The sequence below is a fragment of the Oreochromis niloticus genome, linkage group LG8, assembly GCF_001858045.2.
Source record: "Oreochromis niloticus isolate F11D_XX linkage group LG8, O_niloticus_UMD_NMBU, whole genome shotgun sequence".
Classification (NCBI taxonomy): Eukaryota; Metazoa; Chordata; class Actinopteri; order Cichliformes; family Cichlidae; genus Oreochromis; species Oreochromis niloticus.
The window spans coordinates 22,945,095-23,493,786 of record NC_031973.2 but is presented as its reverse complement, the minus strand read 5'-3'; the positions used below and the strand labels follow the sequence as shown (position 1 = coordinate 23,493,786).

Below are 548,692 nucleotides of genomic sequence, written 5' to 3'. Positions count from 1 at the left end.
GTCTGGTACCGACCAGCAGTGACACTTAGTCTTCACAGTTACTGTTGGTGCAGCCTAGATCTCGGCTGAAGTCTAGAGGTGACCGAGCGTTTGCCCTGGCTGCACCAGAGTTGTGGAACAACCTTCCGATTGGCATCCGGGCGTCTGATTCTATTCAATCTTTTAAATCATGGCTTAAAACGTATTTGTTTAATCTTGCCTTTTCTACCGGTTAATGCTGGCCTTGTTTGTATAGATTTATTCTATTAATTTTCCTATTATGCTTTTATTTGTGCTGTGTATGTCATATTGCCATTGTGTATTGGTGGCATTTTCCTGTGAACATAATTTTACATTTTTACATTTTTATGACCCTGATCATACTTGTGTTATTTCCTTGTTTTATGTTAAGCACTTTGGCATACCATTGGTTTTTAAATGTGCTCTATAAATAAAGATTGTTGTTGTTGTTGTTGTTGTTAGTCATCCAGTCAAGTAGTCACGCACATCCTTACGCTGAGGAAGTGTTCTAAAACAAATGAAGGCTGAAAAATCTGTCACTTTATATAGAATGAATATGGAATATATGAAAGTTTTGCACTAATTAAATAATAATTTTTAAAAAAATGTTGTATTTTTTAGCTTCATTGGTATACCTTGATCCCAGTAATAATCACGAGTTAGACGAAACACATCCTCAGACTGTGAACAAAGTGGCTGCGTGTGTAATTTACTCACTAATGAAAGTGGAGTTAGAGCCAAGTAGCCTTTAATATCCTCACCATTCACAATATTTATGTCCTGTGCTGTTTCTCCTCCCGCTGCTACTTTTTCATCATTAACAGCTTAACTTGGAAGCTCAGCGCCCATCATATAAACCCTGTTTGGATAAACATTTGTTTACAAGAGTCCTCCTTAAGCAAGCAGCTAATTTGTTGATACATATTTTTCACCCCATTTCATGGACCGTAGGTCATCTGAGGACAGCAGCTCTCTAAGCTCCCTGCACATCTAATCCCTGGACACACAGACTCTTAATCATTTTCCCCTGTTTTCAAACAGGACTTGTGCATTTAAGGGATTATTTCAGCTGTTCAGTTATGTAACTGGTTTGAAATATTAACACCCTCAGTTTAGCCTGAAACCACCAAAACTAGCAGGCACAGCAGGAGTTAGCCCAAAGTTTCTGTAACACTCAAAGAAAAGTTTAAGTTTGAAAGCGTGTGCTGTGTAAGCAGAGAGAAGGGAATAACAGGAGCCTAAAACGGGATTAGTTAGGGGTTTGTCTGTCATACATGACGTATGGAGGGTAGGTCAGGGTGACAGGGCGAGGGTAACAAGCTGAGAAGTAAAGCAGGGGAAGGCAATCCCAGAGAAAACACCTGCCTCCCTTGTTACTGCTACAAATACAGTACTGACCTATATCACTTCCTCTCCATCTCCTCCTCCCATGTGTCACCTTTCCCCCTATTGCTTTGATCTTATTATACTTCTTTCCTCTTTCTTCCTTCTCCTTTCATCCACATTTTCTTTTTTCCTCACCCTCCCTCCTTTTTTTATTTATCTTTTTTAGATTGTGATCTGTGGCCAGAGGGATGCTCCAGATACCACAAGTCTCCTAGCAGCAGTCAACTCCCTCTTCCTCCCGTATAAGGTAAGCTTTCAACATCATGTTTGAGTGAAAGTGATGCATCATCTCGACAAACTGAGACAAATATGTCACCAATCGCTAAAGCAAAGATCAGCTTTCAGCTTTGTAGACGCATACTGATTTACTCCAGCGTCGGTGTCTTTAAGGAGGCAGCAGATTTGCACTAACCTTCTAAACGTGCACACACACTGACACACAGAAACAGAGTGAGCCCAACGTAGAACAGCGCCTGTGGCGTTGGCTGATTTAAGTGTGGTTTTTTAAAGGTCAGCCTGAGCTTCTCTCTTTTCCACTCCTCAGTGTAATAACTTCCCAGCTATCTCTTTGGGGGCATTAGTTGACCTTAAAGCCCGTTGCTGACATTGAAATGCCCAGTAGGTCTAAATCTTAACTCTGCAGTCGGTGAAGGCCTTACTTGTCTTCCTGCTAGCCCTGATGGAGGCTGGTAGTTAAGAACTGGACAGCTGTCAGTCTGAGTCAGTCTTAAATTCAGTGTGGCTAGCCAACATTTTCAGCGCTTTCAGCCTGAAAATATTTCCCTGTGTTTCACACTAAATACAATAAATGTTAAAAAAAAACAAACATAAATTTTATATAATGGCAGGTTACCCCTGGGTCTGAAACGTGAAAATCCAGTGTGGGACTGCCTTTAACATGTTAGAGTAAAACCTAAAAGATTCTCAAACAAGCACCGGAGGTTTCCAATTTGTGAGCGTTAAAAAAATGTCTTTTTTGGAAAATTTTGACACAAAAGGAAACAAAGCTAGAAGATGAGCCAGTAACAGAATGTAGATAAAAACGAGACCTTTCACTTACTGTAACTTGTTTATCGAAAAAATGCATAAAACATCGCAGGTGAAAATAATCGTTTCTAGTAATCTACGTCATAAACATTAAGTTGGTCACATTGAGGGGGAAAAAGGATTTTGGTGTTTTTAAATTAAATGAAATTGAAAATTTCATGTGACTATTTGCCTGTACATCTGATAGGAGGTCCAAAATGCTAGAAAAAATGAGTTGACATAAAAAGGCCACGCTTTCACGCATGCCTGTGATTTGGTGCCAGCCTCTATCTCAGAACATCTTGACAGCATGGAAGAAAAATTTCTGCGTGGCTTTGACTTTGAGGGGGTGAGGTAGGAGACAGTCACTGTCTGTTATGGATGTTAAGGTCCAGAGTGCATCCACAGGAAGGCTCCTTGGTGTTGCTTTCTGCTGCTTTTGTCACTTTGTGGGTTAAATTGAAAAAATAATTTTTACAAGCTTGTTGAGTAAGTGAAACTCAACAAAGAAAGTGCTCAGCACAGATTCACAGCTCTGACTGTATAACACTGCTCTTTAAATTCACTTATTTGGCCAGCTTGCAACCAGAATTAGACTACTAAATTAAAGCAGTGATTGTCCACTCCATCTCTCGCCCTGTCTTTTCACACACACACACACACACTCCACACTGCCCTACTGAAATATAGATGAGTTGTGCAGTATCAGGCAGTGGCTGCAGTAACATCAAGCCATTCCAGATCCCTGCAGAGAGACACAGATCAAGACCGAGCTGGATGGAGCCATTATCAGGATGGATGTATTATTAAGGCTGATGTACGCTGTGTACTGTCACATGCTCAGCCATGTTACATTCAGGGTAATGACAGTGATTTCTCTGATGGGGTACTGTCACAGTCAGGAGAAATGGTCACATCAATAATAAAGACAGGTTTATTTTCAAGTTAGGTTCATTTAAATTAGAAAGTTGGTCATGAAAAATGTAGTTTTTATTGCTCATTGATTTTACGCTGCACCTCCTCAGAAAGGTAACCACATCATGTCAATGCAGCCTGCACCAACTGTGATCAGCCCATTCGGTGCTGTCGTTTCCTCCTGTGCAATTCCAGCTTCTCTTTCTGTCATCATTTTTTACCCCTCAGCGATATAAGGCTGATGGGGTATCATGGTCACCCCACCGGGTGGGTGGATAAATGCCGGCAGCAGCGGTGATTACGTAGGCTAAATTGTAGCCTCGTATTGTAATCGTGCATGAGGAGGCCATTTCAGACAAGCCCTCGTGTAGTGACGTGTGAGAAACGTGTCCCTGTTTGTTTGTTTTTCTTGTGTAAAATGACTCAGCTGTCACTCCTGTGCTCGTCAGCACACTTCATCGAGTTTTTCATTGACAAAAATGCCCGGTGGGGAAAAGTTAAGGAGATGAGATAATCGAGAAGCTCCGCAAATGCACTGTCAAATTACACTGTGGTTCAAAAATCAATCCAACACTCGGAAATATCTTCCTCTTGTTTTCTCTCATTTCATGGTGACTATGATGGATCGGTGTAGCTGCTACATACACACACAAATAAACTTCAGAGTGCACAGAAAGCATGCAGACTTTATACAGAGAGGTGAACCAGGAGCCTTCTTGTTGTGAGGCAGTAAGTGATAGGCACTACACCACTTGGAGTAAAAGAATAAAATGTTCTTTGGACTGAAACCAGTAATATGGTTTAAAAGAATACAGAAAAGAAGTAGAAACATTAAAGTGGAGGAAATTTTATCTATTTATTTTTTATCTAGAAGACATGAAATGAAAAAAGAGGCTTCACTGGTATCTTGTTAGATACTGAATATAAAGAACAGTATACAGTATAACTGTGTGCATTTGTACTTTTAGAAGCAAAGAAAAAAAGACTCCTGGAGTCTGTTTGAGTGACACGTCAGATACAGATTTTGTTCTAATGAGCCTTCAGAGTGAGATGAAGGGGGAGGCTGAGAGGGAGTAAATGAGGCAGAGGACAGAGTGTGTGTGCACATAGTATCTGTGTGTGTCCAGATATAGTGACAAGAGCCAACTTTAGTGGCAATAGAAGCTGCCTCGGCCAGGATGAGATTTGATGGTCCTGCACAACAATAAACATACACATAAAGCTATTTTTGGAGATGAGACATCACACTTTGGAATGGCATCACTGCCTACAGCAGATGTAAAATACACTCACAGACTTTCTGATACAGTATGTTCGCAAGCAACACATGCAGCACACAAACACATTCTGCACAGTTTCACATGCAAATCCCACTACAAGATAAATGAGTGAGGACAAAAATTCACATGTACTTGATGTGATTACAAACTAGAGGAAGACAGGGAAAAGGAAGAAATGAAAAAAAAATAAAACTGTGCTGAAGCAGTTCGCCTGTTAATTGATTAACAAGAAATTTAATCAGCAAATTTTTTTAAGTTCAACAACTGACTCAGCTAAAACCCTTCTTTCCGACTAACTGTTAAATAATCTGGTAGTTCTTTATTTCAAGTAGGTGAACATGATACGATCGGCTGAAATCATAATTGTCATCTGCAGATTTTATCAGTTGTAAGAGACTAGCCAACTAGCCGGGTCATGGGGGCAGCAGCATAAGCAGAGAAGTGCACACCTCTCCCCGGCCACCTCCTCCAGCTTGTCCGGGGGGAACACCAAGGCGTTCGCAGGCCAACCTAGAAATATAATCTCTCCAGCGTATCCTGGGTCTGCCCTGTGGCCTCCTCCCGGTGGGACATGCCCAGAACACCTCACCCAGGAGGGGCCCAGGAGGCATCCTTATGAGATGCCCGAACCACCTCAACTCGCTCCTTCCAATGTGGAGGAGCAGCGGCTCTACTCTGAGCCCCTCCTGGACGCCTCAACTTCTCACCCTATCTCTAAGAGAGAGGCCAGCCACCCTTTGGAGGAAGTTCATTTCCACTGCTTGTATCCTCAATCTTGTTCTTTCGGTCACTACCCACAGGTTGTGACCATAGTTGAGGGCAGCGACGTAGATCGACCGGTAAATTGAGGGCTTCACTTTTATACTCACCTCTCTCTTCACCACGACGGACCGGTACAGTGTCCACATCACTGCAGCAGCAATCTGTCTGTCAATCTCCCGCTCGCTTATCCCGTCACTCGTGAACAAGACCCTAAGATACTTAAACTCCTCCACTTGGGGCAGGAACTCGTCCCTGACCCGGAGTGTGCACTCCACCCATTTTCTGGCTGAGGACCATGCCCTCAGATTTGGAGGTGCTGATTCTTATTCCCACCACTTCACTCTCGGCTGCAAACCATTCCAGTTTAATGGTTTGGTGTTTAGAATAATGCTTATTTTATAGTAGACCTTCACTGCTGTTAGAAACCAGCTGTTTTAGCGCCTTTCCACTTACTTTTAACATAGAGCCAAAAATTGAAAATAACTATAAAAGTGAAGCCTGAGTTTTTGCTTTACAAGGGTTACTTTATCATACGCTTAAATATGGCTTGAAACTTTAGCCATGTCTAATATCAGCATCCACCAGTTTAACAAACCAATTCAATTTTATTTAAAACAAAGTTGACAAAAGTAAAACACTGTTACACCATAAAATGACAGATACACACAGATACACTCACGCATGCCCAGACACATCAATAAATAATATCTAAGGGATCACAAAAATGCAAGAGACCATACGACAGCCTAAATATCTACAACTCGCCAAAGAATAAAAATTTGTTTTAAGGAGTAATTTAACAATGTGCAAGGTGGAGGCAGCCTAATATAAAAGGGCAACTCATTCTACAATTTAGAGCCTGTGGCTGAGAAATCTCAGTCCCCCTCAGTGGGAAATGTGCTCCATCTTACAGGTTCTAGTGAGAAAGCAGGCAGCTGCCTTTTGAACCAGTTGTTGAGGGTGTAAAAGGGAGGTCTGATTTACACCAGCATATAATGGCCGCTGCAGTCATCAAGTTGCAATAAAAGTATATATAACTTTCCTAAAGTTATTAATAAATAAGAAGGGCTTTACCTTAGAAGCCTTAGTTGGTAAAAACCTAATTGAACAAATGAATTAAGAATTGTTTGTTCAGTCTTTGAGTTACAGCCCATTTTCACATCAAGCTTATTTACAATGGAATTAACATAAGGATCCAGTGGGCCCGGGAACTGACCTCCCAGCCCACTGTTCCTTCAGTGGGCTGGTTTCAGTCATTATTATTCGTCTTTGTCAAATATGACCTAAACCACTCAAAAAGCGAGAAATAAGAAAACAGCTGCCAAAGACAGCTGTTAGATCTAAAGCACTGAAATAATGGTGTCCGCAGAGTCATTAGCTAATAAAAGATCATTTAAAAACTCTTAAGAGAAATTATTTTGTGCTGTGAAATGTTTTAAAACCTTTGAAATAATAAAATCCTGGACACTTTCTTGGTACACATTCTTTGATCTGTTCCCTTAAAGTCATTCATCTCTGGTAGCAAGAACAAGGAAAAGTAGAAAACATGGTCTAACACAGATAATGTATAAGATTACATGTAAAAACACTAAATGAACTGGAGGGGAATGGGTATAATGCAAGTAAGGGATAAAGTGCATGATGGAGTCAGTAGGGTGGGTTATATAAGCATCAGGAGTGGGAAGAGATTGAGGGTTGGTAAATGAGATAAAGGGAAGAAGCCGAAGGAAGAGTGAGTAAGAGGACTGTGCTCCACGTTACATTAGGTAGCTATGAGCAGAGAACATGTCTAATTTAAATCCAATTACTCCTTGCCTGTTTTCCTGGTTTTAGACCGCCACAAACTAATTGTGGTGAATGAGGTGCTCAGAACTCAACTCATGCTAATCTAGAGCATGCACGCACACACACACGCACATTTTTATTTCTTCACACTTCATCTAATATACTTACTATTTTAATTCACCACAAGAGTCTGCACTTCTCAATTCACTCCAGCACTCGGAGCTGCTTCTTCACTTTTTGCTTGTTGGAATCAATTATAGGCCTCCGTTAAACCGAAACATCGCTCTTGATTGTAATTGCTGCAATAAATTGTGGTTAATTTTTCTATTACACAGAAACATAGCTTGATTAGAGTCGGGTTAGGGTTTGTTGATTGTGCAAGTACTGAAATTGTAGAGTGTGGGATTTGCAATACAAATAGAGATGCAGTCTTTTTAGCAATTGGTCCTAAGGATAGGGATAGACGCTACAGTGTTACAGTGGTGTTTTGTGACATGAATCTTAGGTGAACATTGGTAGGACTAGAAACAGTTTTTCTAGTGTGCCTCCTCTACTTAAGACATGAGGTCTTTCTTGTGGAAAATATGTTAACAGTGTGAAAAACACAGGTATAAATGATAAAATGATGGTGGCTAAATTTTCTTCTTCAAAGCCACGTTGGCACTGAAAACACCAACGTGTGGAATTTCTTTGCTCTAAAAGTGTGCAGTCAGAAAGTGTTCTCAAAATAAGGCTAATATTCTAACAACACTTGCAAGGACATTTCTGCATTGTATCATCTTCGTGTTAGTGACCTCTGTGAGTCACTGATTCTGAAAAATTACATCCATATTTGCACTCCAATAATGTTCAACCTGTACTGAGTAATTCGCCTTCTTTGTCTTTTATGATGTCTGCATTTGGGCACATTTGTGTGTCAGAATAGTTTAACGTCTTTTTACCAATCTCCACATAGACCCTTTTTTTTGGTGTTTTAACAGAAATACTTACTGAGACTTTTTGTGGTTTATAACAAAGAGATGACATTATCAAAATGATAACATGTTTTACCCAAGAGGCAACATCTGTGCAAGTGCCAAAAGCTGCCACGTGAGCACCTTCAGGATTAAAACAACATGTTTCAACCTGGTACTAAGAGGTAGTTTCTGTTGATAGTTTCTCTCTTCATAACAACTCTATGACTACTGAGTTATTTATTTATTTGTTTAATTAATTCATTTTTAAACGAATCCACCTGGATGCTGGAGTTAGACACATAGCTGTGTTTACTGACAGATGTCCTAACAGAGGCAGCTGAAACTAGATGGTCTTTGCTAGGCTCCATGCACTGCTTTGAGTCATTAAACTGGATTTCTTCACTGTGTTTGTGGCTGATTAAACAGAAGTTAACGTTTATTAGGGCTGATGCAGAGATGAGAATTGTCAAAACAAAGTCCAAAAACACCCACAAGATCATACAGTTGAAACAGACCCAGGGACAAAGGAGGAAACAGGACTATTTATACACTTGGGGCAAACTATACATAGGTGTAGAGTAGATGATCAAGGCAATGAGACAGGATGGGGGTTCAAGTTCAAAAAGCCAATATCAACCTGATGAATGTGTTGGGGAACATGCACACTATTTTGTCTCTTTAAAATTGTAAGGTTTTTTTTGCTGTAGAGGAAAATTTTGGGTAAGAAAGATAAGTAAATGCAATTTAGTTCTCTAGGAACATTACTTTTGAGAGAGAGTTGGAATTATTGAAAGAAGTGTTATTGAAAAAACAGAAACTCAGAACTCAGTTTGGATTGTTCATTTGATTGCTCTGCCTTTCTGATGTAAACACTCTTGGTTACCACAAACGTCCTCTCAGTTTTAGTTATACAATTGTTTTGATGACATACTCTTCGACTTTCCCCTTTCTTTTTTGTATTTTTTTTTACATGCTGTTCAGGAGCATCCCATAACTGTGGCTGGCTCGATGACTAAAGCAAGCCATGGTTGGGAGGTTTAGTTTGTCATACTTTTCATTCTTTTTTTAATTTTAATTTTTAATTTTTTATTGATTAGTATAAAATACTTTTGTTGGATTATGGAACTTAATGTATACTTAAATATAGCTTCTTTACTGATCAATAGATTGCATTGACTTCCTTTCCTTAAATCTAAATTCTGCTGTTCCTAATGAGAGCTGCTTTAAAAATAGGCTGCTTCATTTTTACTTGTGTGCTGGTTGATCTTGGTGGTTAAAAAAGAAAAATCAAGATGTCTGTATGGGTCTCTCTGATCAGCATTTTTGGAATACATTTCCAGAAAATGGAATACATTCAACACTAAACATGAAGATTTACATTCATCAAGCTGTGATCTCAAGGCTGCTTAGTAATGTAAGTAACAAAGCATGTTGGCAGGGGCATTGATAGTGGTTCAAATTATGAATTTCTGTCAGCCCAAGATTTACACGTGTTCTTTTATGAGTTGAATAATGTTTTACAAGAACTGTAATTCCCATTGTGAGTTCCCACTGAGCCTGACTGTGTCTTGTCAGCTTTGCTTATTCATCAGCCTTCCCCCCAGAAAACTAGCCAAGTAACTTTGTGTAACTCTATTATAAGCAAACTGTCACAGAGAGCAATAGAGTTGCTGTTCCTCTCTGGAGTGTATTTAAGTAAAAACTTCAACAATATTCAACATCCTCTGGAAAGTGTTTGTGGCACGTCTTATGGAGGACTGTAAAATGTGTTAGGAAAGATGCTTAGGACAGAGAGATTTTTTTATGGTTTAAGAAATACCATGTAAGAATTATTAAATGGAATTAAATGTAGATGGATACATTTCACATTCCCTGTGCCTTTCGAAAGACGAGAGCGAGGCAGAGAGAATAGGACAAATAGGAGAGTAGAAGGATGGACCGTGGCCTGTTAGGAGGAGAGAGTCCTTTTGAAAATGTCTGCGAACAACTGGGAATCCCTAACAAGGCCTTAGAGACCCTGCTAACTGGGGGAACAGTTAGCAGGGTGATGTGGAGTGTGAGCAGAGAAAGGGAAAGGAGGGGATGGGTGGAGATAAGAGAGAATACCCACTTGCTAACTTGCAATGGTAACACTACAGTAAAAAAGAGGATTAGAGTTAGTCATACCCAGGGTCCTCAGTGATCTTTAAGCTCTGTTGTTTCACTCTGTGTCCTGTTGTGTCTCTTTGTTTCACCGAGCCTCGGTCACTCATCAAAGCTCCTTGTAAGAATGCATATGTCCACTAAGAGTTGTTTCTTCTCTTCTGTTAAACAGACTCGTACTTGTAGCAAGTTTCTGCTCACTTTGACCACTCAAAGTGCTTTCTACCACAAGCCACCTAAAAACACATAATTTCAGAGCTTTCATTTATGCCTAAGCACTTTTTAGCCAACATTTACAGTCTGATGGATGCATCAGGGGCAACTTGGGCATCTCCAGCATCTTCGACATGTAAAGCCAGGAATCAGTCCACCTCCTGATTGTTCGGCAACTCTCTCTACCACCTGAGCCACAAGTACCTTGATGACCTGCTAAGCCCAATAACCATCCAGAGAGTAGAAAACAGTCTGACTGACAGCTGTGGGACAGGCCCCAGATGGTACATGTAGAGGAAAAGTGCATTTCAGACTTACTTTAATGCATTCAGGTAGCCACTTATCCTCTTTTTCCTACTTTGTCTGTGCTATTTTGCAAATGAACATCCTTTAGAATTCAGTTTCACATTACATTCACTCCTTCCATCCTTCTTATATTTGTTAATCTAAAGCATTACACATTCATCCATTAAGGGAATTTTTCTTTTCTTTTTTCATGTTTGTGTCCCATAATTCCAACATGTGCCAGTATATTCATGAAGCATTGGTGGAGCTGCATGTACACTCATGATTCAGCAGAGTTGACAGCTTTAGTGGCATGTGTGCGATATAATCCTCTGCCCGTGGTATCTTGAGTGCTTTAGCCGTGGTTGATGCTTCGTGCTTGTCCACATCTCAGCTCGGTAAATATCCTCATGCTGTGTGTGGATACACATTTACACATACATAAACACAAGCATTTTGCAACTGTATATCCCTTTCTGTCATTCTTTCCATTTTTATAAGCTGTGAAATTCTTTCTCATGTAATCACAAGTGTAGCAAGGTTAAAATATTTTTTTAGTTTGATCGTTCTTATGTTTGTAAAAAGATCTTTCCCACAGTTGTGGACAGAAGTTTGCATATATATATTTAATACTTTCTTTGAACTTTTTTTTCACAAGTTTGAATTTATTTAGAATTTCCTCTAATCCACACAAGGCAAAAACTATACTTACATGTTCAAATATATGCATGTAATTTCATTCATATTTGGTTAAATCTCTCTTAGCAAGGGTCACGTTGATCAGACACTTGATACCCATCAGTGTATCTTTTCTGTATTTAAATAAAACACAAGATTTGCTTTTGTCTTGGAAAACTTCAGCTAGACAGCTTAAATTTCACTTCCAAGATTTATTGAGTAAGTGATTACTCTACACAGCATCCTATGACAGCCTATAATATTTTAGTTAAAGTTTCCAAACCTGGAACTAGGTAGACTGCAATACAGTTGCAGACTAAAGCTGACAAATACATCTTGTTTGGTGTTACTTACGCTCTACATTTTGTAGACTAGGTTAGTTTAAATCAATCAAAAATAATAAACTTAAGTAATAATACATTTTTTTAAACTCAAAGCCGATTAAAAAACTTAATATCACATTTTTACAGTGTATTCCTATGTACCAGTTTTGCATTGTGATACCATTTTTAGTTTATTTTAAAAATTCATCATCCGTATTAGGATGTATAAATATGAAAAGGTTGTAGCATTTTCAGCACATTTCCAAACATGAAAACTCAATCTTTCATGTAAACTTTTGAAAGGAACAGTAGAAAACTGCTTTAACGAAACAGTTTGTGTGCCCACAAATAGTTGGAAGCACTCTAAGCTAAGCCAACATCTCCCTGGCAGTCAAAGGAAGGAAAGCAGTTCTGAGCATTTTGTTCATTGACAGTGCCAAGAATCAATTTGCATTTACTGGAGAACTGTGTTGAAGAACATCCTGCATCAACATTACTCCGAACTGCATGCAAATACTCTACAAGCAGTTCAGTCTTACTCTTTCAGACAATTTATCTTCAAAGCAACAATTTGGATTGTGTTCCTGTTGGCTGCCTGTGTCTCCTTCCTGTACTGGTGTACTTCTTCATCTGCCTCAGCCAGTATCATGTAGTCTTCACTTGGATCTCTTATCTGAAACTGATGAATGGTATCTAGTATCTGGACCTTGTAACTGTTCTATCGAGGCAAGGCAAGTTTATTTCTTTAGCACATTTTAACAGCAAGGCTATTCAAAGTGCTTTACCTAAAATTTCAAAAGGCATCAAAGGTAATATACAAAAGCAGCGTAAGAGGATATAAAAGAGCATTTAGACCAGGGATGTCAAACTCATTTTCCATTGAAGGCCACTTTGATTGCTGAGTGAAACTCCACTTTTTGTCAGTGTAAAGACATTTAACTACACATTTAATTCCTGAGACATCTTACTATATAATAAAGAAGTTCAGTTTCATTTTTTCTACACAATGTCTAAAATTACAGAAAAAATTCTGGCAGCTCACTGCCCAGACTGTCCCGTATTTATAGAACCTACAATTTATTGATTTATCGATGAGGTTTTTTTGTTTTGACTGAGTAGTAATGAGTAATAAGTAATGAGGAGCATTTCTATCATTTAATCATTTATTTGTTACTTAAGTAAGAATGCTATGGAGAAGATCTTTATCAGCAGGAGAAGTTGTATAACTTATAAAACTTTATGCCCTCTTCATATTTTCCAAAGTCCTTGCTGGGCTGATTGCGGACCCCTGGGCCTTATATTTGACACACCTGATTAGACATTAAAAAAGGTATATAAAATTAAAAACAGTCATTTTTTTAAGTACAGTGAAGTTGCAAGAAGAAATTAAGTAGTTATTAGTACTAGAAAGTAGAAATTAGGAGTTATTTTCCTTAATCCTCTGGGGTCGACGGACGCGCTGGTGCGTCAAAATCACTATCACCATTTCAACTTGTGTCGAAAGTGTGGACTTTAAACTATATACCAGTTTTTAAATTGTGTTGATAGGCCATGTAAAACCAGAGTTATGATAAAAAATACACGCTCTGAATAAAACGGTGGTATTTACAGCGGGAAGTTTCCACTAGCAACCACTCTCTGCTTGCGAGCAAAATAAAAAAAAGAAAATGAAAAACACCCCTTTCCTATTGGTGTTAAAGTATACCATGTCAGCGAATCAAAAAATTATATGGCAACATGTGGCATTTGGTTGTTTAGGAAGAGGGGGAAGTTTTAGGAGTGACACTGGGTATGAGGTATGTGAGGCTGTGCTGAAAAGAATGATACCAAACAAGGCAAGATAAACAGTTTTTAAAGAGGTAAACTCAAACGCAGTCAAAAATGGCCAATTATACCCTGGACCCCAGAGGGTTAATAAAGCTGACAAAATGTTTAATGTTTCTAACCAAGATATAGCATATGGTGTTACATTTATCTTTCAGTCATTTATATTTCAGTAATAAAATACTACAAAAAATAGTTGGTGGTATTGGGTTCCAGTAATCTGTCTGTAAAACTCATCACAAAGAGGGTTTTGTCTGTAGCTCAGTATCACAAAGTGTTTACAGTATAGTCTGCTGTGTTCTTTAAAACCTGGTTATTGAGTATTGTCGCTTACATTCCTCATAAACACACCCTGCTAGGTTTAGTATTTCATTTATCATGTTCAATTTTATCTATGATTGATGATCTATGATTATGGCTGATATAAATCTGTTTTAGTCAAATACTAATCCCCTAATAGAGTCTTGGCACTTTTACAGATATTTTTTTCCCTTTAATAATTCAGTTCTGCTCATATTTTTCAACACAGGAGTATGAAGCTAAAATATAAAATATAAATAATATAAAAATATAAAAGTATACAAAGATGTCCTGTAAACAGAATGGTGTTGTTGGAAAGGCTAAAAAATTAATTGAAAACAAGTTCACTTTGTGCTGCCATTAAAAGACATACTAATATGCTCTAGCTGATCTTTCTTTCACACACAGAGCTAGTATCCATACACGTGCTGAAATTCACACAGTTCCCCATAGTGAATTAGAAAGAAGCAAAATTTTGGACCTTATTTCCAATTCTGGCCCACTGTACGACTGAGAGCTAATGAAACACCTCAGATGGAGTCCAGCAGTCTTTCATCTCACACATCCAGTTAGTGGCTGGTGGTTCTCAGGGGCACAGATGTACTGTTCATCTGCCTTCCAGTGACCCTGAGTGTAAAGCCACCTTAAACAAGAGCCAAGCTCTCTGTCGAGGATTAAATTAGTTACATCTGACAAGTATGTAGATTTCTTTTGGTTCAAAACAAGTTCATCTCGATTATTACTTTCTGCTTTTGCCAAAGCAAGACAGAATGTAAATCGTTCTTTATGAGTAGATAATGAGTATTGACACAGGCCAATTATGATAATTTTATTATTATTATTATTACATTAATATAATAATTGACAGACATCTGTAGTATTCTGATTGATATTGTTGATGTAAGTTGATACAGATTTGAGCAGGTAAAATTCACCACAATATGCTTTGTTTAATCTATAAATATCATAATAATTTACAGTATATTAGAATAACCTTCAGTACACTTTTGATCAGGATATGCTCTTCAGTGCACACATAAACAAATATGATGGACTGATTATCTCTATGCTGGACTATTGTAATTTGTTATTATCAGGTTTTATCGATCTAATAATTCCCTAAAAAGCCCCCAGCTTTGAGAGGATGAGAGTTCATTTTGCTTGTTTCTGCTTTCTCCCATATTAGTTTCTTGTCATTGGCTCCCTGTTAAATCCAGAATTGAATTCAAAATCCTTCTCGTCACATACAATATGTTGAATAATCAGGTCCCATCATACACGCACATGACCCTAACAGAGCACTTCACTCTCAACCTGCAGGTTTACTCGTGGTTCCCAGAGTTTCTAAAAGTAGAGCCTTCAGCTATCAGGCTCGTCTCCCGTGGAACCAGCTCCCAATGTGACACCCTCTCTATTTTCAAGATTAGGTTTTTTGATAGAGCTTGTAGTTAGGGCTGGATCAGATGTCCCTGAACCATCTTCTAGCTATGCTGCTGCAGGCTCAGAATGCTGAAGGACTTAATAGGATACACTGTGCACTTCTTCTCTGCTCAAATTTTTTACTCTGCACATATTTTTACGCCACTGCAGCATCAAATGTAGTCTCCTCTCTCCCTTACCCTGCTTTGTCCTGTCTCCCTAAGTTGTGTTTTTCATTTGTCTTCTCTTTTCTTTCTTTTCTTTCCTTTTTCCTCTTACCCCCCCAACCGGTCACAGCACATGGCCGCCCCTCCCTCAGCCTGGTTCTGCTCCTGTTGAAACGGGGCCGTCTGATTGTTGAGGTTTTGTCTGTCTTATTGTTGGGTCTTTACCAACCTTGAGGCGACTTTTGTTGTGAGCTTGTGCTATATAAATAAACTTCAGCTGAATTGAATTGGAAACTGAATGTAATTAATATAAAGACAGGATCGAAAACAGAGCGCTCACTGATAAACCAGTTGTTGCAACAGCAAAATACTATGCTAATTTTAATAAATGAATTATTTTAAAGGTAAAACAGTGAAAGTTTGTCATGTCTGCCTTTCCTTCACTGGACTTGTAGCCTCTCTCGTCCACCACCACCCACATTGCTCCACCTCAGTCTGCAGCCCTCCTCAGCTCTGCTCCTCAGGCCTGAAACCAGTTCAGCTGATCTGCTGCGTATTTTACTTTTTATTTGCTCCGATTACTACTTTGGACTCTGCTCTGACAGTAGAAACCCGCCCAGTTCTCTGCACTTCCAGCCACACTCAGCTCTACTCCATTCTGCCCCGGGTCAGCACCGCAGTAACCATTCATCTTTTATCTAACTACAGTGCCCTGTGTATTCATCTATCAATCACATCTAGCTGTTTCTTGCTCATGTGTCAACAATGCAGGCGTGCTGTAAATGTTAAGTGCAGCATTTTTACACTGATTTCTGTGGGGGTCAAATTCTCTTGGCGGTTCTAAGTAGAGGTGTTTGTAATAATTTGTCATTTTAGCCGGCACTAAAACGCTGGATAAGTCATGAAGTATGAGATGATGGGTTTTATACACAGCTACATGAATGACCCTCTTGGTGGTTCTAATATTAACCAAACTAAAAGCTAACCGTTGCCGTTTTAAACGTGTAGCACCAGGATGATTCTCCACCAGTGTTGTGGAGCCGTGCTTAACATTCTTCTTTAAATTTGAAGTAGGACACTTGTGCATTTTGTGATGTTTTTGATACAATGTTCCCCGTTACATTAGTAAGGGAGGACTTTTGATTGGGCCTTTCCATACAACCACTGTACCTCCAGAAAGATCATCCAATGGCTGAAATGTTACTGGAGTAACGAGCGACATTCTTCCAAAGGATAATAAAGGTGATCCCTCAGAACATCTTTGTATGGATTTACAGTCATCCTTCCTTCTAAGGAGACAGTTAGACCCCCACCCCAGCATAACAGAGCCAGCAGATCCTCTCCATACAGGGGTCAAGGGTTCAAGTCTTTTTCCTTCATTAGTCACCCGCCTGTATATCTGGGATATTTCAGACTACTGGCCTCGTCCTTGTATCACTCATATGTCAGATTTTATCGCTTTAGCATTTCTAACTTGGCGTGACTTTTACGACATTAAAAAATGAGAATCTTCTTTCATCTTAAACACAACAGAAGCTGATGAAGTGTGCCGTAGGTGTCAGGGCCTGATTGAAGAGAGAGGCTGTTAATTCTGCTCAGACCCCAAGGCATTCTCACATCTCGCTGCAGACACCGTTTGATTTAGTGAAGAGGGTCCTGTAGAGACTGTCAGCAGCTGAAAACTGATGCCCAGCTTGACAAAAGACAGAACACACTGCCAGAACAGGCTCGCCCACTCATTCTAACTCAGGTCAGACGGCAAGTGTGTGTGTGTGTGTGTGTGTGTGTGTGCGCGCAGGCTTACATTTTGTAGTTTTTTTCCTTATGTCTGTATTCGTAGCTCTTGTGTCAAGTAATGTGCACAATTTTGGATATTAGCTTGATTCTACATTTTCGTGTCAGTCTTTTTAATTCTCTTGATTTAAAATAAACCAAACTGTGAGAACATCGATGATGTTGTCACATTTCAGTGACCTGCTGTGAAACTTTGGCTCCTGATATTCATGCACATGGTAAGCTGATTCGCACCCCCACCACTGCCACCCACCTAAACATTTCTGCACATTTAACACACCCTTCCTTTAACAGCAGTGGTCTTCGTGAGCAGGACAGTGGGAACGCCACACTGTACAAACTGTTAAGCGTTAGCTTGAAGAAGACGAAACACCTCAAATATGAGGCGGTCCAAACTTTTAATCCATAGGAAAGCCTCAGATCCCCATCAGAGCCCTTGTGGGCCATAACTCTTTTTGGAAGGATAAAGAAGGCTTCCAGATTCTTGGTTTTAATGTGGTGTAGGTGATCATATTTGGAGTCTGAGCTGAGTTTAAACTGAATATTAAGCCATGCATTAAAATGTGCACTTAGTTGAAGTGTGTTACCTGTTCTGGATATTATATAGTTAAGCTGCCATCAAGTGTAGTAAAAGGCAGATTTTGATCTCTGTGAAGAGTTTTAGCTCAATCCTGCTTAATGCTCCCAAATCAGCCGACTCCGTTCCCGTTTCTCTAACCTTCTCCTTCCTCTCAAATGTCTCCTGTCCAGTTTTCTTTCTGGCACACTCACCTCCTCTCATCCTTCTCTCTTGTTGAAAAGATAAATAAATGAACCCAAAGGTAAAGTTAAAGTCACTGGATGACTGGTGATATGAGCAGCACACTGTCACAGAATGTACGTAAAAGCGTGAATTTGTCTGCTTCTGTCCTGGGGCAGAAGTCCAGATGTCAGGTTGCAGTGATGACTGAGCAGGACACAGTGAGCATGCATGCGTGTGTGCGTGTGTGCGTGTGTGCGTGCAAGTTGGACAAAACAAAAGTGAGAGGGATGGGGGAAGTAATTCTCTTCACGCTTGACTGCGTGTAGAACTGTGATTGCTCTTCCTCAGGTGTGACAGCGGCTCCTGAAAGCGCGCATTTGGTGCGATCATTGTGTGAGTTTGGCCCCCAAGTTGTGCGCATGCTAAGTGGGTTATATGATAAAATGATTTCCGAAGCTGCGTGTGTGTTTGTGAGTTGCTGTCAGCACAGGTACGCCTTGTTCTTTTTAAGTGTCTGAGCTCTTCTGCTTTGGCAGAATGAGAGATGTAGAGTGGGAGGGAGCTGTCAGTGTAGGGACATTTAACGGGTGGGAGGTGTGTGTTTGTGTGTGTGTGTGTGTGTGTGTGTATTTGTTTCAGGGTTGCCCAGTATGAGGGGATTAACCCTGTGGGAGTTTGTACTCTCATGTGTAGCCAACTGTGCTGTCTGCTACAGCTTCACACACACACAGACTTTGCGTTCAGTCCGTCACATTCACAAGCCTTCGTGTGTACATTCACACGTAATCTGGATCTCTGTCTCTCTCTGTTGCTTTGTTTCACCGTCACTCACACACACACACACACACACACACACACGCACAGGTCGTTTCCAGCACCGAGGGGTCTGTGCAGATCGTGTTGTTGTGCCACAGACAGACTACTGAGCGACCTTTAAGTTGAGGCCGCGTGGCTGGATGTGGTCTGGACCCAGGGAGGGACGGCATGAAGCTGACAAGCCAAAAGAAGAATCAAGTCAGGGTGGAAAAGGTTCAGTTTGGCAGGGAAATCCTCCTCCGGTCGCTATGACAACGGTCACACCAATATGAACACACTCCATCATGCTTCTTCACAGTCTTCCCCTGATTTAATGCCCAAAAATGTTTGTAGACAGCTCTCTCTGGCACACGGTGTGATGTTTCCACAGTTTCCTGTTTTTAAGTGCCACAATTATTTATCCTCTGAGCTTCACCAAACAGGTAAGCCTGCGTGAATTTTGAGAAGATAAGATGTGAACAGCATCCTTTCATGCTCCCCTTAAGGAAGAATGTTTTTTTACCACACAGCATATTTAGTAATAGACACAGAAGTAGTTCAACACAGCAGATACAGTCTCCGATATCAGGATTTGAGCGGCGTAACCTATTGATAGTTTTTTGGCTTTTGAAGTGCAGATGGCTATCGGCACAAATGAGCATCTAAATGGCTGAGTGGAGCACTTGGGGAGCTCTGAGACAGCCATTGAATGAGAAGGCTCATTGAGACGGGGTGAAGAGGATGCAAACAATTCCGCACGGTGGCCCGGGTGAGTGCTGGCTGGCACGCTTACAGAAGAGGAGAGTCTCCTCCAGCAGACAATTTTGTCTAAAGAACAATTAGGGATGAAAGCAGGATCGGGAGTACCTGTGTGCTCTAATTTATTACAGCCACCTGTACATGTGGACATGTAACAGGGTGCAGTGTTATTGCACGGAGTGGGGCACAGTATACGGATAAGCTCACATTAACATGTCCTACACACCCCCACATGCGCTTGCATACTACAAGTTGAATTAATAGTATAAATAACAATACAGTATTGATGACTGTGTCAATACAGCTGTAGATAGAAGACCACAAACATACATCTGAAAGGCAAACAGCAGGATTTCTGTTTATATCTATACTGTATATTGCCGTGCAGTGTCAGTGTGTGTATTAGCATTATTAATCAGTGTTAATAATGTGTGAAGTTGATTAATGTGCTTCACCTTGCTGTATGCACTTCAGTTACTGCCTATTTCAATTTAAATATGGATGTTTCTAGCCACTGGGTAACCCATAGCAAGATGAAGCACCGTGATATTTTACTGTATCATTATTTTATCTAATCCATACTTCATACAGATCATTATGTACTCTGTGAAGGGATGGCATCATTTCTAATATTCCCAGCTCACAGTTCTGATATATTAATGTTGTTTTATCACTGATACCAAAATGGTGTTTAAATCTTTTTATTAAATCCTCTGCTAGCAGCTCTAAGAGTTAGTACTGCAGCACAGCAGCATTTAAAGAATCACAGTGACAGCTGGGTAATGCTGATGATTAGCAGGTTTGTGTTTAACAGGTTTGCCATTAGAGTTGAGCATGTTAGCAAATTTGCACTAAATGCAAAGTACAGCTGACTCTGATGGGAATGATATTCATTGTCATCCATATAGTTGCACAAAAGGGAGGTGTCGGAGTTTAACTGGACTCATTAAGATGCATCATCTAGGAATTATACATCTCTGTGAATTGTATCAGTATCTGAAAGTGATGTCCTTAACAATTAGGATAAAATCTATTAAAGACCTGACACAATATCAGAGAGATGCATCAGTTGATCCATTTACTGTTTATTCAGCACAATGGTCTCTGTTAAATGGTGGCTCTCAAGAAGACATTCTGAAGAAAGGGAGACTGGGAGAAAAGGCTATCCCACATTAAACAAGAACTGGACTAACAGGACTAAACCAATGTCGTCAGGAAGTCATCAACGAGGTACAACATTGAGTCTCTACAGCCATCTGTAAGACACGGTGGAGGCTCTGTCATGGTTTGGAGCTATATTTCAGAGTTGTTGGAGAACTTGTCAAAATTGATGCAATTTATCAATCTAGGAAAGTACTTTCAGATATTGACCCACCATTCAATACCGACTGGGAAGGATGTGATTGGCAATTTTTCAGCATGACAGTGCAAACACACGGTCAGTGCAGGAACAGCGAATCTGGATAGAAAAACACACTAGAACACTGTCAGTCAATGATTGGCCTCCCCAGAGCCAGCAGTGTGGGATCTCGACAAAGAACACAACAAAAGGCAGTCAACCTCCAAAGAAGAGAAAGGGGACGTCTGGAGAACTATTCCTGAAGACCCATAAGACTACTTTTGGGGATTCCTTTACCTGGATGATTTCGCACGCATCAAGATGTTCCTGAAGACTGCCTGAAGAAACAACAGGAAAGTTTTCCTAAGAGAGTTCAGGCTGTGTTAAAGGATAAAGTGGTTATTTCTCTTACTACCAAAAGTACAATTTATTATTAGAAAAAACTAAACAAGACCTGATTAAGTTCAGCTGCTGTGTGGATAGAATAAATAAGGTGTATTTTAAAGTCTTAACACAAGAACAGTGCAGAGGTTTTACCTAGCTGGCATAAACTTCTACTTAATTGTATATATACTGCAGATACTCTGTCGATCATTCAAACCTGTAACCAGTGTTTGTGTTTCCTACACCGCCTCTGGTTGTCAGCTTATTATACCGACAGTCATGTCAGTCTACTCAAGAAGTTTCACCTCTACCCTCCTGCAGTCGTCCGATCTCGTCTCCTTTCTCCTTCCTTTTCTCATTTTTCCCTCCGCTCCTTGTTTGTATTGTCATTTCTCGCTCAGTTGTGAACCAGAGGTGGTGCAGGGCCAGGAGGAAATGACACGTGTCTGACAGGAAACCGCCCAGGGGACAGACAGGGCAGCTCTCTTTAACTTCGCTCTGCTGCCTGTCCAACAGTGCAGTGACACACAGACATGCACAAAGACAGGCAGCCGTTTTTTCTCTCTCTGGTGACCTGAAGCCCAAATTCACATTCTTGTGAATACATACTTAAATTATTTGTTTGGGTTTTTCTCTTTTTTAAAGCTTCATTGCTGCAGGCAGGACTGGTGAACCACACATGTATCCCCCACACAGACACACACATAATAATTTCTTGACTTGGTGTGGGCATGACAGCATAGCAGCCACTGACCCACGTTTGAATGTGGTGTTTTTGGGAGGGTTATTTTGGGTGAGTGTATGGGAGTAATACAGCTGTATTAAAGGAATAAAGAGAGCAATCATGATCAGCACGAGGCTGCGCTGTGTGCCGAGATGATGCGTTGACACAGAAATGGTTTAAAGATGTAATTACACTGAACATCTTTCTCCCGGACAGTAACACTCTTCTTTAGTGACTGGACTGCTGCCACACAGATGGAAGTAACATAAAAATGACAATCCAATTACTCAAACCATTTTCACGCTTGGCCAAATGGCAACAACTGACTTTCTTTTTTTTGTTCCTATTAAAACAAATGGTTTCTATTTACTGTTCCAGCACTCGTTTGATTTTTTTTGCTTCTCAGCTGTAATTCCTGTGTCCCACACACAGAATTCCAGTTTTTCATGGTGCTAAAACAAAATGTGTGTATGCGTTAGGAAGCTTCACTGAAATCACTGCCTTTGAGCAGATACACAATACTTCAACTCAACTCACTTTTATTAATTTACAAGCATAACAGCATGTCTTCTGTTTGATGTCAGTGAGAGCAGCATACTAATATGGTCATATTGGGCGAGTAGAAGCCACACCCCAGAGTAGAAGCCACACCCACCTGCTGTTCAAACCTTTTGTCTATGAGGGGCGGCCAATCAAAAGAAGCCTGATTTAAAGCGAAGATGATAGGAGTTAAAGTGGCTTGTTTGAGACAGAGGGTGGTCTATCAAGTACTAGCTGGAGATGAGATGTTAATTATTTTAACTGGAGCTTGGATTGAGTATAATTAACCTCTCTTAATCCTGATTTGTTAATTAGAGATTCAGCACGTTTCCTTCTATATTCAAACATTATCTTAATCTTGAAGCATAAATGTTATCGTAATGGAGAACCACAGTGTCGCACTTGCTTTGACATTTTTGATTTAAATGAAATAGATAAGTGCATTCAGTTTACAATATATACTATATCTGATTTATGGTTAAAGAAATGTTTGCACCTTGTTGACTCCTTTTTGATGTAATCAGTTCTGTCCTTGTAATCTGATGCCACATACTTTCTGCTTGGCTCTTTCAGGTCTTGATGCTCGCTGATGGGAACACGGAGAGTTTCCTGTGCCAGCGTCTGCCCGTCCTCTCCTCCATGTCGCAGCTGCGCGGCGTCGCCACAGCCTACGTCTGTCAGGACTTCACGTGCTCTCTGCCCGTCACCGACCCACAGGAGCTGCGTCGGTTACTCCTGGACGGGACTACAGACACGGAGATAGAATGACAGCTGAATAAACTGACTGAGCTTGTTATCTTCAAAAACTGCTCTTCTCAGACCTGCAGCTCGAGCCTACTTCTGTTTTTTGTTGGATTTGGCTAGTGAGTCCGGCTTTGACATCACTGGATGGCAGTGCTTTAGCAGCTGATGTTGGTAGGGGTAGGGCTAAGGTACCTTGAGGGTGTCGTCCTGCTAGCTATTCCACATCTGTTACTCCAGCCTGTTCTTTATCAGCAATACCAGGTATTACCTCAAATATCAGCTCCAGGTTTTTATTCAAATCAATGTGTAGAAATGCTTGGATGAGCTAATCATGCACAGCAGCAGTGGCAATCTGAAAAAGCTGTAGCAACTTTGCAAAAAGTTGTAGCTTTACTGTTACCCCAGAAGATCCCTAATAGAGGATAAGCTGAGAGCCCTTTAAATGAACTGGGCCGATAACATTTTGCAGAGGGACCTCTCCGGCAGACACACGGCTCTGACAGAGGAGACCTGCCTGGCGGCGTTAGATTTGTGTGTAACCGTGTACATACATTTTAAAAACCATTGCATATGATGCTTTTATCTGTGAGGAGCGAGTCTACTGAAACTGTCGCACAAAAGATCCGCCTTGTGAATGTTGTCTTTACCTTTAAACATCATAAAAAAACAGAGCATGTATATACACAACCTCCGAATAATAAATCTATTTCTCTTACAAGCAGTGGGTGTTTGATTTTTGGATTGATGCTTCTGTTTTGTTTGAATGTGCTGCGTTATGTAATGCAGCTATAAAGGTGCCCAGAATAAGTGTCATTTTTGTGGTGTTCGTATTTGTCTGTGGCGGTCCAAGATGGGGAAATTCCATGAAGGAGTGAGTGAGTCTGTCCCAGCAGCAGTTTTTTTTCTCTGTACTATAAATACTCGTACAGAGAGAAGCCGTCAGTTGTGTATTCTCTTGCTATCTGTTTCCCGCTGTAGGCTGGGCGAATGTAATGTAAACATTGTGTGAAACACTTGGGAGTGTGTGTATTACTGCGTGTGTGTGAGGGAGACACAGATGGACCGCTGATGTTGAGGCAGGCGAGTCTCTGAGGGTCGTCCTCTGGGCTGCGGAAGCAAAGCGAGAAGAAAAAGACGAGAGGAGAAATGCGGGTTTTCTGCAATGGTGGCGGCAGATTTGTGTCCTTCACCTCGCATCCACTGCTGTCCTTTAACAACACGCAGACCATCTGCACTTGTTTACTTTTGTCTCTGTACTTTTGTCAGCCAAGTCTCCGCCCTCCCCTCCTTTTTTTTTTGTGTCACCTTAAGATTGAGGAGGGATCATATTGGCAGACGGCTGCTTCTGTGGAAGAAGAAGTAGCCAAGAGGAAAACAAGGCTGGGAGGAGGAAGAACATGAGGCAGAGGGAGAGAGATTTGAATGAAATGTCCCAGCATCACTTTACTTGTCAGATTGGGAGCGATCGTGCTTTCTGTCTGTTGAAAATTTTGGATGCTCCTTTTCATGTATTTCCACACTGCTCTCTTCTCCTCCCCTTCCTCTCATCTTCTCCCAGGATTGGACCCCTCTGCCTTGGTGGCATATACACACTGGACATTCCACTGCTGTGCCATTGGCCCTGAAAGCATGTTGGAGCCTCTGTCTCATTTATTGAATCCTAGTCTACAAATACACAGTCCCCCTCCCTTCTTCCATCACTCCTCTCATTATTGTTCTCCACTAATTGTTTTGATGAGCTGCACAAGCTAAATTTTAATTAGCACTGAGATTAGTGTTTGACCCCAGCTAACCTGGCGGCCCCGCTAATTATGAAGTTGTAATCTGCATGCCTCAGATCTTAGTCATGATATGAATGATAAGCTTGTGAATTTTGAGCAGCACCTTTCTAGAAAGAGGCTAAATGGAGTGCATAAGCAAAAGTCATGACACAGTAATACAGCTGTGCACATAAAGGGAGAGATGTTTTAATAAGGTTTTTTGCTAATCAGTTTTTTGAAAGATATTTTATTCATTTTTAAATAAAAATACTTAATCTGAACTTTTTAATTTAATTTAATTTCTATAATATATCACAGTTTATGAGATTTAGTTGCAAATCCACAAAAAAAGAAGACTGGTTTCTAAGTCTGCACATACAGAGGGAGGAAATAATTATGTGATCACCTGCTGAATTTGTTAACTTGCTCAGTCACAAAGAAATGAACAGTCTCTAATTTTTATGGCAGTTTCATTTTAATAGAGAGAAAGAGAAAGGATATCAACCAAAAATCCAGAAGGAAAAACACATTACATAAAGGTTATGACACAAAGAGTACCATTCCCACAGTCAAGCACGGAGCTGGAATCACATCTAAGGTTGGGGCTGTTTTTCCACCAAGGTTACGACGACTTCACCGCATTAAGGGGCCAATGGACCAGCATGTGGTGTAAAATCTGAAGATGGGTCTTCTAACATGACTAAAGAAGAAGCACATTAAAGTCATGGAGTAGGTTAGGCCAGTGTCCACACCTCAATCCTATAGAAAATCTTTGGAAGGAGCTTCAAGTTGCTATGTGATAGCCACGAAAGGGTTTAAAGTTTCTGTAAAGAGGAGTTAGCCAAAATCTCCCCTGAAATGAATGCAAACCTGGTGGCCAACCTCAAGAAATGTCTTCCTGCTCTGCATGCCAACAGTGGTTTTTCCAACAAAAATGTTCATGTGATGTCATGCACATTGCTCAAAAGTTGCATGCTGTTTTGGCCATGGTACAGCCACCAGTTGCCAGCTTAAAATGCATATTCCTCGACTGGTTGGCAGTGGTTCTTGTAGGCTTCCTGGAGAGTCTCTCATTGCAGCAAAAACCTCCTAGTCCTTATTTAGGCTGCTAGCAGATTGCCGCAGTTGCCTGTAGATGTTCATGTGTATCTGTAAATAATTGCTAACAATTAGCCTAGCAACAGTAAAACTCTGAGCTAGCAAAGGCCTACAAAAAGGTTTGTAGGACTGGGGCTCTTACATTGTTGCCATGATTGTTGTACATCCAAAATGACAGACAAGTTAACGTCATGTGGTTAGTGGTCGCATGTCTGCAACCACTCAATAAAAGGCTGCATTGTGGAGCAATTTAAAATTGAATGTTTTTATGGTTTGTTTTTTAACCAAATGCTTTAAAAAGAGAGTTGTAATAATCAAGAGGGAAAGCAGTGAACCTGAAAATATTTTTAACCAGTCTACCCTCCTAAAATGTTTATTAGAGCAGGTGACATGCCTTTCCACTGACAAAAGCTTGGCGATATAGCCAAAAAAGTTTGGATATGAAGATGAAGATGGTAAGACCAAGCAGAGCTGAAACAATCTCAAAGATCTTGTTGGAAAATATGATGATGTACATTGCTGCCATTGTTGCTTTTCCTGTTTTGAATGTGATTTGCATTTTCCAAATGTTTAGAGAGAATTGATGTATATCCTACATTTCGTGTGGGTTGGATGTTGGATGTAAACAATGAAGTGAAGCTAAAATTATAGAGCTGCATTTGTCTTGTTATATAATTCCTTATTATTTAGCGTGCATGTGTTTCGTGACTCCGTTCTGGTTTTTGAACGGACATTAAGTGTGTGGAACGATCTGTGTTTTAGATGAAAGCAAGTGTCTGTAAAACAAGGCTCTCTAAGGTTATGTGTGTCTGTGTGTGTGCGTGTGCTGTTGTCCTTGCTATCAGACATGGCTGCTGTGTTTCAGTCTGTGTTATAATGAGGCCACAGGGGGCCGGGAACAGCAACACACCAACTTGGAGGGAAGGAGGAACATTCAGCAGAGGGGGAGGTGTTGCGTACTCTCTGTCACCCAACTCACGAGTCTTAAGGTTTCCTCTCCACTCCTGATGTGCTCTTACAGGACATTACATTTCTTGAACCGTTTAAGATGTTTTGTTTAAAAGAATAAGAAAAATCTTTTAGAAAAAAAGTTTCTCTTTAATAAAAATAAAAATGTTGTTGTCACTTGTAAATAATTAGATACATGCATTGTGTGTTTATGTGATTCTGTGAAAACACTTAAGATATCTGAAGTATGGAATCAACACTATAAATGTCTGTGTGTGTGTGTGTGTGTGTGTGTGTGTGTGTGTGTGTGTGTGTGTGTTTGAGACAGTCAAAACAGGTATCACAACACTGGAACTTGTCTGATAAGCTCTAAACCTCCTGGAGAAAATCAGTACCGCTTATCAACCCAGGCTGGTACTTTGTTGATTACACAAAGCAAAAATAGAGTTAAAATGGGAGATAAGGGTCCCAAGGATTCAAACGTCCTGATGCACCATTATTTGACACTACAAGGGAAGTTGCTGAGGTGCTAAGGTTGAGCAGGTAGGGTGGCTATAGCTCAGGCAGTAGGCGGAGCAGGTCATTTACTAACTTGGGATGTTGGTGTTTCGATTCCCAGCTGCTCCAGTCTGTTTGCCAGAGTATCCTGATGCAAAAAGTGTCTTTGTACAAAATACTGAGCCCTGAGTTGCTCAATGTGCTCTCATTGGAGTATGAATGTAAAAAAGCACTATATAAGAACTAGTTCATGTGCAAAGCGAGGTGGACTTGGAAGTTAGTGTTTTTTAAATAGTAAAGCTAATACAAAAGATGTTAATGCATTAATATATTAACATCAATGACAAGCTTTAGCTGCCAGACAGCTGGCCTTACATTTGACTCTAAAATACTTTGGTGTAGAATGTAGTTCATGGTTGACAGAATGTATAAAAGAACCCCAGATTCTTTGGCTGCAAAACAAGCCCAAATCATTATACTTCCACCACCGTGCTTTACAGCTGGTATGTGGTGTTTGCTTTGCACCAAACCTGGTCCTGTGCATGATAGTGACTTATCACCCCTTTGATCTTGTTGGTCTAAAGAACATTGTTGAAGTCTTGTCATTTGTCCAAATGCAACTTTGCAAACTTAAAGCATCGTGCCATATTCTTTATAGAGAAAAAAAAGCTTTCTCATGGCAACACATCCAAAGCATTAGATGGATTGCCACAGTCTTTGATTGTACTTCAATAAATGAACTTCATTTCAATTCAGTTCAGTATATTTCATTAATTCCCTCTTTATATTCTCTGTTTCATCTTTACATGTTGATTTTGCTTCTTTGCTATTCCAGTTTCCTCAGTTTCAATTTTTTGTCATTCAGTGCTGTCTGGATTTCTTTTTTGACCTCCTTGAGCTTTCTCTGGAATTCCATCAGTTCTTTTTTTGCGATTTCAGTTTGCATCTTTGCCTTTTTTATTTCTTTGTCCTCTACTTCCAATTCTGTCTGCATTTCCATCAGTCCCATCTTTGCTTCTTCGGCTTTCAGTTCTGCAACTTCTGCTTGCAGTTGTGCAATTTCAGCTGCATGTTTTGCTGCTTCACTTGCTTTCATTTGCTTCTGGATCTCTTTTTTCTTCTCTCCCAGCACTCTCTAAACTTCTATCATTTGTTTCTTTGTCATTTCTGTTGCTGTTTCATTTTCCTCCTTTGCCTTCTGTATTTCCTCTTCCAGAGCTCACTGGACTTTTCAGTCCCTCATTTTCAGTTTTGCCTATTCAGTTGTCTTCTTTGCTGTTCTTGGCTTACTGCATGTTTCCCCTTTCTAGTGCTCTCTGGCTTTCCCTCATTGCCATCGTTGCCTTTTCAGTTTCTTTCTTTGCCTCCTGCATTTTCTCTTCGTTCTCATCAAGAGCTCTCTGGAGCGCCATCAATTGCTTCAATGTATTTTCTGGCTCTTTCTTTGCTTCTTTGTTTCCCTTCATTTCTGAAGTTTTAGTGTGTGGAGCAGTGCTCACTAATCCTTTTGTAGAACTTTGGTTGTCCATTTCAGGATTTCAGAGAGGCTGTATGCAATAAAAAATAATAATACAATAATAACTTTATTTGTATAAAGTTTTTTAAACATAGTTACAAACATCCTCAGATATAAAATATAGGTGTAGATGTCCCAAAAACAAACACGTCTTCTATTTGTTCATTTACACACACACACACACTTTCATACATTACATACTTGGAGAAATTCAAAGCTGCTGTGAACCTTTCTCTCAGCAGTCCAGCCAAACTTTCCTCAACTTTGAATAACCCAGCCTCCTGTATTTAAGGTTAATTAGTTATTCTAAATTAGCCAAAGGTGTTAATGGTTGTCTGTATGGGCACTGTGTTTGTCCTGTAACAGACTGGTGACCTCTCCAGGCTGTAAATTTGATAAGTGGAAATGGATGGATGGTCTGCAAGGATGAGTTAGTCTAGTCTAGTGATGAAGAAAGAGTTCTCTGTTCAAAATTCATCATCACTTGATCCAAAGTTCAAGAGGCAGGAGGATGAAAAACATTGCATTCAAACACTGAGTTGTTGCCACAGTGACACCTCCTTTACCTTTCTGTATCTGCTCCTCCTTGCTTTGACATTTTAGCTAACTTATGTGCATGACAGATTTGTGTAGGCAGGAGTGTTGGATCATGGCTCAGACTATATCAGAGGCAACAGCATGTCAAAAGCAGTCATGGGCAGCAGAGTGCATCCAGACAGACACTGTCAGGCCAACTGATGGCTGGGTTGGAGGTGGAGGGATAATAGAGTTATGGACACAGTCTAGATGTGAAACAACATACTTGATCTTGACATTTCAGCACAAACAGCATGCATCCATGTATTTTTGGTTATTTATGGTGGCACACAGTTTGTTTTTTTCCCAGAATGTATGAATTTCCTTTAAACATGAGAACACAGACCATAACATCTGTTGCAGCACCTAGCATCTCTTAATAGCAGTGTCACTACTGATGTTGATATGTCAGTGCTGATATTATAGCAATGAAAACTTTGTTACATATTGGTAAGACAAAACCCAGCCATCATTGTCATTCCAGTATTCATTTGTGTACAACCAAAACAACTTGGACCGCCCATAAAGGGGCCAACTGTTAGGATCTGCTGAAAGGTAGATTATCCAAGTCGATGTGATAAATCATTTCCACCAAAAAAATTACTCGTGCACTTAGTTCTGCTTTGGTGTCTTTCAAGATCAAACCTGCTATTCAACAGGTTTACGAGCAGAAGTTCAGGTAATTTCCATTATAACTAAATTATGGTGGGCAGAATCCATGGGCTCCATCTTCCAATACTGAGCAAATTTCTTACCTAGACACTTGTACTAATGGTCCCAGCTTAGGGCCCACCATTTCTGTGGTGCCATGCTGGTGCCACCAGTTCTTTTATATACGGAAATACATGGAACTGATACCACGTCTGTGGAAACAGTCTACAAGTATGATGGAGTCACTGTATATAAGGCTAGTCCCACTTTGTAGTCAGCGTTTCAGGTTTTGTGCCCCCTCAGACCACTGTCTCCAAGAATTTAGCATGGTTAGCTCGAGCACCCCACAAGCCTCGGAGAGGTAGAAGTGTGCCAGATCCACCAAGTGTCATTCTGTATCTCTGGGGCTGCGTTAAGTCAAGGCAAACTCATGGCAACAGCACAGAAGTGCTTTAAAAAAACTGGAAATAATAAATAAATTATTAAGGTGTAATGGAGGATGAAGCCATGTTAAGATTTGCAGCTTAGTTCAGCAAACCATAGTGTGTCTGTGTGTGTGTCTGTGTGTGTGTTGGGGTAATGGACTGGTTCTCATAAAGCCGTGTAAGTTCTCAGTTAGTCAGGTCATTGCGGTCTAAATCTTCTTATATGGTGAATTTCCACTCCAAGTACTTAAAGTGCTTAATGCAACATGGCTCATTCACCCATTCATACAAGCACTTTTTTCTTAATGCTTGTATGAACATTCACACTGTGATGAATCCAGTGGAGAGGAACTTGGAGTTGGTATCTTGCCAAAGAATATTTAGGATGCAGACTGAAAAACCAGGGATCAAACCAGCAACCTTCTGATTAATAGATGGCTGCTCTACCTCCCTACCCAACAGTTAAGTCTGTACTGCTAGTCTAGCTGACCGTCATGTTGGATGAAGGGTGGAGGCAGCCAACGAGAGAACAAACTACACCTACCTGGTCACAGGTAGAGAGAAAGGCGAGTGTACCATGAGGTCTTGCACTGTAAATTTTTCATCAAGAGGTTTGGCTGGCAGCTCAACTGAAAGACCAGAGGTTAACGGCTACCAGCCTGACGGTGTTGTTGGTGTTGTTCCTACATCACCACAAAAATCCAGGCTCAACAATGCAACTATTTAATCACATTTTTGCAACGTCAAGCTTTAGAATGTGGAGGAAAAAGAAAAGAAATGCTTTTATTTATAACAAATGGAACAAATGGTAAGCATTCCAGGTGTTTTCTTTATTCTTTATTCATTTATACGATGTATAAATAATACTATTATCAAGTTAGGTTTGCTGTTAGCCAAATTTAGGTTACTCACATTGGTTTGGTAGTGGTAGCTTTCAATAGCATTAGCTAACTTCTTTGCTAACGCTAACTGATTGCTCAGAAAATATGGTTGGTCAGTTAAAATGCTAATTCTGGACCAACACTGTTGTGATGATGTCGGAACAACACAGACACAAGAATATCAGGCTGTATGCACAGGATACCCAGAGAGATACTACAGGAAGTAGAAAACTGAGATAAACATGTGACAGCAACAGTTGAATGAAGAAACACCAGCAAAGTGTACCAGACCAAGAGCATTGCAGGAGAAGCGCCTACCTGTATAGTTAAAATGCACTTATGCAAACAGTGTAAACTATATATAGACACGTGGTGCCTATGCTCTTTTACTCTTTTAACATTCTGACATTCCCTCAGGACTCTCCAAAAACCAGCTGGTTCCTGTTTCCAGCTGGAACCTTGGCAACTGCAGTGGGAACGCTCACAGTTATTGGTACAGTTTCAACGTCCTCTTTAAATGCTGACATTATTGTTCTATTACAAATAATTGCACAGACCTGGCATGTACAGCTTTTATGGTTTCAAGATTCCCTAACTCCATCATTTTTAATTGGCTGGATCAGCACTGGTGGGTCTACAATCCATTTAAAAAGGAATTAAAATATTTCAGTTTTTGTACATTTTGACTTTGACCACATATAGATGTTTTATTATTGTACCTTAGATTATTATGGTTGGAGTGCTGGGCCGAACACGACTGTCGTCTTTGCGAGGTGTGAAATTCAGTAACTTGTTTTATTGTTCCCATTCAGTCACTTTGTGTGAACGTTATCACTGCCCTTCTGTTGTTGTGTTGCCTTTTCCAGCTGCTACAGTGCACTATAAAGCTGCCCAGTGGACATAAAGTATGGCTCCAGTAGAGATATCATTAAAGAATGTGAGCAAAGATTCCCTTTCCCTCATGAGAGCAAGAAAAACAAATCTTTTTGAGTTTCTACACCAGTCTATAATTTATCTCATGAAACCCCATGTTTCTCAGACAGGGTTCTCCAATGGAAACCTGCTAACGCCTGGAAAAAAGACAATTAATATAAAATATTATTAAAACTGAAATTTATTTATCTACTTTTACTCATGAAAAAGTTGCTATATGTCAGTGTCATATAACCATCTGAGCTGATATAACCAACATCTGATTAACTTCTTCTGCAGATTGGAAAAGTCTTTCATCGGTCTTCTTGATTAACATGCTTTCAATGAATTTAGGAGCAACAGAACACATAATCAACCAGTCATCATTCAGACAGAACATGCAAGAGCTGTGAGCAATGAAACTCCTCAATCCATTCTGTTATTATGGGAACGCCTTTGTTTTTCTTCTAAATTGCAGACCTACCCTAATTCTTCAGAGCGCAGATTCAACAAAGCGCTAAAAACATTTCTCAGAGATTTTGGTCCATGTTGACATGATGGCATCACAAAGTTCCGGCCAGATCATGCAGATCCATGATGCGACTCTCCCATTCCACCCGATCCCAAAAACTGGATTGACAAGCGGTGACTTTGCAGGCCACATGACAATGATTTCAAGAAAAAGGTCTGAGGTGATTTGAGTTCTGTGACGCTGGATACTGCTGGAGGCAGCCATCAGAACATGGGTACAATGTGATTATAAAAGGATGGACATATTCAACAATACTCAGGTAGGCTGTGGTGTTTAACAATGCTCAGCTGATGCTGAGGTAAGTCCAAAGTGTGCCAAAAAATATCCTTGTCTTGAATAATCAGGCTCCATCTTATCTTAAGACATCATAGTGCTGTATCACGCCAATAGAGCACTTTGCTCTCAGACTGCTGGCTTAGTTGTGGTTCCATGGATACTTAAAAGTAGAATGGGAGGCTGAGCCCTCAGTTTTCAGGTCCCACTTCTGTGGAGGCGGCTCCCAGTTTGGGGTCACAAGACAGACACATGTAGACACAGCATGTAGTCAGGGCCGAAGAAGGTGACCCCGAACCTCCCATTAGTTATGCTGCAATAATCCTAAGGAACTTCCATGATGCACATATTTTTTCTTCTTTACTCACTTCCTTTCATTCACTATGTGTTTATACACCTCTTTGCATTTAATCATTAGTTGTTATTCATTTCAGGCTCTCTTTCACAGTGTGTCTATTGTCCTGTGTTCCTCACCTCACATCCAACCACACGCAGCAGATTGCTGCCAGAGGTTACTTCCTGTTAAAAGGGAATTTTTCATTTTGCCAACTGCTTGTTAATAGGAGGTCATCTGATTGTTGGAGTTTTCTCTGTATTATTGTAGCGTCTTTACCTTACAATGTAAAGCATTTAAGACGACTGTTGTTATTATTTGGCCCTATATACATACACATACCAAATGTTATTTAACTTTATTGTTTGGTTTACTGTTGCCTTCCTATCAGCTTGAAGCAGTCTGGTCATTCTCCTCTGACCCCTGGCATCAACAATGCATTTCATCCCAGAAAACTGTCACTCACTGCATATTTTCTCTTTTTCAGTCCATCCTCTTTAAAGCCTATTGATGTTTGTGTGGGTAAATCCCAGCAGATCACGAGTTTCTGAAATACTGAGATCAGCATGTCTGACACCAACAACCTTGCCACATTCACAGTCACTTAAATCACCTTTCTTCCCCATTCTGATGCTCAGTTTGAATTTCAGTCTTGACCATGTTTGCATGGCTAAATGTACTAAGCAACAGCCTTGTGATTGGGTGATTAGATATGTGCACTAACAAGCAGTTGAGCAGTTGTGTCCCCAGTAGCACGGGTGGTGAGTGTCTGTTTCTTAAACACCACATAGGAGCAGTTCCACAGTAGACAGTGTGGCAGTGTGCCCCATGGCTACACCTTGTGAACAGTAGATATGGTGGGTGGGCCTGAGATGGCTAAATTCTCCTCAGCTCATTTGTCCGGACTAAAAGCCTGTTGCTTGTTTGCATGCCCACTGATCCAAGGCCTGCTGTGCAATCACAGCCAGCCAAGTTCAGTTAGAGCTGCTGCTGATTAGAGTTTGTTCCTTCTGAAAACTCAGTTTATAAAAGAGACTTTAAATTACTGAAAGTTGACTGCATTTAACTTGAATGCACTAAATGAGCGCTAAATGATCCTTTCTTACTCACCACGTGGCAAAACACACTAAACTCCAGCCATATATAGGGTTAGCCCAGGTTTTAATTTACTTTTGTTGTAAAAGAACAATAAAAACAGTGCATATGCCAGCTTGTGGCTGCTGGTGGGCTGGTAGACAAAGAGTGCAAGAGAAACCAGAGAGAACAAATCGACATTTATTCATTACAACAGAGCAAACTCATGCTCTCCATCTCCCTCTCACCTGCTCCGCTGCAAATTTATCATGAGGTACCAGGGCTGGTTTGTGTGGCGTGTAGGGAGGTAAGTAGAGCGATGGAAGCTAAGCGGGAACAGGACGACTAGTTCATCATGTTAGCCCAGTTAGATGAAAGTGGAAAGAAAGAGGTGCTCATTAATGCCTTCCATCCTTTCTGCCTAACTCCGTGGTTTCCCATTGTCCTCTACAGTTCTGTCCTCTTTCCTCTTACTCAGTGTCAGGGTCTTGCGTCATACTTAGTGAGGGGGGAAAAACACAAACTGTTGCACAAGACAGTCTGGTAATTTTATACTGCCTGCTGCTCATTTCGTCCTCCTAATTGGAATGTAAGGTAGGACCTGTCACTTTTGATGATGGTGTGTGATCATTATTGGCTTAACCCTGCCACAGACGAGGGGTCGGCTGAGCTGCTGTAAGCTGAGGTGAGGGGTGGTAAGGGGCTCATGATTTCTTTGTGTTGTCTATATCGTATTTACTGTCATGTTGCCATTTTTTGTTGTTGTTGCCCTCCCGAAAAGATCTCCCTTCCACATTCATGTAGTGCGTACACACACAAACTCAACTGTCCCTGCTTGCCTTCATTGTCCACGGCCTTGACATTTCCACGACATTTGTTGACATTTGTGGACACATGTAAACTGCAGGGTTTGAGGCTTTATCAAAAACAAAAAGAGAATCGTGATGGGCAAATGTCACCAGGCTCTGGCCATCTGTTATCATGGGACCCGAACTGAAGTGAAGTGCGATGTGGGACAGTGTGACGCTGGGCACTTATGCTGCATTGTGGCTTTAGGGGGCAGTCTTTAAATTTGTAGCCCTGAGAAAGTCTAAGGTTTCGTCCAGATTTTTTTCCAAATCCATTCCAGTGTTACGGAGTGGATGTGTCCAAGGTTGTAAAATTAAGAATAGTCAAAAAATTCCAATTCCTCCAATGACCACCTGGGGAATGACTCCAAAAGTTATTCAGTGGCAAGATATGCATTTCTCTTGGCTTCATCAGAGCACGATCTTCAGCATTCATTGTAGTTGTTTGCAAGAAATCAGGATGAGAGTCAGCATGCCGAGTCTAAGGTCAAGGATCTCTGTCAGACAACATTGGATTGCTCCCTCCAATCCAATGAGAAGAAGAGAAAGACCCCCCAGCTCAGGAAATTCATGCGCCTTGAAATTTTATTCATGAGTGATAGGAAGATAGAGCTTTAGATAGAGTGGCAGATTTGTGTGCCAGTAATCCAGATGTTGATGTGGATTGTCAAAGTGAAGAGACTTTGAATACAAGTTGATCCAGATTCCGTTCAAACAATGTCTCCAATATTTGACTTGGACGTCAGACACTGCAGGGAGCTCAAAGTAGAGCTGCTGTTCCTTTGAGTTGAAAGGAGCCAGTTGAGGTGCTTCAGGCATCTATTTGCGACACCTACTGGATGCAACACTTTGTAGGTTTTCTGGGCATGCCCAACTGGGAAGAGACCCAGAACACTGAACAAAGAACACTATTATTAGGTGAAGTCAGTAACACTGTTTATCTCTTCATCATAGTACCTGTTGGTGAGTGGTATATTAGGGAGCAAGTGAACTTTTTATCCTCAAGGTTGATGTGTTAGAAGCAGGAAAAATGGGCAACCGTAAGGATGTGAGCAAGTTTGACAAGGGCCAAATAGTGATGGCTAGATGACTGAGTCAGAGCATCAAAGTAGACCGAGGAAGAAGCAGTGGTGAACCAGTGACAGGGCCACACATGGCCAAGGCTCACAGATGCATGTGGTCCGTGTGGTCTGAATCAACAGGTCAAACTGTTGAACAATTTGATTCTAGATCAAACTGTTGAACAATTTAGTGCTCATTCTGATAGAAAGGAGTCAGAATCACAGTTTGTTGTGTTTTGGGCTACATAGCCACACACCAGTCAGGGTACCCTTGCTGACTGCAATGGGCATGTGAGCTTTAGAAATAGACCACGGAGCAATGGAAGAAGGTGGCCTGGTCTGATGATTTATGTTTTCTGTGGCCAGGTGCCAGGTCTTCCCATAACCTTAATCATATTAGATAGTGTTTTACAAAGCGATTCGTGATGAGAAAGTAAAATAAATGTACATGTGTAGATTCATTCCAAACGTACATACATAACATACAGATGGGTTGGGTGGCCGAAAGCATAGCATACTGACGCTATGTGACAAATCGTCGGTATCATCGTTTTGGGATGAGAACGTGTTGTGATAACTCTGCTCACACATCCAACTATGGCCAAAATGTTGAAGTCCACAAACCAGTGTGTGACCTCACAGTGAGTGCATCCATCTTTTATATTCAGTCTGTTGTTTTGGCTGTTTTTGCTTGTTGCAAAACTTTGTTTTAAGTTAAATCAGATAATTTCACTGACAGAGTCCAAGAGCTCAGACTGTTTAACCAAAAATGAGTTCTAAAGAAAAGTACAGCAAAGTAAAGCAAACACATACTGTTAGAGAAAGTCAAGCGAAAAAACATTGAACAGCAAACTGAAAAGGTTATTCTGCAACATTAAGAGATGCCATATCATACCATACATGTGTGCACACATTTGGCCTGGCATCCTTTTAAACTTTTGATTGTGAAAGTAATTTCAATTGTACAGAAGTTAATGTACCATAGCCTTGCATGCAAGCTCCATATAAGACTCCTTATCAACAGCAAATCACCTCAGAGCACCATTCCTTTTCAAAAGTTGCTCCTACACTGTCAGTGAAATTGCAACTAGCTAAGCTTCTCTGATGGGAACGATTTGAACAGATTTTGTATGACAGATGCCAAGACGGATGATTATTGTTAGCATATGGCACTTTCTGTTTGATTCTTGCTCTGGCTGTGTGAAAGACCAGTATAGACAATCTGCACAGCCATATCCCACAAACAGCCGCTAACAAAAGAGGAAGGATTGAAGCTTAGATATACTGTGCTGGGGTGCCAAGAAGAGAACAACCATCAGATAAGAGACATATTGTTTTTTTCTTTTCAGTAATGCAATTAGTTTGTATGATGGTCATGATCTTCACCACTTTGGTCCCACCTTTAATCACTCAGCAGCATTTAGGATTGCTTTAAGGTTTGGCACGGAGATTTATGATTGCTAGAGGATGAATCTTAAGGACTAAGATAACCCTTTTACTTCATTCTATTTATGAGGCTGACGAGTTTCAGCATCTGTTGGAGGACCTTACATTTTGATACAGGCGTTTTTCTACATAAGCCCTTAAAGAAGACATGAAATACTACATGTAAAAAGCTCTGCTGTCAAAGACCCACATGGAATTAACTGTGTCTCTGAAGCCGGATTTGAGAAATATGTGCTTAAAATTAAAGTTTTTAGAACATGCTTTCTTCTGCCAGTACAGACGTCACTGTGATGGTTTGTTGGTTTAGTCAACAGACTTACATTAGTTCATGTTAGCGAACTAATGCATCACATATTACTCTTTTAATTTTTAGAAAAGTATGGCACTACTTATTTTCTCCCTGCAGAAAGTAATTTGTTACACTCCTCGATACATTACTGTGGAAGCATGACTTTAAACAACAGCAAGATGTTTTACTCTTGGGTTGTCCTTGTATCTGCCAGCTAACCCTAAAATGTCATGTATGGGACAGAAATTCCTGTCTTATGGAAGCCTATTTACATATTACCAGATTACCTGTTCCTATGTTCTGCTGTGGGAATCAAGGGTAGAAAAGTATAATCCTACAATTCCAATATAACGTTACCATAGTATCTGTTTTTTTGTTTGTTTTGGTTTTTTAAATTCAGTGTTATTTTGAATGCTTGTTTAGCGCTATTTGTTAGATTTTCCTGAAGTCATTAAAGTAATCTTTCGTTTTACTAACTGACAATCTCCCTCCACGCTCACATTAATTCTGGTCCATTAGGAACTACTGAAAAATCACAACAATCATCCTATAAAGTTGTTATGGCAAAGACTTATAAGTTCAAATTATTACCACAGAAGTAATGTGATCTTTGTTTGAGTTGTGTTTGTTTAGGCTTTGATTGTTGTGATGTGGTTTCCAGTGTTTGGCGGGCTGAGAACAGTGCTGCAATATAGATAGCAGAGGGCCACTGTGACCTAGACTCCTATAGAGATTAATGGCTTCCGGCTGGTTTTATGTGCAGTGTTGCTGTTAAAATGTTGAAACTATGTGCAGTGTGTGGGGCAATGCAACAAATCACACCTCTTTCATCTCACATGAAATATTATTACTGTGTACAAATGCTCTGAAAATTACAAACAGGTTTTCATAATGGCTTTTTGTGATGTTACATTATGTGCATTTAACTTAAAATTAGGTAGAGCTCACTTTATTTGACACAATATAAAGTTCATTCACATTTCTCCTTTATGTTACTTGTGCTGCTTGTGTTTTTAATTAGACTACTAAATATTAGTGGGCAAATACATGCTAATTATTTAAAAAAAAACCCACATCTGATGTTGTGAATTTAAGACAGTACTGTACGAAAAATCTGGAAACATCCCTAATTTGGTTCATTTTTGCAAGGAAAATGGGGGCAATTTATGGAAATGTGCAAACATACATGGAAAAACAGAGTTTGTACAATTCTAATGAGCTTGAAAGTCACTATTTGGTATGACCAGCATTATTTTTCAGCACAGCCTGAACTCTCTTACATAAGCTTTCCTGCAATTTCTTTAAGTACTCCTCAGTAATGGGTCCACTCTTACTGCATTGGCAGTGTGTTTAGGATTGCTGTCATGCTAAAACACAAAGCTGTTGCCAATCAGACACTTTCCAGATAGTACTGCATCAAAATCTCACAGTACTTTTCTGTGTTGCAATTCCATCAAATTGACTAACCTCCTGTGCACATATTGATGATAATTTAACCAGAAATTTCCAATTTGGATTCATCGTTCTATAGACCTGTTGTAATTGACATACCTCAGTATTTGTGCCCCATTTCCTTTCCTCACGAATGAGTTCTTGACAGCCACACTTTCACTGAGACCATTTCTGACGAGGCTTTGGTGAACAGAAGATGAATCAACTGAAAAGTCAGGTAAATCTCTCAGGTCCTGTGTCAGGTCTTTGCTGTATTTCTTCCTCTTTCAGAGGACATGATTTTCACATACAGTTCTTTTGTACTTAAGGACACACTGCACATCATGCAGCTATACCACATTTTCAGCTCTCTGGAAATGATCTTATTGATGCTAAAATGCTATTTTAATACCTCTCAGACTGTGTTATCTTTGGAATTTAGATATATACAATTAAATAAAGCTTCTTTGTTAAGTGGTTGCCTATGTGTAGACATAATTCTACAGGGTGAGCCATTTATATGGATACACCGTAATAACATGGGAACGGTTGGTGATATTAAAGTCCTGTTTGTGGCACATTAGTATATGTGAGGGGGCAAACTCCTCAAGATGGGTGGTGACCATGGTGGCCATTTAGAAGTCGGCCATCTTGGATACAACTTTTGTTTTTTCAATAGGAAGAGGGCCATGTGACACATCAAACTTATTGGTAATGTCACAAGAAAAACAATGGTGTGCTTGGTTTCAACGTAACTTTATTCTTTCACGAGTTATTTACAAGTTTCTCTTTGTTCACAGCCATTGACATGTCGAAGAGGTTAACACGTGAGGAGCGGATCGAAATCGTGTTGATATCTGGTGAACGCAGTAACCGGGTCATTGCAGCAGATTTCAATGCAAGACACCCTACGAGACCACCCATCTCCCATGCTACAGTTAGCAAACTGCTTGCTAAGTTTCGTGAAACTGGTTCAGTGTTGGATTTGCCAAAATGTGGACACAAGAAAACTGTCACTAATGCAGAAACATCAGTGGCTGTCCTAGCTTCATTCAGCAAGAGCCCACAGCGTAGCACTCGCTGCATGTCACTGCAGAGTGGCATTAGTCGAACATCCCTTCGGCGGATATTAGCTACTCACAAATGGCACCCTTACAAGCTCCAGCTACTGCAGCATCTCAACGAGGATGACCCAGATCGGCGCACAGAATTTGCAGAATGGGCAAAACAAAAACTGGAACAGGTCCCTCAGTTCATGCAGAAGATTTTGTTCAGTGATGAGGCAAACTTTTATGTGAATGGTGAAGTTAACAAACAAAACCACCGCTATTGGTCTGACACTAACCCACATTGGATGGATCCCTCCAAGACTGTCGGAACAACAAAAGTGATGGTTTGGTGTGGTATATGGGTACAACAATAGTGGGTCCATTCTTCATCAATGGAGACCTCAAGGCCACTGGATATTTGAAATTGCTACATGATGATGTGTTTCCCTCTTTATGCACTGAAGCTGGCACGTTCCCTGAGTTTTTCCAGCAAGATGGTGCACCACCACATTATGGGTGCCAGCTCCGAGCATTCCTAGATGAACAGTTTCCTGGAAAGTGGATTGGTCGTTGTGGGCCAGTTGAATGGCCCCCAAGGTCTCCCGATCTGACCCCCTTAGACTTTTATCTTTGGGGTCATCTGAAGGCAATTGTCTATGGTGTGAAGATACGAGATGTGCAGCACCTGAAACTACGGATACTGGATGCCTGTGCTGGCATTTCTCCTGCGTTGTTGCTATCAGTGTGTGAAGAGTGGGAGAAGAGGGTTGCACTGACAATCCAACACAATGGGCAGCACATTGAACACATTTTATAAGTGGTCAGAAACTTGTAAATAACTCATGAAAGAATAAAGTTACATTGAAACCAAGCACACCATTGTTTTTCTTGTGACATTACCAATAAGTTTGATGTGTCACATGGCCCTCTTCCTATTGAAAAAACAAAAGTTGTATCCAAGATGGCCGACTTCTAAATGGCCACCATGGTCACCACCCATCTTGAGGAGTTTGCCCCCTCACATATACTAATGTGCCACAAACAGGACTTTAATATCACCAACCATTCCCATTTTATTATGGTGTATCCATATAAATGGCCCACCCTGTAGTTCATTCCTTAAGTTAGGTGTCTTTTTTATGCTGTAATAATATATATAGGCCAGTCTTAAGTGACTTAACAAATAAACCAAAAAAAGAATTCTTTTGGAAATGGTTCGGTACAAGGAAATAAGTTAAAAGCAGCCAATGTCCAGAGGAAAACCTCAAAAGTCCTCCAGAAATCCTAGAGAACTATTACTGAATACCATTTTTTAAAATTACAAGAAAGTCTGGCTCTTTGGAATCAAAACATAAAGAAATGAAGGGTGGTTCAAGACTTTTGCACAGCACTGTATCTACTTCTGAACTATAATGCAAATGTCCCATTTTTTCATGAAGAAAACAACATTTGGAGAGAAGACGTAGGCAAAACTAAGATTTAGATTAGAATGAACCAGAAGCATCTTTTAAATTCATGTGGCTGAGTGGGTGTTTCCATTATTCCACCAAGTTACACGAACCCTTAATTTCACCCATAACTCATTACATAATATGCGCTATATTTAATGACAGAAGCATGATTTAAACCTCAGCAGGCATGTCACATCTGCAAGCTGCTTCACAGGCTCCCCGGCCCCTTGGAAAAAGATTGATAAAGTGGAAGTGGAATTCCTTTTTGATGAGACATCTAAACTCCAAACAGTGCTGTGACCACAAAGAACATGGATAAAAGCTGCAGATCATTTTTCTTCTGGACATGTTGCAGCAGAGAGCGAAAACTTGCGTGGCTTCTCGCTATTGTGGCCGTAACTCTGTCCAGACCATTAAAGAACGCCGAAGGCCAGCCAAATTGTCAATGCACACAGACGCACACACGCATGCACATGCATATACACATACACACACACACCCATTCCTGTCTACCTCTCTCGCAGGTTAATGAAGTGTGACCATTCTGACAGGAGAGACCCGCTGAGGAAACCCGCTGAGGACCAGGTTACACCCTTCATATTTCCAAAGAAAGCACGCACACACACACACATGAATCCAGGGTTACCACGAATCAGACTTTATATCTGATGGAGTCAGTTCTCTGCGCGTGTGTGAGTGTGTGTGTGTGTGTGTGTGTGTGTGTCGACAGCCCTGAGGTTTTCAGTGGCTTATGGAAATGTTCTCCCACCTACGATACCACATCTGTTCCCCTGGTACCACTCCCCTCCTTCTCTCTGATCTCTGTCCAGATGACATTCCTGCCTAGCCAGCCTCTTCACAGTCCCATGATGAATGAGATGGCCTCATTTACATAATAATCTGCTGGAGATGGGGGCGCGGGAACAAAAGGAAAACCACTTGAACTCTGGATGCCCGTTTGAACTGTATGAGACATCTTTTGTTTCTCATTGGGGTGAAAAAGCCACATTTGCTCTCCAGTTCATTTTTATTTCATGATACATTTGTTTTTATTGCAGGAAGGGATCAAGCACGGGCTGTTTGCGATGCTGAAAGTTAGCTCAAGGTTTAAATGCCATAATGTACTCGTAAAATTCGATTTGCTTCACGGTGGTTGTGCCACAATATTTGTCTGTTTAGTACCATGGTGGCACACTGATGCTGTGGTTAGCAGTTTCACAGCAACAAAGCTTTCGGGTTGGATATGTTGATTCTTTCTGGAGTTTCCCAAAGAAACTCCAGAAAGTCCAGCTACTCCGGCTGTCTTTCACGGTCCAAAAATATGCAGGTTAGGCTAATAAGCGGCTGTAATTACACAGAATGCACTAAAAATGGTTGTCTGCCTCTTTGTGTGAGCCCTGAGGTTGAGGATTTATCCAAGGTCAGACAGGACAGCCTCCAGTATCCTGCAAATCAGGAAGGATATGTAGACATATCTGATGGGGAGCTAGGCTCCAGAGAATTATACCTTACAGTGGTGAGAGTGACCAGCAACACCAGCATTTCTTTTCTTTTCTTTTTTTTTTTTACATCTAGGTATTTGTTTTTTTTGTTTGTTTTTTTACATTGCTGACCTACTATAATATGATATTAAAGCATAACATCACTAAAAGCTAATGATTTAAGTATCTGACAACTTTGGGGGACTTCTGTGAAATCCAGCACAGGATCAAAGGTAGCATCATTCCACTGACACACATAAAAAAGATGTCAGATGTCAGAAATACACTACTGGTCAAATGCTTTAGAACACCCCAATTTTTCCAGTTTTTATGGAAAATTATGCAGTTTAATGTCTCATTGCACTCTGAGATGAAAGCATAGTATGAACAAGCAGTTGGAGTTAAGAAAAAAAGAAATCATGGAATCAATTTATAGACCAAAATGTATTCTAATCTTGACTCACCAAAGTAGCTACCTTTGGCAGGTATAACACACCCGTGGCATTCTTTCTACAATAGAAATCAAATATTCTTCAGAAAGTTCTTACCATATCTGTTGCAGAAGTTCCCATAAATGTGTGGCAGTAGGTTGCTTTGCTTTCATTCTTCTGTCCAGTTCATGCCAAACCAGCTCGATAGGGTTTAAGTCTGGAAACTGTTCATGTTTTTCAAGCTTGTTCAAGTCTTGTTCTTTTTTTCCTAAGGTAGCTCTGGCATAGCTTGGACTTATGTTTTGGGTCATTATCTTGCTGTAGGATGAACCCCCGACCAACTAGGCGGATGCCAGAGGGTACTGCATAGCACTGCAGAATGCTGTGGTAGCCGTTTTGGTTCAGGGTGCCCCTCACTGTACAAGTCACCAATCCTGGATCCAACAAAACAGCACCAGACCATTGCACTTTCTCCTCCATGTTTGACAGTTAATGCCACACACTGTGGAACAATCCTTTTACCTACTCCACGCCGTACAAAGATCCTGCATGATCCTGCAAAGTCTCCTCATCACAGTTCAAACTGAGACTTGCTTACTACGACCACTATTAAGCTGTGCTTGAAGCTGTTGTCCTCTGAGCCGCCTATCACGCAAGCTGTTAACTCTCAGAAACTTGTCCTCTGATTCAGGTGTGGCTTTGGGTGTGCCAGACCTCTTCCTGTCAGAGTTTGCCCCAGTTTCTGATTGCATTTTGATGGTGAAGGAAACTGTACTCACTGACACCTTGACTTTCTTTGCAATTTCTCTGTAGGGAAGACCCACATTTTTAAGTGTTATGATGATCTGTCTCTCTTCCATTGTTAATTGCCTTTTTCTCGCCATTTTTGTAGCGACACACTACTTTCACACAAACTTATAGTGACTTACAGTGAACCTGTGGACTTTTTGCATTTGAAATGGTTGCAAACAGACAAAGTTACAGTTTGCTATCAGTTTACACTTGAACAGAATATGATAACACAATGACTAACTGTGATAAATCCATGTTTCTTTCTACATTCACAGAAATTTACATTTACTACTCATATTGAGACCTAAATAGATTTGACACAGATTTAGAAACCTCCAAAAATAATCATGTAGTTGTTGCAGGAGAGCAATTTAACTTCAAATCACAAAAGTGCTCAGCAACTTTGCTTTTAAATAGAAATAAAGCCAGAATGCGACCACCTGAGTTGAGTCCCCTATTCCAAAGAAATTTCTTTGCAGATGAGTCGTGCTCTTGGTGCAGACTGACTCAGTCCAACTGCTAGCACACCGAAAGCGCCTTGAGGCGACTTTTGTTGTGATTTGGCGCTATATAAATAAAATTGAATTGAATTGAATTGAAATCAGTCTGTGTTCAGAAAGACTTTAAGCTGTCTGACTTTAGTCATTCCAAGCCAGGACACAATTGTTTGAAGACAAGTTGCCTCCCACCAGGTGACCTGTGCGATCACTCAGGTGTTGAGGGGATTGAACGCTCAATCTCTGGCTGATCCCTTAGTCACTGCAACTACTTGCAAAAAAATATCAATGCAATCTCCAGACAACCACCAATTGTTCCTCATCTCAAGGAATTGTTGTTTAATTTTTGCCTTAGTGTGACTGAGCTTGCTAGCTTGCTAGCTGATAACTCAGCACTCTTTCCATATGTCCAGTATGGTCACTGTGGGCTTCAAAAACCAACATGGTAACGGACACGGCACTAAACTTGAGACTTGACTGGATTCCAACATGTGGCTACAGAACTTTTAGAAGTGTTTTTATTTAATTTGTTCAGTGTAAAGCAGTTTTAAGTTTTACAAGGAGTTTTATTAGGACATTGTAAGACTGTAAGAATTATGACAAGGCAAAAAGAATAGTTTGTATGTTTGTGAACCATAATGGAGACATGAAAATTAAATTATAAAGGAATGTAGCATATATGTCCAAAGCCAGCAAAGAAGCTCTGTAAAACAAGAAACTATTCTCTAAATGTTGCTCTTCCCTCTCTCACACACATATGCCTTACCCCCTACACATTTCCATCATCAAATAACACCCACCCGAGCCATCACACAAATGGAAATATTGATCTCCCTTTCACTTGCTGATTTTGGTTGGGGAAATGGCTGGAGACAAATGGCGAGGGGCCCCGGTCTTTTATTTAATCTTCACAGGGAGGCATAAAAAGCTGTCTGCTTTTTACGATATGCGGGATGGAAAACCAAAATATGCGGTTGAATTAGGAACTGCAGGGAAGGCCGCTGAGAAGCTTTTCAATCACGTGGAGGAGGTAAACACCTCCATCTGTTTTTATTCCTTTCATGATGAAGAGAGATCGTTTCTGAGGCTGAAAAAGACGGGACGGTCTAGTCATGAGGATTTGGTTCTCAATGGCTGTGTGAAAGTACGGCTTTTGTGCAGTCTTCTCTTTTTCTATTGTGTGTGTCTGTGTGTTGAACCATGTGCTTCTTTGTGTGGGTTGGCGTGGATGAGTGATAGGCAGGTGAACGGACTCCTTGTCAGATACAGTTGGTCGGTAGCAGCTGTGGATCATTTGTGGGGAGAGAGGTTCAGATGACCCACACAGACCTGCACACGCAAAGTTAGGCTACCTAATTAGTGCTACCTAGTAATAAAGGAACTGAAAAGGGATTCATTTTAAACAAAATTTTAAATTAGGGTGGTGGGTGCATGGATTGCAGACACTGTTAAAACAGTGAGATTTATAGTCTTTATTAAAGCCCGTCTTTGAAAGAAAGAATTTCAAAGACAGGCTTTAATAAAGATAATAATGTCTCTGAGAGAGTGTGTGTGTATGAAAAATGTTAGTCTGTCAATACATTACCCCCTGTGGTAGTGATCGATTGGTCCAATCGCTTTTCCTTTCCCTGTATGAACAGGCACAGCCAGCTTTTAACCCACATAGCCAGACTGTGGCCGTCACTGAATGGCTGAGACTTGCACTGAGATTTCTCTCACTGCCAATCTGACACCAACGGGACGAGAATGGTCTCTGCTGCCTTATGTAAGAGTGTAGACATGCAATAATTGCAATAAAATATGTGTCAGGTTGTTAATATTACATTTTGACTTGGTGTCCAAGGTATTAGCTTGGATTAGCTGTCAGAAATGAAACATACTGTTTGCCCAATCACTTTTTAAGTACAGGCTGAACTAGTTGGTTACCAGAGGATCCCTCTAGTGCAACCATAAGATCAGTCATCCTCCAGTTATATAAGGAGGCTGATATTTGTTTGTAAGTGAAAAATCCCCACAGATATTACATGAAGTAAGAGAACCTGTCAGAATCTGCTAGAGTCACTCAGATACAAGGTGGTGTTGGGGTTTGACACAAGAAGCTTACAGTCCTATTTAGAGCAACAACAAAGTCCACATAAGATGGCAACAGGGTTGGTTTTGGTGAATGTAAAGAGTTTGTTTGTATGGCTTGTTCATGAAACCCTGTACCAGTAGACTTCTCCATTTCCCTCACTCTCCAAGACTGAGGAACAATCCAACAATCTAGTCAAAAAGTCCACCACCCTCTCTCCTAAGCATCTACGTATTTCCACAGGTATGTCATCAGGACCAACCACCTCGTCCTCCTCTTCATAGGTGTCCTCACTTCCTCCTTACTAATCCCCTGCAGCTCCTGATTGATTAACTGTCCCTCTCTCTCTCATTTTCTACATTCATCAGCTCCTCAAAACACTTCTTCAAGCTTCTCAACACACTCTCTTCACTCATTAGTACATTTCCCTCATTAGCCTTAACCACCCTAATCTGCTGTGCATCCTTTCCAGTTTGATCTTGCTGCCTTTCAGTCGATATAAGCCCTCTCCTCCTTTCTTAGTGTCCGAGTTCATGGCCACCTCTTTTTTTGCTGTATGGTTAGCCTTGTAGTACTCCTGTGTACTTTCTTCATGACCCTGACTGCCCCAGTTTTTCCTCACTAACCTCTTTCTTTGAATACGCTCCTGTGTAAATTTTCATTGGGTAAAAAAATACTGAATGCTTCACAATACTTTCTCAAACTAACAGCAGCATAGATTAGCTGTACTTCATGGTATTGCTAAGCAAACATTGTAAATTCGGTATCCAATAAAACTTGAACCTAGCGCTCTAGAATATAAAGTCATCATGAAAGTGTTTACTGAGACCACCAATTGAAGATGCTGAGCCTTATTTCCCTCTGAACCTATTTTTGCTTCTTTCCCTGCTGGCTATTAAAGAAAACTACAGATTTAAGAGACTTTGATATGTCCATCTATCAGTTCAGAAAATGTGAGCATTGAAGCTTTTTGTTTTCGTGACCAGTACTGTGCTGTTCTTGTCTGAATTTGCTCACACACTGTATGTCTAGTCTAAGGAGCTTGGGAAGAAAAGCGTCTGGACTTCTTTAAGTTGCTTGAAGACGTTTCACCTCTCATCCGAGAAGCTTCTTCAGTTCTAGGGTCAATCCAAGCTCCTTAGACTACGATGACCTGGATGACTGAGAACCTTCACAGACACTGTATGTGAGAGTTGATGGTAATGGAATAATTTTGTGAATCTAAACTATTGTAGTTGGTCTCCTGAGGCACAGGTTTCTTTCTTGCCTACACTATGCTTTATTATTTTATTATGTAAAAAACAATGCTTTTTATTCACGTATCCTGTAATATAGGATTAGACACAACATAAAACAACCCAGAAACTATTGGAATGCATGTAAACACTCATAACAGTATATCTATAACATGCATAAACAGGCATTATAAACTGACATAATGAGATAGACACCCAACAGATTAGCAAATATATATATTCTTTTTTATCTTCTGGTAGCTTTAGTGTAGTTTTGCCACTTTGGCAGCGTTGGACTGTCTCTGTATTCCCATAAAACAGTTTGCGCCCTTAGCTATCAGTAGTGCAGGCTCCAGAGCAGGGGCCCCTTCACAGTCCTGCCTCACCCCAGGGACAGCTGCTCGTCCTAGGTTGACTCTCTAAGACCCCCAGCGGGAGAGTGGAGCTCTGTGGGAGCCGACACTGACAGAGCTGGAGGATGCTCAAAGAGGAAAAAGATGAAAGACTGAGGCAGGGAGGGAAGCGCTGAGGGCCCCTTCTGTTTCTCCCTCTAGTTCGTCTCAACTTTTTCCTCAGTTCTGACATTGTTTTGTCATGTTGCAATAGTGACTTTGTGTTGGTGGCTTATATTTAGGGGGGAAATAAGATGCAGTCTTAATTAGGCAGATAGAGGGGAAGGGTGAGGGAATCAAAGAGAAAACAAAAGCAGAATGAGGAATTCCTGTCTCAGCATCTATCTATTAGTCATCACAGCCTTGCCAAAGTACTTCTCATTCGACTACTCTTCTTAATCCTCTTGTTCCTCCGTCTACATCTTCCCCCTCTTTTGCAGTCTCTTTCTCCTCTCATCTGATGCCTTTACTTATCATTTCCCATTATTCTTATTCTAATCGTTCTCTTACTTCGTGCACCTCCTCGTACTCCATTTCCTCCTTAAACCCCATCGTTCCCTCCTCATGCACCATCTCATCCTTCAAATACTCATATTTCCTATTCTTCTCTTTTTCCTGCTACCTCCCATCTTCTCGTTTATCTCTTGCTATTTTTCATCTCACTCTTGCCCCTCCAGTCTCCTCGCCTTCCTTCTTTTTGCCTCCATGTCATTACAGGCATATAATTTATGAAGTGTTGAGAATGTTCCTCTCTGCTGTACTGCTCTGTAACCAAGGTTACCAACATGTGAATCAGTATCAGTGAAATCACGTGTAATTTTTTTTAGGTGGGCAAGCAGGGATGGAAAAGCTTCAGACTTGCGGTTTTGTATAGTCTGGACTCGCTTGTTTAATAGTTCTCAATTAGAACTGATTTTTGTTTCTAAATGACTGATATTGTTGTCGACCGTTTTCGGGCTCCCATAACACGCCCACACACACGCATGGACACAACACATGAGTCACACAGAGTGCATTGTATTACTTTATTGTTTGGATTGCATGTGGGCTAAAATAAACTGACATGCTCATTTTCTTCTATTTATCATTCAGCAAATAAATAGAAAAGTGAGACCAGAGCCAATCACCTCTTGCCCTTCGTTGCCAGCCTGTTCCTTTCCTGGCCTCCCCAGCAGATGAGCGTGTGTTTGGTCACTGTGTGTGGTAGTCGAGTCACTGTCCAGGAGTACATGAATGACATCATAAGAATGTAACCTACTGCGCCTGAAGGAGAAGCTTAGCTTATTGGGAAATGAGCTAATTTGCTTTCTTGTTGAGCATTAAATGATAAGTTGAACCTTCCTCATCAGGTCTGTATGTTAATATAATAACACTAAATGAAGCGGTTAGCTTAGTGTAGCATAAGCTAATCCGGCTAGCACAACTTTGCCCTTAGCACAGAAAAGTGCTTCGTACACAGACGTACCCCTCCTTTTCCCTCAATGATACACTAACCAACTGTTGAACCCATGCACATATTTATCTTATAAAGAGTTCATTCAAAATAATGAACAGATTCAAAACAGCTTCACACCCTTGTTAGCAAAGAGGTCAAATTTCAACATAGATACCTTTAAAGGAGGATACAGCTTCACAGTCTGAAATGTGAAGCCAAAAAACAAAAGCCTCAGACCTGATTTCTTAATTCTTGTGATTGCAAAAGGACTTCCAGTTATAGGTGGGTGGATCGATCAAAATATTTACAGTATCGAATCCGACACTAGCATCGGTATCAGATCAATACTAGTGCTATAGCTTGATTGATATGGTTTCTATCGTCTTAGTTTAGTATGTATCCCACAGAATTTTTAAATTACTTATTTTTTGGGAAATTAAAACATATACCTCAAACATGCACTATAAAAAACATCTTTTTAATATATAGCCTTTAGCACATTTAAACACACATTTGACCCAAGGTCCTGTAAAGACAGGCACATATTCATTCATGGTCTCCAAAAAAAAACCCCCAAAAAACAAAAACAAAAAAACATTTTCAAAATACACGAAAAGCTAAAAGATGTGTTTTGTTGTTTTAACTAAATGTTACAAAAAGTGAAAAATCACAGTGATTTAATGGTCATTAAAAATGTATTCAGAATTTGCAAAAACAATCGGTAACAGTAGTAGATCAATAACAAAATCTGCAGTATTGCATGGCTCTACTTCTAGTCCTGTAGAAGTCTATATGAAATTACCCTTTCAGCTGACTTGAACACTTTCCTAATGAGTTTAAAGGTCACTCATTATAGATCAGATTAAAACAAAAAATGAACTTTACAGTCCTAAAGATGTAGGTAAGTGTGCTTTTTAAGTTCAAAATTTCACTGATGATTTTATACTTGCTGTATTTATGTCCAAATAACTGTCAAGAAGCACTGCCATAAAGGTAACCAAGAGGAAGTCTTTTAGAAAGACTTTGTCAAGATAAATAAATTGATGAAGTTTAAGTCAAATGACCCAAAATCACCCAAATGACCTAGAACTTACATAAAATAAGTGATTTATGCATCAAGATATAAAAAGTTATCCAATCCCTAACAAGCCTCAGAATCAGGCATATACAACCTCAAATGACGTCTATTACACTGTCATTATTTATCTAGCAAAAATTAAGACAAAATGCAGAAGCAACAGGTGAAAAACTAAGCACATGTCATTATTCACTAGCATGTAGAACAAAGTTTAGCAGCAATAATTTGAAGTAACTGTGTTCTGTATGACTTTATCAGTCTCTCACATCCTTGTGGAGGGATTTTGGCCCACTCTTCTTTACAGTGGTGCTTCAGTTCATTGAGGTTTGCAGGCATTTGTTTGTGTGCAGCTCTCTTAAGGTCCCACCACAGCATTTCAATCAGATTGAGGTCTGGACTTGACTCGGCCATTGCAACATCTCAATTCTTTTCCTTTTCAGCCATTCTGTTAGAGATTTGCTGCTGTGCTTGAGATCATTGTCTTGTTGACCTTGGTTGGATTTGCTGGGATGTCCACTTCTTGAAAGCTTGTAGCATTATGTTAACCTGAATGCTCCAGCCTGAGAAACTGCAGAAACCTCTGCTTTTATAGAAGCAGTCCCACTCGCTGATTATCAATTAATCAAGTAAATTTAATCAGCTGCACCTGGCTGATACTCATCTTCTGAAGTCCTATGGAAGTAGCACTTAGTTTGTAGAGGACTCTGTGTGTTTCTTTACAACTGCAGGTAAACACAGGTGTTAGTAATCATATTAATTAAGCTTTTGGTGTATATAAATACAGAACCTTATTAATGCTATTTGAAACACCTGTGTTTACCTACGACGGAATGTCAGTATGGCTGTAGTGAAATAGTCCTGCCAGATGAAACAGCCCTACATATCCCTGCTAAGGTTGCTTGTATTTTATAAGTAATATAGATTTTTACCTCCTTGAACGTATTTGTCCACGAGAATAATCTTTAGCGAAAATAGCTATGATTTAAAAGTACCTTTTCAGGGCCTTTAATGGCCTGCACTGAAATATTATCAATTGCCAGCTCTAAATGGTTACAGGTTTGTTGGCACGAAATACAGCAATGGGCTGCTTGTCCTGCAAAAAAAGGAAAAAAAGAAAAACAAAAGAAGGAAAGAAATGAATACCACAAAGTTAAACAGCATAATGTGAATAACAACTTCCTGGATTTCACAGCAACCACAAACATCACAGTCAACTTCAGCTTGATTTTAGTGATTAAAAGGAACCAGTTTGACATGTTTCAACATGCTGTCATTTAAACTGAACTGTTATTGTTTTTATTTTGATTTTGGTCTCTCTGCTAGGTTTTACATGGGAAAAAAGGACAGCAGCAAAGTTTCATAACAGTTTCCTTTTCCATAATGCTTTTTGTTATTAGGTTTGTTATTATCAGGAGGTGGTCGAGAAGCTCTGTCGATTAACATGAAATGCAGACATTCATTGGATATTCGGTTTTTGTATTTTTGACAGGTGACATGAATAATATTGAATATCTTATTACAATGCGTTGTTCTGCTTTGTTGTTTATAGTCAAAACACATATTGACCATGTCTATGAAGGTTCTCGGTGATGCAGGTCATCGTAGTCTAAGGAGCTTGGAAAGAAAAGGGTCTGGACTTCTTTAAGTTTCCTTGAAGATGTTTCACCTCTCATCCGAGAAGCTTCTTCAGTTCTAAGAGCAACTGGTGGAGAGTCCCCAAGAGGGTCATTGTCCCCCTGTTGATCCTCTGCCTAATGAAGTTTGCTGATGACACAGTGGTGTTGGGTGCCATCTCCAACAATGATGAGGCGGCCTACATGGATGAAGTGATGAATTTGGCATCGTGGTGCCAGGATAACCACCTCCAGTTGAGCGTCGGCAAGACCAAGAAGCTGGTGGTGGACTTCAGAAGGAGTAAGCACAGAGACTACAAGCCCATCGTCATCAATGGAGCTCCAGTGGAGAGGGTGCAGTCCTTCAAGTATCTCGGTGTCCACATCTCCTCAGACCTGACATGGTCTGCCCACATTCAGGTCCAGTCCAAAAAGGCTAGGCAGCGCCTGTACCATCTCCGACAACTGAGGAAGTTCGGGGTCTCTCCAGAGATCCTCAGGACTTTCTATACAGGCGCTGTGGAGAGCATCCTCACACAGAACATCACATCCTGGTATGGGAACAGCTCTGTCAAGGATACAGCTTGACACACCCCATCATCATCCATAAGTGACTGAGACAGGACTCATTGTAATCACATTCTCATATCATGCCTGATCCTTCTGGCTTCACTACGGCATAAGACACTTTAACACCCAACTCACACAATGTACATTCTCAGATTTCAAAGTGTAAATTTCCAGATTGTTTTATTGAATTAAATGTACTTAATGTATTTAATTCACTCACTTACTACACATAATGTCCTCTTTGTATCTATTCACTTACTGTACATAATGCTCTCTCTTTTTGCACAGTCGTGGAGTGTATCAGGCCACATTTCACTGTGTGTTCTACTCGTATAACTATGCACGTGACAAATAAAGAATCTTGAATCTTGAATCACATGAGCCAAAGTGTGAAAACGGGTGTGGATCACAATCAGCCAAGGTTTCGGGTTAACCCATTATGAAAGGTAGCACCACCCTATCATGTGATTTACTGAGGTCAAATGGCCCAGGATGTAAGTGGGGGTTAAAGCATCTGGGAAGGGATCTCAAAACTGGATTATAGATGGCAGACAGTTGGTGCTCTTAGAAATGAAGAAGCTTCTCGGATGAGAGGTGAAACTTAAAGAAGTTCAGACCCTTTTCTTTCCAAGCTCCTTAGACATAATGACCAAATTAATATTGATGCAAACCTAGCACTCCCCAACAGCAGTATCTTTCCATTATCTAAAATCACCTACAGCCTCAATTACAGCCTCGAGTCTTTTCAAGTATCATGCTACAAGCTTGGTACACCTGCTTTTGGGAAGTTTTTCCATTTCTTCTTCACAGAACCTCTCAAGCTCCATTCGGTTGGATTGGGAAGAGTTAGTGCACAGCCATTTTCAGATCTCTCCAGAGATGTTCAGTTGGGTTCAAGTCTGAGCCCTGACTAAGGGCCTTCTACACCAATCGCTTAACTGGCTGGGCTGCCAGCTGTAGAGAGAGTTCTAGTGGTTCCAATCTTCTTCCATTTACAGATGATGGAGGACGCTGTGCTCATTGGGACCTTCAATGCTGCAGAAATATTTCTGTACCCTTTCCCAGAGCTGTGCCTCGGTACAATCCTGTTTCAGAGGTGTACAGAAAATTCCTTGGACTTCATGGCTTGGTTTGTGTCAACTATGGGATCTTAAATAGACAGGTGTGTCCATGTTAGATCCCATACATGTCCAATCAACTGAATTTACCACAGGTGGACTCGAGTCAAGTTGTAGAAACATCTGACAGATGATGAGTAGAAGCAGAATGCGCAGGAGCTCAGTTTTCAGTTTCATTACAAAGGTTGTGAATTTATATATTTGTCATATTTTTGATTTTTAATAAGTTCAAAGCAAACTTTGTCTATATGGGCATTTGTGTGTAAAAAGGATTTAATCCATTTTGGAATAAGGCTGTAACATAACAAAATGTGGAACATATGAAGCGCTGCAACTACGTTCTGGAGGCACTGTATATGATTAAAGTCTATGTGAAGGCATGAAGGAAAGCTGGCAAAAATCTCAATAATATGTGGATTTATTGTTGCAACTCTTCAGTGTTTGTCCAAGGCAAAAATGATAGATTCTCACAAGCTGGTGACTCATTTAAGACATTTAAGTTAGGCGTTTTTATTATTGTTGGCTATCAGTGTACAACCACTAAATGTCTAGCTGTGCCATTGGGAATGTAAACAAATGATTATAATGACACTGACTCTTTAAAACTGATCTAGCAATTTCATTTCCCGGTGCAGGCCTATTGTTACTGGATTCATTTATTTTTAAGTGCCTGTGTGGCAGAAGGAAAACAAGCAAACTCTTTATTTTGAATGTTGGGCTTCACTAAGCACTTGTTTGGAACAAAGGTCTGTTGTCATATTGAGTGACTGGGCAGTCTCCTCTCCTATAAAGCAAAGGGTTAACAATAAGAACAACATAAGAATAAGGAAATAATAGGCTTAAAGATCAATATAGTAATTACCTCCTCTGGATATTTCTTAGTCCTAGAGACTCCAGGGGGGATACTAATGAGGGTTCAATACCACACACACACACACACACACACACACACGAACTATAGCATAGTGCATGATAATCAGTGATTATCAGGTATTAGATTATTGAATAAGGAATTGTTTTGCTGTGTGTGCAGGGAGGCGAGCTCAGCTTCTATGGTGGAAAGGACTCAGAAGCAGTGTCTGACACACTGTCTTAAGATAATGTCACCAAAAAAATCTATGATGTTTATGTTTATCTTGTAAAAGCAATGTGTTTTTGTTTTTTAAATATCAGAATGATGATAGTTAACCTTTGATGTCCTGACTATGAGACGCTATATGTGAAATTCATCGTCTGACGTGTTGTCAGTACTCGTGACAAGATCGTGCAGTCCCTTAAACAGAAAAAGTTCACCCTAGGATATGTCATGTAAGCTGTACTTGTAGTGTACACACTTTGGCTGATGGTGAGATTAATATTCATGTTGTGAGGACTGGGAGCGGTTGACCTTTCTGAGATGCTGAGCCGTTAGTTTTCCAGCTGCATTTTAAAGGGCCAGAATCTTGGTCAAGGAGAAATTTTGACCTGCAAACTGGGAGTAAAAACGGTCAAAATCATTATGAGTTATTTTCAGGGATCAGTCAATGATCACATATTATGGCAGACATCAGGCAGGACTGCTTTTAACCAGAGAGAGATCTATCAGAGAGATCAATACTGCTCATTCATTTACTGATCTGGTGAAACTTTCGCTTTTATCAGTCGTACATATGACTATAACAGCTTACTGACCTTTTCTTCTGCTTTCCGTCATTTGTCTCCATGTCATTGATTTCTATTGTGTTTTATTTTGAATTTATTTATTTTTTTGGTGTGTTGTCTGTTTTAATGTATGTATTGCATCTTTGTGATATTTGCAACATTTCTTTTTATTCTATATTTAGGTTGCCATTTTAAGACTGCCTAAGGAAACAGATGAGCATTAGCCTTTGTGCTAAGGCTGGGTCATTTACTCAAATAAAAAAATAAATGAAACTAATAAAATGGAACAATTTCAATCAACAAACTACAAACTGATATTACCATCCTCAGTGTATGTTTAGAGTGTGCTGTTATTGCCGGATATACACCCTTTTTCAATTCTTTACGTATCAGAAAATAATAAAAAATAATCTGGTCCTTAATAGGTTTTAAAATTAGGCAATAAAATATCAAATAACTGCAAAACAGGACATAATAAGCAAAAATTAAGTATGCCTTTACTGTTTCCATAGGAATTAAGAGAGTAAGTAGCAGCCAGGCGCTTATAATCAAATGGGCTTGAATAATAGATCATCAGCAAGTGTGAGCACCTCTATAAAAGCAAAGGTTTTGGCAGTTTGCTGGTCTGGAGCGTTCAGGTGTGTGTTAGCACAATGGCCATCAATCTCACAGTGGTTATAAAGCCATTTCCAAACAATTTGAATTTCATCATTCTACAGTGAGAAAGATTATTCACAAGGGGAACACATTCAAGACTGTTGCAAATTTTCCCAGGAGTGGACGTCCCAGCAAATTCACCTCAAGGTCACTCCATTCAGTTCTCAGAGAAATTGCAAAATACCCAAGAGCTACATCACAGACTCTACAGGCCTCAGTTAACATTTTAAATCAAGTTCATGACAGTACAATCAGAAAAAGACTGAACAAGTCTGGCTTGTGTGGAAGGCCCGAGTATCTGAACAAACTACAAGACTTCTGGAGTAATGTCCTTTTCACAGACATGACCGAGGTGGAAATTTTTTCTATGATGCACAACACCATATTTAGTAAAAAAAAACATGCTCGGCATATGAACACAATCACCTCATACCACCTGTGGAGCACGGCGGTGGAGGGGTGATGATTTAGGCTTGTTTTACAGCTACACAAACATCATACCTTGCAGCCAATAAGTCAACCACGAACTCCCTGTATACCAAAGTATTCTAGATTAAAAAGCGAGGCCAGCTATTCAAGAGATAAAGCAAAATTGGGTAACATACCTGACGACTGTGACAAATTGTTGGTATGATACACTTTGGGAGGGTTGGAATGAATCTATAAATGTGTTTTACGTGTGACATGAAAATCAACCTAGAAAAGCATTATGTATGTTAAATCTGTTCACTTTCAGATCCTGAATCACTTTGGAAAACACTATGTGATAGTGTTAAGGCTAGGGTTAAGGTTTAGGGTTAGGGCTGGAATAGACAGCTGGAGCCTCTGCTCCAAGTGTATTTTTTTATTGGATTGAATTGACAACCCAGAGCATTTCATGACAATGCGGAAGGGTATCTTTCGCGTTACTAGGGGCGTGAAAAATCGTCAGTATGTTACGCGATGGGAACGATAACGCTCTGGGCAGGAACTTAAGAGAGCTGCACGTAAACAAGTGCCTGTGAATGGCAAGGAACTCGAACAACGCTCTAAATAAGAGTGGTTCAAAATTCTTCCACAACAATCTGAGAAACTGATAAAGTCAAACAGAAAACACATATTTCAAGTTGTTGTAGCTAAAGGTGGTTGTACAAGCTACTTCTTCATGGGGTGTGGTTAGCTTTTCACTCTGCTTTTATCTTTTGGCTTAATTTTTGTACTATTGTCATTTTTTTCAGCTCAGTTTAGGTTTTTATACCTAATAAGGACTGGATCATTTTTTTTTATTATGTCTTAATACATAACAGCTTGGAATGAAGGAGGGTGTACGTTTCCTTTTATGTATGTGGTATTTACCTAAATAAATAAATTAAACCATAAGAAGATAAACACTTACCTCCATCTTTAGTACATTAGCAATCAGATTCATCTGCCACCACACAGCTAAAACTGTCACAGGCCTCTACCTTAGACGTGTGTAAGCGCAAAATGATTGGCTTTAATATGATTTCCATTTGGACCTTTATTGGATCTTTGAGGGCAACTCCGACCAAACCCAAAGTTCACCAGAAACTTTAGTTTCTGTAATTAAAGATGTCGGAGTTTGCATGTTCTCCCCGTGTTTGCGTGGGTTCCCTCCGGGTACTCCGGCTTCCTCCCACCGTCCAAAGACATGCAACTTGTGGGGATATAGGTTAATTGGATAATTCAAATTGCCACTAGGTGTGAATGTGCGAGTGAATGTGAGCACGAATGGTTGTCTGTCCCTGTGTGTTGGCCCTGCGACAGACTGGCGACCTGTCCAGGGTGTAGCCCGCCTCTCGCCCTATGACAGCTGGGATGGGCTCCAGCGCCCCCCGCGACCCTGAAAAGGATAAGCGGAAGCGAATGGATGGATGGAATTAAAGATGTTAGGATTCATCCTCTGAGGACCATGAGTGTAGGTCCAAATTCTTTCATAGCCACATAAATTGTTTTTTTCCACTGAAAACCAAAGATTTTCATCTCATAGCGTGTCTAGAGATGAATCCATCAAAGTCAGCAGGATTAATCCACTACAGGACACCATGACATTTCTTAATAGCATTTCAAAAATGAGTTTACTGCATCTTATCATTTACATTATTTGTATGCTGCTTTGGACAAAAGCAACTACTAGTTAATTAAAAGTTAATGTAAAGGCCAGCGATCAAGTCTCACTTTTGGGACTTTGAGCCTTTGCCAAGGTGGGGGACGTGCTGATTGACAAGACAATAGACGAGACAAAAGATCCTAAAAGGCACTTCACCGGCGTGGCTAATAAAAAGCCAATAGAATTACATTATAGATTGACTCTGTCAAGTGGCTTAACCTGATTTTATTACCTGCCTCCAGTAAAGTGTAACCCCTTCTTTACACATTTTTCACTGTCAAACGATTTCTATGTTCCAACTTCCCTGCTGACACAATCCATCTCTGAGTGTAACCTTCCTCCTGACTCTTTTTTCTGTAATCCTCTAGTCTGCTAAAGGTGACGAGTGAGCTGTGTGGCTGTTCAAATAGTGCTGCTGGTCAGGAGGCCTGTGGAGGAGCCACGAGAGAAAGTTTTCTCCGGAGAACAGAGATCACTCACTCTGATAAATTGGGGTCGTACCTCCAAGTGGCCGGCGCTAACAAACATCATTCATCAAGCACTCATAAAAGCTCGCCTTGGGAAGTGTTCACGGTGCACTCAGTGCTGTATTGCCAGTGGTTTCTTCCATTTTATGAATAATAAATGCATAACTGTATTGCTTATTATTAATGCATATTGTGTTTAAACTTTTAGGTGCGCTTTACCAAGAACCTGGTCGTAATTGTGCTGCGCCTTTAAAGATGTGTGCTCAGGCCAAACGTCATTACCGCCTAATGAGTACAAGCAGTGCTGGATCAATATCAATGGGTACACAATTAAGCAAGCACACAGTTAAGTTATCAATCCAAACAAGGTCTGCTGACAGATGCTGGAAGTTACTGCGCTCCCAATCGTTCTCTCTTTGTTATCCCCCCTCCACCCCGTGTTTTTTAGGTCATGTGTGTGCATGTGATTCTCAGTCTTCATGCCTTCCCAATGAGCTGTGCGTAAATAGCCCAGGGGATTAATATCTGCCGCTGATGCATGCAAGCGCTAGCTGCAACGGATTCTATGAAAAAGAAATTGGTCCTCCTCATTGATTTGCGCTTTCTCTCAGATCGATGATTGTGCACTGTAATGAAAATAAAGTATGCTGCTGGAAGTAGTGAATAACGTTTTGAAGTGTGTGTTTGTGTGTGTTTGTGTGTGCTGGTATGCGCGGGAGACTTTTTTTGTGGTTCACTAAAAAAAAAAAAAAAAAAATTGGTGAAAGCAGAAACAGCTTTGTAATTTAGATACATTAAGGATGCTTTAGCTCATGCTAATGCATCTCCTCACTTTCTTTACTTGTGTCTCTTACTCACAGTTTAGCTCCTCCCCCTGAGGATGTAAGAGGGGGAAACCAGAGAAGAGAGGTCGAAAGGAGGTGGAGCTGCCAAACGAGAAGTCCCGAGCTCTTGCCCTGTATTTACTTGGTATCGGATCAATACCAAAATCTTCAGTATGGCACAGCACTAGAAAGTGGATATGAAGGCTTATGATTAACCAGACCAGTTGGTGTCCTCAGTCCAGTGACCACATTGGTTACTTTATGCATGATCCTCCTTTTGAATGGATTTCAAGTTCTATTCATTATGGCTTGAAAGTGAAGACTGAGCCCAGAAGGTCATCAGGGAAGTGCATACTGAAGCCATGTGCCTGTTTCCCTACAGAGCTCTTCTTTAGCCAGATGAGTTGCCCCGTTGTTCGATGTGTTAACAGCCAATTAGTAGCAGTGGTGTCTCCAAAGTTGAATCTGTTCATCTGGACGTAGCGTTTTGTGGGAGAAACGTTTCGTCACTCATCCAAGTGACTTCTTCAGTCTCAGCTGACTGCAGGTTTCCCCAAACCTTATAAACAGTACATTTGCATAATGACTGAAACCAGCCCACTGAAGGAACAATGGGCTGTGAGGTCAAGTAGCAGTGGTGCTTCTGATGAGCTTGAAAATAATTGTAAACAATTTGGGGTCATTTCATTTCAGTTTTTTAGAACAATTCCTCCTCAAGCGTCTCAGATTAGAATAAAAATTTCATATTAGAATTTTTTTTTGCATATTGAAATTGCTAGCAGTGTTTCAACATTAATATCTCAATGACTATTAAGGATAAAAGCCTGAAATTTTCACTGGTCTTTTGTACCATCAAAAGGAAATCAGGATCTGTAATTTGGAAAAGATAATGAAAATAAATTCCTGCACTCCTGCAAAGTCCCATATTTTAGTACACACTAATAAAAAAAAAAAACCCTTGCAAAAGACAGTCATTGACCAATTAGTTAATTGGTCACTAATTGTTACAGTTACAGTTCAATTACACGATACTGAAAAATACAAGTGTGTAGAATCGTTTTTAACATGAATGTTTGGGCCATAAAAATGAACAAAAAAAAATCCCAGTTTGATTTAACAAATTGTGTTTCTATTTAATGATTTCTTTGTCTACTTTTCTACTTGCCTTACCGTTAATGATATCTAATGTGTTTCTAATGAGTTTGATTCCACCCAAGCAGATGGCATATTTACTTTGTATTATTAGAAACATTATAATAAAGACTTTGACTGCATTTCACCATGTGCAGTAACTCTGCCTTTTGTTGATTCCTACAGCATCACAACTGTCACATTGGAAGATGTGGCATTTATTCACCTGATGATAAAGACTTGCGCATTCCACAAATCTCTTTCTGCATCTTCTCCAGGTCCATTCAAGGAACTGGGAGTTCTTTGCTGATGGTGGGAGTATTTTGAGGTCTCTGGATGAGAGAAGATATAAAGAATCATAAGTCAGTGCAGATGAGACAGAGTGTAGATGATTAAGATCAACGTTTTAACTGATCTTAATCATCAAACTTCCTTATATGTTTATTTACATTAAGAATTCTTCAGAATGCAATTTTCCCGGATTCTAAACTCTTTTCAAAGAAGGGTTTGGGGGATTTTTATCACTCCATAACTGAGAAAATACTTGAAACAGTCACAAAAGCCAATTCTAGTCCCTGGTTTTAGGATTCAAATACTCACACGAAACATTTATTTTAGTTTTACAAGTGTTCTTAAATTTTACTGACGCACTTTAAAAAAGGAACAAAACTGGAGTATAAAACTCTGAGCGCTGCATCACGGTCTAAACCAGGAACCCGGAGTGTGTTTCTGTAGTTATGTGAAAGACAGACGGCCCGGGGAAACGTCTTCCTCTAGTGGCCATCAGCACACACTGGTCTGCAGATGCCAACACAAATGAAGACATAATCTCATGAATAATCTATTAATATTAATTTATGCTTCATTTTTGTAGACAAACGATGGAATCCTGGATGTCTTTGTCTTGTTTTAAAAGATGTGCTGCCTGATAGCTGATTCTGCTCATTCTCTGCAAACAGCTGCTTCCAGACCAAGATTGCAGGGGTTCGTGTGGACCCTGAGTTGGGTCTAGAGTCCCAGTTCTGGGATAGTTTTAACTAGGATACATAAAACGTTTACTCAAGGGACCTTTTGCGCAAGAAAGGGGTTGTTATTGTGCAAAATGACAGATTTCATACAGTTATGCAACTCTTAACGAAATAAATAAATAAATAAAAATGATGTGTGTGTGTGTGCACATGAGGGTTTGAGGCTTCTAGAAAAACAGTGTGATTTTTTTCCACCACTGAAAAAATGCATATAAATAACATTTTTAAGCAATTAATTTAAAAAACAAATAAACAAAACAAAAATGAACTGGGTGTAGCAAATATGATTAAACATTTTCTTTTTTTATTTTTCAATTTCTTTTAATGTGTCAGAAGGTTCAACAAGCACTCCAATTTTCAATAAATAAACATTTATAAATAAATAGAATTTTCCGGCATTTATTTGGGTTTCCCAGGTAACAAGGTTTATTTTAAAGTGAATCATCAGGTCTGTGTGTCTGTCTGACCATCCATGCCTTCACAGTCAGGTGGAGTAACACTGCACCGTGGTAACTTTTCCCATTAAAAATCCCCCATAATAAAGCCCTCCACCAATCGCAAGGCAGATGCCATCACTCCCTCGCTTGTCATTGGCTCGCGCTCGATATTAAGAATCCAGCTGTTTCGCCCCGCCCCCTCCCAGCACTAGTTAATCGACTTCCTGCTCGACCAGTGGGGGCGGGCACCTCCGAGTCAAGCCCCGCAGCGATTGGCGTAGAGTGGCGGTCTTTGGGGCGGGCAGTGAGAAGTTAGGATTCCCACCCCCCACACACCACCACCCTCCCTCCTCCACCCTCTACTCCCCCACCACCCCCCTTCCAGCTGTGTGAGCCTGATGGACGGAGTACAGTGAGAAAGGAGAGAGAGAGACGAGTGCGAGGAGCGGGAGCAGCCCGGTGCTTTTCATCATGCGCGCAACAGTGGAGAAGGGAGGTGTTTGTGATATTTAGGAAATATTAAAAAAGAAAAAGAAACAAGAAACAAGGCTGGACGGCTGTCTGCGCTCGGGATGCGCAGCGGCAGCAGCAGCAGCATCTCCATGGATGTGCTGAAACTCCGGAGCGGGATCTACGTTTGAAAGAAAGCCGCCTTTGGATGAAAGTGCCGGGATCGTTCATTTAAAGGAGGGGAAGAGCAAAGCTCGGTGGAGGATTTTCTCCCTTTTTAGGGGTTTGCCCATCAGCGCTGTGGAGGAGGAGGGGGAGGAGGAGGGGAGCGGAGAGAAGTTTGTGCGCGGCGTCAGTAAATTTCACACAAACAGAGAAAAAAGAAAAGAAAAGAAAGAAGGCTGAGAGCTGAAAAGTAGGGAAAAGTCTCCCTGCGGCCGATTCAATCTTTACGATTTAGGATTATGAAGCGTGCCTGAGGTCCCCGGAGAGGCTTCTTGGACACCGGAGACCGGACCCGGGGGGGCGCAGCGCGTCTCAGACGGACCCGAGCGGCAGAAGGAGCACCGCAGCGCACCAGCAGCTGGAAACTATACGCTCCACAAACCTCCAAGAACACCTCTCCTCTGCTCCATCCCTCGCGTTTCTTCTCTCTTGCTTTCTTTCCGTCAGGCCGGCGTGGACTTTACAGCCACGGCACACACAAACACGCAAAAAGAAGAAGAGAGAAACTGATCATGCGATGACTGAGCGCGCTTTGGGCACATCTACCCGAGTCCATTACAGGTAACGAATGGAAGGGAAAGATGCACCTCTCACTCCCCGAGAGCAAGCAGGAGCTCGGGGGAGTGAGGAGTGTTGCTGTCGGTAGATCGGTGATGCTGCCGAAGTTTGGAAGCCAATAATAGCAAGCAAGCGCTGTTGTTGCAAGATTTTTTTCTTTTCTTTTCTTTCTTTTTTTTTTTTTGTTTTTTTTTTTTTGATGGAAAGGAATGTGAGCGCTGCACATTAGGAGCTCTGATCTATTCGTCTCCCCTCCAGCTTTGGACAGTAGATATTCACTTATCCGAGTTTAATCCATGCAAAATGAAGCGGTTTCTGTGATGATATTCCAATAAAACGATCATATCTGTGCAGTCATTTCGATAATATGTGGCCATATTTCCTCAAATAACCTCCCCAACACCACCTAGCTGTTCCATACTGTTGCTCGCCTTTCATTGTGTATTTAATTGTGCGCCTATGAGCAGCGGGGTGTTTTTCACTGCAGCCAAAAGTTGGTACCTTTATTTTTATTATTTTTTAATTTTTTTTTAATCAGCTGATTTTTTTTTAAATATCTATTTTGCCTATTTCTGTTCTCTCTGCGCGTTCTCCACTGACTAATGGATCCTAATCATATGTCTGTGATCGACCCCGTTGCTTGCAGGAGGTGAATGATGGCCGAGGATGGGGGAAATCTCTCCGGGGTTCCCGACGCCGGGGCCTCGGAGGGTCGCTCCTCTCTGCCGAGGACTTTCATCCGGCTCAACGACCTGTCCGGGCTCGGGACGGGCGGCGGGGAGCACGGCGAGGTGTCGGCGGTGGAGCCGGCGTCCCCGGCACCGGACGGGATCTCTGCAGCCGGGGAGGAAATGTCGGCGAGCGGCGGGGATAGCCTGCCCTACCCCACCCTGGCCCCCGTGGTCTTCTTCTACCTGAAACAAACCACCCGGCCCCGGAGCTGGTGCCTCAAAATGGTCTGCAACCCATATCCTTTTCTTTTTCTTTTAACTCAACGCGTTTGGAGTCTGCACATGCGCGCATTCACCTGTGGCAGGTAAGAAACACCTGCTTTGCTGTGCACCTCACAAGGGTTTATCCAGTGACCACAAGGCTGCCAGAGTCAGGACAGGCCTGCTCTGACAGATCACACAGATCAGTGTGTGTGTGTGTGCAGGCTGATGTGTGGAGTGAGCAAGCGTCATGGCCTGATTTGCACACACACACACACACACACACACACACACACACACACACACACACAAAACAAAACAAAGCGTCACATTTATTTTTGTGACTCAGATGTGTGTGTGGGTCCCAGTGGAACCGCATCCTCTCACACCTGACTGGACATGTGTGTGTGTGTGTTCCCACATCATGCTCTGATTCCTCTGAGTTGGGTATTATTCTTCGATTGATTACTAAGAACACACACAAGTTGGTTGTTAATAATCCGTTTCTTATAGGTGGGGTTAGAGGATGAAGTCTGGAAGTTGTAATGTGTTTATTGATACACAGACACACCTGGAGTGGGTGTTTATCGAGCGGTGGCCCCGTCCTTGGGGTGGATAGCGGTGGAGGGGTGGAGTCGGTTCATGTCACACAGCCTTATTGAACCCTTCCTGCCACTGAAGGGTTTTATTGATTCATAAATGGACAGGACCTGCACCGATTCCGTTCTCCTGCTAGCAAGGAGGCAGGAGGGGGAAGAGAAAGGGGGCTCTTTTCTGTCTCCCACTATCTGTCTGTCTCGCTTAGAGTTTAGGTAACGTGTGTGTGTCTATATGTGTGAGTGGGCTATGGGAATAAATGTTTCCCTGGCCGCTCTGCTCAGGAGGTTTCAGACAGCCTTTGCTGTTTCTTTTAGGTGTCATGTTCCTTCCATCTTCCCTCCCATCCATCCATCTCTTCAGCCTTGTCTGTTGCATTTCATCCCAACCCCCCTTCCTAATTTGTCACTGTTTTAATTGAGACGCAGTGGCAGCCTGTCCTCCTCCTCTCCCAGGAACGCTGGCCCGTGATGCTGCTGCTTGCACTTGTTTGTACTCTTTTACCCCCTCCTCCCCTCCACATTTCCTTCTCTCGCTTTTCTTTCATCTTTATTTTCCTTTTTTCTTTCCTTTTTTTGTGTGTCTCCATCTCCCAGAGATCACAGCTAATTTCCATGTCTGTAAATGTCAAATCTTTTAAAAAGGGCTTACAAATAGACTTTTTTAGCAGCGGGGGCACAAGAGTCCTCAGTGACTCCACAGGGAGCACTGGAGATCCTTGATACTGTTATCCAAGTCATGGGTTCTCAAACATTTACTTTTCGTGGACCTCCCAGTGAGACCTCCACATTAAAGCAGCACATTCCTATTTGATAGGAAAAAAGGATCCAAAAACCCAGCCTCTTTAAATTTTTGTCTGAGGTTGATGTCATATAGATGGGAGAAATTGAAGTTTGAGCAACATTATTCTATACTTCTCTGTTTTGTCAATTGTGAGGTTCCAAGAAATTCCAGTTGGGATTTTCATTTGTTTCTCCTTTTATTGTTATTTACAGCCTCTTTGTGTTACAGAAACCATTTAAGATGTTTTGGTGAATGAAATCTCAATATTTTCTTGGTGTATTAATGTACTTCAATAATTCAGTATGCTTGTCTGTGAGCTGGAGTTTATAGATACAGCTTGTTAACCAAGTTTGGTATCATTAGCGCTTAGCTCAGGAGCTATGGTGAAGAAATGTTTGGCTGCTTTGTCTGAAACAGTCACCAAAATAACCAGATCCACCACAGATCAGTAACAATGGATATGACAGTCATAAAGTATTAGGAAGAGCTTGGCTGGAGGTGGGTTGCAAAGTGGCTTGCAGATGTGCAGCTAATGTGGCCAGGTTAAAGCAGCTTACATAGCAAGTGTTGAGGTTGACTTGGTGGCCTGTAGTGCTGTGTGCTGCTGCATATTGTGGTACTGATCCGATACCAAGTAAATACTCACCAGAGCAGAGCAGTGTGTCATGGTTTTTGAAATGAATTATCATCAATTTGCAAATTCTGAACACATTATCTGAATCAATGCTATATTTAGTTAACACAACAAAACACACCTTTCAGCTTTTTAAATTTGGAAACTGGGTTCTTTTGGAATGTAAATGCACCTGTCTCTAAAGCACTTTGGGACAACTTCAGTTTTAAATGTGTTATATAAATAAAACAAACTTGAGTGAATTTCCCCCCCCAAAAAACCTGAATTCATAAGATAGAAACAAAGTATCGATCAGTTACCAACACCTGCACTGGGATCGATAGTATCGATAGTAGAAGTGCAATGCTTAATTTATCGAAGTTATCAATATAAAAGAAACTAATTTTATTCAGTAAAGTGCCACACTGTGGTTTGGGGTTACGGTATTAAAATACTGTCATTTTAACTGTTTTTTTAAAAAAAAGTTCATCCTGATGGCGACTGGCTCTGTGATTTGATGGATCTGTTTTGCAGTATGGATTTTAAAGTGTTGAAAGAACTGCTGGGTGATTTGCAGTGATGTTTGACTGCTCCCCTGTACGGGTGTGCACAGGCATCCCTCAGGCCCCAAAGATTGTATTTAGGTGTTCTAAGGCTTCTCGTTTGCCCTTTAATGTGTATTTGTACCGATTTAGGAAAAGGTCACTGCTTTTGTAATGCAGTGTAACGTTACTGCGATCGATCCATCTCCCCCTGCGCGTGTGTCTGTGTGCACTGCGGTGTGTGAATCAGTGCGTACCCTGGTGCTTTGCATGGAGGCAAGCAGATGTAACTTCGGCCATATTTTTAACTCTTCCTCTCTTGATCTGCAGTCCTCCTCTGCAGCAGCCTCTCCACACCGGGGTCTCGCTTTCTTTCTTTCTGTGCTCTTGGTTCAAGAATGAATCCTGCAGTAGTCTCTCTCCGTCTCTATCCTGCTATAAATACATCCACAGCACACCACCAGCAGCAGCAGCAGCAGCAGCCAACTAGGATGCACCAAGACTGCTTCCTCTGTCTGACGCTGTAGACCAACAACACAGGAAAGCCTGACTGATCTCAGGGCCAGAATCTATTCTAAACACACATATCCTCACTAAGCCCCCGGCCTCAGGCGGCCCGCGGCCATTTTCAACAGTCTGAGGGGTAATTAGGACCCCTGGATGCTCGCTGAGGTATTTAAGGTCTAATTGAAGACCCCTGGGGTGCACGCTCTGAGTGATGTTTTGCCCAGCACATTGCCTGTGTGAAATTCCCTCTGCAGGTTTTGCTAATGATTCCTTCAGAATCTGCGTATGATAAAGAGTGAGAGCTTTTGTATGTGTGTGTGTGTGTGTGTGTATGTTTGAGCGAGAGAGAGCGAGATTGTGTAAGCAGTGCACACACGCAGACACACATACACACACACATTTCCCCAGGACTCCCGTAGGTGTCTCCTCTCTGGCGGGGAGCTGGATGTTGTGCCAAGACGCAGGAGGAGGAGGGGAGAGTTTGGGAACTGGTCCAGTGCTCTCTATCCTTTGCTCGCAGTGATTTAAGCAGAGGATTACACAGCCCAGAACAGTGAGGGAGGACACCTGGCCAAGGCTAGGTGTTTGTCATCACATTGAAACAGCATCACTGGAAGCCCGATAAACCACTTGCGCTTCAAAGGAGTGGAAGGATTTGGACAAAGCACGCTACCAATTTCATGTTTCTCTTCCGATTTCACTCTCCACATTTGTTGCCTGTCTTACGTGATGTGTCTGTCTAATAATGGAAGCCGAAGCGCACACTTACTTAATCAGCAGAAAATGTCTCCCGCCCTCCCCTCCCCTCTTGCAGACCCCCCTTGCTTCTCCTTTTTTTCCTCCCCTCCTCTCTGCAGCTAAAAGTCTCACGTTGGCTGGAGGAGCGAGGAGGGGTGTATGCCATCTTCTAAAGCCTACGAAACCGGCAAAAAAAAAAAAAGAAGAAGAAAAAAGAAAGAGCGCGAGGTGGAGGGAGGAAGGGATGGGAGGGGGCTAAGCTGAAGAGCCGTGTGCGATTTCAGAGAGCATTTTTTAAGAGGTGAAAAAGTCGGCCTGCGCCCGCCAGAAACGCAGCTTTCATATTTTCTCCCTCTGCTCCTACACCCAAACCTACCATCTCTTAAGTTGCTTCGAGGATTTTCCAACTTCTGGCAGTTTGATGCTCTTTGTGAATCCCATCAGAACTTCTTTCATAGGTGTGTTAGGTTGTTTACACTTGGAACTTACATTTGTGTGTAAAGAATCTGTATATGTGCCTTCTCTCACTGGACCCCTCTTACATACTCACTCATTGTGTTTAATGAAGTATTTACTCAGCAGTGCAAAAACGTCTTATTGTGTGCTGTGCAGGGATCTTTAGTCTGTGAGTCATGTGTCTCGGGGACCATGTGATGTAACTTGCATGTATTTTGCATGTGAAGTGTTCACTGCAAGGGATGTGTGTGTTTGTCAGAGTGTGTATTTGTATGCATATTCAAAGCTGCACACGTGATCGTATTAGTGTGTGTTTGAAGCTTAAACGTAGCTTAAAAGTTTGTATGTAGAATGCAGCTCGCTAATGGACAGATCCACAGTGGATTTGTAGCACGTACATAGCAGCCTGGTTAGCTCAGTCAGTAGAGCACGACACTCTTAATGGCCTTTAAGTCCAAAGAGTTCTTGGGCCTCCAGAGGGTAATCACCTACTTGGGAGCTCCCCAGAAAATGACTTACCTTCAAGGTATCGCTAGAACTCACCAGAGAGTCCCCCATATGATATTATCATGATACTTCACCGACAATACGATATTATTGCCATTTTTAACATTCTGCAACATGCTGAGCAACCTTCCCGTTCAATAGTAGCTTAACCAGAATACAAACAGCTGGCAGCAAGTTGAGTCCTCGTACTCGTGCTCATCAACAAATACTCGTGTCAGCAGTCTGTCTGCATTTATAAACCACACAGCAATCATCTGCAAGCCTTTGACAGTCTCTGAAACTGACTGCAGTAAGTCCAAGTCAGACTGCGACTGTTTGTAGAAAGGTTGCCTCTTATTAGGTGATGCGTGTGATCACCTTGAAATCTACAGTGGTTTATTAGAAGGTAGCTTTGTCAAGCTAAGCGTGTCCAGTTTTGAGCCGATTTAATGTAAGTTCGCCTGGCAAATGTTGGCACCATATCAGGATGGTGGGTTTTGGAATTTATTTAATAATATTATTGTTGACATTTGGTTTCTCTGTATCAATACAATATCACCACACACAATGTCACACTATAATGTATTTTTTTCCTCCACCCCGACTTCAGGAGCTGGTTTCTGTCCACATTCGTACCAGTACGAACAGGAACACTAATGTGACACAATAGCCAGCTGGTGAGCAGCAACAGCTTATAACCTCAACAAGAACACAGGATTTGTGATCAGTAATTAGAGTTCTGTGTTTGCTGAGTGTTGAGTGTTTTGTGATAAAACCATAGATACTTATATTAACTATGAGCACAGAAGCCCACACACCTGCCTTTCAAACCCTGTGTTTGTGAGGTGTAGCCAATCAAAAGAAAGCTGGGTTAAACGGAGGACTTGGGGAGGCAAAATGGCTTGTTTCTAACAGCGGATGCTTAGCTTAAAATAAATAAGGATTATTTTGAACTGAAAGTCTTGCAAAGCTCCTTAAGTTCAACATTAGAATAAGAGTTTTATGAAACAGCTGCCAACTTAAATGAATGCTAGGTAATAAGATGCTCAGCTCAGTCCATCAATAATCTTTCTAATCCTAGATTAGAATTTCCTGATTAGTCTAATTAGAATTTAAAGCTGCATTAATTGATTTTTGGCCACTTGGGGCAGCAGTGCAAGCAAAAAGCATTGACATATTTGATGATCCCCTCATGAATTAGCATTTATTTGGAGTTGTATTTGATTTAGGTTCAGTTTATGAATTCTCTGGTACTGGTTAGAAGCAATTCTCAAGTTTACAGAAGGATAGATGGACGACTAGCTAGTTCCAAACGTGGTCTGTGTGCTTTGGAAACTGCAGACGCTCGCACAGATTGCACTGGAATCTCCCGATCTGATCTTTTGGTTTTCTTTTCCTGTCCAGAAATCTTCTTGCTGTACTGCTACCGCTCTCTGCCACTGGCCACGTTCCAATATATTTTATTGGTGAACAAAAGACTGTTGGGAAAATTCACACAAAATTGCTGAGGAGTTCAGTCAAGAGGTGCAGTGGTTACAGAAAATATGTTTCCTCTGATACCTTTCTTTGAACTCACCATTACATTTGCCAAAAGTCTTGGACGACATGAGAGCGAACTCTTCGGTCTCACTTTTAAGACGGAAACTAAGCTTTAGAACGAACGCTTACATAACTGCAAACCAGAGAACTCTAATGAGAGCAGTCAAAATCATTCAGCGCTGTGGCTGGTATTTATGTAGGCGTGTGCATGTGGGTGTAGGGCTTTGTTATTGTGCGAGAAAGTCTTTGTTACATTCAGGATTTAATGTTAGCTGATAGGGATTTATCGCTCTTAGTCACCGAGTCTTTGCTCTTGGCTTCGGCAGAAGGAAGTGACTGAGCGTTTATTTTATCCCCGTCCAAATATCAGTTGCAATATTTACCGGCATAATTGCAACGTTGTTTTGTTGTCCGTATCACACAGACCTACTGTGCGGCTAACATCTGTTGTAAACACACTCGACACACGTTCGAAAGGCACCAAGGTTGTTTGAAGTAAGTGACAGTTCTTTTAGCATAATGTGTTGAACCCGCTCCAAACACTGATTCACTGAAAAACAGCCATAGATCAGTTTCCTGGCAATGGCAAACTCCTGACACACTCTGCAGTATGTGTGTGAAATTCAGTGATTCAGCCACCGCCACGCTGAAAGTGCCAATTATTGACGAATAACAGGAGCGACAATCAGAAAGAGATGGCAGGAGGAGGAGAGAGGGAGGGAGGGAGCGAGTCCGAGGCAGAGCTCAGACTGCACTAAGGTGTGAGTAGACGACGCAGTATGAGGTCTGTTCTTAATGAAGAGCTTTGTTTAAGCTGTTAAACACAAAGAAAACCCTTCTTTGCGCTTGGCCCGCGACACATTTTCAGCTCTGTTGCTGATTGCTGCACTTCTATAGTTTCACATAGGTGGATTGTTAAAGCTTTTGCTTTAAACAGCTGGTGTGTTTTCTGGGGGGTTTTTTTCCTGGAAAAGCTTTCCTTTAGGGCACAGAGAGTGATTATTTCATTTTTCAGAAGAAAATTACTCTTACTCCCAGTTAATGGTTTCCTCTTCAAAGGAATCTCGCAGAAATCATAGAAGTATAAGCATCTGATCTAGATTTACGGTTACAAAACGCACCTTACTTTGTATTAAAGTACATTTGGAACCCCGAGCAATGTTTCTTGCTATTGCTCTATTCAGTTAAACAATAAATTCTTGGCTGAAATCAAAGACAGTAATTTTTAGGTTAGGGTGATGCTAAGGCTTCAGTCACACCAGCCTATAAACAGCCTGGCAACCACCAGTCACCAACCAGTCTGGGATTACCCCCTACTGGTGGCTGCAGGGGGAGATTGCTTTGGCTGCTAGCAGGTTGCAGCCAAACCAACAACTTGGTACTTTGGTGAATGGCCTCTGTTTGTGGGTTGTGTTGCACTTTTTCGATTTTCACTACTTCTAGAAAAGTAAAGGCAAGTCAGTGTCTTCCATGCAAGCCATCCCAACCGTGGCTGCGGCAATCTGCTAGAGATCGTAGCAATCACAGGGAGATTTTTGACGCAGCAACCTCCGGAAACTGTTCACCAACCAGGTGTAGAATGCACGCTTTGCCACAGGGTCACCAACCAGTCTGTAGGCCTGTAACTGAGGCATAACAGAGCTGAAAGTCTACTTTATACATCTGACAGATTTTTTTGTAGACATTTCAGACAAGCTTTCTTTATAGATTTTTGAATATATTGCACATAATTTCTTCAGTTGGATAATACCTTATAATAAGTTCCTCCTCTGTCTGTAAAATCAATAGAACACCCTTGGAACATATTCCACTTTGTTCACATGATATATTGTAGATTCCCAAGACCTGTATTTGAAACAAAAAATAAATACATAGTTTTATTTCTTAACATCACCCGCTCTCATGAAAACTCTAAATATTAACCTTATTTTTGCAAGATTAGAATTAAAAACCTTCCCTTTATTTTAAAAACTCTTATACACATGTTGTAGTGATGAAACTGGAGTAGTGGAAATGCAAATGAATGTATCATGTGAGTCGCTGTACTTACGGGGGAATTCACTTTAGGGGATGATCAGGCAAAGGTGCAGATAATGACGGCTAGGCTAGCCGTCACGCAGACACTAATTAATATGTGAGTAAAAAATCACCTAACCACTGGGAAGTCATTTCTGCCTGTCTTTTACATCCACTGAGAAAGCACAGCAGCCTAATCTAAACATCAGAACAGAGTCTGACTGCTCGCCGTCTGTAACCGTGAGCTGTGGTTCGACCGTTCTCTGCTAGAATCATCACGGCTTCTCCACTTACCTGCGTAACTCGGTTTCTCTGAGTACCAGGTTACTTAAGTATATGTGAATGCAATGAATGTGCTTGTGGCTCGGGCCTGGCAGCCACCTCGGTGTGCGTGCTGGCAGCCGAGGGCCGGCTAACCTGATACACACCCGGTGAGACTCTGACCACAGCGATTCGGGAGCAAACCACAAACTCTACTGTAGACCGACAAACAGCAGCAAGAATCACACTCCCTGTCTGTGTGTATTTGTTGTGCCTCTGCCTTATTATATGAATGTGTTTACTGTTTTGAATGGAAGAGCAAACGTCAGTTTCCTCCTTTCTTTTTTTGTGCAACTTTCTGATGGAGCGGCCAGCTTTTACTCACTTGGGTTTTTGTTTTTGTTTTTTTCTAATGTGCGTGTTGCTTCATTCCTTTTGTCAGACACATGTTGTGCTCTTCCACCCCTGTGATTCTGGTGGCCTAGTTAACAAATTAATGTGAATCCTGTAAAAACCACAGGCTAGCTCCTCAATAGAGGGAAAAAAGGGAGAGTGAGAGGAAAAGAGGAGCAGCAGCAGGGTCTGATGACAGGAGGTAGTGAAATCCATGGAAGGGATGGAGCTTAGACTTTTACAGATGTGCTGTCTTCGAGAGCTCGTCTGCGGCCCTGTAAAAATCACTTCACAGTGTGTGTGTTTGTGTGTGTGTGTGTGTGTCACCCGCTCATAATCTTTTGTTTTTGCCCGCAGCAACAGTAGTTCCCCTGTCATATTGTTTCTGCTTTGAGAAGCACAGTCACATGTGTGTGTTTGTCTCCAGACAACAAATTTATCACTGATTTTCAATCAATTATTTGTACAGAGAGAACAATTAGTGCAGATAAAACCCCACAGTTAATTACTGCTGCTGCAGAATGTGTCCCGACACAATTAAGATGTATGAAAACACAAAACAGTTCTGTCATTGTCATCTGCACTTAATTGTCAGGAATGCTGTTTTGGTTAGACCGGCTGGTTGTGTGGATACTTGGTTTGTTGTCTGATTGGAGTGTTGTGTTTATGCCTGTTTGCCTGTTCCATCAAAGACCGCTCGACTTATTGGCTGGTTGGTTGATTTGTTGAAGGATTGTGGAGTTAATTGGTTGGTTACATGAATGGTTAGTTGGCTGGTGTATTATTGGTTTTTTATGTGGTTAACTAGTGGGCCATTTTCCTGCTTGGCTGACCAGCTTGTTTAAGTGGCAACTAGTTGGTTAAATGGTTAGCTGGTTGACTGTTTGTGTTTTGTTTTGATAATTCATTAGTACTTAGCTGTTTCTTTTTTCAGTTTCTTTTAATTGTTAGAAACATTACTCTCATTTATGACCCCTAAACATAGTAAATATTCAACAGTGAAAGACGGGCTAACTAGCATAATTAAGTAGTCAAATGAATGATTTGTTTGGTTCAGCTTTAGTGAACTGGGTATTGGGTCGGTGATTCATTTGTTGAATAATCAAGTCCAAGGGTAACTGGCTGCTTGTCTTGTTGCTTTGATGGATGGTTGGTTTGTTTGTATGGAAAGTGTGTAGGCAGCAAACATGATTTTTGTTGTGTTATAAGAACTGCTTAACACGCGAATGATAATAATAGCTAAAGTTAACTGTAACTCTTGTTTTTTAAATCTGTAGCTTAAAGCCCTGGTTTTATGTAACCGCAACAGCAATTTACATCCACCATTTGCTACTCATGTCATAATGACTGCAACTAGCGAGTAGAGCTAGCAACGCTTTGTTATTTGTTTGAAACTGCTCACATGTTCTTTGTAGCCTTGTTGTATTTATGGTGTGTTTTTGTCATGAAGCAGGTTTGCTGTTTCCAAGTCTGGTCTTATCTTGGTGTTGTGCACACTAGGACACTTTTACATCACATAAAAATTTATACTGGATGAGTACAAGAGTCAAAGAGGGATTCAATTTGCTAAAATGTATCAAATATTTAGGGTTCATTGGTGAACTACACTGGGCCACACCTCTTAATTTTTCAATTCAGGTGTTTCCAGTTCAATTACCACATGTGTATAAAGTCTGCCTTACAAACATTTGGGGGGAAAATGAGTCATTCAAAGAGTTCGCAGTGTGGTACAGTACAAGCATAGCACTATTGCATAAATCCATTTGCTAAATTCCTTCCCCTCTAGATATTCCATGATCAGCTGTAGGTTGTATTACTGGAAAGTGGAAGGACTCAGAAGCCACTGTAACCCAGCCAGTAAGTGACAGGCCATGTAAAGTTGTGAGGTCACGAGTAGTGACGCACATAGTGTGTAACGTGCATCGGCATTAACATCAGCACAAAAACTGTGCACCAGGAGCTTCATGGTATTCAATTCAATTCAATTCAATTCAATTTTATTTATATAGCGCCAAATCACAACAAAAGTCGCCTCAAGGCGCTTTATATTGTACAATAGATCGCACAATAATAAATACAGAGAAAACCCCAACAATCATATCATATGACCCCCTATGAGCAAGCACTTTGGCGACAGTGGGAAGGAAAAACTCCCTTTTAACAGGAAGAAACCTCCGGCAGAACCAGGCTCAGGGAGGGGCGGCCATCTGCTGCGACCGGTTGGGGTGAAGAAGGAAAACAGGAGTTTCCATGGCCCAGCAGCTCCTGTGTGTAATGTGTAGGTGGACCACTACATTGATCCTTGTGATGTGTGTATATGTGGGAAAAGGTCAATAGAAAATTTATATGAACCACAGAGTATTTTAATTCCCATTCCCACACACTGTAGGAAATGACTGTGGGTCTCCTAAAAGCTGTTGATATAAGTTTCAATGTAATTTTTATTTATAGAAAGATAGGTCTCACTTCTTTTGGTAATGCTGATAACTTGCTATGGCTAAAGAGTGTGTTTGTTAAGGCATTAGCCATACTGTTGATGACTTCACCTGTTATGGAATTTTCATAGGTACTGTAGATGCAAATATAGAGTTCTAACATAATGTATTTTCTATACTTAAGACGTGTTACTTTGTCAGAATAATGAAAGTATATATTTTATTTTCCTCTCTGTTAATGTGTTTTTTCTTCTTTGTGAGTCCCCCCAGTCTCTATTGGGCTGTTTCGTGAGATGGCTGTAAGTTTATGTAGGACTGAGTCCAGGATTTTCCTACCAGCTTTTTCTCATTAGGGTATTGTAGAAGAATTGAGCTTGGCTGCACAGAGTGGCAACAGAAGGGGGTGGGGGTACAGAAGAGAGATGAGAATGGCATGGGTAAGCTATATATTTACTCTTACACAGCAAAATCTTATCGGACACATGTACCAAGTTATTAGGCTGTCTTACTGCCGCTGCGTCTGGTCTACGTCATGACAAATGCTTTGATCTCTTTCTCCTCCACCTTGCTGCTAACTGGTGTCCACTACTTCCTTCTCCCTCTTACTCTCTTCTTCAGTCATCATATATCGCCCCAGTTTTGTGAAATTTCAGCTACCCGGCTTTCTAAAAACCTATTTTGCAAAAAGTGCTTGACAAAATATATGAACTGGTTCTTCAGCTTCTTTCCTCTCAGGTCTGTTGTTTCTTTCTTCTTCTTTTTTTATACCCATCTCTGCTCCACCTTCTGCTCATAGTTATTTTTGATAACTACACCTCCCCCCTTTCCTAGCTGTGTTTTTCTCCAGACAGATTGATAAGCTGATGAGCAGCAGGGGATGCCATGTCTGATAGAAGTGCCCTTTTTAGGTTGTGTTACTAAAAAAGGACTCCGGTGCTGTTGACACACTCCAGACCCGAGCGCTGGCCTTATCTCTGTACCAGCTCACACACATACTCACGCACACTTCAGGGATAAACACGTAAAGCGCCAAATCAGTCGACTGTCAAATCGGCCCGCCGCAAAACTGCCAGTTTTGTCGATAACTCGCACAGCCACGCACCGAAACGCATCTCTTTTGTCAGTTTCTGCACATTTTTGTCTCTCTGCTCCACCTCCCTCCTCCTCCCTCTCTGTCTGCGTCGCTATCTCGATCGTTCTATGTCAAGTCATTGGGACACTAATCAGGATTTTCCCGCAGCAGGTCTGGGGAGTCTGGTGAAGGAGTGGGAAAAAAAAGAGAAAGATGTCTTATTATAGATAACAAACGAGGGATATAAATACCTCTGGGGTCAGGAAGCTTATATAAGAGTCATGATATGTCTGCTGGCCTCATGAGATCGTGTGTGCAAGTCTGCATCTGTGCACACGGGGTGTTCACAGCTCCACCTTCAACTTTAATAAAACTTTCCAATTAATGTAAATGTAACTCATTACACAACATCATTGTACGACAGCAGATTGGCTGATAGTAACTCACTCAATTAGCGTCGTGATTCTGTGCCGAAAGCCTTGCTCAGCAGATCATGCAAGTCTGGTTTGTTCCGGTTCATATAGATACAGGCAGCTGAGTGGAGGCTAATGAACTTTTCGTAGTGGGTTGACCACCAGAGGGGACGTGTGTGTGTGTTTTCAATTCTTTTGAATAGCTGTTGTGGTTAATCCCCCTATGGTGTGTGTAATTAAAAACCTGCTACAGAAGGGTAGAGAAATCGTTTTTTTGTATAAGTGTGGCTAAGTATTGACGAGCATGTGTGTCACCTGAGCTTGAGTGAGTTTTTGGTCATCAGAGTGAACCATTCCCTAAACCCCTCCCCCAAACAGCAACTGTTCAATCATAGCTTAATAAGCTTTTTGCACATGCTAAAACACTTTTCATTTACAAAGCCAAACATACAAAAACAAAATTAAAGCAAACACAGCCTCGGGTGTTGACCCAGCAATCCCTCAAAGACTAATGAACATTACCTCTGCACGTCCTTAATGAAGTACAAGTAATCTAAAAAAACAGAAAAAACCTTAATGAAAATGCTAATCAACTCAAGTTGATGGTACTTACCTTGTGATTTCCATAAATTAGGGTAAAGTCAGGAACAGCCATTGACTAAAACAGTGACTCACCCCAATCGGTCGCAGCAGATGGCCCCGCCCCTCCCCGAGCCTGGTTCTGCTGGAGGTTTCTTCCTGTTAAAAAGGAGTTTTTCCTTCCCACTGTCGCCAAAGTGCTTGCTCATAGGGGATCATATGATTGTGGGTTTTTTCTCTGTATGTATTATTGTAGGGTCTGCCTTACAATATAAAGCACCTTGAGGCGACTGTTGTTGTGATTTTGCGCTGTATAAATAAAACTGAATTGAACTGAGGCCAAAGTTTTGGATGAAGAGTGAAGCCAGGGACCGACACTTAATCTTTTAGCATAATATCTAGCTAGCTTGGAACATTGAATCGAATACTCGAGTCTAGGAACAAATCTCACCACCCCACTGCTTTCTTGGTTATGCCTCCAAGCACTTATTTTTAAGGATTTTCTAAATTAACTTTAATTTTAATGGTCACTGGGACATAGAAAATGCACATATTGAATCACCTGTTAAATCTAATTAGAAAGAGACTTTGGCGTATGCTAACTGTGCCGCAAAATAAGGTTTAAGAAAGCTTTTTATGCTTGGAAGTTATACCTCTACCCCCCTCTTTGGATTTAACTCGGGGGAAAAGGGTGTTTTCAATTAACTCTAAAAAATAAGATATTGTTTTTGTCCACCTCTGCCCACCATAGATTCAAAATCTAAAAGCCTTCACTATTAAATAATTGTGAATGGTATCAATAGAAAACAATACATTTGTAAGGTTTGAAGTGAGGAGTGCTCCTTGTCCCCTCCCAGACATAATGTTATTTACTTCTACGGCTCAGTAAAATTAAACATATTTAATGTTGTAACCAGTAGTGGAGCTAATATCTTATTAGCTCCACTACCTTGCATTAAATCTTGTGTTTCAGTGCGGCTGCTATATTATTAGATTGTAGCTACGTCTTCTAATGTGTATTTATAGAAGCAGAAGGTCTGTACACATTAAAAACAATAATTATAACTTATTGTGCGTTTTGTTTTTTTTTTCTAATCAATTTTTCTGAATTCTCCCAAAATCACCGCTCCCTCACTGGTGGTTGGATCCCCGTGTGCTACTCCGATTTAATAATCCTGGAAACACACAGTTTCAGTTCAGTTCACTGAATGAGCAAATGTAGGTTGTAACATACTGCAGACATATTTGACTGTGTTGTTGGTTATCAAATATATGGAAAAGTGTTTGTATGTTTCTTTCTGTGTCCGCACCTTTCTAATACTGTAATTACTTCAGTTCAGTACCTTTTCACTGTGACCTGTTTTGCACAAGCAGTGACACTGACATGACAGTCTCTCTCTTTCCCACACACACCCACACACACACACACACACACACACACACACACACACACACAAGTGAACACCCTATCAGGCTCTCTCTCCTTGGTGCTTGGCCCAAATCACTGTGACATTTACAGTTTGCAGCCATTAGAGCTTCATGTCCCAGGGGCGACTGTGTGATGGCTGCTCCTGAATCAGATCACACAGTTTTGTGGAAGTGCTGAGCCTCGGCATCCTTTTAAGCACTACACCTGCGCTGGGATCAGCTGAGAAGGGAATGGGATCATGTCCTATGAGCCTAGAGCTTACCAGATTAAAATGGGGTTGCAAGGTTATGTGAAACAGGTGTAATCTGTTAAACTGGAAAAGAGAAAATGTCACAGATGAGTACATTAGCACCTGATGATAGAGTCATCTGTGTGTAATATATGACTTTGTATGTGAAGCTAGTGATAGTAGTAGTAGTACCTCCCAATGGCCATACTGTTAAATGTGAGGACTTGAAACATTATATATATATATGTAGGTGCAGTGACTCCCAAGCTAGGGAGCAGATCCCGGGAACAACATCGGAGATTTCTGTCCAGAAGAGAGCAGTCCTAGGAACAGCTAAGATACTGCGTAGGACCCTCAAGCTCCCAGGCCTCTGGTAGAGGACCCGAGCTTGAAGGATTGACCGCCCGCAGAAGTGAGCGGGAGAATAAAAAAAAAAAAAATAGATACATATATGTATATATATATATATATATATATGTATATAGCAACTAAGCACACACAGATAAGAAAGAGGACAAATAAATAACTTAAATGTACTTAATTAATGTACTCCAGCGAGAGGTTAGCTTAGCTAACATAACAAGTGAAATCGGATCCATATTTGAATAAGATGCTGGAGTTAGGAAACCTAACACTAGCACTTGCTAACGAGACTGGCTTTCAGTCATTTCCATATTGTTTACTAGCTAACAGCTAAGTCTTCTTTAGCCTGTTTGATACTGAGCAGGTACTGTGAGTTTTGATATCTTTTTTTTAAAGCCTTAGTTTCTGGAAACAGCTGTCTGCGCTGCTTATAAATGTGGTTGCTAAGTGCAGCAGAACTGTATATTTGTAAAGAAGAAAAGCCAAAAACATTAGAAGAACAGTGCTAACATTATGCTATCGGTAAGTCTTTATACCTTAGTTTATGCTATGACAGCTGAGGCTAGCTTCATAATGTATTACCTCGAAAAATTTTGAAAAAGTTTGCTTATCTTTTTATATTATATTACAATATATTATTCACATCCATTGTGTGCAGTATGCTGCTATGTGGGAATACTGCTTGTCATAATTGTGTTCCTTCAGATGAAGTCACACTAGATTAATAACAGTATAATGAAGTGACAAAGTAATATAAAAATCTATATATTCTGAAACCCCAGCAGCAGCAGAAACAGCCACACAGCAACAACAGTTCAATAGAATATGCCAAAAATCGACAGCGCTTGCTTCCCACACGGATACAAATGATACCTAAATGCAAACAGTTCGACCCTCTTCCTCCATCACACATATTGCATTCTGTGGCTCCCACACATTCATAAATGTGACAATATCATTTCAGGGAGAAAAATGCATTGTGTTCCACCCGAGGGTGCCGACCAGCCCACATGCAGGATGAGGAAGACAGCGGGATCTGCTTTTCGTCTTGATTAATATTTTCTCTTAGTCACCACTGCTTTACCCAATCACCCCCCAACCCGTCTATTTCCACTCCCCGTTATGTGTGTGTGTTTAGAACAAGTGTGCATACTGTTGCATGAATGTGTAAGATCTGGTCTTTATTAGCCTTTATATTAGCATAGGCCAACACAGCATAGCTGGGCCTGACATGCGGGCACGCAGGGAGGTCTCACTGTAAGTTTTGCAATGGTCCCATACATACAGTTTGCAGATGCAGACTGAGAGGGAAACCCTGTCTGTTCCCTGGAGGTGTATGTGTGTGTGTGTTGGATTTGTTCAGTGACGTTCATGTCTGTTGCACTGTATGTTTGTGTGATATGTAATCCTCTGTTGTTGTATTTGTCTGTATTGTGTAATTTGCCAGTCCTTCCCATATGTGAGGTTGTACGTGTGCATAATTCCTGCCAGAATGCCTTTTTTTCCTTGTTTTTATTGTGTGTTTATCAGTAGTGTCTCACTGGGCACACGCAGACTATCTGAGGGATTGTATTGTGCATTGTGTTACACACACACACACACACGCACACACACAATGCAGGGAGGGGAGCCTCGGCGCTCGTGGTTTCGGTGTCCCTCGTTAACTTGCTCTGTTCAGGATTTCCTACAAGATGTGGCTACAGAACCAGTTCCAGACTCTTTCTCTCTCTTCTTTCCTCTCCCTTCACTTCCTCCTTGTCTCTTTGTCTTTTGGGAAAGAGAGAGAGAGAGCGAGAAGTCTGCTTCTAATTTAAAAAGCTCCCTGGCTGTCCTGCTCTGGGTCCTAGCTCCCCTCTGTGTGAGGCAGGCAGCCAAGTGCATCTTTAAGAAATAACACAAATTAAATTCATGAAATAAAACCGTGTGCCTGTGGCTCATACAGGAGCCCCAGTTGTTTGCCTTTACCTTTCCTATGTGGCTGTGTGTGTGTGCTGAACAAAAACTCCACATATCTAACTTCACTTGCTCTATTCATGATCTTTTATGCCTCTGTCAGGTTTTCAGAAAATGCATGCCTTTGCAGCAGTGCATCACATTATTCTCTAATGCAGAGCTTCCCAAAGTGTGGGGCCCGCCCCCTAGGGGGGGCGCAGAGCCATTGCAGGGGGGGCGGGATGAAAAGGAGGGGGGGGGGGGTTTGCTTGGACACTACAACCATAATGGACAGGTTGGGAAGCATGTCTTCCCTTTGGCTTCACCTGAACAAGTGCCATGGTAGGTCTCCCCTGCAGAATTGGTTTTCTCTGCGTCGGGAGCACGCGCTGGGCTCTCCAAATCACGGACAAACAGTATCCCACATTCTTGATTTTAAGTTCACAAACTTCTTGTAATGACTAACTACTCCTGACATTTTGGACATGTTAGCTCTTTATGCAGTAAAGTTACAGTGGGATACAAATGATATCAGGCTGATCCTGCCACAATTTGTTCCCCCGGTTCAAATCACGGACAAACAGTATCCCACAGCTGTTTATGTTTTTAAACCTATTTTGCACAGAGAGACATTTTTTGAGAAATGTATTGATAGCAATGTTGAATATTATTACACAGGAAAAAAAACAACTACACAAAATAATCACACCGTGACCCCTCTGCCTTTCTAACTGCGTGTGTATATGTAAGCGTGTAAAACCTGCAGATAGTCAGATTAACAGTATTTTGTCTCTATCTGCCATTCTGCAATTCATCTCATATAAACAATAACGTGGCGCACAGCGTGACGTGAAAAAAGGCACATACCTTTTGACGTTGCGTGATGAACTCTGTAATCTTTGTCCACACATAAACGCAGAAAAGGAGTTTTAAAAAAACTCTGTTTTCACACGTAAACGCCGTTTACGTGTGAACGAAACAGCTGCGTTTTCCAAAATACCCGTGTAGGTGCGGACGCAGCGTAAAAGAGTTAGTAGTGTATTTTATTACCACCTATAATTTATTGCAATTTACTTGTATTTGCTAAATTGTTTACTAAATGTCTGAGCTGTGAAATAAACGGCAATGGAGTTTGAAAAAAAAAAATATGTGTGTGTGCTTGAAGGACGTGTTTGTGCGCGTGCGTGCGTGCGTGCGCGCGCGGGGGGGGGGGGGCGCAACATTTTTCTTGTAAAACAAAACAACCACTGCTCTAATGGTATACGTCATATTGTTTTTATGACTATTTACATAATAAGCTTATATATACCCTCTTATTTTCTTCAGTTCACTTGAATTCACTTCAGTTCGTTTCAATTTTATTTATAGAGATCACTACATCACAACAACAGTCAATTCAAGAAATGTTTATATTGTGAGGTAAAGACCCTACAATAATACAGAGAAAATCCCAACAATCAGACGACCCTGTATGAGCAAGCACTTGGTGATGGTAGGAAGGAAAAACTCCGTTTTAACAGGAAGAAACCCCCAGCAGAATCAGCCTCAGTGAGGGGCGGCCATCTGCTGAGACCGGTTGGGAGTGAGGGGAGGGATACAGGACAAAAGAGAAACTGTGAAAATGCAGAGAGAAAGAGAAACAATTAGTGCATTATGGGAAACCTGCAGCAGCCTTGCAGTGTAAATAAGGGAAGGGTGACCTGATCCCACCCTAATTATACGCATTATCAAAAAGGAAAGTTTGTACACTAATCTGAAAAGTAGAGAGGCTGTCTGTCTGAATCCAAACTGGAAGCTGGTTCCACAGAAGAGTCTCAAAGTTGAAGACTCTGCCTCCCATTCTACATTTAAATACCTTAAATGCTCTGTTGGGGTGATACGGTATTATCAGGTTTTATAGTATTGCTCAATATTCAGTTAAATATTATAAAGACAAAACAATTGACTCCCCCATGAGGAAGCACAAGATAAAATCCCTTTTAACAGGAAGAGTCCTCCCACAGGACTAGACTTGGGGTGGGCGGCCGTCTGCGTCGACCGGCTGGAGCAGAGAGGGAGAGAAGAGATGCTTAGTGCATCACTGGAAGTGTCCCGGCAGCCCGGACCTATAGCAGCATAACTAAAACATAATTCAGGGTAGGCAAGAAGCTGAATTGATAATATACAATAATATACAATGTTTTGTTAAGTTTGTTTGTTTGTCAGTGAAATAAATCTCTAATAAATGAAGACAATTCATCACATTAATACCATCATCCTTTAAATCCAATATTCCCATATATCAGGGCTGTTCATTGATTTTCTGTAATCATATAAAACAATCAGAGCTGTTACAAAGACACTGAGCATTATGTGCACAAAAGCAACAGCTTACAGTTATTGTTCTTCATTAAGCTGACTGCTTGAATGTCTTGTAAATGGGAAATTCCATATAAATCAGGGTGAGGAATTAACAAGTTATAGATGTAATCAGTTTTTTTGAGTTACATGATTAATTAAGGTGCCTGTACACAACTAACTTCATAACCCTCCCTCAAAGACTCGGGAATAAGGAGTAGGGGCTTGTAGTTGGAAATTAAACTTTGCTGCCCCTCTTATTAATCTTACTACTTATATACAAACTTATAATGTGCAGTTTTAGACAATAAAACACAATGAAATCTCTCAAGTCCTCTCCCGGAGCTTTTTCTGTGCTATTTTACCTACCTGGAAAGATACTGATAGCTACCAATGTAAGGTTTCGCCCTATTTCTGTTTCAGTTGCACATTTGAACTGTAGTTCATGTCTGGTGGTACAGAGCTTTTTGTTCCAGGGGCTTTTAAATAATACAATTTTGCCTCAGTTGCACAATATTGTCTTTTAGCGTTGGTGCATAATCAAGTTATGATAGCACTGAGACATATCTGTTACTGCCGACTTGAGATTTTTCAACATGAAGGGTTACTGCTTAGGGAGAGTCTATTTCAACCCAATACATAGTGTGTCTTTTGTCCTTTTGTCTTCTGTCGCCCTCCCCTAACACCCAATGGACGGCTGATTTGGCCTGAGGTTTCTTCCTGTCAAAAGGGAGTTTTTCCTTCACACTGTTGATAATGATGGTAAAAATAAAAACATATGAAAAGGAAGCTGAGAGAAGTCTAACCAAGTGCAAAACCCAAAGGTCCAATGGAACAAGAGCCGGTGAGTTATGACACCGTCTCTGAATACAGGGCTTTGTAGACATCTAAAACAGGGCCAACATCTCACGGTTGGCAATACTGCAGCACCAACCACAAGATCTGCCTTTTGTGTAATAGTAAGATGCATTTATCCTTTGCTATTATATCATATGATCAACTTTTACTTGTTAACGTGTTCCCGTGCGGTATCTAGTATATAGTAGTGTGTTTCCCCCAAAGGTTCCCATTTAATAAAATCCTATCAGCAGTAACAAATTAGTATTATGTAGATGCAATTTCTAGGTGGTACAGGGAAAATATTAGGTGTGTTTTAGTTCTGTAGTTTCCAACTAAAAAAATCAATATTTCTTGGTCAAATTAATTTAAACACCTTGCATTAATTGCCGTTTCACTCCTGTGGTGCGCTTAGGGGCTCTAAAAAATTAAATACACATCTTGTAACTCTATCTTACTTGTTGTCAAATATTTCTCCTTGATTAGTTTCCTCAGCCAACGCTCTGCTGGCATGGCATAATGTTTCCGTCTACCTTTCGGCATCCAATCCAGCTGTTTTTGGTCTTTTTTTAATCTTCATCTGACAAAGCTACTTTGCCCCTATTATGCTCCAGAATAAACTTCCACAAACACATCACTCACAACATTCCCTAAAGCAGACTCTGCGATACACAACCATGACAATATACAAGCATAAGGTCAGAACAATAAACAGGCTTAAAGTGAATGAACATGCTGAGTCTGCATTCCTAATGCTAATGTCGGAGAGTGATGGGGCCAATAAAGGTACCAGTCAAGATGCAGCGTATGTATCCCAGAGTAGTTTACGGAGAGTTGACTGTCTGCTTTGTGAAAGGTTAGATTTGAGGTCTCTTTCATATTGAACTACCCCAAAGCTTCATTCCCTCCATCTGTCTTGGTGAAAAAACCTGTTAAAGCAAACTGCTGCTGTTCTCCTTGCACAGCGCACCTGTCCCTCAGATATATGGCTTTTGTTTCTACCAGTGTCTCAGGGTGTTTTCATCGATCACTCCCTCATTACGTTATCCTCCCCCCTCTTTGCTCATCTGGGTTTTTTTCAGCTACTGTGACTGGAGTCAAATTGCTTTGATTGAAAATTTTGAAGGAAATTGAGAGACTGACAAAGTCAGCCATCTAGGAAGCATCATCTGTTAAGCTTTTCCCTCCAAAATCCCCACCGGTGAAAAAGTCATGTTTTCAGCAAATTCCAACACTTGAGGCAAACAGTTTTTGGTGAAGAGGAGGGGAAAGATGTGCTGTGTTGAGGAATGGAGAGCAGAGATAACAGGAGGTAGAGATCCACTTACATAAATATGGTCTTGGTGTTGTTCATCCAGGGACTAGAGGTCATTTCTGATTGGCTGGTTTGGTTCAGCAGAGCAGCTCATTTGTTGTATCTCTATTAGGGACATTTACTTTTTGACAATACTGTAAGTGAGTCCTTTGCTGAACCCTTGTGCTCTGGGCTTGCCGGGATCATATTCTGAGTTTTTCTGTGTTAGCAAAGCTAGATCGCTGATCAGACTGTTAGCATATATGTGTATGAAATAAAATAATAATTCCAAATACATTTCACCCTTGTGCAACCCCTCAATTCATCTACTATCTGAAGCTGTTTTAGCTCCCGTGCACCTCTCTTTAAAACCATCATTCCAATCGGCTGTCAGTGCTAAACACTGAACACTTTAAAGTTGGCTAACCTTTCCACTACATCAACATATTAGCCTAGAGTTTAGCCTACAAATTAGCAGATGTTGTTTGTGTGAACAGGGCGTCCTGGGATGGAGTCCGCATCCTGAATTACTGTTTCAATCCACCCCTATTACATATCATCCCTTGAGATTAAAAGGGAAATTGTTACCCCTTGATGAGTCATTTGATATCTGATCCAGTCCTCCTTGGACTAAACACGATATCTTGACCTCAGCAAAAAGGACCTTTTGACCTGTCCCACTACGCGCACAGATGCACACCACATGCAGCACCTGCAGGGCTTGAAGATTCCTTATGGAGGTTTGTATGAGTGGGTTGTGGTTTTGTTTATTTCATGCTCGCACACTGTGTCATTCCACTCAATTCAACAACAAATGGCTTTGCAAACATGCTGTGATCAAGGAAATGTGCTTGATATGTTAGTTCGAGCTTACTGTGGCTTTAGTAAGCATCCTTAGTCTTTAAAACACCTAAATTGCCAAAAGAAAGGCCCAACAAAACCTCTAAAATTATAGTTGGTGCAATAATTAATTCGACTGTTAAGGAAAGATACAACCCTTTGATATTCTTATGCATTTCTGAATGGAGGTCTCCAGGTTCATGTTCATGTTCAGGTTCAGGTTCATCACTTTCATACCATGTTTTCCCCATTTTTTGGCTCCGTATAAAGTATGTGTGGGAGATATACGCTAAATAAAGCTGTGAGCACAGAAACATTTGTTTGCAAGGAGTAGCCAATGAGAAGGAATATGGTTTTAAAGGACGGGGGGGGGGGCTAAAATGGCTTGTTTTGGCATCTGAAGGAGTGCACCAAGGCACTGGATAAAATAAATGAATATTTGTCTTGTTTTTGATTTTTGAACTCTTACTTTAGTCTAAAAATAAAAACATGGGTCTGCACAAGTTAACTGCCATATGTTTAATCCGGTGGGTTTTTGGGAGGCAGGACAATCGTGCTTGGGCATTGGCATTGGCAAGGCAACCAAAATATAAGGTTCATTGCCTATACTGCAAATAGCCACCAGGGGGATAGCCAAGATATTTTAGCTTCTCAGCTGGCAGGCTGTCATGTCATCTATGTTTAAAGACTCCATGAAGAACAGCAACTTTAAAGGCCTACACATTAATTTATGTTAATCAAATTTAGACATACTGTTTGAGAAATTCTCTTTTAAATTTGGACAGAGCAAAAATAGCTGTTTTATAATTTGTTATGCTATGCTAAGCTATGCTATAATAAGCTAGTTATTTTTACCTTCTGGTACTAGCTTAATGTGAAAGATATATGGTGGATTATGTTGTGGGCAGATGTAGTGAGTTGCTGAAGACACTGGGAATTTATTGCACATGTCGAAGAAATTGCAAATAGTCTGTATTTAAACGTTATTACTATAGGACGTTCTGCTGGCCCCAGCTTCACATTTAGCATAAAGCTATTCAACTACTATCAGTCTTCTTGTCTAGTTCTTGGAAAGAATCCCAATCTGTGCATTTCCCAAGTTATGAACCTATTCCTTTAAGCTTTTGACCTTAGTAGTACTAAATGGGGACCCAAAGTACTTGAAGCAAATAGCTCTAAATGTTTCAGATACATTTTTAATCTTCTTTTCATATTAATGCTGCTCATCTTTTTCTTAGGCGGTGAACAGGCTACCATTCTACCGTTCACTAAACAAAAGATTCTGTGACCCATTTGGAAAAAGAAATGAAAAAAAACGTTGTCTTCTATTTAGGTAGACCTCAGTGGAATCGCTCGTTTCTTGAGCACTAAATTGAAATAGATTCCTTAATCGATTTAAATGGATTCATTTTAGAAAATGTATTAGATGCTAGATTTAAATACGAGCCGAATACAGTTGTTCATCCTGCAGCCGCGTCTTTACATTGCACACTTATACAAGATGCATTTTTATTGCATCTCGCTCACAAGAGGTTATTAAGGTGTGCAGTGCTTTTATTAGAGTCCTGGGATTCTCAGTGGTCCTCAAGGGGGAGCCCCATTATAATGAGTAATTGTTCAATTTCCCTATACTTCAATTAAGTTCAAATTATCCCATTTAATGTGTGTATAAGATTGGCTGGTGTAATCATAAGTTTGCCTCCCACTACTATACTTTCTTCATGTCTGGCGTAGACATTTACAAGTCAGCAACACAAATTTTCCCATACAAGTGTTCCCTGGGGCTAGAATCTATGAAATGTATGTCTATTTTGGGGTTCAGAAGAGGTGGGATTGTAATTGCAGCAGTGCTTGTTCTGATGTACAGCACGGCCGGTGAAATGCGGGTGGGGGGAGAGACGAAATAGGAAGCACTCCCGCCTCTTTCATTAATGTATTTCACAGACTGGGTGGTTATATTTAAGACCATGAAATACCTCAATCAGCGCTCAAACTGCCAAACCTTGGAGTTTGGATATTCTTTCACGTAACAGTAGTTGCATATTCTGCTCCCCGAGAAGAACTGTGCCTGGCTGTCTGAGTGTGATAACATTACTATGAAGAGCCAGATCATGGCCTTTCATCCGCCACAGAGCCACAACTGCTTACACCAGTGCATTTGGAACACACTGTGCTGATGTTGTACACCAGTTAGGAAACTGCGGCGTGTCATTCGAGATTAGGCCGCCGTGCCGTTCTTTAGCCGTAATGAGCTGACAGACTGATGAGCGAGACTGAAGCGTCTGGGCACTACAAGCACTCTTATAAATCAGGGCCCGTTGTGAATTATTCAATACGTCTTTACCCCAAGGAGATGGAGAGGAAAAATAAGGAAAGGGAAGGGGAGGATACAATATGACCACCGGGAAAGGAAAGGATAAAAAGGAATGGAATGAAAGAAAAAGGGCAACAGTGAGAGGTTAGAAATGCTGGAAGGTGAATCAGAATTTTACGTTTAGCGTTAGTCTTTGATGCAGAACAACCTTTCAGTGTCCTTGATTTGTTCTTTTTTAACCACTGGACTGGACTGATAGCATGGGGTGACAAACTATTAGACAGTATGCTTAAAATCTGCTGATTTTATGACTTTGGATGGCTCACAGAGATTCTCAGTTAGTCTGAACGTTTACATTGTAAAGTTAATTTGTTTTATTACCATGAGCCTTCACAGTTTCTTTGCACTTTATGCTAATTTTGAAAATGTTGACACACCAAACTAAATTGGTATCAGTGATAAAACATTGACACCAGTTAAACAATTTAGGAATTGTACCAATAATAGAAGAAAGAAAACCTAATAACCACAGTAAGTGTAAAAAAATCTCACAACAGAGGCAAGACCTGACATTTCATATATTGGGGTGCCATAGAAATTGCTGCATTGCTTTATTCTTAGTAGCTAATCTGTGTTGGTCAGATAATTGATGTGTTTTAGTAGCTCATTGTTATTGTTTGCCTAAGCAGGCATCACTGCATTGTAGAAGTCAGTTGTGAGGACTCATAAATAATCAGTTTTTACGTAACCATGAATTGAATACAAATAGATGGTTAGCTAAACTTATCCTTTTTTTAAACACTTATCAAACTCATAAGATAATTAGAATTAGAATTTTCTGTCAGAATTTATTTACACAGGATCCTTAAAACTGTAGTCACGTGATAACCTGAGTTCACAAGTATATCCTTAGTCTCTTAATGGGACTGTTTCTGTGGGGTGTCCAAAGGTACGGTGGCCCTGAGAGGACAAAAACACTGCAACTTAAGACAACACCAGCAAATTTAAAAAGGCAGCTTTTTAAAAGGAAGTTGACTTTTCAGTTCAAATGCACAAAAGTGTGATCAGGCTGTGGTGATTGCAGCCACCCTATATCAAATGCCTCATTGTGAATAAAAGAATACCTAGCATCACACTCTTGACCGCCAAAAGTTCAATTAAGGGCTCCTGTGTCAAGGTGTTAAGGGCTTACACCTCATGTGCAGATGAAGAGAGGGCTATAGAGTTGGCTTACTTGGTTCTAACTCCAGAACACTGGATTTTTCTTTTAAGTTCATCACTTGAGGCAATCAGGTTTACACTAAAGCTTTAGCGCAATCTACTTCACATATTCAGTAGTACTCCCTTCTATCTCTGAGCAGACTTTGATGTGTAATGTTGGCACATGTTTTCCTTTATCCTTTAAGCTTTGCTGCTCTTACACAGAGGAACTCTAATGCTAGTGCATACATCTCATAACACTTCTATGCTCACGACAAGATCCTCATACATGCTGATCAGCCACAACAATAAAACCTTGGGTAACAGAAGCAAATAACAATAATCACCTCGCTACAATGCAGTATTCTCTTCAGAAACCTTAGGATGCATCTGCATGTAACTTTGATGGCATACTGTTTGCCTAAAATCGGCTTCAGACCAAGAACACTGCAACAGACCAGATTCATAGAGGCTCAATCCTGCAGGACCTAAAAGGATCCATTAAAAACTGATCCCAGGCACCACAGGACACCCCATTAGTCCTTAATGGGTCAGATCTATTTTGCCATCTCTTGTAGGCCATCAAAGACCTTTTATCTGCATCCACATGAGAAGCAATTCACTTGTCGTGCATCGTGTTGAAGCTGATGGTTGATCCCTAGTATAAGCCTTCAAAGCGCAGGCTGCCCAGGTAACCCTCAAATGTTTTTACTACTCTGCAGTCCTATTGGTAGTTGTGTTAATCACTTGCTTTGAAGTTAAGAATAATTTTTCTTGGAACCAGTCCACTTTACATTGCCAGCATTTCTTTGCCTGTGGTGGTTTAGTGGCTTTGTATGGTCTCTGGTGACCATGTTTCTGGGAATCACTTCCTGCGTGGATACAGCTTCAGTCTGACCCGCTCTTCAACTACATTATTACATTTTCTAAAGATTAAAAACACACTGTGAATATCTCACAAACATTTTCTCTTTACATTGAGCAGTAAAGCTGCCTGCAGCGTTCAGTATATTGACAGACTCGTCTTTTATTTCAACTTTGTTTCAAACTCGATGCCCCTTTGGCCTTTTCACCTTTTTGCTGACACGCCATAATTTCTCTCCTTCTTTCAATTATCAGTCAGTCTATTAATTCCCCAAATTTGAGGCACTTTTATTTTCCTCTTTTCCCCTCCCCTCTTTTGCAATAGATTTTGTTTTCCGCCCTTATGGTGTGCTACCTTCAGACTTTATATATATATATTTATATATACATATATATATATATACATACTGGGAGCTTCTTCCAGTGTGTTTCTTTTCCTTCCTCAGCATTCTTATTTTTTCTTTTGTTGGTTTTCCTATGCAGAGGATGCAGCCATTGTTTTGCCTTTGAGAGCTGAGGTGTTTAGTTGTGTGTTTATTAGCCGCCTCATTCTCTGAATGCGCTGGAGGGTGGATTGGTTGGGTATTGAGTGGAGAGGTATCTTTTTTTTTTTCCTTGGTCTTAAACAATTCAATCAACTCCTTACTTTCCCTTTCTTCCTCTTTTCTGTGAACCACTATTGCCTCTCTCCTTTAGCTTCTTCCTGTCCCTCTCTTGTGCTTCCTACCTATCTATACGCTTCAAGTCTTTTCATCAGTCTGCCCACCTAACACCAGATTTCTCTCATTGAGATGAACTGTATGGGTGTCCATGTGTGTGTGAAATTCGCAGAAGTGCACGCACAGTGGTCTAGCACTCCCGTATTTGTCAGGGTTTTGTGGGCGCAGCATGCAGCCACATGGGGAGGCAGGAAGGAGCTAAGACGAGCAGCAAGGGGAAAAGGGAAAACACAGTTTAAGGCTGAGGAAAGTGTTTAGGATGAGACAGAAACCCTGTCTGGGGAAAAATGTGGGAAACATGATTTGGCCAAGAGAAGCTAAAATGAACTAAAGTGATCTGAGTCATGAGAGATAAGATTAGGAAACTTAGTTGTTCCCTTTGGGGTGATATGGTTGCCACCAGCAGCACAATTAATTTTAAAACCAAGGCAATGACAGAACGATATAATCTCAGCTCCAGATACAGTCGATAGAGAAAGAAATGAAATGTAAACAGTCTGCTAGACTGTAATAAAATATTAAAAATCGGTTTGGGATCATTTATATTTATGCATTGATTTAAACACAAGTAAAAGTTGATATGAGACTTATGGGCCATTCACGCAGTTGATTGGTGGCATATTAATCTCTCTGAATACTTACTGAAACATCCATATCGGACACAGAGAAAGAAAAGCAGTTTCTCCTTTCTAATCCGTCAAGCGTAGGTTTTGTTGACTGGCAAATGTTATTATTAGCTATAGCAAATGTGCTAATTAATTCAGAACTTGGCTGCATATATTGTCTCTGAGTGACTTGTTATTTGGTTCCTGGCTGATTGGTTTTAAAAGAAGAATAAGCTCTTAAATATGACTCTTAAAGGCAGCAGAAAACCGCATCACCACTGAAAAGCTACTTGAGTAACACGGCAAAGGGTTCAATCTGTTGACCCATATTTAGAACTCACTCTATTACAGTCCACCACAGGATAAACTAGAAAAGCCAAACCTCTAGCAACCACTGGTCATTGGGGGAACGTGGATTGTCCAACCAGCTGAAAGTGGACCTTGAAGGTTTCTGGCTGTGAAATTGATTGCTGCCTACTGACAGTTTAGTTACCCCTGGAAGTCACTGGTTGCTAGATAAAAGTGTGTATTCCACATCCAGTTGGTTAGAGGTTGTTAGCAGTCACTAGTGTGAAACTGGTCACAATCTTATAGTGTTGCACCGAAAGCTTCCTCGTGATTGCTTTGGTCACCAGCAGCTTGCCGAGGTTTGGGTAGTTTGAGTGAATTCTCTCCAAACAGTCACCGGCTCAAAAATAAAAGTTATTCCTTTTGAAATATGTTGATTTTGGATGTTTTCTTTAAGACCATTTTCACTAATGACAGCTAGCAGCCTCCAGTCGGTCAGGGAATAGACATTTTTTCCTTGGCAACTGTAAGTTCATGAGTTGTTTGGTACCAGGCCGCGAGAGTTAAGGCTCAGGGGTGAAATTTATGGTTTTCAGGGTTTTTATCGGTTTTTAGCGTTATTTTTTTTATCGTTTTTATCGTTAACTCAATTTCCCTGGGTCTTTTCCCGTGTGTTATTAATAAATCTTCTTTGTTTGGTACTGGTATTATTTTGTTGTATTTATCCGTGACACCTTAAAGGCCGGTCTGTGAAAATATTATCGGACATAAACTGGTCCGTGGTGTAAAAAAGTTTGGGGACTGCTGGTCTAAAACACTATTGTTCTCCTAAAAGCTAGCTTGTCCTAACAGTGGACTTTCATATAAAAATGAATATTAGAATACCTTTATTTTACGAAAATAAAATAGCAGTAACCCATAGCAACAGATCCCAAGTGTGAATTACAGAGATGTTTTGGATTGTCCCATACTTGTACATTCTAGCATAATTACTTATATGCTAGCTAGGCAGTGATTGCAGTAACTGGTAAACAAAAATTACTGATTATATAGGAGAATTCTAGCAGTCAGTATAAACAGAATGCATGTAAAATCTCCAGTGGTACAAATTGTGATAAGCTAGAAAATGGAGCTAACAAAAGTGATTCAAAATGAAGGGCAAGAACAAAAGATGAGCCTCCGACTAATGTGTTATAATCAATAATTGCATGAGTTATTCCTCTAACAACCCTGCTGCTTCCTAATGCATTCGATGCACTAGCGTTGAATGAGTTGTTAACTGCTACTGATCCTGTTAGTAGGTGTTGGAGGCCACTTAATGGTCATATATATAGTCTAATAACAATTGTCATTCAGTGGGCTGGTAACCTTTAAAGTAGGTGTTTAGTCAATAAAAAATAAAGACACAATGCCACTGGTAACTGAAAAACAATTGCTTTTTGACTCTTAATTGACTTATTAACAGAATCTTGCAGCGTCTACGTTGGTCTGTGCACATCTGACATGTTTTTGTTTCCCGTATACATTTCTCTGCTCACTATATTTATCTCTGCTGATGCTCTGCTATGCAGACAGCTGAAGAACATGAAAGGCCTTTGCCCGGCAGACGAACGCATACATGCACCCACGCCCGCACGTGTATACACGCACACATATATACACACGCAGGAGTCAGCTAGCATTCACGACGCTTCCGATCAAAGCCGTCTGTTCATCTTCTCTTATACACGTGCAAGCAAAAGCTGAAGAATAAGGGGTGAGATTATGGCAGGTACGGGACACGCACATCCTTCCACGCCTTCAGGTGATGCTAATTGGTTTGCATGCACGTGTGTGTTACATGCGATTGTGTGTACGTGGGTATTTGTGTCCTGCAGGAGCCCATTCAGCAACACCAAAGGCCTTTAACCCCCACAGAGGCCTGCGTCAGCAATATCACTGTCAATGAGGTTCAGGAATATTAGGGCATATGCGTGGGGGGATGCTGTGTGTGTGTGTGTGTTATGGAGTGGTTGCACAAGATTCATGAAATATGTATTGTTGTCATGCAAACTCAAGAATGACTGAATACATGTTTGGTAGGATGTCTTTATGTGTGTGTGTTTGGGACTGGACTGACTTTTGTAGGCATGTGTGTCAAAGAATTTCCTTATTTTCCTGTATTAGCGATTATGCTTATTATTTGCTCTGCTTACATCCACCTCCCACAGGCACATACACACACGCGCGCGCACACACATTCATACAAAGACACACATAAAACGCCGCAGCAGCAACAGACGTAGCAGCATCTGTTTCAGCATAAATTATGGTTCATGAGAGACAGACAAAACGAAGGTAGAGATGGATGGGAAGAGCTTTGTGTTAAATGAACGGGAGGATTTGTGTTAAATGCATGGCTACACAGTGATTTTAACAAATTAGTCTTTGAGGGGAACGCAGCCTGACTGCTGCTGTTTCTGAAGTGTGGTTTACAAAAGCCAACGATTAGCAGCAGGCCAGCTCCGATGCATTTTTGGACGATGAAGTAAGACGTGAGGGGCAGGAGCTGTGATTTTATATACGTGTGTTTAGGCTCTCAAAAATTTTCCATGGTATACTATAATTATTATATAACAACAGACCCTGCAACTTATCTCCTTTGGTTAGAGGGTTGGTTCAGCTACATTACAAAGAACACTCATTTTACTGCTCAGTGGTATCCTAGCATTAGAAATAGTTTGGCTTTAATTTACCAAGGTTTTGAAATAACCGTCTTAAAGTTTGCAATAGAAGTGAATGAAATTTAATTTGGTGTGACTGTTACTTTTCTAGAAAGTAGCTCCAGTACATTATTACCGGGAAACTATTTGCAGACTGGGAACATGAGCTCATTACTTTTTGTGTAGAAACCAAAATGTGTCCATAACTTGTCGCCATGCTTTTTGAATCTCAGACATCATTATAGCACTACTGCCTAATTAGCCATTTTCACTGTCGCCATCTGTATTTTTTTGGAGCCACAAGTGACCCTGTTTGGACATGAGAGTAACATGGTCGAGTTATCTGCTCAGGGTGGAACAGGCTAACTAGCTATGTAATGCTAGTTCAGTATTGTGCCCAGGAATACTTAGGCAAGCAGACTGGAGCATCAACCCTCCACTTAGTAGATGACCAGTGCTAGCTCCTGACCCACTATTGCTATCTCTATTTTATATATTTATTCATATAATCAGAATACAGCCAATGGGAAACTGGTTTAGCCGAGTTAGCTATTGTTGTAGAAGAGTTGCACTCATCAACACAGACTCACTCATACTGACTGGAACGAGCTGGCAACCTGTCCTCGTTTATAAATTACATGGTGGTTATTTGCAAATTGTCTGCAAACTGTCTGAGAGTGATTGCAGTCAGTCTGAGTCATTTGGAGACAGGTTGCTTACCACCAGGTAACCTGTGCAGTCGCTTTGTGATCATAAGTGGTCACCAGGAGGTTACAGTGTTGCTCAAGTTCTGGGCAATCACCTAGTTTTCACTACTACTTGCAGTTGGTCTTTGACAGGAATAAAAAATCCGTTCAGTCACTGTGCCATGACTGATCTTTCCTGGTCACACAGAGGTTGCTGTCCTATTTTTACTCCAGTGTGACTGAGCCATTAACCAGAAACAGCAATAAATCACTAACACGTGGATACTAATTTTGGCTAGTTTAAAAAAGGCTTCAGACAATATATACCTACTGTAAGACTTTACCAAACAGGAACAACTGAATGCTGAACAAGAAACAACACACCTATTTCACCTCAGGTAGAAATGCGCTGCTTGTGTTACATCGGTATAAAGGTATGAAAGAGCCATTTCCATGAGATGTGATTGAATCCCTGACAGGGTCTTGTACATAAAACTGCACTGGAGATGTTTTTTTTGTTAAGCAAAACCAAAAATGACATGAATCCAAGAGATACTCCTGCTCAAATTAAGTTAAACTGAGGCAATTTGTCATCTAAGAACTCTGAAGTATCTATACTGTGTGTATGTGGATATGTGGGATTGCCTGTATGTAACTTACTGCCACTGAAAAACAGTCAACAGATGGGTTAATATGGATTACTTCCTTATTCAGTTATTTTGCCAGTGAAGCCTGCGTTGTCTTGTTTTTATACCCTTCTATTGTTGTCTTGCGAAATGACAACGTTTTGTCTGTGAGGCTGGGTTTGCCTTGCTAAGTATACCTGGGGGAACTCTGCATTGTGTAGCCTCGCTTTATCATTGCTGACACGCTACTATATGTGTTTGGGGAAAGAGAACGAGAGAGAGAGAGAACACCCCTAGCAGACGGCCTGAGTCGACCCCTTACAGACTCTCTTGGCTCGGCGTTCAACGCTGCTGCACAGACACAATCATCCATCACACTTACTTACACGCAAACACACACTCACACATGGATACATACTATGCACATGCACCAGTGGAGGGGAACGTATATCATATACCGTGGGGTCTGTAATGATGATACAGTCACAGAGGCTTAAGTTGTACATTGAAGTACATAAACAAGTCAATGTAGCATTATTTGTTTTTGCAGACAGGATATTCAGCTTTCTTATGTGAGCGCTAACAATCTTACGGGCACGTTGCAGTGTGAATATTTTATGTTGCAACTTTTTGCTTTTTGCAACTTTACCATTTGTAGCAGCACTAGTGCTATCAGTGGGAATTACATAAATGAGTTTTAATTTTAACATTTGTATTGTAGGTCACGAAGTTCCGGTCTTAGAGGCGTGTTTTTTCCAGGAGTGGTGCTAGATATGTGACATACACTGTTCATAAAATGCTTCATTCATTCAAGCATATCCTCGAATAATATAAATTAATATTTATCTGAGAATTACAAATAACTGACTGTTAGCTCCTGTTAACTCTTGTTAGGCTGAATAAAATTTGAATATTGTATTCAGTTAATTATTGCAGGCTATTAGCTTGTCTGAGACCCTACAAGAAGGCAGCTCATTTATACAGAGGAAGACTCCATCATGCACACTCTGAACCACTTTGACGAAGAAAGCAACATTTTTGTAATCAGCAACTTGCTTAAGCGTGAATGGGGCATTAATATGGAACGTGGCAACTATTTTTTTGTCATATTTTTACTGGGGTATGTAATCTAACCCTTTTGCAATCATCTGTTTAATATTATGCATGCAAACACATGAATATCCACGAGGTATAAGAAAACATGAGGCCATCGATCATCAGACCAGGCCACCTTCCATTGCTACATGGTACACTTCTGATGTTCACACATCCACAGGGAGGATACTTTGACTTGAAACCTTTTCATCACCAACATTATTAAGAGTTTTCATATAGTTTGGGATCAGACTGTATGGGCCATGACCCCTGAGCTTTTTTTGAGTTTACTGATTGTACCTGAAAGCAACCAAAAATGTTTGCCCTCACTTCATCAATCCATTTCTTATTATAAGCTAAGGGTTATGATCCTGTTGTTATAAGACTTTCTGCTTGTATACTTATTGCCTAAATACACCACTGATGGACCCTACGCTGTTAAAAAAAAAGATGGATCAGAGTTCTTAACTTTAGCTTTTAGCAGTTTTAATGCTGGTTGTTGAAAAGTTGAGCTGTTTACGCTTTTTGAAATCTCACGATGTACAATGTACTTTCAGATCTATTTTTTTTTTATATCCAATAATAGTAGAATAATTCATGTGTGTGGAGAATATCAGGAAAGCATGTAAATGGTAATTGTAATGCACCATAGCACATACTAATATACTGCAGTCCTAACTACAAAAAATATGTGTAATCCTTTTATCGGTATACATTAATGAGACAAAAGCATTTGCTGCCCATGTGAATGGGAATGTTACGCTTCCTTTGCTTCTAAAGCCAACTGTATTGAAATTGAAGTCCCAGCTTAATCACTCAGAGTTCATTTTAACTGTATATTGTTGAATACTGGCCTAATGTTTGATTGTTGTCTTCCACGCTGCAACAAATTCACTCATAAACCATTTGTTGCAAATCACTTTTGTGTGGGTTTACAATGAGACTCCTGAGTGGATAAGTCCCACTCTGCCAGAAACAATAAAAACTCTACTGGACTTTATAGACTGAAAATATATTGAATTTATACTCCTTAAAGGTCATAAAGGAAAGCCTTAACTAGTAATTTACTATCTCTATGAGATAGTTCTTTACATATTACATGCATAATAATAATAATAATAATAATAATAATAATTATTATTATTATTATATGCATATATGTGTGTATTATATATACATGAATTAATATTATATGTAATATGTTCATTACATATATAGGAAGGCATGCCCAGTGTTTCAGCTGCACGGAAAATGCAAGAGTATTCCCCTTTGTCGGAATGATATAAAGGCTAGGCTAATGGTAGGCTAATGGTAGCTACAGTGCTAACATGCTAAAGTAAGACTAATTTTAACACGCTGCTGTAACATTTCTCTCTTGCAGACACACACTACCAGCAAAAACTGAACAACAACCAAGAAAGAATCAGACACATTGCTTAGGACCTAGCAAAAATGGTAGGAGTAAAGGCAACCAGTGAAAACAGAAAAAGTCTGAAGGATTCTGCCCCATGTAGCCTGACCCTATACTATTAACAATGCGTGAGCCTCAGAACTGGAAGGTCAGGTTGACGTCTTACCACATTAGGTAGCTAATTTGGAAGTGGCCAAGGGTACTCTAATGGCTGACTTTCTAAGTTATCACAGTGGCTGAGTGAGCAGGCAGTGACACATAGCCTCATTGCTAACAGCTAATACATTAAAGATATGGTCTTTAGCATATAATGAAAGCAAAGCTGAGCCACCTCCTGTGATGTGACTTCGCTATAGTACTATAGTGAGACCTGTCCAGGATGTACCCATCCTTGGAAGACTAGATGAATAGATACATGGATGGAGTTTTGGCTACAGGTTTATTACATTTTTGAGGAGACCGTGTTGTGGAAGAATAAGGTTTTTGCATGCATACAGGTGTATGACAAAAAAAATGGAAACAGAAGTACTGAAGTTTGGTTAAAAAAACTTAGGCTAAATGGGCACAGAAAGCTTTAAATGTGGTGAGATAGAGGTATTTGCTGCTGGTAGCTCACCACTGCTCTGTGTAAAACAATAAAAGCCGATTCATGTCTGCATTCCTTAGCTGGTTGTAAAACCTGCTTGCTGTCTTTAAATGAGGGCTCTGCCAGTCTCCTACCCTAAATAGGCCTCTTCTCCTTCTTATTCTTCCTCTTCTTTTTTTATATTCCCTCTCGTCTTCACTTAGGGCCACTTCTCAGACACACACACACTCACACACACACACACACACACACAATGTGATCAAATCGTATCCTGATATCAGGAAATACTTGTGAGCCCAGAACATTCTTCTGAAAAAGTGAGTGTGTGTTTGTGTTCGCGTGTGTCTGTGTGTACAGTGTTAACTTGAGTGTGTCTATATCTGATTGACGCAGACATTTCGAGTCGATCCGATACCCTGTTGTGATATCTGGAAGTCCAAAATAAGAGACATTGAGTGGTTTCTGGCTCCAGCACAAGAATAACAAGTCATTTTGGTGTTTCCTTGGCTAGAGGGCAGAGCAAAGCAGAGGGGATCTAATCAGCCTCATTTCAACTTCATTCATGGCCTGGACTGAATCGTTTTACATTCCTCGCCTCTCCACTAGCATGAGACTACCGTTGTGATGTTGGCTGCAGTTTCATAATCTGATAGGAGCAGCCATTAAAGCCACATCCCTGCCCAGGATTATGATTCGCTGAGGCTGGAAGTCGATAACTTTTATAGGTTTTCTGCAGGTTGTTGCATAACACAGTTTTATACTGTATTAACATCCATTAGACATGTGCTTATATTTGTGGACACACAAAGTTTCTATGGTGACTGTGTGTCGTACGTCTGTAGACCAGAGAACTCGGCATACAGGAATCTATAATGCCATGGTGCAATAAACCACATTAGGCATTTATGCAGGTTAGGTGTTGCTAAATCATCTTGGCATGACTTGGCATGGGAATGTAACATGCTGATTATGTTAAACTCATTATGATTAGCATGTTAATATTAGCACAAAGCAAAAAGTACAGCTAAAGCTGCAATTGCAAAGCTAATGCTATTAGTTTTGCAATTGCATGAGTTACTGTCCTGATGTTGCTGTATGGATCGTTTAACACATTGGGTACTTGTTGAAACATTACATTCCAAAACCTTCCTGTGGGAGTGATCAGGAGTTGTGAAAAATTGTATAGCAAAGCATCCAGGTTCTGTTGGACTAAAACAGACTGACTGATTGAGCAACTATGTTGCCACCCCTTTAGCAACAGAGCTGCATTGATAAAGTCTCAGGAAATATACTGACCTGCTATGCAAATGCAAATTACAGTTTTATCCTGATGAATAGTCAGCACTAGAACAGATTTTTACACCTCTGTTGCACCTAACCCTAACCCTAACCTTTCCATATCTTTGTTGAATTAAGATAACACAAAGATTCAACAACACGTATCAATCAAAAGTACTTCTAGCACAAGGTGTTATGTAGATATCTTACCAGTTGGTAGCACTTGATCAATACTGGATTTTACTGGCTTTTTGAACGGCGTAAGGAATTCTGGTCCTTGTTCTGCACCATAGCATTAGTTAGCGTTGTGAGGTGATCTCATTTTACACTATCTGCAGGTTATGGTTAGAGTCGCCTTCCAGTTTTGCACTGGTTACTCAAAGAAGGGCTACCACTGCAAGCTGCAGTCCAAGAAAGCAGCACTGGGGTCTGTCGAACTACAAGACGAGACATTCGTACTGCTGAGTTCTTTTGATGGAACGTCTACTTGGCAGGCGAGCAAGTCGGTCAGGAAAGTGAGGGGATTTTTCCCCTGTATCAGTTGCAGGAGGTGTTGTTCTCTCAGAAGGATAAAAAAAGATCAAAACATAATTTATACCTTAACTGTCAAATATGCCTGGAGTAAACTGTGTGTGGAAAACACTGTATGGATAGTTATTCAGAAAACCTTTCATAAACGGACAGTGTCTGTCGATACTAACGGTCAACAAATTTACCTATCAAGCTCTAAAAAATGGAGTTTAAAACGTCTTTGCTGTGTTTCTTCATCCATCCATAATTTTAAAAGATGAACAATATCTTTAAAATCGTAAATGTGCATGGATTTCTTAGTTAAAGCCTTTTATAGAAAATAATCCATTCCCAGTGTGAACTTCAACTTCATTATCGAGTGCATGTGGTGTGATATTGAGAGCTGAGGTTTGTAGAGTCTTGGCTGTTGTTGCATCCTGTGCCTGGATACACTTCCTGGTTGACTGGTGGGGGTGGCTGTACTTTGTCTGAGGGCAGCTCTGCATCAGATCACACTGCTTTTATAACAAAAGTAAAGCGCTGTCTACTTTGTATGTGTGTATCCAGTGTATGTGCGCTTAGTTTTGGTCAACTACTTGGTTTGGGTTAAAATACTGCACTCCTGGTGATCAGACAACAGTCTTGAAAAAACCGAACCATACATATGTGGTTCTGGCAGAAGACATATTCCCACTTGTAATACATTAGTTTCAAAGTCAAGCCGAGTGGCACAACAAAACGGAAAATGTGTGTCCACGTAGCTGAACAAATAGATCACATTTCGTCACTATTTCACAAATTGCCAGGAGACCACACTGAATGCATTCATCCTGCCCTCCCTCCAACTCTTCCACGGTTTACTCTTTCATCTCACTTTCTACATTTCCCCCCGGCCATGCTGGATCCTCTTTTTTTCATTCAGTGCTCCTTCCTTCCCCTTATCCACCCTTTCTTTCCCTTTCTTGCTGTGCTTCACTAGCTGTGCGGGAATTTCTCCTAATTTCCAGTCGACTAATCAACTCCCACCTGAATCAGTCGCTTCTATTTCTCTTTAATCTCTCACCTTCCATCTCTTCCTCTTCCTCCTTTTTCTATAGTGTCACATCTATTTGATGTGCTTCATTTCCTAACTTTTACACAGCTCCGCAGCCCATCTCACCTCGCCTGTTTTTTTTCCTCTCCCTTCCCCTCCCGGTCCACCTCCTGTATCCGCTCTGCTGTCATCTCTCTCATTTTCTCTCATTATGTCAGTGTTATCTGGCCATTTGTTCCCTCCCAGAACTCCCACTCTGTCCCCAACCTCATCCTTCCCATCTTCTCTCTTCTCCGTGCCTGTGTCTTTTAATGGGAACTGGTGGGAGGCTGCGGTGGTCCATCTTGAGTTATAGTTTGTTTTGATGTGCTTATATAGATAGAGATAGAAGCTGAAGGACTGGGGCACTGGGAGAAGAGAGGGCAGGGGGAGGAGAGGAGGGTGAAACAGCACAGAAGACACTACAGACAGACATAAAGAACAGAAAGACATAAACGTGTCTGTGGGGAGAAACACAAGAGAATGACAAAAAGAAGAAGAAGTGGAGAGGAAGTGGCATATGAACGATAGCTCACTTTGTACCTTGCGGACCACAGGTCCATCTCCAAACATACATGTATGGACAAAGAAGTGGGAGGCAGTGCCCTGTGTCAGGAGGTTGTGGAAAACCCCCAGAAAGGTCCCCGTGTGTGGCGTGAGAACCATGTTAAAGCTACACATGGCAGCCTGCAAAGATTATTCAAAAGAGGCAAAAAAGCAGATGACAGAACACTGTGAACACGCTTTGTTCCAACGCTTTAAAGGGAACATCCACATCCGTGTCTTAAGTTTTTGCTTTTCTTGCTGTTGATTCATTCGCAGTGCTTTCTGATTCAGAGATCAAAAGAAGAATTGATCTAAAAGCATCAGACTTTTAGCTTTTCATCACAGAATGATGAGAGATCAAGCCCAGCCGACTAGCACTCAAAGCAAATGATTAAATAACTTCTTAACCCCTTACCCCACTCTCTTATGGCTTCACCAATAAGCAGACACAGAGAAATCTTAACATTTATTTGTAGTTTAAATATGCGTGCAGCTGATGAATGTGTTCATTCTTCTTTTAGCTCCATTTTGTTCTCCACCAAATCGGAGTTGAATCCTTGCTGCCGCATCATAGAAACATCATAGAAACGCTTTTATTTCTTTGTTAACGTGAAAATGTTGCTTAACGCAGCTTTCGCGTTAAGATCCAACAGCACTGTAAGAAATGTCATCCACCTCTTTTTAAAAGTTGCGGCGTTTGCTGAGTTGTGCTCTCAGCAGACATTCCGACACGTTCAAACAACTGGTTTTATTTAACCTAAAAATGTGACAAAATATTCAAAGTATAAAAACCACAGAGCACTGAAAACAGAGATGCTAACATTGGGCAGTTTTCCATATACTAATTTTGTTTTCTTTGATCTTTTTAAACTGACTTGAAGAAGTTTTGTAGGGCAGTAAAAATCAGATAACGTTAGCATGACAGATGTTTACTTTGATTACACCAACATTATGTAGGAGCAGATCATGGATAACAGCTACTGGTTTGTAAATAACTGGACATGAATAACTTGAGCGGTCTATAACTAGGCAGCTCATTCTCTTTCCCTCAATACTTCCTTTGAAGATAAAGCGCATTTTGGGGTAAATTTGAAACACAGACAGTGAGGTCAGAGGTCAAATGTGACATATTTTGATGCAAACTAAAAAAAGCAGTAGAACTAAAGTATAGTTTTAAAGATAAAAGACATTTTATGAAAGCTTGACCTTGTTTGACCTCGAAGAAGAGGTCAGAGGTCCAAAGTGACGTGATGTTTAGAATCCCTATCATCATTCCATATATGCCTATATGTTGTCAATACAAACAATGGCAGTAAGTAGCATAGCTAGCATAAAATAGCTTTTTATAGCATTATTATCACTTTGACCTATAGTTCAATATACTGACCCCGAAGGAGAGGTCAAAGGTCAAATGTGCACCAACTAAAATTGATACAGAGAAAGCCTTTCCCCTTCAGTGGTGTTTATTTAGATGGTTTAGGCCTCTGTATTAGACTGGCTCCACCCTCAGCCTCCTCTTTTGCTTAACCAGGGAGGAGTGAAGCAGCAGACAGACAACTCAGACAACTCAAGACAGGGAAAAATGCACCTTTAAAACAATGTTAATCACATGATTCAACCGTTATTTGGATTACAATGTAAAAAAAGCGGGGTTGAAACTAATTAACCAAATTAAACAAATCACACTGTGCAATTTCAGTGACAGTGATCAAAATTAATTGTGGCCATGATATGAGAGAGTGTGACATTGTAGATTTGCATACGTCTGCTTCATGTCTTGTGTCTTCGTACTTTCTTTGCATGTTAGACTGAAAAATTTGAATTCGCGTGGCTCGTGACAATTGGACCTTTAAACAGTCCTATCCCTCTTACCTAGGAAGAGAGTTTGAGTCTCCTTCAAAATAAAAGCCATCCAAATATTCATTGTTTGATCAATCTTGAAAAGTGCCGTGTGATCGTCTGATCTTTATCCATTCTTGAGGACTTGAGAACGCCTCACTTAATTTATTCTCATCGTTAGCTGATCAATCAGCATTTGTGTCAGTAACAGCTTATTATTGACTGTGTTAGGATCACGTTGGGTAATTAATACAAGTGTTGATGTTTTTCCACAAGCATCAAAATTTTGGCACCAAACCTTTGGAACTGTTACCAGAGAGCGGTTAGTCCGCCAAGAACAAAAATCTGGCTTTACTTTCTGCATTTTGTAATTTCCAGTTGTTCCACTTAAAACAATATGGTTTGAACTCTGTCCTTTTAGCTTTTTGAAGCCGTAAAAATCCTTTCCAGCAATGTTCTTTCTCTATTAATTAACTCAGTATGTTTTTCCTACAAACCTCTCAGAAGCTCCTCATTACTTCGGCTCTCGCAGATCCGTAGTGTAATTTACAATATGGTGACTAAAATGAATGAGTTTTGCTTGAGTGGGACATCATATACTTTCCATTTCTGCCTCTTTTTCCTCATATTGCCCTTTTTATTCCCCCTCCTTTAAAAAAGAAAAGAAAAGGAAAGTGCAGCACTCCCGCTCTGCTTGGCTTTGTGCTGGTTTCTGATTTCTCTGTACCACCGTCTATCCCCGTCCTCGCTGCAACTTCTTCTTACATTTTCATAGCCCATATTGCAGCGATTTTCGCCATGTCTCATGATCAAAGTGGAAGCGCTAAGTTCAGTCACAGTCTCGTCCCTAAGAGGGTCAATTGAATCGTAGCCACTTTCTCTTTCATCTTCTGGTCCTCCCACCTCCTTCCCATTCTGGCCTGGCTATTTGGATCGGTTTTTTCACTATATTTGCATTTCTGCCCCCCATCTACATCTCAGCATTTTCTCCCCTCATCTTTTTCTCCCGCTTTGCCTCCATTTGCCGATTCTGTGTTCTGGCAGTCAGCTGAGTAAACAGGGGTACTTAATCAAGACATTTTACGTCACAGAGCCGTCCCACAACCTCCATCATCTGCCTCTGAGGTCACGGGTCATTATTTCTGGTTTCCCCCCGGAGATCTCTGAGAAGAGACCAGCGAAGCTGTGGCCCGGCGGGAACAGCTCCCGCCCACGCAGAAAGCCAAAGTTTTTAAATAAAGTTTCTGCGCCGAGGTGCCAGAGCGCTCCCCGGGTTCTGCTTCAGCACATCAAATGGCACGACATGAGTTGAAGCTGAAGCCGGATGAATATTAAAAGGAAGGCCGCAGGAGCTGTGACAGCGCTTTGCTCCCGACACAGAAATCTGTGATCTGATATGACTCGATGTATGAAAGGTGAACGCCTTCTTTGATCATCCCTGTCAGGACCACTGAGAGACATTTTCACAGGACAGCTCGATTTATAACCTGGGAGGCTCTGCATATAGAAAAGAGATATTTTCAGACAGCAGGAGAGTCAAAGTGGCAGTTTCCTGTTTTTGACCAAGATTGTAAAGCAGTAATTGGCTCATCTGTTCTTCAGTGTCATAATGCATGAAAAGAAAAGAGGGAAAAGTGTCTGCACTTATCTCCTCTGCAAACAAATTACTGCTGACACAGAAGTCGGCATTTTAAGGCATTTATTTCTTTATTTCGTTATGTAGTGCTGATGTAACTGCATAAAAGTTTGTCACTGCTATTAGCGAGCATAGACTGTACATAGGCTTAGCCACTCTGATGTCACCCATGTTGTTTATGAAACCAGACGAACAAGGTGTTGATCTAACTGAGAGACAAAGGACACTGCACACTCTTATGGTAGCAGCTCTTCAGAGTTAACCAATATATTAACCCTGCTTTATCCTGTTTTATGAAAAACTGACATCATGCTTTAGTAAATGCGACTTGAAAGTAGCAAATTAGATCATTAACATATCAGTAAAGTGTTTATTGATATTGTAAATAAAGTGAGTATTTGGGTCTTTTTCCCATAGACTTCTAGATAACACTTTATAATACAGCCTATGAATAAATAAATAAATATATATGTATTTATATGAAATCACTGTGTAATTATAGTTACCAACAAATAATCAAAGGTAAGTTCACTAGAATAAGGAGGGTAAGAGGAAACAAGGAAATAATTATACTGAACATTTAAGTACTTTGTAAGTCATTTTAACTCATGTGTCAAGTAATTTAAACCAGTAATTTTAAATACTGGATAACTTCATGCAGTTTGCAGGAATGAAGAAATAATTTAATTGTAGGTAATTTTAAGTAAAGTTGGTTTGTAATTTTGCTGATTAACAAACAGCATTTCCTCATTTTACATTGTAAGGACACTGTACTTTTTGGAGTGTAGGCCGTACTGTGGAGTGGCTTCACCTTGCCTAACTACTATTTTTACTTTCCTGTACTCTCCTTTTGAAAGCTATGTTTGAACAGTTATTATGAAGGAAAAAAAACAAGTTAGACTTGGCTTCATCATTATGATTACATAAGCCTTCAAATTTTTATGGGATTTATTCTGTCTCGTAAGTTGGTAGAGAACAGTCCTTATCACCCTTACATTGGTAAAACAAAAGCACAGTTCATTAATAGAACACCCACTATACATACAAACATAATGGATATTAAGTAGCACATGTAAAAAGGCAAGACCACTCCTTAAAATGCCCACACCCCAAATTACAATGAAATTGCACACTTGTTTAAATTTCCTAGTTTAATTATTTCTTTTTTTCCTGTAAAAACCTGACTTGTGATCCTCTTCCTAGTGTCCCTGCATTTATATATTTGTAGGAAAATCTAATTACATAGTAAATTCAAGTATAATACACTAAACTTCCTGTTAGTTACAGGGGAATTAGTTCCTTTGTTGTGGGCCGTATTGTAAAGTGTTACCTATTTCGGTACATCAAACCTTATTTTTGCTACCAGAGGATTTGTTCCCTGCTGGAATTTAGAAAGAAACCAGTGTATGGCCCTTTCTAGACCTTTAAGATTTTTATGTATATAATACGTTTAAAAAAAAATTCACGTTAGGTGGTTAATAGTCTTCTGGGAGAAGATAACATTAAAGACGTTGTCTATTGTCTGTGGAAACTTTTAGATGTTTTGTTATAAATTTAGAGTTTAAATTATTTAAACCGCCTGGGTCATAGGCGTCCATTCTGTTGTTGTGGCCTTGTTGCAGTGCCTACTCTTGGCCGCTGCTACTGTTTACTTCTTCCTAATCACTACAACCTCTAAAACTTTAGCCCTTCAGTCACACGCCACGCTGTCCAGGCTCGAGAAGATTCAACAGCCCAGACAACATATACGCACACTCACATATATGTTTAGCATGTCTTAGCCTCTTGCCCACCTGCTATCTCAGCAGGGTATGTGTGTCTGTGTGTGTGCGATAAGTGAAGGAGAGTAGAAGTTCAGCTCTAATCAGCAGCCGTCCTCCACTAAGGGCTCTCTTCACCGTCCACTCTGCACAGCGCCACATCTCCACAACAAACACGCACCCTCTACACAAACACCAGACAGGCCTACTCCGTCCAGACGTGCCCCTACACATCTACACACTAATGCTGCCGCACTCACACTGACACACACATATACATAAGTTATAGCCTACCTATCACCAGCACCACTGCATGTGGTGTTTTTGTCAGTCAGAGACGACTACAGTGCAGTCTAAAGACACTCAAAAACAGTTTACCCAGGCTGAGTAGTGTTTTTAGGACATACACTTACATGCAGTTTATACATTCACTGTTGTATACACCAGGGCAGGCAATGTAAGCTGATTTAAAGTGGGATGATAGAAGCCTTTTAGCTGTCTAAAATACGGCCCCTATTTGTTCAGCTTTGTGGAATACTCACATGCAAAATCTCTTTTTATGCCTATAAATCCTGCGGTTTCTAACACAGTCAGCTAAATAAAAATGTATGAATGTGCAGCTGAGAATGTTAATGCTCCAGACATAAAAGAATCCAGTTTGTGGGCAAGTTAATCAGTCAATAAAATAACTTAAAATACAAAAGAGAGTTAAAATAAAGATAATAAAAATGACTAAAGAGAGGACGCTGCAATCTTAACTTCACTTTCTTTTAACATATCTCATGGTATATATCGCTGATCACTTGTTATAAAGTGCTTCAGCATAATGCTCTTGGTTCACATGTGGGTTTAAGATGCTGTTAAATGTTTAAAATGTTTATAACCATATAAAAATATGAGGAGCTGAGATGAAAACTCCAGCAGTAATTGGCTTGATGATCTGCATCATCTGTGAGAGTCATAAATACTTGCTGATGGTGTATTGCTTTGAACTTTGTGATGTCTTTTACTTTCATATCAGATGGTCAAGCGATGCTAAAGTAGATAAGACAGGGCGTGCTAAAGCGCCTTTGCTTGAGCTGCCTCTCAGTCGTGCTTTGTTAAAAAGGTTTCTAACAGAATTATGACCTGGAAGTGTCTATGTGACCTCAACTTTACTGTAATAAAGCCTGCGACCTCTGATAGTTCGCTTGTACAACTGACCTCTTTTGTTTCCCATATTGAAGGTCATGTAGGCATTAGGACTACTTGGACATTTCCAGTCGAGGATCTGTGGGATGTGCTGATCCATTGAGGCCCCACCTCACAACTTACAGAACTCAAAGGATTTTTTGCTAGACATCACAGCACACCATCGGGGGTCCAGCGGAGTCCATGGCTCGACAGGTCTGGGCTATTTTGACAGCAGAAAAGGAAACCAACACAATATTAGGCAGGTGGTCATAATTTTATGCCTGAACGGTGTATGTTGGTAAGAAGGTGGCGTGCTAGGGTATCAGGTAATGACAGCTGATTAGCAAGGTGTATCCATAAACTGTAATGCTGTTAGCACTGAGAGACCAAGCTGACAGCAGAATTTCATTTACCAAAACTGCAACCCAAACTTCTTGTACCAGCTGTACCTTCCAGGAAGTCATGATATTTGTTAGATTATTCAATTTAAAATGCTTCAAAAGGCAATGGTGTTATTAACAACAGAGCTTCAGGTCATTGATTCAAATTAGCAGAAATGAGTTGTGTTGGAACAGCAGTCAGTCAAAGCAGCCTTACCCAGAGTTTAAACCTTGACAAAATATGGGTTATAAGTTATAAAGAATTCAATAGAAAAATACGCTATAAGTTATTTTATATCAGGACTGATTCCCTGTTGGAGGCAGTGTGAAGTCGGCCTTAGAGAAGCTTCAGGTTTTTGGCATTTATTGTTACAGATTTTATTTTAAAGCCCAGGAAGTTGTGGCTTAGTTCACGTACACGGTTAATAGAAGCAAGACAAATGGATGGTTTTAACAAGTGTTTTTACCACCACGCAATCAACGAACGCGACCAAAGTACGTCTAGAAATTTCACACGTAGAGAAAAGCACACACGGGCAGTTATTTTAGCTCCTCGCCATTGTTTATAGAGCGATAGAGAAGAGATTGTGCTGGGTGAAAACTGCATTAGATAATCCCTGAAGCAAGCCCAAACTGTAACAATAACAGAGCTATCATCACCAAAACTATTTCCTACACACACACACACACACTGCGCGCACACTCACTTAGACGCACACACACTCGCGTCCCCGTCCACAGTCAGATTAGTGTGGGAATGTTTGTGCCAGCAGCGAGCGTCTTGTGCTGTGTTGATGTTGTGATTATGGGGGGGGGGGGTGTTTAAGGTTGAGGATGACTCATCTGACATACACACACGCTCACGTACACACAGCGCGCACCCACAGTAATCTAGATAAAGATCATCACTCACTCGGCCTCTCCTTCCTCCCTCTCGTCTTCTGACAATGCTTACAGCTCGCCAGGATTTATGCTCACCATTTCACCGCTTTAAACATCTTTATATAAACGCTTTAATCCTAAATGCCGCTGCGGGAGGAAAAATAACAGTGCTAGAAGAGACGGCAAATTAATTGAAATCGTTATTGGAGCCGGTTTTAAAGTGGTATTTTGTCTCGACGCTGTATGTGCATTTCATTAGGACCGGCTAAATTCATGACGGGCCGGGGGCAAATTTGGGGTCCGTGCACGGAGCAAAAGGCAAATCCTTCCGTTTGTTTTCCGTCCCCACACGTCTGTCTCGTTTAGTTTCCGAACCCAGGGGGCGATATTATATTCACGGACATATCTAATCTGTGTCAGCTGATCATGCTTGGGAGGACTGACTGTTTTTCGCTTATGTTTCGCTTCACATCCTCGCTCTGTCGGCTCACACACACATCTGTCAGCACGTTAGCACAAGCTAAAGTCAGTCACAAAGTTATATTTTTGTCTTCAGTTGTATATTTGTTACAGACTTGAGGGCAGGCAGTGGCACAGGGTAAGACCATAAAGTTGCTAATTTAGAATGAATATGTTTTGGGTTTTTTTTGCTAGTTGCTAACTTTAGTGGTTTATTACTTTACACATTGCGGGTTTCCTACAGCTGGATCGGAAAACCAAACCAATGAGTTAAAACAGTCTGAGGCCAATCTTGAAACCCATCCGCTGGTTTCTGATGATGTAACATCTGTGGGTAACAGACAGTTTTTTTGTGGCTTCCGATGTAGCTGGTAAATGTTTGAATGATGGGCAACTGATAACCAGGCCAAGACTTCCTGTTTAGTGCACCTGTCATTTTGTAGGACCAGAGCTAACTGATTTGAGATCAGATGACCCTGGTTCTGGTTGCGATTTGAACATATTTACCTTCTTTTTTGTTCTTTTATGCAGTGTTTGTTTAAATGTAGCCACAGTCCGCTCATTCCTGATGGGTAGAATACAATAGAATAGCCACTTTACAGTTATGAGCATATACCAGTTAGTGCACATCAGAACAAAATTTCAGTGCACTGACTTAATATCAGGCTAAGACAATATAAATAAATAAATCTAAATCTGAAAGTATAAAATATAAAAAAGAATTGAAGATATATTCATGTAAAAATAGGAAAGAATTGTCAAGTTTATTGACAATGTGTTGTGGATCAACCACAGAACTTTCTGTTCTGAGTCTTTACACAAAAACGGTCAGATGTTGCAGCGAACCGCCGGCATCTAAAACATTTACAAGAAACAAGAAGTCTCCTGGTACCAAATATATCCTCATATTTTATCATAGACTGTGTAGAACTGAGTGAAACTGCAGCTTAGTTATAAAATTATAAGTAATGAACAAAAAATATAACTTAGCACAGCTTTAAACTGCAGTCATGGCACCAAAGGACCAAGATTTAAAAAAGATTTTGAGCTAAATATCAGACCTTAAGATATCAAGTCATATACATCGATTATATATTGGTAAATTGAATGGTTCTTATAGTACTCTACCCCTGTGCTCTAAGCGCTTTATACAGCTTGCCCCATTCCCATCCATTCATACAAACACCCTTTTCTATGTCCGAGTACTTCCTGCCTAACATTCACACTCTGATGGACGCATCGGAGAGCAACGTGGGTTTAGTATCTTCCCCAAGATCCACACTGTCATGAACAAAATTATATATTTTTTACCAAAAATGTTAAACCTTATTTTTCACGATTTTTTGGGTTAACAGCACTGAAAACACTTTATGCCATTTCCAGAGTATAACCGTCAACCATGTGTTTCAATCTGAAATGTCTGTGGTGTTGATTCAAGATGCGCTATGGTACCAGTCATAGACATGGTTGCTACTGACAACAATAAATAAAGCAGCTTTGATTTTTCAGGGTGGGGGTAACACTAACAATATATTCAGTTTTAGAATTCATATTCATTGTTAACTGTAGCTAGCTTAAAAGTCTTCATGCTAGCTTAGTTCATAAACAACATTGTTATATACAAAACTAGGGTGGCATAAGGACTGGCAAGAGATTATTTTAGGGTGCCACATGCCACCACAGTAGATCCGCCCCTGAATTCTGCTATGATATGAAACAAAGATGTTTTCAAGATGCTGTGTTTGTGAGCTTGTTGCCCCCACTGCCACAAGAAAAGTCAGGGAGTCAGACAAATCATATCAGGGACATCAAGTGAAAGCACCTGCTAGAGGGGGAGCCTGATTATAACAGGGACACAAAACACGAGTCAATACAGCTGAATATCTTCACACCATCAGAAACTAAACAAAACTTTGCGTTAAACAACTACCGTATGCGTTTGACTATGACTGGGTCAGTGCTTCTCTGTGTCTCGGTCTCAGGGTTTGCTTTAACAAATGATTCTCTTCTCAGAAGACTCAGGTCTTATTTTAATGCAGTGCAGCACACGTGGACTTTGTGCTGGCCAACAAAGGTTCCCTGGATGGTGGATGAACTGTGTTGTGATACTTTTGTACGTTTTGTGTTTATCAAACTTTTCGCTCCTATTATTAGCATCAAGTACTCAGTTGGAACCCCATATTTGGTATTTGTACCAGTCCCATCCACTGTTGCTGCTTTTCCCCTTTCCTAGCGCTGCGTCAGATACAGCTGAAAGTGCAGGCCGAGGTCACGTACAGGACCACATTAGTCACAACACTGCGCACATCTTGAAATCGGACCCATGAGAATGAAGCAGCGATTATTATATTATCACAGGATTCACACGAGAACCGGCTTAGAAATCTGTCTTCAGCTGGTTGACATCTACAGACCTTTAAAATTTTGCAATTGTATCTCACGTTCTCTTGATCGCATTGTCCCGAGACTGCCAGACTTTATGACAGTTCCTGCCTTGACAGCGGGACTAGTTTCCCATTATTACATCCTCAGACACACTAAAACCCTCCCCACAGTGAAAACAATCATGCCATCATGACCGGTAATCACTACTGCTTCTCCTTAAGATGCATTCAAGGAGATGCCAGGTGGAGGAATGATGGGCAGACAGATGGTAGGGAAGTCCGAGTCCCGAGCACTGGGAAAGTCCTAAGGGAGAGATTTGTTCTGCACTCCTCTGCTACGCTTCACTGTCCCTCTTTTCTCCCCTCCCTTCTCCCTCTGTTTGACTTCCCTTTCTGGCCTGTGATTTGTTTTGTTCTCTTCTAATGCTATCTGTTGCTCTCCTCAGAGGCCTAGTGGATACAAGGATGGACAGTGTGTATACACCACCCTCGAGTGTAGCATCATATTCACGCCGCCATGGCTGTGTGTCTGTGTGCGCTGTGGGCACAGGAGAGATGTGTGCATGTGTGTGTGGGGTCTTTGAGAAAAAGAAAGGACCAACAGGACAAAGAACTGGCATGAAGACGAGCATGGCTTCACTCCATATTCACGAGACAATTTTACTATCTTTCCTGTTGACAGCAACTATCGAAGCACCCGGGGAGTAAAAGCCTCGCTTGGAGAAAATCCTCCCGCTACAAATGTAGTTTGTAGCCCACACAAAGTGAACGTCTTTTTTTCTTTTTCAGCATAAAGGGAGAACAGCTCGGCGCAGTAATCCGCCTTTCTGGTGGCAGCCATTTTAGAGCCTCGTCTCGTCGTGGTGGCATTGTGGTGCAGTCCCAGTTGATTAACATGTTGTCAGTAGCTGTGGCTGTGTCTCTCTGCTTCTCTCTAAGCCACTGTGCAAAGACAAGACACAAAATTGGGTAATATATGACTTTGGAGACCTGTGATTGGTTAGAATGGGGGACTTTATTGCATGTTGTGAATACAGCGCACATGGTTCTGATTTTGGCTACCTTTCTTCTTTTTTTTTTCTTCCCTGAGCTGTAGCACAGACGCAGACATCCAGCCGCACACATGCAGATCCATGCAGACAAACACAGAGAAATATGCATCCTAAACACACACACACACAATAAAAAGCATTGCATATAAGAGGACCATACGCACCGATCCGTACCCTTTGCCATTCTGACCACACTTCCTGATGGCTAATCTTGCAGTTAATTGCCAGGCGTGATCAGTGCGCCATTACCGAGTTTCCTTGATTATAAATCACGTGCTGGTCATGGGCTCATTACTTTAATAGACCTGCACTGACTACTATACGTTACAACTGAGGAACCAGGATCACTGCTCTCTTTAATGGCTTGTGACATGTCTTTGTTGGGATATTCAAAAACTCCGAAGAGGACTGCGGTGGCCTGAAGCTTGTTGTGGTCCCCCCAGAGGAAGTGCAGGCTTTGATTCTGAATGTTGTTCAGGGTTACAAACATATGAATGCTGTTCATAATTAAGGAGCTGACACTGCCAAATGATACAGTTGACTTAAATTATTGATGAGAGTCAAGCATACATGAAGTGAGGCGGTAAAGAGGATGTAATGTGGAAAAAAAGAAGATAAATTGGCGGATTGGAGACCAGTGACATATAGTGAAGCTGCCAGGAAGCTACTGAGTAGAAAGATTTATGGAAATAATTAATGAAGTCAGCAGCCGTTGGAAGATGGTTTGGAGATGAGTAGGTTGTATGGTTACTTAAGAGTTTTGTGCATCCATTAGGAAACAAATGTAATCTACTTCATATCTGAAGACTGTATATTTGATTACCCGGTGAGGTCTGAAGCCACAACCCTAACCCTAACCCTCTGTACTGGAGAATAGCAAAAAATGCTTTTTCTTGGAAGAACTAAATGGTTTCTGAGCATGATAGTTATAATTACTACTCCTTTTTTTCTATCCCCTGTTTGCCAAGGCTTGGACAACAATTTTAAAAGAACAAAAATTACATATTGTGCTATCTTAGGGTTTGGCATCATCACCAATGATGACTTAGACCTCACAGAGTTCATTTCTTTACCTACGTGTATTTGATATGGAACAGTTCTGGGGAAAAGGTCCAATGATATTCCACGTTTAATACCAGGTTTTTGAGTAAAAATGAAAAAGACTTTCTTTTTCCAAGGGATGCTAAACCAAAAGCACCCACTTCTTGTGTTGAAAGGTAAAGCAGCAGAACTTCAAAGTAAAAGTCAAAGTGAAAAGTTTAAATATCTCAATTTTTATCAATTTATTCTCAATGAAGTCTGTTGGCCTTTATGAAATTTATCATTCTGCCTGATCTGTGGTTGCTATATAGTATATGGTTTTATGAAAATACTTTAGACTTAAATATAGGATTAAATAGGATTGAACTGATTTCTGAGTTATAATCCAACTGTGATGTGGGTTAGATTTAGATTAGGTAGCTACAACAGGTCATGATTATGGTAGATAAGAGGCTGCAGGTTTGTCACAGGTTGGCTTACTAAGATTTCTCAGCATGCACCACCCAGACCTCCACAATCACAGTTACAATATTGGAATTTTAAGCTGTGCTATCCTTTACCATTGCCTTTACCATTGGTACAATGATTATATTTTAGTTTCCATGTTGACTATTATATTCCAGGTATCATCAACATTTACTGCCTGTTAAACTCTGAGGATTCACTTTCTTTGTCAACATATAACAAGTGCATGTTTTTAACAAGGAAGATGTTAAAATGGAGACAAAAATACTGGAGGTATGTCGTCCAATATGAAGGAAGGAAGGTATGAAAACATCCTCTGGCTTTGACGCAATAAGCTCCATGGATAGTACCGAAAGACAAAAACATAATTATTCTCCGAGTCACTGAGTAGTCACTGTTGCAGTCAAAGCCAACAGTGGAGGGACACAGTGAGCTTTACATGTATGTAAAGGCACAGTGCCCACCGAAACTGCTGAGAGAATTGGCTTTAAGGCAATGGCAAAAGCACTGCATTCACAGCACGCAACGCCAAGCCACAAACACTTCACACAAAACAAAATCTTGAACTTGTACAGCAGCTGTCGTGAGAAAGAGGAGCAAATGGCACCCAGACACACAAACTCACACATAGCATCAGCTGTGCAGTTTGATAACTTCCACAAACTTGTATAAGTGTCCTCACAACCATAATGAATCAATAATTTCAAATACAGGCAATGCACAATTACTTTTACAGAGTCTTTTATAGCTTTTCAAGCTCATTGCGTATACTTTTACTGTAAATAACACTGTAAACGTTCCATAACTATAAAGGGTTGAAATTCACTGGTCTGCATTAGGCTCCTCAGATACATGACACCCATCTGCTGTTGGAATCTCACTGAACTAAATGAACAGTCTTTATTTTACCATGTGGCAGAACGGAAAGTGGCTAAATCCGATAGTTGCTAATATTGTAAACTGTTAGCTAAACATGACCAATAAATGGTTGACATTATTAGCTAAAGTATCAGATTACCACACGGGTGGTAGTAATAAATAACCATTTTAATTCTAAGTGACGTATGGTGAATGGATAAATGTAGCACATACCTAGAGGAAATTAATAAACTGTTGAAATGGTTAGTTAAAAACATTAAAACATAGCTGAAGATGTAGCAACATCCAAGCTGCTGTCCCTAGAGCTTTAGTCTAACCAAACTAGCCGAAACACTGATATTATGTCCAGAGCTGAAGTGTAAAAATCCAGTTGCTGTAATATTGGGGGTATGTGCTATTGGTAAATAGCAACTACTTAAAAAACAGTTAAAAGAACATATTTGAAAGACACTTTAGTTTTCTGGCAGGACTGTTGGGGCTTGTCTGAGAGGGAAAAACTGTGTAACACATCAAACCAGTTCAAGAGCACACACGCGCTCACGAGAAGGTTCAGATGTTGGTGGAGTACTTGGTACCAACTCTTTGAAAACAACAGAGGGTGGTAACTAGGTCAACAATACACGCACACAAACACCTTAATTCATGAATTATTCATCTCTGCCTCTTACATTTAAAAGGAAAGTTTTTGTTTACTCGACACCTGATTAGCCTCAGTGGGGTTGAATTATTGGCAGGGGAAACTGTCGCTGTGCTCATTTAATAATGTCTCACACAACAATGTTCCTGTGACTGATGGATTTACTTTTTCTACATTTCCTGTCAAATATCAAAGCTGCAAACACAGTCAATACGATCTCTGCCAGCCTTCACAACACTTCCAAAGAAAAGAAAGTGTTAGGCTATATTGGATCCAAACTTTTTCTCTTTATCGTCCTCCTACAAACTTATAAATAACTCTCAAGCGTCGCAATGTTTTAATAGTTTAAAACGGCCCAAAAATAAGTTTGCTAATTCCACGTATTTATGGTTTGCTATTGGGACCTATTGTATATCCATTTTTATTACTATGGACTATGGCCCTGACCTCTGAGCTGAACTGTCAGGTCTATCTCAGAAAACAGAGTCAGTGCTTAATAAATAATGCATAAAGCGGGTTATATTTTGGTCTTTCTCTCTACTCTGCTCCAACAACTGTTTGTTTACTTTGGGTTTGTGATTTTGAACTATATTGTTGCCTGTGGATATAAAACATTTAAACACCTGAAAAACACACGGTATCTTTGGGTTGATGTCGGGTAAATTTCACGATAAAGGAGGCATAGGGTAGGTAGGGATCTACAGCGGTGCATTGAATGTCACATATCTGTCACTTGAAGCACTTTTTGGATCAAATTACGCTCTGAGCCGAAGCCGAGGCTAGACTCAGTGCAGAACAGAGCAGGCATCAGCGACAGCAGATATGACAGCGATTTGGTCAGAAACAGGTTTAGGAGCCTAGGTGAAAGTGGGTTGCAAAGAGGCCTACAGCAACTGAGGGCTGTGCTGGATTTGCCAGTTGAATGTGTGGAAGCCGAGCTGGCTTTGACGCCAGTTGAGCTCGTCTAAATTAATGCTATGCTCAATTTAACAGAATATTTAAGACCATTATCCACTGAGAACAGCGAGCGGCCAGTCTCAAAATGACTCTTCAACATTTAAATACAAATAAGAGCAATGATTACAGAATGCGCCACAAAATTACAATCTCACACAGAGATAGACAATATCCAAGATCAAATCCACCAGTGCATTTGTACTTCGTAGAGGAAACAATATTAAAAGGAAGGGTTTCATGTCTTGAAGTCTAATGAACTGATGCCTTTGTTTTTAAGCAGCTAGCTGTTCATTAGAGGGAGTGTTTATGTTCCAGGGTAATCTCAGTACAACATGAAAGGGAGGTGCTCAGGGAGTCTCGTCCATACCTGCTCTATAAACTCAGCTCAGATAAAATCATTACAATTATCACATCAGCCTCTGCCACCTGCCCTTCTTAACTTTTACATGGCTCGCTCCTGCACTTTGAATTCTGCCTCACTCCACTGTTTGCTGTAAGAAAATGCAGAACACTGCCTCATACATGGCAACTGGATGTTCTGACTTGGTGTAAAACACACACAAACAAAAAAATGCACAAGTGGTTTTGTCAGGGTGGGTGGCAGCAATAAAAGGCGCCAGTTGTGTTGTGTATTTGTTTGCATTTGTTAGCTGACGGGGTTGAAGGGGAAATCAGATGAAGAAACAGCTGTTGGCTGACAAAGCCGTGGACTGGCAGCGGAACAATGTCTTCTGACTTTAGTTGCTCTATTGTTTTTTGGCCAAAATAAATAAATAAATAAATAAATCACTGAGCTCTACTGGAGAGTCAGCCTCTCTTCTCCCTCATCAGGTTCTTCAGCTCTTCATGTTCGGAAGCACTCTGCATATTTTAGCATGTACATGAATCTCATGATTTTTAATGGCTCTAATTGGTTATAGCTCATCACGCTGGAGTGGGCTTTAATCTTTTGTGTGCCAAGGTCTTGCCTCCCCTGCTGAACCAAAACAAATGAATCACTACTTGTCTCCATTTAACTCATCCATGTTCATCTGCCTCCCCTCTTCTGTGTGCAGAAAATTGCCGTGTTCACACTTGTGAAAGAGTGGAAATAATGGATTAGCATGATCAGTCATTTCTGCGAGAGAGCAGCTTTTTGGATAGTTTTGAATAGTATTAACCACTTTTACATGTCAAAACAGCTGCTAGTGAGTCAAATTTCGGTCTTAAGTGTTGACCAAAATATCATTATCTTAGGGTTTTGTGCATATGGATTGCAAATAAAATTTGAGTGTAGCCACCGTGATGTCACTCACTTATTAGTGATTTCCCTTTGTGAATCTTCACGCTGAGCCTTTCCTGTTTTTGGAAATCGAGCGTGGTGAATGAGTGCTGAAGCTGGGAGATACTGCACACTCACAGGCAGCTGCTTGTCGGTCACATGGTAGATGCTAATGAGGACCATAACATACAAAATAGACAGTATTTTGAGTTCACTTAGACTTGAAACTAACAGTTAAGACCATGAATTCACCAACAAAGTGTTTAATGAGGTCATAGACGAGGGAAATGATGCCCCATAGACATCTCTACAACTACAACAATTTCTTTCTGCAACTCTGGGAATCGCCCCCTGCTGGCCACTAGAAAAAAGGCAGGTTAAAGGTACGTCTACACACAATCTGATATCCCAATGTCGGTGTTGTTCATATACATAACAATAATGTTAGTCTAGGATCGACACTGACCAATGACATTGTCTGAGCATTTGGTTGCCATTAGACAAAATTTGGCTAATGCTATCACAAACAAATAAAGATGAATAACCAAAATCTGGCTAACAGCAAACTTAACCTGATAATATATTTATTGCATTGTATAAATTGATGAAGAATTGATTTGAAATGCTGACCACTTATTCCAGGAAAGAGTTCTTTTCCTTTTTTTCCCCACATGGCCAAACCATGACATCACAACCATGTGATTAATCTATTTTTTATTAGCTATACCTCTTTGTTGTTATCATTATCTGCAATATAGCCATAAAGAACTATTTACACAATTGTATCTAATGGCACTAATGTAACAAACTATGATCAAATACAGTGAGTATGGACATTTAATAAAAGTCAGCGAACTCCTTTAGATTCAGAGGCTGTAAAAAGAGCCGGTTGTTATTCGGTCTAAGCTAGTGTTATTTTGGCTGCTGATTGGTGCATTTCCTGCTGCCTGCTTTCTGCTCTGTGTGTGCCTATGTAAGTAGTGTGTGAGTGTGAAGCACAGGTGCGACTGGGGAAGTGAGACCATTAGCATGATAACACCATGACAGCGCCGCTCCCCTCTGGGGCACATGAAGTGTCATGCTTTCTGCTTTTTCTTTGGCTAGCTTCAAGAACAACATGACTGCTGATGGAACAAATTATTTGTTTCTGGCTGAAAAAAAAACTTGTCTTTGTCTTGAGTTTTCTCTCCTATATTGAGGTTTCTCTCATATAGACACCAAGTATTTAGTGATCCCTGCAGACACGTGGATATAATCAATAATGAATCTTTCATTTGGACACTGTATACAATTCTTAACCTACAAGTGGAGATCAGCAAATTATTTCTTGTAACATCCTACCTTTGTTTTTGATTCTTCTTTCATTATTAGTCTATTCTTTCTCATCTTGACCTCCAGTTCTTTGGAGCCCACTGTCCCCAGAGAGATCAATAATTCATCCACCTTCACCTCAGAGTTGAAATAAATGACCAGAAAGTGGTGGCAGCCGAATGGCTTCCAGAAAAATGGCTTGGTGCAGACACCGCTGCCCCCCTCACTGTTAACCATTTGACATCTCACTAACGCACGAGACTGGGATCACAGGGTGTGATTTGTGTCATACGCACGGTCATGCTCGCTGCCCAGCTGCTGTATGAATCACAGATTAAGTGGTCGAACATAGGGCAGACTGATGGCTAATGTTACATCACAGGGACACAGTGTGGGTGGAGAGTCGTGTTTCTGTATGGCGACAAGGTATATACTCGCACATGCTTAGTTGCAGAAACGCGAGGGCGCATAAAGACATTTGCATGTAGGAGCACTGCATGTGCTCAGACAGAAGTGAATACAACTGCGGCATCCCGTAAAACGGTGAAACAAACCCAGGCATCAGTCGTCGTGCTTCACCGGTGGAGTTTTATGGAAATCCGATGGGTAGAACACAAAGCTCCAGCTAGTTATTTCTGTTCTAAGAACGCATTATCCAAAGTGATGAAGACAATTTTTGAGGTCGCTCCTGCTGGAAAATACTCGAGACGCCTGCGCGTGCCCCCTCCCTTGAAGAGTCTCTGCTCCCTTCTAATTGCTGCTTCCCAAAACGCTGCTCGCTGACAGTTTTGTAACGAGTTTGACAAAAGCTGTGGGAAGAGGGGAGGAAGTGAGGTATGAAGGAGTGAGAAGAAAGGATGGAGGGTGGGTGTAAAGACAAAAAAAATGGTTAGGTTGAATTGCAAAGACTGAATATCAATATTGTTTTCTTTCAGAGAAATACCGTCAGTTTTACCCTCAATGTCTGCTGGTGCTTTCGCATCAACCTCCACTGTCAAGAGCTCTGCAGTACCCTCCTACATGAGGCACTTCGTTTTTATGTATTCATTATTAATCCCCACTGCTGACCCAAAGGATTAGCCATGCCTTCTGTTTCCAGGTGCAACTTTTAAGGAAATAGGCTATGAGAAATCCAACATTTATGTGTCATTTTGAGTGGTCTTCATGGGCGTGTGGTTAAGCTGCGTACAGACTGAAACCAACTGCCAGCTTCAAATGTCATATATCACTCAACGGTATTCTACACCCTTATTGGTTTACCACAGGTCCCGCCCATTTGGCTTTGCCAGCAGTTGTTTTGTCCTTCAGCACTTGAAGTCCCCAACTATCATTTACCTTCTATGATTTATGGTTGCCATGATTGCTGCAAATCACTTTCAGTATTTTTTGTGTTTGTCATGGAAAGGATGCTTTGATCATCCCCTGAAAACAGTGGACTGTGTATGAAAATGACTGTAATTCCCCACTGATAATCATATAACTCATAATCGGGATGGCTGTGGATCAGGTGGTAGAGCGGAAGTTAGTAGGTGACCTGCTACTAACTAACGAAGTTTCCTTGCAAGATACTAACCCCATGTTGCTCTCTGACACAATCACTGGAGTGTGAATGTGTGTGACTGTTAGTTAGGAAGCACTCAGAAACAGTGGAGAAAAAAAGTGCTTGTGTGAATGGGTGAATGCACAAGTTGTGTAAAGGGCTTTGAGTTCTCAAGACAGAGTAGAAAAGCGCTAAATAGTCCATTTACCATAATCATTACCATTCTCTTGGAATTCATATGACTGTATCTTGAATATTTGCCCTTAGTAGTTTCCATTGTGGTAGCTAGGCTACCACAAAGCCAGGACACCTGGAGGACAAGGCTTTAAACTTTTCAGAGCCACCGTTCATTCAAATATGTGATGGTAAAATGGTATATATAGATATTTTAGAGTATTTCGTTAACCTACTTTCCTCTTCATGGTCTAATTAGATGTCCTACCAATGCAGAGAGCCTCCGCAAAGTCTCTATCAAAAATCGTATGATTTTGTTTCAGATTTTTTTTATTATTGTAGGGTCTTTACCTTACAGTATAACACCTTGATATGACTCTTGTTGTGATTTAGTCCTGAAATTGATTTAAATCAGCTCATAACCCTATGCCATCAGAATATATGTACTTATGCTTATTGTTGGATTTTGAAAGGTTTTATCTTTGGACATTGTCAGTCTCTATATTTATTGATCTGCCTCTAAGCAAAAAGATTATGTTCTTCTATCTTTCCTTGATGCCTCATTTTGGAGAAACAAGGATCAAGGATCTTTGAAAATATGTGGAAACAGCCAATGAATGGACTAAATTTGGATGGTAAACATGACTTTAAGTGTAGTCATGTGACATGCACCTCCAGAGTCAAGTTGTCGCACTCTGTTTGGCCTTGGATTGACTGGTGAAAACGCAGCTTAATGTGCCTGCAGCCTGCAGGGTTTCGACCCAGTCACCAGCCTCGCTGTGTGGGAAGCTTTCATCAATAAAGTCCCAGGCTGCGGCCTTGCCGGTGACTCCCACCTGCAAACTCTCACTCTGACAGTGTGTAAATACCCCCGTTTTAAAACAACTGAAGGGACCAAATCAGAGCGGTGAGTAAGTAATAGAATTTGTGGGTGGTTTAGTCTTGCATGCATAGTTTTATTGAAAGAACAAACAGTACTAAGGAAAGGATCCATTACTGTGGTTTATGAATCATATGCTGATCTTCATTTCAAGCCCCAGTAACTAAAGACAGACTTGTGTTTATTTGTATTTCATTCCAAATGTACTTTTTAAATGGATTTTCTGTCAATTCCTTCCACTAACATGCCAGTGCCTCAAAAACATGGAGCCACGTGTTTTGTTTTCTCTTCTATGATTGCTGTTTTTCCCATTATCAAGCATTCTAGGAGCAAATGTTATCATCACGGCACGCAGAGCCGATCGGTTTTGTAGAGGAAGGATATACAAACGGTTTAAATACAGAAGTCAGCGCCCAACTGGCCAACATGGGTGGATGCAGCTAATATGATACTTAGTTCCCCGCTATCTGTGGGTGGACTTGTCAGTCATGATAACGCTACAGTGAGCTTTAGGCTACATGTTTGAAGGCTGATGCATTGGGACGGTACTGTGGCAACGCAGCAAAGGAGGCAAAACGATGTTATAATCATTATAAAAGATCACTTGTCAAAGCAATTCACAAAAACATAGCAGGTGAAGGAAAAGGAGGAGGAGGAAGAGTGGGGTGTTAATGAAAGGGCAGGGAAAAAATGGCTATAAAGGAGGAGGAGGAGAAATGGTGCTGTGTTTGGTGACTGATTACAAATTATCTTAATTATCTCCACTCCCTGGAGATGCATTAGACTTCATGTAAACAGTGGCATGGGGAATGGCTGGCTGTTCCCTCCCTCTCATCTTCAGTTGTTTTAGCCTGTACATTTTTTTCTCCTTATTGGCTCCATTCCTCCTCTCTTCTGCTCTGTTTGAGCCCACCTTTTCTTTCTTGTTGTCTTGTTCTTGTTGTACTGTTGTCCTACAGTGACTGTGTATTTAAGCGTATATAGAGATGTCATAAAAATCTGGAAAGAGTTTGATTGATTGTGACATGCAGCGACAGCGTCACCATTTTTAACCAGGCATCAACTATCGTGGCAGTGAGCATGCTGGCAATGAGAAAAGATGAAAATTTATTACAGTCCAACTTGTTTGTTTTTTTTTCCTTTGACTTTTATTATTCTTCTTCTAGTGTATAATTTCTTGGAAATTATTTTGTACCACCAGAAATAAACAGAACTCCTTTGAGTGATTGGCACAGCAAGTTAACACTTTCTGGGTGGCACGATTGAAAGGCCTGTCCAACCTTTATCCAGAAGGTTTATCCAGAAATCCAGAAAAAAATCCAGAAAAAATCCAAAAGATTAGACAAGCAATTAATACATCAACAGCAGATCCAGGATATGTACTGTGTCCACCGAAAAACTGTTTAAACACCATCAAACAGTTTCACCCTATTAACAGCAAAGACCTGGAGGACATCTTAGGTCAACTGAACTCCTCCTCTTGCTGTTTAGATGTCCTGCCAACAAGTTTTTTCAAAAAGGTCACAAAGACTTTGGAGTCAGACCTGTTACAGATCGTCAACTTTTCTTTAATGTCAGGTGTGTTTCCAGAATCACTAAAAACTGCTGTAATAAAACCTATACTGAAAAAGGATAATCTTGACAAGACACAAATGAATAACTACAGGCCGATCTCAAATCTCCCATTTTTAAGTAAGATCATTGAAAAAGCAGTTTCTCAACAGCTCAATTACTTCTTAAAACAGAATAACTGCTATGATCCCTTCCAGTCAGGTTTTAGACAGAACCACAGCACTGAAACCGCTCTGACCAAAGTGTTTAATGACATATGTCTGAACACAGACAGTGGAACAATGTCAGTCTTAGTTTTACTGGATCTCAGTGCAACATTTGATACAGTTGACCACAACATATTACTCAAACGACTGGAGAACTGGGCAGGTCTTTCAGGAACTGTACTAAACTGGTTCAAAACATACTTAGAAAGCAGGAAATACTTTGTATCAATAGGTAACTTCACATCTGAGCAGACAAGTATCATATGTGGAGTTCCCCAAGGTTCCATCTTGGGACCCCTTCTGTTTAACATTTACATGCTCCCACTGGCACAGATGATAAAGAACAACAAAATAAACTATCATAGCTACGCAGATGACACACAAATATATATCACAATGTCACCAGGAGACCGAGGCCCTGTACAGGCTCTTGGTAAATGCATTGAGGAAATTAATGACTGGTTGTGCTACAATTTTCTCCAGCTAAACAAAAATAAAACTGAGGTAATAGTCTTTGGTTCAAAAGAAAAACGATTACAGGTCACCAGAGAACTTCAATCTATACACCTAAAAACCACAAACCAGGCGAGAAATTTGGGTGTAGTGATGGATGCAGACCTAAACTTAGAAAAACACATTAAGACAATAACAAAATCAGCTTACTATCACCTCAAGAATATTTCAAGGATAAAAGATCTGATGTCTCAACAGGACCTGGAAAAACTAGTCCATGCATTCATCTTTAGTAGGCTTGATTACTGTAACAGCATCTTTACAGGTCTACCTAAAAAATCAGTCAGACAACTACAGCTCATTCAAAACTCTGCTGCTAGAGTCCTCACTAAGACCAAAAAAGTGGACCACATCAGTCCAGCTCTGAGGTCTTTACACTGGCTGCCTGTCCATCAGAGGATAGACTTTAAAGTTCTGATGCTGGTCTATAAAGCTCTGAATGGTTTAGGACCAAAATACATCAGTGACCTCCTGACCCAGTATGAACCTTCCAGATCCCTCAGGTCATCTGGATCCGGTCTGTTATCAGTCCCCAGAGTCAGAACCAGACACGGAGAAGCTGCATTCAGCTTTTATGCTCCTTATATCTGGAACAAACTCCCAGAAAGCCTCAGATCAACTGAAACACTCAGTTTATTTAAATCCAGGTTGAAGACTCACCTATTCTCAGCTGCATTTGAATAAAGCACCAAATCCACACTTAAGTTTAAATTTCAAAACCTACTTTTTAACTACTGATTTTATCTACTGTTCTGATTTTATCTACTGTTCTGATTTTATCTACTGTTTTGATATTTGATTTTATATACTGTTTTGTTTGTTTGTTTGTTTGTTTGTTTTAATCAATTTTAAATCATGCTTTTTATTTGTTTTTGTTTTTAATGTCTCTGTAAAGCACTTTGAATCACCTTGTTGTTGAATTGTGCTATATAAATAAACTTGCCTTGCCTTGCCTTTATATCAGTCCTCGCCTTAATAATGGCCGATAAAGTAATGACAGGAAAAAACGCTGTTCAACCATGTTAACAGCGTTGATATTGCCTAGTTTGTCCACCAGAGGACACTCTGCAACTTCCCTGTTGGCTATATATGATTGAAACATAAAAAATTAAAAAAACAACCAGCTGATGCGATCAGATCTTAAAGCCTAAGCAAGTAACCAGCGACTCGTCACTTAACAGTGACAATAACAAACCAATATTTTTAAATAGTCCTGCCATATTATCTCAGTAAGGACTCGTATATAACTACATATAAAAAATGTTAGCAAATCCATTTATGTTTTATGTGTGAAAGAAAAAATATCACCCAGTATATCAGATTTTTAAATTGGCTGCTTTAGATCAGCGGTCCCCAACCCCCGGTACCGGTCCGTGAGTCGTTTGGTACCGGGCCGCAAGAGTTAAGGCTCGGGTGTGAAATTTGTGGTTTTCAGGGTTTTTATCGGTTTTTAGCGTTATTTTTTTAATTGTTTTTATTGTTAACTCGGTTTCCCTGGGTCTTTTCCCGTGTGTTATGAATAAATCTTCTTTTTTTGGTACCGATACTGTTTTCATTTTGTTGTACAGTGGTCCGTCGTTTATCGCGGGAGTTACGTTGTAAAAATAATCCGCAATAAGTAAAATCCGTGAAGAAGGCAACTTTATTTTTTGCAATTATTATAGATGTTTTAAGGCTGTAAAACACACTTTATACACTTTTCTCAGACAGGCATGAACATTTTCAAACTTTTCTCTCTTGTTTAAACACTCTCAAAGTTCAAACCTTGTAGATAAATAAGTGCAGTATTATAGAATGAAACAAAGGCACCCGCAGGTGACGACGTTTCGTCGACATCTTTGTGTTTGTTGGGGAGAAAACTTACAGACATACAGTACAGCACTTCAGAGTCTGCTGCTAGCGATCGAAGATTTATGTAAATGTGACAAGCTGAACGCATTCTGTACTGTACAGGGGACACGGCACGAGATTTATTGACAATGGTCTACAGCCAATTGGGATGCAGAACACAATGTGGTGTTAAAAAAAAAAAAAAAAAAAAGCATACAAAATTGCAGAAAAAAAATCCACGAAACAGCAAGGCCGCGAAAGGAGAACCGCGATATAGCGAGGGACGACTGTATTTATCCGCGACACCTTAAAGGCCGGTCCGTGAAAGTATTGTCGAACGTAAACCGGTCTGTGGCGCAAAAAAGTTTGGGGGCCGCTGCTTTAGAACATTTGAAAAGCAGTCAAGTATAGCTTCACTGCTCACAGCCTAAACTGTTTAGCCAAGAGATTTACAAAAAATTGAGCATTTAGAGCAGTCTAACATTTCTTACTTGTACATATTCTGGCCTCATTGTTTAAGGCTTTAGTCATTTTCAGTGTGAGCAAATAAGGAAAAGAGTAATGAGCCCACTTTAAAGCTGAATTTGTTATTCAAGGCCTTTATTTACAATGACTCCACTTTTTACTCTCATGCTGAAATACAAGTTTTAAACATGATCATTTTCAGGCAAGGTCTGGAGATACAAGGACCATCCCTTTTTATACAATTTCTAAGCAGATTTATAGGCAATTGCAACTGGAAATTGCATATAATGATATCCTCAGGAAGCGAGAGTCATCACGTCTGTGTATTCAGATTTGACTGAGTTATTACTCGGAGGGAGCTGCTGCTGCTCCTTCTGCTGCTGCTTCAAGTGTTGACCACGTATATAAATTGAAAAATTACACCTCACAAAGTCTTTATTCCTTCTTTCAGCTCTCTCCTCACAGCTTTAAAATACCACGTACCTATGGAGCCGTGTCAAAAATCGCTATTTTCTGCCTGTGCCATCCTCTAGCTCTACTGTTCTCTGTAATTTTCCCTTTAATGAGCTGTAAATTGAGATCTCAGACACTACTCATCACCGCTTTGTGTCATCGCTGACAGCTGTAATTTCTTTCCATGCGTAAAATGTGACATGTTGGATCATGAGCGATAAGTAGTGTACGTTACCAAAAAGATTTGCAGTGCTAAATAATAAATAAGGAATAATTGAAGACACTAATGAAGTGTCTCGGTAATGCATTGTTCCAGAACGTCTTCTGTTTTTTAGATTCTCCAGATCGACCAGAATGACAAACATCATTTTTATATTCTCTAATTGGATACTCTGATGATAGCTGTTGTAATATTAAAAGTAGCAGCAGTAGCTTCTATTTAAATCTTGATGGACATATAAAAGACTAATAATCAGACCCAATCTTGACTTAAAAGGCCTCATAGTACCGAATCACCCCAATGGAGCACTTCGATCAGTCTGTTGGCTTTCTTGTGGTCCCCGAGATATTTAAGAGTAGAATGGGAGGAAGAGCCATCAGCTCCCAGTTTGGATTCAGGAGACAGACACCCTGTCTACTTTTAAGGTTAGTCTTAAGATTAGTCTGAAAATTATTCTGGATCAGTTAACCCTAAACACTACAGTAGGCCTAGGCTGTTGGGAGCTTCCCATGATGCACTGATCATTTCTTCTTCACTCACCTCTTTTCACTCTGTGTTTATAAATAACTCTGCCTTTAATAATTAGCGATTATGGATCTCTGGCTCTTGTCTTCTGCCCTGTCTCCCTGAGCCGTCTTCCACTTCCTGTTAAAAGGGAGTTTTTCCTTCCCACTGTCACTAAATGCTTGTCTAAACAGGAGGTTGTCTGATTGTTGGGGTTTTATTGTAGGGCCTTTATTTTGAAATATAAAGCACCTTAAGGTGACTGTTGTTGCGATTTGATGTTATGTAAAACTGAATTGAATTCTGCTGATTCTACTAACTCTGTGACCTCTTATATCATTATAAGGCATCTGTATTTGCTGTAGTAAAACTAATGTTGTTTAGCCAATATATAAAAGCCACTGAGGGGCTGCTATACTCAGAAATAAATGGCACACGGTGTCGATACATATCCAGTTTGTACATGTGCGAAATTTCTAACTTTTCAGGAGTAATTCAGCTTACCTGACTGATTCCATGACCTAAACCTACGTGGTTTTTAGAGGAGAAGTGCAGTCGTCGGGGGGATAGCACAGTTTAAATACGTTCTATGACCCCGGTAATAGAGGACAATAAAGCCGATTATTCATTAAGGGAGGCCTACACTGTGATTGGCAAGTCACTATTGTATGAACTTGCAGTGCCCCTTAGTTTCAGTCAGATCCACCCCTATGATCATAAACTCTGGTTTCAAAAAACAAAGATGGTGACGGCTAAAATGATCCATTGGAGGTTTCAAAGGCTATATTCGTAAAACCCCTGAGATTACAATTCTCATTTGCCAGGGTGTAAGCACCATTTTGGATGAAGGGAGAAACTACAGAAGGGTGAACATTAAAACTCCAAACAGAAGAGCCTTGCCTGGGTCCAAACCCAGAACCCCACCACCCAGTACACCCCAGTATTATAATTGGTGGTAAAAGACTCAGATATCATTTTACTTTTAGCCTGTGAAGTGCCAACAATGTTCCCTCCTGGTTAATCAAGGTTTCATTATGATCACGGTGTTTCCTTAGTCATGCATGCATGCGTGTCTAGTACGATATTCCAACTAAGCGCGTCGTTGTTATGGTTGGCTCTTAATCATGCTGCACTTTGTGCTGAGCTGGAATGGAACATTAGGCTCAATCCTTAAAATGTGCAGCTGTGTTTGTATCGCAGCGTGACCTTTGAACTAGAGAATATAGAGCATCATTAATGTGCCTTTCCGTGTGCATGTGTGAATAAATATAATGGTGTGATGGGTGAAGACAGAGGCGCGGCACATTGGAGTGTCCGGTAAATGATGGACTAATTAGCAGCGGTCTAGATCCCCTTTACTCCCCGTTCAAATCCAGTTTCGCAGCTTGACTCCGGCGCTGGTTTGGTTTGTTTTTAACTCAAACTGCTCTTCTATTAATGCTTTATGTGCTACTTTTTATTCACTCTGTTTTGCATCCTACCCATTGGGATGTATGATTGTCATACTTTCCATCTTTTTCGCATTAGCGTTATGGCTCTGACCGTATGACGAGATTGCCCGAGCTCGCCAAGTTTGTGGCTGCAGCTTGAGAACGTGTGTGTGTGGGTCTGTGTGTGCATGTCAGTATCAATGTGTTTTACTCCTGATGTTTGATTGCCCATATTTGTGGCTTTATAGATGATCTCAGCATTGCATGCTTTGTGGGTCTGTGTTGATGTTGTGTGTGTGTGGGTGGAGGGGTGGGTGTTTGGAGCCGGCGTGAGGCAGGTTTTGGGGCCAGCGTGTTGTGGTGTAGCATGGCCTCCCTCCAAAGCCCTGTGGCTGTTGAACTTTTATGGCGAGTCAATCGCCGCACAGACCTTTCAGTCTACCCGGTGCGCGTCGCGAACACACACACACACACACACTGCGCACGCACACATCAGCAGCAGCCCAGCCTTCATTAGAAGTGCCACCAGTAGCCAAGCCTGCAGCTTGACACTTCAAAGAGCTCTCTCTCTCTCTCTCTCTCTCTCTCTCTCTCTCAGTCTCTTCTCTCTACCCTTTGCTCGTTCTCTCATTTTTGGGACTAGTTTTCTTCCCCTTGCCACTTTCTCCACTCCACTTTATAATTCCTGTCTTTCTTCTGCCTTTTTTTTTTTTTTTGCTCATTCTCCTCTTTCGCTCTCTCCAGTCCAGGGAAAACACTTATAATTTGCTCTCTGTGATCTTTTAGAGGAATGCCCCAATGAAAATCTTGCCTTTGTGCTGTAAAAACTACCTGCATTTACTTGTAGGCTTCAAACGTAGCTCTGAAAGCTTTTTGTAGCCTGCTCCTTTGTGAAGAGCAGCACCTGTCGCAATTTGGATCCAAAGCTGGTTGTGCCGGGTTAGACCAAATTCTTTTCTCATAAAATAGATGGAACTGGAGGCTGTGTGAGCTTGTCAATATCCTGATGAAAAAAGAATTTATTTTTACTGTTTCCACTCGTTTCTTATAATTCAGTGCATGTTTGCCAGCATGTCTTGTAATTATATAAAAATGGAAGGTGCTCAGGTTAATACAATACAAGTTTTGTATTAGATTACCTTGCTGTCTCTTGCCTCTTAAGTCAGCACCGCGATGATGTTATGCATATAGTCCAAAACTCTAATTCTTTGTAGGTTAATTAGTTAATATATTAATCAGTTATTGGCTTCATTTATTTAGGAAATTTACTGGTTCCAGATTCTTAACTGTGAATGTTCTCCTTCGCTTTTGATCTTTCACTGTTTTTAGCTATTTTGTTGCATTTCTTAGACAAACAATAGTGATCCATAATAATCTGAGTGTCCATCAAAGTCGACCAATTTTAACATGTTTTTTCATAACATGACTCATCCACCGGCAGCAAATACACTGAAATGTCTGACTTTCTGTCACAGTCCATGGTTTTGACTCAGGGTTTGAGTTGAATTTATTCTTATTTTTTTATTCACATTTTGACTTTCATGTCTTTAAAGCTTCTTCATTCCAGTTTCTACTGGTGTTACAGTATAATTGTTCCTCAAAGTTTGATTTCCGTTTAGTCACTGTGTCTTTTATTTTGTTTGTTTTGTCATTACCTTGTTTAATTTCAGCTGTGTCTTGTTACCCTGGTGTTTCCAGGTTGTACTTGGTCTCCCTTCAGTCTGTGTCAATGTGTCTCTTAGTTAATGTTTTGTACTTTCTTGGATTCTCGTCCTTTTGTGCATTTTTTTCTTTTGGTTTCTTACCTGAACAGAAAGGTCAGTTTTACGGTTACCTGGTTTGTTTGTGAGTCCTGCACTCTCCACATCACTAATAAACTGCTTGATATGAGATCTCAGTTGAAGCTTCAGACTAATAAGGAAACATTTGCCTAATTTGGAAGCTCTATATGTATATATTCACACATATTCACATACAATCATATGACAAAGAGTTTTGACAGGAATTTTTGCAATCCTGTGAAAAATTACACCCATGATTCTGTAGCTTTTAGAACCACTTTGCAATAACTTGAAATAATCATTTTTGGATGATATCAGTCTTTCACAGCATTGTAAAGGAATTTCGCCCAACTCTTCTTTACAATGGTCCAAAACAGCATTGGTTGTTGAGGTCTGGACTCAGTGACTGCCAGATGCACATGTCCTGTGACACCAAAGTATTTCTGTTTGTACTGTCATGAAGCATACAATGTAACATGCTAACTGAGGCTTGAGATATACCTCTTGCCTTTTTGTGATTTCTCTAAGCTCTGTTTGTTTGACCTCTATAAAAGTTTTGTATACACAGTTTTTTATTGGGACAGTAAAAATATCTAATGAAGAAGTTGTATTTGATGTATTTTCCTTTGGACAGACCCTAGCTTGCGTTTCCTTAAATTTCCAGGCCTTTATATGCTAATTTTAGCACCTGTAGCTTAATATTTATAATTCGTGTGAAAATAAAAGCATTTTAGATTTGGATGAGCAGTCTGTTTTCCGACCCACAGTTTGTGCCAACAGGTGAGCAGTATTTGATATATTAAAAATACTTTATGTACTGTACTTATAATGATTTTCTCATTAAATTCTGTTGCTGGTAGCAGTCGACTGCATGTAGAGAGAGACACATGGCTGGAATCAGTATTGTTCAGCACAGGCCAAATGGTGCAATATTCTTCAGCGTGCCAAGCAAGATAGAGTTTTCTCATATTCTCATCCTTTCATTATCTTTGTTGTGTCTTCCTCCGGTTTCTGCAGTTAAACAATCAGTAAGAACACACACAGCACAGAGAGAGAGTGAGAGATGCCATTTCACACTCCATATATCTCAGTCTGAGGGATGCAGGGTGGTAACGGAGCATTATCAGATCCCAGATATTGATTGATCATCACACGGATTGTTCCCAGGGAAATATAGCCCCACTGAGGCTAGCTGCAGCTGTGCAGGATGCTCTAGGTGCTATTGCAGTGAAGAAAAGTTTCACTGGGAGCTTGTAGATTATGGCTACGCATGCCATGATTCAGCATGCATGAGGCTTTTCTGATGAATTTCTGTGCTGATTCATAGAGCAATGATTCATAGTTTTGCATGATAACAAGCCTGGAAAAACAAACAAAACTCACACACAAAAAAACCCGCAGCAGTGATGTACTGCTGAAACTGAAGTTTGCAAATATTTTTTTATGAGTAGAGTGAAATTAAATGCATTAAAAGGAGCATGTTGCTGAAATGAAATCTCTCACCTAAATTTTTGGTGCTCGCATTGCTGGTTTGGTGTTTCACCAGTGGCCATGTGGTCTCCAGCTGTGTGTATTCCATCACAGACCAGAGGCAAAAACTGTGCCTGGCTCTGACTCAGGGAGACCCCAAATGAGCGTGTCTGCATGTGTTTGTGTGTTTGTGTGTGTGTGTGTGTGTGTGTAGGTGCATCTAATAGGGGGTAACCCTGACATACTTTGTGACATACTTTAACTTTGTTTTTTCATTGCGGGAAGCATCGCTTGCTTGTTTTCTTTTCAGCTCGTACCCGCTGCGTCTCTTTCTCATTACGAAACTTTTCTCTCTCTCACGTGCTCTCTCTCACACGCTCATGCGCATGGGGCATTAATAATTCTGCTAATTGTGCAGAATATTTAGTCTAACGCCTGTGTCTACACGAGCAAGAGAGGGAGGAGAAATGGCTCCCAATTAGCTCAACTTTGAAACTTTGGCCACTATTCTCGCTCTTTTTTTTCTAGAAAGTTTCCCCTTGCAGCCCCTAGCTAGGGGTGTGTATGTGTTGGTGTGTGTGTGTGCGTGTGTCATGAGCTTGAGGGTCTGGCACTAAGATGGCCAATTAAAACCACTGCCGGCAGCGAAGGACCAATGGGAACAGGGCGCCAATGCACTTCCCCACCGTCAATGTGGTAACGCAAACCAGATGCAGTTGGGCAGTGTGTGTGTGTGTGTGTGTGTCTGTGTGTGTGTTTGTCTTTGCTAAAGTCTACTGTATGTGTTTTTGCAAATACCTCTTTGCTGATACACAGTTTCTGCTTGTGCACGTAATGAAAATCTTTACCTTTTTGGAAAAGGAGTTGCAGAGCTTGCAGTTTTATTTATGTGAGAACCAAAGGGGTGCAACAAAAAGGCTCGGATAACAAAACACGGGATGAGAAAGAGAGGTATTCCCTCTTTCTTCCCAAAGCTATCCCAAAAAGCACAACAGCCCCTGCCTCTGAAATCTCACAAACACACTGGAGCTGCGCTGGCTGACAATCAGTTCTGACGTTCATCACCTAAAACACATCATCCGTCTTTTATCCTGCTCTGACAGCTTTGAATGGTAATTTTATGCAGAGTGACGTCTTGTTATGGCTTTATTTTGAGTTTTTCAAAGACTTTTTATTTCATCCTTTTATGCAGTTAGATCCTTTTGAAGTTTGAGTGTAAAAAGAAACCCTATTTCTAAAACTTAAACCTTCATTTTGCTTTTTTTTGAAACATTGGCTACATATTCATTCGCAGTATTTTAAGGTTCTGACCATAAACACAATACAAGGTGGACATAGCCACTGTGACGTCATCCACCGGTTTATGAAGTCCGGTCACCTGTGCGACAAGCTTTCAATGCATGTGGATATGATGATGATGATGATGATGATGATGATGGGTGGCTGTGACTGCAACTGCACACTCCTTGGTTAATGACTTATCATTCATATCCCATTAACCAATGAGCATGTCTGAAACATAGGATGACCAGAATTTCCCAATTATACTAACAGTTTTGTACAGAGTTTGCAAAATTATCAGGAAAGTTTTTACTGATATTAGGATTAGGATCATAAAAAACCCCCAAATATATTGAATTTAGATCTTAAGATCTGTGGCCTAAAGATTATCATGGCCTTAGTTCCACAGTGTGCTTCAAAATTTGTGCAAAAGTCCACTTACTGACTGTATTATATTTTTTAAGCTGGTCTCGAGCAACAGCTCTCAGACTTTCTGAAGGTCTTTCAGTGTCCTTCAATGTCCTTTGAATGTCCTTCAAAAAGGACAAGAGAAACCTGCTAAACATCAGCATCTTAGGATCATCGCTGTGAGCATGTTGGCGTGCAGAGATGAATGTAGTTTTTGTAGTTCAAAGTAGTTCCAACCTTTATTCTTAAACTTGTCAATCTTGCGACACTTCAGATTTATCGAGGACGTGAATGCCTGTAGAAAATATCTGGCATCTCCTCCAGACTTGCAATTTAAACCAAGATGGTGCCTGGAGATGCTTTCAGCGCTGGGATACTTCAGGGATGATTAAACACTTACTCTCACACACATACACAGACAGATACACACACGCACAACAGCTGTATGCTATATGATGGATCTTAGCATCCCACAGGGCGTAAGAAGAAGAGATAAAGTGGATCAATCTGTGCATGTGCGACCGTCTTTGTGGACGTGTTTGCTCTTTGGTTCTGTCTGTTGGCCTCACAACAGACTCACTACAGCTCTCGGGGAAATAGGGAGAGCTGTTTCTGATTACTTCCGCACAATCCGCAATGATAATCATGATGTTTGATTGTCTTTTCTTTCAGCATGTAAGCACAGATTTTTCCACAAATAAACCAAAACCATGAGCATGATGAATAACGGCGAAGCCTCTTGGGTCTCACTAGCTCTACGCGTGAACTGAGTCACCTCATTTAGGAGCTTTGACCGACCGTGGCACATTTCATTCTGTGATCAATGGTCTGGGAGTTATAGGCAGAGGAGGTAGTCAGAGGTGGAGCGTGGGAACGAAGGATACGTGGAAATACGCAGCGACCTGTTCCGCGATAGCCGGGAGAAGTTGCACAGGGAGGATGATGCAGAGAGGGATGGACAGAAAGAGACAGGCGTTGAAAAGGAGGGAGAGGGATGGATGGAGACGCAGATAGAAAGTGACAGTCAGACAAAGGGGCGGAGGGACTTCAGACTTCGTTGTCCGTCTCTGGATACAAGAACTCATGATCTGTGAGAGCGATGAAATTGCATTTATTCAGAGGATTATTGCTTTTGCGTCTGCCTCTTTGGGAAGTGATGCTGGCAGCTTTTCTTTACTTTGTGCACCTGTGGAAATGTCTCAGAGTTTCATTTTGACTTTTTCTAAATTCCAATTTTTCTACTACCAAAGGATTGGTGGTGCAGTAGATTAGATATTAATCTAATCTGTGTTATAACAATCCATCACTTTGCATTTGTGTGACCCGGGTAGGTTTAGGGGTACGTATATGCTCAAGGGTATGTGGCCTTTTCTCCAATGACTCTAATGGAAGCGTGGACACTGATGTTTTGACTCTGCATAAAGAATGGATAAAGAATTCCTGTATAAATGCCAACAACAGAGCAGCTAACTCCAAGGCTAAAAATTTAAGATAAAGTGGAAAGACTGCAATTCCTAGAATAGCTTGATGAGACTGGCTCCAAAAGCAAGTCCTATAGACTCCCGTGTTAAAGGGCCAAAATAAAAAACACTAAAAGAAAAGTTTAGTTTTAAAATGGCTTTGTTTTCTGTGAATATTGTCCACCTTTGACCTTCTCTCTCGGGTGGGTGTGGCTCAGGAGGTAGAATGGGCTGTCGACCAATAAGAAGGACATCAGAGCGAATCCCAGGCTGCTCCAGTCTGCTGTTAATGCTTAAGTATTACACTGAACCCAGATCAGTTACTCTTTAGTGAACGACCATGTGCCTACAGTTCACCTGTATGCTTTATGTATGCTCACCAAACAGCTCTCCCAAATATGGTGAAATATTGATCCAGAAAACATTTCTTAATAACATGATATTTACAACTACATAAGTCAAAATAAAAGTTAAAGTCATGGAAGTCAAACATTGTTATTTATAAACGCCTCAACCTTTATAACACTGATGGCCCCGGTTTCAACAGATGTGATTCACAGTGCTGGAAATAAGACAACGTGCCTCCTAGTATCATCGCACTTCAGCATTTTAGGCATTTAGTGCTGGAACATGTCTTAGAGCCCATCTGAGAAGAAACTGTGGAAATGTGAAGGTTGTACTGTCTGCAGTGGTAGAAAATAAGCACTCACGTACTTCGCTCATATACAATTTTGAGGTACTTCACTTGAGTATTCTCAATTTCTACTACTGCTCCCATAGCCCTCTGTGTTTTAGGGAGAAATATTGCACCTTTGACTCGTCTGGATTTGTTTGACAGCTACAGTTAGTAGTAATTTTGCAGCTGAACCCTTATCCTAAAACAGATGCAGTATAATGACTTATTACCTCTGGAAATAATCTTCGGGTAATTATTTTAGGGTCAAAGTCCAAAATCAAAATATGTAATATAATTTTTTTCTATTAAAAAACACCTTTTTTTCTTCTTTTATAATATTCCCACAATCCATCAGCTGTATCTGGAGACTGACACTTATATATTTTTATGTTTCTTTCCCATTATACTTCTATTTGTACCCACTTTACTGGATGCAATCTAAATGTAGCAGAATTTAAACAGACCTATATAATAATAAGCTAGCAAGTTCAAAATAACTTAATGCCCATCCTGGACAGTGCCATACATAGACACTGCCTGCCACCATATTATTTTGGCACTAAAAGTTACCATATTTGGCTGAGAAGGTGAAGTGCTAAAGTATCGGGAAACAGTACACAGACACAAATCACCAAAGATCACCTCACAAAACCTGCAGCACAAATGTCTTGGATAGTTTATCAGATAATTCCATTAAAAATGGTCCCAAAGGTAGTTTAACAGAGGTGAAGCTGAGCAGACAGGGACCAACTACTGCTGTTTTTTACAACAGGGGTGTCAAACATAAGGCCCGGGGCCCAGAATCAGCCCATCAAAGATCTAACCCAGTCCCAATTTTGGACTTTTAACCATATTTTCCTATGTTTTACAGTTTTTCATGGTCATTTATACTGCACCAAAGTAATTAAGTTATTCATACTTTTTTACAATGTTTTTTTTTACAAGCCTGTAGTCTTTAATTTACTACAGCAACATTTCTTTGTAATGTAGAAAAACTAAGATGTACTAATGTAATTGCACTTCTTTATCTTATATTAATATATCAGAGTGATTTAATGAGTAATTAAATGTCTGTTCACTGACAGGGGAAGATGTGGGCTGTACATGGCCGACAGTGTAAAATGAGTTTGACATTGTTGCTTTATAATATCAAAATGGATGCGTTAGCCACAGAGATCTTGTAAGCATGTTGTTTTCATGGTATGGCACATAGACGTTTTAACATGGACTGACTCCATGTCGGAGCCAGCCTCAGGTGCCCACTAAAGGAACTGCAGTGGTCTCTTAAAGCCTTTTGTGTTGGTAGCCTGGCTTGTATAATGACAGAATACCCTGGGTTTGGGATCTTTTTAGTAAACTGCACGTATTCGTTGTTAAGAACTGACAGCTGTGGCCCTGTCACCCGGAGAGGCTCACATTTTAAGCTTAGTTTTTCCAGAAAATGAAAGAAAGTCTCTACGGTTTCAGGTTTTAGATGAATTTTAAAAAGTAAACAAAGGAAAATCAACAGAGCTTAACAAAAGATTATCTTCCACCATCCTCCCATCTTCCTATCACATCACAGCACACTCCTTTCGGCTTAATACCCAGAATAGTTTCAGAGTTTCCGACAAACCTGATGGTAAATCCCAAAGCTTTATGGGAATCCTCTGTTAATTAGGATTCACCTTGTGTGGAGCGGATTTTTTCGGATGGCACTGTGGAAAGAAATGCTCATTGAGCTAATGGAACAGAGAGTTTTAGTCTCTAAACACGTTCCATCCCTGCAGTGGAAGAGCGCTGTACGCCTCGGGCCCCTGCGGCTTTATACCTGCTGCCTCCACATCACTGCTCCCAGGTAGCTGCCCACACACATTTACTACTTTTGTGGAAAAGACAACAAGATGACTGTAGTGATGCAGCGGTGCATATAAATGGTGGCAGGCAACAGCTTCCATGGAGCCCTTCAGTTTCACAGCGGCTCTGTTAACTCTGTGCACAACGTCGAGATAGTCTTATCGATCACACGTGGAATGCAAGCTGATAATTTAATGCATTAATAGTGAGGTGGTTAGGCACATGCGCGCAGATGTCAGCATCATGGTTGCTGGGTTTGAGAAGAAAATAAAGCTGTTACCACGCTACAGATACGAGCGTGCACGTTTATGTCTTAAAATAGCCTTCACTATTTGAGCGTTTGTTTGCAGATCAATGCCGTCCTCCTTGTGTTTGCCTCTGAATGAAAAGATTCAGGGATTAAACCACCACTTCTAAACCAAGGAGAAAGACGAAGAAGAGAGAGATGAAGTGTGTGATAGACTGATGTAAAGTCTGAGAGTTAGAAAAAGTAGACCGGCGGTTTAATGAGAAGCCTAGCTCCAATGCAAATGGGAATTGATTGGTGCTGCCGACGTGTCAGGAGATACTTAACTCTGACAGGAGGAGAGGGTTTGTGTGTGAGCAAGGATGTGCTTTTGTCTTTTGTCTATCTTATGGTCACCACGTTGTTGCTTTCATCTCCTTTACTTGTCACTTTATGAGCAACCTGTAATTATTCTTTTGTCAGTGCTGATGGATTTTTGACACTTTTGCTTACGCACACATACAACTATCTCTTTGGTTTTTTTAGGTTCCTTCTTCACTGAGAGCCACCAAGAAAGAATATGAAGCCTACAAGTGTTATTGTGTGAAACCTAGCGAGTTAGCTTTATCGTCTCATGTTAGCAGAAGTACCTATGGCTCCTGGGGGACCGCGTGTGACATTTAGAAAAGGCGAAGAAGCAAGGCCCTGTTGATCGATATACTCCAGTGTGCCACTGCAAATAAACAGACTTTCTTCCCCTAGGCCAAAACAGTATAGCAATATGGCGCCCCTGGGGTGCCATGTCTGTGAAAAAAGCATTTAAGAAAGCAATTATTCAGGTAAGAGGATACACACAGCTATTAAGAAACAGACTAAGGGTCATTTCCATTGACAGAAATTAACGGCGGTAATGAAAATGCCAAAAAGTACCAGTCAATCAAGGTCAGAGCTGTTGTTAACCGTTAACACCGGCGTGGCCTGTAAATGATTCGTAAAATTTCGTTTTTATGAACCATCCTTTGTAGATTAACATCCTACAGCTCAGTCAAACCCTGTCATCTTTGCTTCCCCCCTATTTTTTATTCCTCAAAGCCAAGAGCCCTTTAAAAGTTAACAAAGTGGCCTTCAGCTCTCATTTGTGGACAGATCACTCATTAGGAGCTCCATTAGTGTCTTGTGTTGTGTGATCCCAGTGAATTAGCTGCAATCAAGCCGTCTTACTGATGCTAATCTGGAACAACTGAAAGAGGTTAGCCTAGCTGCTGCCGGCACTTCAGTTAAGAGTCGTGTGAGTCACTTAAACAGCCCTAGCTTTCAAAAACTACAATTCAAAAGGCAATTTCTAGGGTACAGAAGGAAATATAAGTTGCACTGGCTTGCATTGGTTCCCAATAGCAGATAAAATAGAGCCATAGGAGAAAATATTTGGATGCTAAAGGTCATCTATAGAGTAACTAACTGTACAGAAATGGTAGAAAAAGGGCAACATAGAATAAGAATTTCCAGATAAGTGTGTCCTTTTAACTCAACAGGCACAAAATTATTGTGGAGCAAAAAATGGACAAGTTAAACATGCTAAAGCTAAAAAGGGTCAGTGTGTGACTTTAACTGGTGTATTATACACTTGTTTACCTAAGGAGTTAGTGCTAATTCATATATGCATGTGTATACATACAGTATACGTATGCTATTAGTTTAATAGTCTAATAGCAGCTAGCTTGATTAGCCATGCGACTTGTGGCTAATCAATCACTCTTGGAGCACATTTAAAACTTTCTACTTAAATTCTTTAACCTTCTTCGGTGACTCAGTGCAAAAAATTGTAATGGTTTTTACCGTGATTATGTGTGGGACCATTTCTTAGGCCAAATTCAGGAACTTCCTGGAGTTTCCAATAGTTTCCTGGCAGTCGGTCCTTGCATTATTAATTGAGCTTTGGTGGAGCTGGGAGGAACATTTTGTTATCGTTGGACTGGGCCAGGTTGATTCTTTTCCACTGCTTCCAATTTGCTAAGCTAAGCTAATCAGCTCCTGGCTAATGTTTTTGGTTAAAGTTTAGAAAAATCTGTTTGCAACTAAATAGAATAAAGGCCATCATCGGGTAAATTATCAGTCATTCAGTCATTTGCTCAAGAAGGTATTATGTATTTCTGTGAGTGCACTGATGAATTCCTGAGTTATTATTATTATTTTCCAATTTAAAAAAAAGTTTTTAGCTCAATGCTGCCAAGTGATACACAAAATTACATTTGTGTTCTTTAAGATATACCCAAATATTAAAAACAAGTTAGACAGTTAATAATATGTAACAAATATACAGTCACTATGGCAAAAACAGAATTTAAAATGACTTAGTAAATGTAGTAAAAATAGAAACCAATGACAAATTAATTAATACAATGCTCATTTTCTTACTATAAAAGACTGAGGGGAAATGGACTCACAATATTGCCTTTCGTCATGCTTGAGAGGTTCTTTGGGCTTCAGGAGAACAAAAACACTTCCACACACACACACACATACTTCCAAATAAAAGCGTGATGCTACAGTTATCTCGCACTGCTGCAGGACATTAATGGCTATTAGCCAACCGCTGGTATTTACTCAGCACCCATTAGGGCTGATTGTTAGCCTATGTGGCTAATTAGCATTCCCCAGCTGGCTCTTTCACTCTGTTATTAGGGCCCTCTTATCCACTAGGCGCTACGCTCAGAAATCTATCTGTAATGTGCATCTAACCCACCTAACTGACTTCCATGTTTAGCTCTGTGGCTATTAGCAGAATCACTAATGATCTTCACACAAGTCCAGAGACTTTATCGCTTCAAGGCTGCTTATAATCAATCTTGATCTTTACCACCAGGCTCATGAAAACTTCTCCTTGTATTTGCCACGAGCTTTAAAGCTTCATAAAGACAGAGAACAAAAACCCACTTCCTACACACGGCCTAAACGACCTCTGATTGTGGTCAGAACTATTGTTGTCCCCGTTAGCAGGTGTCCGATTCACTGAGAAACAGATCAAACAAATGCAAATCAAACAGGTGCCCGGCAGTTTGGGTGGTAACACCTAAGCAGGAAATAGATATGTGATAGAAAACTCATGAAACAAATTGCCTTCAAAGGATCTAGTAGTGATGGGCTTATGGAAGTGTTTGAGCATTCAGTTTCATTCAAACGCAGCTGAATCAGAAACTTCACAAAGCCACCAGAGGGACCTTCAAATATGAAGCAGACTCATTACCCTGTCACATTAAAAGTGAAGACTGGACTCTGAGGAAAGATAAGTCATGATGTAATTATACTCTATCGTCCTGGTTCCATTTTTTCCGATTGTTCCGTAAAATAAATAAATGAATAAAGGGGAGTTTTGGTGTTTGTCAGAACAGAGAAGTACATGCTCTAATTGTGCTGTAGATCTCCCTCTCTCTGTCTCGCTCCCCTCTTGCTAGTCTCTGTTTCTGTGTCAAAGGCACATTGTTTGTGCCGCGTACACCTGGGAAGGCATTGGCCACTTCACACAGTGCAGCCCTGGATACCCCAGAGAGCTGACTGCTCCTCCTAATTCCCACAGCTTTTATTCCCCCAGTTACAGATGAGCCTCAGTTAATGTGTGTATCATTGTTTTGTGATACAGATGTTCACAAAATGGTTGTTTTGGGCATGTGTATTGCAGAAGCAGCAAGTGTGTTTCCTACTGGAGCTTCCATAGGTTTAAAGTATCCTGTGACAAAAATGCAGAAATGTGCCCTTGTGTTGGTCTCGCTTCGTAGATGGTTGTATTTGGTTGGTGCTTGCTCATGCTTTTTGTGGTACATGTTGGTAAAACTCCTACGCGGCCTTGCACTGAGTGCAGGCGTACATTTCCACGGCCTTTGTATTTTGCGTGTTTGTTTCCTGTTTTATTTTGAAAAGATTTTTCCTTGTATTTCTCAGTTGACTTTACTTCCTGTTTTTGTCTTGCTCCGCACGTGATCCCTTCATTATTTCCATATCCATGTTTTCATAATCGTTGGATGCCAAAACTGGAATCAACATCAGGCTGCTGACTCAGTCCAAGAAGGTTAGCAACCAAACCAAAAGAGACCCCAAAATACAGGTTTTGATATTACAGGCAGTCAGTTTTAAGCCACTGGTTTCCTTTCAGTATGGTCTGCATAAAAGGAACTTTCCTTATTGATACACTTGGAAATTTTCATTTGAAACACCTAAGATGACTCAGAAACCTGAAATCACTGGATTCAAAGTCTCAGAGATCTTCAGTATGAACTGAAGATCTGGACCAACAGTAAAATCACCAGCTGTGGTAAACTCCTTGTGTTTTTTCAATGTTCTAAAGACTGCTTCTCATTTGTTTCTATTCTTTGGATTTTCCTTCATCACCTAATCTTTCCCCAGCTCTTTCTCCATCCATCTTTCTTTCCACCCTCTTCTTTTTTTCCCCCTGGTGCTTGCTGGTGTTCCCTCATTACGGGGGCTCGCCGGTGGCTGCTTCCCCCCGCTGCACTTCTCTGTGCGGGCTGCACACAGAGTCTGTGTGTGTGCACGTGTTCGTCTTGCTGGGTGTGTGCTTGGTGTTGTTGTCGTAGCTCAGTTGGCTGGAAAAAAAAGAAAAATCGTATACTGTTTCCAGCCAGTTTGTTTTTATTCTTTTTGTCATGTGTTAGGAGGCATTTTAAAGAGATGTGTCTAAAGATTAAAAGAAGACTGTTTTGCGGATAAATGACTTAATTATTATTAAATCCCATTCCATTCGGGAGGGAAAAAGCTTTCCATTTTGTTAAACTAAGAAGGAAAAGAAACAGCCAATCAAAGCACTCGGTGCCGCTTTAAAGACATGCCATTGGTCAAACATCCAATTTCGAGACACATGATATTCCTGCTGCATCTCTGCATGTGTGTGTTTGTCTAATCACAGCCATATGTGTACACATTCCTGTACTGTACATAACATCAACACACACTCGCAGCTCACGATGCCCAAACACAAAGATGCCGACTCCGTTGCCATAGAAACCGGATCCTAGCCAATAACTAGAAGCAGCCTTCTCCGGAGTGTAAACATTTTCTTTGTTGTCATGGAGAAATGGATACTGTTTGCATGCCACGTAACTTTTTTTGTTTTTTTCCTGATTTGTGCGTGTGTGACCTTCGCCGTGTTGCCCGAGGGTGCGCAGGAGAGAGCCACAGAAGATCAGGGCCTTGGTAGTGTATTAATACCAGCACAGATTTATGGCACTCACAGTGTGGTGTGCTTTTAGGTGGAGAGATGCTCCAGCTGACTCCACGTGTTCTGGACTGGCTGGCGGTTGCGGTTTGGAGCTGACGGCTGATGGCTGATGGCTTTGTACTGGCGTGCAGGTCTGGGGGAGAGGTTATTTAGGGTTGTTCTTCAATAACTGTTTGTTCTCGCTTGGCTTTTGCCACACGCTTGAACTTTATGACAAAGATAGCACCACCGCAGTGGGAGAAGACATTCAAAAGGAGCTTATGAGCTCAAAGATTTAAATTTGCTGTTGTTGCATTTGCGAGGCCTCCTTATGGAGGTCGGCTTGTTCTCTTCCTCCTTTTCTTTCCCTTTCTGATCCTGGCAGGGGCCAACAACAACACAGACCTGGGATTTTTATATAGCTACAGAGAAAGTTTTGAGTCATCCAACACTTAATATCCACAAGGCATTCTCTGAGATTGGCAAAGCTTTTAGAGTCACTGGGGTTTATAGGCTCTTTCTTTCCCTCACACTCGCTCCCCTCGCCTACCTTGCTCTCCCCTTTCTGAGAAGCAGTTGGAGCCTATAGCCATGGCTTATTTGCTTTGTATAATGGGCTGCTCAGTGCCAGAGGATTGGCTTGGCTAGAAGGAGAGACCGGAGGAGAGGAGAAAGTAGAGTCAAGGGAGGGAGACAAAGCAGAGCTTTGCTCTGTGAAGACTGCTGTTCTGGGCCTGTGGCTTCCCAGGTCTCTATTGTAATGACTGTATCTGTGCGCATTAGCATGAAGTAGTGGTCACGAGCTACAACCAAGTGGAGACTGGGGATACTCAGTGCCCACCAGACATCAAACCACCCTGCCTGCCCTACTTATTATATACTTTTTGATGGCAAGAAAGGGTCTACCTCTCTTGCTAATGTCTTGGCGATGAGAATACACCCATGCGATTGAAGTATGGGGAGGAAAAGCTGGCCCCTGCAGTAAATATGAGGTTTAAGGCTTGGTTTTTGGTTAAGGTTTGATTTGAAGCCTGTAGTGGTTACAGTCAAGGTAGGGGAAAGTCTCAGATGCATGAAGTTAAGTCACTCCTTAGTAACAAACTAAATTAAATGGTGTGATTGTTGTGTGGGTTACCTTACGCTGGTGTTGTAATACAGCACACGTTAGCTGTGTGTCTTTAAAGTAAGTTAATGCTGATGCAGTCTGGGCTTCTTTCTGATGCTATGGAAATTTCATACTGTTACAGGATGCTTTCATAGCTATTAAACTGAATTTGTTTAGAGCAGACTCTGGTAGTAGGAAAGACAAAGCCAGCTGCAGGCAACAACTTATGATCCTCCCAGTTCTTTTAGCTGTATAAAACACTTTCATTGCTCAAGCAGAGTGAAGCTATACAAGAAATAGTCCATTTACCATTTTCCCATGTCATTAGTCAAAGGCTCCTTTTCCTTCATTCACAATAAGGTTTTGAAACGATCTGGTTCCAGCTTTTTAAGTCTGTGAGATAACATCCTTGTATCCCTTAGCAAAAATGAAGCGACACTTTGTCGAAACCTGAGGGATTAGCAAAGTAACAGGCCCTTGCTATGAGGAGGAACCTTATGTTTTGCATAAAAATGGTTAAAAACAATTGCACTTCCAACAAAACACCTTAAAATGAGCTCTAGTCCCCATGTAGCTGCTTAGTACCTATATATAACTGCTCCGCTCTGAGTAAGATAGCACCTATCTGTACTGTAGGTGTATGTGTGTGGCAGTGTGCCTACAACCCAAGAACTAAACTTAACATCTCTCTCAACATTAGAAATATATTTCAGCGCTAAACCTTTCCACTACCTCTCCCCCGGCGTCTGCACTTTGAAAAATGTTTCCTTGTGATTCACCAGCTTATCAGCCTCCATCTACCTCACATGGACATCGCCGCCATCAAAGTCAGAAAGAGATGCTACTGTCCGTGATTTGCGACAGACCATTCTAATACTCCTTTAATCCTTATTTTGAACATGACAGCAGGAGACAGGCAGAACAAGCTGTTCTGGGCTCCTTTAATAATGTTCACATGAGAGGAAGGCACAGACTGAGAAATTGGAGCGACAGCGCACATTGTTGCTGGTACACAGGTGTGAGAGGGACTTCAAGCTTGTCATAGAAAAAAAATGTATTCAGGATTAAAGTCACAATCTTTGTCAAGTTCAATAAAGGGAATTGAGGAAAGCAGTGTAGTAGGTGAGTATGAAGTACAGCGTGACATCCTCTGAAGCAGTGGTTCACTCGAGGTCCACTTACTGGACTTTGTTCTTTCAGAAAAGTAGGTCAGGCATTGGAAACCCAGCCCCAGGTAGCAGGGATAATACAGAATTATCCTCTAATCAACAATATACAATTTTGGTTTCTGTTCAAAGCATTTTACTGTTTCTTTTGAGGATTTACATCAGTTTTTAAGCTTAAATATCATTTCCCATTGTTAGAACTGATTGCTAATTAGCTTTTCCTAGCCCTCTAAATATTTGGACCGTGTTTCAACACATGAATGTCCTCAATATCCTGCCTATGAAAGCTTTCATGTGTGCTAATTTTTATTATGTGTGTGTGTGTGAGAGAGAGAGAGGGAGCGTGGGTGTGTGTGTTTGTGTGCGTTTGTGCAGACTACAGTAGCGTGCCTACGCTAACTTCCCCGCTATTAGCCTGTGTTCTGTTCCGGGGCCAGATTAGCTGCATTGATAAAGCTGACCTCCTGTTAATCATGCTGATTCTGGCACTGTGCTGCATTTTTCTCATATCGTCATTTCCCTCCATTTGCATATTTTCAATTCTTCACTTCTACTTTTCCTTTTTGGCCTTTATTCTCTCATTTTCTTGCTAGCTGACCTCTTGCTAACCTGTCTGTGCTTTACAAGGTGTGTTTTCCTTTTTCTCTCCCTTTCAGAATTAAGGGTCTATTTGTTTGCTGTGGCATTTAAATGGGTTTCCTAAGGACTAGTTTATGTGTGCATGTTTGTGTGTGTGTATGTGTGTGTGCATGCATTTGGTGCTAATTCCACTGAAGTGAAGGAGATAGGTCTCTAAATATATTTGAATACAATAGCAGTGACTGGGTGTAAGCAATAGAGACAGAGAGAAGGACCGAGAGAATGATTGTGTCAATGCTTAATTATCGAGAAGCTCCAGGAAACTGAAACACTGCCTGACCTCTTGCCTCGTTTAACACACTTGTCTGTCACTTAAACTTCCTTCCATACCAGATGCATCTTAAAACTTCTGAGGATATGTTTGGATGTCAGCCTACAACAGGCTGTTTTCAATTTCAGCTATTTGTGGCGAAAGCATATGCTCTGCATTTGTGTATGTGAAAACTCCCTCAAGAGGATTAAAGCTTTATATAGCCTTCAGATCAATTATTCGTTGTTCATTTTGATTTATCTCAATCACTTTTTGCCTGTTTATGTGATCCTTCATCAGCTCTCCATCTCTGTTTTTTATGCCTGTTTTTCAAAATTGGTATAGCCCTGTTTCTAAGCCTCAGTCTTTAGTTTTATTTGGAGCCAGAAGTGACCAAGTTTGGAAACAGTGGAGTGCTAAGTTACTGGCTAACACTAGCAAGCTTGTTTAGAAATCTGTATAAACAGGCATGGGTACAGAAAAACGAATGATTTCACAAACCAAAACTGAAGAACAGACCTCTTTTAGTATAAATATTAGTTCAGTAACACCAGAATAAAAGTAGAATGTGGACCTCCCTACTTCTAGGAAAAAGTGGTTTTGGTTGCTTAGAACTTTGCGCATTTGGTGACTGATTGCATGTAGTTGTGTTGGGTGTAATGTGTTACAGTAATCACATTACATTTTTCAGCAATGCAGTAACCTAACACATTACTGTACTACATTCAATAATTACAATACAGTTACAATAATATAGTTACACTGTAAAATATAACTTGTTGTTTCAACTTAAAAATATGAGGTAAAGGGCTGCCTTAAAATTTTAAGTTAAGTCAAGAAATAGAGTTTGTTCTTATAACACAACCAATTGTTATCTTAATGAAAAATCACATGTTGTCTAAACTTTCATCTTAGTTTAGTTGACTGAGATTTGTTAGTCAGTTCAACTCCTTTAATTGTCATTTTTACTTGGGAAAACCCTTTCAGCTAAATTAAAATAATCTGTTGTTTAAACTCTTGTCCTAGTTCAGTTGACTTGGGTTTTTTAGTTAATTCAAATACTTTAGTAGTTCTTTTAACTTAGGAATCTATTTTAGCTTAACTAACATAATCTGTTAGCTAAGTTGATTTAAGTTTATTAATTAACTGAGCTCCTTAAGGTAGCTGAGTGAACTTGTAAATCATTTTCATTTTAATTATCAGAGTTGATTGACTGGATGTAAAGAAAAATGTGTATTAAACATCTTAAGTTTTGTTTTTGTTTTTTTAGCTTTCTAACATCCATTTCAGCAAAACTACCTGTTAGGTTCATCTTAGAGCTCAGGTTTAAATACCTACATTCCTTTAAATTAATTTTCTGTTGTTTACAGAAAAAAAAATAAAACCCCACAGATTCCATTAAAGTCTATCTGATCATTTCATACAGAAAGTTTGTTTTAAGAACATGACAAGACAATTACTCATGAGCACCCAACATTCACCATTTATTGTGCCATCTTAGTCATCTGAGAAACAGAAAAATCAGTGACGTAGCTCATCAGGCTCACAATCCATCAAAACTCAAAGGCTGCTCCCTGTGAAACAATAAATTTGAACTTGGTCTTGAGCCCAGTTTGGGTGAAGATTAAATTCTGACCAATACTCTAGGAGCAGTAGTGATTCTTGTGAAGTAACAACATAAAGTCTGCATTAATGTAATGTATCAACGGGACACTTGCTATTTTAGAAAAGTTATTCTTTACATTTGCAAAATTTTTAAACTTCATTGTGCTCAGTCACACCTGTTAGCATAAAACTTGAAATATTAAAATAGTACAAAACCTTTGATAAGTGACAGTAAAGATCAGTTTATAACAAGTAAGACATCAAACTCTTGTATTTGTCTTCGTTTACAATTGCAACAAATTCCACAGAACCAATATCTCTGAAAATGAGTGCATGCTTCTGAAACATTTGATAATATGGATATTTCAGAAACATCAGTTTGAGTCTGCTCAATTGCAAAACAAAGGAAAAACTACTGACTTGCATGAGATAAGCATCTGCAAAGTCCAGCATTATATTGTTGTTCACATAAGTTTCTTAAACCATGAACAAATGAGTAATTGTCTAATCTGGAATGTAAAGTGTAGTCATTTAGTGACATACAAAAGTGAGAATGAGAACTTGCAAGAATAAAAAAACAAACAGTAAAATAAAAACTGTCCTTAACACTAAGGAACATACAATTACAGTTCTGCATGGCTTTCTGCAAGAGTCTGTTTCTTAGACCATGCACTAGTGAGATGCACTGCCTTCCACCAATGTTCATTAGGATGTTCTGAATGACTTCAAAGATGTCCTTAAGTTCCTTTGGATAGTCTATGTTGAGGGCAAAAAGAAGGCCCATCAGCATGGAAATGGCACTTGAGACATCCCTCAGATTAGACAGGATTACTGCCGCCTCAAGGACAACCAACACATCGATGATGTCTTCTTCTTTCACCATCGCAATGCCAACTTTCATCCTCTTAGAAAACGTGTCTTCAATACCTGTCGGCTATAAAAGGGTTCAAAGACAAAAAAAAAATTACACAATTACAATTACACAATATCCCTTGTGCTTAAGAATTCATGTCTTTCCAAAGAAGAGCCATACTGATGCTTTGGATGATGGTGATTGGCTTTGGGTAACACTTATTAGTTGTTAAAGTTTTTTCAGAATGAGATATGCACCCCCATGTTACAAATCCATTTCTTGCTTTAAACAAAGACCATGTTCATAAATAACTGAGCATGTCTTCAATTGCAGAATTCAAACAAAATTTTCAATTTAAATGGTAAATGGCCTGTATTTGTATAGCGCTTTACTAGTCCCCTAAGGACTCCAAAGTGCTTTACACATTCAGTCATTCACACACATGGGTGGATGACTGAATCGTGACTCAAGAGTTGACAGTTCGTCTTATAATTGGAAGGTTGCCGGTTCGAGCCCCGGCTCCGACAGTTTCAGTCGTTGTGTCCTTGGGCAAGACACTTCACCTGTTGCCTACTGGTGGTGGTCAGAGTGCCCGGTGGTGCCAGTGTCCGGCAGCCTCGCCTCTGTCAGTGCGCCCCAGGGCGGCTGTGGCTACAATGTAGCTTGCCATCACCAGTGTGTGAATTTAAATCTAGTTATGCTAAATATTGGCTGTGCTCTAAACCAAATCTGGCTGAGAATACATGAAATGTGCAAACTGCAGCTACACTACAGGATCAGATTGTGGCTCCATAGACAATGCTTCTTTAATCAGTTTATTGATTAAAGTTTATTTTTCCCCCTATATTAACAGCATGAAAAAAGAGCATATAGACATGGCTGAACAGGTTGCATAACTGGCACTGAATATCAACATCCACCTTTACCCAGCTGCCCAATGACTCTCGGCCAGTAACCTTTAATTGCTTACCCAGTCTACACAGTCTCTTTTCCAGGGTCCAGGACATTTCACCAAAGTATTGCCCCCCACAGCTGTACCAGCCACTGCAGCCCCTTAAATATCCTAATATCTCTGCCATTACAATATACAATGTGAGAAATCAAACGTAAAGCTGAAGTGAACAGTACAGCAGCGAAATGTCAAAGACCCTGGTGAAGACATGAATAAACACAAGACACTAATAATATCAATGCTAGCTTGCCAGTTAGTTTCTCTGAAACCTAGACCAAATCCAGTGTCAAAGATCTTGTAATAATACATTTGGTGAGGAAAAAGTACACATGTTATCATGTGGCATCTGTTGTTTCATAGATGCCACATGTTTCATTTAAAATCCACTGTGGTGCTGTCATTATTAAATTTACTAAAAGAAACAATGCTAACCTTCACAGTCTTGAAAGTGTGTGAGGGATCTTCCTTTAGAAAATGAGGTCCTCTGTCCTCTTCCTTTGTGTAGGGCTCTGGTCAAAGAAGTCAAAAAGAAAACAAAAACACTTTTTAAACAGTGTTTATGAAGCATGTAGACAGCTCCAAATTCACAGCTTTTTGATACATAATTCCATCAATATATGATTATCATTGGAGATTTTGAATCAGGCTTATCAGGACATTCAAGTAGAATATGATATCCAACCTACCACCAGTATACACAGATTCTGTAAAAGTTACCACACTAAATGTCCAGTTGTGAAATATGATGACAGACTTTACTTATCAGCTTTCTTTCAATGAGTTCATCAGTTGAACTGGATAACCTAAAACTTAAACAAAGGAGAACATTTCGCAGTTGAACACTTACATCATCTCCGAAGCATCTTATGAGCCTAGTTAGCCCTCCTATGCCGCTCTTGATTTTGTACAGCTCCACGAACCTCTCCATAATGGTCAAGCACAGCAAAAAGGAACCCTTTCAGGTCAACAGATGTAAGACGGGCAAATTCTGCTTCAACCTGAGCAATAGAAGAAGAGGGGTGGAGAGTACAGGCAGAATAAAAAAAAAGATTCTTTGAGACCCAAATTTAAGCAAACAGTCATCTGAGGCCCATTAGAGAAAACACAAACACACAAAAGCAAACAAACAAAAAGATGCACTTTACCTGCCGTTCAGCAAACAAGGAAGTTCAGAGAACAATAAGCTCTGTCTTGAAATCTTTTAAAGTAGAATGATTGTGAAAATGACTTATGTGATGTAAAACTTTAGTAAACGTGCGATTAAAAGAACACTGAGTAAAAGGACAAGTAACAATTTCCTTATTCCTCAGATGTTTACCTTGATGAGCAATACTGTTTTAGTCCAACTGCCTCATTAAAGTTACACAACAGGCTTTTTACATTAAAGCCAGCAAGTCCATTACATACTCCCTTTTTAGATCTGAAATACTGTGCAGATTCTGTGTATATGTAGTGGACAGCAATTTACCCAAAAGAGTGCAAAGTTTGCAAGTCCACCTCATTTAAATGACAAAGACAGATGTGATCATCTAGACCTGTGAAAATAAATTAATGACAAACTTGCAGTTATGGATGTTATTACAACCACAAGAACCTAAACAGTCTGCTCCATTGCTTTTGTTAATGAATCACTTGTTGGTAACAGGTCTGAATATTTAGTTTATGCCACCTGCATGTGATCATCAATAGTGCCATATTACTTCTTAAGAAGTACCCTGACACTACAATCTTTATATCATTTGTTCTACAGAGCTATTAAGTTACAATATAATCTGTGGTGTTTCCAGTATGACAAAATGCACAAATTGTAACTTACCATTTGACTCCACTGACAAAAATAAATCCCCAGCATCAAGTTTGGCTTCACAGACCTAAAATAAGTAAAATAAAAATATATGTTATAATTATATTGTTTTCGCCATTTATTCATGTTTGCTAATTTTCTGACATATAAACAATGTTAGTTTTGTTACAATACAGAGAATGCAGTTTAATTAAAAGGTAAATTATGCAAAAAAAAAAAAACCTTCTGCAGTATACCATGCCAAAAATCAGTGTCTCTGATGCCAATTATTTTATCACTACAGCTCTTTTAGTATGGAAACTCACACAATCTGGTCATACTGATCACAAGAGTTCAAAAATAAGTTAAAATGGTGAGCTGTTGTTAAGCATAAAGCATTTCAGGGTAACAAATAACTGCACAATAGAACTAAAGCAAAAACTAAACACACTGGAGGACTATCTGATAAAAACTAATATAATGCTGGTTTGTAGACCATATTTTGTCTCAGTCCTCAGTGCACTCTTGCAGCTTAGCATGCAGCAGTTCATAACAACTTAAGTGATTACATAGGGGTAAACAGATGACAACAAGCATCCGAGTCCTGCCAAAAAGTTCTTTTTGAACCCAGTCAGTTATTGGAAATACTGCCAAAATGAACTTCCACCAAAATACAACAGCCTGTGAACTTGAAAGAAATTTACAAGTACAGAGACAATATGAAATAAGCTTTATTAATTAGCTGAGTTAGCTTGCTAATATCGCAACAGTGGTTGAGTGCACAACCTTAAAGCTAGCGGCACAATACTTGTGATTTGGTCAGTGCCACATTAAACCCATAAAAAAGGCCATGTGTCAGTTTATTAGCTCAAGTTTGGTCATGACATACAAGCTGGACCTTGTCCGCTAAAGCTACATTAGCTAAAGCAAACATTTCGGTAAAAGAGAAAAACACACATCATGCCATAGATTCAAAACATGTTCCAACTTTTGTAGCTCTCTTTCCTTATAGTTATAACCAATGTTACTCACCTTGAAAGCATATTCCAAAGAAGACGATTAGAAAACGTCCAAGTAAAGTGAGCATGTCGTTAACCGCCAATTCCCCATGATGCACCTCGGTAGCAGTCACGTGAGGCAGTTTTGAATCCTGCTGTGCTCAACTTACCCACATTGTCAAGTTCACATAAGTTGCTGATTTAGCTGGACATGAGTTTTCAAGTTAGCTTTTTTTGGTGTAATTGGGACGTTTTTAACTTGTAATTCTATGTTATAACAACAACTTCAGTCATCTATCGTCAAACTGATATAGAATAATATGTTGAAATAACAAACATCTAGAATTACATTTTACAGTGTAGTTGGGTTCATCACTTATCTACATGCTAGGTGGTTAGAAAACCCCCCACATCAAACAGATGAGCTTTTGTTCTTCCTGTGTACTTGTGTTACTGTCAGATCATTTCATTTGCTGTGCAGGAGGATAAAAATGGTGGTTAGACCACTGCTATTGAAGACTGGAGATATTGACATTACTTTTATTATAATTGCACAAAAGGACGAGCGTGATGGTAAGGTGCAAACTGCATCTAGGAGAGAAATAACCAATCATTATGCTGCTAACTGCAACTGGCAAAGACTGCATGTTAACACAGAGCTAGCCAGGAACCCAAAATAATGTTAAAGCTGAGTGCATGCTGACCCCAGCCCAGCAGCCAGAGCCTGTCTTTTGTTAACTCCCATCCTCTGTCTTAACCTGTTTGTGACTTTTTTACAGTAATATCACTGTTAGGCTGGTTTTCGTCTTTGCTTTGTGTTGTTGACTTTGTGTTCATACTTGTTCATACAGAGAGATTTAAATTTGGCAGCCAGTTTTGATCACAAGACAGTTGCAGGGATTGTAACAGTCTGCAGAAGATTTTTTCAGCTTTCAAGCCTGGAGCTGACTGGTATGAGGTATAAAGTGGTAAATTAGTGACAAAGACCAAACATTTTTCCTTTCTAAACAACATGGAATGCATGAAAACATACGTATAAAGAAAGGCTTGTTTTTGAAGCCAGTCTCAAGTGGTGACTCAAGGAACTGCAGGTAATTTTTAAGCCCAAGGACTGGGAAAGGATGCAGCTGTCTGTGTGTGTGTGTGTGTGTGTGTGTGTGTGTGTGTGTTCTCTGCTTTCTGTAGGTCACTCTGCCTTCGAACAAATTTATATACTTTCTGTATCTGTTCCCCTGGTGTGTGAAAGCCTTTGCCTTCACTCATACTCACACACATACTGTACTCGCAAACTGGCCAGTGCATCATGTCAATTAGAATGACAGAGATGGTGCTGTATCTTACCCGACAGACACACATCTGCTAGTTCATAGTCAGGAGGGCACTTCCTGACTGCAGGTGTTTCTGTCAGTGTGTGTGTGCATGCATGTGTGAGTTGTAAGTGTGCTGTCTATTTTACTTGTGCTTTAATAGATTTGACTATATTGTTGTTTTCTGTATGAGACTTTCCTGTCAAAGGATCATTGCAGTGATATGAATGAGTTTCTTCTTTTGCTAAATTGTTTGACTAAATTATACAGTTTGCTTCCTATGTAGAACGTTAAAATACGTTCCTGTAAATTTAGTTTGCTATTTTGTTATGGATGTAATGGTGGGCTGAGAAAGGACTGAAAACCTTTTCTTATCTGTGTATGAGGAACCCTAACCCCTAACCCTAGACCTTGGACATTTGATCTCTGAGAGCCTAGACCAGTGTTTCCCAACCTTTTGGAGCCACAGCACATACTTCACATTTGAAAAATCACACAGCACACCACCAAACAAAAATGTCACAAAAAGCATTTTCATAATTTCCCCCCGCGCTCCAGGCAGAGTGGAATTGGCTCAGTTTGTCCCCAGTATACCTTTCTTGATTTCCTTTGACCACTACTCATGCTAGGGTCTTCATCTGGGTCGGAATTTTCTCCAGGACAGGTCAGATTGACTAGTTTTTCTTTTCAAATATTTTTCTATTGCTATTACACGCTGCGTCGTCTCACAGCATGACTGTTACGTAATTTCTTCTTCATCTTCTTCTGTTTGACTGGCAGTAGGCAACCCATTTAATTAGAGCAGGTAGTTGTACTGCCCTCTAGTGGAAGAGATTGTAATTGTTCTGCTCGTTACTCATGCAGATCACTTAGAGTACTAATCAGGTGGAACCAGATAATCTTCCACGGCGCACCTGATCATTTCTCACAGCACACCACAGTGGTTGGGAAACACTGGCCTAGGAAACTGACCTTAGTGTAGTAAGGTGGAAAGCAATAGCTTAGTGCGAACAATTGATAGGTGAGCTGGTGAAGTAAACTCTCACTAAACCTGTTACATATAGAAAAATCATTGTGGCGCTGTCATTGCCAAATGAACCCTCTTGGGTGGTTGGCACTTTTCCCTGAGGAGTTTGGATGTTGTGCCTGTGCCTGTTAGGTTATTTGTTCATTCCCAATTGCACGGGTGTGACTCTAACACAGAACTGTTGTATCTTTATGATGTCCAGATTGTCCAGGGTATAAATCAGCAAACAGGATATTTTAGTAAAAAACAACAGCAAAAACAACTCTGTCACTCTAGTTTAGGGTTCAGTCTAATTATCCATATATTTTATGTGGCAGTAGGTGGTTTTCTCTGAATGTGTTCCTCTTCCAGTTGCCTGGAAGATTCTAAGAGATTGATGATTTAACTATATTGCTCTCACCTTGTGCTTACTCACACTGGTGAACTCAATAGCATAATCCCTCTGCATTACTCCAAGCGTGAACAGCAAACTGGCGTAATCGCCGCTGAGGATGGCGATTACACTCGGCATTAGAGATTCCCTATTACATAAGTGGCACACAAGAGGTTACTCTGCCTTTGGATAACTGCTGGTTTGACAATCTTAGATGTGTGGGTGAAAAAAACAACCTTTGACTGAGCAAATAATGGACATCATAAAACTATACTGCAAAAATTAGCATATCTGAAGCACCAGTGGAACGAAATACTGTACCAGCCTGAGATGTGCTGTAGTACAGTGTAGTCTTTTCTTCTGCCTGCACCCTGACTGTAGTGAAGATATTGATATTTCCTCCCATTGCGTCACCAAGGCAGCTGCTATAGTAGTGTAAAATCTCTCTCCCACTCCTTTTATTCTCTCTTTCTTCACTCTAAAAAAACATTTGCTCACTTTTATTTAATTGGATAGAAGACTAATATTTTTCTTCTCTGTGTGGTAGTTATGGTTGGATGCACAAAGGTGACTCTAGTCATTCATGGATATTTCAAATAGACCATCTATAAATCCACTTATATGACAAATGCAATAAACCAACCTTGGCAGATAGTTAAGGTTAAAAAGGAAGGGAGCATAGTTCATTTTCTAGATGGTAATTGAAGATGTTGCTAAAAAAATAAATGTTAGACACATCTCAGACTTTCCAACACCTCCCTCAAAGTTCTGCTTGGTAGCTGCGACAACTCTGCCCATCGCCTCAGCTACAGATACCACAGCAATAGAGATGTGACTTCACAATACTTCCCAATGAAAGCCTGCGTTGCTAAGCAACTCGCAGTCCGCAGTGGCAAGATACAGGGGTGTTTCCTGGCTGATGAGAGTTATATATGTGTGTGTCTGTGTGTGTGTGGAGGAACTGCTTGTGCTGCGAGCTTAATAGAAACCCTATACCCCCGCATTTTCAATGTAAAACTCACATGTAGCAGGCTGACTGCAGCTTAAATGATGCTGCAAATCCACAAGGGGACATTTTGGAAGACGAGCTGGTTTTGGTACGGATCTTAACGAGGCAACCAGATAGTGAAGTCAGCCTTTTCTTTCACCACTCTCACATCAAAATTGAGTCTGCGTCGTCTCAGTATAATAGTTGGTGTACTGAACGCATCCATATTCATGAGCGAGGAGCTCGGAAGAAAGTTGCAGCAGATTTAAATAGACAGCACGTTGGAGCGAGGGATGAATTTATCAATAATGTAAGCTACTAAAAGTTTCATGTTGTTTGCTGTCACCCATATTCCCTCATGGGAAATCGTTTGGTCAGCTATCGAGCCCTCGACTCTCCCCTGCGCACACAAATGATTGCCGAGGTACTGTGGCAAAATGCTTTGTAGGGACATTAAACTGATAAGTTTGGCCCCGACTTCCTCGCTGTCTCCTTCTTCTTCCAACTTCCTCGCTGTCTCCTTCTTCTTTCCTCGTCTTTCACATTTGGCCCCATGTACACTTTCTTTCATTCTCCACTTTTTTTGTTACAACCCAACCTCAGAAATCCATCCTATCCCCCAATCCATCCTTCCCTCTGAGCTCTTTTACAACCCGTGGTAGCCACTGATACAGCCAGTGCAACAATATGCTGCTATTTCCCTCAACCTCCTGACTCAGGCTACTGATAAAGCTTGTCAGCAAGCGGTTGGGATCCGCAGTGTTACACTAGCAGGATTTTCCACACCGTGAGCCGGGGCGCTACTCTTTAACACAGCAGCCTTTCGCTAGGAGTCATGCCCGAAGCAACACATTTACGAGCACAGTGCTCATTTTAACTAATAACTCATAAAAACATGTTGACAGCATGTAGCAGAGCAAAGTATTTTATGACCTTGTATGATTTGTTTTGTCTAACTTTTTTGTATTTCTGGGTTTTGGAGATATTGGAACAGTTCAGCAAAACTGACAAATTGACAAAATGCATTTATTAAAAGCAACCTGTACTAACCTGCAGCGTCAAATGATTGCAGTTACTCATCACTGAGACAGGTTGTTAATTAACTTTCCCCACCTGTAACCCAATCTTGTGAAAGTATTTCAGATGACCACAACCTCTTCAAAGGGCAGCGCTGACAGCCTGAAAACAATTCAGAATGAAAGTAGAATATATTGTCATTTCGGAAAGTCCTCTATGACTGTTCTTCTCCGATGCCAGCCCCCAGTAACAGGCTTTGCCTGACGATATCGGAAGTGTAGTGATAGGGGTTCAAAAAGAGTGGAGTTAGCAGTGACAGACCTGTGCCCACTTGCCAGAATCCCATGCATTACACACACTGCCAAAAGAAAACTTGTGCAGAGCTGTGGTACATCAAAAGCTTTGACATAATGCTATTATCCAAATAGCACTCTCGAATGAAGGGCTCGATTTGGAATGGTTCATGGTGGACACCTCAATTCCTTGGAGGTGCAAAAGGTGGAGGTTTAAAGTGTGGTGGTGTTTTGAATCAGACATCGAAGTTGATCATTATGGTGAAAACTCCCAGGTGGCAGTGATATAGATGACCCTCTGGTATAATTTCTAGTTTCAAGTTATTGTTTTAGGCAGGCATTTCACAGTTTGACGAATCGTGTCTTATCTTATAACTTATGCTTAACATGGAATTTTTAACTACCCTTTTCAGGCAGCTACTATCTTGGAACACAGTCCTAAGGTGCTAAACTTGTAGTTGAAATTGTTGAAACTTCAAAGAAGCCAGCAATCATTATTATTGTCCAAAATCTGGATCTTTGATCATCTCTGCCTCCACAGATCAATAACTGTTGGTGATTTTTAATCATGACCATGAATTTTCTCCAACTTTTAACACGACATTGTTCTGCCTAATCTTTTCTAAACCTTAAAAATACAGATGGCAACTCCAAGACTTCTCTCTAATGCACCTCTCATGTTTAGCTGCTTGTCTTAGGTACTGTGCAGTGTACTACTGGACCACCACTTCTAGATTCCTTCTTTAAGGAAACTATAATCTCAGATTTTCATATAAGACAAAGGCTTTTGTAGATACACCACTACATTAACATTCCCGTGCTCAGATGTGGAACAGGAAGACAGCCAAAGAACTGTCATCGATTTTTCTCACAAAGTGGCATTTTTCATGAGGATCTTGCAAAGAAAGACAAATAAATATGGATGTATAAATGCACGCATATCCGTGAGCACACATGCACACATTTATGCACAATGACGGAGATGGATTGTGAATTACAAAGGGATGCAGCAGTCACCCTCAATATTTCATGAACATCCTTTCACTTTCAGTTCTCTTTTTTTTTTATTCTGGCATGTTCAGCACTCTTTTTTCCAAAAAAAGGTTTTATTTTTGTCAGTCTCCTCCCAGAAAAAAGCTGGGGTAAGGGAGTGCAGACAGGAAAGTGAAAAGAGAGGGGAAAAAAACGATCACAGAGAAAGAAAAAGAAGCTTTGACGGATTTGGAGAAAGGGGGATTGATGGGAGACGAGCAGTAAAGGTGAGGCAGTAGCAGCGGCTGTCTCTGAACAGAGATGAACCTCACTTTTCACCCTCAGCTACCTTCCTTCCTGCTTTGTGCACATTCACATGTGCCGGCTTTGTAAAGTTTACTCTTGGAAGAAAAGGCATTGCACCCCCGAGGAGACAAAGACAAAAACAAGGCTGGTTGTCATGATTGGTAAAGGCGAAAATGGTTTCGTAATATAGCGAGGCCACTGAAGTCAAGCAAAACCAAGGAAGGAGAGAGCGATTTTAATGTCAGCATTTCTCTTCACGGCGGCCATTTTATAATCATCTCCCTGGTGATTTCCTGTCTTCAGACATGAAAAGTTTCTATTTCCTCGCCTCGTTCCAACTGAGTTTTGGCTGAATTTAAACTTTTAGATTTGTAGAGTTCATGAGTTCGTATATTTTAAGTTGAAAATCTGAGATAAATGCTCAACTGTGGTTTCACAACAGGAGTCCTATTGTAAGGGGGGGGGGGACGACCATCACTACCACGATCAGGTTTGTGGTTCCCAGGAAGTTAATCTACTTTTGCCCAGCCGCTGGTTTGTTCTGTCTTTGTAGCGTTTAGATTCACATTAATAAGAGTCCAAGAGCTCATGTTCGCCTTCAGGGATCCGTGACATATAAGAGTTGATTAATTTGCCTCTGTTTCATGATAGTGGTCATGTCAGTAATAATAATTGCATCCTTCAGTCCTGTGGTATTATTTCCTCATGGCTCTGTATATCCTCTTGTACTTGACATAAAGATATGCATGTCAGGGGTGGGTGGATAACAGTCCACAAATCTAGATGGTAGACTCCCCATTTCTTATCATCTCCTTCAACTCTGTTATTCCTCCTCTTCCAAGTACAGAATAAATCGAGCCTTATTTCAAAGCAGTATCTGGCTTTCTTTTCTCACCTGGCTCCTTTCCCTTTCTTTAGCCCCGTTTCTCATATTCACCTACCTTATCTGCTTCCTTTCCTTTCTACTTTCCTTTCTATCCTGCTGTTTCCATCCCGACTGCCTTTTCTTGCAGCTCGCTGGAACCTTTTAATGAAGGAACGCACGCACATGTTCAGCTGAATGTCACTGCATTGGCCCAGCTCCCACTCCGTCTCTCAGCTGCTTCCTGTGCCTAACACCTTGCTGATGTCGGGCTTGGCCTTTGCCGTACTTGAACTTCAGGGAAGAGTGAGTTTTAATCAAGACGACGTGGCTTTTCACATCCTTTTTCAGAGCCCCTCTTGACTTTGATCTGAATTCCTTTCATGAGCATAATGGAGAGTTGTGAAGCCTGAATTTCACCAGGTTGCATCAAGCAAATCGTCCCAGTTCTGTACTGTACAAAGTAAGCAATATTCAAGCTGTTTTAGCTTCCATTGAGTATTGGTGATTGGTGGGAGATTGGTGCAACCTATTGTTAACGTGTGTATTCGTCTGAGAGTTGTACTATTATAGTGATAATCTTATAAAGAAAAGGGCAAGGCTAAAATTACATAAGGAAGTCAAAGGAACAGAATCTAATTCATGATTCTTAATTTATTTTTTAGCTAGATGTGTTAGTTAGTGTATCTTCTTTTCAGATTTCTCATGTTTTTGCTCAAATTGCTTACTTTTTGCCTTTTATGTTCAGTTTGTAACAAAACACTTCACTTCCTGTCTTTGAAACACCAGCAAATTTGTTAGGCCCATTTTTTTCTAGTCACGACCACTTTAGTCAAAATAGGACTGGCATTCCATCTGAAGGCATTTAGGTGTGGCAGAATTGCTTTGTTCTGGTTACAATGTCCCCACACTATGTACATATATGAAAAGTTTGATGCAGGGTGGTCCACATCCTTGTCCTACCATGCACACGCATGAAGAAATCGGAAGCCTCTCAGAGAACACCGCAGGCATCCCCAAAAGTTGATTCTGTTCATCTGGACGTAGGTTTTCAGGGTGATAAACTCATCCAAGTGACTTCTTCAGGCCGTGTCCACACTAATACGTTTTTGTTTGAAAACGTATCTTTTTCTCTCTGTTTTGGCCTTCCGTCCACACTGAGACGGCGTTTTCGGTCAAGGAAAATGCAGCGTTTTGAAAATGCTCTCCAAAGTGTCGCAGTGTGGACAGTGAACCCGGAGCCTTTTCGAAAACGATGACACATTTTAGTCATGTGATGCAGTCATGTGACCAATTAAACTAAGATAGCGGAGGGCATTACACAGCAGTTGTTTTGTTTGCTCTCAATTTTGACAGCCCTATTAAAGATTAATATCAGTTTGTACATGCCCCAGATAGCTTTTCCTCAAATTCTTTAATTCTCACTCGCTTTTGCAAATTTATACTTTTGTGTTATTCGCAACAAGTCCACCTCATTGTTAGTCCATTTAAAAAACTCTGTGCTTTTCCTCGACATTTTGCTGGAAAGTAAATAAGCAGCAGACAGAAATGAGGCAGGTCGTTTTTGGCTGTTTCAATGTGGACGCACAACTCTGTGAAAACGACTGAAAAAGCTAATGTGGATGAGGAGTGATTTCAGACGAAAGTGACGTTTTTAAATTTTTCCGGGCTGGTGTGGACGTAGTCTCAGTCTCAACTGACTGCAGGTTTCCCCAATCTTATGAACAGTACATCTGCATAATGACTGAAACTAGCCTACTGAAGGAACAATGGGCTGGGAGGTCAGGTCCTTGATCATTATTATGCAACTTCTCATGACCATTGATCAACAACCAATTATCAAAGCTCATTTATCAAAGACCAATAATCAATGGCCACGAGTACCATTCACAGAGAATAGTGAATGGTACACCAACAGAATCAACTTTTGGGGATTTACTTACCTGGATGATCGAGCATGAATCAAGACCACAGGCATCACTGATAACACGACACTGATGTAATCAGAAATCTTAAATAGCATGAAATAGTAGACCTGGGGTGGAGGTGGGTTGCAATGGTGTTTGCAGAAGAAGCAGGACGTGTAAAGGTCTTATCAGCCAAAAAGAAAACGTGCTAACAGGCATCTGCTGATTCTTAAGGTAGTGTTTGTTAACACTGTGATCAGTTGATCTGCTGGGATTGGCAGATGAGCTTGACTCCGTGGCCTACCAGATTTATTTGCATGCACTCTTTTTAGTCTTTTAGCCTCTACACATCAACTTTCACATATTATTTTGAACCTTTAAGCAACTTAAAATTGATTTAAATCATCTATCTATCGATCCATCCATGTGTGTTGTGTCCTGCTTTTTCCATAGCTTTTAACTAAAATTATGTCCATACATTGCATACATTAAACCCAAGCCTTTTTAACCTTTCCAGTCTGGAAAACCTGGAAAGTTAATGTGAAAACACTAACATGAGTGATCTCAATCTATCCTGCTTTTGTGTCTGAATATATTTAAGTTGTGTAAGATAAGATATAGCACGTTCAGTATTTGCACATGCATCTTTTATTATATAGCTGTTTCACCCAACTGTAGTATCGTGCCACGAATTCCCCGAGTGAAAGATATAGATTTGGAGAGAGCATATGAAGAGCCAAGGCCAACCAGTATGTGTGGAGATGGGCAAGGCAGAGATGGATGCAGAACCACGTCATGTGTGAGTTATAGTAAACACAATGAATAATATCTATTCAGAGAGTCTCGTCTATATCGATCGCTCTCAGAGTGTATGTGCGCACCTCATCTCATCCTGCTGAGGATTCATTTCCCTACTCTCATGAAAGAAATAAGAGGTGGGAAGAACTTGATGAGAAGAGTAGAAACTTTTTCTTCTTTTTCTTTTGCAACAAACTTTGCTCTTTTTTGAATTTTTCCAACTTATTTCTGCTAACATATACACACAGATGTAAAGTTCATATGTTCATACATTGATTTCTGGTGTGAGATTATTAAGGCACAGAGTCAGCTGAGTGATGTAGTGAGACAGGGGAAGACACAACGCTTGCATATTGTTTTTTTTCTCCACTAGTCAAGAAGAACTTGACTAAAGAGGAAAAGGGGGGAGCATGCACGCTGTGTTTGCATGTGTAAGAAAGAAGAAAGGCATTCAAGAACCCAAGAGAGCAGAATACTTGGTGCTGATGAGTTTGATTATGTTGCCTCTCACATAAAACTGTTGTTGTGTGTGTTTTCATGTGTGTGCCTGTGGTGAAGAGCATGTGTGCTCCTTGCTTTCAGAGTTTTGACAGAGCATATCCCCGTGTATCTTTCCTCTAATTGAATCCATCCCTCAGGGTGTCACCGCTCGTTTATATGCTGACACCATGAAGGTGTGTGTGTGTGCGTGTGTGTGTGTGTGTGTTTTCACAATGAAGGCAGTACATTGCAAACTTTCTACCCTTATTGTTTAATTATAGCCCACCAGCTGGAGAGTCAGAGGAAGAGAACAAGGGCAGAAGAGGAAGAGTTATTGATTGCATTAGTCAGATTATTCATATTTAATGTTTTGCTTTGTCTCTATCTCACTACATAAACCCCCTCCTCTGCCTTTTCTTTATGCCTCCTTGTTATAAATCCACCTCATCCTCTTGTAAGACCTCTAGTAAACAATATTTTGTATGCATCAGTAAAACCTGCCCTTTACATCTTCACCTTTCAAAAGGTTTCCCTGAATTTTGAGTTGTTATTAACTATAAAATTATTTTATTCACAGTCCTTTGTCCTTTAAAGCAGGACAAAGCACATACATTTAAAGACTTTTCTATATATTTTACAGTGACAATTTGACTTATAGTCTATAAAATTAAGTGTGGAGCAAGTTGTAATCAGAGGATAATAAGCAGTTATAATATATAGCGTATATAGGCTAGCAGTAGCAGTGCCTGAAGCATTTATTCAGCGCTTGCTAACATTAGCTGCTGTCAGACACCAAAAGCTGCTGGCTATAGTAGACCAAAGCTAGCTACAGACAAACCACTAAACACTCAGACACAAACTCACAGAACAGGTGTTCTGTGTCTTTCAGTGAATATCCATTATACGCCCCCAGAGGCTTAGTCAGCAGACTAGCCAGTGGGAGCTAGCCTGTTTTTCCTGTCTAACTCCAGAGGAAAAGCTGCTAATTGGGGATGCTAACTTAGGCTGTCTGCTACACAGTTGTAGACCATGTAGCACAGAGTGAGTTTTAGCAGAAGTACTTATTTACTTGCTAAAGAGGCTGAAAGATGCACATTTGAGCTACAGAGTCAGATGGTAATTATTTTGTAATCAGGTTATTACTGACACTGACTCCTTTCACTAGTTAAGAGAACCATTATAAACACTGCAGAAGCCCCAACTAAGTCTTTTAATAAAAACACAAAATACAAGCTTGCATTGTTTTTTTTAAAAATTATTACACATTTTTTTTCGAGTAGCTTCTTTTAAATGTCTATTTATGCTTGTTGGTTTCATGTCGGCATATACACAAAAAGAGGTCGACAGTGAATCCCTGAAATTTGGTAACATAACAGGGGAAATAACTGTTTAAGGTGAACAATCGAAGCTACTACCAACTGGAATGAACAATGCTATTTGATTGAGACAAGGTGTTTAAGGGGTTTGACTATGTAACCAGCTCTAACTCTCCAAACCTCAACCTTTCTCTGTATTGATTTAAAACTGCAGCAAAATGGCAGCCTTGCTAAATAACAGATAATATAAAGTCTCCATTGAACCCCCTATAGCGTGAGCCACTAAGGATCTATGAAAATATCCATGCATTGATTTGTAGCTAGTGTAGCTACCAACCAGCAAAGGGTAACATCAGATTGCCTAAGGTCTTGGGTATCTGTCTGGGTATTTATCTTCTGGGCCTGGGCCTACAAAAGCATTGCTAGTCGTTCTTGTTCTTAGTTCTTTATTCCTTGCTTCCAAACCTTCATGTATAAATTTTCTAATTTTATGTTTTTTACACCATGTAAGTGTTTAATATAAATCATACTCTTCCCTCTCTTACCACTAAGAACATCCCAACTGAACTCACAGAGCCTCAAAAATAAGTGGCCTGTCAGCACTTACTAATTTGACAGATCTTCATATTATTGCAGAAGAGATCATTTCTGGTGAAAGCGTAGGAGGCTGAGAGGGAAGAGGGCAGGGCCAGGGAGAGGTTGATTATCACATAGTGATTCTGCAGAGATGCATGTAGACCTGCCTTGCTTCATACTGTACTGTAGATTCATGCAAAGTGCATACAGGACCCTGTTTTATGTCCTTTGGCAGAGTACGTTTGCTTCCTGTATGAATGTTTTCTTGCTGACCTATCTAGTATATACACATTTCCTTAATGAGGACAACTTCTGATTTAATTACAGCACAGGCAGCAGCGTATTCTACAGGTGTAGATTAAACTTGTACTGGAAAAGCAATGTTTGGTTTTCTAAATTTGGAAGAAGCTAATTAGCACACATTATTAATAGATATATTTAAAAATGCATCTTTAACCATTCCCAGTCATATACAGAAGCATTATTATTTTGTTTCAAAGGTTTTTGGAAATTAATTTATTATCAGTTCGCTATGTTATTTTTGCACAAATAGGACCAAATTTGCCTATATTTGAGCTCGAAGGAAAACCAGGTTTCATCAGAGTTTTGTTTTTGTTGTCTTTAAAAATGAGTTCGATACCCTTACTTTAACAAATTAGCTTATAATGATTCGTTACTTTCTATTCGTGGGCTTCTCAAAGTTTTGATGACTTGAAATTTAGCGGGCTAGTGTATGGTTAAGGGCAACACAGACAAAATGGACCCATTAATTAAAATAACTATTTATTAAACAGTTAGCTGATAAAAAGCTTCCTGACAGCACAGGAGAACCTGCAGAGATGTTGAGGGATTCCTAACCCTGCACATGCTTTCTAGGAAGTGCAGTTTGAAATAGTCCAGTAGTAACAATCACGCCTTGGTTGGCCTGAATAGATATTAATAAGTGAGTCTAGGTTTAGTTTTTTATGCTAATTTTAAATCGTGTTTCAAATTTGGTTCCCTTATGATGTTATTTTTGTTGTTGTTTGTTTGTTTTTTCTTTCCAGTCATTAGTTAGGCGTCTGGCCCTAGAGACCAGTCTGCAACCTACTGGTAATCTCCAGTTGTAGGACATGATGTGTATTACACAACTGGTTGGCGAGCGGTTGCCGGCTGTCACCAGGTAAAATTGGTCACTTGCTTCACTAAAGCATTTGCCCACTGCAGGTATTTTTTCTTTGTAGGTTTCTAATGCAATTTATATTTAAACCTGTACAACAAAACATTTTCCTATTCTCCTGTCTCCATAGCATTTACATATAATGGTAATTTGTTGGCCAATGAGATAATAAAGTTTCTAGCTAGTTATGTCAGGAGCTTGAAGGAGCTTTATGAGGATGTATGGAGAAACTTAGCGATAATGGTTTGCGCTGGTGAAGACTGCTAATATCAATCGCTTAAACAAACAAGCCCGTAGAGCTCATTATTTTTAATTAGCCCCGCCTTCTTCTTCCTTAACTGCAAAGACATGCTGGCGCTGCCATAGTGTCGACTCCAGTTTGCACTCTTTAAAACTTTTAGTGCCACTCTTCTCAAAGTAGAGGCCCTCGTGGCTCAGCTTTTGTTTCCTGCTTAATGATCCCGCTCCATGTACTGACTGATCTTTTTAATTGCATCCCTTTGGACTGAGAACTTTCTCTGCATTCTCCAGTGTGTGACATAATCAGGCACTGCCTTCCAGATGCAACAGTCATTATCCAAGTGATGCTACTGAGGCTTCCTTTGGACACAGACTTAAATATCCAGCCTACATCAATCAATACTCCTGTTAAGAACTGTTTGGAACTACCAAAGATTGTTGTATTCTTGAATGCTTCTGCATAGCACAGGTAATACTTAGTGTCAATTAATGGAGGCAGTCAAATTCCTGATTTTTTATTTTTATGTTCCTGAAACATTTAAGAGTGACAAAAAAAGGAAATCAGGAACATCCACACACGTACTCATCATCTAATAGATTCATTGGGGGTAACTTTGGGTTCAGTACCGTGACCAACGATCCCTGAGCACATGGACTGTAGGAGCCCAGGATTGATCCAACAAACTTCAGCTACCGCCTGAGCCACAGCCCAGAAGAACGAATTCAAGACTGCTTAGCTGAGGCATTTGAGATTCTTTTCTACTTCGTGTAAAGCAATCAAGCCAGCGGAGGCTTATTTGGACTAGCACAACAGAGGGTTGTTTAAAATTCTCCGTTTCACCATTGTCATCTATCCTGCTCTTGCTTTTCTGTGTTGACAGGGCGTGCTGACCCAGCTTCATAATGGGTCAGTGGGATGAACGAGCAAGTGGCGACTAATGCGATAAAAGACAGACAAGTCATTTGTCCTCACAGCCTGCATCCACACGTTTACACACACTCCTTGTATTCACATGTGTGAAATGCTCACACTTGGACACACACACATATGACAGACTGTTTTCTTTCTGTCTAACATTGTTAGCGAGACTGGATGCAGGGTGCTGCCTGCAGGTGTAGTGCCATCTATAATACGTGCGGTGTGTGTTTGTTTGCATGCATTCAGTAAAAATGTGGTGTGGTTTTTCTGTGTGTGTTTGTGTGTATTTATTGAAACATTATTACCCTAATCTGTGTTTAGTCTCATCATTGATTGGTGTCACATTGCTCTAGCTGGCATTTAGCCTAACCACATTAGGTCTGCCCACTTCGACCCCACAGTCAATAAAATTCATGCGCCATGCATCAAGATGTCGCCACGTTCACTAACTGTAGACTTCATCCTCCTTTCAGTCAGCTTTCCAGTCTTCCAGCATCTGCCTTTGTCCTCTTTTGTTCCGCCTCAGACGATCTCATCTAAAGTGCCTATCCATCTCCCTCGCTAACACCATGAGCAATTTCCAACATGCCTTCCTAACGGATCTTTGGTTAAGAGAAATGAGAGCAATGACTGCCACTGTGTACAGTTACAAGCAAGCTTTCCTATTTCCCAATTTCCTTTTGGCTTGTTCTCCTCTCAGAAACAGCTTTTGATATAAAGAGATAAACGTGCATCACTTTGTCAGATGAGGCTGGGATAATGAGGTCACTGGAGAAAGCCTTGAGAAATGCATATTTTTCTGCCGATTGTCACTGTAAGCTGCTGTCATCTCTCTGTGTTATATTCCTTAACTACTGTTCTGTACATGGTTCGAGCGAGCGTCCATGCTGGTGATCCTGCTGAACTGTGTGACACTGGGCATGTTTCATCCCTGTGAAGACATCAACTGTGACTCAGAGAGGTGCAAGATCTTACAGGTAAGGCTGCTTCTGGCTCCATATGATATGTATGAACTGTGTAAGTTGTAATTGTGCTTCACTTCCAGGACATCAGAGTTCCTATATGTGTGTGTGATTGAACTTACACAACAACGGCTTACTAAGAGTCAGTAGTTGTCATGTTTAATTTTTGCTATTTGCTTTTACATGCTGTATATGAGTTGGTATGAGTATAACAAAATTATAAAATGTTTAGTTAAAAAAAAACTAAAAATAATACAATGTTTAAGTGCCAAAAATGCAGTTTCTTGAATGGACACTTATTACACAACTATGTGTTAAATTTTTACAAAGAATTATGAATGCATGTTGTTGACCATGCTAGTGAGTTTTAGCTTTGGGTGATAACTCCTCAGGTCAACAATCTTATCCAAATGTGGCAATGATTATGTTCACAGGGTTTGAAATGATGCTTTAAGCCCTTGTTTCTGAGACTTTTCATGTAGAATAACACAAATACAAGACTTTGTGGAAATGCACATTTATACTATTTCAACTCTCTCAGCCTACACAAACCCACACCCTCCAATCACCTTCAGACTGTAGACTGTATAAAACAACCAGTTGTTAAAGTGGCAGATGGGGTGTAGCGGTGCATTGTACAATATCTGCTTGACAAACTCTAAAATTCAAATTTCCACTTCATAAAATTTCATTTGCAGAGCAGTCCTTACCTTTTAAAAATATCCTGACATCTCCCTCTCCTGCTTTGTCTTTCTTACATCTTTCTCCATTACTGGGTGTTGCACGCTGAGCTTTTTTTCCTCGCTCCGGGAAACACTGTCAGCTTGACATTAGCTAGCAGACAGATTTTGTGAGGAACTGCAAAAATGGTTTGTGTGTTTGATGAGATTTGATGAGCTGTTTGAAAAGTTGCATTTGAAATTACCACCCACTTAAAAACCTTATTCCTTTTATGCACACTCCTCTTTTGTAGCTCAGCTCAGCTAGTAGCTGAGTACTGCAACTGAACTTTTATTTACATCTGCACCATGAACATAACACAGAGATGAGAAGAAAGAAAGGATGTGTTGATGGCATAACTGATCTGTGGGATGTTATTATTTTCTAATAACTGAGTATTAATGCCACAACTGGAAGTAAAACCAGGCTCCAACACACAAAAAATAGCTAATTTGCAGGTAAATATATGTTTTAGCCTGCCTATCAGATTAACTTGCTCATCAAGTAAAGGTACCAGTATAAGTCTGGTCCAGGTAAGCCCCTGGTTGTCAGCTAAGAGGTTAAGAAAATACTAGAATTTCACCCCAAAAAATGGAGCACAGACTTCTTGGGTGGTCTGCGCCTTGCAGGAAGCTATAGTCCACTGGTTTGGTAATTCTAACAGAACAAATATGGTCTGAAGGTCAGCTTTACCACAGGTGAAGCTTAGCAGCCAGCTATCAGCTACAGTAGCCAGCGTCAGCACAACCGTCAATCAAAGCAGCCACAAGCCTAACTGTAAGCCTTAATGCTATCCACATGGACGACTTTACTCGCTGCCTGGCAATTTCCAACACTCTTTACAATCCACACCACCCATTTGCAATGCAGGCTTTTAAGTGAACTGTGGTTTAACAATTGTCCAAGAACTCTTTGCCAGATGTCCAAGTGAAAGAAGGAACATACATATGCATGGCAGCAAGACACTTCCTTTACTGGCGCTCATTTACCCTCCATGTTTTCTTTATGAAGACAAGAACAAGCAGTCTAACTGGAAAATATTAAACAGGTATTTCAGGGACAGCATCCACACACTCTATAGCAAGTACATAAGGACAACTAATCCAGAGTGTGGGAAGAAAACATCAGACATTAATGCTGCGCAAAACCCTGTTTGGGTGGCAGATCATGAGGCAACACAACCATTATTTAAACAAAACTATAGCAGTTGACAGGGAGCAGGAACACTGAAACACTGAGATAAATTCTAAAAATGTCTAAAAAACAACGCATTTAAAAGAATCCCCGAACGAGCTGCTGCTTTCCAGCATATCTGGTCTCTGCAGCTCCCCCCATTTACATTATCTGAGATGTAAGATAAACAACAGTATTATGTGGAGGCGTTTCCATTAATTTACAGACCTGCTTTAACCCAGCAAACACTAATGGAGGAGCGCTGCTGTTCGCACTGTGAAAAGCAGAAGCCTAGAAAACACTTTGTTTTCTGTGCTGAGGGAAACAAGCGGCGTGAGGTGCAGCAGAATGGATCCGCGTTATCTGGCATTGTTCATCTTCTGCGGTGAGGAGATAATGTGCTTGCAAAGTGTTTCCAAATAGATTGAATCAGAACTAAGTCATCTTATTTTCTTGTCCACTGACTCTGAAATTCAGCAGTTTCATTCCAATATGAGATATCTACTTCGTGTATAGTCTCAGATATTAAAGTCAGCTTAGTGGGTAACGCATGTGCTGATCTGGAGCGTTGGAAAGGTAAAGCTAGTAGGGAAATAAAAGGGAGGAAAAAGGAAAGCAAATAAATGAAGGTTAGGGGCAGGGAAAGAAAAAAAAGGGAAATGAGCAAGAAGAGGACATTTATGGAAAAAGGAAAAAAGACACGATTAAAAGAAATCACAGAAACAGGACACAGGAGATGAAAAAGAATGCAGGCAAGAAAAGGAAGGTAAAAGAATAAGAAAAGGTGAAGCAAGGAAAAGGAGGAAGGACAAGATACTAAATTAGAGAAAGGAAAAGTACAGAAGAGAAAGGATAATAGAAGTAGGAAAGGAGGAAAGGTGAGGCAACGACAGAAAAACAGCAGAGAAGAAAGGAAACGAAACGAAGAGCAAAAAAACAGAAGCGGAGAGGAGAGGACGGAAAAACAAGGGGATAAAAGCAGGGAGGAAGAGAAGACGTTAAAATAGAGAAAATGGAAAAAAGGAGGTTAAGAAAGGAGAGAAGAGGAAAGGGAAAGATTAGACAGAAGTGGGAGGAAAAGGGGGAAAAAGAAAAGCAGGGGTGAGAAAAGAATTACAAAGAAAAATGGGAAATTTGGTGAAAGAAAGTAGGGGCGAATTCAAAGAAAGAAGGCAGAGGAAGCAGGAGAAGGAAAAGGATAGGAAATCAGAAAATAAAAATGGAAATGCAAAAAAAAAAGGAAAGGAAATATGAGGAAGAGGTGATGATGTGACAGGTGAATATGGAGAACAGGATATGTTGAGACGGTCGGGGGGGACACAGAGCAGAGGAGCAGAGCTTTGTGAGGGTGCTGTTGCCAGGGCAGCCCATCCACTCCCTCCGTCTCTTCTGCTCGCCGACATGAGATGAGATTTAATTCAGCGGCTCTCCTCTCCGAAGCGCAGATGAATGTACGGCCGAGAGGCTAAACGCATTCTTATTAATTCCTCGCTTCCTCCATTTCAATCTCCCCGTCATTGTAAGCGATCATAAAAGCACACGACCTACACGCTCGCAGCGCTCAGCTGTCTTTGCTCAGACGTCCTCACTCTCCAGTTTTGTCGGCCTCTTCTCGTTCCTCGTCCTTCTGTTTTCACGCTCAGGGCTCAGTTTGACTTTGTAACCTCTTTGAATGCATTTTTTTTCCCCCAGCAGTTTTTATTCCGTCTCCATAGCCAAAAACAAGCTTTAGCAGGCAGCTACAAGTTGATATCGTTGGCTTTATTCAGCTGGTTCAACAAACTGTAACACTGGTCACTCTCTGTGTTAAGTGTTACTGTATAATAAATGAGCGATTTTATCAGACTGATGACAAAAGTATGGTCATAACTTTGTTGCTGCAATCAGGCCCACAGACAGAGATAACAAAACCCAGTAGCACAAACATAAATGCACACATTGACTGAGATGGATAAACTGCCATCATAAATAAACCAACTGTAATTACTTCATTTTACATCAGGAATTCTAATTTGTCTCCCTGGGCTAATGTGTTCCCCAGCTATGCTTTCCCTCTTTGGCTGTGTGTGATGACAAGCTTGAAGTCATGAAATTGACGCTTTTAACATTTGCTATTGGCAAAGCATTTGTTTAAATATAAAACCTGGCTGTAGTTTCAATATGGATACCGTGCAAAATCTCCCCTCATTCATTATATTTCGCTTCCAAGGAGACAGACTTTCTTAAAAAAAAGTTGAAAGTAATGAAAGGAGCTGTAGTTCTTCAGGCTTGCTGAAGTTTTTCTTTCGACATTGTTTGCTTTTTCAATCGTTTTCAGTCCAAGCTGTGTACCTGACTGTTTTCAGAGGATTTTGTTGTTTTGTCTCTTGGTTGTTCACTAATTTATAAATCTAATCTATAAATCATTCGAGCCTACAACAGTGGATGAACCAGTGTTGTGTGCACACATAACAGAAAACTTTAAAAAAACAATTTTGAATTGCATCTTTAGGCAATTTGTTACCAGCAGCCTTTCATAAAAACACTTCGTTTGACTCATTTCTGTAATTGCATCAATCTGCATCAATACAAAATGAGAACAATAACACAGTCTGAACAAAAAATAAAAATAAAAGAACTCCATACATTTTCTTCCACTTGTCCTTATCAGGGTCACGGTCCCAGCTACCATAGGGCGAGACCGGGGCACACGCCAATCTGACGCAGGGCTCTAAACAAATATTAGCCAAAAGCATATCTCAGCATGGTGTGCAGTGTCTCCTTAACAAATGTGTGCAAACTGGACAAGTGGAAGATAGTTTTCAAAGCCACCACTTCTTCTATCTATAGCAGATGAATAGTATCTGAAAGTCATGTTCTTAAGAAGCAGAATAAGAAAAATCTTGCAAAGATGTGACACGACCTCCTCAAAATAGTCTCAATGGAAGAGTGACTTTCAATAAGCCCTTCCTGCTTAAGGAAAGAAAACATGGGAAAATTAGGTGTAGCAAATTACTAAAAAACTGGACTAAAAATCAGGTTTTATGATCATCAAATCATCAACATGTGTGGAGTGGGTCAGAAGAGAAGTACAACAGTGAGTGTCTACAGCCATTTGTAAAACACGGTGGATGCTCTGTCACTGAATTTAAGAGAGTCGTATTTGGGATCTTTTCAAAACTGATGGAATAATGAACACATGACAGTATAATCAGATTTCGATCCACCATGTTGATTGGCAACACATTCATCCTTCTAGCTCAGGAGGCAGGTTAGTGATTGGAAGGTTAGTAGTTTGATCCCTCGCTCCCCGAGTCTGCATGCCAAGTATCCCTGGGCAGCATACTAACCCCAAGTTGCTCGCCGATGCATCCATCAGAGTATGAATGTGTGTAAATGTTAGCTCCTAGCTAACACTGAAAAGCATAGAAGAAAGTGCTCTTGTGAATGGTATGAATGGGTAAATGTTGCATGTTGTATAAAGTAGAGTTGGATGTCTCGAGACTGGTCTTGGTCTCGAGACCGGACTTGAGACCACTTTTATGTGGTCTTGGTCTTTTCTTGGTCTCGGATCCGTTGGTCTTGTCTTGGTCTCGCTGTCTCAGTCTTCCTGTCTCAGAGCGACATAGTGGTCGGGAGATTTGGAGTCAACAGTATCCATGACACACAACGCAACGTTCGATAATGTGTCATGCGCAAAAGCATCAGCTGTAAGAGCCGTGCTTAGAGAGTGCTTTGTAGTGAATCAGAAGAGTCGACTCCCATTGAGCGAGAGCCGGCTCCTCACTTAATTTCCTTTCGCTGCTCAGCTCTCACACAGTGGCTCAGCTATGCTCCAATCCCTCCATATTGTGGCCAATCACATGTGAGGATATAGGATAATATCATTATGTGAAAAACAGAGAGCGTGAGAGTCGCGACAGTCAAGTGGAGCGTGCGTCTGTCCTCTCAGTGAGTGAGACAGTAGACAGCGGTGAGGAGGGCTGTGCGAGTGCATCGCAAAAACGAAGCAGCATCTGGCTGCAGTTTAAAGACTTTTTTGTCTCGGTCTCGGTCTTGGTCTTGATTCGGTCTGTCTTGGTCTTGGTCTTGTCTTGGTCTCGATACCCTCTGGTCTTGGTATTGTCTTGGTCTTGGTTTAGGCAGTCTTGACTACAAGTCTAGTATAAAGGACTTTGAGTGCTCCAGGAGAGTAGAAAAGTGCTATATAAGAATCAGTCCATTTACCATTATGACAATGATCCCAAACACAGAGCCAATGCATTTAAAGGAGTGAAAGCATGCATTAAGGTTTGCAGTAAAGGTGAACCATGACACATAATGAATCATTGTGTGTCATGGTTTGGCTTCCCTTAAGCCTGGAGTGTTATTGTAGCTGTGCGCGATCATCTTAATAGAGAATGGAACAAAAGACAGCCGTCATCCAAGCTTAAAGAAGGCTGGAGAACTTTTCCTGAAGACTAATCAAAGAAATGACAAGAAAGCTTCCATATCAGAGTTTAGGCTGAAGAATAAAGAGGCTTCTCACCAAAACATAAAGAAATGGAAGGTGACTCAAGACACAGTACTATACTACACATTTCCAAAGTTCTCAGCAAGCCATTTGTAAAGAAATACTTTTTCAAAGTATTTCTTTAGAAAACACACTGTGTTGTGTCACTAGTTGACACAGTGTCAGGTATTTAAAGCCCTTAACTTACCCCAATAACCCTCAATCAAACATGAGATCACCATTGCAAGATATTTTAGAAATGCAGAAAATCTTTTCCCTCTTACTTTCGCACTCTTTTAAATGCAGTGGCCTCTCTAGCTGCTCTACTTTAAAGGCCTGATTGATGGCGTGCTGCTGTGATGATTGCCCTTCCTGCAGGTTCTGCTCTCAAAACTGAGAACTACTGAAGCTCTGGTAGAGTGCCGGTAAGATTCATGAAAAGTCTGTGCCTTTCTAAACTTTACCCAATCAGTAGACTTTGCCAAAGCTTTCAATTCAGTTCTAGAGTCACTTCAGTGCTTGTTAAAGCAACAGGATTCAGCAAATTTGTGTCTGAAATGTAGTATTTTATAAAGGCTAAATGCTTCCTATCACATTAACGTTAATGGATCTGTGTTCCACAGTTGCAAGTATTAGTGCCTGAGCTCTCAGATTAGGGCTGTGCTTAACACAGATAGCATGAGGGCTAATGAGGGACCATTGCCAAGACTTTGCTCTGAGATGCCAGCTAAATGAGCACTCATCCTGACACGGCTAATGTCGACCGTAATGATCACAGGCCGTGGCGTAGCCGCGGGGTTGGAAGAAGGATGACCCCCTCGTCCTTCTGCCGGGATTGTTGAAAGGTTGCCCTTTTTTACAATTTGTTTTAGTGGAAATCAATAGGTCAGTTTAAATTCATTTGTTAGCAGTGTCATTGCTGCATGACTAAACAGTATAAAAGGCCATTATTTGGATCATTGTGAGAGTGTGTACAATACATCTTACATTTTTCTTCTCCTTTATGAGCATTATTTGGATCATCCATCCATCCGTTTTACACTTTAAGGTAGTATGGGCTCGAGCCGGAGTAAATAAGTTCTGACTTTTTATGAGTCACTGCTTATTTAAGTCTCCTAGTAGCCTGCATATTGACACTATATTAAACAAACCTTCTTTTTATTGCTCTGTCTCTCTTTTTTTAAACTTTAATAGCTGCATCATCACAGTATTCTCATCTGTGCTGTCTATAAACGAAAATAAGGGGGTTTTGTGCAGTTTGTAAGTGGAGGTCCACAGTAGCAGTGGCTTCATTAATTATGGACATATCAGTGTGATTCACTGTAGTCTTATTAACTTGGATGTTTTTCTACACAACACACAGCTTAGCAGCTGTTTCTGCAGTGAGATCAGCGGGAACAACAGCAGCACGATAACAGTTGCTACATTTTTATGCTCACCAAAAGTCTCCATACCGTTGACGCTTTTTTCTGTTTATCAAGCACATTATAGAGTTTCAGTTTTGCTGCTTATATGCTATAATATTTGCAGCAGTGGCATTTGTGGGAGCAGCATTGAATCGATCTGATCTTTTACGTTACAGAAGAGAAAAGGCAGAGGATAGCTTGCATCATCACAGAATCAGTTTGTTGTACTCAGCCTGTAAGTTACTTTACATATGTGTCAGTGCAGATCTCTGTCTGTTCTCTGTTTGCTGAAAGGCAAAGAAAGGCAAGAAAATGGATTTCCCTAAAAATGCATAGCACCCCCCACCCTGTTACGTTTGTCACTGTAACTGTGAACATGTGTGCACACTGATATTAGCACTTAGCACCAGACTTGCAAGAAAAGTTATAGTATTATTATAAATGCATAGTTTGGTGTTTTAATCTTTTATCGCTGTTACAGGGTGGATGAACTGCATAATCATAACATCATTAAATCAATTAAAATGTCAATAAATCTGTAATCCTTATGTGTGTTTCTGTTGTCAAAAAGACAATAAAAATAGTGTTTGTTCTGTGTTTTTCTGTGCTTTATCTCATTCTGAGACATTATCTTCGTTGGTAAACAGACCGGAGATAAAATCTTTGTGAGTACATCAGTCAGCGTTCCAGCTCAGGGTGGAAAACTAAGAGATGAGTGATGACATAGCCAGCACAGTAGTTCTAAAGAAATGCTAAAATCTCTGTAGCTTTAACATCGTCTCTCTCTTTTTTTTACCCTAAAAGAAAAATGGAGAACATTCTTCTTTAAAAGCTACACTTAACCCTCCATCATCTCCTCTCAAGAGGCTACAGTAGAGAATGTGATGCATGCGGAAAGCTAATAAAATCACTAGCAAAAAGGTGAGTAACAGAGATAAAGTACTATACGGGAGGAATTTCATTTGGAAACGGACAAAAGATGCTTTAAAACAGATTCTCATATTATAACATCGCAGTCCCACGTGTCACACTTTGAAGTTTCTGAGCTGTAGTCTGTAGTGATATGAGGTTTCTGCTGAACAGGTAATGAGCGAGAGATGAGCAATGAACAGGAGACCAAATAAGATGAGGAAGACTAGGGGTACTCAAAAAAAGCCTTTTTTGGATTCACTTAAAAGAGGGTATGTTGAGTGGTTCCACACAGTTGTATTAGCTAACCTAAATAATAGTGTGTTTTTTCAATGAGATGCTGTGTTTTGGCAGCTTAACTCAATGATTTAACACAGTTGGGTGGAATCACGTGACATCCACTGCGGTCTTTTAAAATGAAGTATACATACTGTATACATACCGTTATATTGCTCTAATTTTTGTTAAATAAATTACTCATTTAAAGGTTTTAAATTCGTCACATTTGCAACTCCTTTATGTTTTTGGCCTCTACTACGGTAGCTTTTCATGATTCGCAGTACCAAATAATCCTTATTTATCTCATACTGGACTTTGGTGTAGCAGCCTAATCTGCTCTCCCCCTCCCTTTAAGCCAACTTTCTACTGATTGGTTGCCACTCACAAACAAAGGATTTGAATAGCAGGTGGGTGGGACTTCTATGCACACAGCCAGAGACTTTTGCCTGAGATGACCATATTAGGATATCTAAGTTACAGTATGTATACATATGACATAAAAGGAAACGTGCATTAGGTCAACTTTAATGTTTCATGTTATGAATTAAAATAAGCATCGATGTAACAATATACTGTGTTACAACCCTGAGTAGATATCAAATACACACACACCTAGCATGTGACTGGAGGATGAGGAGATGTCACATCTTACGTGTGTGTCTGTGTGCACTGTTACTCTTGCCACTATGAAATGTGGTGATTGAGCTGAAAAAAAAAATCTCTCTACAATATTATCTCTCTCCACCTGTGAGGACTGGATCTCAGCTGAATGGCAGATTACAGTTAGCATATCCCATTGTCCTCACCACACAAGGCCTTCATCGGCAGGTATGGCTGTCTGCCTGCCTATCTGCGGGCGTTTGTGTGTGCATGTGATGAAAGCACCTGACCCCGGTGATAATGGCATTCAGGACTTGTGACAGGCAAAATTAGCATACATAGTGGCTAAGATTTATTTTGGAGACGAGTGGAAAGGAAGTGTTTTCGCAGACCTGATGGCACCTGTTTCAGGTACACTGTAGATCCTGTCCTGTCTGTTAAGCTGCCTTTTATAGTAAAGAGCAGTAAAAAAACCAAAAACAGTTACCTTAAGGGAGATACAGACTTCTTTTGGAAGGGCTTCATTGGTCGATATCATTTCAGCTCATTCAAATGGTGACTCAAGCCTAAGAACAGGTGTTAATGTACACAGTAGGAATTTGTCTATGTTTCTTATAGCTCGATTGGTTTTTCCTGCAAGAAATCCGCTCCTGCAAAACAAGTAATGTGCTCACAATGCTGGCAGTGACTTTCATGAAGCATAAATCCAAAGTTTGTTGCAAGCTTTGGCCATGAAAGGCACCGTAGCTGAACAGACAAAAGAAACAATAACAGAAGTGCTGAGCTCCGCAGCAGATCCGAGGAAGAAAAGACACGCTGCTTGACTGACTGCTGGGATCCAAAATCCTCACGGTACTTCCACACTGCCAAACACAAGAAAGCTGTACAAAAGTTGAACTTTCCTCAACTTTTAGTGCAGTGGTTTCAGGTGTCACCTGGAAAGTTATAACAATTGAACTGAATTTTATTTATATTAACTTACAATGGGATAAATCTGGTCAGTGTTTTGGTTGATAATTGTGGCTTTATTTAGTCTGGCTATTTGACCATTTATATTGCTATTATGGCTCTTTGATCGTGCCGACATGATACTTTCCAGACCCAATTTTAATAATTCAGAAAAGCAAAAACCCCAAATTAGCTGCCTGGAATGCCCATTTTGCTGCATACATTAGGGACCTACAGTACATGTACAGCCAGCTAACAAGAACATGAATACCTGAAACAGTAATCAGTTGCAGTGCAAGCTTATCATGCAATCCATTATATAGGTGATAGCAGGACATGAGTCAAACTTTACTTTTTACTGTCCAATCAGAAGTGAAAGATGAAGAGAAGATGAGGCTGACAGACTATAGAGTTGAACATGTTGATGCCTTACTTCTAAAACATGTCTATGCATAAGAACAATCCAGGCAACCACGATTTTAAAAATTGCTTTGGTAAAACCATGCTATGAGGTGGTGCATCAATCTTGCTAAAATCAGCTTTTAGGAGTTGATTCTCCAAGACTGGTGAGATTAAATCTAATACAACAGCAAGAAAAGGCGTTTAATGTTGTTACTCTTCAGCATGGTGTTGATCAATAGGCTGTGTTGGGTGATTAGGTCACCTGGCAAGTTGTTGCTGAACAATAACTTCAATACAGCTAGCAAAGCCAACACTGCTAAAGTTAGCTAGTTTATGCTAACGCTTGAAAACAATATTTAAAACAAGTCATGTAAAAAAATCGCATAAGAGTAGAGTCAGCTCAGACTTGTTCCATTAGTTGCTGTTTTGTTTGACTTCTTGTTTTCCTGAATCTCTAAATTGGAAGTGAACAGTGTTGGCAAGTTAGCATATGACAATGAGCTCCATCATCTGAATCAATGGAAAATATGCTGGGTTGAAATAAACACCTTAAGATGACTCTTATTGTGAACTGGCACTAAAAATAAAATTAATGCACTAAGATTGTCTCTGGCTAGAATTACGTTGTCAAAGGTTGTCTTGCAACAGTTAGCAGGAAGTACCTCAGTTTTGTGTCCTCACTTCAGAAAGTAAGGATAGTTATAGTTTTTGGTTCCTTTATCTAATTTTAGCAACTACTTCAGCACATACAGATGTGGACCCTTGACAGCATTATGTCAGCAACAACAGATGTTAACATTACGTCCACAAAAGCCCCACAAACTGTTTCATAGTTACTAATTATGGAACTTGGCAACATGGGAAACCACTCGAAGGTAAAGTTTTTCTTTGCCACACCTGTTTGGAGGTTAGTTGGTATCGTACTCTTCAACAGTCTTGTCTGTTTTAAAAGTCATTTGACTCCCATCCCGACACGATGCTCTGCTGATTGTTTACACACAGAGGCCTGCGCTCATGTCCACAAACACATGGTACTGGTATTCGAATCACGCAAAGGAATGGCTCTGCACATCTTGATTACTTGTCAAGAGCTGCGGCACTGCACTCTTGGGTGCAATACTGTATCTAATAACTGCTTTGACACTTGAGGATTTGTGAGTGAGCCATGTCAAGTCATTAGGGAGTGTTTTAAGTGCACTCAACATTGGTGATTAAGTGCACTTAACGCATAAAGGCTCCGTTCAGGGGGTGATGAGAGGGCGTGCAATGTTGGCACCCGCTTAACGCATTGATAACACGCAATCCAGATTGCAGGACTCGCTGATGTCTGTCTGAGCCTGGCGGACACGTGTGTTTACCCCTGTTCTCAGGCAATGTGAGAAGTAACACAGGCGTTCACACACACACAGGGGGCTGTTAAGCTGGTGTGTGGTGCCACTGTTTAGGCTGGGAGGTTCATGAAACACTGAATCCACATGGAAACACAGAGGACAAAAAAATGTGTGATGGGTTTAAGTGTGCCCATAAAGGGGAATTACATCTGAGAGATAGACTCACATGGTGGCATATAAACAAAGCTGAAAGTTATTATAAGCAGGTACATGAAAAATATCATAAACAGCACATACACGCACAAATGAACCGTACCATTACCCGATCACGCTGTCTCACTGTAGCTGCATATGCTATGAGGTGCACAGGGAGACATAATCACAGCAATGGGGGGAGGCAGTGGGACTTCCTTGTGTCGCAGAAGGAGGCAGTGGGAGAAAGAGATAAGAAGCAGACAGATGAGGGAGATGGAAATTAGTGGTGGACTGCCGAGCAGGAGGAGGAGAAATGCCAGTAGTTCGCAAACAACTGGAATCCCATCCAGATGTTACTGCCAAGAGAAAAAGAATGGGTAAACGCACGAGAAACAGACAGAGGACAAAAAGCTGAGGTCCCAGCTTGGATTTATTAAAAAACCCACTTTATTTATAAAAAGAAACACTTTATTTGCAAGTTTACATGTGTTGAAAAGATTAAACCAATTTGATCACATTTATTTAAATCAAGAATGAGGATTTTAAGAAAGGAACTTCGCTTTCCAGCCAGTGGAGACCTGTTGACATTGGTAGTGTTAATTAAACATAAAGAAAGTGTAAATATACAAAGGGATAGTTTGAGGATTGTATTGGAGACAATCCAGGTTTTTAAAAACATAAAGACCTTAATTTTCTGCTTCTAAATTGAGGTTATTGTACTCGGCCCTAAAAATCTTAGAAATATCGCATCTAACCAGATGCTAACTCTGGATGGCATTGCCTTTAGCTCCAGTAACACTGAAAAGCTGTTTTTGAAGTCGTTTTGTCCTTCAATGCACATGTTAAACAAACATGTAGGACTGCTTTCTTCTGTTTCCTGAGGATGGTTCTGCTGGAGGTTTCTTGCTCATATGGGGTCATATGATTGTGAGGGTTTTCTCTGTTTTATTTTTATTATTGTTAATGTTGTTATTCCTGTAACAACATTGAATTGTTGTTATGGTGAAGAAAAGTATGTTTGCAGTATTTGTGCAAAGACTGTATGTAAAAGATGGACATAGCCACTAGAGCTGGAACTCACCAGAGTCCCAACGATACAATAGTTTCACATTGCTTCACTAATAATGCAATATTCTTGTGATTTCTAACATGTTGCAGTACTCGGAATACTTTTTTTCAACTGCAAATGATGTCCTGCCATAAATGTCGCCATAAGACAAAGTCAGTCTGATACCAGTCAGCGCTGAATAGGGTCAAGATGACAGTTGCATGCAATCTGTTTCTGATAATACAGCAATTAACTGTGTTATCTGGTCAAAAATCACACATTTGTTGCTGTCTACAATCACAAACATCCACCTTTAAGAGAAATTCACATTCAACTGTTACATTTGTGCTCAGCAGATTTCCTGTTCTATAGAAATATAACCAGAATACAGCCAGTTAAGTTGAGAGCCCTCAACTTGTACTCATTTACAAAGACTCATTCATACATGTTGGGAATGTGTCTGTATTTATTAGTTAGGTAGCATTTATTTACAAACTTTTGACAATCAGAGTGATCACAGTCGGTCTGCAACTGTTTGCAGAAAGGTTGCCTCCCATCAGACAACCTGTTATCATTCTTCTTGCATTCAAAGTGGTTGTGAGTGTGCAATATCCTCAAGTTCTAAATGGTTATTACAATTTACAGACAATTTACAGGCAGGCAGTGATTTTTATTTTGTAGATGCACAGAGATATCTGTCCTATTTTTATTTATTTCACTGAACCATTAGCTTAGAGGTAGCTGCGTCAAGCTATGTTCACTTTTGTTTTTTTGGTTTAGCTGACTTAATGTAAGTTTGTGAGTTAGGGGTTGAGACCTCTTATTCATGGTATTCCCAAAGTATTTTAACTCATGGTCACCATGCAATTAATTTTAAGCCTCAATAATCTGTAATAAATAGTCTTTAATCTTTAATAGCTATAAAAATCAATCACCTACATATTAGTCAGAGAGGTGAAAACTGCTTTGTATGGCAGTCTTTAAACGTTGAATCTGCTCTAAAGTTGGAAAGTTTTTCACAAAAAGAGTCTATGGGGATTGGAACCATTAGAGGTCCTTCCCCACTGCCGTCATTCCTCAGCCTGGGAGGACGCTTCTTGTATTCATATGAAAACGCCTCGCTAATGCATGCACGGCGTCTGTATTATCATGAACACGTGCATGCAGGCAGAAAAGGGTCAACATTCTGTACATTTGAATATGTGTAATAGGTTTACATTTGACTAATTAATTGCTACTTAATCATAAACAATCCCATAGAGAGAGTTTAAAGTACAAAGCTTTTACAATAGCTGTTATAAACAGTCTGTGTCTGGTTAGTCTTTACAGGGTCTGTCTGGTGCCCAGGAAGTGAAGGCTTTTCCATATCTGGCAGCAGCCACAGTGCTTTGTTTGGAATAAATATAGAAGGATGAAGAGCGTTACCTGCCACCTACGCAATATCAAAAGACAAAGACTTTACAGTACAGCCAGCACTCTTTCTATTGGCAAATGATCTCTGGAAAATGAAGGGCAAAAGCAGCGTAGCAATGAACAGAATGAGCAACAGCAGTGCATGCAAAACATGAATGAAATGTTGGCCCTGTTAGGACTGGTTTTTAAGCTGTGATACGCCCATTAATTGGTTTCAATTTGCCCAAGGATACTGTATGACTCGGGTCTCTACTTTTATTTCAGCCATATTTTGATTTGATTTTCTCACATACCCCACCACTCCCAGTCGCCGCAAGTTCTCCCGCTGCCATTTGTTGGTCCATTTCACACTTTTGTGGCTGTCACGCCGAATGAAAGCCAATTTCGTGACGCTCATCTGAACTGGAATTAGGCCGGATGATATAACATAATTAACTTTTTCGCTTTGTTTTCCCCTAATGTGAAAGTCCCATTATTCTTTGGATGCATGCCAAAAAGTTTGCAGAAAATTTAAAGTGGGGTTAAAGTATTCTGTCTGTCTCTTTAAGTCTCTTCCCGGAGAGAGGATGCAGTGGAGGGTAAAAATTAGGGAGTGTGTGAGCAGTGAGCCGTTCACCACAGGTCACTGGTGTCTATTCCCTCAGAGGCAGACGCGTGTGTGTGTTCGTGAGTGTGTTAGGCTTCTCTGGTCTCCGCATGGACGTACAGCCAGTGAACCACAGTGACACAACGCGCACATAGCGACACATTTTCTTTCTAGTAAACAGCTGCAGCTTTAGAGGAAACCTCAGAGACTTGCTTCGATGCCTGCGATTGATGTAGTACCTGCACGGCTTTGGCTGCATGTTTGGACATTGCATCTCATCGTGTTCATCGAGACCACGCTCCACTGATGTGTAATACAAGTTTCGGCAAATCAATATCCAGATTACAGAGCCTGTAATCGTGTACTGCACCACCAGTACTGTACGCTCCAGTGGGAACGCCTCACGCCAGTGTGTCCTGTTGACTTTGATGAATACAAAATCCCAGCTGTATATAGAGAGTGTGTGTGTGTGTGTGTGTGTGTGTGTGTGTGTGTGTGTGTGTGTGTGTGTGTGTGGGCCTGGTTGGATCAAACACTAGAGAAGATTGAGCTGGCTGACATCCGCTCAGTGTCACTTTAAAGAGTCCCCGAAGGCTTGGTCCCATGTTGTATATGTTCCAGTGTGCATGAACACTGTACATTATCATGACTGTGCGCTGTGCGTCTTCAGTCGGGTCTGTTAAAACCTGTGTGTGTGTGTGTGTGTGTGAGAGAGCGAGAGAGATTGGGAGACTTAACAGAGTCATAACAGGGGTTTCTTATGTTACAGACTCTGCAGGCATGCATTGACTGTCTAATGTAAAATAGATGAGTAATTACTCCCCAGTGGAGACAGGAGAAATGGGTCCTTTCAGCAGAATAAAACAGAACGGAGATGGAAAGATGGGGTGTTAGAGGAGAAAGCAATTCAGTCGTTTGAGGCTCAGCGTGGCGGTAAATGTCTCTGCTCTTCCTCATTTCACACAACGCTTGTTTTCTTTTGGTCATGCATCTCGGGTTGTAACATCTGTCAATAGCTGGACCGTCATGTTGTTTCTTCCGACAGGCTGTTGCTCCCTATTATCTAGCGGCTCTATATGCAAAGCATTTTTGAGCAGAAAGACGACTAACAAGGGCACAATGGAGCTTTCGTATGTAGCCTTTATGTAGGCGCACGTAAACCCTTCGTAGCTAGTTATGCATGACGAAATCAGAGTAAATACATAGTTTTATATGTTATTTTGAGTTTCACTGGAGTGGTGTGATTCAGCATACTGTACATTACATTTTTGCTGAAATCAAAATCTTAGGTCAAGTCAACAATAGAAGGCTGAACTTGAACGGTTGTCAAAGAAAGAAATATTTGTTTATAAAGTTTCTCTAATATACATTGTAGTTTTGTGCAGTGTGAGAGAGAACTCGACTTGATTTTGTCATTTATAAGTGACCTATGCTTCCAATTCATGGATCATTTTTGGGTTTTGGTGACCAAAGGCAACCTGCAGGAAATTTCAAAACACTGAATTATGACAGGAGTTCTCTGAGCTAAAAGATGGTGTCATTTGGGGCTGGAGGTTGAGCTTATTTATGATCTAATTTAATTCCTGAGTGAAACTCCTCCTTTTGTCAGTGTAGAGAAGTTGGACTACATATATCTGAGATATTTTAATAAAGGAGGATAAAGTGCAGTTTCAACAATACATCTACGTTTGCCTGCGTGATAAAGAAATGGAATAACTCTTGAGTTAAGACCTCAGAAAACGGTTTCCTGCCGACTAGTATCAAACCTTTCCAACTAAAGCACGGCGGCCGCCTTGTTAATTCAGGTCCTGATTAGAATCTAGAAGCACTTAAAGGACTATATGTGCTGCGGTATGACAGGTTGCTAACATATAAGTGTGTTATTCAGTCAGTTCCGCCACCCCACATCACAGTGAGAATTCAACAAGTACTGTCTATCTTTTATATACGGTCTATGATTGGCCCTATGATTCCTAGTTGAGGCTACTGCTCAAAACAAGGCCTCAGGTTTCAGGCCGTAAACAAACGCTCCATGACAATGTATAAAATCCACATCATACTATCACATGTCAGTTTATGGCCAGTGTGGTCCCTTTCATAGAAGAGTTCCAGCATCCAGACAGTTCAGATTAAATTTAGATCAAACACTGAACACAATGTTTTGGGTTTTTTTTTTCTTCTGTCTTTTCTTTTGGGAGATTATGCATCACTAAGCAATCTGCTCTGAGGCTCTTCTGCCTCTTTGGAGTCAATGAGTGGTGCGTAAAACATCTGGAGTGATGTATGGTCAGCATTGGGGAGTGAACCCGGGGCAGTTATTTGCTCCACAGCCGTCTGATAGGTTGTAACCCTGGAAATAGCAGTATGACCCTGATTTGTTGAGCATGGTGAGGTTTTGGTTTTTTTTATGCAGACTACATGAATGATTTCCAAAAATAGAACTGAATAAGATTTGAAATTGTAAACAGACTCTCACATGCATTGATTCCCACGCGAATCTCCATGTTTTACTTGCAGTGAACTTTGGAGCTAGCTTCTCTTTAAGCTAACAGGATTTGATATATTTATACATTTCTCTCTTCATCTTGCGATGACTCATGTATCAGTGGGTGTCCTGCACCTTGATCTCCTTCCAGAAATTTTCTTGATTTCCTCTTTTTTATTTTACTTTGAGCTGTATCCTTTTCCCTTCTCATTTCCGACTCTTCCTCCCTCCCGTTCATTTATTTATTGATTTTCATATTTTGAGAGTCAAAGTTCTCTTCTTGTACTTTCCTGTCCTCATTCCTCCGCTTGTTTTTGTCTGGAGTCCAGTTTGATAATGATTTGGAGTACCGAGGCTCAGTCAGAGAGCCAGACAGACAGTAATGAGGGCAGGAATACTGATTAATGCAATCAGCGGTTTGTTTGGACTGAATGACGTTTCTAGCTCGAGTCTCAGTTAAGGACGAAAAGGTGGCAAAACCATCATTAGTCCCAGGGTCCATTGTGGATGTAGAGCATCTGAGTTGCTGAAGTGCCCTTAAGCAAAACATTAAATACTTGGCAGCTCCAAGGAGGTTGTTATCTCTTTCTTGAGCCATGGGGAGCCTGACCTTCTGGAGACAGGCTAAAGAGAAAAGAGGATCCCTCTGCAGGAATTAATAAAATATCACGCTCCTGTCAAAGGTTCTCAGTGGGATATTTTTAAACATCAAACATATTGTATGACTAATATTAGAGCCGGAGTCTGGCGTGGATGTCGGCCACTAAAGTAGCAAGAAAGTGCTGTATGGGAATGCAGATATTCTCCATCAGGAGAGCTGTCACGAAGGTGCTTTTATAAAGAAGTATGTTATAGAAATATGCTGTGTAGCTTTCTTCAGTGATCACATCCCTTCTGTGCCATCATAATTGTGTGATAGAGAGATGAATGTATGACACAGGCACAAATCCTTAGAGCTCCATTGTTCAGTCTCAGGTTGTCCAGACTGTGTGCGATCATTTATCTTCCACCTTCTTTACATATTTCCTGTATTCCTTTGAATGTCACTATCAATCAAAGGAAAAGGATGAAGAAGTATAAATAATTACATGTATCTCACTAATCTTTGGAGAGATTGCCTTAAAATTGTCTACAGACATTCACAGACCCCGTAGGTTGAAACCTGCTGATGTTGATGGTTTTTCCTAGTGACACTTACTTGCAGTTGTAAATACATTTTCTTTGTTCCCTAGTGTTTTGTTTTGCTATGGTGTGGTGTAGCGAGGATGGAAGAGGAAAGCAAGCCTTTATTGGCTTATTTTCCTTTGAATTCATCAAATCCAAAACAAGAACAGAGATCCAAGAGAACATGAGGAGTGAAAGAGAAAAAATGAAAAAGCACTACAGGGAGTTAAATGGATGATCTGACGAAAGACGAAAAGAAAAGATGTTATATACAAAAGAGGTTGATTAGTGACACAAGAGAGGAACCAGACACAGGTGAAAGCAGCAGAGGGAGAAGCAGTCAATCACACAGGAGGGAAACAAAAGCAGGAAACCTTAAAAAAATTAAACAGGAAAGAATTGAGCACTGACTGAGACTGAAAATTGAATAAAAGGGAAAAACCAACAATCAACAAGACAGAGGCCAGTCGATGTTAGGGGAAAACAGTGGTTTGAGACCAAAATTATTTCAGCCACATTACTGCTTGGTCTGCAACCAGTCGCAGTCAGTTGCTGTCTTTAAATCATCTTTGGCACATCAAGAAGGCCATGAAACGACAATAAGATGCAGTCAGTCTGCTGACATTTTGCAACTTATTGGGGTCAAGTTGGCAAATAATAGTGATAATGAGGCAATGGTGCAGCTTATTGGGAAAAACATTTGCCAAGCTGATTGTTTTGCTTGCCACCAGGCGACTTGTGCAATTGCACAGGTAGGTCGCCTCATCTCCTTGCAATCAGTCTAAGACTGTTCCACTTTTTCCCAGTCACAAGGATGTTGCTGTCCTATTTTGAACCCAGTGTAACGGGGCCAGTAAGCAAAGAAAAATAAGAGAATTACAATAAAATACCAGATCTATAACAGGTTTCTGTTATTTTTGACAATCCTGTCGCACCTGCTTGCAATACCTTTATCCCCACCAATACAGCTTAAGAACCACTTCTCAACACCTTCATATGGTTATCAGCCATAGTTTTGAGTAAAATATCCAGCCCTACTTAAGTCTTGGTTGTAAAATACTCCTATTTGGTAATTGTCACTGTCGTTACATTTCTAACACACTTGTTGTGGGCAAAATACATCTGATTAGGATGTTTAGAGGTGAAGGTGGGATGTCACATCATCATTTCACACAATTACCATAGTTAACCTTACTGGGTGTGCTTAAATGCCATTGTATAATATATAATAGTAACTGTCGTAATAGGAATCCATGTAAGCCTAAACTACAATCTTTCCTAAACCAAACCTAGTAGCCTAAATCTGAAATGAAATCTGCTCCCCAAACGATGAACCATACATTAAGAAATTTGGTGATCCTCAACATTTCAGCAGAAGGTCAAAAGTCAACGTAGATCAAATCACAAAATCAAATTACAAATACAAATCAAAATAAAATGGCCTAGCATAGCATGTTAGCATCACATTAACATTACTATCTGCAAAAATGAAGACTTTGATGTTTATTTGAAAAACAATGACCATCAGTACATACTGGGTCTTGGTCCAGTATTTGGATCATCACATTTAAGGTATATTTTCAAAGAAGACTACTGTCAGACATAATGATTGCCTCTTAATCAACCACAGCTTTGCAGTTCTCATAACTCACTTACATCATATGCCTTGTATTTTTGTCTCTTTGTGTCCATGCAGGATTTTGATGACTTCATCTTTGCATTCTTTGCCATCGAGATGGTGATCAAGATGGTGGCTCTAGGGAATTTTGGCAAGAAGTGTTACCTTGGAGACACGTGGAACCGTTTGGATTTCTTCATAGTGTTGGCTGGGTGAGTTACACAATTACACTCGCAAACACAAACACACAGGTGGCCAAGCATAACCGTGCATAAACACCGGAGGCTCGCACAAGGAGCAGCACGCACACATGCAACAAATTTGGATGATAATCAATCTGCAAGGCGGGATCTGGGAAACCGGTGACAGATTCAAGAACAAGGATAGAATCTGAGGAGCACAAAAAGATGTTTTGAGCTTCTAGATGTAATTGTGTCACTGGAAGCCAAGACGCTGCAGGCAGAGGATCAAACAGTATTAGATTTGAAGCATGAACCTGGTAGAGCAAGCCTTCTAACTCGCACGAGGCCACGTCCCCGTGGGCTTTGCTGGATTTGCCCTTAAATAAATTTACTCTAAGTATGCCGTTAGAGGCTTTTAACTTGAAATCAGTACCACGAACCCTCTTAAATTCTTCAGATTGTGTAAAAGCTGATGAATGCATGTCGATTTTTTTTCTAATTATTATTATTTCAACTTTTACAGCACTTACAAATCTGTCCTTGCTCTAGAGCACATTTATATATATTTTATGATTACACTGGGTCTACAAGCGACACATGCGCGCACACCAATGCACACACACTGTAATTTGATTAAACATGTTACAGAACATAGCCCGCTGCTTTCAGTCTGACATTTTCATCATACTACATCCCCCGCTGGTTTATAATGCCATCCTTCTGCCGCAGCTTCTGTTGTCCATCAGTGGAAACGGGACACATTTCCTTTTGTGTGTGTGCGCGCGAGTGCACATTGTCCTTAAGCATATATATATATATATATATATATATATATATATGTACATATATATGTGTGTGTGTGTGTGTGTGTGTGTGTGTGTGTGTACTGTATATAGAGATATAGAGAGAGCGAGATCATTCCCTTTATTTTACACTGAGCTACTGTTCCACAACTGAAGTGATGCCTTGGGTTATGTCTGCTCTCAGCTCACATTCAGTTAATTCCCGTGGTTTCCTTTCACTCCTCTTCTCTCTACCTGAATCATATATGTGAGTGGAAGCCTTTATATGATTATTGTAAGAGCTGTGTCCTTCTCGGTCATCATGACTCAGAGAGAATCTGACTCAGTGCCAACGCAACAGAAGGAACTTGATGGGAAACACCTCAGCGTTTGATACGGAGGCATTTATCTCCTGAGTGATGGGGAGGTCGTTAAAAGCAGCTCAGGCTATAGCAACGGCTAAAACATCTGCGGGGGTGACATTGCATCGTTGCAGGGAAGGCTGTATCCTGTATCCTAGGATATCGCATAGGATTACGCATCTTCTGAAGTATTCCAGTGTGAATTTTTGTATAGAAGCATAACAGTAATAGATAACCCAGTTTATTTTTATTGCTAGTAAAATCTTTTATTATTTTTCCAAGCATACATGAAACAGCAGACATCCTGCAAAAACCTGAAACCTGAAACAGAGAGAGACATCTACATACCGGAAACAATTCATTTAATTAATCAGTTGTAAAATTTATGGCCCATATTAAATGCACAATTTTAATTTTAACTGGTTGATTTTAGCTGTGTGTAATAAAAGTAGTGGAATGAAAATCAGGTCCTGCTTTGCATGCAATCAGTTGATTGAAAATCCACTATCAGCTGAAATCACCCACAAACCTCTGTTGGAGACAAATTTCATTTCTGTTCCCTAATCCCGATCAAGGGTTCAATCAGGACCTCTACATTCAAAAAATGCTTTTTTTAAATTTGCGGTATTTATATATATTTTTGCATAAATGAAAGAGCAACATTTTATCAAATGCAACATGAAATTTAGATTGTGTAAAATGCGAGTTGCAAAGCAGCTTGCAGATATGTACACCCTATCTGAAGTAATATCTATATATTTAGTGGGGCGATAAAATTCAAAAGGCATAACCTCTGAATTGGAATGCATATTGTTATATGAAACCAGTACAAGCAACTTGAAACTTTAACTTTTGGACTTAAGTATGCACTGTCACAGATCTTGTATGCATTGTGTTTTTGTCCTCCATTGCTGCTGAACTAGCATATAAGCAGGGAAATGTTCAGAAATCTTCCTAGGATGTATTCTAGGATATATGTGCACATATCACAGTCATGGACAGAGTGTGATGAAGGTGGTTTGGTCCTGCAGCCTGCCCTAGCAAGTGTTAGGGATCTTGGTTTCAAATGGCACAATGGGTTATTATCAAAGCATTCCCGCATTCACTCTTTACTCTGTAAAAACCTCTTTACACTGTGAATAATGCCACAAGAATAATTAATGGAAAACGTTTGGCATCGGAAGAGTGTGTGTTTTTATCAGAGCATGCACAATATGGAAAGTGGCAGAAAACCAGTCTTATTTCCATGGCTGTAGCTACTGGTGTCTGCACGTATGTTGGCTTACATCACAGAGTGTGGGCGTTGAGTGTATGTTAATATGTTTAGCTGTTTTCATGGGTTCTAGTATTTCTGAACAAATTAAAAAAAAATAAAAATTTCATCTGTAAGGAGAGCCCCCAGACTTGCAGAGACAATGGTAACCAAGGTAACGGCTGGTTGTCGAGCATTTGATATATCCTGGCAACAGTTGTTAAGTCTGCGGAGGAAGGCTCTGATGAACTGTTTGTTTCTTTCCTAGACGATAATTACAGCTAAGCTGCTTTTTCAGCAGGTCTGGACTCTCTTCTGCTAATCACCTCCCTGTCAGGAGGGAATGATGGAGAGATGGCTCCACGGAGCAGGTGGAAGGTGTAGAAAGGCAGATAGATGTGCAGGGGAAGAGTTTCTGATTTGTGAAAGCAGAGTGTTAAATAGATACCGTACCACATTTGCATGATAAAGAGGGAGACTAGTAGATTGGAGCTTTCTGTCTTAATACGTTCAGCATCATTTGCATGGGACTTGAACGCAACAGCATTTGTACAAAATGTGAAAGGAAGATGGGTGTTGTTTTATTTCTTTATGTTTCAGAGCATAAAGAAAAGTCAGTGTAGTCACATTAAATGTGCCAGACCTTATCCCTAACCACAGACCGTATATAAAAGATTGGAAGTAGATACCCTGACATTACCCACTGGTTAGTTAACCCTGGACATTTTCACTGTCACCCTCTTGGTGTTTTGATATTGAGGGGATACAGCACATTTATGTGGTTTTGAGTCTAGTCGTAGTTTGAGTTGAGTTTCTAAATTGGTCATCAGCATTTACTGAGGTTAAAGACAACACAATCTGAGGGTCGTTTCCCAAAGACTTCTATACAACCAGACTTCTTTTTGCAACTAGAAGAGTTGTCTCCTACTGGACACTGAAATTAATGCTGGTTTAAATACTTGTACATGGAGCATGGGGTGGCCCTGATTGCTATACCGCACAGTCATTGACTAATGGCTTGTGATTTTCAAGTAGCCGAAGTCATGGGTAATCAGCTTCAAAGTGAATTTAATATTCAATTTAATATCACCCAAAGCTGGGTAGCATGGCTGTGTGGTGGTTAGCACTGTTGCCTCTCAGGGGCTGTCCTGTTTGTCGGTGTGGGTTCTCTCTTGGTCCAAACACATGCACAGTTATGTCAGTTGATGATTCAAAGTTGGCACTCAGTGTGAATGATTGTCTGTTCCTATGTGTTAGCCTTGTAAATGATTGGCAACTTGTAGCTGGGATAGTACTCTAATGCTGAATTAAATAAGCAGATGAAGTTAATGAATGACCTAATGTTAGCAAGTAAGCCCATAAACTCATGAGACAGAGTTTACTGAGGTCAATGACGAAAGGAACCCAGGCACTATTTTCCCATAGGCTTCTTGAACTGAGATCTGCTCTGACAGCTCGACCCACCACCCAACCCTGGATAAGTGGTAGAAAATGGACGGATGAGTTCTATACAACCCCAAGTTTTTTGCAGCTTCCAAGGTTGGCACCTGTTAGTCATTAAAAATAATGGAGTTAGATACTTTGATGTTGGCTTCACTTTTCAGACCTGGAACATATGCCCATTTTCTATCCTATGCAAGGATGCTAAGTCCATCTTTTACTATATATAGGTTTGTACATTCAATTCAATTTTATTTCAACAGCGCCAAATCACAACAGTCGCCTCAAGGCACTTTATATTGTAAGGTAGACCCTACAATAATACATACAGAGAAAAACCCAACAATCATATGACCCCCTATGAGCAAGCACTTTGGCGACAGTGGGAAGGAAAAACTCCCTTTTGTCAGGAAGAAACCTCCGGCAGAACAAGACCCACGACCCAACTGCCACGACCAGTTGGGGTGAGAGAAGGAAGGCAGGATAAAAGACGAGCCAGAGATTAAAAACAAGTATGATTCAGTGCAGAGAGGTCTATTAACACATAGTGAGTGAGAAAGGTAACTACATAGGTGTTTCATAGTCCATGTTTCACTGATATCCATGAACCTATCAAACCTAAACTCATCGTCATATGCATGGTAACTGTACTTTTAGCCCTGAAAGAACTGATAGTAAACAAGCAAAGCTCTGCACTATATTTTGAGAGTCAGCTGTGGAGTAAATTACCCGATAAGGGGGGTGTTTTCATTTATTTATGAATTTATTTATTGATTGCTGCAGTAGAGGCCCAATCGATAGCTAAGGGAGTGCAGTGGCACTTACTGTAGCAGACAGGCTATCCTATCAGTACATCACCCTGTCTTTACACTCTCACTGTGGTGGTGATTCCACCCAGAGAGACAGAAAGGGGGGAATGAGGGGAGCAAGGAGGGGACAGGAAGAAGGGCAGACAGAGAAGATGAAGGGAAGCGAGGCAGAGGCAGTCAGGTCGATGCCTTCGTTGGACGCCCTTAATATTTAATCTGGTTTGATGCTTGAAGGGTCCTTGGATGAAATTACTGATACTACTTGTACAGTTCAGCATGGATAACTTTTCAGTGTAACTTCTAACTTCTGCTGAAAAGAAGACTTTTTAAACATGCAATTTTTCTTTAATTACCCATAAAGTGGCAGTTAAATGAAATAAAACATGTACTATCCCACCTTTAATCATCCACTATTGTACACTGCCACAATTGAAGTCATTATATTGGATTCAAAATCAACATGCTGGCAATGTATGCAATCACTGCCTTCATCCACTGCTGGTGCGCCATCATTTCTGACCTCCACCATTGTGTTACAGCTGCAAATATACTATTTTCTTGTCAGTTACTGTAATCTAAACCCTGTCTGGTATTCTATGAATAATGGCTGTCCAGAGGAGATTCTAATACCCACTTTAAATGACAGATCTGCGTCCACAGCCAACATTTTAAGCCACTGTCATTGATATATTCCGAAATATATGACAACACTGCTGGTGAAAGTTGAAGTAAGAGCTGTGAAATAAATTTGCCCCTTGGAGACTACAAACATTTACACCTGTTGATTTGTCGTTTCATTTCTATCTTTTGGCACAGTTGAAGGAAGTATTTTAAAATCACGAAATTAATACTATTTAATTTTGAGACTCTTTATTGGCTCAGCCACACTAGAGTAAAAATAGGATGGCAATCTCCTTGTGGCTAGGAAAAATCATTGGTTGCCTGCAAAATAAAAACTTAAATGTTTTTGCTTTGCTTTTGGAGATGGATGGCAAGTAGCTGCAGAAACCAACTTGTCCAGATGGTTAATGGTGTTCCACGCTCAACCTCGGTGCAAAGAGTTGGTCAAATGCAAGAATCGTGGTCCAACTTACACAGCAATCGCTCTCAGGCAGTTTGGCAAAGATTTTCAAATAATTGCTATTGAATTTATATATACATTTAATTGTTTACATTTATAGATACATTTATTACCAAAAAAATATATATATGCATGGATGAATTGCCAATCCATCTGCAATCTGTCTCAATCTGTCTTTGCCAATGAGAAGTGAGATTGCTGAGCTCCTGTTTGATTTTATAGGATAATTGCTAACCTGCAGCAACTATGTCACTATTTGTGGTCACCACATGACTACTGCCTGGACTCTGAATGTAAGCGCTTTATGCGAAATTATGGTTAATATGAATTTCTTTGTATGCAGAAACAAATAGATTTGCAACAGACAGCAACGGATTTGCAGTTGTCAGCAATCTATCACAAACAGATTGCATGTAGTTGCCAACTTGACTCCACTCAGTCACCGACCGACAGCAGAAGGACACAGAGATGGCAATAATTTGGGTGGTGCTGGGATCTCCAACCACCGCCCCCAGCCTGACTGTAGCAAGATGGCCAGATCGTGACACTTTTTGTGCTTTACATAATGTGCAACCAAGGTGAAATTGACAGAACATCAGAAGGATTTCATGTGTTGTGTCAGTGAGAACAGAGATAAAGCTTTCAGAAAACCCCAAAGTATGGGCAGGCTTTACCATCATGTATGACAGTAGGCTTGCAAAAACAATCACTGGCAAACTTGGGAGGTAGAGTGTTATATATATATGTAATGTTACAAACAATATATAATTTAGAGCAGGACGTGGAATTTATGTATTTATTTTCTTAAAAAGGCTGTTATAAAAGCTGTGGGGTTCATGTATATGCAAGCTGAGCCCAAACGGGAGTGACGGCATCTACCTGCTACAGAACTCTGTGATTCTTGAATGTGGCAAGAGTGGAGAATTAGTAATGAGCAACTTCAGAGATGTAGAAAGATAGAAGCTGTACTGGTATTTTTTGAGATAGTTTTAGATTGACTGGACATTTTCTCCCCCTTTGGTTCTGATTAGATATGCAAGGCTTAAAGAGATGTTCATTTCAAGGTTATGGACTCTACTAGAGGAGCTTTGGTCGACTGGTAGATCATTAAGAAAATCCCTATTCATCGTATCTGTGGCCTCAGGGCAGCATTTATGTTATCCCATTGTCCCACACAAGCTCCTCTGATAGGCTGCCCCTCGCAAACAAAACATCTGAATAGTGGCTGTGTACCTGAGTTGACCACATTAAGGATATGTCATCTTGCAAAGACAAAAGCAGGAAAAACTGAGCTTTCAAATCACTATAAAGTCTGAAAGCACTTGCACATAGTGTAACCTCAGTGTTTTAACAGAAAATAAGGAAACGCGTAATAGGTCCATTTAAGCAGAGTAGTATAAAAGAAGCCCGGATTTACAGTCAATTAAAAGACGCTGTCCTCCCGATGGAAGTCAGAGGAGTCAAATTTATTCAAATAGTAGAGTTCAGAAAACATTGTGCAGTCTACTAGCCATTAACCTGACCACAATCAATCCATAAAGGTAATTATATGGAGGTATCACTGTGCTGATGCTTTAAAATGCAAGCTGAGCACCTTTAACTGGCTTTAAATACTTTAAAGCATCCTCTTGGATTTCAGACTTCACACTAAAAAGAAGAGAAGAGAGAGAACCAATTTTTTTCCTGAGCATCGACTGCTTTCTTCTCTTTATGATTTATTGATGACACTTTGGATCCGTTCCAGCTGACGAAAAAAAGAGCGTGAGGATGGAGGAGAGAAGGCGATGTGAGGCACAGAGAGAGGTGGCTGAAGATGTCTGGAGGGAGACAAAGTGAGGAAGGCCGATGGAGGGAGAGATGTTGGAAGAGGTCAAAAAAGTAAAAATAAAAAACACACAAGGTGAAACAGGAAGACACGCATTAGTGAGCGAGTTAGTGAAGAAGCTGGATGCATTTTTTAAACCTTAATGAAGTTTTTTAGTTACAATTTTAAATATTCTCATTTGCTTTCATGAGAAAATCGATATCAGCTTCACACCTTTGGGTTCAGCACAGACAAATGAAGCGTTCCTCGCTGCTTTGATTTCAATAAATTTAGTGTGTACGGTTAGGATGACTGGACCCGCTGAGCGGAGGCGAGCTGATTAACTAGTATTCTAGCCACTGGCCTAAATACTAATAAGCATCCCTATCTGTGAGGAATACAGGCATTTCTACCTTTATGTGAAATAATTCCCCATGCTTAAATTTTCAGTTAATAAGCCTTTCATGGAACTGTGCTGCTGCCAGTTATTAGGTGCCTTGAAGGCGTCTTCTTTTCTTAAGCTCATATTTTGAATGATGTTCTGTTCAAGTTAAATACTTTAGTGATTATTATTATTTAGAGCTTCCAGCAAACCAGAATTTTATCATTCAAATCAAATTCATCTTTCTTATCTTTTTTCTTTCAGTTCATGGCTGTATGGGAACTTATGCTAGCTGTCACAGGGTGAATGGCAGCAAACGTGGGTCTGATAAAAGGGGTGGCTGTAGCTCAGGTTGTAGAGCAGATCATCCACTGATCGGAAGGTTGGTGGTTCGATTCCTGGCTTCCCCTAGTCTACATACCAAATATCCTTGGGCAAGATACAAACCCCAAATCCACTGATCGGAAGGTTGGTGGTTCGATTCCTGGCTTCCCCTAGTCTACATACCAAATATCCTTGGGCAAGATACTAACCCCAAATTGCTCTCCGATGCATCCAGTATCGGATGTATGAATGTGTGTGAATGTTAGCTAGAAAGCACTTAGAAAGATGTGCTTGTGCGAATGGGTGTGAATGGGTGAATACACAAGTTGTGTAAAGCGCTTTGAGTGCTCAGATGAGTAGAAAAGCGCTATATAAGAACCAGTCCAGTCCAAACGTCCGGATAGCATTCATGCTGTCAGAGGGCTAACACTCACAGACAGACAGTTATTAATAATAATCACGTTCGTACCGACAGCAAACTTAGAACCACCAGTTAACCCAACACAAATTCACACTTAAAGAACCAGTTTGTTTGCTGACCATATGGGTTTGTTGGAATCATAAGCTAGGCAGCATGTATATGATGCTCCAAGCTAGCTATTTAAAGCTAATTTTGTTTTACTTTAAAGAATATAAAAACCATGAAACCATTACATGAAGCTCACAGTAGTTCACAGCATTTCCAAAAATGAAATCTTTTTGTATCTATGTCTAACATACCCGTTTAAAGCTGTTTGCAATGTCCCTGAGTATTTTTATCCAGACTTTAATTTTAAGTTTCTGATATGCTGCTAACCTTCACCGTTTGGACCAGCAGCAAAGGGTGGAGAGGGGAAGAAGAAAAGGAGATAGAGACCTCTGTAATGTTACACAAATCAGGCCTTTAATTCCTTTCTTACATGGAATATGAACAGAATGCGTCACACGCACAGTTTAAAGCGGAAAGCTCGACTGGAAAGAACAGCAGCTCTCCGCCTCAGATTTCAGCTTAAGCATCACTTAGCCTCAAATGCAGTGCACGCTGTGATCTAATAAATGAAGACTTGTCTCAGAAAATCTTTGCCAAATAGCTTGAATGCTTCAGCTTTCAGAGGGCCGGCTCGATTAGCATTTTTTGCCGTTATCAGGTGTGAATTTCATGGTATGCTGGGACTTGGTGTATGTAAACATGAGTGATGTTCTAAGAAAGATTCATGAATCTTCTGCAGTTCAAAAGATGTTGAGAAAATGTCAAATAAGGTTGATTCAAAGCCACTGTGTGCAGAGGAGTTATTTGACGGCAGCGGCGCCTGCAGATGGAGCAACGGCAGCAGCAGAGAGGAGCAGCCGAGGTTCAGAGCTGAAGATGTTGCCCACAGCAGCACGGGACAGCTGGAAATATGTCAGAAGATAATTCCAGTGTGCATATTTCAAACTAAATCATCTATTGCTAGAAACAAGATACGGTAAAACGTATAAAATGCTGTACTTGTGGTACTCGTACACTTATGGTGTTACTCCTGTAACATATTTCTTGGATTGATATGCATATCCGGCTAATTGGAGTGGGGACAAGGCACATCTGCAGTCACAGCAAGGTTACTTGTACAGCGCTTAAACCAAATGATCTACTTAACCATCACTTCTGGTAAACACAAGTCCAGCACACCTCCCTAATCCAGCTAAAATTACAAATCATCATCTACAGATTTATGTTCATCTATAGCTTAAATGAGCCCAGAGACACAAGACTGATTAAGTCGAGTTGAGCAACACCAGCTGTACCTCCAGATGCATATAAAACTGATTTAACTTGTGTTACATTATAGCACTTTCTATACAGTACAGCACAGAAGGCACATTTGAATGTTGCACTCTTTGTGTAATATAACAGTTCCAGAGCAAAAGCACACAGACACAGAAAGGGCATCCATGAACAATAGTGGCCATTAAACAAACTGTTCGCTGTCCAGCAGCAGGTCTCCCAGACTCTCCCTCCTCCATCTTTCTATGAGCTTGTGCTTAACAGCATCAGGACTAGACTGCTGTATTTTCCTGTCCTGGCTGTCCTTATCCACCTGGGTTCTCCTCCATTAGCTAGATTATTTCCCCACTACAAGTGGGTCAGCAGATCGGCCATAGATTATCAGTCAGAGGGAGGGAGAGAAGGGAGAATGAGAGTAAGGGGAGGGATGCTGGAGGGATGGAGATAAGAGAGCTAGATGAAAAAGGTTGAGTTGAGATGTTTTATAGCTTCGTACTCTAGGGATAAAATCCGGTCGCAAGACTGTCCACATATTATCAGCCAAAGTAACATCGTGTTAATAGAAAGGAGGATCCTGTGGCCTCTGTTGTTTCACCTCGTGTTCCTAAATTAAATCTACTTTCATTAGTCATTTGTGGGAAATCCTCTCTGTGCACAGAAGGTAAATGCTCTTAGAGAGTAAAAAAAAGAACCAACAGTTTCCTAAACAGCCTTGAGCAATCTGACCGTGAACTCACTGAATGTTTTACAGTATGATGTTGCGCTTTGGCTGCCAAGTAGGGTGATTATCATGAAATGACACTGGTTTTAATAAATGAATGAATATGCTTGTTTTATTATTTTCTGTGAGGCATCAGTGATTCAGTTTTCTCTACCTGGATGTGGTTGCACCAGTAATTCTTTAATCCACAAACAAACTAGAAGCTAAACTTGTATTTAAGTTTAAGGTTAAACTGAATATATAATATAATATTATATTTAGGAGATGGTAATTGACTTCAGAAGAACAAAGCGATGTGAGCACTCTACCCTCTACATTGATGGGGAGGAAGTAGAAAGGGTAGAAAACTTTAAGTTCCTAGGAGTCCACTTCTCGGCCGACCTTATCTGGTCCACAAACATCTCCCACCAGGTAGGGAAAGCACAACAAAGGCTGTACTTTCTCAGGAAACTACGTCAGGCCCAATTACCCCAGAGACTGCTAGTAAACTTCTACCACTCCACCATCGAGAGCCTCCTGACTTACTGCTGCACACTCTGGTTCAACTGCTGCACCGCGGAGGACAAGAGGAAACTGCAGCGGGTGGTGAGGGCAGCAGGGCAGACTTCAGCAGAAAGCCAGCATCATCATCAAAGACCCCTCACACCCTGGACACTCACTTTTTTCCCCCCTTCCCTCTGGTAAACGCTACAGGTCCATCAGGTCATTAGACAAACAGACTCAACAGAAGTTTTTACCCACAGGCTGTCAAACATGCCCTACCTCCACCCTGATTGGAGGATAACTGCACTGCCAACACTCATGGACATTGCACCTTATTTATAAATCGTATTTCTGTTTATACTTCAATGCAACCATGCACTGTGTATAGTGCTGGCGGAGCGCTGCTGACGTCGACTGAGAAAATTGTCAGGCGGTGGAAGGAATACTTCGAGGACCTCCTTAATCCCACTGACACGTCTTCCGAGGAGGAAGCAGAGTCTGGGGATGAGGGGAATGACCCGCCAATTTCCGGGGGCGAGGTCACTGAGGCAGTTAAACAGCTCCTTGGTGGCAGAGCCCCTGGTGTTGATGAGGTCCGCCCCGAATTCCTGAAGGCTCTGGACGTTGTAGGGCTGTCCTGGTTGACACGCCTCTACAATGTTGCGTGGAGATCAGGGGCAGTACCCCTGGACTGGCAGACCGGGGTGGTGGTCCCCATCTTTAAGAAGGGAGACCGGAGGGTGTGTTCCAACTACAGGGGGATCACACTCCTCAGCCTCCCTGGGAAAGTCTATGCCAGGGTGCTGGAAAGGAGAGTTCGTCCGCTAGTCGAACCTCGGATACAGGAGGAACAATGCAGTTTTCGTCCTGGTCGCGGAACACTGGGACCAGCTCTTTATCCTCTCAAGGATACTTGAGGGTGCATGGGAGTTTGCCCAACCAGTCTACATGTGTTTTGTGGACCTGGAGAAGGCATTCGACCGTGTCCCTCGGGGTGTCCTGTGGGAGGTGTTGCGGGAGTATGGGGTGTCTGGCCCATTGTAACGGGCCATTCGATCCCTATACAACTGTTGCAAGAGTTTGGTTCGCATTGCCGGCAATAAGTCGGACTCGTTCCCGGTGGGTGATGGGCTCCGCCAGGGCTGCCCTTTGTCACCGGTTCTGTTCATAATTCTTATGGACGGGATTTCTAGGCGCAGCCAAGTGGCGGAGGGCTTTCGCTTCGGTGGCCTCAGAATCTCATCTCTGCTTTTTGCAGATGATGTGGTTCTGTTGGCTTCATCAGGTGAGGGCCTCCAGCTCGCACTGGAACGGTTCGCAGCCGAGTGTGAAGCAGCGGGAATGAGGATCAGCACCTCCAAATCTGAGGCCATGGTTCTCAGCCGGAAAAGGGTGGAGTGCCCACTCTGGGATGAGTTCCTGCCCCAAGTGGAGGAGTTCAAGTATCTCGGGGTCTTGTTCGCGAGTGATGGGAGAAGGGAGCCGGAGATCGACAGACGGATTGGTGCTGCGGCTGCAGTGATGCGGACGCTGCACCGGTCCGTCGTGGTGAAGAGGGAGCTGAGTGTAAAAGCGAAGCTCTCAATTTACCGGTCGATCTACGTCCCGACCCTCACCTATGGCCACGAGCTGTGGGTAGTGACCGAAAGAACGAGAATGAGTGCTTGCTCATAGGGGGTCATATGATTGTTGGGTTTTTCTCTGTATTTATTATTGTGCTATCTACTGTACAATATAAAGCGCCTTGAGGCGACTTTTGTTGTGATTTGGCGCTATATAAATAAAATTGAATTGAATTGAATTGAATTGAATTGAATTGAATTGAATTGAATAGAACGCGGATACAAGCGGCAGAAATGAGCTTCCTCCGAAGGGTGGCTGGCCTCTCCCTTAGAGATAGGGTGAGAAGTTCGGCCATCCGGGAGGGGCTCAGAGTAGAGCCGCTGCTCCTCCACATCGAAAGGAGCCAGTTGAGGTGGTTCGGGCATCTGACAAGGATGCCTCCTGGGCGCCTCCTGGGTGAGGTGTTCCAGGCATGTCCCACCGGGAGGAGGCCCCGGGGCAGACCCAGGACACGCTGGAGAGATTATATCTCTCGGCTGGCCTGGGAACGCCTTGGTGTTCCCCCGGATAAGCTGGAGGAGGTGGCTGGGGAGAGGGAGGTCTGGGCTTCTCTGCTTAGGCTGCTGGCCCCGCAACCCGGCCTCGGATAAAGCGGATAAAGATGGAGATGGCAACCAACACCCCTACCTCTTTAAACAGTTTTTATTATAACCTTATTTAGTATAGTTCCAACAGCAGCCCCCCCCCCACTCAATGTGCAATATCGCTGATCACACTGCACCTCTCAATGCACCTGCTAGTTAGATGGCATGTATGTGTATGCTTATAGATGTAAGCGTGTATGTGGAAATATGTGTGTGTATGCATGTACGGATGCAAATATGTATATATACATATATGTATGTATGTGCGTGTATGTTTGCAGGTGTATGTATAACTTGTACATATCTTTCTTGTGTAAATGTAAATTTGTCTGTAATTGTGTAAATACTTACGCTATTGTGTACTCCACACACATGGAGAGATGTCAAACTGCCTTTCATTGTTCTTGTAACAGTGACAATAAAAAGCTATTCTATTCTATTCTAAGATGAAATGTGCTTAGAATTACACATAGATGTATGTATGTTGTATTGATGTGCGATGCTGCATCAATACAACATAGTAAATACAGGGCCAGTAATACCTAAATCTATACTTTCATAAAGACAGCTTAAGTGTCATGATTAATGGAATAAATCGTCATTGATGATCAAATTCTGAACACATTTTAATGAATACTAAATCAGTGTGATCTTTATTTTGCACAATAATTGTTTAACACAACAAAACACAGCTTATTTTAAAATCCTCCCAAGCACTTTGGGTCAAGCTCTGTTGTTTAAATGTGCTAAAGGTTATAAATAAAATAGAGCATAGTGCATGTTTGAGGTGGCATAAAATATTTATCCCTAAAATCCAACCCTTAAGTAATTTGATTACATGTAAATTTACCATGTAATTTTGTTACATAAATGCAATGCAAAACGTTAACTTTAATGAAATCTGCTCAAATGAAATTCACTTGACTGTTATACAGTCAGTCTATATCAACCATATGTTCATTAATGATGAATTATTTGAATAAATAAACATTTGTTTTTTTTGTATGTCAGTTTTTATTCAGAATCATTGCTTCATGTTTGAGTGAGGCAGAGTGTAAAGTGTCATTTAAAGAGCAGCGCAATCATTTATGTGTGTCTGTGCAGTGAGTCCAGGCTTAAAATAAACATGAGAAACCAGATGTGCCATTGCATTGTTGAGAGTTGCTCCATGAGGTATTAAAGATTATAATTACTGTGGTTATAAAAATTATTCTGGTTTTTCTCGTCACAATGGGCAAATATGTTGCTTGAAGACAAAAACATTCATCTCGGTAAACACTCGTAAACAACATTTTCTTTAGATTTTGTCACCACGACTTCACGGTAACTGAAACTGAAAGAGTTTTCAGCTCCAGCTCGTTACTTTTCTTTTGTGCCGTGAAAAACTAGATAGTAAACTGTACAATTTGCTGACATTAACATGCAGGATTTGTGTACCTGTAATTTAAAAGACTGACCAATGACATTTTAAGAAAGAAAAAGTTAATAAGATAGTGTCTGCCAAAGGATGTGCTGCAATTATAGGTTTTTACTAGATAGAAATCTTTGTGGACAGACACATTATTATGATAACAAGATGCTTTTATGCATAATTTCTTCAGTTTTGCCTTTGTGCATCACCACAGTAGATTTTAGATCAAACAAATGAATACGTGAAATGCAGATTTTCAGCTTTAATACAAAGACTTTTCACAATATTTAGAGGCTCTAAAGTAAATGAGCAATTGCCTGACAACCAGTTTCATGGTCAGGTCAGGTTCCTTTTTTATTTCATGACAAAAAAGCTGGAGTTGATTTGCAGAGTTGAGTTTGTGCATTATAAGAGTATGTGTGTGTGTTTGAGGGGCCAAATCAACAATCTGGAAATCTTAAAAAGACTGAAAGTACTCGCCAGCTCGGCAACTGAAAGGCACGAAAGACAACAGAAAACAACTGAAGTGCATGATGACAGAATTATTTCCATAGATCGGGGGAAAAAAGCCTCACAACACTTAACCAAGTCAAGAACACTTTAGTATTCTTCAATGGCCAAGTCCTGGAAGGATTAGGGCCACTGGGAAAAAACAGCCCATTCTCACTCCCGAGGCGTAATATACCGACGACTTGCCACGTCCCGAGGTGTTCCATGGGAAGGCGAAAGGTGACCTTCCACATTTCTATGCTATGCGCTGGGTTGTGGTCGAAATCCAGTCGAACGACGGTCCTGCGGTAATAGACGTTCCAGCCACGTATTCCAGCTCTAACCCTAACCACCACTTTAATAACGTTAGGTAGTGTTTTAAGTAAAACAAATGTGCATGTGTAGATTCATTCCAAACGGTTCTCATGTTTCCTCATTTTTCCGATCTCGTAGCGACGTGTTGGGTGCCCAGAAACGTAATATATGGATGATTTGTCACCGAGCGTAAAATGTTCTGTTTTGGGAGTGAGAACGTGTTGGAAAATGGGGGCATCTTTTCAATTTTTTTCCCCAATAATTCTGAGAAAAAAGACGGAAGTCTGAAATTGATCTCAGAATTCTGACACACCACTGTTTCTTTTTCTTAGTGGCTCAGATCCTCCAGTTTTTAGTTTATATAAATGAATGCAGAGAGAGAAAACAGCATTTGTTGACTTTCATGGGTTCTAGACTCCAGTCACTGGATTTTCACTGATGAAAATCCTACATTTAAAATTATGTTCATTTATCCATTTAGTTTCATCGCCTGAAAATGTGCATAAAAACATCTCTTGTCTTCAACATGATTAACTGAATTCATAAAGTTTAGCCAAATGTTGTTTCATAGAATAACCCTGATTCTTCATTCGGGTGGCATTTTCATGTTCACTAAGTTTAAATAAAAAGGTCTTGATGGACTGTAAGTGGCGAGGGTGTCAGCGGGATATGACGCTCTGCAGTTATCAAAAAAACAGAAAAAGCACTCTTGTAATTTTTTGATAATGACAAAAAACCCCTCAGGCATTAACTAATTCATAAGAAAATTGCTCTGTTCACTTTGATTTTGTTTGATCGGGAAACAGCAGGTCGGAACTGGGCTGTTTTATATGCAGGTGAAACGGCATTGTTGTCACAGTTTGTGAGCACAGTTTCAATTCAAAATATAACAATAAAAAACAGCTTTTGGAGAGAGCGAGAGTAAAAACACAGCACTGTTTTTTTGTAATATATTTATTCATTCATGCTACCTTTTTAAAGTGAGTCCTATCCCATTTCCATTAGCAGAAAGTCTAAAAGTTAGACTTCCAATGTAGACATACCAACTCTGGAGTGTCCAGGAGCAACATATTTAATACGTATCCTGAAGCAGTTCTCTCGCTAAGATCTCCTAACCCTGAGGGGGAAAAGAAAAGGAGATTTCCCTCAGTATCTGAGAAATAGGGATATTCAGTCATCAGCCATGACTGTAAAGAGTAAGTTGGTTAACATTTGGCTTAGATAGCAGTAGAGTGGGTTGATGGAAGAAAGTGTTACCGATGAAAGGTTTTCAGTCTGATTCAGCATGAAAACACTCCATCTGTCTACAGACTGGTTTCTCTCTGCAGGTTTTCCTCTCTGCACTTCTTTCTGATGATACCACATGCTCTTACATTAATATCATACTCCATACGGCTATCCATTTTCTTAACTGTTTATCTGGCTAGAGTCATGGGAGAACTGGAGGGTACACCCTCGACAGGTTGCCATCTATTACATGGCAATATCGGAATCATCACCCGCTGTTATGAATGCAGTGGCCTGAAATGCAAATGTTGCCTTTTCACACAAGCACACACTCAGAGCGATCCATCAGTCATAATCCATTTGCTGTGGGACATCTAGGGTGACAGCTTGCCTGTCACTGATGTGAGGGCGAATAGAAAGCAAACAATATGTGACTAAAGGAGTATCAGAGGAAGCAACAGATGACGGTTATTTCGTAATATATAAAGAAATGGCATGACAGACTATGACAGGAAAGAGTAGTCTATTCCTGGATCTAAAAACAAGGTGAGTGTAGTTCACACAGTGTGTTGTAGAAAGTCAAAACACCAGTTGGCACCAAAACTGCCAATAACTATTAGCTGAATGCATTCATAAGTGTTAATGAACGAGATTCAAATATATTATTTTCTGAAGAAACGTATTCAGTTTATTCCAGTTTTATTCTATAGCACCAAATGCTATAGATCAGTAGCTTCACTATGATTAATATTGAAATGAAAGATATTTCTATTAGCGTTGAAGGTTTTGGAAGGTCGCTGTTCCAGTAGCAGTTTCTTCTCCTGCGCTTTATGCTAAGCTATAATCTATCTATGGATTCATCACTTTTGTATATATTTTTGTAATTTATGTCCTTGTGCAACCATCGTTGCACAAGGTACAATTTACACATTTTGGCTTTGCCTTGTTTATTAGTAAACTCTTTGTCCTCTTTTTAAAGAAGACGTTACATTGCATTAGCATACAGTGGATTAGCATAAATGACAAAGTCTCCACCAGTTCAAGCAAAGTGTATATAAATGTTTCTACCATTTTCACCAGCTAGTTGGTAAACTTAGCTGCTAGCTGCTACCATATTATGCTGGCAGTCACTAAAAAGGCAGCTGTTAATGTGAAAAGAAAAAAACTGCATTAATAGAAGCTAACATCTTCACAGAGAGGGAGCACAATACCTAGGAATGACTAACATCTAACATCACCTAAATGGTGTTACATATTGGGTGTGACTTCATAGCTAAATAAACTGGGGGGTTTTTAAATATCCAAAGAGCGGATATCCAAAATATCCAACTTATATCCAAAATATCCAACTTAGTCTACAAACTGCAGGATGAAACAAGCATGGAAAATTGACCCTGACATTCAATGCTAATAGCTTTCTATTAAAAAGCATTGCACTCAATTTTAACCCTCAAATGTGCAACTATGTAGTAATAGAACTGTCACTAGACCCCATTTGTTTAAATTCCATTAGCAAGCAATTTCATTTCTATTAGCCACTCTTTATGTTGTGCTAGGCTAAACATGCCCTGGAGCTTTCTGTGCACTTTAAATTCACTACAAAGCTTTGTCTAATAACAGACATAATGTAGACATGATCAGCTTCTCTTTGTGCAGTGATCAATGGATAGTGTAGCAGTGGGTGTGCATACTGTATGCTTTACTGTCATGATAACTTTGCCTAAACCACTTCAGGATACCCAGTCATTCGTCAATGCGCTAGGCAGCCAGAATCCTCCCCAGCTAACCTCATCAGTTATTCAGCAAGTGTATTTCAAACCTTATTTATCACAGAATTCCTTCACAGATACAACAAACTCCCTGGCCTCAAATTGAGCATGAAAACCGAGAAGGCTCCATCAAAATTTGTCAATTCCTTTCAGCGTTTCGCCGTCTATCCATCATGATTTGCATATAAATACTCCACTGGAAAGCCGGCCAGGGAAATTATGAAACAATATACAGTAGCGAGGTTCTTTTTCATATCTCCCACTATTGATTTCTGAAAAACTATCAAACAGACAGTATGGGAAAAAAAACCATTTAAAAATGTCTTATGCATACCATGGATAGTTTGATATTTAAACATTGCTTCATTAGAAACAAATGGACAAAACAGACAAGCCCAATTTTAAATCTTTGCATGGATGCTGTTGCATGTGTGCAACAGACACCATAATATAGTTTGACAAAGCAGCAACCTCCAGGGCTGAAAAATGAAGCCTGGATCGAAATGCTTCAATGGCCACTTGAGGCTGGCTCCAAGAGCGAGTAAATCCCTGCAGACTTTCATGGTAAAAATGGCCATTGATTTCTTCCATACTGTTTATATTTGCTTCATCTATGAGTACTCCTTATTCGTGAGGCTGGTGGCTACTTAATTTGATCACAGTACAGTGGCCGTGATCAGACAGATGGATACGCTGACTGAGGTGGACAGAAGATGGACAGACAGAAAGATAGAGGGCGACAGATAAAGGTTAGGTGAGGACAGCACTGATTAAACATTTTACAGTGTCCTACATTACTGAGCTGCCTCGCGTACTTTTTCCTATTATAGTTCTTTCTGGGTGGCATTATGTCCGGTGTATTTGTGTGCATGCTCCGTTAAGAAGGTGGCGTCGCTGGAAAGCGGCGTGTGTACCATCCTTCATGTGCCTGGCTCTTCAGGCACAAACACACACACGTCCAGCCTTTGCGATAAGAGAGAGGACAAACCAAGAGGCATCACGCCCAGAAGTGTGTATGTGTGTGTGTGTGTGTGCAATGATATACACACTTTATGTCTTTGGTGGCTTTATTTTAAATTACATGAATTTCATTACACATTTCTGCAAGTTTGTCCTTGTGAGGATATATCTATATAAAGATATGCAGGGGCGCCGTATCAGTGTGTATACAGAGTACAAAAAAGAGAAGAAGAAGAAGTGTTTTTCGTCCTCCACTTCACCCTCTTGCGTAGATCTGCTTCAGTTTGGAATTTGCCTCATGCAAACTCCCTGCAAGGCTGGACCTCCCCCGTGTTCTGCGTCCTCCTCCCCGTCGCCCTGCCCTCTATCAGCATCATCAACGCTGGCACGGACACTGACAAAACAGCGCACGACTTCCTGCAGTTGAGATCGTTTGTTTGATACACTCCATTTCTCCTCAGCTGTTTCTTCATTCCAGATGAGGGGAGATGGGTCAGTTTTCACTGAGCACATCGACCGTCATCTGGCTCTAATCAGGGGCAGCAAGTGTTTTTACAAAGTCTATTTTTGAGCAGACATCATTCATCATCTGCTTTTTAAGTTTGTTTATGTAAATCTGTCTGACGAAAAAATTACCCTAATATTTGTTGCTCTGGGGGATTTATAGCTTGTCTGTGGCGCTTGAACACAAGTTTCCCATCCTGATGATGATACCGTAAATTTCCCACAGGGACCTCAGTGCTCAAAACTGAGATCATGCTGGATTTATTATATGTTCTCCTACTGGTGAGATTCTTTCACTTTTTTGCCCTCACTGTGCTCATGTAAGCCGCTGTCTGGTTGCGGGATGGACAGTACTAGGAAAATACTGTACACACCAAATGAAAATGAGGATGCTTTGAAATGCATATGTATCTGTTTTTCATATTTATTAAGAACACAAAAAATGAATGGGCATCGACACACAGTTAATGTCATTTGAACATCATAGAAACAGTTGGTACTATTAAAGGGAACCCATATGGAAAAGATATATATAAATCTTATAAAGTTTATATCTGTCTTTTGTGAAACTTTTATGAAAAGCATACAAGAGTGAAAACAGATACAAGATCCCTTGAAAAATCATATAAATGGAACTTGTATGTTTTGAATACTTGTTAAAAGAATATATGAAAGTAATGAGAAAGTGGCCACTTTCATGAGTAAATCATATAAGCCTTATATGATTCACTATATGAAGTAGGCCACATCTTATGCAAGTCTTTTATAAGTTTTTACTGTTTCTTTTCCATATGGGAAAATAGTCCCTTGGTGGAAGGGAAGTATATGCAGAATTACGTCTTAGATGAGTTGGAAATGTCCTTCAACTATATAAATATAGATAACAGATGAAATTATCCGGTCTTTAAGTGATGAATCCTGCTTCCGGGTCCAAACTACTCTGCATTTATTAAGGCTGTTGTGTTTTTAACATGTTTTAATGCTTTGTATTTTGTTCTATTTAATCTAAGCAAGCCCCTAAAAAAAGGAAGTGATCACTGTCGGCCTCTCTCGGTTTTTATTACCACTATTTATTTTAAAGTTCAGTTTTTAAAACCTTACAGAGTAACTACAGCCCAGCCCATGAAGCAGTATATTAATGACTAACCTCGTATTGTGAATTATCTCAGTTATTAAGGCACTTTCATAAGCTGACTTGAAATATAGGTTGAGTTGTTGTCTTTGTATATCAACCATGATATGTGTAATATTTTGTCATAAAGCCGTCCTTACACTGATTCAGTTCTGTACTTCCAAATGTCTTTCTTTTCTAAGTCACTGTTTCATGAAAGTAAACTGAATGTCCATAGCAACCATTACTGAATATTACCCAGGTGCTGATCTGAGGTTCCTGTTTCCGGGACTGGAAGATAGCGCTAACCTCATGTCTCTGCTGGTTGTGGGAGGGCATCTCCATGCTGTTCTGTTAACTGTTTACCCATTTACCTTCTCTCTCCGGCCTGCAAGCCATCTGTCAGCTCTGTGTATGCATACTTGTGATTGTGTATGTGTGTCTGAGAGAAAGAGAGAGGGAAGGAGTAGCTATTCTTGTTTTGCTCCAGTGTAACAAGCAAGAAGGGATTGTCCCGGGACACCTTAATGTGTAAAAGGCGGGCATTCATGGGTTCATTAAGGGAGTTTCTCCCACTTAAGGTGCTGCACACACACACACACACACATACACACATACCCTCTCCGACATGTGTTGTGAATTTGTCAGACAGACAGACTTGGAGTCAGTTCGAGGAGGGAATTCCTTCATCTGCACGCTCCTTCAAGCAGCACATGTGCTCAGCATCTGGTCCACACACTCACACACACATATCCAACACACACGTAAGCAGAGGCAGTGAGTGTGAGAAGGGATGACGATAAACACTGATCAAGAAACAAGAAAAACGTTTTTTCAGGCATTCCACAGTCTCTCCCCTAAGTGTTGTCCTTCTAACCTCCCATCACAGCCAGAAAAGCGCCTCTAAAGAGCTGCTGGAGAGTGTGTGTGTGTGCCTGCATGCATGTATGTGTGTGTGTGTGTATGTGGCGTCTCAAGGTTAAGAGGCCGACTGATCTGATGCTGCTCTTTTATGTACTGTCGAAGCCATATCCTCCACTCAGTGATGAGTGATTCACCCGCTCTTGACGTCTCAAAGGGGATGCGCATATGCCACTCTCTGCTTTGAAGACTGATTGTGCGAGGGTACATGCGAATATAAGCGTGTGTTTGTCAGGCATCGCATGGATGCTTTGCTCAGTGTGCAAGCACAAACAGGCACAGCACTATGTGTGTGTGTGTCTCAGTGTCAGTGTGTAAGTGTGTGTTTTTCAAACTTTTCTGGACTTTCAGTTGCAGTCCACAGAGCGCTGGAATGAAAGCATATTGTTTGCCAGAACACATGCATTGCAGCCATCTCTAAAAGCAAGAATGTAAATGTGGTTCAGAACCTTACAATGATTAATCACCGTTTGCCCTGTGAGGGATGGGAAGTGTTTAATACATGCAAAATGTAATTGGCTACATAATAACGTTTTCCCATTTCTCTGTGTTTTAATTCCCAGCGTGATCGAGCACGTCCTGCAGAAACAGCAACAGCATTTGCCGCGGCTCTATTCACACATGCTTCCTTTCTTTCTGTATGTTCCAGGATGCTGGAGTACTCGCTCAACCTGCAGAACGTCAGCCTTTCAGCAGTGAGGACGGTTCGTGTGCTGAGGCCGCTGAGAGCCATCAACCGAGTGCCAAGTGAGTGGAGACCTCTGCTCACGAGCCAGATCCCAGACCCTCATACACTCCGTCCTTTAATACTGATGCAATTTTAGGCTTCCTCTCCTTGTTTTCTAAAAGTCAGGCCAGGTTGTTACAGACACAGTGCCCAACTTTTAGGCTGGGAATAGCTTTAGGCCAATTTGAGTTATTATTAAAACGTAGATGGTGGTGGTGCAAGCGCAGGGTGAGAACACAGGTAATCTTCCAGTCTGTGAGGTTCAAGTGGCTGTGCTCTGACAAAAATATCACACAGACAGTATGGAAACATTCAAAAACACATTCAGCACACTAATTGTTTTGCTTCCTTTGATATCTCAGTATCGCTCCTTTCATTGGGCCAAAACAGTCAGGTCCAATTTTAAATGTGCTTGGCATTTTTCTTTTTTCTTTCTTTCTTTTTTTTAAATTGCATGCAAAAGCAGGAACCCATGTGTGCAACAGACACCATATCATAGTTTGACCAAGCAGCCAACCAACCTGCAGGGCTGAAAAATGAAGCCGGCATGGAAAAGCGCCAATGGCCACTTGAGGCTGGCTCCAAGAGTGACTAAATCCCCACAGTCTTTCATGTTAAAATGGCTAACTTCTGCTAAGAAATTAGCCTAATGCCAACAAAAAAACTGTTCATGTGTTGTTTTGATCTCTATAATAACCACATAGCAGTGTTTTTTTTTTTTTTACATTCACTCCTTTGGCTCTTGTTAGCTATTAGCTGTTTTTCAGTATGCTTCAAATCAAGAGAGCAAAAACAGCAAAGAGTGACTTTTGTACTTTTTTAAATTCACCTCTTTCAATCTTGTTGAGGCTAAAGTTGAAGTTAAAGTTGTTTTAGCAGACCTGATGTTTAGCAGACAGCTGGTTACACCTAAAATCAAGTCTCTAAGTCGGACCACTTAGTTGTGTTCTCTTGATTCCCCTTGAAGCATGCTGAAAAACAGCTAACTGCTATCCTGTGCATTAAATTAGTATCTCTTTTGCCCCGACCCTGTCTCCCCTCATCCTACGCTGTTGCAGCAGATGGCTGCCCCTCCCTGAGCCTGATTCTTCTAGGTTTCTTCCTGTTAAAAGGGAGTTTTTCCTTCCTACCATCGCCAAGTGTTTGCTCATAGGTGGTTATCTGACTGTTGGGGTTTTCTCTGTATTATAGTAGAGTCTGTACATTATAGTAAAAACACCTTGAGGTGACTGTTGTTGTGATTTGGTGCTGTATAAATAACTGAATTGAACTGATGCTGAGGAGTCCTGTGAATAGAAATCAAAAGGCACATCCAAAAACTGACATTCAGTGACTTCCCAATGGCCAGCAAGCAATATTTTGGTTCTCGTGATGAACTAGGCTTGATAGCCAAAGATATTAGCCATATGATTTTACCTTATCTTATATCTTATATTTGGTCTATTTGCCTGTAATGGTGCTTGCTATAATTGTTGGTCATGCAGGTTCAGTTCCTTCACAATGGCAGTATGTAGGTCAGAGGCAAGTTGATCCACGGTTGGACACCTTCAGCGTCTCTGTGTTTTTGTATTCTCCCCATCCAGTCAGTTTTGGTCTCTGACAGATTTATAAGCAATTTTCCAATTCACCAACTTTTATTAAAGGACCGTAGTTCATAGCAACACTCACAGACTGACTGTCACACTTGTTCATTACCCTCCATGAATCCCTCAGTCACTCGCCCTGTCTCGCATCCTCGCCCATCTCATACTTACTCTCACACCCTCCCCCAGAAAGAGTGCCCCCTGTTCCCTTCCCCTTCTATTCCATCGGTCTTCATTACAGTTTAATCAGTGCAGATTGAATTTCCAGTGCACACATTAAGGTTTAAATAAATCATAAGGATTTCTATAGTACCCCAGCAGTCCACTTGGTGCCTTCCTTCTTAACTTGATATCAGCACCTGCAAAGCTTTCATTTTAGATACAGATCCTAATTATGTCATTGGCTTCTCTCAGAATCGTTTCATCGCAATGTGTGTGAGCATATGTGTGTGCGTGCAGGTGTTTATACCCCATGTGGGTGCATGAATGGGATATCAACCCCCTTCCTCTCCCATTCCCCCAGCCGATGACACTCTGAAGCCCCTTGTATAATCTCGATCTCTTGTCAATCAAAGCCGTTGCAGGGGGTTCACCCTTGCTCATTACCCCACATATGCAGCACACACACACTAAGAGAGTGCACAGTTACTCACACTGACTCGCTCATTAGGCATCCAACCATCCCTCACCCTAATCACGGAACTAATAGTGGCATTCATGTGTGGATGATTTGGTCTGATTCTGGCCCTGTGGGGAAAATGTCATTGGATAGATTTGCACTGGTGGTAGTGATGGGGAGGGTGGTGGGGGGTGCCTTTGGTGTGGCTTCTATCTGTCTTCTGCCCCTCTTTTAGCTTTTTTGCAGTCCAATCAAATCCTGTGGAGAAACTTGCAGCATTCATCATGACTCTGGGTGGGGATGTTTGTTGTGTAGTTCGGGCTATTTGGAGGTAAACTGAACTGAATCTGAAAACGTGGGTTCTCCAGTTTTTCGATGTTGGCCATTCATGTCCTAGATGATAGACAGGTTTTAGAGTATGAGGCTTTTTCCCATTTCTGTTTTTCCGCTGTTTCATTAGTCTACAGTGATACAAAGGCCAAAGCTGCAGTTTGACATTTGAAAGTTCACCAAGTTGATAAAAGAATTTGACTTGCCTAATTGGCGCATTTGCCACATTTTGAAAGAGGTGATGCGGCTTTGAGTCATACATGCAAAAGCAGCTCTGTCCACATAATTAATTATAAAATTTATTATTGATATACAGTGCTCAAGAGTATTAAAGAAATACTTGGAAAAGTCATCAGATCATGCTGGATATCAATACTTATACAGACTGGGTAAGGTGTTAGGAGTGAAAGGATACCAAACTGTTTGATGGAGATGGGTGTTATCAGTAAGACTGAAGTCAAAGACACCCTGAAAATCAAAGCGCAAATATGATGAAGCAGGCCGGTCAGTTCTGCTGGAATTTCAATGCATCAACTGAAAATGGTACTCAGTAGTTTGTATGGCCACCACCTGCTTGTTTGAATGCCTGGCAATGTCGGGGAATGTTCCTAACGAGATGACGTTCATGGGGAACCCCCCAGATCTGGACCAGGGCATCAATGAGTTCGTGGATAGTTTGAGGTGCAGGTTAATGGTATCAGTTCCTTCATCCTCCAGGAGCTGCCTGCGTACTCTTGCCACATGAGGACGAGTACAGTCATGAACCAGGAGGAAGCCAGGACCCACTGCCCTAGCATCAGACCTGACAGTTGGTGCAGGGATTTTATTCTGATATCTAATGGCAGACCATCACTGACCTACCACCAAACTGCTCACTGTGACTAACGTTACAGGCAGCATAATGTTGTTCATGGCTTCTCCAGACCCTTTCATGTCTGTCACATGTGCTCTGGGTGAGCACATGTGACAGGTCCAACACATGGTGCCAGTGTTGGACCTGCTATTTCTGATATTCTATCACAAATGCCAATCAGGATATATGTGATGCCGAATAGCAAGCAAAGGTCCCAGTAGAGAATGTAGGACCCTTGAGCCACCCTCTTGAAGTCTTTTTCTGATTGTTTACACCAATGACCTGCTGGAGAACATTTTTGTATCTATTCTTTTTTACAAAAGAATAGATACCAGTCCTGCTGATGGGTTAAGGACTTGTCCAGCTCTCCAAGAGTAACTGTCTCTCTCCTGGAATATGTTTCATGCTATTGAGACTGTGCTGGGAAACATAGGAAACCTGCCAATAGCATGTATTGATATGCCACCCTGGAGGAGTTGGACTACCTATGCAACCCCTGCAGGGTCCCAGTATCTCCTCATGTTACCAGTAGTGACAGTGACCATAGCCAAATGTAAAATTAGTAAAAAAGCAGTCAGAAAAGATGAGGAGGGAGAAATTTTATTTGCCTTAACCTGTGAAATCATTCATATTTTGGGGATTGGTGCTAATTTCATTAACACCAAAGCAGACACCAACACCAAATATGTTATCTAAATATGGTATCTGATATTTTGTACTGATTTTACTACCTTATTTGGGAGGGGGGACGAGTGGTATATTTGACTTATTGGCAGGCAATTATTTTATTATATTTCTTAAGTCACTTAACACTTACCTAAGAATCACTAAAGTATAAAATGGCACCTTACTTAAGGGATGAATCATTTTTGTGTCTATACATAATAAACAACTTAGCAGCGAACCCATTTGAAATAGCATCTGCAGGCACTTTGTTGCTAGAAGCAACACAATTTGCTCCCATTTCTTTAGCTGAATCTATGAAAAATGCCAAAGATAACACAGTTGGACAGGCATGAAATAGTGTTCTTACACCAACAAGGTGATTACCAAAGAGCTATTAGCTGAAAACTTGGTACAGTATATCTCAGCATGGAATATAGTGTGTTTTTAGAAATTTGAGGAAATTGCCCTTCTTTTTCTGGGGCACAAAAGAAGAAGTGGCAAGCCTGAAAAACTATCTATAAAAGATGAACGGTATCTGAAAGTCATTTCCATAAGAAATAGGAACAAATCCATCAAAGACCTGACACGGGATCTCAGAGATGCAAATGGGACTTCAGTTGAGCCACCTACTGTTCGGTGAGGCATCATCAGAACTGGTCTCAGTAGAAGGGTCAAGAAGCCATTGTTCAAAAGCTTCAGGAAGCCCGGAGAACTATTCCTGAAGTCTACTTAAAGAAATTGAAGGAAAACTTGGATCAGAGAGTTCAGGCTGTGTTGAGCTACAAAGATGGTCATACTAAATATTGACTTGCAAACTTGGGTTGTACAAACTCAGGCATTTCAGTAAATTCCAATCTATTTCCCACTTGCCTAACGAAACACAAAGAAATAATGGGTGACTTAAGACTTATGGACAGTACTTTAAATCAATGAAGTTAACGGTGATTCAGTGCTCTCAGAGACAAAAGAGAGATATATCAAGTTAAGTTGGGGAAAAATATCTACCAAGAGGGAAAAAAAGGCTTTTTAGAACATTATCTTCTATCAAACTAATAACCTTTCTATGGCGATTTATACTCAACTTGACTGTTGATTCAATATTTGCAATTTTAGTGTCCTGGTGACCACCGAAATTCAAATTAATTTAGTGCTTGAAAACAACCGCTGAAATACGAGTGCCTGGAGCCCGAGTGGCATGATTTGCTTCAAGATGGAGTTTTGGCGGGAAATAAATTCCCTGGTGTCTCGCTTTCGTCCACTGTGTGCACAGAGATGCATCTAGGCCAGTGTATTTCCGCTGTTCCATCTGTGCCTCACAATTAGCATTATATAGAGAGTTTCCTCAGTAAATCTATTAACATGGTGTGAATATGTTGCAATCAACCTGGGGTTATTCAAATCCAGTGTGAATTGGGCTTAAGAGCTGCTTATGCATGAACATTAAATGCTCATGTTTCTAAGTGATTAGCCAGCATTCTGGGCTCAGGTGTAGAGCAGCTGACCACTCCACAGGTTGAAAGAGAGCCATGTGGCACATTAACAGCAATTACTCTAATGCATTGAGCATCAGCTCTATGAAATGTAGGTGTTGTGTAGGAAAAGGTATTTTATTTAGCACCAGAAAAGTTTCAAATCACCAATACTGTCATCAGTATTCAGTATGGATGGGCATATAATGTCTAGACAGGGTTGCAGTTCGCTATGCTGAAATGGAAATGGTATATCTCTGCTACTGGAGAACAAGGGAAATGGATCACTATACTCAATAGAGCTATCTGTTTATCTACCCATCTATCTGTGATGACTCTCTAGTTTTAATTGTCAGTTGTGTAGTTCAATATATCAAAAATGTAAATGTAACTAAAGCTGCAGGTGACACGTGGCTGCACACCTCAGCTGATGGATCGTGTAGATAAATGGCTTATACGCAAGCGCTTACAGGTCAGCACTTTTTGCTAATATGGTAAAAACTTTCCATCACCAGCCTTGTATTTAAATTTCTTGTTGCTATTGGTCCACTGCTGCCAAGAATGTAAGTCATCTGAACCTGGCTCAGCAAATGTATAAACTGTTAAGAGTTCACATTCCTCCTTGTTGTTATCCGGAGCCCCTCGCAGGTCTTTTTGCACTTTTTTCTTTGTCTTACCTTGAGTCCATATTGGAACAGAAGGCTGACGCTCATCTTAAAACACACACACACATCTTCACACTCCCGTTAACGAGCACATTGTTCCTGGGCCGGTGTCCACGTCCGGCACTCTGGCAATGATTGATGCGCTAACATGGCAGTCCTGCCAGTGGAAGTGACAGATACATTTCGCAGGCTCCATCCGCTGGCTGCCAACAAAAACACAAAAATCCCAGACTGTGTCACCACCATATCACCACCCACCGTCTGCCATCTGATTGGATATTACCCTCACGTCCAGTACCAGTCCGCAGGGACCTTGTACCAGCCTGTCATTGGCTAAATCAAGGCAGACATGACAGCCAGTGACATACCTCTGTGTAGTATTCAAAGGGAGTTACTGGGTGCTCCTGTGTCCAGAATACAGTGTTTTCTTGGGTGACAGAGGAGCATCCCCGGCTTTCTTCAAGAATGAATTTTTTTTTTTTTGTCTAAAATTCGTTACATGGAGTTTAACAAAATATCTAGTACAAATAAGGTCTGCTGTAGATACTGTAACTGTGGATATACTGAAAATATCTCATTTTTTCTTGATATTCAAAGCAAAAGGTGCTTCTAGTAAGTATTTAATAACCACATTCTTTAATATTTAAATAAATATTATCACCTAATGCTACTGTTGTATCCTTGATTCAGCTGCTACAAAATTCAAATTGAAGAGAGCTGCATTAATAGGTTTTAGTTACAGTCCTTGAGGCACTGAAAGCTAGAATACTAACTTTAGAATGCTGAAATGTAATTTTTCCTGCCTTGTGTTTATAGGCGTAAAGGTGCCATTGTTATATGCAGGGAAGGGGGGAAAAAAATCCTTTTTTTATCCTTAGGCTTTAGTTCACACTTATTTTACTATGCAACACGCAGTATTTTCAGAATAGAAAAGGAATCCAGCATGATGGATTCTCATCTACCAAAGTTCTTAGTAGACTTACCCGCCAACCGAAATTGTAATTCCTTATTTGGTTGATGGCGAGTTTTAATGAATTTTCCCACCGTGGTTATCGGCAAGTTCTTAATTCCAAACAGCAGCTGCTGGGATTAAAGAGGAACTCCACTGGGTTTATGAATACATGACAGTTTAGTAGACATGTAGCGTACTACATAGCCTTTGAAAGTGATTGTAGCTGCAGAGGAAGTCAGTGTCCCGATGGTATCACCACTAGGTATTTTCTCTATGAATTTAAACATGCATTTTAAAAAGTATGGGAACAAAAAAGGTGTGGGAACTGACAGACAAAGGCATTTAAGGTTTGCATCATAGGACATTTGGGTTTCTGGATATTATGATCAGAATCCCCATATATACTTTTTGTCTTTATGAGACGCATTTTTAGGACCAGTGACGTAACCCAGGTGACCCAAAGTCATGTATTAGCCCTATTTTATGTCACAAATGGACACAGACCTTTTGATAATATCATAATAAATGTAAAGGTACTGTGAATAGTCTTTTGAGGTTATTTAATAGACAAACACAATGTGGTACACATAAATATACACTGATTAGTGCATCTTCCAAGAAATAAATGTATTCTTATTAACCTGGAATTAAGCCACTTAACCTTAAACGCGCATAAACATAATTATTCATTCCCAGTATTGTTGTAATTACTACTTCTCCGGAGAACTGAGAACAACAGCAGCTGGTTATAAGCTAAGATTATGCCAGCTAATGTGCCGGCTCTGAAAAACAATTTGTGCATAAACTCTCATACGATGAGAGGATGTAGTCAAAGAGCCCAAGTCCAACAGGGTTATGTCTGTGAAGGTTCTCAGTCATCCAGGTCATCGTAGTCTAAGGAGCTTGGAAAGAAAAGCGTCTGGACTTCTTTAGGTTGCTTGAAGACGTTTCACCTTTCATCCGAGATCTCATCAAGCTACAGAAGTCCAGACGCTTTTCTTTCCAAGCTCCTTAGACTCAAACAGGGTTAGATCGACTTGCCGGCTAATAGCTGCTAACAGCAGCATTGACAGAAAAGTTCAGGATATCCTCAACAACTCACCTTAGTATAGGTGTCATGGGACAGAAGTGAGCTTCACCAAATCATTGAATGATAACTCGCATATGAGACAGTCAGTTTTACAGCCATCTAAAGGGTGACGAGACGTAGACACCTACAGCGGCCACCGTAGCTAGCATTGTGCACTTGAAGTAGGAGGAGTAAGAATTCAGTTGACTGCAATCTGACATCTAGTGGTGAGATTTTACACGTACCTTTAATTTAACGAGCAAAACAAAGCCGAATCATTCTGAAGCTTAACACAACAAAAAAAATGGCAAAAACATGATGAGACAAGTTACAGGTACCGTCCGAGGTTTGTACTTTACAGAAACCATTCTTAAACTTACTGTAGGAGCAGTATTTGAGTTTTACTCTGTTCCCATTTTAATCATAAGCTTTTATTAAACCCAATCAAGTTGTTTTGATTAAACCTACCCTAAACACTATCTGAAAACTAAAAGTCAAACTTGCTGCCATCCCTCCTAATGTGGACGTGATTTTGTTTTTTATACTTCCTCATCTAGCGAGACAGTATTCTGGAGGACTACCCTGCATATTGCAAGCTAACATTAAATATGCACTCAGTGCGTTAAATGAAGATAAGTTAGGAATGAGAATGTGTTGATCTTACTGAACTTTTGCCAAAGCTTAGTTCATCCGATTATGTCTTTAAATGAGGCAATAATTCATGGGTAACTTAAGAAACCTAATAGATTGCGTCAGGTTGGAGGGCAAAGGTGGTTTCATGCCTCAGGCTTGCAAATGAGCAGACGTAACAAGATAAAACTTTTGCATTCCTCCCAGACTCGGTGAGTCTCGATGAAACTTTTGGCTGCTGCGAGTACGCCACATTTGAGTGATTGATAAGCTGGAGGCAGCAGTCAATAGGTGATTATCACAAGACACACAAGCACACACTCTTACCCATCCCTGTCTTAATGAGACTGATTAATAGCCCTCAGGCACTTGCTGATTGTTGAGCTGCCTCATGTGCCCTTTCCCCAGAGCCTTATCAAACTAGCCCACACATATGCACAAGTAGAGCTCGTACACATTTTCCTCACTTTCTCACACACTCGCGGACCTGCAGTGCATGCACATGCAAGCTGTTATTTCTACCCATGCATCAATAATACGTAGTGTTTCATCCTGTTCTCCACGCTCTGTTAGGCTTGGTGTTTGAGCTGCACCAGGTTCATGCACACTGTCTTGTACTTCCACCCAGATACGCCCTAAAGGCAACAGCAACACAGGAACATTATCAACCTCGCAGCTCCCAGCATGATCATGCCTCCTCCTCCTCCTCTTCCTCCTCCTCACCCTCCTCCTATGGCACATTGTTTGCCAAGCCACAGTACTGTAATTAAAGAGCTCACAAGAACGTCCTAGCGTCTATTCTTCCCTAAGATGTTGGGAGAAGGGTTTTATAGAAAGGCCTAAGTCACCCCCTGACTTCTGCTGTTTTATTGCGATGTAAATACAAGAGGGAGAGCCTGGAGGAGTCAGGGGACGGGTTTGATCCGGGGGGCTCCTTGTTTAAAGAGGAGAGCTGAAGTAATAACACGCTGATAAGGTTGGAAAGAGTTCAGAAGAGGAAGTTGTTTGCCAGAGGATGAAAGTAAAGAATGTCGCAGCGTAATCCTTGCTCTCCGCTGTCAATCTTTTGCTGTAAAAAACAAAAAGCTCTTTTTAGTCGAATCTTATTATGACAAGAACACCCCCAGCAGCTGTTGGCGTGCAAGTGATATTTCCTCGCCTAAAGACGGAAGAGATTGTGTTTTACTTGACTTTTCGGTCCCAAGTCATTTTCAAGGTTTTAAGCTGCCACAGTTTCTTAAGGCTTGAAGTTCAGGTCTTTGATCAGCTGGAATATTCCCAGATAAGCAGAAGACGAAAGCACGCACAATCATCACCCCACAGCTGTGTTTTGTCAAAGAGATTTGAGTTGATGCAGAGGTAAGTGCAAGTGAACAAGTAGATGTGTAAAAAGGTGGAAAAATGTTCCTTTTTAAGTCATCATTTGTTTGAGTGAATGATGGAGTCTAGGGCATCATTTATCACATCCAGTCGTTCCTTCAAGCTTATCCAACTAGCCTCACAGCTGGGCCAGAGTGTATTGCAGATGAAATGGTGAAAAAGGGTAGTGCAAAGAAGAAAAATAGTATCCAATCAAGTTAACCCAGCTTCAGATAAATACATATATAAATATTGGGCTGAGATCTGAGTCCAATCAATACCTCAAACCATTCTTGAGCCATTTCTGCTTTGCAGCTGGGAGCATTATCCTGCTGAAGGAGGTCACAGCCATCGTGGTATACTGTTTCCATGAAAGGGTGTATGTGGTCAACAATGCTTAGCTGGTGCTACATGTCAAAGTAACATCTCGGAAACATGATTCGTCCAAGCAGGCTACTTTCTTCCATTGCTTGGTAGTCTGGTTCTGTCCAGTCCAGCTCACGTGCCTATTGTGGACAGGAGTCAGTATGGTCACCCTGACTGGTATGTGACCAGCAGCCCTGTACACAACAACCTGTGATGCACTGACACGTTCAGCTACAGTAGCTTTTCTGTTGGACCGGACCCCACGGGAAAGCCTTCACTCACCCCTGTGCATCAGTGAGAATTGGCTGCGGTTTCTTCCTTTGACCACTTTGACCAGGAACACCCTACAAACCATCAAATTTTGGCCCATGTCAAACTCGCTCAAATACTAATCTTTCCTGTTTGCTCGCCTGGTTCCTAATATACCTCACTCGCTAACAGGTGCCAAGATGAAAAGATGAAACGATAATCAGTGTTATTCATTTAACCTGCCAGTGGTCACAATGTTATGCCTGATCAGTGTGTTTATATATGTATATATACATATATATAGTGTGTGTGTGTGTGTGTTTGTGTTTGTGTGTGGAAGGAGAAATTGCCCTCACGCACTCATATAAATTGTGTATCTTTAATTTAGGGATTTGTTTATCTGCATTTGCACAGCTATGCCACTGTGGGTTTGTTTGTATGGAAGGCCAGTTGTGGGAAAAATGGATCAGTCTGACTCAGTATGTAGGAATAATCATAAGCATAAAACTATGTGAGTAAACTCATTTAGATTTTTTTCAGTGTCTGTTTCTCATAATTTTGTATCCACTGGTCAATACAAAAAATAAAATTCCGGTGATTACAAAAGTTCAGTTCTAAGCCTGTTCTCTTCATCGGGTTTCATTTTTTTCCACATGGACTCTGGCTTTGAGTCTCATGACTCACTTACACAGAGGATTATTTTCATTTTGGGGACATGCAGTCATCTCTGTCTGGAGTCGCTTACAGTGAAGTTGTTGCCGTCCACTCGGAGCAAATAAGAAGAGACGCAGGTGCACGCTGCCCCTCGACTCCGAAAGCCCATTAGTTCACAGTACACAGATTACAAAGCTGGCTGGGCCGGAGCTGGACCTGGACAGGAGAGCAGAGGAAGCAGACCTAATCTGCCTGCTAACAGATGGCTCCCCCGATCACACGCAGCAACCCGCCTGCCAGCCGTGTTGGAATGGAGTGGCCGCCCACGGCGAGGTTGGAGAGGGCACACAGGCGGAGGAGGAGATGATTGTTATTGAATATGAAATGTCGATCACTTGGAATGAGCACACTGTAGAGGTCGGGAGAGGCTCGGTGGATTGATTGTCTTACCTCGGACATAAACAGAGGTTCTTCTTAAGAGATTCATGCTCGCGTCTGTCACTGTTTAACAAGTTATTCTCATGAATGGCTCTGATCCAGACGATGTATTGTTTAATGCCCTGATTTATACTGCTCTCACAATAGTACTCTGCAAAACAAACGGTTGCCACTTCAAATACTTTATGTCGTCTTACTTGTGGCTAAATTGTTTCCTAACTGCCATCACGCCTGTTCCAAATATCAATCGCTCAAAGCTGACTTCTTTAATGTTCAGCCATTACAGCCGTACCAGCTCTGAGACTTTTCTGATTTTGATCATACTCTGGACATATTTAGAGCATATTAAAAAAAAAGAAAGAAAAGAAAAATCCTTCATATACCGTACTTGAATAACATTAACATGTTTACCGGTGACTACAGCAATTCTAAGATGGTTAATGTGATGAATGTGTTGTAATGTGTTGCATTCTCACTGTATGTGAGAACCCAAAGTGCCTGAGGTGCAGTTCCCCTCGTGACCGCTTGAAGCTAGCTCTTAAAACAAGTCCCCAAACATAATTTTGAAAGATACAGATAAAGTTTTCTTTATTTAAGTTGATTTTATTTTACTCTTGTGCCATTTGGAGAATTGAGAACACATGCTTAAACACTGACTTCAAAATGCAGTGTTTAGAAACCAGTGACATCTTGATGGGTACGTCCTTCTTTTTGTCTTTTGATGCTTTTTTTCTCTCCAATTGAAATAACCGAGTTCACGTAGCTCTTTCATAACTCCAAGAAACATTTAGAAATAATGAGCCTCACTGTGAATGCAGCACAAGCAAGTACAATTATACAGTAGATTATATGAATATGCAAAAAACCTAAATAACAATCAAACAAAAGCACTGCTATATATTACATATTTAATGCATCATAACTGAGACACTACCTGGCTTCTGACAAATATAGCCACTTTTGATTGCTGGATGATTGTTTGGTTTGCTATGTAGCTTGTCATGTTAGCAATAGTTGATTGATTAAAACTCACTACTAGGCTAGTTTTGTTTCCACTCATTGAAGTTATTGACACTTTTTAGCTAATATTACTTATCAGTCTCAGTGCAAAATGTTCAGTTCTAACTACATTACCTTTTCGTACCTGTCCTGGTATGATGTTAACAGTACTGGACTTTTAAAAAGATAGAAAGTTGAATATATTTTAAAAAAATATTCCACTTTTTAACTCATTGTGATTACATAAATTAAATTCAGGGCAACACCATTTGGACAACCTACCTGCAAATCTGCAGGACAATGTAATTTGAAGTAGTTAAGTAAATAATTGTAATAATGTTTTTATTTGTGTGCGCATGTGTGTGCTTTACAAACATATTTCCACATGATGACTCTAAATGTAAATGGGGCATTTCAAAATGAAAACATTAAGTTTTTGTTTTTAACATTATTAATATTTATCTTCCAGCATTTTTCAGTATTGTAACCATTATACTTTCACACATTTATCCACTTCACAGAATCCCACGAAGGTCTGTTAAAATAATGATGATAACAAGTCTTGTGGGTGTGTAAGTCTGAGCTGTGTCAGTTATAGAAATCTCAGATGCAGATGTGTAGTACTGAAGCCCGTCATTGTCTGGACACTAATCCCAGCTGCTGTTGCTAACTCAGGCACAGCTAAGCAGCATCGTCACAGCTCAGCACATTACTCTCTGAGAGCGATCACGTGAAGGAGTCGCTGCTTAATGTGCACTGTGTGTGTGTGTGTGTGTGTGTGTTTGTGCGTGTGTGCAATGACCAAACACAGGGGTAGATTTACCTTTTGACTCGGGTCTCTCAGAGCGTATGGGCCCTCACACCTCTGAATGAATCCATATATTTTTGCAGTTCAGAGCAGTCGTGATGAAGGTGTCTCCCACCAAAGGGCAAGCGGCTACAAATGGCCACAGGCAGTGAGTCATGCCTTCATTTTTACATAACTCCCTGCACTGGATCGCTTCCCTTGAATCATGACAGGATGTTTCTCTTGTAAACAGCCCTGCAGAGCAGTGTTTAATAACTTGCACAATGACTGGAGAATCGAAGATAATTTCTTTACGCCTCTCATCTTGTGCCGTGATGGTAAATGCTATTTATGCTGCTACCGCGTCCAGTGCGTAATGTGGCAGCTATTACACAAACTGAACCGTGCTTTTCAAGTACCATTCAAGTTTCCAGGCTTTCACTGGTGTCACTTTTCAATTTTAGCTGGATTTCACAGCTCCTGGATTTTTCTCGGATGTCTGCGAAAGACAGAATCCAAACACGCACGTTATCCTGCAAATGCTCAGCACTGTCACTCATTCTCTTGTCCCTTACCTTTGCTCCTCTCCTCCCTTCATCTCTCCCCCTGCCTCTCCTGACGGGCTGTGGCTCATTTTGTTCTCCAGATCTGAGAAAGTCCGCAAACTCCTTCTTGGTTTTCCTCCCATCTGTTAACACGGAAAAAAAAAATCTGTCAGTGTGCACCCGATTAAACAAAAAAAACTGAAACGAAAAACAAACTCAGAGCTGAAAATATGAAGTTGTGTCACTCTCAGATGGTACGGTAGTCTAAACATGAAAAGGATGAAATTTCGCTGACTTTAACACAGGAATGGTAAATGCATGCACTTTCACTCCAGACCAGAGGAGATTTCAGTGGATATGGACACAAGCAAAGACTTCACTGTGTATTCTGACAGTGGATCTCCTCCAAATCACACTTTAAAGTATTCCTTATATATGTATATTTAAAAAAAAAACCATGAAGATGTCAAGTGAAACCCACTTTGATTCATGAATTTGTTTTTCATTTCATCTCATATTCCCATTTTTTTGCTCCTAACACAGCTGATGGGATTTTAACTTAGAAATTGCTCATTTTTTCTGATTACCCTTTAATATTTTGAAGTAGAGCCCAACTGATTTCTCAACAGAGAAATATTCTAACTTTCTCAATATTATAACTTAATGTTAGCTGTTTGCCAATATACTGGTATCCACATTCATCACAGCTAATAAAGAAAAATTTAAAAAGTAAAGCAGAGATGGAAGAAACGCCCTTCAATCATGCTGGAAGTGTTGATGTTGACTAGTTTATCTGCTAGAGGAAAGTTTGGAAGTTTTGGAATGGCACAAACATAACAACCAGATCCGAGCAGAGTCAGGCAGAGTGTAAACAAGTAATGTGTTGTCTTGTAAACTGCATTGTCATAGTATGTTATTAAGGACCCATAAATAGCATCACATGATAGAACTGACAACCTGTCCAGGGTGTATCCCGCCTCTCACCCTCTGGTAGCTGGGATAGACTCTGAACTGGGGGAACTTTTATTACTTATGCCACTTCCTGACAGCCTTCTCATCTCACTCATCCGAGGTTCAGATTAAAACATTAAGGTTTCAGGATCTTTACAAGTATTGAAAGCGAGCAGAGAAATTTGGAGACTTCTTTGTATTATTGTTGGGTTTTTACCTCACAATATAAAGCGCCTTGAGACAACTGTTGTTGTTGTGTTTGGTGCTGTATAAATAAAATTGAATTGAAAATTGAATCAACTAATTGAATTATTTTGATTTGATTTTTTTTATCTTTGTGGTCAGTTCTTAATGGTAAGACACTGCAGGTTCTTATGTACCTAAAATTTACTGGCCCAAATTTTAAATGAGTTTGCTGAAATGTTGACATTTTATTAATTCGTTACTTATTAAAGAACAAGATGGTTCATCATCCTGAAATGTCCTGAAAACTGGCACTAGTCTTTAAAAAGTATAAAATGTTCTTACATTCATATATTTTGGGTTTTAAATACTTTTAGCATTGTAGACCAAAATAATGCTTTTTTAATTTCTATACACATTTAGATCACACAATGCAGCTGCATCCATGCCGTTTTTGGATCAGACAACACTATAATCCACAGTCCAATTCAAAAGGTGGCAATAATGTGCCAAAACTGAAACAAAGCCAACAGGACCCTAGGCTGCTACCAGGAGGCTGAGTCAAATCCAAAACCAAATATTTGTGGTCATACGCAGGTGGCAAGTCAGTTTAGACAACAAGGCACGTGTAAAAACTAATACATGACAAAACCAAAGTACAATGCACAGGAAAAAAATGAAGATTATGTACAATTTGAATGAGAAAAGGAAAGTTTGGCCAGAAATGAATATTCTGATACTGACAAAGGGAAACTGCAGCATTGTATACTTGAGAGAGTAAATAACTGATGGGATGCTGGTGGGGCCTGAAGTTCAGGCAACACAAAACACAAAGTCATTAAATACAAAAACCAACACAAAACGGTAATGGGAAGTTAAAGTTTATTTTAAGTTTATATTTCGTTTATGTTTAAAGCTTATTTAAGAATATCTATCTATCTATCTATCTATCTATCTATCTATCTATCTATCTATCTATCTATAGTTTGCTTGTTTGTTTTTAATTAAATTTGAGATCAAACTTAATAAGATTTAAATAATTTTCTTTCATGTTTTGTCTTCAGTTTAACTCAATTTGTACTTAAAAGTCTTAAAATTCTCAAAAGTGTCTCAATTAGCCTGTTTGGAGTGTCTGTAACTGTATTGCTAAGAATTTGTGTCTTCTTTGGCTGTTTTAAATATTGGTACAGTTTCATTCAAAATTATACAAAAATGTCTTAAAAGTTTTTACAGGGTGTCTACAAGTAAACAAATTTTAACCTTTTCTTTTATCAAAGCCACACCTGCTCTTTTGAAAGCATTCCCCAAATAAACTAATGAGCTCAGTGCCTTGGTTTCTTTTAATGGGACCAGATAACCCTTTGATTTCATATATCTCGTTTTCCCACCCTCTGCCCATTTCGTGCCCTTTCCATTGACTCATTGTCCTTCCCTTCTGCCCTCTGTTCCTCGGTGCCATCAAATGAGCTCTGCCATTGCAATGGCAGGCTTCGATTCGGCCTATCCAATTACCCAGAAAACCCCTGATCAGGAAAATGATCCTCATTATTGACGCCTGACTCAAAAACACAGCCAGAGAAGGAGAGACAGAGACAGAGAGATGGGCAGGCAGAGGTAGAACTAAAGACACGGAGGGGAAAAAGGGGAAACTGAAGCAGTGTGATGGAGAATAGTGATTACACATTGGCAAAAAAAGAGAGAACTGAACAAGGTTAGGTAAGATAGATGAACAGATGGTTGGATAGTATACAGCTAGTGAGAAAATCAATGTGAAAATCAAATCAAAATCTGAGGGACAGAGCCAGAGTTAGCAGAGGGAGTGTGTAGGCGGTAGGAAGTGTGTGTGTTGTCAGAAACTTGAGGGAACACTGTCCAGAGCAGACAGATTTAGAGATGTACTGTATGAAAGGCAATAAAGCAGGTCTTTTACTGTGGCTTTAATTCAGAACAAACTGTAGGAGTCCTGCTGGTACTTTCACAGACTGCTAACTACTTCCGTTTGACTCAGGACCGTTGTGTCTTCTCCAAATATATTTTTAAACATTATTTTAAAAGGGTGTTGCTAAGCACACCAACACAGTGAAATGACAGGTTTATAGTAACTACTAAGCATTTATGCCGTCCGGAACTGTGACTGGGATGTCACTTTGGATTTTTGCTACACCAGTGTCATCGTGGACGGTTATAGCACTTACAGTACTTTTCAGCAGCAGAAACTCTGACATATTTCACTGATGATCAATACATGCTGTTGGTTTGCACCACTTGTAAATGGCATCTCGCTAAATTTGGAAAGACATTGTCACTGTCACATTGGCATTCTGGTGTTGGACCAATTAGGGCTTACTGTATTGTGTATACACTATATATTAGTGTTTATAATGCCTAGTTAGTGTTTTTTTAACAAGCATCGGATACTACTGTGAAAAGAAGTTGTGTTTGAGTTGTACTGTGGGCAATGTAGTCATTAGATTCTGTCAAAAAAGCAAACATAAACAATGTGTGGAATAAAAAGGCAGTAGCTAGGTATGTGTCAAACTGCATGATGTTAATTTCATTGAGCATAGAGTCAGTTCAGGCAGGACAAGATCAATCGGGCTCCGCTGATACCTTTCTATGGAAAATCTAACAGGAGTTTTTGGCTGCTTAAGCTTGCCCAACATTGCTGAACATGTGCAAGCCACTTTGCAACCCACCACCATCTCAGTTCTTTTCAGTCAGTTCAGGCAGTACAAGATCAATCCCGGCTCCGCTGATACCTTTCTATGGAAAATCTAACAGGAGTTTTTGGCTGCTTAAGCTTGCCCAACATTGCTGTACATCTGCAAGCCACTTTGCAACCCACCTCCATCCCAGTTCTTTATGTTTTTCACATCAAAATGTGGAAAAAGCCTAAAAACTAAAACAAAAGCTATCGGTCCTGTCAGTGCAACATGCCATTTATAAGTCATTATTAGCAGTGCTTTATATATTGTGTAAATGTATGGGCAAAATTAACTTCTGCTATACATGACGGTCTACAGTTGTTCATTTCAATTTCCTGAAAACCTTTTTTACTGGCAAAAAAAAATTCATCCTGAGAAACTGACACACTGAATCATTTCTGTTTGTCAAGGGCCCCATATTGTTTACGAGTGACCCACAGCACTGTACTTCATCTCTTAAAATGAATGACCGTGTTTTGACAGTCCTTTAATAAGCCCTGTTTTGGTAGCATAAAACATAAAGCGCAGAGAGGCTATATTTACTAGATTATGACATGTAACAGGCTGTTATTTCTGTGATTCATCATTTTTGTTTCATTTTCATTAAACTGAAAAAAGCTACTTCGGCATCTGCTGAGAAGTGTGTCATTTCATCAGATGAATAAAACACTAAATTTTGCACTTGTCCCTGCAGGTCTGTTAAAACAGGTAAATGCAACATTTTTAACTGAAAAGAGCTTTGATTCAAATACATGACTCTTTTTTAACTGAAAAGAGCTTTGATTCAAACAGACCTGATCCACACAATGCTGCACAGATGTTTGACCTTGGCTTTGTCTCTTCTCTCAGGTATGCGTATCCTTGTGACCCTGCTGCTGGACACCTTGCCTATGCTGGGTAATGTACTGCTGCTGTGCTTCTTCGTCTTCTTTATATTTGGCATAGTGGGCGTCCAGCTGTGGTCTGGCCTGCTCAGAAACCGCTGCTTCGTCGAAGACAACTTCTCCTTGTGAGTACCATGCTTTGCATTTCTACTGTATTAGTGTGTGCATTGTCTATTTTCAATTCAGTTCTATTAATTCAGTTAAATTTTATTTATATAGCACAAAATCACAACAACGGTTCCCTCAAGGTGTTCGACACATTTGGTGCTTTCTTGTCCAAATTCCATTCAATGCAATTGTATTTATATAGTGCCAAATCACAGCAACGGCCGCCTGATGGCATTTTATGTTGTAAAGGAAAAGACCCTACAATAATGCAGAGAAAACCAACAATCAAACGATATGTGCAGGCACTTGGCGACAGTGGGAAAGAAAAACTACCTTTTAATCTGTTGTGTTCCATTATATTGATTTAAAATTCATTCAAATCTTAAACTACATTGACATTTAAAGCATGCTAGACAGCAGTTAAGTACTAAAGTAGTACTAAATTCCTCTATAGAGAACAATACCACAACCTGCATTAGATTTTACTTGACCTTCAGTGCCAAATAAGCCCTTTTAGCTAGCTAAGAATGCCCTCATCAATGGTAATGATATATCCTCCTTCTACAGGCTGAAAATTGTTCAAATACATGCAAAGATGAGACTATACTGAGAACAAGAAGTGTAACTAATTGACTGCTAGTAGACTTTATGCAGCCACACTTGCATTAGCACAAATAAGAACTAAAAACACCAACTCTTATTATGCAAATGCCACAGTAGTAGTATAATTAATTGTTAAAAATGAATTGTTTTCACCCAGACAAATAGCCACACCTTCTATTCAATCTTTAATAGATAGAACTAATTTTTCAATCCACAAAATTGACACCAAAAGACACTAAAATATTTAATGAATATTCTAAAATGATGGAAACAAATTGTAAACGATACAGATTAATAATCAGTTATTAACAGGTTAATAATGGATATTTATACTCAATGAAAAAGAGCTATCAGTCATCAGTTTTCCCAACCTCTTATCCATCTAGATTTGTAGGAAGTGGAAGAAATGGGGTAAGTGTTGCTGATTTAAACCCTGTGGTTCACAGGTGTTTTGTGTTAACCACTTTCTCTCAATAACTCAAAAGTCCACAAACTGGAAGGATTTCTTCATGTATTTATTATTTTCTTGAAAAGTGATGCAATTGCTGCAGCATAATTCTGCAGGAGATCGAAGTCAATCTGGGGAGTGAACTTTGACTGAGCACCCTAAACTAGGTCATGCATTAAAATCAAAAGGTCTGTGATCATAGAGTCCCATCACATTGATGAATGGGATAGACAAGCCTGGGAGTAATGAGAAAGACTTCATGTGAACCAGGCATATAGAACATGGAAACCAATGACTTATTCATATTCCCTGTATCTTCCTGCCCTCATCTTTCCCTGCTGGATGTATAACTCCTCACAGCTATAATTGAAGTTCATGCATAATGGCTTTGCTATGCATGCTATTTCTCGTTTTCTCATCATCATTGTCAATTTTTAGACATTCTTCCCGTACCTGGAAAATCATTATCATTGTGATAGAAAAATGGCACCCAAGCCGAGTCATTTTTTAATGTCCAAAGTCATAAACATAACTGTTTTAATGCTTGCATCTATTTCTCTTGAACAGATATCACTGATACATATTTTAGTGCTTCGGCACAGGCTGCTAGCTTGGTTGACAGTAACTCTTTATTAGTCTGATCAAGAATATTGAAGTGGACCCGTGCGTCATGTCAGGGTGCGATAAATCGACCGAACAACATACTGAGCTCATCAGAGCAATAAGTGCTCCTGTAGATCATCCCAAAGTGGGAAACAGCTTTTAAGAATATATAAATAAGAGAGTGTGGATAAGTGGATAAGTAGTCACACAAAACATGTGATGCTACAGTGCAATTAATAAAACCCGCCAGCTGAATGTGTGTTGACAGACGAGCCAGATACTACAGAGTCACCAGACACACACCAGTTATTCCAGACAGGCGAGTGTTCTGCAACAGATATGCCAAGATGTGTTATAGCAGGCAAATTCTCTTGTATATCCAACTCATCCAGTACACACAGGGTTCTCCCTGGGTATTTGGCCCTGGGTTTTTCAAACACAATTACAGCTAGCTTCACTGATTAGTTACTCCAATCTGTTTGCACGAGTGTTAATCAGTGGAATCAGCTGCTGTAGTTTTTGCATGGATTTAAAACCTGCAGACTTTGGGATTTTGAAGTTGATCCATTTAAAATTGTGCTGGGTTTATAATAAAGTCTAAAAGGAACACCATTAGGAAAATCAAAAATGTCCCGCCAATTATGACAATAAATGCAGGCTGCAGTTGAATACATGTGAAAAAGACTATTTCCTGAGGAAAGACAACTCTGGACTTTTTTTTTCTTGGAAAAATTCAAGGTCACATATTTAACCTGAGATATTTCGCCAGGCTGTTTTGCAACATGCAGCTGCTCAAATTTATGCATTACTTTTAAGATGATAATTCTTTCGGAATCATTTATAATTTATTTATCTTATTTGCCTCACTTTTTGAGGTCCGTTCATTTAGTATGAGATTTTCTAACTTTTTCAAGAAGAAGAAAACATGGTTTTACTCTTATTAATAAAAATAGTTGCATTTTTGACTAAAATATGGGATTCTTTCTAATTGCAGTACTTTTGTAGTATTGTTTCTACAACCCTACATATGTCTGTCTATTTTATATATGATTGACCTGGCCTTATCTTTTATTAGATTTAGTGTTTAGTTCAGATAAATGAATTTTATTGGGTAACTTTAACATTCATGTAGATGCTGATGCTGACAGCCTTGACACAAATTCATTAAATTATTACACTTTATTGGGTTTTTTCAGAGTGAATATAACCCAACTCTGAGTGTAATTCAAACATATGGCATGCAAACATGCCAAAATCTCTTAAAAACACTTTTTGTCTGAGCATTTTTTGATAACACTTAAATGTAAAATAATGGATTACACTGCACTGGGAAATACATTTCATTACAGTAGATAATACAATAGTCTTTCTGAAAGTGGTGTAACTGAGTTTATGAAAGCAATTCCTTCAGTGCTATTGTCCTCAAAGCTGTGTGCCAACACTTCTAAATTTGGACAAAACTGGGGTTATTGTACTCGGCCCTCTTAGAAACATGGCATCTGACCAGATACTTACTCTCAATGGCATTACTTTAGCCTTCAGTAAACTTGAGGAAATCTGTTATGTTTGAGGAGGATATGTCCTTCAATGTGCGTGTTAAACAACTATGTAGGACTTCCTTTATTCATTTGCACATTTTTTAATCTAAAAAGAAATCTAGTTTCAGAGTGATGCTGAAAGACTAGTTGATGCATTTATTACTTTTAGGATGGGCTATTGTAATTCATTATTATTGGGTCATTCTAAAATCTCTCTGAGAACCATTGTGCTGATTCAGAATGCTGCAGTAAGAGTACTAACAGTGAGAGTAAAGGGTATATTCTACCCATATTAGGAACATGGGCTTCATTGACTGCCTGTATGTGCCCCTATACTTATAGATCACTATTGCATATAGAGGTTTAAACCAACATTAGTGATTATTAAAATATGCTGTCTTGTCTTTCCCTCCATTCCCAACTGGTTTCACCAGATAGCTGCAGCTCCCTGACCCTGATTCTGGATTATTTAATTGCTGGGGTTTTGTTGGGGTCTCTCTGATGTTGCAGGGTCTTTTGGCCAGCACACTGCCGTTTTAATTTATTCCTGATTTTTCTGTGAGTTAATGTAGTCTGAAGTCCATACTAATATTTCCCCTTCTTCCTCCTGCAAGCCCTCTGTCTGTGGAGCGGGGAAAGTACTACCACACTGAAAACGACGACGAGAACCCTTTCATCTGCTCTCAACCCCGAGAGAACGGCATGAGGGACTGTAGCTCGATTCCCAAGCTGTATGAGGAGGGGGGCCTGGAGTGCACCCTGGATATTGACTCTTATAACAGCACTGACAACACCACCTGCGTCAACTGGAACCAGTATTATACCAACTGCTCTGCTGGTCTGATCAACCCTTTTAAGGGAGCCATCAACTTTGATAACATCTGCTATGCTTGGATCGCCATCTTTCAGGTAGGACAAATGGTCAGATTTGAAGATCCTAAAATAAATCAGCAGTATTTCTGCAGTGGCAACATACAGTATGATTTGGCCCATGCACAATCCTGTAATCCAAAATGAAGATGAAGAGGGAGAAATGGAGCCTAATTACCCCAGGGCTAGTCTATCAGAGAAAGAGGGCTTAGAGGATTAGCAGGTCACCAACATCGCACCACCAGACTGCAGCTTATTTTTTCCGTACCATTTCTTTGCTATCTTCACATCATCTGAATAACATTTTGTTGGAGTATTCAGTCATAGTTGTCTTGCTGGGGGGCGGATATTTTTAGAGAGCCAGACTGAAGATGGTTAGCCTGCGTGGGGTAAAACAAACAACATAAATATTGGGGGATTACTCTTATGCTGAGTGCTGGTATTTATAGCACTGGGAAATATGTCCTCTTTCAAGTTCTATTTTTAAATTCCATTCTTTATTTGGTTTCTTCTATCAATTTTTTTTTATGTTTGTGTGTACTTAACTCCTGGTGTTCCTTTTTAGGTGATTACCCTGGAAGGCTGGGTGGACATCATGTACTTTGTGATGGATGCTCACTCCTTCTACAACTTCATCTACTTCATCCTTCTCATCATTGTAAGTATATCTGCACACGACTGAAGAAGAGGGTCAACTGGGAGTGTGAGCATCCACTGATCATGTGTGAACGTAGGCTGTACACAAGATGGACATAAGTACTATGATATTACCCAGTGGTTTAAGCCTCAATATTAGAATTTTTGCCGCTGCTACCATATTTGGACAAGAGGGTGGGGTGCTAAGATATTAGCTAATGGTTAGCAAGCTTGGTAATCTCTATCCACAAACTGTACAACTGCAGACAGATGCTAAGTAACATAGTATGTAACATACCTGAAAAAGTCCCAACAGCATAACATTAAGTAGAGGTCCAGCTGAATTATTCAGATTAGCAGAGCTAATTGCTAATGCTAACAACTACCTGGGTCAACGCATCTTTCAAACAAAGTTCTCGCTATAGTCTTCATTCTTCAGACCTCAGTAACAACATCATCTCTCTTTCTTTCCCCTTAGATTGGCTCGTTCTTCATGATCAACCTGTGCCTGGTGGTCATTGCCACTCAGTTCTCAGAGACCAAGCAGAGGGAGAGCCAGCTGATGAAGGAACAACGAGTGCGCTTCATGTCCAACGCCAGCACTCTGGCATCCCTCTCCGAGCCAGGCTCCTGCTATGACGAGCTCCTCAAGTACTTGGTTCACATCATCCGCAAGGGGGCCAAGCAAGTAGCCCATATCTGCAGGCTCTTGGCCCGTCGTGCTGGGCTCCACATTGCTGCCTCGCCCCCAGCCACAGATATCCAACGCAGCCACAGCCAGAGGAGAAGGAGAAAGACCTCTAGGCAGGGGTCTGTGTCAGTTCATCACATAATGCATCATCATCACCAGCACCACCACCACCACTACCATCTAGGGAATGGTAGTGTGAGGGGAGGAGGGAGCACCAGATGTTTGGACAGTAGGGAGATCGAAGGTGGGGCTCATAACAACAACGGGGGGACTCTCATAGCAAACACTGGAAGTGGGCATCTTGCCGTGGCGCTACCCTCTTCAGTTACAGCAGCAACGTCCGATATGAACCTTGCGATTTTGTCCAGTCCTGCTGCTGATTCATCCTCAGTTTGCAGCGTTTTGAACACCAACTCTGGAATTGCTCCAGGCTTCTTCTCCTTGGCTCCGGCTCCCAAGTCCAGGGCCATTAAGAGGAACTCTGTGCCCTTTGCTGCTCCAGGGCCTAAGAACTACCCTACCCTTCAAGCTCGGGCTCTGGCCGAGTCTAGAAGAGGGAGCATTGCAGCTAGCACCCTGACGAACATCAACCTTAATATTCCACCAATGCCCCAGGACAGAAGGCCATCGAGTCTGGTGGACCCGCTCAGTCCAACAGGTAGACACACAATGAGGCAGCAGATGCATTCTTGTGTGTTAGCTGAGCTGAATAGGAGAAAAAAATAGAATATCCACAGGTTTAGATTTACTTGGGTGAGCTACCCTGATATATGACTGGCTGACCAAGTACAAGTGATTAAATTTGATATGAGAGAAGGAGAGAACGTCATTCCAATTAATTTACTCATGGATAATCTTCTCACTCTTATTTTGACAGTTTAGTCACTGCTAACTGCCTAACCCTGGTGCTTCATGTGTTTTCCCTACAACCTGGCTCACTGGACAGGTTGCTATTGTGGCGGTCCATGATGTCACTCAGCTGATATCCGCAGAGAGGATATGATCCCAAGGTCTCACACGGTTGAACTAAACCATCATGTTCTGCAGCTGGTAAATGGTAGCCCTTCTGCTCTGCACCCTCTGAGTTCGCCATGGTTGCACACAAACCAGTTGTCAACATGCAGGTTGTATTTAGAGAGGCCATCCTGTTTGCAGTGGTCCTCCAGACCAGAACAAAGTCTACAGTTGCCAGCTGTAGGCCATGATAGTGAAGTTGGAGTATGTCTGGCTGTGGATAAGATCCCTTTTGGGGTAGCAGCTGAACGATTTGGAGGACAACAGTAACCTGGCCGGGGAGCCAGCTGGCAGAGAAAACATGAAAGGCCAGGACTAGCAAGCAAGTGAACAAAATAAGAGTCAGGGAATGGTCCAACAGTAAATCGATCACAGATGACATTGTTCTCTCAGACAGATAGAAAGAATTCAAAATATGCTAAAATTAATCATCACATACTGTATTTGGGGTGCCATTCATATACCTGGGAAGCCTGCCCGAGAAGACTCTTTGTGTGGGAAACACTGCTATCTCATTTACTCAGCCTGTGCTAATTTCCATATCGGTGTTGAAGGAAATGATGTAACACACCAGTGGTTGTGTTCCTTTAACTGCAATCACGTATTTGGCGCTGTGCAGTATTGATTTGTTCTGACTAAGCCTCGAGCTACAACACTGTCCAGAAACAGATTTTTGCTTTTTTCATGACAAGCAGATAGAGTGCTAATTAGAGTCAATAAATGTTAATGCCTCATGTCCAGCCAACTTTTTTTGCCTCTTGGTCAACTTTTAAAAAATGTCTTAGGCCAAACAAAAGTCAGTCAAGGTCTCTTTGGGTTGTACAGGTGGTGGAAAAAGGCTGGCTGGCGGCCAGAGAATCTGTAGAGACGAGGCATTAGTCATATAACACACTGCCCATCACCGTCAAACACACTTTTCCTGACACACACGCAACTGTCTAAAAATGCTCCCATTCACAACCGATCTCTTTCATTGGATCTGACAATTTGTCCAAACCACTTCATTTATGTAATTTATCAAAATCATGCTGATTCCACCGCAGTACCCTTCTCTCTGCCTCAGCTTCTCCATCTGACCTTTTTCACTCCATTGCAGCCCAGCTCTCCTGCCAGCTGTCAGCCCGTGACCTCAGCACCACCAGCAGCGCCATGGACACGGCCGCTTTGACACTAGACCCTGAGAGCTGCCCCTACTGCGCCAAGGCCCTGGCCAACGAATCGGAGGGCGGGACCGAGGGCAACGAGACACCTGGCGACTCAGACAGCGATGGGGTATACGAGTTCACTCAGGACCTCCACCACAGGGACAGAAGAGACAGCCGGCAGCCCAAAAAGAAGCACCGGAGGTTGGGGAAAACGGCCGCCAAGGTTGTTCACTTCTGGAGGCTGGTGTGCGACACTTTCCGGAAGATCGTGGACAGCAAGTACTTTGGCCGAGGGATTATGATCGCGATTCTGATTAATACTCTGAGCATGGGAATCGAGTACCACGAGCAGGTTAGTTAATGTGTTTTTCTCTTCAACAAAAGGATGTGCAGTTGCCGTGCTGTGATATTCAAATGCCTTGAAAAATTTCTCTCTGGAAATGTGAAGTATTCTGATGCATATAGTCACGCAGATAGAGAACGATTGTAGGAAAGTATTAGTTTGACTTGTACATCCTATGTGTGTGCGTGTGTCATTCTGTGCGATTTTGCAAGCAACACCGCTCCCACAGGCCCAACTGGAATTCCTGATGTCTCTCTCTGGTCTCATTTGTTTACATGAGCATAATTACAGCCATGTGAGAGAGAAAACGGAAAGAGACAGAGCGAGAGAGGGAGGAAAGTAAAGGGGTGATTTAACGGGTAGGGAAGGCCCAGCAACATCTGACGTCAGATTTTCTCACTCTTTCCCTCTCAATCTGCTGTTTGGTTGTTTTTATCCCTGCGCTGCTGTCTCTTTGACCCACTTCACACCTGATATTCACATGCAACGTGTGCTAGCGATAGCTAGTCTGGATTAGGAATAATGCATGATAATGTAAGGTGTAAATACATCCAGCATGCTCGGACCGTACCCACATCTGGATACGGTCTGACATTCAGTATGATCAGATGTTGCCCAGGTGTGAATCCAGTCTGTTTTAAGTTGCTGTGAGGAAAAAAAAAGGAAATCTACTGAACGCAATGAGTGGTCACACTGAGCTTAGTCATTCTATCTTAAGGTGTCTGTTAATTAAGTTACAGTCAATCTTTTCATTGTCAAAGGAAAATGTGCAGCACGTAAAGTGCTTTTCAACAGCTCCACCCAGCTATGTGTATTTATATTAATGCAGTTGTACTGCAGACTTTTACAGGCATTGATAGTGTCTGTCTATTAGTAATGATGTAACTGATCCTCTTTTTCTGTGTCAGTATAACATTTGATCTTTTGCAGATGATTTCTCTGAGTGGAGTCTATTGATTTCAGTTTAAAAGAGGTATCAGGAAAATGCTCATACTGGTTCTCTGTATTGGCCCAGTGCATCCTGAAAATATTCACAGAGCATCACTTGTTCCACATTTTGTCATGTTGCAGCCTTATTCCAAAATGGATTCAGTTCATTTTTCACCTCAAATTTCCCATAATGACAAAGCAAAAAAACTCCCTATATAAGATCACATACTTGACCAAGCCTTGAAGTCCAAGGAATTGTCCGTTAGAAATCTGAGACTGGATTGTAACGAGGCACAGATCTGGGAAAGGGTACAGAAAAATTTCTGCAGCATTGGCGGTCCAAATGAGCACAGTGGCCTCCATCATCAGTTAAATGGAAGAAGTTTGGAACCACCAGGACTCTTCCGAGAGCTGGCCACCTAGCCAATCTAAGCAATTGATGTAGAAGGGCCTTAGTCAGGGAGGTGACCGAGAACCCGATGGTCACTCTCACAGAGCTCCAGTGTTGCTCTGTGGAGAGAGGAGAACCTTACAGACCGACAACCATTTCTGCAGCCCTCTACCTGCGTGGTTAAATCCCTTGAGTTAGGTGCCTTTTTTCTGCTTAAATGATTTATTGTGAAGTGGCTGAACAAACAAAAACAGCATTTAAAGCAAATATAAAGACATGACAGGTTGCTCAAGACTTGCGTCATTTATGTTTTGATATGTTTTGCCTAACCGAAGCTTTACTAATAAACACATTTTATCCTAATATTAAAGTTCATTAAAAAAGAGAAATTTAATTAAAAAACAAAAACACAAAGTTTTGCATACACTGAGTACAGCTTTATTATTTTCATACACAAACACAAACTGTACTCTTTATACATGAGAGAAAAAAAACCCTTCTGTACAAACTGGTGTCTGATAATTTGCATGACTAAAAAATATGTCAGTAATTTGCATTGCTTTCACTACAGTTTCTCTAGTGTTGAGAATTTAAACTCCTGCTACAATTAGAAGTAATTTCCAGGGTCAACAAGTGTGTCATGTTTATTTTCCAAGCAAATTCCCTCAAAATTAAAGATTTGGTAGCTTCATGAATCTCATTAAACATCTGTTTCCATTCTTCATCAGTTATTTTTGTTGCCAACTCCATACAGGCACTGAATACATTTCAAAAGGTATTTGGCAAAGCAAAATGCTAGTCCTGGATATTCGTTGTATTAGCGTTCGTAATTTACAATTCAATTTCTACTAAAATGGGAAAAAAAAGTTGTCTTGTGGTGTCTTTTTTCCTCCTCTGATGTTCTCATGAGTATTTTTTTAATAGAGGACATAAAGAAGATTGCCAAGTGCAGCTTTCAGGTTTGGGGTATGTATTGTGTTTGAGGCTATTGTCTTGGGTTATGTTTTTGGCACGTGCGGTTTTGGTGTAAAGTTATATAACACTAAGGACACAAGTATTGTGTTTATGTGTGTGTGTGTGGGGGTGTGTAGTAGGAGATTGAAGCCTAGCCAGGTTTTAGGGGGTTACTTTCGGTCACTGACCCAGTGCCTATAAACATATCCAGATGTCAGAGACACACACACACGCAGAGTAAGTTTTATAGCTTTCTAGTTTCTACTTTCCCTTCATCGTTTTTTTTCCTCCTGACTTTTCCTCTCGTGCTCTTGCTCATAGCTTTTTTTTCTAATTCTGGTTGTACTGCTTCCTCTTTTCTTCCCCCTCTGTAGACCTATTAGGCTCCATCAACCTCTTTTTGCTTTTTCACTTTTTGCTCTTTTTTGTTCACCTCCACCTCTTTTATTTCCTTTTTTCACACACTGTTCTGCGTCAGTTCCTCCCCTGCCTTTTTTTTTGTCCTCTTCAACCTTTTCACTTCTTTCTCGAGTGCTCTTTTCTAGTTTGGGTAACATGGATCCCTCCAGTCTCCAGACAGGCAGCTGAAGACTTCAGTGAGACGCTTCATTGATTGTAAGCCCATCGACATCCAATAGCCACAAAGATCACTAAGCCTCCTTTTCCTCTGTAACTCCGTCCATATGGAGGAGAGGCTGCCTTTCAATTTCCATACATCCTCCAGCCAAGTTTCCTCCTGGAGTTTTGAGTGTGTACCTCATGCTGCCACTTTTCCTGTTTCAACTAGTTTGACGGGCAGAAAGTCTCCTGAATTTTCACCTACTGCTCTTAGTACTGCGTAGGTTCATATTTTATCTATTAAATTTTGGAGTAAGATGAAGGATTTTCATGAGGTTGAACAAATGAATCTGTAGTGCCCAAAGTTAAAAGACAATATTTCTGATTATTTAATTTCTCGTCATGTGGAGGCAATTAAACAAAATCATAAAGATCCTCATCAAATGTTGCTGGTTTGTCTAAACTGCAATAAACACCTTCAGATTACATCCTGTAACAACTCTGGAGTCAGCATGATGTGCAATTTATTAAAAAGTAAAAAAATAAAGTGTTTTAAGTTAATTTAAAACATGTCCACACTGAAATTAAGGTTAGCCTTCAAATTTTGTTTTTGATCAAGCTTATAGATAGGGCTGGATCAGGTGACCTTAAATCTTCCCTCTGTAGGTTCGATGTCCCATGATGCAATGGGACATGGTTCTTCACCCGCCTCTTTTCACACTCGATGTGCTTACACACCACTCTGCATTTAATCATTAGTTATTATTAATCTCTGGCTAACTTTCACAGCATGTATTTTGTCCAGTCTTCCTCTCCTTACTCCCACAGCAGATGGCTGCTCTTCCCTGAGCCTGGTTCTGCCGAAGGTTTCTTCCTGTTAAAAGGGAGTTTTTCCTTCACACTGTTACAAAGTGCTTGCTCTTAGGGGGTGATCTGATTGTTGGGGTTTTCTCTGTATTACTGTAGGACCTTTACCTTACAAGATAACATGCTTTGAAGTGACTGTTGTTATAATTTGGTGTTATACAATATAATTGAATTTGATCAAACAAGCACAAAATGTGTCTAACAGAGTTATGGATTGTGTTGCATTATCCTTGATGCTCATGAGCTTTAGTGGCAATAGAAGGAAACTCCCCTGTGTTGGTTGGGAAGCTGACCTATTGAAATGGGATGTAGTTATCTCACTGAGCTGTCATGAGCTGTATTTTTATAATTGGGATGTCGGCATCTTTGGATGATCAAATAGAGCTTGGGCGTTATTAGCTATACCAGTTGGACTAGCTCATGCACGGGAAACTATAGAGAATACAAAAGTATGAAGATCAAACGTGGAAGTATCTTTTTCATGGAGGTTTATGGGGCTGTACTCCTCAGATAGATGAAGTCAATGCAAGTGCCCCAATCTTGTTGTTGTTTTAGTGGTCAGCATGGGTGACCGCTGGTTCAAAAAAAAGATTTAGGAACGTCTATAGGAAAACGTTGACCAGTGTTTAACCAATCAGTAAGCAGTCCTCAGTCTCACACTCAGATACACCCATTAAATTGCTTATTGTATTTGGCTTCAAAAGAAGCTTTCGAGATGGTGACTCCAAAAAGGCTGTCACCATCAGCAGGTGACATCATAGTGGCTACCTCCATCTTTAATGCAGTTCATGTTTAAGAAACAGTCAAGTGATGCCATTAGAGGAACTGCACTTTTTGACATTTATATATTGGCTTCTTTTTCAACCACAGTGGCTGCTTCACCTTGTTGTTTTTCTCATCACAAACAAAAATAAATAAGTAAAATTACTGAAACACTGACTCAGCCACTAACACATCATCATTGCTTCTCAATGCTATTTCTTTTTACGTCCTGTTGACATTCAAACACATTTGTTCTTTTATGTTGTTGTTGTTTGCTGTCTGTATATTTATTATTGTACATTATTTATTTTTTCAAAATGAAGATAATTCTGCCGTGTGTGTGTGTGTGTGTGCGTGTTACGTATTTCTCAATCATGTGTTAGTCATTGTGGATTAGCCATGTGATTGATTGGTGACCTGTCCAGGGTGTATTCTGCTTCCCACCCTATGACAGCTGCAGTAGGTTCCAGTTCTCCCAGTGACCCCAAGTTGGATAAGTGGATAAGGATGGATAATTGTGGCCGATTTGCATTCTTCACCTTTTTTGCAGAAAAACTCAGCAGGAGGGGCGAAAACCACAATGTCCTCAAAGCTTTCCAAGATCTTGATTTTTATATGAATCACTTCAAGTGTTTGTTTCCAAGTCTGACCGAAAGTAAACAGAGAAATTTGGAGATTTGATAAATATTGGTGTCCTGGAGACGGCGTTTCACCTTCTCAAAGTCTGGGAAACAAATGGGAAAGCAAAAATCGAGGTTGGCTAGGATGAATGCTCCGCTCTCCATATGGTAAGAATAAGCATTTCCAATGAGTAAATAGCTGTTTTATTAGCTGGATATTTAATTAGCTACAACCGCTTCCGCACGGACGTGTTCTAAACATGAAAGTATCTAATGAAATTGGCCGATGAACAGAAATCCCAAGAGCAGAGATTAAAATAGCCTTTCCCGGTGGGAATTTCTGTAATTTTACTTTTGGTTAGATTAAAAAACAAATGTGTTCAATAATATATGGGTTGTGGCTCAGACAAAGTGGATGCATCATACACTGCACAAAGAAACGAAAGGAACAATGAGAGGGTCAGTTAAGTAACAAAATCCTTTGTTAATCTAGGTTAAGGTTAGCGTCACTGCTGCTAGCGAGGCAATACCTGCATCCTGCAGTTCCTCTAGGAGAGCTTGACAGGGCCATAGAAGGTCCTTAACCCACCGACAGGACCAGTACCTGCTCCTTTGTGCTCAGATAAATAGGTTGCGTGCTGCCTGGTACCGTGTAGCCGGATGGGCATTTGCCATAGAATACCAGAAATGGCAGGAGCACCACTGGTGCCCTGTTTTTCACATATTAGAGAAGGTTCTGGTCTTGAGAACATGGAAATTATTATGCTGTCTGTAACATTGTCCAGCATGACCAGTTTGTTGGTGGTTTCGGTGATGGTCTGTGGAATCATATCTATGGAGGGACACACAGACCTCTACAAGCTAGGCAACCTTGAGCGCCATTAGGTATCAGGATGGAATCCTGATACCTAATGGCGCCCAGGGCCCACTGCACCAGACCCTACACTAGTGCAGTGGTTCCTGGGTTCCTCCAGGTCTATGACAATGCCCCGCCCTGTGTGGTGAGAGTATGCAGACAGTTCCTAGAGGACAAATCTTTGACCAGGACATGTCCTTTAATGCACATATTAAACAAATATGTAAGACTGCTTTCTTCCATTTGCGCAACATCTCTAAAATTAGAAATATCCTGTCTCAGAGTGATGCTGAAAAACTAGTTCATGCATTTATTACTTCCAGGCTGGACTACTGTAATTCTTTATTATCAGGATGTCCTAAAAACTCGCTGAAAAGTCTTCAGCTAATCCAAAATGCTGCAGCAAGAGTACTGACAGGGACTAGAAAGAGAGAGCATATTTCTCCTGTTTTGGCTTCCCTTCATTGGCTTCCTGTTAAATCCAGAATTGAATTCAAAATCCTGCTCCTCACATACAAGGTCTTAAATAATCAGGCCCCATCTTATCTTAATGACCTTGTGGTACCATATCACCCTATTAGAGCACTTCGCTCTCGCTCTGCAGGCCTACTTGTTGTTCCTAGAGTATTTAAAAGTAGAATGGGAGGGAGAGCCTTCAGTTTTCAGGCCCCTCTTCTGTGGAACCAGCTTCCAGTTTGGATTCGGGAGACAGACACTATCTCTACTTTCAAGATTAGGCTTAAAACTTTCCTTTTTGCTAAAGCATATAGTTAGGGCTGGACCAGGTGACCCTGAATCCTCCCTTAGTTATGCTGCAATACACTGTAAAAAAGAAAATGTTGAGAAAACGTAAAATTTCAAGGCAACATGATGCAAGAGATTTTTGAGTTTTCTCAACTTTTGCCAACTGTTGTTGACTCAACTAAGATTTACAAGTTCTGCCAACTTGGATCTTCTTGTTCACCTAATTAGGATAATCCTGGAAGTCTAACGAAGAAATTCTGGTTTCAATGCCATGTATTTCTGCCTTCACCAAACACAGATATTCTTGTTGAGTAATCATACAATTCTTACTCCAGTGAGTTGAAAATTTACCTATATAAACAAAGGAAAATGTATGTTGTTATTATACTTGAAAAAACACTTAATAAATAGATATAGAATAAAACAAAGCACAATTCAATGTTATCTAAAAGCTTATTTATTTTGTTCAACAGTCTTTTCAGTACATTTCAGAATGTCATGGGTAGTAGGGTGAATTTCTGTTAAAAAAAAACAAAAAGAAAGAAAGAAAAGAAATAACAAACAAACAAAAATGTGTTGCCAGTTTCTTTTGGGTGCTTTGAGCACCCCAGCAGAGACGTTAAAATTCTAGAGTCCAGAACCAAAAAAGAAAAGTGTCCAGCAACTTAATAATTCATGCACACACACCCTGACCGTCTTGTAAAAGCTGAACATAACTATTGCACATTAAATAGGGTAGTGCTACAAACGATTGCCTATGTACCCAGACATTGACATTTTACACAGGCTTACTATGATGAACTATGGAAGTTAAAAGTTCTTAGAAATGTTACCATCAATGAAGAGGAAACTAACACTATAACAAATCTTTTAAAATACTACAAGACAAATTTTCACCATATATTCTCAACAATACAGATTCATCTGACTAAAATTTACATTTCGAATAATGATTTATCCACTTCACCTTCATATTGTCCGACCAGGCCAAAATAAGATGGCCTGAATTGCTTCAAAGGTAAAACTCATCTGCTTTGGATAATCAATGTCGAGGGCATACAGAAGGCCAAAGAGGTGTGCCAGGGCAGTAGAGAGATCTGGAATGTTATGTAGCACAATGTCCCCTTCCAACACAACTGCATGTTCTCGCACAGACGTATCAGCATCGTCATCTTGTAGGATGGTGAGGATGGCAACTGATGCACCGTTTAACACTGGTTCCAAAATGTCAGTGTCCTGAAGAAAAGTAAAATATGAATTATTGAAAGCTAAGAAAAACTAAAGACAAAACAAATTTCTAAAGATTTTAACTTTAACCTCTATACCATGCTGGTCGTTTGACCCATGGAGGTTTTAAGAAGAAAAAGTTTATTTTCTTTTAATTAATGCCACCTTGTGAGTTTTGTACAAAAATATTTTCTGCTATGGAACAACCACTAACAATGCCCAGCTGCTGCTCAGCAGAAAAAAAGGAGTGAGAGTTATGACAATTGCAATCCCCACTATAAAATTATCTGGACTGCACTGAGAAAGTGTACATTTCCATTTTGGATAAACTCATCCTTTAAAAACATCTCATAGCAATTAGTTTTACTTGCATTACTTTTTTGTACTTACTAAGCACTTCAGGAAAACCTCTGTTGCATCTTCTCTTGAGGACAATGGGCAGGCCTCTCAGTGCAAGTTGGACACAGTGTTGGATGTCTAAAGAGTATTCAGTGGAAAACAAGAATTTCAATTAGTGAAGTAACATGGTGTACTATACACAATGCAAAATCAGAACTCTCATAGTAATGAAAGTAAAGCACAGGTCAGACCCAGCAACACGCAAAACGTACAACCCCCCCCCCCCCCCCCAAAAAACAACACCATGTTAACAATTTTACTTTCGTTTAACAAATTAAATAAAATACTGCCAAATAAGAACAAAGCAATGACTCATGACATTCATTTTTACTGACATATCCACTGATGTGTTTTGTTTGAAGCCAACATCTTTTTCAGTTTCTGTTAAGAGAAAAGTATACTCTCTTCTAAAAATGTCAGATAAAGGAGCACTTCACTCACCTGTTCATCACGTTTATCCAGGAGGTCTTCCATCTCCTCACCAAGAGCTCCCTTCTTAGACCAGTACAGTTTCAGCAGGCCAGGCACAACTTTGTCAAGGGATGCATTGAAGGTCCCCAGGAGGTCTTTGCTTGTGATCCGATGAAATTTTCAGATATCTAAACAATACATTCACCAAAATATTGTCATTTATTCAGCACAGAAAATTCCTGGGTAGCTGTCTTGGACAGTCTGCACCATGTTATATGCCTGACTGTGTCATCAACAGCAAAACCTACTTCAAAAATCTCTCATGAATACGTCTTTTGCACAGGAATAGAAACACCCCCCACAAAACCCAGTATCAATATGAAAATACATATTATGTTCTAAGTTGCACCAAAATCTGTGACCAATCAGATTCTGTGACCTGCCTTAGTATTCTTTCCCTAACAATCTCAGACTATAGAAGTCCTATTTCTAGCACAAAAAGAAAAAAAATACATGCTAAGTCAAAATTATGAGATTGCCTTTCTGTTTCACAATTTCGATTTAGCATGGGGACTCTTGTACTGGCAGAAATGTTCAGGGTAAGGATTTCAATATAACACTGGCAAGGGCCTTGACTGGAGTGGTAGCACAAGATAATAAAGTTGGCCAATGCATTACCCCAGCAAATACCGTACTGCTTCAATATAAGTATAAATCATGCCCAATTTGAATAATAATTAAATTATAAATAAATTAGGACAGTCTTACCTCCTCAGAGGAAAACAGCGCAGGTCATCTCTCCTGGACCTCAGATACCATAGGCTGACACTCCACGACCTCTCTCCGCCTGAGAGAAAATGTTTGCAATAATGAAACATTTCAATATAATGTAGAAAAAAAAACGAGAAAAAAAAGTTACGGATCGGACTCCCCGATCCTTACTGCGCATGTGCAAAGTCGGACCGTACAGATCGCGTCTACCCGTGGAATTGTACATAAAATCAATACTCCACCAACAAAAAGGCTCTCAAAACAATACAATACTTTCCACAGCTTTGAAGGATGGGTCAGGTGTATCCTTCGTGGCCCACCCTATGCCAGAATTCATAGCGCGGCCCAGCCGATTCTAGTTTCAAACAATGGCGGCAGCCACTTAGTTTTAACATTACTCTTATTACTCTTTCTGGGTCACAAAGTAAACTTTTAAGGTATTTTCAGGCGAGAATGTAGCTGTGTAAATTTCAAATATCTGCTCAGTTTATTAAGACAACACATTTTTGCAAAAATGCTTCTACGTTTTCGGAGACGTCTGTTACCACCAGCTTCGATAGCTAGCTGGGGATTCAAGGCTTGCTAGAGCAGCGAGAACAGCGAACTCCTGGCATATCATTTTCAAAGCCCCGCGCGGTCCTTCGCTAGCTTAAACATGATATATAAGTCCCTTAGATGACTTAAATATGTTATTGTTTGGCTTTTTTTCAGTGCTTTAATCGTTCCACCCTCCTGGGTCCTCAGGAGGATGCAGCCTAGCGCTTGTAGAAAATCCTAATAACAGATGTCGTTAGCTTACCTGCTAGGGCAAATGGCCGGCAGCTCCCGCACCTGTCCAAAAAATGGTCAAATAATACACTCCAACTTCAGACCAGGTAAAATCCGTAATGGTCGAAAAATTTTAATTTTCATCCAACTTTGGCCACGTTTGTTCAAAGTTTCTTAGCAGGTTTTCAGTTCAGAACACATCGACAAACCACTATCACACAGTCTGCTCAGGCTCGTTTGGTCTAGTTCAAACTTATTCAGACCACGACGTGTGCCAGTCACCTACGGGGTTTCCCACCGGTTCCCAACTCGACTCAAAAAATCTACTCAAAAGTTGATAATCTTTGTTATGCTCGCTAGAAAATCTTAGTTAGGACAACAATGGAAGAAATTTGTTGGGCAGACAAGCTATTTTAGGTTGTAAATGGAAAGTTTTATTTCTAAGTCAGTTTAATTTGAAAACTTTACTCAAATCAACAATTACTAGTTATCGTTTTTACAGTGTAGACGTAGGCTGCCGGGGATTCCCATGATGCATTGAGTTTTTCCTTTCCAGCCACTCACTATGTGTTAATAGACCTCTCTGCATCGAATCATATCTGTTATTAATCTCTGTCTCTCTTCTACAGCATGTCTTTATCCTGTTTTCCTTCTCTCACCCCAACCGGTCGCAGCAGATGGCCGCCCCTCCCTGAGCCTGGTTCTGCCGGAGGTTTCTTCCTGTTAAAAGGGAGTTTTTCCTTCCCACTGTCGCCAAAGTGCTTTCTCATAGGGGGTCATATGATATGATTGTTGGGGTTTTCTCTGTATTTATTATTGTGCGATCTATTGTACAATATAAAGCGCCTTGAGGCGACTTTTGTTGTGATTTGGCGCTATATAAAAGAGAAAAAAGAAAGAAAAGAAAGAAAAAGAAAGAAAGAAAGGAACTGATCAATTGAAATCATTGACTTTCCCCCACGTTTGCCTGAAATACATTCAATAGAACAACCTTGGGACATTATGCTTTGGTCCATCCGATGCTTCCAGGTTGCATCTCAGACTGTCCAGGAGTTCAGTGATTTCAGTTTTAATCCAATCATGTGGCATTCTTTTGTTCCTTACACAATGCCCAGATTATATGGGGGTGGCTGTAGCTCAGGAGGTAGAGCAGGTCACCTACTGATCGGAAGGTTGGTGGTTCGCTCTCTGGCTCCCCCAGTCTGCATGTCAAGTATCCTTGGGCAAGATACTAACCCCAAGTTGCTCTCCGATGCATCCATCGGAGTATGAATGTGTGTGAATGTAGTTAGAAAGCACTAAGTATAGAGAAAGAGCTTGTGAGAATGGGTGTGATTGGGTGAATGTGGCATGTTGTATAGAGCGCTTTGAGTACTCCGGGAGAGTAGAAAAGTGCTATATAAAAATCAGTCCATTTACTATATCACTATATATATATTTCTCGTTGAGATCTGATGTTTTTTGTGGCTGATGCTTTTGGACAGTGTAGATGTCATAATTATGGCTATAGCATGTAATCCAAACAAATCATAGAACCACCAAAGTATCATCTGCTGTTTGCAAGTCAAAGATTGTGTTTGAGGGGAAAAGAAAGAAAGAAAACTACACCTTTAAGAAAGTGCTTCACCTGCGTTGAGTGTGACAGCTTATCGATCACGTTGACCTGTTTTCTGGTACCCCCTTCTGTTCTGTAAATAGATGATACACACAGACACATAATATAGAGCTGGTATTATGTGTCTAATTCGTCTCCAAATGAGGTTATAGAGTTCTGGCTGAGAATTTATGAAGATGAAACAACCACGCTGATGAATAATTGATGAAGAGGCAAACATGCGAAACACGACTACAACACACGTGCAAAGTGAATTCAACTCGAAGCGCAACCTGTTTCTAAGAGCCCGTCAGGGTGTCTGCTGGAAATAAATGCACTGCACGTGCTCATCAATCACAAAGTATGCAAAGTATGAGCAGATAGAAGAGAATATGCTTTCACTTTGCAGCTGTGTTTGTTTGTATTTCCGGATTTCACTTTAAGATCCAGACTAACTGTAATTTCCATTTTTCTCACCAGTTTATTATCCATAATTCTATACACAAATACCACAGCAGGGCAGCAATATGGGAACGCTTTACTTTTGAAAAGACATATTTTGAGGAAAGGTATTGAAACCAATGCAACATATTAAAACTTGTGTAGTATCCTTAATCTTCTGTGTTTTTCAGTTGATTTCTTTAGTAATGTTACAATGTTAGATGCCTGTACTGAACATGGTTAAAATTTCAAACAATGAGGCAAAAATATGTACATCTAACTTGTGTGAGGCAAAAGTTCAGACCCTAAACACACTTTTTTCTTACTCATGGCTCTGATGTCAGTAAAAGCGGATATTGCTGTCAGGCAGACAGAGACTGTGAGCACAGAAGCTCTTTAACTGAGTGTCACACTTTGTTTTCAGTATGAGATTTACTTCCTTTACGAAACACAATGTAACACATTACATAATGGCTGGCCTGTAGTTAATTTGACATGCTTTCAAACGACAAATGTGTAGCTGTCTCGCATCCCACCTTTTATATCTGCTCACCAGAGCCACTGGTGCTAACTTTGAAATGTCTCAGCCACATATTCTGTTGCTAGTTGCAAAGACATTGTTGTGCTCTATTGGCTTTGGATTTTTTTTTTCACGCCAATGTCCCAATAGTACAATTGAAAAGAAATCCTTAGAGTAAGCATGTTGCACAGTTAATGTGGTTCTACAAGCTAAATTCAGCTGGATTGTTGGCGCTCTTATAAACACCAAACATGGGGCATGTAGCTAATTTTGCCAAGGTCTTTCCTTTTTCTAAATCTTACAAGAATATACCAAGACTAAGACAGGACGGATTATGGTTATAGATTCAATTTAAAGGACGGATGTAGCGGCTGTAACCCATAAGCTAAAGCTAGCTAGACTGGTTAGCAACCAGCGTTCATAAACATAAAGCCTGTCTAAAAGTGCCTGACTAATAAAATGCTTGAATTTTACTCAAAACTTAAACTTCTTGGATGGGTTGTACCGCAAAGCAAGCATGTGTTTTGACAGATAAATCCATTTAAGTGCTAGAAAAGCCACTAACAGCTAATATAACAGAGTTATATTAGTAATTATTGGCTAATATGCTAGCACACCTGTCAGTCAAGGAAGCCAAAGCAGCCATATCCATAACTTTAAGTCTAAACAGTTTCATAATAAACAAGTTTTTAAAGAAATTCATTTGCTCCTCTATGCTTGTTATGGAGGGGGAAATTAGCCATTAAAGTAACACTCTGTAAAGTGCTGATATGTCATTGTTTTTTAATCATTTTTTTTGTTGCTTAATTAGTTCAGCTAGTTGGCAGATTGAAACAACTGCCTGAAACGTGTCTTGCATTTACAGCATAATTCTTTTCAAATTAGATTAAGGCCCACTTTAGTTTTTCATCTCTCTATAGAATATTTACTCATTATAGTGATTAAAGAGCAGATGTAATACTTTTGGCCTTGAGCCATGAGCTTTAAATACTGCTCTGCAAATAATTACACTTTAGCTCAAGACATATAAAAGGATCTGACACACTGAATGAGTCCAAATGAACACACACACACACACACACACACACACACAAACACACACATACATGTACAGTATGTGCAGATGTGACTTTACCCCTGAAATGTAAACCACAGGTCCAATTGATTCATATGCGCGTCCTTCAAAATACAGACCTACTGTTACCCTGCAGTCCCCTGTGCAGAGCTACAGCCTCAGCCTCGCTGTCCGTGACACATAACAGAACCCCTCTGTCTGTTTCCTATCTCTTAAATGCACACTCAGAAAAACATACACAAACACTTGAACCAGCGCACACATGCTCTGTGCGCAGAGGGGCAGCAGACTGTGCCAGCGAGCAGTGTATGTAAATGTGTATGCGACACAGAGACGGAGATATAAAAAGATAATGAAATAGAGTGTTGGATATGGATAAGGGGAGTGTTAGGACTCAGAGGTGATGGGATACAGGGGGTGATGTGTGGAGGGCGGGTTGGACGAGTAAAGAGAGGGTGTCTGTTTTATCTCCCTGTGCTGTTTAAGACTGTTACCATTTATGGTGGAGCTGATGGAATAGTTGCGTGCATGCCAACTATGTGACACAGCCCATAGTCTGTTTACTTGGGAAGGTCAACCTCTTTCTCACTTTACATCTATACGGCCACAGAGACAGCCTGTCACTCTTTCCTCTGCATCCTTTTTCTTCAGCTCCCTCGTCGGCCTTTCTCGCTCCCTCAGCAAAGAGGCGCTGATACCAAAATAGTTTGAGTAGAAGTTTAAGAGGCATGGCAAAACAGAGGTGTCAAGGGAAAAGGTTTAAATGCATGGTTCCTGTGTTTTTTTAAATTGGAGTTGGTGTTATAGTGAAAGCTTTTTAGCACTGACATGAATATTGATTTGGCTGTGCAGCTTGTACATGAGCACAAAGTGATCTGAAGTCACTTTTGGGTCACTTGCTTCATGTTTCCCATAAGCAGCAGTTTGACTTTATTGACCTTAAAAGCTACTCACTTGAAGAGGAATAGTATATCGGTGCTCTTTGATCTTTTGAGCGCTAAGAAACAGCAAAACATGTCAGCGATTGTGCATCGTGCACGTGTTTGAGCTTGTGTTCTTCCTTCATGAGTGTTGGAAAAGAAGCAAAATACACAACCCTAATGCAGCCCTCGCATTTCCCTTTTTGGACCATGTATACTTGGGGGTATTATAGGAGGAGCGGTGAAAATGGAAGCTCATATGAGCCATATATTGAAGTTTTTAGGCTAAGCTTCTTTTTAAAATCAGTGATATTGATGTTTTGTTTAATAGGTTTCAACATCAGAGTTGTGTGGTTAATTTTAGGAAAACATCTTGCTTTTAGTTCCAGGCTACCTGTTTTTGAGAAATTCCCAATAGTCACATTTTGTTGATTTTAGTAACTGATTACAGTGATAATTAAAAAAAATCTCCTCACATTTGCTGGATGTGATGCAGAATTGTATGGGCACGTGACTATTTTAAGACAGCTCTCTCTTTTCTGTCAAAATAAAAACAGCCTGATAATTAATCCAGGAATAAAACAGAATCAGGTTCATTAAAGTAAGGTCATGTCATTAACCAAATTTTAAAATCCCTCTCTGTGCTGCCGGTGATGGAATTAATAAACAGTGTGTTTATGTGCGATGAACACCTCTTTACATATTGCCCCATTGTACTGGGCAGACATGCATGTTTTTTTCTGCCCCTGCCAAACCAAGAAAAGACCCTCTTGCTGTATTTCTTGCTCAAACCAGAGACAATATTTATTCAGCTTTTATCCTGCCCTGGCGGAGGAATGTAGAGTTGGCATGTGAAGACACTGGCCACCCTCCAAGACAGGCCTAGGAAATGTGTTTTTCTAATTTGAACGACGGTAAGACAGAGAAGGCAAAACAACAGTCCCTAATCCTGGCTTATAAAACGAGGGCTTTTCCAGCCCTGAAGGCTATGAAATCAAAAAGAGAGAATCAATGGAGTGATCAAATGATGGCTTCGGTTATTTCCTGGTTCAGTGAGATGTCAAATAACATGCTGCCTGTATTTAGAAAGTTCTCCTTTCAAGCTCTTCTGCTGGATCTGCCAATTCATCCCTATCTTATTGTTGCTTTAAGCACTGGTCTCAGCCTTTATTTTGCCTTGGAGAGCAGATGTTTATGCAGGAAAGATTTAACATTTCATTAAAAGAGGAAAAAAATGAACACACAGATTAATGATTCTTGAAAAAAAAACCCACAACCCCCCCCCAAAAAACTAAGTAATCTTTGACAAAACCTGTGGAAAGCAAATATTGTGGTCATCCCAAAAAGCAAGATATGACAGATCCTGTGAAAAACTCACCTTTTGTTTTAGTTGCTTGCGGAACCACATTTAGCAACAAAACACTGAAGTAATCATTTCATCCCTGTCTGTACTCACTTTGCTACACAGAAATTTTCAGCCACTATTCTTTAGAACATTGTTTTAGTTCACTGAGGTTTGCAGACATTCATTTATGCGCAGCTCTCCCAAGGTTATATCAGCATTGTAATCGGGTTAAAGGATGCACACCAGCTGAGCCATTGCAATAACTTGATTCTTTTCTTTTCTTGTAGATTTGTATAACCCATTTTGGGCCACGCTTCAGCTTCTGAACAGATAGCCTTACATTTGACTTTAAAACACTTTGGTATACGCAGGAGTGAACAATCTACTCAATGTCTGGAAGATGCCCAGTTTTTGAGGCTGCAAAACAAGCACCACCATACTTGACAGTTGGTATTGTATGTAATATCAATACAAACACAGTTGGTGTATTTCCTAATATTACATACAAGGTCTTGAGTATTGTGGCCCCATCTTAGGGCCCTCCTCTACAAAAGCAACTCCCGGTTTGGATTTGGGAGACAGACACCATTTCTACTTTCAGATTAGGTCATACTTTCCTTTTTCATAAAGCTTATGGTTAGGGCTGGACCAGGTAATCAGATGACACCACTCTGCATCTTCCTGTTAAAAGGGAGTTCTTTCTTCCCACTGTTGCCAGGTGCTTGTTCATATGCTGCCATCTGATAGTTGCTGTTTTCTTTCTTCATTCCTTCTTCTTTATTGCAGGGTCTTCAGCTTACAATATAAAACACATTGAGGTGACTGTTATTTTGAATTGGCACTACAGAAAAAAAATGGAAGTGAACTGTATTGAATAAGCTGTGTTTGTTTTGGCCAAATGTGGTGCTGTGCTTTATGATTAACCATCTCTACTTTGGTCTCATCTGTCCAAAGGACATTGTTCCAGATGTCTTGTGGTTTGCTCAGATGCAATTTTGCAAATGTAAGCTTTGCCGCCGTGTTGTTTTTAGAGACAAACAAACAAGCCGGCCTTTTTCTAATTGTACTGTCATTAAGTTGAACATTTAACATGCTAACTGAGACCTGTGAAGTCCCACGCCCCCCAAAAAAATTAAACAAAAAACAAACAAGAAACAGAAACTGCATCTCAGAGTGTTACACGGATTAACCTAGTGGTGAATTTGCTGGGCTGCTCACTCTTGGGATGATTGTGGCATTGTGTTAACACACACCTGAACGCTCCATACAAGCAAACTGCCAAAACTTCTGCTTTTATAGAGATGGTCACACTTGCTGATAATTAGTTAATCGAGTGTATTTGTTTAGCAGCACATGGCTATGATTTAGGCTCTTAACGGAGGCATTACTTCTTTTTTCACAGGACTGCCTAGGGTCCTGTGAAAGCTTTCTTTTTCACATGACTCTACGTGCTATTTATCGAAATTATCACCAATTTTTTAAAGAATTTTCCTGAAACCTTATCAATACAACAAGTCCAGTTCCATCTCTTAACTATTATCACTCCAAGGAATCATGGTTAGCCTTTGTCCAAAAGAACTTTATTGGTACTGAAATTTCTTAAGTTTTCTTAAGACCGGGAGTAAAACTTCATTTGACTTATATTGTTTATTATGACAGAATATGTCAGATGCCATAATAACAAGGTGACATTGTTGTTTAGAGAACTTACTAAAGAAACCATTATATTAATTGAGCCTTGTTGAACACCAGATTTATTGCATCAGTACGAAATATGATCTTTTGATATAATGAAAAATAAGCATGACCACTATAATATCTGTTCAGTAAATATTAAGCTACAGCAGGTAGCCAATTAGCTTAGCTTTACTCCCATTGTCAAGCCTAAATTTTAATTTGTACATTGGCCAAGCCAGTGTTGTCAGAAAAAGTTTGCATCCAGTTAAAGCACACAGGTTCTTAGTTTTCCTTCTTCGATCGGGTTGAGCTACTAAAACAATTTCATTAAGCTTTTGGAAACATCACAGCTTGGTCTAAAATATTCTTATTCACAACATTAACTCTGCACACTGCTAAAATGAAGCTCATGAGTAGAAAGTGCATGCAGCATGAATACAAGGGAACCTGACCAAGAATTCAAAAATGAAAAGTTGGGAGTGAGACTGGTCACACTGTTGCCACGACGGATCCATGAAGGCACCAAAACCAAAGGTACAATAAGCCAAAAATGACTATAGCAACTTCCTAAGCTAACTTCAAATAGTCCTTCTGTTTGAATTCACCCCATCAATAAGAATGTTAATGCGACTTGTCAGTTCATGGTTGGCACAACATAAAACAATAATGATTGGAGTGCTGTGGTTTTTGCGCATTGCGGGTTTCGTGACGACAACAGAGTTGAAAAGGCAAGGCTTTAGCCAGGCTCAAGGTCAAAGAGGGAGTTGCAGTTTCATGTATAGCACTAAAAACCTACCATAACACTGTTACCTTATGTGTGGCACAGAGGGAACAGCAAAGCTATATTGCTGCAGCTCTTCACACATATCGTGAGTGCAGTCTTTTACTTACTTACTTTCTACACTTCTGTGTTTGGATGCCCAAAGTAGCAAGTTGAGAAGAAATAATTCAAAAGTTTGTCACTTTACATTTTCAACATTGCATAGGCTCAATAAGGCTGGGACCAATGTTGTACCATGTATCTGTAGCCTACTACTGCTTCGGGAGCTGAAACTTAGAAGGACTGGAGTGTACTATCTCAGAACAGCAGAAAAAAAGACAAAAAAGGGAATCCTATAGTGCAGGTGTGTCCAGCTCCAGTCCTCAAGAGCTACTGTCCTGCAGCTTTAAGACACATCCTTGTTCCAACGCACCTGAATCAAATGAATGGCTTGTTTTCAGGTATTTGCCAAACTTCATGGCATGCTGACGAGGTAATCCAACCATTTGATTTAACTGTGTTGGAGTAGGGATGCATTTAAAAGCTGCAGGACAGTAGCTCTGAAGGACTGGACACCCCTGCTGTAGTGTCACAGCAAAGAGAAGAAGAAAAGTGCATATAATGCTTTAAAAACACCAAGGACAGCCCATATTGTTCCATGTTGTTAACCTGTTTCTTTGACGTCAATGGATGTTGAGTTAAATCTTGATGGGTTGCAAACCTAAATCAAGTTAGCAAGAAGACTTCCAATGGTTGCACTGCAAAGCACCAGAAACAACGTTGTCTTTGTTGTGTCAAGGGGGGGAAGGGCTTTTGTGGCATTTCGTTTTGTTTTGTGTTTCTATTTACTGGCATTTTTTCAAGTTGCAATGCGTTTCAGGGCCATCGTAGTATCAGTATGGCCAACAAAAGCCAAATTACATTCCGCATCATTATTTCATTTCATAATTATTGTTAAGTGGCTGCTATAGACTTCCTAATCATTAAATCATCTCAGACAAGGCAATGATGAGGAGATACTGTATCCTCCTCATCGTTATTAAATCACCTCTAACCCCAGTAGTGAGTGTATCATTGTCCGTTTCATACTTGAAATGCCCTCTTCTGTAGCAAGCCCATGAAAACCACTTGATTAAACTAACACACGCGCGCCGCACACACACCGGACATGGCGCTGCATCATTGACAGTCTGGAGCGCCGCGGAGCACAGCATCCCGTTTAGATTAGATCACATCAGATTAGGTGGCATTACATTAGTGCTAACCAGATAACGCTATTCCTCATCTAACACACTTTACCTCCTAATGCTCCCGCAGCCTCATTACCCAGGAAACAGCCATCGAAGGAAGCAATTAGAAAAGCAAGAGTGTCTTTCTCGCTTACACGGTCGTGCATGTGGACGCATTAATCTCTCTCTAGGTAGCACGTACACCTCACTGGCCATTAGTCAATTAAGAAATTTTTCCCGTTTGATAAGTTAATGGCTGTGAGGCTTCTGTGACACTAGCGTATGTGTATGCATATGTTGTTTCGTTGGCGTATCTTTCTCCCTCTTTGCCTCTTGTGTGCTCCTATGCGCACTTCTGTGTGTGAGAAACTCTTTTATGGTCTCATTCTCTTGCAGTAATCTTGCATGATGTCTGAGGAATGTCTAATATACAAGCTGAAACAATAGCAGAGCAGAAACAGTGGGGGAAAAATAATGACCTGAACCTCGGTCTCAAGGCCCAGATGTCTGCAGTCCAAGTCTCACCTCATAAAAAGTGTACTTCTTGTTCTGGCTTATCAACCACATCTATTATACAGCTGGATGTGTGTGTCTGCATGCATGGCTATAAGTGTGAGTCTGTGCAGAAATGTGTGCGTACATTGTTAGGAGTGTGGGAGTAGAGCTCCACTGTGTGGATTTATGTGTGTGGCCTGTGGATGTGTGCGTGCACATGGCTATTAATGTAACTTTGGAGACGCCTCTTTGCACACTGCACTGAGTGTGTGTGTGTGTGTGTGTGTGTGTGTGTGCTTCTGCATAACTGTGTGTGAGGGCATTCATCTGAGAGAAAACACAAACATCTAAGTGCCCCCGCATTTGTTTACCCCCTTGAACTTTCCTTAATCGTGTATCTGTGCGCGCTCGTGCACGAATATGAAGGATTTGCCGCCGCCACACTCGTCCCTGTACAAATGAATGGACACAATAAAGCAACGGGATCAAAAGAACAGATTGATCTGTGTCTGTGAACACAGAATCAGACACAGGAGACACAAAGACAAAGAGGTGAGATAAAACGGGGGAAAGCTTGTTTTTCAGGAAGCAGGGTTCACTGATAGGAGCTGCGCCGCAGACTGTCGGCAAATTATTCTTTTTTTAACAATGTGGCTCTCTCCTCTGTACATGTTCTCTACCGTGTAGTGTAATACACAGCTGTGTTACATGCTGGTGCTTAACCTAAAATGCATAACGAGTGAAAGGGTACAATGCACAAAAACCTAAATATGACAATTCGTTGACCTATTCTCAAATTGCAAAGCACAGGAAATCAAACACTGAAGCCACACTGGTTGCTTGGAATAACTCTGGCAGTTGCTGACTTTTACAAGTTGCACACGTTCTTACTTTCTCACTTTCATTTACTGAACATTGACGTGACTTTATTAGTTGGATAAGATAATGTTACAGGCAATAGAACCTTCTCCACGGCTTCTCCAAACTCTTTCACGCGTTCAAGGAGGGAACCTGCTCCCATCTGTGAAAAGCACAGGGCACCAGTTGTAGACCTGCCAAATGGGCACCACTGTGACCAGTGTGGTGCTGGAGGTCATTTCGAAGGGCTCTGGCAGTGCTCATCCTGTTCTCCTTGCGCAAAGGAGCAGATACCAGTCCTGCTGATGGGTTAAGGACCTTCTACGGCCCTGTCCAGCTCTGCTAGGGTATTTGCCTGTCTACATGTGTCTCCTCCATGCATCTGACACTGTGCTGGGAAACAAGAAAACCTTCTGGCAATGGCACTTCCGTGTTCTTAATTTTTCCGTGCTTCTCCAGGAAGACAAATTGGTCATTCAAATTTTTATTTAGCACATCAGACATACAAACAACAGTACTACTTCACATACTACATGACACAAAGTAACCTTGGACAGTTGGAGTGCCAGAAACATAGATTTCAAGTCTCTGGGGAAACTAAAAAAGCACTAGTGCTGATATTAAGAACAGGAAGTCTGTTTGCACCCACAGCTCAACTGGTTGAATATAAACTGCTTTACGTTTACCTCTAACTCTAATCTACCAACAGTCAATGCTGATATTATCAGCTGAAGTCAGTAAAACTTGTGCATTATTTCCTTACAATTCTCAAAAGCCATTACAACCTATTTTAAAAATGCTAATTATAACAAGCACAGTCTGAAAGTTCAAGCTCTGAGTTATGGTGCAACATCAGCACTTGGTGTTGTTGGACTGATATTTGCCTCCGGGCCTATTGTTAAATTCAGGGTCTTGTGGGAAAAATGACTTAATACCAAGCAACAACTTGTAAGTGTGTACTTGTTGAAACTCAAACAAGCTGTCAACACCCTTTATTGAAGTTTTCTGTTGATGGTGGTTGCTTTTGACTTGTTTTGTTTCACGACTCAGACATGCGCCCAGTGAGTAACGCGATTCATCTCTAAGATTTAAGAAGTTTTTTTTAGCAGTTCCTTTGTCAGCATGCTGCTGCTGTGTACTTTTTGCGCTTTTATTTTAGCAAATAAAATAGTGACTTAAGGGTAGGCTGAAATTCTGGCCTTTCTGGTTTAACTGTTTTAAATGGGCGCTCATAATTATGATCTTTTGCACCCGTGTACACGTCTGGCAGTGTACTGAAAGTTGAACTACTTGTTTGTGAAGGAAAGGTAATGAGCAGGAATTCAGTTGGTTACAATCTCCAACCTTATAGTAAAACACCACTAAAATCTACGCTCTGTGCCCGTATTCAGGAAATATTCAGAATTGCTCTCTGCAGTCTCATATCAGGGCAAAATTTTTGTAACCTTGCAGCTTTTGCTCCTATTGCAGCAATCAGATTGAAGACTCGAGTGTACGATTGTGTTGGTTTTTACTGCCATTTTAATAATGCATCAGTACAGACGCTCAGAGATTCACAGATTATACCCAACCGGTTGGCCCTTCCCTGAGCCTCGTTCTGTGGGAGGTTTCTTTCTGTCACCAGGTCCTTGCTCACATTGGCATCATCTGATTGTTGACGTTTTCACTCTCTTATTGTAGGTTCTTTATCTTACAGTATAAACTGCTCTTAGCCTGACTGTTGTTGTGTTTTGGCTACAATATAAAATTAAATTGAATTGAATTTTCTTCTGGTTTTGACCAGAAGTTCTCCTCCTATAGTTCCACCTACATATAAGTGCTATATATCGCACTTTTCAACTCTGCCTGACACCTTTTGTTTTTTACATCTAAGGACTTTCTGCCTAGGATTAACACACACACACACACACACACACACACACACACACACACTGACGAACTAACCTGTGGTTCTGTATCTACTCTGGCATAAGATTGGAGGAGCCAGGGATTGAACCACCAAACTTCCAACTGGCATTTAACCTGGTCCATCTTCTAAGGCAGGGGTAGGCAACTCCAGGCCTTGAGTACTGGTGTCCTGCAGGTTTTCTCCGGGCCTCTGGAGAACTTCAAGACATGTTGAGGAGGTAATTTAGCCATTTGGACACATCATGGACACATCTAATACCTGCAGGTATCGGCACTCGAGGCCTGGAGTTGCCTACCCCTGTTCTAAGGCAAAACCGATCCCTACACATGCCCTCAGTACAGCATCTCCATACTAGTCTAAACAAGAAGTGTCTGTAGCCTAGTTTACCATGAGCGTTGCGATTCCCTTTGCGAGACTTAAAAACAGGATGAAATGGCCAAGGATCGAACCAGGTCGTTACAGACCCATTCAAAGTTGATCTCTCCAAGTTCTGGACACTGGAGGAGGTGAATTCTTGTCTTTCCCATAGTTTGACATGAAAGCAGTGTAACAATACCAGCAGTGAGCGTATTTCTAAGTAACCGATTGACTTTGCTGCTTAAGGGCTCTAGACAAACTGGTGCCACGATTCAGCACGTGGATCTGTTATTCAACTGGTGATGCTAATCTCTGTCTCCTTTTCTCTGTGTATCCTTGCTAGTGTTGTGTAATCGCTGCTTAAACAGTCATGGTGTGTAGTGATTAGTGACAGCCCACCAGGACGGGCCTTAATGACACACACTGTTTACATTACATTGCATTACCTCCTGGTTCAGCCGGGGGATTATGTTTCTGCTGGGACGATGACTCTATTTATACCCACACACACACACTCACAGTGGGATATTGAGACACATACACTTATGATAGAAAACGTAAAAACCCATTTTGGGCCTTCAACACCTTCTATCCTGTCCGTGCTACAGATTTGTGTGTGTGTGTGTGTGACACCACGTTTTGAGCTGTGTAAACTGTTTATTGCATGGAGATGAAAGGCCTCATGAAGCCTGTCTGGGTTGCTGCACAGGCCACAGACACACAACATCATTCCGCCTCTTTTCTTCCCGCCAATAATTACTGATACCCGCTATAGAAGTCTGATTTACATAAAGCGTCACATTTGGATGTGCCGCGCCTTTTATCTTTGGCTCGCAAGCTCTTTCCCTTGTCTGTCTGCTTGTTCTCATTGCCTGTTTTCCCCTCTGCGCTCAGATGCTTACAGACACACACACACACACCATTTGATTGATCGAAATGTGAGCAGCAGTCCATTTCTCTGATGAGCTTTGAGCAGACGTTGCATGTCAGCACTCCAATCGGTGTGCTTGCCCCAGTGCAAGAGAAAGACACTGTACATACATGCATTTATGATATATATGGTGTAATGTGTGTGTGAGAGACAGAAACTGTGACCAATTTGTCATATTTTAGTTGCATTTAGTCTTCGGCATATTGCCTTTTACTCATGTGATACAGCAGATGTTTATTCTGTAGTCATACAGTCAACTTCTGATCATTTTCAGGTTATCCTGAGCTGCTTCCTCTGTAATAACACATTAATTACTGCCCTGTTTGTCTTTCTGTCTCTTCAGCCTGAGGAGCTGACCAATGCTTTGGAGATCAGCAACATCGTATTCACCAGCCTGTTTTCTTTGGAGATGCTGCTGAAGGTTTTGGTGTACGGGCCCTTTGGCTACATCAAAAACCCCTACAATATCTTTGACGGCATAATTGTGGTCATCAGGTGAGGACTCGCTCTCTAGCAACAGGAATGCCCTAAAATAAAGCACGTATCCTTTTCTGCACTTGGTTTCTATATTTAAAAGGATGCCACTGGGAACACAAACCCTGTTCAGTGCAGTGAAAACGAATTCAACTCCCACATGAATTCTTCTATTTTTGTGCAGATCTCACAAGGTGTCAGATCTTCAAACAAAATGTAATAAAATACAAAACGCAACCTGACCGACTGAAATGCACAGCCTTCAAATAATGTTCGTTGAAGTAAAAAAAAGAAAGGAAAAAGAGTCCCTGACATCATTGTGATGGAATTTTGCAGCCATATCACAAACTTCTCTTCCAAGGTTTTGCAGGAGCAACTCCTGACGTTGACCTGGCCATTCAAAAAACTGCATTTTTATCACCTATGCTGTGTTTATAAAGTGCATGCTTTGGATCAGTGATTTGGTATGTAGCACAATTCAACCCACTGAAACCTGACCTTGTCTCTTCAGGATTTCCTGTTAGAGACCACAGTTCGTGTTTGTCTCTGTCAAAAGATCTCTGCCTAGATCAAGACCCAGTTGACCTTTGGGTCTATCTTTTTGTGTTCTTTTTTGTGTTTGGTAACTTTTCACTTTTGCTACATTGTCCTAAAAGAGGGTTTCAGGGTCATCTGGGTGCATTGTGGCAAAATTCAGATGAAAGGTAAATTTCTTCTTCCTTTACCTGACCACTCTGCAACTGAGTGGGCACAAATGGCTGCCCTTCCCGGAGCCTGATATTTCCAGACGTCTCTTCCTGTTAAAAGGGAGTTCTTCTTTCCCACTGGCGCCAGCTGCTGTCCATAGGGGGGAGTGCAATAATGAGAATTAGAATTTTCTCTCAAATATTTTAAGGCACTTACCTGTCAATAAAAAAGCACCATTGTTGTGAATTGGTGCTACATGAATTGAATAGAAAAAAAAGGTCTTTTCAGTGTTTTCCTTTTACCTTCGCAGTTGTTGTGGTGTGTGCGCCAGTGTAAGAACTAAACAGGAGATTTCTTACTTAGTTTCGACATGTTGGAGAAGGGAACGTAATCAGTGATGTGATCCAGTTGCTAGTCTGGAGAGATGAGGTTGTTTTGGCTTTATTATTGTTTCCCAATCTCTCAGTTTCGGCCCTGTCTTCATATCGAAACATTCATTCTGAATTCCTTTATCCCTGGGAGAAAGAAATCAGAAAGTTTATTTCAGAAAAGGTTTGTTTTCAGTCACGTAAAAGTGCATTTATTATTTTAATTTTTTTTTTAAAGCTGAAATGGAGAGAAAAACCTTCTTTTTTAAAAAAAGAAAAAGAGAATACTAGTGTGCTTGTAGTTCTGGCAGTTTGATAGTTCTGAAAAATGATGAATTGCTTGAACGGGATTGTTTGTCATCAGGCCTCGGTGTGTCTAGTCCAGCTGCAGGTTATGAATGTAGTGTGGTAGTTCTTTGGATATATTAATCCAGATTTATTTTTCTTTTCTGTTTTTGTTTTTTTACACAAACCCACTTTGTATTGGGTAACCTTAGTCCTCCAGCACGCAATTATCACTTAATACTTTTATATATAAAACTGTGTATCACAACATTAAATAAAATTAAATATAAAACAATTTCTTATGTATCAAAAAATAAAGACATTAGTAGAAAATCTAATACATTTAAAAAGCACTGTCTGTGAAGATTTTTTATATTTCTCAGTAATACCATATTTAGGACTTTGAGGAAAATAAGCCAAAAGGGAGTTCTTCCTTCCCACTGTCACCAAGTGCTTGTTTATGCAAGTTCGTCTGATTGTTGGGGTTAGTCTGTATTGTTGTAGGGTTTTTACCTTACAATATAAAGCACCTTGAGGTGACTGTTGTTGTGATATGGTGCTTTATAAATAAAATTAAACTGAATTTAATTGAATTAATTTTATGTACAACACTAAACAGGAGTTAGGCAAAGGTACTGAATAGTGTCTGGTAATCTTATAGTGGTGCATCAAACCTGATTTTTCCTTCACCTGGAGGTGGAGACCAAAACTGAGCTAAAAGGAGACAGAGCTTGTGTTTAAAGGCATTTTCACACATAAATTTCAAATCAGTTCAGGAGGATAAAGCTACGATATTTTCTACAGTTTTCTCATTTTTCACACTAATGGAAATGGACAGTGCTGTTAAGGCAAGGGAGCTGAAAGGATAGAGGGTGTAGGAAGTACTACATTTGTGTAATGGTAAATGGCCTGTATTTGTATAGCGCTTAACTAGTCCCTAAGGACCCCAAAGCGCTTTACACATCCAGTCATCCACCCATTCACACACTGGTGATGGCAAGCTACATTGTAGCCACAGCCACCCTAGGGCGCACTGAAAGAGGCGAGGCTGCCGAACACTGGCGCCACCGGGACCTCTGACCACCACCAGTAGGCAACGGGTGAAGTGTCTTGCCCAAGGACACAACGACCAAAACTGTCCAAGCCGGGGCTCGAACCGGCAACCTTCCGATTACAAGGCGAACTCCCAACTTTTGAGCCACGATCGCTATAATGTTATGCTATCCTTATGTTTATTGTTAAGTGTTTGTTTACAGGTTTCTCTCCTGATCCAAAGTGGCCAGAAGAATAAATACTTTCATTGTTTGATCAAATAGCAGTACTTGACTTAAAAAAAAAAATCATTTTTAAAGCATTAAAAAAGCAGCACATTTTCACCATTTCATAACTTACTGAAAATGTTATTCTTTGTAGAAAATGATTGTGCAGTGCTAGACCATAATTTGTGTCAGTGTGGTCAGGACCACATCTGGGAACCCGCAGTGTTTAGAGAAAGTGAAAAATTGGGTTTTTGCTCGCCTGACTTGAAGACAGTTCACTGGAATTTGGACCTTACGTGAATTATAAATGTGTTTTTGTCTTTTCTCCGGACAGCGTGTGGGAGATCGTGGGACAGCAGGGCGGGGGTTTGTCGGTGCTGAGGACTTTCCGGCTGATGCGCGTCCTCAAACTGGTCCGCTTCATGCCGGCCTTGCAGAGACAGCTGGTGGTGCTCATGAAGACCATGGACAACGTGGCCACTTTCTGCATGCTCCTCATGCTCTTCATCTTCATCTTCAGGTATTCTTAGGGGGAGAGTGAGTGAGTCAGGCTGAAAAAATATTTATGTTTCAGTCTTCCACTTGTTTAAACAGTAGGGGAGGTAGGCACCACTCTATTTCTCAATTCTAATGGAAGAATAACATCAAAAGGGGAAGAAAAGTGTTTCAATCACTGACCGTGGAACTGAAAAGAACAAAGGCGATGAATGAAGGTAAACTGGTAAATCAGTACACGATAACTTTTGCGTGAGAAGCAAGTAGTGTTGAGAGCGACAGGAACAGTAAGATGATTTAATCGGGGTGAAAAGACTAAAGTGGTTCCCTCTTTCAATCAGCATTCCATCTTTCTGGCTGGTTAGACTTTGTGGCTGAGTCCAAAAAAACCACTCAATTGTTAAATAAGACACTAAATGCTTCTCTGTGTATTTCAGACCCACTTTTATTTAAAAGGAAGCATTACGACTAAAGGAGCATGTCTCTGTGTGTATCCGAAGAATTTGCTGCTTCATTTCAGCAGCTTATTGAGATTTGTGCCCTCACATACACGCGTGCACAAAGACGTTTCAGTACACAGGCACGCACGCACAAACACACAAAGTTCCAAGGGCCTTGTATATGCATAGATAAACAGCTCTTGATTTGAGTGAAGGCTTGCCAAGTTGACGCAGCGGAGGCCTGTTCATTGATCCCTCAGCTCCAGTTGAGCTTCAGTGTCTGTTCCTGAATAAAAGGCAGACTGCGGTGCCGACTCACTGCTGCTTCATAATAATAACACCCCCGCTCAGTTGTTACATGTAGCTTAGCTTTCTTTGTCTTTATCCCCTCTGTCTTTCATAGAGATGCCTTTGCTTCGCTGTGCCAGTCTACCCATATTTAGCTGTGTCACTGTATATGCGCTACTATACTATTTACTCTTTACTACAGTTCTTCGTGTGGCTGGAGCTTTATGAGTCTGGGTATATGTTTGGAGTTGCTCGTTCCAAATGTTGTCATGCTACAGCCTTTTTCCAAAATTGATTAAATTTATTTTTTTACCTTAAAATTCTGCACACAATACCACATAATGACAAAATAAAAATAGTTTGCTTGAAATTCTTGCGGATTTATTAAAAATAAAAACAAAAATATAACATGTGCATAAGCATTCACATCCCTTGCATGATGCTGCCACCACCATGCTTCATTGCATTGGTATTAAGCAGGTCATGAGCGGTGCTTGGTTTCCTCCAAGCAGATGTTTTTTCACATTGCCATTATGGGGCATTTTGTGTAGATTTTTAAGGCAGAAAATGAATTTAATCCATTTGGAACATGGCTATAACATGACAGCATATGGAACAAGTGAAGTGCTGTGAATAGTTTCTGCTCTGTAGTAGAAACATTTATTCCTTTATTTTTTTTTCCCTTCAAAAAGGGAGTCGACAAAAACTATGACTGCTTTTGCAAACGTTGCTCCCCCATGTGTCAGCATTAAATGAATTATTTACATTTTCTCAACATGAGAATATTCCAGGGAAAAACTGTCCATGATCAAAAAGATAATCCTACATAATGGATATCCCAAATCTATTCTGTATGCCATGATTGGTAATCAAACTGTTAACATAAAAAGTGGAGGCAGGAGCAACCAGCTAGCCTGGCTCTGAATACATTTAGATATGTTAAAAGAAATTCATGAAAGGATTTTAACAGCTGTGCTGGAAAGCTGAAAGTGGAAGAGGAATAATAATTAGAGGTTCTGAGTGAGGCAAAAAGTGTTTAATGTGGAGCACTGCTCTACTGTGAAGTGATGGGGTGCTATGCTAAACTAAGCTAATCCCAAGTTAAAGGTGCATACACACAGGTGTAGCTATCGTCTTATGCTTGTAAATGTCTCTTAAACTACTCCTTAAAGTTCCAAAGCAGAGGAAATCAGTCAGCATGTGAGCAATCTTCTGAAAAAAATAAATAAATACATGAGGTGTCATTGTTGTGGATTGTGTCACTCTCCATGGTGCTGAATTCAGTGAAAGCACTTCCATTACCATTGTTGGTCAAGAGATAGGGTAATAAAGTGAATGCTACCCAATCAGGGGCAAGACTCAGTATGTAATATCACCTCTGCAACTTTCTCAGGTCAGTATATAGTTTTATTTAAGCTTTTGTATGACTGTAGCTCTGTTTATCCTCCACTTTTTTCTTCTTTTTTTCACAGGCAGCAATAATAATGGGTAAACATGTCTTTTCAACAAATAATTTCTGTTTATTTGTGTGGTATCTAAGGGTTTGCTGTGGTGTAAACATTTATCCCTCCTTTTCCTGTTTGTTTTTTCCTGTCCCCTCCTCCCTCCCTCCCTCCTGGGTCAGTATCCTGGGGATGCATCTTTTTGGTTGTAAGTTTGGGTCAGAGAGAGACGGAGACACTCTACCAGACAGGAAGAACTTTGACTCTCTTCTCTGGGCCATAGTGACTGTCTTCCAGGTGAGCACATGCCCTCTTCTCTTGTCTTCTCTTCCCCCGCTTCCCCGGTGCTGTTTAGTGGTGTTCCAGGCTTGTTTGATCCCCACAGTTGCTCCAGTCACAGTCTTGAAACAATAAAAAATAAGCAGCATGAAGAAATTACAGTATGCATGTTCATCAGCTTCCTGTTTAATCTAACTGTACCTGTCAGAGTGGTCCCTCGAGCAACTAACCTCCAGTAAGATCTCCTTGAGTCATTGGTGATGACTGAACATGCCCCTGTTCAGAGCCTGAAAGACCTCTTCCTCCTCCTGAATAAATAAAATCTATCAACCCCTTCCCCTATCGCCTTCCTAGACCTTTTCTGTCTTCATCATTTTCTTCCAGTCATCTAATTTCCCATTTCTGGCTATCTTCTATAGGTTATGTAGGCTTGTGCTTTCCATTATGTCACCTTAGATTCATGAATTAACCGTAACTGTGGGGGTCCAGCATATATCACTCTCAATATAGTAACCATTTATTATTCACCTGACCGGGTGCAAGATGTCAGCATGTTTCTCTGTACAGACTGTTGTACTGATGTGTCCGTTCCCATGGAGAGCTCAAGTGTATCTTCACTGCTTCAATCTGTTGAACAGAGTGATGAAAGTTTACATTTTAATGTTGTGTTTTTCTAAACTGAAACGTTATCCTTCAGCACACAACTTGCTAAATTGTCGTACTGCCGCACTTCACTGAATAAAGATGCAGAGATTTTGTTAAAACCGCTCCTTCTAGTGCAGCTAAAAGCTCTGCTGTTAGCAGGTGGGCCTTTGAGCTTTGATTAATGGCAAGAATGAGCATCTATTGCATTTTTTTAACTGTGCTATGTTACTATGACCAGGAGTTTAAAAAACATAGATAGGGGAGAAAAAAGAAATCACAGTTACTTAAAATCGGCATATTCTCATAATGAAATATTGCTGCTCTGTCAAGCTGTGAAATCTCACAAGGTGTTCTTTGGTGCTGGTACAGTGACACTGGTTAAGGACTCTATTTACACACATGAAGCTGAGTAGGTACTAGTAAAAAAGGGCTATTAGTAGTCGTATGAACATGTTCTTGGGTCCTAATCAGAGAAAGGCTGAATGCAGTCTCAAGTAGGATTGAGAAAATACTGCTAGTATTTTCAAAATATGTTTTTTTTTTCTGATTAACCAAAGATTTAAGTGTATTTAGAGAAGGGTAGTCAGGAAGGAAGGTCAATGAGACACCAACGTCAATAACCACACAGGGAGCGAACCTTCAAAATAAAACAGGAAACAGGAAGAGAGAGTCACGAGAAAAAAAAAGCAATGAGAGGGACAGAGAGAACAAGGAGGCAAAGATAAAGAAAAAAGATAAAACAATACAAATAAAGAAAGAAACTAAGGATTTATGATGAAAACCTTTTACAGCCTTACAAAGACTGGAAAAAGTCCAATATTTTTGCCAGCAGTATAGAAACAATCCAGCTACAGCAAACAGGTTTCAATTTTCTAATCTTTACCAGTTACCATTTACTGCATGCTACAGTCTCCCCATGAGGCCCAATATGTTGTTGTTTTTTTAAAAAAAGGCTTAAATAAGTATCTGATTAACCCTCTAAATCAGCTGTAACTCCAATCCTAGGCGATCAGAATATGTAACGTTTGTTTAAGTAAACTGATCTCTCAGGTCTACACAATCAGGGAAGAAATGAAATAACCTTTCTGACTGACATGTGTTAACAAGTGTTCAATTAATTTTTCTCAGAAAAGCCATTTCACCTCCCAGCTAAATATAGTTAGTGTTATCACCAATGACAGCATATACCTTAGAGGATTAATAATTAAGTTCTTGCAAAACTGCAGTACAGGGGGAAAAAATGTTTGTTTGTCAGCAAGATTTGTCAAAACATGCTGAGCTGAAGTGCACTGATCTTGGTAGGGGCGTGAAGTATGAAGCATTATCAGGACCGATGAAGACTTAAACCTCACACTTGAAGAACTGCTCAACATTACTTTTACCTATAAGCGCCTCTCTTTTACTTTCTCTGCAGATCCTAACACAGGAGGACTGGAACAAGGTGTTATATAACGGCATGGCCTCCACCTCTCCCGTAGCTGCGCTCTACTTCATCGCGCTCATGACCTTTGGCAACTACGTCCTCTTCAACTTGCTTGTTGCCATCTTGGTTGAAGGGTTTCAGGCAGAGGTACAACTAAATTGAAGTTAAATTATTGGGCCTTAGTATCTTGTCAGATTGTTTCTCTTTTAAAGCTCTTGATGATTTGATGTATCTTGCTGTCAGATCTGTATTTGTTTATATCTTTATCTACACAGCACAAGAAAAAAAAATAAAGGAACACTTTTTAGTCAGTTAAACTTCTGGGACATTGATCTGGTCAGTTAAGTAGCAGAGAGGGTGTACTAGAGGGGCAACAATGAGACGACCCCCAAAACCGGAATGGTTTTACAGATTAAGGCCTCTGACAATTTTTTCCCTTCCCATATTTTTTGACTGTTTTTTCTTCACTAGTTTGGCCAGGGTCAGTGTGATACCTGGACCCTATAGAGGTTGCACATGTAATCTAGGGTGGCACATCAATACGTGCCTATGCCAGAAGGTTTGCTGTGTTTCCCTGCACAGTCTCGAGATGATGGAGGAGACTCCAGGAGACAGGTAGTTACTCCAGGAGAGCTGGACAGCGCTGTGGAAGGTCCTTAACCCATTAGCAGGACTGGTATCTGCTCCTTTGTGCAAGGAGGAACAGGATGAGCACTGCCAGAGCTCCAGCAGGACACTGGGGTGAATGTCTCTGACCAAACAATCCGGAACAGACTTCATGAAGATGGCCTGAGGGCCTGCCATCCTCTAGTGGGCTGTGTAATCACTGCTCAGGCACCATGGATCCTGATTGGCATTTGCCATAGAATACCAGGATTGGCAGGTCCACCACTAGAGCCCTGTGCTTTTCACAGATGAGAGCAGTTCCCTCTGAGCACACTGAATAATGTGAAAGAGTCTGGAAAAGAAGTTTGGAGAACGTTATGCTGCCTATAAATCATTCAGCATGACTGATTTGGTTCGTGGATCAGTGATGGTCTAGTGAGGCAAATCCATGGAGAGATGCACAGGCCTCTTCAGGTTAGGCAATGTCACCCTGACTAGCATCAGGTATCGGGATGAAAACTTTGGACCCATTCTCAGATTCTGATGCAGTGGGTTCTGGGTTCCTCCTGGTGCACAACATAGCTTGGCCTCATGTGAGTATGCAGGCAGTTCTCCACGCTCACCTTTGGGACATTATATTTCAGTCCATGTGACACCACCAGGCTTCACCACAAACAGTCCAGGATCAGATCTGGGAGGAGACTTCCAAGGACTTGGTAGGCCATAAAAACTACTGAGTTGCTGCACTGAAGCTTCAGCAGAATGGGCTAGCCTGCTGCATCATATTTTTTTCACTTTGATTTTTAGGGTGTCTTTGAATTAAGCCCTCTGCAGAATGATAATTTCCATTGCCATCAAATAATGTGGCATCCTTTCATACATTGCCCAGACCTTATCAGTATAGATAACCAGCATGATTTTGTTCCCCACTGAGATCTGATGTGTTTTCAAAGTGTTCCTTTACTTTTTTTTCAGCATTGTATTTTTTATGTAGGTATTTTGAAGCCTTTGCTTTCATGCTTCATATTTTTCAGTGCAGGACCACATACCTCAACAAAGAACTAACTGTATAAGCACTAACAAAACTTACCTTTTCTTGCACTCGTTGCAGCGGGTTATGTGAGGACACAGGGTTACGTATAGCAATGCAGTATTTCATTTTTCCTGTCTCCCCTTCGTATTCATCTCCCTTTCTTTCTTTTCTTTGCTGTCAGCCACTTCACCTCCTACGCTTTCCCACTATCTCAGCAGTCATCCTCATTATTGTTCTGCTTATTTGCCAGCGCCATAAAGTACATCATAAGAAAACTATGTCCGCTAGACCAGACTGTGCATCAGCCCACATCACCCAAATCCCCCTGTTTTAAGTTTCATGCTCGGATATGTTCTCGCCCCCTTTCCGAATCTTCCCCCTGCTTATTGCGAATTGTTTATTGTCATAAAACAAAGGTGATATGTTGTCTGCCATGGTGCTGTGTTTGTGAGCTCAGATAAGAGCTAGAGGCAGCTGGGGGAAACAGTCACAGGGCCCCAGGAAGAAAACAGCTCAAACTCATTGAGAGACCACTCTTCAGGTTTCAGCCAATGCTTTATTTGAGACAGATCGAGTGAGTCAGAGAAAGAAATAGAGGGTGAGAGTAAATCACACAAGTATCCAGTCTATCCCCACCTAGCTGCTTGTCTCCTCCTCTCTCTCTCTCAGCTTTTAAAGGGTGACAACACCTGTGCTTTGATCTCTGACACTCTTTAGCTCTCCGGCTGAGAGGACAGAGAATAGATGGTAGGTAGCAGCAAGAAAGGTTGACAGGCTCATAAAATATGGATTAATTGGAATGGGCTGCTTTTTCTATTGCACTCATCTGCTATCAAAATATCAAACGCAGTATTATGGCAAATGGAATTCCACAGAGGTTTGGGTGCAAATCACCCAAACTGCTTCGGATGAAAGCTCCGGTTGGAGGCCAAGAATAAAGTAAATGAATTTGTGTTGGCTTCTTAAAGTCAGATTGGGAATGATGCATTAATCCATCTATATTTTTGCACTTCCAAAGTTAGCGTTTTAACATCATATCAATCAACTATAGGAGATTTTCCCAAGTGCAAGAACCTTCTGAGGATCCTCTAGCTGCTTTTCTAGTGGAACAGTGGTCTAAATTAACTGACGTTCAGTTTGCCTGTAGGATGTACTGTCAGTACTAGTAAGGCTGGAGCAACTGATAGGACAACACCAAAGTCAAGGTTGTTCTTGATAATTTGATCTTGTCTGAACTTTAGTTGCCTACTGGAGTACACAAAATATTTTCTGGGGCTTTCAGCCTTGTTGGAAATACAAACCACAATGTGCTAGTTAGCGAAGGTTCTTGGAGTGTTTCGTGGAAACGCTTACTGGCAGAATTGTTAGCCCTCCAGTTAAGTTTTGTGGCCAGAGTGCTGCTATTTTCTGTTAGATTAAGCATTGTAGTTATTTATTGTCACCACAGCTGTGCCCATGTAAAAAAAAACACTGAAGTGGAAGAAAAGCGCTAGTGCGAGTTAGCATTACTTTTGCTAGCCAGGCTAGCTAGCCTTTGCTTTCCCAGCGGAATAAACAATTACATCTTCTGCACTGCTATCCAAAAGTTTTTTTTTTCAGAGGAATGGTTTTGTTTATCAATCTACTTAACAGTGACTTATGAGTCATTGGAGCATTCAAAGAAAGCAGCTAACTACAAACGACACACAACGTTAGCTTCTACCTGGTGAACAGCAGGTAGAAGCTAGCATTGCGAAATATGCAGCAATCTCTCAGGGATTGATGGAGACAAAAACAGTTTTATAAAAATATATATACTCACATAAAAACAACATTTGACGACAAACTCTATACCCTTACTGATGAGTTAAGAAAACTGTCTAGATAGACTGATGAAAGGTAATTTAAAAGATCATACTACTTCAGGATTTGCGTTTACATTTTTTAAAAATGTTCCCATAAACAGATGCTATATCCATTTATGTTAGTAACTATAAGACTGCAGCATATGTTGAATGTTTTGGTCATTAACTAATGTCATGTAAGCCTAATACTGTAAATAAGTGATTATATTTTCTAACATGAAGATAGAAGTCAGATTTGTGTTTGCGCTAATGTCATTTTGGAAATGTGAATAAATGTTTACTGAAGTAGAATAGAAACACAGAGTAGAAAAACAACTGCAGGCTCATACAGTACTATGCACAGCCTACAGCTGTATGAGGAAACCTTTATGCTCTTCTATTCCCCCTCTGCCCTCCTGTATTACTGCAGAGCTCCCGGCGTAATTCTCCCTACCTTCGTTTTTTCAGCTTTACATCCTTTTCTGCAAACACTAAGTTTATTTTTAGTCAGCCAAACTTTCCCTGCGTCAGGGTTGCTAGGTAACGGGCACTTGAATGATGTGAGCAAAGCCAGGAGACATGTACGCCGTTGGTGCCAAGTCACACACACACACATACAGCCACATACAAAGAAGTGGAGTACTTCAAATGTCCATATTGCTTTGGAATTAAAGACAGAAGGGAAATCTTATCATGCATATCATTTTTTGTTATCTTAACTCCTTCCTTTACCCCTCACATCACCATACTCATTATCTTCCTGCTCTTTACCAGTGTCCACCCTCTCCATTGTGTCCTTTTGTCAAGTTTTGCCCATGTGTCTGTTTGATAGAATCCAATATCCGCTGCAGAGAATGCAACCAGATCACCTTAGAGAGAACTTTTAACAGAAGAGAGGGAAAAGTGCTTCTTTCTTTTTATTGCACTTCTCACTGTGACAATAAACATGCATTTGACACCAAAGCACAAACATGCACCGTATGGGCCAGATACAGAGGAATGTTTCCGTGCTGGTCTCTACTGCACAGTCTCGAGTCCGGAGGACTCATGCTTATATTAGGATCATTTTCATATCTGCTTTGTGAGGAAATGATTTCATCACACAAAACATCAGCGGGCTGCCCGGTGGATAAAACATGGCTGTGCATCACCTCTGTCCTGCAGTCCTGACTCCTTGAGCTTTCAGACCGCTGAAGTGCACGTGTACGGCTCACGACTGCACACTGCGATCCAGGACAGTTGCTTTGATATGTTCTGTCGCATGGTAAAGTGCAAATGTTCCAACAGGCTGAATCTTCTCTAACCTTCTCCTTCTGCTCTCGTCTGCTGCTGTGATTCAACCTCTCACCTCCGTGCCTCTTTTCCTGTGTGTGCCTCCCTCTCCTGTCCGGCTGCACCGATCACTTCCGCTAATAGGAAGTGGCCAAGCGGGAGGACTTGCATGCCCAGCTGAGTCTCATTCAGCTGCCTGTTGTTTCAGGGGTATGTACAGCTCTGCAGCTCCACCTTCCCTTCTTCCATTTAACTGGCTAACCCCCCTGCATCAGCCCTCCCTCCCCTCCCCTTCCCCCCTCCCCAGCCCGTACAGAGACTTTACGGTGATGCATCCGACCTCTCAACAGCTACACCTTGGAGTTCTGTTGCAGAAGCGCTGCTCATTAATGACTGATTGATGAATATCGCCGTTCATGCGCACCTAACATTTTGCCTACTTAATTAAAAATCCTAATATATGTAAGTAATAAGAGGTGGCTCTAAACACAGCTTGCTCCTCGTGTTTTAAAGGGACATTTTAACCAAATTAGGAAAACTAATGTACGTTCAAACTTGCCCCTGGTAGCTCCTAGTCGTGCAGATGTAGTTTCAATTTTATTCACAGAAGTTTTGAGATCTTTGCTGCTGCCAATCCAATCCAACAGAGTACTGAAGAGGGAGCTTTTCCAAGGCTAGAAAGGACATTAAACTCTCTTGGCTAAATTATTAGTACATAAGATGAGCAACTGTGTTAGAAAATATCTGCTTCTTTGATTGGAAAGCAGCGAATAATTGCCAAGGAGAATGTTAGGAGGAAATCGTTTGTTCAAATGCTCCAGAAGTCTTTGTTCATAGGGCTGTAGTCTGTCCCAATCTAAGGTCAGGTTGAAAAACTACAATAGAATTATATTTAACCTCCTAGGACGTAGACCACAATACTAAATCTTGCTCTACAAGGGCCTGATAGCCTCTTCTCAGAAACTACATAAGGTAAAAAGATAATTCAATGTTTTTACATTCATCAGGTCCCAATCAGCCCAAATAGCAAAGAGGAATTAAAAATGCATGCCATGAAAGAGTTCGGGTCTTAAAAGGTTAAAAAAAATCAGTCTTTTTACATTTGACATCCCGGTGCCATGGCTGTCTTGTGTCTTGGTCCCTCCACCGCCACATGTAGGATTCGCCTAAGATGGTTTTTAACTCATCACTCCACAATGAACATATTCCCAGGAAGTGATGAGCTTAGAAACAAAACAAAGAAAACATCTTGAGATTGAAAATTGTTTTGCCTGCAGCATGTATTCAAAGCCATTTCTATAAAAACAGACATAAATATATAAGATCGCCTGCAAGCACCAAGTAAATTCAATGAAAAATCAACATCCCTTCTTTCCTTTGTCATCTCTGTGAAATGCCTGTAGTAAATCATCGGATAATTATAACTGACCATTTATATTTCACAGTAATTATAAAAAAACATCTGCAGACTCTCCTGTTGGCTGCATTTTACACTCAAGCTTAAAAGACCATGGAGCTAGTGGTAGATGGAAAAAAGATGTCTTTTAATAAAGACATTTAAAATGAGCAGTTCAGCATACATAACAAGTCAGCTAATTCAATGTTGATTCATTAGTGCTAAACAAGCTGTCTCTCCCTGAATGAAGAGCACAGAAAGCCAGTTTTAAGTCATCCAAGTGGCCTTGCGGCAAAAGAGCTCCAATATGGCTGCCAGAGGAGTTGTCACATCATCTAGAAGTTCTCTAACCCTGCATGGTGTCTTTTCTGTTGATACTAAGAGCAGCACCGAGGGGCTGCTGTGTGGAGTATCGGAAAGACAACATAGGCTTTGTTGTGTGTGTTTTCCTACTTTCTTGTCCTACCTTAAGAGCAGTCTCCACTTCAGAAAGCTCAACTCCCACCAGCCCTCCACCCGTTCTGTCTAGCCTCCAGATAAGAACAATCCACCAGCTCAGCCAAAAAAACCCTCCCCCTCTCTGTTCCTGTTTTATCTGGCTGGGCTATGAGGGAGAAACGGGGTGAGTGCTGGCTTTATGGTTGACCCCGGCACTGCCAGAGAAATCCAGCCCGACTACAGGATGAGAGCTAATAAATGGCTTGGAGGAAGAGGATTCAGGTTCTTACACTCAGTGAAATTAATCCTTTAAAAAAACAGAGGAGTGTAAGTCTTGTCCTCACGTCCTCTAACCTTGCACACTTGAACGCTATCCAAACTGATCCAGGACTTTTTATGAGGTAAGATTGTTCTGAGTCCAATATTATAGCTGATCAAAATTCAACAGCTTACTGGGGGCAAGTCTCAGGCATGACATGGAGATTGGGTGGAGTCTGCTCTCTGGTGTAATGGTCAAATCAGTTATTAGTTTTATGTCCCTCTATTTCCCTCAAAGAGCTATTAGTACTCCATAGTTTGGTTACATTCTGCATGCCACCCATATATGGACCAGAGAACCCCTTAAACCCTGTAAGGTGATATTTTTTTTAACTTAATTATTATTCTCTGAACACAACTTAACTGACATGTGTACCAACATAACAAATCTTACTTCTTTTAGGACTTTAGAAACTCTGAAGAATATGCACTCTTTAGTTTCAATTGATTTGAAAGGAAAAGTCACTTTATCATTCAATTTGATTGGCTTTCTGGCAGTGATATTTTTTTCTTTAAACTCTTCGCTGGCTTTTCACTGTCATTTTTCCTTCAGTGCCTTCCTGTGACTGACTTGCTCCTTGGAGTTATCATGCCAAGTTTTGGATGAATTTCCATGCTATAAATTTTTGGTACAGACACTAATAAACTGCACTAATCTGAATGAGTAAATCTTAAAAAAAGGCAGAACCCAAAACAGGAAGTATGACAGAGAAGGGAAAACCGTGAAATTAGAAAGACAAAGAAGCACCGAAAAGCCAACAAATAGAACTGAAACACTGCAAATACATTACAAAAACTACAAACCATGACAAGAATACCTTGTGCAAAAATCACATAAAAGTCTGTATTATCAGACAGGTGGGGTAGTCAGTTATTATCCACAAGACTTCCATCCAGCAGAGGGACGTTCAGTGGGATCAGCTTTTAGTTCGTCCAGTTGACGGATCAATGAGCTTGATCCGTCCATTGTCCGTCCAACCCTCTGTTCACAAGAATTGCTGCTTCTCCTACAGTATTGGTCAAAACACACAGTGATCAACTAATGGGACTTCGCTCAAATTTTACTCAAGGCCTTGGTTATGTTTGCCATTTTATGGGTACTTTAACATTTTCACAAGACTCATAACACCTCGTTAAATATATGTCTGATTTGAGTCAAGCAGCAATCGCCTGCCAGGTTTTCGCCATAGACAGTATAAAAGATGGAGGTAGCTACCGTGATGTCAGCCGTTCCCCAAGATGAGTGTTTCCACCTTTACTATCTGCACTATTGCAAAACAGTGAATTTGACAGCAAGCAGTGGTTCTGGCTGCTCAACCACATGCTAATGACTGATGATTGACAGCACATTAGCCAATGAGCGTGCATGTTCGTCAAGGTATCGTCAAGATTTACAAAAAAAGACTTGATTTTTTAATTAGTATGACCCAGAATAAGTGGCTGAGCAGTAAAGCAGAAAAGTGCTTACACAAGATCCATCATTTAGGACCAGAAGTCTTTTTGCAACCATATTTACCACCAGTATTCACCATTTGGTGACCTGAGATAGAATGCATGGTTGTTTCTGTGGTGGATCATGAACCTGATGAGCTATTATGTTTGTTTTTTCTTTTGACTTTATGTTGAGTCATTGTTTGGTCACCACGCTTTATGTTTACTTGTGTTTTCTGTCTAACTGGTGGATGAGTTGAATGCGGTCATAACATGACTGGTTGGCTGAAAATATAAATACTGATTGCAAAAAAATATTTGAGGAGAAAATATCTCAATTAAAAATAATAATAGAAAAACAATTGACCTGAATTCTCAGCTAAATTTGTTGATGTTAGCATTTAGTTGAAGTACTTTAATTACAAACTTGCTAAAATAAATGTGGTTTTCAACAGACTGCCAATAAAAAACAGACTTTTAAAGTCATGCATAACATAAATATACTTTTTTAAATTACTGTTTTTCACTAGCTTATTCTTCCATAGATGTGAGTAGTGTTTTGGTGTTACAGGACAGTATACATAGGCACAGGCAAATCTGATTCTGTGTGATGTACAGCTGTGGTAGGCTACAAATTTTGTGGACACGTGCACACACACAAACACACACATACACGTAAACAATTACTCCACTTCCTCCTATCAACAACCACCCTCCGTCTCCCATTTACACCCTTTTTGAAGCAACATAATTGAGATCCCCCGTGTGCTGCCGGTGTCTATTATTGTCCGGCTATCAGCAGCAGACCTGGTCTGGCCCATCTCCTGCTCCCACCACCGTGCCCAAATTGGGGTGGCAGAGTGTAAACAACCTATCCAAACAACCAATTTCAGGACCAGGGATTTCCCTCGAGTCCAGCGCCCCCCCACTTTGGTTTAAAGCTATTATTCCCCCCTTTCTTATCCCCAATGAAACCTTCATTGTGTAATTCTTGGTGAGAATACCAGATGCACAGACAGCACCAACATGCCAAAAGAGCACAGCCAGGAAATTAACCTGCTATCAGCCAGTTGCTAAGTAATAGCATTAGCTATTTTAATGAAAATTTAAACATTGTAAAATTTTCTATCTACAGGATCTAGATAGATAGATAGATAGATAGATAGATAGATAGATAGATAGGTAGATTAAAATGCAACAGAGAAGAGCAGCAGAGAGAGAGAAGAAAATTTGGCAAATCAAAGTCAGGTCTGAGCTCGAAATAATCTCCCCTCACAGTTTGATGTAGTTTTATTGACTGTAGCTCCTCACCTCAGCTGCCAGTTTACTCCAGGTTTCTAAATTGCACTTTGTGTACCTCTGACAATCTGTAGATTAGCGCTGTCCAGATCTTGCTCTTTTGACACGGGTAGGGAGGACTGCCCTTTTTCAGTTACTCTGTCTGTATTGACCTGCTAGTGCCACCTGTAGATATATCAAAGGTCAAGCTACTGAAACACAGTGATCAGATCAGACTAATATGCCTTTCGCGTAATGTTTGCTGCTGTAAAAACAAGTAGCTTTTGGATGGCATTTTTAGGTTATTACATAACAAAACTATTTAAGTACCTGTCGTATAGGAATATGCTAGAAAGATGGCACATAACAGAAAATTAGTACATGGATGACAACACATTTCACTGTGAAGCACCAGAAATGATCTGTATGATATGTTCCAGGAGAAATCAAAGCAAATATTCCATCAGAGCTCACCAGGAGCTCAATTTTTTCCAGTTATTTTTCTCTAGTCTCACTCTTTCATCTCCGGAGGGTGATGAAATCATACAAGATTAAAGCCTGAGGATCAGTGCAAAACAAAACAGGAAAAACTTGCAAGGATGCATCTTCTTGACCTCACTGTGTTTTCTGCCAGTAACAAAATTTATGTCTATCCATGCCTTCTAGATATCTTCTATTTGACTTTATATGCAAACCTGGCCTCTAGATGAAATGGGAGGGTGTTTAATCACACATACTTTGCACTGTTTGATTCAGTCCTTCGCATTGAGAAATGTTGCACCTGTGCAGTGTAGGAGTCGTGGATGTTGATGTTTCTGTCAATGCCTAAACTGCTGAGCTTTTTCTTTTTTTTTTAATGCTTCAGTCGATTCCTTTAGGTCATCTTTTAGTTTTTGTGCCTTGGAAAGCAGACATTTCTCTTTACCTGGACCTGCCAGGTCTGGTCATTTACTTCTACCTTAAAGCCAATACAACAAAACCCTTGGCCTCCCTTTTTCTGTGAGTAAACATCTACACACTCTGCCATATTGACCTTTACACTGAACAGAGACTGCAGGTACAAGCTCCTAACTTAAAACTGCTCACCAATGGAATGGAAACCAAGACCAGTAGCACACATACGCCCCCTCTTCTTATCTGTAAAAGACACACAGAGACGAGATAATACTGCACACTGCGCACACACCATCTTTTAGTGCTGACGCTCCACTGGCTTTGTCCAATCACAGCTGTCCCTTCTGATTGATTGCATGTGGTTTGATGAGCCCTGTGGGAAACGAGCTCCTGCAGTGGTTAAAACAGATTTTTTTTTTCTTTTTTAAATTTATGTGTGGTGATAAATTGTCGTGGGTGTTGGCTCTGTGTTTGGTTTAGCGGTATGTCTGTGTGTTGGTGGATGTGTGACAATTTGTCTGCGGTTTAGCGCTTCTGTTCAGACATTTTTCGAGAGCAGTGCTAAAGGAATGTTAGCCTCGGTCTCTTTGCTCTAAAAACAAAACTACTGGTTCATACAAGGCAAAATATTCAGCACCATATTCAGACCAACTAATCAGAACAGTTTGGCATCAAACTCTGAACGAAAAGGCTTTAAGGCAGGACTTAGTAACCGACAGAAGTCACTTGTATCAAAATTACAAGATGTTATTTTTTGAAGGTCAGAAATGGCCAAAATGTAGGAAGGTCTCAGGTCTATTTCTGAACCCTCTTCCTCTGCAGACTCCTCCCCAGTGTTTCTGTACTCAAACAGACGAGGGTCGGCTTTGATCGCCATCGTGGCTCAAGAGTTTGGAGTTCGCCTTGTAATCGGAAGGTTGCCAGTTCGAGCCCCGGCTTGGACAGTCTCGGTTGTTGTGTCCTTGGGCAAGACACTTCACCCGTTGCCTACTGGTGGTGGCCAGAGGGCCCGGTGGCGCCAGTGTCCGGCAGCCTCGCCTCTGTCAGTGCGCCCCAGGGTGGCTGTGGCTACAATGTAGCTTACCATCACCAGTGTGTGAATGGGTGGATGACTGGATGTGTAAAACGCTTTGGGGTCCTTAGGGACTAGTAAAGCGCTATACAGGCCATTTACCAAGGCCCTTAAAACTAATTATTAAAAAACAAATAATTACAAAAAATGTAGATGTGCTAGATTTCTGTTTCACTGGAATTAGGTTGGAGGGACTTTTTTATGAAGGAATAGTGGGCCACCTTAAAAATGGATTCTTTTCATTATTATTGTTCATTTACGAATAAAGTGGAAATACTACTTTGAGAAATACTATTTTGAAGCCCATTTTTAATCTTTACATTTTGAAGTCAATACATGGAAATTAAATTTGTTGTTTCAAGTCACACTACTGTCATGACCACTATACCCACTACAAAAGGCCTTCTGTAGAGTTAAGTACAGTTAAGTAAAGTATAAGGATGTTGAAAGCTGCATGTGGTCAGAAGGAAAAATTACACAAACCTGGAAGAGTTGGAAGAGTTCGCTGGATTGCGCAAAAAGAAATAGCTGATAATTGCAGATGCAAAGATATCAATGGTTACACTCCCATGCAGTAAAGAGGGGGTATGTTTTATTACAGCAATAACAAGACAGCTGATCAAGTTGTTTTGTTAACTCATCTACGCAAGGCATTTTGTAGGGCAGTGTTTTCCAACCACTGTCCCGTGCCGCGAGAAATGATCAGGTGTGCCGTGGAAGATTATCTGGTTTCACCTAATTAGTACTCGAAGCACCAGCTTGAGTAACGGGCAGAACAATTACATTCTCTACCACTAGAGGGCAGTACAACTACCTGCTCTAATGAAATGGGTTGCCAACTGCCAGTAAAACAGAAGAACACCAAGAAGAAATTACATAATAGTGATGCTGTGAGTGAGAAAACACAGCGCGTAATAGCAATAGATAAATATTTGAAAAGAAAAAGTAGACAATCTAACCTGGGCCCTGGAGAAAATTCCGACCCAGATGAAGGCCGTAGTATGAGTAGTGGTCAGAAAAAAGCAAAAAAGGTATACTGGGGACAAACCGAACCAATTCTTCTATGCCTGGTGTGCGGGGAAAAATGATCAATATCATATCAATACTCTGTAGAGAGTATACCAGCTGAAGCACTTGTTAGTTGAAACAAAAACTTTAATGTCAAAATTTTGACTTTATTTTCAAAATATTCAATAATACTGAAACCCCACCGTTTTTCCCTACTACTCCGTTGTCCATAACAGTTAATGAGAATGTAAAACAATAACGTAACAGTTTGCAAACTGGACCCTTGAAATTAAATACAGAAACATTACTTACTACTATTACTTTGTAACACCCTATAAACTACTGAAATCAAGGACAAGCCTTAAATGTAACTTTTAAAATCTTGTTTTTTGCTCTACTCAGTGCGAGGAAGCTAACTAAACTAAGTGTAGACAGACATCTTGGGTCTAGTTAAAGGCTTGCAGCTGGGTTCTTTATAACTTGAAGGTGACCGAGGTGTTCACAACATCACTTACCTTAAAACTAATTGCTACAATTTCTTGCAACTGGTCACCTTCTCTTTTCAAAAAAACTTGTAGACTGACTTGATCAGCCACCACTCAATAACAAAAGCTTCTGCTTTTGTAAGGCTGAAGGAGCAATTTAGACATGAAAAAAATCATGTTTTTTAGTGAACTCAGCACATTGTTTGACTTTGGGTCTAACAGGAAGGTACAAGTGGCAGAGAACCCAAATCTATGAATAAAATGTTTTACGGGAAGGATGGAAAACGATAATGTTCCAAACTGGACCCTGGAAATAAAATAAAGGATTACTTACTATTCTTACTTTTACTACTACTACTTACCTTCTAACCTGTGATAGCTGTCTGGCCTTTAACACAGATATTAGAGGAAAAAAGCTAATAAAACAATGAAAGTTTTTTCTTGTTCTTTGAAGTGGCTGTTCACCTGGGTAAAGCCAAAGCCATTATTGGTTAATACTAGTAGGACTACTGCAGAAGTTTCCATCCATCCATTCATTGTCATAACCACTTATCCAAATAGGGTTGCAGTGCAGCAGTTGTTAGATGGCGACAGGTGGGGTAAACCCTGGACAGATTGTTGGTCCATCACTGGGTTAACGCATAGATGGTGAACCATTCGTCCCCATGCTGACACCTAGGGTCAATTTAGAATCATAGGTTAAGCTAAAATCCATGTGACTGGACTGTGGGAGGAAGTCACTGTACCCAGTATGTGCATAAATCTGGCCCTCGTCTATGGTGATATGCAGATATCTGTGTTTAGAAATTACTGCTACTGTAACTACCACATATCTTCAGCTTCATGTTTCCTTCTGCGAGACAACAAATGAAGCACTCCAGATGCAGGAACGTGATGAGCAAGGTAACAACAGAAGACTGCAGTAGCCCTCGACTCTCTTTACATAATTTCCCCATCCTTTAGAGGTTACGGGAAATCAGTCTGGGGTACAAAATAGTAGATTTAACTGCAGAGTTAAATGCAAATTGGTCTCTCAAAGATAGCATACCCAACACTCCCGCAGTAAATAAATAAATACAATGTGCAATATATCCATTCCTCCTTTGTTTCTCTCCGATACTCATGGGAAGTATCAGGAAAGTAATTTGTTAGTTCAAAAGGAGGTGCATGGTGATTAGGTCCTGAGGCTTTTCTGCACACAGTTTATTCACTTTGCTACCACAGAGGTCTGACTCACTGGGTCGGCATTCTATTAATCCAGCATCCACCTGGCACCCTCGCACATATTAATGGAGTCTTTGGGCTCTGGTGTAGTGCAACAAATATAAACAGGGACGCTGAGGTTCAACTGCAGTGGATTTGTAAATGGGAAGCAGCATGTGGCAGAGGCTAGAAGAGAGTAATTATAGGAGCTCGTGAAAAGTCGTTGAAAGACAGAAAGGACAAGTACAAAGATTGTAAATGAGGAATGATGGAGAACAAAAGAAGACCAAAACTCTTCGGCTGTTCTGATAAAAGTCAAACTGTGTCATCGACTTATAGATATGCTACAGTGGAGTATGTTTTATGGAGTGTTGAGTGTTTGTATGTACTTGTGAAAACTGTAGACCCAGCAACCACACTGAAGCTCTTAGCTGTTAATGAGTCACAGCAAGTCAAAGGTTTTGAACTCATATTCCGGCCAGATTCTCACAGAACCAGGTTCTCCAGGTTACTCTTTACTTTCAGCATTTCAGTGTGGTTTCTCTTTGAACTCTATCACTTCTCCTTGCATGGCTTTACTCCAATGACCTTCCCCACCCGTTACCTGTGAGCGCCCGTCTCTGGGAGCACGAAGACCACACCCCCACCCACCTGCTTACAAAGAGAGGTTGCTTCTACTGACTGATCCACAGTCAGGTCTGAACCAGAACTGACGTTAAGCAGAAAGTAGAGGTAGCTGAGCAGCGATCTGTGTTTAGAGGCAATGTCAACCCACCTGCTTTCTCTTAAATCTTGCAAAAATCCCCCCAGATATTTTCACAGATGTTTTTGGGGTTTTTTTCTGTAACACTTTCTATGTGTGCTTTTTTGTGTGCCAAGGGTGATGCTTCTAAATCATGCTCAGAGATTGATTCCTTTGCACGAAGCATGGAGGACGTCAACGGCAGCAAGAAGGATTTATCGGCCTCTGCAGGTGAGGCATGTCCATCTGCTGTTCATACAGTATGTACACAGACTATATATATTGATTTTAGCTCAACGGGAACAATTCAGTTCAAGCCTGTGGGATTTTTTTAAAGCCCCTATTACGAACATTTGTTTAAACACCTGCCATCTATGTTTGCATTTTTCCGTCTCCTATCTTTGCTAGACTCCTGTGGATTACACACTGTTGCAATTCTTTAAAAAATGTATGTAAAAGTTTGTAATACAGCAGTAAGTTAGGCCTCAGGCATTTAAAAAGTACCTGTGCAAATATTCCCCAGGCTTCTCTATGTCTGTAGTCTCCTATTGTCAGTCTCTTCTCCCTTGGCTTTCGACCACACTCGGTGGGCACGTGCCCGGCTGTCTCTCTGCACAACATCAAGTCGGCAGAGTGGCCTCATCCATAATTCCTCATACCATCCCCTCTAATAAGTGTTGGCAAAGACTGAAAAGCCCAGTAGATACACTACTATATGTATAGAGTACAACTCCCAGATGTACTGTATCATCTCCCCTTCAGCCCCTTCAAATGCTCTGTGTAAAACTGCTTACTTAGCTGGAAGAGCCTAACATCTTCTAGGCCTCGGATAAAGTTTCGAAGACGGAGGAATTAGCGCTATTAAAATTGCATTCCCCTGCACGTCATGCATTTGTGTTGCTGCCAAACATAATATTCTCTCCCACGCATCCCATAAGATTAATGCCCTCTTGAAATATTCATGTTGCTCAATAACAGTAAGAGGCATATATTTGTTGTTTTTTATAGGTACAGTATGACTGAGGGTGTACCACATTTTCCCCTATTCCTGCTTTTTCTCATGTCTTTATTCAGTTTATCAATTTCACCACAGTAAAGTGTTGTTTTTGTCCTCTTTTTTCATTCACTTTTCTTCTACTAGTAGTGCCTGTAAATGGTCATGTGGACCTGAAGTCAAACCTGACTCCACCGCTAATTACCCACACTGCTGCCACCCCCATGCCCGTACCAAAGTTGCCCGTGGGAGGTGAATCCAACCCGGGCTATGAGTCTCGTCGAGGCAGCAGCAGTTCTGTTGACCCAGCCTGCTATGACAAATCACCGGTTTGTGTATTTATTTAATATTCTCATGTACAAACAAAAGGGGATGGCAATTTTCATGTAATAACCATGGACTGTATTTAAAACATGGATGTAGCTACTGTGACATCACCCATTTGCTTGTGGACTGCAATTTCGAAACATAGTTTAAGTAGCTGGCCAGTGCTAAGAACCTAACATCTGATTGTTGGGGTTTCTCGGTATTAGTCTACAGTCTTTACCTTATAATATTAACCTACTTGAGGTGACTGTTGTTTTGATTTGGCACTAAGTTAATGAAACTGAATTTATTTAAATTGACTCAAAACTATAGTATGTACTTGTTAAAAGCTTGGTTAGCAACATGCTAGACTTTGTTACTTTTTGCAAGCAAAAACAGGCAACATCAAGCCCCCCAGTATTTTGCTTCAAGGCATAATTTAGCTATAAACACTAGCCCCGACTTTTGTGCCTGTGTTAAAACATGCTGATTAAAATGAAAGTCTATGGCGCTTGATGGGCTGGTGCGGTTGAAGTGAGCCTCTAGCGGCCATTAGAGGAAGTTTAATTTTTGACACCACCCTATGTCCATGCTGGCTTTTTAAACCTTTTGGAAGTTACTGCTGGGTAATAATCCAGTTCCAAGTTGTCACATAGCTATCAATACCACATGTGTTGTGTGGTAAGTGCCAGAATTTTCCCCTTTCCTGACAATTGTTTCCCCCAGAATGTGTGTCTAAAAACATTGTATGGTCTAATGATGTGTGGGGGTCATAATGATTGATGATGATTAATAAAGTGTGCCAGTCTCACAGTCAACTTATTGCTACCTCTGCTGCTCTTTATTTGACAAACTGATGACCACGATGAAAGCCTGACAGATTATGTTGATACCTACTTTTGCTCCTATCTGTCTGTCAGCATGAATCTCACTTAAATTCACCTCACGCAAAGCGTCTTCATTTTTATTCAGTTGGCTTTATTTGCATAACCAAAGCACTAAGCCACAAAATTAAAACTGTACTATGCAGTTATACTTGTGAGTTTTTTTCACCCCCCTCCCGTTTGTTGCAACCCTCCTGCTCCAGACCAGTGTCCGGAGCTCTTCCCCTTATGCCCCATGGAGCTCCGGCAGTGGCCGGACAAGCCGCAGATCCAGTTGGAACAGCCTGGGTCGTGCTCCGTCATACAAACGCCAGAAGAGGCAGTCCGGGGAACGACGGTCGCTTCTGTCGGGGGAGGGTGGCTCAAGTTCAGAAGACGGGGAGGGCGGAGGAGAAGGAGGTGGTGGACTGATGGAGGAAGACGATGCATCCCTGGCCAGGACGGACTCCATGTCCCAATCGCAGAGAGGGCCCAGGCACAGGAGGATGGAGTCAGTGGAGACTCGGAGCTCAATGGATTTGCCACCTGATGCTTTACTCCAGGTAGAGCCCTCTAACAGTTATCAGTTTAAACCTCAGACTAATTGTTAAGATTCATGGACAGTATGACACCTGACTGGGAGTCGTAACTTAAAATTAGTTTTTTTCACCTCGTGTAGGTGCCCTACCGGTACCGCTCAGCAAGCATGCACAGCTCCAGACCCCCCTCCCTGAGCCACTTGCGGCCCCCAGAACACAGTGACTGCAACGGAAAGGGATCTCCATCAGTCCTCGGTCCCACACACGTCTCGCTGGAAGAGAACACCGAAGACGAGAATGCAGAGGAGGAGGTGAACCTGGTCAGTCATCCTGCAAGTGGGCTTGTTCTTATGACTGGTTTTCTTGCAGGTCTTAGGCCAGATAATGTATGAGGTTAGCAATTAGACTAAAAAAGTTGATTAGAATTTTAAGCAAAGGCCAAACTGATTATTGATCAGTTAAACATGTTAAAAGTCTTCAAATAAATGTGCATATATTGCATATCTTTCTAATTCTTGCCTATTTCACTGAAACCTGTTTATTCCATTGCTGTCTATGATACATATAAACCAAACAGGGTTTTAAGCATATAAATTTCAGAAACTCTTGAACGGGCTCGTGGCTCACTATATGCAACAGGAAGTCGTGTGCAGATGAATAATAAATGCACTGTGCACTTTTTACTCTGTGCAGGGTCGTTTTGCCAGGTTGCTCCGCTGGCTGGAGAAAAAACAGCCAGCGTGGTGTAAGCAGAGAGATACCTGGTCGCTCTACCTCTTCCCTTCAGAGTCAAGGTAATGTTCACACCTCCGATCACCTCCACACTCATAGATCTTTGGCCTGCCTTCCTGTTTTTCTGTCACTGAAGTATCTTTTTTACGTATTCATCCTGGGCACAGAACGCTGTTCTTCCAAAAAAGCTCTTCTTAAAGGAAGAGCTTTCTGCTGTCGCAGCCATCAGTGTACAAAAAAAACGATTGAAACAAGTCTTACCATTGCGTCTGACTGACATCCCATGATGCTGACTAAAATGGCAAAGAGTTTTTTAACCGCACTGCGACCGCATCAGCATTTTTTTCCCCTCTGCCGATATCAGCGCCTCTTCCGTCCTACATTCTCGCTTCAGAAGTCTCTTTTATCTGCACATTTCTGCCATGTCAGGGGGTGAGTAAGCGGGAGCAGAGGGAGGAAGGGAGTTTCTCCCTCTGAGTGCTGCATGTTATCTTGGCCACGTGCTGAATCTGTCGCTTCCCTCCCCTTCTACTTCGCCCCCTCTTTCCTCACTCCTCCTCCCCTTCTGGAGCTTTGATCCGAGCGTCTCTGCTGTCTGTTCAGAAGATGTGGCTGCGAAGGCAACACTAAGCAACACCCTGGCCCCCAGCCTGCTGCCCCAGCCACAACAACATGCTAATTAAACATCCCAAAACAACCCACCACGACAGGAGCTGTATTTTAGCCAATTCAACTCAGAAGATGCTTTAATCTTTCGCTGTGATGGATTTAATTTAATGATGAATTTGGAAGCATAAGGGAGTGTTAAAGACTCAGTATACTAAAAAAAAGTTTAAATAATATCTATATATCATGCTCATGGTTACTAGTTTCAGCTTGTGTATTTATATGGTGTGTGTATTTTATGTTTTTTCCTGCAGTGGTATCAGGGGGCTGTGTTTGTTTGGCTCTGACTGAAATCATTGCTGTATTTTAACAGTGTGCCAGCTTTAACACCATTGCGTTGTGCACCAATTTTGACGTAGCATTTTAATTACTTTGCAGCAATTTATGCCTCAAATGATCCACATTTAACCAAAAGGTATTTTTTCCACCTAAAATCTTTGGACATTTTATGTTACAGACGAGTCAAATAGCTCTTTTTGTATTGGAATTTGATCCACTTGGTTCACTAACATTTTAAATGACAAAAAATATATATAATTATTTTATTTCAGCTAATTTGTGTGAATGTAACCAAGTATAATTCAGGCACAGGGCTTTAAGGTAGCAGATTTACTATGCAGAAAATTCTGGTATTTCTTGCTCGGAAGCATCATAAACTGAACAACAGTTGATCCTAAACTCAGTGTATACTGACTGATACATTATTTAAACAAAACACTTTATCATATGCTTTAAATTAAGATCGAAAACTAGTGTACGTCCATATTATTAGGGATAATTTCCCATCTGTTTGGTGTTGGAGAGCTCCAGTGCATATGTGAGTCTAAAAACTGTGGCTGGTTCTCCTCTCTGTTTGTCGTATCTTATAATTTAGAAAAGGTTAATAAGAAAAGCTCCATGTCGTCTGCTCCTGTTGGAGTAGTAAGAAAACTGAAGGATCTTGACTCAAACCGGACTTCTAGCTGGCTTTCAGTCACAGCAGGCTGCAAGAGCTGGCCATCGTTGAAAGTGACACCGAGGACATAGGCTCAGCGTGGCGCCCATTCTGGCCTTGAACCACCGCAGATGCCTGCCTGTGCTCACAATCACATCAAGAGACAGCAGCACGGTGGGAGGCCAAACTCCAGCAGCTTTCACATGGACCCGAGTTCACCTCAACCTGCCTTTTGTGCTACGCTGTTGTTACTGCCGCTACTGATGATTACTGCAGGGGAAGTTTTTAATGAGTGGAGGAGTGGGCCAGCCGTGCAGGCAGACTGAGGTACAGTCACAGCGATTAGACATGTTCACGGCAAGAAAGAACAGTGGTCTGTCAACATGTGGACCAGAGATGTGCAGGGCCCATGCAGTACCCCGTACAGACTGTGATTAAACCCAAAAGAAGGCTGCACTTTGTGGCAGAACTGACACGTCAGCAGATAGTGAGATACAGGCAACAATAGAAGAAACAGGAAGCAGGGAGCAAGTTTTAAAATTCCTTTAAATAGTGAAAGCAATGATGTGTGGCTCGTTTTTTCATGTGTGTATTTTGCCGCTTTCCACTATCAAGAAATATGTACCCGTGCAGGTTGAAGAAAATGTTAACTGTTCCCAGCATCCATCAGCTCTTTCCAGGAAGGCAATCATCCAGCACACAGGAAGGGATGCGGTTTATATCTGTGGATTCTTTGGAATGCACACAAGAAGAACTGAGTAATTAGTATAAGTGGATTTTGTCTTTTTTAGCTACAAAGAGGTCATGCCTGAGTACTGCTGATAAAAATTAAGGCAGAGGATGCAAGCGGACCAGCCAGTCTACCACCTACACTGTTAAAGTGGCAGGGGAATTATGAGAAGTGAGTGCAATTTGTAAAAAGGGCATGAACAAAACACTCAGTTGACAAAATTTACAAGTATGCTGAAAAATGTGAATTTTGAAGCTATGAGCAGAATGTGAGGAAACTGTTAGTTTATGTCCAAAACATCTATAGTCATGTGAAAAAGAAGGTTTTCACAGGGAGAAACTAAGGAAGCCCTTTCTCTTTCCACAGAAATTAAGAAGTTAAGTAGCAGTCACGTGCTGCTTAGGAAATGCCCGAATTATGGTGCAGCAGGAAATCTATGTCGTAACATATGACGTAACCAGAAACCCCTTCTTAACCCTGCGCTGTAAACTTTCATGCCAGTTGCTTTAGGCTGCGTCGACCTGCTACATTTCTTGGGAGGTGCGCATCAGGTGACGTGGACGGTTTCAGCATAGGGTTAAGAGGGGTTTCTGGTTTTTATTGTAAGTTATGACGTAGATTTTCCTCTAAAGCTTAAAGGTTGTTTGGAAGGATTATCACCTGAAAGCCTCTTATATATCTGAAAGTGTCTGGAACAATGTCCTTTGGACAGATGAGACCAAAGTGGGGATGTTTGGTCATAACGCACAAACTAATTGAACACTGAATGAGTGTCAAGCACGGTGGTGGAGGGGTGATGATTTCGGCTTGCTTTGCATACATGGGACCTGGACGCCTTGTAGTCATTGAGTGAACCATGAACTCCTCTGAGTAGCAAAGCATTCCAGAGTGAAATGTGAGGTCATTGTTCTGACAGCTATAGCTTGTCTGAAATCAGGTCACGCAACAGGACAATAGTCACAAATGGACCAAAAGCAGCCCAGTCAAAGTCCAGACGTCAAACTCATTGAAATACTGTGGCAGGATCTTAAGGGCATAAATGCACAAATGCCTGCAAAGAAGAAAAGTGAAATGAAGCAATGTTGTAAAGAAGAATCCTTCCACAATGACATGACAGGCTGTTAATGTCATACATATAAAGGTTACTTCAGGTTATCACTGCTAGATGGTTCGGCAAACTACTCAAACACAGGCTGCACTTGACTGTATTTACTGTTTTGACGAGATATCAACTGAAGCTGAAGCTGAATACCAATTTGTACCACAAGTTGGAGTAATAAGTCCTGTTAACCTTTATTTATTGCACAGTCTAATTAACAGTGGTGGCCACTCTACATAACCATCAACAGTTTCAGGGGATTCAAGAAAAGGACTTTCAAAGCTTTGTAACACGGGCGACACTAAAGCAGTCATCAGAAACAGTTTATTTCTAGGCCAGGGATCACAAATAAAAACACCCTTGAAAACATACATGGGAAAAATGTTATTGACCGCTAAAACTAGTAAAAATACAATTTTCTACATTTACTAAAATTCCCTGATGTCATGTCCCACAACCATGGATGCATTATGGGTCCACCAGTGGGCCAGAAACTCCTTTGCATGAGTTGGTTCCATGCTAGCCCTGTATTAGGCCGACGGGGAGGAGCCTCCTATTCCCCTCTTGTCCTCTCACTGGGCCGCCGACATCCCAGCCCGGCTTCCATTTCACACTGGAATCCTCCACGCAATGCCACCATGGATCCCCTCGTGTCAGCATCCTGCAAATAAACAAATAGGGGCCAGAAAACACGTCCCGGAAGAGACCCTGGCTCATAGCCATGGCAACCCTTTCCCAGCTCAGCTGCACCCAGCATACGACAGTGGGAAAAGCGTTACTCACATATGCCGGCAGAGGTACACCTCTGCCCGGCGGTCGATGACAGGCAGCGTCTCCCACTGTCGCCCTTCACACTGTCCAACTGGGACGTCGTGTCACGCTGGCCATCTAGCATTCCTCTTCCACTCTGGGCCTCCTTTCTTCAGTGCTCAGCTATCCTGCTTTTAAAAGGTCTTTACACAGCTGATAGGCCACCTCTGGACACACCCATGCCTCAGCAGGTGGTCCCTATCAGCTAATTTGTCCCATGTGCAGCCAGTCCACAGTGGATAAAAACCATGTCACATAAAACACTAAAAACCATGCAAATAAAATGACACTCATAAATAACCACTAAAAATCAGAATAAAAACAATATACAAGATAAATACAAATTTCCACTGTGTGACAGCTTTATACAAGAGACGAGTTTTCAGACGCTCTTTGTGACATTTGAAAAGCTAAAACTAACTGCAATGAATAAGTCAATGATGTCAGCTGTCATTTACAGGTTTTGATGCTAGAAAACTCAAAAGGTCAGTAAATATCATCTCAGGGCAAAGCTTCAAGCTCACGTCGAAATCCTGTCATAGAAACATCAAGATGTCAGCGAGTGTTTCGAAGCATTTTCCACTTCATCTTGTAGTGGTAGCTTTTTTTCGTTTTTTTCCCCCATTTTTAGTGTGCATTTTGAAGAAGAGGAGATTATTCGACTTTGACGTGAAAGTTCACATCCAGAGAATGAGCTCTTCTAACATCAGAGGAGGAGCTGCTACGCCACTTTAGGAAAACACACAAACTCTTTATCATTAAGCCTCTTGCACACAGATATGAAATACCACAGCCTGTACAACAATGAATAGCACACTCGCATACACACGTGCCACACAAATGCAGCAAGTGTCGACACAGTGATGCTTGTATTGCCAAATAGAGCCTGAAATCCAGATCTGAGCCTCACAATATTGTCCCCTGCTGTACACTTCTGCTGATACGAGGCATCAAAGTGGATTTGATGCACAGTTTAATCCCTGCTGCCATACATAACAAGCGTTCCCTCTTTCTTCCTGCTGTCACAAACCAAAAGCCACGAGAACCTTTTCATGTTGTGTAATGAAAGCAAGGCATAATTAATGACTCCTATATCTACAGCGCTTCATTACAGAGTTACTGTACGCGAGACAAGCGCTCTTAAATTAAATGAGATTGTTCATTTCTTATGAATGCCCTTCTGCGGCATGTAGTATTATTCCAGGTTTTATAGAACACGCCTCCACTGAGCATGAGCAGTTCCATTTCGTGGCGCTTTAAAACGTCCACGCCACTGCAGTTCAGAGGAAACACTGCACATTTTGCTCCAGTGTTTGTACATCTGAGGGTTTCCCAGACAAAACACACTTGAAGCGCTTGTAAAATGTGACACTGTTACAAATTCAATGATCCAAAATCTCATCAGCTCAGCTATCAAATAAAATCAAAGTCCAGCCGACTACAATAAAAACACTACATGCACTTTCATGTATCTGTAATAGCTAACGTATGAAGCTGCAGTCTTTGCTTATTTACTGAATGCTGTTTCTGTAGCCAAAGTGGCTGATTTAGTTGCTGGTTTGTTCCAGAAGTCGATGTGTTTTTTCACATTTTAAATTTTATTTATATAGCGCCAAATCACAGCAGCAATCTCCATAAGGCGCTTTATATTGTACAGTGAATACAGACAAAACCCCAACAATTTCATTAACCCCCTTTGAGCAAGCATTTAGCAATAGTGGGAAGAAAAAACTCCCTTTTAACAGGAAGAAACCTCCAGCAGAACCAAGCTCAGAGAGGGGCAGCTATCCTCTGTGATGGGTACTGTATTTATAGTACCTGTTTAAGTTGTTGAGGCTGCTGTGTTTTCATGTGCCACTGCAGTTGCAATAGATATCTTAGTTGCAAGATTAGCCATGTTTTGGTGCAGTTGTTGCCATAGTTGTAGGAACTGATTTACATCCATGATCCACGGTGTTTGGTTAAAGGTGCCGCTGTAATTGCAGCAGCTGGTGTAGTTGCACAGTTGGTGTTGTAGGTTGCAGGTACTGCTATATTTTTTGTTTTGTATTGGTAGTTTAGTTGCAGGAGGTGTTGCTGTAATTTTAGTAACTGATTTACTTTGATTAGTCGCTGTGATTAGTTACTGGTGTTGCTGTAATTTCTGCAGCTGGTTTACTGTTGATTGATTTGTATTTGCAGGATTTGCAGCATACTGTTAAAGATTTTGCTGTAGTTCCGGTAGCTGGTTAAGTTTCTTGGATTGCCATCTTTTGTTGCATGTGTTGCCGAAGTTGCAGTGGATGATTTTTTTTCCATGAGATGTTCTGTTTGGTTCAAGGTGTTGCTGTAATTTTAGCACTTTTTTTCCCTTGCACAGTTTGAGTTTCCATTACAGTAATTCCAGCTGGTGGTTAGTTTCATAGTTGGTATTGTTGGTTGCAGGTAATAATGTAAATTGAATTGCTTCAGTATTTAAAGGTGTTGCCATATTTGGGTTTTTTTGTACAGGTTTTGTTGCAGTTGCAGTCACCAGTTAAGTTTTTGGGACTGCAGTGTGAGTTGTTATGTTTGGCTCTAATTGCAGTACAGGTTGGTTAGTTGCAGATGTTGCTGTAATTGCAGTTGCTGATATAGTTGAAAGAGCAGCCATGCCTGGTTGCTTAAGTTGCTGCGTTTGTCATGTTTTGTTGTAAGTATTGTTGTAATGCTTATACATTTTTTAAACTATATTATTTATTATTACTATTATTAAATGTATTATTGTTCTAATCTTTATGTCTCAGCTAGTCTAAATTAACACTACTGGTAATTAAAAATAATTTTTTTAATGCTTAATTAACTCCTGATTTCTGACTCTGACTCGATTTTAGATATAAAAACTAGGCCCAAAGTCTTGTAAGTAGCCTTGTTTTGTGGCAGCTAATTCATTTATGTGTATATCAGTTGTCCACAACACACACACAGGAGCAGGTAAATTCTTCTTCTTCTGCCACCTCAGTATAAAAACATGTGTTGCTGCCACTACAAGTATTTATGGCGATGCTTTCCCTCTAGCCCAAAACCGTCTCCAGTATCATCATCATTGTTTGATTGCCGTGTGTCCACAGTTAGATATAGCCTGTTCATCTACCTCCAAAGCACTGTGCTCGTTTGGAGGCTCAGAGGAGAAAGGAAGCAGACACTGCCTTAAGATAGTGTTTAAGGCAGTCATGTGACAGTGAACAATGGCTATACTGTGGCTGTAGTGTGGATGGATTGGAGGAAATTTCCTCTTAAGGGAAATAGGACACTTTATGTTACACGAGCTTATTTTGCTTTTTGCCTTCTATTTGTCAGATTCAGGATCCTGTGCAATAAGATCATCACCCACAAGATGTTTGACCACGTTGTGCTGGTCATCATCTTCCTCAACTGCATCACCATCGCCATGGAGAGGCCTCGAATCGACTCCAAAAGTGCTGTAAGTGTCACAACATGTCAGGTAGGTAGGTAGAGAAAAAGAGACAAAAGGAAAGTCCAACCTCTGCTCAGACAAACACAAACGCCTGGAAAGAATCAGGTGTGTAGTTTGCTCTGTGCAGAGAAATGGAGTGGAGCATAGTGTTAACAGGGAACCATTCCTGTTTGACTGCAAGCCGGCAGCTTTGGGTAATCTGTGCTATACCCCTGTACCTACTGCACTACATCATCAACACCATCACCTCTTTCGCTAATGTGCCATTCCCTTCAAACAGAGGACTGGCTGGATGCCTTGCAGCAACACAAACACACACCTAACTCTGTGTCCCTTCCAGCAATAATAGCAGAACCCAGCCCAGACGTTCCATGCATAAACACAATAATTATCACTGTTTGATTTTTTTTTTTTTTCCTTCGCTGGGCGAGGTGTTCCACGGACCGGCCTAATTGCAGTTCGGTCTCACTGGAACGTGGCGTTCTGCTTGTTTTGCGACTGAAACACGGAGGAGACAGCGCTGTCGTAATTGATTCAATTATCCGTGGGCTGGCGTACGTGGCTAATGTCCAGGAAAGGAGATGTTTAACAAATGGAGGCTGCCTCCACAGGCCACCCGTTCTCATCAGGGCAGAAGGAACGCGCACACATACACAGGCATTGATTTCTCCCCTCTCACGTCTGCGAAATCCAGCGCAGCAGCCGCTCTAGTATTCACATCAGAGAGCAGTATTTTCAGATGCACATATATTTCGCCAGCTTCCTGCCGTGGCCGCCGTGTCCGGCCTGCACCCAGAGGTCGTTATTGAAATGAGATGGAAATGTATGACACAGCAAGCAGCCTCAAACAAGAGAATGAGCAGTCATTACAGTTGCGAGCTGCGATGCTTACTGCTACAGACCTCATTTGCCCGGGTGGTCATTGCATGATGCCATTTGTTTGTCTTTGCGGGTTGTTTTGAATTAATGAAGCCGATTGTGAATCGATTTCCACCGCCTGATTGTAGTTTGGCCGGCTTATAACATCCAAACATGTATAATTTATCACTGCGCTGCTACTCTTTGAAAGTACCTGCTCTACATCACCCCACTGCGCCAACTTGACACAACACATGTAATTTACTTTAAATAGAAATGTCAGAGATAAAGCGTCTCAGTCACAACATTTTAGCGTGGAATGCACGCTACATAATTAGTTTATTGTCCTGGAAGTTATGTCACTCGCGTTGCATTTGGCTTGCGGTCCATTACTGTTTTGGTTTGGTGCTGTGGGTTGCCTGGATACTGTCGCCCTGTAGCTCAGTGGAAATGATTGAGGATGATTATAGCACCTATTATGATTTATTATTTCTAATTGAGCTAGGGGACAATGCATCACTGTCTAAAGCTCTAAACTGAATTATATCAGCGTGAGCAGGATAATATACGATCCATCGAAGTTTTCAGGGGCCGCGTCATCCGCTCCAGACCATAGAAGTGCCGCTAGACACAAAGAGAAATGCCAGTTTCCGTCTTTGGTTGCTGTTTCTCAGCACAGGCAGATTGATCCACATTGTGTTTCAGCACTTTTACCAGCTGATTTTACAGCAGCCCCTCTGAAAAGTACAACAACAGTATGTTGCTGGGAAAATACATATCTAGTGCTTTACAGTATAAACAGGTGAAAATGGCTATAAACAGTTAATCACTGTGAAGTATATGCAAAATGTAGCCTGAATTAATTTGTCTGTTTATTTAAAACTATGACAATACCACCTTTGTGACACTTCTCATATTCCCTGGGCTGTATGTTTAATGAACACTGCAGCCACAAAAACCTTTAAGAAATACAGAATTAAGATAGAAGTGGTGCTATACACAGGATGTGATGAAAGATTTATTTTTTTTTATGTGCATGACTACATGGTGTTCATTATATAACTAATAATACTGAGTTCCTTTAAAGAAAAGAAAGGCACTGAACCTCTAAAGGGCTTCCAGTGTAAATCACCTACTGAAAGTGTTTAGTAATGGGTTTTGCTTTTACTGGCATATGGCTAAGCAAAGTACCTCGAGGTCATAGCTGGCTTTTGCCACTATATTTAGCATTACTTCAAACTGGGTCTGATTCCTGGGGCGACCAGACTTGTGGTCAGACAAACAAGATTCCAGGTGTTGAACTGCGAATAACAGCACCACCACCACCAAGATGAAGGTTAAGAAGCAACAGGGAGGTGCTTTACTCCTATTGAGGGTGCCCGGATTCCTGTCACTGTCCTGCCTTAGGCTAAAAATATATCTGAGATGTAGAGAAAGAGACCCAGAGGACATAAATAGAGAAAACTGTATTGCCTCATCATTTTTGATGATCAAATGAAATGAAAGATGACTCATCTTTGTTTTTGCCATTTAGCTAGCTAAAATGACACTGGGTAATTGCAGTATTGCATCTAGTACACTATATTTAGCCTGCCTGTATATCGCCTTTATTTAGCCTGCTATATTTGTTTCAGCTTGGCTCAAATACATTATGAAAAAAGTGGAAAGTTTACATAATTGTTTCATGCTAGCTTAAATAGCTGCTAATGGAGTATTACCTCTGCTTGCCTGGTAGAGCTCCTGTGTTCACAGGTACTGTCAAACATTAAATGTACATCATGTTTGAGAGTATGTACATGACTTGCTTTTCAACCATAGATTACATTTTCATTCAGCAAACTTTGATTGTAGACATATTAAAACCTTTGCTAAATATGACCTTAGATTGCATCATATCTGCTCGTCCCATTCTTTCTTCTTCAATCTAAGGTGTTATACTAACTTAATGCAATATTTTAACTATTAAACCTTGTTGCCAGGCCTGTGTGATAAAATCAGCGTGAACTCTGAGAAGTTGGCGTTGGGTGGTAGGGAGCATTACAGCAATTGCATGATTGATACGACTAGCAAGATGTGCATATAGGTATTTCATAGGTATTTGTGATGTAATTACATGCCCAACTACATTTAGCTGTCTCTTCTTCAGACCGAAGAAGTCCCTGGAATGAATGACGAAATCTTTTCTCCCACTGAAAACACGAAATCCTGATGAACAGAATCAACTTTCTGGGATTTCCTTTTCTCAGTGTTTGAGCATGCATCAGGACAATTAACTCTCTGCAACACTTAAAAGGCAGCCCAATATTAGTTAAATAATAAAGTTAACTCAGTCAAAGTATCTAACAAAAGCAAGCTTTATTAGCTAATTTAATTCACCTCTGGCAGTCACAAATGTATTACCATTGTATTTCTGGTATCTACAGTGGCCAGCAACCTGCATTTATTACTAAAAGTTACAAAATGTAGGCTCTTTCTTCTTCTACAGGGTTCTTAAAAAATGTAGGTTTAGGGCATTAAACACCTATAGTTCACTTACTGTGGTCCAGAATAGTGAACGACTTTATGAAGTTTTCTGTGGTTTGGTTTCTTTTCATTCAGCCCGCTTATTGGCTAGACACATCTGGCCAATCTGGACAGACACTTCTCATGTATTCATTGGAGTGTGAATGTGTGTGAATGTTATGGCATTTTCACACCTGTAGCTCGTTTACTCTGGCCCAAATCAGTTGATGAGTTTGTAAACTTTAACTTTTTCCCGTGATTTGGTTTGTTTTCACACAGAGGAAAATCCAAGTGAACTCTAAGCGAGCCAAAATGTGTCACTACAAGCCACCTGAGAATGTTCAGCTTCCTTATTGGCTGATGTGTCTGAGGCGGATCAACAAAAGTAAATACAGGAAGAAGGTGTTATGTTCTGGACTACTTGAGAGAATTTAAATTCATTCCACAGCTCGTTGCCAGCCTGTATAGACCTTTGCACATTTATACTAACTCGCTGCATCCCAGAACACACAGTATCCATGGCTATGGGACATTTTTTTAGCTCACACTGGTAAACTACACCTGGTAGTTGGTTCGGATCGGGGTCGGGTCACCTGTTTACACCATGAACGAACTGCTATGGAGTTCATTTGAAAACATACCGTGCCCACCTCCTCTAGTTTGTTATTTTTGGTCCGCACCTGAGCGTGATTACTGTGTTCACATCTGCACAAATGAACCGCAACAAGAGGAAAAAACGAACCAGAGTTTGATTTAAACAAACTAAACACAGCAACTGTGAAAACCCCCTTAGACAAAAGCACTTAGACATTAAAAAAAGTGCTTGGGTAAGTGAGATATATTATGTAAAGTTTCTTCCTGTTAAAAGGAAGTTTTTCCTTCCCACTGTCGCCAAGTGCATGTTCATAAGGTTTGTGTGATTGTTGGGATTTTCCCTGTATTATTGTTGGGTCTTTACCTTACAATACAAGGAGCCTTTAGGCGACTGTAGCTCTGATTTGACGTTATATAAATAAAAGTGAACTGAACATTAGACTTAGAACAAATTGCACTTTTTGCAGCGTTAGTCTTAGTTAGTGACTTTGTGTTTTATTCAGGCGCACAGTTTAAAATTTAACATCAAAATTTCTGTTGCTTTGTAATGAATGGAAGTATGAACACTTGTTTACAGAGAACAGGAATGGCTAATGTCAAGGCTGGAATTTATAAACCATCGCTACGACAGCATTCCCAGTGATGTCATGCCTGACATTCCCAGAGACTTCAGAAAAATCGCCACAGGACTGCCATCTCTGTTTATACGTGTGTGCATGACTTTGCGTTCCACTCAGTATGTGTGATGGTAGTTGGAGGCCGTGGGAAAGAGAGCCACCTAAACCCACACACGCTCACACACACACATGTACATTCAGTGGCAGGACAGGGTCGTGTCTCCTCAGACAGAGGGGATGCAGGGTAAACAAGCACTCAGTGAAAGGATCTTATTCGTGCTTGTTTTCTCTCCTCAGTCCTTGTTTAGCTCAGTAAATAGGCTCCCATCCTCTCCTGCGTGCGTACACACTAAACTACTTAGGGATACTGCTTCAGGCAACAGGGGAGCATGGGAGTGCAATGATATGACTGTGTATAGATGGAGATATGGTTTTGTATTGTGTGCATACACACAACTAATTAATGGTGCTTGTTTTTGAAAATGACTCTTTCTCATGAAAAAATAAAGCATCTGATGCAACATGCTTGTTTAATTGGTGAAGTGCCAATTTCAGCCTGTAATTGTTGTTTCTCAACACAAGCAGAGTGTTTCACTGTGAGAAATTTCACAGTTAACTTACAGTGAAGTACTGACAGTGTGATTTGTCAGCAGTTAAAAGCTGTGATTTTACAGTGTGCAGTATAATGTATACTATACTGAAAATATGCTTTGCAGTATAATACTGTTCGTAGTGAAATCGCTAGAAACAGTTTATTATTGTAATTACTGTGTTTTTAGAACCAATAATTCGGTTTTTTAACATGATAGTAGTTTATTCTCAAAATTCCACCTTTCATTGCATCGTGACAGTAAAAAGCATCGTCCTTCTAATAAACACCAATGACTACAGGAGTCTAGATCATAGTGGAGCCACACTGCTGGCTTGTGTTTAGTGTTGTCCCAAAAACTAGAAATTGCAGTATTGAGCAAAAGTCATGAGCTTCATTTCTTTGCATTTTGTTAGGACAATGGGCAACAGGTGGAGCGACTTATACATGGATTACAGAATACAAGGCAACAAACTAAGTTTGTTATAATGAACTTGAAAGCCAGAGCCACAAGCTTTCTAGTAATAAGATGAGATAAGTTAAGATAAGATACGACTTTATTGATCCCACGGTGGGGAAATTTTTGCATTACCTCAGCTCAGGTGCAGATAGCAGAAGGAAAATACAAAAAAACCAAAAAACAAATATAAAATAATTAAGATAATACACTATATACAACGGTAGCATACACAGTATTTGATTATGGATATGGTTGTGTAAATATGCAAGACATAAATGTAACTATTCTACTATTCCTATGCAAGTATAGATATCTATAAGTATAGACATGTACACGCACACACACATGTACACACATATACCTGCACACGTCCATACACATAGAAGGTGCATTATGTATGAAGTGGTGACCGTGGATATCCACACTGTCCTGTGACTTATGACATCGTGACTGAGGAGTTATAGAGTCCGACTGCTGTTGGGATGAATGATCTGTGAAAGTGCTCCTTCCTGCAGCTCCTTCATGTAGTCTTCAGGAATAGTTCTCCAGGGTTCTTAGAAGCCATTCAAAGCTCTTCTTTGTATTGCCTGCCACTTGTTCCATTGTTCATCCCCCAGCGGCTGCTTGATAGCAAGTAGATGAATAGTAGATGGATCACCTGAAATACCAGATGCATCTTTCAGGTCCTGTGTCAAATCTTTGCTGGATTTTGTTTTTCCTTTTCCTCAAGGACATGACTTTTAGATACTGTTCATCTACTTTAGATATGGTTTTAGGCCTTCCACTTCCTGCAGGACACACTGCACAGCATGCCAAGATATCACAAGGTTTGGCTGATAGCTCTTTGGGAATCACAATGATGGTGCAGATGTACTATTTGATGTCTGTCACATTGTGTTATCTCTGCCATTTTTCATAGATTCAATAAAAGAAATTGGACTAAATGATGTTATCTTGTGACAGGCTCTTAGGTACAAAGTGCCTGAAGTTAGGGCTGCTCAATTATGGCAAAAATGATAATCACGATTATTTTCACTGAAATTGAGATCTCGATTATATGACGATATTTATTTAACAATAACAATGTATTGAATAATGGCTTTAAAGATTGTCAAAAAATAATATAAAATAGTGTGCAAATACTGATTACAGTGGAAATGTTTGCAATATAAAAAATAAATGAAAAATGTAAACATCTATGTTTAGTGAACTTCAAAATACTGCACAATATTTGATCCACGTCTGACTCCGCGAACCCATAATGTTTCCACACCACTGAAGTCGTTTCACCTCTCTTTTCAACCAACGGCATTCTTTCTTCAGCAGCCATTATCCTCTCCTCTCCAAATAACTTCTGCTTAGCTTTCCGAGCTTTCCGAGCTTCCCTCGGGTCCTCTTAATTGTTGTGACGCGTGTTCGAAACGCAGAGAGGTGCACTCGATTTGCCACACGGAGCAGCGCGAGAGTAAAGCACGAGGGAGGTGCTAATAATCGGCTCAGTCATTTTTAATGATCGTTGAAAGCCCAGATCGTAATCTAGATTAAAATTCGATTAATTGAGCAGCCCTACCTGAAGTGTTTTGCTAAGTTGACATAACATTGGTTCGTCCCTTGAGTTAGGTGTCGTTTTTATGGTTGAATGATTCATAGGTCAGTTTAAGTGGCTTGACAAACAAACACAACAAAACAAAACATAATTGAAAATGACCATGTAAAAGGACCCGACTAAAACTGAGTGAAAAAGCAGCCAATGTCCAAAGAAAACTTTGAAAGACCTTCAGAAAGCCTGGAGAACTACTATTCAAGACTCTTTAAAAAAGAAATTAAGAACGTCAGGTTCCTTGGAAACAGAATAATAAAGAAATGAATGATGACTCAAAACTTTTGCACAGTAATGTACACCAACACAACACTGAAATAACCATTACTGTGCTATTTACCTTTTCATACATATTAGAGACTCCTCGAAGGCACCAGTGCTTTCAGCATTCAACTGTATTTAAAAGAACAAATTTTTAAAGTGTACTGTTGTTATTATTCCACTTGTTCCCAGTGTAGCTCTGTTTATTCAGGGAGTTTAAGAGTTTTTCTATCATTGCATTGTTTTAAAAAACAAAAATTCCTTTTTTCTTTTATTTGATCTCATTTATTGTCTTAAATTTTACCCCTCAGGGATTTATGAGATATTTGAGTACATTTTTTTCCGCTCTTATAAGGTTGTGAGCATAAATACCAAATCAGATTCCTTGTTTCAATATTTCATGTTGTTTTAATACAAAGTAAACCTTATAATTGCCTGCCAGCTATCATTAGAGAGCGCACAATAGGGGTGTTTGTACAAACATGTTTTCAGATAGTGTATGTGGAAAGCAGCTCTCTCATGCATTATTCAGCTGTACACTAGTCAGCTTAGAAGCAAACAACAAACTGAGGAAAAAAAAAAGGTGCTCAGAACATTTCATGAGAACTACCTCCACTCATCGAAGCCTCTCTCTCTTCTTTCCTTTCCCCTTTTGTTTGGCAGGAGCGGGTTTTCCTGACAGTGTCCAACTACATCTTCACATCAATCTTTGTGGCTGAAATGACTGTAAAGGTGAGTCACGCTGAATTTCCACTGACACCTTGCACTGTTAAAAAAAAATCCTAAAAAAACAGTAATATTCCAGCAGCTGGGGCGCCAAAATAATACCAGAAAATAACAGAAAATAACTTTCTCATGAAAATACGGTTATTTTCAGTAATAACAATACAGTTTGTTGCCCTAATTTTACATGGGATTTTTCCTTTTTCAAGTGCTTTTAAACATTAAATTAGGAACATTTTAATGTGATTAAACAATGAAATTACCTATAAACAAGGTCAATGAATGCCGCAATATGAATAATAATACTTAAATGTACAGAAATATACACTTAACAGTTGGTTTAAATAATAATGGTAAATGGCCTGTATTTATATAGCGCTTTACTAGTCCCTAAGGACCCCAAAGCGCTTTACATATCCAGACATCCACCCATTCACACACACATAATAATGGACTGCATTTATACAGCGCTTTTCGAGACCCTCAAAGCGCTTTACAATTCCGCTATTCATTCACTCTCACATTCACACACTGGTGGAGGCAGCTACAGTTGTAGCCACAGCTGCTCTGGGGCAGACTGACAGAAGCGAGGCTGCCATATCGCGCCATCGGCCCCTCTGGCCATCACCAGTAGGTGGTAGGTGAAGTGTCGTGCCCAAGGACACAACGAGCCGGGGCTCAAACCGGCAACCTTCTGATTACAAGACGAACTGCCAACTCTTGAGCCACGATCGCCCTAAATATTTGATGTAAAAAAAGTTTATAAGAATCATTTTATATATTTTTCCATAGCATTACATTTGAATTTAACAGTTCAATCTTTCAAATAACGAACAAATATTTGTGAAATTATGATACATTTGTGAATGTATTTTAACAATCTAAATATGCATATGTACAGACAAATATATTTAAAAAACAAGAAAGTTATGTTTTATTACATTTACAGTGATTTTATGTTGTTTTACATTTGAAATGTGAAATCAGTCTATTTATGTAAATTTAATGATATTCTAGAAAAACAGTACAAAACTATAAAATACACAGTACAATACTTTACATTACATTTTTTTTTTTTTTTACAGTGTGCATTAGTGGGAAAAAAGAAAGATGTTGTTGAGGGTGCAGGCCACAATACCTTTTAAACCCCGGTGCAAAGTTTGTGAAAGGCTTTGCTCATTTTAGCCACTGTGTGAGAGGATGCTGCATACTTACTTTTACCCTTTTAAAGACTCAAATATCTGCTGTTCATTCTCCCATGAAGTCATCCCTGACTCCTGTTTTTATTCACTTAGTTGATATCAGCTCTCGTGACTCAAAATATTTGGTAGGTCAAGGTTATTTTGGTGTCGTGAAAACACTGGTTGCCTCGCATCGAGACCTCGACTTTGCTCGACTTTGCTCTGAAGTTTAAATGAAAGATGATATGACACCCTGGTGTTTGCAAACAAAACAAAGATTTTTGCATGAGAGGAAGAAACCCAAAGTGCACTCCCAAAACCACCAAGACACAAACCTGTAGCGATAACAGAGTCTGCCTGATACCTGCATGTAGTGTAACGATTCCATAATAGAAAAGAAAACAGAGTGGGCATATGGAGGGGGAGGGAGGGGAGGGGGAGAACGAGAGAGGTGAACAGACAGTGAATGCACACCTTCTGAGGGCAGTTTCATAATGCTAAGAGGAGGATTGTCTCGCCAGTATTCAAATGGCCCAGCTTTGAATGGAGGTCCTTGGCGGCGTGGGCAGGAGCTCGCGGAGGCAGAGGGGAGGAAAGTTCATCGGTGTCACTCATTCAAAGCCTCTTTCTCTATTTTCGGTCCCGGCGACTCACAAACGTTGGGCTTGCACACAAATACGCACACACAGAGCACTGGTTCTATCATCTAATGCTCAGGTAATCTATGTGTGATGCAAAAATGTAACAGCGGCGAATGGTTAGCATGAAAGATGTTAGCATTTTTAAACGTTGAGCATTTTGAAAAGGAAATTAAAATGAAATCTAATCAAACATCCTAGCTTAAAAAACAAAACAACTATGAATCTACTCTTTTTCCTCCTGTTTCAATTATAATACCATAATAAGTCTATTGCCCCATTTTGGAGGGAGTTTTTATTTTATTTTATTTTTTAAAAACAGCTGAACACTGAGTGGAAGCCTTTCATATTAAAAATAGATTGCATTGTTAAATATTACACATTGTATTTTTACCGCTGTTGACTTCTGACAGAAGTTCAGTGTGTAGTTGATGTCCCATGTCGCCTTCAGGTGACTGAGCTGTTAGCAGTTACATGAAATCCAACTGAATTTTTCATCTATAATTTTTCAGTGACTGTATTTAAATACTACATATTATATATTCATATACTGTGCATTTATTTATTTAATGAAAATGAAGCAGTGTGTGAGTAAGTAAGTGCAGTGTAACTGCTTCTATAGGAATTCAGAGCAGAGCAGCCAGAATTAAGTAAGTGGCAGACTAACTGACACGTAGTCAAATGCTCTTGACTAATTGATCATCAGTAAGTGTGAGTATCTCCATAAAACCAGAAGTTTGCACATTGTTTGGCAGTTTCCACATCTGGAGGACTTAGGTCTGTGTGGTTTGTCTGTTTGGAAGGGTTATAAGGCAATTTCCAAACAATTTGAAGTTCATTATTCTACCGTGAGAAACATTATTCACAAGGGGAAATCATTTGAGTCAGCTGCTAATCTTCCTGGGGTAGATGTCCCAGTAAATTCATATCAAGGTCAGGTTGTGCAATGCTCAGAGAAACTGCAAAAAAACCCTAAAAACTAAAAACTCACTACATGCTTCAGTTAAATGTTAAAGTTCATGGGAGACTGAAAAATTATGGCTTGTTTAGAAGGGTTATTAGACGAAAGCCTCTTCACTCTAAAAAGACTATGGCAGCACAGCTTAGCAAAACTGCAGCTGAACAAACCACAAGATTTCTGGAACAATGTGCTTTGAACAGATAAGTTCAAAGTGGAAATGTTTGGCCATAATATGTAGCAAAAACCAAATATTGGCACAAATGCTTCAGCTCTGAAGCACGGTGGTGGAGGGGTGACGATTTGGGCTTGATCCGCAGCAACAGGACATCAACACCTTGCAGCCATTGAGTCGACCATGAACTCTTAGGACTGCCAAAGTATTCTTGGGTCAATTGCGAGGCCATGTGTTTGAGAACTAAAGCTTAGGTCAAACTTCATCATATAACAGCTGAAAATGTACAAGAGAACAGCTAAAAAAGAAATGAGTCAAGTGTTGCAATGGCCTTGTCAAGTCCAAATAAAAAACAAAGGCCTCTGTAGCAGCCTTTTTTCTAATTAATTGTCCGCTATATTGATTAGTATCGACTTATACAAACGATCTTATCGCCTCTCATCTTTTCAGTTGGAGTATTGTGAAATTGCGTGATGCAAAAACAGTTTGAGCTCAGGGAATAATGTTCTGGAATGCATATCGCTTCATCAGCAGAATACATCATGAGTGGAACCTATGGAAATAGAAATGAAGTTTGGAGCGCTTGCAGCTTTTATGATCTTCACTGCCAAACAAACAGTCACTTCACTAAGTCAATAAGCTGGGCGTATGGGACATTAAGCACCGACTCCTAATAAATAGAACACTGGCTTGATAAACAAATTGCAGCCACAGTGACAAAAATAGATATTAAATTACTGATTCGTGTATCATTTGTCAGCCACTTATATTCATGGTGAATAATTCATTTGAACTAATATCGAAACCAAACTGGCACTAAACTCAGTCCAAACTCAGTGCTTTCTGCTTTATATTAACATACTGTGGTCTTCTTTGCAGATCGTGTCTATGGGCTTTTTTTTCGGGGACAAGGCGTACCTGAGGAGCAGCTGGAACGTTCTGGACGGGATGCTCGTCATGATTTCTGTTATTGACATCCTGGTGTCTCTCATTTCCCAATCCGAAACCAAGATCCTGGGCATGCTCAGAGTGCTGAGGCTGCTGAGAACTCTGAGACCGCTACGGTAAGTGACTGAACGTCATAGATAACTTCCCCTGGGGATGGTTGTTGTTACCATTTTATTGATAACAACATTGAGACCAATACTTCTTATCAATATATGTATTTGCTGATATTCCTGGCCTGGGGTAAAATGGTTATGGCTGCTTTTGATGCATTAGTACTAGTGCTGTCACTGTCAGCGTTAATCTCATTAAAATGACGTTAACACCATATCGTGGCAAATCTCTATTAGCGAGTTAGTGCGGATCGCCCCGTGCGTAGGGGTGGATGGCGCTAACAAGCTAACGAGCTAACCGCACTAACGCATTGACGCCATGCAGCCCCGCCAATGGGACGATCCGCGCTAACTCTAACGCTAACGGAGATTTGCCATGTTACTGCGGTTATGGCGTTAATGTCATTTTAACGAGATTAACACTGACAGCACTAATTAGTACATTTTTTCATCTGCGCTTCACTTCTGGAGCAAGCAGTTGTGGTAAATGCCTTATAGTTGAGACAACAACCACAGACAATATGCAGTTGTTTATCTGTGTCAGGACTATTGACACCAACTTTGTGTTATTTTGACTAACAACAACTCAGACTTACTTTAATGGAGATAATGAGTTTCTGTGTGGTCATGGTACTCTTGAGAGGTTGAGAAAAGGAAGAAAACTGAACTTTAGGTTTGATGTCTCGTCCAAGAAACTTGTCTGTGAAGGTTCTCGGTCATCCAGGTCATGGTAGTCTAAGCAGCTTGGAAAGAAAGGCATCTGGACTTCTTTAAGTTTCACCGCTCATCCGAGAAGCTTCTTCAGTTCTAAGAGCAACTGGTGGAGAGTCCCAGATTTTAAGCCCTATGGGAGTGTCCCCAAGAGGGTCATGGACCCCCTTATGATCCTTTACCTAATCACACAAGCCAAGGTGTGAAAACAGGTGTAGGTCACAATCAGCCAAGGTTTCGGTGGGCTCATTGTGAAACCTAGCCCCACCCTATCATGTGATAAGGCGTTAAGGCGTCTGGGATGGGATCTCAACACTGGATTATAGATGGCAGACAGTTGGTGTCGTAAACCACCCCCTCTGTTCAAAGACGGTCGTTCACAGTGGACATAAATGGCTTCTTTCACTCCTCTTTCAAACCATCTGTCTTCTCTGTCCAAAATGTGAACGTTAACGTCCTCGAAAGAGTGACCTCTGTCCTTTAGATGCAGATGGACAGGTGTTGTCCTGTCGAGGTAGCTCTTCTATGCTGTGCCATATGTTTATAAAGTGGCTGTTTGAGAAGCTTTGATAATCTCCACCAGTTGCTCTTAGAACTGAAGAAGCTTCTCGGATGAGAGGTGAAACGTCTTCAAGAAAATGAAAGAAGTCCAGACTTCTTTTTGTCCAGAAAAGGTGGAGAGTCCAAGATATTAAACTCCTAGTGATTTTTTTCTATTTAGAGGTCCTGTTGATCATGTAAGTGGAAAGTGTGGAAAAAAGGGTCTACAAGCTCTTGAATCATGGGGCTTATTTAGTTTTTCACAGTACTCTATACAAGTCTGCAAAAACCTCCTTTTTACATGACAGTATAAAATAATAATAATCAGTAGCTGGTGAGCAATGTTATATACACCAAACGTAAAAGTGTTGCTAATGCAGTTAACAGTTAACAGTTCCAGTAGTGAAAACGATATGTTTTCAAGTGTTGTCATAAATGGGTAGGAACAAACTGAGGTTCCTCTCTGTCTCAGTAAGGAGATGCAAGTGTGTCAGTGTGTGTGTTTCTGTGTGTGTAGGCATTTATTTTAGCATGCATTCATGTTAATGTCAGCATGCACACAATTTCACAGTTCTGTTTATTTGAGCGGAAATAAAGCAGAAATCACCGATTTGAACATCGTTTTTGTATTTTCCAAATATGTGCACTGCTTTGAGTTTTATCTATTCTTTGTGTGTGTGTGTGTGTGTGTGTGTGCGTGCGTGCGTGCGTGCGTGTACACATGCAGCCTTTTGGATGTCTCATCTCGTGAAGGGGAGCTCTCCAGGCTTTGCCCTCTCTTGAATATTTATCGCAGTTCTCGGGAAGAGCACAAAAATCAAATATTCATTTTCATCCTGCCAAATTTCCCCGCTCAACAGCACTGATCTCTTTCCCCCATCCTTTTGCTTTTTTAACTTTCACCTTTGACATGAAAGCAAAATCTTTTGACGAGACTGCTTTCGCTCTCTCGTGTTCAAAGCGCTCCTTTCGTCTTTGACTTCGTTCTGTAATGTTTGGGTTTAATTAAACCGGGTGAATTTGCACTTAGTTGGAAAACTCCAGGTTATTTTTTTTTCATCACTTTTCAGAAGTTGCTTGGTTTGGGGTTTGTTTGTAGTGTTTTCTTCATGTTCCTACATGTAGGCATCAGTAGTTTGGTAGCTACAATGCTGTTCTTTTTAAAAGAAACTATGCTCAAAACTGCATTTACTTAATGTCCACATTGTATCTGTGCATTTACTAGTATATAACAATAATTAAGTGTCTTTTATCAGTCAGTTTAATACCTTCTACAACAACAAAAGACTGTTGGATTGTGTGGGTTGAATGAGAAATGGAGGCATAAATACAGTCTCTTTTAAACTATTGTAACAAATCATTAACTTCTAATCTTTACTAGTTTGTGCATGTTCTGTTTAGAGGTTACGGATGTTACTAAAAAAGAAAGGCTTAAATAATTATCTCATTAACCCTCTGAGGTCTAAATGATTGGCAATGACACCAATCCTAGCCAATCACAATTTGCAACTTTTTTTTTTATTAAATTGTTCTCTCAAGTCTTCTCGATCTGGGACAAAGAACAACCATTTTCACTGACATGCACTAAAAAGTGTTCCATTTATATTTGTGTTAGGGTTTTTCTGTTTGTTTGAGTTAGAGTTATCACCAATGACAGCTTAGACCGGGGGTGGGGGAACTCCAGGCCTCAAGGGCCAGTGCCCTGCAGGTTTTAGATGTGTCCTTCATCCAAATGGCTAAATTACCTCCTCAACATGTCATGAAGTTCCCCAGAGGCCTGGTAATGAACTAATCATTTGATTCAGGTGTGTTGACCCAGGGTGAGATCTAAAACCTGCAGGACACTGGCTCTTGAGGTCCGGAGTTCCCCACCCCTGCCTTAGACCTTAGAGCACAGGTGTCGAACTCCAGGCCTTGAGGGCCAGTGTCCTGCAGGTTTTAGATGTGTCCTTGATCCAACACAGCTGATTTAAATGGCTAAATTACCTCCTCAACATGTGTTGAAGTTCTCTAGAAGCCTGTTAATGAACTAATCATTTCATTCAGGTGTGTTGACCCAGGGTGAGATCTAAAACCTGCAGGACACTGGCCCTTGAGGCCTGGAGTTCGACACCCCTGCCTTAGAGGATTCATAAGCAACTTCTTGCAAAGTGCAATCTTGTCAGCAAAACTACTGAGCTGAATTGCACTGATCTTGTTGGTGAAGTGAAGCATGGGCAGATGAAGGACTGAGTGGAATTTGGTGTGGATCCACAATTATTCTCTGCAAAAAAAAGGAAAACAAAAATCTAAACAGGGAATTGGCTTTTGCATTGACATTGCCATTGGCACTGACACTGGCATTTGCATTGGCACAGGCTTTGGCAGGGGAATCACTGTGAGTGCCCTTTTAGAAAGCCCGTGATCTTCCTGTGGATATTTCATTATGGATATATGTTTGGGCTTGTAGTCACACTGTGGGATGAATTTGTAACTAATCGAATCCCTCAATGCAAAAATTCAGTCTTTCTTCAGCCCTGGTACTGACTTAGTTTAAAAAAAAAAACACACACACACACAAATGTGATCTTGACTGAAATGGTAATGTGACATTAAAAGTATAAGCTTGCTGTCAAATGAGGGGCTTCCTAATTAAATCTGGTGCAACTGTGAATGCTTGAAGAGATTCACCTGTTTCTAAATGCCGCTGAATCCTCTTTAAGTCTTCCTGTTATACGCCCTGCCTTATTTAATCCTCAGATGACAGCTGAGTTTGTATTAACAGGGCTAGCAACGATTTTAAAGTCAGATTAGAAAAAATATGAAGCAATTACAAGAGGAAATTGGACCCATTTTGAGTCTGGGGGAAATATTTTTAGGAGCAAAGGGCAACAATTTCCTTCGGGCATGATGTCACCAGTTTGACAGAGATGCAGAATGGCAGCGAACGATGGGCAGATCTAGACTCGATACAAAGAGAGACAGAAAGCAAAGGAGAGAGAAAAGACAGAAAAAGAAAAAGAGAAGAAGAAAGAGCTGAGCTGTGCAGCTTGGTTCTCTCCTCTGCTGAGGCCGCAGATGAATTACAGGAAAGAAATGCCAAAAATCATGTTTAAGTTATTAACTTTTAATCCATAAGAAGGAGTGCAGCATTAAAGGCTATATTAGGCTATAAGTTTGCTGCTCTGGTTTATACAGTTTAGTCTGATTATAGTGTACTGCGTACTTAAAACTGTTGCTTGGAAGATGACAACATTGACTGAATTGCAACTTCAGAAGTGAAACAATTATCAGCAAAAAATTGTGCTTATTGAAGCTAGCTACTACTAAAACTAATACTGAAGTGCTAAAAGTTCAATCCAGCCTCATCGGTAAGATGCAGACACAGCTGAGTGGTGACACCTGTAGCTGTGTTGGCACAGATCATTTCAAACTTTAACTGGACGTTGTACGAACAGCAACATTAGATGTCAAATCATATTCCCTCACGTTTTCATATTCCCTCACAAGCTGACTAGCTAACTTTTCCTCTCCATTTAAGCAAATAAAACAAATCTGATAAAATGCAGGACCACTGATAGCTGCTACATAGTGCAGAAACTGGATTATTTAGGTTTGGCAGGACCCAGGTGCACCACTTGGAGACAAAGATAATTAACTAAAAAGCAGCTTTATTACCAAACTTAGAGGCTCGAAGGAAATACAAAAAACACAATTCTAGCAAGGGAGAAGCTAGGTACTACGAACCGGAAACTAGAAAACATGGAAACTACTAAGAAAAAAATGGAACTCGCAGAAAAATACAAAACCACACAGCATGAGCTGACGACATGACAACGAGCAGAGGGAGACTGAGGACATAATTACACCGGGGATTATGAAGAAACTGACCACAGGTGGGGACACGGCTGAAACTAATCCCACTGATGAGACAGGGGAAGCAAAACTGGACACAACACACATCAGATGAGAGACTATCAAATTAAGACAGAAAGTAAGGTAACCACGGAGACAGAGACTAAGACACACAGGCTTGACACTGGGACTGGAACGGGGACAGCAAACACTGAGACAAGAGATAAACAAACATGAAAACAAGGCTGACTAAACACAGGGGAAGACTAGACACTGAAAACTCTAAGATGACTAAGAACTGAAGGCTAACTAAAGCATACTTTATACACAACGTAAATATAACCATGAAACTATGAATCACATAGAATATTCCAACAAACAAGTCCGAAAACAAAGAAATACTGGGTCAAAGACCCAGTACCAGGACAATTTAGTGTTATTTGTCTGAATAATAATAGAATACAATAGGTATTTTATTGTCATTTACAACATAGACCAGTTAGTTTAATTAGTTTAAGAACAGAATTTCAGTGCATTGACTCGCCATCAGGTTAATGTGGGACTTCAAGGTGACTTCTTGAAATTATATATATAACGACTACTTATATATAAGTAGTCCAAGTAAGATTCTTAATATCAGATTTTAACTTTCAGCGACAGTAACTGCTCAGTCCTTACTTAGACTGTAGTGACACTAAAGAAAACAGTGGTTGGGTACCATAGTGCAACAAAAAACTATTACCACTTGTTATCTTGTATAGTGTTGCCTTTAAGTGGGTTGCATCAAAGATGGTCATTGGGACTGTGCCCACGTGCTGTCATCTGCTGTCTTCATAGTGACTTTGATGTGTCAAAACCACGATAAATCATTGAATCAGTTTGTAGATACAGTGATTAACCATGATATATCAGTGAAAATCCAAATCTATTGATGCCTAAAATTCACATGAACCTCACAGATTTGAAACAGAAATTCAGAAAGTCCTCTAGAAGTACTGAGGTAGTCGTTCCAGGTTAACTGCAGAATGGTTGGCATGCTTGCTGCTTTAACATGTCTCTGAATACAACAAGAATACAAAGAGTCCGCATCCAGATAAGTTGTGTCCCCTAGTTCAGCTCATAGGGGCAGAATGATTCGGACTGCTGTCAGTTGGGTTAGGATCCTAAATATTTAGACACAGGTTGCCTCCAACTCGAGAAACGTGAACAGTCACCTTGCGATTAAAAGTTGTTGCCACCTGTGGGTGTTGCACCCTCAACCTCAAGGTCACCACTTAGGTCTGGTAGCCACAACTACTCGCATTTGGTCACCGAGAACAATATGAATAAATAAATGAAAATAGTCAATCTCACGGGCAACCACCAATTTCTTCTTAGTCGCATGGAGGATGCCAAACTATCATGCTCAATTCCAGAGTTTTTTTCCTTATTTGTTCCTGTATTAAGACTGTATTAAGTGCAGAAGCCCAACCCACCAGCTGTTCAAACCTTCTGTTTACAAGGGGCAGCCAATCAGAAGAAAACTGGCTTAAAGGGAAGGGGAAAGGAGCTAAAATGACTTGGTTCCAACAGAAAATCAACTGAATAGCTGCGCCAAGCCCCGGTATGAGACAAATGATTGTTTTCCAGTCATGACTCAATGCAAAGCTACTTTAGTCGAGTCCAAGAATAAAAATATGAAGCAGGAAATGAGCACAACAGGGCCCTTTTAAAAATATTTACTAGAACATGTCATTACCATTTTGCCAGTTTGTTAAATAACAAATTACAGCAACCGCTCAACCAGAATAATGTATGTGTAAAACTTCCAAACTGTAACATTAAATCAGTTAGTCCCCCAAATTCCCTAAACACACCAGAAAACAGACGCAGCTTCATAAAGCTACAGAATTTCCTTCAATATCAGCTTGTTATCACCCCAATTCAACTGTGGCAAACTCACACTCACTGGGTATTTTAATTAAATATGAACTCGTCTGTGTTTTCCCCTCCGGCCCCGCGGTGGCACATGGGGGTTCACGCAGGCAGCATCAGAGCTGCCGACGCCTATATGAGAAGAAAACTCAATCAACAATCAGTCATGTCCTCAGGGGCTAAAAGCTGTGGCAACTTAGACGACCAACTTTTAAAGCTACAATACTTACTTACAATATGCACTTTCCACATCTTAAGTGCGATAAGGTGAAGCGGTTGCTCTAAACTAGCCGTGTACGTTGGATGAGTTTTACTGCAACAGGCGTTACGCAGGAGTCTGTTGCTGTTTCCTCCTCATTAGAGATATTAATGACAGCATTCATTGCACGCGTGTGTGTGTTGTGTGCGTCTGTGCATGTGACAGAATGATGCATCGGCTTTGTTTAACAGGGAGCACGCACACACCTCTGCAGTCATTCATCAAGCCCACTACCTGAGCTGAGGGCAGTCCTCGGGGAAGTCCTGCGAGTTAGCACCCCATGTCATCAAATGGCACTTTTATGTCACCCCACAGCACCTACAGCTCATTGACAATTAAGCTGAAACCTAGAAACCCCTACCCCAAAACCCTCTCCACCTTCACCATTAGTTATAGCTGCCACCGAGCTCCATCGCAGGCAGACCAGAGTGTCGAGGTCAGAGAGAGCCAGCAGGTTGCTTTATCAATGCGGTTGACCTCTGTCGGATCAGCCTTTTGAGCACATCCGTCAGCTGATGATGATGTAATTACCTCAATGCTGGTGGCCTAATTGACTTATAACATATAATTACAAGTGTGTAAGCTTGCAATGTGACATGTCACTGTCTTTCTTTTGCATATCTGTAAGCACAATGAGAGACTGGGCTGAAGCGATGACGAGGAACGCCAGCTGGGGGCTGAAAAGGAGAAGAAAATTCACAGAGCTAGGTGGAGTGACAGGCAAAGTTCTGACCAAAAAAAAGCAAGAAAAAAAGCAAGAAAAGAAAAGCTGCCTCATTTTTTATTCCCTCTGTATTCCTGCAACTCATCAGCCCTCCTCTCCTCCCTCTGTTCCCTATTTCTATCTCTCGGCGTAGCTTAATTACACCCAGTGTTTGCACTGTGGGAGTACGGCTGCCACTTATTGCCCTACTTGTTGTTCCCTTTACTCGGTGTGAGGAATAAGCTGGTGGTGGAAGGAGAGGAAGCGGGAGAGAGAGAGAGATGGGTGGTGCATGTGTGCAGGTGGTGAGGATCGCGGCACGCTCCTCATTGCTCCTTTGTGCAGTGCAAAACAAGGACACCGCCATGAAATTATGCAGAGAGGTAGATCAGACAAAGCAAACTTCTTTCTGCTCTCTCCATTCAGCTTCCCATCATCCTCCTTTTTGTGCCATATGCAAATAGACATAACGGAGAGAAGCCCACTGCAGCGTGTCCTTCATGTACCGCATCATCAGAGTGTATTGACTTAGAGTAAGAGCCTCGTCTCTCCATAGTTCCTCTCCTTAATAAGCCTTTTCACTTCAGCGTACTTGTTAGAGTGTGGTTTGAAAGGACGTGAAAAGGTACAGAGGCTCATCTGAGGTGTTCACATGCGACTCAGCAGTGTGTGGGAACTAGAGCAAACTGGTCAAAAATCTTGTTCAATTATTCAGGCTGCTCAACACACAACCGCTTGAATAGGTTGGTTATGTGTATTCCAAAATAGACGTGTCTTTTCAGAGATCTGAACGTTATGAGTTGCATCGATCCATCCGTGTCCGTCCTTCCATGGTAAATGGACTTTTCTTCTACTTGAGCACTCGAAGTGTTTAATACAACATACTTCATTCACCCATTCAAACCTATTCACAGCCATTCATACAAGCACTTTTTTCTATTCAATTCAATTCAATTCAATTTTATTTATATAGCGCCAAATCACAACAAAAGTCGCCTCAAGGCGCTTTATATTGTACAGTAGATAGCACAATAATAAATACAGAGAAAAACCCAACAATCATATGACCCCCTATGAGCAAGCACTTTGGCGACAGTGGGAAGGAAAAACTCCCTTTTAACAGGAAGAAACCTCCGGCAGAACCAGGCTCAGGGAGGGGCGGCCATCTGCTGCGACCGGTTGGGGTGAAAGAAGGAAAACAGGATGAAAGACATGCTGTGGAAGAGAGACAGAGATTAATAACAGATATGATTCGATGCACAGAGGTCTATTAGCACATAGTGAGTGAGAAAGGTGACTGGAAGGGAAAAACTCAATGCATCATGGGAATCCCCGGCAGCCTACGTCTATTGCAGCATAACTAAGGGAGGATTCAGGGTCACCTGGTCCAGCCCTAACTATATGCTTTAGCAAAAAGGAAAGTTTTAAGCCTAATCTTGAAAGTAGAGATAGTGTCTGTCTCCCGAATCCAAACTGGAAGTTGGTTCCACAGAAGAGGGGCCTGAAAACTGAAGGCTCTGCCTCCCATTCTACTTTTAAATACTCTAGGAACAACAAGTAGGCCTGCAGTGCAAGAGCGAAGTGCTCTAATAGGGTGATATGGTACTACAAGGTCATTAAGATAAGATGGGGCCTGATTATTTAAGACCTTGTATGTGAGGAGCAGGATTTTGAATTCAATTCTGGATTTAACAGGAAGCCAATGAAGGGAAGCCAAAACAGGAGAAATATGCTCTCTCTTTCTAGTCCCTGTCAGTACTCTTGCTGCAGCATTTTGGATTAGCTGAAGGCTTCTCAGCGAGTTTTTAGGACTTCCTGATAATAAAGAATTACAGTAGTCCAGCCTGGAAGTAATAAATGCATGAACTAGTTTTTCAGCATCACTCTGAGACAGGATATTTCTAATTTTAGAGATGTTGCGCAAATGGAAGAAAGCAGTCTTACATATTTGTTTAATATGTGCATTGAAGGATATGTCCTGGTCAAAAATGACTCCAAGGTTTCTCACAGTGTTACTGGAGGCCAAGGTAATGCCATCCAGAGTAAGAATCTGCTTAGATACCATATTTCTAAGATTCTCAGGGCCGAGTACAATAACCTCAGTTTTATCTGAATTAAGAAGCAGAAAGTTAGCGGCCATCCAGGTCTTTATGTCTTTAAGACATTCCTGCAGTTTAACTAATTGGTGTGTGTTACCTGGCTTCATGGATAGATAGAGCTGCGTGTCATCTGCATAGCAGTGAAAATTTATGCTATGTCTTCTAATGATGCTGCCTAGGGGAAGCATGTATAATGTAAATAGAATTGGTCCTAGCACTGAACCCTGTGGAACACCATAATTGACCTTAGTGTCTGAAGAGGACTCTCCATTTACATGTACAAACTGGAGTCTATTAGATAGATATGATACAAACCACTGCAGTGCAGTACCTGTAATACCTACAGCATGTTCTAATCGCTCTAATAGGATATTATGGTCAACAGTATCGAACGCAGCACTGAGGTCTAGCAGGACAAGCACAGAGATGAGTCCACTGTCAGAGGCCATAAGAAGATCATTTGTAACCTTCACTAAAGCTGTTTCTGTGCTGTGATGAGCTCTGAAACCTGACTGAAACGCTTCAAATAAGCCATTCCTCTGCAGATGATCAGTTAACTGTTTGACAACTACTCTTTCAAGGATTTTTGATATGAAAGGAAGGTTGGAGATTGGCCTATAATTAGCTAAGACAGCTGGGTCTAGAGATGGCTTTTTAAGTAAAGGTTTAACTACAGCCACCTTGAAGGCCTGTGGTACATAGCCGATTATTAGAGATAGGTTGATCATAATTAAGATCAAAGAATTAATTAATGGCAGGACTTCTTTGAGCAGTTTTGTAGGAATGGGGTCTAAAAGACACGTTGATGGTTTGGAGGAATTAATTATTGAAGTTAACTCAGAAAGATCAATTGGAGAAAAAGAGTCTAACTTAACATTGATGGTACTAAGAGTAGCTGTAGATAATATTACATCTGTGGGATGATTATTGGTAATTTTTTCTCTAATGATAAAAATTTTATTTGTGAAGAAGTTCATGAAGTCATTACTAGTTAACGTTAAAGGGATTGTTGGCTCAGTAGAGCTCTGACTTTTTGTCAGCCTGGCTACAGTGCTGAAGAGAAACCTGGGGTTGTTCTTATTTTCTTCAATCAGTGACGAATAGTAAGATGTTCTGGCTTTGCGGAGGGCTTTCTTATAAAGTAGCAAACTCTTTCTCCAGGCTAAATGATGATCCTCTAAATTTGTGACACGCCATTTCCTCTCCAGCTTACGAGTTATCTGCTTTAGGCTACGTGTTTGAGAATTATACCACGGAGTCAGGGACTTTGGATTTGAGGCCTTAGTTTTCACAGGAGCTACAGTATCCAGAGTCGTACGTAGTGAGGAGGTAAAATTATTAACAAGATAATCGACCTTTGTTGGAGTAGCGTTCAGATAGCTGCTCTGCTCTATGTTGGTACAGGGCATTGAAGATGATAACAGTGGGTGGATTATATTCTTAAACTTAGTTACAGCACTTTCAGAAAGACATCTACTTTGATAAAGTCTACTCTCCACTGCTGTGTAATCAATTATTGTAAATGTAAATGTTATCAGGAAATGATCAGACAGCAGAGGGTTTTCAGGAAACACTGTTAAATATTCAGTTTCTATGCCATATGTTAAAACAAGATCTAGAGTGTGATTAAAGTGGTGGGTGGGTTCTTTTACATTTTGAGAGAAGCCAATTGAGTCTAATAACAGATTAAATGCGATGTTGAGGCTGTCATTTTTAGCATCTACATGGATGTTAAAATCACCCACAATAATTATTTTATCTGAGCTGAGCACTAAATCAGATAAAAAGTCTGAGAAATCAGAGAGAAACTCTGTGTAAGGCCCAGGTGGACGATAGATGATAACAAGTAAGACTGGTTTCTGAGTTTTACAGCTGGGGTGGACGAGACTAAGCATCAGGCTTTCAAATGAATTAAAAGTCTGTCTTGGTCTTTCGTTAATTAATAGACTGGTGTGAAAAATTGCTGCCACACCGCCCCCTCGGACTGTGCTTCGGGATTTCTGGTAGTTAGAATGACTCGGGGGTGTTGATTCATTTAAACTAACATACTCATCCTGCTGCAACCAGGTTTCTGTAAGGCAGAGTAAATCGATTTGTTGATCAATTATTAAGTCATGTACTAACAGAGACTTGGAGGAGAGAGACCTAATATTTAATAATCCACATTTCACTGTTTTACTCTTTGGTTCAGATGTGGATACTGTATTGTTCTTTCTTTGTGATTTTTTATGTTTAAGTTGTTTATTGCTGGTTTTTAGTTTGTTTTTTGTCTTTTTGGGAGCTGACACAGTCTCAATGGAGATGGGTTTTTGGGGGGGTAGCAGGAGGAGAGAAGCTGCAGAGAGGCGTGTAAGACTGCAACTCTGCTTCCTGGTCCCAACTCTGGATAGTCATATTTTGGGGGGTTTAATGAATTTGTCCATATTTCTAGAAATGAGAGCTGCTCCATCCAAAGTGGGATGGATGCCGTCTCTCCTAACAAGACCAGGTTTCCTCCAGAAGGTTTGCCAATTATCTATGAAGCCCACATCGTTTCTGGGACACCACTCAGACAGCCAGCAATTTAAGGAGAACATGCGGCTAAACATGTCACTCCTGGTCTGATTGGGGAGGGGACCAGAGAAAACTACAGAGTCCGACATTGTTTTTGCAAAGTTACACACCGATTCAATATTGATTTTAGTGACCTCCGATTGGCGTAACCGGGTGTCATTACTGCCGACGTGAATTATGATCTTACTGTATTTACGTTTACCCTTAGCCAGCAGTTTTAAATTTCCTTCAATGTCGCCTGCTCTGGCCCCTGGAAGACAACTGACTATGGTTGCCGGTGTCTCTAGCTTCACATGTCTGAGAACAGAATCACCAATTACCAGAGTTTGACCCCCGGCGGGTGTGTCGCCGAGTGGGGAAAAACGGTTAGACACATGAACAGGTTGGTGGTGTACCTGGGGCTTCAGTTTAAGACTATGCTTCCTCCTCACCGTCACCCAGCCGCCCTCTTTCCCCAGCTGCTTGGGGTCTGCCGGGGAACAGCTAGCGGGGCCTACGCTATCTTCGGCTGCACCAGCTACAGGGGCCTGGCTAGCTACGGGTGAATGAAGGGTGCGAAGCCGAGTCTCCAATTCAGTAATCCTGGCCTCCAGAGCTGCAAATATGCTACATTTATTACAGGTATCATTACTGCTAAAGGAGGCCGAGGAGTAACTAAACATCTGACACAATGAGCAGGAAAGTGCAGGAGGTTTCTTTAGCATGCTACACCTGAACTCTTTCTAGTTAACACTGACACACATTTACACACAGTCACACTTCGATAAACACATTGGAGAGCAACTTGGGGTTCAGTAGCTTACCCATGGATATTTTGACATGCAGACTGGAGAAGCCAAGGATCGAACAACCAACCTTCCAGTTAGTAGGTAATATGATCTACCCCCTAAGCTACCAACTGTCGATCCGTCGATTCATCCATCCATGGAATTCAGGGTTGTGGTGGAGCTGGAATTCATTCAGCTATCATAGGGAGAGAGAAGCGGTACATCAGGACATCAGTCCATTCCAGAACCAGCGCAAAGAGAACCATTCGCATGCTCAACAACAACTATGGCCAGTTTTGAATCAAAAGTTACCCGAACACACCTGTCTTTGAACTCTGAGAGGAAGACAGACATTGACACTGGATTGTTTCAACATGAAATAAGCATACCATACGGAGCTGCCCTGTATCAGTTTTATCCCACTAGCTATTCATTAGTCTGCACAGCTGAGGTTCTGCTGTTCAAAGTCCAAAGTATTTTGTGCGGTTTTAGGTTGTGAGCCCTGCCATTGTTACCATACGCTGAGTTATGTTTTTTAGACACTAGCTCAGGGATGGACAACTCCAGGCCTCGAGGGCCGGTGTCCTGCAGGTTTTCGATGTGTCCTTGATCCAACACAGCTGATTCAAATGGCTAAATGACCTCCTCAGCATGTCCTGAAGTTCTCCAGAGGCCTGGTAACAAACTAATCATGTGATTCAGGTCTGTTGACCCAGGCTAATATCTAAAACCTGCAGGACAGGAGTTGCCCACCCCTGCACTAGCTACAACTATTAATCTACTAATGTTTGTATTAGCCTACTTTTAATACTAATTTGGCAGTGTTACTTTCCCCCATGCCCTAAAATTTTTGGGAGAGGAAGGCCCTTCTAGGGCCGTAACAGGCAGCACGATGGTTAGCACTGTTGTCTCACAGCAAGATGGTCCCATTTGTAAATCCATTATCTGGGTAGGCCCTTTCTGAGTGGAGTTTGCATGCTCTCCCCATGTCTGCATGAATTCTCTCCAAGTATTTTGATTTCCTGTCAAACGCAGGTACACATGCAGTTAGTGGGGGTTTGTTCTGTTGCATTTCTGAGTTAGCCCTGTGATACAGTGGTGACTTGTCCAGGGTGCACCCTACTCTCTGCCTATGACAGGTGGGATAGGTTCCAGCCCTGCCTCGTGACCCTGAATCAGATTAGTGGAAGAAAATGGTTGGATGGAGCTTAGAAGTGTCATTTACACTTAATTAAGTTTTAAAAAGTTGAAAAGAAGTAGGCTAATATTGTACATGTCTTTTCGTCAGCTGATCGTCTAATATTTACTAAATACTGAGGGCTAAACCGTTTCCCCACAGTCCGTCTCTCTCCTGGCACCAGCAGCAGCAGTGTGTCTAAAGCACTGCGCAGTTAGAGCTGAAGCTACATGACGCACAGCTGCCACACAGCATGCAGTATTATTGGGTGGATGTTGGTCTGTTAACTCCTGAAAAGCAATGACTCTTAACAACTTTCCTGGTGGAAACCAAGCATTGCTCTGTGTCCTATTCAGTTTAGTAAAACTGTAGTAAAAAGTTAATAAAGTCACTTGGTAAATTTAAATAGGTAAATGGAATAATTTTAATCAAATGCTTTAAAATCCGCCATGAAAAGAAATATGAGTAAAACCTGGACGTCATTTGATCATTTTTTGTTTGTTTTTTTTACCAGAAATGACTACAGACAGAAACTGGACTTTGATCACTGTCATTACCAAGGGACTGAATGCAAACATGCTGTCAAAGAAAAGGAGAATGAATCCCAGGAGATATTCATAGTTGCACTCCTTGAGTACTAGTACCCTCTATAGGCCAGATGTGGAGCCTCAGCCTATTATGGCAGTGAGTCAAACACATTTGAGGCACTTTGTTCTTGAGCACATTACAGTATTTTGGACTCTCACAGAGACTGAACCACTAAATATTAAGACCAAATGTGAACAGGACCTGGGGTGTTCTTTTGAAGATGGTGAGTGGAAACCACAATGTGAGGGAGCACTACCAGCCACCACAAGGTTTTTCACTTTTAACAACAGTGCCTACTTACACCAGAAAGACACCAAAGACGCATAAATCCATTTCAAATTTTTGCCCAGGATACAAAATTATAGCCAATAACATGTAAAAGTTCAAACATTGCAAAGAGATTCTGAAAGAGATTCTCAGATTTGAGATCCCTCGCTCTGCTAGATTAACGTTTTTTAGACAACACATCCCATTTCCTGTTTGCCTGAAGAAAGAATGTGCAATGAATACTGGCAATAAATATGTCTACACTGATTAAAGCAATCTCCTCTGACATGTTTTCAGGCTGTGACATTGATTGGGTTCTGTACTCACATGTTGAAGCTTCAACATTTGGTTATTGCCATGTTTGTTTCTTTGCATCCAGACGCAGCCATGTTTAGACTACAGTGTGGAGCACAAAGGTGCTAATGCAAACTAGTTTCTTTAGCATGCTATAGCCATAAACGTTATAGTTGTAACTCACAGATATACTTACCTGTTTAACCTGCTGGGTAGTCTTTAATATAAAGCTTGCCTTCTTATTTTGTCAGATTAGAAATATACTCACAAAATGTGCTGATAATGGAAAAAGAATGAAGAAGTTCAGTTTAGTGAATTAGCTGAGGTTAAGCCTTATACCACATCTAATAGCTACACCTGTCTTCTCTAACTTTAGACCAAATGGATTAGTTATGAACAACAAAAGACAATTTAGCCCCTCCCCTCTAGACCACCACCTTCCTGTTACATGAAGTGACCACAGAGGTCCAAAACATTTCTGTATCTGCCTGTAAATAATGATTTATTATATCATAAACTCAATTTTCCAGTTTAAAAAAATCAAAAATTACTCCCTCAGTCTTGTCTTGTAGATTGAAACATTGAATTAACAAATAGTTAAAATAGAAAAAACCAGTGAAGTGCAAACAGGAAAAAAAGGGCAGCCACTGACTTGTAATTCTCTGATCAGGGCTACTGATCACTGCGACCTTGGTCAGTCTTGGCTCCTTATTATCTCATGTCTTCTCTTAATGTGCTATCGACTCTTCTATCACTCAACTGTCAGCCTGGAGAAAAACATACAGTGTAGACTAAGACAAATAGACAGTGGCAGAGAAAATTATCGCCTCAGTGGCTTTGGCTGCTGAGAAACTGTGTGGCAGTTTTTTAATCATCTGATCGCCTCAAATGTTTAGTGCTTGCTTGAAGAGAAAGCCCGTGCAGGCGAGCGCGTTGCCCATTAGGTTCCGTGTAGTATCTGTGTATTGAGTTTCTCCCTGTCAGAAAAGCACAGCTGCTGTGCAGTGCAGTGCCAGGTGCCCTGCTGGTGCTAATGAAGCATCCTCATCAGTCCAGTGGCTTAATTAGAAGACTCTGTTTCTTTGACTGCAATAAGCAAAGAGATGTGTTTTTAAAGAAAAGGAAAGAGGGAGCAAATGAGAGACGCGGCAAATAAACAAACTGCGATGGAGGGAGGGGCTGCGTGCATGTCTAAAAGTGCCTGAGGTGGAGGCCTGGGGGGTAGGGGGCGTGATGAAGTTGCGGGTTGGATCGCTGCGGGCATCCATTCTCCATCTGGTGTGAGCTGCACAGTAAGTGACCTAAGAGTGTCCTGCACAAACCCCCCCACACACATAGTGTACTAATACCCCATTGTGTGCCATGTTCCAGCGTGATCAGCAGAGCCCCGGGCCTGAAGCTGGTGGTAGAGACCCTGATGTCGTCCCTGAAGCCCATCGGCAACATCGTGGTCATCTGCTGTGCCTTCTTCATTATCTTTGGCATCCTGGGAGTACAGGTGAGAGGGGAGGGGGGGAGGAAATGGAGAGTATACGCACAGACCTAATGAGAAGACTCTGTAAGCATGCTTGAGCAATTTGACATGTGATTGAATGCTCGCGCAGGTAGCCACCCTCTGCCGAACCACCTTGGGCGTATGTACATCTGGAAGGGCTATCAGAAAAACAGCTATTTTTTTATGCACTCTCCGACTTATAACTCATAGGCCTGGACGCTTATGTATGCTTATGTGACCGCAATGAGTTTTCATGGCTAACAGCCCAAGGACCAATCCATACCAACAAGCTCTGAGGCCTTGGTGGAGTTCCAACTCCTGTTTGTCTGCCGTCAGGACACTAATGTCCTTTAACCATCTGTCCAAGTAAAGTAAGGTCATAAAGGGTTAATGGCTGTTATGACACCATGAGGCAGCAGTTGGAAAATTCACTCATGAAGTGCAGAATTCAACTTCCAGTGTTCCCAACGCTACCGATCCATATGTTGTCGCTCAGTGTCGATGTGCTTTTGGAGCTTTTTATAGCTTCAATAAAGAACATACACACTTTGGCAAAGTACCATATCACCCTAAATCGTGTAATATGAAATACATAAATGTACTCTCAGGGTTGAACTAAAGCTTTCAAAACCTGGAGTCCAATCACGGCAGGGTCGCCTATAAGCCATACAAACTTAACAGTGTTTTTGTGGTGGTTCAAATGTATGTGTGTGTGTGTTTTCTCCTCAGCTTTTCAAGGGAAAATTCTTCATTTGTCAAGGAGAGGATGTAAGGAACATCACCAATAAGTCAGACTGCTTGCAAGCCAACTATAAGTGGGTCAGACACAAGTACAACTTTGACAACCTGGGACAAGTAAGACATTAGAAATGTCAAGATTCCTGATGGACAGACGCATGAATAAAAAAAACTGATGATGCTGATCACGTTTTTCAACTGCTGCTAACTTTAGTCTGTGTTTACGTTTCAACCCTGTCATCCTTTCTCAGGCCTTGATGTCTCTCTTTGTGCTGGCGTCAAAAGATGGATGGGTCGACATTATGTACGATGGGCTAGATGCTGTGGGAGTTGACCAACAGGTAAATATTAAATTGCGCACACAAAATGATGGCAAGTCCCTTGGCTGTTCAATATAATTTCTGGATTTCGTCTAATACAGCCGTACCTGGCAGGCAGTCATTACTTAGAATGAATGATGAAGACTTCTTAATGTAAAAAAAAATCATCCGCATAGAGCTAAAAGAAGATTGATGTTTCCGTCTGCAGCAAGAGCCCAGCACAGAACAGAGCAGGCAGCAATGACAATAAAATAAGACACTGAAGAAGTCAGATACAGTATGAAAGGAGGAGGTGGGTTGCAAAGCAGGTTGCAGCTACAGAGCACTTGTGAGTAAGGTAAAGCAGCTTTGCCTTTTAGATGTGTGGAAGGGCATTACATGGGCCATCAGCTGACGTGGGCGGGCATCAACATCAGCTGATCTAAGTGGACTGCGTCTGAGCCCGGGTTTGCAGCCAGCCTGAATTAACGCCCTTCCCGATTTTTCTGTTGTTTTTCAGCCCATAATGAACTACAACCCATGGATGCTGCTCTACTTCATCTCCTTCCTCCTGATCGTCGCCTTCTTCGTGCTCAACATGTTTGTGGGCGTGGTGGTGGAGAACTTCCATAAATGCCGGCGCCACCAGGAGGCCGAGGAGGCCAAACGCAGGGAGGAGAAGAGACTGAAACGCATGGAGAAAAAGAGACGGAGTAAGGAGAAGGAGCTGGCTGGTCGGTAGTCTTTCCACATCTTTCTGAGTCCTGCTTGATTCGAGCTTGAGCCTTTTTTTTTCCTTTTTGCTTTTTAATTTGATTTGGCCGAATACGGAAAAACGCAATTAGCGAGCTAGTATCAAATATAGTTGCTACTCTGCGGTAGAACTCCCTTTCCTTCGACCATCCTCTTTCCCTTTTACCGTGAGTAAAAGGGAAAGAATTCTTAATCCAGTCTGGTGGTCACCTGCTCTGGCTCTGTAGAGTCTGCTGCAGACTGTGGAGGCTTTTCTTCGACCCCAGCAATAATTAATCAAGCTGGATGTTAAGAAAAGCTCCCACAATCGGCAGGTTCGCAGAATTAGGACTGATGACTGCTGGAGTTAGCCGCCACCCTTTCCCTCCTCCCTTAACTTGCCTGGTCTACCGTAGACACCGTGCTTGGGATGGCCCCTTGGAGCATGCCCAGTGAGTGCTGACAGATGGGGCTTGCATGGTGGTGGGTATACAGAGCTAGAGGGAGGGGGAGTCAATGATTTCATCACCGTGGCCCGAAAAGGAGATGACCCCCCCTCCCTTCCTCTCTTCTGCATGCGGTTTAGTACAGCCGGAGGAGCAGGGATAGACCAAAATCTGGAAGAAAAGGAGGAAGAGTTTCACCTGTAGCTTGTGAGATTTGCGAAGGAGTTAGAGCTAATTCCACGGCTGTCCCACCCTCACCTCCGGCTGTATAGGAGTTGATGACAAACTGCTTTTTTTTCTTTTTACCTTTTTTAATACTTTCCACTGCCTCCTACACCCCCCAAAACAGCGCTAGCTTCTGCTAGCATTACCCTTCTTGGGAATTTGAGGCCTATGCCTGTGCAGTATTTTGCCGAACCTAATTCAAAGGCACTTTTTTATATATCTCTATATTTTGTACAAGGAGCAGTGGACACTTTTTTTAAAGCCAAAAGGCAAAAAACCCAAACCTTTTCATTTCTTTTATATATATATAATTTTATTTGATAACCGGAATGTTTCCGTCGAGCTCTTGAGAAATACAGATGGAAATTGATCTTGCTTTTACAGGAGGTGTCCGCCAAGGCTATCTCATCCAATCAAGAAACCCACCCCCGACCCTGTCGCACACAGTCTACGTGTACACACAGTATATGTCAAGAGGCCCCTTTAACTCGTCTTCTTCCACATCTCTGAGTTTCTTTCCCTGCTTTTGTTTTTCTCCTTCTCTGATTTTTTTTTTCATTGAAACGGTTCTCTTCTTAATTTCTGGCTCAGTATTTTTTGCCAGGATACTTTTTTGTTTTGGTCTTTAGGGTGGCTAAAGGGCAAGATGTTGATTCCTTAGTAAAACGGCAATACGAAAATGAAAAGTTGCTTATAACAGTTGCAGTTGTAACTCGACAATTTGTAAAGCGGGTGTTTTTGAGACCTTTGGTTTGTGACATGTGAACGTTTTTCATCCAAAGAACTGGACTCAGAATCTCTGGAAAGACGAAAATAACCATAGGCACACAAACCAGCTTAACCTTTCATCGCTACCTTCTAAGCCTTACTCCATCCCTCTTTCCCTCTTTCTATCTCTTTGACTCTCTTCTGTCTCTAACTTTCAGCCATCTTTCCTTTCTCGCTTTCTTCGGCCTCTGCCTGACTAACACGCTCTCATTCCTCTAGATTTATTGGTTCCGGGGGTGAGTTGGGCCCTCTCTGACGGCACACTGAAAGGTACAGAGTTTCCAGCATGTTCTGTGTGTCCCTTTTTAAAACCCCACACTGCCACCGACCACGACCACCCATTAACGGTGGCTAGGGTTAATAAGTTCAATGATCACGGGAGGTAGGGCCCCATCTCGCGTCCCCGCCCCCCTGCCTCTCTCCCATCAGCTCTCAGTCCGCTGGACATGCTGTTACCTGTTTTCTCTGTCGTGGCTTTGTCTTTCACAGCTCTTCCACACCGCCCGTGATCCATCCACTGTTCACAGCACCGCACCGCTGCTGCTCCACCACCACCACAAGAAAAGAAGACTTTGGTGTAAAATTAAATTGGCAGGGAAACTCAGGTGGCGACAGGGAGAGAAGGGAAAAAGATGTTTCCAGATAAGAATTCCAGAGTTTCCTTTAGTGTTTTTCAGACAGACGTGGTGTAATTCTCTCAGTAGATGCTTATGATGCTCTTTTCTTTTAGTTAGAATAATATTTTCTCTCAACACCAAAGCCATTTTTGTCATTTGAAAGCGTGGTGACATTTTTAAAAGAAAGTGTTACAGAGAACTGAGAACATAAATGTGGTAATGGGCTTAAAAGTATACTTTAGCATAGCTGTGCTTTAAGCTAACTCTTATTGTCAGCATGCTAACATACGTAGATTCGATAAACGCAGTATTTGACATTTATATTATTTAGTTTACTGTTTGATTGAAACACAAACCTCAAGGTGTTACGGGAGGAAACTTCTCGAGATCACAATAGTAAACAAACGTTAACATAGAAGTTTAAGTAAGTAAAATGCTGTCGGTGGCTCTAGATGAAAAGTCGCTACCACACTCGCTACTCATCATCTTGAATTCAAACAGAACTGTAAATAATTTGTTCGATATTTCATTCTGAATGAAAGTGATCAGCTGATATGCAGAGCCATGAAGTTTGTAAAACCGGCCAAGAATCTATAAGCAGCTCTACTATGACTTTGAGATCTCAGCAATCTTTTGTTTTCTTGGTTTAGTGCAGTAAAGCTCAGATAAGCTTTACTACACCAGCATTATGTAGGAGTAGGTCACGGATAATAGGTGCTGATTTGTAAATAAGTGGACAGTATACAGTATATTTCTTACTATGCTGTGAACTATGCAGCTCATTCTCTTTCTCTTTATACTTTACTTAAAGATAGAACACATTGAAAGAAAGGTAGAAATGTAAAAGTGAGGTCAGAGGTCAAATGTGACCTGCTCTTAGTTGTAAACTATAATGTGATGTTAAGAATCCCCATATACCAGATCTTTCCCTACATTTTGCCAATACAAACAAAGGCAGCTGGATTTTAAGCAGAATTTTAAAGATAAAAGACATTTTTATAAAGGTTTGACCTTAACTGACCTTGAGGAGAGGTCATATCATTCCCTGTATGCCTATATATTGTCAATACAAGCAATGGCAGTAAGAAAAATAGTTTTAAATAGCTCTGTGTAAGATTTTTATTATTTGACCTTCAAATCAGCCTACCTAATTTATTGAAGGAGACGTCAGAGCTCAAATGTAACATGACATTTTAAATCTTCCTGCAGTACTTTTCATATGATAACAGGACACACCACACTCATAAGAATCGTAGTTTACAAGTTGACGCTACCATGCCAACTCTTACTGATCAGCAACAAAATATGGTAAGCTACGGAGATGAATTTCTGCGAGAACCCGGGTAACTTTTGTGAGATCTCGCAAAACTTCATCTTTATGGGTTTTTTTCTCCAATGTCCCTTGTGGGGCTCCGTAGTAAGCACATCAAATAAACAGGGCCTGGATTTTTCTATTCTTAATGTTTTATAAAAAAGTCTTAATTTTCTCGGTTTCCCCCGCTGGTATCAAAAACTGCACTGAGTATTTCAGCATCAAGTTTGAAATTCTAGTACTGCAAGTTGCGACAAGACTAGATGATAATACCAATCCTTTTTTGTTTTACACCGTTTACCATTTACTAACAAGTTCTGGCAAACGTATTCAGTACTGACCAAAAAAGTTACTGACCTATCAAAACCAATAGGAAATAAGCTCAAGACCAGTTTTAGTTACTTAGAAGTATTCGTTAAACTTTAATAATGTTTTGCATTTCTGTCTCTTGCATTGTGTCTTGTAACGTCAGCTCACTGCTGTCACTATAGATCGGTACCAAAAAGGTACAGGTAAAATCATCTATTAAGGCTTACCAGCCTCTATTAAAAGGCCACAGAGATTCAATCAAGAAATTTTTGTTATTTGGTCCCTGAATCTTTGCTCAGTTCAGAAATCTACATTTAGGACATCCAGAATCAGAATGTGTAGATGTCGCTATATTAAACTGCAGCAAACTGAAATCAGCTCCAGCTTGTTTCGCTCAAGGGTTTAAACTGTTCCTTTGGTCTATTTCTAGTTTATCACGTGTGCATCGTTATTAAATAATGATCTCAAATAGAATAAAAGAATGTCCGATTCACTAGGAAACACTACGTGCAAAGGTCGCATCGGTACGAGTTGTGATTAGCTGGGAACACAACAGGTTTGTTCACAGCAGCTGCCTCTTGTTGGGCATAAAAGGTCATCCTGGGGCGGTGTGACCACTCTGCCTGAATTGTCACAAGTAGTTTCCATGGAAATCTGCTAAATGTATTGTTATGAAAGATGGAAGCTGCTGAGATCTTGTGTAATGAGAGTTTGTGTGAGTAGGCTCAGCTATATCCCGATGGTCCCATCATCGCCTCGGTTTACTTACAGCAGGTAAGCGGGAGTGGTGTCTGTTAATTTGCAGCACGTTCCTGGAAGGTAGACCCGGCTGTGTTGCTTTGTATTCTTGTGTGCATATGAGTGTGTCAGGGAGCAGATGGCTGCAAAACAGGTTGTGAAATATGCAGGAGCAGCTATCTCATCCTCAAATCCCCCCCCCTCCTCTCAGTGTGGATGAATGTCTGACCCCCACAGCCTCTCTGTTGATCCTTTTTTGCCTCAGTCTCTTGTAACATTTAGGTAGTTTTACCCAAAAGGAAATTACAGCACTGACACAAACACACAAGTCCCACAGAAAAACCATGCCTGCACACTGTGTATGTGTGTTTGAGGTGTCCGGCACACTCCACATGTGTGGGGTCGTTATCATGTGTAGAGACTCGATGGAGGAGAGGAACACAGAGAGAGGAAAAGAGGTGATCAAGGAGGTGCATTAAGATTTCCACTGATGATGCAGGGACGAGGAGAAGATATGCACGTGGGTGGAGGAGGTGGCAGAGTTACACAAACACTGTATCAGGCTGTAGTAATGCAGTGATGTAAGCACAGACAGGTGCACGCTGAAGAAGAAGTGGTGATGCGTTGTGACATGCAGAGAGCGAGCGCAGGAACACACATTCAGTCGGACTCGCTTCACCTCAGGCTAAATTTGAAACCTTGCCCTGTTGTTGGAGTTGACTTGTTGTGTTGAGTCACAGTCAGCTGGCTCTGGCAGACACATCAAGTGAAGCTACAGTGCACTGCATGGTGTATGCAGCAAATTGTAAATATAGCTGCGTGCTGCTTCCTCCCTCTCGAGGAGCTACCACAATGATAGCGTTCTGGATCTTTTGACACACAGCGGCTTGCATCAGGGTAATGATGCTCTTAGTGTTGATGCCTGAGTCTATAGGCTGTTGGCTGTGATTATGCAGCCATAGTATTAAATGTAGTCAAAGTTACTCTATAAAAAACTCTATAATGTCTTTTACAGTAACAATTTGAAGTTTGTGGACCTGAGAAGAAAGGCCCAAGTTCCCAGAGCCCATTGTGTCATCAAATTAGTGTAGAAAGTCTAAAACTGAGAGGAATTCTACTTTCAAAAAATTGTAGGGTTGCAAAGGAAATCAACATAATTTCACTGCACTGCTTGGTTAATTCTGCAGATCTGCTCGTTATCTGTATTCCATACTTCAAAGTAGCCAGATAGCTACATTTCATTACCTCTGTACATGTTATAGAGCTACCAAAAATACTGCTGTAATACTGTTTAAAATGTATATTTTATACTGAGGAACCAAAACGCTACCTTCTTATACAGGAAGCGGTCAAACCAAATGGTAGAGTTATAAAGCAAAAGCTAAACAATTAGAACAGAAACTATGAAACAAAGCCCAAGACATTCACTTCCTCTTAGATGAAGTTTTTACCCCTCATTCTGAAGGATGATGGGGCTTTCGGGTGGCTTTTAAAACAGGATGTTTAAACTGACACCAGAGGTGCTAAAAGTCTTGGACAGTGATATAAAGGTGATGTACCAAACTGTAATGATAGCTGAAATAAGAGTAATGAAAAAAAGAGATGTATCCTTATAGAGGCATCATTCTAAAATCCACAGTAAGTTTATAGAACAATATCTTTAATAAAACAATAATTTTCTTGTTCTGTTGTAGTATCTGCTTCTAGGATTATTTAAGTGTGTTTACATACACACAATACGGACCATGCAGTGTAAGTGTAGTTCTGTGAGGCTTAACAGAGAATAAAAGTTGTAATTAGAAGGAGCACAGAGGAAAGTAACAGGCACGGTTTAGAGAAAAGCTTTGAAATCTGCAGTATATTTGAAGGTGAATGTGTTGTGAATTTGTAAGGTGATGACATGCTAACTGTTTATGACTAGAATTTAAAGTCGTTCTTTTAATTTGCATGTGTTTGTGTGTTCGTGTGTGCGCACCATACTCCTGCTATAAGTCAAGTCTGAGGGAACCGTGGTTCTGTCGTGTTAACAGATGGCCCTCGGCTTCCCAAACACGCCGAACAGATCGCGCTGTATCCCAAGCAGCTCTGGCTGGGTCAGCCCCCACATGAATTCACTCTATCATAACACACTTGTCATCACATCTCACCCCAAACAGTGAGCTGATCAAGAAATACAAGTGCAGGACAGCGTAATATAAACCCAGAATGCTGCAAACAGTCGCACACAAACATGGCTATCTGTATACCTTCACATTGACTCTCTGCTGTTTACATCTTAGGTTTAACAGCTGTCCCTTTTTGCAACTTTATCTTTTTGATATAGGATTGCATGATTTTAACACTGACCACATATGTTTTGAGCCGTTTCCATCTCTGTTGGTGGTCTCACGTTGCTGTGGAAACTGGCATATTTAAGAGCTGATTGCCAGCTGATACTTTTCTGTAAATCAGCCTCCTACTCTGAGCCCAACAACAACACTTTCATGCTGTTTATCCACTAACCTTTGTGTTGTGGAACATGGCAGATTAACATTATTATTATTAATATATCCTGTGAACTAAATGCAATGTCATTAGCAGCAGATTGCCTTAGTAAATCTAGTTTTTATTTTAGTTAACGAAAAAAAATGTTCAAATCTAGTTGTCATTTTTAGTTTTGTATTACTTAACCATAATAACCTTCTTCCTCAATCAACTGCGTTAACATCAGCATAAAACCTGTGTGCCAGGAGCTTCACTGGATGGGTTTCCATGGTTAAGCAGCTCCTGTAGGTGTGATGTGTAGATGACCCAGTAGTTTTGTCCATATCCGGTCTTTAAGTCTGACGTCATTAGCTGTCTGGGCCCAAACTCTGCTGCAGGTCCCAAAGTCAAACGATCACTGCAGGATCACTGAGTTGAAAAACTGTCTAAATTCTTTCATCTATAATAAAATGATCTGTGTGGCTGCTCTACCAGGTGTAGCAATTAAGTTTAACACCCAGGCATCCATGAAAACGGAATTTATTCAATTTAACAGAGTTAGAAGTTAGCAGGAAGTTAGCTCGCTAGTTTCCATCCAAATATAATATACCATGTTCAGACTGAGAAATTTCTGAAACAAATTAAGACGTACAGCTCTGCTATCACTTCCAACATAAATGAAGACAAGAAACTAAACAGCAGTGACGTTTGTAGGGTTACTGAAGTTGGGCTAGCTGGTATATAATGATGTCCTACGTGATCGCTAGCGACACAGCTATGTGAGCATAATATAAACAGTGAAGCTGGAGGATGAACGCTAACTTTTTTGCACTCGATAAAAGTTAACGTGAAGGTTCCCGATGGTTAGGGACAAATGCAGTCGCATGGCAGGATGCTGTAAATGGACCAAACTTCACAACTGAGATAATCCACAATACAAGGTTAATCATTAATATACTGCTGCATGTGCTGGGCTGTAGTTACATCGTAAGGTTTTAATAACTGAGCTTTAAAATGAACAGCGGTAATAAAAACCGAGAGAGGCCGACAGTGATCACTGACTGTTTTTAGGGGATTTTTGATATTAAATAGAACAAGATACAAAGCATTAAAACATGTTAAAAACACAACAGCCTTATTAAACACAGAGTAGTTTGAGCCCAAAAGCAGGATGCATCATGTCATCGCTTAAAGACCGGATAGTGAACACTTGTACATTCCTATAATAAGCTCATATTTCCCCATGTAGATTAATGAATTTCATGTTTATTTTTTTTGTATAAATTCAAGTCACATATAGTAATAAGTTAAAAAAAACAAACAATGTAATTAGTATGCTCTACTGCAGCGGTCCCCAAACCCCGGGCCATGGACTGGTACCGGCCCGTGAGTCATTTGGTACCGGACCAATCGTTATTGTTATTTTTTTTTATCATTTTTATCGTTAACTCGGTTTCCCTGGGTCTTTTCCTGTGTGTTATAAATAAATCTTCTTTTTTTTGTACCGGTACTGGTTGTATTTATCCGTGACACCTTAAAGGCCGGTGTCTTTATTGTCGGACATAAACCAGTCCGTGGCGCAAAAAAGGTTGGGGACCGCTGCTCTACTGAGTTCTTAGGCTTTTTTTTCACTGAGCTCCAAATGCATGTAAATGTATATCAAGGTTCACAAAGTTTTCCAGCTTTTTTAACTTCTGACACCAAATATAAGGACACATTTTGCTTAGCATCACACAGTGGAAGTTTTTAAACTGAAGGGAAAACTTGACAGGGCTCCACTGCGTCCCCACATATATAACGGTTTCTCTATTTGCAAAAAGTGTGCCCACAGCGCTGCAGATAACTGTGAAGGCGGTTGATGTGGACAATATGACTGTTGTATTCTTCATGTCGAGTTATAAAACTTTGCCATCTTAAGTTGGGTAGTTTATTCTTATGTCACGCTACTAATCCTTGTTGTCGACACACGTCCAGCAGTTAACAAGAACACAAGGATAAAGGGATCATCCCCTCTCACGTTGGTTCCCCTGGCACCAAAAACATACACTGTGACATCCAAAAAACATTAGCGTGGGTACACAAAGCAGCTTGACATTCCATGAATAGCTTTCTTCATCTATTAGCTTGGCGCGCGCACACATATACACAAGGAGCCACACAAAGCCACCCGGTGCCAATCCATAGCTGTATCTGGGTCAGCGCTAACAGAGATGAATCGAACAGAAGTTTCACATCGCCCCTCTTTCTTTCTTTCTATTCCATCGCTGTAGAAATGTAATTAATAACTGCAGCACTTTAGGGAGAGGGTGAATGGGAGAAGGAAGAGAGGCAACAAAAAAAGTCTCAGAGGGGAGCAGGATATGGGGGAAGGAAGTGAGAGACAGTTATGTATCTTGGCAAGAAATCCCAGAGATCCACCTCAGGGGTGTAAAAGTTTGATGCCACAAGGTGTAAGTAGCAGTGTTTAGTGAAGTGTTAAATGCGATGAATCTTTCATAACTTTTGGCGGTTAGCAACAACTGGATGCTGTGTTACCTAGAACAGTATCCTAAACTGTAATAATATGTTTTGAAGTTACCTCATCCAGGATGCAGTGAATGAAGCTAATTTGTTTTAGTGCAATATTACATATATTCATTCATCTCTGCTTGTGGTGGTGTGAATGAGGGATGATTGATATGTAGTGAAAAAAGCGAGAACGCAAACTCAGAAATCAAAAAGCGTCAAATGACTAATGAAGTTCATTCATTTGCACAGAAGGCAGCGTTTTAACTTTAATAAATGCTTCAACTGTTCTGACAGAGCATGTAGTAATTACATAGGTTGACTGAAAAGCTGTAAGTAATTTGTGGGAGCTGCGGGGGGGGGGGAATGCGCCAACAACACTCACTATGAATGTTTCATGTTGGAAACTTTCTCCATGAATATTTCATCTGCAGAAATGTCAAAAAGAGAGCAGCATGGAGCAGAGTGGGCAGACAGCCTAATATTGTAGCGCTGCCCTGCTGCACCGAATGTAGTGATGAAAGAGACATGAGGCAGATTTTTTTTTCTTATTTCTCCTGGGCAGAGTTATTTATGCAGAGGGCCATAACTAAAAGCTGTGTCTTAACCATTGTGTGTGTTTGTGTGTGTGCGGTGCAGTCAAGAAGAAACACTCAGTCGGAACGCCAAACGCTGTGTCATGAGCTGCACGTGTGATTGAATCAGGCTCATTGTTATGTTTGGCCAGGTCAAACAATATCATTTGACCAAATATATTTATGACATTTTTCCACTTTTGTGTAGTTATGGGCTACTTGGTGGTAAAATATTCACTAGCTTTTCTGATTTATTGTACTAACTGGGGCAAGTTAGCATAACAGCTGATGTAAGTTTTAAGTTCTGCAGGTGATCTGCTAACAATGCAAAGACCAGTGCAGTCTATCAAAAGCAGCACAGATATTCAGAGTAAGGACTCAGTAAAGAGCTGCAGGGTAGAGCTAGCCTTGGCACAGCACTCATAGCTTTGAGTTACCCATCTGCAATAATTACGTGCTTGTTCTGATAACAAATCCTTTTTTTTTCTTGCATTATTATTTTGACACAATTTTCTGTAAATTACCTGCTGCAAACCTTACTAATTTATGATTCATTTAAATACTCTTCTCCCCAAATTGTGTGTGCTAAGGAGGAAACTTGTAAAATACTTACAATACAATAAGGCCAGCTGTAAAAAAAAACACCCAAAATACTTAATTGCATAATCTCGTTAAAATGACGTTAACGCCATAACCGCATTAACACGGCAAATCTCTATTAGCGAGTTAACGTGGATCACCCCGTGCGTGGAGCTGCACGATGTCGACGTATTAGCGCAGTTAGCTCGTAAACGCGTTAGTGCCGTGGAGCTAACGTGATTTTAACAAGATTAACGCTGACAGCACTAATAATTTAAAAAAATTTAAGCACCAAAGAGAGCCCAGTGTGGTCCTTGATTCTTAGTGATGTAACCAGGATGATTAACTCAAAGCATAAATACAGTGTAATATAATATGTGTCATATACCATCTTCACCAACTTTGTTTAGTTTAATAGCTTAGCAAGTTTGTGTGAAGCTGATAGAAACATCACTGATTGGTCGTTAATGTTAAATTTGTCAAGTTTTCATCAACCAAAACCTCTAACAAAGAAACGTTTTCTTGCAAACTAAAACAGAGTAAATGACATGTCGTCGTTGATGGTAACAATATTGATAATCCCTCAATCAAACTATTGGAATGTCAATGAAAATCTTCAATCTTGTTTACCATTTTCAGATTTTGTGCACATATTTCTGCATAAATGCAGGAGTGTTGAAGGATTTTAGCATTCTTGTTGATTCAGGAACATGTGAGAATTTTAGCTTTTTGCCTAATAAAACAAGTGGAATCACAGTCTGTCAATGTCTAGTGCATTGTTGTAAAAGCTTACTCGGACGTTTCATATGGGACCTTTTTCTTTCTGTTCTTAAAGGTAGATTAGAGATTGTCTTAAAATATGTATCAGTCTTTAGCAAGTATTGCACATCTATTATGGAGATATTTTGTGTGGTTTACAGCTGTATGATGAGTGGTTGTATGAAAGTGTAGACAAAGACAACAAGTTGGCATCAAATATCAAATCCAGCCTTCGCCCAAGAAAGGCTGAAGACATTAAAATCAAGGTCTTGCTGTTGTGCATATTGTCGCTGCCAGCATAAACACAAGTACAGGTAAAGGAGGGTTAAACGCAGTCATTATGCTGTTATAAAGCTTCCCATCCGTTTTGTATCTTGTTCTCACCGTTTTCCCTGTTACTCCGCCTTCCACTCACTCTGTCCAATTGCTTGCATTCACCATTCAGTCCCCCATTTCAATTGGTCCATCCTGCTCAAGTATGACTCAGAAAGGTGTGTCAGTCTACTATGTGAACCAGCACAATGTGTGTCAGTGTGGGTGTGTCAAAGAGTGCTGGCGCGAGTGGGTGTTACCATGCCCTGTCATTTTGAATGATGTCATGTTTTCTTATTTACCTCTTCTCCTCTGGACTTTTCAGTTTGCTCTGCTGTTCCTCTGCGCTGCTCCCAAATCTGATGCGAATTCCGTCCTTTGTCCTTCTTTTTCTCTCCACTGTGTCGCTTCCTGTGTCTTTTGATGTTCTAAGCAGGACAGCAGAGCATTCAGGAATTCCACTTAAATCTTTTTTTGACTGTAACTATTCATGTTGACAATCTTTTTTTTCTTTTTTTTTAGACTCAGTGTTTGCTGGATATCAAAAATGGACATCCGGTCCTTGACAATGACGGTTGACATATTTTTTTCCGGCAGACGCTGAGTCTCAAGGTTTATTACTGAACCATTCACCATGAAGGATAGGGGCATAAAAGCAGCCACCGCATCCACCCAAACACCTGCCCCATAACTGTGTTACTTATTTCCGTCCGACCTTTAAAATGCATCGTTGCTGCTTTTACGTCCCGTGTCCTGCTCTTCCCTTCACAGCCATTCCCATTCCAAACTTTTAAGTCCACTTTAATCCCTACATCTCATCCTTTACTTCCATCCATATCAATTCACACTCCTTATACCACTATTCCAATCAGCTGTAAATGTCTGACAGAGCCTTCAGATACATTGAGAAGCGATCCAGCAGCCATTATGCCAATGAATCAAAGCCAGAGCAGTGCCTCGTATTGTTTTCAGATTCATTGTCAGGCCTCCTTTTCATGAGAGTAGTCGACACGGCATCCTTTCCACCTCACAGCTTACTCAGGACACCCTCACATGATCACCAGGTTCTGAGAAACTTTAGGCCCTTTTTGTTCCAGAACCATACGTCACATATCCAATCAAACCCTACCTGCCCTCACCCACACGGTCACAGGATACCCATAGTGCTGTGCTATGGGGTTCTTTACCCATCAGTCCGACAACCAAGGACCCTTATTTTGTCTGTATTTCCCAAAACAAGACCACCTCGAAAATGTATGCCTTCATGTTTTTGAGTGTGGCCACGTCCAAAAGCAACTGCCAGGCCAAAATCCTAATCTTTTTAATGCCACCTCCCACAAAGGAGATGGTGAGTAAGGGAAGGTGAGTAAATAAAGAGGAAAACTTGGTCTTTGAGTTGTTTTTGGACAGGGAATTGTTTATGTCCTGTTTATTCTAAGAGTTTTTTCCTCTTGTTTGACAGACCCTTGGGCAAAATTTCAGCAGGGTTTTTAGATCTCCTTTAGATGCACTTAAAATCATTAAAGTAAACCTAAAGCCAAATGTCCACTTGATTGTGGCTCTGCATTCGAGCTGAGCTACATTCTTGTAGTGCATGCAGGAAATGTTTCAGGGGTGGAGCATCATCCAGCCTCTTTTCTAAGATACTTTTAATTTTCTGTATTTTACTCTTTTAAGTGTGCCAACAAATGCTTTGGGGTAGTACTTTAACTACTGGTTGACCTCAGAACCTTGTAGCCACTGATAAAACTCATAACCTCAAATGTCTATCCTTAACTAAGACAGCTTGTTTGAGATGGAGGTTGTATTGAGGGCCTTACTAATGACTAAGGCACTGTATGCTCTAAGTTGAATAAGGATGACTTTTATCTTTTGTCCTGCCTCCCTCCTCTCACCTGCTCTCACCCCTAGCTGTTCGCAGCAAATTGCTGCCCCTCTGTGAGCTTCTGCTGGAGGTTTCTTCCTGTTAAATGGGAGTTTTTCCTTCCCACTGTCACCAAGTGCTTGCTCATAGGAGGTTGTGTGATTGTTGGGGTTTTTTATAATTGTAGAGTCTTTAACTTCCAATATAAACAAGGTGACTGTTTCGATTTAGTGCTATAAAATAAATTGAATTGAATTAAATTGAGCAGTTTAGTTGGTAATAATTGTAATAGTTTGGTCTCCTCTAAGAAGGCAACATTTGTTTCGTGGCTAACTCTTTTTGAATGTTTATAGTTGTGTTAATAACACAAATATTATCGTTAATTATTTTTATCAGTACAGCAGCAGCATGGGGATGACTGGGGATAAATTGCAAACATATGACTTTTATAACTAACAACTAAATGAACATTTATTTCTATATAAGCTCCATTAGCTAGGCTACTAATAATAATGATATTTGTAATCAACAATATTAAATCATTTTCCAATAAATATAGACATTATAGATTCTTGTCCTCCAATTGCAATAAAGCTTATTCATTAGTACAGACACAATGACATGGAGTCCCTCAAGACAGACCTGTCATCTCAAAGAATGGAGTCAGTCTCAGATTACGTGATTTTTCTTTTTCATTTTTACAATTTTTCTTTATACAGCACCAAATTAAAACAACAGTCACTTCAAGGTTCTTTATATTGTAAAATAAATACTCTGTAATAATTCAGAGTACACCCCAACAATCAGATGACCCCGCTATGAGCACTTGGCGACAGTGGGAACGAAAAACTCCCTTTTAACAGGAAGAAACCTCCAATAGAACCAGACTCAGGGAAACAGGACAAAAGACAGACTGTGGATCAGAGCCAGAGTTTAATAACAATAACATGATGATGAGACAGAAGAAACTGAGACAGGCTAAAAAAATTACTAAAATTATTATGAAATGATAACATTTTTGGGTAAAAAACTCATAAAGACGGATGAATGAAGCCATTTGAATGGCAACAGGTGCTGTGCTCAGCTAAGACAAAGATGCAGCTTAACGCAGCCAGATCTGGTGGACATTAACTGTAAAAGTAATGAAGTTGAAGTAGAAATAATTGTAAAGTTTTATTCTGAATGAACCCCCAGCATTTTCAGGGTTCATTTTAACCTAACAGGGAGAACAGCAGGCATAAGAAGCTCTAAGTCCCTGCCCCTTTTGCCCTGGCTGGTCCTGTTACACTTTTACACAAAAGCGGTGTCGCGAATGAGGATGGAAGTGCAAAGAGCAGATGCCGGGACCTTCACGGGCGGTCGGTCACGGCCCCTCTGTGCATTTGCGCTCATCCTCATTCCCTTTCAAAGCTCAGAGAGGAGGCTCCACCTGCCACATCAGTGAAGGACGTGCAAGGAGAAGGTGAAGTGGAGAGAGAGGAAGCCGAAACAAAATCATTTTCCATTCCTCTGAATGTTTTGGTAGCCCAGCTGGCTTAGGGGAGCAAAAAATAATTGCCAGCGTGATCGAAAGCCGGAGTTGCGTGAGTTCTACTCCTCATTAAGAAGAAGCTTTCTTTTTCTCCAGTGGAGGCGAAAAGAGCAGCGGGAGTTAGGGCAGGGGAGCCGGGGCAGCCAGTGTAATTTGGCTCCCTAAACTTTCACCTTCTCTTCTCACACTTCATTCGCTATGCTCCTCCAGAGACTAGTTGAGTTTTAGCCAAACGGTTTATGTCTCTCACTTTCTTCTCCCTTATCCACATATCTCTTGTTGGGCCTTGCCCTTGCTGCCACATCCATAATGTTCAGGGCAGTCCTCGCTTACTTCCTCAGATCACTTTTTCAGGGAGAGGAAAGTGAGCCAAGCTTTAGCTAACTTTAGCTATGGTGTAGTAAACTTTTTCTTTACTCTAAAGGAATGTAAATAGGACAGTAGGACAAAAAAACAACATATTATGCAGACTATCTAAATGAATGAGAGGAGAGGATATAGGAGATGGGGTGGTAAAGCAAAAGTACTGCTCCTCTGTGTGTGTGTGTGTGTGTGTGTCTGTCTGTCTGGCGTAGCCGGCAGTGCACCTGCAGACGGTAAGTAGAGCAGAGTAAAAATAATGTTTGCTCATTCAGAGATGATGGACGAGCTCGTAAATGCAAACTCCCAGTGAATGAACCAAGCTGTTGCGTCCCCACAAGGGCCATACCTAACTGCCCCGTTTCAAAAAGCATGTGTCCCAGACATTTTACATCTGCTTTATCACTGTCTACTCAGAGGCCAAGTGGCGAAACATCCATAAGAGTTTGGGCGTTTATATATATAAATATATATGTAAAAAGTCGCAGACAAGACGAGGAAATGTTGGTGCGGAGATAATTCCGGGTGCCGTCCTGCTGCAAAAGCAAAGCAGGTGACGGGAGCGCGTCAGCTTGTGTTAGCACATTAATTTGAAAAGCCAGACCGCTCACACCAGAAGCCACATCGTTTTCACTGTCTGGCACGCACATGTCTGCGGTCAGACTTCCACCGCTGGCCGCCCCCGCGGTTCTGCCTGCACCACTGACATTCAGGTTCATCGCTCCTGCTGTCAATATCAATAATTACCAGCGGGCACAAAATTGGCTCTCAGCGAAGATGAACTGGAGCACAAATATAGAATGAGTTCACTTGAAGGCACTCGGTAGAGTTCAGAACTCAACAAGTCTTCAACTCTCCGTTATTTACCTCGACAGCAGCAAAGACAACGAAGCGGGTTTATTAGCAGAGGCAGGCCTTATTTCTTAATGTTCTGTGCCCATGAGTCTGACTTATCATATGTGACATAAACAAAAGTTTTCAGGGAGAAACTATTAAAAGTCAAACACCTTAACTTGTTTAAATATCCCCGATTTAGGGACATCTTTTGGGGCATGACCCTTTAGCCTCTTAGTTTTAGATCCCTATCTGTAAGTAAGACTTCTGACCTCTTCGTGCTCAGTGGAGGAGCGTTGTTGGCATTGTTGTGCATGCAAAAAGACATGCGTCCATGCTTTATTAAATAAATAAAAGAAATAAAAAATCAGCTTTCTCCTCTATCTTCCGTCAAACTCCACTATCTCGAATGACAGCAGAACTTCATTGAGGGCTTCCTTTAAGACTGCCACACATGAAACTACTAAATGGGAGGAACCAAGCTGACTGGTGAGCACCAACTGACCTTTCAAAATAAGAGTGGAATGTCAGTAAACTGATGATCTTGCACTGATAGAAAAGTGTAAATAAACTGCAAATGAAGCCAGGTCTTAATGATAAATCCCCACAGCACTGTTTGCACCAATAGAAGGAATAATAGATTAGACATATCACGTAACTGCATTACTCTGAGTTTCTATTTTTAACATCAGACTCGATCCTTAATTCCAGGTGCTGCAACTCTGCTAGTCTTTGTTTAGTGTGCTGTCAGTGAAAAGAAGAACCTCCCACGCAAAACTCTTACATCAAAAGCTTTTCAGCAGTTCCTATGACAGGACATCAAATCTTATAGGAAGTGAAAAGTGGCATTTTTTTAACACTGAATCACATGTTTTAGTTGTAATTAATTTAGCTGTAATTAATTAATGCAAACAGTATTTTTGCTGCTATGAAGGAGCACTTACATCAGATCGATAGGTCTGACCGCTTCCCTTTGTTGTATCGCTAAAGATCACGCAGCGAAAATGCTAAGGCATGCCACGCGTAATTATAACGTAGGCGGTTTCATCCACTTGAGCGCATTTTATCCAGCCTTTAACTGATGTGTCTGTGCCTGCAGTCAATTTTGAGGAGGCCATTAGCTGACTGTGTTGTTTTTATTTTGAAAATCACGCTTATATTTTAATTAGATTTGTGTCTTTTGTTTGTATTTAATTGGGAAAAATAGCCTAAGTCAAAGATAACAGTACTCGAACGCGCGATCATGTTAGTTTAAAGCTAAACGAGCAGCGCATAAGTTCTTCCTCCGTTTTTGTCAAGTCACGCTCAAAGTTTCTGAAGGGCAGCCAATCACTGGTTTTGACATTGACCGCCATAAATACAAATCTAAATACAGCATACAGTGGGATAGATGGAGCTCAACATTTATAACTTTGCACCTACTAAATTTTATATCATAAATACACATCTTGATTCCAATATATATATATTGATATGTGTGTCTTTTTTCTATACTGGTTTTCCTGATTCAATAGGGAACCCTGTAGGCACACACCATGAACGGCACACACATACACACTGGGAATAGTCTGACTTCAGCACAGCTGCAGTCACAGTTAATTGGGTAGACAGGGAGTGCTCACAACACCCAAAGGATTTTTTTTTTAATGTGTGTGTGTGATTCCCTTTTACATCCCTTTACTCGTGTGACCTAGAGCCTCTCCTTCACTGATGGAGTGTTAGGGTGATAGATGGAACGAGTCTCCTCTCTCTTCCTCACCCTAACTCCCAGCCTATCCATCCATCCATCCTCTCTGGACAAAAGGGAAGGGGTGAGGAATGAAGTGATGGATGAGTATGGAAAACTTTCCTAATGCGTTAATGTTCTTCTCCAGAGAGGAGGGGAGCAGAGGAGATAAGGAGAGGCCGTGTCACATGATGATCAGGGAGAAAGAGGGCGAGAGGGCCACGTCTCCAACCTGGAATAGCCCAACAGCAGCCGCCTCCCTGGAGTTTCTCTTTCAAACCCGCGTTGAGCACTTGCTGTTTGTCTCTTATCGTGTCAGAAGAGAGTTATTTAAAAAAAGAAAGAAAGCAAGAGAGAAAGAAAAGAAAATTTGATCAGAGGGGAGGGGATCTGATTTGATTAGTCGTGACTCCAGACCACAGGAGCGCTTGGCTGTAGTCTCTCTTTCTCTCTCTTCATTATCTGATCGGCCTTCTCTTTTTCCATCTCTTCCCATACTCTCATATTCTTAATGGGAGTCAGCCATTGTGAGTGACTTTAATGCACTGATGTTCCACTGACAACTTTCCTTTAAAACAAGGCTTCGTCGACTCCAGTCCTCAACACAGCAGCTCTACTGTATGTTGTCCCAGTATAAAACCTCCTGTCTCACTTTCTGAACATCACCTCCTCCTCCTTCTCCTTCTCCTCCCCCTCCTCCTACTCACCCCTGCCTTCACCCCAACTCCCCCAACCATTTCCCACTTCCAACAGAAGCTCAGAGTAAGCCCTACTACTCGGATTACTCCCCCACCCGCCTTCTCATCCACAAGATGTGCACCAGCCACTACCTGGACCTGTTCATCACCATCGTAATAGGCCTCAACGTCATCACCATGTCAATGGAGCACTATCAGCAGCCTAAGGTCAGATGTTTGGGAAAACACGTTGCTGGCTTGGCTCAGTCTTTTGGGGGGAAAAAAGAGAAAAAAAGTTTTACACATCTGTTTACATGTCAATCTAAAAGAAATCACTATGTTTGAATATTTATATGAATATAAATAAAAAATATTAATGTTAAATATTAAAAATTCCTTTGGATGTTCTTTTTCATGAGTGGTTTTTCATTACCAGCTCATATCAGTCACTTCAGATGATATAATGAATACAGTGCAGCTTCTCATAGTCCTACAGTTACAGACAAATGCACGCTCTTTTGTTGTGTCAGGAGTCTAATTCTTCAAATTTTGTCAATTCTTTCAAGTTTTGCTGCCATGAAAATAATATAAAAAGCTGATTATTGGCAACGCATGTTGGCTGTTAGACACTCCATTCCTTAATCTTCAGGTCAGTGGCGTCTAAAAACGAATGTTATTGGAATTCTAGTTCAGCCTTCCAGGAACATGAGGTTTATAGCTTTGAATGCTTTAGGAGACAGTGTCAGGTGAACAAGCCTTTCCAACGATAATAAAATACTAATGAAAAAAAAACAAAAACGCCTCACCAGTTCTTTGAACAAGGCTGAGAGAGGGATAAGGTCATCAGGGAAAACAAATGAAAGTTAGATAAGAACTGTAAAAAGCTTGGCTAGAAAGGCAGTGGTAAACTATAGAGGGAGGTCAAAACAATAAATACTGAATTTTTGGACAATCGGAGAAAAGAAAAAAGTCATATTAAAGGACTTTAAATAATGCTCCAAACTGTAGATAATTAAGGTAACCAGGTTTAGTCCAGATCCAATCCATTAAAGAAAGGTAATTTTATGTATCCTGAGAATCACTGAGGTCTGGTTATGGATTCTTAGGATTTATAGTCTATATTTTAATCACCATCAGGCATCAGGCTTTGCCAGCTGGGATTTCTCCAACACTCATTTTTGAAATATGAGTCCATCACTTCATGTATCACATTGTTGGCCAACTGCTTAATCAGAGAACTGTGGTGGATTTTTGGAAAATTAAAGGTGACTGAGTGGATAAAGTTGTATTTAGCAAGATGCATCAGATGTCAATGGAAAGTCAACAAAAGCATAGGATTGCATTACAGGGTGGATAAGGGCGTTGTAAGGCATGGTACATGAAATATTCTTAGCAACATGCTAAGAATATTAGTAGACAGTAAAAAATGACATGAGCCCTAAATTGAAGTTGTTTCTGAATTCTCTAAATATTTGGCCAGTGCCACAATATAATGTTTGAATTGTTGCCTCTGATTGCCATCACAGTGGATTTTAGATCAAACAATCAAATTTCAACTTTCAACTTTAATTCAGGGATTTAGTAAAAGCCTTGCATTAACTGTTGATGAATTATAGCCATTTTTATGCACGTTACCCCATTTTCCGTTGTTTCTGAGGCTGTTTCATGATCCAAAGCATAATACGTCATCTGTCAAACACGGTGGAGGCTGCCTGTGGAAGCGAGCCACTGTTATCTATTGATAATGTGACGTTACCAGGAGTAGCAGGATGAGTTCTACTGTATACAGAGCTGTGCTCTCTGTCACTGCAAAAGATTTTCATCCGTGTGTGGAGAGAGTTCTTACATTTAAAATAATGCTAGTTAGTTCAGTTACTTTTGAGCTTCTGAAAGTGGGGTACCACATGTCAAAACAGCTGTAACTTCTAAACAGTTACCACAGTTCAGCCAAGCTTATAATAAATCTGCAAGTCCTGCATTTGGGTCCTCTTTCTCTTCACACCTGACTGTGACAACCCTGAGGTCGCATCTTTATCATTTGATTTAAAATCTACTGTGGTCACAAACTGAGTCACTGTCCAAATATTTATGGAACTAACCATATAAAGCTGATCTCTGTCAGTAGGTACTAGAAAATATGTTAAGGTACAATAGAAGGTTTGGTGGTTTTAGAGCTGTGGTTGGTTAAACTGAATGATGTTTTCAATGAACCGTTGGTGTCAGATTAGAAGCTCTTTGGGTAGAATGTGGGGGTTTTACTTTTTAGTACAACAGAAGGTTGTTCTAACGGATACCCTTAAGAGAAACAGAATGTTGTTTGTTAGAAGGCATTAAGACTGAACAGTGTTATTGGGTAGGATAGAAAGTTTAGCACAACAGATGGTAGCCAGTACAGTGCAGCATCTCTGGGAAGAGTAAGAGGTTTGCTAAAATGCCTTTTGGTAGAAAATCTGGAATTTGTTTTTTGTTTGTTTATCTTTTACAACAACATAATTAGTAAAATTGTTATTAGATTTGCTGAGTATAGATATTAAATAATGTTAGGTAGAACTGAATGTATTTGGTTTGAATCAGAGACTACTTGGGAGTATGACATATCAACAGAGAGTGCTAGCATAAAAGGTTGTAATAAGCGTAAAAACAGAGATTTTCCTGCAGGAATCAATCAATGGTCTCTGACTGCTTTTAAAGTAGAACAGATTGTAGAAAGTAGAAAATAATAGATGGCTGGCATCAAGGGATTTATCACAAACTGGTGCCAACTGCTAGTCTATCCATTGCCACCAGTGAGACTTTAGTCCAATCCCTCCTGATGACCAGTTCCCTCCACAGCTCTCTGTTAAAGGTCAGTTTTTACATGCAGATGGGAAATGTGAATTCTCCCTCCAGCAACAAAAAAAAAGAAATGGCCACTTTGATTCTAATGAGGGAGGAACAGAGGGGATGGTGTGATCTATTCATGGAATGGCTAATTCTGAAGAAAGGACAGCCTTTGCATTATGGACCCTTTAGTATTTTATGCAAGGATTATAAAAGCATGAACGTGGTTTATTTAAGCTCTAAAACTAAGCAGCATAACAAGCCATTCAGTTTAAATCGGTGTTTTCCCATTAAAATATGAAAAAGATAGCAGCGAGGTGAGATCATTTCATTGGTTTTCTCTGCAGCTTCAGCACATTTCGATAAATAATGAAAACCACAGATCGCCATGGTGGAGTAAGAGAGAAAATTTAATGCCGGGTTTACAGACTTGTTAAAATGGATACTTTTGCACTTTATGAATCTGTAACTTTTTTTTATCATTTCTCTCAGGAGCTGGACGAGGCACTGAAGATCTGTAACTACATCTTCACTCTCATTTTTGTGCTGGAGTCGGTCTTCAAGCTGGTTGCCTTCGGCTTCCGACGCTTCTTCAAGGACAAGTCAGTATATAAATCTGTCACAAGTTCCCCGACGTGTCATGTTGACCTTTTCCACACTGACACAAAGAAAAACTGGGATTCTGAATAAACATTTTCCTCCCGTTTTTCGGTTCTGACATTTGGGGTGGATGTGATATTTTAGTAGATAAGTGGTTGCAAGCACTTGTCTTTAAATTCTGAGTCATGTAGAAAATCTGAGGCAGCGTTCAGAGAAGTTAAATGAGCTTTTTCTAAGGTGCTCCAGTGACTGGTTCTCAGAGAGGCCTGCATGAATACAAACAGCCTTGTTAAACACCAATAAAACACAAATGCCTTAGATGATTTCATAGCTTTGAAATCTCTGGCTTTCTGCTGAAAACCACACAATAATACACAAACACAATCCCAGCAGCATTGCTGCATACTGGCACATGTTGCATATAAAGAAATACACCCACTAAACCCACACACTTCAGTGGAGACATCGTGTTTCTGGACCAGAGCTGACCACCTAGGAGTCCACGATGTCTGTCCCATTCGCCAGAGAAAGACCATTATCCTTTTCAAGTCTGGCAACAGCCCAGTTTAATAACAGCTCAGTCCACAACCTTTTATTTTTGCACACATGATCAGGCTGTTTCCAAGTACAGCAGCATTTAGCCAAAAAACCGCTGTGCTAATTTGAAAATACATATATAATTTCAGGCAGATTGATTAATGCAGTTTGAGTAGCTATAGGGATATGTGGATTTAAATGTCAAACTCTGAGCGAAACAAAGCCTCACATGATTAGAAACAATGTAAATAGCAGTGCAATAACCAGGTTGCTGCGACCACCCACCTCTGTCTTCAGGTTTTATACATTCACTTCGTTCCAGATTTGTCGTTTATTGAACAGCAACTTCAAAATTGGTCTTGTCTGAACATTTTGTGGACTATGCCTATGTGACTGGAACGATATCGTGGCTGCTTTTTAAAAAAATGTTCCTCGTAGCACTTAAAATAGTCAGCACGCTCTTACTGTCATGGAGAAAATGATCCGTCTCTAAATTTCATGAGTTATTCGATTAGTTAAATATGCATGACTAAAGCTTTGGAACACTGAGGTGATACATCATACAGAATCTTTTGAGCCTCTCTGTAGACCAGGGGTGTCGAACTCCAAGCCTCGAGGGCCGGTGTCCTGCAGGCTTTAGATCTCACACACACCTGAATCAAATGATTAGTTCATTACCAGGCCTCTGGAAAACTTCAAGACATGTTGAGGAGGTAATTTAGCCATTTAAATCAGCTGTGATAGATCACGGACACATCTAAAACCTGCAGGACACCGGCCCTTGAGGCCTGGAGTTGGACACCTGTGCTGTAGACTTAAAAAAGGCCATAAAAGCTGTATTGTACCCAAGATTCTTCCTTAGCGTTATACCTTTTTCTATCCATGTCGCAGTTCTCCTAAATAAGGGACCATCTCTGTCATGATGGGATTGACCCAGCTGTTTACTGGGCAGAATGGTGGTGGAGCTATTACCACTGTGGTGTCAAATTTTGGAACATGTTTCCTCCAAGCACTCCAACTTACGGGGAAGTATAGCTTCCTTGCTAAGTACTGCATGAGAAAATCAAATCCACATCTCTGCTCATATGACACTCGAGCCAGGAGGTGATTAGCTTTGCCAAAGCAACTAGAAACAAGAACAGTAGAATGCTAGTTGTGAATGCAATAACTCGAGAACGAATCAATGTCGTGTCTTCAGACACGACAGCACTTCTTAGCGCACTCAGTCAAAAATATAAGACTGCAGTTCTGAGTTGGACTGTTGTCGATTTCTTAAAGTTCAAAGTCATCAGATCTGTGACTCAGTTCTGACTGAAGTCCACTTCATATGACTGGAGTTCACACTTGTGTGACGGAGGAAATGACTCACATATGGGTGATTTGTTTGAGTCCATTTTTGCAGCCAATCACATTTATCTGAGGTTTCAGTGAAAACGCCTAACCCAAGTGTGTGTTTGGTGCTGATGAGTATGTTTTGTGTACGTCTGTGTGTGGTTGTTGGTGTGTAGGTGGAACCAGCTGGATCTGGCCATCGTGCTGCTGTCCATCATGGGCATCACTTTGGAGGAGATTGAGGTCAACGCTTCCCTGCCCATCAACCCCACCATCATTCGCATCATGAGAGTGCTGAGGATTGCTCGAGGTATGACACTCCCCCTTGCTCCTTTTTACCGCTAATCCCTTCTCCCCCCACCCCCCACCCCCAACCCTTACACAGTGTGAGACACCAATGCACAGCAAACTCTTTCAAGGTGCTGCACTTTGAAGATGATGTAAAACACACATCCCCGGGACTCCCCTTTTTGTCATTTTTTGCATGGCAGATCTCAGCATGGTTCGGGCAGGCTGTGAGCCGACCAGATGGCACAGAGAAACACAGTCAGCTGACAAACTGAGAAGAAGCGAAGGGAGAGAAAAACACAGGGTGAGGAAAGTGAGCTTAGGGTGTGAGAGAGCCAAAACACACTGTGACAATAAGTGAACTAAGCTGCAAGAAGCTAAGGAGAGGATGGGGTACAGTAAAGAAGGATGAAAGAGATGTAAGAATAAAAGAGAGATAAACGAATGAGATGGGACTGATGAATGACTTCTGACCTAAAAATAGACTACCAGAAGGTGAGAAGTCAGGAGTGAAAAAGGTGTGAAGAGTAAAAGAGGTTCAGGCTGATTATTGGAAGATAGGAGAGATAAGAGGCTTTACCTGAAGGCTTGAGGAGAGGAAACAAAAGGAAGGAAGATGAGAGAAAGAGGAGCTAAGACATGCAGAACGGGAGCCTGTCTGTTTGGTCCAAACACTGAATGAGCAGCGATTTGGTAGCATGGAAGTCGTGATTAATTGTTGTTGCTCAGCCGACCCAAACACATTTTTTGTTTTGTTTGTCTGTGTGTATTTGATGGGTCCAGTCTTTCTGTCTGGCATCAGCATGCCTCTCATAATCAGACTGAGCAGGAATCTGAGTTAGCTAGATTAAATTCACATGTTGTCAGCACTGGAAACAAAAGGCGGTGGGTTTTCTGTCCAACGCTGTCAGTGAGATGCATCACATGTGTGTCCTTTGTGCACAGAAAATCTGGCAGAAATTCCAGCTGTGTAAGTTAACAGACTAATCAATATCACAACTCAGACACAGGAGAATCTGATGGATTAAAACCAAGTGTTGCTTTACATTTAATGTTGTATTTACATTTAATGTAATTCAAATGTAGGCTTCGACCATGTGTGAATTTGATGTAGTCCACAAGTACAAATAGGTGATCTGGTTTAGGATAATCATGCTCATAGAACAATAAAATGTTATAAAAGTGCTTACAGCTAACAAAGAAAATTCGGGGAAGAAATGTCTTAGAAATTATATTTATTACTGATGCTCTAAGACTTCAGAAACAGTTAAAAAAACAAAAACAAAAAAAACTATTCCTTCCTGCTATTCAAGCAGAGGTTTGAGGCATCTTCCAGGAATGGTGAAGCTATTTTCCAGAGAACTATTTGGTCAATTGGATTTTTTCAGCCACTGAAGATTTGCTTTGATTTCATTTTTGCATCTGCATTTCAGCCCAAACTTCAGCGTGAAAGATGAGATTTTAACTACATTACCTCTTGATTAGATTAAAATGCTGATTAAATCAGCTCAAGTATTTTCATTTTTTATAAAATGAACTATTAAACTCACTTCAAATTGGATTAAATTACCATAATGAAAAAATAAGCACCCTAACACACTCTTGTGTTTTAACAAAATTCTATATTTATTAGTCAATATTTACTATTTTTCCTTTGACTACGATGACCTGGATGACTGAGAACCTTCACAGACACTATTTTTTTTTTATTTCACCAAAGCTGTAATTACACCGGTTTAGGCACCAATAAGTGATGCGTTTAATAACTATCTCAAATTAAACAACAAAAGCAATTCCTCATACTTTTATTACTTATTATTTTACTATATGGCAAAAAAGTAACAACTCACTCACCATAAGCAGTGAGACAACAGCTTGAGAATCATCAACCCACCAACCCCTTGCACTCTTGGTGTCACAGCTTAGCTATTCTAACATGAAGGCAAATAAAACATTTCCACAGTGAGTGGCATTTTACATGACATTTTACCTTATGTGCATACGCTTTGCTTCTTCAAACCTTGAACTTGCACAACACACCACAGAAAATGCTATTAATAGACATGGATATAAGGTTAGTCGTTAGCTTTTATCCCTCTTAGCAATTTCATGGTCAAATCCATGATTCAAAACACACACCTACTTAATTTGTAAATTAGGTGAAGTTGACAGAACTCAATCCTTTTTAAAATTGCTTTTGACATTTATATTGAAAGTATGTGTTAAAGTGCAAAAAAACAAGGAAATATCTGTTATCTCGTGTCTTGCTAGTTTACGTTGTGGAATTATTATATACTGTAGCTCGAGTGATTAGACCAGAACATTATAAAGTTAGATTGTTTTGGAAAAATCACCTTGAGGCAGTTTGAACTGTTACTATGTTTTCAAGGCTGTCTTTACAGCTGATTAATGGATGTAATGTTTATCAAGTTATGGTCAGAGCTTTGCTAATCTGTCTGGCATATGCTTAGATGTTTCAGTGGTAGCAGCTGAGGTGCAGACAGATGCCTTTTGGTGGTAAATGCATCATTAGTGGCCATATAATTATTCAGAGAAAAGTGATGTTTCTCACTGGAATATGTGTCATGTTAGCTGAGCTAATATATTGAAGCTAACAGATGTCTGGCAGTGTGGTTAAAAGTGTGTGGTTAAAATAAAAGTACATTTTTTTTTGCAAATGTGGGATTTCCCTTTTTTGTGTCCTATGTTTACTGGTTTTTCGTTAATATGTGAGTAATTGATATAGATAAAAAATATCTCTTATTATTCCATAACATCTTTTCTTCCCAATTTAAAAGACATCACAATAGCACTGTGATTCTATTGATGCTTATTTAGATTATTCATATTGTGTTTAGCAGGACTATACATCTATTGTTATTCAATACAGAATGTATAGGCACATATCTAATCAGCCAATCACATGGCAACATCAGGATAGGGAAGACAAGCTATTTAAGTAGCTTTAAGCATGATATGGCTTTGGTGGACGATGGTTTGATGGTTTGTTGATCTTCTGGGATTTTCCTGCACGACCATCTATGGGGTTTACAGAAAATGGTCTGAAAAAGGGAAACTGTCAGCAGGAATTCTCTGTGCAAAAATGCCTTGTTGATGTTAGTGGAGCACGGCCAGACCACTTTGAGCTAATACAGTTATGTAACACCAACAAAAAGAAGTCTGTATTACAACCAAGGTCTGCAGACGAGCATCTCTGAATGCACAAAACACTAAACCTCGAAGCAGATGGGCTACAGCAGCAGAAGACCACACCAGGTGCCATTCCTCTGGTTCACCAAAATTGAACAACACAAGACTGGAAATCGTTGCCTACCCTGATGAGTCCATAGTAGGGTTAGAATTTGGCTTAAATAACATGAAAGCATGGATCTATCCTGCCTCATATCAACAGTTCAGGGTGGTGGGGGATATTTTCTTGTCCCCTTTAGCACTGAGTATTGTTGCTGAACATGTCCATCCCTTTATGACTACAGTGTACACACTGTAGTAAAAAGTATTATCATTTCATTAACAGTGATAATTTTTTTGTAATATTTAGTTGATAAATTTCAAATCACCTAAATTATTATGACAAAAGCATTTTACAGAGGTGTTATGTTTTAAATCTATTGTCTGATTTTCTGTGCTGTGTATTCAAAGCACGCCCAGGAGGAGTGGGGGGTCATTTGCTGCCTAATTTTGTTTCCTCGGGTTATTGTTTACACATTTGCTACAATGTATCATCTGTCATTCTTGCTGTAGTTCAATTGGTGCTCAAGTCATACTGGTAACCCTACCGAGTCACTGGGGGATATGACCTCAGTCGTGTCGTCTTAAGAGCTCAGTGGTGTTTAATACAAGAAACTGAGTGACTAAGCTAACAGAGCAGGATTAGACTGTAAGTGAGAGAAATGTTGTGTCCTTTCAGTTCCACAGCAGGCCTGCTCTGTTATGTAAGACTGAAAAATCGTAATATTGGTGAGATTTTGTTTTTTCATTCTGTGTGTTTGCGTGTCCCCACAGTATTGAAGCTCTTGAAGATGGCGGTGGGGATGAGAGCTCTGCTGGACACCGTTATGCAAGCCCTGCCTCAGGTACGCGCCGCTAAATAACACCCACCAAAGCCGCGAAACTCTCCTTCCATCCTCATCTGCATTTTTTTTTCCTCCATGGATTTCACATCCCACAGAAACTGTCCCTAAAGTTACATCTCAAAAGCATTTCCTTTTTTTGTTTGTGTGCTGCAGATTCTGCTGTTTCAGGGCGTCGTCTTTCCCACCAGTTTTCTCTGCTCAACTCCAGAGACCCTTATTTGCATTAGAAGCCCCCTGCAGAGATTGGAAAGTGAATGTAGCTTCAGGTTTTTGTTTTGAACACTAGGGTGGGTGGATTTGTGGGTGACAGAGTTGGTAAATTAGAACAACTTCTGCAGTGTTTTGCAGAGAGTTAAAAAAAAAGTCAAAAAGTCTTATATTTGCAATGTTCTTTCATAACACCTCTGTCGTTCTTTTTCAGAGAGACACAGAGATCGAGTGTTGTTCCAGGCTCCTTGAGCTTGTCAGAAGTGTTCATTATTAATAAATCTGATGATAGGCGGGTGGTGGAGGTGCGAACAGGTTGCTACATGCTGATAATCATTGACAGCAGCAAACCATAACGCTTTTCATTATTTAAACCACCCCTGTGTCAAAGCTCTAATCCCTTGTTTTTCCTATCACTTTCCACAGCTCCTCTTTTTATTTTTATTCCAATCTTGCACCTTTATTTTGTAGACTGCATATAAAAATGGGTTGGCTAGGAAGTCCTTTCTCCATATACAGGTTAATTTTAAGGCTACTTGAAGGCTGTAGAGACATTTGACTCAGTCGCACAGTGGCAGTCTTGGACAAGAGCCTCAGAAACACTCTGTCATCTAAAAGAGAAAGTCCAGTTGAAACAAATCGATCAATGACACTTCCTCTAAATGTACCATTTATGCATTAAAATCAATACGATTTGGACTGTTTCAGTTAGTGTCTCTCTGCACACTGCTTTGCAACCTACCTACTCCTTTCATGCTGTGTCTGACTTGCTCAGTGTCATCAGAAGAAGGAAAAAAGAAAGTGCTCTAAAGGATTATTCAACTGGTGCTCATCAGTAGGGCGAACACAAGCTCCATTTAAAAAAGGGGGAGGTTGCTAAGGCACTCTGTCATGGACAAAATCATGTAACGAATTTAATCTTGAAGCAGTTCAGCAAGAAAAACAGGCCAACACATATCAACTCCATCTCTTCCTTGGGGTGTCACAAATACACAATCAGTCAGGATTAAATACCACCAAGTAATTTAACCCCTAAACGGTACTAAAAATTAAAAAGACAGATTCATCAACGAAAATACAAAACAATCTGCTTAATAAGGACAAAAAAGTTTATTCTAAATTTACAGTAAATCAAAATTGAACATAATCAAACGGTTAAAATACTGCATACAGTATACTGGGTCCAGTCTTTCTTTGTCGCAAAAGAATGCAAAGAACTGAATTTAATACGAGTAAACTATTTTACCAGACAAAACATGAGTCTGGGGAGGTAAAGAGACCTGTCGGGACCAATGGTACTTTCAGTTGTAAAATCACACGCACTAAAATCCATGGCTTCTCTATTCCACAAGGTGGGTTGCCAGTGTAATAGATTTTATTGGCTAAACCCCAACATCTGGTGATGTTTTGCTATTTTGCCCAAACAACAAAGCCAGAGAGTCATGCCCAGTGGAACCCTTTGACGTACAATGATCTGTCTTCTATTTGGCATTGTTCTTTTTTCTTTTTGTTTGTTTGTTTTTTCTCATCTCTTTAATGGCAAATTGCTAACTAATGTACACCAGCAGAACACCAAATCACATTTATCCTTATTAACATACAGATTGATTAGCCCTTCAGATTCAGCATTTTGAAACTGGACACATCAGTCATGATGCTGGCCTGCCTGAAAAAGATCATTACCAAACTGAAAGTCATGTTGTCCTCGGAAAGACTTAAACTAGCCACTGAGATGAACTCAGACTCCCCAATAGACTCCAGAGGAGTTGCCCCCTTCAGAAAGAATGCAAGGTTACGGCACATCCCCACTGACTTAACTTTTCTAACCCAAAAGCGACGCCAGTCTTTATACACAGCCTACCTGCACTCATTGTCAATTTATTATTTTCCAGATGAATAACCCGATCATGCTAGCTGTCTAGATTGTAACACATTAACTAATTTTCAAATTAACAAAACAAACAACCCGAATACAATAAACAACTGGCTGTGAGTGATGTCAGCAGCACTAGATGGCAGCGCTAACGTCTGAGATCATTTTTTTCTTCACTTCTGGGAGGCTGTGGTGCTGTCCATCTTTACCTGCTTTGTGTCAGACACTCATTCACATCATTGAGGCATGCATTCGCTTGGATAGGAGATGTTTTTTTAACAAATGCTCAGTCACTACATCTTATCTAATATTTTCTCTAACTGCTCTAGAACCATCCTCCATTCTACCCCCCCGAATGAGATGTTTGTTGTCTCTCCTTATTGGTTTATTTTCGCTGGGCTTTATCTCCTCTGACTAATCGCTCTCTTCCTTCCTGTTGTCTCCCTGCAGGTGGGCAATCTGGGTCTACTCTTCATGCTCCTCTTCTTTATCTTTGCAGCACTGGGAGTGGAGCTGTTTGGTGACTTAAGTAAGAACACATGCACAATAAAGAGATACTGTGCAGGCAGTAGAAAAAGAAGGAAATGAAATCTCACTCTTAGTTTCCACTCAGGTCATTCACGGGCATACACCGAGCATTTAACTCTCCCCTCTGTGGGTTTAATTTATCTGATATTAATTTCTTCCTCGAATTCTTTGTTGAAATACTATATTGATCTCCTTAATTGTATCTTGAAGCTTTCAGAGTGATAAAATGCTATCACAGTAACTATTATATTATAGGAAAACACAACTGAAAGCCATGAACACTGCTATCTTTTTTTGTTTCATTCTCTCCTTTACTCTCTGGCTAATCCTCTTTTTGTTTATCTCCTCCCACTTCCCTCTTGTCTCTGCAGTTTGTGATGAACTCCACCCCTGTGAGGGTCTGGGGCGCTACGCTACATTTAAAAACTTTGGGATGGCCTTTCTGCTGCTCTTCAGAGTTTCCACTGGAGACAACTGGAATGGCATAATGAAGGTGAAACCAACTCTGCAGTTTCAGATCCTAATACCACTCATACTCTTCATTCACTCTTTTGTATCTGCACTTTCTGCAGGTCCAGTTCTGTTTTAAAATGACTCCACAATATGATTGTGGTTGTAATGGATGAAAAAATCATCACACTGGGACCTTCACACCATTCTGGCTTCGTTACCCATTTTTGTATATAAGTTGTTCATAATGTCAACTTCTGGTTTAAAAACTAAAATATTGATGTCAGTCTTTAGTGCGGCCATCGTATTTTTGTAGCCAGATGTGGCTATATTCAAATAATACTGCATTTACAGTTTGGAGGACTGTGGTTGGAGACCACAGCATGACGAACCTTATTGGGACAGAGTGCAATGAACTCGCAGTTTTGCTATGAAATGGTTACATTGAACATAGGGACCAGGTTTGCCACAGCTCAACGACAAAATGCTATTAACCTCCTAGGACCTGGCGTCCACATATGTGGACATCACATTTTGGGTTATTTAGACCAAAATACTCAATTTTGCTCTACAAGGGCCTGATATCCACTTACGAGGACATTATACTGCTACTGTTCTATCAACATTTTAAACGAATATCCTCATATGTGGCTCTGATTTTTCATAAAAACAAAAATAAGGTAAAAAAAAATCTGGTAATTCTTTGTTTTTACATTCATTGGGCCCCAATATGCCCAAATATCAAAGAGAAATTAAAAATGCATGCCGTGGAAGAGTTCGGGTCTTAGGAGGTTAAGACAATCAGTTTGCAGTTAAATGGGGTCAAGCTAGCAAATACATCCAATCTGTTTTTGATAAAAGGGCAATTATCTGATAAAGTGGAAAACAATGGAAATACGTTGCCATCTGCATACACAAACATTCACATTAATTACTTACATTCAGAATCTTGTGTGTTTGCAACAGAAATTCTTTCACAAATAGGGATGTAGTTGCTGCAGGACTGCTATTCAACGGCAAAATGACAGAAGTCTCTGCAATCAGAATGCAACCAGTTGAATGGAGTTTCCTACTGCAGAAAGACTGAGTTAGATAATTGCACTGTGTTGGTAGTCAGTTTTTGCAAACCTTCAGCACTCTGAGAGTGATTGCAGTCGCAGTTGCAGTGTTGTTTGCAGGCAGATTGCCTTATGCTCGAAAGAGGTCGCCCAGAAGTTGAGTGTTGCACATGCTCTAACAGCAACAAAAATCAGTGCAATTACAAGGCAATGACCGATATTTCCAAGTCTCAAGGAGGATGCCGACCTGTTTATTCCCCAGTGTTACTGAATAAGCCATAGGAGGATGTACGGCTAAGTTATGAGCTTAAGTTGATTTTAAACAAACACAGATTCATGCTATTTAATAACACATAAATAAAATACTGGATCTTCACCACCAAAACCAAAGCGCAGATATTTTGGATGGTGTGTTAGTACAGTTAACCAGGAAGCATTATTAATGGTGAGATAATTCACTTTAAAATGCTCCCAAAGGTAAAAACACCACAGACCAGCTCAACATCAGTGATTAAAATTAGCTTAGGTGACACCTAGCAGACATCCAGGAGCTAAATCCACCAGTAAGCCAACAAGACGGTGCCCCAACTTGAGTGATTGGGTCACTGCAAACCAGTACAAAGTTGCTCTTACTTTGCTGTTGTAATGATCATCGGCTGTTAATGGTCACCCACCTTTAGGTGCATGTTCTTAACTAGAACATTTAACTAGAATACTACTAAATCCACCGTCTGTACGGTCTTTCCAGGATACATTGAGGGACTGCGCCCAAGATACAGGCACCTGCTACAACACTGTGGTTTCTCCCATCTACTTCGTCTCCTTTGTCCTGACCGCTCAGTTTGTCCTGGTCAATGTGGTCATCGCAGTCCTGATGAAGCACCTGGAGGAGAGCAACAAGGAAGCCAAGGAGGAGGCGGAGCTGGAGGCGGAGATGATGGAACTGGAGATGGAAGCGGGGGACATGGCAGCAAGGTCGCCCCAGCTCAACCCTCTGACACTGGGTATGGACAGGTCGAGTTCTGGGGGTTCCCCCTGGAGGTCTCCCAGAGGAGTGGATACAGAGCAGGAAAGGGATGGTCCTATGGACTCACCCACTGCTAATATAACCAGAGACTCTGTAGGCATCAGAGCAGAATCCCCTTCATGCACAGAGCCCCAACTGGAGGTAAAGAATCTTGTCGTCCTGCTTTTGTGGTACGTGTGTGAGTTAGACATGGCGCTTGTGTTATTGGCTGTAATTTTGAAGGAATTCTTCTCATAAGCTTTGTTTATGTTTGTGCATTTAAATTCTCGCTGTCTGTATTTTGGCTGATGCCATGTTGTCTTTTTCCTTTTTGTCTTTTGGAGGTAGAACTGACCATGTTTGGTTGAGTCTAGGAAATTTCACAAACAGCTGCTCATAAGTAACAAACAAAACCTTTCTTTTTCTCTCTGTCTCTCAAAAAAAAGTCAATCTGTACTTCACAGCAAAGCATCACTATTATTTCCAGATAATCCCATTAAAAAAAGAGGTGAATAGGCCCAGTTCAGTTACTCAGATTAGCTTGTACCAAGATGGAAACATGATTTTTAATTCTGTTGTGCATTATAAGATGATTTGGACACTGCTGCAACCGGGGCCAGGCTGTGAGGCTCGTTGGATGACCCCTTCATCTCTGGTCGTTACCTCTTACTCTGGTTCAAACCATTAGTTGATTCAGCAGCTCGCGCTGAGTAATGCTGAGAATGTGGCACGCCATCTAAAAAAGTTGATTACTTGCTCTTCGCTGGTCTCGGTGCAATAACTGTAGTCCACCCATAAATAAACCGAGCCAGGGATGGCTATATTAGGCTGTGTTTACCAGACAGCCTGGCATCATCTCAGAATACAAATGGATGCATTTATCTGAAACGTACCCAAAACAGTTGTCATATTTTGAAGCTCTCAGGTGAAGATCTTTGTCTGCTGCACGTGTACTACGCAGGAACAGACATAGCTCCCTCGCATATCAGACGCTAGTTTGCAAATGTCTGGGTTTTTCTTGGTTATGCACAGTCAGATCCAGAAAATATAGCTCTGCAGAATTTATTATTCTGTGTGACCCACGCTGACCCATATCGGGATGCTTTACAATTTGTGTGCATTCACGGCTACGTGTGTGTGTGGTTATGTGTGTGTCTGTGTTTAGCTGGTCCCCCTAGAGGACATGCCAGTCACAGACAGGTCACAGTGCCATGGGAAAGCTGGACCACAGGGCCTTGTTGTTCACTTCAACAGCTATTTCCAGACAACGGGGAACTTCGGGGGATAGGAAATAGAGGTTTCGCTATCGTTATCCCTCCCTCCCTCCTCCCCTCCCTAAGATCTTATCCTTCTTCCCTATGCTCCTCTCCCAAAACGTGAGCGCTTAAGTCACATTCTTCTCCCCAGCCTTGTTGAAGACCTGCTCTGCTGCAGTCTTGTAGTGCCCCCTTGTGGGTTTGAGTGGTAAGACATTGCTGTTGACTAAGAGGAGTTTGTTTACTACATTGCTGTGCAATTTGAAAGACTCGACAGGTCATTTAGTAAGAAGCCCTTAGCAGCCCACAACAGAGCATTTGTTCCCTCTGAGATGTTTCTCTCGTCTTTTGTGTTTCTATAACTGTTTCTGCCTGACTGACTGTCCTTTTCTTTGTGATCCATTTTTCTGTCCATACTTATTCATGTATCTTTGTATGTAACTCTCCCCCTGTCCTTGTCTTCTTCTTTTTTCTTTTCTTTTTTCCTCTATTTCTGTCTCCGCTCTCCCTCTCTCTATTCTCTCTGCATTATCCAAGTTTGTCCAGCGGAGGGCACTCTTTGACTCGGTCTCCCTGGTCATCCAGGGTTCAATGGAGGGGGAGATGAGTCTCATGGACAACCTGTCCGGCTCTATCTGCCACTACTACGCGCTGCCCCCCAAGCCCAGCAAGCACAGCACCGACAAGAAGGTCAATAATCACCAGAAGCATCCCAGATGGATCACCTCCTCCATGTCATATGTGGTTTCGTAGTGTCTTTATCTGTGTGCACCATGTAGGGCTGCTCAAGTACGAAGTAACGAAAATACTATTATTTATCTTGTACTGTCACATCTGGTGCTATTAATATTTGTTTAGTAACACTACAAATTATCGATCGATAATAAATGAAGTATTGATTGTTAATTGAACTTTAGGTCATAGTATATAGGTAATATAGATAATATGGATACTATTGATAATAAAATGAAAAACAAAGATGTACTAATTGATTATTTACTGCACTGTAGTGCATCAAAACAGTTTAATTTAATTTAATTTATTTATTTAGGACAGTGCATGTTAATGAACATAAATGTAAAAAAAAAATACATGAATGTAAATATGCCAGATTATAGCCAAGGGCTAATTTCCATCTGTTGTTCTTAAACATAAAAAAATAATAATTCATAAAAATTCATAATTCATTCATAACAAAAACTCCATCACCAAACTCACACATACACACCATTCTGTTCCCAAATAAAACATTAAAACTATACAACTTGTACATGATCACACACTTGATTTGTCCATAACCAGTTGCAGTTACAGTTACATAACTATTAAAGAGTTTTAACTGATGCTAATAATGTTTTATAAAGTGTTTAAATTGGCAGCAGAGATAGTGATGTCATCAATTAAAAAGAACATTAATCAAGAGAAGGGCATGTTTGCTTAGTTCAGAGAAAAAAGCTAATTATTATATACCCTGCCGAATTTGTTTGCTCGCTTACAAAAAAATGAACACTCTCTAATTTTTATGATGGTCTTATAAAAACACATTACATAATTGATTTACTTGTCACTGGGTAAAATAAGTATTTGATTCCCAAGTAAAACATGACTCATTATTGATTGAGTTATTATTATTAAACCCTTGTTGGCAAGCACAGTGGTAAGATGTTTCTCGCAGTTGGTCACCAGGTTTGCACACATCTAATCAGAGATGTTGGACCACTCCTCTTTACAGAAACTATCTAAATCCTTTAGGTTTCTTGGCTGGCTTTTAGGCAACTTTAAGCTTGAGCTCCCTCCACAGATTTTCTATAGCACTGAGGTCTAGAGACTGGCTAGGCCACTCCATGGCCTTAATGTGCTTCTTCTTTAGCCACTGCTTTGTTGCCTTGATGGTATGTTTTGGGTCACTGTCATGTTGGAAGATCCATGCATGACCCGAAGTATGAACTGTCCAAAGAACTCAGTTTTATTAAATAAAGACATCCCTGTCTGTTTAATATCCTGCAGCCCTACAGCCATTACCATTTTTGTACTGGCATTCTTCTTCATTGAATATTTTCCCCTTACTAACCAGCCTCGCTGCCCACCAAAGCACAGTGCGTCATGTCCCGCCTCAACTATGAGCTCATTCCCTCATTCACTTACACTCATTCATGCTTGGCAGGTTTTTGGTCTGCTTCTGCAGCCTCAGTGGCGTGGTTTAAAGTTTGCCCCGTCTCTCCTACACAACTTGTCGTCAGTGTTTCTGTGTCTGTATGAGGACGTGACAATGGTTGTGCATTTACTCAGGTGATTGTGTCATTTGCCAGTCAGTCACAGCAGAGTGATACCCACCTAAAGCCAGCAGATCACACACTGTTAAATCCTGCACAGATGTGGCTCAAACAATAGGCTATGGATCACTTGAGCCACTGAATAATGCATCTGGGTGCCTGTTTTTCTCATTTGAAGCCAAATTTGGCACAATTACATTAGCGCTGTAAAACCCCCATCTTCTAAAAGCTTTAAATGGGTTTGAGATCTCAGCATTAGATGCCACAGGGCAATTTTCTCCTTCTGATATGTTAGCAAATAGTGAGTTTCAGTCCCTGCATTTTTATTCACGAATGACCCATTTGCCTGACAGAAACAATTTCCCCTGTTAAACCAGTGTGAAGGCAAAAAAAAAAAATTTAAAAAAAAATAGCAGCTTCTTTTACATGAGCCAGAAATACTGAAGACTTTGAAACACTCAGAGATTGGAGCCAATTTTTGAGGTGTTTTACAAGCAGTCCCTAGAAAATTAGGTTATTTGGATACTTCTTCTTTAGCAACATAAGCAATTAAATGTGCCATTTAGTGCTTAATGTAAATGAATCCCCGTCCTGTCTTGTAATGTCTTACTGGCATCATATTTCACTGTTAAAGAATCACTCTGCTGTACATTTTCCTGTGTCACAAAAAAAGTCCACTAACAGCTGACTAAATACAGCCGTTTTTTTGTTGTTTTTTTACTTTGTCCTTCTTCCTCTGTTGTTTCGCTCTGTTACATACTTCAAGTTTATATGTGGTGTTTTTATAAACTTGTATTGTTCTGTTAGTTTCAGGTTTTATCTGTGTAACGTCCTTCTATTTATGTAGTGCGCAGAGCGCGCCTTTGTTTTCTCTGCTCACCAGCGGTTGTCTCTTCCTGCCTAGATCCCTCTAGCGGAGATGGATGCTCTGTCTCTGGCCTCTGAGAATTCCTGGTCCCTAGCTCTGACAGACGACTCAACCCCCGACGATTTTAACCCCCTATTTCTAACCACTCTGGAATGCAATGTACTGACAGTTCCTCTCTTCATCTTACTCCATTGTTATTTCTTCTCCTTCCCCTCTGCAGTGGCTTGTACTGTCTCCTTCACTGGGTATTTCCAAAGTCACCTGACCCTCCCCACCACCAAACTTACACACTGGGGTTTAACAAGGGGAAGCCAACTGGATGCTAAAAAAGAAAATAGCATGTATATGTACCACTAATGACTTATTTTTTAAAATAAGTAAAGATCACCCACTTGTTTCTCTTTCTTCATAGAACGTCTGAATGAGCTCTTCGGCGTGCAGCTCATTACAATTCTATTTGAAGTCGGCCATGTTGTATATTTGGATTTGTTTGCTAAAGCTGCTGCTTCTAAAGCTATGTCCCAATCATAGGCCGCATCCTTCGGAGTGCCCGGCCTTCGCAGTCTACGTGAGCCGGGTCTTTCGAAGACCAGGAGGGCTGGAAGTGCGAGGCTGTGAAATGGGACGGGCCGCGCTATGAATTCTGGGATAGGTTGGGCCACGAATGATACACCTGACCCATCCCTCAAATTCAGGGAAATGAAGGACGCATTTGTTGGCCGCATTTGGAGCAGCCTTCGAATTAGGACAGACTTTGTCGCCTGGCTGTGACGTAATCTGCCTTCAAATGCGGCCTAGGGACATACCTTAACTGTTCTGGAATGGGGCGTGGCCAGCAGCAGCTCATTTGCATTTAAAGCTACAGATACTAAAACAGCTTATTTGAACAGCTTATTGAACTTGTCAAAATTGGATTTAATGTGGGAAATATGAGTGAAGAAGTTTTTCTGTTTTCTATGCAACTGATTCCAAATAATTAAATAAATAAAATGTACAAGGCTTACACTTCATACCTTGCACATACAATAATAATGGGTCACTTAAACCATAGTTGACGAGTGACAGCTGCTAAACAAATGAGACGTTGTGTTAAGTATAACCATGAATAAGGGTCTTTGTAAAAGAACATTTTAGACTTGCTGGAAAGAAAGCCAGGCATCTTCCACATCCTGGCATTCTCTGTCATGACCCCATCCATTATTTTCTTTGGACATGTCGTCATGCACTGCAGCCCATGTATGTGTCCTCACTGCAATTAATCTATAGATCCCTCTATGACATGCCATCCTACAGGCTCTGTCATTAAATTGAAAATAAAATTGAATGTTGTCTGGGTGTCAGAGTATTATTAACCACCGGTTTGGCTCATTAATGATCACATGGCTTCTTGACCAGAGAGGGTCACTGTCACCTTGGCTCAGGCTGCATATCCAAGGCTGCGTTGCTGCTGAATCAATGCATATATCATCAGAAAAAAAGAGTGCTGGCCAACGAGGTGCTCTTAATTGGATTGTTCTGGGACAAATGCAATAAGAAAATAAAGACAATGGAGTGAAGAGGTAGAGGGGTTCAAGTGGCTTTGAAGTACCCTGGTGAAACAAATTTATCTTTATTTCTCATTCCGCCTTTTCAGCCTGGTGTGTTTTACTTTCCAGTCCAGTCCAGTCCAATAGAGTAGTGCGCCTCCTTACCTGCCAGTTTGCAGTTTTCTCTCCTTTGACTACTTCTTTCACTTTCTTCTCTCTCTCTGTGTAAACTCTGTTCTCTCCCCTCCTTCTTTCTTTTCCTTTGTGCTTTACGTGTGAGTCTTCGTCTTTTCTGGCAGTCCTTTCCTGTCAGTCTACTTCTGTGGATGTGCTGTATGCTGTCCTCTGGTGGTGTACTTTTCAGTCTCCTCTGAGCTGCCGTGTGTTTGCTACAGGGTTGTAAAGTGTGTTGGACCCCCCCCCGTAGCTCTGTGCTGAATGGGAACTGATTCTTTAATGGGTCAGGCTGCAGGACACTGCCCTAGCTGACACACAATCACGGCTTAATGTAAAGTTATACGACCGACGGGCTAAAAGCAGACACAAGAAGCAGAGTGTCACATGCTTTAAAAAAAGAATTGGAAATGTTCCTGTGATCTGTGGCAGCTCTGTGCCAGTCAACTCCAATGTGCAAAGATCCTCTGTGTTTTCTGTGTATGCTGATGATCAGTGCCTCTTTGTTGACATTGTGTCTTAGACAGTTGACAACCTGTGAGTGTACTGGTAAGAGTGTGAGAGTAAGTGAGTTAAAGAGCAGCCCAGGCTCTTCGTGTTCTGGGGCGACCCTGATTGTTTTCTCTGCTTCCCCAGGCGGAGCAGCTCGGTCCTGGGGCGCTTCGGGACGACAACCTGTTGAGCGTCAGAAAGCCTGCGGTGGGACGCACGCACTCCCTACCCAACGACAGCTACATGTTCCTCTCACCACAGCCTGTGGGGCAAACATCTCCCACTGCAGCACACCCACAGGGGCCCCAGCACATACTGGGCACTCACAGGGCCCAATCGGGTAATGCCGCATTTCTCTTTAATGTCATTTAACATAGAATTTGTGACGTTTCATTAGGACAGAACAGAAATGGGTGGGCTTGATTTTTAACATAAAGCATTGTGACATGAGGAGGTTATTTTCTCTAAGGTAAACACACCTACTGTAACTGTTGTGCATTCATTGAAAGTGCCAGCACTGTGCTTTGTGTGCAGGCTCCAGTGGCTCGGTGCGTTCACAACCCGCGGAGTTTTCCCAGCAGCTGACCGTTCCCACAGACCTCTTCAGACCCATCAGCCCACACAGCCACTCAGATTCAGAGAGTATACCACGAAACCCACCATCTAGACGCACACACACATTTAGCCGCACGCTACGCAGACAGGTGAGCAAAACACACCGCTTCAGATTTCCACTTGACTCCAAATTTACTTTTCTAGTCTTATCCTGTCTTGTTACTAATTAGTGTGATAAAATATATCTCTGATGTCTATACTTGACTGTGGTCCATAACTGTCTGTTCATACCAAACACTATACAGGCTTATACAAGCTGCTGAAGTTTTTACTGTTTGCTGCCAGTGGAATCGGTGGGATATGGGTTTTGAGTATTAGAACCACTCTGGGAGAAAAATCATAATATTTTGAAGGGAAAGCAGTCATTTTTAAGCCATAATAGCTAAAAAGAAAGTTTGATTCTTTTTTCAATAATGCTGAATCACTAACTTATAATAAAGCAAGAATTATACATTATAACAAAATAATATTACATGTTAATAAATATAATATTATGAGTTATAATTTGATAACTAATGTCAGTTTTACATGAAACGATCAAACCTTATTTTTGCAGATATTTATGGCTACAAGTAGTAACTATGCTCAACGTTTAGTGTATTAGGTAGTATTGTTTTATTGTGTCTTAATTTTCACCATAAACCACAATAAGAAAACATGCCTGTTAAATGTGTTTTTTTATTCATTGTATTTATTACAGTGTTATTATTAATAACAGTTTAATATATATAAATATAAATAAGATGCTGATGAAATCTCAAAATTAAAATGAAAGGAAATACACTTTTCTGTACTAAAGTTAGCATAGCACAGTTAGCATAGCATAAAGATGGTTTAGCTAACCTTGCCCTTTCAAGCTGCGCTACACAGGCCAGCTAGCTTAGTTCAGTCCTAATGAAAAAGAAAACTTTCTACCAACATCTAATGAAAATTGTCAATATGGCACAATTTAGTTCCACTCTAAACTAACTGATGAGAGCATATTTGTGAGTAGTGTTGATTTTTTTGATATATCATCTTGTGTTAGCATAACTGCTCATTTGAATGTCTTGAGAAATATTCCTTAAGACTATTTAAAGAATTTACAAGAAAGCTTACCTAAAAGAGTTCAGGGAGTGTGTTAAAAAATAATAGTCAAATATCAAGCGTGTTAGAACTGCATTGCCTTATATACTGTATTTCCATCCCACGAGATTTCAATAAATCTCTGCAGCTATTTTCCATTTCTCTAGCAAAGATTTAAGAATTGAGGTGTGGCTCAAGACTTTGAAAACACTTTATGTCACAACAAGAAAAACGAGCATGTGCTAAAGCAGTGATAGTCATCCAGTTCTGCATGCAACCTTTCACATTTTTATATAACCATTTTTATCTACTCCGTGGTCCAGATAAGGAAATGCATAGTAAGGTTCTTTACTATCTTTCAAATTAGATAATAAGCAGCCTGAAAGCCTGTTGGTCCTTGAGGTATCCAGATAGAGAATGCCTCAGCAAAGACATCAGTGAAATTCCCAGCCATCATAACTTATTTAAAAACACCACCAAAACTAATAAAAAAGGAAAACTCTATGATATAATCACATTTAGAATAATCACATTTGGAATATTAATTGTCAGCTTTACCAAACAGAAATTAATGCTCCTATAATATGCCTTTTTTTGATAAATCAGGCCTTTATTCTTAATTCAAAAGCATCTATCCCAAGAGTGGCTCTAAAACTCCATGAAAGAGAATCATTTAAAGCTTTCCGCGTTGGATGTTCTAAACATATTCACTTTCCCCCCTCTGTCTGTCTTCTTCTTCCTGGGGTTTGGTTTATTATTAACTGATCTGCTGTCTCATTTTTCCACACTGTATCTGTTGGTCTTTGATCTCAGCTCAGCTGGGCCCAAAAGCCGCCCGACCCTGAGCTTCTGTTCAAACACAGATACTCCTGTTTCTGAAACAGACAGTAGACTTTAGCTACCACTGGGCCTTTCAGAAACACTGGACTCCATGTTCATCTTCAGAGAGACAGCCCAGCAAACACACTATTGCATTCACACACACACACATACAGAGTCCTCTCTTGCCCTCCTCCCTTCTTTGCCACTCATTGACCTGGATGTTTGTCTACTGCTAAGCATCAGCCACAGAGTATCTTTAACTCTCTCAACAGGTAGTTAGTTAGCCTGTAAGGAGCTAACTTAGTGAGAGTTTAATGATTTGTACAAGTGACTGGAACTACATAGCATCTCATAACTGGATCTTCCAGTCACATGATAGAATGTATTACAGCAAGATACAGGTGTAGTGTGGCTATGACCTTCACTCATGGTACAGTGCACTTAATATATTACAAACAAATACAACTCAGGGGATTGCTACGAAACAGCAAGTGCTGTCCATATGCGTTTGGCTATTTTCTACTCAGAATCATGATTATTGAGCACCAGAGAATTTTGTATTGCCTAGGGTTAGTGCTTTAATAGTTGTTAATAGTTGAGTGTAGTACTATTAAGTCAGTTTTGCTTATAAAAAAAATGTAAAAAAAATTAACTCTGACAGGGTGATCCTTTTAAGCTTCGTTCCAGTGTGCACTCTTATGATTTCCTACCTGGTGTTGCATTGCTGTGGCTGGTGATTGGCCAGGCCTGCTTGTGATACCTTCGCCCACTTGGTGTCACTGTGGTTACAGCATTCTCATGCAGGGAAACCCCCATAAATCCAAACACTGCTCAGAGCGTTATGCTCTAAAACCCATGCATGTTTTATTTCCTCATCTCTATAGATTTAAGAGTATATTTGAACTGACCCAATTCAACACTGTTAGATTCAAGCACCCTGCTATCAATGCCCTCTCCCAAGTCTGTGAGAGATGAAGAAAAAGTCATGAGTTCATCGGGACATTTTAGCCACCACTGTGCTTACTAACCTTTCCTCTACTGCAGTCGTTACATACTGTTTTCCCTCAGCCTGTTGGCCTCACGCCCTGTACATGGTTCTGAACAGAGGTAAGGGTGATCACAATTGGTTGCAAACTCTTCGTGAAACTGCAGCGCTGACGGCTAACAGGGTTTTGTATGAATGGTCAAAGGTTAGAAGGTCATTTGGTCTGGCTCGGAGCTCACTGTGTCGGCCAGCGGTCAATCAGTCCATAAAAACCCCCCAAAACATAACAAAACAAATATCAAAACAATAAAATACTATACACTTTTCCCAACTACCTTCCTTCTTTAAAATATCATCATATATGTGTTTAGCTATATTGTTCGAAACCTTATTAATGAACTGAGTCATTAGTTGAATTAGTGAAAATATATGCCCTAAAGTTCAGGGTAAATTATTCAGATTAATGTGCCGAAAAAACCCAAAATGGAAGTGTTTCTTCGGTGACAATAACGTGACAAAACAGTTGCAGAACTGCAACCTCATACATGGCAGATGGCCGCCCCTCCCTGAGCTGAGTTCTGCCAGATGTTTCTTCCTGTTAAAAGGGAGTTTTTCCTTCCTACTGTCACCAAGTGCTCACTGAAAGGCGATTTGATTGTTGGGGTTTTCTTTATCTCACTGTTGTGTCTTTACCTTACAGTATAAAGTTCTTTGAGACAACTGCTGTTGTGATTCACCTGTCAATCCATGTAGTGTAGTGATTTAAATAAAATGAAACTGAATTGCAGAAGTACCAAGCTAACAGTAAATGGCTAACAGCAAACATTTAGCTACAGTATTATATGAATCACATGATTACAAGAGATATTACCTCACATCTTTTTCTCCCTCACGACACTGAAGATTCAATTCAATTCAATTCAATTCAATTTTATTTATATAGCGCCAAATCACAACAAAAGTCGCCTCAAGGCGCTTTATATTGTACAGTAGATAGCACAATAATAAATACAGAGAAAAACCCAACAATCATATGACCCCCTATGAGCAAGCACTTTGGCGACAGTGGGAAGGAAAAACTCCCTTTTAACAGGAAGAAACCTCCGGCAGAACCAGGCTCAGGGAGGGGCGGGGCCATCTGCTGCGACCGGTTGGGGTGAAAGAAGAAAAACAGGATAAAGACATGCTGTGGAAGAGAGACAGAGATTAATAACAGATATGATTCGATGCAGAGAGGTCTATTAACACATAGTGAGTGAGAAAGGTGAGTGGAAGGGAAAAACTCAATGCATCATGGGAATCCCCGGCAGCCTACGTCTATAGCAGCATAACTAAGGGAGGATTCAGGGTCACCTGGTCCAGCCCTAACTATATGCTTTAGCAAAAAGGAAAGTTTTAAGCCTAATCTTGAAAGTAGAGATAGTGTCTGTCTCCCGAATCCAAACTGGAAGCTGGTTCCACAGAAGAGGGGCCTGAAAACTGAAGGCTCTGCCTCCCATTCTACTTTTAAATACTCTAGGAACAACAAGTAAGCCTGCAGAGCGAGAGCGAAGTGCTCTAATGGGGTGATATGGTACCACAAGGTCATTAAGATAAGATGGGGCCTGATTATTTAAGACTTTGTATGTGAGGAGCAGGATTTTGAATTCAATTCTGGATTTAACAGGAAGCCAATGAAGGGAAGCCAAAACAGGAGAAATATGCTCTCTCTTTCTAGTCCCTGTCAGGACCCTTGCTGCAGCATTTTGGATCAGCTGAAGGCTTTTCAGTGAGTTTTTAGGACATCCTGATAATAAAGAATTACAGTAGTCCAGCCTGGAAGTAATAAATGCATGAACTAGTTTTTCAGCGTCACTCTGAGACAGGATATTTCTAATTTTAGAGATGTTGCACAAATGGAAGAAAGCAGTCTTACATATTTGTTTAATATGTGCATTGAAGGACATGTCCTGGTCAAAAATGACTCCAAGGTTCCTCACATTGTTACTGGAGGCCGAGGTAATGCCATCCAGAGTAAGAATCTGCTTAGATACCATATTTCTAAGATTTTCAGGGCCGAGTACAATAACCTCAGTTTTATCTGAATTAAGAAGCAGATTCCTTTGCGTCGTTTAAACGTGTCTCAGTGCGATCCTTCGCATGTTTTGGTTTCTGGCTTTTTGCAGTGCTTTTTATTTACCGGTGTTTCCTTAAGTTGCAGTGTGTTTGACCTCCCAAGGCTACCATAATGTTCTCATTATTTTGCATGAAATGCAAAAAGGTTTACTTTCAAAATTAAATCAGATATTAGGGTCTTTACCTTACATTATGAAGTTCCTCTCATTAAACTTGAATTGAATTAAAATGAATTGAATTGAAGTATGAAACATAAATCTTACAAGACAAGCAATGCCTACGTGACGCAAACACAAACAGTTTTTTTTGGCTTCTTTTTTAAACGTCAGAGCACAGAGTAACTTTAAACCTTCAACACATGAATGTGAAAGCACAGAAAGTATCCGCTAATGTCAGATGTTTCTTACCCAATTTACTCTTGAGAAATCTTAATCTGAAATACTGACATTAAGCAACATCATCTTACAATTATCACAATAATGTCTCTTAGAAAACTAAAATAGAGGACTGTGACAGTAAGCTGGTCATACTGTGAACTTTGACCCAAACTGCTGCTTCTCACCCTCATCATCTATCACTAACCAGTCTCCCCCCTCTCATCCCCCACCTTCCTCTCATTGCACATTTACTTTAATCCCCCTCCCCCCACCCGTTCTCCAGGTTGCGGTGTCTACTGATTCTCAGGAGGCCCTTTGTACCGACGTAGGGGAAAGCAGTGAAGGACTCGTGAATGTGGCCTCTCTTGGCCTCCCTCCATCCCCTACCCCCTCCATCTCCTCTACCTCTCCCTCTTCCTACCATCATCATCATCACCCTACTCCTCAACAACCAGCTCTGTGCCTGGTCCCTGCCACGCCGGGCGCCTCCCCTAAACCATCACGTCCCAGCACAGTGCACACCCAGCACCACGACCAGCATTGCCTCGCCTCCTACTCCCCCTGCCCTTCGCCTCCCCCTCCCATTCCCGCCAGGCCGCCCCAGCAGGAGGTGTCAGAGGATCGGGAAGTGTCCCTCATTAACCAGGTGGTGTTGGCCGGCAGCGACGACATCACGGCCGAGGACAGCAGCAGCGGCGGCGGGAACAAAGGTTACGGCAGCTACGCGGGCTGCCAGGAAAGTCGGAGTCCGTGTTTGAGGCAGCTGAAGAGGTTCCACAGCGCTGACACGCAGGGCCGCAACGCCCTCCTGCCCCGCCCCCGCCCTTATTCCTGGCTGGACGACCCACGGCGCCACTCTGTGGAAGTCTGCTCCCCAGTTGATTCCAGCCCCCAGTGCAGCACCAACTCCACCTCCTCCGGCTTTGTGTCTCGGGCCGACAGCCTGCAGATTCAAAGTCAGATCCCCGCTCAGACCTCCCCCCGCCGCAAGAAGAAAATGAGCCCACCCTGTATATCTGTGGACCCCCCTGAGGGACTGGAACCCCAGTCTGGCCTCTACCCATGCCTGGGTGGGCTCAGTGGCATGGGACTGACTGGGTTAGGGATGCCCCCTCCCCTACCCAACCGGGACACCTACCTGAGGAGGAGAGCACCCTCCAGTGACTCCAAGGACTCCTTTGACCTGGCGGTCGGAGAGGGTTCAGGACAGGACGGAGGTTCACCGAACCCCAACACCAACTCCAAGTTATTAACTCTTCCCAGCTTCTCCTTTGAGAAGACAAGCTCTGAGCACTGAACACCAATACTCGAATACACACACACACGCACACACACACACAGCCGGACGAACCCTCCACACACATAAACACACGATGCACTCTGTGTGTCTGTGATGGTGATAGTTCTAGTAATAATGCTGTAGAAAGTAATAATGGTAAAACTACATCAAACAGTAAAAACATCCTTGGTTTCATAAGGAGTGCAGTACTGTAGTAGTGTGACCATCCCTCGTCTTTGTATTGTTACTGCCAAAACAGCCAGAGAAGAAGAGAACGACAAATATTTCTCTGGCTGCAGCTTGACCCCATAACCTCTGGAGTGACATCAGCGCCTGGGTTATTAGCGCCCACTGCGGTCGCCATATGAACTGCCTGGTGTTAATACAGAGCGGACCTGGTCAGTGGAGGTACAAAGCAATATTTAGAGACACTATTTTCTTAAATTATTGGCCCATAGTGTTTGTACAGGATGTTGTTTTTAATTTCATTTAACTGTTATTTTCATGTCTTTTTGTGATTTTCTTTCTTTTTTTTTGGTTTTTTGGGGTTTTTTTTGGTCAACAATGGTTTGTCTTTGTCTTTCTTTTTCACTGTAGGATATTTCTAGCTTTCTTGGTTTACTAAGGAAAGTGAACGTTTTTCAAAGTGGTGAAAACCAGTATTTGTAGGAATAATATATAAATATATATATAAAAAAAAACAAAAAACAAGTCATTAAACTGAGCTTGGATTTTTAAGCACACGCAGACCTTGGTGGTTTGATTGTTGGACGATAACCTGATTGCTTGTTTCTTTCATGTGTTCCTGACAGCTCCAAAGCCTTTTAGACAGAATGACTGATGAACAGTCTGAGAAAAACAGCCATGTCAATTCTTCTCACATTTCATGGCCACTCACCCCAGATTCAGCATTCTTAGTCCCCACAAAAAAAAACTCTCATGGAAAAGAGATCTTTTGATATCTTCGGTAAGTACAAAGGTAATACACCGCATTTATAAGAATGATTGATTGATAGTATAAATGATATGGAAATGGCTGCTTTCTAAACATACTGCATACACAACAGTGAGGTTCAAGTTGTATTTCTGCTTCTATATGTTGTGGCACAAGTTCTATGGCAATGATTGTACAGTCTGCAGCTACGCCGGGACCTCTTCAGCAATGTAAGTACAAGTTAGAGCTACAGTGGAGAAACAGAATCTGCCAGCCATCTTCAACGTCTGCCAGAAGGTTGGGGTTGTCTTCGCTGGAGTGAGTGGATGGCTACAAAATCCAGTCAGTCATAAGACAGTGCAACAGAGTGTTGATTAGCAGTTCATAAGTTTATTCCTATACAACATGCGGTGAATTCTGCTTAATTTCTTTGAACTTTGCTTCAAAGTGGACAGACTTATAATTTTTTAAAGTGTTCTTGAGCTTAATTTTTCAGTAATGCAGTAAAAGCATACCTGGATAGAAAAACACGCAATGGGAGATTGGTCTCCCCAAAGCTCAGACCTCAACATTATTGAAGCAGTTTGGGATCATCTTGACAGGGAACAATACAAAAGGCAGCCAACATCCAAAGAATTCAATTCAATTCAATTCAATTCAATTTTATTTATATAGCGCCAAATCACAACAAAAGTCGCATCAAGGCGCTTCATAGGTGAAGCGCCTTGAAGAGCTTTTAATGTCCTCTGAGAAGCCTGGAGAAATGACAGGAAAGTTGCCTGGGAAAGTTCAGTCTGTGGTAAAGATTAAAGGTGCTCATACAGTATCAAATACTGATTCTCAAGCTCGAACTTTACAATAATGTACTTCCATGTTTTCATGATTTCATTAAATTCCTGAATCTCTTTCCCATGTTTCCGGAAAAAGATTAAGAAACGAAAGGTGGCTTAAGAATTTTTGTAGCCACTGTGTTGGATTACGGAGTTTCGCTGCCATGATGTGGTTTATGAAGCATAAAATCATCATTTGTGGTGTAAGAAACTAATGAGGTAAGAGAATTTCACTCACCAAAATGGAAGCACAGAAAAAGTTTTGCCACCAAAATAACATGCACTGGTTTGCAGCCTACTGTTTACTGTTATTTATATCTTTGGGCACATTGTTACGAGCAGCCTGTCTCAAAAACACATCAGTTTCCTTTTTATTAATTAAATCTATAAAAAATTTTAACACAATACAGTGGTCCCTCGCTATAACGCGGTTCACCTTTCACAATCTTGCTGTTTCGTGGATTTTTTTGTGCAATTTTGCATACTTTCTTTTTAAATGCATTGTGTTCTGTGTTCTGATTGGCTGTAGACCACTGTCAATCAATCTCGTGCTGTGTCTCCTGTACAGTAAAGAATGCGTTCAGATTGTCAAATTTACATAAATCTTCGATCGCTAGCAGTGTGACTCTGAAGTGCTGTACTGTATGTTTGTAAGTTTTCTCCAACAAACACAAAAATTTCAATGTCGGGTGCATTTGGTTTTATTCTATAATCCTGGACTTATTTTTCTACAAAGGTTTGAACTTTGAGAGTGTTTATACAAGAGAGTAACGTGTGGAAATGTTCATGCCTGTCTGAGAAAAGTGTATAAAGCGTGTAGTGAGGGGTACTACAGCCATAAAACACCTAAAATAATTGTAAAAAAAATAAACTTCGTGGATTTCACCTATCACGGGTTATTTTCAGAACGCAACTACCGCGATAAACGAGGGACAACTGTAGTACCAACAAGTCTTTTGGAGTGATAAATTGAAATGTGAAATTTGTGCTTTAATTTGTCACTGCAGGGTGTCACTAGAGCTGTACAACACTGAGCGCCTTCAGCCAGTGGTGTTGGGAATCTTGTCAAAGTTGATGTAATGAAATTATAAACACAGAAAATTACCATGAGATTTTGATCCACCACACAATACCATCAAGAAATATCGTCTAGAAACAAGGATTTGATTTCTTGGGATGTCAGTGATCCCTGCCAGTGCAATATAAGCACATCTAGACAGAAAAACATTATCAGTCACTGATTGGCCTCCCCACAGCCTGGACCTCAATAATATGTGTTGCAGCATTGTGGGATCATTTTGACAAAGAACACAATAAAATTCAGTCAATAGCCAAAAAAGAGCTTTGAATGTTCTTTAAGATAACTGGAAAAGTATTCCTGATAACTGCGTAAAGAAATTACAAAAAAGCTTGCAGTTTGCATTGTACTATTAATATCTGTGCCTACTTAGAACCCGAGGACAATATGAAAACCTATACAGCAGTGATTTGACAGTTTAAAGACAGCCATGCCTTAAGCACACTGCTTTATCATCTGTTTTCAATACAGCATGAATATTATGCTGAGAGACCATAAACCCTGCTGGAAAATGTTTACTAAAGCAATGCGGGGACTTCTGCATTCCCTTAACTTTTCAGAACCAGAGGCCATGTCCATCTTTTATATTCAGTCTTTATAAGTCTAAGCTACTTAAGTGGAACTCCACTTATAAAAGTATGTTTCGCAACACACTGTAAACGTGAAGAGAAACCTTGGGAAATATAGTTAAGGAGAGCTACACTGATGACATATGTCAAAGAACCTGTGTAAAGGTCTCAAAGAATATTACAGATGATTAATAGGTGTGTAAAAAGCTTTATGAGGCGACATATATCTGCTCTGTTTCTCTGTCACCTCATTCTTTGCTAGCTCATTTATAGCACTGCTCCTTTCTCAAGGAAAGTGGAACTGATTGTGGAGACATTTAATCTTGAAGGCTACATCTTTTTATTCTACATCTTAGATTATGCCTCCTATTTCACTTTGAAAAGTCTGTTACACGAGTAAATGTGTAAACCACCGATTTGAATAGAAAACAGGGTGTGGGGGGGAAAAGAAGCTCTATAGCCCACTCATCTCTGTGTACAGCTAGAGAATCAAGGCTACATTATCCAATAAATAAATAAAGCAATCCTCTCCATCTCATTCCAGCGACACCACAGGTGCCAAGGGCAAACCGCTGGCACCTGTGGTGTTGCTGTCGAGTGGTGTCTGTGTGCCTTTTTCATGGCCAGTTCTTTTCCTGGCTCTGGCTCTATCTTTACGTGCTGTGTCTATTTTTACCTAGATGACTTACATGTTAGAAGCTTCAAATTCACCTGTCAATCCATGTAGTAACACTCAACTTTATTTTTAATGCAATAGAGAGATGTGGCCCTCTTGCTCTCTGTCATCAGCTATCCCGTCTTTAAGTGATGATGTTTGAACCCTGCTTCTGGGTCCAAACTACTCTGCCTATATTAAGGCTGTTGTGTTTTTAACATGTTTTAATGCTTTGTATCTTGATCTATTTAATCTGAACAAGCCCCTAAAAACAGTCAGTGATCACTGTCGGCCTCTTTCAGTTTTTATTACCGCTATTCATTTCAAAGCTCAGTTTTTAAAACTAGTTACGATGTAACTACAGCCCAGCACATGCAGCAGTATATTAATGAATAACCTCATATTGTGGATTATCTCAGTTGTTCTCCTGACTGAAGTTTGGTCCGTTTACAGGATCCTGCCATGCGATTGCATTTGCGTCGGGAACCCTCACGTTAACTTTTATCGAGTGGAAAAAAGTTAGCATTCACCCTCCTGCTTCACTGTGTATGCTAACATAGCTGTGTCGCTAGCGATCACGTGGCACATCATTATATATCAGCTACCCCAACATCAGTAACACTACAAACGTCACTGTTTAGTTTTCTGCCTTCATTTATGTTGGAAGTGATAGCAGAGCTATACATTTTAATTTTTTCAGAAATCCCTCAGTCTGAACATGGTATATTATGTTTGGGTGGAAACTAGCAAGCTAACTCCCTGCTAACTTCTAACGCTGTTAAATTTCATAAATTCTGTTTTCATGGATGCCTGGATGTTAAACTTAATTGTTACACCTGGTAAAGCAGCCACACTGATCATTTTATTAAAGATGAAACAGACAGACAGTTTGTAACTCTCAGTGATGCCGCAGTGTTTGTTTGACTTTGAGACCTGAAGTGGAGGTTGGACCCGGAAATGGCTAATGACGTCAGACCGGATACTCTGTTTTAATGGTTTAATATCTAGAACGCCTATAGACTGTGAGAGACCCCTTCACAGAACAGAGCAGATGGTAGTGCCATTGGAGCCAGTATTGGTAATATCAGAAATTACATGAATACCATAACATTACGGAAGTTTTGGTGGAGCTGGGTTGCGAAGCGGCTTGCAGAGGTAGCAACAATAGTACAGTAAGAAGCACAGTCCAGGTCTTTTCTGTCCTTCTGTCTCCACCCCTTTACCTCCAACCGGTGATGGCAGATGGCTGCTTCTCCCTGAGCCTGGTTCTGCTGGAGTTTGTTCTTCCCCCAAGTAATCAAGTGATTGTTGAAGTTCTCCTTTTATTATTGCAGGGTCTTTACCTTTATCTTTACCAGTACAGCTGTTCCAGTTTGGCACTACATAAATAAAACTGAATCACATTGAATTCTGCTGTTTGGATATTCAGAAGGGAACAAGAACTAACACAAAGGTTAATTAGTTGTCATTCACCCATTATACATATTGCACATTTCATTAAAACTGCTAGCAGTTAAGCTGTATTGTGGGTAAAGTTGTCTCGCAGTCCTGCTGCATCAGTTTTAAAATTGTTTTATTTTAATCTGTTCATGAGGGTGTTTTCACACCTACAGTTCGTTTGCACTGGTGCCAATCAGGTGATTAGTTTGTAAACTTGTAGCTTTACCTCATGATTTGTTTTCTTTTCAAACTGAGAAAAATCCAAGTAAACTACTTGAGAATTTTCAGTTCACTTACTGGACAGATGTGTCTGCGGCACGACCAACAAAAGTAAACGTCCAGTATTCTGGACTATTGGAGAATTTATATTCATTCCACGGCTAGTTGCCCACCCACACAGACCTTTTCACAACCTGTTGTACCTTGCTGCATCCCAGAATACAAAGCATATGTGGATACAGGAAGTGTTTTAGGTCAAACTTGCAACATACACACGGTGGTTCATTTGAGGTGGGATCACGTTCACACCGTAAACAAAACGCTCTGGAGTTCATTTGGAACCACACCGAAACCGCCTCCTCCAAATTGGTCTCAGTCCGGTTGTTTTGGTCCGTACTCGAGTGCGATTACCGTGAGGGGGAAAACAAACCAGAGTTCAATATAAACTGACGAAACACAGCAGGTGTGAAAAGACCCTTACAGTGTGACAGTGTGACTGTTTGACTGCAGGATGTCTGCTCTGACACGTGAAGTCCAACACTCCAACTATAAGTCAGGTGGAGATTAATGAAGGCTAAAGACACTTTAGATTTCTCGGTTTTTAACACCTTTGTTTTCAGTCGCTATCGGCTACAAATTAACGAGCAGAGTATCAGATCAGTGATAAAAAGACAAGGAATGTCTCAAAGGCTGTGCAGTACATGCCATTCCATGTACAACCTTCATTTTCTCTAAATGAATTTATGACTTTCTCTTTTCATAATTTACAAGTATTATAATAAAATGGATGATCATGAGGCACTGAGAAATGTAACATAGAGCTCTAGCTATATATGTTATAACAAAAATGTTGTGACACTAACTCAAAAAATGATTGTTCACCCTCAATAAACATGAAGCAATAATGTTTAATCGAATGCAACTGAAAAATCTAAAAGGTTTATTTATTCAAATATTCAATCATTAAGGAAAATGGGGATTTTATTTAACCAGATTCCATTAAATGTGAGATTCTACATTACATGTAAGTAAATGAGTTAAAAACAGGATTTGCGGCAGAATTTTCTTTTCTTTTCTGTGATTTAAAAGAGATTCAAATGCAACTGTAGCCCCAAATATCCAGTCTAATATTAGCACAGCCAGCCAACAGGGAGATAGATTCCAGCACAAACCTGAATTGGGTTGAATGTATTTCATGAACCACTGAAGCATCACTATACACGATTTCTCCTCTTACAGGTCGAAATTAGATGCAGGCAACATACATCAACGTTCATGATACACCGACAATGCCAAGAGTATAGAGAAGAGCAATGTACCTGTGTCAAATTCTAATGAAATCATTCAAAGATATTTAGGAAAAAATATGACTCTTATCATTTCTTTTTCATGGTAATTGGGGTAATATAAGCATTATCAGCTTTAGAGCAGAGCTATTTGCATAAGAATAAACCACATTCAGAAATTACAGGTAATTATGAAAGCACTAAGATCTGTGCTGAAGCAAATGGGAACTCCTGAGGTGCTTGTGTTTAAATAATAACTGCCTTTGGAAATGTATCTAATGACGTGATGCGTGAAAACGGGAAGAAAACGGGTTTAAACAGCGATAATAACAAAGTCATGCTGTTTAGAGGGGCTCCTGCTGCTCAGCAGTTTAAAGACAATAAATCTGTAATTTAAAACTTGTAAAGGTGGTGATTAATAAATTATAATTATGTTATATTCTTTTTCACTCAGACAGAGAAACAAAAAATGAAAGTAGGCGACCTGGTTCGTCAAAAAGAGAAGAAAAAAAGTCATGACGCTGCCATCACGAACGGGAAAACTGCTGCTTTTGTTTTATTGCGTCAATTTTCGTCTCTCATGTTTAACACTGCATTTGAGTCCCACTTGTCCCACTTTATATGGGCCTGAACAGCTTTCAGACTCTGTCCTCTAGTTTTAAAAAAGCCAACACAGCAGGGCAAACTCTTTTCTGAAGTCTAACTTTTATCCATCTATAAAAAAAGCACGGGAGGTTCTAAGATACATTTCCTAAATAGGAAAATCGCAACACATTGTCACCACAAAGCCACGTGCTACATAAAGCTCAGTGGGACATAACAGAAACCAAAGAAGCAAAGAAAACACAGCTGTAGATGGACAGATGCTGACGTTTATTCCACAAAGAATAGAGGCTGAGTCAGGCTTACAAAGTGAGAAATAGGGCAGAGAAGGAAACAAATGCATTTGTCCTGCAAACAATGACAAACGTGCTCAGCACATGGATGTGAACAGTGGTCCACACGACCATTTCTTCATGTACAAAATTCTCTTTCATTTTCAGTGACGGCGATATTCTTGCCATACGTGTCTTTTGCAGAAAGACACAGTCAATGACAAAGTCAACCCCCCCCATCGCCACCAAGCAATCAGCTGCTGGTGTTGACAACACTCATGAAAATAAATCCAGTTAAAACACTTTGAGATTAATCGTTTGTTTGTCATTTCTGAGCTGAATGTCTCTGTCCAGAATCTTTTTGTCCTCTACCTGGACAACTTCACCTTTCTGAACATGGCTTGCATCTTGCTTACTGCTTGATATCAAACACTGCATAAGTCAGCAATAAAACAGGTGGGATTGTGTTATAAATGCACTCACATTCATGGAAATACAACAATTCACATCAATATCGCATCAATTTTGAAATACTTTTGTATACATTTAAGGCAATTCATCTCCTCTCCCCTCCATATCTCTTGGATTTGGTTCAGCATCCCCTCTCGGTGTCTCAGATCCTCTTCTTCTCTTTCTCTCTCTGTTGCCCCTCCTCGTCTTGCAGGGCTTTCAGCTGCTCTGCTCCTCGTCTTTGGAATTCCCTACCTCCTGATATAAGAAATATCACTTCTCTTTCTCTTTTCAAGTATAGACTCAAAGCTTACCTGTTCAAAATAGCTTATCCCACATAACCTTCTCCATTCTCCTATGTTAAATCTGTTTTTATGTTTTCTGATTTTGTAAACTGCCTGTTTTTATGCTTGCTTTGTTCTGCTGTGTACCGTGTCCTGAAAGGCACTTTTAAATAAAATGTATTATTATTATTATTATTATTATTATTATAAATTTACCAATAGAGTGAATCGTGAAATAGCCTTTATTGTGCATCACTGGGGAAATTCAGTCATCATCGAATGGATGAATTGTTCATATTCTCAAAAAATCCACGATCCTATTCAAACAGTGTTGTACCATTATGAACTGTGTAATGTGGTAGTTTTTACTTGTTTAGCTAACTCAAAACAATTTAATATCAAATAAATATACAATAAAGCAATTCATATATTATTCAAGATTGCACTTGAATAATGTGTTAATGTTAATATTTATAGGTTAATATTTATCAATTATAAATATAGTCTCATACATTTAAACATCTGTGTGCACGTGGAATTGTGTTTAAGAGAATACACCAATTTTAAATGTTTTGGTCTGAGTGGATCCACTTTCTGACATGCACTATTAAAAATGCTAAACTGAGCTCAGAATGTTTGGTTTTTAACATCTTTCAATGGATTTGGCAAAAATATCTGGAGCTGTTTGGTTTATTTTTAGGTCACTTTTGTTGAGCATGTTGTTGGTATGGGTAGATGTGTCTTGGTTCTGCACTTCATATGCTGGGTAAATGTGTCTCCTTTTAAATGTAAAGCAGATTCAGTTTCCATGTCATGCTGTAGTCTATAAATAAACCTGCATGTTTTTGTGTGGTGCTTTAGTCGGCTTAAAATATGCCTTTGAAAAAATATGTATGTTGCCCCCTCACAGAGTGTGTAGGCAGCTACAATGGATTTCAGAGGCAAAATCAGCAACAGAAATGAAAAGCCCCTAGTTTATTATAAATCACTAAATATATTTTTGTTCTTCTTCTGTTTGAAGTTGGGGGTTTTTTTCAAAAAAAAAAAAAAAAAAGCAGACTGCAGCTCCTGTTAGAGATGCAACAAACTACAAACCTTCCAAAACCACTTGGCCAACCTACAAAACTGTATCCAAATAGCCACACTGTAAAATCCACATAGGCCATGCAGCATGTTAATTATTGAAACATGGCATTTCTCCGTGTTTAATAGTATATAAATAAAGTACAGTGTAATATACCAGTTGTACTGAAAAAGCTCAAGGAATCTGGGGAATGGAGCAGGTGTTTAATTTTGGCAAAAACCATAGTTCCCATTGTTATGGCCAGTAATCCTTACAGAGGATTTCCTTTAAATGATCATGCACCTTTGCCTGAAGCTGCAATTTCCCATCTTTACCTGGGCCACTTACATGGGTCCTTCCACATGTGTGAGCCTCTGATCCCACATAATGCCATGGGCTAGCACAGGGTGGGCTTTACGGTGAAAAACAAAACAATATGAACCACAATTTTTCCTTCATTTATTTGTTTGAATTCTATTTGAATTTCACAGGTTTGCCTACAGGAACAATATACTTATACTTCTAAATAGATCTTGTGGACCAAGGGTGGTTCTTTGATTTTTATTCAAGCTGAATTTCACTGTGAGTGAGTCTATTTGTTTAGGAAGAGCTATTGTAAGAGAAATTCCAAGGACTCAAGTTAAACTAGCAGCAAGACAAATGCCAGAAAAAGATTAGAAAACGTCAATCAGGTGATGTTTTTTTGATATTTAAGGGCTTGTTCCCTGAACTTTTTGATCACACCTCATACACTTCTGAAATGAAACTAGAATTAACTGGATTTATGGTGCCACCTAACACAACATAATCTAAAGCATCATCTTAGGCAGCTGCAAAGGGCTTGTTAAAAAGTCATCCTATCAGCCCATGAGCTGATAGGTGCGACATGACGTGCATGGGGTGACCCAGCATCTGACAGCCAATCAGAAAGCTTAGCAGTCTCTCCTCCTGAGATAATCCATTCAGAGTTCACTCTGCAGTCTGGCTGCTGCCCATAAGTTCATTAGACATGGAAATACAACAATTCGCATCAATATCGCATCAATTAGATCCGATATTGATGCATCTGTCTTTCAGACAGAGTCTAACTTCTGTTAATTTGTGTGCGTTCCAAGAACCACACAGACCAAAGTAAGTTCACTTCATGAGCATTGTGTTTCACTGTTTAACTCCTGAGCTAACGAGGCTGTGACGAGCAGGCCACGCTTGATGCTTTACAGTTCAGAGTGTGATATCATTGCTTGACTGGCCATGTTTCAGCTGATAAGTTGATTGTTAATGTAGATACCCAATATTTATCAGACAGTATTATGGTGTATAATCATATACACCTCTTATTTTCTAATAGATGAAAGGAACTCTGACTACGTTCATGGATATGCTTATTTCCCTAGAATACAGTTATCTGCATGGGACATTTGAGAGAAGACAGAGAGGATAAAAGACTGTAAAGAGAGCAGGAGGCTCTGCTCAAAGCAACACAACAGCTGAGACTACATAATGAGGAGCTGTGATCAGAGAGTAAGAGTGATCAGAGAAAGGAGCAGCTTCGCAGCCAAACTGCAAAGAGGAGTCAGAGCAGTTGTGATGTGAACAGCTTGAACATCTCAGTGGTATTATTCATCTGCTGCAGTGTGCCCACAATACAGCGCCCGCTCAACAGTTAGAGCAAAGAAACCAGTCCCCACAGCTGGATAAGACTGACAGCCCTGGCAACCACAACCAAGCACATTCTGATGGCTGCGAAGCGCTAAATGCAGCTTCTATCAGTGAGGATAAGAGACACAGTCTCCTGATTTCTGATCACACAGTTCTGGATCCGGTTACTCTACAGGAGCCTTATTTAGTGCCGCACCACTCTCCAGATTATTACCATCCCAACACTTCAGTTCACCTTCATTCAGCTGAAGAGTATTTTAATCTTTGTAGTCTGGTCTGTATTAACAGTGAATCTAAACTGTTCATAAAAAGAAAAAAAGACCCACCTCATACGATTAGCACAAGTCAGTTTCCAGGTATTAAATAACAGGACCAGTTCTCCCACCTTCTCTCTTCCACGTCTTTTTGTAGTCTTACTATGTAAATTTTTTATTAATGTTAATAAACAAGGTGCCTGTAGGTCGGACTTTTCGAAGCCAGCACTGTGGTATATGTTTATCTGGGAAGGATCCAAGATAAATAATTACTAGCATATCTTTCCAAATAGTTTGGATGGAGGCCACACCCCCACCAGATGACTTCCAGTTAATTTAAAGTTTCTGTTTAAGAGCAAAAAGATAACATTGAATTTTCCTCAACAAAGTTCTCTCCAAAGTAACATTTCCTTTTTTTTTAATTAATTTTTTTCTTCAAAATAAGATTACAGAAAGTGTCAACTTAATGTCACTAAGAAATCATTCTGTTATGCTTGTCTAGTTGAGTCCTTTCCTAACAGTATCGACCTGTTGTTAATGTTAATCAGATGTTATCTGATTAACAGATTATTAATCTGATGTTAATCAGACTCCATGTGAGTTTAAAGAAGATATCCTAATATAAGAAAAAGAAGTGCAATTTCAACAGTAAGCCTCAGTTTTTTCTACATGATAAAGAAATTTGTTACTATGTATAAGTAAATGTGTAAAATTACAGTCATACGGCCATAGTCTTTATTTTTTTATTTATTGTACTTTCTTTTTTTTTTAAAATTCCGTTTAGTTTCAGTGAGTTTCCAGGGTGGATTTTCTTGTTTCAGTTTAGTCTTTATTGTTTGAAAATGTTTAGTTTTAGTTCCGTTTTTATTAATTTTAGTGTTTGTTTTAGTCTGTTTTTTAATATTATTGTAAAGAGGGCATACGTCAGAGGCAAGATTTCGTAAAATTCGTACAGCTATTACAATAATACTTCTTGAAAGTAAAAGTATTAAAACCAAGAATATGTCCTCCATATTTTTTTTTTAAATTTTTAGTTTTTTTAGTTCATTTTCCATGTTCACAAAATTGTTTCTGCTAGTTTTAATTATTTTTTATTTAAATTAGGTAAAAAAAAATTTTGGGGGGGGGGTTCATTTAGTTTTAGAACTTTGGTGTTAGCCTATTGCCTGGACTCAAATTACTCTAATTACAAAACCGTATTATCTATTTCTTGATTACTTTGGTAGAGTATTATTGGAAATGGGCGAGGTCTTTATCAGTAGGAAAAGCTGTAAAACTGATAAAAGCACAGTTAAAAGTCCAAAATTTATGCCCCCTTCACATTTTTACAAAGCCATCCTGTGGGTAGGACTTTCCCGGTGCTATTCTGGCCCCTGAGCCTTATGCATCATAAAAATTAAAATCTGAATCATTAACATTGTTAATTGGTTTAAGAAATAAAACATGCACAGACTACAAAGATTGTTTGACAAATTTGGCATATTACATATTACATTTGGCATATTATAAATAAAGATTCACAGATTCAAAGATTCTGATCCACCATCTTTCTTATCCCACACATTCTTCTTCATGTCAAACCCAGCATGTGATTATGTTACTGAACCAAGAGTCAAAGTTAGTGTACCTGCACAGCTGTGACTGGTTTCTACCTGGTGTTGAAAGCAAATATAAAAAGTGTCATTCTCAAACTTTTCACTTACAATTGTAGACTTGTTATTCTTTCCACAGATATGCTCAGTTATACTCTTGACAGTATCCAAAAGTGTCAAAGTACTGATACAATCAGCTTCTACATTATTGCAGCCAAGTAATACACACCACATATCCTGTGTTTTCTGAGAGCATACGCACAACTTTTCACTGGTGTAGCTCTGTAAAACCAACAACGGAGTCAGAGGATCGCCAAAGTCAGCTGGGCCTCATCATCAGGGAGTTATGAATATTTAATTCTGATCCAAACCAAAGATCAGTGGACCACTGTACAAAAAGTTGACACGAAATTGTGGACAAAGAACCGGGCAGCTGCAGTTTACAGTCGCAGGGTGCTGCTGTCATACATTTTCCCAGCAAAGTCTTATGGGATGAAAAGAAATGTTTTTAAAAATACATATGAGTCGAGAATTTCAATTCAGCATCAAGTGATGCATCCAGTTCTTCCTAGTAACTTATCCAGGACATGCAACTGCCTGTAAAAATGCAGAAAAACCTAGTTTTCTTTGCATATGAATGAACAGCAGTGAACCCTCATACAGAAACTAATGCTGGACACTGACAGAGGAATCAGATCAGAAGATCTGCAATGCTGCATTTGTCTTTGTAAGTGTGTAAGAGAGTTAGCTGTGGTAGTTCTAACAGGATTTCCATGGTGCCTTTTACAGTGAGAAAGCAAGAAAAATGGTTTTGTTCCATGAACTTGTTGCGATTGTTGATGCTTCAACCATCCTCTCAGAGACAGGCTTAACAGGATTAAAGGATATTTTTTCTCATTTTCTTTTAATGCGTGCCAGTGTGTCCCAGTACGGTTTTATAAAATGGATTTGCACTTTTTAAAGTTCTAATTTTATTTTAGAAATAAACCTTTCCAACTCTGACACCTATACAGTTTCCAGAATTTTTAAATGTATGAACTTTGTTTCATGCTGTCTTTAAATAACCCCAGACCATGTCATCCTGACAAAAGGAACAACAACACTGATTTAGGCGTAGTAAACCAAATTAAGGCAGCGGATGGCCTGGAAGTAACAATCTCTATCCTGGATTTGTGCCTAAAGCATGTCAGGATGTCATATGATTCAATTATGAAGCTGAATTTCTCATCTAAATTTTAAAAACAGATGTGAGGTAAATACATTTCCAGGAATAGAGAAATCTATATATGGACAGGTAAACATGGCTTAAAAATGTGGCTCATCAAATTTATGAGTTGAATTGTTAGTACCACACTACTAACACTCATGACCCAGTATTTCCCATTGAAGTGGACAGCAGAACAAGGTTAAGAGAGAAAGAGATTTAAAGATTGATGTAGCCACCATGATTTAAACATTAGTTCTGGAAAAACAAAGAAATCATTAACAGGCCAAATTTAGATGACATTCATGCCCATTATGAGTGTATATGAAACTTCTATAGCCAATTATCACATTTTAGCATTACCTAAAGAGAAAGCTAACATTATACAAAATCTCTAAAATGCACAAATATATTTATTGAAAGGGTCTGTAGCCTCTGTACATTTCAAACATACTTAGTATATTGTCTTTACCTCATAACACTGAGTAGATATTAGTAATATCTCTACTACAACATATCAAGGAAGTCCCACAAACTCCAGCTGGTGCCACTCAAAGCTGTCTACAGTCAATCCCCCACAGACTGCCATGTTAAAAAGTACAATTTTACGACAGTAAAAACCTTGTTTAGTGCCTGGTACACAAAGCGGTTGTGACCTCTAGGGATAGTTTCCTTCTTTGTTACAACTCTGAGGAGGGTATATTTTTTATAGCACACTTATCTGGATACCGGTGTTAGCGACTCTGACATTGATTGATGAGTTTGTGCTAGGTCTCATATGGACTAATTCGAGTCACTGAATTCGACCTCTCCACTGTGGAGAGGCCCAATAGCTGGCAGTGTGGTCCAGACCATCCAAGAAGTTTGTGCTTCAGTTTTGGTGGGTTAAAGTCTGAAATTTTATGTCTCTTAGCTAGTAATAGCTAGTGAAAAACACTTCTTATCACCCTCTCAAAAATTCATGACGATACTTGCAGAATGTAATGGCCGTCCTCTCCGCCATCACACTAACTGACTTTAGCATGTGCACTGATGATTGTAGGACTGGATGCTTTCCATTAGCATATAGCTGCACACTAGGGAGTACGAGAAAGAGACGTTGCTGATAATTTTTTACAATCTTTTTTTTCCCTTCACACAACAAAAGAACAAGAAAACAGTACAGTAACAGCTTACAGCAATGTGCAAGCTGTTACTGTACTGTTTTACTGTACTGTAAAGTATCAATTCCCTTTAAATCAATAATAAAAGTTATACAGTGTAATAATACAGCTTATCACCAACAGTCTCTTTTCAGATTTTATTGCAGAGTAGCAGGAGCAGCATTTTGTTGCAAACTTCTTATATTTCAAAGCAACAGTATTTCTCTGAGTGCAGTGAAAAGCAGCTTCTAAGGCAGAATATTTTGTGAAATCCTCTTAGCTAATGATCAAAGATGCTTTGATGCTTGGATTTTTCGTTGTGAGGATGACTCAGTGCACGGACATAGATTTTCCTTTTTCATGCTATCTGATGTCACCTTCACTTGGCTTTGTTGCTTTAGCTTCTCTTATACTCTTCATACTATTTTCAACATTCATCATCAAGCAGCCCAATTGAAATGTGTAAACTCCGATTAGGCTGCTGTGGAATGCTTTATCTGAAAGCAATTGTTTGGAAAGTCTTCTTATATACATAAGGGACTGTGCAGTCATGGTATTGAAAGAACCATGGTATTGGAAACCTGAATCTTATTCAAATCAACACCGGAAACAGAAAGAATGTGAGAAAAAAGAGTTTTTGCAGATATGTGCTTCGATATCCTCATCCTGAGGGTTAGTCTTACAAAGCATGCAGTGACTTTGGGATTAGTTGGTGCCCCAAATGGATGAGTTTAGTTATCTTAAGGTCTTATTCACAAGTAAGGCTGACAAAGGGATTGTTGCAGGATTAGGCTATTATTATTGCAAAACTATTTGTGCATGTGTATCTCAGTCTGGGTGTGTGGATTTCGATCTATGTGGAGATTGTGTGTGCATGGTCAAATTTGTGTGTGCATATTTAGATCTGTTTGTGCGTAATCAGATTTGTAAATGTGTAAATTAATCGGTAAAAGTACATAGATGTTAATGGCTGAAAAATCATAAAGTTTTGCAAAAAGCAATAAAAATAAATATAAGTCATCAGAATTTTGCTACATGTCTGCAATGCCAGATCCACAAATGGTGTGTGGAGAGCTGTCTGTACTGTAAGTCAAGAGTTTATTAATGCTGAGCTCACAGACTAAGACTACTGGTACATACTGAGTAAGATAAAGTCTAAGTCTTCATCTATGACATTAGTGGGCTGGTAGTGGTGGTTGGATGCAAGACAGGCTCAGATGGACCAATCTCAAACAAATTCTCATAGGCTAGCTTTAAGTAAGAGCTGAATATATAACAAAGTCTGGCAGCTAAATAGAGGGCATTGTTATCAGTTAAAGAACATGATGGTTACTCTGACAGAGGTCCAGTTGTTGCTTTGTGGAGCGAGGAGAATCTTCCATAAGGACAATCATTTCTGCAACACTCGAAAGTATAGCGGCACCACTCACCTGGTCAATATGAATGTTTTTCACCACCAGGAACTGGGAGACTCGTGAGGATTGGACAAAGATGAATGCAACCTCTTGATGATAACGTTCCCCATCAAACCTGATGGAGCTTGAGAGGTTCTGAAATCTGCTGTCAAAGTTGTTTCAACAAAGTATTGGGCAAAATTTTTGTTATTTTTGTTTTTTATTTTTAATACATTTGAAAGAACTAAAACAATTTTCAAGCAAACTTTTTTACTTTGTCATTATGTGGTATTGTGTGTAGAAAAATTAGTTTCATTCATTTTGGAATAAGGCTGTAACATGGTACAAACAATGTGCTGTCCGTGTTACAGCCTTGTTCCAGATGCACTGTACACATGCACATCTTGGTTGTTTGGGCTGACTAGTTAGAGAATGAGCTGACGGTAAGGTATTTTGGGCATGTCCAACTGAGAAAAGGCCCCAGGACAAAGTCAGACCTAGGACACGAACGAAAGATTAAATCCCCCCTGAAGGGCGGGAGGGACAGGCAGAGGAGAGGCAGGTTCTGAGCTCTGCTCCGTTAACCTAGCACAAGATAAGCTGAACAGGTGGGCAGTATGGTTTGTAGGAACATCTTTGGACATTTATTATCTAGTCAAATTGATTTGTAATTATATAGTATGGTTGGACTGTAAAAGTAAGAGACTCCCAAAGGTGTCTAAACTGAGGTCAGCAGTAATAATATACAATCAGTGAGGGGAGGTAAACGATGTTGGCACTCTGGTGTTTTGACACTGCTGTTGCTTAGAAGTGTCAAAACTAAGCACTTAGGCAACACATAGATATTATAGCAGGTGAACAGTGTAATGTGAGTTTAATTAAAGGGATGTAACTTTAGTTAAGGATGGGAAAAGTCGCCATGAAGACAAGTGGTACATATCAAAAGTTGCTGAATCCTTTCCTTTTGGCTCTGACATCACTGATGTTTAAACATACTGTTACCTGCTTAATGCAGTCAAAAGCTGTTACCTTGAAGTTTAAATTTGTTGATAACAGACTAAGATACAGATTCTCGTGGATGTTTATTAGTTATACTGTCCAAAAGTCTCAAGCAAGATCATTCAAGATGAGGCTTCACCAACCTGTAGATGGATCAACTGAAGTAACTAAGTAAGGTTTATTAAACATTATTATTAAATGTTATAACTACATAAAACTAAATGAGCGCAAGTCTGCACAGATGGCTCTTAGGTTCCTTTTTAAAGTATCAGTAGTGCTGATGGACCTTAGGACCAGTGAAAGAAAGTTGGGGACTACAGCCTGAAAAGCAGGGCCAGATGAAAGCCCAGCTACATCCCTCAGGCCTTGTGTCAGGTCCTGAATCTTTTTCTTCCTATTTATTAAGGACGTGAGTTTCAGATATGGTTCATGCACTATGGACAGTGTTTAAATCTGCCACTTCATCTTTTGGAGTTGGATTTTTTTGAGTTTGGTGCAGCTTTACACATTGAATGATTCATTAGATCATTAGTGTTAAGTTGTCAAAAGATTTTATTATGTTTATGCTTAAAAGTACATTTCATTATCTAGATGTGTTTGCTCTTTTAGTATTCAGCTTAAATAGAGAAGTTACACTCTGTGCAAGTTCAACAGGAAGCTAGCTGTGCAAGCTCAACAGGAAGCCTGGACGCAGCACAGTTCTGTTTTTTTACCTTTCCTGTACATTTCTGAGAAACGTGTTATGCTTGAGTATAAATAAAGGCTGACAACTGCTGCAAGGTGTGAGTCTCCGTTGAGCTCTCACCCGTGTACACGTTAACTTGCAAACCTGTTTGAGTGTCATTTATTCTGACCTGAGTTGCACTACAGGAAAACTCCTGACATAAGTGACTTAATATATAAGAAAAAAAAATCCTCTAATAATGGCAAAGTACCATGACTGAGTCAAAAAGCAGCCAGTTTCTCCAAAAACTTTGAAAAACTCTTATGTTACGTTCCTGTACCCCTAGACTGGGGCGTAACATAAAGTGGGGGCTCGTCCGGGATAACCGCTGGTGAGGGATTTTGAAAAGAGCCACATGATCAGGGACCAATCAGCAGCCGTCAGCTTATCCAATCAGGGACCTGCAGAGACTTAAAGACACAGACAGAACAAGAAACAGCCACCAAAACACATTATGGCCAGGGCCGTAGCATGTATGTATGAGGTTTAGCTCTGCTACAAAAACAGGCTGGGGCCTGTAGCCTGAATCTTAACCGATTCCTTTGTTTTAAACAGCCATTTGGCCACTGAAGTAACTTGATCATTAGATTATCATCAACAAGATACTAAGCTAATGATTGTACCAATCATATTATGATAAGGGCTGATGAAATACGGAAAGCAGTTATTGTAGTGATAAATGTGCTTACTAGTAGTTAAAGTTAATGCAAAAATGATAATTAACTGAAACTGTACTTATTCCTCTACCAACCAGTTCTACTCACTAGCTTTAACTTCAGTTAATTAAAAAATCCACCAACACATGATTTTTGTGGAAGAGATAAAAATAAAAAAATTCATATACAACAGCTGGTGGAACATACTGATCACAAATGATCCTGCTGTTTTTATATGATGTGCACTGGTGGTAGTTCAGATCGCTGCAAAATGTACCCTCTGCTTTTTGACCATTCCTTTAATCAACTTTTAACCACAGCTATGAATTCTTTAAGATTGTGGAAATTACTTTGGAGCTGACTCAGTAAAATTAGACAGGTTTACTGTGTAACATTACCTAGCTTACTCCAATATTGAGTTGCACTGCAAACTATGAAGTGTATGAGTAAAGAGTAAAATGAACTAAAAACTGACTCTGGGGAGAAGATGAGTGGCGGGTTTGGCTGCTGCTGTTCCTTTCAGTGTGAAATCTTGAAACACAATCATGAAAATGGAATAAACATGTTTCACCTGAACAGTATGCATGTTTCATTACTTGTTGTAGAATAATGTGGGGACTATATTCAGATTAAATACAGGCCTGGTAATTCTTAACATAAATAATTAATGTGCACTCATGCATCAATGGGTATTACACAGTCCTAATATAGCAGTCTAAACACAGCAATATAATGAAGATAATCATAATTGTAGCTCTTGATAAAACAAAGAGTAAGATTAGTGTGTCAGTGTCGCTATGTGAACAAAGACTCATTAAGTCGAGATCAGATGGAGCGGAAACCGTATAGTCGTTGTCCTTGCTCAATAATTGAACCAAGCTGGAGGAGAACAGCAGGGATCCAGTCTAATTTGTTTACAAGATGAACCGACGACGGCTGATTTAAGGAGTGCCACAACATGAAGTTTCCATTTGCTGTAGAGAAGTACACTTTGTTTCTTTAAGCACTGCTCTCCTTTTTTAGCAACACTGCAGCGTCCTAAGCTGTAACAATGGCCAAAAATAGACTATAACATTCTGAAAAGTAGTGATCAATAATGCTCATTCAGGTTTAATTCACATAAACAATTATGTGATCCCTTAACAATTTCTGACGTTCCTACTCTGTCAGCTCTGAGCTCCAGGACCTACTCCGGATGTCTTGAAAAATGGTTTCATCCTTTGACCAAAAACAAGCACAATAATTTTCCGGGAAGACATTTTTGAAAAGGTTATTCAGAACTCGATTTCATTGTGTATTCACTGGGTGCCATTTTCAGCTGTAGATTATTCAACATTTGGTGCCCTCGTGAAGCATTCTGGCAGCAAGGCGAATTTCACCTTTGCTCCTTTGCAGGCCTGTCATGTTTAAGCTGACACACTTAGAGAACTGGACTTGAATAGCTTATTTCTCTCTGTTTATGGTGTTCATGGCTGGAAGTCAGTCCAGATCATACAGTTGTTATTTCATTCATAATATTTAACAAGAGAGGTTCATGTATATTACTAGATATGTACTCTAGTCCCTCCTCAACAAGTGAGCCAGTCTGAACAAAACATAACATTTATTAACAAATATATGTTTTTAAAAACGATTTTTTTTTTTTTTTGTCTGTCCCATTTGGTTCTTTAGCCGTCAGAATTGTTGTCTGAAGACCAACAAGGATACCAAATGGATTTATTTTGCCAAATGGATCATCATGGCATTGCCGTATTGGTCCATTTGATCAAACTTTGTTGTTATTATTTATTTTATTTTCAGTTGTTACAGATGGGACAGACATGACTGGGGGATAGGAAAGGGAGAAAGAAAGGAAGGAAAAGAAAAACAGAAGGGAAAAGGGACAGTGAGAAAGGGCACTTACAAAGACAAAGAGAAAGAAAAAAAAATCTCCTGGATCACCTGTTGAGAGAAAAAGAAGAGAAGACAAGCAAAAAAAACCCCAAACAAAAACAAAGCAACATACTAAACACAACACCATCACGTTAATCTAGCTAAGTGTGAACAGCAGTAAATACTAAATATTGAAAGTTGTTGTGCAGCACGCAGGACAGACAGCGCACAACGTGCTTTGAAGTAGCAGCTAAGAAAGGTGTAGTTTATGTCTACGAACAGTGAACACCCGTGTGCACACCTGTGTGGATCATCGTGCTTGTATACAAAAGGTTTCCCCATGTAACGGTCTGCTAGAGGGTGTGGAGGCCCATAACCCTGTCCCCCAGGGCATGAAGCAGGAATGGAGGAGATCCAGGCTCCAGACATCCAGAGGCCCCAGAGTGCGAGAGCCCAAGGAGTACCACCGGAGGGGCATCCGTGCCACCTTCCTGGGAAGGGCTGAGGAGATCCCCAGACGAGGGGGTCACCCAGTAGCCACGGAGCAGAAGCCAGAGGGGGCTGCACTGGCGTGCCCGCCGGCTCTGCCGGCAGCCAGCTGTGCCAGAGTGAACCGAGTTGCAGACCCCGAGGCCCGAGGGCCGAGGGCCCCCTTTGCCCCGGAAGAGGCCTGACCGAGCGACAGGCACCAGGCCCCGCCAAGTAGCCACCGGGAGTGAGCCGGTGCATACCTGAGCGCCCAGCCCCGGACACCAAGAACCACCAGTGCACCAACCCCTGAGGGCATCAGTTACCAGCAGGGAGTGTGGTGAGGGGAGATAGGCCTCCACACTTGGAGGGCCTGGGAGTACCCAGGGAGGTGGAGTCTAAGACCCGACCTGACATATAGACACAGACAAACAGGCACACACAGACATAAACATGCTTTCCCACCCTCATGCACACATATTCAAACACTCAGCACTCACCCAACGTAGGGACAGACATACATAGACATGTACACACAATCATACTCCCCAAACATACTCTATGGCCCGGGTCCAGGTACCCTTGCCCCCAGAGGGGGAAACGGCACCCAGACCCAAGAGATGTGACCCTTTCCCCCGGGGTGGAGGCAAGCAGACCGCCCCAGGCTCCGCAGCAGCAGGGAGGCCAATCGGACAGCCAACACCTCCTCCCAGCCCCCGCCCCGATGGCTAGTAGAGAACGGGGGTGTGTGAAGACCCCATACCTCCCTCCTCCCGCTCATGTGTAGTGTTGCTGCGTGTTGTTCTAAAGTGCATTTAAAACAAGGGAGGGCATGGTGCTGCTGCCAGAGAGCAGCAGGTGTTAGCACGGCCCCTCCCGAGAACCCTCAATGTCTACATGGATTTAAAATTGAGAGGTAGGCACCGGCGCCAGAGGTAGGGTTGAATACACAGACCGTCCTGTGGATGCCGTTAACGTGGTCACCCTCAAGGCCCTATATATATATATGTGTGTGTGTGTTATGAGAGTGTGAATAATGTGGATGTCTAAGTTGTGAAATAAAATTGAGGCACAGGTGGCCAGAAGGGGACAGAGGGGGGGGAATGCCTCCCCTGCACCCTGGTGACACACCCGCACCCCAAGGCCCTACCTGTGTGGGTGGGTGTGGTGGAGTGGGAAGAGGGAGGCAGCCGGGGATGGGGAGGAAAAGAAGGGAGGGGCAAGATGCCCCTCCTTAGGGCCAGCTCCCCCGCTGACCCCAGTAGGCACCCCCGTCCTCTAGTACCCACCAAGGCAAGGGAGCCCAGGCCCATCCAGACCAGGGCCTATGGCAGCAGCACCACTAAGCCCCACAGGACCTGGGGAAGCCCACCCCACCCCACCGCAGAGGAAACTATACCCACCCCAACATTCAATCATCTCCAGACTACACAAGACAACAGACACCCAGGTTAGGTTTATTCTCCACCTCTCCTGTGTCTCTCCCCCATCTGCAGAGTGGACTTCTGCAAGGATGGAACAACCTCCCTGCCAGTTGAAGAGCCCCCCAGTTAGGCCGATGCACCAGAGGCCCCTGCGCCAGGGCTGAGCCCCCGTGCACCCACCCGCCACAACCTCGGCGACACACCGACGAGGACCGAAGCCCCAAGGCCCAGCCAGAGCCCCATCACGGAGACGAAGCACCCCCGAACCCCCGAAAAACGATTTTTTTGATTTTTAATTTTTTTTTCATTTCTGTTTATCCCCTTATGAATGTGATGTAATGTTCTGCGACTGCGACTGTTTCATTGGCCCATACGTAGCTTAGCGATCACCGAAATGTGTATCTGCAGCTAAATTAAGTTTTGGTCAATAATAAATATGGAATGCAGAATTACAAATAAAGTCCTTAAATATCACAGATGTATAACTCAAGAGATAACAATTCATTCAATTATTCATTCATGGAGCCAGAGATTCGTATGATTTGGCGAATGTTAACGTATGAGCTAAGGCTAGCTAGCCTGTGCTAGCAGGCTGGTTTAATGAAGGCCCAATAGTACGACAGAGTAATATAAAGCTGAACATTTTAACATAAGACTTTATGGGATTTACTCAGTCTTTGAAGTGGCAAATTCGGGGAACTGATTTTTTTTTCAGTCCTTTTTTCAGGTGAGGAAAAAATTATAGGCCAGTGAACATTAGCAGGTGGTTGCTAATGTTCACAGAAATGCTCACATAACCAGCACGAGTTGTGTCTCATTCCTTTGAGCTGCACCATAAAAAATAAACTGGATTTTGTTTTGAGAGAAATCCATAAAGTAGCAGTTTACTTTTTTTATTTCATCTATTTCATCTTATACATGCTCTTGCACCTTCCTACAGAACTCACTAGAGATAGGTACCACGTTAAAATACACATATCTCAGTGGAGACTGAGGTTTAGCGGTATAGCAGAGTGGCAGACAAACTAGCACTCTTGAAATTAGACACCTGAGACTGTGCCAGGTGACATGCACCAAAAACACCTCTCTATTTAAATTTATTTTTTATTTTTATCTGTTAGATTTTTCCTTCTTGCTGTCAGCTCTCCTCACTACTCCCAAACTGACATCATTTTCACATGTCCACACAAGTTTTCTTTTCCACTCGTGCTCTCACAGCGCTACCACCTCCACTCTGCAGTCCATTATTGTTGCATTTCCTCTTTTAACACAGTGAATCTAGACAGGTCTCACTGTGCCTTTGATGCCACTTCTTAAATGGATAGACTTTGGTACTTTGTTCCTTACAAGTGCATTCATCACACTTGTAAAGAAATCTCTGTTAAATTATTTACCTTTGTGCATATAACATTTCAGTTGAATGAGACGTTTTTGTAGCTTTTGTTTCCTTTATGAATAATAAATCTGAAGAAGGTCTTCACATTCAATCAAGGTATCCATTCTCTAATAAGTCCTTTTCTGGCATCCAGAAAATGCAGCCAAAACAGTCAAGCGCGAGAATGAAAATGAATGAAAAATCACCAACATTACCATGGAAACTGTCACTATCAGTAGTTTCTCTGCAGTGAGAATATACACACTTGACTGTAGGTGAGTGACTCTACCAAACAAAGACATACAGGTAATGCTCTTTATTTCGGTAATACTTTATAATATGTCCTGCAGCTAATGGTGTAATTAACCTGTAATGGAATGGAATATCAATGTACATTTATTTGAAATTACAATGTAATTATATTTAAGTAATGTGCAATATTACATAATGCGTTAGTCATTTTACATAGTGTATAACTTCACGTATTTATTGAAGATAGAATTACTCTGTGTGCAAATTTAAGTTGTACATAAGTAATTTTAAGAAGTGCCAAAATTCTGGGTATTTTACAAGAAAGGAGTATTTTAAGTACAACATAGTTGTTTTGTAATTTTGTGGAAAAACAAACAGTTTCCCTATCTTACATCATAGGTATGCTGCACTTTTGGGATGCTGCCCATATTATGAAGTGGCGTAATCTTGTCGTTTTATATCATTATTTTTTTAAACATCTTTAATATTGATTATGTTGATGTTCTATTATTCAATTGTCCTTTTATTTTACCAATACAGTTGTGACAAGAACTGTTCTCTCTTTCCAACTAACAAGAAAAATAAACCATCAACCCCAACGTACTGCAATATACTAACCTCCATAATATGTCCACTTCCAAAAAACTATTTTTCAGATGCATTTATTATGTAAGATAGGTAAATAGTATTTGTTTTTCCATAAAATTACCAAGAGCCTCATTAATATGACTATGTATTACTATTTAAAATTGTTTAGGCTTAAAATTAAAATGACAGCATAATTTGTGCCCCCTTTCCTGTAAAAACCTGACTTGTTAACCCTGTAGGTAAATATAATTACATTATAATTTCAAATAAAATATGTCATTTCATTCATTTACTGGACAATTACCCCCTTAGACATGGGCCATATTATAAAGCGTTACCCTTTTTTCTGTGGGAACTACAAGAATTCTGTTGGCATTGCAGAAAATCTGAGCATGAAAACTGCATGCAGCACGATATGCAGCCTTCTTGTTCATACTGACATACTGAGTCATCAGAAGAATATCAGGATTCAAGTAAACCATTTTATACTCATTTTGGTTAGGCAATCAGTGGCACAAATGCACATTACATGCATGCAAGGTATAGTAGCATAAATGCATAATTTTACTTTTTTTTTTTTTACTTTTTTATTATTCTGACACTCCTCTCTGTGTAGTGACTCTGTTCATTTCCATGGATTCCCACTTCCACACCACACACCCCTAGTGAGAAATGTGATAAACCATATCCCAAAGCAGTTTTAAGGTGGCCATTCAACATTATTATTGAATGTCTGTGATGCTTAAACAAACACGTTTTGTACCATTTACTGCACTTCCTTCCTTATAATACTTAAATTGCTCAATTTCTAATTTCAGCTTTTACCTTTTATTTTCCAACCCTTTCTTTTTGTTGTCAAGGTCCAAGCTTCTTCCATAGATGGCCCTTATGTTGCCTGCTCCAATATGAATAAATAGAATTCAACAAATGGTAACATTATTTACAACAGAAGCTAGTGAATTATATTAACCCATTTTCAAACCTGCGTCTCCTGCAGCCTATTTTTACTACACTAGACAGGGAAGGCTTGTTGTATGCAACACTGAAATGTTCATTAAGCAACAGCGATGACTGGAAAAAATGCTTCAATTATGTTGACATCTGGCAGTGTTCAATTAGAATTGTTCATTCTTTATATGGCTCACTTTAAAAGACGAATATTGCCCAGCCTAAAATTGGATTAACAGAAGAGAATGGATGGATAGAAAAAGGAAAAACAAGCCAGAGGCTGATGGAAGTGAAAGATGTTTTCCTCAACCTTTCAAATTAAATAGATAGATAGATAGACTTCAATGGGTCATTCAGCTTATTATTAAGCCAATTTTACCTCCAGAAGCATCTCTGAATGTTTCCCGAAGAAGAATTTAAGTGATGTAGATTAGTGGAATCGGCAAACCTTGATGGGGCACAGCTTGCATTGAAAGTTACCTCTGTCTGGTCAGCATCTCCTAGCACCTGGATTTGATTGGACGCCTCCTACGATCCCTCTCCATTATTGGGTGTAACATTGTTTAACTTGAAAGGGTCATTCCTCTGAGTCAATTTAATCTGGCGGGAGTGCCATTTGAAATATTTTATTTCATTTGCATTTCTAGTTGTTTTTGTCTTTCTTTGTCTCCTGTCACTCACAGATGTGTAGCTTCCATGTCATAAATTGTAAGTGAACCAAAATGCTTGTGTCTGCTCATATTTGAACTCGGGGAAACGTCCGACATGCCAACACAGACACAAACACACATTATACTAAAGTTAATGAATTTCTTCTTCAGGCTGACCGGCTTAGTCGCATCAGCAGTTGCATACAGTCCCCATCCATTAAGAATATGCAGGACTGTGGATACTGACCTGGTGATATGACTATTTAATTGTTTTTTCTTCAGAAGCATGCCATGCTGTCAACCCTTCTCTTTTGCCCACACCTCTGTCATTCTCAATGAGGAAGCCCCCAATTCATTATACAGAGATCAGCAGCAGGCTTTTGGATCTTACAGTGTGTCTGATTCTGTACCTGCTCGTCATTTCAACTGCACCATCAGCTGCAAAGCTAATAAGCTTCAAGCTTAACATTTCTTCAAGGTGCTGCATAACAATTGCTCCAGTGCATGACTGTAATTCAGCAAGTTGAAACAAGAAGTTGCAAATCTCGCCTTCATGATGAAGGCGATCAGGAATTTGAAAATATTTTTGTAAGTTATGACAATCTGCTCCTCTGAATTTTGTTTTAAGCTGGTGGTAAGTGTAGTGTTGAAACAGCCTGGTTGGTGCTTAGTGGCTAAAGTAGATATGGAGGGGAACAAGATCAGAGGAAAAACATGGTCTTGTTTTTAAAAACAGATCTGCTGGTATGAAGTTTACAATAACTATAATAAAGTTTTTCTTTTCTTCGTTCCTGTAGGTGAAAGATCCAAAAGGCAACCAGTTATGTAACACTTTATGCAACACATTCTGAATATACACAGTTGTACAGTAATGAGCTTTGTAGCTGCCTTCAACATTATTATAAGATTATCAAACAGTTATCAGGCACAGCAGCAAAGGCGTATCGTCTGAGGGGCAACTGGGAGATGGATCAAAGATGGAGTTTGACTGTATGTTTATGTTTTATCTCGCGGATCAAAAGCTAATCTGGTTTTATGCAGGATACGATTTTTGTATAAACTGAATTTCAGTTGAAAATATTTACTCAGTCATTTACACTCCACTGATTAAAATGAACGCCATTTCTAAAAAGTTCTGAGGGTGGAGTTGATGCTGGGACCTTACTTTGTGTCATCTACACAAAATTCCCAACACCTGCTGACATCAACTATGCAACAATTGTTGTTCTGTGAGAGACTTAGAGTAGTTAACCTGTGCAGTGGCGTTTACATGCTTTTGTAATGTCTTAATTACTACAAATGCATCTTTTATTGGTATTATCTAGGCCTCCACAGGTCACCTGCAACTGGTGCAAAATCCCACTCCAATCTTAGCTTCCCTTCACTGGCTTATGAATCCAGTTTAAAATCCTTTGTTTTGCTTCTCCGTCTTTTAAAGTCCGTGTTTCATCTGTACGAACTGTTGCACTCTCTCGGGTCAGCAGAGCAGATTCTCTTAGTCGTTCCAAAGAAGCAACACAAACTCAGAGGTTATGGCGCCGTCACAGATACGGCTCCAAATTTGACATGGCACGCCAGCCAGACTCCTTGACATTTTTAATCTTATTTAAAAACACGCTCTTACTATCCGGCCTTCAACCCAGTCCAAGACTTTGACAGTGATTTTAAATGACTTTTTATGCACTCCTTTATTGTTGAGCTCTTTAGTGTCCTTTTATCCTTGGTGTAATTGTGCAGCACTTTGGTCAGTCATGTTGTTGTTTTTAAAAGTGCTTTATGAATGAAGTGGTATGGTCTCTTAAATTCTCTTCAGCAAGCAAAGCAAATAAAAACGGTGGGAGGAAGGAGACAAAGACAGGTTACAAGGAGGAATTGTATGAGTGTGCTTGTTTTACAGTAAGCCATTCAGCCAGACTGTGAGGACCTACAGTGAGTGGGCCTCTCTCTTTTATTTCATGGATACAGACAGAACACTTGTCTTTGTGTTAGTTTAGCGAGGCTGAATAAGTTTTGAGCTTGTAGTAGACTGTGTGTGTTTATCACACACTCTTGGATAAAGGTGTCTGTTACCCTGAACTCTGACTGCTGCTGCTGCTGATGTCTGTGGTACTAGAATGATGCTATTGATAGTATTGTTACTATATCCTATTATTTTTGTGCTGTGTGTGTGTGTGTGTGTGTAACAGAGAGAGAGAGCAGTTTGTGAGAGAGCAATTGTGCAGTTTTCTGGTTTGGGAATGCAAACTGTTCTAAATTATTTAGCCCTCTTTGCATAAGCCAAAAGCTATTTAAGTTTTTGACTGGCTTCTTCATGGCAACTTAATATGTAGGGCTCACAGATGATGATAGCAATGGCAGGTTTTAACTGCCACTGTCTAATCAGCAGTTTTCTAATGCAGAGTGAGAATACATGTGTATGAATCATGTACTGATGTTTCCGTCTTGAGTTCGGAGACTTAAAGATTGCAGAACTGAAAAGAATTCAGATCACATCACACACACTCAGGCTCATCACCATTAACGTCAGATCCTATAAATGTGTCGTCTGCAGAAGGCGATTTCTAACTTTTTAGTGATCACACAGAATTTAAAACTCTACGTCAGCTCCTCTTTGATGGCCCCGCTTTTCAGCAGTTGACAGATGCTCTCCTTCAGCAGTGCTACAATCTTTTCAGATCTTCTGTGATCCACCGATAGCCCTTGCTGAAAATATTGCCTCACTGTTGAGAGAAGTCTCTCTCAGATGGAGAGACAACCAGGTACAGACTGTACTGTAACTGAGCTGGATGCAAGGATGCTGTGGAAGACTGGAGAATGATTCTGAAACATTTATGAATGAACAGTTGTATCCTACATTCACTGCAATGTGGATAAGACCCAATGACAAAATCATACATATGTGATCTTTCTTTTAGTTTTTATGTATGAGCACAAAGGACACAGCAGAAAACAAAGTTGAAAACCAGCCTAAACAGATTTCAAAGTGATCACCACAAAATTCTACTTTAGAAACATGAACAGGTAGGAACGATGGCTCTGGCTGCTGGGCTTGGGCCAGCACACACTCATCTTTATCATCATTATGGGTTCTTGGCTAGTTCTGTGTTAGCATATTATCTGTGCAAATGCAGATGCTTCTGCTCATATAATAATATTATAATAATATAACATTGTTAGAATATTATAACAAATAGTAACTGTGATGTAATTACTGAATTTACTACCATAACAGGTTACATTACTGAGATACTGAGATACTTTGTAACACTTCACAAAGGATCATGCCATGTTCAGACAATCCCTGGTAAATAAATAAAGCTCCTAATGATGAAGACTGTTAAAGTGAGCGGTGACAGCTGGAGGGCTTCGTGGTCGACCAAATGTTGGCAGAAGATCCTTAAGTAATAGGAAATACCATGTGTTTCTGATGGGCAGAGTGGATTTGGCAGACAGTGGGGATGCTCAAATATTTTTTTCCCCCCACACATGCTTTCATAATTATTAGATAGACAAGGAAAATGAATCTCTGCCCAAAAATTCCTAAATCTTAAATTGCAGTAGGTTGTAAAAAGTTTGTTTAAGAAATGGTAGGAGGCATGTTTTTACAAACATGAAAGGTTAAAGATTCTATTTTGACCTTTGAAAGCATAGAATCATAAATAAAATAAAACCATGAATACATGAATAGTGATTTTCCTTCTGTAACTGAAAAGCATTTCCAGCTCCTCTGGAGAGTTCATGAGACTGTTCTCGTGTAGCCTGATTGTCTTCACCTGTGAATTCCGTTCTGTCTTTCATATTTAAAGGTTTTTACTGAGGCTGTGATAGTTAAATTTCCCCTTAGACAGCTACAAGATATTGAATATTTTAGGATCCTGTGCTCTGTCCAGGGAAAGTTCTGAAAGTGGGTCATCCATCGATTTTCTTCTATTTATTCAGTTCAGGGTCACGGGGTGCTGGAGCCTATCCCAGCTGCCAGATGGCAAGAGGTAGGGTACACCCTAGGTAGGTTGCCAGTTTGTCATAGGGCTAACACAGAGACACAGACAGCCATTCACACTCACATTCACACCTACAGTATGGACATTTTAGAATCACCAATTAACCCAAGTCCACTAACTGCACGCCTTTGGACTGTAGAAGGAAGTACCTGATAAAAACCCATAAAAACATGGGGAGAACATGGAGTCTCCACACAGAATATAGACCAGATGGTAGATTCAAAATCCTGACCTTCTTGCTGTGAGCAAAGCTCCGCCTTGCTGGGTGATTTAAGTCTTATTCTCTTGGGATGGGGAATCAAGTATATATCTTCTTGCCAAACAAAGGAAAAGAATAGGTCTTGTGTCATGGACACAAGTGTATGGATGGATGGATGTCATTTACTACAAAATAATAATCAAACTATTTCAGTAAGGAGAGAGATCATTTGTTTAAAAAGGGGGAGAATTCATTGGAAACTTGGGCATCCAGTATTATACATTTTTGGCTCTTATACTTTCTAAAGAAACATCACAGCTCGGACCAGGAAATGAAGGTAGGCGATAGTGACTAATCACCCAGGAGTGTAGATGCTGGTGGTGGAACAGGAAAAGCAGATAGTTGGAGGAGATCTCCTGGACAGTCCAGATAAGCTGGATATAGAGAGGACGAGGGATGCATGATAGGCTTTCCTGGGAAACTGGCACACTGAATTTTAAGATCAGAGACTGGGGACTGAATGAGATTAGACATGAGATTTCCCTTAAGAAACTTGAGTATAAAATTCATACTTCTACATAAAAATTCACAGCAACTAATTTTAAGTTACAACAATCAACAAAGTAAAACATAAATTATCATACCTGTGATGGAGCTTGTTGCTAGAAGTTATGTCTGTCTCCTTTCATTGGTCTTCTCCTAAATGGCCCCGCTCCAAAAGGTTGTCAAGATTTCTGTACAGCTTTCTTAAGCATGAGCCAAGAGGCTGATGATTCCTAGGATCTTTTAAGGCCAACGTGACAGAGACCTGGGAGATGATTATATAAAGAATATTGTAAGTGACACCTCTTTGACTGCCAAAAATAGGAATTTCAGCTTTGGAAAAAAGTGCTTCAAGTAAAGGGAGCACATCTGCTTGCAGTTAGCTGATGCAATGCAATGATGGGTATCAAGAAATTGGCACCACAAATATTTGGGGTTTTTATATTAAGGATCCAGCTACTTATCTTTCAGTTGTTTTGGGAGATTTTTTTCTATTTATCATGTTTAAATAATCAGTTTAACAGACAAAAATATTCCAGATATACTTAATTATAGACAGAGAAGGAAACCAAAGTAACTTGCATCTCTGTGCAAAGATCTTGACCCACAGTGTTGGGAAGGTTACTTTTAAAATGTATTCCACTACAGAATACTGAATACATGCCCCAAAATGTATTCTGTAACGTATTCCGTTACGTTACTCAATGAGAGTAACGTATTCTGAATACTTTGGAATACTTAATATATTATCAAAATGTCCTATTGCTGTGATTTATTACTGTTACTGAAGGTCCGCGGCTCCGAACCGTAGTAAAGGGACCTCGGGCTAATACAGTGGGTTCCGTGTCGGGCTGGTAGCCTTAAACTAGCTTTACTCTGTTGTCTGGGTCAACTTTGCTTGCGGGAGACAGAGAGAGGCGTTGAAAGGGTGCTCCAACGGAACTTATTTTTTCCGGAGGAAAACACGAACACAGTGTACAGTTGAGTCTTAATAGCTTACTTACAAATGGGCTCGTCAGGCACTCTTCTTGGCTGCGGTGGTTATTATTATATGTACATGCTTCCAGCTCCCGTTTTTGCTCCATGACAGCTCGGACTTTTCCTTTCTCTCCCTCCCTCGCTCACAGACACATAACGTGTATGGCAGTCCATTCTCCCTGCAGCACGGACTACACTGCCCATCAGGCTACATTCTTTAGGGCCATGCCTGTAGCATTCTGCCTTTTAGCTTAGCACAACAACAACAACAAAAAAGCGCTCTCTCACCCAGGAAACACGCAGAGAGAGAGCGCGTCACCCTGTAGCCATGGCAACCGTAACGCTGCCGCCTGGAACAACATTACGTAGCTGTCAAACAAACCCAAACAGTCCTGACCCGCGACAATATGAAACAGGGAAGTACCGCCGTGTATTCCATTTATTTCACCAAAGTAACTGTATTCTGAATACCACCTTTTTAAACGGTAACTGTAACGGAATACAGTTACTCATATTTTGTATTCTGAATACGTAACGGCGGTACATGTATTCCGTTACTCCCCAACACTGTTGACCCACCACTTGATTCTTTGTATTCTGTTTCAAAGGAAGCAGAGTTTCTTATAATTTCTGAGCAAGAGTTCTCCAGGTTTTATGAAGGTCTTTTAAAGGTTTTCTTTCTTTCTTTCTTTCTTTCTTTCTTTCTTTCTTTCTTTCTTTCTTTCTTTCAGTGGCTGTGTTTTCACTCACTTTCAGGCCAGTTCTAAACTACTTTCAAATACTTTTTCTTAAAGTTTAACATCTACAGTTTTACTGGTAGAACAGCTCTACAAAGGTCCTGATCTTGGCTTCCTCTCACAACACCCTAATCTCTGTCTGAAGGCATCAAATACTGTCCGTCTGTCAGATGCCATTTGTGACTGCTTTCCCTCCAACTTACAAATGTGGAGTTTAAAGCGCTTCAAAGGAGGAGCTTTATCTCTTGCAGAAAAGGACATGTTGTGTTTATCTCTGCCAAACCAGTGCCAACAGAAGGGGACTATTTGACGCCCTGGGATGAAAGCAGCTATCTTTTTGTCTTATTTATAAAGTTCTAGTCTTCTACAAATTCTTCCAGGGTGTTTTTTATATTGGTAAATAAATAGTTTAAGGTAACAGTTAGCTAATAATATTTCAGTATCATCAATATCATTAGAAGGAAGTGAATATGATTTATTGATATACAGAATTCAGTTAAGGAGTTTGGTAATTAGACTCCGACTGCCCATCACAGCAGAAAGGAATCCCAGAAGTCATAGGAATTAGGTCTGAACCCCCTGGAATCTAGACAACAGATGGAAATTAGCCTTTGGCTATAATCTGGTATGTTTACATTCATGTAATTTCTTTTTTTACATGTATGTTCATTAAGATGCACTGTCCCAAATAAATAAAATTAGATGCCAGTGGTGAAGATGAAGACGAAGGCTTGAATGGGGCCTGAGGTCAGTTGCACAAAGGTGTGTGCATGAGTGAATGACAGATGGGGGTAGGTGGGGTGGAAGCTGATTGGCCTGATTAAGGCGGGCAGAAAGATGATTGGACCAGACCCATGATATCGCAATGAGCTTGACAGCGTGGGAAAGAGGAAATGATGTAAAGCTTAGATTAGCCACCCAACACATGGGAATTAGACAAAAGCATGACACAGATTGACCTTACTGAACTTACCCATGAGCTTCATAGCACATAAGCTAATGTAACGGTTTGCTTCTCTGAAAAACATATACATAAATAACAAAGCTACCATGTTTGTTGATGAAAAGGTGGTTGAATTGGGACTGGGGGTCGTTTCATGGGTTTGTAATTAACTATTAAATGGTGATACGTGGTTGATATTGACTCAGTTAGTGATTAGTAATTTGTTCCCTTTTATGTGCTAGCTTTTTTTTTTTGTTTACTTTGCCTAAACGAACTATAAAAATTTAGCATAACAAAATACAGCCACAGTTACTACCTGATTGAGTTAAAAAGTTCAAGTTAGTCGGAGCAGCAACAACAGCAGTCTGTTAGCGCAAAATGCTAACTCAGCTACCAAAGAGGACAAGAGCGCAACCCAATGTTCCCTCTAATTTTTCATGTGTCTGAGCGAACACACAAACTCCCTGAGCGGTCCCTTGGACCACTGTGAGCAACATCAGACGTGTGCACTGTGGTCACGCCAGCATCTAATCCATCCAAGTTACATGGTTTATTAAAATAATCAAATTACAGCATTTACATCTCTCCTCTCCGTGAATCGCTACCTTATCGTGGTGGAGGGGTTTGTGTGTCACAGGGATCCCAGGGGCTATGTTGTCTGGGGGCTTTTGCCCCCTGGTAGGGTCTCCCATGGCAAATTGGTCCTGGGTGAGGGACCAGACAAAGAGCGATTCAGAAGACCCGTATGAAAAGAACATCGAGGGAACAGTTTACCCTGCCCGGGATAGGGTTACCGGGGCCCCGCCCTGGAGCCAGGCCCGGGAGGGTGCCCGAGGGCGAGCGTCTGGTGGCCGGGCCTTAGTCCATGGGGCCCGGCCGGGCACAGCCCGAAGAGGAGACATGGGCCCATCCTCCCGCAGGCCCACCACCCGCAGGAGGCGCCATAGGGGTCGGGTGCAATGTGTGTCGGGCGGCGGCCAGGAGCGGAGGCCCTGGCGGACCGATCCCCGGCTGCCAAGACTGGCAATAGGGACATGGAATGTCACCTCTCTGGTGGGGAAGGAGCCTGAGTTAGTGCGTGAGGTTGAGAAGTACCGGCTAGATATAGTCGGGCTCACCTCTACGCATGGCTTGGGCTCTGGAACTAGTCTCCTGGAGAGGGGCTGGACTCTGTCTCAGTCTGGAGTTGCCCATGGTGAGAGGCGGCGGGCTGGGGTGGGTATTCTAATATCCCCCGGCTTGCTGCCGGTACGTTGGGGTTTTTCCCGGTGGATGAGAGGGTTTGTTCCCTGCGCCTCAGGGTCGGGGAACGGGTCCTGACTGTCATCTGCGCTTATGCGCCGAGTGGCAGTTCAGAGTACCCAGCCTTCTTAGAGTCCCTGGGGGGGGTGCTGGAAGGTGCCCCACCTGGAGACTCTGTTGTCCTACTGGGAGACTTCAATGCTCACGTGGGTAACGACAGCGAGACCTGGAGGGGCGTGATTGGGAGGAACGGCCTCCCTGATCTGAACCCGAGTGGTGTTTTGTTATTGGACTTCTGTGCAAATCACAGTTTGGCCATAACGAACACCTTGTTCGAACATAAGAGTGTCCATAAGTGCACGTGGCACCAGGATGCTCTAGGCCGCAGGTCGATGATCGATTTTGTAATCGTATCACCAGACCTGCGACCATATGTTCTGGACACTCGGGTAAAGAGAGGGGCTGAGCTGTCAACTGATCACCACCTGGTGGTGAGTTGGATCAGGTGGCGGGGGAGGACGCTGGACAGACCCGGTGCACCTAAACGCGTAGTGAGGGTGTGCTGGGAACGTCTAGCAGAGGCCCCAGTCCGCGAGATCTTCAACGCACACCTCCAGCAGAGCTTCAACAACATTCCGAGGGAGACTGGGGACATTGAGTCCGAATGGACCATGTTCAGCGTCTCCATTGCCGAAGCTGCTGCATTGAGCTGCGGCCGCAAGGTGGTTGGTGCCTGCCGTGGTGGTAATCCCCGAACCAAATGGTGGACACCAGAGGTGAAGGGAGCCACCAGGCTGAAGAAGGAGTCCTATCGGGCTTGGTTAGCCTGTGGGACTCCAGAGGCAGCTGACAGGTATCGACAGGCCAAGCGGAATGCGGCTCGGGCAGTGGCTGAAGCAAAAACTCGGGTGTGGGAGGAGTTCGGAGAGGCCATGGAAAAAGACTTTCGGACTGCCTCGAAGAGATTCTGGCAAACCGTCAGGCGTCTCAGGAGGGGAAAGCGGTGCTCTACCTGCACTGTGTATAGTGCTGGCGGTGCGCTGCTGACGTCGACTGAGAAAATTGTCAGACGGTGGAAGGAATACTTCGAGGACCTCCTAAATCCCACTGACACGTCTTCCGAGGAGGAAGCAGAGTCTGGGGATGAGGGGAATGACCCGCCAATTTCTGGGGTCGAGGTCACTGAGGCAGTTAAACAACTCCTCGGTGGCAGAGCCCCTGGTGTTGATGAGGTCCGCCCCGAGTTCCTGAAGGCTCTGGACGTTGTAGGGCTGTCCTGGTTGACACGCCTCTACAATGTTGCGTGGAGATCAGGGGCAGTACCCCTGGACTGGCAGACCGGGGTGGTGGTCCCCATCTTTAAGAAGGGAGACCGGAGGGTGTGTTCCAACTACAGGGGGATCACACTCCTCAGCCTCCCTGGGAAAGTCTATGCCAGGGTGCTGGAAAGGAGAGTTCGTCCGTTAGTCGAACCTCGGATACAGGAGGAACAATGCGGTTTTCGTCCTGGTCGCGGAACACTGGACCAGCTCTTTATCCTCTCGAGGATACTTGAGGGTGCATGGGAGTTTGCCCAACCAGTCTACATGTGTTTTGTGGACTTGGAGAAGGCATTCGACCGTGTCCCTCGGGGTGTCCTGTGGGAGGTGTTGCGGGAGTATGGGGTGTCTGGCCCACTGCTACGGGCCATTCGATCCCTATACAACCGTTGTAAGAGTTTCGTTCGCATTGCCGGCAATAAGTCGGACTCGTTTCCGGTGGGTGATGGGCTCCGCCAGGGCTGCCCTTTATCACCGATTCTGTTCATAATTTTTATGGACAGGATTTCTAGGCGCAGCCAAGTGGCGGAGGGCTTTCACTTCGGTGGCCTCAGAATCTCATCTCTGCTTTTTGCGGATGATGTGGTTCTGATGGCTTCATCGGGTGGGGGCCTCCAGCTCGCACTGGAACGGTTCGCAGCCGAGTGTGAAGCAGCGGGAATGAGGATCAGCACCTCCAAATCTGAGGCCATGGTTCTCAGCCGGAAAAGGGTGGAGTGCCCACTCCGGGTCGGGGATGAGTTCCTGCCCCAAGTGGAGGAGTTTAAGTATCTTGGGGTCTTGTTCGCGAGTGATGGGAGAAGGGAGCCGGAGATCGACAGACGGATTGGTGCTGCGGCTGCAGTGATGCGGACGCTGCACCGGTCCGTCGTGGTGAAGAGGGAGCTGAGTGTAAAAGCGAAGCTCTCAATTTACCGGTCGATCTACGTCCCGACCCTCACCTATGGCCACGAGCTGTGGGTAGTGACCGAAAGAACGAGATCGCGGATACAAGCGGCAGAAATGAGCTTCCTCCGAAGGGTGGCTGGCCTCTCCCTTAGAGATAGGGTGAGAAGTTCGGCCATCCGGGAGGGGCTCAGAGTAGAGCCGCTGCTCCTCCACATCGAAAGGAGCCAGTTGAGGTGGTTCGGGCATCTGACAAGGATGCCCCCTGGGCGCCTCCTGGGTGAGGTGTTCCGGGCATGTCCCACCGGGAGGAGGCCCCGGGGCAGACCCAGGACGCGCTGGAGAGATTATATCTCTCGGCTGGCCTGGGAACGCCTTGGTGTTCCCCCGGATGAGCTGGAGGAGGTGGCTGGGGAGAGGGAGGTCTGGGCTTCTCTGCTTAGGCTGCTGCCCCCGCGACCCGACCTTGGATAAAGCGGATGAGGATGGATGGATGGATGGACATTTATGTTAGACTACTTTTAATTAACTGCTTTAGCCCACTTACAATGAAAATGTAAAACAAAAATGTAGTCATTGACCTGTGTAGTATGTTAACACTATTGGAAGTAAAAATAACTTGAACTCCAATTTTAAAAACACAACTTTCTTTCTTTCTTTTTTTTCATAAAGCTCTGACTTGTATTATCAGTATGAGTTTGTGGTCTGGGAGAGAGTCTGTAACTCTGTGTCTGCCAAATACAGCATATAATGACCAGTGTTGGGCAATTAATTATATAGTTACTTCTTCAAAAAAGTAACTCAGTTTGGCAAACAACAAAGTTTTTTGCAGCTTTTTTTTTAATGCAGCCAATACATTTTTAAATAAACATTTCAAAGTATTTACAGAACAATCAGCTGTTCTGCATCAAATCTGATGCCACACAAATTATTTGTGCCACTCCAAAAAATAATTTCTGTCCACTATGAGATAAAGGAGAACAACAGCCTGATACCTGCAGGCCTGACAACAGGAGATGTATCACTCCTGTAACACCTGTAACATTCAGCAGCCGCCTCGTTGTTCTGACACACCAACAAAACTATTGACTACACTACACACTAACTACACAAGATTTGCGCTAAACGTCGCAAATCTCTCACATCTCAAAACACCGCCGTCACTCCCAAAACTCCCCCCCCCCTCCCGCTCCGTGTCTTAACAACTAGATGCCACGTTGCCATATCATTTTTTGATTGGTCGACACGGTACTTTTTTCGACCAATAGGAAAGGGTGGGGGTTGGTTTTGTTTTTGCTCACAGGCGGAGAGCGCTTTCGAGCGTTTTCCTTATAAAACGCCGTTTTTACCGTGTCTTCCCGCAGTAAATATAAACAACGAAAGTATTCAGGAAGAAAACCAAACATTGCATATATTTTTATCATAACTCTGGTTTTACGTGGCCTATCAACACAATTTAAAAACTGGTATAAAGTCCACTTTTTTTTCCATCAATTGTTCCGTCTGTCCTGCTCACATCTCCAATGGTTGTACACGGTGTCATTAACGTGGCTTCACTCCTCATCAGCCACGCCACTTTGCCAGCTAAAACACTGGTGTCGGCACATAAGGATGCTGTCATAGCCTGTCAACGACGTTGATGGGCTGCGTATATACGAATGTGAATCGCATCATTGGCTGGACTATGGGATAAGGTGGCATCGTTCTAATCCCATACAGGAGCAGCCAGTCACTTACTGACTAACACTGCAAAACAGAATTGTTAACGTATTTATTTTAGATTAGATTTTTAGATTTTAGATTTTTTTTTTTTGTGCGCAACGCAGATTTTCTGTGCGCAGAGACCGTGCCAGCAGTGCGCAATTGCGCACGTGCGCAGCTTAGAGGGAACATTGGCTGGCAAGCTAGTGAGATTTCTACCACTTAGCTGTGTAAACAAGCTTAAGGGAAAGACAGATGATGTTGCCAGAGTAGTTATGCTGAAATGGAGTAGAGAGATGCTGTCATATACACCAGCACGGGTCGCCACTGTTTAATCACAGTCGGTTTCCAGAAATCACTCGCTAGCACTTTATTTACGATGACATCAGGCATGCAGTGAAAGATGGGAGGCCCTGTCATATGTCTCAGCCTCTATTGCAATATTGATCAATTAATTATACTTAATCAGACAACATGACCATGGCTAGGGACAAAAATATTGTATTTTTATATATGTATTAGTTTTTTAGCATTTGAAAACATTTGTAGTTGTAGTCACTTCATGGCAATATAGGATAAGTGGCAGTTTCTTATATTGCAGATTGAATATAAGGAAAAGATGCTTATATTTAAAATATGCAAAGGTGCACCAGGAAACTTCAGCAAGAAAAAAAAACGATATACCTGGGAGCAGATGCAGTGAAGCGTGGAAGAACAGATCACAGATATTTGTGAATCAGTCTTTGGTCTGCAACTCCCAAAATTGATTCTGGTCCAGTGAACTTCTCAGCTGGATAACAGAGTTTCAGAGATATTTGTTGTTGAATGCAGGCTCATTTTAGTTCATCAGTTCATTTTGCTTCCATAACATCTATCACCTAAAGTTTAGTATGTTCTGCTTAGTTTAACTTAGTAAAAAAATAGAGAGAAAAAAAGATCATGGTGAATAAAGACAATCGGATTACAACATATTTTAACCTCTTGCAACAGTTACATGCTTCAGACTGTTGGCCCACAGAGACACACTCTGGATTTATTAGAATTAAATCAAGTGAGAAGGATTTTAAATAAGTACTCTCCAAAATCCCAGTGGAACATATTTCACTAGGTCTGAGATTCTCAGCTTAGATTTAACTGCTGGGAATAAACAGGGGAAAGTTCAAATGAACTCAACAGTGATAGATAATTAAACTCCTCAGGCTCCTGCCTCAGGGAGTTAATACTGGCATGCAGTACCACTCGTTTGCTGTCGATCACACAAAAAAAGCATACTCTCCTTTATCTGTGTAAGCGTAATTGGGACTATATTTTACACCAAGAAATCATTCTGTATTAAATAATAACTCAGACGAGAGAGTCAGACCATAAACATGCTGGGAACGTGTTGACTGATAGAGCTAGTGAGAAGTACAGCAAGGTAACCTAGAAGTCTATACAATCAGTTCTTTTAGAAAATACAGAAGTCGACTTTGCATTTTAGACCTAAATGATAAACCCATCTTTTACATATAGTCCATGGCTACATCTTCTCCTGCTTTGGCTTTGCATTGACACATATATCGTAGCCATATTGATTTATTTCTCTGACATACTTGTTTATATCAATTTGCATTAAACTGTATAATAAGTCTTTTGTTTGAACATGCATACACAAACACACTGAGTCCTTGACCAATGGAAATCTCTTTTTTAATCAATGAAAAATGTTACCATGGCGACACACTTGACTCTCCGACCCTAGATATTTCCTGCTGCTGCCAAAAGGCTTAATGATAGAAGTCTCTCACCAAAGCAGCAACTTTTTATTCAGCAGCTCACACAGCTATAGACCCAGGTTTTGTTTATGACTTTGAGTGTCAGAAGATGAGCTTTGTATCATCAAAATAATATGTAGCTTATAGTCATTAAAAAACAATTAAAAAAGTTTTCACAGGACTGTGTGCAGATTCAGTAGCTTATATATAAGTCTCTCACATCAATATGGAGAAATTTAGGCCCACTCTTCTTCATCAGTTACATCAGTTTGTTGAGTTTGCAGTTATTTTGTTTTTTATTCACAGGCCTTTTAAGGTCGCACCACAGTATTTAATGTGGACTGAGGTCTGGTCTTTGGCCCACGGCAATACCTTAATTTTTTCCTTTTTTTTCTTATTCTGTTGTAGGTTTGCTGCTGTGCATGTGATCATTGTTCATCATTGTTGTTTAGACAGATGGCCTTACATTTAACTCTAGAGTACTCTGATTCTAGGATTTGTATTTATGTTTTGCAATTTTGCAGCCTGAACTGAACGGGTGAATTTGCTGGGACTCCTGGAAACAACTGGCAGCTGTCTAGTGTCATGTGTCGGCTGTGTGCAGGCAGGAAAAGGACCCAAAGTGCAGACTCCGGGGACAAACGTGAACTCAGACAGCTTTAATGCTGAACTCAAACAGAACAAAACTAAGAATCCAAATAACTTACACAGGCATACAGAAACAGACTAAACACAAGGAGCTAGAGAACAAAAACAGCAAACACTGGAACCCAGAAAACAACTCAAAACAACCAACCAAACAAAAAAGGTTCACAAAAGATGCAGACGGCCAGGAAAACACCTCCCCCCCAAAAAAAGGTTCAGGGGCCGGCCCGGAGGCTGACAGTACAACAGTCCAAACCCAGGCAGTTCAGGGGGCCGGCCCGGAAGGCAGAGCAGACAGGGGAGACAGCAACAATGGATCACAGACAGACAGAAAATCACAGACAGAAAACCAGAACACTAAAACTCTAACAAAACCCACACAGAGAACCTAAACTAAGAATAATCCTATAACCCATAAGGCAAAGCTAGAATATAATGAAATAAACAAAATCAAAGAACCAAAAACACAAAACACTGGGTCGACAACCCAGACACCCTAACATCTAGAATGTTGTCCACTTATGAATACATTTCTCTCATTTTTAAATGATGAACATGAAATGGCCTTACAACCCTTCCCAGACTGATGGGCAGCAACACTTGCCGGGGAGGCAGGTGAGGCCACAGGTGCTGGCGATTGGACAAATCAAGGAATGCCCAGACCTCTACATTGGAGAGACCAAACAGCCACTTCATAAACCCATGGCACAACATAGAAGAGCCACCTCCACGGGACAAGACTCAGCAGTCCATCTGCATCTAAAGGACAAAGGTCACTCTTTTGAGGATGCCAATGTTCACATTTTAGACAGAGAAGAGAGATGGTTTGAAAGAGGAGTGAAAGACGCCATCTATGTCCACTGTGAGCGACCATCTTTGAACAGCTATGGTGCCTTACGACACCAACTGTCTGCCATCTATAATCCAGTTTTGAGATCCCTTCCCAGACTCCTTAACACCCACTCACATCCTGGGCCATCTGACCTCAGGAAATCACATGACAAGGTGGGGCCAGGTTTCTAAATGAGCTCACCCAAAACCTTGGCTGATTGTTTTCACTACACTCGTTTTCACACCTTGGCTCGTGTGATTAGGTAGAGGATCATTAGGGGGTCCATTGTCCCTCTTTGGGGGGACACACCCACTGGGTTTAAATCTGGGACTCGCCACCATTCGACCTTAGAACTGAAGAAGCTTCTCGGATGAGAGGTGAAACGTCTTCAAGCAACTTAAAGAAGTCCAGATGCTTTTCTTTCCAAGCTGCTTAGACTACGATGACCTGGATGACTGAGAACCTTCACAGACAGATTGGACAAATCACAGTCTCTACTTTTTATAGTGAAGCGAGAGTCTTGTGCGAGGGTGTGCAGAGACCAGCTCTGAGCAGAGACTGTGTAGCTGTACATGTGAAACTTGGCAATAAATCTGAACTGTGAGCACAAACATTGTGTGTGTGTGTGTGTGTGTGTTGGGTCCATCTTACAATCATATTTTCAAGTCAATATTAAATCAAGAGAATTGAATTAAGACAATGGGATATAGTTTATCCATTAAAATAATCAAATACTGAATGGTAAATGTTACAAAATCATCTGTAAAATTTTTTGACAGCAATCTTCAGTGCGATTGCGTATAAACAGCGGAAATTAAAGGCTTTTTACCCGAGTTGTGTCTATGCAGAGAAACTTACCCCAGCCACATCTTACAGCTCATCTGGGGTTTACACTGAGTTGTTCCCAAGCCACACTTGAGAGTTCTGTGTCTTCTCCAGAAGACCTCCCGCTAAGGCATGCACAAAACATCTCAACTGGCTCCTTTCACTGTGGAGAAGCAGCTCGCGAACAACTGAGCTTCACACCCTGTCTCTAAGGGAGAGCCCAACCACCCCTTGATGGAAACTCATTTCCACCTCTGGCATGGATTCAGTGTTTTTGAATGCCTATAATCCAATAGAAGTATTGTGAAATGACCAAAGGTATCCCTTCATAACCAACATCCCACAGCTGAAGCTGTTCTGTAGAAAGAAAAATTCCTCCAAGGAGTACATGTACAGGACAGGATATGTACAGGATTAGCGAACACAAATGTTAATGAGGTAAATGGGTAACTGCGGATACTGAAATCAAACAAATAACTAATGCATTATTGGTGTCTTATTAACTTAACAGTGTTCCCCTTATCTACTTTAAAGACTTGTGTAAAAAGCAGGTGACTTTGAGGTCATTTATGTAGAAAATTGGAAAATTCTTAACCACTTATCCACCATTATGCTTAATTATATCTTAACTAACATACAATGAGTCAATCATTCTTGTCATTTACTTAAGTATAATAATTTTTAACCAATGAATTGACTATCCACTTCCTTCAGCCAGTCTATAAACATCAAGAGCAGCATCCAGCTGACATTGTGAGTTATTGCTAGTGTACTTTTACCCAGATGTGGCAATGCTAAGGCTAACTTTATCTTTCCACAACAGATGCAGCTGTCAGTTACTAGTGCACACAACACAGCAGTCTGTCTATCGCCTAATAACAAGAACAGATGCAGTTATTAAGATATAATGCACAGTTAACAAATGAGGGAATGGAATTCCTAAGAGTGAAAATACTGGCTCAGCATTGGCTCAGCAGTTGTAAAGAGGCTAAAACTTGTAAGTGACTTTAGAATTTGATTAATTTGTCTGTGTTTTTCTCTTAGCATTCCATGAACTTGCACACTTTGTTCTAGTATTCAATCAATAATACCTTGACAAATAAAAAAAACTGTGAAAAAAAATCTTCTGGGACGTTCTCTTTGACAAACAGCTCAAATGTGCAAATTTAATTAACGTGTTTGCTCTCCACATTTCAACTCATCTCTTTCTAACTGAACCATAATCCCTTTCCCCAACAGGCACCAGTCCTTTCTCTGCAACACCCCAGATAATCCCCGAACACACATACGCACACATATACACATACGCAGAGAACCGTCATCTTCTTTCTGTTTATTTCTTCGAAGTTGCGTTCGTACACTCTATCAAAGATTTTTTTGGTATTCAGCAGGAGCGCTTGGCAGTGGACAGAGGACAGACTGGGGTCGGTGTACCGGAACAGTCCACACTCGAACTATGCAGCATCCCACACGACCTTCTTAGCCTGGTCTATCACCACAAGTGGAATGAAGGGAATTGGATGAGATGCGTCGGAGCATATTGTCTGCAGGGGCATCATGTGCCGTGGGTTTGAATTGCTCTGTGAGTGCAGACTGGTAATAACAACAGGGATAGATGGCACAGAGAGAAAGATTGCTTGCTTTATTTCAGTAACATCTATCTTTGCTCCATGACACCCTGCTAAACAGCTCATCTCATACTTTTAATGTTAATATAGCACTCAGTGTGTCTTCATCTGAGAAAAAAACAGACTTGAACTTCAAAGCAGAAAGACGTCACAAACGCCAACTTTTTCTCTTTGAAATTAGCATGTGCTACATCGTTGTAATGAAGGCGGTATTCAGCAGGGACTGCATATGTAGCTCCAGCTGGGTCAGCTCATCTCCTTCGTCATCCATGAGAGCTCTCTTCTGGAATTAGAAATGTCTCTCCGTTGTTCCCATTGGACTAAAGCCCTCCCTACTTCCTCTGGAAAGCCTGAGTCAGACCCTTCAGGCCGACAGCTCTTGTAGCGAGCGTTATGTCATCTGTTTAGCGCAACAAGTGTGAATCCTCTGTAGATTTTCAATCCAGATCAATGCCATGTCGAGAGGTTTTTTACTTCATGACAACAGGAAATAAAAAAGAGAATAAAAGGGGTGTGAAAAGGGAAAATGTTTCACATTTTTAGGCTTTTATTAGATTTTCCCTGAAACACACACAAAGTGCACAAAAATATGCTTACACCCCCTCATCTTAGCGGTACAGATTTCTACTGGGCATTCTTTGAACGTCACATCTTTCTGTAACGTCTCTGGTATAGCATGACTCTGAAGAATTGAGTGCTACTTCTCTTTGATCAAGAAGTAATTTGTTTGGTTTTACGTTGCCAGGCTTGACTATTCCCACCACCATATTTCTCCGATGTATTGTTTGCTCTCCATTTTATCTCCTTACAGACCCTCTGCTACGACCCACAATTCTCAGTTTGGATTCAGAGAATTGTTGGCAGCAGCCTACCCACCATCAGCGGCACTGACATCAGCGCATGTAGAGAAAAAAGTGTCCTGAATCACAAGGGACTCTACTTACCCAGGAAATTGATTTTATGCCCTCAGAGGTTACATAGCATCAGAGCCAGGAACAGCTTCTTCCCTGATGATGTAGCAAATTCAGTGGCTGATTCAACCTAAAATCTGTGATTTTACTATGTGCTTTTATGTTTATGTCTTATTCCTATTTTAAACTCTTAAAACTCCATTTTTATACATGCATTTATATATTTTTAATGTTGTTTTAATGTGTTCACATTCCTGGGTTATTCCTGCTTTTCGTGACTTTATCGTTCCCAGGCTGTCAAACTTTCCCCGTCCTCAGTTCTGTTGTTATTACTCCCATCCAATTATATTCTTGGAAACTCAGTCTTATTCTGTCATTCTGCGTTTCAGACCATCACTTGTGCAGCCTTCACCCTGAACTCCGTATCATTCTGGATGTTCAGAGAGCCGAAGTTTGCGTCTCACATCTGCTCCACTGCCACCACCAGCATCTAGACTCTGGGGTGCTGCCCTATTTACAACCTTCATTGGAAGCGGCACTCTGCTGTGTTGCTTCACTCCATTCTGAATGTCAGTGCCCCAATGTTCTTATCACTCAAACTCTGCATTGATAAATGATGTTTTTTTTTAAATTTCAAATAATCCCTTCTTATTAGAGTTGATTTTATCGATAGATTGACAACCTGAAACAGCAAAAAAACTCCTTTTTTCAGTTTTACGTACGTTTTGAAATCCCATTTTACTGATCATAAAATACTTTTTGCATTGGAGTGTTTCCAGGTTTTTGACAATATGCCAGTATGTACGTCTATGCTATATAGTACATAGTCATATGTCATTTGCATGCAATAAAAACTAGTCTAAATCTCAAAGTCAAATGCATAGGGAAGGAAAATATGTGTTTACAGCCATTTAGTTAATTGTCTGCATATCTTGACAATACTGTAGTATTAAAAAGTACATTGCAGTGAGGCTTTTCGTTTGCTTTGACATCACTGCTGTTTTCAGACTAACTTGACAAACACTGAAAAGCTTGAAGTTAATGTTCTTTATTCTTTATGTCTTTGAAAGTTATGTTTTGACTTGGATACAGTTAGGCTACCTACTTGTGCTGTCCACAAGTAGGTATTTATATTTTAAAGGTCCACCGCACTGTAACTTAAGAAAACACCAGCAAAAAGACAGATGCCGCAAAAACACACAAAACACTGTGGAAGTTGAATAAAACAGAAAAAACCCCAAAATCAAAGCACAGGTGTTTTGGAGGGGACTTTAACAAAAGTGACAAAAAACAAAACATGCAACGATTGCACCACAGATGGCTGCTCCTCCCTGAGCCTGGTTAAACCTGAGGTTTCTTCCTGTTAAAAGAGAGTTTTTCCTTCCCACTGTTACCAAGTGCTTGCTTATAGGGATTGTGTGATTGTTGGGGTTTTCTCTGTTGTTATTTTTTGGGTCTTTACCTTACAATATAAAATACCTTGAGGCGACTTGTTTGGATTTTGTGTTATTTAAAAAATCGAATTGAACTTATTTAAATTGCAGTACGTTTGACCTTTCAAGCCCAACACCCTTTCCTGTCGACTGACATTTCATGCTAATATGAAGATTTATATTTAGAAAAGATCAGTTTGTTTTCATTGCCCATGCAAGAATAATATTAAACAAAAATCTTATTTGAAAGCAATACCCAACATTCATTGCATCATACTTTTTGGAATTTGTTGGCAAAATTTTGCCAGAATTTTACCAAACTTTCTGGTGGAGGACTCATCTGTGATCGTTTGTCTACCATTGGTATAAATTCTCTGACTGCTGTGATTTTCTGTGAGCAGACACTATAAAATATTTCAGAATTAGTATTCTTGTTGGTGTGTTTTTTGTAATTTAAACAGCAAAACTGCACTGACATTCAGGGATCATGCAGCTCCAGTTTGCACATACAGCTTCATCATTGCTTCATTTACCGAAATATTTGTTAGATATCCTTAAATTGTGACAGATTTGTCTTTGTTTAATCAAAATACTTGAAAGCTAAAAGATGGAGGGAAGTTCCAGCAGGATTATTTAAGAAGGAGAGAGACATTTAAGGGGCAATAAGCTGTTAAAAGGATAATGGTAGAGCAGCTGATCCCTTATAATCTTCAATATACTGAATGAGACATAACTTCAGCAAGTGACAAAGCTATTTCTGGAATCCATGCATGGAGGGGAACACCACTGTGTGTGTGTGTGTAAGTGTGTACGAGGCTGTCATATTGATATTCAGTGCTGAATGTCACCATTTAAATTATAGTGTTTTCAAATGTGCTGTGATTAGCATCTCATTGGTTCTCAAAGGGAATGAATCACAGCAGGTTTAGAGCCTGGTAACACACATTAGCTTCAGCTATATGTGGAAATCATTTCTTTATTAGCATACTAAAATGTTTCCTCAATTAAAATAAATAAATAAGCCAAATGTATTTAGAAATGTAGGTCACAAATCTGCCTTAGTTTCTGTTCTCTAACACTTTAACTGAGATGCCTATACACCAATATTGAAACACTGTCCCAGCAGAAATGTGTTAGGCATATGCAGCAAGGCTTGCATGTGTTTCTATATTTATTGAGGCAACAACATTATTTGCCCATAAATAAAAGTAGAAAAAGGACTGCAGTTTGTGTTTTTATTAAAATTCTAATTTTAAGCTATTGTAAGGGTCTTCAAGCCATGTAATTTATCTAAGTAGGGCATCAGCTCAGGATCCCATCAGCTGCTGTCCTTTAAGGTCCAGGCCCATTGGAAAGTGGGGTTGCGCCAATGTTCCCTCTAAGCTGCGCACGTGCGCAATTGCGCACTGCTGGCACGGTCTCTGCGCACAGAAAATCTGCGTTGCGCACAAAAAAAAATCTAACCTGAATTGAAATTAAAATAAATACGTTAACAATTCTGTTTTGCAGTGTTAGTCAGTAAGTGACTGGCTGCTCCTGTATGGGATTAGAACGATGCCACCTTATCCCATAGTCCAGCCAATGATGCGATTCACATTCGTATATACGCAGCCCATCAACGTCGTTGACAGGCTATGACAGCGTCCTTATGCGCCGACACCGGTGTTTTAGCTAGCAAAGCGGCGTGGCTGATGAGGAGTGAAGCCACGTTAATGACGTGTACAACCATTGGAGATGTGAGCAGGACAGACGGAACAATTGATGGAAAAAAAAGTGGACTTTATACCAGTTTTTGAATTGTGTTGATAGGCCACGTAAAACCAGAGTTATGATAAAAATATATGCAATGTTTGGTTTTCTTCCTGAATACTATCATTGTTTATATTTACTGCGGGAAGACACGGTAAAAACGGCGTTTTATAAGGAAAACGCTCGAAAGCACTCTCCGCCTGTGAGCAAAAACAAAACCAACCCCCACCCTTTCCTATTGGTCGAAAAAAGTACCGTGTCAAAAAAATGATGTGGCAACGTGGCATCTAGTTGTTAAGACACGGGGGGGAAGTTTTGGGAGTGACGGCGGTGTTCTGAGATGTGAGAGATTTGCGACATTTAGCGCAAATCTTGTGTAGTTAGTGTGTAGTGTAGTCAATAGTTTTGTTGGTGTGTCAGAACAATGAGGCGACTGCTGAATGTTACAGGTGTTACAGGAGTGATACATCTCCTGTTGTCAGGCCTGCAGGTATCAGGCTGTTGCTCTCCTTTATCTCATAGTGGACAGAAATTATTTTTTGGAGTGGCACAAATAATTTGTGTGGCATCAGATTTGATGCAGAACAGCTGATTGTTCTGTAAATAGTTTGACATGTTTATTTAAAAAGGCCTTGGCTGCATTAAAAAAAAAAAAGCTGCAAAAAACTTTGTTGTTTGCCAAACTGAGTTACTTTTTTGAAGTAGTAACTATATAATTAATTGCCCAGCATTGGTCATTATATGCTGTATTTGGCAGACAGAGAATTACAGACTCTCTCCCAGACCACAAACTCATACTGATAATACAAGTCAGAGCTTTATGAAAAAAAAGAAAGAAAGAAAGTTGTGTTTTTAAAATTGGAGTTCAAGTTATTTTTACTTCCAATAGTGTTAACATACTACACAGGTCAATGACTACATTTTTGTTTTACATTTTCATTGTAAGTGGGCTAAAGCATTTAATTAAAAGTAGTCTAACATAAATGTAAATGCTGTAATTTGATTATTTTAATAAACCATGTAACTTGGATGGATTAGATGCTGGCGTGACTACAGTGCGCACGTCTGATGTCGCTCACAGTGGTCCAAGGGACCGCTCAGGGAGTTTGTGTGTTCGCTCAGACACATGAAAAATTAGAGGGAACATTGTTGCCAGGACTTTGTGTTCTTATTGGTCAACATCACAGAAGTGACAGAACCACTGTGGAAGATCAAAAATAAAGTAGTTCTGTCAGAATGTTGCAGACACAAGCCAGTGCACTCCTAGTGCCTGTCCCAAGCCCAGATAAATAGGAAAGATAGTTGTGTCAGGAAAGATATCGGGCATAAAACCTTGGCTAAATCAAACATACAGATCATAAATGAGTTCCATCCCAAACTTGTCAGGGCCCATTGTTAAGTCTGTGAAGGTTCTCAGTCATCCAGGTCATCGTAGTCTAAGGAGCTTGGAAAGAAAAGCGTCTGGACTTCTTTCAGTTGCTTGAAGACGTTTCACCTCCCATCCAAGAAGCGGGTGGGGGTCCTAATCAGCCAGGGTTTCGGGTGAGCTCATTGTGAAACCTGGCCCCACCCTATCATGTGATTTCCTGAGGTCAGATGGCCCAGGATCTTTCAAACCATCAGATGGTTTGAAAGAGGAGTGAAAGAAGCCATTTACGTCCACTGTGAGCGACCATCTTTGAACAGAGGTGGTGGTTTACGACACCAACTGTCTGCCATCTATAATCCAGTTTTGAGATCCCTTCCCAGACGCCTTAACGCCCACTCACATCCTGGGCCATCTGAGCTCAGGAAATCACATGATAGGGTGGGGCTAGGTTTCACAATGAGCTCACCTGAAACCTTGGCTGATTAGGACCCACACCCGCTTTCACACCTTGGCTCATGTGATTAGGTAGAGGATCATCAGGGGGTCCTTTGTCCCTCTTTGGGGGGGGAAACTCCCACTGGGTTTAAATCTGGGACTCCCCACCAATTGACCCTTAGAATTGAAGAAGCTTCTCGGATGAGAGGTGAAACGTCTTCAAGCAACTCAAAGAAGTCCAGACGCTTTTCTTTCCAAGCTCCTTAGACTACGGCCCATTGTTAACAACAACTGCCCTTGGTTGGGTGGTGAAAGTCAGGATTCTAAAGAGCTGGCAGGTATATTTTTTGTGCAGGAGACCAGAAAGAAGAGAATCAATTCTAGGAGCATTTGAACTTACCATGGTGTAGATGGAAAGAACAATGGGGTAGGGGTAATCTTGAAGACTAGAGTAGAAGTAGTGGAAAGAATGACAACAAAGAGTATGTTTATAGTGTTGTAGAGTAGAAGAGAAGTTCAGACAGTTTGAAGGTTGAAATCAAAGGAGTGATGTTGAATGTTGTCAGTGCATATGCCCCACAGGTTGGATGTCAGGTGGAGGAAAGAAACATTCTGGAATAAGCTGGATGAAGTAGTAAAGTGTTCCCAGAGGGGAGAGAGTGGTGATTGGAGATGACATGTAGGGGAACAGGGGGGATGAGGTGATGTTGAGGTAGGCATGGTGTTAAATAGAGAATTGTAGAAGAACAGATGGCAGTGGATTTAATATAGGATTTAAGAGTGGACTACATTTTATGCAGAAGGTGCAAACTCAAAGAGACCAGAGATTGCAAGGTGGTGTCATGGCAGAATGTCGCTAATCTGCACTGGAGAGTAATCTGTAGGGTGACTTTGGAAATCAAGAAGAAGAAATGAGTGAAAGCAGAGGTCATGATCAAAGGGTGGAAATTGAAAAAAGGGAGAATGTTGTGCAGAGTTGAGGGAAAAGTTAAAACGGGCTCTGGGTAGTAGTGAAGAGAATACCAGGAAATTACAGCTGGTGTGGTGAAGGAAAGTGCCATGAAGGTGTTTTCTCTGGACAAAGGAAAAAGGACAAGGAGCACTGGTAGCAGTATGAGAAAGTGCATGAATGTATTCAAAGGAAGAGGTTAGCAAAGAAAAAGTGGGGTTGTCAGGGGGATTAAGAAAGTAGACAGGAGTACTGGGAGGCTAGGAGTAGAGCTTAGAAATGAAGGCTAGAGAGAAGGCAAGGCAAGGCAAGTTTATTTATATAGCACAATTCAACAACAAGGTGATTCAAAGTGCTTTACAGAGACATTAAAAACAAAAACAAATAAAAAGCATGATTTAAATTTGATTAAAACAAGCAAACAAACAAACAAACAAAACAGTATATAAAATCAAATATCAAAACAGTAGATAAAATCAGAACAGTAGATAAAATCAGAACAGTAGATAAAACTAGAAAGCGAAAATTTCTGAAGAAATTTTAAGTGTGCCTATGCTGCTGCTAATCAGTGTAGTTTGCCATTCATACGGCTGCTTAGGGCAAAACTCAGAAGAGCAGCCATTCTCCACCATGAACTATGGTAAAAACAAACACCGCTCACGCTTCACAGATGACAGCTTACAGTTTTGTGTAAAGATGAAGTTACTTCGTACAGCGCCGATTTGCAGATGCTGTGCACAGAGGTTCATGAGCAGACGTCCCATTGTAGTAATAATAATAATAATAATAAATCCGAGGAATAGTACCAGGGGGAGGACGCTGGACAGACCCGGTGCACCTAAACGCGTAGTGAGGGTGTGCTGGGAACGTCTAGCAGAGGCCCCAGTCCGCGAGATCTTCAACGCACACCTCCAGCAGAGCTTCAACAACATTCCGAGGGAGACTGGGGACATTGAGTCCGAATGGACCATGTTCAGCGTCTCCATTGCCGAAGCTGCTGCATTGAGCTGCGGCCGCAAGGTGGTTGGTGCCTGCCGTGGTGGTAATCCCCGAACCAAATGGTGGACACCAGAGGTGAAGGGAGCCACCAGGCTGAAGAAGGAGTCCTATCGGGCTTGGTTAGCCTGTGGGACTCCAGAGGCAGCTGACAGGTATCGACAGGCCAAGCGGAATGCGGCTCGGGCAGTGGCTGAAGCAAAAACTCGGGTGTGGGAGGAGTTCGGAGAGGCCATGGAAAAAGACTTTCGGACTGCCTCGAAGAGATTCTGGCAAACCGTCAGGCGTCTCAGGAGGGGAAAGCGGTGCTCTACCTGCACTGTGTATAGTGCTGGCGGTGCGCTGCTGACGTCGACTGAGAAAATTGTCAGACGGTGGAAGGAATACTTCGAGGACCTCCTTAATCCCACTGACACGTCTTCCGAGGAGGAAGCAGAGTCTGGGGATGAGGGGAATGACCCGCCAATTTCTGGGGTCGAGGTCACTGAGGCAGTTAAACAACTCCTCGGTGGTAGAGCCCCTGGTGTTGATGAGGTCCGCCCCGAGTTCCTGAAGGCTCTGGACGTTGTAGGGCTGTCCTGGTTGACACGCCTCTACAATGTTGCGTGGAGATCAGGGGCAGTACCCCTGGACTGGCAGACCGGGGTGGTGGTCCCCATCTTTAAGAAGGGAGACCGGAGGGTGTGTTCCAACTACAGGGGGATCACACTCCTCAGCCTCCCTGGGAAAGTCTATGCCAGGGTGCTGGAAAGGAGAGTTCGTCCGTTAGTCGAACCTCGGATACAGGAGGAACAATGCGGTTTTCGTCCTGGTCGCGGAACACTGGACCAGCTCTTTATCCTCTCGAGGATACTTGAGGGTGCATGGGAGTTTGCCCAACCAGTCTACATGTGTTTTGTGGACTTGGAGAAGGCATTCGACCGTGTCCCTCGGGGTGTCCTGTGGGAGGTGTTGCGGGAGTATGGGGTGTCTGGCCCACTGCTACGGGCCATTCGATCCCTATACAACCGTTGTAAGAGTTTGGTTCGCATTGCCGGCAATAAGTCGGACTCGTTTCCGGTGGGTGATGGGCTCCGCCAGGGCTGCCCTTTATCACCGATTCTGTTCATAATTTTTATGGACAGGATTTCTAGGCGCAGCCAAGTGGCGGAGGGCTTTCACTTCGGTGGCCTCAGAATCTCATCTCTGCTTTTTGCGGATGATGTGGTCCTGATGGCTTCATCGGGTGGGGGCCTCCAGCTCGCACTGGAACGGTTCGCAGGCGAGTGTGAAGCAGCGGGAATGAGGATCAGCACCTCCAAATCTGAGGCCATGGTTCTCAGCCGGAAAAGGGTGGAGTGCCCACTCCGGGTCGGGGATGAGTTCCTGCCCCAAGTGGAGGAGTTTAAGTATCTCGGGGTCTTGTTCGCGAGTGATGGGAGAAGGGAGCCGGAGATCGACAGACGGATTGGTGCTGCGGCTGCAGTGATGCGGACGCTGCACCGGTCCGTCGTGGTGAAGAGGGAGCTGAGTGTAAAAGCGAAGCTCTCAATTTACCGGTCGATCTACGTCCCGACCCTCACCTATGGCCACGAGCTGTGGGTAGTGACCGAAAGAACGAGATCGCGGATACAAGCGGCAGAAATGAGCTTCCTCCGAAGGGTGGCTGGCCTCTCCCTTAGAGATAGGGTGAGAAGTTCGGCCATCCGGGAGGGGCTCAGAGTAGAGCCGCTGCTCCTCCACATCGAAAGGAGCCAGTTGAGGTGGTTCGGGCATCTGACAAGGATGCCCCCTGGGCGCCTCCTGGGTGAGGTGTTCCGGGCATGTCCCACCGGGAGGAGGCCCCGGGGCAGACCCAGGACGCGCTGGAGAGATTATATCTCTCGGCTGGCCTGGGAACGCCTTGGTGTTCCCCGGATGAGCTGGAGGAGGTGGCTGGGGAGAGGGAGGTCTGGGCTTCTCTGCTTAGGCTGCTGCCCCCGCGACCCGACCTCGGATAAAGTGGTGAGGATGGATGGAATAGTAATAAGTGTGCCTCTTGGCATAGGCACACTTAATCAGTAGTTAAAAAGTAGGTTTTGAAATTTAAACTTAAGTGTGGATTTGGTGCTTTATTCAAATGCAGCTGAGAATAGGTGAGTCTTCAACCTGGATTTAAATAAACTGAGTGTTTCAGCTGATCTGAGGCTTTCTGGGAGTTTGTTCCAGATATAAGGAGCATAAAAGCTGAATGCAGCTTCTCCGTGTCTGGTTCTGACTCTGGGGACTGATAACAGACCGGATCCAGATGACCTGAGGGATCTGGAAGGTTCATACTGGGTCAGGAGGTCACTGATGTATTTCGGTCCTAAACCATTCAGAGCTTTATAGACCAGCATCAGAAGTTTAAAGTCTATCCTCTGACGGACAGGCAGCCAGTGTAAAGACCTCAGAGCTGGACTGATGTGGTCCACTTTTTTGGTCTTAGTGAGGACTCTAGCAGCAGAGTTCTGAATGAGCTGTAGTTGTCTGATTGATTTTTTAGGTAGACCTGTAAAGATGCTGTTACAGTAATCAAGCCTACTAAAGATGAATGCATGGACTAGTTTTTCCAGGTCCTGTTGAGACATCAGATCTTTTATCCTTGAAATATTCTTGAGGTGATAGTAAGCTGATTTTGTTATTGTCTTAATGTGTTTTTCTAAGTTTAGGTCTGTATCGATCACTACTCGCCTGGTTTGTGGTTTTTAGGTGTATAGATTGAAGTTCTCTGGTGACCTGTAATCGTTTTTCTTTTGCACCAAAGACTATTACCTCAGTTTTATTTTTGTTTAGCTGGAGAAAATTGTGGCACAACCAGTCATTAATTTCCTCAATGCATTTACCAAGAGCCTGTACAGGGCCTCGGTCTCCTGGTGACATTGTGATATATATTTGTGTGTCATCTGCGTAGCTATGATAGTTTATTTTGTTGTTCTTTATAATCTGTGCCAGTGGGAGCATGTAAATGTTAAACAGAAGGGGTCCCAAGATGGAACCTTGGGGAACTCCACATGTGATACTTGTCTGCTCAGATGTGAAGTTACCTATTGATAGAAAACAGGAAATACTTTGTAAGTATGTTTTGAACCAGTTTAGTACAGTTCCTGAAAGACCTGCCCAGTTCTCCAGTCGTTTGAGTAATATGTTGTGGTCAACTGTATCAAATGCTGCACTGAGATCCAGTAAAACTAAGACTGACATTGTTCCACTGTCTGTGTTCAGACATATGTCATTAAACACTTTGGTCAGAGCGGTTTCAGTGCTGTGGTTCTGTCTAAAACCTGACTGGAAGGCATCATAGCAGTTATTCTGTTTTAAGAAGTAATTGAGCTGTTGAGAAACTGCTTTTTCAATAATCTTACTTAAAAATGGGAGATTTGAGATCGGCCTGTAGTTATTCATTTGTGTCTTGTCAAGATTGTCCTTTTTCAGTATAGGTTTAATTACAGCAGTTTTTAGTGATTCTGGAAACACACCTGATATTAAAGAAAAGTTGACAACCTCTAACAGGTCTGACTCCAAAGTCTTTGTGACCTTTTTGAAAAAACTTGTTGGCAGGACATCTAAACAGCAAGAGGAGTTGTTCAGTTGACCTAAGATGTCCTCCAGGTCTTTGCTGTTAATAGGGTGAAACTGTTTGATGGTGTTTAAACAGTTTTTCGGTGGACACAGTACATTTCCTGGATCTGCTGTTGATGTATTAATTGCTTGTCTAATCTTTTGGATTTTTTCTGTGAAGAATTTGGCAAAGTCATTGCAGGCCATGGTTGAATGAAGTTCAGCTGCCACTGACACAGGAGGGTTTGTTAGCCTGTCAACTGTAGAAAATAAGACCCGAGCGTTATGACTGTTTTTGGTGATGATGTCAGAGAAGTAGGACCTCCTTGCACTCCTCAGTTGTAAGTTGTAATTGTGAAGTTTCTCTTTATAGATGTCATAATGAACCTGGAGGTTTGTTTTTCTCCATCTGCGCTCAGCTTTCCTACACTCTCTTTTTTCATTTTTCACCAGTGTGGAGTTTCTCCATGGAGACTTTTTCCTTCCAGAGATAACCTTCACCTTAATGCGAGCAATAGTGTCCATTACATTTAACATTTTAGCATTGAAGCTATTGACGAGCTCATTGACTGAACCTCTGGACAGGTCAGGTGTTAATGGGAAGACCTGGTTAAAGATCTCGCTACTGTGTTCAGTTATACACCGTTTTGTGATCACTGCTGTTGATATATTTGTGTGGGCTGAGATTTTACTTTCAAAGAAAACACAGTAATGATCAGACAGGCCCACATCAGACACAGTAACGTTTGAAATGCTCAGGCCCTTGGAGATCAGTAGGTCAAGAGTGTCCTCTATTATGTGTGGCCTCTGTTACATGCTGAGTCAGCCCAAAGTTGCCCAGAGTGTTACTCAGGTCTTTAGTCCCTTTGTCCTGAGGGTTGTCCACATGGATGTTAAAATCCCCAACAATAATTACACAGTCGAAATCAACACAGATCACAGACAGCAGTTCACTGAGGTCATTAAAAAAGTCTGTGCAGTATTTGGGAGGCCTGTAAACATTAAGAAACATAACTTTGGATGGGGCCTTCAGCTGTAAAGCCACATATTCAAAAGACTGAAAACTTCCAGGAGATAGCTGCTTACATTGAAATGATTCATTAAATAAGACAGCAACCCCTCCTCCTCTCCTGCTCACCCTGGCCTCACTGATAAAACTGTAGTTAGGAGGGGTCGACTCGATGAGAACAGCTCTACTGTTACTTTGGTCCAACCAAGTTTCAGTTAAAAACATAAAATCAAGGCTGTGCTCGGTGATTAAATCATTAATTAAAAATGTTTTCCCAGCTAAAGATCTAACGTTTAATAAAGTCAACTTAAGTGTTTTAGAGGTATTATTTGCCCCCTCGTGTTTGGGAGCAGTCTGTGGCACACAAGGTATGTTTACTATATTTAAAGATCTTTTAGAGTGCAGCTCTGTGTTTTGACCAGGCCACATGTCTCCTTCTGTCACCTAAAAGTACAGAAATTTTAAAACCTTCTAATAAACAGGGTCCCAGCTTCTCCTGGGAAAAGTCACCACTGCCATAATCCTCGCAGCCCGGACCCTCCACACATCACACATCAGACTGTGGAGACAGGGCATGAAGGTGGTAAGGAGGAACTAAGGGGGGTGAGGCTGGGCAATGTAACTTCGATTGCTCTGTTGAGGGCGGGGCCTGATGGCGAACCTTTGGCTGCTCTGGTGGGGGGTTTATGGGGGACAAAAAGGGATTGGGCCGGGGGGGAGATCTGAGCCCAGCATTGGGCTGAGAAGTGACAAATGTAAAAGGAAAGGCTTATAGTGAGTTTTATGTGGGGTGTGTGTATGTGTTAGTTGATGAGCCGCACTATGAAGATATGGGAAAGAGTTGTTTAAGCTAGGTTAAGAAGAGAGACTACAAGCAGCAAAATGACATCCTGCCAAGAAAAAGCACTACAAATGCAATGCTTACTTTAATGCACCTATGTTTGGCTATGCTGTCATGGCTGGCCAACTACCTTTTGTTTTATTGACAAAGTATCAGCATGCTATTTAGCTACTTTAATAAATTTGAATTCTGACAAGTTACAGAAACGTACAATGTTGAAAATGCCAGTTGTGGTACATTTGCTAATGGTATGTTAGCTAATGTAGCCTAGCTAACTGTAGCCTATAGAGGTTTTTCAGACACATGACCGGTTACCACATGACATTAACATGTCACCCATTTTGGACTTGTAATAATCTTGAAACATGCACCTGACTGGACAGCAGGATATAGGCATTGTGAGAGAAAAAAAGAAATGAGAATTTCTATTTAAAGTATGCATGAGTGATTGGAAGTAATCGCAACTATTTATCACATCCAATATTGTGGACAGCTCATGAGTGACGTCAGGTTACGCCTGCAGTTCATCAATTAGCCTATAGTGCAAGTTAGCCATTTTACACCTATCAAGCAACCTATACTTGTAATGAGAGCTGGCATAGGTTTCAGCCCCACTGTGACTGTTATGTGTACACTGATCCCTGCTATGCATCTACTCTACACATCTAATTGGATAAGTGGTTAGGAAATAGATGGAATGACTAATAAAAAGCCATTACTGTCGTAAAACACCTTTTTAGTACAAGATAAAAAGCTTAATATACATTTCAAAAGTGAAAGTTTTAAAATGGTAATTTATTTATATATATATATATATGTCTGCTCTCTTTGCTTTCCTGGCTTTCTCTTGAATAGGCAGGCAAAAAACTTGAACTTTTGACCACTAAATTGACTTCTATGTGGTCTGCCTAGAAGCATTACTCACTGCAAATAAATACAGGGATCCAGTAATAAAACACCAAATGAGAGAATATGGACGGATCCTATTTCCAGGCTGGTAAACTAACTGGAAAAGGAAAATTCTTCCAAGGTTTCTAAATGTGTAGACTTTGTTGTTGTGAATGTGAGAGCATTGCTGTTGAGATGCCTGTGCATCTGTCACTCACTTTTTCACCACTGCAGGTTAGCAGTTAGAAATATTAGATTGCAGCAGCAGTCTTACCATTTCCCACTGATTTAGAGCCAAATAAACAAGGCAACCATCTGTTTAACTCTGTTTCCTCAGCAATTATTCCTTCCGGAGCATCTCAGGTCTACTGCCAACTCAACACACTCACACAGATACAACCTTTTCACATGCAGAAGAGAGCAGTTATCACACCTAAGCAGCGTAACTAAGCTGTCACGATTTCATATTTTTCAGAAGAATTAGAGTCTAAAATCTTGAGTGGTTATTGTATGACAGCCTGTAGAGTTGCTGAAAAAGCAAAGGTCAGAGAAAGGTAATGTAGGGATGAGGTTTAACAGACCACACTTGAAGCAGAGCAATAAACACAACACAAATCCTGCAGAGTTTTCTTTGTAGAGACAAACTGACCGGGTCAACCACGAGACGCCCCGTTGCTGAGATGCTATCACATTTGCTTTAAACTGAAAGATTTCCGGAGCTGAATGTTTTGTCTTTCTTCCTTTCCTTTTCCCTTAACCAGATAACCGAATTCAATACCACTTTACAGTATTATCAGAAAGTAAATTGACTGCTGTTTAACCGTGTGGTCAAGTTATGAACAGATAGCTGTTCACATCCTCTGTTTACCCAACAGAAACCAAAGACAATAGCATGATTTCCAGGATAAGAGATTTAATCCACCGGGAGATTGTAGGAAATGGAGAAGCTTTCAAGCTCTGGATGTAAACACCTTGTTGTTGCTTTGAAAGTTTTTCATACACACTTCCCTGCCAACAGCATTTTCTTCACACTGTCCCCTGGTTACACTTCCTGTGAACAACGAATCATCTTAAATTAACATAGAAAGAGACTGTGCTCACAGCCATGACAGAGTGGAAGGGCTGCTAAATTTACATAACACCTGTAGCTAATTCACCACAGAAACTAAATCAGGCAATTAGAGGATGATGAAGTCTCTCTGACAAGTGCTCTCTTCAAATGAGGTCTTTACAAGAAAAGATTTTCAAGTTAGCAGGGTGCCTTTCTGTTTTCGACTGGTTGGACTACAGGTAAATCACTTGTATATTTTCAACTAATGCAAGTTTTCCAATCACAGCATTAAATTACAGAGAGCTTGACTTTGCTGTTCTGTCGATTGTCTAGGCCAGGCATGTTAAGCTATTTTATATCTTGAGCCACATACAGTGGGTTTTGATCTTAAGAGGGCCTGACAAGTGAAACTCCAATTTCTGTCATTGTAAAAAGTTTAACTATCCATTTAATCAGTGAGATATTTTAATATTAGAGAAACAACGAACTGTATGTCTCAGGTTGTCTAAATGATAAACAAGTGCTGCTGTAGTAAATTCGATTTCAAGGATGTGTGTAAAATTACAGAAATCTATAACTGAATTACTTTGATGTATTGTGAATGGCCACAAGGTAGGTTTTTATGGGCAGGGAAAACTAAAGCGTATGAAAATACAGTTAAACACATTTTCTAAAGCCATCCTGTGGGCCGAATTGGAGTCTTTGCTGGAATGATTCTGTCCCCTGGGCCTTATGTTGACACTCCTGGTCTCCGGAGTCCTACTTTTCCTGCACTTTTAACTTTTCCTCTCAAAATGCAAAGGTCCAAAAGGCACCAACGGCAAAAACACAGTCGAGAGGTTGCAACATGATATGGGCGTGAGGCCCAAGAGGCAGTGATCAGCTACAGCGGCCTTGCTACCAATCAAGGTAGACTCCACTGACTCTCTGAAATGTATCCATCCATCCATCCATCCATCCATCCATTGTCTTCCACTTATCCAGGCCAGGTCGCAGGGGCAGCAGCCTAAGCAGAGAAGCTCAGACCTCCCTCTCCCCGGCCACCTCCTCCGGCTTTTCCGGGGGAGCACCAAGTTGTTCCCAGGCCATCTGAGAGACATAAATATAAACAGACAAGCTTTAAATTAACATGTTGTTTATGTAAAATTCTACTAGCTTTTACATTATTATGTTAAATTTGTATTTCTTTTGTCATTTTAATCTGTGAGAAGTACTATGTAAATACATTTTACTTACTTAAGTAGCCCCGCCTCTAACTTTAAAGCCAATATTCAAAGAGAACAGGTTTGTACCAAGTTATAAATGTGCTTTTAAAAGTTATTCAGTTGGGTATTTAAACCTTGTTGTTGTTGTTGGGGACTGGCTCCCCTTTGGCTTCAACTGGCAAATCCAGGAACTGCAGTTATTGGCATTGCTTTGGTTTCATTTTCATTCCCATAGGATCCCACTTGGTGCAGACTCTGAGTTGCTGTTGCTGCTGGTGTTTAATACTTTACTGCAACTTTGTCAATTCCTAATTTACAAATTTCTAAAACTCTAACATTACATATTGTACCCATTGTACCCCCAAGAAGCTTAAGGGATAGACAAAGAATTTGACTGTGATTAAGGAAATGTGTTATTAATTCCTGACTCCAATCATGTTTCTGATGTAACACAATCAGTGTTAATGACATTTTTTGATCCTGACGTGTCAAAATGCGTTATGATGAAAACGTTTTTCTCAGTGTGTAACCTGGTGTTTGCCTAACAGTGGGACTGCCTGCACTCCAGCGGGACTGGAGTTTTGCATACAGTTACCATTGGATGGATGTATTAAGGAGAACTGGATACATAATGAAAAGATGGTCTCTCATTCATTCAAATAAATCAGCTTTAAAAGAGCAAAATCAAACTTCCTCTAATCTTCCACGCTGGCAAATTTGACCAACAGAGAAAATTTACGCCCAATATAAAATGTGAATAAGTTTGCTCATTGAGAGAGCTGGAGATACCAAAAGTCCCAGCAGACAATCTGAATGAGTTATATATGGATAAAATCAAATAATCATCTGGCTTTGATATTGAGATATTGGCTCCTGATATTGAGTAATTTAGCATGTTTGGGACAGAGAAATGCTGACATCATGCTGCTCCTTTTCCAACAAGACCAAATGTTCTATGGTTTCGGCATTGATGTGTTAATGGAGCTGATGCAGCAGTGCCACTCAGGTTTGCAGCTAATTTATACCAGTGGGCATTAATGTGCAAGGCAATTAGTGAAACTGCACTGCACTTCTCCATAATGTACCCATATTTTATTTAGAAATCTAAGCTAACAGATTAAGTTAATATTCAAAAGAGCAGGTCACGCTAGAAAATGTGTTCCACACCTGCCAAATGGCCCCTCTTAGGTTGGAACAACAAAAAACAGCAAATAAAAAAATTGTTGTAGACAGTCTGTCGAGGTGTTAATATCATAGATGTAGCTCATGCAGAAACACAGAGGGTGAAAGTACTTGTTTGGATAATTGTTAAAAAAAATTTGTGTAATAGTATAAATTCAGATTTCTTTTTTCCTAACTGACTTTATTGTTGTTGATGTGACTAGTCAGAAAAAATATTCATTACCACTTTATTGTAATTCATTATAAACAGAAAGCAACATTACAACGCAGCCTCTTAGTAACGTTTCCGAGTTGTGACCCAGAAACTAACACTCAAAGTGAGAGAAAGATGTCAGTATGTGGGTCTGTGACTCAGCGTTTTGAAATTATTTTGTATTTTTGATTTTCTTATGTTACGTTGGTGATAATAAGTTATTGTGTAATTATTAGGATTTAGTTTAGTTTTATTCTGGTTTTTGTTTTATCTGTCTCCTTGGTTATGTGTCATGTTTCCTGTCATGTGTTTTTTGTCTGTGTTGTGTCCACGTTGTCAAGCTCGTGTGTCATGTCTACGTCGCTCCATGTTTCCTGTTTTATTTTGAGGACTCTAGTGTTTCCATTTTCAGTGTGTTTTGTTTTACTTCCCCCGGTGGCATCATGTTCATTTGTGTCAGCTGTGTTTCCCCAAGTGTTTCCACCTCCCTCATTACCCCTCTGTTTATTTAAGTCCTCTGTATCCTTCTGTTCTTTGCTGGGTTGTCCATTGTCTTCATGTAGCGCCCCAGACTGTGTAATCCACTATAGCCGGGTACGCCCTGAGTTCTAGTTACCTTGAACTTACTTAGTTGCCCTCAGTGCAAGCTCCCCTGATTTACACACGTATAACACACAAGATCTTTCGTTTCAACAAAGCGGGTTTACTGAATGGATTGATAAACACCCAATAAATCATTAAAGTAAACAGTCTCTTGCAATGATAAGTTATAACAATAACAACAGTTAAACAGTTCGTTACCGTAATGGGCCCCACACACTCGCTCACACCCCAATTTCCCAAGTCCCCTCGGTGCAGGCCTGGATCGATGCTTGTGTGCGTAGGAACAGACGGTCCTAAAAGAAAACAAAATGGTGCTCCTACCTGGAACTCTCAGTCTCTTTCCACAAACTCACAGCAAGCCGAGAGGTCCGTCCCTTAGTCCCTGCAGCTGCACACTTACTCCTTCCGAGCAGCAAACCTGATCGGTCAGCCTCTGCAGTTAGTAGCCTCTCGCTCTGTACAGGTCCGGTGATCGTTAGCGAAGTCCGCCTTGAGGGCTAACTCCGGTTAGCCAAGTTAGCACGCCGCTAACTAGGTGATTCCGAGGCAACAGTGCAAACCAGTCCGGGCTGCACCACCTCACAGTCACGCTCTGTTACTCAGCCGTCGACGTGGGATGATTTATCCTTGTCGTCCATTGGAAAAAGTCTCTGCAGACGCTAGCCGCATCTCGCGCACGCTTTTCTCTCCTCCCATCTCTCGTGGCTGCTGCCTTCTCCCCCGTTTCTTTTCCTCTCTCCGCCCCTTTCACAATAAAAGCACCTAAACAATAAACTAAGTTATGAATAATACAAATATAGGAAAATGAACAAGATAACTATTCAGCTGTATATATATACACAACTAGAAATAAAACTTAGCCCCATCCAATATACCCGGGCTACATTCATATTGAGTCTTGTCAGGTCACAGAGTTTTTGCTACTACTCATGTTCATTCATGTCTTATTGTCTTAGTTTTCCCAGTTTAGGTTTAAGTTTAGTTTTCACCCCTATTCGCTTTGGCCTGTTTTGTGTTCATGTTTGGGATTCTTTTTGGGGGGAGGGTTGTAGCCAAGTAAACTGCTCGCTTTTTATTAAACCTTAGTTTATTAAACCGGCGTGTCCCGCTGTGACAAAAAACTTCCAAGTCTTGGGGCTATCTGAGGACACGTGAATTTTAGCTGAAACATTCAGTTACCAGACCTAAGCTAATGTCAGCTTCTATAAACTCACTTTTTAATTTTTCAAATTTGCATAAATAATGAGGAGGATAAACTAACTCCAAAAAGACGCTAAATTCATCCAGAGGAGTTTTTTCATGCAATGACAAGATTTCCTGTAAGAGATGGGAAGTCACAGAATTTTGCATCTGACTGTGTTGCATATGTTTTTCTGAGAGTTCATTTCTCAATGGGCAAAATATATGGAGGAGAGGTTTTAAATGGAGCGCACAAAGAGATTTTCTAACATTTGTTACACTGAGTTTACTGCTGATTGTCCCGGTATTTATTTTTTGCACTCCATATTCAACTGACTGCACCTAGATTTAGGAAACAGAGTAAATAACCTTTAAATTAACCACACCTATGAACACTATATAGCAATTGCGCTCACACCCTATTTTGCCCCCTTTAGTAAACCCCTTCAGTTACTGGATTTACACAGGAAGGTTCATTTATTCTGTTGCGCCACTTGGGAAGCAAAGCAGCCTTTGGCTATGTTCTCTACAACAGGTGTTTCAGCACAGTTAATTTAAGCAGCCTTACTAATGCTGAGCTGGAACCAGAACTACATGTTGTATCCATTTAAATAAAAGGAAGTGGCGTCAAAAGGTGTTTGTCCTTGTAATTGTTTTGGGCGCACAGCTGTGAAGCACGCGTCACAAACCACTTATGTAATGGGGCACCTTGTAGTAGTCTATTGGAAAGCTGTTTCACAGTATTTTAACAAATATGAAGAAAGTCTCCGGGGGGCAGTATATCTTATGATTTCTCCATGTCTTTTATGAATACATAAGCTTTGTTGTTAAAAGTCACATTGAAAACTTTATTCTACTGAGGCATGATATCAGGTAACACAGAGTGTTAAAAGTGGGTAGCAGTGTTTCTGGAATAAAAGGGCTTCGTTTCTTATTCCTAATGTGCCACATATGGTAACTCATATATAGGTTGATACAGTGTCAACCAGCCTGTCAGCAGTGGAAAATTAGTCTGAAATTACCTGTCAAAATAACCTATTTGATTCATGAGAGCTGTTCGTGTTCCTTTAAACTGTCTCCAATTATAACGTTTTTTTCATCCAACACCTCAGAGGTCTCCAGTAAGTTAAACTGTGTAATTGCAGCACTTGTGTCACTGTAAAACAAAGATGTATAAGGTACGGGCCCGTTCTAGGTTCATAGGAGAGCTGAAGCAAAGTAAAGATGAGAGCCTGTAAATGAAAAACTAGAACTTTACTCTTACTTTATTTCACTTAACCTTGTTTGTCAAGTTTCACACTTATTTCGTTTCTTTCTGGCTTTAATTCTTCTTTTAAGAATTATTTTTAAAGCTTTTTCTTTTCAGGTTTAAGAATCTGTCTGTTCTGAGCAAATGTAATCAAATGTAATAGTGTGAGCCAGTTTGACTAAGACTCACAACTACAGTTTCTCTATTATTGACCCTTTAAATTGGAGTTCCTATAGAGCATTATCAGAGTTTTCACTTTGGCTCAAAAGAAGAAAGACATATTAAAACATTGCTGTACACAACACAAGACAAAAGTTGAACTTCTTGGAAGGTTTGAGACATGTTACATTTCAGTGTGAAACTAAAGCTGTTAAGTCAAAAGAACATTATCACAACAGTCAGACATGGTGGTGCTAGTGTTCTTGTCTGGGGTGAGGCAGCTGGTTGCACAAATGAGTCTGAAAGGAAGAATAACAGAAAACAATGAGGTTGAAAACACATCTATCCATAGTTTTCAAATGATGCCAGAGCTACTGGGAGACACCCACCTGGAGGCAAAATTCGACTATGGTCCTTTCCCCTCCAGCCTTCCTTTGAATGTCTTTGAGTTTAAATTAGTCCAACTTCAAGATAGGTGCTGTGCTATTGGACGCCATAATCTTTACAGCTGCCAGAAGGGTGAAGAGTATGGCACCAACATGGGGTCACACCTCTCCTCACCCTGGCTTACAGGCCAAATCCCACCAGTTTCAGGGGTTTAAATAGTCCCCAAATTTCATATTCTTGTCATATCTTCACAAATCACTTTTTTCTTTTCTCAGAACATGTATTAAAATGAAAGACCTGAATAATTTACTACATTAATTGTGCTCATTTTTAATTTCTATTTAAAGTCATTTATGATTTTTTTTTTAAATATTGTATTACTGTATCATTTGTAGGTAGGGTTACATAATTGCCAGTCTAAAACCATCAGAACATGAGCCGGAGCATGGAGGGAGGGATGGTGCTGTGAGGGTAACACTCACGCAGCCTGAGAAGCTCATGGCTAATTCACCACAACCGACTGTTTTCATGAATTTGTGATTTTTGCTCATGTAATTTATATCTTACACTCCAGGACCAACAATGCACAGGTTCTGCTTTTAAAGTAGGCAACATGGAAAAAAAAACCCATCTGCTGTAGCCAGGCAGAGATTCTTTGATTACACCTCCATGAAACAGCTACAGTATCAGCTGCTTTACAAGTATTTAATGTGGAGTCACTTCTGTTAGGTGTTGTGTCTGTGTCTGCTCATATTTGTAAGAAACAGCTCCCCTTCTGATTGCAATTATGATAAAACAGCTGTTTTAATAACAGTCGAGGCGTCCTGTGAAATTGGCCAAAATTCTGGGGCTGGACTTTAATTAGACTTCAGTCAATTAACAGACACGGATGGACTGTCAGTTATAGACAGTGTGTTTAACATACATAAGTATAGCCCATGAAACTGTTGATGTTTTCAACAAACCTGAACAAGTAAACCTCTGTTATTTTATTTAAGGCACAGTTTCAAAAAGGATCAGATTAGAAGTCAGTGATTAGATTCTCGTTATCTTATTTCAATCTCTCTTTGCTTTTGAAGTGTGTGTCACAATCGAGCCAAGACCTAAAGAGCAGAAAAGCAGAAAAAAACGTTGTTTATGCCAATATTCAACTTGAAAGCAAATTATCTATTAGACCAGAGCAGAATTGCTGTTTTCCAATGAAGACACGGGCAAAAGCAGACATTTTAGATTAAATGTACTCTGAACTGTTAAAAGTTATTTTCATCAGCAGCCTTATTTTATAGACAAAAAGTAGACAATCAAATAAAAACTGATGAAACGTATTCACATTTTCATTTACAAATAAAAATGTGATGAAACTATTGTGAAGAGGCGAGATCTGATCAGAGCTAATTAAGCTGTCGAGAACCACCAGGCAATTTTTCATGAGTATTCAAAAGAAAAAACAAAACATTAATTCTGAAAAGTGCCTGTCTATTATATCTATTCCCATTTTTTTCATCAGTTTTTTTAAAAATATATATAAAGACAAGCCACTCTGTAAAATACAATGATCATATAGGAGTTACAGGCTCCAAACATGCCAACCTGGTTAGCATTAGACTTTGATATTTACTGTGATGTGATAGCCAACTTTGGTGTTGGTATCTGATTAATTTATTGTTATTGACTGTAGAGCTGCTTTTGCCTGTGTGATGATCTCTGGACACCAGATTTCATTCTGTGAATTTATCAACTTGCACCCAAAACATTTTCTGTATTGCTAAAAGTGAAGGGCATCTTCTTTGTTTTTGTATTGTAATGCATAACGTGGACAGATCACTGAGGCTGCATGCTGATACAGAACATTTAATACTTTAGATAAGACTCAAAAGTATAGAATGCATAAAAAACAAAAGATGCACTGAGTTTTGTTTTCTTTTTTTTTTGTCTCTTTTTATTTTACATTCATAGATCTATTCAAGGTCTTCCAGTGTTTTCAGTCAAAATAAATCAAATGGTCCAATATTATAAGAGTATACACAAACAGGTCCTGGGTGCTGTTTCAAAAAAATAAGAATCTATAAGCGGGGGAAAAATGTTGAATGTTGAACTTTTTTTTTTTTGTTTAAATGCAAGAGAATTTAATTTTTCAAACCACGTCTTACAAATCAGTTTTCTATGTCAGAGCCAAAGGATGTGTCATTCATGACCAGACTCATTGCACAATTTCATTTTAATGTGAAATCTTGGAGAAGAAAGAAACACAGTAAGTAGCAAAATCTTAAGGTTTATATAAATTATACTAACAACCTACAGAGCTGTTGGGACATCACCCTGTTTTACTAAAAGTGAAAAAATCTCCATGTATTTTCCACGAGAGATGGAAAAACCTGTGCAGAAGTAAACAGAATGAGATGGGACTGAGAAAGTGTCAGTTTTGCTGTCACAAACAGGTTTAAACAAATTTTGAGCTGTAGAGTTTTGGTGGAGACACACACACACACACACACACACACACACACACACAACAGGTGGTTTAGTGACTTGTTTTTAGCAAATAAACACATCGATGACTCATATTCAGAAACCCCCACTGTGCTCCCACGCTGACTCAGTCAGGAGGACTTCTTCATTCTTTTTTGCTTTGTTGTCAGTTCTCCTGTATGGAAGGCAGGGTATTCATTCATTCATTCATTCATTCATTCATTCATTCAATCAATCAAGTACATCTTCACATAAATTCTCTTTTTTTCATTGTGGAAGCTGGTGGTGTGCCCTGAAGCTGTTAAGAGTGTTAACATTTCTTTCACTTTGTCCAAATTAAATAAATGTTTGTACTGTGAACATGTTCTGGTCCATTCAGTCAGAGTCAGTCATATTGTTCTTTCAATCGTTGTGTTCTATAAATATCTGTAAAACTTTAACAAACTATGCAGTGCATCTTTCCATTTAGCCACACAGGATAATTTACACAGGAGTTTTGTAAAATAGATTCTTATTAATATTTTTATGATTTGTGCTCTTTGCATAACTGCTATGGTAATCCAAGTTGTTAAGATACTGAATTATCATCTGATGTTGAGGATGAGTATTATTGCTAATGATTATTAAAAACAGCAAGATCATGACCGTTTCCCCCCAAATAAGCTCAAGGAGAAGTAGATGTCCCATCACTTCCTAAGTGGCAAAACATTGCAGTCCCTTGAAATGGCCACTCGAGGCTGCTTGCAAATTGCGTCAATCCCTACCAACACCAATGATACAATACCTAACATCGAAAATAAACATGTACATGAATAATCAAGAAAAAAATAAAATAAAACAAATGACTTCGAATGGCAGGTGGATGGACAGACAGGAAGTTGGGACAGTTAAGCGTTCACCTCAAGCAGTTATCACCGAATGGCACCGATTGGCCACCTTCGTGGTGCTTCTTGGATAATTTTTAACGTAATTAACTAAAATGTCTGGTAGAGCAGTTCATTCTACTAACAACCTCCCAAAGAAGTCTCAAAGAAGTGCCCCCAGTTATGGTGAGAGAGAGTAATATTTTAACTGGTGTTAATTTGCACTAATTAGAAAGTATGTATATAAAATTTTTTTGTCTTATTTCCACTGTATTTGTTCAAGTTCCATGATTATTTTATGTGCTTTTGTATCAATTTTCTTTTTGTGCCAATTTTCTTTTAGTTGCAGTGCGTTTGACCTCTCAGGCCCACCGTAAATATACCCATGGAGACTATAACTATGTCCCAATTCATAGGCATCCTTCAGTGCAAGTGCAAGGCTGTGAAATGGGACGGTCTAGCCTTCAGATTTGCGTCACCAGCTGTCTCGGTGGAGTTTAATAAACGCAGCTGTCTGCTCCTCGCTTGCTTATATATAACATGACACTGGAGTAAATTGTTGACCATCTCACACTTCTGTTTAATCAGTTTTCTGTTTGACGTTTATTTTGCTGTATGAAAATTATAACTTTAATCTCAGCTAAACAGATTTACTCAGGAACAAATGAAACACTGAAAAAAGCCAAACAATAACATTTTTAAGTTCTCTAAGTGGCTTATATATCATGTTTAACCTGAGTAGTTCTAATGAGCCTCGACCTCCCAGTCAGCTATCGAGCTAGTGGGGAACAGACGTCTCCAAAAAGGTCGGAGCACTTTTGCAAATATGTGATGTCCTGATAAATCGAAAAGATATTTGAAGTTTAAACAGCTACAGTCTCGACTGAAAATATCTTAAAAGTTTATTTTGTGATCTGGAAAGAGTAAAGAGCATGCATGCAGCTTCAATAGCTGCTGCCATTGTTGGAATCTGGAATTAGCTGGGCCACGCTATGAATTCTGGAATAGGCTGGGCCACGAAGGATACACCCGACCCATTCTTCAAATCTGGGGAAATGAAGGATGCATTTGTTGGCCGAATTGGGACAGCCTTCGTCGCCTGGCCTCCAAAGGATGCAGCCTATGAATTGGGACATACCTTATATGCTGTGCTAGCATGTAACCAGGCTACGTTAGTATTCCACTCTCTAACCTTGTCACTATTTGCCTCTGAAAATTGGGCTGGAAATTGCAACAATGCTAAACTTAAGGATTTAAAACAGTATCCTACAAACTAAAGGGTTTTGTCTGATGGATGTGTCCATCTTTTAGGGACAGTCTATAGTAATGTAGCAGCTTTGCTGTCTTTCAAATTCCCAGTATAGTGTGAAGTCTAAATCAAAGTTAAGATAACGCTAATGACACTGTTATGAATTATTTAGTCTGACAGATAAAGCTCTTTCAGATCTGCTGAAGTTATTATACAACTGTACTCAATGTGCTTCTGATCACCAGTTTCCTCAGCTTCATTAGTAAAATCCCCACTGTTCCCCTTTACAAGTGATTGTGCTTTTACAGACTAATTATCAAATGGTGATTAATGATGCTGAGCTGGCAGTGGATGTACTTGAGAAAGCATACACTGCCAGTCAAGACTTTTTTTTAATAAAAGGAGTGCACACTTTGATTAATTTGACTGTACAAGGCCATCTTGTCTGTAAAAGCATGCTGATGCTCATGTTAGTAAAGAGCATGGAAACAGTACTGAACGAGACCAGATAACAAAACCAAAAAACAAAGGTCACTGTTCTTGGAAGCTACAACGCCCGAGTGTAGGACTCGGCTAGGTTGATGAATATGGTTTAGAATTTGACTTGGTCACCATGATGATGTGTGATTTTAGCCATAGCAAGGCTTTGAGAGCATATGAACAGATAAGCCACACCAAGAGTGCAGAGAACAAAAATAAGATAACCACAGCAAAGAAATATTTCAAAAGAAGCAAAACAGGAATGATGTCACTAATTATTTTAATAGAATTAATTTGTGACATTTAGCCACATCTGATTATGCTAATATAATAATATTTTTTTAAAAAAAGCTTTGCTCGTTTCAACATTCGCTCCATGAGTGACATCATAATGTTCATCATAAGACAACGATGGACACAGTTTGTACTTTTGCAAACTTAAAGTGTCTCAAACTAGAACAAGCAGAAACCAGCAAACAGGGAAAAGTTTGCTTTTATTAAAAAGAAGCATTTTTTACTTTATGAATGTCCGCAGTACCCCACGGAGCACCTAAGGGCATTTAGTCTCACAGTTAAATGAATTTCTTTGGACAATTTTTGGAAATATTGAGAGTCTGCAGATCTCTGTCAGAGACAGAGCAGTGTTGTTTCAGATCTGTCTGCTTTGCTTTCACCTCTAAGATACCACAGCACTATGACACTATATCGGTTGTTTTCTGTGTATTATACATCTCATAAGAGTTGTAAGTCTCTTACTTAAAGGCCAGGATTATGGTTATGCTTACAAAAGTATTTCTGTTTTGCATATCTCTTATCTTCCACCAGCTCACTGGTGACCTTTGATAGGTGAGACCTAATGACCTAGAGGTTAGGGCAAGGATTAACTCTTGGTCAGAGCCATCATCAGTGGCGACCTCATCTCTAACCCTAACACTGTAGCCTTAGGCATTCAGATTATGGAACCTTTTATTTATCATTGTAACTGAAACACATTAAAACCCATTCACAGTCTTCGTCTGCCTCTATTTTATCATTTTCTGCCTTCTCGGAAAAGAAGGAGTTTTAAAACGAGAAAAACCATAATGCCAAAATGTACAAGACTTAATTTGAAGTGTACCATCTTCCAGTGTCTTTGGCATGTGGCTTACTCGAATCTCCAAACCCTAGATGGGTTTCCAAAGGCCTGTTAACAGTTTAAATATGAATGAGGCAAAGCTTACATGCTTACAAAAGTAAGCAAAGTTTTCCAAGGCACAGAAGTCTTATATAGATTCATGCATGAAATATAAACCTACTTCCATTTTATTGGAATTCAAAATTCTTATGTTTCTTTTCTATTTCCTTTTTAAATGTGAGAAATGTGGCACTTAAAGAGAGGAAATGAAAAGTAAAAAAGGAAAAAGTGGGCATTTCAACTCACACCATCTCTGTTTTGACAGAAAGGCAACCAGACGTCTTTCACACAATGCTCGCTCTCACACAGGGAGGCTTGTCTTACAGCACTGTTTGTGTATCATTTCAATTAAATCGTAGTCATCACCACGAATGGTTCCACCCCGCACGGCTTTTATCTGCGTCTGTGGTCACATCTGCCTCAGACCATCACAGTGCGCTCTATGTAATGTAATCTCAGCTTAACTTGAGTTGGGAATCAATGAGACCTCTTGCTCCCTCATGCGCATGTACGCACACACACAAACCACACTATATTAACAACAAGATGCTCTTTTACTACCTAATGCAGGCACATTTACAGCTAGCACTCTGCACATATTTGCTCATAAAATGTCTTAATTATTTATTGAGTATGTTAATGGCTTGAATGGAGTTCTGTCTTCCAGAAGCCATAACAGCTACTGTGTGTTTGTGTGATAGCTTCCTGTGTTGTTATTCAGGTTTTGAGAGCTTTCCATAGTGTTGCCTGTGGGCACTGACCACTAAGTTATAGGTTCTGGGGTATGCCGCGAAAACAACACCTCCTGGCTGTTAATCAGGCAGTTATTTTGAAGTTGCCGACTAAATTCATAAATACCGGGGGGGACAAAAATTGCAGAGAAAGTTGTCTCCCAAAGCAAGGTTTAAAGAGATTTACTTTTCTCTCGCAGGTTTTTATGTTTAATAATGTCTAGCTTGTTTTATCAGGGCACTGAACAAATGCCAGGCCAATCCATGCTATGGATAGTTGCTGAAGAAATCTAAAGAAATGATCACAATATCGTGATACAAGTAAGTACTCTGCAATTGCAGAAATATGAAACTTACAGTTCATCCAAGAATCCAAGAATCACCCCATCATTCATTGTGGCTATTAAACACGAGCAGTGACATGTGTACATCAGCTGCTGGTAATACACAGGGATGTAACACAGGTGTGTAAATGGTTGGAATGCCGTAAAAGACATAGAAAAAAGAAATTTTCAAAGAAATCAGAGAACAAAAATTAATAACATTTTTGGCTTTTAAAAAAGTCCAAAAAGTTCTTCAAAAGTCGGAGGAGCACAGGACCTTCTTGGATAAGCTGAGAGCTCAGAAATTTGATAGACAGGTCACAAACTCATATGTGAAAATAAGTCATGCAACACAGCACAGCGAGACATGTAATTAATAAAGATATAAGATCTAGACATGACCCCAAACCCACATCCAAATAGTTATAAACCTTGGTCTAATAAGACTAGAATTTGGAACTGGCCTGGGTGCCAATTTGGTTTCTTCATAAAACTGCTAATTAGTGGCTTTTTCATCACAGTCACACATCAGTTTCACAAAAGGTCCTCACTACCTAATTAGTAGACGAGAAGCCCGGTGTCTTTATCCTGCTGCTGCTTTTAGTGTTATATTATATTTGTTTTAGATCTCGGGATGTCATTTGGACTGGAGAATGTGGCCGAATAATTGCAAAGAGATGTAAGGTGAGCTGGACAGAAAAGGTAACGTTTCCAAAAGGCAGAATAGTGAACCAATAGGAACCAAAATTCACGAAAGTCAGCAAAAACCAAATACCTGCAGACGGTAAGTCCGGTGCTGAGAAGCCAGATGAACAGTAAGAATAAGATCCAAGCCATCCCTACATATGCCTTACCGGTCTTCAAATACCCAGCTTGAATAATAAGCTGACCACAGGAGAAGATAGATGCCACTGGTGTCACGAAAACTCCATACACAATGCACAGAGGTGTTGATTAACAAGTGTCAGAGCCACAAAACAGGTTTAACAACCTAATGTTTACACTGTAAAGGTTAACTCAACTAACTGCAAGGTTATCGTGAAATACATGAAATGTAAAAAAAAATACATTCAAGGCAGTGGTGCGCAGTAACTTTTAAAGAAAGGCAAGTGGACATGATGACCACCCCCGCTTATTAACAGTAACTAAAGATGATGAGTGGTGGAGGATGTTCCTTCAGTAAAAGTAGCAATTGGACTCAAAATCATGCATCTCTGGCAAAATTTTCTTTCTTCTTCCTGTAAAAGCACAAGAAAAGCAATTATTCTGCAGAAAAGTATTCCCTGGAGATATCTTTAGGGGGCTTTTTCACCATTACTTGATAGCACAGTGAAGATTAGAATGGAAAGTGGTGAGAGAGAGAGCGGTGGAAGACATGCACCATTTAGTCGAGCGTCACACAGGCATCTGCTCACTGGCATCCACTGCTGTACATGCTAAAGAGTGAATTCAGGTTAAATACTCATATATATCATATGTTTGAAATGACTCTGCTGTGAGGACATGGTGTGTCGAAAATCCAAACAAAAAGAAAATGCTGAATTAAGATGGTTGACTGTGAATACCTTCAGAACATAAATGAAAAAGTGGTTTTCTGAAGGGTTCTTCATTAAATACACAACTGATTAAGCGTAATCACATTATTTCTCATATAGATTCATCTGAAAATGCTGGTGGAGACAGCACCTGTTAAACTTGCCTGATATATTCAATCGTAGTAGACAAGAGCTGACATTGTCTGTCAATCAAGGCTTCTTGATACTTTGTTCTAACTCCTCTAGATCAGCGGTCCGCAACCTTTTTTGCACCATGGACCTTTATGTCCGACAATATTCACGGACCGGCCTTTAAGGTGTCGTGGAAAAAATACAACAAAATAAAACCAGTACCGGTACCAAAAAAAGAAGATCTAAAAAAGACCCAGGGAAACTGAGTTAACAATAAAATCGATAAAAAAATAAAGCTAAAAACCGATTAAAACCCTCAAAACCATGAATTTCACACCCGAGCCTCAACTCTCGCGGCCCGGTACCAAACAACTTACCGACCGGTACCAGTTTGTGGTCTGGGGATTGGGAGCCGCTGCTCTAGATAACACATGTTGGCCAAGGCAATTAGTCAGAGAAAATGTATCTCTTTTGATGATAAATCACAGACTAATTTGCTTGTAGATAGGTGTGCATTTGCACAAAAGCATGGAGAGCAGTACAAACAGAGCCAAGACTAGTGTAGCTTGTCTAGCATGCTGCTTTCCTTGAATTCTCACGCTCAAAGACTAGAGGTTTGTGCAAACAACCAGGAAAAAGTCTGGGACGCAGACATGCCCAACAGAATAACAGATACTTTAGATTCCAATAGCTCCAAGTCACGAAATGTCAAGCTAGCTTCCGTAGACAAAAGCCTTCTACAGCTACAAAGTGGTAGTTTAGAGGCTGGATGGATCGTAGTTCAAGATGCAAGGGGAGAGGTTGCTTTCACTTGGTAAGTTGGCAGATTTGTTTATACATGTATCGTTGAGTGCACTAATCATATCGTCCATAGCAGGGCTTTGTTAAAATCTCCCAGTTCTTTTAATCTTTGGGCTGAAGGAAGGACAATACTCGGTGTATAAATGCTCAATCAACAATATTTTATTTCCATATAATTCAACACTTAAGAGCATAAGAACCATCATGATGGGGAGACCTGCCTGCAGAGGGTCACAGCAAGTCTCAAAATGGTGACGGGCTACTCAGCCTTTTATAGCCCCTAGTGGCCCCCACCTAGTCATAAAAAGCCTAAACATTCACATGTTTCTCTCACACGGCGCCTAAGTTATGACCTCGGCTCCTTGTTTTTCTGCTCTCCGTAAAGGTGGGGGTATGGAATGTGGTCTTTTCTCTTCTATTATTGGCACAAGGTCTTCTGCACACAACATTCTCTTCATGATTCAGCAGTATGAAATGTCAAGAAACAGTGTAACACATTCAACAGTGTCGAATGATACAGGTCAATCAAATAGATCTAATGATTTTCACACTCTTTTAAGTCAGAAGTATAATGCAAACTAAGACTACATACTGATCACACACTCTATATTAAGGGGTATAATATGATCTACAGCAGTATCATAATTCAACTACTTTGATTACATATATAAGGTAACATATGATAACAGAATAATCTCACAGCTTCCAGAAATATGTGTTAAACAGCAGTCACAAGAAGAATAAAACTATTATCTTGAACCCAGGCCATCCACCTGTCTGGTAAGGAAAATCGATTTTTATATCTCACCCTGATCTCCTTTGTTCTTCAGTTCTCTTATTTTTTTCAAAAACCACAGAAATACATTAGATGACCTTATAGTTGCTTAAAGATTAGATTTTGTGAAACCTCTTCATTCCCTGCCCACTTTTTAGTCCGAAAATTACCGGTCTACATCTTCTCTTGCTGCATTTATTCTTAACCATGTCTGTCTTTTTGATCTTAAAGTGCGAGATGATTGGATCCCCGCTCTATGGATTGTTTGAAGCTTTGATAGCTATATGTAATTTCCTTTTTCACAAGATTCATCTAGAAATTGATTCTGGCCATATCTGAAGATACAAGCGGAATTGTTATGAACGGGAGTCAACCTGCACCCATGTTATGAATTTCCCTGATATCTCATTATAACGCAGCCTCCTGCTGCTCTGTTTTCTATGTAGGAGTAATGAAGTTCATGCTGATAGGCTGCAGATGTACATTCAAACCCATAAGAGAATAAAACAAGGGATTTGTCTTTGAATCAAATCCCTTCCCAATCTCAAAGAATGACTGACACCCATACAATGAGCTGACAGCAGGAATTTTAGACGTGTGTGTGTGTGTGTTGGAAACATGTCTTGATTGAGACTCGTCCATGTGGGAGGATTGACTGTGACTGTCTGTCAGTGTAATGAATGAACGGTGATGCCGGCCTTTAGTGGCAAACTAATCCTTACATAACTCAAAGACTTCATTTTTCTGCTGTTCTCTCTTTGTGGTCGCCTCCTCTGTTTTTGTGCTGAAAGCAGCTTTGATGTGGCCAATAAGTCAGATCCAATAATGAAGTAGTTGGCTTTATTCACCCTGGAAGAAAGCCTCAATTTGCTGCAGTATAATAACCCACCCACAAAACCAAGTGGACCAGCTTTCCACCCACTAATGTGTCACAAAGTTCTCGCTACGCGTAGAGCATAAAAAGACGGCTCACGTCTCAGTGCAAGAGAGGTGTAGCTTGTACTAGTAATAGGAAAAATAATAATGGAGGAGCAGCCATGTTGTTAGACACTGTCGATCCAGTTTAAAATGTAAAAACTGTTGTAGCAAAAGCAATATTGTAAAAATGAACAAATTATTCACAGCATCCAGTTTCTTATAAGAGCTTTAAATAATGTAATGAAAAGCTATCAGCACATTAAAATAAAGCCATGGTTAGTAGTGACTGCTGGTAATGTGTTGCTGTTGTTCAGTGTGGATATAGACATAAATCTTGAAACTAACAGAAATTTATGTTTTATTGAGAGAGGCTTCATGATATGTGATTTTAAGATTGGCTTTTTTTCTATCAGTATGCTTGATAGATGCAAAGGTATATTTTTATGACAAAGTTGTGTTAAAATGTACAGTATATTATGCAACTTATACTCTGCATTGCTATTCTATATTAATTCTTAAACAGGAAGAAATTGTGAGATTCACTATAGTCTCCATGTCCATGAAGAAAGTTATTGGTGTTCAACGATAGTAGCACATATTGCAGTATGTGATAAACTATTAAAAATGCCATTACAGATTTTTTAATATAAAATAAAACTTTAAACCTCACAGATTTATGTAATATTTTTTTCTGTTTAGTGTTAATTTATTCAGCCATTTTTGTCAAAACAGAAAAAAAAACTGATTCAGTAGGAAGTGCTTGTAGGCAATTATCAGACTGTTGAGGTTCTCTTGCTGAAATTGCACGGTGTTAACCTCACAATGCAGAGTGATTTGAGATGATTTTTATTATTTTATGTAATATTATTATGCATAGAATGGTTTTGACAACTCCTTCCAGGCTTGCTGTTTTTGTTAGGTGAAAGTGTGGCAGTGGGCGGTGAAGATATTTCCCAGTCACTCCACTTTCCCCAGTCACCAAGTTTTGGTTGCTTATAATCTCTGGCATCAGCTTTCTTCACTTGGTGACAGTTATGATAATAATGAGGCTCTTGTGTGAAAATACTGATTAACAAATTTCTGCACTGTGGTTGCACTGATTTAGAAGTTGGTGGGTTGATTGGTTCCATTACAGTGGTCCCTCGCTATAACGCGGTTCACCTTTCGCGGCCTCGCTGTTTCGCGGATTTTTTTGGTGCAATTTTCCATGTTGTTTTTTTTGTTTGTTTTTTAAACAGCACATTGTGTTCTGCGTCCTGATTGGCTGTAGACCATTGTCAATCAATCTCGTGCCGTGTTTCCTGTCCAATACAGAATCCTTCCAGCTTGTCAAATTTACATAAATTTTCGATTGCTAACAGTGTGACTCTGAAGTGCTGTACTGTATGTTTGTAAGTTTTCTCCCCAACAAACACAACAACGTTGACGAAACATTTTGCACCGTCAAAGGTAAGGTAACTTATTTTTCTACGAAGGTTTGAACTTTGAGAGTGTATAAACAAGAGAGAAAAGTGTGAAAATGTTCATGCCTGCCTGAGAAAAGTGTATAAAGTGTGTTGTGAGGGGTTTAACAGCCTTAAAACATCTATAATAATTGTAAAAAATAAAGTTGGCTACTTTGCAGATTTCACCTATCGCGGGTTATTTTTAGAACGTAATTCCTGCGATAAACGAGAGACCAATGTATTCTTGACTACACTGCGTGATTATTTGCACCCAATGGCCGTTTAGGGAATCATAAAGTCACATCAAATTACATATTTTACATATTAGCTTTGGTCAACAATAGCAAACTGCCCTACATAAAGCTTATGATAGAATGCATGTTAATGAAAACAGTGGTTGGAGAACGCAGCACTAATATTATTGTGAATGTGTGACCTTGTTACCTGTGAAATGGTTGCTGTGAGGACGTGGACCAGTTCTTTCTACAAAGTGTGTTTTGTTCGTCAATATGGCGAAAATAACATCAATAAGCTGGAGCTGGACCTGATTTCGAATAAAACAATTTACATTAGTTACCTACTTTTGTGTATCATCAGCCCTCTTTAACCCACAAATTTAAATCTCCATTCATCAGCAGACCTGTGGTGTTCAAGAGTCAACTCTGCAACATTATCAACTGCAAGTTCTAACTTGTGATTGATGCAGGTCAGGCCTAATCTTCTCTCACAGGAGTGTGGCTCCTCACAGCAGCTAGACCATCAACTGCAAAGGCAACATTGTACACGTAGAGTTTTTCACAGACCCCCTGCATAGCAAGGCTTTCTAACTGTGGGATATTAAAGACAGACAGAAACCCCGCTGTATTACTGCATTTCAACAAGATCAAAAAGGAAGCTGCAGGTTTTACCTTTGTAGAGAATTCTGATGTAGATTATCAGGCACGTATCTGACACTTATTAAGGTTATTTCTATGATTTGTTTCTTTGAGTCTGCTTTTAAATGTGAAACTGAAACCTTTTAATTTATCTTTATTTAGTCAGTGGTAGTTTTTATTCCAAAACAGTGATAGTATAACGGTGGCATAACCAGTTGAAATGGAACATGAACAGTGGTGGGACTAGGGACTAAAAGGGGTGAGGCCCTCCCCAAAAACCAATGACTGTCATAAGTTAACCATTAGTTTGCAACTGGTCACAGACTGACTCTGACTGATTGCAATTTATAAATTAGATGGCAGTTATTTGCAAACCTTTGACATTCTCCCTTTGGACGACTGCAATCAGTCGAACTCGGACCGCCATTGTTCGCCTCCCACAGGTTGACCTGTGCAATCATCTTCCATTTAAAAGTGCCTCACAGAGTTTAATCTATGGGTGACCAGTTGGTTGCCACAACAATAAGTCACCAATAGGTCAAAAAAATTCAGTGCAATCATTTTTCAACCACAGATTTTGCCAAGTTGCAAAGGTATTGCTGTCCTATGTCTACTCTTGTGTGACTGAAGATTTAATTGTATGGATTTTTTTTTAATAACTTGAAAAATAAAATACATTTCACAGAAAATAGTTGCTATCCCCAATTGCCAAATATAGAGGACTCCTTGGACCTATTTTCTTTTGAGGATGAGGACAGAGAAGTATCGCTCTTGCCTACCCTTGGAAGTACCAGCCTTCTAAGGGCAGAAAGGATTGTCATACTGCTCATACATGAATCCCCTTGTGCTCTGTTCAGTCTTCTTATGTGAGTCATTGTGATTCTTTATGCTGGTTGAAAGCCCGTTGTGCATATTTAAACCCATTTTCATCTCTTTTGATGGTGAATTACATGGTTTTGAGGTGCAGATTGCCTTCATTTCCCTTGCGCCCAAATCCTTGTTGAACTTCAAACTGCACTTTGTTTACTAGGCCCTCTGGGTGCTGAGATCAAGAATCTTTTTCATCACTTTGAGGCAATGATAGTGCGGCAAAATGAGGAGTTGTATTGAGTCATTTTGGTGAAGTTTTAAAAACAATTAAATTCACATAATTTAAGGTTTAATTAGATGGTGCCAAATTACAGCAGAATTCACTCAAAAAGTATGTTATACTGTAAGGTAAAGACCCTACAGTATTCTGGAGAAGACCCCAACAATCAAGCCACATGACCCCACCACCACGCATGAGCTGCAGCTATAGGAAGGAAAAACTTCCTTTAACAGGAAGAAACTTTTGACAGAACCAGGTTCATGAAGGGTCAGCCATCTGTCACAACTGGTTGAATGTGTAGAAGAGAAAAGAAAGCGAGCATAGCACAAGGTACAGGTCAAAACACAGACAAAAGGGGAGGGAAGACCAAAATTTAATGACACGCTCCAGTGGTATATAAACACATGGGAAGAGGTGAGTGCTCAGTACATCTCATTAAGTCTGAGCCTAGTGCATAACCAAGGAATGGTTTAGGGACACCTGATCCAGTCCTAACAACGTTGCTCAAACAATCGAAGGAACACGTCTAAAAACACATCAGATCTCAGTGGAGGAGAAAAATTCATGCTCAATATCTGTACTGATGGGGTGATGATGATGGTGGACTGTGTCAAGAGATTTATTCTAAATGACACTTCTTCAGCTGAGAGTCTAAGAGTGAAGACACACACACGCTGCAGGTTTTCCTTGCAAGGGCGGTCACAGAACGCTCACATCAGAGTGAGTGTTAGGAATGAAATCGTTTGATTGCAGATTAAAATGATCAACCAACAGGAGGGTTGAATTCAAAGATACCCTGAAAATCAAAGTGAAAAGAAATGATGCGACAGGTTCCTTCAATTGCTGAAATTTCACTGCACCAACTCAAAATAGTACTCAGTAGTTTGTATAGTTTCCTGGAATCTCCTCCATGTTCTTGACAGTGTGTTGGGGGACACAGTAAACCTTCTGGTAATGGCAAATATTGATCCTAGAGGAGTCGGACGACCTGTTTAACCTCTTTAGGGTCAGGGTATTGTCTCATGCTACCAGTAGTGACACTGACCCTAGCCAAATGCAAAACTAGAGAAAATAAAAACAACTGAACAGATGAGGTGGGAAAAATGTCAGTGGCCTACACTTTTAAAACCATTCTTGTTTTGGGTGGGTTTTCTCATTGTTGCATTAACATTAATGTTAATTTCATTAACACCAAAGCAATCAAAATTGACCATCCACCACCTCTAACTACTTAACTGATCAGATCTACCTTTAACTAACTTAATACTATACTCTGATTAAATGGGGATCCTTTCATTTTTTGAGGAGTGTGTAAGTTTAAACAGTAAGGGAAATTTTTAATTTATTTAACACCTGTGAACAAGTTTTTGCATGTTGTACAAAAATGTGCACCCATAATAACAGTAATTCTTTAAAGTTTATAAAGATTCCCACTCATAGTTCATTTGCATATTTTTTGTATTAGTGATGTTAGTTCCCATTATCAAAGCTCTCAGTGGCATTAAATGCAGACCTGTAACATGTGACAGCAGTTTGTGTCCTAAATCGGAATACTATACTGTACTGTACTATACTGTTTACTGATTTGACTGTTTGGTGATGTTGCCATAGGTAGGAATGTAGATCGACCAGTAAATCGACAACTTTGCCTTTTCACACTCTATGACACTATGACAGACTGGCACCAAAGCCTTGCCCATCTATCTGCTAGACTCCAACTCCACTATCACCCTGTATACTCATGACATCAAGAATCTGGGACAAAGCAACCCATAGTGTGAAATCTACCCTTTTTTTTTTAGCTCAGAATCCATGGGCTCCATCATGAAGGTGATAATTCTCACCTCTCCTGCTTTGGCTCCACTATGAGCTGGACTTCACGAGTCAGTGATGCCAGAATGACCATATCATTCATGCAAAGTCACCAAACTGGAAAACCTGGGTCTGACACAAATTAGCCAGTTGGAATGACCACGTGTATCTGCAGCCCATTTTTATTCATTAATATTTGTTTCCTTGTATTTCTACATTTGATGTAGGAAGTACAGACTTAACATGAGCCATAGAGCAACAACATCCACATTAATAGCCAAATTGCGTCAGGTACAAATAAGCTGGAATTATCCTGTAAGTCAACAGCTCATCTCTCATCTTGTCTCTCTGCTATCGATTTGCTCATATTGTCCTCGCTTTTATTTTTTAGGAATTTTGTCTGACTGGGTTTGAACACTTCTTTGATGCTTATTCATCGTGCACACCGTTGTATTTGCATTCCTCCATTCTTCTACCATTTGCATTCCTGTCTTCCTCTCTGTCTGCCGCATTAGAAAACTTCATTTGTACTGAAAATGAAAGGATGAAGAGCACAGCGTCTTCACAATGAGGACACATTATGCATCCTGTGTGCTCATACAATCAGCGTCAAATGGTGGACACAACATGCACACCTGTCATTACACACACACACACGGTCATGGCATTATGAATGTGACTGCAGATGCATTTATTTATTCTATCAGATTGCTATTTAGCACAGATTAAAGATAATAGTGTGTAAGTGTGTAATTTTCTGAGCCTCTGACTGATATAGCTACACCTTATCGACTGGCCTGGCACTTAGCATGGTGAATGAGGGTAAGCACGCTAATGTGTGAACATATATGCAACAGAGCTGCCAGTTTGATGGGGATAACAATCTATCTTTGTGTACGGCCTGATTACTCTGTTTTTGTTACTACTCTAGTCTCAATTGCCCCTTCCTCTGTGTGAGCGTATAGCGGCTAATGACACGGACGTGGGTGTCATCCTGTAAAATCTCATGACTGCAGCAATCTGCAACAGGCAGTTGCACTGCATAATTTACCATGCAATCACTTCTCATGGGCAGTCTTAATCTGGATGTAATAGCTGCTCATCAGAGCTCTATTAACCCCTTTTTCCATATAGCTTTTTGATGAGGGTGATGTCTAAACATTCTCACACACATCATGCAGAAACAATGTCACCCAGGTTGAGATAAGACCCTACAGACAGACATTATGAACTCCCGGGCCATTTCACACACACTCACTCCCCCAGACCAGGGAATTGCATAACAGCTGATAATTTATTTTCTATTGTTTGTGCAGAGTGCTTTGGAGAGGTCACTTGCTTTTTTTAACTGATACGTGTACATCCGGTTATACCTGCTCGATTCTGATAGCAATTCTTTTAACATTTATTTCCATCCAAAAAGCAAATGCACACTGTCAAAAAGATTTCCGTCTCTTTTGAGCCTCCTAAGTGTTCTTATATAGCAGCCATTTGTCATTTCACCCCTGTTGCCAGCATGCATTTGCTGAAGTTTCATGAATACTTCATGGCTGCTAGTTGAAAACAGTTTATCGTCTAGCTAGAGTGTCTGTGTACATTGACTCGCAGTGAAGAGAGGCTATACTGTGATAAATGGAGTTCCAACCTTTGAGGTCAGAAGGTAACAGCTATAAATGTGAGAGCCTGTCTGAGTGTCCATCTCTGTGAAAAATCAGCCTGCCTGGAGCCCAACTCTGATCAGATAAGTGGGAAACAACAAACAGAAAGCAGTGGGGGGTACACTCACATTAGACTAAATAGTTTTCTACTACAACACACTGTTCATATTATCATCCTGCTGTTTTATGAGCAGGCGTCAGTGGCACCAGACATAATGCAGATTAAGTCAGAAAAAGCCGGAATAGCATCAAATGGAAGATCTGTTTGGTGGTAACCCACTGCACCCATGGTGTCACACCTCTAAGAGAAGAACTATTAAGCTGTCACATTCCATTAAACATGCACAGGTTAAAAAAAGACTTGTCAGGCATTAGTGACAAACTGAAGTTAATATTTAGAGTGTAAGACAACACCAAGAACAGACAATATAGAGTACACAGCTGTAATGTGAGTTGGCCTAATGCTCTGCAGGCAAAAACTCCTTTACAAGTTAGCTGAAGTATTACTCTACCCTACTGACGTATCCACTTGCTAATACATGTTATGGATAACGTGCATGTGCCAGCACTTGTCTATTGAATTCTGTCCAATATGATCATTAACCTCTGCCTGTGGATCATTTTTGCATGTCCCCCATGGACCTATTAAGATAATCGTAATAGAGCTGTTTCATTTAAAGATTGTGCCGCATTCCTTTCAGTGAAAGTTGTTTAGTAAGCACATTAAACATCTGTCCTCTACTCTGACCTGCATCCTGTTTCTCTTTAATTGGATAAAAGCATTTTTATGCTAGTGTTTTATTTAAAGGTACAGCAAGTATTTTTGGGTGGAGGGTATTTAATAGAAAAAAATAGACCGCTGTGCTTTAATTGAATGTTATCCATATAGTGCAGAATTACAACAGCAGTTACCTCAAGGTACTTTATATTATAAGGTACAATACATTTTTTTATTTATTGTTGTAAATAAAGAAATTACTGGTCATCAGTTTGTGGAAGCCATCATGTTGCCCTGTCATCTTAATAACATTGACTGAGGTAGGCATCACTATTCCATTCTATTGTGTTTTATATGTGCGCAGTAAACCTTATCAGTTACTTTTAATTTAAAGGTCATAAAGAGCTCTTCATTTGTACATGTATATTTTCATTGTTTCTTTCTCATTATGATTTTCTATGCCTCCTCCATTGTTCTCTCTTCTCCCTCATTTCCACCTCCTCACCTCAAGCCTCAACAGCAGATGGTTATAAGCTAACATTTTGCCAGCTAATGCCAGGCTCTAGTCTCCTATTAATCACACTTCCCCTCTGATAAACAGTTTTATAACATTCTCACATCTTATGAGAGTTTATTAGCTAAGAGTAAAAGTCCAACAATGTTTAAAGACAGTTATGCCAATGCCAGCTAACGGTAGCTAACGTAGGCTAACAGCAGCTATCGCCTGACAACGCTTACTAAGACAAAAGTTCAGATATCCTCAACAACTTCCATCAGTATCACTATCATCAGACAAAAGAGAGGTTCATTAAGTTGTTGACTCATATCAGACTCTTTTCACAAAGTTTTACTGTCTTCCCTACAGAAAATAGACAAGGATAACCAGTATACTGACATCTAAGATGAACAGCTAACTGACAGCAAACACTCACTACTGATGAATGGCAGCCAGACCTTTTTTGTCCTGCAGTGGTCACTGTAGCTAGTATTATGCAGGCTAAATGGTGGGGGTAAATTCAGCTGACTGCAATTTACTGACACCTAGTGGTAAAATGTTATACACTGTAATTTTACAATTGTTCTTCTAAGTAAAAAGGGAGAACTACAGGTCTTTGACCTGACATGCAGTTTTATTAACATGTAGTCCATATTCAGCCTGTAGCAGTGACAGAAAGCCAACAACACTGTGTAGTTTATATCAGCCTCTCTGCAGCAGATAACGTCTGATGACTACGCTTAGGCAAATTGCTGCAGTGGTAGTTGACGCTGACTCTGTAACTATTCAGTTAAAATAACAAACACAATCTAACAAATTGCCATTGCTGTATATTTTTTATTTACTGCATGTTTGTGTTTGTGTCTGTGGGGTTGTCATGCGAGTGTGTCTCAAGTGTTGTTGCATATCAGTTTGTTGCACACGCCCCTGTCGCATGGAAATAGAGGGCACAGGGGTTACAGAGTGAAAGAGAGAAGGAGAGAGAGCAGCATGCATTTCCTGCATACCTCTCTGCTGTCCGTTCTCTGCGTCTTCTCCCTCCCACTTTCAGGCTTCTCATCGAGAGTACCTCACTGGTAGCTCTGTTCCCCTCCCTCCCTTTCTCCCTGCTTTTGCTCTGCCCTCTCTACCTCTGGCACTCACACTCTCTCTATTACTCTCTCTCTCAGTCAAACAGAGGATTCTCCATAGCCAGCTGTAGCTTAATGTGATCCTCACTTCTGTGATTGTTTCACTGATGCTTTCTTTTTCCCCCCCTTTTTTTTCTCTCGCTCTCTCTTCCGATTTAATTTCTGCCGATGCTGACATCCTGTACTTGGATGCTGCTAAGGTGCACAAAGAGTGGAGGGAATAGGAGAGAACTTTTAAGGCTGCTATCAGCGCACCATTCTCTTGAATCAAGACACGTTAGATTGGTTGATTTGCTGTCGAGAGACGAGTCAACAGTGGAGGGGTTTTTCTTGTAGTTGATGACTCATTTAGGTCATTTTCCTCCTTCAGGACTCCCGGATTTAAATTTCTTTTCCTTTGCTCCACCTGTGGGTTTCCCTTCTAACACACTCTGTGGGGACTTTTATGAAGTGTGAAATTTGTCCAGCAAGTGTGAAGTTTGACAGAGCATGGCCGGTAGAACCACAGCTGAGTGTTGAACCTCTTCTGTCCAGTAAGGCAGCCCAGGTAAGTCATCCAGTTCACTTTATTTCCCAAATAGATTTGTAATTAGTAGGAACTGCTGTTCTTATCTGAGCTCACCAGGAAATTCTATTACTGAAGGCTAAAATGTAATATAAGCCCAGCCTGACTTTATCTCTGCCCTTGGTGCTTTTTGGTACTACTTAAGTCACAACGGAGAAATGACTTCTTGGTGATTTCTGTTTGAATCTTGACAGCTGAGCATTAATCTTGACAAGAACATGTCTATGACTCAGTAAAGACATCAGTGCAACAACTGGATCAACTCTGATACATTTAGCTTTAGTCTTACTTCTGAGAAATGACTTGGATCATTTTTCAGTTGTGCAATGTTCATGAGACTCTTTTTCTTAAGTTGTGCGGTAGTCAGATGGGAATAAGCAAAATTTTCTTTAGAAACTAAGATTCATGGTTCCAGCCTAGACCTCAATGTGTAACTAACTGACCAAGTTAGCAACTCACAGTATGTTTACTTTAAGTTCAGCACATAAGTCATAATTCTGATTCATAACACGGAGTCATGACTTATTCAAAGAGCATACAAGACCGTAGGCTACATATTTGTTAGTGCATGATAAAAAAACAAAATTCTTCCTATTTAAAACCTTGCAGAAAATTATGACACATTTTCGCACCAGAGCTTAAGATTGTGCTAATGTTAATCAGACAGATAACACTCAATAACTAGAGCGCTAATTTCCATCAAAGATTATTTCAGTGTCAGATTTTCTGCGTCATTTGAGTCACAGCGCGCAGACTGAAGCTAAACATTAGTAGCACAGTTTCAAAACTTGGGATAACGCCTCAGTTCTTGACCAGCTTGGTCTTACTAAAACACTGCTGTGGTAATTTTTATTAATCAGATTAAACTTTAGTCAGACTGAAATTTAACCTTTTGTTTAGCAGTTTTGACACTTTTTGGTATCCACCTCTGTAAATATGCAATGAGTCAGAGACTCAGAGTTAGAGATGGTTTAGATCTTTATCTATTGGCTTGTTTTTTTCAAAATGGACTTGATAGCTTACAGAAAATAGGCCAGTATAGTTTTTTTTTAATACTTTAGCAATCTGTTAATAAATCCCCAAAATGTTCCACTTCATTAAAATAGGCTATATTGGAGAGCTAATATATCATTTCCCTGTTCCCATACGTTTCTCTTGCATCCAGACATGACAACAGTGTCCATGGAGCCTGTGGGAGTCCTGGTGGAAAAGGGGGGCAATGCAACCGACTCTCCTCTGAACTCACTTGAAGATACAGCCGCCACCTTTACCATTGGAACCATCCTCTCCATCATGTGTCTCATTGGAGTCTCCGGGAACATCTACACCCTGGTGGTGATGTGCCACTCCATGAGGTCTGCAGCCTCCATGTACATCTACATCATAAACTTAGCTTTAGCAGATCTGCTGTATCTTCTCACCATCCCCTTCGTAGTCTGCACACACTTCCTGAAGGGATGGTACTTTGGAAATGCAGGGTGTTGGACTCTGATAAGCATGGACTTCCTGACCATGCACGCAAGCATCTTTACTCTGACAATCATGAGTACAGAGCGCTACTTTGCAGTGCTCAAGCCACTCGACACAGTGAAACGATCGAAAAGTTATCGCAAAGCTATCGCCCTACTTGTCTGGGTAGCTTCTCTAATCCTCACCCTACCGATGATCGTGAGAATTCAACTGGTGGCAGTGGGCACCAAGTCTATGTGTCAGACCACTTTGTCACCGCTCTCCTACAAGATTTACCTCTCCTTCCTGTTTTGCACTAGCATTGTTGCTCCAGGACTGATTATTGGCTATCTTTACATCCAGCTTGCACGCACTTATTGGATTTCACAGACGGAGACGTTCAAGCAGACCAAAAAATTACCAAATCAAAAGGTAAGTTAAGCACAAATCAATGTGTTTAATGTGACTATTTTGCTTTATCATTGCACTTACTGTCTTCTTTTTGTGTGGACTGAATATTTAAATGCCACTACTCAGCTATCTATGCCAATTCTATTCAAAGCCACATTTCTTCCTGGAAACAAAAGAGCAATACAGTGTTTCCCACAGATTTAAAGCCCTTGTCACACAGGTTTAGAGACTGGTTGGTGACTGCCTGGTAACCTCGGTTGTTAGAGAAAAGTCAATGTCATGACTGACTGGTTGCCAAGTGGTTGCAAGAGGTTGCTTGGTGAGACTGATAACAATGAGATAAAAACCTTCAGGCAATTGCCATCTGCTAGTCTGCTAGTGACCACAACAACCATAGAGGTTTTTGGTACAAAACCATTTTTGAGACCAATTTCACTTTACAGTATGACAGTCAGCAACTTTCAACAACCACTCGACAATGAGTCATATTTTTCTCTAGTGATCGTAGGTGGCCAATGCGGCCACTAGCCATTCTCTAGGAGTTTATCACAGTGGGACATTATTTATAAATGCCTTCCAATAGTGTCAATAATTGACAGTTGAAAAAAAAATAGATTGAAATCAAAGAATTGGTTTAAGATTTAGAGAATGGAATGGCTTGGTAAGGACCTTGGAAAGATTAAGTAGCCACTTGGTTAATATTGGCCTCATCCCTTTTGTCAATGTTGGAAGACATATCCCACGACTTTGCACAAGTAAAAATGCTAATGTGACATACTAATAGCATTAATACCACTCCATTACTATTAAAGATCCTGTATTAATATGTTACATAACTAAGAATATGTAATTATAATTATACAACTTTACAAAAACCACAGAGAAATGGCGCGTGCGACTATTACACTATTATGTATCAAATGATTATTATTAGATAAACTCTTTATTAGTCTACAGATAATTATAATGTTCTAGATTTATCTGCTCATTATTTTTTCAGCCAAGCACATCCTCATATACAAAAGCTGGAATGGAAAAAATAAATGTTACTTAGGCCAAGCTTCGTACAATATACTCTGAAACAACTATATCAATAAGAGAGCATCACATAATATCTTAAAAATTCTTCAGTTATTTTCACACAGACTCTCCAACTCGATCTCAGTTCTCCTTTTTTGGTGAGCTGCCTCACCCTCGGCCTCGTCTCTTGCATCTTTCCCAGTGTTCAGCTCAGCAGGAGATGAACACATCCATCAACACCAACCTAATGAATATGTTTGAAGTTAGACACAGTGGTGCTGTACAAACCTCCATAGACATTCCACTACTAAACAAGATGTACTTCATGCAGTGTTTGTCTGATGCGCATTCCATTTTTTTTCATAGCAGGGCTTAAGATGGTTTTATTTTCGCCCGACGCGCTTAAATGTAACCCATCAGTTGTATTTAAGGGTGAGAATCTTGAAGCGCAAGGGAAAATATAGACTGCCCTACCTTTAAAATTGCTACTATTTGATATCCTAACAGTTCTCTCCTTCCCTACCAGGGCTGTGCTTCACTGTGAACCTCTTGCTGTTATTGTGCTGCACCAAGAAATGAAAATTACGTCAGTATTCCCCACAGGGAAATAGTTTTGCAATAGTTGCTAAAGTCACACAAGAACACAAGAAACACAACACAACACAACCAAAGTCTATAGGAAGTTACTGAAAGGATTAAGGAGTTAACATTGGCTTCCATACAACACCTTAGATGAGTTACTGTATAGGGACACTATTAAAGATCTGGGGACAACCAGATTCACTGATAAAAAAAAAGTATAGATACTATTACAGTGCACAACAAGACTTGTTAAAGGTTAAGACTAATTTGAGTTGTAAACACTTGCCAAAGTTGCAAAAAAATCTTATGCATGCATTTTTTCGTTCTGTAATAAGTTTTTTGTTTAAGTATGCCAAATAGTTGAAAATTATTATGTTAACATAATCCTAACCGTACCCATAACCAGAAATTGGTTGGTAGCTTATTTACCCTCTGACGACTAACTCATCATTAATAATGACCTTTAACCCAATCAAAATATGTAATTTTTATTAAATTGTTCTCCAAAGTCTTATCAGTTAGGAAACAAATCATTCTGATAACTGATACAGCTCAAAAACTATTTGCATTCTTTCCACAAAAGCTCTTTTTGCCTTTGTCCAGAACATAGGGGTTTTGTAGGGTTTGGGTTAAGTCCTATCACTTGGCTAAAGTGATATAACTGAAATGTCTTTTTATATTAGTGCAGAGGACCTTCTACAAAGTAGCCAAGATATAGTGACATTTACCTGAAGTCATTTGACCTAGCAGCACCACATAAGATATCACATTAAAGAAGCAGATGTTTGGTTATGAACAGTATTAATAGATTACTATGGTCTTGCTACTATTTTACAGCAAATAAAAGTTAGTTTAATATATGTTGCGACAGCACATTATTGTGATGTTTGTCAAATTGGTGTGGAAGACCTTAAGTCTGCACTTTGTATTGGCTATTTTGTTTGCTTATCCATCCATCCACCTACCCACCCACCCACCCACCCACCCATCCAGGTTTCACAGTGTGAGAGCCTGTGTAGACCCTCAACTGGTTGCCAGTCCATCACAGGGCTAGCATTAACATTAGCTTGGCATTTTACATTCCAATATCAGGTGTCCCACCAAGTGAAATCTGAGTCTCACTGATGGCACCTCTTTGTGCTCTTATGTCCTTGAAGGTGCTGTACTTGATCTTTACAATCGTGCTCCTATTCTGGGCATGCTTCCTGCCCTTCTGGATCTGGCAACTGCTGGGCGAGTTTCACCCCTCGTTGCCTCTCTCCACCAAAGTCAAACGTAACATCAACTACCTGACCACATGCCTGACGTACTCCAACAGCTGCATCAACCCGTTCCTCTACACATTGCTCACCAAGAACTACAAGGAGTATCTGAGGAAGAACAAGCGCTTGTGGACAACTGGCAACTACTTCAACAGGAGGAGTCGTTTTCAACGTTCACCGCGTAGATCGCCATCTGCCAGCAGTCAGCAGTGCACTGAGAGCTTCATGCTCACGCACACGGCATCGCTACGAGCTCATAACAGCAGTTTGTGAGGTAGGAGCAGCTTTTTCTCTAACATTCCTGACATTTTAACTGATAAGAGAACAAGACAAGACGTTCCCTAAGTACAGCTTTGTGCTTTCGTCATTTCTGGCAATTAGGCATTAGCAAAATGAGAGTCATTGCATGCTTTAGAGTTGGTGGCTTTGTAGGAGTTTTCTATAACAGGAAAGACTGAGTTATGTGATTGCAGATAGCATTGAACACGTCTATTCATGTTCTCAGAATTCCTACTTGCTGGTATGCACAGCATCAAAACTGTCGTGCTTTTTTGATAACTGTTGCTAGATTGATCTATGTTAGCGCTGCCATCATTTTGGACTACAAACACCAATGGGAAAAGCACAATTGTACAGACAATACGGCCGAGAAAAGGAGCTTTCTAAGTAGAATAAAGCAAATCAATATTAAGCAATCAACTGTAAAAACTATTTCCCTTTAACCGTTTTCCCAAAACGCTGACAGGTAATTGTTCACAATCATCTCAGTCATTATTGTTGGCTCACAGTCAGCGTGGGAAGGAAACTATTTATCAGTAGTACAGAGGCTGTGTGTGTGTGGGGGTGTTGTCACAAAACTTTTCATAGGGATTGAAATGTACCAATATACAATCTAAGAGCCAAATCAAAAATGCCAAACCAAACATCTTAAAAAAGTCATCAATTAAATGGACCTGACAGGCATCATGTCTGACTCAGAGATATCATTAACATAACTGTTTTAATGTGTGTATTGGACATTTTACTCTTCACTGATTGCACTGACAGACCTCTGTATGCTGATGTGACATGCAGAATAGTATTGTTATTTCTTAGGCATGGAGATAACATCTTATGCGGAAAAGTTGGTTAAACATCCGTAATCATAACTAATTAATTCTTAGTAAGTCCTAAGTGGTTATAGTTATTTGAAATCTACATGGACTAAGAGGTTACAACTCACTCACACTACTATTTTGTCAGAAGCTGTGGTGAAAGATACATATGCTCTTCCATAACATTTACCATGTGCCTACGATGCCCAGTGCATTTAAATGTGATGTAAATGGGCATGATTAAGTGTCTGTATGTCATGAATTTGGAGAGATGCCTGTTTCACTATAGCCTCACCATGGGCTTTGACAAATATCAATAATTTGATATCCAAAAATGGGAATTTTCAGATTTTCAAAGTTTAGCTGCAACATCGGCAGTCCGATTTTTTGTTACCCCTCAGCCATAAAAGGCTGATAGAGTATTGTCGTCAACCTGCCGGGCAGGCGGTGCGATGGCCCAAGTTTGTCAATGCAGTAACTTGACCACGAGGTGACGAAAGAGTTTCATATTGATACCATAGGCCAGGGGTGGCCAACTCCAGGCCTCGAGAGCCGGTGTCCTGCAGGTTTCAGATGTGTCCTTGATCCATCACAGCTGATTTAAATGGCTAAATTACCCCCTCAACATTTCTTGAAGTTCTCCAGAGGCCTGGTAATGAGCTCATCATTTGATTCAGGTGTGTTGACCCAGGGTGTTATCTAAAACCTGCAGGACACCGGCTCTCGAGGCCTGGAGTTGGCCACCCCTGCCATAGGCATATCTACTAAAAATCTCTGACAAATTTCAATCTCAGTGACCTTGACCTCAAGGTCAAGGGCAGAGGTAGATGGTATTTCTGAAATAGCACTATTGCTTTTTAAAAAAAGATTTTTTTTATCTTGTTTTTGTTGTTGTTTATCTAAGGTGTGGGTGATGTTTTTTCCTCCATTGTGCTATTTAAATATTTGGTCACAAAAAATTATAATTATAAATAAAATTGTTAGCAAAAGTTTACATAAATCATATATTGTGGATTCTAAGTCACCCCCGATGATATAACGTACCCTAATACTAAGGTAGTCCTATTTTTGACTTCTGAAAATTGTGGTTACAACTATTCGTTACAGAGGAAGCTGGAGAAATGGTGACAGTGCAGCAGAGGGAAACAGAGGATGAACTCAGGGGGAGGGGGGACGAGGAATAGAAAAGGTGGAGGTCTCAGGACACACAAACACTAACTTGGCAATAAGAGCTTTGGAAGGAGCGCTATGGGTGTAGCCAGCTGATGTACAATGCTTGTACTTGCTGTTCTTTTACAGATTATGTTCTATAGAAACAACTGATTACATTACAGTTATAATGCAGATCATATCTAAGTCCAGACTGCCACGGCAGGATATCACAGCTGAGCAGCTCAGCTCAGTTTTTATCCTCATACATTTACTAATGAAACGAATCTCATTTATGTTTCACAATAACATCCCGATTCTTTCTTTCCACAAAATGACAAATAGCAGGAAAATCCAATATTTATGAGCAGCTAAGATATTGGTAGGGCTTTACTTTTGATTACTTGGTGGTTTGTGAATGAGAGTAGCAGTGTGTCATATATTACCACTCTTGGAAAACAATGTGCTGAGTGACGCCCACCATAATTCACAGAGAGAATACAGCTCCACATTAGTGCTTGCACACCACACATATGCATGCACATATTATTCTTCTCTAATGCTTTAACCACTGCCATCAAAGTAAGGCTTTCATGTGTATACAGTTGTGGTTTACATCCACTCATCATGGGCATGAATATCATGGTAATTTGAGGGTTTTAAAGTTTTCTTTGAACTGTTCTTCCAGGGTGTAGTGATTGTACAGCAATCATCTTTAATGATGTAAAACAACAAGATTTGGGTTTACAAGTTTCCATTTATTTTGGATTTAAGTTGGAACACTTAATGTAAATGACATGCATGGTAATCTGGGCTGGCTAATGGTTAGAAAGAAATCATCTTATACTGTTTTATGGTCAATTGAAACTCTACTCGTGATAAGAATGTTTGGCCGGCATACTTGACAAACATGATTTGCAATAGGAAATAGGTTTACATCGCTAAAAGTAAAACAAAACAAAACAAAAATAGTACAATTGTCCATGTGTTGCCCTATACTACTGTAGGACCGAAAAATACAGAGCCTACAATAAACACACATGCTAGTAAATACTAGCTAAGATGCTAAGTTAGCATTGAGCATTACTGGCTAATGCTAAACTGGCAGATAATTAAAGTTTCATTTTCTTAACAGTCTATAACATATAATTGTCTGTGTGTTGCCGTATACTACTATAGGGTAACAGACAGAGAAAATATGGATATATTATTGATTTTACACTTGATAACCATTGTTTTGCTAACAAAAACAAAAGCCTACACAAATACACAAGCTAACATAAACCTAGCTAAACTAGGTTAGCATTAAGCATCACTGGCTAATTCTAACCTGGCACATGCTTAAAGTTTTTTATTTTCTAAACAGTCTATTACTTGTGTTACATACAGAAAATGCATGTGTGTCTAAGGTGGCTGCTAAGCGTTGGCTCTCTCATAAGCAATCACAACATCCCCTGACACTTTTTAATTTTAAACCAGCAAGATATATTAAATTGCTGTTTTAAGTATGAACTTTTAATTATAATGACATTTGAACAGCTTACATTCCCTGAAGAAACACAGGGGGTTTTAAAAGCTATTATAAACTTGGCAAACCACCAGTTAAAAAAACAGGGGGGAAAAGGGCACTTGGACCCATATCACCAAGTGGATTGACTTTATATCATGTTATTGTACATTGGAATTAAATGTAGATGTGCCAGGATTCTTTGCCTGTAAAACAGCAATATACTTTGTGCAACTCTCACAAAGAAAAAATAAATAAATTACTTCAGGATAGATACTTAGCTGTCAAAGAAAAAAATATTTAATTTATCTCAATCATTCAACTATTGCATAGTGGCATCGTCCCCTCCCTACACCCAAAGGCTGCTTCACACTCCTGACTAATGAAAAGTGCTGCATGTTTCCAGCTGAAGGCTGGCTCAGTGAGACTTAAACACCTTCTGAGAGACAAATTTGGAACAAATGAGCTCATTGCGTCTGTTAATTTTTTTTTTTAAACTTGTAACTTTACTTTTTATTAGTGTCCACACACGTCTTTGGTTGGCCAAAGCAACTCTTTGTAAAATGGCCCCTTGACATTGCACAAGTGCTACCTGATACGTTTTTGTACTAAATGCGAAGGTAATGGATAAATTTTTCCCTCCATTAAAGGTTGTACATGGTGACAACTGCCTGGCAGGCTGTGTCAAAGTCCCCTAACTCCTAATGCGTCCTCGCAGAAGCATGTTTATTGCAGCTTAGGCCAGAAATAGGAGGAAACTGGGATTTTTATGCACTTAGTGTGGAAAATGTATCCCGTAGGGTTTTGTTGTTAAACAGGGCAATGGTTTAACAGTCAGTGCATGACCATATGGAACCTCGTCCTTGACAAACTGAATTATTCCATACTTGTACTGTAAAAGATGAATGGCTATAAAGAAAAAAGAAACAACATTATACATTCACATATTTTGTGTGTACATCATATGATTTTGAACAGCAGCTATGTGTAGCATGCTCTAAAAATACAGTAAAATGTCATTATTGCAGTGGCAGGTCTAAATGCTTGCCCTTTTCCTTCCAGATAAGCAGAGGAAATTAGTCAGTAAGGGATGTGGGAATATGCATGAATGATTTTGCAGTAATGATTGTCTGTGCATGAACATAAAAAGTGAATAATTCATACACAAAAACAGACAATTGCCTCCAATAAATTATTCATTACTTTTAAAGCACTGTCTTTCAGTGATTTTATATGTTGATTTTGGTCCCAGGAAAAGTCTTCTGATGCCCGTGAGTTATTTAGGGGAAAAAAATAAGGCAAAGGAAAACAAATAAAGAGAAGGGAAAAGAGAGATTCCTGGATTAAAGTTGTAATTGTTGATAAAATCTCGTTTAGGGCTCCTACCACTCTGTAAATGGAAATGCATGTCTGCGTGAGAACCTGCCACTTTGATCTCATCTGAAACATTGCATCATTATGTAATAAAGTTTCATGAGTATGGTTTCTGTGGCAATTAACTCCAGTTAGAAACGTCATTTAATATATCTCAACACATTTTTGCTGGATTATTGTGAAGCTTTAATAGTTCACTGACAATGGCAAATCATATTATATTGTAATTAAGCTCAGATCAAATTTTGTAGTTATTAATTCAAATATCCATCTTTGCACAAAATGTTGTGTCTCAAAACAACACAGCTTTATATATTTTATCCTCCCAATGTTTTGCCCTGTGGTTTCAGGCACTTTCAGCTTTAAATATTGTGCACCAAACTATTTACCTACCATTAGTTCATTCATATATGCAACTTTTGCACATTACAATAAAATAATCATTTTTGAGAACTCTTCTTAACATCAGAGTCCAATTTACTTTAATGCATGCACTTATTGAAAAAGTACGATTTAGCGTTTTCTCTTATATTTACCATAGTCGTAACTGTCAGTTTCACTCATTCACAAATTAAAAATCAGTGCAGAAAACCAGATGTTCTTTCTTATTCATCTGTGTCATGTTAGTCGCAGCTAATGTAGCTTTAAGCTACATGCCTAAAACAAACTTGTAGTAGCTTCTGGGAAGTGCCTAAACCTGAATTCTACCTCAACATCTCGAGCTGGCAATAGCTGTGGTTGCAAAAACACTTCTGGTCATTAGAAGTCCATCCATCCGTTTTTCTTCCGCTTATCCGGAGCCGGATCGTGGGGGCAGCAGTCCCAAGCAGAGAAGCTCAGACCTCCCTCTCCCCAGCCATCTCCTCCAGCTTGTCCGGTAGATATAATCTCTCTAGCATGTCCTGGGTCTGCCCTGGGCTCCTCCTCCCGGTAGGACATGCCTGGAACACCTCACGCAGGAGGCGTCAGGCCATTAGAAGTCTACAGGGAGTGCAGAATTATTAGGCAAATGAGTATTTTGTCCACATCATCCTCTTCATGCATGTTGTCTTACTCCAAGCTGTATAGGCTCGAAAGCCTACTACCAATTAAGCATATTAGGTGATGTGCATCTCTGTAATGAGAAGGGGTGTGGTCTAATGACATCAACACCCTATATCAGGTGTGCATAATTATTAGGCAACTTCCTTTCCTTTGGCAAAATGGGTCAAAAGAAGGACTTGACAGGCTCAGAAAAGTCAAAAATAGTGAGATATCTTGCAGAGGGATGCAGCAGTCTTAAAATTGCAAAGCTTCTGAAGCGTGATCATCGAACAATCAAGCGTTTCATTCAAAATAGTCAACAGGGTCGCAAGAAGCGTGTGGAAAAACCAAGGCGCAAAATAACTGCCCATGAACTGAGAAAAGTCAAGCGTGCAGCTGCCAAGATGCCACTTGCCACCAGTTTGGCCATATTTCAGAGCTGCAACATCACTGGAGTGCCCAAAAGCACAAGGTGTGCAATACTCAGAGACATGGCCAAGGTAAGAAAGGCTGAAAGACGACCACCACTGAACAAGACACACAAGCTGAAACGTCAAGACTGGGCCAAGAAATATCTCAAGACTGATTTTTCTAAGGTTTTATGGACTGATGAAATGAGAGTGAGTCTTGATGGGCCAGATGGATGGGCCCGTGGCTGGACTGGTAAAGGGCAGAGAGCTCCAGTCCGACTCAGACGCCAGCAAGGTGGAGGTGGAGTACTGGTTTGGGCTGGTATCATCAAAGATGAGCTTGTGGGGCCTTTTCGGGTTGAGGATGGAGTCAAGCTCAACTCCCAGTCCTACTGCCAGTTTCTGGAAGACACCTTCTTCAAGCAGTGGTACAGGAAGAAGTCTGCATCCTTCAAGAAAAACATGATTTTCATGCAGGACAATGCTCCATCACACGCGTCCAAGTACTCCACAGCGTGGCTGGCAAGAAAGGGTATAAAAGAAGAAAAACTAATGACATGGCCTCCTTGTTCACCTGATCTGAACCCCATTGAGAACCTGTGGTCCATCATCAAATGTGAGATTTACAAGGAGGGAAAACAGTACACCTCTCTGAACAGTGTCTGGGAGGCTGTGGTTGCTGCTGCACGCAATGTTGATGGTGAACAGATCAAAACACTGACAGAATCCATGGATGGCAGGCTTTTGAGTATCCTTGCAAAGAAAGGTGGCTATATTGGTCGCTGATTTGTTTTTGTTTTGTTTTTGAATGTCAGAAATGTATATTTGTGAATGTGGAGATGTTATATTGGTTTCACTGGTAAAAATAAATAATTGAAATGGGTATATATTTGTTTTTTGTTAAGTTGCCTAATAATTATGCACAGTAATAGTCACCTGCACACACAGATATCCCCCTAAAATAGCTAAAACTAAAAACAAACTAAAAACTACTTCCAAAAACATTCAGCTTTGATATTAATGAGTTTTTTGGGTTCATTGAGAACATGGTTGTTGTTCAATAATAAAATTATTCCTCAAAAATACAACTTGCCTAATAATTCTGCACTCCCTGTATGAAAAAAACCCTTTCTGCTTTGATCTATGTAAATATTTTACTATTACAGGATCAGTTACTCATTTCAGGTCATGCTGAATAATTAATTGAGGCTAATGACTTCTGACAGACAAGTCACTGGCATTGCTAGTTGGTGTTATTGTCAGACTCGCCTTCCCTGCATCCATTTGTTTTTTAAACCAAAATAGCAGCGAAAACGCTAGAGACGTGAAGGACTACACAAACCACCAATGACGTCACGATAGTCACGTCCATCTTTGATGCTGTCTAAGGACTGAAGCAGACATGAGGAGTCGGCTAAACAGATCCTGAAAGCTACTTTTGTTCTAAGTTTGAATTCATTTAGAAACATGTCTAAAACCTCAGTGATGCTTAATGAGTTAACATTCTGATTCCCTTGTACTTGATGCAACTTTTTTCATATGGGCATTAGAACTATTTAGACATCTGTAAACTGACAAGTTCCCCGGCTTATAAACTAGAGTACTGGTTATTTGGTTTAATGCTAACAAACTAAACTAAACTACAAATATGGTGAACATTATTTTGGAAAGAGCTGCTATTTTCTCATTTTAGTGACACACATGATACGTGAGTTATGAATCTAAACAGAAGACTTTCTGTCTCATATATCTTTGCTAACCAACTTGTATGACCAGTTGCAAAGCTGTTTATGCATATATGTTTGGTTGCGATGCTTGTTATTTCAATAAATGATCAAAGCTATAAAATATGTCTAGTAGGTCTTACATGTTCACAGCCTCTATAGCCTATATAGCCATGCACACATTTTTTCCAGATGAACTGGAAGATCAAACAGGAGGATCCTTGACTGCTGGCAGCGCTGCCTAATCATTCCCTGTCAGACCAGACATGTTCCAATTTTAATTATAATTACTTTAATCCCATGTCCAAAGCCGGGCAAATCAACACCACTTTAAAGATATCCCCATCTCTCACAGGCTGTAGCAGACAATGCTACAGAGTTATTGATAGGCGACTCATTAACTCGGTTATCATCTTATAGCCCCTTTCCCATAGCGCTTTAATTTCAGCTGCCAAATGAAAATGCATTTGGACTTGGTCATGGCTTGGTTGAATCAAGCAGAGGTCACTTTTGTAAAAGGCATCCAGAAATGCAGATGCTAATTCTCTTCCTTTCTTTCATGACACTAAAAGGTTTATTGATCGCCCAGTCATTTATCTGAAAGCTGATTACATTGACTTGGCTCACACTGGGAATTGGAAATGGGAATTGCTATTCTCTGGTCACAGGTGATAGGAAACTTTGAGTATAATAGCTAAAGACTGTTTTGTCAAAGAAAGTCTCTGGTGTGATCAATAAGCACCCTGACTCACCCTCTTCTGTTGTTCAACAAGATTATACAGTATAGAGACGTGGATTGATTGAGTGCCTCCCTTATCTTACCGGGGTTCATGTTAATGGTCCAGCGCTCATTTAGAAAGGTCATAAGCTGAAGAAACACTGGCTCCACAGATGATTCGGGTCACACTCACAGAATTTTCAGCACCGAAAGAGCTCACGTTATATTTATTTTTTCTGTCCCAGATTCCAGTCAGACACTTTGAATGGACTGGGAATTACATGAGTTTAGCAAAGTAAGTGCACAGGAATTGATAAGAAACTTCAGTAGGTGACAGCAAGCGGCAGCATTTTATTTTCAGTGTTTCTCTTTTGTGCTTTGAAATATTTCCACAGTTTTGCTAAGGGTTGCCTTCTCATATGGTTTACTCAGTATATGTGTGATTTTTACACATTCATTTCCAATGAAAACCTTTCAGCCCATTTCAGATCCTGTAAAATGAGTTAGTCTAAATGGGCACAGTAAAACAAAAAGAAGAGAAACTGTTTTTTAGGCCTCAAACATGATTATTTACAGTGATGGAAAATTGTATTTCTTGCAACATTGATATTAAGACAATTACAAGATGTATGGCCAGATTTACTGAGCAGGGTGTTTTTTTAAGGCTTCAGTCAGAAAAGCCATAGCTGTGAGTAAAAAGACCTGTGATGATCCTTCCCTCTAAATTCACGAACAGAGAGGTGTAGTCATTTCCTTTTCACAATGACCATCATAGACCTAATTAGGGTTGTAAATGAGCTGACGTATGAGTAATCTACAAATGACACAGTTACAGCTTGTTACTTGTGATGTGTGAAACATAATATAGGTTTTACGATGTTTGTGTGTGTCTCTCAGGAAACTGCATGGCAGTACTGACCAAGCAGAGAAAGCAAAAGGTTGGTTCTCTGTGGGAGAGTTTGAAGTTTTTGTGGATGAAATTTAATCAAATCAGTGTTTGACATGCTCGAAAAAGTGAATTTTGTTGACAATAAATTCTGTGCTCATTCTCCATTTATGGTTGGTGGCCTGTTGTTTTCTTTTTTCCTTTTCTTTTTTCTTTTAGTAACCAGCAGTTTGTGGGAAACGCTGTTTGCTGCCTTTGGTATTTAAATGTAGAAAACTGTGTGAAATCTTATACTGTTCAGCTGAAGCTTTGATATATTTCATATAAGGTGCATGGGCATCCATCCATCAGCTTATTTTCTGTCATTTATTTGGACCCAGATCTTTCTCTCCCAGACTCCTCCAGAGCTTCCAGGGAAAGACACCAAGGTATTCTCAATCAGTTGAGAGATGCATTCTCTCCAGTATGTCTGGGTTTGTTCCAGGGTCTCCTACCAATAGAGTATAACCAAAAAAATCCTCCCTTAGAAGGAATTCAGGAGGCATCCATGTCAGACGATCAAACAACATCAAGTAGTTTCTTTCAATGTGCAGGAGTAGTGGTTCTATTCTGAGGCCCAAAATTATGGGCCAGGGACCCAATACTCAAGATACAATAAGAACCTCCACAGAACATCCTGAGGGACACAGTTAGGTGTCCCCCTTCTCTAAGTCCATAAAACATATGTAGGCTGATTGCAACGAAAGTTCTTGTTGGTCCAGTGCGACGCTCATTAAGACTCAGGTGTTTTGTCCTCAATGGACAAATAGAAAAATCAGCCATGGCTGAAAGTAGAGTATCTACTGAATTGTTAAAAGAAAAAAAGTCAAGATGTCAGCAGTAATGTTTTAGTATCTTGGTAAGGCTAAACTTGCACCATGGTTCTTGGCTCTAAATCCTAACATCAACATGTGCTCATATTCATAGTGGCAATGCAAGGTCAGGCTGCTGGTAATGTCATCAATCTTAGAGGTACTAGAACAATTAAAAATCAGGAGAAGCAGGTGTTGCTGAAGTCAGTAAGATTCATTTTCTGGAAACCTTTTTCCAGTTTCCATCGGGACTACTTCAGTCAAAAGAAGTTTTCTATCTGCAGTAAATTAATTTGGCAGTGTGGACACTGATTACATCATGAACAGCATAAAAGCTGGAGCTAAGGAGGAACTTGCGACGCATAGCTATCGTGGGCAGGCTAAAGCAGCTTAAACAATGTGCTCTATCTGCCAGTTAAAAAATCTATCCAGCAATATCATGTTGGGGTTACTGCTGAAAGCAACTCATCTGCCTGAATGGTGGATGAGCCACAGAGACAGGCTCTTCCTTCTGCCTCAGCCTTTTTTTTCTCGCTCCGTCTTCATGTTGATTGGGCTCCTTAATTAAAAATGAAAGTTTATTTGTAAAGGTTAGGAGACTTGTATTGCTTTCTCTATTAAACACAGTTTTGCCAGAGGCGTGTTCACCGTGAAGGTGTCAAGTATGTTTTTTCTTTTTAATAGAAAATTATTTAAAAGTCAAAGAAAAAACAAAACAGTAAAAAACTCACATCAAAACAGCTCACATTAAGAATTAATGAGAACTGTGATAGCTGTTATTATACTTTTCTCTTTGCCCAAATCCAATGAATTTACATTTATTCGAATTACATAACCAATATACCAACTACAGTTTTGATTCAGGGATGTTTGCCTACTTTGCCTTTGTGGTAATCTAGCCTAGGGAATTTGGTGATGTTCTGTACATGATCAGGAGTGTGATGATATTTTGGTGAGGAAAATGAGGAGGGTATAGATTTGGGATTGTGTAAAAAGTGTGTGACTGACCCAGGACAGCTGTACGTGTTTATAGTCCACAGGCTGCACACGTGCTTGTAAATACTTATCCTCTGACCCTGGACAAAAGTCTCTGGCATCTGCACACAATTTGGCATCCTCGAGCAGTGGCCAATAAAATACACATTCAACAACAAGGCATTAAAAATAAGCCCTGCTCTCGTTTCTCTGAATCCATGTCTAATGTACTGAACACCTCCAAATCCTGCGGCTAGCTTTAGTTTCCCCATTCAACTCCTTCTGTTTCCATTTGCATCCCCTAGCTCCTCTGTAGGGAAGCGTGTGAGAAGAACTGTGTGATACAGTTCAGTGGAAGTTGCGCCGATCCAAAGAACTGTGACGGAAACACATAGAGATTATTGATTTCTTTTGCTTTTTCATGTCTCTCAACAGAATTTACAAGCTGAGCCATGAAGCTTCTCTCCACAGTGGCGTCAGTCAGTATGAAGTATTACTGCATCTCATAGTATTAGTAAATAGACCTGCAGAGCCATCAGTTTTTTGTGTTCAGGCTGACATCACTGGATGGATGCTGACCTTGAAAAATGAGCAATAGTATTTTTAAAGCTGCTGAAATTGATTGATTGCGTAGAAGTAGTGTCCCCGGGCAGTAAACATTCATAGCATTCTGGCATTCAACTCAGTGACCAAACAGAAACTTTACAGTGTGTCTGAGGAATATACGCAGCGTTTACCTTGTTCCATGTTTTGTCATGTTACAGCCGTATTCCAAAATAGATTGAATTTACTTTTCACCTCAAAGTTCTACATTACAAAAAGTTTATTGAAAGTCTTTCAAATTCCAAATTTCTTAGATATAAAAAACAAAAATATAACATGTACATAAGTGTTCACAACTCTTCAATCTGAGCAATCGAGTTAGAAGGCCCTTAGTCAGTCAGGTGACCAAGAACCCGATGGCCACTCTGGCAGAGCTCCAATGACAACCACTTCTGCAGCACCCCATCTATATGGCCTGTACGGTAGGGGGGCCAGGCAGAAGCCACTCCTCAGTAAAATGCACATGACAGTCCACCTGGAGTTTGCCAAAAGGCATCTGAAGGAATCTCAGATCATAAGAAATAAAATTCTCTGGTCTGATGAAGCTAAAATTAAACTCTTTGGCCTGGATGCCGAGCATCATGCTTGGAGGAAACAAGACACCGCTCATCACCTGACCAGTACATTCCCTACAGTGAACCATTTTGGTGGCAGCATCATACTGTGGAGATGGTTTTCAGGTGAATGCAGTAATGTACAGCAATGCTCAGAGCACTCTGGACCTTGGACTGGGCAAAGGCTCATCTTCCGCCAGGACTATGACCTTAAGCACACAGCCAAGTTAATAAAAGAGTGGCCACAGAGTGGACCACTCTGTGAATGTCTATTACCTGACCAAACATCTCTGGAGAGGTCTGAAAATAGCTGTGTACTAACTATCCCAACTATAACATGCTGGAGCTTGAGAGGTTTTGTAAAAAAGACTGTGAAAAACTGCCTAAAAATAGATGTACCGAGCTTGTAGAGTCATACTCAAAAACATTTAAGGCTGCAACTGTGGCCAAAGGTGGTTCAATAAAGGACTGAACAACAGCGGTGAATACTTATGTACATGTTTTTTTTTTTGTTTGTTTGTTTTATTAAATTTGCAAGAAATTTGTGCAAACTTTTTCTGACTTTATCATTGTGGGGTATTTTGTGTAGAATTTTGTAGTGACAATGAACTGAATATGCTTTGGCATAAGGTGACAAGATGTGGAACAAGTGAACTGCTGTGAATGCTTTCCAGATGTGCAGTGATATTCAGTTACTCCAGAACCACCATCAGGATTGTGGTGTCTACTTTACATTCACACGTTACATCCACATGGAGCAACTGGGATTAAAGAGCTTAACAGTTAACTAGACAGATTAACGTTTTGGGAATCATTTGATTTCTGGCCAATAGTTACATAGACCAGGACCAGTGTTTGTCCTTGTGCTGCCAAGTTGAAAACCAGTCTAAAGAGACTTCAAAGCGATGCTATAAAAACATATGACGGTATAAATGGAGGCTGAAACATGCAGGTTTGACTGGTCATCACTGCTTCTGTTACCTGTGGAGTATCAGGCTCTGGTTGCTGGGCTTTGGTTGGCTTATATTCAACTTTAACATCACTCTGGGATCTAGCAGTGGGTTAATATGCTGTTTGTGCAGATAAATGCAAAGAGTCACTGTTCTCTGTTGCTTTTGTCGGTGATAAAGTTTGTACTTTATCGCTGCACTCTTGACTTTTTCTGGAAAACACCGAACCGAAATCAGTTCATTGCAGCACCAATAAGTGCCTTGAGGCAACTGTTGTGATTTGGCATTATATAAATAAAACTGATTCAACTGAATTGAATTGAATAGCACAAGTGCACAGGTAGAAAAACACACTTTTAGAAACAAACACGTTTTTCTTTCTGTCCACCCGTTTTAGAGATAATTGAAGAACCTTTGTCATGCAAATAACAACATAATTATAAATTTAATGTGTTTATCGAATTTAGTCTGCTTCCTACTTTTTCACATATCACCTGTGTTCAGTTCAAGACGCAGCTTCTGAAGCATAAAAAAATTAAGCCAGTGCATAAGTGGAAAAAACTACAGTTCATCTTGTGACCACTATAGGCATGTTAACGTGCCCAACTTTACAGCATTAAAAAGCAGTTTCACATGCTCAGCATCTGCCGGGCCTCAGCCACTCCTTCAAGTCATTACACTGGACCTTTTTTTCCACTGTGGAAATGCTATTAGTGTCTGTGGGGGCATTTTTAATGGGTTATCTGATTAATATTATCCCTTAATGGATGATACAGACCATCTATAAAGTTTTGGCTTCAGTTTATGAGTAAAAATCAATGTTTTTATTAGTCCATCACTTAGCGATAATTAGCAGTTATCTATGTCTCTGTTCCTGTGAGATTGTTTTAATCTTCACATCCTCCAGTTGCCTCGTGACTGCTAACATTCAGTTTGGGGTTTTGTTTGTACCATGCAATCAAGCTTCCAGCGGAGAACCTGCAAGCTGTTTTTCAAGCTAGACACACTGATAAATTTGCCTTTTTTTCTCATTGTGAGCTAGTCTGTGAAGCAAACGTTACACATTGCTGCATGAAATATTGAGTTTTTGCCAAGCTTCCGTATTGACTACCCTTTATTCTTCAAACAAGCTTTGTTTCTGCCCTTTAAGAATATAATTGAACCCTGAAAGTCTGATGCTTCAGACATTCTATAAACCAAATTTATTGCTTCTTTAATCAGCACAATGGTTTTTAATGGCTCAAACATAATTGGAAAAGCTTTTTTTATTTGAATTGAAAAAAATACAATAAACCTGTATTAGAGAGCACAATATGCCACTGGAGAACAGAAGCGATGTATGCAGAAAATTTGATTTTTTTTACGCCTATTTAAATTCATAAATAATTTACGTCTCATTAAAATTATGATTACACTAATTAAAATGTTTTCATTTGCACCAATTGTAAATGTTTTAAATAAATGCAAATGTCCTTTTCTTTAAAATAATGGGGTTTGAGTCACAGTGAATGAGGAACTATGTTTATCATGTCTGTGCGTTGAGGTTTGAGTTACGGCTCTGGGAAAGAGCACGGTGATTTCTCACCCACACACTCACCTCAGATACAGATTATCCCCATTTCATGGTAAACATGAATTGTGGTAGTGGAAAAAAGGCACTGGTGTAATATAAAAACAACATTAATTTCTAGATGCCATATAATTGTCCTTCTAAGTTATACATGAGAACACTGGAAGTGGGGCACCTTGTGCTTTTCCAGCTGTGCTGTCCTTGAAAGCAGAGCGGACCTCAGAACTGCCCAGTCAGACACATTTCTGGTCTTGGCTATCTGTCTATGAGATATTTAGCAGTTGGCACTTGACCAAGATTTGGTTTCCCTGAGATCTTGTCAAAACGAATGCTTTATTTATCAGACAAAAAGTATTCGTCTGAATCGGTAGCAGTAATGGCCTCCCTAAGGCTAGGCAGGGTTAAGACCTGAGACGAGGATGCATTATTTAAACCAACCTCAAACAAGGTGCTCGCTTTATTCTTCCACCACACACTCCCGGGAATTCTTGTACATCGCAGTTAAGTTTCTAGTTAGTCTCTCTCTCTTTTGCTTTAGCTGCCTGTCTCCCAACTCCTCATCCAAACAGAATATTAACCACTGATGGACAGGTTGTAGCGAGTGCTACCAGGAAAAATTGAACCAGTATCCATGGGAACAAAGATCTTGCTGAGGGATCTGCACTCTGCAGGATCTAATCTGCTGCAATAAATCACTATCAATACAATCAATGGGATGTCTGGGAATGTGGTCATCCAACAGCCTACAAGTGTAATATCTCTCCCACTTTTGCACTCTTTAAAAATATCTAGGATTCAACAAAAGGCTTCATAAATTTAGATATTTTTTAGATAACCACCTGCTTTAACCAAAAAAGTGAGAAACCTGGAACCTCTATGAAATCTTCACATCACAACAGACTGTTTCACACTTATAATCAGAGGTGGGTAGAGTAGCGAAAGATTGTACTCAAGTAGTAGTGGCACTACCTCCACATAGTTTTACTCAAGTAAAAATAAAAGGTAGCCATCCACGAAATTACTTAAGTAAGAGTAAAAAAGTATTCAGTAAAAAAGGCTACTTGAGTACTGAGTAACTGATCAGAACATCTGATTTAATGTTTTAAAATGATATAATTAGAGAGACAAAAATATTAAGTAAATACAGTGCAAATGTTGGTAGTTTAAAGACTGGAAAAAAAGCAAAAAAAAAAACACTACATAAAAAAAACTTGATTACAAAATAATAAATCTAAGTAGAAGAAACAGTTTTCCAAATCATTATTAAACTAATATTTAGAGTCTGTATGGTGCTACTTCACTTCACCAAATGGCACAACAGGATCAGCAGATAGAATAACATTAAAACAACAAACCTTATGTACTAACAAGAAATCTCCCTTTGTCATAAACTGTAGGTTTGTGTCTGTAACTCATGCATTTTTGGTTAAAAAGTGTTTATTATTCCTTCACTGAAGTTACTCACACTGAGCTGAGTAGCCAGAATTTCTTTTCTCAAGTAATTCAATTCAATTCAATTCAATTCAAATTTATTTATATAGCGCCAAATCACAACAACAGTCGCCTCAAGGTGCTTAATATTGTAAGGTAGACCCTACAATAATAAGTAAGAGCAGCAGTACATCATAATAATGTCTACTCAAGTAAAAGTAAAATGTACAATGTAGTAAAACTACTCCTAAAAGTAATTTTTTTCTAAAAAGTTATTCAAGTAAATGTAACTGAGTAAATGTTATTAGTTACTACTCACCTCTGCTAATTTAGTATCTGTTAAAATAAATCTCTTTCCTTTAGAAACTGTAGTGTAATTACAACAGTTAACAGCATAATGACTGTTCTCATTTTAAAATATGATGACTTCATTCAAAGATTTTAACATAACTGTGACAAGCCACAGGCATGCACGATGTACTTTCAGGCCTCGCTTGAATCCAAATCTCTTCAACAAAGAGTGTTGCAGAGTATACCACTATGTGTTTGATTATATTCAACAGAATTAGCCTGTATAAACTTGCATAAACTACATTTGGCTTTAGTCTCTCCAGGAAGTCTTCTTTCTGCGATACTTATAAAAGGTAGACGACTCTCTTTACTGTGTTCTTTTTCATTCAGTTGACAACAAAGCAAACGTGTTCTAAAGACTTGGACACTGGACTATGCTTTTCAAAGGAACTATTCTGACTGATCACTGAGCATCTCAAGGTTTCAGTGGAAGAAAATCTTGCTGCTCAAAGTGCACAGAATAAAGTACAATATGAATGAATGAATGTGGCTTATATATAAAAACAAACAATCCTACAAACAGTATAGTTATTAGAAATGGAAAAACTGCGTACAAATGAAAGCCTATACTCTAAAAAATAATCAACTTATAAAATAGGTACATGGTAAGAAATTAAAACCACAGTTAAATAAAATGAAGGGAGAAAAAGCTGAGCTCTGAAAAGTAAAATATAGTGTGGTTAGAAGAGACAAGGACAGTTAAAGTATGTTTTTCAAAAGGTTTGTTTTGTTTCAGAACACTAAGACACATAAGTCTGGATGCTGCTGCTGTTGTTATTAATAGTTATCAGTTTACCCTTAACATGTAGATAGGGAGTTAAAATGGAAATTGCAGTCGCAAACAACATAAGTGAAAGCAGTCATTACTAGTTAACAATAAGAGTGTAAATAACCAGGCACTTCTTTTTTAATTCCCAGATCAGGAGTTTAATTTGCTTTGAGAGTTTACTGAAGCATTTTCAAAAGCAAATACCATCTGGCTTTGGAGTTATAAATGACACTGCATTCTGTTTTAACGTTTCACAAGCTCCAAATATAAATAAACTACAGCTGAATTAAAGAAAATGATATGAAAATCACAAGGAAAGAACAAACTGCACAAGCGAAGTTAAGAGCTGTTAAAAACACACAGTTGGTGTACAACAGTACAGTAGTCATCAGCAAGACATTATCACACAAAAGGCTGCTGGTCAGTGCCCAAACCAACATACCAATGTTTCTAATTTAAAAAGAGTTCATTTCTTACATGTCTTTAAATAAATTTCTATTTTAACCTGCATAAAATGAAAACACAAGCTCCCACTGCTGTGGCTTTCCAAATGAACATTTTAATTCCTTTAATCTTTGTAAATGCTGTGCGAGAACTAACAAAGGCCAGTTTGCAGATTTGTTAAATCAAAGTCAACTTAAAAAAGTCAAACTTGTTAAACTGATTTGATAAAATAAAGACCTAAGTAACAGCTCTAGAAACCAGTTTGTGACCACCAGGCAACCACTTGTTTCAAAGGAAAAATGTACATTCTGTTTGGAAGTGGTTGTTGGCAGTCGCTGGTGTGAAACTGATCACAAACAGGTATACTAACAAGGAAAACTTATTTGCGATTTGCTTGGTCATTAGCATGTTGACGTAGTCATCACATGGAAGACACTGACTTGTCTGCAAACACATTTAAACTGCTTGAAGTGGTCGTGAAACTATAAAGAGTGTGACATAAACTGGAAATTTAAACCCAAACATTTTTTTAAAAGCACAAATTTTACTTCGAAGGTTTGCGTCACAGTTTCTCACAGAGTTTCTCTACAGCTCTAAGCCAGCGGTCCCCAACCTTTTTGGACCGGTTTATGTCCTACAGTATTTTCATAGACTGTCCTTTAACTTGTCGCGGATAAATACAACAAAATAAAACCAGTACCAGTACCAAAAAAAAGATTTATTTGTAACACACGGGAAAAGACCCAGGGAAACCGAGTTAACAAGAAAAACGATAAAAAAATAACGAAAAAAAATCGATAAAACTCTCAACTCTTGCGGCTCGGTATCAAACGACTCACGGACCAGTACCAGTCCGTGGCCCGGGGGTTGGGGATTGCTGTTCTAAGCAACCAATTTCACCCGGCAACAACCAGCAACCTCCAGCAACCACCTGTCAACCAATGGGGAATGCACACTTTCCCGTAGTGATCGAAGGTTGCTGATTGGTCTCTGGGCCTGTGTGACCATCACCTAACTGCCCCCATTAGTGGGCTGCTTTATTTTTTTATTCTTCATAAATTCCTCATTTTTACAGTGTAGCATTCATATTTGAATAAATATAAAGGCCAGTTGCCCGGTCTCTTTTCTCCTTTTTAATCGTTTGGCCCACACCCACTGTTCTTTTTGCCCCATCCCATCATGCAGCCCTCCAAAATAGCTGACTCTCCTGTAATCCCCCAGATTAATGACTAGTATGCACCCCAGAGACACATTTAGCATTGCCCTTGCAGTGTCACCTTAATTGAACAAATAAAGGGATCAAGTGATCCATCAAATTAAAACATCGGGTATGTTGCCGCTGAGGGTGAAACTGAAACACTGTTTAATGTGGAATTTACAAATGCTCTTTCAGGGCTTAACAAGATTCTGCTGCTTTTTATTAAAGGCCTCCAGTGTATATGTGCAGTGGCAATTCATATTCTCAACTATAAGTTTTACTGTTAGTTGTCTTATTTGCTATAACTTTGGGAAATGAAATGTGAAAATGAACTATTAAATATAACGTGCTTTTTTTTCATGTCGATTTTTATCCTGATTTGACTGCTGGGAAACTCTCACTGGAAAAGCCAAGCTATCTTTACCATCACTCTTAACAAATCAATAACGAGTCTGTCATTTATAAATACATTATATTGCTTGTGATCAGAGTGCATACTCCTCTTTCTAATTCTGTGAATGGTTAACTGAAAATGTATTTGTGTGTGGGGGAAAACTAGGCTTGTTCAGTTTCACAGAGAACTTAAAAAGTAGGATAATCAATGATTAGCCCAGTTTCAAAAAATTATAAATTCTCTTGAAGCAACTATAGAGTCTGTTCAGCATATGACAGTTTATGCAGTTACTCTTGGTATGGATAATTTATAGCAAAATCTCTGTGAATCTATGTAAAATATGTATGATGTTTACCAGATCACCAAAAAATATACAGCCCTAAAATCCATATCCAAACCTTTCACAGTCATAAAATTGAAAAAGTTGATGTTTATAAAACTTGGGACTCTGGCTGGATGTTAGACTCATTGGAACAGAAAAGACAAAGGCTACATTTTTGAAACCTCAAGGTTAGACTCTGCAATGCTCAGAGAAATTGTATATACTCTAAGAGGTCTGGCAGCAGACCTCAGTTAGTATGTTTAATGTTAAAGGATGATGGGAATACAATTAGAAAAAAGACTGATCAAGTATGGTTTGTTTGGAAGAGATTCCAGTAGAAAATTTCTCATCTCCAAAAAGGACATAGCAGCACAGCTTAGAGTTTCAAAGTTGCGTCTGAGCAAACCACAAGTCTCCCGAAACAATGTCCTTTTCACAAAAGTAGAGATTCATTGCTATAATGCACTATGCTATATTTGGCAAAAACCAAACACAGCATATCAGCACAAACACTTAATGCCAAGTTTCAAGCATTGTGGTACAAAGGTGATGATTTCAGCTTCACAGCCAATAGAGCTGGGAACCTTGCAGTCATTCAGTCGACCATGAACTCCTCTCTTCACCACAGTATTTAAATGTGAGGCTTATAGTTATATATATATATAGTTATAGTATAGTGTCTTACAGTTGATATTTGCCCCAAACTGAATGGATGCAACAGGACCCCTGTCACAACAGCAAATCTACAACAGAATGACTGAAAAAATGAATCCAGGTGTTCAAATGGCCCAGTCCAGACTTCAACCTGATTGAACTTCTGTGGTGAAACCGTGCATAAACAAATGCCTGCAAACCTCAATGAATTAAAGCTGTATTATAAAGAACAGTGGGTCAAAACAACAATTTGAGAGACATTAATGCCATTCACATCAACAAGTTACTACTGTAAATATTAGAGTGTCACAGGACTAAAAAGAGTCTTGTGAAAAAATTTTTCACATGACCACAGGTTCAATTCCAAGTGTAACTCTGAATATCCATCAGTTAACTTTTGAAACTCTTTTTAAACCTATTTGGCTTCATGAAAAGTTGATGGATCACCAATGTCAACAGAATATTTCGCGGAAGTCATCAAAGTTCATTGAGTTGAGGTGTTTCCATGTACGACTATAAACATCGCCGCTCTGGAAAAACTCTGAATATTCTCCTCCTTTCCGATAATTCAGTCTTGGTTAAAGGCGTAGAGTGATTCACTGTCTAACAATGCCATACCTTGAAAAAATACAAACAAGTTTAAACTTCTGTTGAGGTGAATGTGAGCCCATAAAGACTGATAACAGCGGGAGGTGGCGTTAATAAACACCATATATGGTGGTTATGTGAGGAAAACAAATTTAACGTGGTTCCCAGTGGTTTTGAAGGGCAGCCAAGTGTAGGAAATTTCAGAAGTTTGCTGTTGTGTTTTGTAGTTTATAACAAATCCAGAGTGGATACCCTTGCATGCACCTTTAAACCTCATAAAATGCTCTCACCCACAAACTAGCTAGCAAATTGGGGAGGGAAAGACAGATGGAAAAAACAATGGTAGAAAAGAGTCAGTAATCAAGACATTCAACAAGTAACCAGAGAAATAAATGTCAACCAATGGAAGCCAAGAAGGAATACCCACAAGGTCAGTTTCAAACCATTAATAATTCTAAATATTCAACTCGAGATTGAATGTCTGTTACTGCTGGTTCTCACAGACTAATTTTGCTGTGAGACATTTTTGTTCTGAAACGGCCACAGTTGCAATTAATGTGCTATGTTTACATAGATAGATGGAGAACTTTCCAAGACCAAGCTACACACACACACACACATAAGAAATCCCTAAAGGACTCATTCCAGTCTTGACCCTTGCAATGATTACCCAGTTCGGAAATAAAGGAACTCAAGAAATATCAATTTAGATCAATACACTGGACCTTAAGCCTCTGGCTGCATTGTTTTTATTAAAATCCATCAAAAACTGTGCCACAAAACAAGACTGGCACTTTTATATTTGTCATGTGTTGCTGATATTATATAAGATTTTAACTTTTAATATGAAGTAATGCAAAAGATATTTCTGAATTGTTGTTTTATTTATGTATTCTCTCAGTATGTGGGGCATTTTTGTCTTCCATAGGAACTGAAAGAGTTTATGTTTTTATAGTATCCAATCTAAACACTTCATGGACATGATTCTGGGAAGTCTTTAACTATTGAGGATTGCCCCAAACTAAAGTTACTCAAGTACACAATAGACCTCAATTGGTCTACTACAGAGTCGAGTTTTCAGCGTATGGCTCTCTAAACGTAGGAAATCATGTGCAAATATTACAGAGACATTTTAAATAAAATGAAGAAGACAGTCTACCATACTTTGTTTTGAGGATAATTTTTCTTTCTTCGTGTTTTTCTTTATTAATGGAGTCTATTTTCACAAGACACTTACAGAATAGAAATAGCTTAACTAATTTTATCCCAGTTGAGAACTCAGTCTCCGGGTCAGGAGGGTAAATATTTGGAATAAATCTTGATATTTTCAAATGGTTTGCTGTTAGTAAGAAAAACATAGAATCCCAAATGTTGTACTTGGGCACAGTGGTGCTTTGAGCTCAATACTAACAGACTTGCTGGCAATTATGATGGCTATTGTTAACATACTGTGGTAAACTTTGCTATAGTCACCATCTTAGTTTAGCCTGCTTGCTATCAATAAACTATCTCAAACAGAGAACATCAGTTGATATGGTGAGAACCAGTACTGGACCAATTTAAATTCTGACCTTAATGTGAAAGATAGTCAGTCACTGAGACACAGAATATCAGAAATAAATTTCACGACAATCAAACAATCATTATATAACCACAAAGTGCAAAAATAGTTGTCTCAAGGCAATTTACATTGCAAAGTAAAAAGACTTTTCTCCCCCAATATACAGTTGGGGTCTCTCTAACTCCTAAATATTTTTTTGTGTAAATCGTTCAGAATTTGCCAAGATTTTTCAGTTTTTAAATGTAGATTTGCTGAATTAAATTTGCAGTCCCCAACTGCAAGCTGACAACCCAGACAAAGTGACTATTTTTCAGCTGCTTTTTTAGGCTGAGTAGTATGCCCTATTACAGGGGTGGGCAACTCCAGGGCTCGAGGGCCGGTGTCCTGCAGATTTTAGATATCAACACACCTGAATCGCATGATTAGTTTATTACCAGGCCTCTGGAGAACTTGTTGAGGAGGTAATGTAGCCATTTGAATCAGCTCTGTTGTATCAAGGACACATCTAAAACCTGCAGGACACCGACAGTTGGTCTTAATTAGTTTAAAGGACAAGCAACACAATAAGAGTTAAGAGGCAGATAATCACCCCTGGTATAAAGCATCTAGAGCAGTGAAGCTACCAGGTGATGCTACCAAAATACCATTTTCTGTGCCATTTAGAACCATCATAATGATCATGAAACTCCAACAGATCAACTATTCCTCAACACCGTGACCAATACCAAAGCTCAACAAGCCTATGTTGTCTCAACACTGCATATTTGAAACTAACCTTTGACATTAAAACGTAAAAAGGTGCAAAATCCTTGAGCCACTACTTATTTTGCTTCCAGAGAGCCAGAGTTGTAATTTTTAAAGTGGTCTTAAGCAATATGTCTGTGAAGGTTCTCAGTCATTGAGGTCATCGTAGTCTAAAGAGCTTGGAAAGAAAAGCGTCTGGACTTTTCTGGACATTTCACCTCTCATTCGAGAAGCTTCTTCAGTTCTAAGGCTTCTAAGGTTCCCAGACGCCTTAACGCCCACTCACATCCTGGGCCATTTGACATCAGGAAATCACATGATAGGGTGGGCCAGGTTTCACAGCGGGTTCACGCGAAACCTTGGCTGATTGTGACCTACAGCCGTTTTCACACCTTGGCTCGAGTGATTAGGTAGAGGATCAACAGGGGGTTTCTTGACGCCCTTGCAGGGCACTCCCCTAGGACTTAAATCTGGGACTCTCCACCATTTGACCTTAGAACTGAAGAAGCTTCTCAGATGAGCGGTGAAACGTCTTCAAGCAACATAAAGAAGTCCAGACGCTTTTCTTTCCAAGCTCTTTAGTCTTAAACAATAGTTATGTTGGACTTCACAGACTAACAGTAGGGAGGGTACTATTGCCTTTTCTGTTTCACAGGTTTTGGATTCATTATAATAGATTACTGGCACACTCAATGACCACACTGGATTCTTGCTAATTTGGCCTAAACTCCAAAGCACCTATTATTTGGTGCAAGCAAGGATATCGTTCACTGTAGGAATCTAAAGGCACTTTTAACCCACCTGCTATCTGCTCTGAAGTTTGAGCTTGGTGAAAAGACCATTCATCTCTCAGCATGCAGCTTATTTCTCTTCCATTAACTTTTAGTTCACCAGGTCCTCTGCATGTTCTGATCAAAGTCTATTTTTGAAGTGATCCACAACCAAAAGTAAACTTCATAAAAGTGCTCAAAAAATAAACAAATAAAACTTAAACGGCCTGCTGTGGATGGAGGCAGAACCCTGATGGGTGAAGATCGTTAACTTTGCTCACGAACTCTTCAATCAGAGATTTTAAGTTGGCACAAATGCGATTTCTGGTACTTTATAGCTGACAAGGGGGGAGTGACATTCAGAACTGTGAGGTGTGTGAAGTACATCCTGCACACTTTCATACAGTACTTTGAGATATCAGAGTCCTTCAAAGTCATTGGAAGATTAAAAGTCTCCGTTGGACCTGATTACAGAAATAGCTCGCTGACACTGTAGATTACTGTGAATCAAACTTGGTGCATGTGCCATAAAAACTTTTTCTTTACCCTTTCTGAAATTTGTTGACACACAGCATGTTGCATCCCAATTATGGACTTGCAGATGCTACATTAGGGCAAAGCATTCTTGATGTCAACTTAGGCATGATGAAATCTCATAAAGAGTCTGCCCGTCTTCATTTCGCTGCACTAAACAGATTACCCATGTGAGTCAGGGTGTGATGGAAGCATATGCAAGAGCTGGACTGAGCCTATTGAAAGATGAAGAGAGCCTGCAGAGGAGAGAAGTGGAGGGGAAGGAGACTGACGTTAGGGCAGTGAAGGCTGGTGGCAGACAGATGCTGTGCTTATTACAGCTAGATCACACGGCGCGAAGGTTGGGCAGACATTGCGGTCGGCTTAATGTGAAATTTTTCCAGCCCCCCCAGAGATCCCTTCAGTATAAAGCTAAAACATGCAAACATACAGAAACACTACAGATCTTTGGCCCACACACCCTTAGACACACAGAGATGTAAAGTAACATCACACTACCTCGCGTTTTTGGTGAAAATTAAAACCATGACCAAATAAATAGCAAAGCCTGGAGTTAAAATGCTCACTAAAGCTCAAAGAAGTGAACATAGTTTTGGTTTTTAATGAAGGTTATTGAGCTCGATCCTTTAATAGCTTGAGGAATTATGTTCTGTAGTTTTGCAACATAGCTGTTAAAAGTTTGCTTTTGATTTTGTCTCTGAGAATAACAAGACATCGCTTGAGGATAAAATTATAACTTATACTATCTGGATAGTATTAGTATCAGAAGATTTTATTAAGGAAATAGCTGTTTGCCTAGAAGTGGGAAATCATAGTCGAGAATAATGCCCTTAATGATTAATGATTTGCTATGATTGGCCATAATTCACATAGCGATGTTTTGTGACAGCATATAATCATGAACACTACATGCCAACTGTCAAGCCTGGTGTTGGAGGAGTGATGATTTCAGCTTGTTTTGCCGCAACTAGACCTGGGCACCTCATAGTCATTCAGTCAATTATGAACTCCTCAGTATACTTATTGTAACATATAACTATAATAGTGCAATAATGTCAAATGAGGTCGACAGCTAAAGCGTGTTTAAAACTGGGTTGTGCTGCCAAAGGTGGTTCTACAAGGATGAGGACTGCATAGTCTCGTAGATCAGTGTTTCCCAACCTTTTGGAGGCACGGCACATATTTCACATTAGAAAAATCACATGGCACTCCACCAGACAAAAATTTAATAAAAAGCATAAAAATCACACCTATGTGCCGTGGCACAGTGGTTGGGAAACACTGTCATAGATAATCCCTTTATCCATCCCTGTGAGGTCTTTCAGATAAAAACAGTCATTCAACCTAATCACACTGGAAAGTGAAGATAGTAATTAGTGTCCACAACACAGTACTGTTGATTGTCCTTCTAAAAGCCAGAGACATAATTTATTGGTGAAATATCCACTTTTTTCTTAACTTTTTCACCAGTTTGATCACATCGTAATTGGCCTTCACTCTCTCATATATCCAAGTGTTGGCATACTTAGATAATAAGATAATCTTGTTATTAAAAGAAATGTTTTTGCGCCTTGTAAAGTTTTGGTAAATGTTATCTGCTTAGACAACAATTTAAAGTGCTTGTCAGTAACTTGTAAGTTAACCAGCCAACAATGATCTTTGATAGCAGAATAAACTGAAGTTGCAGTTCATACCAGGATTGAATGGCCAACATAAAGATTGACGTTACACTTCAGGTAGGGCTGCTCAATTAATCGAATTTTAATCTAGATTACGATCTGGGCTTTCAATGATCATTAAAAATGACTGAGCCGATTATTAGCACCTCCCTCGTGCTTTACTCTCGCGCTGCTCCGTGTGGCAAATCGAGCGCACCTCTCTGCGTTTCGAACACGCGTCACAACAATTAAGAGGACCCAAGGGAAGCTCGGAAAGCTCGGAAAGCTCAGCAGAAGTTATTTGGAGAGGAGAGGATAATGGCTGCTGAAGAAAGAATGCCGTTGGTTGAAAAGAGAGGTAAAACGACTTCAGTGGTGTGGAAACATTATGGGTTCGCGGAGTCAGACGTGGATCAAATATTGTGCAGTATTTTGAAGTTCACTAAACATAGATGTTTACATTTTTCATTTATTTTTTATATTGCAAACATTTGCACTGTAATCAGTATTTGCACACTATTTTATATTATTTTTTGACAATCTTTAAAGCCATTATTCAATACATTGTTATTGTTAAATAAATATCGTCAAATAATCGAGATCTCAATTTCAGTGAAAATAATCGTGATTATCATTTTTGCCATAATCGAGCAGCCCTACTTACAGGAGAGAAATATCATCAATATGAAAAAGCAACAGAGACCAAAGCTTGGGGGACAGCTTATGCACTTTGGGTAATTTAGTGAAGTAAATGCACGCAATTTGATAAATGTCGGTAATTTCTCATTTCTGCTGCTTTTTTAACACTTCCTCAGGACTTAAGCTGGAGTAAGTATAAGCATTAGATCATTTCAGCAACTTTCAACAGGCTTGCTTATACAGAATGCAGAAAGATGGCATTAGTTTTAAAGTGCCAGAAGCTTGTGGCAGTTTTGTTTCGCAGATTTAATAATCTCACTTCCTGAAGAACACTTGGCTCTTTCCATACGAATTTCTTTGTTCAATGAATAAAGACGTGAGAGGCACATTTTGTACTGCGCTACAGGAAACATCGCAGTCATTCTCTTTCGTGCATTATTGAGGTCATGTGCATTAATGTTGGGAAAACTTCTGTTTTCTATGCTTTTAAATTGTTGTAACACCTATATGCATATATATATATATATATATATATTTATATATATATATATATATATATATAAGTTTCAATTAGATGGCATAAAGAGTGCAAAAAATTCATTTCATGATACACATTTATGTTTAATATTAGTAAGTATACTGTCACTGAGTGCACTGTGGAAAATGTTATTATGGTCAGTGCTATCATGTTAAAATAAAAAAATGGAAATCCTTCCTTTTGTTTCGAGGAGTTGTGTACTAAACTAGCTTCTTATCTGGTTTGATTCTAGAGAAAAATGGAAAGGAAACATAATAAAGCACTAAGGCATTTTCAGCTATGCTGCTACTCTGATTCATGCTTCCTGTGTTGGCGTAGTGTTTGGTCCTTTGTTCAGATACTTCCTCTGAGGACTACAATTCTTGATGTGCTGGAAGGTTTTTGGCAAAGAGCACAACGTGACAGCACAACTAGAATGATGTCACCGAGAAGCATATTGTATATGTGTGCCATTTCAGATAAGAGCAAGGTCATCAGTATGGAGACCTTAATTAGGGATCCACTTCTGCAACCGCACCAGAAGATGTCACGGCGACACACCACACATACCTCGACTCGCAGATGTGATTAATTGGAAATGCCATCAATTTGTGTGGAAAAATCTCATTAACTCATACATTTGCACGCAGCTCGGAGAGACGGCGTGAATCGGTTTTTATTTTATGAACCATCTACCTCGACAATAAAAGAATGCCTTTATTTTATTATAACATATATGTGAGTTATTTACTTAATGACCAGCAAAAGGAACAACTATGAAAACATGCGTGCAAAGAAACACACAGAGTGGAGGTAATACTTTTTTTTCCTTTTTTCTCCCTACAATCAAAATCTGAAACACAGCATTAATGAAAGGAGTCTGCTGATAGCAAGTTTTCAAAGTAAATGCTTGAGGGCTATTCCAAGAAGTGCCATAACATTATGCAATAATTACCACCTGCCGCAGACTGATGAAAGAAGTGGTACGCAAGTGGATGCAATTATTTGTTGCTTTTACGGCTACACGTGTAACTTTAAGTCGATCAAAGCCGTTGTTATTCAGTGGGGGGGTGGGATACAAAGGATGAGCTGTGTGATTACTGGCTGCATGACAATAGTGAAGCTAAACCCTTAGGAATGAGGAACTTGAACCCCTTTGCCTTTCACTACCAAACAGTGGCTCTGCTCCCTCCACTGGAACCAAAGAGGAGTCAGAATCAGAATCGAATCATCTGCTGTCCCAAAGGTTTTATCCTGAGATAGTCCACTGTCAGGTTTACTGCAAAAAATAGACTAATAAAAAACTGTATTGAGGAAATTTTGGGGACTTGCATTGTTAAACAAAACTGTAGTCTCAGTTGGCAGGTTGTGGATAGCATACCCAAGGCAAATATAAATAATAATAAACATAAATAGCTTCTGAAAGGAACACTGGGGACAGACTGAACATAACCAAAAATAAACAAGAAACAATGTGAATTCTAAACAGAGAGAAAAACCTGAAGTAACCTGATGCCTTAGTGGCATTTTCACATGTACAGTCATGTGGAAAAGATGCAGTCCTGCACAATCTAGAAATGATGGTTTCATACTGCTTCCAGAGGAATTAAGAGTGAAAAGTGTGAGAAGAGTGAAAGTAGCAACCAGGTGCTGCTAATCAGATGCGCTTCATTAACTGATCATCAGCAAGTGAGAGCACCTCTGTCACAGCAACAGTATGACAGTTTGAGCATTCAGGTGTGTGTTAGCATGACGCCCCAATCTTCTGCAGTGACATCCCCTTGACCATGAAAGAAAAATGACACCCCAGACTCTACAGGCCTCATTTAGCACGTTAAGCCTCTGAGGTCTAAAGCTGGGCATACACTGTTTGATTTTTGGCCCATTTTGAGACGATTTTTCAGTCGTGCGACTGTTTTGGGGATCGGCCTGAGTTCTGCCTTAATCGTGAGTCGTGCATCGTGTAGCGTACATGGGGTAATGAGAAGTGATTAACACCTCAGGACCAGCTCCCGATCATCAATCGTACGGTTGCAAGAAAATCAAACCAGTTTGAAATATCCGTTGGCGAGTTACCGCGGATAGCCCTGTGCGTGGGGCTGCACAGCGTCAACGCGTTAGCTCGGTTAGCTCGGTTAGCTTGTTAACGCATTAGCGCCATGCAGCCCCATGCACGGAGCGATCCGCGGTAACTTGCAAACGGAGATTTGCCGTGTTAATGCGGTTATGGCATTAATGTCATTTTAATGAGATTATTGCTGATTCACTAGTTATAAGCTTCAAGTTATGGACGCACAGTGTGAGCACTCAGGTCGCATCAAAGCATTGGGCCGTGTAGTGTGAGACCCTGCATCGTGACCTACGAACTTCTAACCCCTGCGATTCAATCACACAGTTTGAGCATGAGCTGAATAACGCGACTGAAAAAATCACACAGTGTATGCCCAGCTTAAGTCATCAGGTGTGCTAACCCTAACCCTAATCCTACCCCACACTTTGGAAGGGAAGCACTAACCATTGCTGGCAAATGATGCTCTGGAATATCAATTTAAAACAAATCTGATCCAAAATATCTATTAAAATATGAATCCAAACATTTTGCTTTTGTATGTATTATTTTATATAGTTTAACAGTTATCGTTATCAGATCATAAAATATGTAAAAAAGCTTCTGTTCCCACAGATGACACAGACATGGTTATTATTTTGGCTTCAATCTGCTTTAGCGGTGTTGGCCTTGTGTGCATCAAACTGTCAATAAAATCCCCACAACTGCACAGTTAAGATTAAAAACCTATATATAGTTTGAAAACTGTACTTTCAATGCAGATTGAAATGGAGACTCAAGCGAGGCTGCGTCTTGCTGCTAAGTCGCCTTAAATCAGTCACGTGATTTGGACGTCATCTCCAGAGGGTTTAATATTCAACTTCATGTTAGCACAATTAGAAAAAGACTCAACCTGTGTGGTTTGTTAGGAGGGGTTTCCAGAAGAAAGCATCTTCTCCCTAAAAATAACATGGCAACACGTTTTGTTTCAGCAGTTGATATGTTCGGATGCTATGATGAGACCAAAGTGGCTATGCTTAGCCGTCATGCACAGGTAAAGCTGGGCCTAAATTGGGTCGTGCGATGGGGTAATGATCTCAAGCACAGCAGCAAATCTACAACAGAATGGCTGAAAAGGAAAATCAATGTTTTGCAATGGTTCCATTCAAAGTCCAGACCTCAACCTGACTGAAATGCTGTGAGGCGACCTTAAGAGAGCTGTGAGAGTGGGTCAAAATGTCTCCCTAGTGTGTGAGACAGATAAAGTCAAAGAGAAAATGAGTCATTTTCACATGATATTGTGTTCTTACGCTCTATCTCCCCTCAAAAGCAAATCTTCTCTCAGACTGACTGACAGTCAGTGTGATTTTATCTAATACTGAGTCTGGCTAGATTTAGGCTGTCCTGAGACATAGTGTATTGTTGTTACTTTTTCTTTCTTTTCTTTTTTTTGGAGGCAGTCCCAGTCAGGTTTTCCAACAGGTCTGACTCTTATCAGTGTCAGATTTCCTTTTCAAAAAGATCAGTGAGTACAGACACCAGCAGATTCTTCCAAGATGGTCTTTCACACTGCTAGACTTTCTATAAACCAAACAGTCATTTTGGACTTATTCCTTCATCAACCAAAACAGGAGGATAAAACAGTGATTTGGTGTAAAGCTGTTGAAAGTACGGCATAATGGAAAATGCTTAAATGCCATTCAGGAAGCTTTGATCCATTGAGAAGGAGTTTGAGATTACAGGCGCCACTACTGCTGACACAAAAACAACAATTTTAAAAAAATCCAGTCTGTCATTATTCACAATGAAATGCATCTGACAAACATCTAAAAAGCTGAATTGTCCACATGTCACAAAAGCACATGGATAGTGTGCAGTTTGTGTTGTAGTGGTGTAGGAGCTTAATGAAAGCACTTCATTCAAGCAGAAATTCATTTCACTGAACAATGCATGCCTACGTTGTTTAAAGATGCCTCCTGGCTCACGAAGGGCTCTTCATGAAGTGAGTGCTTTTAAAATTGCTCTACAGCGTTAAGGCAATTGAAATGAATAGCTGTTAAATTCACAAAGTGAGATACTAAATTGGGATCAAATAATAGCAGGTAAAGTAAAACTTAAAATAAAACCTGCCACAGTATTGTGCTATTGTTAAAATACCATGAATGAATGGGACTTCTCCAATCAGTTTTGCTTTAATCTTGATAGCTAGCGCCGCAGCACGACTCTATAATAGATCCTCCATTGCTTTGCGTTTATCAGCTGCATCCAGGCTTTCTGCTTTCAAGCAACTGGTTTTGTCACCCTGGCAGAGTCCAGACTATTAAAAGACCCAAAGGAGCCTGGGCTCAATCAGCGTCCTTTGGTCTGCAGCCCCTAAGGATCACAGGAAATCAGTCCGTGGGGTCACCACAATCAAACCACCCGGAGACAAAAATAAATAAGGGACCGCTTGAAAGTCGGTGGGCTGTTTTATCAAAAAATGATTCCTGGGAATTGAGCCGGCATTGTTCAAAGTGGATCAACGGGTTTGAAGATCTCTGCTCACAAGTCTTATCCTTCCTTATTTGATAGAGTGAAATGTGACACTTGGAAATATAAAGATATTCATTCTATATTCACCCACCTTGACACAAATAGCCAAGGGAGAGCTGTGAAATGAGCACACGGGGGAAAGAGTGCATGGGAGAGCGAAGGGGGAGAAGGGATAAAAGACCTAACGTGGGATCTTTCCAAATGAAATCAGAAAGCCAAAGAACAGAATGTGAAGGGAGAGGGAAAGAATGGCTAATGGAGACAAAAAGGGGGAGTAGAGCCCTGTGGTTGTCTGGGTGTTCTTTACTATCGGCTAGTCCCTTTTTGACCAGGTGCAATTTTTCAGACACTTTGCTCTTAAAATGTAAAATGCAAAGTAAAGCATTTCACTGTGATATTCCTCCCAGGACTTTAAGGGGAAAGCGTAATCTGTCAGATTTGGACCAGCTGTACACTTCAGATCCCAAAGACTACAGTGCAAATCACATGTAGACTACAAAAGCAGCTTTCAAAATTATTTTCAGATTGATCACATGACTACATGCATGGGGAAGTCAAAAAGGCCTTTAAGCTGTTATATTACACCTGAATTTGCTAAAATATGACTCCACATATTTTTACTAGATCTTATTACTATTAATATGATGGATCTAATCCTTTTGGAACATGTCGAAACTTTTATTTTATTTTCAAAATGCTACATTTGCATCAAAATAGTGTGGCATGTTGTGGACACAAGACTTGAAACTAGAAGTAAGGACCATGAACTAAATAGAAAATTGTATCATGATCAAGTTTCTTTTACAACCACAGAAGTTGAAGGGCGTTCGGTTATTCAGAATCTTGGTCTACATTTTCTATGTACCACTAGATACTAAAAGTCTATTTCTGTTATACAACTTCAGTTCTTTGAAATGAAGCTGCAGCAGCAGGAAATGTTTATTAAATGATATTTTGCTGCATTCATCAGAGGGCCAAAGGATGAATCAACATCGGATGCCCCCATTTGATGATAGTAACCTAATAGAAATTAAAAGAAAAATCAAATTACTGCATAGATGGTGATTGACCTCGCATGAAAAAGGACACATGATATATGATGGATCTATCCTTGGAAAGGATGTTAATGTCATGGAGTACCAGGGGATCCAGATCAACAACAGGCTGAACCGGACGACCGACACAGGGGGCTGTGTACAGTCAGCTCTGTTTACTAAGAAATCTGAGACCTTAGAAAATGTTGGAGAGTTTCTATCACTCAGTTGCGGCGTGCACATTGTACTTTGCTTTGGTCTGCTGGTGACCAAACAGAGTGAGTCTATGATTGGCTCAAAACTTGGCACTTTTGAAGCAGTAATGGAGAGGAGATCACTAAACAAACTGTTATCCATCATGGATAATCCTGAGCAACCTCTGCACCACTTACTTGGCAGGCAACAGCACACACTAATTCAGCACCACAATAAACCAGTTTAGTGATCTGGAGCATCCAACACACTGCACTTTGCACCACTTCGATGTCATGTGATATTTCCTATGCTGTTTTTTTCCAGTATTTGTTTAATCTCATCTATTTTATCTCGTTAAAGAATTCTTATGAATTTAAACTCCATCATGTGTTTATGTAAATAAATAAATACTCCATGGTATTCATTTTGATTTCAAATTTCTGTGACTGTGTTTCTTTCACACTGTTTGTTGCCTTTTAGAAGCTCGTTTGTGAAGTGGAATCATTGTAACTGTGGAAAAGTGAAACTGCACCAAGCTTAACGTGCTACCAACTTCAAACCAATACACTGAGATTTAGGCTGCTACGCCAGCAAGTTGAAGTAGCTATGACCAGTACCCACCATTAGCTAAATTTAACTATGAATAGATATTGCTCTCTAAACGGAAGTCTTTTGTTCTGTATTCAAGTTCCTATTTTTCCTTGATTGGAAGTTATAGCCAGCGTGATCGTTCTTTAGCTGTGAATAAAACCAAGGATTTTAATAAAAGAAAGAAGTGCTCGGTTCTACATTTATGACCCGCCATTGTAAAGGTTACAAAAAGCTTAGTACTTCTTGATTTGAAGTTTTTCTTAAAGGCATATAGGTGAATAAAAACACCATAATAAAGGCTGAGCTTAGTTTATTTATGTGTGCTGAGATTTCCTGTTAATGCGGAACAGTTTGATAAGCTGACATTCAAATATGAGATGAGATCAAAGGATTGCCCTTGTTGCGGCACTGAGGGTTTATATTTGATGCTTCCCTGGAGCAAAACACTGCTCAGCTCTGTCCCATCGTCATGTGACGCAGGCGTCATTATAATTTTCCTTATTTCCTACTTTTGAAGAAAGCCTTTTTTTCCCGCCGACCTTTCCTTACTCCTCTTTGTTCTCTTACACATCAAAACCTCAGCCACAGTGTGACGCCCCGTAAAAGCATCCAGAGAGATGTAGACATATTGAAAGGCTGTTCTGATCTTCACTGCTTTTATAGGAGCGGTTCATGAAAGAGTGATAAGTGTATTATAATGCACCTCTAGTTACTTAGAGTCTCAAGAGAAGATCTCTGTGCATCTATTTGAGAACATAACCTCTCTGTAACATTCCTAAAGAAACACTAAACAACCTAAATGGTGTAATATACTGTGTGTATAGGTGTGGAAAGAAAACATGAAAGAAGCACTTGACTTTTTTTTAATGAAAAAAGCAGCAACAGTGTTCTGCAAGGAATGTCGTGGGTCTTTTTTCATTTTCCGCGCATTTATATCTCCAAAATATGAACATGAATTACGGGTTCTTACAATCACTAACTCCCTGGTGACACTTGCATACAGACACACACACATTCACTGTGTCACTGCACAGAAGCTGCACAGCCTCTCCTCCTCTTCTCTGTTGCTTGCAGTGAGCATGCAGACAGACTGATAACCACTGATGAGCCTGAAGGAAAAAGGAGACGTCACATATCAGGTCGTTTTTTCTGTTGCTGTGGTTTTCAGAAGTATTGTTGCCAGTTTGGTAGCTTACACTTTAAGGACATGAATTCCAGTGTTCCAATCGCTTTCTGGACACAGGTGTATAAAATCAAGCACCTAGGCATGCAGACTGCATTTGCAAACATTTGTGAAAGAATGGGTTGCTCTCAGCCGGTCAGTGAATTCCAGCAATTGGGAATAAAGGAACTCAGCCACGAACTGTTGGAGCTTGTAAAATCATAGAACGGGGTCAGCGGATGCTGAAGTGCATACTGTAGTTCACAGAGGTCACCAAGCTTTTGCAGAGTTGGTCGCTACAGATCTCCAAACTTCATGCGACCTTCGGATTAGCACAAGACTAGTGCTCAGAGAGTCTCCATGGCCAAGCAGTTGCATCTGAGCCTTACATCACAGACCACAATGCAAAGCCCGGCTGAATGCAGTGGTGTAAAGCATGCCACCACTGGGCTCTAGTGGAGATGTGTTCTCTGGAGTGGTGAATCACACTTATCCTTCTGGCAATCCAATTGGATAAGTCTAGGTTTGGTGGTTGCCAGGAGAACAGTACTTGCCTGACTGCATTTTGTCAAGTCAAGAGTTTGGTGGAGGGAGTGGGTTTATGGTGTGGGGTAGTTTTTTAGGAGTTGGGCTTGGCCCCTTGGTTCCAGCAAAAAGGACTCTTAATGGTTCAGCATACCAAGACATTTTGACAAATTTCATGGTCCCAACAGTTTGGGGATGGCCCCTTTCTGTTCCAGCATGACTGTGAAACAGTACACAAAGAAAGGTCCATAAAGACATGGATGATCTAGTCTGGTGTGGAGGAACTTGACTGGCCTGCACAGAGTCCTGATCTCAACATCACAGACAGCTTTTGGATGAGCAGAGAATGAAAGTCAGGCCTTTTCATCCAACATCAGTGTCTGACATCACAAATGGAAGTATGGTCAAAAACTCCCATAAACACTCCTAAACCTCGTGGAAAACCTTCCCAGAAAAGTTGAAGTTGGTATAGCTGCAAATGTGGGAAACATGATGTTAAATCCTATGGATTAATAAGGGGATGTCAGTTGAGTTCATATGAGTGTTGTAACGGCGGTCTGGCGAGGCAGGAGCGGCCAGCAGGCATGTGAGGTGGAGGTTAGCCGGACCACTCGGAGGCCATTCAGTTAAATAGAAAAACAGACCTTTATCTGGCATTAACAGAACAAGACCATACAAGCCAGGTCTCCACGGCTCTACTCTGTTTGTACATACATGTGTACGGTCAATGGTACGGTCTCTCTAAACAGATGCACGGAGAGCAGCATGTTTGGCTGTAATGGCTGCCGCTGCACTCACACTAGGAGACTCTCCAATTACTACAATAATAGGACGACAACCCCTAGTGGTGCTATACCATAATAAGGGTTCTTACAGTGTGAAGGCAGATGAATGAATACTTTTGGAAATATAGTGTATGTGGTAAATGTGTTCAGTCCTCTTGTGTTCAGATTTTGTTTTTTTGTTTCACATCCGTTAGAAAGTCATTTCAGGGGCCCACACTGACCAGGTGTGGTTTCTTTTTTGTTGTCTGAAGTGCTTGAAAATAAGGCAACTGGACTTCTTTAGGTTCATGAAGACGTTTCTACTCTCCATTCAAGAGGCTTTGTCAGTTATAAAACAACTAATGGAGAGTCTTAGTTAGGTATGTTGTCATGAAATTGTCACGGTCTGCGGAGATAGGCCGTGCGGTGGTGTGTGTGATGGACCCAGGTGCGTACACAAGTGAGTAGACGGGAGTGAACTTAACAGAAAGCGAGCCTTTACTGTGGCTGATGACAAAGAGTGCAAACAAGGCAGAAGCGCAGTGACAAAACTAAACTATAACTAAACTGGGAAAGTGATACTACGATAAACTATGAAGACACAGGAAACCATAACTATGAATACAAGGACTGGCTGTGACAACATGGAGGGTGGGAACACAGACGACGCGACACAGACTACATGAAACACAGAGACTAAATACACATGAGGGATGATCAGGGGAAGTGGCCACACATGGGAGCACAGCTGACACACATGAACCTAAAGACAGGACAGGAGAAGTGAAACTAAATACACTGACATTGAATACAGACTTTCAAAGTAAAACAGGAAACATGGAGATTAGACATGACATGAACTAAACATAACCACGCAGACATGACTCATGAACCAGGGAGACTTAGTACAGGGGGAGATGACATAAACAACTAAGAAACAGGACTACACAGCAATCTAGAAATTAACTAGGTGACCTAAGCTAAGGCACAAATGAATACAAACGGTACATAAAACTCAAACACTGGGTAGCTCGACCCAGGACCATGACAGAAATTATGTGATGTCCTCAACTTGCTTTGAGATAAACCTTTTGTGGATTCATATAGTGACTCCTGGAATACTGATTTGTTTGTACACAAGAACAAAATCATGTTTGGGTGTATTTTGTAGTGGTCATACATGTATAGCTCTTATATTGTAATCATATCAGAAATCACATTTGTTTACTGCGATTCATGGCAAAAGAGCTTTTAAAAGTTAGTCAGCCTGTTGTTCTGTTGTCCATAAGTGATTCCCTGGGAATCCACACCTGGTGGTGTATCAGACACGCTGGGTTATTCCTAAGGTAAAATGTTTCATACACACTTCACACCTGCACCTGTCAGCGAAGGCACCCAACGGTGACATCCCCGGCTCGTTCCTCTGCCAAGGTGAATCTGCCAAGCTCGTCTGTCTCTCTGTCTGTTTGTATGTGAGCTTGAAAAAAAACCCTGCTGTGTTTCATAAAATTTGGTGGAACAAGGGAAAGGTAAAGAAACTGTTAAAACTGGCCGTGGATCACACTTATTTTCTCTAAAAAAGGCATTGGCCTTGACAGTAGGATGCATGTGTGCCCATCTGCTGGGTTTGGCAGCACCTGTAGTTTAACAATAAAGCAGACACTCAGCGAAGAACTGCTCTGTCAGAAATACAACAGAGGAACGACTCATTTATCTGCATACGGTGCAGCCAAGAAAATTCATGCTGTTTTAAAAATCAGTCAGTCATAACCTGGAGCAACTGTGATCTAATTTCACGCTTTAGGACACGAATAGTTTTCACATAAAAGCTGGGCAAAGGGGTTCGCTGCATTTTTGATTCCCAGACACTAAAAACATCATAAAGGCTGAAAGTCACAGAGTTTCTTTAGCAGAAGAGATTATTTGATAAAAGTGTCCTTGCATACAGTACATGCACAAACTAATTTATACACCGATCTGTTATTACATTATGAGCACTGACAGGTGAAGTAAATATCACTGATTATCTCTTGAACACGGGACCTGTTAGTGGGCAGGATATTAGGGACCAAATGAACATTTTGCCATCAAAGTTGAGGCGTTAGAAGGAAAGCAGGAGAAATGGGCAATTGAAATGATATGAATGAGTTTGACAAGGGCTAAATTGTGAGAGCTAGATGAAACATAGCATTGTCCAAACTGCAGCTCTTGTGAGGTGTTCCTGATCTGCAGTAGTGAGTATCTATCAAAAGTGATCCAAGGAAGGAGCAGTGGTGAACCAGCCAGAGGGTCATGGGCAGCCAAGGTTTATTGATGCATGTAGGGAGCAAAGGCTGGCCTGTGTGGTCCAATCCAGCAGACGAGCTACTGTAGCTCAAACTGCTAAAAATTTTAAAAAAAGGCTTTGGACAGTGTTCTGCTGGGAAACCTTGGGTCCTGTAATCGATGTGGATGTAAATTTGGTACGTACCTTGCAGGCGATATACACTCTTTCAAGGAAATGGTATTCCTTGATGGCTGTGGCCTCTTGTAGCAGGATAATGCACCTTGCCACAAAGGAAAAATGGTTCAGCAATGTTTCGAGGAGCACAACAATGAGTGTGAGGTGTGGGCTCCAAATTCCTCAGATCTCAATGCAATCTAGCCTCTGTGGGATATGATCGACAAACAGGTCTGAGCCATAGAGGCTCCAACTTACAGGACTTAAAGGATCTGTTACAAACATCTAGGTTCAAGATTCCACAGCACTTCATCATGGGTCTCGTGGAGTCCATGCCTGCTGACAACAGAATGGTTCAGCAGAAGTGTGCTGGGCCCATTAACCCAGAGGTCGATGTATCAAAACCATCCTGGTTGCTACTGGGACGGCTGTAGCTCGGGAGGTACTGCAGCTCATCTACTAATCAGAAGGTTGGTGCTCCAGTTTGCATACTAAAGTATCCCTGGGCAACATACTGAACAGGTAACATTCACAGACATTAGACTCCGATGACTTCAGTTCAGTAAGGTCTTAGGGAGAAAAAACACAGAAAAAATACTTGTATGACCAACCAAATATTTGGCGGGGGGTCATAAAGCCTAATCACTGTATGTTATCTGTTGTTATTAGTGGCTGACTTCACGGTTTCCACTTGGGAGCCAGAGGCCTCAGAGGACAATATGCAGCATGTAATCCATCGGCAGTGGAAACAGTCACAGGAAACCTAAAGCCTTTATCACAGTTGTTTTGGTCTTTTTCCTATTTTAAATATCATTTATGTTGCCTTTTTTCTGAGCTAGTTCAGGCAAGCAACTTAAGCTACATGGCATCCTGTCACTTTCCAACTACGCCCTTCCAATTCGGTGGTTGATTTAAGCTGCAAATGTTGCACCTCTCTCTCTTTAACAAGTCAGTGCTGCTGCTGTCCTGCATTGCAGCCCACACTTTAAACCACTCCACCCCTCCAGCATCCACCCTCTGGGGACTCAGGGGGAATGTTTACTCATCGCTTCCCAATTTCTGTGTGCATTATATTTGCATGGAGAAAAAAGCTTGTAGTCAGTCTGTATTCTGCTGCTGTAATGAAACAGTCATTTCGAACATGCGTAGTGTAGTGTATTTTTATTACGTACATCACATACATGCACATATATACTGCTGTATATAGAAAAGTGCATTGAGACGTTAACAACAATTAACAAGAAACATTGCATTGCTAGAAAATGATCAGCGTTATTGCTACATTGCTTTTTCCAAGCACCAAGCAAAACATAAATAAAAAGAGACTATTTTAAATAATATTAATATATCTGCATATGTAATGAGTGAGAAAATTTAATTACCACACCACCGTAATGAGTAAATCAAAACACCATTCATTTGATCCATGTTTAAAGTTAATTATCAAATAAAAGCTTAAATCAAAAGTGTATTTGTGGAAAAACACACACACACAATATCAATATTCTCCCATTAATAGGTGTTTGTGTGCAGTGTTGTGATTGCATGTGTGGATGAGGCCTGCGGTGCTGCAGGGCTAAGATAAGAACAAGCCACTGAGCTATGGGTGTTAAGCCAAGTGCTATGAGCTAGGTCTGTGTGTCCTGCCAGAGCAGAGGGAGTCAGAATAAGAAGCCATAACAAGCAGAGTACAAAACTGGAACACCAGCTCTACTTTTAACCCTTCTTCTACCCGGACATTCAGTTAAAATTCCACCCAGGCCCAAACACACCCCCGCACGCGATTTTACACTCGACACGTCTTGATGTATTTCTCGTCCAGAAGTCTAGTGTTGTAGTCCATATTCCACAAGCTGGCATCCAAGTTGAACGTGGTCCAGAGTATGTGAAGTACATAACAATAGAAACTCTGATAACCACAATAATTAGCCTGTAAGATTTTCTCCCAGCCCTTCCACGGAGATTTATACCACTGTGCCACTAATATGCTTTGCAGTCAACTTTGTTTGAAGCGCTGGTAGCTAAATGCTTCCTTCAGCGCTTCAAACAAAAATCACACAATTCCTTAAAGACGGAGAAAGAAATCACACTGAAGTTTGCTCTTTTCCCCACTTAGCTGAATAATTTACATATGTGGATATACAGGAAATGGCAGAGGAAACCAGTGAGCCCTCACTTCCTCAGCACACTCAGATCCACATGGTGGCTGATGAGCTCTTGATGAGGCTTTGGCAAAGATGGTGCAACTTGCCTGATGGATGCTGCCAAGTGGGCTGTAAGGTGGTTTGGCTGTCACTGAGGGCACAGGGGAGGTTTGCTGGAACAGGACTGTGGAGAAAATGACAGTGGGAGGAGGAGGGAGGGAGGGAGTGTAATGGAGGAGATAGATCAGTGGAAGGGTGCAGAGCCAGATGCATAGCAATCTCAAGTCAACAGGTGTCCAATGAGCAGTCATTCAACTTTCTATTTTCAGTGCAATTCTAACAGCAGAAGAACAAAGTGGTGAGCTAGAGCGATGCGGATAAGAGTCAGCAAGCTTAGGCGGCTCCAAACTGTACAGCTTGCAGTAATGAAACATCCTCTTGAGGAGAAACTACACTTGAATGTGCACTTATATGCCCTATAAGCACGCTATCGTCAAATAGCCCCCAAATGTGCGCCTCCTATAAAGAAAAAATCATTTCAAAAAGCGAAGATTCATCTTCCTTACTTTCATGCCGGCTAGGACCTGAGTGGGTTCTAGCCGGGCTAGGACTTATGCATGCTGCAAAGTAAAGAGGAGATAAAGTATGTGCTCGCAGCCAAAGCAGGAAGCTGGTAAAAACATCCCAAACATCAGATAACAAGCCAACAATGAATATTTCATGGCTGTGTTAGTCGGCAATGAGTCAGCTGATTGTCCACTGAAGCAGTGATTGACCATTCATAGTACAGCTGTTTTTCTTTTTTTTCAAATATAAACCATATGAATATAATATAAACTTGCAGCTCGCCTTACAGCCTGGGACATATCCAGCTGTAGGGCAAACCAACTATGAATATAAGATATATAAGGTCAATAACTAGCTTAAAAAGTTCAGTTTGTTTTAGCATTATATGACTATACAAAACAGCGGCATAAGCAGGTAATATACATATGCTTGCTGACTGATCAGCAGTGAGCGATCTGTGTCACACCAAGGTTAAACCTGAGGTTATCGTGCTTCAGGCCCAAATCCAGCTTCGTAGTGCAGACCTCAGCAGAGTGTGATTTGTGAAGGGAAAAAAAAAGAAAAAAGACTTTGGGGGGAGGGGTATGTGTGTCTTGTCCCTACCAGGGATAAAAATAATTTTAGCAGAGGCAAAGATAAGTAGACCAGAAGGGGGAAGTCCCACATATCCCATCTCAGCAGATCATACCGGGGCCTCAGGCTTGTTAACACTTTTGAATATTTTAGCCAGGTGGATTTGTATGTCCAAGGCCCCATGATGCTCTCTCTCTCTCTCTTTCTCGCTGTCTGTCTCTTTATATCTCTCACTCCTTAAGTGTTTGTCTGTGTGTCTGGTATTATCTTTGTGGTGTGAGGATAAATGTGCTTACACAGTCACCTGAGGGAACACATCTGAACTTTGAGGACAGAAAGTTCGTTGACTGTATTATGAAGACTTTGTCTAAAGGCAGGGTTAGGGTTAGTCACTAATAGTTGGAGTTAAGGTGCCCTCATTACAAAAATGCTTAACCATGACGTCATGAAAGACAGATTGCTGCTGATTGCTGATTGCTGAACGTAGGAAACAAGAGCTTGTGTAAATGGGTGGATCAGACTGTATAAAACACTTGGAGTGTGCAAGTAGACTTGAGTGTGCAATATTTAGTATAATAATGTCATTTAACAGGATCCTATGAGGCTGCTCTAACTTAACTGAAGCGACATATGGTAACAAGTTTTAACTCTTTACTCCTTGAACACCTACTAAGGACAATCCTTGAAGCTCTCCTCTGATCTGGTTGGTGTCTGTCATATTTCAGGCTTGCTTATAGAACAAAATGACTGGGTTCGCATCAGAAATGAGTCAGGATGGTCTCTGCCTATGTAGGTACCCAAAACTAGGAAACTATTCAAATGGTCATCAAACCACATCTTTAAACCACATGGATATTTACAGAGGTCTCCAAACTCATTAAGAGTACTGGGGTGGTTGTCAGGGAAAGAGTTAAGACAATTGGCCCCTGAGCTGCTAAATTAAAGTGCAGAAACTTCTCTAAGCTTGACTATCAAACTAGGCTTCATGAACTTTAAAGATAATTATGGAAGCACCAACAGCTAGGTTAAGACATATGTTCAGATGGCATGAATGCTGGCCTTACTATTTGGAGTGAATACCTACTGATCTGAGAACTTTTACTTGAACTACCTAATGAATTTTTACTGCATAAACAGACCTCACAGTCCCACTTCATCTGATGAGCTAAAGGTGACTTCACATACACCTGTCAAACCTTACAAACACAGAACACTGCTAATCAGTGCATGTTCAGCTCCCACTGATTAGCAGAAAAGACACGTATTTAATGCAAAATAAACTCCTATAATAAGGGGCCTCTTGGATGGATGGAAAGCTTGGTAGTTGAACTGATGGCCTGCCATAAGTTACAGTTTGATATAAGAAGGATGGGTTCTTACAACAAATCATGCAAAACTACTTGAGTAGCAAAAAATGAAAGCATGGATGTGGAAATCATCATAATAGATCGCCTTTAATTTTCCAAGGTCTCCAACCCTATTCCTAACACTAACCCTGGGTATATCCAATATGTATTTTCTCTTTTTATTACATTGTTATACACTTAAATCTCATTTTAATTGGTGCATTTTAAAAAAAGATAAGTGGGAAACATGATTTATGCAAGCAGAAATCTCTAAAATATTTTACTAGAGATCAGTTGGACATTTAGTCTCAACAAACCATTCACTGAAGTATCCAAGCATCCAAATAAGAGTCCATGGAGTCTCTGCATGTGACTTCTTATTGTTGTGTACTATGAAAAAAAACCCAGAATGAAACTGAATCAGAGGAGAGGCTGAATGAGAAACTGATGATTCTCTCTTCCAGAAATTGTCACAGCACCTGCAAACAACACAATAGAGTGGAGAATGTCTTTAAGTATCCCTATTGTGTGCCAAGTTTGTGAGTGCACACGTGTGCGTTCTGCACTTTGCAGAGTGCTTACCTTTACAGGGCAGGGCGATGCTAAGTGTTCCAGTCAAATGGATCCAGTAAACAGGATGTGGAAACACTGACGTTCGCGTCACTTCAAAAAGCATCCGCTCACGCAAATACATACTGACACATTCTGCACGCATTACACTTGAAAGTCAATGCATCTAAAAGTACTGCTCGGGTCCAGCATATTCAGAAAGATATTAAAGCATAATAAGCGCTCAAAGACTAATGCAGTTTGCTCATTTCCTTCAACGTTTTGTGCTTCAGAATTCAGGTCATGTTCACGATTGTGTTATTTAGTCGTCGATTGGTTCTTCCCTTGTGGTTTCTAAATGTCTTCCTTTGTCCCTGCATCGTCTTTGCTCCACTCTCTGTGTTCTCCGTGTGTCTTTGCATTCTAAGTCTGTTTTTAATTACTTTCTCTTTTATGTTGCTTTACATTGCTTTAATTTGTCTCTTCCAACCTTTAGATTGTGTCCTCTGCACTGGTTTCAGCGTTGTGTTGCCTTCAGCACTAAGGTTCAAAGGTTCAGACAATAATATAATGAATTTACGTTGAATAGAGGTGTTGTATATACATTCTTAGGTAGATGGCCATGTTACTCTGTCCACTACTTTGGTCCGGGATGGTTTTTGAATTTGACTCATTGAACTGTGAATGTCTGAATGGACAATTCTCCCTACAAGTAGCACCATTAGTACAGTTTTCGAATTATACAGTATTTTTATGTATCATCAAACACCTGTGAAACTAGTGGCATTGGTTTGTGTTTAGTTCCTTGGGACGATAAAGGCAGTAAGACAAACATAGTGCTGGGGAGTAAAGGAAGTGTGGGGAAATGAGTGGGCATAAAGAGAATCAGACTAGGTTGATGAAAACAAATGAGAGTGAAAATTACCAACTCATGACTCACAGCTGCAAAATGTGTATTATAAATTTTGACAAATTTTTTGATGCAAATTAAATTGCACGACAATGTAAAATGAAAATGATGACCAGTTTATAAAAGGTTGGGGCGGCTGGGCCATTATGATAAGATATAAGCAGTGAGAGTTTAGTCCACACTTAAGTGGATCCAGGTGGGTGTTGGATTTCACCAGGACTGATCTTTGTCACTGAGTCTGTTCATAATTTTTTGGGACCGAATTTTTAGGTGGAGTCATCTGGCGGAAGTTGTGGATGATGTAGCTCTGTTGGCTTCAGGGGATGGTGCCCTCCAGCTCACAGTGAAGCAGTTTGCAGCTGAGTTTGAAGCAGCAGGAATTAGAATTAGCAACACCAAGTCTGCCCATTACAGATCTATCTTTATGAAGTTGGGAGACAAGTTGTTGCCCGAAGTTGAAGAGTTTTAGGTTTTGTTGATGAGCGAGGAAAGCAGGAGCTGACAGACGGACCGATCTGTTGTATTGACGAGCAGAGCGTACAAGCAAAGTTGTTTATTTACTGGTCGATCTACATCCCGATCTACATCTCACCTGTGGTCACGAGATTTGGGTAATGACTGAAAGAATGCAATTACAGACGCATGCAATGGAAATTTGCCTTCTCCAAAGGGTGGCCTGGCTCAGCCTTAGAGACAATGTGAGAAATTCAGTCTTTCAGGAGGGACATAGAGTAGAGACGCTACTCGTACACAGCGATAGGCAATGAAAGGCATCTAATTAGGGTACCTCGAGGGGTCACAGCAATCAGTGTGTGAACAGTGAACATTAACAGGCTTGGATACTGGTCTATAAACAATTTCAACACAGCACATAGCACATAACTGGAAAATGTTACCCCCTCAATCTGGCATTAAAAAACTAATGCGAGTTGTTGTTTAACCATGAGTATTTTCTGTGGGTATTTAAGTATTTTACATGCTGTTAAAGGACATTTATGCATCACTATTCCAAAATAAAATATTAAAAGAAAATAGCTAAGGACCATTTGTTTAATTTTTACTCTCACAGTGAGCTTACTGTGAACGGACTAATTAAATATTTCCCATCTCAAAGATACTAAACGCATTGTTCAAATTACGTCTTAGATTCCATTATAGTGCCCGGTCTTCTTCTTTATTTCTTTTGTTCTTTTTTCTGAGGGAGATACTGATTACATTTGGGAACCTTCTGCAGATATTGAGAAAAACACAGCCTCTTTGATGAATATTCATTAATCAAAGGTCCTCAGTTATCAAGATGTAGCGAACAGGAAAGGTCATTTTTATTGCACTGGAATTTTTCTTCATTGAGTGTCTCTGTGGAACAAGTGAAAAGACCATTGCAAGCAATCTGTCTATACTTTAATAATTTAAATGAAGTTAGAAGTACGCTGAAAATAGCAGATAATATTATTCTGGACCACCCATCATTTAAGCATGCCTTTATTCAGCCCAGAAAAGACCAGATTTAATTGATTCTTTGTGTCGGTATACTAGGAATGGCATATATAACACCAACTGCATGGACTTTTCTACTTGTGTGTAACCGGAATAAATCTGTAAAAAGATGAATGGATGCTGAATGGATGGATTTGCATCTGACCCACATCCATATGATTAGAATAACAACAAGGACCGTGGTAAAACGAAGACTTAGGTAAATGTGAGCTATGAGGAGACATTTTAGGTTTAGGCCAAAAGTGAATGAACATTCAATCTATAACAATAAAACTTGCGGTGATGCTAACATGATGATTATTTAGAGTGTTCAATAAGCCCCTAGTAGTGTTGCACTTAGCTGTAGAAAGTACTTAAGAGAACTGATGCTGTCTGTTGTAATGCCATTAAGCTGTTACTCTGGTACTACAGTGCATGACTCCAGGATCAATTAAACAAGATCAATTTAAAAAAAACAAAAACAAGGTGAGGTGAAGGAGAGTCCATCTGTTAATTGTCTTCATCCATTTGCAAACCGTCAACAGGGATGCCTATATCAAAGCACACACGATGAATAACGGCAGCTCCGTGTTATTTTCAGAGTCTAGACCAATTAACGAGAGCTTAAGTGCTTGTTGCTCTATGAACTTGGCTGATGCATGTACAATCTGTATGCTTACATCACAAATAAAATATATTGATTAGTACAGCAGCAGTGAATGGAGTTATTCAATAATTTGTAACAATCAGTAATACAGCAATTAATCTGATTGGCAAGGCATTCATTGACGAATGCAACCCTCACCTCCCAGAATTCTCTATAGTGCTCTGCTTTAGTCTTCCCACTTCATCTCATCTTTTATTTACCAATGAAGTCGTATATATCTTCATCAGCAATGTTGGGAGTAAATCTGTATAAAGTAATTACATTTTTCTTTAACAGCACAAATACAGTCATTTTCAGTAATCACACTGCAGTTTAATCCCACTGTTGCCAAGACTTGTTACTTGGTATCTGACTTCAGTTTGTGTGCAGGAGTCCACAACTTTTTACACATGGTGTAATTTTATTTCACAAAAGGACAAGAAAGAGCAAAGTGTGGCTTGAAACAACCGCCGATAACCTGACATGGAGTCTTTGCACTAAGCTTGTACACAGTGAAGCTAAAGTATATGCTGACCCCGGCCAAGCAGTCAGAGCCTGACAAACAGGTAACAAAAGCAGTGATGAGCAGTCAGGCTTGTTTCATGTCTGCCCTGTTTGCACCTGTTTCTACAATGGAATTGCTTTGGCAATCTCTGTGAAGTGCTCTTTGGGCTGCTTTTCAACTTTGCACTCAGCTTTGTGTTAATACTAAAACACCAGGAAAAAGGTCTTGTGTGTGTTCATATTAGGATCAAGATTTATGCTAGTGCACGGCCTAAGGTTCACTTTGTTAAATGGTAAATATGTGACAATCCATCTCGAGGCCATGTTAAAGTAATAACACAAAAATAATGTAAAGCATCAGTAAAGTGCAGGTAAGTACTGTGTAAAGTCAAGGCCTTTACACAACAGACGCCTGAAATCTGTGCAGTTTTTTCTGCCTCCCTTAGACATTGTCATACTGTACCACATATAATATAAAATCTAAAATAACACAAATAGACAGGACTTAAAAAATATTATTAAATATGCATTAAAAATATTTTTGAGAGTCCCCTCATTCTTACTGCCACTGTTCACGCCGACCATGTAATTTCGCAGAATGTATTTGCACCACTGCATTTGGCACAAGTGGTCAGAGCTCAAAACTTGCAGGTAACACTGGTAAAATAATACTATTTTACCAGACACACAGCTAGATGCTGCTCCAGGTCAATTGGCTCTCTGAAATTTTTTCTCCCTCCTCAGATGTGGTCCCAACACTGCCAGCAAGACCTGGGTCAAACCGTGAAATTCCCCCTCTCTCTTCTCATGAAAAATTGGATGGACCCAGAATCTCAGTTTCTTAATTTTCTTTCTTTGAAACATCAGGAGCAAAACCAACCAAAAACCCACCATGAGCAGCTCATCATCGCTTGATGTCAACTTTGTTTTCACACCGTTTTTTTAGGGCAAATTTTTGTACATGACACGACAAGGTCACATCTGAAAAATCCAGACTTTCATGTAATTTTTAGGCCTTAACAATAATAAGGATCAGCCCCATGAATGGTGAGTGATTAGAGTCCATGGTTAATTTTGGTAAGCAACAGTCATGTTGACCTGTTGCCTCACAGGAGCAAACTGGGGTCTCTCTGCATAGAGCTTGCAGGTTCGTGCTGTGCCTGTGCAGGTTTCCCTCTCCACACCTCAAGTTAAATGAGGGATTATGAAAATGGGTGAATAATCTACATAAACCTCCTTATCACACAACTCATTAGCTGCACGTGTGTTCATTATCTGTCTCCACGCAAGGGTGCTTCAGTAGTGACTGAATTATGTGGCAAACTTGTTTTATCTGTGCGAGTACGTGCTGAGGAGCACAAATGTAAAATTACTATTGAAGAGTCTGTCACACATTTTGTGGTTATTTAATGGTTTTTTTTGTCTTTTGCTTTAAAAAAACACTTTCTGCTCACATTTCCCTAACTACCTTTAATGATGTTCTTCTGGCAATCCTCCTCTACTGATGAGCTCCACATCTGGATTCAGATGTGCATTCTGTGCAGCATACTTGATTTGTGGTCAGACTTTCGGGAAATTTTCTGCCTGCAAAAGGCCTGTGAGGACTCTAGCATAATTTCTCTGACCTTTTTGATTAAACTCAGATAAGTGTGCCCTTACTTTTGAATAAGATGACTATTTCTAAAACCTTATGCTTTCAGTTGCTGAGATTGAAATCCATCAAGTAAAGCTGCAAAGACGATAACAACAGAGCAGATTATGCAGATTGATTTTTGTTTTGAAAAGGGAGCTGGGGTTAAGCTAACTATTTACAAGTTGTTCCCTTAGCAATAGTCTTATACTGTTGTAAAAAAAAAGAAAAAGGCTCTTATTATTACTCATAAATTATGTTTGTCTCTGACAACACCCCATTGTGCCCAAAGTAATTTGGCCCAAAGCAGAGCAGGAAGTGAGATCTGCTTTGCATTCTCATACCTTAGGCTTCCTCCCAATACACTTGCACAAATCCCTATCCTACTCAGCATGCACACAAGTGCTTCCTTTTGGTGTTTAAATATTAACACAAAGCTAAGAGCAAAGCGGAAAACCAGCCCAAAGATCACTTCATCGAAAAATGTGGCCACAGCAGTTCTTCTGTTGGCGTGAGTACAGGTACAAATGGAGACTCCAGTGTTATAAGCATGACTACTCATCTCTGCTTTCATTACCTACTGGTAACGACTCTTTGATTGCTTGGGTTGACTTGGTTCAGGAGTGGCTATGGGGAAAAAAAAGATTTCTCATTTGGAAGTTTTGGCTCGTGTGTCTCACACACTGCTGGAGAAGCAGTGATGTGAGTAAGGCTACGTCTACACTGAGCCGGATAAATTTGAAAATGGCGTTTTTATACCTAAAAATGCTCCGCATCCACACTATCGGTTTTAGTCGTTTTCATCCACACTGAAAACGCTACATTCCTGTACTGCGCATGCATAAAATGTAAGACCATTCAGCCTGCATCATTTTCGTCTGCCGTTTATTTACTTTCCGGCTCTTTGAAACGTCGCGGCAAAATGTCGAGGAAAAGTGACGAGTTTTATCTGGAGCATGTCCAAACTGATATTAATCTTTAATAGGGCTGTCAAAATTGAGAGCAAACAAAACAACTGCTGTACAATGCCGTCCGCCGTCTTAGTTGAATTGGTCACATGACTGCATCATATGACTAAAATGTGTCATCGTTTTCGAAAACCTCAGTTTTCGCAGTCCACACTGCGACGTGAGAGAAAAAGATGCGTGAGGACATGGCCTGAGAGACGCTGTAGCGTGAATAGTCCCTGTTGGATGGATGGAGGGGTGGATGGATGGGTTGGTCACACATTGGAAGTTAATGCAAGATAATGCTGTTTATTTCCATAGTCCAAATTACTTGACAATGTCTGTTGTACGTCTTTATTGGTGTTTACGATTGTGGCCATGGCAATGAAGAGCCTGCATTTGTAACCGCAAACCTAACTAAGTTGTTTTGTGCCTATAGGCAAGATTCTGATTCTCCACTACCGATTATAAGCCATAGGAACAACTCTTGGAAACGTAGTACCCTCATGGACCTTTAAACAATTCTGCAGGAATGATAAGGATGGACACATTTTGTATGTGAAAGCTGTAGCTCCAGCTCCATATTCTAGAGGCTCAGTTCATTTAAAGAGATTATACGAAGTGTCAAAGTGTACGGTGATAAACTTTCTTTTGGAACAAAAACCAAACACCCCGGGGATGATAGCACTGAAACTGTAGACACCGTTTACTGCTAATCTGATCCTGCCAGGCAATCCTGTTTACTGTGCACTCTAAATCACACTGTAATGATTTCTTTGAGCTCGAGATGTCTGTTTAAGCAACTTGAAAAAAGAGAGAAAAAAAAGCAGTTACTACCTTCGTAAACGCACGCTGGAGCTGATAACAGCTTCTTTGCTATTTTTACCTCCATGTTGCTTCCAAAGAGAACACACTGTGCAAGTAGGGAGAAGTGTTTGTGTGTGTACATGTACAAGTTTTTTTTAGAGGATTTACAACCACAGTAATTATAGCCATGCTCTGTCCTGTGTGTCCCTGACAGATTTGACTGAGAGCTGTGAGGGGACACAAAAAGAAGAAGCAGTTGGAGACACAGATGGGAGCAGAGCCCGAACTCCACTTCACTCCATTCGACCACAAGTGAGACTGAGGACAGAGAAGATGTCTTGAGTATTTTGTTTAACATTTAACATGTGCGGACACAATTATGTTAAATGAACACATGGAGGAACCAGTGCTGTTGGACACAATGTACAAAACAGAACCCCCACTCCTCACCACCCTCACATGTATATTCATCACTCGCAGAACTTCCTGTGGCACAGAGAGAGACCAGCGTCTTAAAAACACAGCTCGTCATATTTTTTCGGGTATTCTCCCATGCTTGCTTTCTGTGCTTGCGCTGGGTCAGCCTGCATGCTAGCCCAGGGCAAGCTGTTATTTCCTGGTGACTGAGAGAGGTGTACAGTACATGCTGCTGACGCACAAGTGGGAGGAAAAACAGGAATCGAGGGTTTGATTTTGAATAACACAAAAAAAACAAAAACAAAAAACAAATGTAAAAACAATGTACTTACGTTGGTCAAGTGGCAAAATATTACACAATGTCTTTAGCTGGTCCTCGCCACCTCTTCTTGGAAGGCACTGTAAATGTTTTGTTCTTCAAAACAGCAGGTAGATAAAGATACCTACTACAAATGAAGACAAATTGTAAATGCTAAAACATGAATGCTGTTATGAACTTCTAAACTCCCACCCTCTGGATTTCCTGTTTTATAAAGAGTGCTACTCCAAAATGAATGGAGCCCTAAGGAGCTGTAATCCAAATATGTACATTGTGTGGTGATTTTCGACCACCACCGTATAGAGCTGCTTTCCTTTACTGATGTGCTCATCTGCTCTGGTTTGGAAGCTTGTTTCCGCCACTGAAAATGTTTTTTTAGTCATCCATAACTCAAAAATTTGTGTAATGTATCTCAAAATTTTGAGTTAATCAACTAAAATGTTTAAGAAAATAACTTTGCCAATCAGGAAGCTCTGTGATGGTGCATCATTTCAATGTTATCCGGAAGCAGAACATGGAATGCATTAGCTACCAGTGCTATAGCTAAGCCAGCAATGCTACAGCTAAGCTAGCAGCGCTCGGCTGAGTTACCAGCGCTACAGCTGCTTGTCATAAATGTTCAAAGTGAGGAGCATCGGTTTAGCTTAGTGGGATGAGCAGGAGAGCAGTAGGCCCTGGTTTGATTCTAACCCGCGGGCCTTTGCTGCATGTCTTCCCCTCTCTCTCCCTGGTTTCCTGTCTCTTTACACTGTTACTATTGAATAAAGGCTAAAATGGATCAGTAAAATAAATAAATGTTCAAACTGCTGAGTACTCTCAGCATGGCTTTACAAATGATGAAATGACTCACATGGCATTAGCATAAAAGTAGCTTGTTCATGTTTACTACGCTTCGGTAGCGCATTGATGATATCGCTACCTGATTTTCAGTACGCATTTGTCTATGCCATCTGCTACTGGGTAAGCAGCTTCCTGATTTGCAGAGTTAAGTCAAAATTCTAAAAAAAATAATTCAAAATTTCAAGTTATGTGTGTCCTCTCTTCTCCTCTGTTAAATCTCTAACCAACCAATAACGTCAGTTAGCATAATACTGGCATTTCTTAGAAAAACAGCTTTCATGTAAGTAAAACTAATGGGTATTTGTAGTGTTTTATTTCAGTGCAGACACATTATTGTTTGTGTATTTGTGAAAATAAAATAAAATATGTGCTTTTGTTGTCTAGAAGCAGGTGTAAATAACTATTTTAGCCATTTAGCTTCATCCAGTCTTGTTGAGGCTTTCTTATGAGCAACCCTGCACCCTCTGGTTGCATTACGGCCAATTTCTGTACAAATGGATGGGAAATTGAATGGCTCTTGTAGATTGGCTCCTAGGTGCACTTTTTTTGCACTCTAAATCTAAAGCCACCTTAAAAAGAAGCCTTTTCAAAAAGACATGGAGGAAAGAGAAATTTCAACTCTTCTTGCTATGTCCGAAAATAAAAAATCAATAATCCATCTTAAACTGGTTCTATTATTCTTTTCCCCTTTTTTAAGTCATAAAGATATTGTTAGCCAAAAAAATCCAGCTCCGGACTGGTCTTAACCTTGATTCAAAACATTTTTTTTCTACAGAGCCAAGTTTGATGTCAGTGAGAACAGATATCCCAAACAGCACTGTGTGAAGCACATGGCTTTGGCTGTGAGCACAGAAGCTACAGAAACCTGCTGTTTACATCTTTTTTCTGTAAGAGTCATAAGAAACTTGCCTTAAAGAACGAGGAAAGGAAGCAAAAATGGCTTATTTTTGAGATCTGAGCTGAGGTGCTAAACCAGGGCAAGTTCATCTGTATAGCACAAAATCACAATTTCTGCCACAAGGAACTTTATACCCAACAGTATTGGGTGGGGGGGAAACAGTCAAGCAATAGGTGATGATGGGAAGAAAAAAAACTTCACTTTTGATAAAAAAAAATAAAAAAGAGAAAAACCTTTAGCAGAACCAGGCTCAGTGAGGGGTAGCCATCTGCTGTGACCGGTTGGTGGTGCGGGAAATAAGAAATAAAAAAGGCGAGCAAGGATAGGCGGTCCTCTTTAAAGCTCTGCATGTAACGCACTTTGTGGTCACTTGTGGGAGAATTTTGTTCCCTTTGTTACCTGTTTCCAGGCAAAGCTAGCCAGGTGCCTGGGACTGCATCATAAACACTGTAAAGAATAAAGAGTGAGGAGATCACCCCCCACGACAAAGTTCAACTTTGTATTTCTTAGTTAGTCTGTGTAAACCAGGGGTGGGGAACTTCAGGCCTGAAGGGCCAGAGTCCTGCAGGTTTTAGATATCACCCTGGATCAACACACCTGAATCAAATGATTAGTTCATTACCAGGCCTCTGGAGAACTTCAAGACATGTTGAGGAGGTAATTTAGCCATTTAAATCAGCTGTGTTGGATCAAGGACACATCCAAAACCTGGAGGACACCGGCCCTCGAGGCCTGGAGTTCCCCTGCTTTAAAGGCAAGAGCCAGCTTCCCGTTTTCAGAAAATTATCAGATTTTTCTTCTACTCACACCACGGTATTGATACTGATGCACAGTATTTTTCGTCACTTTATGAGTAATTAGTAAAACAAAAAACAAAACAAAAATCTGTCATGCAAATTCAGTTTTCATGTTCTGCAGTCTGGTGGTCCACGGCGAGATTAAAGTGGTCACATGATTCAGCCCGCTCAGTGGAAATCCTTTTTTCCATCTCATCCCTGTGATGCAGCATCTAGCTAGCGGTACAGAAGGGGAGCAAAAAAAAAGGGGTAACTTTTTTGAAGTGGCAGGTAATTTCAAATTCAGTGTTTCACACAGAGCAACATGTAGCTTATGATACGCAACCACTTTATTTGGAGTTTGGCACCAAATGTAACAGCAAGTTAAGGGAACCGTTTTATCCAGGGAAGAAAAACAAATGTTAATGTGTAATCATTTATTCTCAGAAAGATGTGGAAAAAAATAAAACAGGAGATTTCTAATGTAATGTTGAAATTTAAAGCTTAAATCTAATGTCCTTTAGGTTTTTATTAATCGGATATACGATCTGTACTGCTGAAGCGATCTGGATATTTCATATTGCACGCTACACCTAAGCTAAGAGTTCTTCCTCCTGCCAAATCCCGTATTAATACCTGGTGTTTTCCTCTGCCAAAAGCTTTCAGAGTCATGGGTTTGTTCTCCCACTGCATCTGTTGGATTCCCATGAACTGATGAACAAATGGAGCCTATTAGATTTGTCTTTAACGAGATGGAATCTAAATTAGGACTATGGCTTGCAATATTCTGTATTTTCTTGCATCGAAAAAGTGTGAAGAAGAGTCCAAAACAAAGAATGAATAGATCTCAAATGTCTTTGTAGCTATGTGTAGCTTTCACGCCACTGTGATTTACAAACTGCTAAAAACACATCAATATGGTTAGGGCACGGCATGATATCACCCTGTTGGTGTTTATCCTACACCATCATAATAATGTTGGTACACGATCAACACTACACTGACCAACGACCTTGTCTTAGCATTCACAATAAGCATTAGCCAAGAAGTGAGCTAATGCTGTTAAAACTATTGCAAGCCAACATTATCATGTACAAATTAATAAAGAAAACACTTCCTCCCGTCACCCCTAAGCAGTCATGACAGATGGACGTCCCTCCCTGAGCCTGGTTTGGGCGGAGCTTTCTTCCTCAAAGTGTTTGCACATGGAGGGGGGTGGGGTCATCTGATTGTTGGGATTCTCTCTATTTTTGTTGTTTTATATAAACAAAGACTTTTAATTTCTTTTTTTCTCCACATTCCAAAGCTATGACATCACAACAACTGGTCAGTTGCAGTGTTCGTCCTGGACCAATACTATTAACAACACCATTCTTGATTGGCCGAGTCAAGAATGGTGACCTGGGAAGGTTCACTACTGTTCCATGTTTTCACCATTTGTGGATAATGGCTCTCACTGTGGTTCGCTGGAGTCCCACAACTTTAGAAATGGTTTTATAACCTTTCCCAGACTTAAAGATCTTAATGACTTTGTCTGTTATTTGTTCCTGAGTTTCCTCGAATCACTGCATGATGTCTGGCTTTTGAGGATTTTTTGGTCTACTCTACTTTATCAGGCAGGTCATATTTAAGTGAAATTAAACTCAGCTTTCCAAAAATGTGAGACACTACAGCTAATTTATGTTATAATGAGGGGGTAGGGCACTTTTTCATACCGCTGTTGCTCTGTCAGAAAACCAGAGCTGAAAATAGGACGCAACAAATGTACTACTTACTTACTACACAATAAACTAACATAAGAAGCTCTTGAAATTATTACAGCTTAAAACTAAATTAAGCTTGATATATTTATTTCTTCAGTATGATTAAATGGACACGCAAAACAGAGAATATGGGATAAACTGACACAATGTAGCTTTTCTTCTTTGTGGGAGAATTGAAAATATCATCAGTCTTAAAACATCACATGTGCTTTGAGGATTTTTTAAAACCATCGTGTATGTTCTCAAAATTTCCCCTTATTAATATTGCATACGAGTTTCTTTTTGTTTATGTATACTTTGAATCCTTTACATGTCAGCGTTCCTTTTTAATGCTTCTTTGCAGTCTTATCAGTTTCTACAGTATCCCACTGAAAAAGCGAAAGGCGCCTTTTGTGTGTGTTCTTTCAGGTCTGCGGTTCTCCTCTGAGGCCTGCATTGTCATTCTGGGCCAGTTTAATCATTCTATGGCTTCGATTCAGATAAAGGAAAAGATAGAAAGAGAGCTAACAGAGTTACTGGTTGGAGCCACCATGTTACATCTCTATTGATTCTATTCCCCGTGCAGCAAGAGACGAGCTGCAAACATCGACGGGCTGTTGCATTTTTTAACAAATCTATCCTCTGAAAAAATCTTGTTGTTGGATTTCGGGAGGTTTTCTATGCTGGGCTTAATTCAAAAAGAGTAAAGCCAGATTTCATGCCCTGAGATTGAGTCTGCCATGTCATAAATAAACCTATTTTCTGGTTGCAGATGGAACTGCCTGCAAGCCAGAGACCATGACAATGTTTGGTGTCTTTCATGCTCTTTGAGTGAACAGCAAGTCACATACAAGAGAGGGAGGTTATGATTTTTAGTCTGTACAATAGCACTGAGCCTCATTCCCACATATGCATAACTAAGTAAAAGTGGGTGTTTAAATTTGTGTATACACACATAAAGAAGGAAAAATTCTACTATTCTTCCATTGTTATTGATGGCAAGGCCAGGAGGTTCTTTCAATAATAAGAACATTTGAACTGCAATCATCAACCAATCATACCGTTTGAATTGCCCATCCCTGCTCTACAGTTTCATCTATAAAACATAAAGTTCAGTGGGCCCTAAATAGTCAGAAAGCAAACTCCATCACCTTCAAAAATCAGCATCAGTTGACAGAACTGCTTCGCATGCCGATGTGTTGTATTTTGTTTTGTTTTCGAGAGTTTACGAAAGACTGAAAAAAATAAACTTCATGATTTCATCAGATTTTCATGGGCTTGGGGCTGGATACTTCACATATTTCAAGGATTACAAACAAAGGGTGCAGAGTTTCAAAGACTCTTCATTTGCCCTGCAGGGACAAACAAATTGGAATCGGTGACCAGCATGTTTGGAATGCTCCCACACTCAGACTAAAGGATATTGGGACCTCTGCTGCTCCACTGATTTTTCAATTGTTAATCCAGCTCTCATGAGTTTACCAGGAACTGTAGCAGTCCTTTAATATTCGCATAGGATTGAATTATGTAGATTAATGTGGCAGGAAATTGTCAATAAGGGACCAAAAGCCCTTATGTAATTATAATGTTAGCAAATCTTCTCAGGTATGCTTAAGTGAAACAACAATGGGGAATCAATTCATTAATAATTGCCCACTATGAATAAGATATTCAGATATTTAAGACTGTGTCAGAAAAGTGTCAGGCTACAATCTTTAATCCCAGAGAAATAAACCCATAAAAAATAATAATAACAGACAAACATCCAGTGCTGCATTAGCACACTGTAGGTGCTACACTGCTAGACCTTTCTGGATGGAGTCTGTGCTTTTTGTACCAGCAGCATGTTATGTTGAAATAAATACATTTATAACAGTGAATACATTTCATGTCAAGAAGACAAGACAAGATGGGATGAAGCCTTTCCACACTACAAAAGCTAAGGACTCAAAACAAAGAGGGTTAGCACAAGTTTGCAGTTAGCTAGATGCACTTTAAGTTTAAACCCGTTTAATATAAACTGTGCTTACATTAGGCTAAACTTAAATCCAGTCCAGCTCAAGACTACAAATATTTGTCATCCTTATCCAAGTTTTTCTTTTTGTTTAATGCACAAGCATAGGGTATTTGTACAGCTAATATATCCAAAATCAAAGGTGGGACCTTTTAGCTGCTTATTCTCTCTTCATCTCTCACCTGTTATTAATGCTTTGGGAAATATGAATCAAATGTTTCAAAGGGAAAACTTTTTTATGCATGCTGATGTGGCCATAATTGGGATGTTCATTGTGTAAGTGATTATACTTAAATGAGCAGTGGGCAGCTATTCCTTAGCACACTGTATAAATCTCCACCTGGTTAATTAGAGAGTGTTGTAAAAAATAATGAATCACAACACGGCCAGTCAAGGGTTTGTGTGCAGTTTAGCAGATGGTGTATTTATATTTAATCGCATTGTTCCTGTGGGTATAATGACACCTGGAGCGGCCTTACTGTGTAAAACAGATGTTGTCTGTTGACTGCTTTCCAGTGATGACAATGAGTGATGTAAATTATGTACATTGTTATTAAAAATATGTCTGACCTGCCTATTACCGTCTTTATTTTTTAATAGAATATTGTAAATTCAAATGCAGGAGTTAATGGATTTTAACCCCACTTCCTATCTTATCATGTTTTTTACATGTTTTTTTCCTGTTGAGCATGAGACATATGAAGCCATCACAAACATTTGTGAGTGTTTATTACAAAGTTAGCTAGCTAACTAGCTATGCTAGCTAACAATACACACACTGATATTCATCTAAATCCATATAAGCTAAACATGAATTTTTCCTACAGCTAACTAAGTCCGTCTGGTGCTGACATCATCGCCGTAACTTTGTGCTGAACATTGGGGGGGGGTGTCAAGATCTCTGTCTAAATAAATAAATAAATCTGGGTAAATTCCCAGCTCATTAAACATGCAACTATTTTGCTGATAATACCTGAAATGAGTAAAGAAAATCAACAGCCTATTTATGCAAGATAATTCATAATTTTATTGGGGGGGGGGTTATATCAGTTGGGTCTGATTATTGGGGGGGTCATAACCCCCTAACCCCCATGGAAATTACACCCCTGGCTGACATCCAACCAAACTGTAACTAAAACAGAAAATAATAAAGTAAATCTTAAAAATAATAAGCTAAATAAGGCAAAGAATGAGCTTTTTCTCACATGAGACACAAACCACAGTCATCTGGATGAAAGATCAGCAGAACTGCTTCCTCTTTCAGACCTTGTTATTCTTTATATTACCTCACATGACTTCTTAAAACCTTTCTGGTACAGAGCTCCTCTGCCAGAAAATCCTAAAGGCAAACTTCACTACTACATATCAGTTTTCCTCACTTGTTAACTCTGGGCACCATTAGCTAAAAAGATTTAAGAAGTCTCTGCTCACATTGAAGTCACCCTCTGCAGAAAATCCTTCTCTCCCGCCCTCAGCCACCCAACCAAAATCCTCTAAATTTAGTAAAAACTGGGTCAGGGGTGCCCTTAATGATGTTCATGGATAGATGGGATGGACTGGGGCTTATACTGAAGTATAGGTTTTGAACCCTAATATGACTCTCTGTACATTTGATCCCACAGTGCAAGCACTAGCCCATAGCTGGTGACCGAGATATTTTTGCTCTCACTCGAGCAAAATGGTTATCTTAACCATGGATGGTACGAAGCTTGTAGTGGACTTGATAGTGAGCTCCAGCATCTTAGTTTTTGACATGAAGACAATGGCACAATATGCTGTCCCGAGAGATCCACTGCTGATTAGGATTATGCATGCTCTCCTGATGATTTTGCAGAGATGAATCAGAAAATGGTACCAAGATAGCAAAATATCTGATGATTGCAGGTTAGGAATTGGATTAATTGGACTATACCTAAACAGTAACAGTGATACTGAGTGATAGTAACTGCTGATCACCACAGGAGCTGAGAAAGTGTTTAAAATTTAAAAAGTATGTGCATTAAATCAATTACCTGGTATACATATCACCAGTTTGTTGGCCTGGATATACGGACCCAAACCACCCATGTTATTATGCTGCAGTATAAACTACAGTTTGGGGTTTTAGAAGCCTCTTTATAGCCAGATGGGCAGATGTAGGAACTAAACTTTGAAAAATACAGTGCAAAGATCTTGATTCATGATTTCTTTATACACATGTTGCATCCGAGGAGGCAAGCCTTCTTTTTCTTTTTCAAAAATGCTTCTTCAGGCTCTCTGGGGGTCTTTTAACGTTTTGTTTAGACATTGGCTGACTTTTATCTAATTTTCTGTCCAGTCTTGTGCTTGGCTATTCTCAGGGGAACGTTTTTTGTTGGTTAAACCACTTAACTCTAACCTCTGAACCATTCAAGCATAAAGAAAGCACCCAACTCAAGAGATGAGTCATTTTTTCCACCAACAGCTTAACAAAGAACCAATTTAAAATAGCCTCTTTAGGCTCTTTGTTACCTGCAGGATGTAAGAGAAACGCATAATTGATTTCAGTTAGTTTGAATCTACCAAAAAATGCCAAGGCTAACACCGTTTTACAGGCATTACAATATTATTGTTCTGCTTTCACACCAACAAGCTGCTTCCCAAAAAGCTATTAGCCAAAAAGTTGGCATATCCTAAAATGATGTGCAATGTGGCATTAATAAAAATGAGGAAACTTGACAAGTACAGGACACAAGTGCCAGGCCTAAATATATATATATATATATATATATATATATATATATATATATATAGCAATTGAACAGTATCTGATAGCCATTAAATTGAAAAAAATCCAGCAAAGACTTTACACATGACCTCAGAAATGCATCTGGCCCTTCAATTGATCGACATTAGCTGAAACCTCCATCAGAAATCCCCTCAGTGAAGATTAGCAAAGGCGTCAGGAGAGAGGTAAAACAGTGAGTGTCTACAACCTGTAAAATCAGCCAGTGGTGTTAAACATCTTGTTCAAATTGGTGGAATTGGTAAAGCGTTATTAAAGTATTATTTAATTTTTATTCAACTGCTTAAAATCTTTGTTGCATTAGCATAAAAAAGTCAGGCTCTGTTAACACTGCAGCACAACATCTATACACACTATGCAGTGACTTATCTGCTTGTCTGCTGGTATAGTCTTTAAATTGGAGACTTAAAAAAAACTCCACAAAATAAAAATAAAAAAAGATTAAATACCACTGCATATGTACCACAGTTTCCCTTTGTAAATATTTCCAGGTACCAGTTTTAACCATCACCAGTAACTGGTATTATCAAGCCATTTAACTTTCCATTTCTGTAAAATAACAAGCAGGTTAGCTAACAAGGACTTGTTCTTTTTAATCATCGGTCTTCCAATGAGTGGGGGCTCAGGACTGTAGATATATTTAGTCCTCTTCTCAAGAAACAACTTTTTAAATGAAAACTTGAAGCTCATGCTTGTTAGTTAAACCCACTCAGCTACCACAGCTAACACTGGGTATTTGCTGAAACACTGCTGTAGCCCTTTGTTTAGTCAGTAGGCCACTTGTTTGTTGGCAGCTTAAAATGTTGTTGAAAATCAGCCAGCTGACCAACACTAGCACATTGCAGCAATACAGAATAATTCGTATAGTGCTTTTTGGACTGACATAAAATTTGTCAGATGTTCACAGCTGGGTCTTTGTGGGTTTTGATGACCTTATGACACCTCAACTATTCTAACTGTGAGGTTAACAGTTGTGCCTGTTTGTGCTTTGTTTCTACTGGACCGCTTGATCAATTGGAGCCAAATTCGCAAAATCTCCATGCTGAATATTCACAGGCACTTCATAATGACTTCCAGTGAGTTAACTTTTTATTCAATGGCGTTTTATGCAGTTGTAGTTGTACTACACTTACCAATCTGCAAAACTCTTGACGCTTCCATCAGCTTCTGCAGTACCCGAGACGACGCAAGAGAAAGACTAAAATAAATATACGATGAATAATAATAAATTAGAAAAATGTCCATAGATGGCTGCAAAGTAGTGAGACTTGTTATCCCTGTTAGATAACACCTCCCACCCCATGCAGCACTGAGCAGCTCCTTCAGTGACAGGCTGCTGCACCCACGGTGTGCGAAGGAGAGATTTCAGAGGTCTTTCCTTCCAGCTCAATTCAATTCAATTCAATTCAATTTTATTTATATAGCGCCAAATCACAACAAAAGTCGCCTCAAGGCGCTTTATATTGTACAGTAGATAGCACAATAATAAATACAGAGAAAAACCCAACAATCATATGACCCCCTATGAGCAAGCACTTTGGCGACAGTGGGAAGGAAAAACTCCCTTTTAACAGGAAGAAACCTCCGGCAGAACCAGGCTCAGGGAGGGGCGGCCATCTGCTGCGACCGGTTGGGGTGAAAGAACCGGTCGCAGCTGCTGTCAGACTATGACTATGTACAAGAGCAGTGAACGTACACATGTGAATACACACCCACATGTCAGCACACACTGGGGTCTGTACATATCTGAATGTGCAATACTCAATGAATACTCAACACTCTTAACATCCAACTATTGCACTCTTATCTAGTAACTGCTATTTATTATATATTAATTATATATTTTTACCTATTTTTTTAAATTGCATTTAGGTTTAGGAGAATTTTAACACAACGTTCAGAGTGTTGTGACATATTTAAAAAAGCATGTTTCTGTTCCAACTGAAACAAAAGAATGGAGGATCTCTGAATTAGAAGTTGGGCACAAGTTTGTTGCCGTTCACCTGTCACCATTACATTTAAATGCACATAATAATACCATACCCCAGTACAACAGGGTTCAGCCACACTTTAATTAAGCTCTCCTCTAAATGTAGTCGTTTGGGAAGCTTTTGGCTCAAACTGAAGTCGGCCTGAGTATTCAGGGTCAGGAGGCGGCTGGTATTCCTCTGAGGGGAAGTGTCGAAACATGTCAGTGAGGGCAGTGAGGGAAATACTACCACCAGTCTTGTTTACCTCAACACTTGTACACCTGATTGACTCCAGGAGTCTGTCATCTGTACACCTCTGTAAAACAGAATGCTAAAACAGGTAACAGTCTTATCTCATTCTACTTAGTTAATGCATAGCTTCCAGCAAAGACAAGTGTTTTGTGATTGCCAAATATTGTCTGAGCTGAAACAACAACTACCATCTGCACAGAGTAGAGGTAATAAGATTTGTAAGCTGGAGTGAAGAAGTCGGCCAATAAATAGTTGGCTTGTGCTGGCTCCATAGTCGGATGATCAAAGAAACGGGAATTCGAGCCAAAGAGTAAAGAAAGGTTGATGATCTGTGTGGAGTTTCTCTGGCAGTGACTGAACAGCACAAAGCTATTCTGTCAGTGTCTGTGAATGAAGTTTGTTCCTACTGATGCTGCTGGTTGCCTCGGTAACAAATGCAGACTGTTAAAAGCAGGTAAGCCTTTCTGCATTGGGCTTGTGAATGAAGCTACTTGAAACACAACGTAGTGTAGTCCATAATATATATATAAAATGATTTGCTGATAGCCCACTAATCTTGAACAGCTGCTCATCCTGACTTCATAATAAAGAGAGTTAGCCTTTGTGTTTCCAGTAAATGGCTTTAAATGGATAAAACTGCAGTTTCTCTCCACCAATTCAGACACAATTATCTCATAAAAATGTGAAGTGTTTTATAAAATAAATACTTTTTTATTTCTTGGAAAAAATTCTTACACTTGCAGATTTCTGGCAGATATAAAAACTGAACTTTTGAGAAGAACTCCAAGCATTGTCTTAGACACCCCTCCCAAAAACCAGATTCCTCCATCTCTGTAGAAGCTCTGCTACAGTTAATATTCCCCATTCACTACAGTGACTAAACCCCTTCCTCCTGTTGTTAGATTGCCCACAGTACTCTCAGAAATAATTTTGATTACAACTCGTTTTTTTACTGTTATTAATGCAGTCACGCTGCTAAAAACACTCAAAGGTTAGATATGATTTTATCCCCCCTGTCCTGATCAAAGCCCCAACGCAATTTTATCACAAAGGTCTAGAGACAGCCTGCTATACTTGACTGACTTCTTTTGACATGCCATCGGAATTGTGGAACCTCAAACACAGGTGTGCCCCACAGATCGAGTCGGCATGAAATCCAATTTCATCCATTTAAAACAAACTCTACAACACAATGAAATGTGCAAAAAGAGAAGAGTGAATAATATATAGTTACTAATTTGTCCAGCGCATGAATAGTTGCTTAGTTACTAAAAAGTTGAATTTACTTCTGAGAACAATTATGTTTTCTTTTACAACAGATATACATGTATGATACAGAATGTATTATTCATAAATTGTACTTTGTGTTCTGTTCCTTGTAAACACTTTGTGTGCACCTTCAGGCGAAAGTTATGATATTAAATACAGCTCCATTCAAGCATGATGGCTTGCATTCATTTCAATGCAATCTTGTAGATCATGACCCATCCTGAGCTGCATTCACTGGAAGGCATTTTTGATCTCATAGTTAAACAGGTGGCTGGTGTTTTGTTCATTTATGTGCTTTATATGGTGGCCCTGAAAGGTCAAACGCATGGCAATTTGAGAACTAAAAAAATGCTGAAAAACTCACAAAACACAGCGGAAGTTGAATAAAACACAACAGAAGTGTTTTTTGGGAGAAATTAGTGTAAGGAACAGCTGCTGAAGTGATATGCCAACAGTAAATGGCTAATAGGCTAATATCCTTGTCTCTGTCACAACACTGAAGAATCCTCCGCTTCTTTTAAACGTGCATCAGTGCGATCCTTCCCATATTTTGATTTCTGTCACTTCTGCAGCTGTTCTGTCACGTTAATGTCCCACCCAAACACAATCAAAAGCACTTTGATTGTGTTTTACTCAACTTTCGCTGTGTTTTGTGCGCATTTGCAATGTTTTTCTATTTGCTGGTGTTTTCTTTAGTTACAGTGCATTTGATCTCTAAGGCCAACCGTGGCTTCAGTCTGTAGATTTTACCTCTTGCCGTTAGGTTTCAAAAGATCCAGTTTTTATTTTGAAGATGAACTCTCTCCATTTCCTGTTTGTGTTGTGCTTGTTTCATTTTTTTGTACAAATTTCAAGCTACAAGCTTTGGTGCACTGAATTGTATTGCACAACTATTGTCCCTTTGGACAAAGTTTAAATATCATTTACGCATTTGTATTTGCAAAAGCAGAAAATGAAAATAAGAAATAACCTAAAAACTGGCATCTGTCTTTATACAACTTCACTAGGCTTGCTGACTCAATTTCAGATCTACTGATTCTGTTGAGGTTTAATACATACAGTAGAGATGGCAGATAACTGTGTCTATATGTGAGCACACTACTGCACACACACTGATGCAGTTACTCCCCAGTGATTCAAACACAGCTACCCACACACCACTGCAGCAGCAGCAGCAGCAGTCCTCTGCACCAATTTCCAACAACTGAAAAAAAATGACAAACTAATTTATTTGCACTGAATTCCCACATGATTACAACATGCATATCCTCTGATAAACAAGAAGGTTACACTCTATAAAAAATAATACAAAACAAACAAAAAACAGAAACAACCAGATGACATTTGTAACCAGAGGCAATTACACAGAATAGCAGGAATGTACAAGTAGTCTCAGCTGGATCCAGCCCTGTTTAGTACCCTTTTAAAAACACTCTATGTGTTAAATAAGCCACAAAGGACTGTGGAGAGTCTGAGACTGAAGAAAATTCAGGTCAGGTTACTAATGTCAGCAAGAAGACAATCTGGGGACCCAGTGGCTAATTTTTCCAGGGGTGTCGATGTGGCTGGAGCTCAAGAACAAGGAGAACAACCATCCATATCAAAGACTTCCTGTTCTATCTGGTTTAAAAAATATAATGTAAAGAATATACATAAGCTCAACGTTTACTACGCTGCTTCCAGGTCCTGACCTCTGAGTCCCACCCTTCCCTCCTACTGGCTCCTGCTGAGCCCGTTTTCCTGTAATTGGCTGAGGTCTGGTCATGCTACCATAAAAGCTGACTACGGAGCTTATATAAGCTGACTTAGATACTGTAGGTGTTTTTGAGTATGCTGCCTGTTTTTGCTAGGCTAATGTTTTTGGCTAGCTTGATTTTGGTTGTTGACCCTGACTGACTTATCCTTTGTTTCTCTACCTTCAGCTTGTGGGGAAGAGCTGCCCTTTTCTTTTGATATCCACCCTTTTCTCCTGGTCTTCCTTGGTTGACAGGGAGTCGAGGTGTAGGTTAATCTGTTGATGGGGTTTTATTTTAAGTTAGGGCTGTTTTGTTCATTGTGTTGGCCTTAGCTCTACCTGGAGTTAATTTATGCTTCTGCCTGCTAACATCTCGGCAATAAGGTGTTTAAAACCAACCAAACAGCCTGCTCATGTTCCTCCATCTACTTCCTGCCACACTTAGACCTTTTTGGGGATTTAACCCTACTCAAGCTTGACTGGTAAATAGCCCGAATATAAGCAGAAAACAAAACTCTTTCATGACCTTTTCATGGAAAGCTCTGATTATTACAACAAGACAACAACACTAAACCTACAAATCTACATATTTTTGAAAGGCAAATCTCCATAATAAATGTCCAGGTGCCTCCCTGCAGTTCACACCTCCCACCCAATGAAATAATCTTTTAGCACATTTTGGAGAAAAAAATGTGATAGAGAAGGCTGTGAACTTTGGAGCAGCTGAAGCTTTAAATCAAGAACAAAACCAGAGCAGCTGGTCAGCTCAGTCCTCAAACTGAGAGTCTTGCTCAAAGAAGATGTGAAAAAAGTGAGAATCAGCCCCTGTTTTGAGTTCTTTGAAGTGCTGCTGGGATGTACTATTAAAAAAATAAAATATATATTTTTCAAATTGTTTGCAGCATTGCATGCTGGGATTTTATTTAGTTATTTATTCTTTTTTTTAAATTTCTTAGCTTCTTATCTCTTTTGGGAAAATAGGGGGAAGTAAAATTAAGATAAATAAAATTAAGGCAAAGTTTTATACAAATATATATCATCATAAAGTGATTTTTTAATCTCAAATTGGCAATAAGAAAGACATCAGCATGCTTTCATGACCTCTGGGAGATTATGCACACACAGTTTTAGAGTTCAAATGAATTACTTGGACATTAAAGCAAGCTTACCGATTTTTCATCAGTGCAACAAACCTAGAATTATGAGTCGCACTATGTTGTTCATTCATGCCCCAGAGCAGGCTCATATTTTAAACTTATATAAAAATGTCTATTATGTGGGGCTGTGCTGAAGGAGTGCTGGGACAAACCAGCCTCTCGGGAAAAAAACCTGTAAATCGGACATCGTGGGGTCAGCTGGATAATATACAGCTACATGACAGCAACGGTGAAAAGTGTCTCCCTCATCACTGTGTCAGTTGTCAGGGTGGGTCAGCAGGTCTTTTCAAAGTACAGCACAGAGCAGGCGGATTGTTGGGAGGAACAGCGTGGTCCAGTTATCTGCTGGCATATTTTATCATACAGTCGCACACATTGCATAGCGATGAACTCATCTCTGTTTGAAAATGATGCTCTGGTGGAAGAAAATGTGGTTCATGTGGAATCACTTAAATGTCATTCATGGATTAGAGGTAATAACTTGTCCTTTGGCTTCCTAGCCTTCTTATTCTACTCTTCTAAAAGCAGTCATGTATCCTTTTCTCACAACTTCAACAATTATTTCCAACACTGAAAATACCCATTCCTCATGTCTGCACAGAGCCCATTAACCATTAGTCAGGACCATGTTATTAAACCAAAATGTCAAATAAGTTCACTGTATCTTTAAGGACTGTTTTAAAATACCAAATTAAGCAGCAGTTAAACAAAAAAGTATAAACCTCCATGAACAGATAGGAGACATAAACATTGACATATAGGACTTAGTGGGCAGCACAGTGAGTGTTTTAGCACCTGTGTAGTTTCGGGGTTCCTGAGGGAGACTTCAGTTGGAATGTTTCTCTTCCAGCAGCAGGAGGAAACCTAATTGCTCGATGCTGAAGGAACAAAAGTTTCATGCAGTCAAACGTGTTCTTACAGCGCGCCTCAGATACACATTAGAAATCGTAGAAAACCCATGAGTGCTACAGGGGGTTTTTCTAAGCCTGACATTTGCCGGGCAGCTTTGTGAGTCTGATGAATTTGCCAGCAGCACAGATCGTACCGCAGCGGCACCACATTTCCTCTGGCCGGCTCAAAGTTAAATGGCACCTGGGAAGTTAAACTCTGTAATAAAACTGCATCGGCTGATCCTCACAAAATGTCCAGCACTGAATGCAGCAGACTCCCTCGGGGCTTCCATCACGCAGAGAGGACCTTTGCTCACAACACTCCTTAGTTCATAATCTTTTTTTTTAAGTGTTAAAATGTGAAGGTAGAGTTTAAGGCACAACTTCTGCAATTATTAACAAGAAGCTTCCACCAAGGCTGCTCTCTGTCTGAGCAGTTTTTACTCTTAAGACAATTGTTTTGTATGTTCTATATATGTATTTTGTTTTCTTTGATTGCACCAACATTATGTGGGAGTAGGTCTTGGGTAACAGTTACTGATTTGTAAATACCTGGACAATAATAACTGAGCTTATTATATAATATTACACTGCAGTAAATTTCTAACTAACCAGCCAGCTCATTCTCTTCCCCTTGATAATAACTTATTTAAAGTTAAAATGCATTTTGGGGTCAACTTTAAAGAAAGGCAGATGTGAAATGTAAAAATGAGGTCAGAGGTTAAATGTAGATCTAGTATAATTTCTTAGACAGAACAAGCAAAGGCAGTAGAATTTAAGGCATAGTTTTAAAGACATTTTATGAAATTTTTAGGTTATTTGAAGAAGCCAGAGGTCAAAACCATTCCCTATATATCAGCAGTCCCCAACCCCCAGGCCACGGACCGGTACCGGTCTGTGAGTCGTTTGGTACCGGGCCGTGAGAGTTGAGGCTCAGGTGTGAAATTTATGTTTTTCGGTTTATTTATCGGTTTTATCATTATTTTTTTATCATTAACTTGATTTCCCTGGGTCTTTTCCCGTGTGTTATGAATAAATCTGGCTTTTTAGTTGGTACCGGTACTGCTTTTGTTTTGTTGTATTTATCCGCGACACCTTAAAGGCCGGTCAGTGAAAATATTGTCGGACATAAACCGGTCCGTGGTGCAAAAAAGTTTGGGGACCGCTGCGATATATCATTCCCTATAATGACTGTCAGTATAAACAATGGCAGTAAGAAATAGCTCTTCATAGAGCTATTTGAAATTTTGAATAGTTATCACTTTAACCTTCAGATTTATTTACTGACCTTGAAGAAGAGGTCAGAGGTCAAATGTGATATATTTTAACTTGACAGCCTCATAGTCTTTTTCACTTTATACTGTAAGAACCAGGCTATCACTGTAGTGAGTTATCACATTTCTATTGGCCTGAAGAATGCTTTGGCCTGCCATGAATAATCAGCTCAAGCAGCAAAGATAAAACAGGCTGAAATGAGCTGACTGTCACTGAGGTGGGATTCTTGTACTTTACCCACACTTTCCCCATAATCTGTACAGTGATAAAGAGTACATATGCCTCCTGCCAGACAGCTGAATATTTCATGAGCCTTAGCTGAGTCAGTGCAGCAACACTGTTGTAACCGGGTTTGCTGTTTTATAGTAAATGATCGCCTTTTAAGGAGGAGGAACCGGGCATCTGTCATCGTGGGCATGACACAATTCTCTTAGATATCGATGTAAGTGTGAGAGGTCTTCCTTATAATGTCTGTGCTGTCGTTCAACTTCACACAAAGAGTCAAATGAAAAATCTGTGCTCTATGTGTTGCAGATGTTTTCATGTTATGTTGTATCCCAAATACTGGTTAACAGAGTAATCAAGATACTGTTGGCTGTGTCATTTTCATAAAGAATATTTAGAAAAGCTGTCAAAGACCAAAAGCAGGCTGAGTTTAGTTCAGGTACTCACATTTAGTGAACTCAACCATTTCTAATCTTACTCATTTTATAAGAGCTTACTCAATCTTTTCAGGCACAATTTGCAACACTGACCAGTATAGATGCAAGGCTCAGATAGTTTGGACATGTGCAGAGTAAAGTGGACAAAAGGTGTTGAAGATGGAGCCGCCAGGCAGAAGGAAAAGAGAAAGACCACAGATGAAGTTCATGGTGGTGGTAATGTACTATTGGGTACATGTGGGCAGCCAACTGTGGGCCCGCATACTGGTGCAAAATATAGGGCATGCCCCAAGGGAGCAGACCCATGGGCCCCAATGGGGGATGTTTGCTAGGTAAACACCTCAGAGCAAATGTCAAGCAGAGTGGAGGAGAACTGGTGATTAGGGCTTGTTTTGCAGCCACAGGACCTGACCACAGAATGTTCTGGAGTCAAACGTAAGGCCATCTGTCTGACAGCTAAAGTTTGGCCGAAATTAGTTGGTACGACAGGATAATGATCCCAAGGACACACCTCAGCCCGACTGACATGCTATGGTGGGACCTTCAGAGCTGTGGATAAATGAATGCTTGTAAAGAAGAGTGAGCAAAGATTTCGCCACAACAAAGTGAGAGACTCATAGTGATGCAGAGAATGATTATTTCGGGTTGTTACAGGTGGCTGACTTGAAGCGTCCAGTGCAGAGATGGCATAACGGAGCTCTAGGTCTTCTTTAGTTCGTTACCTTAAAAAGCTGGTCAGAGGATTGGTGGATGTGTTTTCCTTGGATGTCCTGTGTTTGTTAGATTTTTATTTAGGAGACAGTAAATCAGTGTACTTGTACTAATCATTAGGTATTGATAAATAAAAGTTTTAAAACTACTCCAGGGTTTGCACTCATGCTTGATGCCTGTTTATTTTGAATATTTTCAGTGGACAAAGCCTCACACGTGGTTTTGTCATCAAATAGCTAAACCTGGGACCATTTAACCTCTGCCTGCTGTTAGACATTCTTATCTCACAGAGTCAGGCAGAAACAATGCCAAGCCATTTTCTTTTGATCTAATTTAATGTGAAATTTGCTCACAGTCCAATTAGATTGGAGTCTAACAGTTTGGTGCTGTAACAGAGTGTAATATATTCCTTGAAAGAGAAAAATGTTTGTTGAGAGAAGCTTTTGTTCAGGCTTAACTGGAACTGGCAAGGGCGATTTTTATAGATCAAAACATTGGGTTTACATCAGATGTCATAAACTCAACGCCGATCTGGCCCCCAGCAACTCTTAAGGTTTAGGCTGTAGAATTACCACCTAGTACCTCTAGTACAATGAAAAACAACATCAACAAGATTATTTTAGATCAGGACTGTCATGTGGCCAGCTTTGGCTTTGTACTTCCTTGTACAGTCCCTGAGAACGGTACCATTTTTAAACTTGTTTTTACATACATACAGGAGAATGTGCATCCCATGTGCCTATAAACACCTGATTCCCAACTGAAGCTTAATGTATCTAACTATAGTGTCACTAGGATACCTGGACCCTACAGAGGTTGCACAGGTAGTCCAACTCATCCAGAATGGTAAATCAATAAGTGTCAATGCCAAATGATTGCTGTCTCCCAGCAATAGCTGGACAAGGCCATAGAAAGTCCTTAGACCATGAGCAGGGCTGGTATCTGCTGCTGTGTGCAAGAAGGAAAAGCACTGCTAGAGCTACAAGATGACCTCCAGTAGGACACTAATGTGAATGTCTCCGACCAAACAATCAGAAACAGATTTCACGAGGGTGCCTGAGGGGCCCAACGTCCTCTAGTGGGCCCTGTGCTCACTGCCCTTTCTGTTCATATATATCCATCAAGCTCCAAATCCACCAAATCCTTCTCCAGATGAATCACTATTATTGCTGTTGCATTGAATGGATTTGTGAATTTGATTGAATATTCTTTGATGTTGGCAATTAGGCTTCTGCTGTTAAAGTAGCTAATTGATATTTTACTATCTTGTCCAAGCCCAAGGATATTTGCCATGCAGGCTGGAGCAGCCAGGGATTGATTTGCATCCATGAAACTAATTATATTTTGCTGATACAATGATGCAAATATAAAGGTTTTTTTTCTTTTACAGGAGCAAATGTGACATTAACTGGAATAAGAAAAAGCTACACTTTTAAGCAAACAAGGGTGAACTGCCTAGATGAATGAATCCTCTATAAAGCGTTGCATTTGAATTTTAATGACTATTTTGATTTTAATTAATTTTGCCCCTGAAAAACCCTCTCTGTGTTAGAATAAGTACAAAAAAATGGAAAATGACACTGAAATACAACAAAAAAAACCCCTCCAGACTGTAAACGAAGTGAAAATAAACCACAATGAAAACAAAAACTCAAAAGGAAATTAAAAAATAAAAAACTAATTAGAAGACCAAAGTTTCAAAGTTCCAAAGTTTGATAGCCCCTGGGTTAGGAAAGAAAATGGATTTAGTTAAAAACAGATCCTTTTACTGAAAGTGACAACATCGAGGGCCAACCTTTTTGCAGCCCTCAGCTGTACAAGGTAGAACTTTAGTATCTACAGTCTGTGTTTCTGTGCTACAGATCACTCAGGTAATATTGCACTGTTAAATAAAGAGTGTTTTACACGTTACTTTTATATTACTATGGTCAGTAGAGAAAATTATAAAGATTATGTTAAATATTAATCACTCAGGCAACTAGATATTTCTTTATTTAAATGGAAAAAGGAAAATTATTGTAAGATGGTCAGTGTAACTACTAAGTATTTCACCATAGGATCTATATTCAGTTTCAAAAGGAGAGTGCTCTGATAAATTAACTTAACTCTTTTGTTCCGACTAAAGTTAATCTGAGGATAACTCTTCAAAGGACTCTCAGGGGAGAGGAAGGTAAAGAATATCTGAATATATCTGTAACATATAAAGGAAACAAAGAGGAAACTGTATAGCTTTAGCTGATGGTAATCCCATTCATTTGTGGTTGCACTGCATTTTAAAATGACGATCTGTCGGTTGGATCACCGTGTTGTTCCCCGTTTGCTGGATTGCTAAGTGATGCTCACTTAACACGTGCACTGACATCAAGCTGGACTGGGATCTTTAAGCAATCACACTTTAAAATGGAAAACTGTTGAAGACATTGTCTGGCTTTTTTGTTTGCACTTTCATGCAAGTCTCTATTTCCCTTCCAAGTCTTCTCTCTGGGGACTTGATTGAGACAAACAATAGGAGCCAGAGAGCTCCTCTTGGAAATCCCAAAAGAATCTCAAAGCCTCTATAATTGGAAAATGTAGACTTCTAAAAGGAAGATGATCCTGAAGGAAATTGAAAAGGCTGACTCATAAGTTGAGTGAATTGAATATAATAGAAAAAAATGTATAATAAAAAGCTGAGGACAAGCAGCAGTGGTTATGATCTAATGTTGGAGTTATTTGGTTGAAGCTTCTTGTTTAAATTTGACGCTTCATTTTCTCTATAGTTGTTTATTATTAGGATAATTCATTTATTCTAATTATCAGATCCAATGGTGATCTTTTTTTTTGTTTTTTGCAAATAGGCAAGTGACATATTTATTGTGATTAGCTTGGACATATTTAAAGGTAACTTCTATCACCTAGTTTAATCTGGCATGAAGAAGCATCAAAGCTCAGCTCTGCAGAGGGGAGCGTGCCCATAATAACTTCCCCTGCTCCCCCTGCTCATTTACACCCTCATGGGTTAGGCTTTCGAAAAACAGGGCCAGAAACAGTAACAATAAGTGACATGGCAGCTTTCAAGCGAACTGTGTGGCAGCAGGTTTAGCAGCAAGAGAGTAACTGAGGGCTTAAGTATGCCTATTAAAAGGGCGATTCAATTACACTGATGACCCAAAACGTCATGACCCTGGCTAATGCACAGCTGATCCGCTAAGTGCCACCAAAACAGTCCTGAAAAGCTGGGATATTGACTAATCAAGACCCCTGAAGGTGCCCTGCGATATGTGTCTCTAGCAGCACATTTGAAACCCTCTGAAATAATCCCAGATATCATCTCGTCTTTAGAATGTTGTTGGAGCTAGAACATTGGGGTTTTTTTCTCTGTTAAAGTAGATAAATTGTCTGCCAAACCAAGTTATCCATGCAAAACAAACAGTATAAAAAGTTGTTAAAGGTTTAAGACGGCGTTACTCGTGTCTACCCATCAGTTCTCATCCACCATCTTTGTTGGTGATTTTTATATTTAATGGTATCAGTTTCAGTGGAAACTGAATAGCCTCTGACTTTTTAATTCAAAACACCTCATATAAACTGTTAAGCATGGTGGAGGAGGGGTGATGATCTGGGCTGTGTGCCACCAGGCGAGTTGCTGGTCTGTGAAATAACTCACAGCATCACATCCCCAAAAGTTGATTCTGTTCATCTGGACGTAGCGTTTTCAGTGGGAGAAACGTTTCGTCACTCATCCAAGTGACTTCTTCAGTCTCAGCTGACTGCAGGTTTCCTCAATCTTATAAACAGTACATTTGCATAATGACTGAAACCAGCCCACTGAAGGAACAATGGGCTGGGAGGTATGCAAATGTATGAAAACGTGGGCATCACTGCATCAAGACGTCACAGCATCACATTTCTTTTGTCTACTTTGACATGTAACATAAACTAAATTAGCTAGCAGAACATTTTGATATGTTCATCTCTGCTGCTCTGTTTTGTCGGGCACTAGTAATGGAGTGATTTTGGAGTCAGCACTTTTTGTAGTTAACTGATTAAAGCTGTGGATGTAAAGATGTACGAGTTTTTAAGTTATTGCGCTGTATGTGCAGTGTGGCGTTTTTGTTTCATTGTATTTTTTTTCTGCAGTGTAGTATAACAGTTTCATCATATGAAATATGTTTTCTTCATATAAAAGAGAGTTAAATGTGAGGCCGTCTGTCTGACAGCTGAAGCTTGGCCAAATTAATTCATTGAACAGGACAGTCCTGTGCACCCTACGACACTGGTTCTTGCCTCCACAGACGCCTGCACAATCCTTTCTGTAGTTTGACCCTTGTCAAAGTTGCTCATAAACAAATATCTCCCAAATCCAGCACATCAACTGTTGGACCCAACCAGTCACTTACCACTTACTGATGCTGGCAGATTGTTATTACAAACAACAATAAATCCCTACACAGTAAAAAATGTTTAAACAGTGTATGTAAAAACTTACAATTGTACTAGAACTACGCCAAAAATAGGCTAAGTTTGGACTTACTCAATAAGCTCTTTAAAGTTCAGCAGTTCTCAGAGTATGATCTTGAAAGCCAAAGAGAGATATAAGTTAAAAGCCTCTGACTGACTTGGACAACTCGAGTCTGATGCTTGTTTCCGGATCCTTTCAACACCATTGGGTGGATCTCAAAAGGAACTGAGGGACATGACTTATTTGAACAAAGAAGAAATCCTATGTTCTCACATTCTCTGTCCTTTCAGTTCCGTTCCGTGGAAATCAGTAATTGGAAGAGTTATGTACATGGGTCTGCTTCCCTGCTGTGCAGATAACGTGGGTGTGTGACAACCTTGGCAAAGTTGGCCACCCTGCCTGTGGCTCAACTGTCAAACTGAACCATTAATAGCATTCTTTGATGGACCGTTGGTGGCAGAGTAGAATAATGGGGGCTCAAAATGGCTCAAGGTGGAGATATGGAAGGAGCATATACTACTGTACCAAATGCAATTAACCCAGCTTCTAGTGAGAAGGAAGTGAAAAAGTTATTAAGTAGACGGAGATAAGAAGAGGGGAGAATCTGTGATTGGTGTAAAACTTTGTTCATTGTTACAATAGTGCTGGAGCTCGGGTAAAAGCAGCAATGAACCTATTAGATGGAAATTTTAATTGCACAGAATTAGCCCATAACATAGAAATCTTTCTCCTCTTTACTGGTTTTTACAACTCTTCAAGTCAACCTGCTGCAGAGCTGCAAACCCTCAGCTGCCACCTCATGGTCAGTATAATGTCCAAAGTCTAAGAGGAGGCCCAGTCCGAAAATGTTCTTCATCCTCAGGTATTTATCCAGCTTAGGGTCTCCTATCACTAATCAGTTTGTGAACTTCAGGGCAAATGTTCTTTAGCCTGAAGAAAAGTAACTGGCAACAGCAGCCGACCGCGCTCCCAATTTACATTCCTCAGCCACCAGCCTCAAAATACAGAAAGCATTAGTCTATGCAGTCTTGATCCTTCACTCACCACAGGCCTATAATGCTTTTAACTCCTGCCAGTCCTCAGAACATCCAGTTATCTGTGGCTTTATGGTGCGTGGCTCAGCTTTACGCTTCTCTCTGAAATAAACCGAAGCCCCGTTTGGAAGGTTTTCTTGGTCACCGTGATTTTGTAACAGCTAAATGCCCCATTTTTTATGATCACATCTGGACACAGCAATTTTGCTTAAAATACCCTTCTTAATTTGTGCATGTGTGTGTATTTCTG

The 548,692-nt window shown here is 40.5% G+C and overlaps 3 protein-coding genes and 2 long non-coding RNA genes across 18 annotated transcripts in view; 3 read left to right on the top strand and 2 right to left on the bottom strand.

The window, feature by feature from the left end:
- The window catches only part of spata20 (spermatogenesis associated 20), a 53,717-nt gene extending 29,714 nt beyond the window's left edge, over positions 1 to 24,003 (top strand). For both annotated transcript variants that reach the window (XM_005448005.4, XM_003438524.5), the window contains exons 15-16: positions 1,553 to 1,633; positions 23,112 to 24,003. In XM_005448005.4, coding sequence (XP_005448062.1) covers positions 1,553 to 1,633; positions 23,112 to 23,306 — 276 coding nt within the window. In that variant the 3' untranslated portion in view covers positions 23,307 to 24,003. The remainder of the gene's footprint in view (positions 1 to 1,552; positions 1,634 to 23,111) is intronic.
- A 39,709-nt stretch (positions 24,004 to 63,712) lies between these two features.
- Positions 63,713 to 380,277, top strand: cacna1g (calcium channel, voltage-dependent, T type, alpha 1G subunit). Of its 13 annotated transcripts, none has more exons than XM_019362828.2 (40): positions 63,713 to 64,579; positions 65,223 to 65,543; positions 171,708 to 171,819; positions 192,631 to 192,764; positions 215,482 to 215,579; positions 234,481 to 234,640; positions 238,430 to 238,724; positions 239,251 to 239,343; positions 239,800 to 240,670; positions 242,123 to 242,523; positions 267,227 to 267,378; positions 270,291 to 270,476; positions 272,804 to 272,918; positions 274,960 to 275,115; positions 279,847 to 279,912; positions 290,105 to 290,198; positions 291,109 to 291,290; positions 292,355 to 292,693; positions 292,810 to 292,989; positions 293,363 to 293,463; positions 300,959 to 301,082; positions 309,221 to 309,289; positions 313,112 to 313,296; positions 330,368 to 330,494; positions 331,221 to 331,346; positions 331,481 to 331,570; positions 332,049 to 332,241; positions 333,919 to 333,969; positions 350,937 to 351,088; positions 354,173 to 354,282; positions 356,326 to 356,459; positions 360,461 to 360,531; positions 363,062 to 363,140; positions 363,511 to 363,632; positions 365,396 to 365,815; positions 367,447 to 367,599; positions 370,087 to 370,209; positions 372,387 to 372,582; positions 372,777 to 372,946; positions 374,736 to 375,373. In XM_019362828.2, exons 2-40 carry the CDS (start codon positions 65,230 to 65,232, stop codon positions 374,799 to 374,801), a joined length of 6,810 nt encoding a protein of 2,269 aa, XP_019218373.1. In that variant the 5' UTR covers positions 63,713 to 64,579; positions 65,223 to 65,229; the 3' UTR covers positions 374,802 to 375,373. The 13 variants fall into 13 exon arrangements, with proteins under 13 accessions (XP_019218373.1, XP_019218368.1, XP_019218369.1 ...); XM_019362823.2 differs by lacking the exon at positions 374,736 to 375,373 and adding an exon at positions 378,505 to 380,277 and having other exon boundaries at positions 63,715 to 64,579; positions 291,112 to 291,290; XM_019362824.2 differs by lacking the exon at positions 374,736 to 375,373 and adding an exon at positions 378,505 to 380,277 and having other exon boundaries at positions 63,715 to 64,579; positions 292,810 to 292,980.
- Positions 249,989 to 253,272, bottom strand: LOC109203287 (uncharacterized). The gene is made up of 5 exons (XR_002063232.2): positions 252,804 to 253,272; positions 252,002 to 252,080; positions 251,264 to 251,421; positions 250,814 to 250,900; positions 249,989 to 250,432 (listed from the first exon to the last, which is right to left on the bottom strand). It is a non-coding gene; the product is annotated as an uncharacterized LOC109203287 (long non-coding RNA).
- A 58,395-nt stretch (positions 380,278 to 438,672) lies between the features above and the next one.
- LOC109203093 (uncharacterized) lies at positions 438,673 to 443,869 on the bottom strand. Its single transcript, XR_002063026.1, has 2 exons — positions 443,187 to 443,869; positions 438,673 to 440,894 (listed from the first exon to the last, which is right to left on the bottom strand). It is a non-coding gene; the product is annotated as an uncharacterized LOC109203093 (long non-coding RNA).
- Positions 443,870 to 466,570: 22,701 nt separating this feature from the next.
- On the top strand, positions 466,571 to 530,856 carry uts2r (urotensin 2 receptor). Its single transcript, XM_003438685.5, has 4 exons — positions 466,571 to 467,183; positions 468,367 to 469,082; positions 471,821 to 472,199; positions 523,491 to 530,856. Exons 2-3 carry the CDS (start codon positions 468,369 to 468,371, stop codon positions 472,196 to 472,198), a joined length of 1,092 nt encoding a protein of 363 aa, XP_003438733.1. The 5' UTR covers positions 466,571 to 467,183; positions 468,367 to 468,368; the 3' UTR covers position 472,199; positions 523,491 to 530,856.
- Positions 530,857 to 548,692: the final 17,836 nt, after the last annotated feature.

Excerpts from the sequence above, each read along its gene's own strand:
- cacna1g (XM_005448006.4), top strand. The coding sequence starts at position 65,230 with ATGATGGCCGAGGATGGGGGAAATCTCTCCGGGGTTCCCGACGCCGGG. Across the intron at positions 279,913-290,104 it reads AGCTGCCTGTTGTTTCAGGG|GGTGATGCTTCTAAATCATG; the intron begins GTATGTACAGCT and ends TTGTGTGCCAAG. Across the intron at positions 292,990-293,362 it reads CAGAGGAGGAGGTGAACCTG|GGTCGTTTTGCCAGGTTGCT; the intron begins GTCAGTCATCCT and ends TACTCTGTGCAG.
- uts2r (XM_003438685.5), top strand. The coding sequence starts at position 468,369 with ATGACAACAGTGTCCATGGAGCCTGTGGGAGTCCTGGTGGAAAAGGGG. Across the intron at positions 469,083-471,820 it reads AAAAATTACCAAATCAAAAG|GTGCTGTACTTGATCTTTAC; the intron begins GTAAGTTAAGCA and ends ATGTCCTTGAAG.